This window comes from Schistocerca cancellata, chromosome 3 (assembly GCF_023864275.1).
Source record: "Schistocerca cancellata isolate TAMUIC-IGC-003103 chromosome 3, iqSchCanc2.1, whole genome shotgun sequence".
Lineage (NCBI taxonomy): Eukaryota > Metazoa > Arthropoda > Insecta > Orthoptera > Acrididae > Schistocerca > Schistocerca cancellata.
Genome location: NC_064628.1, coordinates 350,176,495 through 350,753,210, shown reverse-complemented (window position 1 = coordinate 350,753,210; position 576,716 = coordinate 350,176,495). Strand labels below are relative to the sequence as shown.

At 42.9% G+C, this 576,716-nt stretch overlaps 1 protein-coding gene and 1 non-coding gene across 2 annotated transcripts; both read right to left on the bottom strand.

Annotated features, from left to right (window-relative positions):
• Positions 1-103,502: 103,502 nt before the first annotated feature.
• LOC126175037 (prolactin-releasing peptide receptor-like) lies at positions 103,503-413,052 on the bottom strand. Its single transcript, XM_049921539.1, has 2 exons — positions 410,946-413,052; positions 103,503-103,726 (listed from the first exon to the last, which is right to left on the bottom strand). Exon 1 carries the CDS (start codon positions 412,143-412,145, stop codon positions 410,946-410,948), a length of 1,200 nt encoding a protein of 399 aa, XP_049777496.1. The 5' UTR covers positions 412,146-413,052; the 3' UTR covers positions 103,503-103,726.
• On the bottom strand, positions 351,073-351,145 carry Trnaa-cgc (transfer RNA alanine (anticodon CGC)). The gene has a single exon. It is a non-coding gene; the product is annotated as a tRNA-Ala (tRNA).
• Positions 413,053-576,716: the final 163,664 nt, after the last annotated feature.

Genomic DNA, 576,716 nt, shown 5'->3' with positions numbered 1-576,716 from the left:
CCGTAGTCGGTATAGACGAAGAGGGTCGTTTCTTGACCTTGAAAATCTACTTCTGTTTTGCCAGGAACAATTTTACTTACAGTTCTCCTGTTATTTATAAAACGCTTTCCTCGAAGTCATATGGTATGCACTCATTTATCTTGTTGTTCTAACACTTAAGTGCAGTAATGGGTGATACGCTAAGAGGATACCAGGCAGAGCTTTTAAGAACGTGACCACTTTCCGGCCTTTCAGCGCCGGCCATCTTTCTCCATACTATCACGTCTAAGAAGTGCCCATCACCTTGTGGTGGCTCGCTCGCCTCTCCGAACGCCGTATTCCTTATACTGTTCTACTGTAATACAGCGCTTTCACTAACATTTTTAGCATTTGTACAAGCACTGTGCCCATGATAGCGTTCAGTTTTGTTTAATATTTTATTTAATTACTGCTGTACATTAATGCTGCTCAGACAGAGTATTCCATAGCAGAAAAAGAGGTGGGACTGATCTACTTCAGAACATGAAAGTGGGTGTTGTTGCCTAATGTGGTTACTGTTAATATCGCTTTAGAGATTATGGAAGGAATTTTGTTGTTAAAGTAATTAATGATTTGTTATCTATTTTCGCCAAGGAAACTGATTAATTATAGTGAGTCAGAGTGTTGTAATTTGTTTTCGTAAAATTGAATTTTATTGCAATTAGTCATCCAATAAACTGGCATGGCTGAGCTAAAATTGTGTTCGGCATTCAAGAAGAAACCTGTAAAAATCCAACTGACGCTCAAGGTTGAGTTCGAATTGATTGGCACTTACATATAATTCCCGTATTTACCCTGGCGCTAGCTGGGATTATTGTAACTCCAGAAGATAGGCAGGTAAGCAGGACTTTAAGAAGCTGCACTGCACTATTTTTACACTACCTATAGCAGAGGTTTCATTATGACATATGTTTCGTTGTGTACGTCAGCGTGTTGTGATATTCTGTCACGAAGTTTGACAAAAGATTGGAGAACGAATGAAGATGTTTCCGATGGAAAGTTATTACCCATTTAACTTGTACACGGAGAAGTATTATAGAAGATAAAAAGGCAATGGTGTCTCTTCCCATAGGAGTCCTTAGTGTCAATGTCTTTATCACTGCTTTCAACAGAACAACGGCAACGTTTCCCTTTTAGCAACCAATATAGCTGTACTTTGTTCATCCTCCGACCTTGCAGTAGTAACTTGTGAAAAGCAGCTGAAAGTCAAATAGGGTGATTGTTTGCGCCTTTGTCATATTATTTACGGGTTCTATGCCCCCGTCCATTTACATCGGTAGTGGCATACTGAGAGTGACTCACATTCTCAATTAGACACGCCATGACCCGTCGATGTTCTTTGTCCTAGTTTATGGGAAGGTTTCCGGGTTACAGTTCCAAGTAATGAAATTAAATGCCATGACATTGATGCTTTTAATTGTGAACACATACAAAATCAAACTGGCTGTAAAATATTTGTTGAAAATTTGAGAAAATATTAATGCCAGTTGTAGTTTGATATCCTCGGTGTAGCAACGTCTAGACTGTATACCAGTTGATTCCTTTCAAAGTATGCTGATATAACAGCTTCAAACTTAGCGGTCATAAACAACCGCTCGCTCGACGAAAGATGTAAAGTTGTACAGGACACATCAACACTCAAGAAACGAAATAGGGCCGGCCGCTGTGACCGAGCGGTTCTAGGCGCTTCAGTCCGGAACCGCGCTGCTGCTACGGTCGCAGGTTCGAATCCTGCCTCGGGCATGGGTGTTTGTGTTATCCTTGGGTTGGTTAGGTCTAAGTAGTTCTAAGTCTAGGGACTGATGACCTCAGATGTTACGTCCCATACTGCTTAGAGCCATTTGAAACGAAATAGGAGTAATGCGCTAAATTACAGATCTATATCACTGACGCCGACTTGCTGTAGGATTTTGGAACATGTAATGGATTACAACATTATGAATTACCTCGAAGAAAACGATCTACTCGCTCATACTCAACACAGATACAGAAATTATTGTTCGTGAAACACAACTAGATCTTTATTCTCATGAAATAATGAGTCCTATCGAAAGGACGTGTCAAGTTGATTCCATGTTTCTGGATTTCCAGAAACATTTAGATACTTTTCTTCTCACATGCGACTACAAATGGAATTGGGTACCTACGGAGCACTGTCTCAGCTGTAGAGCTAGACTCGCGATTTCCTGTAAAAATGGTTACAGTTCGTAGCAATTGGCGGAAGGCCATCGAATGAAACAGAAGTGCTATCTGGCGTTCCGCAAGGGAGTTTTACAGGCTCTCTGCCGTTACTAATTTATATAACCGATTTAGAAGACAATCTGAGCGGGTATCTTACATTGTTTGCAGTTGATACTATGACTTACCGCCAGGTAAAGGTATCAGATGATCATAACTAAATAATAACAAAATGTCCGTATAGTACCAATAGTGGCATGTGGCTCTAAAATTCTAAGGAATGACAGGTTCGAGGTCATTCTCTTGAGTACTAAAAGGAATCCGTCAAATTTCGATTACACGACGAGTCACACAAATCTAAAGTGTGCCAATTCAACTAAATACCGAGGGATAACGGTTATGCGCGACTTACAATGGAACGATTACATAGGCAGTGTTGTGGAGAAAGCTAACTAGACTGCGTTTTATTGACACAACGCTTACAGCATGCAGCTACATTGAAGAAAGACTGTCTACACTACGCTTGTTCGTCCTCTGTTGCAGTATTGTTGGGCAGTAGGAAATCCTTGCAAGACAAGAGGTCACTGACAAGTTCAAAGAAGGGCAGCTCGTTTCGTTTTATCGCGAAATAGGTGAGAGAATGACGAAGATACGATACGCGAGTGGAGGAGCAACAGTTAAATGAAAAGCGTTTTTTTGTGGTAGCGAGATCTTTTTGCGAAGTTTCGGTCACCATTTTTCTTCTACGAAGGTGAAAATATTTATTTTGCTCCAATTACACAGGGAGAAATTATCATCGTAATAAAATCAGAGAAATCGGCGCTCGCACGGAGAGATTTGAGACGTGCTCATCTTGATGCCTTGTACCCATGATGGCCATAGCACTTACATTTGCCATCTCTTGTGGCTGCTCAAATCACAGAACACTACACATTACTCTTAACTAGCATAACGTCCCATATCTCAACAGGTGTTCGTTTCTGGCCACATAAATATCTAAGGAGCGATTCATTTCGAAGGCCATACAGTCCAGAATCTGTTTGCCAACCAAGCACAATCGCCTTGAACATTGAGGCAATAATTCCATCAATGTACCCGGTTGCAGATACCCTTTTGATAAAACACGCTGTCCTGCTACGTTAAAAAATCCATAACTGCCTGTTGCACATCCAAGTCTATCCTTCAGGGCGCTTTTTAGGAGACCAAAGGCTTGATAATCGCCTGCGGAGAGATCAGGGCTGTGGGGCGGGAGCTTGGGTATCTCTCAATTGAGTTGGCGTAACTTCTGCGTTAAGACATACGCGATATGGGGACATGCATCATCATGAAGCAATACCAACTCTTGTCGCAATTTTGTACAACGGTGGTTTTCGAGAGACATGTTGATCCATATGCATTCTTCATTCTCCGATGGATGTTTACCGATGTTTGTCCTTCGGCAGCCAAGAAAAAAATAACAACACGCTGGTCCTGTTCGGACGCAAATGGCGATAACGTCAGCATAGTTCACGGTTTCGCATTTACCGCACGCATGACAGAAACGCACGAATGCCACTCTAATCCCTTGGCTTCATATCGGTGCTCATACACCCGCATCGGAGTAGCCCTGCTCTACAAATAAGCTGCAGCAATGCCCTCAAACAGCAACACTGTAATCGCCCTTTAGCCTGTATAATGACTTTTCTTAAGGTTTTCATCAGTACTACCTCCTACAGCAGTGGTTCCCAACTTGGGGGTAATTACCCCATGAGATGTAAAATGAGATTTTCTAAGGGGTAAGAAACCAAAAAGGCACGATTGTGTTTCACTCGTGAAACTAAATTACTCTTAAAACGTCATTACTACTATCACAATTTTGCAAGACTTCAATACTGATTATAAAAGCGATCAATAATTAGTTTTTCTTCAATTACTAGCATTAAGTCATAACACTGTGCTGTGGAGATCACAGGCACCTCACAGTGGCCACCGATTTTACACGTACCTTTTATTTTGAACTGTGAAAGTGAAAAATAATACATAAACGACAAACGCTATCTTCTGCAAGTTGTAGATAGTTCCAGCAGTAGACCTGATTTTGCTTCATTACTTACTTTGAAACAGATATATGAACTAATCGGCAGCACAACACTATATTGCTGCCCACAGAATTATTATCATTATTGTTATTGTTATAGTCATCAGACACAAAGCCTGAAGTCTTGCAATGTCTGCTACTTCAGAAATAAGGAGTACAGCAGTAATGTGCACAAATCTTAACTAGGTGGATTTTAAATGGGGATTCATGGTGTGGGGGAAGCAAATGCCGCTGTGGAGAAGAGTAGCACAGAAAAAGCACGATTTGTAACAAGTGTCTACCCTCATTGTTGATAGTTAGCGTTCGTGACTGAGTTGTAGGTATCGCTCGCTATTCACGAATTGCTTCATCATTCATTTTAGCACACACACACACACACACACACACACACACAGAAACTAAGTATGACTAACCTTTCCCCGTTAAAAAAAAGTTTTCAAAGAAAGATCTTTTCATTATAAAGTTTAGTTAGGCGCTAATGTTGATGACGGCGGGGAAAACAGTTGAAGTGTGGGAGTTGTGTAGAGGGGGGAGGGAGTACCACGTAGTATCTGACTGCACTCAGGAGTAGTGGTCTGAGGAAGACTGGGAACTACTGTCCTATAGGAATATGTGGCACTTTTGTTTAAAAAATCTTGTATAACAGATTCGTCATAACAAATGGTTCTAATCGCTCTGAGCACTATGGGACTTAACAGCTATGGTCATCAGTCCCCTAGAACTTAGAACTACTTAAACCTAACTAACCTAAGGACACCACACAACACCCAGTCATCACGAGGCAGAGAAAATCCCTGATCCCACCGGGAATCGAACCCGGGAACCCGGGCGCGGGAAGCGAGGACGCTACCGCACGACCACGAGCTGCAGACTCGTCATAACATTTATCATGTTTATGTTGACTGAATACCACTTTGTCTACGTTATTTATAACTCGATTTTGTTTATTAAAAGTCAAACGTGGATATGTCCGTATCTTATCTGTAATATCGTTCTGTAAAAATTGGAGACTGTGAAGGCAGCATAAACCAAGGTGTTCAGTACTTTGCTATTTTGTGATTATTCTACTTAGGCATGTTATATTATGTGGGAATAGTCACTATTGTTGTCGTTACGTAGTTCATCTTTGACATATTGGCGCTATTCTCCGATGATTACTTTCTGTCTGTATTTTCGGTTCACACTTTCATTTGTTAACATACGTTTTTCTTTATTTCTTTGTTTCTGACTACAGTCGCTTCAGCTTTATTCGTAGTGACATGTGTCTTGTAGCTCTAAGTTGTTGTTGTTGGCAAGTTTCATATGTTACCATGTGCTGGACGATGAGAATTTCCTTGGATAGCGCGCGAAAGTTGGTGGTTGTTTCCTGCAAGGTTGTCTTCTTAATGTCTTACTTTCCTAAGGTTATTTAACTTTCTGCATTTATTTACTTTAACTGTAATTGTTTTTGACCCTAACTTAGTTATTTTGTACCCTTTACTTGTCAAGTTGACTTCCCCTAAGACTATGGAAAGCTCTCAACGTCTGTTATATAACTTTGAAAATGATGGAGCCCACCACCCTTTCAGGCTTTATTAAATCAAATCTAGATTTCGGCTTGTAACTAATCATGATCAGAGCAGTATTTCATACTTCTAATACATGTGCTAGTACGGCAGTCCCTCGCTGTTCGGGGTCCTGTCATAATTCAGTCAAGACTAATAGAGCCTGAAAGGAAATGACGACTGGTTGCTGTGTTCCATCGATTTGAACGTTTACATGCCTTTTAAGCACACTGAAACCCGTCGAGTGGTGTCAAATAAATTGATTGCGCGATCAAGAGATTTTCGTACATACACTCCTGGAAATGGAAAAAAGAACACATTGACACCGGTGTGTCAGACCCACCATACTTGCTCCGGACACTGCGAGAGGGCTGTACGAGCAATGATCACACGCACGGCACAGCGGACACACCAGGAACCGCGGTGTTGGACGTCGAATGGCGCTAGCTGCGCAGCATTTGTGCACCGCCGCCGTCAGTGTCAGCCAGTTTGCCGTGGCATACGGAGCTCCATCGCAGTCTTTAACACTGGTAGCATGCTGCGACAGCGTGGACGTGAACCGTATGTGCAGTTGACGGACTTTGAGCGAGGGCGTATAGTGGGCATGCGGGAGGCCGGGTGGACGTACCGCCGAATTGCTCAACACGTGGGGCGTGAGGTCTCCACAGTACATCGATGTTGTCGCCAGTGGTCGGCGGAAGGTGCACGTGCCCGTCGACCTGGGACCGGACCGCAGCGACGCACGGATGCACGCCAAGACCGTAGGATCCTACGCAGTCCCGTAGGGGACCGCACCGCCACTTCCCAGCAAATTAGGGACACTGTTGCTCCTGGGGTATCGGCGAGGACCATTCGCAACCGTCTCCATGAAGCTGGGCTACGGTCCCGCACACCGTTAGGCCGTCTTCCGCTCACGCCCCAACATCGTTCAGCCCGCCTCCAGTGGTGTCGCGACAGACGTGAATGGAGGGACGAATGGAGACGTGTCGTCTTCAGCGATGAGAGTCGCTTCTGCCTTGGTGCCAATGATGGTCGTATGCGTGTTTGGCGCCGTGTTGGTGAGCGCCACAATCAGGACTGCATACGACCAAGGCACACAGGGCCAACACCCGGCATCATGGTGTGGGGAGCGATCTCCTACACTGGCCGTACACCACTGGTGATCGTCGAGGGGACACTGAATAGTGCACGGTACATCCAAACCGTCATCGAACCCATCGTTCTACCATTCCTAGACCGGCAAGGGAACTTGCTGTTCCAACAGGATAATGCACGTCCGCAAGTATCCCGTGCCACCCAACGTGCTCTAGAAGGTGTAAGTCAACTACTCTGGCCAGCAAGATCTCCGGATCTGTCCCCCATTGAGCATGTTTGGGACTGGATGAAGCGTCGTCTCACGCGGTCTGCACGTCCAGCACGAACGCTGGTCCAACTGAGGCGCCAGGTGGAAATGGCATGGCAAGCCGTTCCACAGGACTACATCCAGCATCTCTACGATCGTCTCCATGGGAGAATAGCAGCCTGCATTGCTGCGAAAGGTGGATATACACTGTACTAGTGCCGACATTGTGCATGCTCTGTTGCCTGTGTCTATGTGCCTGTGGTTGTGTCAGTGTGATCATGTGATGTATCTGACCCCAGGAATGTGTCAATAAAGTTTCCCCTTCCTGGAACAATGAATTCACGGTGTTCTTATTTCAATTTCCAGGAGTGTATTTAAATCAAGACTGCCTTACGCTCCCTCACGAAAGCCACAGAATCTAAACGACAAACGCGTTTTCTTATACATATTGCAGTACATTGTCAATCACTTAAAATACAGAAACGCAGTTACAGATTACTGACAGTATATTCACGTTCTAAAACCGTACTTTCTGGCCTTTCTCTCCATTCTATATATGTACTGGCACGTTTAACGTTTATACGTCAACTCAAGACTTCACTTTTATTTTCTTGTGTCTATGTAACCAGATAACTTATACCACTCCATGTCCCATTACTTTGTTTCGCTTTTGTAGCGTTGCCAACTGCTGAGAGCGTTTCAGTGTGCCTTTGATTTGCAGGTATTTTCACTGGACTGTTGTTGTTTTTGGGTTGTGGATCACGAGACAGCGGTCATTAACTCGCAGGGTATTTCGGAGTCGTTTCTTAGGTCTATTTTCGTTTAGAAGTTTCCAGTAACTGCTTCTCGAAATTTCTAGTGAGGGATCACGGCACAGTTTACGTTATTGTTCCTGTTTTGCAGTCAGTAGGCAGTAATACAGGCAGAGCTAAAGTACGCACACACGTCGTGAAATTTTGGTGTAAGACAGTCATAAAATTTTTTCCTCTGGGAATTCAGAAGTTGGGCACACAAAATTATTATCATGCGAAAAATTACAGTGTTGAAAAAACAAAAATTAAAATATAGGGAATGTATTTATTTAACTGTCTTTTTTAAGAATGTTCATTAGTGCTGTGACTGTAACAAGTGCGATACTTGTAGGGAGGTGTAGGGATTGAACAAAGTGTCAACTAATTAATTTAACGACTTAAAGGACTTGATCCCATCTCGTAATGTAGCAATTTATGGACCTTAAATTTGGAACTCTAGCTACGTCATATTCGAGCCCCGTTATTCATTAGGGTCTTTAATAAAACCGATAAATTCTACGAGGGTTATCCGCTTATTAACGTCAGATAGGTCGCGACATGGAAACCACTTGTGAAAAATCTGATATACCTTTGATGTGTTCGACAGTTCCTCTAGTGTGTCCTACGATCGCATCACATCACTTTTTTCATTTCTGATCGCACAGTAAACACACAAATATGCCGATAAAATAGTGTCTCCCGCAAAGTACGAGTGCCTATTGAGAGGTTTCCCCCGATTTCATGCAGCACACATAACGTAACTGTTACGCATTTCCTTCTTCCTGTTAATTGTTGGCCGCACACTGCAGGTGCAACAAAGAGACTCCTGCAACTTATCCGATGGGATGTGTTCGATCGCCAGCATACAGCCTGGACTTTGCTTCCTCTGATTTTCATCTCTGCTCACATGATTCACTGTCAATGAAGATAGCATTTTGACACAAAAACTATTTGCAAGGCAGCATAGAGAACTGGAGAGTAATAAGTGGGTGTTCGTTCTGTGACCATGGAACTGGAAAGTTAAATAACGCTAGGAGAAATGTCTAAGTCGGCGCGGAGACTATGTAGAGAACTAGCGACATTCACGACCGATAGGACCTTAACAACAATAGAAAAGAATAGTTGCTACTCAACATATGACGGAGATATTGAGTCGCAGATAGGCACAACAAAAATATGTCACAAAATAAGCTTTTCACCAACAAAGCCTGTGTCAAAAATAGACGACACGCTCACACACACACACTCACACACACACACACTGCACACACACACTCACACACACACACACACACACACACACACACACACACACATACACACACACACACAAGCAAACGCAACTCACACAAACATGACTGCAGTCTCTGGCAGGTGAATTGTGGTTTACAATACATGTACCCGAGAGAGAAAACAGTTAAACCATGGAGAATAGCTCTCCTGTGCTTACAAACATAGGTGCTGTACAGCTGAGTCTGACGGTATACACGGATTAACGGAAAAAAATTGAGTTTCATCACATGGGACTCACATGGCATCTACTATAGCTGTATATGTCTTCCTACATGCAATGGACGTGTTGGAGCACAGTGTTGTGTTCCAGAGAGTACAGAAAAAAGTTACAGGGGCTATATAAAACTCTATAATTATGCACTACCCCCTTCAAACCTCTAAGACGAGCGGAAATGTTTCTTACTCATCCAAGCAGTAGCCATAACTATTTGCCGAGTAGATTCATTCTCTATCAAAAGGACGTAGCACTGAGCAGCACCTGTGTGCACAACGCACTGAAAGAATGCTTTCTTTTTATCTAGTGAGAGAGAGCACTTGATTCGACACTTGAGGCGTTCAAAGTAAAATCTCCACGATTCCACTTCCGCAAATTTTTCGGTAAACACAGAGAACCGTTCATATAAAAGCTTTAGACAATATAATATACTATTCTGTATAAAACTGACATAGCGAGACAGTGGCTGGGTACATTTAATGAAGGTTGATTCTTACAAAGAAGAAGAAAGCAACCAGCCACTATTAATACTACTATTTAATTAAATAAATAGCGCCGTAACCGGTTTCGAACTCACAAGTTCATCATCAGGCGACTGTTACGTGTACTCGCTGCATTGACTCTAACCACACTGGACCGATAGTCCACTTGTTGTTGTTGTTATTGTGGTCTTCAGTCCTGAGACTGGTTTGATGCAGCTCTCCATGCTACTCTATCCTGTGCAAGCTTCTTCATCTGCCAGTACCTACTGCAATCTACATCCTTCTGAATCTGCTTGGTGTATTCATCTCTTGGTCTCCATCTACGATTTTTACCCTCTGCGCTGCCCTCCAATACTAAATTGGTGATCCCTTGATGCCTCAGAACATGTCCTACCAACCGATCCCTTCTTCTAGTCAAATTGTGGCACAAACTTCTCTTCTCCCCAATCCTATTCAACACCTCCTCATTAGTTAAGTGATCTACCCATCTAATCTTCAGCATTCTTCTGTAGCACCACATTTCGAAAGCTTCTATTCTCTTCTTGTCTAAACTATTTATCGTCCATGTTTCACTTCCATACATGGCTACACTCCATACAAATACTTTCAGAAACGACTTCCTTACTCTTATATCTATACTCGATGTTAACAAATTTCTCTTTCTTTCAGAAATGCTTTCCTACCCATTGCCAGTCTACATTTTATATCTTCTCTACTTCGACCATCATCAGTTATTTTGCTCCCCAAATAGCAAAACTCCTTTACTACTTTAAGTGTCTCATTTCCTAATCTAGTTCCCTCAGCATCACCCGACTTAATTCGACTACATTCCATTATCCTCGTTTTGCTTTTGTTGATGTTCATCTTATACCCTCCTTTCAAGACACTATCCATTCCGTTCAACTGCTCTTCCAAGGCCTCTGCTGTCTCTGATAGAATTACAATGTCATCGGCGAACCTCAAAGTTTTTATTTCTTCTCCATGGATTTTAATTCCTACTCCGAATTTTTCTTCTGATTCCTTCACTGCTTGCTCAATATACAGATTGAATAACATCGGGGAGAGGCTACAACCCTGACTCACTCCCTTCCCAACCATTTTTTCCCTTTCATGCCTCAACTCTTATAACTGCCATTTGGTTTCTATGCAAATTGTAAATAGCATTTCGCTCCCTGTAGTTTACTCCTGCCACCTTCAAAATTTGAAAGAGAGTATTCCAGTGAACACTGTCAAAAGCACTCTCTAAGTCTACAAAAACCAAAAACGTAGTTTACCTTTCCTTAATCTAGCTTCTACGATAAGTCGTAGGGTCAGTATTGCCTCACGTGTTCCAATATTTCTACGGAATCCAAACTGATCTTCCCCTAGGTCCGCTTCTACTAGTTTTTCCATTCGTCTGTAAAGAATTCGCGTTAGTATTTTGCAGCCGTGACTTATTAAACTGATAGTTCGGTAATTTTCACACCTGTCAACACCTGCTTTCTTTGGGATTGGAATTATTTTTTCCTTTCCTGTAAGCGGTATCTATCTTACCCCTAGTGAGATAAGCCTCTATTCTTCTTGAAGTCTGAGGGTATTTCACTGGTCTCATACATCTTGCTCACCAGATGGTAGAGTTTTGTCAGGACTGGCACTCCCAAGGCCGTCAGTAGTTCTAGTGGAATGTTGTCAACTCCCGGGGCCATGTTTCGACACAGGTCTTTCAGTGCTCTGTCAAACTCTTCACGCAGTATCATATCTCCCATTTCATCTACATCCTCTTCCATTCTCATAATATTGTCCTCAAGTACATCGCCCTTGTATAGACCCTCTATGTACTCCTTCCGCCTTTCTGCTTTCACTTCTTTGCTTAGAACTGGGTTTCCATCTGAGCTCTTAATATTCATACGAGTGGTTCTCTTTTCTCCAAAGGTCTCTTTAATTTTCCTGTAGGCAGTATCTATCTTACTCCTAGTGAGATAAGCCTCTACATCCTTACATTTATCCTCTAGCCATCCCTGCTTAGCCATTTTGCACTTCCTGTCGATTTCATTTTTGAGACGTTTGTATTCCTTTTTGCCTGCTTGATTTACTGCATTTTTATATTTTCTCCTTTCATCAATTAAATTCAGTATTTCTTCTGTTACCCAAGGATTTCTAAGAGCCCTCGTCTTTTTACCTACTTGATCCTCAGCTGCATTCACTACTTCATCCCTCAAAGCTACCCATTCTTCCTCTACTGTATTTCTTTCCCCCATTTCTGCCATTTGTTCCCTTATGCTCTCCCTGAAATTCTGTACAACCTCTGGTTTAGCAGTTTATCCAGATCCCATCTCCTTAAATTCCCACCTTTTTGCAGTTTCTTCAGTTTTAATCTACAGTTCATGAACAATAGATTGTGGTCAGATTCCACATCTTCCCCTGGAAATGTCTTACAATTTAAAACCTGGTTCCTAAATCTCTGTCTTACCATTATATAATCTATCTGAAATCTGTCAGTATCTCCAGGCTTCTTCCATGTATACAACCTTCTTTAATGAATCTTGAACCAAGTGTTAGCTATGATTAAGTTGTGCTCTGTGCAAAATTCTACCAGGTGGCTTCCTCTTTCATTTCTTACTCCCAATCCCTATTCACCTACTACGTTTCCTTCTCTCCCGTTTCCTACTACCGAATTCCAGTCACCCATGACTATTAAATTTTCGTCTCCTTTCACTATCTGAATAATTTCTTTTATTTCGTCATATTTTTCTTCAATTTCTTCGTCATCTGCAGAGCTAGTTAGCATATAAACTCGTACTACAGTAGTAGGCGTGGGCTTCGTGTCTATCTTGGCCACAATAATGCGTTCACTATGCTGTTTGTAGTAGCTTACGCGCATTCCTATTTTTTTATTCATTATTAAACCTACTCCTGCATTACCCCTATTTGACTTTGTATTTATAACCCTGTATTCGCCTGACCAAAAGTCTTGTTCCTCCTGCCACCGAACTTCACTAATTCCCACTGTATCTAACTTTAACCTGTCCATTTCCCTTTTTAAATTTTCTAACCTACCTGACCGATTAAGGGATCTGATATTCCACGTTCCGATCCGTAGAACGCCAGTTTTCTTTCTCCTGATAACGGCGTCCTCCTGACAAGTCCTCGCCCGTAGTTCCGAATGGGGGACTATTCAGCATAAATTGGAAAGGTATTCCGTTGTATACAAATGACACGAATAATTCATCCGATAACCTAGAAATGCAGGTAGAGTTTATGGAATGTAGAAGACAGATATACAACACAGAACGAAAGAAATTTAAAGTACAAAATTCCTTCAGCTTCGGGGTCATTTTGCACCAGATAGCTGTCCATTGCGAAGATATGTTATTATAACGCTACGGCTACTACTCAGTTAGCAGTAGACCGACAATGTTACTCCTGCGGCATGATTTTAGTGTGATCGGAATCGTGCGTAATGAAAAGGTATTGGACTGTTCCCGTCTCTCGAAAGATTATTATGGAAAACATTGAATAGCATAACAAACGAGATAAAAACCAAGAGTCTATTAGTTATAAGCAAGCTGTAGTTACGTAAAAGAGCACGGTCACCAGCATAATGAGGCAAAGTTGTAACAAGTATTTCCAGCGTTTATAAAGAAAGTCAACTATTGGTATTGTCTTTACTTGATACTGAAATTTGGTTTTGCTGGTTGGTTGGTTGATTTGGGGGAGGGGACCAGACAGCTAGGTTATCGGTCACATCGGGTCAGGGAAGGGTGCGAAGGAAGTCGGTCGTGCCCTTTTCAGAGCAACCATCCCAGCATTTCGCTGAAACGATTTCGGGAAATCAGGGTTAACCTAACTCAGGATGGCCGGACGCGGGTTTGGACCGTCGTCCTCCCGAACGCGAGTCCAGTGTGGTAACCACTGCGCCACCTCGCTCGGTTTTCTTGGTTTTCCAAATAATGTAGAAGAGTGTATTACACCTTAGCAAGCAGTGTAACTGTAGTTTGACATGAACAACACAGCAGGAATATTAACTGTTTGCCGGCCTGTGTGGCCGAGCGATTCTAGGCGCTTCAATCTGGAACTGCGCGACCGCTACGGTCGCAGGTTCGAATCCTGCCTCGGACATGGATGTGTGTGATGTCCTTAGGTTAGTTAGGTTTAAGTAGTTCTAAGTTGTAGGGTACTGATGACCTCAGATGTTAAGTCCCACAGTGCTCAGAGCCATTCGAGCGTAACTAACCTAAGGACATCACACGCATCCATGCCCGAGGCAGGATTCGGACCTGCGACCGTAGCAACAGCGCGGTTCCGGACTGAAGTGCCTAGAACCGCTCGGTCACAGTGGCCGGCGGTAGAGGGACAGCTTGAAGGTGGTTCATTGAACCCTCTGTCAGGCACTTAATTGTGAATAGCAAAGTAATCACGTAGATGTAGATGCAGATGTAGTAGGCAAAACAAACTTAGTTTTTGGATACAGCGTTAGTAGTATCCTGCTAGACACAGTCACGCCGTTTGAACCATTAACTGTTTTTTCAACAACTGGCTCTCAGTAACACTTACTACCTGTATAATAACGCAGCAGAGTAATCCTCATTGAAAGTAAAAGATCTGTTTATGGTGAAGCACTATTAACGTGGACGTGAGGTTCTTTTATCGGTTGGATTATTGAAAAATACTGTCGTTGAAATGGTACTCAGGCGGTTATCCTGTTTTTACTAACTATTGTTTGCATTCCCAAGGAGCATAGAGTTTCTTATATTGTGTAGCTCAAATGGAGTGTGTGGTACCTCGATCTAGAATAATTGGAATAGTTGTAGCCAGTTACTTATTATAGTATGTTAGAGACTTAGGAGAGCACTTCATTAATGCTGTACTTGTAATATGAAAATTAAATATGGCTCAGCAATTAGCAATGGGATCCAGAAACTAATTTTTGGGTAGGTTCAGATCAAGGCTGAACATTTTGGTCACAATACATTACGAATAACACTATATGTACACGCATGAAATTGTAAGCACTGTTACTTCCAAACCTACAAAAGAATGAACCGTTGTGCTGGTCCTGCAAGTCTACTAGCCAGTAACTTTATGAACGTTCACCGTTTTTGTAGCTAACTGTAAAACTGAATTAAGATATCCATCAGAAGGATTTTTAAGCTGAATATTTCAGATCATCTCTTTGTAAATGTATTTTGGTGAAACGTTAACTATCGTTTTATGAAAAATATGTGGAGTACTCCGAACGTAAGGCCCACAGAGTAAATATGAAATTTATTACTCCATAATTTTTATTACCTTTTGTTAAGGGAAGTAATTGCATTTCAGTTTAGCAAAGTAGGACTCTCGGAATGATCATAGCACTGGGAATAGGACCATCTTAAGGTACGCTGAAGTGCCAAAAATTTGGTGTAGGCAGGCGTATTCAAATACAGAGATATATAAACAGGTAGAATACGGCGCTGCGGTCGACAACGCCTATGTAAGACAATGTCTGGCGCAATAGTTAGATCGGTTATTGTTGCTAAAATGGCAGGTTATCAAGATTTAATGGGTTTGAACGCGGTGCTATAGTCGGCGCATGAGCGATGGAACACACGATCTCCGAGGTAGCGATGAACTGCGGATTTTCCCGTTCGACCATTTCACGAGAGTACCGTGAATATCAGGAATCCGGTAAAACGTCAAATCTCCTACATCGCTGCTGCCGGAGAAAGATTCTGCAAGAACTTGATCGATGACGACTGAAGAGATTCGTTCCGCTTGACAGATTTGCAACCGTTCCTCAAACTGCTGCAGATTTCAATGTTGGGCCATCAGTAAGTGTCAGTGTGCGAACCATTCAACGAAACATCGTCGATATTGGCTTTCGGAGCCGAATTACCACTCGTGTACCCTTAAAGACTGCACTATGCAAAGCTTCATGCCTTGCCTCGACCCGTCAACACCGACATTGGACTGTTGATGACTGGAAACATTTTGCCTGGTCGAACGAGTCTCGTTTTAAACTGCATCGAGCGGATAAACCTGTACAGGTATAGATATAACCTCATGAATCCATGGACCCTGCATGTCAGCAGGAAACTGTTCAAGCTGGTGGAGTCTCTCTAATGGTGTAGAGCCTGTGCAGTTCAAATGACAAGGGATCCCTGATATGTCTAGATACGACACTGACAGGTGACACGTACGTAAGCATCCAGTCTGATCACCTGCATCCATTCATATCCATTGGGTACTCCAATGAACTTGGGCAATTCCAACAGGGTAATGATACACCACACACGTCCAAAATTGCTACCGAGTGCCTCCAGGAAACTCTTCTGAATTTGAACTCCTCCGCTGGCCACCGAACTCCCCGGACATGAACATTATGGAGCATATCTGGGATGCCTTGCAACGTGCTATTCAGAAGAGATCTCCACCCCCTCGTACTCTTACGGATTTATGGGCAGCCCTGCAGGATTCATGTTGTCAGTTCCCTCCAGCACTTTTCAAGACATTATTCGAGTCCATGCCATGTCGTTCTGCCGCACTTCTGTGTCCTCGCGGGGGCTTTACACGATATTAAGCAGGTGTACCAGTTTCCTTCGCGCTTCAGTGTAAATGGTTAAGAATAAATTGTCGGTGCCCAACACAAAGTTCAAAGAACACCAACATAGACTCAGTATTGAATAAGAAAACGCATGATTGGTCCATTCAGTTCTGCAATACTGAGTTGATTACTTGAGACTGTTGTGATGGTTTGACGGTCTCCTGTGGCTAGTCAAAATGGCGGTGTAATTATCCAAGGCTCTTGCTGTACAACACGATCTGAAAATGCTCTTCGTAGCGTTGAATTTTCGTACAGCGCTAATCAGTACATGTCATGACTAGTGAACTACATTTCTTCCATATCCAAGGCTGTATTAAGTAACCTTACTGCTCTTCTTCCCTCGTTGGGTTCACAAGATGCGAACACATTGACCGCTAGCCACCGGCTGATTCCTACCACAAAGAGACTTTGCGGCAAAATCCAACTTTTTTTATTACCATCAAGACAGTTTCATTGCAGAGGAACACCACTCCATGTTTCACACGATTACAAACGTAAGTACAGTATGTATGACCCAGTATTACAAGTAAAGTTTTAACTTTTCCATTCTCTTAGGGATTTCATTTAAAATTATATCCATAGATTGATGACACTGACATAAATGAACATAAATAATGAACAAAACAGTTACATAGATGTTACGTCAAACAGTATGGTTATACAGAAGCCTCATTAGACACAAGCAGACAAAGAAGTTGTATGAACAACTCTCTCTCCCTCTCCCTCTTTCTCTCTCTCTCTCTCTTTACGTGCGAACAAGCTTCGAAAGGCCCAACGGTGCGCACCGACTGCAGTTTCATTCTCAGCCGATAGGCGTCACTGCAGACATGTAGGGGAATGTGGTCAGCACACCGCTCTCCCTGTCGTTGGCAGTCATATTTTCAGGAAAGATTTTGTCGTTATCTGCCTGTTGACCAATAACTAGGCTTTTCTCAAGTGGTCGCTGACATAATTCTTTTCGCCTGTACTCCTCGTAAGGGTAGGTAGGCCGAAATCAATTGCTTTAATATTATTGTTTTATGACTTCTGCTGGAATGCTTTCGTACTTCGATGACGCGGCAAATATTTATCGTGATACTCTAACTTACATTGCTTCGTGCGTTTTTGGCTACCCAAATGCAAGCATGATGGCAGCCTTGGTGTTTCGAGGAGTTTGGGGCATCGATTTCCCGAACGGGAGGCTATTGCAGAAACCACGTAACTTCGTTGCGTTCCTCAACTTCCACCATTAATCACCCGAGGGTCAACTCCAGCGAACGGTCAATTTACTGGACCGGGACATACAACGTTACCGAAACAAAATGGAATACGTCACTCACTGCTACGTACTGTAACCAGCTCTGTGATGGAAACCTATTTAGAAGTATATTATACCATACACTGAATAAAGAACCGAAAATACTCGAAATTAAATCAAAGCTGCACAAAGTACGATGCAAGTAGTTCCTAAAGAGTATTTATTTTGTTGCAGTACACACAGTGTTTCCTGCTTCGTGTCGAATCACATCTATGACACGTAAAACGATATATCTACTATTATTTAACTGCGTTTCTCGGCAGTGAAAAGAGTGGTGGGGCAGGAATAAAAATGCTAGTAATTAACACTTAATAGATGACTGAACGCAATTCAACTACATACACTATGTGATCAAAAGTACCCTGACACCTGGCTGAAAATGAGTTACAAGTTCGTGACACACTCCACCGATAATGCTGGAATTCATTATGGAGTTGGCCCACTCTTAGCCTTGATGACAGCTTCTACTCTCGCAGGAATACGGTCAAACAGGTGCTGGAAGGTTTCGTGGGGGGAATGACAGCTCATTCCTCACAGAGTGCTGCATTGGGGGGAGGTATCAATGTCGGTCGGTCTGGCCTGGCACGAAGTCGGCGTTTCAAAACATCCGAAAGGTGTTCTATAGGATTCAGGTCAGGACTCTGTGCAGGCCAGTCTATTACAGGGATGTTATTGTGTAACGACTCCGCCACAAATAGTGCATTAAGATTGTTGAAAGATGCAATCGCCATCCCTTAATTACCTGCCCTTCAACAGTGGTAAGCACGAAGGTGCTTAAAACATCAATGTATGCCTGTGCTGCGATAGTGCCACGCAAAAAACAAGGGGTGCAAGCCCCCTCCATGAAAAACACGACCGCACCATAACATCACCACCTGCGAATTGTACTGTTGGCACTACACACGTTGGCAGATGACGTTCACCGGGAATTCGCCACACCCACACCCTGCCATCGGATTGCTACATTGTGTGCCGTGATTCGGTACTCCACACAATGTTTTTATAATGTTCAATCGTCCAATCTTTACGCTCCTTACACCAAGCGAGGCGTCGTTTGGTATTTACCGGCGTGATGTGTCGCTTATGAGCAGCCGCTCGACCGTGAAATCCAAGTTTTCAAGATTTGAAGTTTTCTCACCTTTCGTCTAACTCTCATTGTACTTTCAGTGGATCCTGATGCAGTTTGGAATTCTTGTTTGATGGTCTGGATAAGTGTCTGTCTGTCTATTATACATTACGACCATCTTCAACTGTCGGCAGTCTCTATCAGTCAACAGATGCGGTCGGCCTGTACCCTTTTTTGCTGTACGTGTCCCTTCACGTTTCCAATTCACTATCACATCGGAAACAGTGGACCAAGGGATGTTTAGGAGTGTAGAAACCTCGCGTACAGACGTATGACACAAGTGATACCCAATCTTCCGACCACGTTCGAAGTCCGTTGAGTTACGCGGAGCGCCCCATTCTGTTCTCTTACGATGTCTAATGACTACTGAAGTCGCTGATACGGAGTACCGGGTGGCAGCACAATGCACCTAATATAAAAAAATGTGCTTTTGCGGATGGTCGGATACTTTTGATCACATAGTGTACGTAGCTTCTGTATTGGCGTTAATTTTATAAACACAGGACATCATAAAACTATTAATTCATGGTGTTCGTCATTGCTGTTTAAGATTTTCATGAAGTATCTGGTTCAGTCGCACTGTTCTTCATGTGGATTATTGTAAGACTGACGAGCCAAAGGGATGCACGAAACTCTTCCGAATCTCGGCAGAGCCAACCAACTATGCCTGCTCAGTGATTTACACTCATTCCTAGAAACGACCAGGGATTGTAGATCTAGCTGATAATTTACATTGTAATATGCAATGGTGGAAATGGAAAGCGTCAAAGCATGAAGCACCATTAAGATCTGTGTTAAATTTTTGTGATTATGTTCATCGTATAACGAGTGTTAAGCGATTAATGTTTTCATTTAATTCTATACTGACACCCATTATCAATGTGAGTATGAGCTGCGATTCGGGAACGAATGCACTCTTGTATTCTTTGTGCCAGGGAAACGACCACCCTCATATCGAGGAATATCTTGCCCTTGCCTGAAACTCGTATTATTTTGAATTGTGGGTAACCGCAGCCAAATGTCGACATTTTTATAAGAAAACAAAAACCGCCGCTCTGTCTGTAGATAGTTTTTTTTTTGATAAAACCACGACCTGATTCACGCCAATTTAGGTGCATCCTCAGGTAATTTAACAGGGATTAGAGAGGAACTATTCTACAACTTTTTCTTTACACTGACTAGCTAAATATTATTAAATGAAGCAGAATATTCTTGGCCGGCCGTGGTGGCCGAGCGGTTCTAGGCGCTAAAGTCTGGTACCGCACGATCGCTACGGTCGCAGGTTCGAATTCTACCGCGGGCATGAATGTCTGTGATGTTTCAGTTTCAGTTTCATTGTTCAGATGTGAGTAACCAAAGCTATCAGTTCACACGGCCTGCCCTCGAAATTTATAGATTTTGCTGCTCCTTTACCATTTTCAGTAATTAATAACTTGGCAGAGTAATGTTTGAATGAAAAGAAAGAAAAATTGTGGAAATAATTCTATTCTCTTCAAAAGCTCCACGCTAGTTCTTGTTGCCGACTGAATGGCAGTTGGGTTTCTCGCCAAGGACGCCAGTGATAATAGTGAGCATTCATTAGCGCTGATGCTACGGCTCTTCTGTCTTTCGGATGGCCCAATTTAACTTAACAGTGTTTCCTAAAACCTCTGTAGATAACTGTGTCGGGTTTTTGGCAGGTCTAATTTAGAGTATTAAAATAATAATGGTCTGAGTGCTTCGAACAAGAAAAATTGTGCAGTGTACTAACAACTGTAACTAGTTGGCTAACGTATTCACACGGGCCGGCCGGTGTGGCCGAGCGGTTCTAGGCGCTTCAGTCTGGAACCGCGTTACCGCTACGGTCGCAGGTTCGAATCCTGCCTCGGGCATGGATATGTGTGATGTCCTTAGGTTAGTTAGGTTTAAGTAGTTCTAAGTTCTAGGGGACTGATGACCTCAGAAGTTAAGTCCCATAGTGCTCAGAGCCATTTGAACCATTTGAAGAACAGTCTTGTACATTAGGTAGTTACATAAATTTCGTCTACAACACTATTTTACGCTGTCGTGAAGCATCTCACAGTCCCTCAGATCACTGATAAAATATAACCCGCTAGAAGATTTGCCACATTCGTAAAAAGTGGGAAGTTCGTAATGCAAATTAAAACGAGTATTGGGTGTGGGGAGAATAGAATAAGTCTTTCAAAGTGTGAGAAAATGTATGCAAGAACCAATAAGAACATACCACGCAACAAGCTGAAGGCGATGCGGGCACGTCCACAAGGAACGCTGAACTACCTTGAGCCCTATGCACGAAGCCACGAGGAAAAGTGCATTGACCGCGGTATCCGAAAACCCCAGGGAGATGACACTAGGGAAAGTGGAGCTTGGCTCAAATGGTTCAAATGGCTCTGAGCACTATGCGACTTAACTTCTGAGGTCATCAATCCCCTAGAACTTAGAACTAATTAAACCTAACTAACCCGAGGCAGGATTCGAACCTGGGACCGCAGCGGTCGCTCGGCTCCAGACTGCAGCGCCTAGAACCGCACGGCCACTCCGGCCGGCAAAGTGGAGCTAGTGCATCGAACGGCGAGAAGGGTATGTATGTATGTATGTATGTACTAAACCTGGGAGCTAGAAACTACAAAGAGACTTCCTGGCAGATTAAAACTGTGTGCCCGACCGAGACTCGAACTCGGGACCTTTGCCTTTCGCGGGCAAGTGCTCTACCAACTGAGCTACCGAAGCACGACTCACGCCCGGTACACACAGCTCTACTTCTGCCAGTACCTCGTCTCCTACCTTCCAAACTTTACAGAAGCTCTCCTGCGAACCTTGCAGAACTAGCACTCCTGAAAGAAAGGATATTGCGGAGACATGGCTTAGCCACAGCCTGGGGGATGTTTCCAGAATGAGACTCCCACTCCGCAGCGGAGTGTGCGCTGATATGAAACTTCCTGGCAGATTAAAACTGTGTGCCCGACCGAGACTCGAACTCGGGACCTTTGCCTTTCGCGGGCAAGTGCTCTACCAACTGAGCTACCGAAGCACGACTCACGCCCGGTACCCACAGCTTTACTTCTGCCAGTACCTCGTCTCCTACCTTCCAAACTTTACAGAAGCTCTCCTGCGAACCTTGCAGAACTAGCACTCCTGAAAGAAAGGATATTGCGGAGACATGGCTTAGCCACAGCCTGGGGGATGTTTCCAGAATGAGACCCTCACTCCGCAGCGGAGTGTGCGCTGATATGAAACTTCCTGGCAGATTAAAACTGTGTGCCCGACCGAGACTCGAACTCGGGACCTTTGCCTTTCGCGGGCAAGTGCTCTACCAACTGAGCTACCGAAGCACGACTCACGCCCGGTACATGTTCATTCTGGGAACATCCCCCAGGCTGTGGCTAAGCCATGTCTCCGCAATATCCTTTCTTTCAGGAGTGCTAGTTCTGCAAGGTTCGCAGGAGAGCTTCTGTAAAGTTTGGAAGGTAGGAGACGAGGTACTGGCAGAAGTAGAGCTGTGTGTACCGGGCGTGAGTCGTGCTTCGGTAGCTCAGTTGGTAGAGCACTTGCCCGCGAAAGGCAAAGGTCCCGAGTTCGAGTCTCGGTCGGGCACACAGTTTTAATCTGCCAGGAAGTTTCATATCAGCGCACACTCCGCTGCGGAGTGAGGGTCTCATTCTGGAAACTACAAAGAGGCTTCGTTCCGCCGTAACCCCCAGTTGTTCACAACCACGCAACAGGCCACAGCGGTCCTCCTACCCTAACGCCGCCCCACACCGAACGCAGGATTATTGTACGGTTCTCCCCCCCCCCTCCGCAGTGAAATCCCCCCCCCTTCCCCCGGGAACGTCTCATACCAGGCGAGTGTAACCCCAAATGGTTGCGTGGGAGAATAATTATGGTGTACGTGCACATGAAAACAGTGTTTGCGCAGCAATTGCCGACACAGTGTAACTGAGGCGGAATAAGGGGAACCAGCCCGCATTCGCTGAGGCAGATGAAAAACCGCTTTAAAAACGATCCACAGAGTGGCCGGCTCACCGGACCCCGAAACTAATCCGCCATGTGGATTCGTGCTCGGGAAGTACCGCGTTAGACCGCACGGCTAACCGGGCGGGGTGGAATGGTTGGTACTGTACACAAAAATAAATCAGAATTTAAACCAGCAAGTGATACAAAACATGGACGATGCATGCTTAGAAAACTAATACAGCACGAAGCATTCTTTCCTTGTGTAGAACGTAACATCAACAGCTGTATAGTATGAAGGCTAAATATGAATCGCAACGTGGAGCAGTTTTCGTCCCAACTGAAGACCGTCAGCTCTCTTAGCAGATTGACAATACAGCTTTTTTTTAAAAAAAAAAAAAAAAAACACCATACGATTCCTTCCTCTGGGGCTATTTCTGATACAATAGCTGGTTTCGCAAAACACAACACCGACTTATTATATTCCCAAGAACATCGGCCGATAATTTACACGTGAAAAAAATTTGCTTCGGAATAGGTTTAAGGTATCGGTAGTGTACTGCATCTCTTGTCAGTCGTGTGAAGCCAAATATATAGGCTAAATGGGCAGAAGTTTTTCAACTCGGTTTAAAGAGCACACCAATTGCGCAAATTAAAGATCAGCACTAAGTGCATATTTACGCGACACAGGACGCCAGATGACGGACAAACATGAAAATATACAAAACATATACCTGGAGAATAAGGGTAATTACCTTCATATTTTAGAAGAGATAGCTATTTCCTGAGCCTTACAAATATCTCCTGAGCCCACCTTAAACATGCAGACAGAACTGAGACAGCCGGCCGGTGTGGCTGTGCGTTTAAAGGCGCTTCAGTCTGGAACCGCGTGACCGCTACGGTCGCAGGCTCGAATCCTGCCTCGGGCATGGATGTGTGTGATGTCCTTAGGTTAGTTCGGTTTAATTAGTTCTAAGTTCTAGGCGACTGATGACCTCAGAAGTTGAGTCGCATAGTGCTCAGAGCCAGAACTGAGACATAGGAATATTTTAGGAAATTTAGACTGCAGAACCAGATAGCCCATCGTTGTTATTTATCGACAACGTACTTTGCTTCATGTAAAATTCCATCGACTAGAAATTGCTTGGGATAATATCCATTATAAATATTAAGTGGTCTGCAACATACAGAGAAATTTAGACTGTCGAAACAGATAGCCCATCGTTGTTATTTACCGACAACGTATTTTGTGCTTCATGTAAAATTCCATCGACTTTGAAATTGCGTGGGATAATATCCATTATAAATATTAAGTGGTCTGCAACATACAGGATTACCCATGTTAGTTTTCTATCCACGCATCGTCCATATTTTATCACTTGCTGATTGAAATTTTAATTCATTTTTACGTAAAGCACGTTCTCCTCTTCACCGTTCGATGCACCAGTCCACTTTCGCTAAAACCATCTCGCTGGGGTTTTTCGAATACCGTGGCCAATGCAGTTTTCCTCATGGCTGCTTGCACAGGGCTCTGGCTAGTTCAGTTTTCCTTAAGGCCGAGCCGCATCGCCTCCAACTGATCTAATGGGGTGTTTTTAATGGTGCTTATATTCAATTTCGCACGCTTTGCAAGTCTTACTTTATTCTCTCCGCACCACATACTCGTTTAAATTTGGCTTAAGGACATTGCCCCCTTTTATCAACTTTACGAACACTTCTATCAGGTTTTAATTTATCAGTGTCGTGAAAGAATAACTGTAAAGTACTTCCTTTCTAATGCCTGTTTATACCACCTGAAAATCCGGCGAAAATGGCGTGATTTTACTAAAAATCTTTCTACAGCCAGAGGGGTGTTTTTGCCTTCTTAAGAAATGCCCAAATACATGCTTTGTCAGTTTATGGAGACCGCTGGCTATCGTGAGGACTCGGATGGCCATACAAGGATCCGTGAATTCCTCAAGACATCCGTGGTATCCACCGCATTGTGGGGTCTTTAGTTTATACTGCTGGAATGTAGCATATGGAGCCCTGGTCATGAAGGGTACGATAACAGAGGTTACCACTATTTCCACGAACTGGCATGCATTCACTTTCCCTTCAACAATAATCAAATCAGTCTTACTGTCATATCAAATAGCTTCACACACCATAATCCAAGACTTGGACAGGTACCAGGAGCAGTTTCATATCAAGAAACAGTATTGTCTTCTTTAAAGCTGCTCCCTTCAGTACCTATACAATGGCGGAGTCATTGTTCCCAGTCTTGGTAGCAGCACTGAAAGGCTTCAACTGGTAGGTCCTTTATCATGTCGGTCACAGTCTTTTGAATGTTCTGCAGAGTCCCACAATGACGTCTTTTTAAGATTCTTTCCAATTTCGGGAAAAGAAAAAAATCACAAGAACTCAGATCAGGAGAACAGAGTGCTGGGCAACAACAGGAATGGATCTTGGCTTAAAAAATTTCGTGATGGAAGTGGCTATGACACAGGGGGTCTTGTCATGACGCAGCATCCCCTTATCTGTGATGTCCGGTCTCAGTCGGTTCAACTGTTTGCTGAACCTTTGAAGGACATCTGTAAAACACTTGGTCGACAGCTTGTCCTGGAGGATCAAATTCTTCGTGCACAGTAGCTCTACTGTCAAAAACGGAAATCAACATTGTTTTCATTTTTGATTGTCTCATTCGAGCTTTTTTCGGTCGAGGAGACGCCTCAGCATGCCACTGCTCACTTTGCCCCTTTGTCTCAGGATCGTACAGAGGTGTTGTCACCTTTCGCATGTGCCAAACGTCGGTCAAAATTTGATGTATTGTGAAACTGCTTAAGTTTAACAGCTCACCCATCATCCTTATTGTTAAACGTCGGTCTGATCTCGCAAAATGGCGGAAAAGTTTGACGTTTTCGTGTTTGAAGTTGAAGGTCGTCCTGAGCGAGGTTCATACTCAACGTCCTCTCGGCCTTCCAAAATTGATTTCTGCCAGCTAAAAATTTGTGTTCTTGATAATTAATGTTCCACACAGGCCTGTTTCAACATTTTTTGTAGTTGTAGGTCCAGAGAAAAGTTCGTCTTTAATGTGTTCTCGGTCTTCCAAAAATGATTTGCATCAGCGACAAACTTTTTCTCTTGAGAATGAATGTTCCTCACAGAACTGTTACAACTTTTCAAAGGTCACACTCACGGATTCATCAAGTTTAACACAAAACTTGATGGAATAACGTTGTTGTAAATTGAGCAGTTTCATTTTCGTAACGCACAACAAAAACCACCGATGGCGCACGGAGCCGAAACTCGGATTGATCATCTGGGAGGTATGAACACACCGGTCTACACAAGTAGGACAACAAAGCGTTGCCAGATCGCTTGCATTGCTGTCAGCCCCTTAACTCCCCTCACACGTCTCATATGGATGTGAAAAATCGCTACCTCCGTTGTCCTGTCACCAAGTCGTCTATGGACATGCATGCATTGAAGTATCCACCACAGACAGAAGCGAGGCTCCTGGCTGTACACTACACAATGCCAAACTGTGTTTCAATCCTCCAGTTACTCTGACTCCTTCAATTCCTTTGTAGTTTTCGCGACGGCTCCACCTGACACTCTGCCTCTCAACACTGCCCGGATTCCCGCTGTTGCCAGGCATCTATTCGTCAGAGTCAAATACTGTTACGATTTTCTCGTGGTACAGCGCGTCTGGAAGGACCTGTACCTACTCTTCACATCGTAAAGTTGCCGAGAGCCTGTTTTGTCACCGAGCGTTCCGCGGTCGCTTCACCACAGTAAACTGACTGTCGATGTAATTCGAATGAACTCTGTTAGCTGCACGTGCACTTCCTCCGATCATGCTGTCTCGTGGTCTCCACTTGATAAGTGCCATTAACGTAAGACTCATCCAATATCCGACATTTACTCACATTATCCGTCGTCTGTAGGAATGAATTTTTTTTCTGCATTGAAAATACATACATGGACGACAAATAGTTTGGACAAGAAGTGAATAGAAGCTTTCGAAATTTGGTGCTACAGAAGAATGCAGAAGATTAGATGGGTAGATCACATAACTAATGAGGAGGTATTGAATAGAATTAGGGAGAAGAGAAATTTGTGGCACAATTTGACTAGAAGAAGAGATCGGTTGGTAGTACATGTTTTGAGGCATCAAGGGATCACTAATTTAGCATTGGAGGGTAGCGTGGAGGGTAAAAATCGTAGAGGGAGACCAAGAGATGAATACACTAAACAGATTCAGAAGGATGTAGGTTGCAGTAGGTACTGGGAGATGAAGAAGCTTGCACAGTATAGAGTAGCATGGAGAGCTGCATAAAACCAGTCTCTGGACTGAAAACCACAACAACTACATTGAAAATCCTTAAAATAAGCTCGCCTAAGGATGAAATTTCAATGAACATATAGGTAGTTTCAAAATGAATACACGGATTTTAAGGCTTTGTAGCCTTTATCACATTCAACTTAGAACTACACTGCCCGAAAAAACAGTACACCATTTTACAGGTTTCCAATTAAATCGAGATTAATTATTACAGCAGCGTATATCGAGTACATGAAATGATTACATTTGCAGATCAATAGCACATGCGGTTTTCCAATACCACGTATCAATCCATGCTGAAACACCTGTATTAGTACGCTATGTGATCAAAAGTATCCGGTCACCCCCAAAAACGTATGTTTTTCATATCAGGTGCATTGTACTGCCACCTACTGGCAGGTACTCCATTTCAGCGACCTCAGTAGTCATTAGACATCTTGAGAGAGCAGAATGGACGTGGAACGTGGCCAGGTAATTGGGTGTCACTTGTGTCATCCGTCTGTACGTGAGATATCCACTCTCGTAGACATCCCTAGATCCACTGTTTCCGATGTGACAGTGCATTGGAACGATAAGGGACACGCACAGCAAAAAAACGTACGAGCCTACCTAGTCTGTTGACTAACAGAGACCGTCGACAGTCGAAGAAGGTCGTAATATGTAATACACATCTGTCCAGACGATCACACAGGAATTCCAAACTGCACCAAAATCCTGTGTAAGTACTATGACAGTTAGGCAGAAAGTGAGAAAACGTAGATATCATGGTTTAGCGGCTGCTCGTAAGCCACACATGATGCCGGTAAATGCCAAAGACGCCTCTCTTGGTGTAAGAAGATTAAACATTGGACGATTGAGCAGTGGGAAAACGTTGCGTGGAGTGACGGATCTCGGTACACAATGTGGAGATCCGATGGCAGGGTGTGGGTATGGTGAATGCCTGGTGAACGTCATCTGCCAGCGTGTGTAGTGGCAACAGTAAATTTCGGAGGCAGTGATTTTATGGTGTGGTCGTGTTTTTCATGCAGGGTGCTTGCACTCCTTGTTGTTTTGCGTGGCACTACCACAGCTCAGGCATCCACTGATGTTGTAAGCACCTTCAGGCTTCCCACTGTTAAAGAACAATTCTGCGATGGCGATTGCATCTTTCAACACGATAGAGCACCTGTTCATAATTCACGGCATGTGGCGGAGTGGTTACACGACAATAAGATCCCTCTAATGGACTCGCCTGCACAGAGTCCTGACCTGAATCCTATAGAACACCTTTGGAATGTTTTGGAACGCTGACTTTGTGCCAGGCCTCACCGACTGACATCGATATCTCTCCTCAGTGCAGCACTCCGTAAAGAATGGACTGCCATTCCCCAAGAAGCTTTCCAGCACCTGATTGAACTATGCCTGCGAGAGTGGAAGCTGTCATCTAGGCTAAGGATGGGCCAACATCATATTGAATTCCAGCATTACCGATGGAGGGCGCCTCGAACTTGTAAGTCATTTTCTGCCAGGTGTTCGGATACTTTTGATCACATAGTGTATGTTGAGTAGCCTCCAAAGGCGGCATGGGCGGCCGGGACGATTTTAACTCGTTCAACACGTTCTTCAGTCACTTGCAGTCGTTCCGTATCTTCAATTTGCTCACACGTATGCGAACAAATTTGTTTAAGTTGCTCTTTCCTATGACGTATTATTTATAATTGTAGGATGAATGTAATATATGCTATATAACCTTTAAACCCATATATCCATTTTGAAACACAGTGTATGCCATATCCACGTAAATCCTGGAGTGTCACTTCGTTTGCGTTCGGATATTGTGTTCGTAGTGTAACATTTGCCATTTTCGTCAGTGTATATGTCGAAAGACACCTCTCAATGTTGCTCTAACTTACGTTAGGAACATACGTGGGTATCGTAGGAAACTTTTGTGTGTGAGATTGGTGATACCCATGATATGATCACCTTATTTCACATTGGCGAATAAAATGGACGTATTCTTGATTCGGCCGTATATCATTAGGGCTACTGCCCGCCTATCTGATATGAAACATTTCTTGAAGTCAGTACCGTCATTAGACTGTTGTTTATTTACAGTGTTGCATTTACACTTAGACAATCACGATTTCGGCTTCAAAGTGGCATTATCAAGTGTCTTAGGTGTTATAAATTGCCTAAGATGGCATACTGTAGTACTAAAATACAGTATTAAACACAGTGTCTAAGAGTCGATATTTCTGGCAGACCCTACTGCTTTGTTTCATTACTGAGTATACCATCTTGAAAAAATTATTGGATATGAAACACTTGGTTTTCATGGAAGACATACTGTTACTGTTCTTGGAAGATGTGGCACTGAAGATTGTTGAACCACTGTTTTTCCAATAGGACGACGACTGGCAGTACCCTTGCAGTTCCCAGCAGACTGGTCAAGATACACCGTAAAGCGTTCTCTGGTTTTTTGCGAGGGCTGTTCGGAAAGTAAGGTCCGATCGGTCGGGAAATGGAAACTACAATGAAAATGTATTTTTTTTATTCGCAACAGTTAGCTACATCTTCCGGTTATCTCTTTACACAGTCGCCTCTCAGACTCAGACATTTCTCGTGGCGTTGTACAAACTTTCCAGTACCCTCGTCACAGAAACCAGACCCCTGTGCTTTCCATCAGTTCTCTTCGCTGCACTGCCTTTCGTTGTTCGTGCCAAAATGTTGTCTTCGCAGCCACAGGTTCACGTGAGCAGAGATGAACATCGGATGGAGCCAATTAAGGGCTGTATTGCGGGTGATCAAACACTTCCCATCGAAAACGCTGCAGGAGCGTCTTCATTGCCCCTGCAAAATGCGGCTGAAAATTGTCTTGAAGAGAGGAACGCATGACACATATTTTGTGTGGGCTGCATAGCTTCAGGCGAAATCTCTCATCCGATCCACATACTTAGCGTGAGACACTAGTGTTCTAAGCATTTCTAAGCGCTGACTGTGACATCAGAACTGAGATAAGCGATGTGACGCGGTCGACGGGCATTCTAGAGACATAGTCCATCACGTCTGTGCAAAGCTCCATTGAATTTTCACTGTAGTTTCCATTTCGGTCCAAATCGGACCTTTCTTTCCGAATACACCTCGTTTCATTAGCTCTTCATATGAGAGTCCTGATTACACAGTTTTACATCTACATCTACGTACATACTACGCAAGAAGAAGTGGTTGGCAGTGGAAACTTGTCAGTATTAGTGAATTTGTGTTTGATTGCATTCGAATATTGAGAAACTGAAAAAAAGTAACTGTAAACCTCTGTAACTACCTAATCTCCCTTATCTCAATTCCACGATCCCCACGTGGGATACATGACTGTGGCATAAGTATTGTCGTAGAGTCTTCCTCGAATACCTAGCGTTTCGAAAGTATAACGTCGGCTTTCTTCCAAAGATTACCATTCAGTTTCACCGAGAATCCATGTTACACTTTCATATTGGCTGTACGAAACCGTTAGATTCCAGCACTGTGTATCTTAATTGTTTGGATGTTTCTTGTCGCACCTACTTGATAAAGAACCAGACCGCTTGAGAAGTACTGCTGAATATCTGTCGTACACAAACACTTCACAGAATTCTCCATGTCAATTTCAGCTCTAGACACATGTTTTACATGTAATGTTTGTGTTTACAATTCAAAGATTATCCACTAACCAAAGATATCTTCCACTTCCCAATAAGCAAAGATCTCAGTTACCGATGGTAAGCAAAGAGTGCGTCTAGTATTCCGCTAGTCCGGACAGTCTAGTGTACACAGCACGCCAAACTGCCTCCTCTAACTACTCGCCGTGCCTCAGCGAGGTGATCGATGGCGTGTTTATATGAATACCATGTTCCAGAATTTGCCTTTAACCTCATATAATGTAACTGGACTTTGACGTCATGATAATGGCGCAACTCTGTTGAAATACGCTACAACGACTGTTGGTAGTGTCACATGACGATATTATTTTGAACGAAACCAGTCGTCACATTATAAATATGCATTAGCGCTGCAATGGTTTCTCATACATGTTATCAATAATCAGCTGTGGAGCTCAAGATGATCGAGATCTTTTATGTGCCATACTTATTCGTGTGACACAGAATCTATATAAACACCTGTCAGAAACTTCAGGAATTTATTACTGACATTAAAAAGTTCATATGAACATGGGACCGAAAACCTTTCACGATGAAAGTGTGGAAGGAATCATCTGCAATGACTCATTTTTTTTAACATTCTCTAGATGTACATTACTACTCACTTGTTTTGTTTCGTCTGGTTCGCGTTCACCCTATTTTTGGGTAACTTCCATCACAACACATCACAGCGATGCATTTGGTCATATAAGCGAGGTGTTTGTTTTTTCGGACATGGCCGAAAGAACTGACACCACACATATATGAACGTACAAGGGGCTCTCAATAAAAAATGCAGCACTTTTTTTCTGAAAGCAAGTTAGTTTTATCCAGGATTCCAACATACCGTATTATTACCCACTCTTTTGGCTACAAAACCCTACTTTTTTAACATAATCTTCGTTCAATGAGACGGTCTTACGCCACAGTACTTAGAGGACCTGTATGCCCGCATGGTACCACTCAACACATCGAGACGTTGGAGTCAACATTCTGCTGCATCAGTAACCTCCACATGATCCACATAATGCTTTTCGCGGAGTGCATCCTCCATTGAGGCAAATAGATTGGAGTCGGAAGGTGCAAGATCCCGGCTAAAGGGTGGATGAGGAAGAACAGTCCAATGAAATTTTATGAGGTTCTCTCGGGTATGCAGATTTGTGTGATGCCTTGCGTTGTCATGGAGAAGTTCGTTTGCGTTTTTGTGTCGGCGTAAACGCTGAAGTGGTTTCTTCAGTTTCCTGCAGGTAGCACAGCCGTGTGTGAACTGCCGGCATGCGGGATATCGGACAGTTTTTGTGCGACCTTGTTGCCGTAACGACAGACACCTCACCCAACCACTCGCCGTGCTTTTATTCACTACTAGATCACCGTAGACATTCTGCAAGCGGCTACTAACACTTGCGATGCTCTGGTTTTACGCGAAAAGAAACTCAATGACACCTCTGCGCTTGGAACGCAACCTCCATTACAGAAGCCATTTTGAAGGCTATTATAGCGCCATCACTTGTCCGAAATTCGTGGAACTATGGGGGCTGAAGTGGAAATATTCCTCGTTGTCCCACAAAACTTCCTCGTTTTTCAACCCAAACTGTGCGAGATAAAAATATGTTGGATCAGTTATTGAACCCCCCCTCTTTTATGCGGCTTGGTGGCCATTAAGTTCGTTACAGTGTGGATGCTCTCTGCTGAACTCGTACGGGGACCCAGCGCGAGCAGTGAGTGTGGTGTATAGGGAGCACTACGTAAGTAACTTAAGACATGTTAGGAATTTAGGTCGGACGGAATGCGCGTTCGCAGGGCGGATCATTTACGGCGACCGCTCGCATACATCCAGATATCCGGGTTCCAGTCCCGGTGTGGCACAAATTTTCACTTATCACCATTGAATTCATTTCAGTGCTCAATTGCGGCAAATGTCAGAATTTATTTCATTTCATCATATGTATTTAGTGTCTGAAATGACAGATATGCACTACATGTACGGCCTAGCAGATGGGACTGCGGACACAGTACCTCACCTTAGTGCTGAACGTTAACCTGGGGGGCAGTTATCGTGTGCAAGAACATTTTGTACGACTCCAGCAACGCCTGAGAGAGACGGGCTCATTTGAGAAGAGCGTTGCAGATGGCGGGAGACCACGCGATGTACGAACACCTGAGCTTTAGAGAACGGGTTCATTGTGCTGTGGATGAAACTCCAACTAGCACAAGGAGAATTGCTAGAAGGGAAGGCGTTAATGTTATGACTATCTGGAACATTCTGAATAAAAATCTACTGTAACCTTATCACCTTAAATGGATACAAGGATTAAACGAGGTAGACTTACAGCCAATAATAATGTTCTGTGAACGAATGTTTTAGAAGTATGCTGTGATTCAACAGTTCTTATAATATATCGTACCCACTGATGAGGCTGGCTTTTCAGGTGATGAGAGCTTCAGTTATCAGGTCTTACCTTGTGAAAATGCTCATGAAGTGCGACAAGACAGATATCCACGGACAGGCAGCCACAACGTGTAGGCTGTAATTGTTCACAGTCATCTCAGCGGTGCCTACATCTCTCCGCAACGTATTACTGGCAGTTGTTTCTGAGACACGAGTTGCTTCATTTGCTTAATGATGTACCACCACAATTTATGGAAGATGGAGCTCCATCTCACTTTATGCGGATAGTGAGGCAGTATCTCGATATATAGGTTTCTAACAAGTGGATTGGTCGACACATTTAAATCTAATGGATTTTTTCTCCCTTTTGAAGCATTTAAAAGCCTTGGTGTATTCAACTCTTGTAAAAAATGTCGACGTTCTTATGCAGCGTATCCCAAATGGATTTGATCAAATACTGAACACGCCAGAGATTTTCCGCAATGTACAGCGAAGTATGGAATGCAGGCTCAGGGGATGCATAAAAGCAGGAGGAGGTCGCTTCGAATAGTTCCTGTAAGTGTAAACGTGTTCGGCAAATCTATCATTTGTAGGCCGTGAATAACAAATCTTTTGATACATGCCTGTAAATTTGGTGAATGTATAACTTTTGTGCCATGAATAATAAATTCCTTCATACATCCCTAAAGAAGTAACTTTGGATTCAAGTTCGTATGAGATATTCTTTTGTAATATTTTGATATCAAGAATAAATCCCTAAGGTTTCTGACACACGTTTATCTACAGGTATACATGTGCCTCAACTCAGACATGCAGAAGGAGAAAAACGAGTCGAAATACGTTCTCTATAACAAATGTAAGTGTATATAGCTCATTCACTTTATGCGATACGAATTGTTGCACTTTAGAATTTTTTTGCATTGTTGAAGTCACCTACACCGCATATAGCAGTGGACGACATGTTGCTGACGTACATAATACCGTAGAAAACAACATCTGAAGTTGGGCATCATAGTCCGAAACCGATTTTAGCAGTAAGACAAAGGTTTTTCAAAACCTATTTGTAATTAGCTGCATTTTCTGTCAACAGTCCTTAATAACAGCCATGTAGCGCAGCAAGATCCAGCACCGATAGAACAAGACTTCCACTCAACTCTCCTGCAACTGTGTTTGCTTGTTCATCCTACAGCTTCTCAGTAACGCCGCTGAATATTTAAACGCCAGGCCGGTGTGGCCGAGCGGTTCTAGGCACTTCAGTCTGGCACCGCGCCACCGCTACGCTCGCAGGTTCGCATCCTGCCTCGGGCATGGATGTGTGTGACGTCCTTACGTTAGTTAGGATTAAGTAGTTCTAAGTTCTAGGGGACTGATGACCTCAGATGTTAAGTCCCATAGTGCTCAGAGCCATTTGAACCTTTTGATTATTTAAACTACGTGACATACTCCCGATGTTTGCCTCTAATACTCTAATCGGCCATTACTGGATTTTTTTCTCTTTCTCCATTTTTAAAGATAGCTGCGACTCAGTTTTGTTCAAGTCTCTCTACATCTCCTTCGTTCCTGTGGAGCATTCAACGTTCAGCGTGGCGCACGGGGTTCCATTAGTCGGAAGTCCATTAATCTAGTTACATATCTGTGAAGATACTCCGTATGAAAGTAACTGAAGGGTAACCTGATTACACACTTTACAGGTGTGACAGAACTTGTTTGTAGAAAATCAGGTGAAATTACAGCAGTGTCCGACGCCGGTCATCCAGCATAAGTTTATATTTTTGTTCATAAACTGCAAAATGTACATAACCTGATCACTGATAACTCAAGCTGTCACAAAACGAGCACCTCCGGGAAGCAGTTTGTAGTATACTACACCGTAGCTGTTTCACCAGATGCATAACATTATCTTTTGTGGATTCACGCAGGTCTTTATACAGAGAATTGCAGCTTATTCCTTTCTTTTCCCTCTGTTACCATAAAGATAGCATTTCTTGCCACCAGTAACGGTATAGGACAGGAAGGTCGGTGTTGTTCACGAGCGAAATGATGATGAGCAAGCAGAGATCACGCGTTGATATTTGTGATTTTGGCTTAGAATATGTGATACAGATGCACCTGAATTTTTAACCTTTCCCATTCCACGCAAATTTCGCAAGGTGCTGGACTGATCACAGTTAACCAGGTTTTCCATCTCTCGAGTACACCGACGTGGATCATTGTGGATAAATGCGTCTAAACTATCTTCATCAAACGCCAAAGATCTTCCTGAACGTGGAGAGTCACTAATATCAAAACGATCCTCCTTAAAACGACAAAACCGTTTTCTTCCCGTTCTATGTCCAGTGACATTATCCCCATGCATGGCGCAAATGTTTGTGGCTGCCTCCGAAGCTGTCACCCCTCTACTGAATCAGAAGAATACGCGGTATGTCCAAACAAAAAGTTCGGTGAGTGGTGTCATACCTGAACGGCAACTTGATGCATATGTACGTGCATGAGCATGGGTCTTCAGAGACTTGAGGAGGATCGATACACGGCAGGCACTGCATGTGACTGGCTGTGTAAACAGACTGCCAACAGTTGAAAGTAATGTGAGAGGAAGTGTCACAGCTCAATGGAGCAACGTGTAAACATCACGATCTGCTACAGTAGTAAAATTCATTAATAACGTCAACACTAATATTGTTGTTGTTGTTATCATCAGTCCTGAGACTGGTTTGATGCAGCTCTCCATGCTACCATATCCTGTGCAAGCCTTCTCATCTCCCAGTACTTACTGCAACCTACATCCTTCTGAATCTGTTTAGTGTATTCATCTCTTGGTCTCCCTCTACGATTTTTACCCTCCACGCTGCCCTCCAATGCTAAATTGGTGATCCCTTGATGCCTCAGAACATGTCCTGCCAACCGATTCCTTCTTCTAGTCAATTTGTGCCACAAACTTCTCCTCTCCCCAATCCTATTCAATACCTCCTCAGTAGTTAAGTGATCTACCCATCTAATCTTCAGCATTCTTCTGTAGCACCACATTTCGAAAGCTTCTATTCTCTTCTTGTCCAAACTACACTCCTGGAAATTGAAATAAGAACACCGTGAATTCATTGTCCCAGGAAGGAGAAACTTTATTGACACATTCCTGGGGTCAGATACATCACATGATCACACTGACAGAACCACAGGCACATAGACACAGGCAACAGAGCATGCACAATGTCGGCACTAGTACAGTGTATATCCACCTTTCGCAGCAATGCAGGCTGCTATTCTCCCATGGAGACGATCGTAGAGATGCTGGATGTAGTCCTGTGGAACGGCTTGCCATGCCATTTCCACCTGGCGCCTCAGTTGGACCAGCGTTCGTGCTGGACGTGCAGACCGCGTGAGACGACGCTTCATCCAGTCCCAAACATGCTCAATGGGGGAGAGATCCGGAGATCTTGCTGGCCAGGGTAGTTGACTTACACCTTCTAGAGCACGTTGGGTGGCACGGGATACATGCGGACGTGCATTGTCCTGTTGGAACAGCAAGTTCCCTTGCCGGTCTAGGAATGGTAGAACGATGGGTTCGATGACGGTTTGGATGTACCGTGCACTATTCAGTGTCAGCTCGACGATCACCAGTGGTGTACGGCCAGTGTAGGAGATCGCTCCCCACACCATGATGCCGCGTGTTGGCCCTGTGTGCCTCGGTCGTATGCAGTCCTGATTGTGGCGCTCACCTGCACGGCGCCAAACACGCATACGACCATCATTGGCACCAAGGCAGAAGCGACTCTCATCGCTGAAGACGACACGTCTCCATTCGTCCCTCCATTCACGCCTGTCGCGACACCACTGGAGGCGGACTGCACGATGTTGGGGCGTGAGCGGAAGACGGCCTAACGGTGTGCGGGACCGTAGCCCAGCTTCATGGAGACGGTTGCGAATGGTCCTCGCCGATACCCCAGGAGCAACAGTGTCCCTAATTTGCTGGGAAGTGGCGGTGCGGTCCCCTACGGCACTGCGTAGGACCCTACGGTCTTGGCGTGCATCCGTGCGTCGCTGCGGTCCGGTCCCAGGTCGACGGGCACGTGCACCTTCCGCCGACCACTGGCGACAACATCGATGTACTGTGGAGACCTCACGCCCCACGTGTTGAGCAATTCGGCGGTACGTCCACCCGGCCTCCCGCATGCCCACTATACGCCCTCGCTCAAAGTCCGTCAACTGCACATACGGTTCACGTCCACGCTGTCGCGGCATGCTACCAGTGTTAAAGACTGCGATGGAGCTCCGTATGGCACGGCAAACTGGCTGACACTGACGGCGGCGGTGCACAAATGCTGCGCAGCTAGCGCCATTCGACGGCCAACACCGCGGTTCCTGGTGTGTCCGCAGTGCCGTGCGTGTGATCATTGCTTGTACAGCCCTCTCGCAGTGTCCGGAGCAAGTATGGTGGGTCTGACACACCGGTGTCAATGTGTTCTTTTTTCCATTTCCAGGAGTGTATTTATCGTCCATGTTTCACTTCCATACATGGCCACACTACATACGAATACGTTCAGAAACGACCTCCTGACACTTAAATCTATACTCGATGTTAACAAATTTCTCCTCTTCAGAAACGCTTTCCTTGCCATTGCCAGTCTACATTTTATATCCTCTCTACTTCGACCATCATCAGTTATTTTGCTCCCCAAATAGCAAAACTCCTTTACTACATTAAGTGTCTCATTTCCTAATCTAATACCCTCAGCATCTCCCGACTTAATTCGAATACATTCCATTATCCTCGTTTTGCTTTTGTTGGTGTTCATCTTATATCCTCCTTTCAGACGCTACCCATTCCGATCAACTGCTCTTCCAAGTCGTTTGCTGTCTCTGACAGAATTACAATGTCATCGGCGAAGCAAAAGGTTTTTATTTCTACTCCATTGATTTTAATACCTACTCCGAATTTTTCTTTTGTTTCCTTCACTGCTTGCTCAATATACAGATTGAATAACATCGGGGAGAGGCTACAACCCTGTCTCACTCCCTTCCCAACCACTACTTCCCTTTCATGCCTCTCAACTCTTATAACTTCCATTTGGTTTCTGTACAAATTGTAAATAGCCTTTCGTTCCCTGTATTTTACCCCTGTCACCTTCAGAATCTGAAAGAGAGTATTCCAGTCAACATTGTCAAAAGCTTTCTCTAAGTCTACAAATGCTAGAAACGTAGGTTTGCCTTTCCTTAATCTAGCTTCCAAGATAAGTCGTAGGGTCAGTATTGCCTCACGTGTTCCAATATTTCTACGGAATCCAAACTGATCTTCGCCGAGGTCGGCTTATACTAGTTTTTCCATTCGTCTGTAAAGAATTCGCGTTAGTATTTTCCAGCCGTGACTTATTAAACTGATAGTTCGATAATTTTCACATCTGTCAACACCTGCTTTTTTGGGATTGGAATTATTATATTCTTCTTGAAGTCTGAGGGTATTTCGCCTGTCTCATACATCTTGCTCAGCAGATTGTAGAGTTTTGTCAGGACTGGCTCTCCCAAGGCTGTCCGTAATTCTAATGGAATGTTGTCTACTCCGGGGGCCTTGTTTCGACTCAGGTCTTTCAGTGCTCTGTCAAAAACTTCACACAGTATCATGTCTCCCATTTCATCTTCATCTACATCCTCTCCCATTTCCATAATATTGTCCTCAAATACATCGCCATTGTATAGACCCCCTATATACTCCTTCCACCTTTCTGGTTTCCGTTCTTTGCTTAGAACTGGGTTTCCATCTGAGCTGTTGATATTCATACAAGTGGTTCTCTTGTCTCCAAAGGTCTCTTTAATTTTCCTGTAGGCAATATCTATCTTACCCCTAGTGAGATAAGCCTCTACATCCTTACATTTATCCTCTAGCCATCCCTGCTTAGCCATTTTGCACTTCCTGTCGATCTCATTTTTGAGACGTTTGTATTCCTTTTTGCCTGCTTCATTTACTGCATATTTATATTTTCTCCTTTCATCAATGAAATTCAATATTTCTTCTGTTACCCAAGGATTTCTACTAGCCCTCGTCTTTTCACCTACCCGATCCCCTGCTGTCTTCACTATTTTATCCCTCAAATCTACCCATTCTTCTTCTACTGTATTTCTTTCCCTTAAGCTCTCCCTGAAACTCTGTACAACCTCTGGTTTACTCATCCAGGCCCCATCTCCTTAAATTTTCACCTTTTTGCAGTTCCTTCAGTTTTAATCTACAGTTCATAACATATAGATTGTGGTCAGAGTACACATCTGCCCCTGGAAATGTCTTACAATATAAAACCTGGTTCCTAAATCTTTGTCTTACCATTATATAATCTATCTGATACCTTCTAGTATCTCCAGGATTCTTCCATGTATACAACCTTCTTTTATGATTCTTGAACCAAGTGTTAGCTATGATTAAATTGCCCTCTGTGCAAAATTCTACCAGGGTGCTTCCTCTTTTATTTCTTACTCCCAATCCATATTCACCTACTACGTTTCCTTCTCTCCGTTTTCCTACTACCGAATGCCAGTCATCCATTGCTATTAAATTTTCGTCTCCCTTCACTATCTGAATAATTTCTTTTATTTCATGGTTCAAATGGCTCTGAGCACTATGGGACTCAACATCTTAGGTCATAAGTCCCCTAGAACTGAGAACTACTTAAACCTAACTAACCTAAGGACATCACACACACCCATGCCCGAGGCAGGATTCGAACCTGCGACCGCAGCAGTCCCGCGGTTCCGGACTGCAGCGCCAGAACCGCTAGACCACCGCGGCCGGCCTTTTTATTTCATCATATATTTCTTTGTGTCTATCTTGGCCACAATAATGCATTCACTATGCTGTTTGTAGTAGCTTACCCGCATTCCTATTTTTTCATTTATTATTAAACCAGCTCCTGCATTACCCCCGTTTGACTTTGTATTTATAACCCTGTATTCGCCTGACCAAAGGTCTTGTTCCTCCTGCCACCGAACTTCACTAATCCCCACTATGTCTAACTTTAACCTATCCATTTCCCTTTTAAAATTTTCTAACCTACCTGCCCGATTAAGGGATCTGATATTCCACGCTCCGATCCGTAGAACGCCAGTTAACTGTCTCCTGATAACGTTGCCCTCTTGAGTAGTCCCCGCCCGGAGATCCGAATGGGGGACTATTTTACCTCCGGAATATTTTACCCAAGAGGACACCATCATCATTAACCATACAGTAGGGCTACATGCCCTCGGGAAAAATTACTGCTGTAGTTTCCCCTTGCTTTCAACCGTTCGCAGTACCAGTACATCAAGGCCGTTTTGGTTAGTGTTACAAGGCCAGATCAGTCAATCATCCAGACTTTTGCCCCTGCAACTACTGAAAAGGCTGCTGCTCTTCTTCAGGAACCACACGTTTGTCTGGCCTCTCAACAGATACCCCGCCGTTGTGGTTGCACCTACGGTACGGCTATCTGTTTAGGTGAGGCACGCAAGCCACCCCACCAACGGCAAGGTCCATGGTTCATGTGTGTCAGTTTAGTGATGATCAGAATAAGTAAAGAGAGAAATGTCTGAGTACGTTGAGTTTTGCTCAGCTGCTTGAAAATCAAATAACGTAAGAGGTTCATCAGGACAGTAACATATAAATTTTCTAAAGGGATGTTTCAACACGGTGCACACCATCGTCCGCGATGATTTGGGTAAGTGGGAGATCTAGTCCCAATTTGTGCCGCACAATCTCACTGACGAGCGGAGGGCAAAACGGACGGAAACTGCTGGTGATTTCATTTCCATGTGTGACCAGGATCCATCGCTTCTCAACACCATCGTCACGGGCGATGAGACCTGATGCTACCAGCTCGATCCAGAATCAAAACGGCAATCGATGGTATGGTGTTCACCGTCATCGCCGCCACCAAAGAAGAGCCGTATGCAAAAATCCGAGGTGAAAACACTGTTAATCGTCTTCTCTTAGAACAACGGCATCATCCAGAAGGAATTAGTTCCTCCAGGTCTAATCATTAATGCTGCATTTTGCCAGTCCCTGTTTGAACCTATTGTTACAGCATATTCGGCGGGTCCGGCCAGAGTTGCACTGGACTGGAACACGCATGCTGCTCTATGACAGTGCCCCTCACACTGCGCGATCCGTGTGCGCCATTTCCTGGCGCAGAAGATGGTAACTATTCTTGAACACCTTCCGTACTCTCTTCATCTGGCTCCTGTGAACTTTTTCCCCTTTCCACAGTTGAAGGTGGTCATGAAGGGTGAACGTTTGTTCCTGACCTGTATTAACGACATAGGAGACAATCTGAGTAGCCGTCTTAGATTGTTTGCAGATGATGCTGTCATTTACCGACTTGTAAAGTCGTCAGGTGATCAAAACGACTTGCAAAATGACGTAGATAAGATATCTGTATGGTGCGAAAAGCGGCAATTTACCCTGAATGAAGAAAAGTGCGAAGTTATTCACACGAGTACTAAAAGAAATCCACTAAATTTCGATTACTCGGTAAGTCACACAAATCAGAAGGCTGTAAATTGAACTAAATACTTTGGGATTACAATCACAAATAACCTAAACTGGAACGATCACATAGGTAATGTTGTGGGTAGAGCAAACCAAAGACGGCGATTCATTAGCAGAACACTTAGAAGGTGCAACAGATCTACAAAAGAGACTGCTTACACCATGCTTGTCCTCCCTATTCTGGAGTATTGCTGTGCGGTGTGGGATCCGCATCAGATGGGACTGACGGATGACGTCGAAAAAGTACAAAGAATTGCAGCTCGTTTTGTATTATCGCGAAATAGGGGAGATAGTGTCACAGACATGTACGTGAATTGGAGTGGCAATCATTAAAACAAAGGCGTTTTTCGTTGCGACGGGATCTTCTCATCAAATTCCAATCACCAGTTTTCTCCTCCGATTGTGAAAACGTTCTGTTAGCACCCGTATACATAGGGAGAAATGATCATCACGATAAAATAAGAGAAATCAGGGCTCGCACGGAGAAATGTAAGTGCTAATTTTTCCCGCGTGCCGTTCGAGAGTAGAACGGTAGAGAGACAGCATGAAGGTGGTTCATTGAACCCTCTGCCAGGCACTTTACTGTGAACAGCAGAGTAAACACGTAGATGTAGATGAGAACATTGTGCGGATATGAATGCCATCAAAGATCGTGTGACCGCCGTTCTACGATCGATCCCACACGAGGCCTTTGCTGATAGTTTCCAGAATCTGAACCAAGAACGTTGTGAAAAGTGTGTTGTAGCGGGTGGCGACTATTTTTAAGGGCGACAAAGAACATTTGTTTGTATCTTTAGTTTTGTTTGTTGTCTTACAGCATTCACAGAACATCTTAGACGCACCACGTATCCCGAAAATGTTCCGATGTCTTCAAGTAGCAGTCCATTTTCTGACGCCCACAGATCCACTCATTATCTTCAAATGAGAAAATGACAAAACTCAAAAAGCAACAGTGAACTCACAAATAAAAAAGACAACCGATAAATAAACCAATAGCAAACGGAATACCAACATGCAAACTTATAGCCTACACCAACCTAATATCTCACAGAGGATATGAGAGCGTGGTTAATAATTTTCAGTTGGTACAGTGTGCAGTTCTTATTAGTAATTGCTGTGTGGAATTTTGTGATGGCCAAGTTAGGCGTGGAGGTGCCAAGATGAGCGGTGTGCAACAACATTTAGGTTAAATTTTTATTAACGGCTTAAAAATTTCAACTGACGGGTTGTTGTCAACAGAGAGACCCCTAGTTTACATTTGCAAATCCGTAACACAACTTTTAATAAACCCTATGTACGGCTGCTGAAAAATAAAATACAGGATAACATCACTTCCGCAGGAATTTACAGAAGTTAGCTCCTACTGTCTCCTGCTGCCAATGATATAAATGAAAAAATACTACGAATATCTCAAGTCTACAATGCCATTTAAATCTCGTTAAAATAATCCCATAACACGCATTTGTGTGAGTACGTTAGCCAACTACTTATAGTTTTCAGTACAGTGGACAATTTTTTCTGTCTGAAGCACTCAGACCATTATTATTTTAAAACTCTAAATTAGTCCTTCCAAAAATTCAACGCGAAACAATCTACAGAGGTTTGGGGAAACATTGTTAATCTAAACGGGGCCATCGGAACTTGTAAGTGTTAGTCAATAACGAACAGAACTGAATCATTGCCACAAAAATTACCTTTTAATACAAACATTAGTCTGCCAAGTTATTAATTACTGAAAATGGTAAAGGAGCAGCCAAATCTATAAACTCTGAGTGCAGGCTGTATGAACTGATGACCTTGCTTACTCACATCTGAACTATGAAACTGACTAATCCAAAACAATAAAGAAAAATTCCACTAACACTTACCGTTATCTAAAATATAATAACTACGCACAATCAAACAGTGCAGCAGCGCTTTACCTAAAAAAATCTTCACCTGTCCGATTAGTATTCACAAAATCATAATTCACAATTCAACCTTTTCTCTATTTTTATCTCTGTGCTCTGTAAGCTATCTCCATCTGCTCAGTACCATAGTCAACACCCAACTCTGTCACTAGCTCCTCTAAGAATATTTACTGCAACGATAATGCTAGTAGCAACCAAAGTTCACACTATCTGTACTCAGAAACTCTGTCGCGTAACATGTTGATTGTCGAAAACTATTTTTTGAAAAATGTTAGTGAACAACTATGAAAAATTACACATCCAATGAAAATAAAAAGCTCACATCACTTAGCTTGAATACCAAAAGCAAACAAGAAACCTTAAAATCTTGGAAATAAGTACTTTACTGGAGAATAAAAAACACACATAATAGGATTATTCCGATTGCTATCATTCAAGTAACATTAAGGTCACTGTGTCACAATCATTCTATCGAAAGTCGTAAAAAGAATCGATCATCACTATTTGTGCTTAAGGGGAGGTTTGCTATCTTTGGCCCAAAAAAAAAAACGGGTTGTTTGAGATTTTTTTCTCGGGATGTGTTATAGATATCAATGTCAAATTTGGCCAAATGTGTATTAATATTTCCTCTACAAACTGGAATTTTTTCGACCCGAAATGTCGAAGAGCAAAGGCGGAAGTGCCGTCGGAGCGAAACAAAATTTCGATGTAGACCTCCACACGCGGTTTGTCACAGGTCAGTCGGCTCGTCTAAAATCAAGATTGAGTTGACGTTAGCGAAGTATATAAGATTCTTTAGGAGTTGTACCTCGCTTAAGTTATTTGGACCATAAGAAACAAAATGGCGGCCATTTGAAAAAATAGGGGATTTTCATCGATTTTTCGACTTCGTCGGCCAAGTAAAAATATTTCTAATTGATGGATCGGAATAAAAGTGGTACAACTCCTAGAAAATTTAGTTAGCTTCGTCGGAAACAAAGAATCATGCCAATCGGTTCAATAGATTCAAGTTACCATATCGTGCGATAAAAAAAAGCCATTTCGAGAAAAACGCGTTTGAAGATTTGACTACATATAAATGCAATACTATGCAACGTACGTTCAATCTGCTATTCCAGGTCCATAAACTAGTCCCTCCTCTTCCTCATAGAGGGCGTTCTGCTGGATCTGGGCCATCCTGCGCTGCTCCAGAGCCGCTCGTACGGCCAGTGACAAGCGGTTTTCGGCCGCTTGAATCCGGTGGTCGTCCGAATGCTTGGCGAACTGCGTCGAATAGAGTCCCAGGGTGACGTCCCTTGTTGTCATGGTCTTCAGAATTGCTGAATACCCTTCATTGAACATGCTCACTGCCAGGAAAGTCGTAATCTCCACAGTCTTCGCACCAGAATGCAAATACTTGGGGACGAACTTACAACCACACGCATTCCAACTTTCATTTGAATTTTGTGTTTCCTCCCAAGCACCGGTACAATAACTCGTCCTCCGAAAGAAAAAAAAAACTGGTGCTTAAAAAAGGCAGATTTCGGGCAGGTGCATTATTTTGTTCAACCGCGAATAACAAACATTTCCGTTCCGTATTCGTAAAAACCGTTTCAGGGGTGGATTGTAAAAACTTTTATCGATCCAAAAATGCCATTTAAAAAAAATTCATTTTTTTAGCCACAAGATAGTAAACCTCCCCTTAACGTTGAACCACTAAAAAGTTCCTGCCGATGAAACATCGTCCTAAATGAATATGTCACTCCGCTATTTTGAAATTTCCTGACGCATCAAAACTTTGTACCAGACTGGGACTCGCATACAGAAGTATATCTTTCACGAGCAACGCTCTTACCTGCTGAGCTATCCCTACAAGAATGATACTTTCACGTTCTGTCAGTATCTGTCTTCCACTTTTCAAACCTCACAGGACCCCTCGTACACAGCTTGTTGTAATAACACTTCTCTCTTCCGGGCTTCGGATTGGAATTCCGGCTAGCAATGTAGTTCTTATGTCTAACGAATTTGGTTTCTACATCACATTTACGTCATACTGAAACATTATACTCGTGTACACGATGTTCGGAGTGTAAGCACATTTTCAGGTTTGTTAGTACCTCCAACTCGCGTGGAGCAAGCAACCCATTACTATTTGCTTTCCCTGCATAGGAGGTCAGGTATTAAAGTGTGGACCCGTGGAAGCAAAACGGATAGTCTACACTGGCCGGTGTAGTCCACTTTGTGGCGCAACCACGACCGTGCCAAAAACGTCCGCTACTGAATTATGTGTTTGCGGACAGACTGTTAGATGCAGAGGAAAAACAACACAACAAAGTGGGTACATATTAAGATAACAGTTTTCATAATGGCGGTATCTGTATCCCTTACACTCTGTGAAATAAAACAAGATAGTTCATCTAAATTAGAGTAGTTAACAAATTTTCTTGGAATGTTGGTGACGATAATAACTGTGTTCTCCACCTAAGACTATAAAATTTAATGTTTGCCACGTGTATATTTTAACGTGGGAAGAAGTTAGTGAGTAATAAGGAGCACTGTAAAGAACTTTCTAAAGTTCGGCCATATCCGGAAACATAAGAGAGAAATTTGCGAGTCCTATTTGCTCGAGCAAAATTAATTGCAAAACAACAGTTCTTCGCGGTATGGGGTTGTTACAGATCCATTGTACTGCAATTTGCTACGCCCACTGAACATGTGAGTCTTCCAACAACCATCCAATTACATTGTTGCTACGTTAAAAATAAATACAGTCCTGTCTCTTCATTTCTCTCTGTAAATTTTCCAATTTCTTGGTTCAAGAACGCGATTCATTATATATGAAACAGAATATATCCATAACGGGGCTTTCATTAAGCGTCCTGCATTATATGTCCTGCGGGAGATTTTCAGTTTATCCCCGACCGTTTTATTTTATAACTTGTCGCTATAAATGCGTATTTGCGATTTGCGGTAGTTTATTACGGCAGAAATTAAAATCTGACTATTAACTCAAATGCGCCACTCGTAATTAATTATGTGCAAAGATTCATTCAAAATTTTTGAATATATTTAGAGTTGAACAATTTGCGTACATTATAGAATTGTGAGGATACGGGCAATATATACCGGCCTCCTACATAAGCTACGTACAATGCTTGGTTTGAATTATGCATCAGCAGTCGCTTTTCCGGATCCTGCAATTCTGCGTTATTGTCTTTTCATACAGCCTTCCTTTGAAGAAATACAGTTTAACACGACGTGTTAGTAGGTCCCTCCGACGACACTTCTTCCGTGTAGGGGAGAGTATTGTACCTGGAGGATAGTGTAACTAGGAACACATGATGTTTCGGGCATTTTCTACTGTTTTCATTGTTGTGAGGCATGAAGTTGTGTTTTGTGCAGCACTTGTAAATGTTACGAATTCTACATATGTAAGTGCTGTGTAATATATTAAAGATATTTGGAGGATAGAGTAAAATTCTAGTAACATAATGTCATTCGTTCACCATCTCGTACCCTGAAACGTGTAATATTAGTAATTGTCACCTCACAGACATTAAAATACGCTCGATAGTAAACGCCTGATGGCCTAAAGTTATCGAACAATTGTAAAGTAAAAGAAATGAACCATTGCATACCAGCGACAGAATCTATTATTCTTTATCTTTGCCGTTCTTGCGCCGTGCCTGTAAATCTCTATGTACATGTATCGATTAATGATATAAAAAAGAATTCAGTTGTTTCAAGGCAAATGAGGCAATTGGCGCCTCACCTTTTACCGTTTGTATTCCACGAAAGGCGGACGCGGACTTGCTGCGTTCCGCAACGGTATTTTATATTTCATGTGAAAATATTGATTGAATATGCTAATTGCTATTTTTCCAATCAGAAAACATGTAGTTCCTTGTAAGTGATTACGAACAGACATCATGAAGTGGACATTTTTACTGTTACGTATAAAGTATTTAACCACAATGGTCTTTTCAGGTACGTAGCATAAAAAAGTGTGATAAAGATAAGTGTGCTTATTTTAGTAAATTATCCTTGATGATATCCATCTCCTCATTTACTCAATTGATAATTATTTTGTGTTAGTTCATTACCAGAAATTACGATCACGCTGATGGGCCGAACGCAGCATGAGGCAGAAGGAACATTATCGTTTTCCTATTATTTCTGAACCAACTTTTTTATAATTGTGTAGTGTTGCATTTCTTTTAAAGTCTATAAATCTTCTGGTCCCTTAGTGTTGTTCTGGGTATGACTACATCGCGAATATAAAAATGCACAGAAATGATAATGTTTCTCTTATTCAGGTATTTAATAATCAACGTATGTTGCTATATTAGTGTAATAAATCCACCAAAATATTCACTTTTTCGACATTAAAAAAATTATATAAATATATATATATATATATATATATATATATATATTTTTTTTTTTTTTTTTTTTTTTTTTTTTTGCCCCCCAAGAGCAACAACGATACAAACGGAACGAGCACTTCAACCGTGAGACAAGTGATATGTGCAAAAGAATTAAATTTCTTTTATGTGCCGACATCTTTCTCTTTATTGAAAACGGAAATTCGTGTTAGTAGCCAGTAGCTTGTATTTCAGAATGTTTCTAACTCGTAACTGGTTTTTGATAATATTTCTTGTTGATACGATTTCAGTTACTTATTACTGGTGTGCGGTAGAGTAATAAAATATCACCTGGATTATTAAATACAGTATAAACAAGGTTTCTTCGATTGCCACACTATGAATAGAATGTTTCTGCCTAGGTACATGACCATGCTGCACTTTGAGACATTTTTTCACGTTTGGAAAAACTATAGAGTAAACCCATGGGAGTTGGACCACTTTTTTTCTATGGCGTAAAATTTGTGACTTTTCTATCTTTTTTCGACTTCTAGCAGCATGTTCGTATAGAGTGTAATATAAACGTAAGTACAATATATTATTGAGGCACTATCACTTAAGCTACAAGATATATGTTAAAATGATAATGTACATGTATAGTCCATTTCACCCATAGGCGAATGAGTGAGATGGACCGGAGTACAGGGAGAGATGGATCATATTAAATTGCTCTACATGAAGAAAAGAGGCAATTAATATTTCATATTTTTATTTGGAATACGTTGTAATGAATACAGAATTATACTGTTAAATATTTTAGTCCAAAAATGTTATCAGTTCATTATGAATCTTTATTGAACATAGACTTTTATTATATGTTGTTGGTTTGTTCAAGCATTAGCCCGTCTTTCTATCGCCACAGCAATTACATCAGTTACACTTATTACCAAATGTTGGAGAGCATTCATGTGACCATCGTGAACGAGGAACTCACTGAATCCAATTATATTAGTTTAATAATGGATTTCACGACACAGAATGCATTCAGCCTCATCCCATTCGTTAAAGTTATTTTGAGATCTTTCACAATGTCTGCATTTTTTAGCTTATTCAGTCTATTTTTATCTCCACTACTGTCTCCCTTTGCTGATCTTTTTGTGCCTTTTTCTGTTTCGTTTTTTTTCTTATCCCTCTTTTTCTTTACACTTTCAATATTTATCCATTCAGATACAGTTTCTACCTTCTTCATGAAATTCAGGGTTTTGTCAACATAAGGAATAGGTGATATTTCTTCCAAAATTTTTGTCTGTGGCTCTTTGTGAGTAATCAGTTTTGAGACGGTAATCTGGAAATTTTTAGGTTTCGTAGGCGTGGAGTCCGAAATTGTGACAGTGAAGGAATTTGATTTGTGCAAGTAACTCTGTTCTTTTTATGTGTTTGGGATCAGTAGATTTTTTGATGAGGTTTCAAGTGGTTGGTTGACGTGTCTGTGAGATTCTGCTCTACCAGCTGTTGGCACTGATGTACCTTCCAACAAACAAGTATAGTCTGAGACACTGGTCATCTTCAGATGGATTAATGAACACGCCTCGAAGCTAAATTTACCATGTCGCTCACAGTAAAAAAAAGTGGTCCATCCCTCCCAAATTGTACTGATTCATCTCTCCCGATTGTCTGAGAGAGGAGAACCACCCCAAATTCTATCTGTAAATTCCTCTGTGCCATTTTAGGTTAGTTTCATGTCTACATATTTGTCCAGAACTGCATCAATACTGTGCAAACTAAGCCTTAATACATAAATTCTGCAGCTACACGATAGAACTTATCAGCTTATCAGAACAGAGAATGTAATTTTTCTCCAGAAGTAACACGAATGTGACAGCAGAACTTCTGCTCCACGTTCCTTCACTAAGGACCTTCCCCACAAGTAGTGGGAGCTGATCTACAGCGGAGCAAGTGTGGAATATGAAATAATAGGAAAACGATAATGTTCCTTCTGTCTCACTCACTGGTCCAACTATCCCAGACCTACCCTACTTTTCCCCAAGTAATTTTTGTCATTTTTAAAAAAAGAATGGAGCACATACAAAGCGATTGCTATTTTGTCCAAATGGAATTAGAAAGTACCTCAGACTTTTGTTGCAGGGCTGGCTAGAGGCGACGAAAATTCCTCACGGTGAAAATCGTGTTCAGGGTAACTTCCGGTATTTTTCCCAGTTTTTCACCTGTGTCTACTGGCGAAGAATTTTTTTTGTTTATGGAAGTGTATGCAGGTGTTAATCTAATGCTAACTGATTGTTGTATAAGGGAAGTCCTGGGTTATTCATCAAAAACTGCCCTTGAAAGTGTAAGAATAATCACTCACGGAACCATAGTCATGTTTATTTGAAGTTTTGTCAACCAGCACGAAATCTTAACATCGTAGTTAGATGAGGGTCATTTCAAACGTCCTGGCCGCTCCACATGCGCGGGAGTTACGGTGGTATGATCAGGTTGAAATTCATGTCAATTGTGAGCGAGACTCATGCGTGTTGGTCGTGTATGTGTTTGTCGGTTCGCGTGGCTGTGTCGTGAATGATTTAGTTTTAAGACGGAAAGAGAAACAGAGTCAGGTCTGATTGCATATAGTCACTCGCGTTCCTGCACCAAAATCGAATCCCTACATCGAAAGCATTAAACGGAAATTTCCAAAGCTTTGACAAGGTTTGTGGGAATAGGGTAGTAGATCGTAGCACTTTATCACGGAGGTCTGCTCGTTTCCGTGACGGCCAGGTAAGCACTGAGCACAACCCAAGAACTTGAAGGCCATCACCTGCAACAGACTACGACTCTCAGATTCTTGTTAATGACATTCTGAGAGAGGATCGACAAACAACATGTGAGGAAATTGCATATGTGACCAGAATGTCTGTCACCTCTGTTTACAGAATCATAACTGAAAATTTGAAGCCGGCCGGAGTGGCCGTGCGGTTCTAAGCGCTACAGTCTGGAACCGGGTGACCGCTACGTTCGCAGGTTAGAATCCTGCCTCGGGCATGGAATTGTGTGATGTCCTCAGGTTAGTTAGGTTTAATTAGTTCTAAGTTCTAGGCAACTGATGACCTCAGAAGTTAAGTCGTTTAGTGCTCACAGCCATTTGAACCATTTGAAAATTTGAAGATGAGAAAGTTTGCTGCCAGATCGTATTCGCATCATCTGAGTGAAGAGCAGAAAGCAGGTCGCGAAATAATAGCGGAAGAATTGCTTCATCGATATCGAACAGAACGCGAGCAGTTTCTGAAAAGGATTGTTGCACTTCATGAAACCTCAATACAAGATTTTGATCCAGAACTGAAGTCCCAGTCATCCCAATGGAAAAGTTCCGACTCCCCACACCTGAAAAAAATCTACCGTCAACGACCAAAGGTGTAACTGATAATGATCTTTTGGCATGACATGAATACAGTCCTAGCTACAAACCGAGTGCGCCATGGCACGTCTGTAACAGATGCGTACTACAAGCTGTTTCTGCCAAACGTTTTGTGTCCGAAAATTCATCAAAGAGGGACTGATATACTTGCTGTTTGTGTCATCATTTTGCGCGATAATGCAAGACCCTATATTGCCACACCAGCGAGAGAAATGCTCGACAAATATGGTTGAGAAATGCTTCCCAACCCATCATATATTCCTGATATGAGCCCACCAGACATTGATTTGTTTCTCAATTTGAAGGAACAACTTCTAGCAGAGCATTTTGATACAGTTGATGACTCCTCCAGTGAGGTGACCCGAGTAATCAGACAGCTCAACAATGAAGGTGCTCTGTCCGGAACACAGAAGTTGCCAAAACATCTAGAAGCCGGCATAAGCAAGAACGCAGATTGTATTGAAGATCTGTAAAGGTATTCTGTAAAATAAATTACTACTTTCAATTCTATCTTACAGTGTGCAGAAGTTTTGATAGAGCCTCTCTTTCCCAGCATACGAAGTTCAGTAATCTGCCTATTATTGGTCTAATGTAACGTGAATATATAAAATTCGAATGGTATAAAATGAAGCGTCATTGAAGCAGTGACAAGTTTTCGACATCGAACCAACGTGAAATTAAATATTTGAGTATAAAAGTGACAAATTCGATTCCACTAGGCTGCACTTTTCTCTTACACTTTTTCCTGGCCTTGCCTCTATCGCTACGGGGACGCCATATTGTTCTGGATCTGCCAGTGTTAGTGGTAGGGGATTGCCGGATGTCCTCCCCTATGCTGCCGCGTGATGGGTAACGTGTTGATAGATAAAGTCATTTTAACAAGAGTGAATGACTGGACAGAATTAATCGCAGTATTTGGAAAATTAGTTTGTTGAACACTTTGAGGACGTTCCTTTGGCGACAGGGGCTGCAATGTACGTTCAGCGACTCGGACCCCTTCACATTTTCGCAGACGCGTGAGAGAAAAAAAAATGGTTCAAATGGCTCTGAGCACTACGGGACTTAACATCTGAGGTCATCAGTTCTCTAGAACTTAGAACTACTTAAACCTAACTAACCTAAGGACATCACACACATCCATGCCCGAGGCAGGATTCGAACCTACGACCCTAGCGGTCGCGTAGTTCCAGACTGAAGCACCCAGAACCGCTCGGCCACAGCGGCCTGCCTGTGAGAGAAAGCACGAACCGCATTTATCGTAAACACTGGCGTGGTAGTGCTAGTACAAGTAACAGTCCATCCAACTCGCCAGGCCTAACGCCATTAGATATTTGTTTATGGGGGTTGGATAAAATCTGAGGTGTACAAACGAGATGTGATCGCTTCATGGACGATGTTGCCCTCATAAGGGAACGTGCGGAGGCACTCAAACAAGCAACAGAACATGTTTTCCCAAGAGTGCACGAATGCATTGATTTTGACGGTGGGATATTCGAACATTTATTGCAAAATTTGCAGCAGCTCTAGTGTGTCATGTACGGTAATTATTAGAAGTGAATTTGTTAAAAGTACGCATTCATCAATATATACTTTGTAAAGAAAATGTTGTAATGATCACTAGGTGTGGAACGTATGTGCATGGGTATACCTGACCACTTATTGAATAATAACAAAAATAAATAACAATGTACGTTGAAGGAAGAAGGAAGGAAAATTGAGTTTAATGTCCCGTCGACATAGAGACCCTTAGACGCGGAGCACAAGTTTGGATTGTGTCAAAGACGAATAACGAAATCGACCGTCCCCTCACAAAGGAACCATCCTGGAATTTTCCTGGAGCGATGTAGGGAAATCAAGGAAAACCTAAATCTGGATGGGGGGATGTAGGTTTAAACCATCTACTTTCTGATTTCGAGTCCAGTGTGCTAAGCACTGCACTACCCCTCTTGGTTAATGTAAGTTGAATGTGTTCTGTGTAGAAAGCCGCACATATGTCCAGAATATGGTCGTTCCTGTCTTACAAGCCCTAAACACTTACCATTCCTCATAAAACAAAATATAACAATGCGTCGTTGAAACTGTCACTAGTAGCAGAATGCATTGATAAAGTTAATAGTTCATTAATTTAATAAAATGACCTCAGTACACTGTGTATAACCATGTTCCATCAACTTTGAGGAGACCACTCATAATATACACTCAGGTGACAAACGTCGTGGGGTACCTCCTAACATTGTGTCGGATCTCTTTTTGCCGGGGTAGTGCTGCAACTCAAAGTTGCATGGGCTCAACTAGTCGCTGGAAGTCCTCTGAAGAAATATTGAACCATGCTGCAGATAGCCGTCCATAACTGCAAAAGTTCTGTCGGTGTAGGATATTGTGCACTAAGTGACTTCTCGATTACGTCCCATAAATGTTCGACGGGATTTATGTCGGAAGAACTGGGTGGCCAAATCATTCTCTCGAGTTGTCCAGAATGTTCTTTAGGCCAATCGCGAACAAATGTGGCGCGGTGATACGGCGCATCGCCATCCATAAAAATTCGGTCGTTGTTTTGGAACATGAGGTTGAAATGGTATCAAAGTACGAAACATAAACGTTTCCCGTCAATTACGCAGGCGAACAAAAAGTTTTTTTTTGAAAAACTTTTTTTACTTTGATAGCTGATCTTTATAGATTTTTATGAGCTGAATCGAAATCTAGCTTTGGGTTTTTGTTTCACCCATAGTTTTCGAGCAATATGGTTTTTATTATGTAGTATAACAATGCTGTGCTACACGGTAAAGGGGTAATTAATGAAACGCTTTGTTACAACATGAGCATGGTCTGTATTTACAGTAACTACTTAAAACAATGGTATCTGTTAAATGGTTCAAATGGCTCTGAGCACTTTGGGACTCAACTGCTGAGGTCATAAGTCCCCTAGAGCTTAGAACTACTTAAACCTAACTAACCTAAGGACAACACACACATCCATGCCCGAGGCAGGATTCGAACCTGCGACCGTAGCGGTCGCGCGGTGCCAGACTGTAGCGCCAGAACCGCTCGGCCACCAGCGGCCGGCAATGGTATCTGTTAAAAGAGGTTTCACTTGTCAGCTGGAATTGGTTTGTATTTTATTTCTCTTTTTTCTTTGAAGCTTCTTGTGTAGCTTTTTCTACGATGAGTCGCTTGCTGAACTGCTCGGTGAAGTGACCAACGGTAGTCGCCCATCATGTTAGTGTTCCAGCGGCCTTGGCAGCGTTTTTCCCTCACTTTAATGACCTGCTGAAAACGCTCTCCTTGCTCCTCAGTAACATCTCCCATATTGTCCGGGAAGTAATGAAGGTGACTGTTCAGAAAGGGAACTTTCAGGCTCTTTAAACATCCTAAAATTTTAAACTTCATTAACATTGTAGCTAAAATAGAAACATATGCTGGGTCTTTTTATTTCCTAAGAACTTCGTAACGACTTGCTTGAATGATACCCATGCTTCTTTCTCATTTAAGGTCGTTGTGGATTCAAAGTTAACATCGAACACCAATTTTCTAATGTCAGGTCCGACAAAGGCGCCTTCCTTTAGTGTAGCTTCTGAAAGGTGTGGAAACTTGAGGCAGAGATACTTAAAACATGGTCCATCTTTTGGTAAAGGCTTTACAAACTGTTTCATTACGCCTAACTTTATATGGAGAGGTGGTCGGAGTACGTTTTGTGGATCTACAAGGTTTTTGCATAGAATGTTCTTCTCAACAGGTTTTAATGACTGCCTCATAGGCCAGTTCTTTCTGCACCGGTGTTGATCCCTAGCCCTACTGTCTCATTCACACAAGAAACATGGAAATTTGGTAAAGACATCTTGCTGACCAAGAAGCATGCATGTTACTCTTAGATCGCCGCATATCATCCAATCACGAGCAGAATAGCCTAATTTATTTATCACTATTTCTAGGTTTTCATAGCTTTCTTTCATATGTACATAATGTCCAACAGGAATAGATGCATACATGTTACCATTGTGTAATAAAACAGCATTTAAACTAGTTTTGGATAAATCAATGAACAGCCTCCCGTCTTCCTGTTTGTATTCAATACCAAACTCAGCCATCAGACTGGGAATGTCTGAGCAGTACACTAAGTCACGTTCTTGTTGAAAAACTTGAAAATTGCTGCTCTCTCTTTCTGTACATGTATATGCTGGTTCCAACTTCCAATAAGTTCTTTTCTTTTAATCTAGAGCCAAGAAATTCAGATTTTTCTTTCGTTGAGCCCTAACCAAATCGTTACACTCGGTCTTAGCAAACAATTTGGGCTCGAGACTTTTTGTATTACAATGGAATTCATCATCATCTGGTTCATCGAAATCACATTGTACATCAGAAAATATTTCTGTCGGAATAGAATTTAACTCAACTGGTGGTTCAGGAACCGGAAAATCTACACCATGCCCTACTGGTCGGATGGCGAATGGAAGGCTCGGGTAGCTTATTACCTTCTTGTTTTTCGAATTATGACCAGTCATTCTCCTTTTTGGACAATTTTCTCAGATCTTCAACAGACACATAACATACCTTATGCAGCCCCCAAGATTTATCTTGATCACTAAGTTCAGATCTAAATTATGGTAGATAAACCTTTTTCACAAAGTCTGTAATGTTTCTTTGGTGTGTTGTAATTACAAATTCACCACAAATATAACAAAAACTGTCAGCAGAGTTTTTACAACCACGATTAGACATAGTACTGAGCACTCGAACAGGAAACGGGAAAGTAAGGTTAGGTTGACTGTAAACAAAACACCAACTGTTAACACAAAAATAGAATCGACCTTTTCTGCCAGCAAATGTTTTTCAGCAGTGCTACCAACGGTATCTATATTCATTTCACCTCCTTTTAAAATTATTTTCACTATATAAAAGCTGTTAAATTCTTTAAAAAATAGATTATTTTAATAAATGTAACTGCAAAATGTGAAGAAATGGTGGGTCATACAGTTTTTTAAATACCATATTTGGTTTTCCCACCCTAAAAGAAATAAGAATAAGGTATTTTCAGTAAAAAATATTTCCATCTGTTGGGCTGTGTTATCGATTCACTTGAACCAAAGGACCCTGTGCATTTCATGTTAGCACACCCCACACCGTTATGAAGTCACCACCAGCTTGCGCAGTGCCTTGTCGACAACTACGGTCCAAGGCTTCGTGAGATCTGTGCCATACTCGAACCCTATCATCAGCTCCTACCAACTGAAATCGGGACTCATCTAAGCATGCCACAGTTTTACAGTCGTCTGGAGTCCAACCTATATGGTCACAAGCCCAGAAGAGTCGCTGCAGGCGATGTCGTGCAGCTGGAAAAGACACTCGCATCGGTCGTTTGCTGCCATAGCCCATTAACATTAAAGTTCGCCACATTGTGCTAACGGATATGTTTGTCGTATGTTCCACATTGATTTCCACTGTTAATTCGCGCACTATTGCTTATATTTTAGCAGTGACAACTGTACACAAATGCCGTTAAGTGAAGGCCGTCGGCCGGTGCGCTCACTGAAATGCCTGAAATTTAGTGTTTTCGGCACACTCTTGACGGTATGGATATCGGAATATTGAATTCCCTAACGATATTCGAAATGGAATGTCCCAGGCGCCTACCTCCAACTACCATTCCGCCTTTACAGTACGTTAATTCCCGTCGTGCGGCCATATTCACAGCGGAAACCTTTTGAGTTGAATCAGCTGAGTACAAATGACAGCTGCACCAATGCGCTGCACTTTCATATCTGTGACCTTGTGCACGCGATACTACCGCCATCTGTATATGTCTACACCGCTAGCCCGACTTTTCCCACTTCATTGTAGTCTGCGTGCTATGACTATTTTATTAATGTATATTAGTGTATTATTCAAGTAGTGAAGGGAGACGAAAATTTAATAGTCATGGGTGACTGGAATTCGAGAGTAGGAAAAGAGAGAGAAGGAAACATAGTAGGTGAACATGGATTGGGGGTAAGAAATGAAAGAGGAAGCCATCTGGTAGAATTTTGCACAGAGCATAATTTAATCATAGTTAAAACTTGGTTCAAGAATCATAAAGGAAGACTGTATACATGGAAGTTCCTGGAGATACTAGAAGTTATCAGATAGAATATACAATGGAAAGACAGAGATTTATGAACCAGGTTTTAAATTGTAAGACATTTCCAGGGGCAGATGTTGACTCTGACCACAATCTATTGGTTATGAACTATAGATTAAAACTGAAGAAACTGCAAAAAGGTGAGAATTTAAGGAGTTGGGACCTAGGTAAACTGACTAAACCAGAGGTTGTACAGAGTTTCAGGGAGAGCATAAGGGAACAATTGACAGGAATGGGGGAAAGAAGTACAGTAGAAGAGGAATGGGTAGCTCTGAGGGATGAAGTAGTGAAGGCAGCAGAGTATCAAGTAGGTAAAAAGACGAGGGCTAGTAGAAATCCTTGGGTGACAGAAGAAATATTGAATTTCATTGATGAAAGGAGAAAATATAAAAATGCAGTAAATGAAGCAGGCAAAAAGGAATACAAACGTCTCAAAAATGAGACCGAAAGGAAGTGCAAAGTGGCTAAAGAGACATGGCTAGAGGACAAATGTAAGGATGTGGACGCTTATCTCACTAGGGGCAAGATAGACGCTGCCTACAGGAAAATTAAAGAGACCTTCGGAGAAGAGAACCACTTGCATGAATAACAAGATCTCAGATGGAAACCCAGTTCTAAGCAAAGAAGGGAAAGCAGAAAGGTGGAAGGAGTATACAGGGTGAGTCACCTAACATTACCGCTGGATGTATTTCGTAAACCACATCAAATACTGACGAACCGATTCCACAGACCGAACGTAAGGAGAGGGGCTAGTGTAATTGTTTAATACAAACCATACAAAAATGCACGGAAGTATGTTTTTTTACACAAACCTACGTTTTTTTAAATGGAACCCCGTTAGTTTTGTTAGCACATCTGAACATATAAACAAATACGTAATAAGTGCCGTTTGTTGCATTGTAAACTGTTAATTACTTCCGGAGATATTGTAACCTAAAGTTGACGCTTGAAACCTCCGACGTTCAATTGCGTGTTGTAACAAACACGGGCCACGGTCGGCGAGCAGCGTCTGCAGGGACATGTTTACGATGACGACCGTGTTTACGAGTGTGGCTGTAGTGCACTGTTGTGGTTTGGTCTAGCTATCGCAGTGTCCGCATGTAGCGCTAGCTGCTATTGTTATTCTGCATTCGTCTCCGCACGCAGACCAACTGTAGTACACCGTGTTACCAGATGTCTGTGATAGTGTAGTGTTGTAGGAACTGTGACAATGGTGTATTCGAACTCTGAAAAGGCGGAGATGATACTCACCTATGGCGAGTGTCGACGAAATGCAGCTGAAGCCTGCAGGGTGTATGCAGAACGGTACCCGGACAGAGAGCATCCAATGTGCCGCACATTGCAAAACATCTACCGCCAACTGTATGCAACAGGTATGGTCGTAGCCCGCAAACGGGTCCGTAACAGGCCCGTCACAGGAGAAGCGGGTGCAGTTGGTGTGTTAGCTGCTGTTGCCATGAACCCACACATGAGACACATTCCGAGAGCCGGTGGACTGAGTCAAAGTAGTGTCATGCGCATACTGCATCGTCACCGCCTTCACCCGTTTCGTGTGTCGCTATATCAGCAATTACAAGGTGATGACTTTAATCATCGAGTGCAATTCTGTCAATGGGCATTAACAGAGAATGCGTCGCAGTTCTACCTGTTTACCGATGAAGCGGGTTTCACAAACCACGGGGCAGTGAATCTACGGAACATGCATTACTGGTCCGTGGACAATCCTCGCTGGCTCAGACAGGTAGAGCGACAGCGACCGTGGACTGTAAATGTATGGTGCGGAATCACTGGCGACCACCTCATTGGTCCTCACTTCATTGCAGGGGCCCAAACAGCTACAACATACATCGCGTTTCTACAGAATGATCTGCCAACGTTGCTCGAAAATGTCCCACTGGAAACGCGTCGACGTATGTGGTATCAGCATGATGGTGTACCTGCACATTCCGCAATTACCACTAGGCTGACCCTTGACAGGATGTTCGACGGGCGTTTCATAGGAAGTGGAGGACGCATAAATTGGCCAGCCCGTTCTCCTGATCTTACACCTCTGGACTTCTTTCTGTGGGGTACGTTGAAGAAGAATGTGTACCGTGATGTGCCTACAACCCCAGAGGATATGAAACAACGTATTGTGGCAGCCTGCGGCGACATTACACCAGATGTACTGCGGCGTGTACGACATTCATTACGCCAGAGATTGCAACTGTCTGCAGCAAATGATGGCCACCACATTGAACATCTATTGGCCTGACATGTCGGGACACACTCTATTCCACTCCGTAATTGTACCTCACCCCTCATGCTAATGTACATGTGCGTCAGTGAAAAAGACCAATAAAAAGGTGTTACCATGTGGACGTGATGTGCTGTTCCAGTCTCTTCTGTACCTAAGGTCCATCACCGTTCTCTTTGGATCCCTACGTAATTCGGTGCTCTCCGATACACACGATCGAACAACGGAGGAGTGGTACTCAAGCGTCAAGTTTAGGTTGCAATATCTCCGGATGTAATTAACATTTTACAATGGAACAAACAGCACTGATTACGTATTTGTTTATCTGTTCAGATGTGCTAACAAAACTAACGGGGTTCCATTTAAAAAACGTAGGTTTGTGTTAAAAACATACTTCCGTGCATTTTTTTATGATTTGTATTAACCAGTTACACTAGCCCCTCTCCTCACGTTCGGTCTGTGGAATCGATTCGTCAGTATTTGATTTGGCTTACGAAATATATCCAGCGGTAATGTTAGGTGACTCACCCAGTATAGAGGGTCTATACAAGGGCGATGTTCTTGAGGACAATATTATAGAAATGGAAGAGGAGGTAGATGATGATGATATGGGAGATACGATACTGCGTGAAGAGTTTGACAGAGCAGTGAAAGACCTGAGTCGAAACAAGGCCCCGGGAGTAGACAACATTCCATTAGAACTACTGACGGCCTTGGGAGAGCCAGTCCTGACAAAACTCTAGATAGTGAGCAAGATGTATGAGACAGGCGAAATACCCTCAGACTTCAAGAAGAATATAATAATTCCAATCCCAAAGAAAGCAGGTGTTGGCAGATGTGAAAATTACCGAAGTAGCAGTTTAATAAGTCGCAGCTGCAAAATACTAACACGAATTCTTTGCAGACGAATGGAAAAACTGGTAGAAGCCGACCTAGGGGAAGATCAGTTTGGATTCCGTAGAATTGTTGGAACACGTGAGGCAATACTGACCCTACGAGTTATCTTAAAAAATAGATTAAGGAAAGGCAAACCTACCTTTCTAGCATTTGTAGACTTAGAAAAAAAAATGGAAATGTCGTGTGGCTAGGTTCTCGCGTCGGGTAGACCGTTCGCCTGGTGCAGGTCTTTCGATTTGACGCCACTTCGGCGACCTGCACATCGATGGGGATGAAATGATGATGATTAGGACAACACAACACCCAGTCCCTGAGCGGAGAAAATTTCCGACCCAGCCGGGAATCGAACCCGGGCCCTTATGATTGACAGTCAGACCACTTTCTTTTTTTTTAATTCTTTGTTGATCTCATTTTGTTCTAATTTTGTTCATTGTATATGTTCGGGGCGGACGTCTCATGACATCCCTTTAGGTTGTTCGTTGATCCATTCACTCAGTTTTTTTATTACAGAGTGTAGCTAACCCTCTGACCGAACACGCTGAGCTATCGTGCCGGCGTCACTCAATACCGGGGCGGACTGTCGACTTAGAGAAGCTTTTGACAATTTTGCCTGGAAAACTCTCTTTCAAATTATGAAGGTGGCAGGGGTAAAATACAGGGAGCGAAATGCTATTTACAATTTGTACAGAGACCAGGTCGCAGTCATAAGAGTCGAAGGCCATGAGGGGAAGCAGTGGTTGGGAAGGGAGTGAGTCAGGGTTGTAGCCTATCCCCGATGTTATTCACTCTGTATATTGAGCAAGCAGTAAAGGAAACAGAAGAAAAATTCGGAGTAGGAATTAAAATCCATGGAGAAGAAATAAAAACTTTGAGGTTCGCCGATGACATTTTAATTCTGTCAGAGACAGCAAAGGACTTGGAAGAGCAGTTGAACGGAATTGACAGTGTCTTGAAAGGAGGATATAATATGAACATCAACAAAAGCAAAACGAGGATAATGGAATGTAGTCGAATTAAGTCGGGTGATGCTGAGGGAATTAGATTAGGAAATGAGACACTTAAAGTAGTAAAGAAGTTTTGCTATTTGGGGAGCGAAATAACTGATGATTGTTGAAGTAGAGAGGATATAAAATTTACACTGGCAATGGCAAGGAAAGCGATTCTGAAGAAGAGAAATTTGTTAACATCGAGTATAGATTTAAGAGTAAGGAAGTCGTTTCTGAACGTTTTTGTATGGAGTGTAGCCATGTATGGAAGTGAAACGTGAACGATAAATAGTTTGGAAAAAAAGAGAATAGCAGCTTTCGAAATGTGGTGCTACAGAAGAATGTTGTAGATTAGATGGGTAGATCACATAACTAATGGAGAGGTATTGAACAGAATTGGGGAGAAGAGGAGTTTGTGGCACAGCTTGACAAGCATAAGGGACCGGTTGGTACGACATGTTCTGAGGCATCAATGGATCACAAATTTACCATTGGAGGGCAGCGTGGAGGGTAAAAATCGTAGAGGGAGATCAAGAGATGAATACACTAAACAGATTCAGAAGGAAGTAGGTTGCAGTAGGTACTGGGAGATGAGAAGGCTTGAACAGGATAGGGTAGCATGGAGAGCAGCATCAAATCAGTCTCAGGACTGATGTCAACAACAACAACAATATTAGTGTTGACGTTATTAATGAATTTTACTACTGACGCCAGTTTAAGAAGCGCAAGTCTTGTTTTTATTTTATTTTTTGATGCCACAGTAAGGACGATGACATACATGTATATGCAAATAGTTTTATAACGTCTAATGATATTCTACCTACCGCAACTGGTAGAGTATAAAGGCTTCTTTCACCAGCAGTTCTTGGTGATTCTGAAATATCACTTTACTCTAATAGCTACGTGTTTAGGGGCACCTCTGCATAAAACTTATTGTTGCGGTGCAGACGCAAACCACGACGGCAAAATATTTGGGAACGGAATGATTCACTTACCTTTCCAGAGAGTGGCGGGGCAGCAGACATGCAAACCGCCCCACACGCTATGTCAACGGGTGCGAAGGCTCCGGTAGTGACAAGTAGACACAACATTGTGTCAGTCGGCTGTGCGTGTCACCGCCCCCAACAGCACGACATCTCGACGCCGTAGTGCTACAAATAGCTACCTACCAGCAGTGCAGGTATCAGTGATACCTTCAGCAACAGAGTGCACCGGACCTGCGTTTTCATTCAGACAGCCGCACCAAGGCAGCTGCCAGCCACACTCTTCAGAGACCGAGGTTTGAGACCGTCGCGGTGCTCAAGGAATCTAGTTTGTGCCATCGCGTTACCTGTAAGAATACTGGGCTGGTTCCTACTGGGGGCCGAGGTCCAGCCATCGCCGCTCTTCTGACAACGCTACTCAGACCAGTGTAAGCACATGATATCCCAGCGGAAGCATTTTGTGTCAGAAATGGTGTAGGAGCAGGTGCTAGTAACGTCATCAGCGCAATTGGGAGTACGTAGCAGCATGTGTGTAATGTAACTTATAACACTACTGTCAGCTACTGCTATACCATAACCTTAAAGTTGGAGGCAGGTTGTGAAATAAAACTATCTTACTAAAGCAATTATGGTATAACGCAACAGAGCAGTGTTACCCTCTGAGAGGAATTTTGCTGGGTTGACCATGTTGTACCTAACGGAAATGGCTTATCGGAAATGAAAGTCAGAATTACGTAAATATTCGAACAGTAAAAAACAATATTTTTGCCTAGCTATACTGTTTAAAGGATAAGGAAAACGGTCGCCAGCCTAATTAGACAAGAGAGATATTAACGTTCTCGTTTAAGAAAGTAGGTATGAGTAACTTTAACGGATAAACACAACCTATACTTGGCCACACGCGAGTGCAATGAACTCTGACACATACATATTTTTACGGTAAGATTGAAGCTAGCAGCTAGAGTAGCACAAACTATTGGCAGAAATATAACAGATACCGGAACACACTATTACTTTCAGGGCTTATTCAGACTGAATGGTTTTTATAACGTTATTATTACTATTCACTGCAGAATAATTAATTGGATATAGGTTAAGTCTCTCTCAGTTAAATACATTACTATTTAAAATGAAAGTTAATTGGAATCCACTAACAGGTTGCTTCCCACTATCACTTGAATAAAGAAATTATGGTTTTCATAATTAGTGGTCTTCCCATTACTTTTTACCTAGCATTAACACAATAGACAAACTGTGGATCCTGTTATACTATTAATATGCACTTCCAATACACAAGAGAGACAAACAGTTAGCAAACTAGTATATAAACTTCCATAAATGCAATTCACGACTTTTACTACAGTGAGACACAATGTTGAGAAATTTGCAAGATACTGACTCACCTTCTGCGATTTACAACAGGCAGCAATGTGATCATTTACTAAGCAAAACTTTATAAGCCTCAGTCTTAAGAACTTTTAATTTTGAAGTTGGCAACAACACTTTAATAAGCAGTTTTAATAGGAAAATTATTTTCAGTAAGCATCATTTACTTCAACTCTCTCTCTTGCCACACTAACTTCCTTTTTACGATGTTCAAGAGGCATTAATTAGCAAAACACTGGTCTTTAATGATCTTTCAGTAGGGACACTCGGTTATCACTTTAGTTCAAACGGAGAGGAACCTGAGAGGTGTTATGATAAGGAAAAAATTAAGGCCGGTACATAAACTCAGTTTTAAGTTACCTTATATTTGTGCACACTAAAACATCCAGTAAGCTGATCCTTCACTGTACATCATTATAGTATCCCGTTACAGTGATTGCGCAATGTAGTGGCAACTGCATGTTGGTAGGTGGATTCGCAGGCGGAATTGCTGGACTCTGTCCCTTCTTGGTGGCGATCATGAATACCAGTTCCAGAATCGTTCCAGCTATTTATCCATCCATCCGAGGCATTGGAAAGTAGCAGAAAAAGCCTCTCTCGGAACCAGCCCAATATGCACCATTTACATAGCAGTGCACAGTTTGGTAGCTCGTCCCCGACTGACTCTTGTTCCACCTTTTCTACCTAGGCCAATCACAATTTGCGCGCGCTACACAGTTCCGTTCCCGAGGGGAACCACTACATCTTTTATATACTAAAGAACTAAGAACCCTAAGTGAAGGTCAGCAGTTTACATAACACCAAACAAACACATTAAATAAAACAGAACATTTTCACATATTGACATTTCTACAAAAAATTATTCACATAGAAATTACAATTATATATAGTAAGTTTTGTTCTCTCCAAATGGGACAAAGAATTTAAATGACAGATATATTACATTGCATAGAATCAAATCATAACATCCAAAGTTTTTACAAAGAAATGAGTATACAATTTTGTCTTATCGATTCAATCAAACATATTTACAGAAGCTCAACGATGTAACATTAAAGAAAACGAAAGGCAAAATAAATCAGTACAGCATTAGAGCTGTGGTGTTACAAACTGCTCATAGGCTCTTTGTTTCTATTGCTTCTGGGTTTCTTTCTGTCGTCTTTCTTTGTACCGATACAACATATTCAATATATTAGTAAAGAACGTGGGTGTATGTTGAAGCACAGCATGTATACCCTAAGGTGACAAAAGTCATGGGATAGCGATGTGGACAAATACAGATGGCAGTAGTACCACGTATACAATTTATAAAAGGGCACCTCACTGACGGAGCTGTTATTTGTACTCACGAGGTTCATGTAAAACGGTGTCCTACTTGATTATGGTTGCACGACGGAAATTAACAGACTTTGAAAGCGGGGTTGTGGTTGGAGCTAGACGTAAGGGACTTTCCATTTCGGGAATCGTTAGGGAATTAAATATTCGAGGATCCATACTGTCAATCGTGTGCCGATAAAACCAGATTTCAGTCATTATCTCTCGCCAAGGGTAATGCAGTGGCCGACGACCTTCACTTAACGACCGAGAGCAGCGGAGTTTGCTTAGAGTAGTCAGTGCTAACAGACAAGCAACACTGAGTGAAATAACTGTAGAAATCATTGTAGAACGTAAGGTGAATGTATCCGTTAGGACAGTGCGGCGAAATACAGTGTTAATGGACCACGGCAGCAGACGACCGACGCGAGTACCTTAGCTAACAGCACATCACTTGCAGCGCTGCTCCTGGGCTCACGACCATATCGGTTAGACCCTAGACGATTCGAAAATCGTGGCCTGGTCAGGTGAGTCCCAGTTTCACTTGCTGAGAGCTGATGGCAGGGTAAAAATGTGGCGCAGATCTCACGAAGCCATGGACGCAAGTTGTCAACAAGGCACTGTGCAAGCTGGTGGTAGCTCCATAATGGTGTGGGCTGTGCTAAAATTGAATGGGCTGGGTCCTTTGGTCCACCTAAACCGATAATTGACGAGAAATGGTTATGATCGGCTACTTTGAGACTATCTGCGGTCGTTCATGGACTTCATGTTCCAAAACAGCGATGGAATTTTTATGGGTGGCAATGCACCATATTACCAGGCCACAATTGTTCGCGATTAGTTTTAAGTACATTCTGTTAAATTCTAACGAAGATTTGTCCACCCGTATCGCGCGATATGAAACGATCATTTATGGGATACAATCGAGAAGTCATTTAGTGCACAAAATCCTGCAGCGGCGACACTTTCGCTATAGAGGCAGAATGGCTCACGTTTTCTGCAGCGAACTTTCAACGACTTGTTGACTCCATGCAGTACACCTAACAAAAGTAGGTCCGACACAATATTAGGAAGTATCCCATGACTTTTGTCAGCTCAGTGTAAGTGGAGGACGAATGTAGGTCTTTTAGTGTAAGTTATAAATCTGAGATTCCTGCAGGAGATCTACACTAACGGACATAAGGAATCATGTCAAAAGAGTGGCTCAGTATGTTCACAGCTTCTCTCTTAGTTTCCCTTTCGGCGTAGCACTCCTGCTTCTACCTGTAATTCTTTCCTCTAGTATGGTAGGTGAATATCGTGATACAGCATAGACCAGTGCCCCAACAGATACCGCATGGTTGCAGCAATGTCTCTGGTAAGTTTTTTGATCCTTTCAGCATGTAGCGTCTGACTCAAAGCAACGTACTGTGGTACTGAGATACCAGACGTATGCTATACGGGTCAACGGCCATGAGGCCATCGCTGTATTTCTCCCAGAGCTCAGCCTGCATAATAGCAAAGAATTTGCCTGTGATGACAGTCGGAACCAGTGTAGAGGATGAAGAAGGGACTTACTAGGTTTCAAGAACAAAAAAAAAAAAAAAAAAGTGATGAGAAGAAAGTGCTAGGTGCGTAACATGAGCTCAAATATTTTAGCAGAGGTAGGAACTGCGTGAACAACGCCTATGGCTAATTGTGAAATAGGAGTCGAAATAAAGTAGCACAGATTGAAGCTGGTAGAGTAGCTATGCCTAATAATATACGCCAGTTATATCGCACAGCTTATGGGGCAATATGTACTGAACGGTTCTGTCTGCGAAGGGATGTGAAGTTTTATGTTTTGGGTGATTCTCCAAGAGTGACGACTGGTAATACGACTGTAGTGACTTTTTCACAATTATTCTCGAAAACGGTTTATGCTTTAGCCTTATGGGCGAATTCATCTCCTTCTACCTTAAATGAAAGATTTTATGAGATGACAATAAGATTTAAGCAGTTAATACGGTGATAGAAATATATAAATATGTTGATGATCAGAGATTTATTGCTGAAGATAAGCATAAATTGAAAGGGAATATGTCGTAGATGTCAGCGAGTATCTAATTCTGTAATTTTCTACGATTTTAGATAGGTCAAATGGGTATGGTGTTTATTTTGCATAACTGTGCGAAAGTTTCCGGAATCCAAAACCTCCTACTCTACGCGCTGATTTAACACTACTACGGACTGGGCGAGTGAATTTCCTAGGATAGCAGTGTTCCACCGACTAGCTTCACCTAGAGACTCACTGAAAAAGCGTAGAAAGGTTTGCATGAATCCATGGGTCGAATATGTAAAAAGTGGACCCAGGGATGTACAGATGGACCAAAGTAATCATTGTAATCAAAGTGTATACATGTATTACCTATCGTTGTGTCTGTTTACGGGATACGTACACTGTTTTGGGAAACAGCCAGCTACTACAACTATACAGCTATGGGGAGACATACCCTTCCGAAATGTGCCTGAGTGTACGTCCAAACCAGCTTTCGGCGGAGCAGCACCACGCTTAATTCAGGGGCCAAATTTCTCCGCAGAGTGGCGGTTCGGACACAATAACACGATGCCAAAAAATTTCAGGACACATGATCCACTTAACGTTCGCAAGAGATGCCACTGATGAAGGTGCGCACCTGGTCTGGCTTGACGGATGGTGAAGATAATGAGAATAAAATCGTCTTGATGGCAGGTTCTTCCAGTGAAACTTCCTGGCAGATTCAAACTATGTGCTGGACCGAGACTCGAACTCGGGACCTTTTGCAGGTTCTTCCAATATAAACAAGGTGAACTTTGAAACTTCCTGGCAGATTAAAACTGTGTGCCGGACAGAGACTCGAACTCGGGACCTTTGCCCTTTGCGGGCAAGTGCTCTACCAACTGAGCTACCCAAGCACGACTTACGCCTCGTCCTCACAGCTTTACTTCTGCCAGTACCTCGTCTCCTACCTTCCAAACTTAACAGAAGCTCCCCTGCGAACCTTGCAGAACTAGCACTCCTGAAAGAAAGGATATTGCGGAGACATGGCTTAGCCACAGCCTGGGGGTGAGTCATGCTTGGGTAGCTCAGTTCGTAGAGCACTTGCCCACGAAAGGGAAAGGTCCCGAGTTCGAGTCTCGGTCCGACACACAGTTTTAATCTGCCCGGAAGTTTCATATCAGCCCACACGTTGCTGCAGAGTGAAAATCTCATTCTGGAAGGTGAACTTTCTTATTATCAAGATTGGCTGGCAGAGTTATAACGCATGCTGGATGCGGCCAACTGTAAACGCAGAGGCACGCAATGAACTTCAAATGGTCCATGGAAAACGTCATTTTCTATTTGAACGTCTTCTGAAGATGTCTAACTTTTTATGTGCTGACTGGTCTCAGTCGGCAATTGCACATAATCTCTGATGCTTGATATAACAATACAATGATATTTATCCTGTTCGCAAGAGATTACAAATCGCTGCCAAATTACATTAGCTGAGCAATGATTACTTTTCACTTTAATTTTATGCAAGTTAAAGATGAAGTCGTGTAGTACTACTGGTGGGTGCATTCACTACGTGTTGTTAAGACGCCTAATAGTAGAGGCTTTCTTGCCACCTCCATAATGGTAGTCACACAAGCAAGCTTTTGAATCCAATATTTTAGTTTCAGTTGCGATGATGATAAAATAAACGGATATTTTAATGCATCTACCTACAGCTGGTGAGGCAAGGGGTTTACAAGACAGTTGGGGCGTTTGTTAACCAACACGCCCAATCTTGGTGCGTGTAGATATCGTCCGTTCAGCAGGAAAGAAGCATCAGATTGGCGTCCACTGTCGACCGGGCTACAGCTTGAGACGGCGAAGGCGTGATTGGTCATCCACCGTCCACTGGAGAGATCATCTCCGTTTGCGATCCTACGGAACTGACGAGTCACCGCTCATCCGCGATCCACTGGGGCAGATTAATGCGTTAAACTTCCTTGGACTGCCAGTTTTGGGGAGTCCAACATCGGCATCGATGAATCGAGCGTCGAACTGAGACCCTAGCACGTGTGGATCCGCTGGCGCCCCCCGTCACCTGGCGCAGGTAGGCTGACGTACGCTTCCGTCACTCGCCACGGAAGGGGCGTGTCCCGAGACCGTCTTGCTAGAAGAGTGTTGGTGCCTCGACGGAGCAAGTCTGCCGCCAGTAAGGTTTCAAAAAGCATCGCTCGGGTGAAACCCAGCTTGTCCTTCTTTCACATGACTTCCTTCGTACCGTGGCTGAAGGGCAACAGAGTCCATATTGCTAGATTCCTGAAGAACGTTTGACGCGGTTTCCCACTGCTGATTGTTAACGGAGGTACGAGCAGGCGGAATAGGTTAGCAGTTATGTGAGTGGCTCGATGACTTCTTCAGTAGCACGACTGAGTACGTTGTCATCGACGGCGAGTTTTCATCAGAGGCAAGGGTATCACGAGGAATGCCCCAGGGATGTGAGATAGCACCGCTGTTATTCCCTTTGTAACGTAAATAATGGATCTGGGACACACGGAGAGCCACAGTCTGCGGCTGGGCGCACAGGAATGTGTCGTCGTTACGTAACTATAGGAGGGCACAAGGTGGCAAAATTTCTAGTTGATGTGACGAATCACAGCTTGTTTTAAATGTAGGAAAATGTAACTAATGAAAGGGAGTACGAAAAACAATTCCGTAACGTTCGAATACAGCATTAATTGTGTGCTACTTCACGCAGTCAGGTTGGCTGAGTACCTAGGCATGATAATAGAAGGCGATGAAAAATGGAACAAGGATGTATATATATGAAAGAGATATACACATGTACAGATCGAGTAAGTATCACGTCCGCTGCTCGTGGTCTTGGGGTAGCGTTCTCGCTTCCCGCACACTGGATCCCAGATTCGATTCCCGGCGGGGGCGCCGATTTCTTCCTGCCTTAAGATGAGTGGGTGTCGATGTGCGTTCTGCATCATCATCATTCATCCCATTATGGTAGGAGGAAAGCAATGGCAAACCACCTCCGCTAAGGCCTAGCCTAGTCTGCGATGCGGGTCTCCCGCATCGTCCTCTGTGCTCCTCGGAGTATAGGACCTCATCATCATCATCACAGTAAGTATAAATTTGCAGAGCAGTGGCGGAGCTCTCATTTGTACTCAGGTGACTCATGTGAAAAGGTTTTCTACGTGATTATGGCCGCACGGCGGGAATTGAAAGGTTTTGAAGGCGGAATGATAGTTGGAACTAGACGCTTGGGACATTCCACTTCGGAAATATTAGGGAACTCAATATTCCGAGATCCACATCATCAGCTGGGGGCCGAGAATACCAAATTCCAGGTATTATCTCTAACCATTGACAACGCAGAGGCCAAAGGTCTTCACTTAACGACCGAGAGCAGCGGCGTTTGTTTGGAGTTGCCAGCGCTAAGCAAAACCGCACGAAATAACCGTAGAAATCCATCTGGGACGTACGATGAGCGTATCAGTTAGAAGAACAGAGTGACGAAATTTGATGGGCTATGGCAGCAGACGATAGAAGCGAGTGCCTTTGCTAACAGCACGACATCGCCTGCAGCGAATCTCCTGGGCTCTTGAGCATATCGGCTGGACCCTAGATAACTGGAAAACCGTTCGCTGGTCAGATGAGTCCCGATTTCAGTAGGTATTAGCTGTTGGTAGGGTTCGAGTGTTACGCAGACTGCACAAATCCATGGACTCAATTTTTGAACAAGGCACTGTGCAAGATGATGGTGGCTCCATAAATCTGTTGGTTGTGTTTACATGAAATGGACGGGGTCCTCTGGTTCGATTGAACCAGTCACTGAATGGAAATCTTTATGTTCGGCTATGTGGATACCGTTTGCCGCCACTCACGGACTTCATGTTACCAAACGACGGGGGAATTTTTATGGATGACAGTGCACCAGTTCGGAAAATTCTGGAGAATACAAGCGAATGACTCGGCCACCCAGATCGCCTGACGTGAACTCCTTCAAACATTTATGAGACATAATCGAGAGGTCAGTTCGTGCACAAAATCCTGCATCTGCAACACTTTTGCAATTATGGACGACTATTGAGGCAACAAGGCTGAATGTTACTGCAGGGGACTTCTAACGGCTTGTTGAGTCCCTGTCAAGTCCAATTGCTGCACTAAACCAGGCAAAAGGAGGACCAACACGATACATGGATGTGTCCCACGACTTTTGTCACCTCAGTGTTGTGAAGGCTAATGGTACACTTCTGTTTATTGGGAGAATTTTAAAAACATGTAGCTCATGTGTTAAGGAGACCACATATAGAACACTAGTGTGACGCATTCTTGAATACTGCTGGAGTGTTTGGATCCCCAGCAGGTTCCATTAAGAGGAAACCACAGTGGTGTCTTGCGCGAAATAGCGGTCAACGGCCGGCGACACCACAGTGGTGTCGTGTGCATAGTGTCAGTCAGTGGCTGGCGACACCACAGTGGTGTCGTGTGCATAGTGTCAGTCAGTGGCCGGCGACACTACAGTGGTGTCGTGTGCATAGTGTCAGTCAGTGGCCGGCGACACCACAGTGGTGTCGTGTGCATAGTGTCAGTCAGTGGCTGGCGACACCACAGTGGTGTCGTGTGCATAGTATCGCTCAGTGGCCGGCGACAGCACTTTAGTATCTTGCATTCTGTTTTTGTTTTTGTGTTTAGGTGGCAATAAGTTACACACATCAACAAGTTTTTTGTTTTTATAAGTACTTATGCCCTGTCGTCATGGCGGACGAAAGAGACTATAGGGTTATTTACGATGAATGCGCGGACGTCGTTTCTGACGTTCCGGACGACTTGACCGATTGGGAAGAAGACACTGGATATTAAAAAAATGAAAGTGAACAGAATCGTGGAAAGACAGTGAAATACGTCCAAGAAGAATTTGGCGAACGCTACGGTTGCCAACTGATTCGGATGAATGAGACGAAGAAGATAGTGCACAGTGGTCAGACATTGATTTACCGAGGATGAATAATAAATTTGAAGGATCCCCAGGTCCAAATATATTTCCGAAAGATACACAGAGCGTCGAGGATATCGTAGTATTATATATTGGGAACGATCTGTTTGAATATATTAAAAACGAACCCAACAAGTACTACAGTCAGAATTGCAATAGATGGAAACTGGATTTTAAAAATTTGTCGACGTTACGGGACCGGAACTTAGAAAATGCTTTGGGCTTGCTATTCTTATGGGAATTGTAAAAAAAGCAAGGATCGATGATTATTGGTCAACGAATCCGTTGATAGAGACACCGATATTTCGCTAAACGATGTCCCGCTACCGATTCAGACAAATATTATTATTTTTATATTTTTCCGACAGCAATAATAAACCGGACGGCTTGTCAAAGTCCAATTCGTAATAGATTATTTTTCCAAAAAATTTAAAGAAACGTTTAATCTAAGTTAAAACATCTCAATTGATGAAGGAATGATACCGTGGTGTTGGCGGTTAAATTTTAAAGTTTACAATCCGTCGAAAATTACGAAATACGGCATACTCATTTGGATGCTGTCTGATTCGAATGCGGGATACATTTCGTCATCCAAGATATATTCCGGCACTTGCCTGTAGCAAAATCAGTGATGGAAAGTGGCATGCCTTCTGCATGGATAATTACTATAACTGTGTAGAACTTGCAGAAAAGTTACTTGAAAAGAAAATTGGAGTTTGTGGAACGATACGGCAAAATAGAGGATTTCCGGAAAATTAAAGCACGCAAAAGTCAATGTGTTTAAAGCTTGTCATCTACGGAAAGGTGTCAAGCGGCTGGCGACAAGTCAAGTAACCAGAATTAGCGCTGCCGGCGCCAAGCGAATAAATTTATACGAGAGGTGCGGACGTCAAAGTGTTAAGAGGCTGGATGCTAGATTGTTACCGTAGATTCGATCAAGTATCATGGAGTTTCTTCAGGAACTCAAATGGGCATACTTAGAGGTAAGGCGCTCTTTCCCAGGAAAGCTATTGAGAAAATTTAGAGAAACAGCATTTGAAGCTGACTGCGGAACGATCATACTGCTGTCAGCCTATATTTCGCTTACGACCCACGAATATATGGGAAATTATGGCTCGCACGGAGGCATATAGACAGTCGTTTCCCTCGCTCTGTTTGCGAGTGGAACGGTAAAGGAAATAGTTGTGGCACAACGTCCCCTGCGCCAGACGCCTTGCAGTGCCTTAGTGAGTATAAGTGTGGATGTAGATGTAGATGTAGATATAATGCCTCCCACGGAAGGTTTCTCCACTTCTCAGACAAGCTGACTCAGGCGGCTAAGGACGTCTACATGACATCTCCTCACCGCCGAGGACCGTGGGTTCGACTCCCACGGCTTTTATGGGCGTGCGCTCAAGTTGTATGTATTCAGGACTGAAATAAATAAAGCAACTAATACCAAGCCTTACGTGACTGGATTTTATGACACCTATACGCCATAGAACCTAGGTCTTCTGACTGCCTAGGTATCTTAGGCACCCAGTTTTGTTGGAGAAGTTTAGTAGCCTGTAGGGCGTCTCAGAGGTCGGCCAAAGTATGCTTATACTAGTATGTAAGCCGAACAACAGATTGAAGTTTCTTTCTGTTGTGAGGCTTTGTGACGTCGATACTCGCAGTAGATGGGTACCACATCCGACTTTACCAGTTCCAACACACATAGAGGGTGTTTTATTGTATTTTGAATGCGCATAATCATATTTCCTACTATCACTCAGTAAATGTTTAGGATATCCTATTAAAACGGTCTGAATAACTGCAAGACAGTGGTGTGATAATAGGGTTGGGGACAACAGTCTCTGACTATCACACCAGACGGTTTTCCACGGAATCACAATACTTCAAAAACGAAAGTTTCAGCATATCCCTTGCTGCTATTTGTTGTGTCTGCTGAGTTGAAGGTATGAGGAAGTAATTATCTCTTTTGTATTCTATGTGGAGCAATGACTTTGTGTTCCTTTGAATCTGTGCAATAAGAAAGCAGTTGACACCTTGTTGTTTTACATTTGTCATATCTTTACAATGGACGTACTTTCAGAAGTTCTAAGTTTGCGTCAGAAGACGGTTAGAGCCTAAACATCCTAATGTAGAATAAATTAATAAAACTTCCTTTAGCAAATCAAATGAAATTATTCACAAAGGTAATTATGACGGCACTCACACCCAGAACGTATTTCAAATATTTGTGATGAATGAAATCTGTACAGTTGCTTATGTGACGTGAAGGGTGTATATACACAAACTATATATTTAGCTATGTAGTAACTAATAGTTCCTATTTTATTTATTTATTTATTTATTTATTGTTCCGTGGGACCAAATTAAGGAGAAGTCTCCATGGTCATGGAACGAGTCAATACATGATATTATAACACGATATTAGAAACAGATAAAATGAAATATAAAAAAAACATATTCAGTCGTAAGTTTAAATGAAGTCAATCAACAATGTAACAATGGAATTTGCTTAATTTTTTAGCTCTTCCAGGAGCTCCTCGACACAATAGAAGGAGTGAGCCATGAGGAAACTCTTCAGTTTAGACTTAAAAGAGTTTGGGCTACTGCTAAGATTTTTGAGTTCTTGTGGTAGCTTATTGAAAATGGATGCAGCAGAATACTGCACTCCTTTCTGCACAAGAGTCAAGGAAGTGCATTCTACATGCAGATTTGATTTCTGCCTAGTATTAACTGAGTGATAGCTGCTAACTCTTGGGAATAGGCTAATATTGCTAACAACAAACGACATTAAAGAAAATATATACTGTGAGGGCAATGTCAGAATTCCCAGATTTTTGAAAAGGGGTCGACAAGAGGTTCTCGAACTTCCACCACATATAGCTCGAACAGCCCGTTTTTGAGCCAAAAATACCCTTTTTGAATCAGGAGAATTACCCCAAAAAATAATACCATACGACATAAGCGTATGAAAATATGCGAAGTAGACTACTTTTCGTGTTGAAGTGCCACTTATTTCAGATACTGTTCTAATGGTAAATAAAGCAGCATTTAGCTTCTGAACAAGATCCTGGACATGGGCTTTCCACAACAGCTTACTATCTATCCTAACGCCTAGGAATTTGAACTGTTCCGTCTCGCTTATAATATGCCCATTCTGTCTGATCAAAATATCGGTTCTTGTTGAATTGTGAGTTAGAAACTGTAAAAATTGAGTCTTACTGTGATTTAGCATCAAATTATTTTCCAAAAGCCACGAATTTATTTCATGAAGTACATTATTTGTTAGTGTTTCAATATTACACACAAGATCCTTCACTATCAAGCTGGTGTCATCAGCAAACAGAAATATTTTTGAATCACCTGTAATACTAGAAGGCATATCATTTATATAAACAAGAAACAGCAGTGGCCGCAGCACCGACCCTTGGGGAACGCCCCACTTAACAGTGCCCCATTGGGACTGAACGCCACTACCACTCTGAATATTGCGGAGAATTACCCTCTGCTTTCTGTTCTTAAAGTAAGAGGCGAACCAATTGTAAGCTACTCCCCTTACTCCATAATGGTCCAACTTCTGCAGTAATATTTTGTGGTCAACACAGTCAAAAGCCTACGTTAAATCAAAGAAAACACCTAACGTTCGCAACCTTTTATTTAATCCTCCAAAACCTCACAGAGAAAAGAGAATATAGCATTTTCAGTTGTTAAACCATTTCTAAAACAAAACTGAACATTTGACAGCAAATTATGTGAATTTAAATGCTCCAGTAACCTTGCATATACAACCTTCTCGATAACTTTAGCAAACACCGATGACATAGAAATAGGTCTAAAATTGTCAACATTATCAATGTCTCCCTTTTTATAAAGTGGCTTCACTACCGAGTACTTAAATCGGTCAGGAAACCGACCACTCCTAAAGGAAAAGTTACAGATGTGGCTGAGAACTGGGCTAACATACATAGAACAATACTTCAGTATTCTGCTAGATACCCCGTCATATCCATGAGAGTTCTTGGTCTTTAGTGATTTAATTATTAATTCAATCTCCCTCTTGTCAGTATCATGGAGGAGCATTTCAGGTAACAGTCTCGGAATACTTTTTTCTAAGAGCGCTATATGATTCCCTGTTGTGACTAGGTTTCTATTTAGTTCACCTGCTATATTCAGACAGTGATTATTAAATAATGTACATATATGCGACTTATCAGTAACACGGACATTCCCACTACGCACTGATTCTATATCCTCGACCTGTCTCTGCAGACCAGCAACTTCCTTTACGACTGACCATATGGTTTTAATTTTATCCTGAGACTTAGCTATTCTATCTGCATACCACATACTTTTTGCCTTCCTAATAACATTTTTAAGCAGCTTACAATACTGTTTGTATTGGGCTGCTGCATTTAGATTTTGACTGTTTCTAACGTTTTGATATAATTGCCACTTTGTTCTACAAGATATTCTTATCCCTCTAGTCAGCCACCCAGGCTGCCTGTTTGTGCTAGTACCCTGTTTTAAAGGTTCTAACGGGAAGCAACTTTCAAAGAGCATGAGAAAAGTCTTGAGAAAAGAATTGTATTTATCGCCTACTGTATCAGCGCTATAAACATCTTGCCACTCTTGTTCCTTTATAAGGTTTACAAATGTCTCTACAGCAACTGGATCAGCTTTCCTGAACAGCTGATGACTATATTTAACACGTGTTGCAGCATAAAAATCTTTTAAAGCTAAAATTTGCGCATCATGATCTGAAAGGCCATTCACCTTTTTGCTAACAGAATGCCCTTCTAGTAATGAGGAATGAACAAAAATGTTGTCTATGGTTGTTAGCACTGTTTGCACTGAATAGGGGATCATGGAGAAACTGTATAAGGGGGGCTATGCTCCAGACTGAACGCTGAGAGGCACAATCAGTCTTAAATGATGATGATGATGATGATGATGATGATGGTTGTTCTACTGTTCTCTTGCACTCTCGTAGGAAAGAATACGGTTTGCATAAGATTATATGAATTAAAGAGGTCTACCAGCATCCTCTTCCCTGCACAATCACTTATACAATTAATATTTAAGTCACCACATATAACTAACTTTTTGTATTTCCTATAAAGTGAACCAAAAACCTCCTCTAGCTTTAGCAAAAATGTTGTGAAATCGGAGTCTGGGTACTATAAATAACAACAGTTACAAGTTTAGCTCCGTTAAATTTAACCACACCTGCACATCGTTCAAACACCTTTTCAGTGCAGTACTGTGAAACATCAATTGACTCAAATGCGATGCCGTTTTTCACATACATGGCTACTCCCCCACACCGCAAAGAGCTCCTCGAAAAGCAGCCAGCCAACCTGTATCCTGGTAAAGGAAGCCTCTGAATTATCTCCTTATTTAAGAAGTGTTCAGATATACCAATAATTTCAGAGTCAACATCTATAAGCAGTTCACTTACTTTATCTCTAATACCTTGTATATTTTGATGAAGTATACTAATTCCCTCATTACTTGGATACTTAAGCTTTGTCAAAAGAGATTCCCTTGTTAGAGAGACTTCCCTTAAGCAGGAATACCTATCTGCTGACTTCAGTCTAAAAAAGGTGCTGCTCTAACACCCACTACTGCAGGAATTTTCCCATGAGCGATCCCACCAACCCCACCTATGCTGTCACCTATAAGCTTTGCCAACCTCCCCTTCCCATACCTGTTGTGGTGCAGGCCGTGTCTAGTGAAACCCGTCCTGCTGATAGACTCCACCGACACCACTGAAATGTGACCCATGCTTTCTGTCATCAGCGCACCCTCAAGTCTCATATTATTACGCCTGACGTCTGTATTAAGATGAGGCCGATCGTGACGCTGAAACAGTTCCACGAAATGCACATTCGTGTTGCCAGTCTGAGTGCCTATCTTTTCCAGGTCACCATCTATGTTATACTCCCCATCCCTATCAATACTATTACCAGCCCCACCCACAATCACTACCTGATCCTCTTTAGTAAAATCCCTACATAACCCCCGTATGTTAACAGTCACCTGAGCCAACCCTGCAATTAGGCTTCACAATGCTGGTGACCTGGTACTCACTCCCCAGCACTTCCTGCAACTGCTGGCCTACACCTCTGCCATGAGAACTACCTAACAGCAGAACCTTCTCCTTCCTCTTCGACTTTGCAACTGTTCTAGGCACAGTAACTACTGAGGTCTGCTGCATACTTCCTACATCTACAGCTACTAGAGAATCTCTCCTCTAGAGTCTGACAGTTGGTCATATCTATCGTAAACACCAATAGTAAAACTATCTGAAAATCTTCTTCTCCCAGCAAATCTCTTGCCAACAGCCAGCTCCCATTCCCTAACCCCCTTCTCCCTCCTCATCCTATCTAGCTCCTCCTGTGCGTTTTTCAACTGCACCTGAAGGGCACAGATCTTACGCTCCTGCTCCTCTATCAATTTACTCTTGCTACATAACCTGCAGTTCCAAGAGAGGATCTCACCAGAATGCCCACTGGCTTCCCCACTGCATTCCCTCCAGTGAAGATACTTCGAACAAGTCTCACACCGCAATCCACTACTCACGAACCTACGGCAAAGCCCACACTTCTCACTCATGGTAAAATTTTACTTTTTCTAAGTTCCGCTACTACAATAAGAAGATGTTAAAAACCTGACTACAATAATCACAAACTTACTCTACAAGGGAAGTAACTACTATTATTAACAGTATTAATAAACAACAAACGTGAATATAACAAAAGACTAATACAGAAAGAGAATCAAACGTCTAATGACACAGTAACGAAGCTGTAAACAGTTCCCAAAAGGTTCTTCCGAAATTATTTCACCAGAAAACACCAAGAACACCGGTTGAAGACTAGTAAAGTTCCTAAATAAACCACTATACACAAACAATTAATTAGTACTTAGCTTTCGATGCGTCGCTACAGCTGCAACTGGTCAGTGCGGAATGTAAACACAGGCAAGAGGTTAAGTTGCTCGATACGAAACACTCACAAATATCGGGTCACAACACAAGAAAGGCAGAGGTGAATGAAGAAACCACTAATACGTCACTTATTTAGCAAATATTATCACAAAAACCGTTAAAATATGTATCTGAAACCTAAAAAATATATGAAAACTTAGAGAGCGATCTCAAACGCAGTCACTCCTAATGATCCTTCCGCAGGATACATATTACATATAATTAATCCAATGACACGTCATGAATCTAAGGCAGCCAAACTACTACAACAGTTTATCTATCTATTGGGGCAGCGAGGAGTAATTTTGTGCTAACCCTTTCTGTATTATCTTTAGAAATCATATGATATGTAGAACAGCTATGAATTTTATTTTTAGGGACGATGAGATATTACTGTTCAGCTTCCCGTATTTTCTGACTGACAGACAGGCTTCACGAACAGCTTACCTCACGTCAATACTGTGACATCGACAGAGCATGTTGCAGTCTGATTCTCTCTTACTTCACTCATCGCCTATGTATAAATTCGTACAATGTATCTTACTCTAAATATCCCTGAGCTGATAGTTTGGCGAGCGGTATGGTAACACGTGCAAACCCACAACATTGTTAAAGTGCATGTTACAGATTTTCGCCACTAATTTGTCATCCATTATTTTATATTAATTTTGCATTACTTTTAAGTTGTCTAAAAAGGAATCAGAGATAACTATGCGACGGAATAGAGTTATTTGATTTTTTGCGACATACTGTAAGAAGAGAAAAATAAGGCACGTTTCAAGAAGTGGCTGACAAAAAGTTGGGAGTAGTCTAGTCACAGACGAAATGACACAGAGCCCAATCATGCGGCTTCCCTTACCAGACAACCCGGGATGGGGTTGTCACAACGTTGGTCGTCTTTTATTTTTCCGCCCACGGATGAATTTACTCTCGGGTTACATACGTGGCTTCATTAGCGCGGTATCTTCCGCTTACGTTCTGCCTTCAACTTACGTTAAGCCTGCTGTAATTTGGAAGTTGCAGAAAGACGAGAAAAAGGCTTAATTCTTCTTAATTACGGACCAGAACTGTGAGCCGGTTGCGAAGAAGTTAACATGGCATTTTGCTTTATTTCACTTGTGAAAGATGACTCCATACATTTCCGTTGGATGTATAGCAGAGTTCATAAAAATTTTTAAATACAGAGACAGATGCCAGCCACTAATTAGAAACAAGACAAATCAGCTAGTTTTCAACGAGGGTAAAGTATTCGTATCTTCGATAACTTCAGTTTTTCAATCACATTTTGGCTGTGGTGTGTAGGCAACATTTCTCTCTCTTCTACAGTGATTAAATGTATCCAAACATTTGTATGCAATACGGATTTTATCACGAGAGATCATGGGAGTTCATATGCTAGTATTGTATCATAATAAGTCTTATGTAATTAATTTGTGTATGTGATGTGTACGAGGATAAGTTAAAACTAACAAACAAACTGTAGTGACAGAACACAGTCAATGAAAATTTAATGACGTTTTAAAACTTAAGAAATTGATGTTCGTAGTATAAGCGATGGATGGAATGTCAACCACAGCTATAAGTTATCATGTTATGGATTTTGTTGTAACTCAATACTTGTGTGAATCTGCATTGGAAACCAAACTCCATGTGAAGAAATGACCTTTAAAGACAAGCAGTTTATATAATGTTTTGGACGGCTATATGTGTCCTTACACAAGTGGATGGTCAAGTGTGGTGACATTAACATGCGTATGCAGCGAAATAATTTATGAGTATCGTGGCTCACAACGCTTGATACATTAATAAGTGAACTGAAATTGTTCGACCTAGTACATACCTCGTCGACGGACGTTGTTGGACAGGGTTCTCGCCGCTGAAAATGCGAGTACGACGAGTAATAATGACACCTGTACAAAAGAAGACGGAGAGTATTGTATTGTCATTAGAGAAACACCAATAGCAAAATGGGTCGGCCAAGAGAACTCAATGATTTCCAACGTGGACCTATTACTGAATGTCACTTGAGTAACAAATGCATCAGGGACATTTCTACCCTTGTAAAACTCAAAATGGCTCAAATCGCTCTAAGCACTATGGGACTTAACATCTGTGGTCATCAGCCCCCTAGAGCTCAGAACTACTTAAACCTAACAACCTAAGGACATCACACTCATCCATGCCCGAGGCAGGATTCGAACCTGCGACCGTAGCAGTGGCACGGTTCCGGACTGAAGCGCCTAGAACCGCTCGGCCACCAAGGCCGGCCTTGTAAGACTGTCCTAGCCGTTTATTGGTGATGTGATTGTGGGGTGGAAATGCGAAGGAATAATGACAGCTAAACCAAGACTCGTCGGACGTCATGAAATGATGGAGACAGACCGTCGATAATAGCAAAGGGTGGTAGTAAATCAGATGAAGTCATCACTTGTGAGTTCCAAAGCGTTACCAGAAGTAAGGCGGTTGCGCGACTCCAAACTGAAGCGCCTACAACCGCTCGGCCACAACGACCGGTTGAGTATTTGTCAGTCTGGAACCGCGTGACCGCTACGGTCGCAGGTTCGAATCCTGCTTCGGGCATGGATGGGTGTGATGTCCTTAGGTTAGTTAGATTTAAGTAGTTCTGAGTTTTTTGTTAAGTTCCATTGTGCCCAGAGCCATTTGAACCATTTTTTGAGTATTTGTAAAAATAAGTAATTATAACAGTCTATGTATCATCTCATTCCACTTATTTCTAAAACGAAATTACATTACAACTCTTCACATTACAACTCCAGTTCTCCTGCATTTACATGCCCCAGAATGTTAATATGAACAAGATGTGGCTACGGTCCATATTAGGAACAAGGTCTCCTAACAAGGCCCATTTGCAAGAGTTAAACATTTTCCTTAAAGTATTGATATAAATTAAATAAACTTTCAATGATCATTTATTTTTGAACTGAATATAGTTGTAGGATATTGCACGTACGATCTTGGAATCTTACCACTTACACATACTGAATATGAAATTCCTAAACGGTTGGTTGCCTTTTTGGTACACGTACCTTATAACCAAAAACCCTAAAATAAAGTATAACGTCAAGAAGAGCAGCCTTTCATTTGAAAAGACTCTGAGTATACATGTGAATCGTTCCTACTTTTACTTAAGTTACATGCCAGGAAAATATCGAACGAAGTAAGCTGAATGTTGCAGAGAACTTCGGAGTTCTGGATGAAAGTAACTGATACCTTACAATAATGGAATGACGTGAATGTTGTTGTTGTTGTTGTTGTTGTTATCTTCAGTCCTGAGACTGGTTTCATGCAGCTCTCCATGCTACTCTATCCTGTGCAAGCTGCTTCATCTCCTAGTACCTACTGCAACTTATATCTTTCTGAATCTGCTTAGTGTATTAGTCTCTTGGTCTCCCTCTACGATTTTTACCCTCCACGCTGCCCTCCAATACTAAATTGGTGATCCCTTGATGCCTCAGAATATGTCCTACCAACCGATCCCTCCTTCCTGTCAAGTTGTGCCACAAACTCCTCTTCTCCCCAATTCTATTCAATACCTCTCCATTAGTTATGTGATCTACCCATCTAATCTTCAGCATTCTTCTGTAGCACCACATTTCGAAAGCTTCTATTCTCTTGTTGTCCATACTATTTATTGTCCACGTTTCACTTCCATACATGGCTACACTCCATACAAATACTTTCAGAAACGACTTCCTGACACGGAAATCTATACTTGATGTTAACAATTTTCTCTTCTTCAGAAACACTTTCCTTGCCATTGCCAGTCTACGTTTTATATCCTCTCTACTTCGAACATCATCATCAGTTATTTTGCTTCCCAAATAGCAAAACTCATTTACTACTTTAAGCGTCTCATTTTTTAATCTAATTCCCACAGCACCACCAGATTTAATGCGACTAAATTCCATCATTCTCGTTTTGCTTTTGTTGATGTTCATCTTATATCCTCCTTTCAAGACACTGTCCATTCCGTTCAGCTGCTCTTCCAGGGTTTTTGCTGTCTCTGACGGAATTACAATGTCATCGGCGAACCTCAAAGTTTTTATTTCTTCTCCATGGATTTTAATTCCTACGCCGAATTTTTCTTTTGTTTCCTTTACTGCTTCCTCAATATACAGATTGAATAACATCGCGGATAGGGGGATAGGCTACAACCCTGTCTCACTCCCTTCCGCCCCACTGCTTCCCTTTCTTGCCTCTCAACTCTTACAACTGCCATCTGGTTTGTGTGCAAACTGTAAATATCCTTTCGTCCATGTATTTTTACCCTGCCACCATCAGAACTTGAAAGAGAGTATTCCAGTCAACATTGTCAAAATCTTTCTCTAAGTCTACAAATGCTAGAAACATAGGTTTGCCATTCCTTACTCTATTTCCTAAGATAATTCGTAGGGTCAGTATTGCCTCACGTGTTCCATCATTTTTACGGAATCCAAACTCCAAACTGACCTTCCCCGAGGTCGGCTTCTACTAGTTTTTCCATTCGTCTGTAAAGAATTCGTGTTAGTATTCTGCAGCCGTGTCTTATTAAACTGATAGTTCGGTAATTTTCACATCTGTTAGCACCTGCTCTCTTTGCGAAAGGAATTATAATATTCTTCTTGAAGTCTGAGGGTATTTCGCCTGTCTCATACATCTTGCTCACCAGATGGTAGAGTTTTGTCAGGTGTCTCTCTCCCAAGGCTATCAGTAGTTCTAATGGAATGTTGTCTACTCCGGGGGCCTTGTTTCGACTTAGGTCTTTCAGTGCTCCGTCAAACTCTTTACGCGGTATCATATCTCCCATTTCATCTTCTGCTACCTCCTCTTCCATTTCCATAATATTGTCCTCAAGAATATCGCCCTTGTATAGACACTCTATATACTCCTTCCACCTTTCTGCTTTCCCTTCTTTGTTTAGAACTGGGTTTCTAACTGAGCTCTTGATATTCTTTCTCCAAAGGTCTCTTTAATATTCCTGTAGGCAGTATCTATCTTACACCTAGTTATACATGCTTCCATAATCTTACATTTGCCTACTAGCCAACCCTCCTTAGCCATTTTGCACTTCCTGTCGATCTCATTTTTGAGACGTTTGTATTCCTTTTTGCCTACTTCATTTATTTCATTTTTGTATTTTCTCCCTTCATCAATTAAATTCATTATCTCTTCTTTTACCCAAGGATTTCTTTCACTACTTCATCTCTCAAAGCCACCTATTCTTCTTCTACTGTATTTCTTTCCCCCATTCTTGTCAGTCGTTCCCTAATGCTCTCCCTGAATCTCTCTAAAACCTCTGGTTCTTTCAATTTATCCAGGTCCCATCTCCTTAAATTCCCACCTTTTTGCAGTTTCTTCAGTTTTAATCTACAGTTCATAACCAATAGATTGTTGTCAGAGTCCACATCTGCCCCTGGAAAAGTCTTACAATTTAAAACCTGGTTCCTAAATCTCTGTCTTACCATTATATAATCTATCTGATACCTTCCAGTATCTCCAGGCTTCCTCCATGTATACAACCTTCTTTTATGTTTCTTGAACCAAGTGTTAGCTATGATTAAGTTATGCTCTGTGGAAAATTCTACCACGCGACTTCCTCTTTCATTCCTTAACCCTTTTCCATATTCACCTACTACGTTTCCTTCACTTCCTTTTCCTACTACTGAATTCCAGTCACCCATGACTATTAAATTTTCGTCTCCCTTCACTATCCGAATAATTTCTTTTATCTCATCACACATTTCATCAATCTCTTCGTCATCTGTGGAGCTAGTTGGCATATAAACTTGTACTACTGTGGTAGGCATGGGCTTCGTATCTGTCTTGGCCACAATAATGCGTTCACTATGCCGTTTGTAGTAGCTCACCCGCATTCCTACTTTTTCACTCATTATTAAACCTACTCCAGCATTACCCCTATTTGATTTTGTATTTATAACCCTGTAATCACCTGACCAGAAGTCTTGTTCATCCTGCCACCGAACTTCACTAATTCCCACTATATCTAACTTCAACCTATCCATTTCCCTTTTTACATTTTCAAACCACCTGGCCGATTAATAGATCTGACATTCCACGCTCCGACCCGTAGCACGCCAGTTTTCTTTCTCCTTATAACATCGTCCTTTTGAGTAGTCCCCGCCCGGAGATCCCAATGGGGGCTATTTTACCTCCGGAATATTTATCCAAGAGGACGCTATCATCATTTAACCATACAGTAAAGCTGCATGCCCTCGGGAAAAATTATGGCTGTAGTTTCCCCTTGCTTTCAGCCGTTCGCAGTACCAGCACAGAAAGGCCGTTTCGGTTAGTGTCACAAGGCCAGATCAGTCAATCATCCAGACTGTTGCCTCTGCAACTACTGAAAAGGCTGCTGCCCCTCTTCAGGAACCATACGTTTGTCTGGCCTCTCAACATGTACCCCTCCGTTGTGGTTGCACCTCTGAGGCACGCATGCCTCCCCACCAATGGTAAGGTCCATAGTTTATTGGAATGGAATGACGTAAATATGTTGGACGAAAGTAATCAGTTCCAGTGAGTAAGATTTTGTGTTGATCTAAGAAAACAAATAAACTTTGTTCTACAATGTTTTACGAATTGCTGAAAAATTGCAGCTCATGTCCATAGGCTAAGATAATGTTAATTATGTTACAGTCCTGTAGCCTCTTTAAGTTTTTGATTTTCATAGAACGTGACCAAACTTGTTGCAAAAGGATCTAAATACGATTTCACACCTAAATCATTGAACATGTCACTAAGTGACTATCTGATTTACGCATGTGAAAAAACATTGTCTGAAAAATAAATGCGAATCGCCTGGAAGAGGGCCGGCCGAAGTGGCCGTGCGGTTAAAGGCGCTGCAGTCTGGAACCGCAAGACCGCTACGGTCGCAGGTTCGAATCCTGGCGGGGGCATGGATGTTTGTGATGTCCTTAGGTTAGTTAGGTTTAACTAGTTCTAAGTTCTAGGGGACTAATGACCTTAGCAGTTGAGTCCCATAGTGCTCAGAGCCGTTTGAACCGTTTTTAGCCTGGAAGAGGAGGAGGAAACGAAAGGAAACCCCACGAGTTTAGAGTGTATGTGATGTCATTTTAGTGATTACAAAGAGGTCAGAGATACAAAGAACTCGGCAGTAAGGGCCAACTTATAACGTTGGCCTCCCTTTGGCGTATTCGCAGGCACTAATTCGATAGGGAAGGATTTCATAAAGTCATTGTATGCTCTCCTGATTGCAGTTGGTTCACAACTGTTGCAACAGGTCCTTGATATTATCGACACTGGCATTGGGACGGCGTTGATATCGCAGCTGGTGCCCCACCTGCTGGGAATCTTATTGACCACGGATGTACCTAGAAATCAAGCAGACATTTCACTGAAGTGGCAGCACGATTTGTCGCATGGAAGGAAACAAATTGGGACGCGGAATATCAATGACGTACCGTTGTGCCATCAGAGTTCTCTCAATCACTTCCAGAACTAATCTGAAGTCACACCCGCTGGTTCCTGCACTATGACGCCAGTAGTAAAACCGCTGTGCCTGTCCAAAATAGTGCAAGAATATGGACACTTCCCCAGGTTACAGTAACAGTCGCCGGCGGTGGTCATCCGTTGCTGAACACAATGTGACGCTATTTTTCCGGAGTCCAAGCTTCCAGGTCACGGCAACTCTTCAAACGCTGCAGGTTGTGTCGTGCTGTTAACAGCAGCCTACGCATGGTACAGTATATCCTAGGGACTAGCTCCTGCAATTTCGAAATGATCCAGAATGTTACAGGGAGTCCGTTACTTGTTCATGGATGGAAGGCGCAGGTGTGAAGAGGTTACGATGTGCTTCGATTGTAATACAGCTGTTCTTTTTTGTGGCGGTCAGACACAGTCGACCGGAAACTTGACGACGATTATGGCTGCCATCACATTCTCATGCATTCCATCATCGGGCCACTGTCACATCAGAATGCCTCACCCAAATGGATATTTTCACAATTCAGATGGTTCAAATGGCTCTGAGCTCAATGGGACTCAACATCTGAGGTTATCAGTCCCCTAGACCCTGAACTACTTACACCTGACTAACCTAGAGACATCACACACATTCATGCCCGAGGCAGGATTCGAACCTGCGGCCGTAGTATCAGCGCAGTTACATACTGAAGCGCCTAGAACCGCTCGGCCACAATGTCCGGCTTTCACAATTCGACAGGTAGGTTAAATGGAGAGCCAGAGTGAGACACCTTTCAAACTGGCACTGATAATGCTCTCTCACACGAGTTCACAGCATCTCCTTGTCCTCTTTTTTGTGTAATTAGTCTTCTGACTCGTTTGATGCCGCCCACCACGAATTCCTCACCTGTGCTAACCTCTTCATCTCAGAGTAGCACTTGCAACCTATGACCTCAGTCCTGCATGTATTCCAATCTTTGTCTTGCCCTCCAGTTTTTGCCCTCTACAGCCCCCTCTAGTACCATGGAAATCATTCCCTCATGTCTTAACAGATGTCCTATCATCCGGTCCCTCCTCTCTGTCAGTGTTTTTTGCATATTCCTTTCCTCTCTGATTCTGTGCAGAACCTCCTCATTCCTTACCTTATCAGTCCACCTAATTTTCAACATTCGTCTGTAGCACACATCTCAAATGATTCGATTCTCTTCTGTTCTGGTCTTCCCACAGTCCATGTTTCACTACCAATGCGGTACTTGAGACGTATGTTCTGAGAAATTTCTTCCTCAAAATAAGGCTGATATCTGATATTGACAGACTTCTTTTGTACAGTAATGCCCTCTATGTCATTGCTAGTCTGCTTCTGATGTCCTCCTTGCTCTGTCCGTCATTAGTTATTCTACTGCTTAGGTAGAAGAATTCCTTAACTTCACCTTCTTCGTGACCATCGATCCATATGTTAAGTTTATAGCTGTTCTCATTTCTACTACTTCTAATTACCTTCGCCTTTTTTCGATTTACTCTCAATCCATACCCTATACTCATTAGACTGTTCATTCCTTTCAGCAGATGATGTAATTCTTCTTTACTGTCACTCAGGTTAGCAATGTCATCAGCGAATCGTATCATTGATACCCTTTCGCCTTCAATTTTAATTCCACTCCTGAACCTTTCTTTTATTTCCATCATTGCTTCTTCGATGTACAGATTGAACAGTAGGGGCGAAAGGCTACATCCTTGTCTTACACCATTTTTAACACGAGCACATCGTTCTTCGTCGTCCTCTCTTATTACTCCTTCTTGGATGTTGTACATACCGTACATGACCCGTCTCTCCCTATAGCTTACCTCCATTTTTCTCAGAATTTCGAACATCTTGCATCATTTTACATTGTCGAACTGCTTTTTCCAGGTCGACAAATCCTATGAACGTGTCTTGATTTTTCTTTAGTCTTGCTTCCGTTATTAACTGAGGTGTCAGAATTTCCTCTCTCGTGCCTTTACCTTTCCTAAAGCCAAACTGATCACAATCTAGAGCATCCTCAATTTTCTTTTTCATTCTTTTGTATATTATTCAGGTAAGCGACTTGGATGCACGAGCTGTTAAGATGATTGTGCGGTAATTCTCGCGCTTGTCAGCTCTTGCCGTCTTCGGAATTGTGTGGATGATGCTTTTCCAAAAGTCAGATGGTATGTCGCCAGACTCATACATTCTATACATCAACGTGAATATTCGTTTTGTTGCCACTTCCCTCAATGATCTTAGAAATTCTGATGGAATGTTATCGATCCCTTCTCTCTCATTTGATTTTAAGTCCTCCATCTTCTGATTCTAATACTGCATCCCCAACCTCTTCTATGTCGACTCATGTTTCTTCTTCTATCACATCAGACAATTCTTCCTCCTCATAATGGCTTTCTGTGTATTCTTTCCACCTACCCGCTCTCTCCTCTGCATTTACCAGTGGAATTTCTGTTGCACTCTTAATGTTATCACCCTTGCTTTTAACGTCACCGAATGTTGTTTTGTCTTTCCTGTATGCTGAGCCTCTCTTTCCAACAATCATTTCTTTTTCGATGTCTTCACAGTTTTCCTGCAGCCATTTCATTTTAGCTTTCCTGCGCTTACTATTTATTTCATTCCTCAGCGACTGCCATTTATCTATTCCTGAGTTTCCCGGAACATTTTTCTACTTCCTCCTTTCATCGATCAATTGAAGTTTTTCTTCTTTTAGCCATGGTTTCTTCGCAGTTACCTTTTTTGTACCTACGTTTTTTTCCCAACTTTTGTGATGGCCCATTTTAGAGATGTCTATCCCTCTTCAACTGTGCTGCCTACTGAGCTATTCCTTATTGCTATATCTATAGCGATAGAGAACTTCAACCGTATCTCGTCATTCTTTAGTATTTCCGTATCCCACGTCATTGCGTATTAAATTTTCCGGAATAATGTCTTAAACTTGAGCCTACTCTTCATCACTATTATATTGTGATCTGAGTCTATGTCTGCTCCTGGGTACGCCTTACATCCAGTATCTGATTTCGGAATTTCTGTCTGACCATGATGTAATCTAACTAAAATCTTCCCGCAATACCCGGCCCTTTGCACGTATACCTCCTCCTCTTGTGATTCTTGAACAGATTATTCGTTATTACTAGCTGAAACTTGTTTCAGAAATCAATTAGTCTTTCTCCTCTCTCATTCCTTGTCCCAAGCCTATATTATCCTGTAACCTTTTCGTCTACTCCTTCCCCTACAACTGCATTCCAGTCTCCCATGACTATTAGATTTTCATATGCCTCTACATGTATTACCCTTCCAATATCCTCATACACATTCTCTATCTCTTCATCTCCAGCTTTCGACGTCGGCACGGCATGTATACCTGAACTATCGTTGCCGGTGTTGGTTTGCCGTCGATTCTGATAAGAACAACCCTATCACTGAACTGTTCACAGTAACACACTCTCTGCCCTACCTTCCTATTCATAACGAATCCTACTCCCGTTATGCCATTTTCTGCTGCTATTGATATTACCCTATACTCATCTGTCAAGAAATCCTGATCTTCTTTCCACTTCACTGACCCCTACTATATCTAGATTGAGCGTTTGCATTCCCTTTTCAGATTTTCTAATGTCCCTGCCACGTTCAAGCATCTGACATCCCACGCCCCGACTCGTGGAACGTTATCCTTCCACTGTTTATGCAATCCTTTTCTCATGGTAACCTCCACCTTGGCAGTCCCCTCCCGGAGATCCGAATGGGGGACTATTCCGGAATCTTTTGCCAATGGAGAGATCAACATGGCACTTCTTCAATTACAAGCCACACGTCCTGTGGATACAAGTTACGTGCTTTAATACAGTGGATTCCCTTGCCTTCTGTATCTTCATGCCGTTGATCAATGCTGATTCTTCCGCCTTTAGGGGCAGTTTCCCACCCCTAGTACATGAAAGTGTCCTGAACCTCTGTCTGCTCCTCTGCCCTCTTTGACAAGGCCGTTGATAGAAGGAAGGGTGAATTCTTATGCCGGAAGTCTTCAGTCGCCAATACTGATCACTAAGCTAACGATGTTCACGCTGCTTATATACTCTACTAGGCCTGATAACAACGTTAAACACGGTCAACATTAATGCATTCTGGTTACCGTTCATTATTTCACAGGTATTTCTGACACCTGGTCATATCTCCTGGGTGCATAACCGTAAATAAATGAATAAAGCTGTCTGGAATCGACATCACTAACCTCATAAGTCAGTCTGTTCTTAACAGTAATTCAGTTCGATAAAAATAAAAATATAAAACAAATTAAATTTCTACTTGGTCAAAATTTTCTATTCTAGTAAAACGATAAAAGATGTAAACATTTTCACTAAATTTCAAACGTTTCTCCTGTAATTTTTTAGTTTTTTTTTACAAACGAAAGAAGAAAAACGTAATCACATTCGGTGTTCTGCTTCATTACTGACTCTGACCCAGTCTCATTTTCTATGCCCCAAAAATTCCTTGCTGTAACGAGAGGGAAACCATCTAAAAACTGACACGGAAGAAAATATTTTCTTTGTGTATGATTTTTCTCTTGTATACTAAAATTTATTTAATAATTCGTTAGATCTGTGTTATCTTCCAGGGTAAAACAATGTTTTCCTTTGTGCTTTTCTCCCTCTCTGTCTTTCTCTCTCTCTCAAATACACTTTTAAAACACTATCAGTGACCATAAATTACACTGCAAAAGGAAACAGCTTTATGAATCGGTTTTATATCATCTGTTGAATAATTTTCATGATCATTGTATGGCTGAACATGTTTTTTTACAGGTTAATTTGTGTCAAATATTTCGACACCTACATTTACGCTATTGCTTCTTTGTTGTATTTCCATCATAGTATCTTACGACTGCATTCTCTAAGAGGTTAGTAATACTGGGATCACATTCTAATTCTGTGCTACACAGAATTTTATGTATATTTGAAGTTTCGTAGATATTATCGTAATTCCAATGAGCATTTGAATTACAGAATGTGACGCTTGTACTGAAACAGATGGTGCAATATGCAAGCGATGCAGCGGTAATGTGTGTGTGTGTGTGTGTGTGTGTGTGTGTGTGTGTGTGTGTGCGTGTGCGTGCATGTTGTCATGTTGGTGGATTTGAATACGTTGTTAACAACGATTCATTACCACTATTTGTCCGGTCGTTCATTATATTTTAGTTTTCTGCCTCCATTTTCAGAGGGGTGACCTTGTTGTTGTGTTGATCAGACACGTATTTTAAACGTATGAACTTCAGTTTATTTCTTCTTCTGCAAATGGTAAGAGATATGTTTCGTGTTTTAATCCTATAACGGACTTTTACCTCTTGTTTAAAAATTTCTCCAAGTGTTTCTTCTGTATCGGCAGTATAACGGAGACATCCCTGCACTTACTAGTCTGTTTATGGTTTCTTTAGTTTGTAGAGATACGTTCCTACTGACTGTAGTTTGTTTTGCTACCTTTGTGGAGATTATACCGCTTTTAGTGAGTTTTCCACTCTAAGCGGTAATTTATGGGTGTAAATTATTAAGTATCGTGCTGTTCTTTGTGTTCTAATTTCTCTTTACATAAGGCCTGAAGGCATACAATAAGAGACTTATACTTTGAGGAAGCCAAAAGACAAAATGTTTCTCATTGTCGAGTATATACGGTCATAAGGGATGTTCCCAACTGTATTAGCTTATTACTCTGACTGTTCTAACATTTCTTGTATCATCAGTAAATTATAGCATGTACGATATGTTGATTAAGTAGATTTTTCATATAATGAACATCTCTGTGGCTGTCATATGATCACAGGTTGATTGTCAATCAGATTTACAATCGTTTCTGTACCTCTAAAGTAACGTATGTAAACGCTAAAATATTCATGCTTCTTGCAGGCATACTTATTGTTGAAGTTTGAAGACACTAGCAAAATTATTGCTGTCTTTCCGGGTATATAAGTAAGTTGTAGATTAAAAAATCTGCATCCTCCGTATTTTACGTAAATGTACGAAAGACTGAAAACGGATAATGGGCAATACCCAAAAAATAGTGCTGCTTTCAATTACAGGTACGTATTAACATGCAAATAACTTTTATTCTTAAGCTAAAAATGTTGTATATTTTAATTTTCATCTGTAAATTATCATATAAAGACTGCTGTGTGTTGTTACATGCAGCTGCGACTCGTTTCTCTTTTTTTTCCTCTTTATTCTGCTACTGAGACGTGTTATTGTTAAGTAACTACTGGAAGAAACTGTCTTCCACCTGAATATAGTGTCCGTAAGTTGTGGAATATCTGTATATCTAGAGCTCCATGACATTTGGAGGAGAAACATTGGTATCGTTAATGGAAAGAATGTATGGTTGTCCATGAATGTAAGATAAACGGTTTTGTTTTTGTAACTGTCTTCAGATGCTTTGTGTCGGACGAATTATTGAAGTAGATTAAGGACACAAGAATATCCGGTGGCCTTCAATTGAAAGACTTGGACGAGGGCGATGAGAAAAACCGAATTATTACTCATATTATAATGGCAAAATGATCCAGTCTACTATAACTACTAAAATGGGTTAATCTGCAACGTCCATACATCGGAACATGATCGTAGTGTGAAAATCGATTACTCTTGTAAACGATATTCAATCGGAAGGGCACAAAATATGACATGACAGCTACATAAACATCAAAAAAAGTTTTTCGTCACCTCGATTCCGAGAGTTCCGGAACCCGTACGGAAAATTTGAATAGAGATGGACATAAACATCATTTCCGCTCTTTTTATTGCTCATGAAAACCACACATTGCATGTTGTACCACCATACAGCGAGACCTTCAGAGATGGTGGTCCCGATTGCTGTACGACCTGGTACCTCTAATACCCAGTATCATGTTCTCTTGCATTCATGCATGCCTGTATTCGTCGTTCTTCAAGGCACTGTCGGTCCAGATTGTCCGACTGCTCAACGGCGATTAGGCGTGGATCCCTCAGAATGGTTGGTGGATCACGTCATCCATAAACCGCCCTTTTCCATCTATTCCAGGCTTGTTTGACAGGGTTAATGTCTGGGGAACATGCTGGTCACTCTAGTTGAGCGTTGTCGTTATCCTGAAGGAAGTCAGTCACAAGATGTGCACGATGGGGGCGCGAATTGTCGTCCATGAAGACGAGTGCCTCGCCAATCTGCTGCCGATAAGGTCGCACTATCGGTCGGAGAATGGCATTCACGTATCGTACAGCCGTTATGGCGCATTCCATGACCACCAGCGACGTACGTCGGCCCCACATAATGCCACTCCAAAACATCAGGGAACCTCCACTTTGCCGGCCGGTGTGGCCGTGCGGTTCTAGGCGCTTCAGTCTGGAACCGCGTGACCGCTACAGTCGCAGGTTCGAATCCTGCCTCGGGGATGGATGTGTGTGATGTCCTTAGGTTAGTTAGGTTTAAGTAGTTCTAAGTTATAGGGGACTTATCACCTCAAATGTTAAGTCCCATAGTGCTCAGAGCCATTTCAACCATTTCATTTCAACCTCCACTTTGCTGCACTCACTGGACAGTGTGACTAAGGCGTTCAGCCTGACCGAGTTGCCTCCAAACGCGTCTCCGACGATTGTCTGCTTGAAGGCATACGCAACACTATCGGTCCATTCGGCATGTTATTGGGTCCATCTGTACCGCGCTGCACGGTGTCGTGGTTACAATGATGGACGTCGGGAGTGAAGTTGCGCATCATGCAGCCTATTGCGCACAGTTTGAGTCGTATCAGAACGTCCTGTGGCTGCACGAAAAGCATTATTCAACATGGTGGTGCTGCTGTCAGGGTTACTCCTAGCCATAATCCGTAGGTAGCGTTTACCCACTGCGGTAATAGCCCTTGGGCCGCCTGAGCTAGGCATGTCATCTACCGTTCCTGTCTATCTGTATCTCCTCCATGTCCGAACAACATCGCTTTGGTTCACTCCGAGACGCCTGGACACTTCCCTTGTTGAGAGCCCTTTCTGGCACAAAGTATCAATGCGTTCGGGATTGAACGCGCTATTGACCCTCTAGGCATGGTTGAACTACAGACAACACGAGCCGTGTACCTCCTTCCTGGTGGAATGACTGGAACTGATCGGCTGTCGGACCCTCTCCGTGCAATAGGCGCTGCTCATGCATAGTTGTTTACATCTTTGGGCGGGTTTAGTGACATATCTGAACAGTCAGAGGGAATGTGTCTGTGATACAATATCGACAGTCAACATGTATCTTCAGGAATTCCGAGAACCGGGGTGATGTAAAACTTTTTTTGATGTGTTTATAATATGTGCTACTCACTATACCAGATACTGATTCTTGTGTAACCTCTGTCAAATCAACAACAGCATCATCATAATCTCATACGTTATTCTATTTCTCATTTATAGAAGCCTTTAAGCTTGTGAAATTAATTTCAAAGAAAATACAGTTATGTGGACAAAACCGCACATCAACAAAATCATGTGCTGCGAATATTCTATTTCATTTTAAAGTGGTATTACACGATGTTATTGCCTTGACTAAACAGGGGAATATTAGTGATTGTCAGCCCGCTCCCATTTCTGGGAATTAAATGACAAGGGAATAATACACTGCAGGTCATCTTTTAAAGTTTGGAGCTAACAACACAATCTCTTATGTATTACACTAGTATTTCTGGCGCTTGCCCTACTTGCTCACAGTCGAAGATGTATAGCACCTGAAGACTTGCTGACTACTGAACAAGACCTACGACAATCAAACGGCTAACTTATGTCACGTTTGGGACAAAGGTTCTTGCCTTTGCCAAATGGAAGAGCTGTTTAATAATGGGAATGATAATGATATCTGTAAATTTAAATATTCGTAACCAACTGACTGTAGACCAAATAAGGAAAACTTCTTTTTTCTTAGTGTACTAGATTTATTACAAAAAAAATGGTTCAAATGGCTCTGAGCACTATGGGACCTAACACCTATGGTCATCAGTCCCCTAGAACTTAGAACTACTTAAACCTAACTAACCTAAGGACAGCACACAACACCCAGTGATCACGAGGCAGAGAAAATCCCTGACCCCGCCGGGAATCGAACCCGGGAACCCGGGCGTGGGAAGCGACAACGCTACCGCACAACCACGAGCTGCGGACTGATTTATTACACATAGACATTTTCGAAATCAATAAATTTCAGTCAGATGTAACTCATGGTATTCGTGCGTCTCATGCGTGGAACTGGTTTGCGAATATGTTGCTTCCTTCCTCTTGTAATGGTTTACATTTCTGTTTGTGAGGTGGTCGTTAGATATGATAAGCCGGAGAGAAAGTTGGAACCGCTGTTGCATAACATCTGAAACCATCTGAAACTCAGTACTAGTTTACAGTCACACAAATGTATTTGAATACGTGGCCAAGTACAGTTCTGACAATTTCCATTCATATTGCGTTTATTTATAGCAAATTTGCATGACTTAGTCTGTGATGAATAAATTTATCGTTGAGGTCAACAGCTTTTGATTCCGAGACGTTAAGCATACTTTTTAATCGATTTGCTGAAAGTGTGCGAGCGTTGAGGAAAGTAAGGTATAGTTATTGGTAATAATACCAGTCTTCCAGTTACCTCGTATTAACACTGAAGTCCTTAAACAGCATTCAGAAAGACCTTATGTTCTGCTGTAGTGTTATGTGAGAATTCTTAAGAGCCAAAGTTGACATAGTTTATTGTGATGTTACTATAAGTACGTAAGTGTTTCGTATTAGGAATATCCGAATTATAAAATCCATGAAATATTTTAAAAATCAGTGAAGGTAAATGTTTATACATTATGTAAGAAATGACACAGTATGTGAAACATAAATTCTCAAAGCTTTTTTTTAACTTGATACCAGCAAGATAGTGTAGAAAAGTACCGACCGTGATTCAACGGACTGTATTTGTTGAATATAGCGGCAAACCCGGCACGGAAAGTGTTTAGTGTACCGCAATTACCGCACTGCCAATCGGTGATGAGTATGCAAAATCCAAGTCAAATTTTGCAAGACACCAACGGTTTACAACAGCGCATTGAAGTGGCAAAAGAAATTCGAGGGGGATGGTTGTCTGCGTGATGCAAAACGTGTGGACCGTCAGGGCATGTGAGAACAGGCAGTGGACTTTGTGGGGGACGTAATATTACGAACTCCCACAACGTCTAGTATCGAGCTAGTACAGAACCGAACATCCTTCAGCGAAAAGAATGGAAAATACTTTGTAAGCGGTTAAGAGTAAAGCCTTACGAATTACAGGTTCTCCAAGTCATAAGCCATGACGACTGACTGCACTGTCTGCATTTCAACACCGTCTTAAAAATGACAACATCGCAGCCATATTAATCTTAAGTGACGAAGCCACTTCTGTCGCAACAGGTCAATCGGCACAACATATACATAACAGGAAAAGAGGACCACAGGCAACTGTCGAAAAAGTCCGGGTTTCCAGGAAAGTTAAAATGTTCTGTGACGTGACCAACAAGACAGTCTTTGGACACTGCTTCTTTGTCGCTGAAAGGTCTGTCAATGGTATCACCTACCCTGACTATCTGTAACTGTAGCTCATGATATAACTTGAAACTGGTAGCAGAGAGTTTATCTTTCAATAACGTGGCCCCCTTCACGTTTCTACAGTTGTGTACGAGATTACCTGAATGCGAAGCTGCCACGTATCTGGATAGGCGGTGCTTCAGCTCACCTCGTGCAACTCCTGTGGCTACGATGGTCGCTGGACTTCGACAGCTTGCGATTTTTCGTCCTGGATTATAACCAAGTATAGCGTGTTTGTTCCATCTCTATCACAGATCTTGGAAGTCATGCCACAGCAGATGTTCTTACCGTCACTCCTGATACGTTGGGTCGGATATGGGCAGAACTGGACTCTCGATGAGATTTGTGCAGTAGGAGGACGAGGGGACACAGAGAAAATCTATAAACATATTAAAAAAGCCCTTTTCTTGTTATTTTGACAGTTTATCTGAATCGATATTTCGGAATGTTTCATGGACTTTACAATTAACCTGTATATCATGCAATAATGTAGGTCCAGGAGTAGTACAAGATGTTTCACAATTTACGTTAAACTCTTCTAGAGGTTGTAGGATGCGTAGGAACACATGTGCGGAAACTTCCTACGACGCTACAGAGCGCCAAAGTTATAGCCACCTGCGCATGTATATATATATATACAGGGAAATTCCGCGATGATGTTATAAACTTTCAAGGATTATGGAGAAGGAAAAATGTATCAGTTTGAGGTAAGGGTCACTGTATTGGAAACCAACGAGTCGAACGTTGAAACTTCCTGGCAGATTAAAACTGTGTGCCGGACCGAGATTCGAACTCGGGACCTTCGCCTTTCACCGGCAAATGCTCTACGAACTGAGCTACCCAATCGCGACTCACGCCCCGTCCTCACAGCTTTACTTCTGCCAGTACCTCATCTCCTACCTTCCAAACTTTACAGAAGCTCTCCTGCGAGCCTGGCAGAACTAACAGTCCTGAAAGAAAGGATATTGCGGTGACATGACTTAGCCACAGCCTGGGGGATGTTTCCAGAATGAGGTTTTCATTCTGCAGCGGAGTACTGGCAGAAGTAAAGCTGTGGGGATGGTGCGTGAGTCGTTCTTGGGTAGCTCAGTTGGTAGAGCACTTGCCCGCGAAAGGCAAAGTCCGGAGTTCGAGTCTCGGTCCGGCACGCAGTTTTAATCTGCCAGGAAGTTTCATATCAGCGCACACTTCGCTGGAGTCGAACGTTGTACGTGAAAACAGTTTTGAGAACTCTGACAGCGGAATACATGGATGGCTGTTGTTAAGATTGTAGGGTAGGCAACTTTAAGAGGTGATAGTATGGGCCAAAACGAGAAAAACATATCTAGTAAACATGGAATCTAAAATGCATACCTTGAGACCTATGAGCGCTTGTTCAATAGAGGAGATGAACAAGTGCTCATAGCTCCTTAGAGCCCAAACATGTCTTGGTCCATACTACTAGATCTGAAAGTTGTATACGCTACATCTTTAGCAAGAGCAGTACCAGTACCTACGAGGGTTGGAAGATTAATAGTGGTAACTATTTATTTACAGCTCGTACAAAATAGATTCGATTGGTCATAGGCTGCGTTCCAAAAATGAACAGCATATAGACAGAAGTGATGTCACTATCTGCAAAACTTGACCATTATTTTGCAGGACAATGCTCAAGGACGTACAATGCTAGCTGTTACTGAATGGTATGACTGATGGAGCTGCTAAGTGCTGTACTACCTACTGCATTCCCCTGACTTAAGCCCTCGTGAGTTTAACTCGATTTCTAAACTGAAAGAAACACTTCACGGCATTCGCTTCAGAACTGCTACAAATTCGTCGGGCAATAGACAGCGCCGCTCGAACTGTCAACACAACTGGCATTGCTAAGAGTATCCTACGACTTCGACATCGCTGGCAACGGGTTATACCCAATGCTGGTGACTACTTTGAAGGTCGGTAAAACTTTGAAACGCGTATTTGTTTTGTACGAGCTGTAAATAAATAGTTGGCACTATCAAAGTTCCAACCCTCGTATATTCAACTGTCAGAGATACCAGAATGATTTTCGATTGTAACTTTCAGCTCGTCCGTGTCCGAACCATGGACCCTTCCCTCAAATTGATACATCTATCCACCTCCACCATCCATGAATCACCATGTATATACACACATTTACAGGCGCCGGCGCTTACGAATTTAACGCTGTGGAAAGTCGTTGGATGATGTTTCCGGACATGGTTTCCTATGTAAAACGTGATCGATTAAGTCCCGTCTACAACCACTAGAAGTGTGTAACATGAATTGTAAAACACCCTGCTTGTAGATGGTGAGCTGCATAAAAATTGTTTTTTCGATGCGCACCGTAGTATGACTAATAAATTAATTACGTTCGAAAGATGTCAGGAATCACATTATTTGGTATTCTGGATCACATGTTATAGAATCAGGTCATGTGGCGTTTTTCCGGTTACTTACTGATCCATAAAGGTGCCAGAAACGATTCCTGCCACTTAATGGAACTTCTTTGTCCGGCGTTTCCTGATGAAGGGTTGAACGGGGTCTTGCAAGAGGGCACGAGGACGCTCGCTAAGCTTTGCATCCCTCTGCGTTCATGGTCGTGTGTTTGCGTTTACGGAGTGCGAACTACCCTTTTTTTTTGCTTTCTTTTCTTGCATTCGCGAAATTACATGTCAAATGAACGAAACTCAGTTTGGGTTGTCGTGTATAACGCCAGTTACTTTTCTTCAGTAACGGTTAAATTTGACTTAAATTTTAATGTGGATCAGTTTTCTGTGTTAATATTTTAAGCCCGAGCTATTCTGAGCGTACCTGTTAAGGGCAAACAGAATTTCGTATTTAAAACTGACTGATGATCCCTCCTTTCAATCGACGAATGAACTTCTAAATGGCAGATACTAATCATCAAATAGAGAAGTAACTACAATCGCATTGTAGTGTAGAGGCATCAAGCAGAGACACCTGTAACACTCAATAGAGATTATGTGAAAGCAATAATTTATCTTAGGTCACTGAAGCAACGAAGGGTACCTAGCGACTGGAAGAAACCATGGGTCATTCCTGTTTCCAAGAGGAGTTGTAGGACAGATGCACGTAATTATGACGTTGACATCAAGCTGTTGTAAAATTATGGAACATGTACTATGCTCAGGTATTATGAGGTATACGGAGAACGACAATTTCCTCTATAAAAATCAACACGGATTCCGCGAACAGAAGTTTAGCGAAACTCACTTATCCTCTATGAGATCCATAGGGTTGCATATAGCAGTTATGAGGAATACAGCGTTTTCTTCGACTTCTGGAAGTTATTTGATACCGTCTCGCACTCCAGGTTAGTGAAAAAAATACGTCTGCATTCGAGACTTGCAGACAGATTTCAACACGTCGCTCCAACGGAACAAACTCGGGATGAGTCAAGGTAATTTCGGGAGTACACCAAGGAAGTGTGAGAGCATTGTTACAGTTTGCAATGAATATAAATTATCTAGTAGACTGCGCCTTAAGTTCTTTAAAGCTCTTCACAGGTGGTAGGATTGTCTGTAAGAAGGTGGCAACGCCAGAAGACAGTAACGATTTGCAGAAGGGCCTACAGAGGATTTATGGATCGTGTAGGAGTTGTCCCTGAGCGTAAATATATGTAATGTATTGCGCACACATAGGAAAAGAAATCCACTACCTACGTCTTCAATAGTAATAAGGATGTGACATGAAGTCACGTAAGAGGTTAGCTACCAATTAAGTAATTATGTGTAGATCTGAATTTAAGATAGCTAGGTCGCATAAAAAGTCATACAATAAGTGAAGAATGAATTTATTGATCAAAAAGTATGCATGACGCGTTTCGGAATTATTTCCATCTTCAGTAATAAAAGTGCAAATGCAACGCAAGGACAAGGGCGTTACCAGTTGTACAGGCGTAGCATGTGATCACAGACTAGTAGTGTTGTGCTTGTGCTACCTTTGCACTTGGATTTATGAAGATGGAAATAATTCCGAAAAGCGTCATGCATCCTTCGTGATCAATAAATTCCTTCTTCACCCCCTGCAGAATGACTTTTTAGGTTACTTAACCAGCTCAACTACAAGTCTACACACATCTGCAGTATTGATTACAAATTGCTGGAAACAGTAACTACCATATTTGTCAGGGGCACTTCAAATTCTGAAGGTGGCAGGGGTAAAATACAGGGAGCGAAAGGCTATTTACAATTTGTATAGAAACTAGGTGGCAGTTATAAGAGTCGAGGGGCATGAAAGGGTAGCAGTGGTGGGGAAGAGAGTGAGACAGGGTTGTAGCCTCTTCCCGATGTCATTCAATCTGTATATTGAGCAAGCAGTAAAGGAGACAAAAGAAAATTCGGAGTAGGAATTAAAATCCATGGAGGAGAAATAAAAACTTTGAGGTTCGCCGATGACATTGTAATTCTGTCAGAGACAGCAAAGGACTTGGAAGAACAGCTCAACGGAATGGACAGTGTCTTGAAAGGAGGATATAAGATGATCATCAACAAAAGCAAAATGAGGATAATGGAATGTAGTCAAATTAAATTGGGTGATTCTGAGGGTATTAGATTAGGAAATGAGACGCTTAAAGTAGTAAAGGAGTTTTGCTATTTGGGGAGCAATATAACTGATGATGGTCGAATAGAGAGGATATAAAATGTAGATGGCAATGGCAAGGAAAGCGTTTTTGAAGAAGAGAAATTTGTTAACATCGAGTATAGATTTAAGTGTCAGGAAGTTGTTTCTGAAAGTATTTGTATGGAGTGTAGCCATGTATGGAAGTCAAACATGGACGATAAATAGTTCAGACACGAAGAGAATTGAAGCTTTCGAAATGTGATGCTACAGCAGAATGCTGAAGATTAGAGGGGTAGGTCACGTAACTAATGAGGAGATAATGAATAGAATTGGAGAAAAGAGAAATGTTGTGGCACAACTTGACTAGATGAAGGTATCGCTTGGTAGGACATATTCTGAGGCCTCAAGGGATCACCAATTTAGTATTGGAGGACAGCATGGAGGGTAAAAATCGTAGAGGGAGACCATGAGATGAATACACTGAACAGATTGAGAAGGATGTAGGTTGCAGTAGGCACTGGGAGTTGAAGAAGCTTGCACAGGGTAGAGTAGCATGGAGAGCTGCATCAAACCAGTCTCTGGACTGAAGACCACAACAACAACAATTTGTCAGGAGCACCCTCCTTGTTATGACAGCATAATACACATCAGAAGAAAAGCAGATGCCAGACTGAGATTAATAGGAAGAATCTTAAGTAAATGTAATTCATCGACTAAAGTAGAGGCTTAAAAAGCGCTTGTTCGACCGTGTCTTGAGGACTGTTTATCAAACTCGGACCCCTACAATCATTCTTCCCACGCGGCATTCGCGAGCGAAACAGTGTATGGGGGGATCAATTACTGGCAATAGAAATACCCTCCACCACACGCCGTCAGATTGTTTTCGAGTACTGATGTGCATGTAAATGCATGTGTAGTATCATATCTGCATTCATGCATTTAGAAGATATTTACAAGAATTTTCTATTACGAGCTTTCTTTTAAAAGTTTTCCACTGTTTTTCTATAAAATGCGAAAGTGATTTCATTCGTGCAAGATTACTATGGCGAGATAAGCAAGCTTGAGTTGTTTGGCTAAAGTTGTAAGGTCCTTGAAAGTCCTTGAAAGATCTTCTGGCGTGCGATTTGTGATTATCCGGTTTTAATTTTGCCCAGTATCTGTTTAAGTTTGAAGGGACCTATCGATTGGTGTCCGAGCAAACTTGAGCTGGCAGCCTTATGTTAATGTATCTTTTTTCAGGTTTTCTGTGAGTTTATTGTCTGTAAACTTGTGAGTTTGTTAACATTGATTCTCTGACTGTTTATCTTATCTGAAAGTTATGTGTACAACTATAAGTTCTTTGGTAAATGTTGTGTCATTTTCATTGTCGTAATTATTAATGATTTTATAGCTGCTGCTATAACGCCTCTTGTGATTCGTTTTTTTGTCAATGTTCAAACGCCATTGAGACGCAAAATCATTAAAAATAATTTTTCTTTTCCTTCAGCATCCAACCATTCGATCCGGCCTCTCTGCAATTTCACTTATATCTACTTCGAGCTTAAGCCGTCTTCTTAGTGTTTGGGGAGGTTACTTGACAACATATCCTTAAACAAAATAGTAGCTTCCAATCCTTTATTTGACTTAAAATACATGGTCGCTAAATAAGTTTTATTTTCACAGTTGTAAGGGCTAGGATCTGTGGGAACGTAGTGAGTATCGTGATTTTTATCAGGTGCGGAACATCTGCAGCTGGAGGTCGAAGTCTACGAGCGAACTCCCGGGGCTCAAGCGGAAGCCTCGCGCGCCGACTGACGTCCTCCATCCAGACTGCCCCTTGCATCTCGGCCGCACCTGTGAACAGAGGCGTAGCAGGGTAAGCGATAGGTGCCGAAGAGTCTGAAACCGACATTGACAGAGGTACACACTAACACAAAACACTAAACAGTTTAAAAAAGACATTCGTATATATGGCACGTTCGGTATTTTATTAAATAAAATGAGTAGATGCTGAAGGAATTAGATAAAGAAATGAAGCACTTAGGGTAGTAGAAGAGTTTTGTTATTGGAACAGGAAAATAAAGGACGACGGTAGAAATAAAGAGGATATGAAATAGCCGATGGCAGTAGCACAAGAAGCTTTTCTGGAACAATTCCACGCACGAACAACAACATTACATATGTGTCCTCGGAGTCTTTCCTGGTGGCATGCTATAGTAAAATCTTCTCGGTTTACTAGCCGTGGCACTTCGAATAAAACACTCGGCTTTTCGATAGCTATCCTCGCCATCGTCATTAAGAGTTAAAATCACTGACTTCCTGGCTTATATAGATGTAATAGCAGCGTCTGCAACCTTTCACAGATGGCTACAGATACGCATACTCGAAAGGCAAATTGGGCACCTCCCACCTCCAAAATAAGAGATATGTTACGCCCCATTAAAGACAACATAGGCCTTCGAGTCCCTGGGGTGTATGGTGTCTCCTGTGAATGTGCTAGCATCTACATAGGTCAACTATTCCCAGTGTTTTGGAGCGTCGTGCATAGCATTCGTGACACGTCAAAGAAAAAGAAGCTCAGAAGTCGGCCCTGAGTGAAATCTGGTATAAAATACAGTCTCTAAAGACGGGAGTTCTGGCTCAAACACCATTCCGCTGTAAAAGAAGAGGCCGAAATTAGCACTACAAGCGACAATTTTAACAGAGACCAGGGGTACACACTTAGTAGCGAAAGCAATGACGTAGGCTTCATGCTTGCTGGACGCGGGAGCAACAGTTTCATACATGGCGCCAGCCCTTCGCGGCGTCTGACGTCACTCAGTCCCGCGGCGGTACGAAGCTGCTAGGAGCTGCCCAAGTTGCCACGAGTCACTCCGGTTCTCTCTGGAAGGTTCCAGACGCTGCCATAAGGACTAGACAGACATAACGCCACACCAGTCCCGGCAGTCAGTGATTTTAACTCCTGATAACGATGGCGGAGACTACATCGAAAGCTCGATCGCTTTATTCGAAGTAACGCAGCCTGTTAATCGATAAGATTTTTTTGAACACCGAAATAAGTGACCTCTGGATAGAAAAAGTGCTAGAATTGATCAACAAGGGAAAAGCAATTTGACAACATGGTTCGTGAAATAAACTGGTCTTAATCCACGACGAAACACATTATTATGGTGGGCCAAGAAACTTTTAACGAATGCCGCAGTACACTTCAAAGGACACATATACGTGACACTATTTTTTCTGCACTGTCTCCAAGTCTCCGCAAAGAACGGTCGGTATCAATCCTTCACTTCCTCGACGGTAAAAATCCGCTTCTAAGTCGCGGAACCACTCGAGAACAGCTGTGTGAGCGTCTCCGCCGTTGATAGTTGGAAAACATGTTCGCGCCCCCTCCCCCAACCCATCCCCCACCCATCGAAGTATTTTCAGCTTGCCGGAAAGATAGAAAACGTACTGTGCAAGGTCTGGGCTTTCTGACGGATGCTTGCAAACCTCCCAGTGAAAACGCTGAAGCAAAGCTTCTGTTGTGCGAGCCGCGAGCGGTGTTGCGTTATCGTGCAGAGGAACAATGCTGTTGCTTAATTTTGCGCGACTCCTCTTCTTCAAAGCGTTGTGCACCGATCCCAGTGTTGCACAACATGAACAGGCGTTAACAGTTGTACACTTTGCCATAAATTCTGTGTACACAATCCTTTTCACAGCCGAAGAAAATGGTGACCATGATCTGATGGCGAATCTTTGCATTTCGTCCTCGGAGGCGAGGAGGCGTGTCTTCCTTTCACAAACGTTCTCACTGTTGCACGTGTGAGATTTTGGACCCGTGCTTCATAGCCCGTAATTATTTCTTTCTACGGAGTAACATTCAAGGAAACGCAAAGACGACAAAAACCTTGCGTCTTTACGTACCGTGATCGTGGAACCAAGCGCCAATACAATTTTCGACCGAGCGAGGTGGCGCAGTGGTTAGGACACTGTCGCACTCGGGAGGACGACGACTCAAATCCTCGTCAGGCCAACCTGATTTAGGATTTCCGTGATTTCCCTAAATTGTTTCAGGCAAATGCCGGGACGGTTCCTTTGAAAGGCCAGGGTCGACTTCCTTCCCTAATCCGATGGGACCGATGACCTCGCTCTTTGGTCCTTACACTCAAATCAATTAACCAACCACAATTCTCGATGCTGCGGGCGATCTTGGTCTGTTCATACACGAGACCCGGCGAACGACTGGATGCCACATTATGCTTTGACTTCTGGAAAGCATTTGATACGGTGCTGAGACGTCGCGTAAAGAACTAAATACCTGCGTACGGAATATCACACCGTTTATCTCAATGAACTGAGCGCAGTATATCAAATTTTTTATAGTTAATCTCCAGATGGGAAAGTAGTTCAGCGGGTCATTGTATTATTACTGTTTTCAATACATAATAATGACCTAGTGGGTAATGTCAGAAGACTGAGTCCTCAGGAAGTCCAGCGAGGAGGTACCTCACAAAAACGTCCTTTGGTCGAAATTTAAGTATAAGATGTTAGTGTTGTATCGATACGAAATAGAAGAAATACAGAATATCCAGATTCATTTAGTAAGCATTGAAGCGTTACGGAGATGTTCGCCCAACTCAAGTGGCAGACGCTGCAGTGTGGTTTACTGTAAAAAATCCGAGATCGTACGTTACCAGAATTCTCGCACAATATATTTGCTTCCTTCTAATAATATCTCGCCAAAATACTGTGAAGATAAAATTAGAGAGGTTCGAAGCTCACTTGGAGCCATATCAATAATATTTCTTTCTACGCATCATAGACTACTGGAACAGTAAATTGGGTAAGTAAGGTACCCTGTGTCACACAGCATATGACAGATATGATAATATGCAAGGTGATTTTAAGAGTCAGAGAATATGTTTTATAGTTACGTCTCGAGCGTGTTCTCATACACTGATGAGTCGAAACATTATGACCATCTGCTTAAAAGCTTGTTTGTCCTTCTCTGAAACGAAATACATCACTGGTTCTCCGCATCAGTAATCCGACATTTTGTTGGTCGGTTTCTGAAGGTATGTGTTACTGGACGTCTACGCACAGGTCGTGTAATTCGCCTAAATAACGTGCCGCTGATTTGCGCACGTGGTGATTGCGTCTGACAGCGACTCAGTTGGTTTCCATAGGTTTTACAACAGGTGAACCTGGTTGCCGAGACATCAACGTGAGTTCACTATAACGCTCCTCAAACCACTGTAGCACGGTGCTGGCTCCGAGACACGGACAGTTATACTACTGAAAGATGACATCGCCCTCGGGGAAGCATCAAGCATGGAGGGATGCATCTGGATCGCAGCTGTCAGCATGTCTTCGATTACTACCACAGGTCCCTTGCAAGCGCAGGAGAATGTCTTCCATAGCATAATACTGCTCCCATCAGCCTGCGTCCGTGGTACACTGCACGTTTCGAACAGCCGTTCACGTCGATGGCGGCGTTTGTGGAGACGACGATCGTCCTAGTGTAGCAAAAATGTGCTTTACCGGAAGAGCCGACACGTTTCCATTGATCGAATGTTGAATTCCGATGGTCCCGTGCCACTGTAATCGTAACTGACGATGTCGTTGGGTCAACACACGAATACCTTGGGGTGGTCTGCTGCAGAGGTCCATGTTCGACAATGTACGATGAACGGTGTGCTCCGAAATAATTGTGCGCGCATCAACATTGCGCTCTTTCGGCTGAGATTTGCCCTACTTTACAGAGCAGACAAGTCTCCAAACCCCGCGTTCTGTAAAGACTCGTAGACTTCGAACCATTTAGTGCCTATTAGTGGTTTCACTATCCTACTTGTTTCCGTAAATGCTCACGACAGTAGCACGTGAACATTACAACAGCTTCACCATTTTCGAGACACTTGTTCATGGCTCTGCGTAATAATAATCTGCCCTTTGTCAAAGTCGTTTATCTCAATGGACTTCTCCATTTACAGCCCACATCTTTGCTAGGGTGATCCCCCAACTCCCGTGTCCGCTCCGCATCACCTGCCCGCAACTCCACCAGGGAGCATCCAACGTTGCGGTGGGCAGTGGACTTAATGTTTTGCCTTGTTTGTGTATGAAGGTGAAACGTGGACTTTAAAAGTAATATAGACAAAGAGAATGGTAGCGCTTGAGGTGTGCACCAGAAGAATGATGAAGGTAAAGAGATGTTGCACCGAATCGGGCAGAAGGAAAGCAACGGGACAATGAGACAAAAAGAGAGGATTGCTTGACAGCACTTCATTGAGGCAGTAAGATATATAGTTGGTGAGTAATGGTAGTGTGGATAATCAAAGTTTTAGAGGCAGAAGAAGGCTTGATTACAACAATGTTGGAATAGTTCTGGAAGAGACTTAAGTAGAACAGAACAGCGAGCAGAGCTGCATCAGACCTACCTGAAGACACAACATCGATAACACCACAGTTCCAATATAATTCTCTTTTTACTGAGAGATATTAGCCATTCCATTTTTCTGCATTATTGATATAACACCTTAATCAAGGCGAGAGTTACACCAAATAGCTACAATTTTATCGCCTAGAAACGATGCGAATATTCAATCTGAATTTTTCACGTTATTGGAGATCAGTCTGGTATCATTTGTCTAAAAGTATCTATCAATCCTGCTGCTGTTCAGACGGGGATGCAGAGATATTCTTCGACCATGATCGATCACACAGCTATGCTGTGTACCTTACGTCACTAAGTGAACATCCAAAATAGATGTCACTGTGCACCCCCCATCACCTTCTGTCGCTGAGTGGACATCCAAAACTGATGTATGTTGGGGGATGGGCTGACCCAGGAGCATTGTGTCTTGGCAGCAAACACCACTCACCACTGCCGCGGTCTGAGGGATCCCTCTTTTACGTATACGTGATCTCTCAGGAGAGAACGCAACCTTTCGAGTTAATAATAGCATGAATATTGCCGAGCGAACTATATTATGTTCAGCTACTCGTATTTACTCCTGATCTTCGTGTAATTTTGTAACACAATTACATTTAACTTTCGATTTTCTTGCCAGACAACAAGAGGTCGTACTCCACACAGCCCACGAGTATTAAATCGGATTTTTCTCGAATACAGTCTGTAATTTTTTCTGTATGTTTTTATCATACCGTGTTACTTCTTAAGTGCTTTTGCCACTGCCCTATTGCACGACGTACATCATACAATGCTTCTTTAAAATATTGTGATAAATTCATTTACTTTTCCGGTGTTTTGTGATCTTGTCGGCGACGTTATGTCAAACTGTAATCTTCGTCCCATCTTGTTTTCCTTCACTTCCTTTTAACAATAATAAAACTTGCTCTGGTAATTCAAAGATGTATTACCCCCTACTTATAACGTTGAGGGTTTGCAACTGTACGTTTTTGGAGTCTTATTGTTAACATCTTCGAGTGCTAACATCCTCTGTGACTGACAGGATATTGTTGTCTTCGACCACGGAGCTCCGCAGCCGGCTTGTGGATACTAAGTAAGGTGAATCCATATTTGTGTAGGCATACGTGACTCGCTTTTAGAGCAAACCGTTTCCCTAACTGAAATACGATGAACTGCAAATTGAAATGTGATGAACTGCAAACCGAAATGGAATAATAAAATAACGAAAAGGACCAAAAAGTTGATATTCAGTTGTTGGAAACATCGCTACTTACGGAGCATAGAAAAGTGGGTAATATACAAGCGTCAGAGAAACTTGTTGTTTGCGCTAGAGAGGGACTTTCGGAGGCAAAGTTTTGGCATCTCGCACGCTGGACCGCGTGCCAAATTCCATGAGACAGGCCGTGCATTCGAAAAACCAGTAATAGACAGAATAGAGATGAAAGTTATGAAATGGTGTGGACGATAGCCGACGGCCAAACGATGTGTGGCAGTGGATTCTAGTGGAAAGAAGAAAGCGTGGATGACGACGTAGGTAGGGCTCCAGTCGAGAGATGCAGGGCGCTCTGGATGCCGGAGGGCTGCAAGGATGAGAGTGGTAGGATCGGAGGAAGTGGAATACGGGGAGCGAGGAGCGGCGCCAACCGTATAATACTCGCAAGATGATGGTGATGAAATGCAGCACCCCATACAGATAAAAGTGGGCCTACTGTTAGGAAAAACTTTCAGAGTACGTTATCTCTCATATTTATTACGACAGTATCTTTCCTTCGCGATATGACCCTTCTTCAAAGTTGAGAAACCCATTTGTCTACCAGCGAATGGCTTCAACCATTACAGAAGAAAGGGCATCTGCAATCTCAGTTAGCATTCGGCGCGTGCAGTAAAAGACACTTATCATACATTAATAGTAACTGCCAGTCGTAAAAAATGCACGTATATTTTCCCCGAAAATCATGCGCTTCTTACGTCTTAGAAGTTTCTTTCTGTCGTTATTGTCATTCCAATCTCGTGGCTCAGCAAGGGAAGGAGGAGAAACTGTCATTTACCATGTTGAATCCGCTCTTTACCTAGAGAAATACAAAACATTTAGAAGTTGTTAAGAATCCATAGAAATGATTTTACTTATTTATTGTTTGTAAGTAAAAACAGCTGTGGATATCCTTGAGTTATCTTACAGAGATAATGTTACACAACTGGCCATTAAAATTGCTACACCACGAAGTTGACGTGCTACAGACACGAAATTTAACCGACAGGAAGAAGGTGCTCTGATATGCAAATGAATAGCTTTTCAGAGCATTCACACAAGGTTGGCGCCGGTGGCGACACCTACAATGTGCTGACATGAGGAAAGTTTCCAACCGATTTCTCAAACACAAACAGCAGCTGACAGGTGTTGCCTGGTGAATCGTTGTTGTGATGCCTCGTGTAAGGAGGGGAAATGCGTACCATCACGTTTCCGACTTTGATAAAGGTCGGATTGTAGGCTATCGCGATTGCGGTTTATCGTATCGCGACATTGCTGCTCGCGTTGGTCGAGATCCAATGACTGTTAGCAGAATATGGAATAGTTGAGTTCAGGAGGGTAATACGGAAAGCCGTGCTGGATCCCAAGGCCTCGTATCACTAGCAGTCGAGATGACAGGCATCTTGTCCGCATGGCTGTAACGGATCGTGCAGCCACGTCTCGATCCCTGAGTCAACAGATGGGGACCTTTTCAAGACAACAACCATCTGCACGAACAGTTCGACGACGTTTGCAGCAGCATGGAATATCAGCTCGGAGACCATGGGTGCGGTTACCCTAGACGCTGCATCACAGACACGAGCGCCTGCGATGGTGTACTCAACGACGAACCTGGGTGCACGAATGGCAAAACGTCATTTTTTCAGATGAATCCAGGTTCTGTTTACAGCGTCATGATGGTCGCATCCGTGATTGAGGACAACGCGGTTAGCGCCCATGGGAAGCGTGTATTCGTCATCGCCATACTGGCGTGATGGTATGGGGAGCCATTGGATACACGTCTCGGTCACCTCTTCTTCGTATTGACGGCACTTTGAAGAGTGGACGTTACATTGCAGATGTGTTACGACCCGTGGCTCTACCCTTCATTCGAACCCTGCGAAACCCTACATTTTAGCAGGATAATGCACGACCGCATGTTGCATTTCCTGTACGGGCCTTTCTGGATACAGAAAATGTTCGACTGCTGGCCTGGCCAGCACATTCTCCAGATCTCTCACCAACTGGAATCGTCTGGTCAATAGTGACCGAGAAAATGGGTCGTCACAATACGCCAGTCAGTACTTTCGATGAACTGTGGTATCGTGTTGAAGCTGCATAGGCAGCTGTACCTGTACACGCCATCCAAGCTCTGTTTGACTCAATGCCCAGGCGTATCAAGGCTTTTATTACGGCCAGAGGTGGTTGTTCTGGGTACTGATTTCTCAGGATCTATGCACCCAAATTGCGTCAAATATAATCATATGTAAGTTCTGTTGTTGTTGTTGTTGTGGTCTTCAGTCCTGAGACTGGTTTGATGCAGCTCTCCATGCTATTCTATCCTGTGCAAGCTTCTTCATCTCCCAGTATCTACTGCAACCTACATCCTTCTGAATCTGCTTAGTGTATTCATCTCTTGGTCTCCCTCTACGATTTTTACCCTCCACACTGCCCTCCAATGCTAAATTTGTGATCCCTTGATGCCTCAAAACATGTCCTACCAACCGATCCCTTCTTCTAGTCAAGTTGTGCCACAAACTTCTCTTCTCCCCAATCCTATTCAATACCTCCTCATTAGTTACGTGATCTACCCACCTTATCTTCAGCATTCTTCTGTAGCACCACATTTCGAAAGCTTCTATTCTCTTCTTGTCCAAACTAGTTATCGTCCATGTTTCACTTCCATACATGGCTACACTCCATACAAATACTTTCAGAAACGACTTCCTGACACTTAAATCTATACTCGATGTTAACAAATTCCTCTTCTTGAGAAACGCTTTCCTTGCCATTGCCAGTCTACATTTTATATCCTCTCTACTTCGACCATCATCGGTTATTTTACTCCCTAAATAGCAAAACTCCTTTACTACTTTAAGTGTCTCATTTCCTAATCTAATTCCCTCAGCATCACCCGACTTAATTTGACTACATTCCATTATCCTCGTTTTGCTTTTGTTGATGTTCATCTTATATCCTCCTTTCAAGACACTGTCCATTCCGTTCAACTGCTCTTCCAAGTCCTTTGCTGTCTCTGACAGAATTACAATGTCATCGGCGAACCTCAAAGTTTTTACTTCTTCTCCATGAATTTTAATACCTACTCCGAATTTTTCTTTTGTTTCCTTTACTGCTTGCTCAATATACAGATTGAATAACATCGGGGAGAGGCTACAACCCTGTCTTACTCCTTTCCCAACCACTGCTACCCTTTCATGCCCCTCGACTCTTATAACTGCCATCTAGTTTCTGTACAAACTGTAAATATCCTTTCGCTCCCTGTATTTTACCCCTGCCACCTTCAGAATTTGAAAGAGAGTATTCCAGTTAACATTGTCAAAAGCTTTCTCTAAGTCTACAAATGCTAGAAACGTAGGTTTGCCTTTTCTTAATCTTTCTTCTAAGATAAGTCGTAAGGTCAGTATTGCCTCACGTGTTCCAACATTTCTACGGAATCCAAACTGATCTTCCCCGAGGTCGGCTTCTACCAGTTTTTCCATTCGTCTGTAAAGAATTCGCGTTAGTATTTTGCAGCTGTGACTTATTAAACTGATAGTTCGGTGATTTTCACATCTGTCAACACCTGCTTTCTTTGGGATTGGAATTATTATATTCTTCTTGAAGTCTGAGGGTATTTCGCCTGTCTCATACATCGTGCTCACCAGATGGTAGAGTTTTGTCATGACTGGCTCTCCCGAGGCCATCAGTAGTTCAAATGGAATGTTGTCTACTCCCGGGGCCTTGTTTAGACTCAGGTCTTTCAGTGCTCTGTCAAACTCTTCACGCAATATCTTATCTCCCATTTCGTCTTCATCTACATCCTCTTCCATTTCCATAATATTGTCCTCAAGTACATCGCCCTTGTATAAACCCTCTATATACTCCTTCCACCTTTCTGCCTTCCCTTCTTTGGTTAGAACTGGGTTGCCATCTGAGCTCTTGATATTCATACAAGTGGTTCTCTTCTCTCCAAAGGTCTCTTTAATTTTCCTGTAGGCAGTATCTATCTTACCCCTAGTGAGACAAGCCTCTACATCCTTACATTTGTCCTCTAGCCATCCCTGCTTAGCCATTTTGCACTTCCTGTCGATATCATTTTTGAGACGTCTGTATTCCTTTTTGCCTGCTTCATTTACTGCATTTTTGTATTTTCTCCTTTCATCAATTAAATTCAATATTTCTTCTGTTACCCAAGGATTTCTATTAGCCCTCGTCTTTTTACCTACTTGATCCTCTGCTGCCTTCACTACTTCATCCCTCAGAGCTACCCATTCTTCTTCTACTGTATTTCTTTCCCCCATTCCTGTCAATTGTTCCCTTATGCTCTCCCTGAAACTCTGTACAACCTCTGGTTCTTTCAGTTTATCCAGGTCCCATCTCCTTAAATTCCCACCTTTTTGCAGTTTCTTCAGTTTCAATCTGCAGTTCATAACCAATAGATTGTGGTCAGAATCCACATCTGCCCCAGGAAATGTCTTACAATTTAAAACCTGGTTCCTAAATCTCTGTCTTACCATTATATAATCTATCTGATACCTACTAGTATCTCCAGGATTCTTCCAGGTATACAACCTTCTTTTATGATTCTTGAACCAAGTGTTGGCTATGATTAAGTTATGTTCTGTGCAAAATTCTACAAGGCGGCTTCCTCTTTCATTCCTTCCCCCCAATCCATATTCACCTACTATGTTTCCTTCTCTCCCTTTTCCTACTGACGAATTCCAGTCACCCATGACTATTAAATTTTCGTCTCCTTTCACTACCTGAATAATTTCTTTTATCTCGTCATACATTTCATCTATTTCTTCATCATCTGCAGAGGTAGTTGGCATATAAACTTGTACTACTGTAGTAGGCATGGGCTTTGTGTCTATCTTGGACACAATAATGCGTTCACTATGCTGTTTGTAGTAGCTAACCCGCACTCCTATTTTTTTATTCATTATTAAACCTACTCCTGCATTACCCCTATTTGATTTTGTATTTATAACCCTGTAATCACCTGACCAAAAGTCTTGTTCCTCCTGCCACCGAACTTCACTAATTCCCACTATATCTAACTTTAACCTATCCATTTCCCTTTTTAAATTTTCTAACCTACCTGCCCGATTAAGGGATCTGACATTCCACGCTCCGATCCGTAGGACGCCAGTTTTCTTTCTCCTGATAACGACGTCCTCCTGAGTAGTCCCCGCCCGGAGATCCGAATGGGGGACTATTTTACCTCCGGAATATTTTACCCAAGAGGACGCCATCATCATTTAATCATACAGTAGAGCTGCATGTCCTCGGGAAAAATTACGGCTGTAGTTTCCCCTTGCTTTCAGCCGTTCGCAGTACCAGCACGGCAAGGCCGTTTTGGTTAATGTTACAAGGCCAGATCAGTCAATCATCCAGACTGTTGCCCCTGCAACTACTGAAAAGGCTGCTGCCCCTCTTCAGGAACCACATGTTTGTCTGCCCTCTCAACAGATACCCCTCCGTTGTGGTTGCACCTACGGTACGGCCATCTGTATCGCTGAGGCACGCAAGCCTCCCCACCAGCGGCAAGGTCCATGGTTCATGGGGGGGATGTAAGTTCTAGTATAATATATTTGCCCAATGAATACCCGTTTATCATCTGCATTTATTCTAAGTTCTAGTATAATATATTTGCCCAATGAATACCCGTTTATCATCTGCATTTATTCTTGGTGTAGCAATTTTAATGGCCAGTACTGTAGTTTTCTTGGTAATTATTTTGATAAGGACTGATCGGTTTCATTGCTATTTAGTATTACTGATCATGCTGGTGCTGCACCGTTCCACTGCTGTCAGGGAGTAGGGTTGAAAAAAATGCTAAATTTGTTATGGACCGTCGTGGAATATTCTCTCTTCAACCTTTGTAGTTTCGTTAAATTTCGTTTGGTGGCTGCCCTTATACGTAATCTCCAAAATGACGTCTGCAGCGGAAATGCTTTCCAAGGAGAGAACTCTTACTGAGTTTCTTTTGGCGGAAAACCGGAGAATAGCTGATATTCGTAGGCGCTTGCAGAATGTCTACGGACAATTGGCAGCTATGGCACATATTTATGAACCGTTCAGTATTTTGAGGAAAGCTCTCATTTTTTAAAGTAAATATATGTATATTATGGAGTAACTGCATTCCATTGTGTTATGATTTAAATTTTCGTGTTTGTGAAAGAGTAAGAATACAGTAAGGAGCAAACGCCCCTGGTTTGTTTGAAGTTTTATTATATGTAGACTGTTATTCACTACAACTCGTTCATTATATTCAACTCCATTCCCTTCAATTTGTCTTTACGATTCCCATCGCGATTTCAGCCTTCGTTCTGATGAACTGATCCGCGCAGTAGCCGTGCGGTCAAAGGCACCTTGCCACGGTTCGCGCGGCCCCTCCGTCGGAGGTTCGAGTCCTCCCTCGGAAATGGGTGTGTGTGTTGTCACTATCGTAAGATAGTTTAGGTTAGGTTGAGCAGTGTGAAAGCCTAGGGACCGATGACTTCAGCAGTTTGGTCTCACAGAACTTACCACAAATTTCCAAAATTTCAGATGAATGTGTCTGTTTCTGACTGAAATAGCAACGACTGAAAAGATTCTTTCAACTTTCTTTACCTCATTTCCTACCCTTTACCATGAAGAAACATGAAAGATAAATGTGGCCCTATAATTGCACTAAGGAAAGCTATTGCGGTTTTGCGTAACGCCATTAGCTTATTTTCATTCTCAGTTGCCTCTACCTGTTTCTACCGTTCAACATCCTGCTCGTAGTCTATCTGCTTTCGAAGTCCGATACTTTATTGGGTTATGCGGTGTTGATAGTTTTTCAGTTGATATACAGGGTGGTCCATTGATCGTGGCCGGGCCAAATATCTCACGAAATGAGAGTCAAACGAAAAAAGTACAAAGAACGAAACTTGTCTAGCTTGAAGGGGGAAACCAGATGGCGCTATGGTTGGCTCGCTAGATAGCGCTGCCATTTTTTATTAGATATTCGTGTAGTACGTAAAGAAATATGAATGTTTTAGTCGGACCACTTCTTTCGCTTTGTAATAGATGGCGCTGTAATAGTCGCAAACATGTGGCTCACAATTTTAGACGAATGTTAGACGAACAGTTGGTAACCAGTAGATTTTAAATGAAAATACAGAACGTAGGTACGTTTGAACATTTTATTTCGGTTGTTCCAAGTGATACATGTACCTTTGTGAACTTTTCATTTCTGAGAACGCTTGGCTTTACAGCGTGATTACCTTTAAATACCAGATTAATGCAGTAAATGCTCAAAACGATGTCCGTCATCCTCAATGCATTTGGCAATACGTGTAACGACATTCCTCTCAACAGCGAGTAGTTAGCCTTCTGTAATGTTCGCACATGCACTGACAGTGCGCTGACACATGTTGTCAGGCGTTGTCGGTGGATCAGGATAGCAAATAGCCTTCAACTTTCCCCACTGAAAGAAATCCGGGGACGTCAGAACCAGTGAACGTGCGGACCATGGTATGATGCTTCGATTACCAATCCACCTGTCATGAAATATGCTATTCAATACCGCTTCAACAGCACGCGAGCTATGTGCCGAACATCCGTCATGTTGGAAGTAGATCTCCATTCTGTCATGCAGTGTAGTAACATCGGTAGAACAATACGTAGGAAATCAGCATACATCACACCATTTAGATTGCCATCGATAAAATTGGAGCCAATTATCCTTCCTCCCATAATGCTGCACCATGCATTAACCCGCCAAGGTCGCTGATGTTCCACTTGTCGCAGCCATCGTGGATTCTCCGTTGCCCACTAGTGCATATTATGCCGGTTTACGTTACTGCTGTTGGTGAATGTCGTTTCATCGCTAAATAGAACGTGTGCAAAAAATCTGTCATAGTCCCGTAATTTCTCTTGTGCCCAGTGGCAGCACTGTACACGACGTTCAGAGTCGTCGCCATGCAATTCATGGAGCATAGAAAGATGGTACGGGTGCAATCGATGTTAATGTAGCATTCTCAACACCGACGTTTTTGAGATTCCCGATTCTCTCGCAATTTGTCTGCTACTGATGTGCGGATTAGCCGCGACAGCAGCTAAAACAACTACTTGGGCATCATCATTTGCTGCAGGTCGACGTTTCACATGTGGCTGAACACTTCCTGTTTCCTTAAGTAACGTAACTATCCGGCGAACGGTCCGGACACTTGAATGATGTAGTCCAGGATACCGAGCACCATACACAGCACACGCCCGTTGGGCATTTTGATCACAATACGATATCCACCTTTTCCGGAATTGGTAAACGGTGCATTTTAACACGGGTAATGTATCACGAAGCAAATAGCGTCCGCATCGTCGGTATGTTACGTGATACCACGTACTTATACGTTTGTGACTATTACAGCACCCTCTATAACAAAGCGAAAAAAGTGGTCCAACTAAAACATTCATATTTCTTTACGTACTACACGAATATGTAATAAAAATGGGGGTTCCTATTTTTTAAAAAACCGCAGTTGATATCCGTTTGACCTATGGCAGCGCCATCTAGCGCGCCAACCATAGCGCCATCTGATTTCCCCTTCAAGCTAGATGAGTTTCTTTCTCTCTAGTTTTTTCGTTTGATGGTTATTTCGTGAGATATTTGCCCGGTCACTATCAATGGACCACCCTGTACAATTGCAACCACACAAGCCGAAGCTACGCAGTGAATTTGGCTTGAGCAGGTATCAGTATGTTTTTTCTTACGAAAGAAAGTAATTTGATTCAAATATGAGTAAAAGGGACAGTATTACATGCAGTATTTGCTAATAATTCAATGCTAAACTCAGAGTTCTTATTCAACTTCGGCAACCATTTCTCTCAATTGCGAATATTTATGGCCGATACTCTTGAAATATCACTGCAGCCTATAAACGAATGGTTTAATGATCTTCTCATTGTGAGATAAATTCAAATAATGATAGCGATCAGTTATTCGGTGAAGAAAGGCACGGTGAGTGGTTGGGCGAGGCTCCTGGCGTCATCGCAACAAAGTCGCGCAAACGTGTGGACACTCTCATTTGACGTGATCGACGGGTCACAATCAAACACCTCGCTGCACAACCAACGCTGTTAGTAATGCTGACACACTCAGCCGCCAGTTGGGGTGCTCAAAAACGTGAGCCCACTAGGTTTCTCGCTGCTTAACGGAAGACCATAAAGAGCCTCTGCTTAGCTCAACAAAGAATTCACTCCGCGGGAAGCAGTACGTGGATGATGGGGAGTTCATTAATGCAGCAAGACGTTGGCTCTGACGTCGACCAATAGTGTGGTACCATGCAGCCAAGCAGGTCCTTCCAGGAAGGTGACGTAAGGCAGTCGCGTGAAACGCAGATAATGTTGAAAATAAGTGTCTTTTATCCAAAAGATTGGGGAATGTTTCAAATGGCTCTGAGCACTATGGGACTTAACATCTGAGATCATCAGTCCCCTAGAACGTAGAACTACTTAAACATAACTGACCTAAGGACATCTCACACATCCATGCCCGAGGCAGGATTCGAACCTGTGACCGTAACGGTCGCGCGGTTCCAGACTGAATCGCCTAGAACCGCTCGGCCACACCGGCCGGCGATTGGGGAATAATGTGGTGTATTTGAATCCTGAATAAAATCAACCCGCTTTCAGAGAAAAAATGTGGTGGTTTATTTGTTGAAGGGCCCGCGTACTTAAAGCGTTGGGTTATGTGAGACATGATCCACGTATGTACCTGAACTATGAACTGTAGGCCGATGTACTGAGAAATGTGCCACGGTGGCCGTGCGGTTCTAGGCGCTAAAGTCTGGAACCGCACGGTCGCCGGTTCGATTCGTGCCTCGGGCATGGATGTGTGTGATGTCCTTAGGTTAGTTAGGTTTAAGTAGTTCTAAGTTCTAGGGGACTGATGACCTAAGATGTTAAGTCCCATAGTGCTCAGAGCCATTTGAACCATTTTTTCATAATCGGTGCCATGGGAAAATTCAGGACTGAATTTCTGAAATTGTACTTACGAATACGACTTGAGGCTTAACTAGATAAAACACATTACGCGAAAAAACTGGTAGCGTATGAAATGTGCTGTTCAAACAGATTTTTTTTTTTTTTTTTTTTTTTTTTTTTTGTAAATGAGTAGTCCTACTGCGAAAAGGCGACTAGGCGAACAGAGAAGAAATTGTCGTAACCTCCCTAAATAGGGAGCTTGGTGCCAATATCTGACAAAATCAGATGGACTATCTAATTACTGACAATCGGTGTGAACAGAAAGATGCACGTGTATACTGCTGTGTATGTGGACAAAAGTTGATACTCGGACACAGGAAAAAAAAAGATGTAGAGAGGTCCTTCTCAGGTTGTGTGGTTGTTTCTGGAGAGATATTGCCGACTGCCCGTGACGAGACTGCGAAAAATTAGACTTGTCCCGCAGTAAAGTAAATCGAGGGCAGCCCGCTTCCCATCGTGCAGCTAGTATCAGAACGAGCAGCCAGAAGCTCGGCTAGTTAGGCCAAGCAGACGAGACGTAGCGGCCACACACTTGAGTCGCAATGGGCTGGTGGCTGGTGGGGTAACTAGCAAAGTTGCCGGCGCCCGGCACCTGCGGCAGACGACCCGGCCAATTGGAGCGTTCTGTTGCCGAAAATTACTCCGCTCGGCTCCTCTCATCTGCTTCCTAGCTAGGCGGTGGGCACTGGCCGTATCGTCGGTAACCAGTGCCGTGAAACTGTTGCTATCATACAAGGTGAGCCAAAATGGACTTTACAGTTTTGGAATGATATAGAAATTTAATGAGATAACTTGTAGAAACGAAGATGTGTCATTTTCTACCAAACAACCTCAAGTTTCACATAAAAGTGTCAAGTGTAATTTTGGTTCGATGTGACTACCATTTGTGATGCAACAAACATCCCAGCGGAATAAATTTTTTCCCACCCTTGGTGCAGCAAATTGGGCGTAACTTGTGCAACTGCAGCGTGGATTCGATTTTTCAGGTCGGCTAAATCGTTCGCAAGGGAACGAGCAAACACAAAGTCTTTAATGAAACTCAGCGAAAAGAAATCCCGTGGTGTGAAGTCTGGGGAGCGAGGTGGTCATGCGATTGGGCCTTCATGACCAGTCCATCGACCTGGGAAGCGATTATCGAGAAAACCTCGAACTTCCGTAAGGAAATGAGGGGGTGCACCGTCTTGCTAGTGGTAACCCATTTATCTCGGTTATCGTCATCGATCTGTAGAATTAAAAAGTTCTGCAGCACATCCAGATACACAACGCACAGCGAGCACGCTCGGGACCAATGAAAGCAGCTATTTTAACTGTTCACTGCACTGGCGCCAGCGGTCATGAATGGGGTACTGTTGCACTAAGTGAATCAAACTTGAGGTTGTTTGCTACGAAATGACACATCTACCGAGTCTGTAAGTTATCTCAATTAATTTCTGTATCATTTTAAAGTTGTCAAGTTCTTTTTGACTCACCCTGTGTAAAGTGAATGTGCTGAAATGAGCATAGGCAATCGGCAATGTCAATCGTGCAAATTATGTCGTAGGGGACATCAAGTTATTATATGATACCTTAAATATAAATCTCCATGATAACCCAATTAAAGAGAATTTTTAACATGGTGTAAGAATATATACGCCGGCCGCGGTGGTCTAGCGGTTCTGGCGCTGCAGTCCGGAACCGCGGGACTGCTACGGTCGCAGGTTCGAATCCTGCCTCGGGCATGGGTGTGTGTGATGTCCTTAGGTTAGTTAGGTTTAAGTAGTTCTAAGTTCTAGGGGACTTATGACCTAAGATGTTGAGTCCCATAGTGCTCAGAGCCATTTGAACCAGCCAAGAGTATATACAGGGTGAGTCACCTGACGTTACCGCTGGATATATTTCGTAAACCACATCAAATACTGACGAACCGATTCCACAGACCGAACGTGAGGAGAGGGGCTAGTATAACTGTTTAATACAAACCATACAAAAATGCACGGAAGTACTCAAGCGTCAACTTTAGGTTACAATATCTCCGGGTGTAATTAAAATTTTACAATGCAACAAACGGCACTGATTACGTATTTGTTTATATGTTCAGATGTGCTAACAAAACTAACGGGGTTCCATTTAAAAAAACATGTTTGTGTTAAAAAACATACTTCCGTGCATTTTTTTATGGTTTGTATTAACCAATTACACTAGCTCCTCTCCTCACGTTCGGTCTGTGGAATCGGTTCGTCAGTATTTGATGTGGTTTACGAAATATATCCAGCGGTAACGTTAGGTGACTCACCCTGTATAACCTATTACACTGCCGGAAGGAAAAGTAATACTGTCAAGGACGAGATAATTTTATTGACATATTAGGTGACAGGTAGTTCTCCCTGTAGAAGCATATGTAAATTCAGACCGAACTGAACGTACCCCCCCCCCCCCCCCTCCAGTAAAGGACGCCAAAAGTGTCGCCTCAGTTCAGAGTGTACCCCCCCCCCCCCCCCCGCCTTCCCCGCCCATACAGACGTTTAGTCTCGCATGCAGACCATCATAAAGGTGGTGAATGACAACCTGCGACGGTTGTCCCAAGAGTCTTGCGCCTGTTGTAATATGGCAACGGTTCTTGAAGACCCGGGAGAACAAGTAAGTTTCCACTTCATTGCGTCCCATGTGTGTTCAATTAGCGAGAGATCTGATGATCATGCTGCCCGGAGCAGTTGTTGCACACCACGAAGAGCATATTACATTGCAGCAGCGGTATGTGGACGTGCATTTTCCTGCTGGAAAAGATGCTTCATCTACCTGTAGAAAAATTTCAGTAGCGAGGGATAACAGACTGCTCAATGTAGCAGGTACTGGTTACTTTACCCTGGAGAAACTCCAGTGTGATTGCAATTTGTAACTGATGGCCCCCAACACTTTGAAGCCCGGAATGGGAACCGTTTGTAGTTTTGGGCGAAAGCATTCTGGAGGAGAGTGCCCACGGAGTATATACCCTACCCTTATACGTCCATCATTCGCATACGGACAGAACCTAATCACTGCAGGCAACAGAGCGCCATTCCACCCTCCAATCAAAACTTCCACGACACCAGATTAGCCCCACTAGGTGGTGTCAGTGGTAGCCTGACCAGAGACTGATATTAATCCTTCTGCAAGCAGATGGTCCCCTATGGTCCCTGATGACACAGCAGGAGTAACATGTTCCTGGATTTCGCCGCTGCATAATGTTTGGTCGGTCACCGCTGCTCGCATAATGCGTCAATCTTGATGCGCGTCTGCACTACGCGGACGTCCAGAACCTGGTGTATCGGTGTGGGAATCTTCCACAGACCACTCTTGAAAGCAGCGACACACCACCGATACACTGTGCCCAAGATGTGCAGCAGTCCGCCGATACGTCCGTCCAGCTTCCCGCAGACCCACATTGCGACCCTATTCAACTGGCAGAAGCTGTTCAACAGCTGTACGCACTCGTCGTCCGTGTGGTATGGTTGCACCCTAGGATTAATGTTACAAACACTGTTCACCTCCAAACTCAGCGCAGTTGCTGCCTGCCGAGGCAAAACAGAGGGCACACAGACAGCACTTCTGAGCACCATATGATCGCCAATGACCGTGACAAATGAATCACTGACACCGTAAACGCTCATTCCGCACATATTAAACCCACTCGCCACTCAACACAATCCTTGAGGGTGTTTAAGGAATAGATCTCCCATGCATAAAGCAGCTCCCTTTAAAAAGAAACATGTTTTTCATGCATCTGAATGTTTATTACGTCGTACCTCCAGAACTACGTGTCGTGCAGCAATACAATTTAGCAAGTGTATCACTGATATATGTGGATACTGTGTCAAAACTGTGATGCGAATAAATTTCTTAGTATAGAGGGTGTGATAACTGAAAACGTAATACTTGATGGTCAAGTTTTAGAGTAAAAGCAGCGAATAATGTACCAAACGATAAACCGTTTCTTTTCATTATTTTGTGGTCGGTGATAGCCAGAAAAGGTTTGGATTTAGTTTATATTGTGTGCAAAGTTTAGAAAAAGTCTCTAACTTCTCTCATTCTCAAGACACATACACGCTTTTTAAAATAAGAATATATATCTTAAAGAGAGAATTGTGACAAAATTTTAAATTTTCTAATACGGTCAGTAATTGCATGAAGTATTGAAAATCAGGTTTTAGTCGCCCCTGCAAGCTGGAATTACGACCCGATCCCCATTATCGCTGTAAATAGTACATATCAGCCTATTGCCACATATAGATGCAATTGGAATGTGGTTCTACAGAAGAATGGTGGAAATTAGATAGGCGGATTGTACATTACTGGCCATTTAAATTGCTACACCAAGAAGAAATGCTGATGATAAACGGGTATTCAATGGACAAATATATTATACTAGATCTGACATGTGATTACACTTTCACGCAATTTTGGGTGCATAGATCCTGAGAAATCAGTACCCAGAACAACCACCTCTAGCCGTGATAACGGCATTGATACGGCTGGGCATTGAGTCAAACATAGCTTGGATGGCGTGTACAGGTACAGCTGCCCATTTAGCTTCAACACGATACCACAGTACATCAACAGTAGTGACTGGCGTATTGTGACGAGCCAGTTGCTCGGCCATCATTGACCAGACGTTTACACTTGGTGAGAGATCTGGAGAACGTGCTGGCCAGGGCAGCAGTCGAACATTTTCTGTATCCCGAAAGGCCAGTACAGGACCTGCAACATGCGGTCGTGCATTATCCTGCTGAAATGAAGGGTTTCGCAGGGATCGAATTAAGGGTAGAGCCACCGGTTGTAACACATCTTAAATGTAACGTCCACTGTTCAAAGTGCCGTCAATGCGAACAAGAGATGACCGAGATATGTAACCAATGGCATCCCATACCATCACGCCGGGTGATACGCCAGTATGGCGATGACGAATACACGCTTCCAATGTGCGTTCACCGCGATGTCGCCGAACAAGGATGTGACTATCATGATGCTGTAAACAGAACCTGGATTCATCCGAAAAAATGACATTGAGCCAGCAAACGTCGTCGAACTGTGCGTGCAGATGGTTGTTGTCTTGCAAACGTCCCCATCTGTTGACTCAGGGATCGAGACGTGGCAGCACGATGCGTTACAGCCATGCGGATAAGATGCCTGTCATGTCGACTGCTAGTGATACGAGGCCGTTGGGATCCAGCACGCCGTTCCGTATTACCCTCCTGAAACCACCGATCCCATATTCTGCTAACAGTCATTGGATCTCGACCAACGCGAGCAGCAATGTAGCGATACGATAAACCGCAATCGCGATAGGCTACAATCCGACCTTTATCAAAGTCGGAAACGTGATGGTACGCGTTTCTCCTCCTTACACAAGGCATCACAACTACGTTTCACCAGGAAACGCCGGTCAACTGCTGTTTGTGTATGAGAAATCGGTTGGAAACTTTCCTCATGTCAGCACGTTATAGGTGTCACCACCGGCGACAACCTTGTCTGAATGCTCTGAAAAGCTAATCGTTTGCATATCACAGCATCTTCTTCCTGTCGTTTAATTTTCTCGTCTGTAGCACGTCATCTTCGTGGTGTAGTAATTTTAATGGCCAGTAGTGTATAACTAACGTGGAGCTACTGGAAAGAATTGGGGAAAGAGAAGTTTACGTAACAATGTATCTAAAAGACGGATTGATTGGTAGTATGCATCCTCTGGCGTCAAGGAACAGTTAATTTGGTTGTTGAGTGAAACGTGGGGGAAGGGGTTGGGGGTAGAGATTGTAGACGGAACCTACGGTTGAATACAGTAAGTGGGTTCAAATGGATGTAGGTTGCAGCCGTTATTCAGAGGTGAAGAGGCTTGCACAGGATGTATTAGTATAGACAGCTGCAGCAACAACACTTCCAGATGAAGTCTACAAAAATAACATACGCTATAAGACATTATGGAAATGAATATTCCAAACCAGCTGCAATGAGGTAATATGGTTTTTATATATATTTTACACGACAAGCTTGTTTCGGCTTATTGCCATGATCAAGTGACGTCGAGTTGGAGTTAAGCCAGTCATGAAAATATTAAAAAAAACGTATTACATTATTGGAGCTGGTTTGCAGTATGCATTTCCATTAAGTCTTATAACGACGTATACTAAGCTGCGGGCCCAACAGAACGTATAGCACACGCTGTTATTTGTCTGAATGTGGGCAGGCATGCGTGAACTGAAATTTCGTACTACTTGCTGGGATACTTGTTGTGGTTAACAACGTTATTTTAAAATGAAAAGCAAATACTTTCCGCAAAAATTAATAGTATATCTTGTACCATTGAACTAAAACTCAGTCGTTAGGAACAAGGTAACTTATATGATAATCATGATGCAACGTTTTATGATTCTCCCACATGATATTTCATTTACTTACGTCTTACGTGGGGCGTTCAGCAAGTAATGCAACACTTTTTCTCGGTCAGTTACAGTTGAAAAAAATGGCGAATTTGCTGTGGAATATCGTGGAATATTCTCGCTTCGGCCACTATAGAACTTTGCTCCATGTACAACAGCACGGTAAGTGGTTACCATCTTGTATGTAGAGCAGAGTTCAGAATACGATCTTAAAAGGTGCCACTGTAGTGGGGACCCTTTCGTAAAAAGACGGAATACTCGTTATAGGAGTGATTTGAAAATGACATGAAATACAGATGTGACGAATGTGCTTGACAATGACGCTTAGTCGAAATTAGCTAATCGCACGATTAAATAAACATCGCATTACAGCTTGCTACGGACCATGTTTACGTTTATTAAAATGGTAATCCAGGGAGTGGCACCACACCACTTCTACCCCGAAGAAAAAGTCAAAGCTGTTCCTTCAGCCAGAAAAGTTTTTGGGGCCTGTGAAAGGGTTATTCTGTTTAATTTACTTAAAAAAAATAAAAGAAAAGATGGTTCAAATGGCTCTATGGGACTTAACATGTGAGGTCATCAGTCCCCTAGAACTTAGAACTACTTAAACCTAACTAACTTAAGGACATCACACACATCCATGCCCGAGGCAGGATTCGAACGTGCGACCGTAGCGGTCGCGCGGTTCCAGAATAGAGCGCCTAGAACCGCTCGGCCACTTTGGCCGGCTTTAATTTCCTCCATCATGGTGCAACGATCAAGTCTTAAGACTATTGCTCATCCATCAGGAAATCGTAAAAGCGACTTCAATGTGTTGGTCGCCATGGAAGTGCAAACGAACTTCTCTTTCTCCATGACAATGCAAGGCCTCACACAAATCAGTGGACCAGGAAGGAGCTCACAAAACTTCACTCCACTGTTGCTCCTCACACACCCTAGAGCCTTGATCTCACAACTCCCGACTTTCATCTTTTCTGCTCAATCTAGAATGGACTCCCCTGGAAGCAGTACGTGGAAGATGTGGAGGTTACTGATACATCGTATAGATATAAGTAATGTTCATACTACCGACAACGTACATGTTAATTTATTGCGACACGATGATTTATGATGTTCTCACACGATGTTTCATTCATTTACATATCACTTTCATAATGTGTTGACTTTTGCTGTGTAACCGTCACAATTAATTGGTTGTTGTATTTAATTCCTTGCTCACCAACATGATTCACGTTTATGATGTATTTGCACTGAACGACATTTAGCGAACAGAAATATCGATTTAGCGAACTTTACAATGACGTTTTAGGAACTAATAAATTATAGAAATTAATAGTATTTAAGTAATGATTACATGCTCATTTTATGGTTATTCTGTAAAGCGACATAAGCTATATTTTGTCTTTAAATAATTTTAGGTTAGGCTTTGCCGTGACTGTTATTGACATTAAATGAAACAACAAGTTTACTGTTACCAGTCACTGTTTATGTATCTCCACGACTCGTTTCACATGTTTAAACCTCCATCATGAGGTGGATTTCCATTGTTAGTATTACATGTGTGTGTGTGTGTGTGTGTGTGTGTGTGTGTGTGTGTGTGTGTGTTGTGTTACGATATGTTCTGAAGTTGTGTTTTGTTTCTCCTACTAGACAGTGTCGAAAGTTCCTACAAAAAATTTTAACACAACGCACGCACGCACACACACACACACACACACACACACACACACACACACACACACACACACACGCACATGTAATACTAACAAATGGAAATCCACCTGATGATGGACGTTTAAACCTTCGAAACGCGTCGTGGAGAAAAATGAACAGTGACTGGTGACAGTAAATTTGTTGTTATATTTCGTCAGTTTTCTTCTTCAAAGAGAGATGCATCACATAGATTTTACAGTGACATGTCTACTTCACATTGTAGGCGTATTTGCATATATTAGAATAAGTTAAACATGTAGCTCAGTTAAAAAACGCGATGTTGTTAACAATGTAATCAACGAAGGATAGTAACACTTATGTAGTGTAGCGTCATTCCTTTCTCGGTCGGGAAACAGACCAGGCGCGTAAAATTTGTGTATATGTTTGACTCTCAGTACAAGCTAACTCCTCTCCAATTAGTTTTGTTTTCCATAGAGCAAAAAATGGTTCAAATGGCTCTGAGCACTATGAGACTTAACATCTTAAGTCATCATTCCCCTATAACTTAGAACTACTTAAACGTAACTAACCTAAGGACATCACACACATCCATGCTCGAGGCAGGATTCGAACCTGCGACCGTAGCAGTCCCGCGGTTCCGGACTGAAGCGCCTAGAACCACACGGCCACCGCGACCGGCTTCCATAGAGCAGCTTGTAGTAGAAAGGATAATTATTTCTGGCACACGGTACGTTATTTTTGTATAAATTGAGTGAATGGGACATGATAACATATGAAATGTCTGTTACATATGTCCAAAATAATTGGTAGCTCACTGTTGTTTCCCGTTACAACGAACCGCCTCAATCCTGTTACTGTCAGATGTCCAGCAATAACTCTCTCAAATATCATGTATTACTGCTGGAGATAAATCAAATGGTGTTCTCTGACCAATGTTTGACTACTAAAAACATCCTCATTGTTGACGGGTCCGCAGCTCGTGGTCGTGCCGTAGCGTTCTCGCTTCCCGCGATCGGGTTCCCGGGTTCGATTCACGGCGGGGTCGGGGATTTTCTCTGCCTCGTGATGACTGGGTGTTGTGTGATGGCCTTAGGTTAGTTATGTTTAAGTAGTTCTAAGTTTTAGGGGACTGATGACCATAGATGTTAAGTCCCATAGTGCTCAGAGCCATTTGATTGTTCACGAAAGAAATTCCTTACCAAACGCTTGTGCTTGAGATCTGAATGAGGTCGGACTGTAGAAGTATTCATGAATTCTTGGTTACGTGCCTACTAGATGCAAAGAGGCGGAGGAAGTTCTAAGGAATGAACAGCTAATGAGAATGCAAAGAAGGTGCGAGGGACATATCGTAAAATACAGCGGATTATTTTAACACAAGATAGCACTCTGCTACGAATTAGTTTGTTATTTTGTTTTTTAATTTTAACCTACTCAACTGAAACGTTGTCTGTCTCATTACAAATTTCAACCAGTATGTCCTCACTGCTGTGGTTGTCCAGAAACACAAATCCAATGATAATTAATACAGTTCCAGAAGCTGATAGCATGCATGACGAAAAAAGAAAACAAGTTGTGTGAGGATGTAGGAATCGCAGAACATTGGACAGGATAATCTTGGAGCACCAGACACACGATGCGGTGATAGCGACAGAAGAGGAAGCAGGTGGAACGGATTATCGATTTCGGTCTTTCACGCATGCGAATCCGCATTGCAAATGTAATTTCGTGGGAACGATACAAAACGTTTCCCGTTAGCTGTAGCAAACACTTACCTTCCGCCCATCTATCACGTACGGCATAACCAGAAAAACCTCGATGCAATTCACATATAAAAGTCATATTTCTGTGTTTATAATTTTTTTCGTCTCATATATTTCAGAGAAGAAATAATTTCATTGCTGTTGTGAATATCAATTAGGAGTTAATACTTTCATGCATAATACCTCAGAGGTATTACACAAAGATTACTTCGTTTGAAATGAAATACAAATCAGTCAATGTTCGCTATGGCGTTTTAAGTTTCACCTTAAAACATCTTCTACATCTTCTAATCTTTCGAAAATAGTATTGTTTGTTTTACTGATGTCATCCAACATTATATGTGTCCATCACCTAATTAAATATCATACGTGATGTGTTATCACACTGGTTCCTGGTCCTGGATACGCTTGCAAATATGTGCATAGAAGCTGATTACCATATTTTTTCTTCTATTTTTATAAGGTAGTTTCTCATTAGTTTCGTTATTGTAGGTGTTCTAAGATGATAATGAAGGCTTGTAGTTACTTTATCTTTCTAGTGCCTGCTGCTATTTCGTTATTTTTTGTAAGCTGCGGGTATTATAAAATCACATTTTACTTCCAGCCTCCAACGATCTGGATTATCGAGTATAAATCTACGTCTTAAATCACACTTTTATTTCCAGCCCCCAACCATCTGGAGTATCGAATATAAATCTACTTTGTATTCTTTAAGTCACCGAGCAAAGCATACTGAGAAGTATTTCGAAATAATAAAACATGATTCAGATACCGGTTCCATGAATTAACCCGAAAATTTTGACGATATCGTCAACTCCATTCTAACTGTTTGTATTTAACTTCAGCGAAAAAAACCTCCCCCAAAATCGCTGTTACACTTCGTTTTTGCGTATAAGAACCTAAACAATTTCTTCATCTGTCGGTTCTCAAAAGGGGTCTAAACACTGGAGCACTAGAATAGAACAGAACAGAGTAGGATACAGGGTGGCCGATATAACACTAACCCGGAAATACAGGGCGTACATAAAGTCCGGGAACACTTTCAATTATTTATTGCACAAGAACCAAACATTGTACAGCTATCATACATATGTCATTTTGAAGAGAAACCCTGAAAGTTTTTTTTTTTTTTTCATGTATACCGCCACAGCGTAGTTGGGTATTTTGCCGATAGTCAGCGCTAGTCGCAAACAGGTGCGGAGCGAGCTTTCTGTGTACGGTAAGTACGGTAAGTAGCCTCCAACAAGGAAGGCCATTTATTACTGGCACAACAAATTCGTTATGATGGCTTGCTTATGCCCCGCAAAGAGAAGCGGACGTCCCAGTGTGAGTGAGGTGAATGTGGAGCGGGTGCGAGAGACATTCATAAGAAGTTCAAAGAAATCGGTGCGTCGTGCATCCCGTGAACTCGAAATGGCTCCAGTGACAGTGTGGAAAGTCCCGCGACAGAAGCTGTCTGTGAAACCACTCAGATTGGAGCTAGTGCAAAAGCTCAATGACGACGACAAAGACAAGCGTTTTGAGTTTTCTTCGCAGCTGCATCAATTGAATGAGGATGGGGATAGCATTGTTGATCGCTTAATTTTTAGCGACGAAGCCACTTTTCACACTAATGGCAAAGTGAACAGGCATAACTGTCGAATCTGGGGTGCAAAACGTCCACATGAATGCAATGAATTTCAGCATGATTCCCCAAAGGTAAATGTTTCTTGTGCCCTATCACGTCGAAAACTGTACGGGCCGTTCTTCTTCGCCGAGATCACTGTCACTGGATATTCATGCTAGGACATGTTGCAGCAATGGCTGATGCCTCACATGCAATCGGACTCTCCGTTCATCTTTCAGCAGGCTGGGGCTCCATCCCATTTTCATTGTGAATTTCGTGGGTACCTGAACACGGAGCTGCCGGATCGATGGATCGGCTGTGCTACAGAAGGGGACAGCTGTTTCATGAAATGGCCTCCCCGATCACCAGATCTCACCCCGTGTGACTTTTTTTGTGGGGTCACATTAAAGAACTGGTGCTGGTACCGTGTCTACCATGTGATGTAGCAGAGATCCGGGAGCAAATACGGGAAGCGGCTACCACAGTCGACGATGCAATGCTCGGGCGGGCATGGCAACGATTCCATTACCATACTGACGTCTGCCAGGTCACTCATTGTTCGCATATCGAATGTTTGAAAAGAAAAATGCATAGTTTCTCTTCAAAATGCAATATGTATGACATCTGTACAATGTTTAGTTCTTATGCAATAAATAATTGAAAGTGTTCCCGGACTTCATGTACACCCTGTAGTTCAATCGACACATAACATTATATAGCGGCTGTTCACCGTACTGCTGAGAAATTTCTGATGCATGATGGGGCATATTCGGTGCATCTCTGGGCGGGCTTAACCAGGTAACAGCTGAGAAAATAAAAGAATTGAAGATCAGATGTCCCAATATCTACTTAATTGAGAAATTACAGGCAAAACTAAATGCACAGAGGTTGCTCCAGAGCCTTTAACTGATCCAAAAAAAAGTATCTGAATGATAAATATGTAGGTCCTTTTATATTATATTTTGACACGAAGTTTCTTATCCCAGCCTGAGTCAGCCATCTTCTTCTCTGTAGCCTTCTTGGTGACGACTTAAGTTCGACATTTTTACCCCACTTTTTAAAAAGCAAAGCAGACTTTCGAATTAAGTGTCACAATGTGATTTACATGTCTAAACTGTGTGTATTGTTTATTAAAATAGGTAAAGATATTGACAATATTGGTGCAACTTACAGGTTAAGGTGCGCATGAAACATGACTGTGGACGCTCGAATTAAGTGTCATAATATTTTTTCCATATCAAAAAAGTATGTGTTATGCACTAAGATAGGCATAGATATTGACACTACTTGTGTAACTTATAGGTTAAGTGGCACCTAACGTATGACTGTGGAGATTTGTTCTACGTAAGGACATGGTGCAACTTGCAGGTTAAGAGGCATGTAAATCACAACTATGGACTCCTGTATTTCCACGTCTATATGGTCTGTATTATCGGTCTGTGCACTGTCATTCACGGTAAAAATATCGTCCAAAAAGCCACGCGCGTAAATGAGATTTTTCAGAGATAATATCTGGGAGTTCTATTGATCACAGAGATAAGGGGTCAAGTGTTTTTGATAGCCCTTCCGATAGCAGCCATTTGGACACCCATAGGAAGAACAGGCGCACAGTATGTATCCTACAGTACAGGACCAAAATTTAAACATTATACACTTTATTCAGCCCAAGCAAACAGAGCAAATCGGTCCCTTCTTTTTCATTGGTGTGAGCGTGGGGTTGATATGAGATTCTATTATTCTGTGCAACGGATTAATCTGAGATGTGGCTCCAGCAAGATGCAATTTCTACCCCCACACTACTACAGAAGTCAGACAGGCGTTCCTATCGTTCTAAAGAGAAATGCCTGAAAAACTTTCAGCAATGAATATCTTCTGGAGTCGTCCACTGTAAGGAAACGACGCAAAAAATTCACAAAATTTCTTACGTAACTAGTGGGGTACTTCGGTACTGGAGTAGTGCTAGTTAGTGTAAGAAAAACATGAAAGTAACGAAAGTTATTATTTATTTTGCAAAAATTCTGAGAGATCACAATGGCACTTTTAGTTATGAATTGAACAAGTTATATCCTGGTTCTTTTCGGAATGTGAAGTTACCTCTCAAGAATAGGATTCACTAATGAAATCTCTATACAAAGTTTAAGATTGTTATTGACTTGGCAGAATGGCTGAGAGGCGCGCCTACTCAACTTGAATAATTATCCTTTAGAATGTTGCTAGGTACGGTCGAGGCTGTCGTGTGTGAAATGCAGTGAAGTGTACAGTCGTGGAGGAAATATGGGGCTCGCAATAGCTGCAGCGCACAATACCGTAAGCTGCGATGACTGCTGTCTGCGGCGCTCGCTGCTGACAAGTAAGATAACTCTCGTTCTACATGGATTGACCTTCGCGGGCTCTGAGCACTATGGGACTTAACATCTATGGTCAGCAGTCCCCTAGAACTTAGAACTACTTAAACCTAACTAACCTAAGGACAGCACACAACACCCAGCCATCACGAGGCAGAGAAAATCCCTGACCCCGCCGGGAATCGAACCCGGGAACCCGTGCGTGGGAAGCGAGAACACTACCGCACGACCACGAGCTGCGGTCAGCGAGAGTAGAACGACCATCTATATGCCTCCATATGAGTCCTGAGTCATCGTATCTTGTCTCCATAGCCCTTACGCAGAGTGTATGTTGGAGGCAGTAGAATCGTTCTGCAGTCAGCTTCCAATGCCTATTCTCTAAGTTTTCTCAGCTGTGTTCCTCGAAAATAATGTCACTTTTCCTCCAACAATTAGCTTTTGAGTTACCGGAGCATGTCTGTAAAATCTGCGGGTTACTCGAATCAACCAGTAATAAATCAATCAGACCTTCTCTGAACTGTTTCGGTGTCTTCCTTTACTCCGACTCGGTACGGATTTCAAACACTCGAGCAGTATTCAAGAATAGGTCGCACAAGCGTCCTACATGTGGTCTCCTTTACAGATGAACCACACTTTCCTAGGATTCTCCCAATAAACGGAAGACGACCATTCGCATTTCTTACCTCAATACTCAGACGCTCGTTCCATTCGGTGTCGCTTTGCAACGTTACGCCCTAGATATTAAAATGGCGTGACTGTGTCAAGCAGGCTACTACTAACGCTGTATCCGAAAACTAAGTTTGTTTTTCCTGCTACATCTGCATCTACATCTACGTTATTACTTTGCTATTCAAATTAAGTGCCTGGCTGAAGTTTCGATGAACCACCTTCAAGCTGTCTCTCTACCGCCGGCCGCTGTGGCCGAGCGTTTCACGGCACTTCAGTCCGAGCTGCTGCTACGGTCGCAGGTTTGAATCCTGTCTCGGGCATGGATACGTGTGATGTCCTTAGGTTAGTTAGGTCTAAGTAGTTCTAAGTTCTAGGGGACTGATGACCTCAGATGTTAACTCCCATAGTGCTTGGAGCCATTTGAATTTTTTCTCTCTACCGTTCAACTCTCGAAAGGCGCACGGGACAAACGAGCACCTAATTTTTTCTGTGCGACCCCTGATTTCTCTAATTTTATCGTGATGGTCATTTCTCTCTATGTAGGTTGGTGCCAACAGAATATTTTTGCAATCGGTGGAGAAAACGGGTGATTGAAATTTCATGAGAAGATCCCGTCGCAACGAAAAACGCCTGTATTTTAATGACGGCCACTCCAATCCACGAATCATGTATGTGGCACTATCTCCCGTATTTCGCGATAATACAAAACGAGCCGCCCCTCTTTGAACTTTTTCGAGTTATCCTTACAGCCTTCAGATTTGTGTGACTTATCACGCAATCGAAATTTAGAGGATTTCTTTTAATACTCGTGCGAATAACTTCACAATTTTCTTTACTCAGGGTCAACTGCCACTTTTCGCACCATTCAGATATCTTATCTAAGCCATTTTGCAGTTTGTTTTGGTCATCTGATGACTTTACAAGACGGCAAATGACAGCATCATCTGCAAACAATCTAAGATGGCTACTCAGATTGTCTCCTATGTCGATAATATAGAGCAGAAACAATAGAGAGCCTATAGGACTTCCTTGGGGAACGCCGGATATTACGTCTGTTGTACTCGATGACTTTCCGTCTATTACTACGAACTGTGACCTTTCTGAGTAAATCACGAATCCAGTCGCAAAACTGAGGCGATATTCTATAGGCAGATAGTTTGTTAGAAAACGCTTGTGAGGAACGGTGTCAAAAGCCTTCTGGAAATCTAAAAATATGGAATGAATTTGACATTCCCTGTCGATAGCACTCATTACTTCGTGAGTATAAAGAGCTAGTTGTGTTTCACAAGAACGATATTTCCTGAATCAGTGCTGACTGTGTGTCACTAGATCGTTTTCTTCGAGGTAAATCACAATTTTCGAACACTGTATATGTTCCAAAACCCTGCTGGAAGTCAACGTTTCCTGTAATTCAGAGGATTACTCCTATTTCCCTTTTTGGTTATTGGTGTGACTTGAGCAATTTTCCAGTCTTTAGGTACCGAACTTTCTGTGAGCGATCGGTTGTATATCATTGGTAAACATGGAGCTTTTGCATCGGCATACTCTGAAAGAAACCTGACTGGTAAACAATCTGGGCCGGAGGCCTTGCCTTCATTGATTTAAGCTGCTTTGCTACAACGACGACATCTACGTTTCTCATCTTCGCAGTTGTTCTTGATTGGACTTCAGGAATATTTACTTCGTCTTCTTTGGTGAAGTAGTTTCGGAAACCGTGTTTAATAAGTCTGCTTTAGTGGCACTGTCATCAGTGACTTAACCATTGTTATCGCAGAGTGACGGTTGTAACACCAATATAGATTGAAAGTAATTTAAACTGCGTAATTATGTGTATGTGACTATGAAGTGTTTGGCCTTTACTAATGAAGGTCATTGAGTTATTAGAGAGAAAGTTGAAGGTGGTACTACGCGTATTATGGAAACTAAAGTAATGCTTAAAAATAATGTAACTTTATGAAATATGGTTGTTCAGAAAGAGAAAGTGTACTTTGAGTGCTGTTTCACGATTAGGGAATTTGTACTGTATAGTATAAAAGGTGTAGAAAACCCCCTCCGCTACGGAAGTGGTCTTGCGAGCGTTAAAAGGTGGTTTTGGCGGTCGATGTGGGAGGCTACTGGGTGAGCACGTTACGCAGTCAGTGGCTAGCCGTTGTGCGGTTAACATCGAGGGAGTCGAATGAGGCATTTGAGAGCCAATTTATATTGAAATTGCCTGGGATGTGGTTTCGGCTGTCGTATGGTGCTCTTGTTATTAAGTTATTGTTATGAAGGCTAAGTTATTGTTATGAAGGAAATTTAATATTTGAGTTACTTGCTTTAAAGCATGATATTATAAATTATTTCAAGTGGGGTTAGAAACCAATATTGGCAAATTGCAATTTGCTTGTGAAATAGTTACAGAATTTGCCTGTAAAGACAGTTTCAGTTTATGGCTCCCCACTATATTCTTTTCACTTATAAGAAAGATAAACGGAATATTGCACTTAGTAAAGAAATCTGACACGTTTCCATAATAGTGAGAGTATAAAAAGTATTTACGTAATGTTATTTAACTTCATTTGTGGTGTTTGTATGTTAGTTAAGCCAGGGCTCTTGTCATGGCCAATTTTAGTTTCTTGATGTCTTGAGTAACATCTTAGTGCTGAATTGGTTAATGATTGAGATAGAAACCATTATTGCTATGAGTGAAATATCATTTAACTTCCTATGATTGCTGATTTGAGGAAATGGTAACTACTCCTACCCACTACTCAGTTCGTCCGGCAGTCGAGTTATTATTTGGACTATTTAAAAGGAGTATTAATTAAAGTCACTTTAGCAATTCAGTTTCATTTTTCTTTCGACTTAATGTTTCAAATTATTATGCCTAATTAGGCTGGCGACCCTTTGTTGTTTCATTCACGTGAACTTCACTACTTTAATTACTTCCAGAATAAAGCCTTTCAGTTTTCTATTAATTGCCATAGATACGAAATTACTGTTCGATACCATCTACCCATTAGGTAGTCACACGGTCAAATAAAAACAAAAATCCTCACAGAGTGTAACACTAAACTGCGAGCATAGCGTAATACTTGGCGTAATCTCGCAGCCCGAGTGTTACAAGGTTTAGATTGAGTCTTGCCACTGGTGTGCTTTATGTATGACCAGAATCTCTTTGGGTTTTCTGCCAGATTCTGAGACAGAGTTTCGCATTAATTTAATATGTCCGGACTGGTACTACAGTGACAAAAGATGGGTTAATAAGAGTGTTATCATTCCTCAAAAGAACTTAAAATTATCGCCGGAAACTAAGTAAAATAGAAAAGACTGGAAATTCAGTAAACTATTTCTAATAACATTTTTACTCTTTTCAGATAAAAAAATAGAATGGACGTTTTTGATGAACTGCAGTCGGTGAGCAATGCATACACAAAAATTGAAAGGCAAACGATTTTGTATTAACCTTATATTAAGTGTAAGCTCTTGTTGTTTGCATGTTTCAAAGTATATGAATGTGTCGAAGTACATAAATAAACCGTCATAACTTTACTGACATGTAGAATTTGTTTTCTGTAAGCAGCGCACTCTGCTATAGCAAGTAAAAGAAAGGAACCAGCGGAAATGTTCTCCTGTCGGAGCATGAAAAAGGGGAATATGTTTGGCTTTGAAAGACTCTGACAGAAAAGTGAGGAACAAGCTGCCACAAGACTGCTTCCTTCTTCCTCAATAAACATTTTGTAATATGAACATTTTCGCGTTCTCTTCTGCTGAAAGAGGGCAGCAGAGAGACAGTGGCGATAGAAGACGAAAGAGACAGTGCCAGTGACACATAAGGAGGGGACAGAATGAGGGACAGAGAAAGTGGCACATAAAGAGAAAAAGAGATGGAAGAAGACAACTGCAGGGGGAGCAACAGAGAGAGAGGGATAGAGAGAGAGAGAGAGAGAGAGAGAGAGAGAAGAGACAGTGGAATTGAATGATACAGATGGATGGCGACCATACATAGGCTCGAGGCAGCCTGGACCCTACCATAACGACGAAGTTTAGCACGTAGGTATAAGGGAGGGCGTATTTTGGACCGAAATATTAAACACATGGGTTTAGGTGAAGATGAGTTGGAACGCCAAGAATTTTTCTGTTGCTGAGGTACGCTGGAGACAGTGGCTGTAGGGAACAAAGAAAAATGCAGACAGTATAACTGAGAGAGGAGACCGTGGCAGTGGGATATACTGTAAGTCAATGGGATGAAACGTACAGTGGGAGAGAGACGTACTGTATATAGACAGTGGCAGCGAGAGGGAGTTGCAGATTATGAAGGGACACCCATAATGAGAGACTGGGTAAAGTCATTCAGAATGCTCGACATCTACATCTACATCTATATGGATACTCTGCAAATCACATTTAAGTGCCTGGCAGAGGGTTCATCGAACCACCTTCACAATTCTCTGTTATTCCAATCTCGTATAGCGCGCGGAAGGAATGAACACCTATATCTTTCCGTAAGCTCCGATTAACCTTATTTTATCGTGGTGAGCGTTCCTTCCTTTGTAGGTCGGTGTCAGCAATTTATTTTAGCATTCTGAGGAGAAAGTTGGTGATTGGAATTTCGTGAGAAGATTCCGTCGCAAGCAAAACCGTCTTTCTTTTAATAATTTCCACCCAAAATCGTCTATCATTTCTGTGACACTCTCTCCCAAATTTCGTGATAATACAAAACGTGCTGCCTTTCTTTGGACTTTTTCGATGTACTCCGTCAGTCCTATCTGGTAAATGGCTCAAATGGCTATGAGCACTATGGGACTCAACATCTTAGGTCATCAGTCCCCTAGAACTTAGAACTACTTAAACCTAACTAACCTAAGGAGATCGCACACATCCATGCCCGAGGCAGGATTCGAACCTGCGACCGTAGCAGTCCCGCGGTTCCGGACTGCAGCGCCTAGAACCGCTCGGCCACCATGGCCGGCCCTATCTGGTAAGGATCCCACACCGAGCAACAGTATTCTAAAAGAGGACGGACAACCGTAGTGTAGGCAGTTTCCTTAATAGGTCTGTTACTTTTTCTAAGTGTCCTGCCAATAAAACACAGTCTTTTGTTAGCCTTCCCCACAACATTTTCCATGTGTTTCTTCCAATTTGAGTTGCTCGTAATTTTAATACCTTGGTAGTTAGTTGAATTTACGGTTTTAGATTAGACTGATTTATCGTTTAACCGAAGTTTAATGAGTTCCTTTTAGGACTCTTGTGGATGATCTTACACTTTTTGTTACTTAGGGTCAACTGTCACTTTTCGCACCATTCAGATATTTTTTTCTAAATCGTTTTGCAGCTTGTTTTGGTCTTCTGATGACTTTATTAGTCTATAAATGACAGCGTCTTCTGTAAACAACTGAAGACGACTGCTAAGAATGTCTCTCAAATCGTTTATATAGATAAGAAACGGCAAAGGGCCTCTAACATTACCTTGGGGAACGCCAGAATTCACTTCTGTTTTACTTGATGACTTTCCGTCAATTACTACAAAATGTGACCTCTCTGACAGGAAATCACAAATCCAGTCACATAACTGAGACGATATGCCATAAGCACGCAATTTAACTACGAGCCGCTTGTGTGGTATAGTGTCAACAGCCTTCCGGAAATCCAGAAACACGGAATCGATGTGAAATCCATTGTCAATGACACTCAACACTTCGTCTGAATAAAGATCTAGTTCTGTTCCACAGAAAAGACGTTTTCTAAACCCAAGTTGACTGTGTGTCAATAGACCGTTTCCTTCGAGGTAATTCGTAATGTTCGAACACAATATATGTTCTAAAATCCTGCTGCATATCGACGTTAACGATATGGGCCTGTAATTTAGTGGATTACTCCTATTACCTTTCTCGAATATAGGTGTGGCATGTGCAGTTTTTCAGTCTTTAAGAACGGATCTTTCGTCGAGCGAACGGTTGTACATGATTATTAAGTATGAGGCTAATGCATCAGAATACTCCGAAAGGAACCAAATTGGTATACAGTCTGGACCAGAAGACTTGCTTTTATTAAGTGATTTAAGTTGTTTCAGTACTGCGAGGATATTTACTTCTACGTTACTCATGGTGGCAACTGTTCTCGATTCGATTTGTGGAATACTTACTTCATCTTCTTTTGTGAAGGCATTTCGGAAGGCTGTGTTTAGTAACTCTACTTTGGCAGCACTCTCTTCGATAGTATATCCATTGCTATTGCACAGAGAGGGTAGTGATTGTTTCTTGCCGCTAACATACTTCACATACAACCAGAATCTCTTTGGATTTTCTGCCAGGTTTGGAGACAAAGTTTCGTTGTGGAAACCCTTATAGGCATCTCGCATTGAAGTCGGCGCAAAATTTCGAGCTTCTGTAAAAGACAGCCAATCTTGGGGATTTTGCGTCTGTTTAAATTTGGCGTGTTTGTTTTGTTGTTTCTGCACCAGTGTTCTAACCCGTCTTGTGTATCAAGGAGGATCAGCTCCGTCGTTTGTTAATTTATTTGGTATAAAATTAAAATTCCTGTATTAAAAGAGCGCGAACATGTTCGCACGCCATAATTTTTAGTGAGGAAGATAGAATGAGTATTGAGACAGCTGGTACCCCTCTTTACTCGTCTTCTTTGTTGTCCGACAAGAGCATTTTCACAGTGGCACGAAATGCTGTCCACTGTTAATGCATAGCACAGGTAACACTTCAACAATACCTCGTCAGTTAAAGGCGACAGTCTGCACAGTTCGCTACGAGAAGCCGCAGTGAGAAGATCGGCCTGTTCAGACTGCGTGAACACTCCTTTCTCGGGTAGGGCTCGGGGAGTGCAAACAATTAGAAAATTAGAAAGTTGTGGCGAGGTCTTATGGGACCAAACTGCTGAGGTCATCGCTCCCTAAGTTCAGGCACTACTTAAGCTAACTTAAACTAACTTACGCTAAAGACAACACACACTCCCATGCCCAAGGGAGGACTCGAATCTACGACGGGACGAGCCGCGCGGACCGTGCAAGGCGCCCAAGACCGCTCGGCTACCCCGCGCGGCAGTGCAAACAATGCTAGTTCGTTCCGATATTCGAGAAACTTCATAGCATCTGTCAGATAATTAAAACATGTGCTACACTGAGATCACCACCACGCACGGTGGTGACTGCAGCTCCTCTGCAACACAGACTTCACAAAACCAGCAGCACTGTGTCGCAATGGACAGTGATGAACTTCATGCACCCATCGATTAAATGATTACCGTCGCAGCTATGGCTTCCTACAACGCAGACGCACACCAGTATGTTCCATCTGTCAACACCTACAAAAAGAGTCCTGTAGCTCTCTCAGAAACGTCAAGACGACTGCACGACTGCACAAGAGAAAGCGAACAAAGTGTTACGTGTCTACTCCACTAAAGAAAGAACCATCATCCACCAACATTCAAGTCGCACTGCTAGCTTATACGAAACAACCGACAATTTACCTTTTATCTTGTTTCTTGATAGCAAAGACAGAAACAGAGGCAGACTCCACCCTGTGGCACTAGGCAAACTTATCAGATGGTACTTATGAGTCGTTATCAAGCACAAAATCAATATTACGGTGGCAGTGAAAAACAGATGTGAAAATTTAGACTGTGTCAGGATGAACTGCAGAAGCCTTGATTCAACATTGTTTCTTCAACAAAGCACGTTAGGGAGCCTACACTCCAAAGTTCTTCACTATAAACAAAGTATCGTCAGTAATGTTGAAATTTTCCTTATGAAGTACGGATTACTAACTGAAATGACTCGTTGCTGCGAAGTTATTGACATCAGCCGATTTAGTAAAACTGTAAACCTGAACGGGGAAAGTGTAAGCTAAACCGTCACCAGTTTGTGTTGTGACCTTTAGTCTTACAGTGCTGTAACTGCTTGCAGTTTGGACATGGCAACTAACAGTGCAGATATAACACAAGATGTGCGTACTGCACAGGCTCTCACAGAAGTGATGCATGTGGGAGGGCCAGTCATCTAACCTGTATCTACCGTACCTGTGGTCACAGCGCCCTATCTGGAACCTGCCCAATGTGCCTCAAACACAAGGAAATTAATATGGTTATCTCTCTTAAAATATTGCCTTCTGAGAAACAGCAGGTGTGTTTCAAAACAGATCTTATGCGAATGCAGCTACTTCTCCCCCAAACATTATGAGGCAGGATACAGAAATCCCGTCCCTTACGACTCAACTGCGGTTCTATGTAAATACCAGCACCACCACCTACGGTCCGCAGTAACCAACCCATATCACGACAACAGACGTTAAGAACGGTCGCTCCAGTTTCTCGCATCTCGAAGTAGCCAACAGGCATGTCAAGCACAAGAGCTTACATTTTGTATATGGAATGCAAACGGAATCACCAATCAAAAAACGGAACATGAATATTTTATAACAAGATACAAGATCAACATTCTTCTTGTAACGGAAACCTATCTAAGGCGAACGCAAAGATTTAGATTAAAGAACATGACAGCTTATAGGACAGATAGGGCAAACAGACGGGAAGGAGGCATTGCTGTGTTCTCACGATACAGAGAAACCCTACTCTACGAACTTAGAAGCAATAGCAGTGGGGATTGAAACAGCACTTGGAAGAATAACATTTGTTGCTGTATATCTCAGCCCCAGTCAATAATTAATCGAAGAGAGCTCATTTCATATTTTTTCTATTGGGGGCGGGGGCTAAAGCTAATATGATGCCTGGAACTCATGGAGAACCTACCTCAGGCGAACAAGATTACATGAAATGGAAGAACAACTCATATGCATTACCCTTGACCCAGATGAACCGACTCACTTCCCGACAGCACACAACAATAGACCATATGTCCTAGACATAGTTATGATAAAGAACTTACGTATGAACCCAAGACTAACCCCAATCAACGATTTAACATCAGACCATGATCCATTTCAAGGTGTGCTGATGAAACCAATTGAATCACAATACCTGCAGCGAAAAACACATACGAATATGGAAAGGCGAACCTCGTCAGTAATGTACGACCAACACTGGCATTAAACATTAAACAAGAGATACACGAAGCCATAACCACACACACATAAAATTCAAACAGCGTATAGACGCCCCACGATGAAACGGACAAGCGACAATCAGCGACATGAAAATTTTTCCCCTCTCCTTCAAGACCTGAAGACCTTAAAGAATACAGTGCGAAAAAGGTAGCACAAATTTACACACCCTGCCGATCACAGAGAACTACGACAATTATTTCGAGAACTACACCGTCTCGCTATCTAGTGGAGGATCGAAAAGTGAGAAGACAGAATGGATCACTTCCTCCTACAGAGCATAGAGGACTGGAACATTGTAAGATGCTTTCTCAAACAAAAACCACCAAAGACAGCCATCGAGTGACCAGCTGGCTTAGTCTTTGATCCGTTATTTAAAGACCGAGCGAGGTGGCGCAGTGGCTAGCACCCTGGACACGCATTCGGGAGGACGACGGTTCAATCCCACGTCCGGCCATCCTGATTTAGGTTTTCCGTGATTTCCCTGAATCGCTCCAGGCAAATACCGGGATGGTTCCTTTGAAAGGGCACGGCCGACTTCCTTCCCCGTCCTTCCCTAATCCGATGAGACCGATGACCTCGCTGTCGGGTCTCCTCCCCCAAACAACCCCCCCCCCACCCAACCCAACCCAACCCAACCCCCGTTATTTAAAACGGAAATATTTGCAGAGACTTACAAAGCGCAAAGTACTAGTAGCTTTAGTGATAACCCAGACGCCGAAGACAATAGAACAACGCAAATACCGGAAAACATCAAACACACATCGAGTGAACAAGCGCCATTACTAACGACACCGACTGAGATCCGAAAAATAATTAGGAATTTGAGCACAAAGTCAGCCCCAGGCCCTGACAGAGTAACAAATAAACAATTAAAACAGATACTAAGAAACCCGATAGTACTACTGACACGAATTTTCAATGAATGTTTCAGGCACGAATATTTCCCGATGCAGTCGAAAACATCTAGAATTGTGCGAATACCAAAGGCGAGTAAAGACTTAAAACTGCTCCAGAATCATCGACCTATTAGCCTCCTTCCGACCTTATAAAAAATTTTCAAGAGAGTAATCATACAAACTCTAAAACAACCACTACTTGAAAATAAGATCATTCGATCAGAACAATTACCATTTCTGACCACAATATCGTCAGAGATGCAGCTTATACGCATATCAAAAAATGGTTCAAATGGCTCTGAGCACTATGGGACTCAACTGATGAGGTCATTAGCCCCCTAGAACTCAGAACTAGTTAAATCTAACTAACCTAAGGACATCACAAACATCCATGCCCGAGGCAGGATTCGAACCTGCGACCGTAGCGGTCTTGCGGTTCCAGACTGCAGCGCCTTTAACCGCACGGCCACTTCGGCCGGCAATACGCATATCCGAAAACGTCGTATATAACATGGATAGAGGATATTACAGGCAGTAGCTTTCGTAGATATAGAGAAGGCTTTTGATAAAGCCTGGATAGATCACCTTATCGTAAAACAACAGAATCTAAACAGCATTTCAAATTCCTACATAAAAGTCATAGATAACTTTCTCACAAACAGGAAATTCTTTGTAAAAATTGATAAACAACAACCAAGCATAAAATCATTGGAACAAGAAATTCCTCAAGGATCGCTATTGTCGCCGACATTGTTCATAATTTATGTTAACGACATACCTCTTTCACCGAACGTAGAATTGGTTCATTTTTCAGACAACACTGCCTTACTTGCAAGTGGCAGTAGAACGACCGCGGCGATAACAAGGATACAAAGACAGCTAAACGTTACAGAAGAATGTGAAAATCATTTCAAATGAAACGCGGAAGAAACACATGCAATTACGCTTAGAGGAAGAGGCCGGAACAACGCGACAGATTACTGAGAAACGGAACCCACATAAATTGGACAAATCAGGTCAAATATCTTGGAGTAATGTTGGACAATAAGCCGATCTTTAAAACATATGTATACAAAAAAGAGAAAATGATACGACTGTGTACCACTTTTGGCTAGCTCTGACATGTGAATCCAAACAAAATTAATACTGTATAAAACAACAATATTACCGGCTCTATTATACAGCTGTTTTTCTTGGGGGGACAACTTGCAGTGCGAACCAGCAAATCCTGCAAAAAGCCCAAAAACGATGTTTCAGAACAATGCTCAGTCCCTCGATGGACTAGAACAAACAATGTAAATACTGAACTCACTATGCCAACAGTCACACAACAAATCCAGGGAAAAAACTCGAAAACTTTTGGAAAAATGGACCGATTAAGAAATACAACCAGATACCTAGAATATGCTGTAACAGTCGAACCCCGAGACTGGTACAGAGTGATGGTTCCCATAGCCATCATAAGGAATTAAATAAAGAAAAACCGGTAATAATCACCGTATTAGGATTAAAGGGTGGCAATAGCCAAAATGCGCTAAAAGGTCGAAATAAAGTAAAGTTACGTTAAAAACTATGAACGAAGTCCAGCCGCCAAAGGCAGAAGCACACCTGACCAAAAAAAAAAGGTAAAATATCCTTATTATACCAGATACTATAATACTAGTGTGATAGTAATATAAATATCATATCCGCCATGCGGGGGCGCAGTTAATCAACGAAGTAGGTCGAATCCATCGGATTAGCTTACTAATTGAACTATTCTAATAGCTATGTTATTACAGAATTCGCCAGATAGGGCTACAGTTAAATGACGAAGTAAGAGGAATCCATTGGATTAGATTATCAATTAATAGGGATACAATTACGTAACAAAATAGGTGGAATTCATCAGTTCCCTGTGTTTCATGTATACATGTTATTGGTCGCTGTTAGAAATTAATTCTCGAAACTGTTACAGAAGTTATGGGAAATATTGCCACAGAACTATTACAATTGAAATGTTAAACACGTGGTTTTGCAAGCTTGAACTAACTTGTAAGCTGAATACTGTAGACCAAATTCGAAGCTTTATTTCGGGTGCTGTTCACTTAGTGCAAGTGTAGGGCCACGAAATAAACAAAAGTAACATGATAGATTCGTTTACTCCAGCGCAAGATATTCCGTTTGAGAAAAGTGAGAGCATGGTAATAAAGTTTGTTTTGAGATGTTGAGAACTGATCGATTTCAGCAAAGTTTATTCCGCTACTGACAGGGCGCTAGTTTTTTAGATAATCACTAAATACGTTTCTCCAAGCCTTCACAAAGTTTCATATCTATTAGGATAAGTATTATTCGTAACACGTTTTTAAAAAGGCCCAGAAAGTATAAAATAATTTCTCCCATCCCCATACAGATTTCTGTCCGCATACCGCAAATTTTTTCATGTGAATTTATAATATGTGTGATAATACTTGTAAAAATAAAAAGAAAGACGTGGGTACATGTGACAAATAACTAATGCATGAACAGTTCACCTAAGTCCCTAACATGAGGTTAGGAATCTGTATGGGGCTACGATAATGTTTTCTATTTTCAGATCGTTTGTAAATCTCTTGTATTAACAAGTTTTTTATTTAAATAATTATTTTCCGTTGTACAATCTTGAGTGTGTGAAATTTTTCGATCAGTTTCGAACATTTTGATGACATTACAACACAGACAATTGGTAAAAATTGGTGTGTAATTCCTGTTCATCTGAGTCAACCTATGTATGTACATGACTTATAGCGAAGACAGAGTGAAGGTAAAACTAAAGAGATTCGAAGTCACCCGTAGGCTTACCAGCAATCTTTCTCACTGCACAACATTCGCGACTGAAACAGGAAAACGGGGAAATGGCAGTGGTACACAAACTACCCTCCGCCACAAACCATACACGAAAGCGAATTATTTCATTCTCATCCGCATCCAATCGGTGATGAAAGTTTCAAGTCTCTAGCTCATCTGGAAGTTAGTTTAGAATCAGTGTGTACATACATCAGAGGGAAAAAGACAGTACCCTTCACGCTCCACCAACACCAGACAGGAACGCGAGTTAATAATGCAATGTCATCCACTTCTGAGCTATGTTCAAAGTTTCAGGTCTCTATATCATCGGGAAGTTGATTAGAAATCAACTGTGTGGAAGTCCCTTTCTCCCGGCAGTTATTTTCGTAGAAGTATGAAAATACTTGTTTATCTCCATCGTCTTTCTTCTCCGGAAGTATCGTCTGCCACCGAGACACGGTAATGAACTTCCACGTTACCTGAAGTGGTAGCCCGTAACTACCAGACAAAAAGAACGGTGTGCGAGAAGTGACGGCCACAGAAAAATAACTGTTGTTTCCATAGCTGGCGCGCGGTGTGACAGTTAATAACCATATATTCATTCCACAGTTACAACTGCTACAGAAATGTAGCTTTATATTCATATGCTGACGGTTATTTCCATAGTCGCACGAATTCCTTATGGTCACTCTACGTAGTTAGATGGAACGAAACCAAAGTAATATATGCGCAAACGAAGTTGACACTCGACGCGGTGGCTGATGGGAACGACTGTAAATGGGAAGTGCCTTTACGGTCGCTCCCATCAGCCACCGCGCCGAGTGTCTACTCTGTTTGCGCATGTAGTACACACTTCTATAAACAGATGGCGCAAAGGCAGACAGTCAATTCCTTGAGCTAGAGAATATCTTACAGATGGTCAGTCCCTCTGCTCTGTTCGTTCATTCGTTGTCGAGTCTCATATGATGCGAAAGCCCAGTACGCATTTCGGTAAACACTAGGCGCCACGCACTATTGGGAGTTATTACAATTATTACAATAACTGCTAGTATCACACGAGCGGTTATCACAGCAACTGCTGCTTTTTAGTAACTGGTTATTTCTATCAGTTAAGTTATTTTTTGCCACCCCTAGTTCCGACCGCCGTCTACAAGACAGTACGAGGAGCGATTTACGATCGTGGAACGCCCGATCAGCATGTAGCCAGTACCTCCTGCCGTTGTTGCCAGTGGATGAATCCTGGTGATGTCGCTGCGTCTTTATTCAAAGCAGCTCATCATTTGGCCTCACGAGGTTCAGTGGACCTCGTTCCAGACTTCGTACCTCGTATTCGTAATCTCTCCACACCTCAGGCGGCTACGCCATCCATTCTGCTATGGAGGCGGTTACACATTAGTGAATGAGATACCAGAAGCAGCACATGACTGACGGTATTTGAGCAACATAATAACTGATAGTTGGACGAAATAAAGAGGATATAAAATGTATACTCGCTATATCAAGCAAAGTGTTTCTGAAAAGAGGAATTTGTTGATCCCTGATAAAAATTTAAGAGTTAGGAAGACTTTATCTCAAGGTGTTTGTATGAGGTTAAACCTTGTTCATAAATGAAACTTGGACGATAGGCAGTCAGAGAGGAAGAGATTAGAAGGATTTGGTTTGGTCCTACAGAAGAATCCTCAAGCCTAGACGTGTAGATAGTGTAACGAGTGAGGAGGTACTTAATCGAATTCGGGCGCAGACAAATTTATGGTGCAACTTGACTAAGAGAAGTGACAGATTGGCAGGACATATTCTGAGGCATCAAGGAACTCTCAGTTTGGTACAGAAGGGAAGTACGGGGGGTATAGGTTCCAAAGGGTGAGCAAGAGACAAGCAGAAGTTTAAGAGGATGTTAGCTGGAGAAGGTGCGCAGAGGTGAAGAGCCATGCACAAGTTAGAGAATCATGGAGAGCTGCATCAAACCAGTGTTTGGACTGATCACGACAGCTTCCTTTTCTCGTGTTTGCAGGAAGTGTATATTCTCGATGAATATATCCTCAGCTCGGTTTTCTATTTGCATGCCTTGACAGAAATATGATGTTTGCTGAATTTATACAATTTCTAGTAGTGTCGATCTGCAGTATGGACTCATACAGACCTGTCGTGGCCGTTTCCTACGCTATGAGCTAATATCCATATCCCAATGTTAACAAGCCAGCCGCGGTGGCCGAGTGGTTCTAGGCGCTTCAGTCCGAAACCATGCGGCTGCTCCGGTCGCCGGTTCCAATCCTGCGTCGGGCATGGATGTGTGTGATGTCCTTAGGTTAGTTACGTTTAAGTAGTTCTAAGTTTAGGGGACTTATGACCTCAGCTGTTAAGTCCGATAGTGCTTAGAGCCATTTGAACCATTTTTCCAATGTTAACTATGAAGTAGCCACAGTAGCAAGCTGTTCTGCTAATATTTTCGATGTAGGGACCGTTATGTGCGTGAGGAAATATCCCTTGCCACGCGCTTCACTGTGGAAAAACTGTAAGGCTATGTTAATGACGTGGCGGCCATTTTGGAAACCGCCATTTGGGATGCGGGTCGTAATTTTCAAACAAATATCAAACACACGGACGACTACAGTCATTCGTACCTTTCATTTAAACGTAGCCTTGCAGCTGCGGACGAAACGTGGCGATCAACACTAGAGGGATAACGAATTTTATAGACGAAAGGAGAAAATAAAAAAAAAAAAAAAAACAGAAAATAAAGCAGGCGAAGAGGAATAAAATCGTGTACAAAATGGGACTGGCAGAAAGTGAGTATGCCAAGGAGGAATAGCTGAAGGACAAATGCCGTGATATAAGCATGAATATATAGGAGAAAGCTGGACACCGCATTAAGGCAATTTACGGAGACTTTTGGAGAAACGAAAGGCGACTATATGGATATTATGATCTCAGATGGAAAACCAATATTAAGCAAGAAAGGAAAAATTGAAAAGTGGAACAAATATGTAAAGTGGCTCTACAAGGGAAATGAACAATAAGATAATTGTATAGAAATTGAGGAGGAAGTAAATTGGATGGGATATATCCTCACTGGGAGAAGTATTTGACTAAGTAACGAAGGTCAGAGGTCGAAATAATGTCAAGTTGATTCCATATTTTTAGATTTCCAGAAGGCTTTTGGCACCGTTGCTCACAAAATATTTCCAATCAAACTGCGTGCATATGGAGTATCGTCCCAGTTGTGTGACTGGATTCGTGATTTCGTGTCAGAAATGTCACAGTTCTTCGCAACCGACAGAAACTCATCGTGTAAAACAAAAGTAATATCTGATGTTCCCCAAGGAAGTGTTATAAGCTCTCTGCTGCTCCTGATGCACACGGGCTAGCCACGTTAACGTGACCACCTGTCAAAAGCGTGAATAAGCATCTTCTGCAGCCTTGAGCGCTGCGAGACGTGCGAGAAGGGAGCCAACGACGTTAGTGAGTCGGAAGGTACAGACAGGTATGTGGAGCCATGCTGGCTCCGACGCCGTGGTCAGCTGCGCTAGGTTTCTTGGTTGACTATCCATGGCTCGAACAGCCCGATCGAGGTGGTCCCAAATGTTCCCGATTGGGTTTTAATGCAGGGAGTTTGGTTCAAATGGTTCAAATGGCTCTGAGCACTATGGGACTCAACATCTTAGGTCATAAGTCCCCTAAAACTTAGAACTACTTAAACCTAACTAACCTAAGGACATCACACACACCCATGCCCGAGGCAGGATTCGAACCTGCGACCGTAGCAGTCCCGCGGTTCCGGACTGCAGCGCCAGAACCGTACGGCCAGGGAGTTTGGTAGCCGGAGGAGTACGATAAACTCATCCTCGTGCTCCTCGAACCACGTGCGTACAATGTAAGTTGTGTGACGCGTTGCATTGTCCTTTTGGTAGAAGCCACAGTGCCGAGGAAAAAGAAACTGCATGTGGGGGTGGACATAGTCCCCAAAGAGAAATGCATACTTGTTCTGCACCATTACGCCTTCCAAAATGACGAGGTCTCCCAGGGTATGCCACGAAAACATTGCTCAGACCATAACAATCCCTGTTTGCTTTCAGTGGTTCAAGCCGTACACGCCAACGGCCTTCTGTCCAAGGGAGCATCCAACGTGATTCATCCGAAAATGAAACCGTCGCCGCACAGTGGACATCCAGCTGAAATACTGCGAGGTTCCAGCCTTCGTCGGTAATGAACAGTAGTCAGCATTGGTGCATAAACCAGGCTCCTGTTGCGGGGACCCATACGCAACAACGTTCGCTGAACGATCTTTCCAGAGACACTGCTGGCAGCCCCTTGCATCATCTGGGTGGTCATTTACTCAACAGTTGCACGTCCGTTCACATGAACATATTCCTGCAGCCGTCGTTCACCCAGTCAACGATTTAGGAGACAATCTGAGCAGCACACTTAGATTGTTCGCAGATGTTGCTATCATTTACCGCCTTCTAAAGTCATCAGACGATCAAAAACAATTTCAATATGATTTTCACAAGTTATCTGTATGATGCGAAAAGTGGCAATTGACTCAAAACAATGAAAAATGTGAAGTCAGTCACATAATTACTAAAATAAATTCGCTGAATTTCGGTTACGCGATAAATTGCACAGATATGGAAGCTTAGAATGCAACTGTACTTAGGGATTACAGTTACGAATGACTTAAATGCAACGATCGCATAGATAATGTTGTGGGGAAAGCGATCCAATGACTGCGATTTATTGGCAGAACATGTAAAATTATAAAATGCAACAGGTCTACTGGGAATACTGTGTACACTACGCTTGTACGTCCTCTTGTGAGGTGTCGCTGCTGACGCGTATTAGATGGAACTGACGGAGCATGTCGAAAAAGTTCAAATAAAGGCTGCTTGTTTTTACCATCGTGAAATAGGGAGAGTGTGCTACGAATATGATACGCGTATTGGGGTGGTAATCGTTGAAAGAAAGGTGTTTCTCGCTTCAACAGGACCTTTTCATGAAATATCGATTACCAAATTTCTCCTCAGAGTGTGGAGATATTTTGTTGGCGTTCACCTACATAGGGAGAAATGGTCATCATACTAAAATAAGAGAAATCAGACCTCGCACGGGAAGATTTACTTGCTAGTTTCTCCCGCGCGCTGTTCGAGAGTAGTATGGCATAGGAACTTAATTGTGAATTGCAGAGTTATCATGTAGGTGTAGAGTAGACGTAGATTGTAGAGAGATGGAAATACTGTCGTCGATAAGTGCACCTTAAACTGAAATTTACAACTGTACCAATAACCGTGCCATGTATGTAACATAAAATTTTTTTAAAAGTTTTCACAAAAAAGTCTTTTTTTCTTTTTTGAAAGTGCTATTTTGTCCGCGATCACATCAGAGATCGAACTTTCCTCTTTGTCTCTGACAGAAGCAAACCAAGCAGCCACCATGTTTACCTAATTGTTTACGAAGCTACCACTACGTAATTTATGTTTTTAGTAGTTATACTTGCGTGTTACGAAAATATAGGGGTTGGACGGAAAGTTATCAAGTAAAACAGAAGTGTTTTCTGGAGGTGGTGTTATAGGCCCTTTGCTGTTCCTTATCTTTGCAGATGATGCTGTCGTTTATCTACTAATAAAGTCATCAGAAGATCAAAACAAATTGTAAAACGATTTAGAAAAGATATCTGTATGGTGCAAAAATTGGCAGTTGATCCTAAATAATGAAAAGTGTGAGGTCATCCACACGAGTGCTAAAAGGAATCGGTTAAACTTCGGATACAGAATAAATCAGTCAAATCTAAAGGCCAACTAAATACCTCGGAATTACAATTAGGAACAACTTACACTGGAAGGAATACATAGAAAGTGGTTTTAATGAAAGCAAGCTTTCTATACCCTCAGCGGTGTTCTTTGCCTTGTTATAAAAATACGAAGGAATTTTGCATGAGCGGCCCAGCCACCTGTCGGAGCTACGCACTGCACGCGTTAGTTCCGCTCACCAGCCTAAAGAGAGCCAGCCAGTGCACGGAGGGCCGGCCTGCAGCGATGACGCGAGAGAGTGGCCGGCGGCCCCACAGTGGGGTCACGAGGCGCTCTGGAGGCGGCGATAGCGCCTTCCGGCGTCGTCGCGCGGTGATGCACGACCCGCCGGGGCGCCGTCTCCCGGCCTTCCGCAGACCAGATAACGCCACGAGGTCGGTCAATCCTCCTCTGCTCTCGCCGCTACCGCAACTTAGCCTCAGCTCCTCCGGGAGCTATTCTGGCGCATAAGAGTTCCTTTATAACCCATTTTATTTCACGCACTACTTTTAGTAAATTCCACGTATATCATATGGTTAACGAACCCTGCTAACGCAGGTGTTGTTGGCACGTATAGAGCGCCTTTGCGCTGGAGGTCAGAGCTGCGATGCCCACCGTTGAAGTCACACGAGTTTCTTACGGGTGGCCGAGGAAAGCACTCAAATACCACCTCGCTCAGAACCGGTACGAAAGGGCTGCAGAGGTTGGCACAAAGGGCGTCAGTGAAAACATGCCTTTGCCTGGGGCGTTCATTCCCACGAATTTCGCTGTCGGAAAGAGCAGTTCGCAGGGTGAAGGGCAATAGGAAGACGTTCTTCACAACATTTGACATTTCTCTGACGTTTCAAACCCTCCCTAAGGACATTGTTGGGCTTCATCACCATCCAAGGTGATCACACCCGTTTGGAGGGCAGCGCGATCGCAATACTTGCTCTTGTTTGTAGGTTGGAACTACTAGCGGCAGTTCAAAATCATACGACGGCATTTTAACGTAATCCGAAGCAGCTAAGGCCGCTTATGCCTTTTAGCACTCCTGCCTTGTGTCCTCGTGGGGTGATGACCAGGTGCCTGCAGGTGGGCTGTGCTACTACTCTTCGCCACTGCAATCTTGCTCTTGTGCAATTCCATCCGTAATTGGCGATTGCCATAGGGGCTGATGGTCTGCAAGCGCCTAGGCGAGACGAGGAGGAAGAAATTAGTGTTTAACATCGCGTCGACAACGAGGTTATTAGAGACTGAGCACAAGCTCCTATTGGGGAAGGAAATCGACCGGCCCTTTCAAAGGAACCATCCCGGCATTTACCTGTAGCGATTTAGGGAAGTCGCGGAAAACGTACATCAGGATGACCAGACGCGGCATTGAAGCGTCGTCCTCCCGAATGCGCTAGGTCAATCGGTAAGCCTAGGACTAGGACGTCGTCACGGGTCCTGTCCACACAGCTATATTTTTAAAATTCTCAATGTAGTTGGGTGGCAGCCACTCAGGGTTTTGTCTAACTAGGATGTCTTGTAGCGACCGCGACCCTTTGCAGTTTTACTCACGCATGCGTCCCCCCCCCCCCCTCCCTCCACGCTCCCACCATTATCATTCCACAGGGGGACACAACATAGCTCTGAAAAAGCATAAGCACCCTTAGAAGCTTAGGATCATGTTCAAATTTCGTCGATCGATTGTGAACGGCACCTAGCAGTTTCGACGTATGCGCAAGAGTAAATAGTGCAGTCGCGCTGCCTTTCAAGTGAGTGCGATCACTTCCGATGAGGATGCAGTGCCACAATCTCCTACGGCCGTGTCCTACGTGAGTGACAGAAGCGACCGACAGCGCGCGACACCTCCAGGCGACAAAACACAACCGCAGGTGTAGTTACGGAAGTGTCCTACGTGAGCGACTTCTGTGTCGCTGCCTGTCTCCCGCTGCAACTGGCGATGTTTGAATTCAAAAGTGTTCGAATCTTGTCCCTGCAGTATGCGCCACAGAGAGCGACAGCCACGTGTCTTCTCGGCAAAAGCAGCGGAGCGGACGCGACGGCAGCTATGAAGTACTTATCACCAGATTTTAAGAAAAGTATTTCGTGAAAAAATTTAATTCTTCCGCATCTTCTAGCTTGATATCTTTAAACGATAGATGTCTGAATTTATTTTCGTTATTCGCCATAGTTAATGTGCTGCACGAAATTGAGTACATAGCTGCAAGAAATTTTTAAGAATTTGCAGAGGTAAAATACATTGCGTAAACTTTCCGTATAGTTCATTTAAGGTCATACATTATTGCGTATGAAATGTAACCAATATATCTAAACTGTATTTAAAGTTGATACCGGTATGGTATCTCTCTTCATTCTTGAGATATTGGTTATTATATCAGCAGACGGGTCGCTAGCAGTGCAGTCGAACCTTTCCTGCGCTTCGGGATTCAAATGGTCATAAAAATCGTCGTATCTCAAACTGTTAAAGATACCGAAACGACGATTTTTAGAAATGACAGTACGCAAGAAGGACTATTTTATCGTATGATTACCACTCAATACGTTTTTGTAAACGCGTAAGCAGAGCGGAAGAAAAACTCAACTATAAATTACATCATGAGGTTCTGCCCGAATTTTCATAGCCAAACAAAGGGAGAGAAACAGGTAAACGGGGTATCAAAGTTACCAGCATTAGCTCTATTTTTGCATGAAAATATTTAACTGATTGAAAGTAATCAGGGTAATGAACAAAAACGTAATTAATAAGCTGAAGAAAAATTGAAATATTTCACTAAAATCTGCTGCCAAGATACGTAAATGAAGTGTCAAAAATTTCATCTGTTCAGGGCCTAGCTATTTTGCACATAAAAAGGTGCATTGGTGCGGTATTTAAATGTCAGAAAGGCCTCCTTCAAATCAAATACGTTAGGAAGGCAAACGAGGAGTCAGTAAGTTCGTGCTTTCTGAATAAGACTCGATAATTTAAAAAATGAAGGAAATCAAATATTTTATGAAATGATTCGTGTAAAAGAAATAATTAGATCAGAAAAACGTTGTACGTGCCTTTGAATGAAGCTCGAAATCGTGAACACAAAGAGAGACGCACCAAAAGTTTCCCTAATATTTTTTATTTTATACTTTTACGCAAATCATTACACAAAGCGTTTGACTTTCTTTTCAAAAATTTTGTATGCTCTACTTTTACAGGCTATTTAGATTAATTGAAACGCTTAGCCTTAACGCTCACTGCTGATGAATTACGTTCGCAACATCAAATATCTGTAAAATTTCATGGTTCATTGTAATTTATTAGGAATTTAATGTGTGTGATATACTGGGTATAGGTTCAAATGGCTCTGAGCACTATGGGACTCAACTGCTGAGGTCATTAGTCCCCTAGAACTTAGAACTAGTTAAACCTAACTAACCTAAGGACATCACACACATCCATGCTCGAGGCAGGATTCGAACCTGCGACCGTAGCGGTCTCGCGGTTCCAGACTGCAGCGCCAGAACCGCGCGGCCACTTCGGCCGGCTACTGGGTATAGGTGTGTATACACTTAAAGATCAAGTGCTTTGGCAAGACCTTAAAAATGTACTTAGAGATGCAGTGTAAACAGTATACATAGAACTTAATATAGAGAATTGTAACTGAGTCAGTTAAAATACAAGATTTACCCGGGATCGAACCCAGGACGTAAGCGAAGCCTAAAAAAAAATCGCGAACTGTATCGTAACCGCTACCCTACAGCTAGCTATTGTTTCTGATGATCCGTCTGCATGCTTATGTTTGTATTTAGGGTATTTAGTTCTGTAGTCAGTCATTCTTCCGCATTTATTACCTGTTAAAAGTTCTTGATCATGTAAAAAAAACATTTGTATTTAATTTATTAATGAGGTAGTCGAATGATCCTCTGCTCATTCACATGTATTCGAAGAATTCGTCTGGTGTTCTTCGTAGTTGATGATCTTTATGAAATTGTCCATGGATGATAATGATGACGATGCTTGGATTGTGGGGCGCTGAACTGCGTGGTTATTAGCAACAGTCCATATTTTCTACCTTTGCTCAGCCCAATCACGACACTTTCATGAACGGTGATGAAATGATGAGTACAACACAAACACTCAGTCATCTCGAGGCAGGTGAAAATCCCTCGACCGGGAATCGAAACCGGGAGAACGCGACCGGGAGACCACGAGCTGCGGACTTTTACATGGAGATTCCTCCCTTTGTAAATTTCATGCACAGCGTTCATGTTCGCTTTATTTTCTTAAGTAAACGTAATTTTGTAGCCATACTCTCCAGCTACAGTATTCTACAGTTTAGGGGCGCCGTTTTATAGAAACAGCTGGTTGGCTCTACGAAGCCATCTTGTAGTGCGACATGGTCGCTCGCACGCAGGACACCCGAGCTTTTTGCCTGATGCTGCTGCTTGTCGCTGGAATGTCGCGTATCCAGAAGTCGCTCACTGTCGGTCGCTTCCTGTCGCTCACGTAGGACACGGCCTAAGAGAAGGGTTCAAATGCACAATAGTGTCAGCAGTCTCAAAGGTTGTGAAGCACTCCTTTCTGTTGCTCATCATACTGCGAACTGTCGTTTTCGGCCACGAAATGCGTGAGAATAAACGCCCCAAAGAACGGGGGGGGGGGGGGGGTTCACTGACGCACTAAATGCCATCTCCTGCTGTCTGTTCGTGTCGATTCTGCGCTGCAGTGTGTCTGAAATGTTTTCCATAGCCACTCAGGTGAGAACCGCGTGATTTCAACGCTGGGCGTCGCGGTTCTGACACTGCGTCAAAAGGAAGGATGAAATGTAACAGGGCGTGTGATGACCTTCCCATCGTGCGACACGTTCGCGGCGGTATTGGTTGGAATTTGGGTGAAATTTGCTTCCAATGTGACATCAATAACCCAACTAAAACGTCACACGAACTTCTGAGCTGCGGTCTTTTCTCTGCAAGTGTCGACACCTTGCTGTTCGAAGCGTCATCGAGCCCGATGGTGACGTCACAGGGCGTCACCCTTTCCCACCACTACTGAGGAAGGTTGTATACACCTTTGAGCCAAACTTCAAACTTATGCGTTGCAATAGGTTGGAATTATGGTGTTTCAAAAATGTGTTCTTTTAATAATGTTGCTCATTGTATTTAGATCTCATCATCGTAGTTTCGGCTTTTCAAGCTATTACAGAATTTTTAGCTCCAAGAAAGTGCCTTACATGTGTAAATGGCAGCGAATTCGTTTAGTGTGGTCAAGTTACTTTTTAGTGACGCGAGTACAGTTTGTAAACCCGAATAGGTCACATCATCTGAACACGCCACAATGGCATCATACAGCGGAAACTCGTGCTGGAACGATCTAAATAAATACAATATTTGATAAGATTGAGAAATATGCTTCAGTTGTTAAAGATATTTTATTAGCACGACTAGGTTTGGAGGCTATGGCGCCATCTTCGGGTGCTACACACATAAACAAGAAGGGAAGGGGATGGCGTTAATATTGCAAGATAAAATTATTTAAGCCTGGTTAAGGGCTACTTGCGCACGTCGTATGGATCTTCAAGTAATGGGTGTGGGTCAGATGGGGTAGTGAACAGAAATACATTTAACGCACGCAGATGTGACTTTAGGGTCTTTAACAGGAGGCGCTACACTTTCTACACTCTAGGGGCACGACTCAGCATGAAATGCACTCTTAAGCCCTTTCCTCACCCATAACTGGGCAAACCATATGAGTAAGTAACCGTTAATCGAAGCTTTAAGGGGATAGGTGCAGTTATCACTTGTTAAAGTTAGGGTACATTAGAATTTTTGTTCTTCAAGAAATATAAAAGATAATGTCATGCAATTTATTGTGTGAAGAAATATACATACAGGCAATGAGAAAGACACACTTGGATAATGAGTTTGCAAATGACCTAATTAACAATGAAACTTTAACTTTCCAACATCATTGATTTTCATGGATTTCTTGAAACCTCGGCATGTAATATATATTTTGCATTTATTCTCATTGGGTGTTGTAGCTGCCGGCCGGAGTGGCCGAGCGGTTCTAGACGCTTCAGTCTGGAACCGCGCAACCGCTACGGTCGCAGGTTCGAATCCTGCCTCGGTCATGGATGTGTGCGATGTCCTTACGTTAGTTAAGTTTAAGTAGTTCTAAGTTCTAGGGGACTGATGACCTCAGAAGTTAAGTCCCATAGTGCTCAGAGGCATTTCAACCATTTTTTGTTGTCGCAATAACACATAGGTAAGACGTTCACTACGATCACCAAGTCACTTCATGTGAAAATTGTTTTATAATAAATTATGTTTCTGAAGCATTGTTGTACCATGTCTTCATCAATTAAAATTCATAAGAGAAAATTTTCAATCTTCAGAGAAAATTCTAATGGATGTTGTTGACCTTCAATAACTGTTGTATCCATTGAAAGTTATAAGATGTTTCAGGCATTCCACAAAAAAGTTACAAGGAAAACTACTGTGACAAAAAAGTTACCAGGAAAACCATTTTGTAAATATACGCTCTGAGGGAATCAGCTTCGAAGTCAGAAAAAAGCTTTATGGTACCTTATTACCTATCGTGTAAACTAGAACTGTCCAGCGAATAGTATGCTCTTCGCTATTCTTCCTTATTAGCTGCCTTTTGTAACTTCTACTTCCTTATTTGCACTATTCTTTTCAAAATGGGCCTCTCTATATTCCTTCTGAAGTTTTGAATGTAATGACTCATTAGCATCCATAAAATTAAGGCTATGTTAGAAATCACATTACCACTATTTCCTACAGATTCTGTAAGACTTTTTTCGTGAAAGAGTTTGGTGTGTGGCTACAATCATCAGCATGTATCTGCAGGTTGCTGTGTCTGTTTCCACTAAAGCATGCCTGTTTCGTTTTATAAGATGCTTTAAGGTTTTTCATTTCTAAATAAAAAAGAATCACTCGCACTAGAACATCTACTGAAATATGTCTGCACACTCAACAGCACAACCTTGTTCAAACAATAAACAGATCCAAGGCGAAAAACTGAAAAACTGAACTATGCCTCACAAGTATGAAGTATTTACGTTGCCGTTCGGCGAAAGTAAAGTGTCAAACTACATGTCGAAGTAGTACTGACAGAAATGGCCGGAGATGGGTAATATTAGAAAACTAACAGTTAGGAATTAAAGATGAAGTAGATGTAAAATGATCAAATGCCACATCGTATCAACATTTATATTCTTCTACACCTCTGGAAACAATCAAGATTTTGTGTTTAAATATTCATCAATGGAAAGCCAAAGGAACGACGAGCCATTTGTGAGAAATGTCGAAAATTACCTATTTTGAACCCAGATCACTGTATATGCCCCCTTCACTATTTTGTATCGTAATGATAACTTCCCCTCCTTGTTGCAGTGTGTAGCACCCGACGGTGGAACAGTAGTCTCTGGAAGTAGTTGTATAATAAAACATCCTTTGCTACTGAAGCGAATTTCTGAATCTCGTCGATATGATTCTCAGTTGTGTTGTTCACCGTATCAGACTAATAAATAGAAACAGTTTAAGTGGGAAAATGTCACATTCATTTAATAAATAAGAACAAATGGACCAGAATTTCAGCCCAGTGTCTTCCTCATACGAGTCCATCTGATCACTCTGAGTCAGTCACATAAATCTGGCAGCAAGTGAAACCGATGAGTAATTTGGACAATGACTTGAAGCTAAGAGAAAAGAATTAAAAACTTAAGTATTTACTGATGATACTGAAATTTTGGCAGAGGACACACACAGTTAGTTCAGTTGAATGGAATGCGCACTGTATTCAGGATTATTAGAAACTATAAGATAACACCAATAAAAGAAAAACGAGAGTAACAGAGTGTAGACGAATTAAATGAGATAATTGTTTGGGAATTAGGTTACGAAATGAGACACTGAATGTACATAGCAAGTTTTTCCATTTGGACAGAAAAATAACTGGTGAAGGCACAAGCAAAGAGGATACAAAATGTCAGATGGCAATAGTAAGAAATGATGGTCTGAAAAAGAACATATCTTAACGGCTAACATAAATGAAAATATTAGGGAGTATTACCTGAAAAAAATTATGTGAGTTCCAGTGGTGTATGGAACTGAAAAAAGGTCACTAACACATCTACGTCTACATCTACATGATTACTCTGCTATTCACAATAAAGTGCCTGGCAGAGGGTTCAATGAACCACCTTCATGCTGTCTCTCTACCGTTCCACTCTCGAACGGCACGCGGGAAAAACGAGCACTTAAATTTTTCCGTGCGGGCCCTAATTTCTCTTATTTTATCGTGATGATCATTTCTCCCTATGTAGGTGGGCGCCAACAGAATGTTTTCGCAATCGGTGGAGCATACTGGTGATTGAAATTTCAAGAGAAGATCCCGTCGCAATGAGAATCGTCTTTGTTTTAATGATTGCCACTCCAATAGCAAGTTTTTCCATTTGGACAGAAAAATAACTGGTGAAGGCACAAGCAAAGAGGATACAAAGTGTCAGATGGCAATAGTAAGAAATGATGGTCTGAAAAAGAACATATCTTAACGGCTAACATAAATGAAAATATTAGGGAGTATTACCTGAAAAAAATTATGTGAGTTCCAGTGGTGTATGGAACTGAAAAAAGGTCACTAACACATCTACGTCTACATCTACATGATTACTCTGCTATTCACAATAAAGTGCCTGGCAGAGGGTTCAATGAACCACCTTCATGCTGTCTCTCTACCGTTCCACTCTCGAACGGCACGCGGGAAAAACGAGCACTTAAATTTTTCCGTGCGGGCCCTAATTTCTCTTATTTTATCGTGATGATCATTTCTCCCTATGTAGGTGGGCGCCAACAGAATGTTTTCGCAATCGGTGGAGCATACTGGTGATTGAAATTTCAAGAGAAGATCCCGTCGCAATGAGAATCGTCTTTGTTTTAATGATTGCCACTCCAATTCCCGTATCATGCCTGTGAAACTATCTCCCCTATTTCGCGATAATACAAAAGGAGCTGCCCTTCTTTGTAGTTTTTCGATGTCATCCGTCAGTCCCACCTGATGCGGATCCCACACCGCGCAGCAGTACTCCAGAATAGGGCGGTCAAGCGTAGTGTAAGCAGTATCTTTAATAGACCTGTTGCACCTTCGAAGTGTTCTGCCAATGAATCGCAGTCTTTGGTTTGCTCTACCCACAATATTATCTATGTTATCGTTCCAATTTAGGTTATTTGTAATTGTAATCCCTAAGTATTTAGTTGAATTTACAGCCCTCAGATTTGCGTGACTTATCGCGTAATCGAGATTCAGCTGATTTCTTTTAGTACTCACGTGAATAACTTCGCACTTTTCTTTATTCAGGGTCAATTGCCACTTTTCGCACCATACAAATATCTTATCTAAATCATTTTGCAAGTCGTTTTGATCGTCTGATGACTTTAGAAGACGGTAAATGACCGCATCGTCTGCAAACAATTTAAGACGAAAGATAAATAGACAATAAGTGATTGAAAGCTTTTCAAATGTGGAGGTGAAGATTATTTGGTAGCAGATTGAGTAGTTAATGAAGAAGAACAGAACTGATTTGGGCAACTTTATGGAACAACTTGCAATCAGCGAAGATATATGTTAGTCGACACATGATAAGGGACCAGGGGATATGGGTACGGAATGATGTGGGGGAGGGGGGGGGGGGAGGAATTTCTAGCAGGATACTGAGGCTTAATTACAGTATGTGTTCAGAGGGATACAGGCGCAGTAGTTACGATGGGATGAACATACTTGTCAAGATTTACTAGGTTATAGAGTTACATCAAACTAGATGGCGATCTGGAGTCTACATTAGAACCAAGTTACCTACTCAGAAATCTGTTTGAAAATTCTTGACTATATGACTTACTATAAATTATTAGCAAAACAAATATACTGAAGCAGATATCGTAAATTTCGACACGTTATAAACCATTTAAGGTACGTAGTGTTATTAATATTGAGAAAAGGTTTTTATTCGGTATTGTTAAGAATCCCAACTTTGCTGCCCTAATATCACAGATACATAGTAAGGCAAATGTTGTAAATGTTATACACGTTGTAATGACTAAACTAGAAGAGACCTTAGCAGCAAAAGAGCGTACGAATCATACATGTAAAAAACTGATCACGAAACACAGTTTTGTCTGTTACTGAGTAATATTGGACATGAATGTGATTATAAGAGGTTGTTCCTGAGAAGAATTGCACTTATTTTTTAATTGCTACAACGATCAGTAAGAAACAAGAGGATAATCACCTAGTGCGCGAGGCGTAATTCACTGGCCAACTGAAGATAAAATGTTGGAGGAGGAAACTAATGCAAGGATATTCAAATGCAAGGTACAGATTGATTAGCTAATTCGTCGCCTCATATTATTGTTATCGAAGCGGTGTGTATTGAGACAGTTTAAAGGACGTTAAATAATATACGTCAACTTCTGAAAAAATAGCCACGTATTTCCATTATTGGTGATGGTGTTTAGCACAGTAGCCTGTGATACCACCTTCATTTAATTACAAGACACTGGCAGGTTGTAGTAATGAGCACCTTTTGTCAGATGTATGTCAAATTACGGTGAATTTCATATGAAAAACGTTCTTCTCTTTTCCAGCCGGATTGTAGTAAGGTTGGTTGGGCTTTACGAGTATCAAACGGCACAACCTATGAATACGGTCTTAATGTTATTAGAGATTATCATGGAGCGACATCAATAAGATTCCACTGGTAATGCTGCTTCATCTGATAAAAGAAATCTGTGCGAACAAGTTCTTCTTGCCAAAATCCGCGAAAAACACGGTACTTTGGACTACTAACTGCATTTCGACTCTGTAATTCGGAGGTTGTTTGCAGGACAGAGGCGAATCCTTACGCTGAAAGTATATAGATTTCTCTTTTTCGTCGCCCTGGACTGAACCCAAAACCATAAATTTTTCACAAATCAAATGGGCTATATTTCTAGTCGCCTAGGCGCTTGCCAGGCTGTGACGATACTGAGGACTCCGGTTGTGTTGCAGCTTTTAGATGTTTTCATTATAGCCATTTGACCGAGTGATTTTATTTAGTGAAAAAACTTAGCTAAGACTGAGCAGTGACAAAAGAAGCCAGGAAACGGTATAATATGCCAATATTTATGAGAAAGACGAAGAAGGGGATCAAAGCGAGATTAAGTTCTGAAGAATTTTAATCTTTGCTGATCACTGCTGCTTTCGATTGTAAGCTATGTAATCTTAAATTTCGCTTCATTCCATACTGCGGTTATTAACGTCATCAGTTAGCTGCAACAAGGTTATGATCCTGTAACAGGGAACCGGACACCATAGCAAATAAGTGCACACAGAAAATTAACAGTTTGGCAATGTTCATTCTAAAATACCGCATTATTCTATCAACAATAGTATAAGAACTCGATTAACGTGACAGACACTGAAGAGCCAAAGAAATTGGTACACCTGCCTAAACTCGTGCAGGGCCCCCGAGAGGGCGCAGAAGAGCCCCAACACGACGTTCCATCGACTCGACTAATGTCTGAAGTAGTGCTGGAGGGAACTGACACCATGAATCCCTCAGAGCTGTCAATAAATCGGTAACAATACGTGAGGTGGAGATCTATTCCGAATAGCACGTTGCAAGGCATCCCGGATATGCTCAATAATATTCATATCTGGGGATTTTGGTGGCCAGCGGAAGTGTTTAACTCAGAAGATTGTTTCCGGAGCCACTCTGTAGCAATTCAGGACGTGCGGGGTGTCGCATTCTTCCGCTGGAATTGCCGAAGCTCGTCGGAATGCACAATGGACATGAATGGATGCAGGTGATCTGACAGGATGCTTATGTACCTGTCAGAGTCGTATCTAAACGTATCAAGGGTTCCATATCACTACAATGGCACACGTCCCACACCATTACAGAGCGTCTACCAGCTTGAACAGTCCCCTGCTGACATGCAGGGTCCAAGAATTCATGAGGTTGTCTCCATACCCGTACGCGTCCATCCGCTCGACGCAATTTGAAACAAGACTCTGCCGACCAGGCATCATGTTTGCAATCATCAACACTCCAATGCCAGTATTGACCGGGCCAGGCGAGGCATAAAGCTTTCCGTCGTGCAGTCGTCAAGGGTACACGAGTGGATCTTCGTCTCCGAAAGCCCATATCAGTGATTTTTAGGTTGAATGGTTCGCACGCTGACACTTGTTGATGGCCGAGCATTGACATCTGCAGCAATATGCTGAAGGGTTGTACTTCTGTCACGTTGAACGGTTATCATGAGTCGTCCTTGGTCCCGTTCTTGCAGGACCTTTTTCCAGCCTCAGCGATGTCGGATATTTGATGTTTTACCAGATTCCTGATATTCACGGTACACTTGTGAAATTCCCACTTCATCGCTCCCTCAGACATGCTGTGTCCCATCGCTCATGCCCCGACTGTAACACCCCGTTCAAACTAAATTAAATCTTGATAACCTGCCATTGTAGCATCAGTAACAGATCTAACAACTTCGTCAGACACCTGAATTACATAGGCGTTGCGGACTGCAGCGCCATATTCTGCCTATTTACATATATCTGTAGTTGAATAGCATGCCTATACCAGTTTCTTTGGCGGTTCAGGGGAAGTCCATATAGAAAATTAACAATATGGTATTTTTCATTCTAAAATACCTCATTATTCTATCAAGGATAGTCTCAACACCCAATTAATGTAGCGTACATGCTAAACCATTTCCCACTGATTTGTAGGGAATTCACTTGTCAGAACTACTAAGTCTGGAGTGTTCGTTCAGTACTGGTCTCTGCGTTGCAGCAATATATAACCACCTTCGCCCAAAAGCTGCCGTCGTGTGTTAAGAATTATAGAAATGGAGGCATTGAAAGAAGCTGTCCATTATAATTATCCGGGCTGTTATGCCGTGGTCGGTTGATGAATTCTCTGTAGATTCCCAACGTTTTGTCTCAGACCTCGGGAGACATCTTCAAGGGGGTTCGTAGCTCAGAAGCTCAATGGAAGGTCCAACACACCCACTGGCTCGCTACAGTAGCGAGCCAATGGGTGTGTTGGACCTTCCATTGAGCTACGGACCCCCTTGAAGATGTCTCCCGCAGTCGGAGACGAAACGTTGGGAACACAGTAGCGAGCCAGTGGGTGTGTTGGACCTTCCATTGAGCTACGGACCCCCTTGAAGATGTCTCCCGCAGTCGGAGTCGAAACGTTGGAAATCGACAGAGAATTCATCAACCGACCACGGCATAACAGCTCGGATAATTATAATGGACATGATATTTCCGGCCGTGAAAGTCTACGTTTTAGTATTGAAAGAACCTACATAATCTTATCTAAAGATCCGGATACCTCTATTAAATGCGGAATTGATCACTAGATGTCACGAGAGGTGCCAGTGTAATATGATAATATAATATAATATAACATAATAATTGTGCTGTCAGTTGAGAAGCAGTAACAGCAGAACGGGTCAGTCATGAGAGATCAGTGCCTTCGAAAGTGGACTACTCATTGGACGTTCACCCGAGTAACAAATCGATCATGGACGCTTAAACCCTTCTAAAGATGCTCAAGTCGACAGCTGGCGTTGGGATTGTGAAGTGGAAAGACGAAGGAACAACGACAGCTAAGCGAAGATCGGCCAGAGCTCGTGTACTGACGGACATGGCCTGTCGACTACTGAGGAGGCTAGTTGTAGAAAGTTACGTGAAATCAACGGAAGGCCACTCATGAGTTGTTAAGTGATACCACTAACACAGCTAGCACAGTGTGTGTAAGGAGTTAAAAAGAATGGGCTACAGTGTTCGAACAGCTCCTCATAAGCTACAGATTTCTGTACTCAGTGCTTAGCGGCGTCTCAAGGTGTTGCAGAGAACGACGCCACTGGACCGTAGATGACTGTAATCGAGTGATTTGGAGTGATGACTCACGATATAATCTGGCCGGCCGGGGTCGCCGAGCGGTTCTAGACGCTACAGTCTGGAACCGCGCGACCGCTACGGTCGCAGGTTCGAATCCTGCCTCGGGCATGGATGTGTGTGATGTCCTTAGGTTAGTTAGGTTTAAGTAGTTCTAAGTTCTAGGGGACTGATGACCTCAGATGTTAAGTCCCATAGTGCTCAGAGCCATTTGAAGCTTTTTTTTTTATATATAATCTGTGGCAATCCGATAAAATGGTTTGGGTTTGGCGACTGTCTGGAGAATTTCGTCTGCCATTATGTGTAAGGCCAACACTGAAGGTGGAGGACGTACGGTATGGGGTTATCTTTCGTGATAAAGTGTTGTTTCCTTACGGTGCTGAACCAGTGGTTCCATACATGGGGGTAATCACACTGTGAGGGGTAAAATGAAATTTTTTGTGGGGTGAGAACCAAACGACAGCATTCTGTTTCAGTCACAAAACTAATTTATTTTTAAAAAATCATTACTATTGTCAGAATTTTATAAAACTCTGATACCGATTATACGGTGAAACTCCAAAGAAACTAGTATAGGCACGTGTATTCAAATACAGAGCTACGTAAATAGGCAGAATACGGCACTGCGGTCCGCAACGCCTGTATAAGACGAGTGTCTGGCGCAGTTGTCAGATCGGTTACTGCTGCTACAATGGCAGTTTATCAAGAATTAAGTGAGTTTGAACGTGGTGTTGCAGTCGGTTTACGAGCGATGGGACACAACATCTGAGAGGTGGCAATAAAGTGGGGATTTTCCCGTACTACCATTTCACGAGTGTACCGTGAATATCAGGAATCCGGTGAAACATCAAACATCCGACACCGCTGTGGCTGGAAAAATATCGTGCAAGAACGGGACCATTGACGACTGACGAGAATCGTTGAGCGTGACAGAACTGCAATCCTTCCACAAATAGCTGCAGATTTCAATGTTCGGCCATCAACAAATGTCATCGTGAGAACCACTCAACGAAATAACATCGATACGAGCTTTCGGAGCCGAAGGTCCACTCGTGTACCCATGATGACTGCACGACACAAAGCTTTACGTCTCGTCTGGGCCCGTCAACACCGACACTGGACTTTTGATGAGTGTAAACATGTTGCATGGTCGAACGAGTGTCCTTTCAAATTGTACCGAGAGGATAGACGTGTACGGGTACGAAGACAACCTCAAGAATCCACGGACCCTGCATGACAGCGGGGGACTGTTCAAGATGGTGAAGGCTCTGTAATGTTGAGGGGCGTGTGCAGTTGGAGTGTGATATGAGAGCTCTGATACTTCTAGATACGACTCTGACCAGTGACAGGTACGTAAGCATCCTGTCTGATCACCTGCATCCAGTCATGTCTGTTGTGCATTCCGACGGATTTGGACAAATCCAGCGGGACAATACGACACACCATACGTCCAGAATTGCTACAGAATGGCTCCAGGATAACTCCTCTAAATTTAAACACTTCCTCTGGCCACCAAACTCCCCAGACATGAACGTTATTGAGCATATATGGGATGCCTTGCAAAGTACTGTTGAGAAGCGATCTCCACCCCGCTCGTACTCTTAGGAGTTATGGACAGCTCTGCAGGATTCATGGTGTCAGTTCCCTCCAGCACTACTTCAGACATTAGTCGAGTCCATGCCACGTCGTGTTGCGGCACTTCTGCGTGGTCTCTGGGGACGTACACACGATATTAGGCGGGTGTACCAATTTCTTCGGCTCTTCAGTGTATAAGTTGTAGTATTTACTTTTTCTTAATTAGTAGCATTAATTCAGAGGAAGTTACAGGTTCTTCATATAGGCTACCCACTACACATGTATGTTGTGGTTTGTCCCGTATACCGCTGGTGATAAAAGTGAAACATATACGTAACAAATGCTAAAAATCTCGAGAAAATGTCTTCTCTCCAAGTTGTAGATAGTACCTGCAGTAATCCAGAAATCGCTTTAGTACTCGCTTTGAAACAGGTAAATGAACTGACAGCATCACACCGACTACGAGGGTTGGAACTTAAATAGTGGCAACTATTTATTCACAACTGATACAAAAGAGTTATATGTTTGCACCTGTTACTGCCCTTCAGAGTAGACACCTGCGTTGTGCAGAACCCGTTTCCAGCGACGTTAGTGTACAGTTAGCAGAGCCTGTTCTGTTGATGGTGTGAATGGAGCGGTCTACCGCCTGTGGAATCTCTGGAACAGTTCTGGAGTGAATGCCACGAAGTGGTTCCTTCATCTTCGGAATCAAATCAAAGTCACCAGGAGTTAAGTCCGGGGAGTATGGTGGATGGTACAGTACTTCCCAGTCCCATCGACCGACCAGAGCAGCAACAGCTTGCGCTGTATGCGCCCTCGCATTGTCGTGCAAAATGATGGGTGGATTGAACGGAAAGTGTCGCCGCTTCTTTCACAAAGCTGGTCGCTGCTCCAAAAACAAACAGTAATACTATGCACTGACGGTCTGCCGTGAAAGAATGTAATGCATTAGGATAACAGCATCACTGTCGTACACGAGAATCACCATATCTTTAGACCGCTCCATCGTTCTAACCGCTGAGTATTTTTATCCAATTATTAAAATTATGCGGTCACAACGGAATCTACGTGCTCAGTCGATACTCGGCGGTTAGTTTGTTCTTACTTCACCACTTACCGCAGGACACACAACTTGGTTTCCTAACGCATCTGTGGTAAACCGTTGCCGGCCGGAGTGGCCGTGCGGTTCTAGGAGCTACAGTCTGGAGCCGAGCGACCGCTACGGCCGCAGGTTCGAATCCTGCCTCGGGCATGGCTGTGTGTGATGTCCTTAGGTTAGTTAGGTTTAATTACTTCTAAGTTCTAGGCGACTGATGACCTCAGAAGTTAAGTCGCATAGTGCTCAGAGCCATTTGAACCATTTTTTTTTTTTTTTTTTGTAAACCGCTAATATGACTGGCATGCACGGATTTCGCTATAAATACCATGACTGCTTCAGGTCTCTTCAGTACTTCGTCTACTCACCTGAGGATGGCTGGACGTATCTGGGCCGCAATCGTGGCAGAATGTTGATGGGATCCGGCTGCAAACCCGAAAATTACTGGAAGAAGAAATACTCCGGGAAAATTTCAGCAGTCACAAGTGATCGATCTTCTGCTACATTAATCTGATGGAAACCTGTCTACAACTAGTTCGATTTCGAAGCGACTATTACACAGCAATCTCGAATTGGACTGGATAAGAAAATCCGCAGTCAACAGCATTCAGGGGAACCAATACCATTAGCAATATAATGGGAAGCCAAGCTCTCTCCTCTGGCGTTTCTAGTCTACTACCTGTAAAGATGGGCGGATTCTAGCGATCACTCGTACCCCATTACAAAGCAGGTCGGTCCTCCTTACGGTCGATATCGGCGGAGCGCTACGGGAGTCTTAGCAGAGAGGAAATCTCGTGTGCTGCATCTCGCCGGGGTGACCGGAATAAAAAGCTCGTTGCTGCGCCCCGGGCCGGGACTATTGAGGTCCTCAGCCGGAAGGAAGTCTGCTGGAGAAAAGAAGTGCGACTGAAAGGGCGCGGAGGAACTCATCAAGTAATGGAGGTAGGCGGCTCTGCCGGAAGAACGCGCCCCTCGCAAGGGCACTTGGGGGCGTGGGCGGCCGAGATATGTGGACGAGGGAGAGAGAGGTCGTACATTTCAATTTCACAACGGTAGCTACTACTGCTATTTGATAAATCTCAAAATACGAGAGCAAGTCAGTAAGAAATGACAATTTCTTGATGCTCTATAGCACTTAATCAACCATATAGATCTGCTTCTACATCTTTTATCTGTAATTCACGATTAATGAGCGGTTCACAGCGGGACGATATTATTTGCAATATGACGCGGCGCCATGAAGATCGCGAGACGCGATGGTTATCGGGGGGACTTTCGTGTTAACACGGGGATGGTGCACATTTATTTTATGAAACGAAATTGGTTTCATTCAGGATTCCAATGAAACATGTAATTTCCACGTATTTTGATTGCGAAACCTTTTTTGTCACTATAATTTACGTTCAATACCACGCCTTTACACCAATTTACTGGGATTACCTGTATGTCGGTATGGTACCACTCTGCTGGTCGACGCCGGAGGCAACGTCTTGCTGCATCAACAACCTCCCAGTCATTCACGTACTGCTTCCTACAGAGTGCATCCTTCATTGGGCCAAACAGATGGAAGGCGCGAGATCCGGGCTATTGGTTGGATGAGGACGAACAGTCCAGTGAAGTTTTGTGAGCTCACCTCTGGGGCGTAGAATTGTGTGACGCCTTCCACTGTCATGGAGAACGAGCCGTTCGTTTGCTCTGCTTTATCTTCTGAGGGTGCGGGTTTGAACTCTTTCTTCGGAGAAGGGGTAGTGTGGCGCCACTCCACTGATTGCCGTTTTGTCTCCGGTTCAAACTGGTGAACCCATGTTTCATCGCCTGTGACTTTCTCGGTAAAAAAAATGCCAAGATCGGCTTCGAAAGGCGAAAGCAATCTCTCACAGATGGTGCCTCATGCACCTTATGGTCTTCTGTTAGGTGGCGAGGAATCCAGCTGGTACACAGCTTTGAGTAGCCCAACTGGAGGATGAGTGTGTCAGCACCACCAACAGAGACGTCCCGCTGAGCAGCGAGGTGTTTGATTGTGATCTGTCGAACACCTCGAATGAGAGTGTCCGCAAGTTCCATCATTGCAAGGGTGACTCACAGGCACAAGGGAGATAGGACAGGTTTGCGCGAGCCTGTTGCGATGGTGATGGACACCTCGCCCAACGATTCACCGTGCTTTTGTCTACTGCCAGGTCTCCGTAGGCATTCTGCAAGCGCCTGTAAATATCTGCGATGCTCTGGTTTTCCTCCAGAGGAAAATCGGTGACAGCTATGTGTTTGGAACGCACCTCCTGTATTGACGCCATTTTGAAAGCTACGTATAGCGCCGTCATCTATCGAAACTTCATGTAACTATAGGGTCTGAAATAGGTACACTACTGGTCATTAAAATTGCTACACAACGAAGATGACGTACTACTGACGCGAAATTTAACCGACAGGAAGTAGATGCTGTGATATGTAAATGATTAGCTTTTCAGAGAATTCACACAAAGTGGCCACCGGTGGCGACACCTACAGTGTGCTGATATGAGGAAAGTTTCCAACCGATAACTCATACACAAACAGCAGTTGACCGGCGTTGCCTGGTGAAACGTTGTTGTGATGCCTTGTGTAAGGAGGAGAAATGCCTACCATCACTTTTACGACTTTGATAAAGGTCGGATTGTAGCCTATCGCAATTGCGGTTTATCGTATCGCGACATTGCTGCTCGCGATGGTCGAGATCCAATGACTGTTAGCAGAATATGGAATCGGTTGGTTCAGGAGGGTAATACGGAACGCCGTGCTGGATCCCAACGGCCACGTATCACTAGCAGTCGAGAAGATAGGCATCTTATCCGCATGGTTGTAACGGATCGTGCAGCCACGTCTCGAAAAAAATGGCTCTGAGCACTATGGGACTTAACAGCTATGGTCATCAGTCCCCTAGAACTTAGAACTACTTAAACCTAACTAACCTAAGGACAGCACACAACACCCAGCCATCACGAGGCAGAGAAAATCCCTGACCCCGCCGGGAATCGAACCCGGGAACCCGGGCGTGGGAAGCGAGAACGCTTCCGCACGACCACGAGATGCGGGCGGCCACGTCTCGACCCTGAGTCAACAGACTGGGACGTTTGCAAGACATCAACCATCTGCACGAACAGATCGACGACGTTTGCAGGTGCATGGACTATCAGCTCGGAGACCGTGGCTGGGGTTACCCATGATGCTGCATCATAGACAGGAGCGCCTGCGATGGTGTACTCAACGACGAACCTGGGTGCACGAATGGCAAAACGTAATTTTTTCGCATGTATCCAGATTCTGTTTACAGCATCGTGATGGTCGCATGCGTGTTTGGCGACATCGCGGTGAATGCACATTGGGAGCGTGTATTCAACATCGCCATACTGGCGTATCACCCGGCATGATGGTATGGGGCGCCATTGGTTCCACATCTCGGTCACCTCTTGCTCGCATTGACGGCACTTTGAACAGTGGACGTTAAATTTCAGATGTGTTACGACCCGTGGCTCTACACTTCATTCGATCCCTGCGAAACCCTACATTTCAGCAGGATAATGCCCGACCTCCTGTTGCATTTCCTGTACGGGCCTTTCTGGATACAGTAAATGTTCGACTGCTACCCTGGCCAGCACATTCTCCAGATCACTCAGCAATTGAAAACGTCTGATCAATGGTGGCCGAACAACTGGCACGTCACAATATGCCAGTCACTACTGTTGATGAACCGTGGTATCGTGTTGAAGCTGCATGGGCAGCTGTACCTCTACACACTATCCAAGCTCTGTTTGACTCAATGCCCAGGCGTATGAAGGCCGTTATTACGGCCAGAGGTGGTTATTCTGGGTACTAATATCTCAGGATCTACGCAACCAAATTGCGTGAAAATGTAATCACTTGTCAGTTCTAGTATAATACATTTTTCCATTGAATACCCGTTCATCATCTGCATTTATTCTTGGTGTAGCAATTTTAATGGCGAGGAGTGTATATACAGCGATTTGCTGCAACTAATTCCCAATTTTTTAAACTGAAATTTACCAAGAAAACATGTTTTACTTATTGAATGCCCTTGTATGATGTGCCACACAATACGTGATGTGACTTGCTGTAAGACAAGAAACAAGACAGCGCGCATCACGTTTCTCTGTCAGGTTCATATGCAATCATGAGTTCTTCTGAAGATGTTTTGTGACATGCCGTTACCTAAAACTCAAAAAAACTGAAACAGGAAAGGAGGTACTTGGTGAAACTGCACAGTGGTATAAATATGAACGCAATTCGGCTGTGGTTTATCGTGCAACACGAAAAATTCTACGAATTGTACAGAATGAGTCCGGACAGTTTCCCCTTTCTGAATCAATTACTATCTGCTATTTCGTCAAAGCGATGTACGGGACAAAGGACAACATATATGAATACGGCATCTGTTCTTTCTGCATCGTTTTCGACGTGAAGTATTTGACTGCCCACCATTCAGCCTGGACTTTGCTCCCCCTGATGTTCACCTCTGCTCCCCTGACCCGCAGGTGTGGAGGAAATAATTTTGCATAGACAACCAACTGCTCACCAGCGTAGAGAAGTGGCGAAAGGCACACACAGCTGCCTTCCATGACGAGGGTACCGGAAAGTTGTAAGAACGGTACGACTAATGTGTAAGTCGGAGCGGCGACCATGTAGGGAAGTAGATGGAAAGCGTAACAAACTGCTGCTAATAAATTATTTAGGATTTTCACTGTGGTTTACATGTGCTACCGATCAGACCTTACTTTCCGAATAACCCTCGTCTAATCCGTAGGTATTTAGTTGAATCTACAACCGTTAAGTTTGTAAGTTGTAAGATTATCAGGTGTTCACCTGCGTTATGTCGTAACATTCTCCATGGTATTCTGGCAATCAAACATATTGCCATCTAATGTTTCCAGCTGGTTCACGTCGTATGCTCTCCACGATATGTCGACAAACAAACGTGTTCTTGATGATCACTGCTTAGCTATGGGCAGCGTGTTGCACACGTTGGCCGTTACCGTTGGAAGTGGTTAGGGAAAATGGATATAGGACGCCGATCCAAGCCGAGCAGCTGTCATGAAGAACACGTCTGTTTACCGACAGATCGGGGAGAACATTCGTCGTGCACCGGATGCAAACACAGGATTTCTATAAATTAGAAATACGTCGGGAAGTGAGAAAATCGTTAAACTTTTGTTATTTATTGTGTAACCAAAATATAATAAAATTGTTTTAGAGCTCACGTCGAGGACATCACACTTTTATTGTTGTGGCTCAAATGACACTTTTGACACGCACCATGAAGTTATCTTGTATAAATAATATGTTTTTTTCTCTTAATGACGTTACTAGACGATAAACGACAGCATCATCCGAAAACAAAATAAGATGTCTGCTCAGATTTTCTCCTAAATCGTTTACAAAAATATAGAACGGCGGGACTACGACATGTTTTAACCACGCAGGTGTACTTCTGCTATAGCTGTGTTCTCTCGGCGAATGAGTCTACTCATGGTGATTTCAGAAAATTTTGATCGGAAGGACCCCGTTGCCTGTACGCACCAATGAAGATATTCAGGGAGTGATCCGTTTACTGTAGTTCGAAGGGACTTTTTCCTAGCGAACGAAAAATTAAAGAGTAGATGAATCACTCCTAAAATGTCTGTAATATAAAGCAGACAAAATCCTCACCGACAGGAACATCGAGACAGCAGTGCGAATCATTCTTTGTGACGGTCGTGTCAATATTGATAATTGTGCGAACTCTCAGCCAGTGTCAGCTACTGCGTACAGGATAATGCCCGTATTCTGCATCCAGGATAATATCCGCTATCAAATAACAGAGAAAAATATCCACTATATTCAGTATCTCGGTTTTGCACTGCCGAAGCATCCATTCTACATCCCTGGCTTATCTCCACGTCATCTTCACATTTTTTGTTCCTCTGAAGGAGCTCTTGCGCGAATCCCTACATTTGTTAAGGAAGACGTGCAAGACTGGATGTGCACGGTGACACAAAGTTTCTTCCAGGACAAACAAACGGCATTGCCTCGCTGAATACACCGACTCTCTTCAGATCACCGACGTAAAGAAACGTGGGGCGTGGCCAGGTCTTGGCTGAGTAACGGAATGTGCACCCCACTGCTATTGGCTGCTTTCGTTTTTGCTGAACGGCAAAGAGGAGCTGGGGTGAAGCTGTAAGGATCCTGATTTGCATCAGTGCTCTAAATTAAACTTCAATCCTGTGCACGGTGTCTCATGCAGTAAAGGCATATGGCACTGTTGACGGTGATCCGTCTGTTGGACTTAGACGTTTCGCTCGACGCCCCCTTTGTGCTGATATTCGAGAGCATAGGCCATATGCCAGCACCAGGTTTCGCCTTCTCCCTTCTCTCATCGTCATACAACATAAACGTGACATCACACTACACACGCACACTCATTACAGTCAGCTACAATTATTAGGGGCACTTAAACACGTAATACGCATACTCACTGACGGAAAGGTGTCATCTTGCGGTAAGGACTCTGAGTAGTGAAGCAACTTAAATCACTTAATAAAAGCAAGTCTTCTGGTCCAGACTGTATACCAATTAGGTTCCTTTTGGAGTATGCTGATGCATTAGCTCCACACTTAAGAATAATATACAGCCGCTCGCACGACGCATGATCCCTCCCAATGACTGGAAAGTAGCACAGGTCACACCAATATTCAAGAAAGGTAGTAGGACTAATCCACTAAATTACAGGACCATAACGTTAACGTCGACATGCAGCAGGATTTTAGAACATATATTGTGTTCGAACATTATGAATCACCTCGAAGGAAACGATCTATTGACACAGTCAACATGGGTTTAGAAAACATCCTTTCTGTGAAACACAACCATATCTTTATTCACACGAAGTGTTGAGTGCTATGGACAAGGGATTTCAGATCTATTCCGTATTTCTGGATTTCCGAAAGCCTTTTGACGCTGTTCCACACAAGCGGCTCGTAGCGACATTGCGTGTTTATGGAATGTCGTCTCAGTTATGTGACTGGATTAGTGATTTCCTGTCAGAGAGGTCACAGTTCGTAGTAATTGACGGAAAGTCATCGACTAAAACAGAAGTGATTTCTGGTGTTCCCCAAAGTAGTCGCCGGCCGTAGTGGCCGTGCGGTTCTAGGCGCTACAGTCTGGAGCCAAGCGACCGCTACGGTCGCAGGTTCGAATCCTGCCGCGGGCATGGATGTGTGTGATGTCCTTAGGTTAGTTAGGTTTAATTAATTCTAAGTTCTAGGCAACTGATGACCTCAGCAGTTGTCGCATAGTCCTCCGAGCCATTTGAACCATTTGAACCAATGCAGTGTATAGGCCCGTTGCTGTTCGTTATCTATATTACCGAGTTTGGAGACAATCTGACTAGTCGTCTTCGGTTGTTTGCAGATGACGCTGTCGTTTATCGACTAATAAAGTCATCAGAAGACCAAAACAAACTGCAAACCGATTTAGAAAAGATATCTGAATGGTGCGGAAAGTGGCAGTTGACCCAAAATAAAGAAAAGTGTGCGGTCATCCACATGAGTGCTAAAAGGAACTCGTTGAACTTCGGTTACACGATAAATCAGTCTAATCTAAAATCCGCAAATTCAGCCAAATACCTAGGTAATACAATTACGAACAACTTAAATTGGAAGGAACACATAGAAAATCTTGTGGGAAGGCTAATCAAAGACTGCGTTTTATTGGCAGGACACTTAGAAAATGTAACAGGCCTAGTAAGGAGGCTGCCTACACTACGCGTGTCAGTCCTCTTTTAGAATACTGTTGCGCGGTGTGGAATCCTTACCAGATAGAACTGACGGAGTACATCGAAAAAGTTCAAAGAAAGGCAGCACATTTTGTACTATCGCAAAATATGGGAGAGAGTGTCACAGAAATGATGCAGGATTTAGGCTGGACATCATTAGAAGAAAGGCGTTTTTCGTTGCGACGGAATCTCCTCACGAAATTCCAATCACCAAATTTCTCCTCCGAATGCGAAACTATTTTGTTGACCCCGACCTACATAGGGAAGAACGATCACCACGATAACATAAGGGAAATCAGAGCTCGTACAGAAAGATATAGGTGTTCATTCTTTCCACGCGCTGTACGAGATTGGAATTGTGGTGTCACCGCCAGAAACCACACTTGCTAGGTGGTAGCCTTTAAATCGGCCGCGGTCCGTTAGTATACGTCGGACCCGCGTGTCGCCACTATCAGTGATTGCAAACCGAGCGCCGCCACACGGCAGGTCTAGAGACACTTCCTAGCACTCGCCCCAGTGGTACAACCGACTTTGCTAGCGATGGTTCACTGATAAAATACGCTCTCATTTGCCGAGACGATAGTTAGCATAGCCTTCGGCTACGTCATTTGCTACGACCTAGCAAGGCGCCATTATCAGTTGCTATTGATCTTGTCAATCATGTACCGTCAGACCGACGTTCACCATTTACGGATTAAAGTTAAGTATTCCACCAGCTACGTCCGTTTTTCTATATTCTAATTTCTTTGTCCTGTTCCAGACCTCACGCCAGCCTGCGTGAGCTAAACCGCGTGCCTTTCGGCTTCCTCTAGTAATCCGGGTTGGCTCTCCTGCCAGCCCACAACAGGAATAATAGAGAATTGTGAAGGTGGTTCAATGAACCCTCTGCCAGGCACTTAAATGTGATTTGCAGAGATCCATGTAGATGTAGATGTAGATGTAAGACATTTCCAGTCAAGCGGTTGAACCTGGCGATCTTCGACATCTCGCAGCAAACAGTCTGATTCGACATTAGTTCTCGTTTTCTTCGAGGGTGGAATTACTAAATGTATCATGAACTGCGCTGCGTGCGTAGAGTTTGAAGATCACATACTGAAATGATGTTACTTGCTATGTAATTTGCCAGTAAAAAAAAAAATTTAATAAAGTACTTCTGCTCTTAATACAAGTGTCACATATTTCGTGGTAGCATTTAAGTTACCGCCAAATAGTAATGGATATTTTACGAATCAGTCATAAGAAGTATCACAAATTCTTGTGGGGAGCTTCTGATGCAGTACAGATACGAAAGTCCGCGGCGGAACGTTCCGTTGTATGTGGACAGGACTAGCGTTAGTTGCCGTGCGACTATCCGCTAGGCCACATTTCACGTGAACGCACAGATGACATACAGGCTGCAGTTATTGAACTATATGAAATAAAACCGTCATAACTTCTGAACGGTCTGCGTTAGGATGTTCAAACTGCACGGTTGACCGCGGGACGTGATGGGAATTAGTACGCACATGCATGGTTTGGTTTAGCGACGAAGCCCATTTTCATTTGGATGGGTTCGTCAATAAGCAAAACTGGCGCATCTGGGGGACTGAGAATCCGCATTTCGCGATCGAGAAGTCTCTTTACCGTCAACGGGTGTCTATGTAGTGTGCAGTTTCGAGTCAAGCAATAATCGGTGTGATATTCTTTGATGGCACGGTGAGTATCGAAAGGTACGTGAAGCTTTAGGAAGATGATTTCATCCCCATTATCCAAAGAGACCCTGATTTCGACAAGATGCGGTTCATGCAAAACGGACCTCCACCCCTTCGGAGAAGGAGAGTGTTTGATGTCCTGGAGGAGCATTTTGGGGTCCACATTCTCTCTCTGGGGTACGCAGAGGCAAATGGCATGGGCCTCGATTGTCCGCCATATGCTCCGGATCTGAACATTTGCCACTCCTTTTTGTGGGACTATATCAAAGACAACATGGACAGCAGTAACCACAAAACCATAGCTGAGCTGGAAACAGCCATTCAGGAGGTCATCGACAGCATCAATGTCCAGCACTTCAGCGTGTTATGCAGAATTTCACTATTTATCTGCGTCACATCATCGCCAATCATGGTCGGCGTATGGAAAATGTCGTAACCTAAATCCGAATATCTATAGTGACGTTTACATGTTGAATAAAGAATGCGCACGCCGTAGTTGATAACTAATTTACATTTATTTTCATATAGTTCAATAATTGTCACCCTTTATGTTCCAGTAAAAAGCAAAGGTAACTTTTTAAAACAAACTTTTCATGTGAAAACAACATTACAAGTAATATAATTTTTCTGTATACTCTCCCACAACCTTTATGCACTTTGTTCCCGTCTTGGCATCCTTTCCAAGCCAACCCTGGAAGATGCTATCTTACACCGCTTCCACATCCTTGTCATTCAGCGAAAACTCAGATTCGCGAAGGTGTTTCTTCATCGGTCCTAAAAGGTGAATATTACTTGGAGATAGGTCAGTACTAAACCCACGTGTTACAATCGATTTCTGGCGCTCATGAAATATCTCTGCTTGTCGTTTCTAAGCAACGGGTTGGTTCGCACCTAGCGAGAACGTGGATCATTGTGTTCACTTAACCATGTGCTCCTTCAGCATTTCATGTACGTCTGGTATTTGGTAGCACAGCTGGGTCTATCACCGAGGACGGAGGTTCGATTTGTCTTGTTATCAGTGGCTGTAAAAGCGGTGCATACCATAGATCATGAATCATTGCTTCTCGCTACCTTCATGGTCGCAGGTTTGCGCTATCGAGGTCAGCACGTTTCTCATTTTGGCTGTCTTGGTTATGGATTGCGTGGTACCAGTGGTTACTTGCAGCCAAGGATTGACGTATGAAGGGAACGATGTTCATACGACCGTTGAAGAGTTATTGCTTCCCTGTGCCTACATAGTTGCGGTTTTGCATCTTCGGAGTCGGCAAGTTTCTCATACATGACGCCGTGTTGCGTAAGTTGTGCTGCCGGTATTTACTTACAGCCAAACACAGGCGTACCAAGGAAACCGTGAACACCTTTGTTACGTGCGTCTCAAGGGCAAAAAAGAACCGTTAGCATTCCCAAAATCCCTTGTTCGCTCAACGAAATTCAGCTTCGTTTCTCTGGAAATGACAATTATAGATGTCGTAGACGTCTTTCTGGATCAGCTATACAAGTTGGAGTTATTTTAAGCTTATTGGCAAAAGGCAAACAGAAATTGAATTTTAATGTTGATTGTTTTTCGCAAGACCTATGTCTTTTTTCATTGTTTGTTCGTTTTAAATTGCTACATTATATTTTTTTAAATTCAAGATAACTGTATAGAGGTATACAAACTTTTATTGTTTAGTTAAAGTTGTAATGGCCTTGTAAGATCCTCTGTCTTCGATCTGTGATTATGTCACTTTAATGTTTATGTTGTGTGTGTGCCTTAGATTTGATGGTACCGACCGATGTCGCCTAATTTTACCGAATCGTTTGTTTTGTTTCAGACCATCAACTTGTTAAAGTTGATTCTCTTACTGTCTATCGTATCTGAAGTCATGTGTAGAAATTTTAATGTTTTTGGTAAGTGCTTTCATTTTCAAGGCAAAATGGTTGGAATTATTAACGATTTTAAAGTTGCTATTATAACACCTCTTGCCACCTGTTTTTCTGTTGTCCTTTGTGAATGTTAAATTACCGTTGAGTTAAAAGTAGCTTCTTCCTCGGCACCTTACTACACAGATACAAGCTCCCTATGATTTCAGATTGTTTTCCTAACTATCTGTGGGCCGCCATTATCCTGAAGCGAAACCAAACTTTTTGAAAGATATCCTGTCCTTTCCGTTTTGGTATTGAATTTCAAGATTTCGCTGCAGTTCACAGTTTCTGAGCAGGCATAGTACTATCAGTTAAAGCAAGGCAACCATCACAAATCATTCGGTATGCAGTCTCAATGTTCCGGTCCGTTTTAAGTGTAGGTGAGCTACCCGATCACTCGGCGTCACAGACAAGTACACGTCCAATTTTTAAACGATTTTTCCACTCGTTAATTTTTCGTTTACTAAGACAGGTACCGGCACACAGAAACTGCATTCTGCAAGTAATAGAGGCAGTTTTTGTACCTTCAGAGTGCAGAATACGAATCACTCCCCACGTTTCTTCCTCTGTGCTTATGGACAACAGGGGAACTCATTACAAAATACTTTGGGATAAATACAAACATAGCTTACAAGAAAACAGTGAGGTTAATGCACGTCATTCTTGAATTAGTTCTGTCAAGCTCTGGATCAGATAATAATAAAACATTTCCTTTATTTATTAACCTGCCCCCGCACATTGTTAATAATATAGTAGCTTTACGAGAAAATGAATAGGGTTAACGATCACTGAAATGTTTTGTTTGTGTCTCACGGAACAAGATTTTGCAACTAGATCCCTTTACGTACCTGCATCATATTGAATATAAATTACACTTATCAGGACTAATAGATTTTGAAAGAAATATATTGAAATAATTTAAAACAGAAGCTACACATATAGCCCTTTATAAATAAGGCATTGAGTCAACACACGAGTATGTTAGTCCACTGAAGGAAATATGCATCAATGCTCCAGTTTCCATTGTACTTAATTAGGCTAATGAAACATTCAAAGTTCAGAGAGGAGTCAGGAGATTAAGTTCCATAACAGCAATACTATTCTTGGCTGCCTTAAAAGAAACTATCAAGTTCATATACGAGGAATGAGAATATCGGTCACGTGTTAATGGAACATGCCATAATGATCTTTCGTGCTGCTGATGACTTCACACTTGTCGCCTCTTGTGTGGATACACTTCAACAATTCATGAAGAAGCATTGTAGAGCAAATGTTACTGAAAATACTATTGTTATTGTGTTACGTAGTCCGAAGACTGGTGAGCTGTCCTTGCTAGTGTTTCCTGTGCAAGCCTCTTCTTCTCTGCAGAACTATTCCAGCGTTCACTCATTTCAACCTTCTTGCTGCATTCATTACTTTGTCTGCCTCTACAATTTGAACCCCCCCCCCCCTACTTTCCGTCTATTGTCATACTGACTTTATACCGCATGATGTGTCTATCAACTGATCCCTTGTTTTAATCAATCTGTGCCAAAAATTTCTTTTATCCCCAATTCCATTCAGTACTTCCTCATGAATTACTTTATCTACCAATCCAATTTTCAGCAGATTATTACAGATCAACACTTCAAAAGTTTCTGTTCTTTTCTTGTCTGAAACGCATATCGTCCAAGTTTCACTTCCGTGCAAGGGTACGCTCCAAATAAATCCAGAAAGTTATCTTTGATGTTAACAAATTCCTCTTCATCAGAAATAATTTTGTTGCGCCACACTCCGTCGGCCTTCTGTTGTTTTAGGGCGCAAACACTAAAATTCTACTCCTACTTTTAGTGTCTTTTCCGAATGTAGTCCTCTCAGCACCGCCTGATTTGAGTCGACAACATTTCACAACACGTCTTCTACTTTGTTGATAATGTTGTTGTTGTTGTTGCTGTGGTCTTCAGTCCTGAACCTGGTTTGATGCAGCTCTCCATGGTACTCTATCCTGTGCAAGCTTCTTCATCTCCCAGTACCTACTGCAACCTACATCATTCTGAATCTGCTTTGTGTATTCCTCTCTTGGTCTCCCTCTACGATTTTTACCTCCACGCTGCCCTCCAATACTAAACTGGTGATGCCTTGATGCCTCAGAACATATCCCAACAACCGATCCCTTCTTCTAGCCAAGTTGTGCCACAAACTCCTCTTCTTCCCAATTCTATTCAATACGTCCTCATTAGTTATGTGATCTAACCATCCAATCTTCAGCATTCTTCTGTAGCACCACATTTCGAAAGCTTCTATTCTCTTCTGGTTCAAACTAGTTATCGTCTATGTTTCAGTTCCATACATGGCTGCACTCCATACAAATACTTTCAGAAACGACTTCCAGACACTTAAATCTATACTCGATGTTAACAAATTTCTCTTCTTCAGAAACGCCCTCCTTGCCATTGCCAGTCTACATTGATATTCATCTCATAAACTCTGTCCAAGGAACTGTGCCCTGCATTCAACCGGTCCTCCGTTCATTGCTTCCTCTGACACTATTACAATGTGATCGGCTTACCTCAAAAATTTTATTTCTTTTCTCTGAACTTTAACCATTTTTCCAAATGTATCCCTGGGTTCTCTTTACTGCTTGCTTGGTACAAGTGGAACAACTTCAGGCTAGTCTGCAGCACTGTACCACACCCTTGTCAACCACTGCTTCCCTTACTGCCATTAAAAGATATTTTTTGTTCGCCTCCTATAGGAAAAAATATGCAAATGCATTAGAAAAGGGAAAAATTATAAAAGCAGTCGTGGAATCAGTTATGTTTGGCATGTTTTAATATCTCAGGATCTCAAACTGATCTTCCCAGTAGGTCACTAAAAGTTTTCCATTCATCTGTAAACAATTCTTATCGATATTTTGCAACCACGGCTTCTTAAACTGATAGTACGATAAAATTCTCGCATGGAAGCACTTGCTTTCGTTCTAAGTGAAATTATTACATTCTTCTCGAAGTTGAGGCAACTTCTCATACACCTTGTTCATCCAGTAGGATAGTTCTGTCTACATCTACATTGACACTCTGAAAATCACATTTATGTGCCTAGCAGAGGGTTCATCGAACCACCTTGAAAATTCTCTATGATTCCTATCTCTTATAGCGCGAACAAAGAAATAACACCTATATCTTTCCGTACGAGTTCTAATTTCCCTTATTTTAACGTGGTGATCGTTTCTTCCTCTCCAGGTCGGTGTCAACAAAATATTTTCGCAACAGGAAAAGAAAGTTGGTGATTGGAATTTCGTGAGAACATTTCTCCGCAACGACAACCGCCTTTGTTTTAATAATGTCCATCCCAAATCCTATTTCACTTCAGTGACTCTCTCTCTCATATTTCCCGATAATAGGAAACGTGCTGCCCTTGCGCGAACTTCCTCGATGTACTCCGTCAATCCTATCTGGTATGGATCCCATATCGCACAGCAGTATTCTAAAAGAGGACGGACAAGCGTAGTGTAGGCAGTCTCCTTAGTACATCTGTTACATTTTCTAAGTGTCCTGCCAATAAAAGGCAGTCTTTGGTTAGCGTTCCCCACAACGTTTCCTATGCGTTCCTTCCAATTTAAGTTGTTCTTAATTGTAATTCCTAGGTATTTAGTTGAATTTACGGCATTTAGATTTGACTGATATATCGCGTAACCGAAGATTAACGGATTCCTTTTAGCACTGATGTGGATGACATCACACTTTTAGTTCTTTAGGGTCAACTGCCAATTTTCATACCATGCAGATATATCCGAATTCTGGAATATTTACTTTGTCTACTGTCGTGAAGGCATTTCGTAAGGCTGTGTTTAGTAACTCTGCTTTGGCAGCACTGTCTTCGATGGTATCTCCATTGCTATCACACAGAGAGGGCATTGATTGTGTCGTGCTGCTTGCATACTTGACATACGACCAGAATCTTTTTGGATTTTCTGCCTTGTTTCGAGACAAAGTTTCGTTCCGGAAATTGTTATAAGCATCTCGCATTGAATTCCGCGCTAAATTTCGAGCTTGTGTGAAAGATCGCCAATCTGGGGGATTTTGCGTCTGTTGAAGTGTGGCGTGATTATTTCGCTGTTTCTGCAAGTGTTCTTACCTGTTTTATGTACCGAGGAAGATGAGCTCCGTCGTTTATTTATTTGGTATAAATCTCTCAATTGTTGTCAATACTATTTCCTTTAATTCAAGCCACATCCGGTCTACACTTATAGTGATAATTTGGAAGGAGTGGAGATTGTCCCACAGGAAGGCGTCAAGTGAATTTTTATCTGCTTTTTGAATAAGTATATTTTTCGTTTATTTTTGTAGAATTTGGGGGTTATAGTATTCAATCGCGCTACCTTAACCCTGTACCCGTACCCTGTACCCGTTATGATTATTTGTTGCTAAAGTATTCAATCGCGCTACCTTAACCCTGTACCCGTACCCTGCACCCGTTATGATTATTTGTTGCTAAGAGGTCAAGTGGATTTCACAATCGTTTACCATTCGCGTGGGCTTATCAACCAACTGCTCGAAATAATTTTCAGAGAGCGCGTTTAGCACAATTTCGAATGGTGTTTTATGCGTACCTAAAGAATTAAATATGTGTTTTAGTCAACACATCGAGGGTAAATTAAAGTTACCACCAACTGTAATCGCGTGAGTCGGGTACGTCTTTGAAATTAAACTCAAGTTTTCTTTGAACCTTTTAGCAATTGTATCATCTGAATTGGGAGGTCAGTAGAAGGATCCAATTATTATTTTTTTCAGATTGCCGACAGTGACCTCTGCCCATACTAACTCACAGGAACTATGCACTTCAATTTCTCGACAAGATAAACTACTTCTAACAGCAACAAACGCGCCTCCGCCAACCGTGTTTAGCCTATCCTTTCGTAACACCTTTAGGTTCTTCGCAAAAATTTCGGCTGCGCTTGTCTCCGGCTTTAGCCAGCTTTCAGTGCCTATAACGATTTGAGCATGAATGCTTTCTATTAGCTCTTGAAGTTCTGGTACTTTCCAAACACAGCTACAACAATTTACAACTGTTATACCGATTATCCCTTTATCTACGTTCTTCCTCTGTTCGGCCTGCACCCTTTATGACTGAAGCCCATCTTGTGTTTTCCCGAGACTCTCTAACCTAATAAACCGCCCAGTCCACGCCACACAGCCCCTGCTAGCCGTGTAGCCGCCCCCTGCGTATTGTGAACACCTGACCTAATCAGCGGAATCCGAAACCCAACCACCTTTGGCGCAAGTCGAGGAATCTGCAGCCTACATGGTCGTAGAACCGTCTGAGCCTCTGATTCAGATCCTCCTCGGCTCTGTAACAGAGGTCCGAAATTGTTCCTGTCGACAATGCAGCAAATGGTCAGCTATGCTTTCATATCGCAAGCAAGACTGGCAACATTTACCAATTTTGTTAGCCGCTCGAAACCAGAGGGAATCTCTTCTGATCCATAGTGACACACATCATTGTTACCAACGTGAGCCTCCACCTGCTGTCGGCTGCATCCTGTGCTCTTCATAGCATCTGGGAAGACCTGTTCCACATCTGGAATGACTCCACCCGGTATGCACACGGAGTGCACATTGGCTTTCTTCGCCTGCTTGGCAGCCGTGTCCCTAAGGAGCCCCATAACGCTCCTAACGCACTGGAGCTCCCAGCTATCGATAATCGCACACTCTGTACTGGTCCGGATCTTGCAGGCTGAGAGGTTTCCCCTGAAACAGGACAGGCGACGGCATCTCGCTCAGCAACAGTGTCAGCCACAGACAGCTCCTGGAACCTGTTGGTGAGACTAGCCGGGGAGACCTTATGTGAAGCCCCCTAGGATGTCTTTCGCTGCCTGCATCGCCCCAGGGCGACCACTCAATCGACCACAGATGAGGGGTCAACCTCAATGCTAGCTACCGGTGAGGACCGATCAGAGGACTCTGATGGGCAGGACGTCTGTTGGATCCCCACGACCAGTCCACAACAGTGGTACCACTGCAGCCTCGAGCTGTGTCACTGAAGCCATCATAGCCTGGAGCTGAGAGCAAAGTGTCACCATCTTGGCTCGCGTCCACACACAACAATCACAGTCCTTATCCATACTAAAGATCGTGGAAAACTAAACTACCCAGATAAATGGACTATCAGCACATTCTGTGGAACCCTACAGTAGACGTGACAAAAACGCAGGAACTGTGTCTAATAAATTAGATTAATACGCAGATATTCAAAAACCAAATTACCAAAGCAGTCAGATGAAACTAAATAATTCACCCCTGATTAGGAACTTGTAAAACAAAATCGCTTTAAGTTCCGTCGCAAACAAAAACGCGAGAACTATGGCTATTAGATATTAAATTAACACTCAGAAACTCAAGAAAGTAAACTATTAAAGCACACAGATGATATTATAAAATTCGCTCCTGGTTAGGAACTCATTAAACTCACAAAATCGATTACTTCCCTGTCGCTGCGTCTATGTCGACTGGCTGCTGCTGCCTGACTAGCTGACTAACGCCAACAAGCGGGCCACTAGGTTGGCTCTCCCAGGTATGTCAATAATTTTGAGTAATGGCCTTCAAGTTCATTTCAATTTTACAGCTTTCCCTCCTTTACGTGGTAATGGCTTGCCATCTGAGTTCCTGATGTTCATACAGCTGTTTCTCTTTCTCACATGGCTTCTTTAACTTTCCTATAGGTCGTGTCTGTCTTTCTGCTAGGTATGCATCCTTCTACAGCTTTTCATTTGTCCTCTATCCACTCCTAATTAGCCGTATTGGACTTTTTGTCAATCACAGTTTTTTAGACCTCTGTTTTCCAATTCACCTGCTTCATCAGTCATAGAGAGACTAAAATAATGCTTAATGAACACAAAAGAAGAAAATTGGGCAAATTAGTTAGTTTTATGATCTATGGATCATTTTGCATGATAAATTGTAATGATGTGCAACAAGTAATTTTACATTCACCTCGTCAATTAATTTGTGCATATATTTATATTCTGAGCATTCCTAAGTAGGCTTTTTTTTTCTTCCAAAAATAAGAGGTTATACAGATGTGAGTTATTACATCCTACCTTTTACACATTACAACAGTGGAAACTCTTCTTTTTTCGAAATTTACTTCGCTGTCTTTCAGACATTTTATATCACTGGGTAAGTGATCAAAAATTTTTATTGGAGCATTTTGCACCCCTTATTGTGCTGAATACAACCTTAATGTGGAGTAAGGAATGTCATTTTTTCTTCTAGTATTGTAATTAGGTATGCCATTGTTCATTTTCGACTGCAGCAGTGCCTTATTTACAACAGACTTCGTGAAGGAATTAGTACACCGTGAAGTTGACGATATATTAATGCGATTGAGTTTTATGAGAGTCACTTTTTCAAAATACTGCTGTGACTTTTCTCTTGGTCCCTAGGCTTTCTACTAAATTTAAGAAATTATTGTCAAATACGTTTGCTACCGGTGACTTATCATTTATAGCCCTTCCATTCAGTTCAATAGTGATGTTAACGTGTTCTGTAGCTGGTTGTCCTGTCTCTCGTTTCATTATATTCCATATGGCCCTAAGTTTATCTTTGGAATTACTGATTTCTCATGTAATGTGCATGGGATTTGGGTTTTTAATAACGTTTCTTGCAATTTAACCATCAATATTATAAGCATAGTAGACGTCTTTCATATTACGTCACCTGAGGAAATCGGCTGGATGGAAAACAACAGACGTAAACATGATAGAAAAACTTCCCTTGGGCGCTTTTAATAAATTAAATCAGTTTTTAAAATTATGTTTACGATTATCTGTAAGTTTCGATTTTGCGAAAATCATTCAGAAACTGAGGATGATTCAGTAGAATAGGAGGTATGTTTGCTGATAATCACTATATGAGACAATGAAGAAGATTAAGGAAACTGACTGGAATAGAAGACGTACTTCTGACTAATGAAAATGTAATGAAGGTAGTAGGGGGACGCAGTTGTCAGAATGATTAACTAATAAACCGTAGAAAAGCTTTTCTCCATTAAGAAAGATAAGAAACGACTATCTTATGGCAGGTGGGTGGTTGTCATTAGCAAACGTCCAGAAGTAGCATGAATGTGTGTAGCAGATGACCGTAAAGAACTGATAAATCTGGCAGGGGCCTTCATCCAGAATAGAATTTCAAATGACTGACGAGGGGTGGTTCATGGTGTGGGTTCCTGTAGTCATGTCCTAGTTCATGAACTACGGGCAACGTATAAGTGGCCAAATAAGTGCTCCCGACAGTTGGGATACCAGTTACTTTGGAATAAGGCTGGGCATCTCGGACATATTCTGAGTCGTGGTCACCTTTGTGCTCATTCGGCAAAGACTACCAAATCCACCGGTTAGTCCCTCAGCCATTAGGTGTAAAACCCAATGGGACTTGGGGCAAGAAAGGCTAGCAACCTGCTTCCCTGGTACTTTAAATATGATGCTGGCAACAATCAGAGCAAAATGCCTCGGACCTTTGGAGGTGACGGAGTCCCACCTCTAACTGACAAACCAGGGACTCCTAAGATACGACTTGGCAAACAAATGGTAATGAGATGGGGAGCTATTAATATCAATGGGGGCTACTCTGGGAAGAAGGTAGAGCTGGCAGAGGCTGCAAGTAAGATGGGGCTGGACGTTTTAGCTGTTAGTGACATTCGGGTAAGGGGTGAGAAAGAAGAGGAAGAGGGAGAATACAAGGTCTACCTGTCAGGAGTCAAAGCAGGAATAGCACAATGGGGTGTAGGGCTTTACATCAGGAAAGAAATGGAACCCAGCGTAGTTGCAATAAGGTATGTAAATGAACGACTGATGTGGATAGATTTGACAGTGTCTAGCAATAAAATTAGGATTGTGTCAGTATATTCGCATTGTGAAGGAACATATCAAGATAAGATGGATAGTTTTTATGAGGCACTCAGTGATGCAGTTGTGAGAGTAAAGGACAAGGACAGTGTTCTGCTCATGGGTGATTTTAATGCCAGGATTGGAAATAGAACAGAAGGGCATGAAAAGGTTATGGGTATATTTGGAGAGGATATGGAGGCCAACAGGAACGGGAAACAACTCTTGGATTTCTGTGCCAGTGTGGGCTTAGTAATCACAAACTCCTTTTTTTAAACATAAGAACATTCACCGGTATACTTAGGAAGGCAGGGGAACCAGATCTGTCATTGACTATATAATAACAGATCAGGAATTCAGGAAGGCTGTGAGGGACACACGTGTATTCAGGGGATTCTTTGATGACACTGATCATTATTTTATCTGCAGTGAAATTGGGATTGTGAGGCCGAAAGTGCAGGAGGTCAGGTCCATATGTAGGAGGATAAGAGTGGAGAAACTTCAGAATACGAAAATCAGGCACAAGTACATAACAGCGATCTCATAAAGGTACCTGTTAGTTGAATGTAGTCAATTACAGTCGCTGGAAAAGGGATGGACAAGGTACAGGGACACAGTACTAGAAGTGGCTAAAGAATGTCTTGGAACAGTAGTGTGTAAAAGTAGGATGAAGCAAACAGCTTGGTGGAATGATACAGTCAAGGCAGCCTGTAAAAGAAAAAAGAAGGCGTATCAAAATTGGCTACATACCAGTACCCAGGTAGACAGAGAAAGTTATGTTGAAGAAAGAAACAAAGCCAAACAGATAATTGCAGCATCCAAGAAGAAATCGTGGGAAGACTTTGGAAACACGTTGGAGACTATGGGTCAAGCTGCTGGAAAACCATTCTGGAGTGTAATTAGCAGTCTTCGAAAGGGAGGTAAGAAGGAAATGACAAGTATTTTGGACAGGTCAGGAAAACTGCTGGTGAATCCTGTGGATGCCTTGGGCAGATGGAGGGAATATTTTGAAGAGTTGCTCAATGTAGGTGAAAATGCGATCAGTAATGTTTCAGATTTCGAGGTAGAATGGGATAGGAATGATGATGGAAATAGGATCACATTTGAGGAAGTGGAAAAAATGGTCAATAGATTGCAGTGCAATAAAGCGGCTGGGGTGGATAAAATTAAGTCGGAACTCATCAAATACAGTGGAATGTCAGGTCTTAAATGGCTACACAGGATAATTGAAATGGCCTGGGAGTCGGGACAGGTTCCATCAGACTGGACAAAAGCAGTAATCACACCAATCTTTAAACATGGAAACAGAAAAGATTGTAACAACTACAGAGGTATCTCTTTAATCAGCGTTGTGGGTAAAATCTTCTCAGGTATTGTTGAAAGGAAAGTGCGAGTATTAGTTGAGGACCAGTTGGATGAAAATCAGTGTGGGTGTAGGCCTCTTAGAGGTTGTCAGGACCAGATCTTTAGCTTACGGCAAATAATGGAGAAGTCTTATGAGTGGAAAAGGGAATTGTATCTATGCTTTATGGATCTAGAAAAGGCATATGACTGGGTTCCTAGGAGGAAGTTATTGTCTGTTCTACAAGATTATGGAATAGGAGGCAAACTTTTGCAAGCAATTAAAGGTCATTACATGGATAGTTAGGCAGCAGTTAGAGTTGACGGTAAATTGAGTTCATGGTTCAGAGTAGTTTCAGGGGTAAGACAAGACTGCAACCTGTCTCCACTGTTGTTCATATTATTTATGGATCATATGTTGAAAACAATAGACTGGCTGAGTGAGATTAAGATATGTGAACACAAAATAAGCAGTCTTGCATATGCGGATGACTTAGTTGTGATGGCAGATTCGATTGAAAGTTTGCAAAGTAATATTTCAGACCTAGATCAGAAATGTAAGGACTATGGTATGAAGATTAGCATCTCCAAAACGAAAGTAATGTCAGTGGGAAAGAAATATAAACGGATTGAGTGCCAAATAGGAGGAACAAAGTTAGAACAGGTGGACGGTTTCAAGTACTTAGGATGCATATTCTCACAGGATGGCAACATAGTGAAAGAACTGGAAGCGAGGTGTAGCAAAGCTAATGTAGTGAGCGCTCAGCTACGATCTATTCTCTTCTGCAAGAAGGAAGTCAGTACCAAGACTAAGTTATCTGTGCACCGTTCAATCTTTCGACCAACTTTGTTGTATGGGAGCGAAAGCTGGGTGGATTCAGGTTACCTTATCAACAAGGTTGAGGTTACGGATATGAAAGTAGCTAGGATGATTGCAGGTACTAGTAGATGGGAACAATGGCAGGAGGGTGTCCACAATCAGGAAAGCAAAGAAAAACTGGGAATGAACTCTATAGATGTAGCAGTCAGGGCGAACAGGCTTAGATGGTGGGGTCATGTTACACGCATGGGAGAAGCAAGGTTACCCAAGAGACTCATGGATTCAGCAGTAGAGGGTAGGAGGAGTCGGGGCAGACCGAGGAGAAGGTACCTGGATTCGGTTAAGAATGATTTTGAAGTAATAGGTTTAACGTCAGAAGAGGCACCAATGTTAGCACTGAATAGGGGATCATGGAGGAACTGTATAAGGGGGGCTATGCTCCAGACTGAACGCTGAAAGGCATAATCAGTCTTAAATGATGATGATGATGACGAGGCATATGATGACAAAGCTTCTGTACAAAAATCAAGAACTACAGTCGAAGAAAAGTATATAACGTGAAATGTGCTAATCGATGCCCTACACACATCATGTCGTACGTCTTTGGACTAACGAGAGCGTCGATTGACTCTCAGATAAATTAGCTCCAAGCCCGGAAACAGCTACTCTCTTTCATCGACCATTATTGGAAAGTGTTCGCCGGAGATTACTCTCAGTGGAACTGGCATATGAAAACCCTAAACGCCAAGAGGTATCTGGCCGCCATCTTTGCATGTGTCACGATAAATCCTTTATCCTTACTGGTACAAATTATTTCGTATGAATTATTGCGTTACTTTATACAGAAAGTACTATAAAAGATAAATCCACTGTCGTCAGACGTAAATATACTGTCAGAGCTATACCGACTTTTGTCAGACATCAGTAGCCTCATACATCTAATAACACGATTCGTCAATATAGAAACGTTTCATTAATCCGGACTGACGTGCTTTGAAATATCATGATAACGTTATATGATATGACAGACAGGTTAATTAAATTTCAGTTATAAAATTTTTCATGGCAGTGATTAAGGGTAGCGTCGTGTCTCTCAGTGGCGGGATCTGCAACACATCTGAGTGACAGGCGAATGTATTCCGACTGACAACTGTTGGCAAGCTTTGAAAACATCGGTAGAAGTTTCGGTTACTTTTCGTGCTAAACCACTCCATTATAGTGATCTGTGCAAACGCATTTCATACGTTTTCATCAATACGTTAGACTGAACAGAGAGTGGCTGCTAACTGGACAAAAACGAACCACGAATGATCTACCTAATTAACTATCCCTTTGTCCCTCAGAATACGATCTACCAACCTCCCGGTTTTTTAAAGACATATTTAACGTATCTACATCTACTTTTATACTCCGCAAGCCACCCAACGGTGTGTGGCGGAGGGCACTTTACGTGCCACTGTCATTACCTCAATTTTCTGTTCCAGTCGCGTATGGTTCGCGGGAAGAACGACTGTCTGAAAGCCTCCGTGCGCGCTCGAATCTCTCTAATTAAACATTCGTGATCTCCACGGGATGTATAAGTAGGGGGAAGCAATATATTCGATAGCTCATCCAGAAACGCACCCTCTCGAAACCTGGCGTGCAAGCTAGACCGCGATGCAGAGCGCCTCTCTTGCAGAGTCTGCCACTTGGATTTGCTAAACATCTCCGTAACGCTATCACGGTTACCAAATCACCCTCTATATCCCCCGTCAACCCGATCTGGTACGGATCCCACACTGATGAGCAATACTCAAGTATAGGTCGAACGAGTGTTTTGTAAGCCACCTCCTTTGTAGATGGACTACATTTTCTAAGGACTCTCCCAATGAATCTCAACCTGGTACCCGCCTTACCAACAATTAATTTTATATGATCATTCCACTTCAAATCGTTCCGCACGCATACTCCCAGATATTTTACAGAAGTAACTGCTACCAGTGTTTGTTCCGCTATCACGTAATCATACAATAAAGGATCCTTCTTTCTATGTATTCGCAATACATTATATTTGTCTACGTTAAGGGTCAGTTGCCACTCCCTGCACCTAGTGCCTATCCGCTGCAGATCTTCCTGCATTTCGTTACAATTTTCTAATGCTGCTACTTCTCTATATACTACAGCATCATCCACGAAAAGCCGCATGGAACTTCCGACACTATCTACTAGGTCATTTATATATATTGTGAAAAGTAATGGTCCCATAACACTCCCCTGTGGCACGCCGGAAGTTACTTTCACGTCTGTAGACGTCTCTCCATTGATAACAACATGCTGTGTTCTGTTTGCTAAAAATTCTTCAATCCATCCACACAGCTAGTCTGATATTCCGTAGGCTCTTACTTTGATTATCAGGCAACAGCGCGGAACTGTATCGAACGCCTTTCGGAAGTCAGGGATAATAGCATCTACCTGGGAACCTGTATCTAATATTTTCTGGGTCTCATGAACAAATAAAGTGATTTGGGCCTCACACGATCGCTGTTTCCGGAATCCATGTTGATTCCTACAGAGTAGATTCTGGGTTTCCAAAAACGACGTGATACTCGAGCAAAAAACATGTTCCAAAATTCTACAACCGATCGATGTCAGAGATATAGTTCTATAGTTTTTCGCATCTGCTCGACGACCCTTCTTGAAGACTGGGCCAACCTGTGCTCTTTTCGAATCATTTGGAACCTTCCGCTCCTCTAGACACTTGCGGTACTCGGCTGTTAGAAGGGGGGCAAGTTGTTTCGCGCACTCCATGTAGAATCGAATTGGTATCCCGTCAGGTCCAGTGGACTTTTCTCTGTTGAGTGATTCCAGTTGCTTTTCTATTTCTTGGACACTTATTTCGATGTCAGCCATTTTTTCGTTTGTGCGAGGATTTAGAGAAGGAACTGCAGTGCGGTCTTCCTCTGTGAAACAGATTTGGAAAAAGGTGTTTAGTATTTCAGCTTTACGCGTGTCATCCTCTGTTTCAATGCCATCATCATCACGGAGTGTCTGGATATGCTGTTTCAAGACACTTACTGATTTAACGTAAGACCAGAACTTCCTAGTATTTTCTGTCATGTCGGTACATAGAATTTTACTTTCGAATTCACTGAACTCTTCACGCATAGCCCTCCTTACGCTAACTCTGACATCGTTTAGCTTCTGTTTGTCTGAGAGGTTTTGGCTGTGTTTAAACTTGCAGTGAAGCTCTCTTTGCTTCCGCAGTAGTTTCCTATCTTTGTTGTTGAACCACAGTGGGTTTTTCCCGTTTCTCACAGTTTTACTCGGCACGTACCTGTCTAAAACGCATTTTACGATTGCCTTGAACTTTTTCCATAAACACTCAACATTGTCAGTGTCGGAGCAGAAATTTTCGTTTTGATCTGTTAGGTAGTCTGAAATCTGCCTTCTATTACTCTTGCTAAACAGATAAACCTTCCTCCCTTTTTTTATATTCGTATTAACTTCCATATTCAGAGATGCTGCAACGGCCTTATGATCACTGATTCCCTGTTCTGCACTTACAGAGTCGAAAAGTTCGGGTCTGTTTGTTATTAGTAGGTCCAAGATGTTATCTTCACGAGTCGGTTCTCTGTTTAATTGCTCGAGGTAATTTTCGGATAGTGCACTCAGTATAATGTCACTCGATGCTCTGTCCCTACCACCCGTCCTAAACATCTGAGTGTCCCAGTCTATATCTGGTAAATTGAAATCTCCACCTAAGACTACAACATGCTGAGAAAATTTATGTGAGATGTATTCCAAATTTTCTCTCGGTTGTTCTGCCACAAATGCTGCTGAGTCGGGAGGACGGTAAAAGGAGCCAATTATTAACCTAGCTCGGTTGTTGAGTGTAACCTCCACCCATAATAATTCACAGGAACTATCCACTTCTACTTCACTACAGGATAAACTACTACTAACAGCGACAAACACGCCACCACCGGTCGCATGCAATCTATCCTTTCTAAACACCGCTTGTGCCTTTGTAAAAATTTCGGCAGAATTTATCTCTGGTTTCAGCCAGCTTTCTGTACCTATAACGATTTCAGCTTCGGTGCTTTCTATCAGCGCTTGAAGTTCCGGTACTTTACCAATGCAGCTTCGACAGTTTACAATTACAATACCGATTGCTGCTTGGTCCCCGCATTTCCTGACTTTGCCCCGCACCATTTGAGGCTGTTGCCCTTTCTGTACTTGCCCGAGGCCATCTAATCTAAAAAAAAAAAAAAACCGCCCAGTCCACGCCACACAACCCCTGCTACCCGCGTAGCCGCTTGCTGCGTGTAGTGGTCTCCTGACCTATCCAGCGGAACCCGAAACCCCACCACCCTATGGCGCAAGTCGAGGAATCTCTCCACTCCATCGAATACCCTTCAATTTGTTGCCCTACATACCATCTAATCTTCTGTGATACCAGATATCAAAGCAAACTATACTCTTCTTGTCTGTAAAGCAGAGCGGGCCAGGTCGTCACAAGGATTTTTTGTCTCAGGTCTGATTTCAGAGACGCTGCTGCTTCCTAGCGGTTTAATCTCAAACCTCAGTACGATCGTAATGTTCTGAGTAGGGCGTACGCAGCTGCAAGTTGTTTGCAACGCTTTTCTGGATTTTTCTCCGGTTTTTGTGTTTTTCAGCTATAAGTGTTCATTTATTGATGTAATTAACTCTCATTTTCCACTCTGTATTCAGTGATGTCTATATTCCAACTACTTTTATTATTATATAACAGCAGCACAATTTTATTCTGTATCACTGTCGAGGTGAAGTTCACGGTTTTTTTTCCAGTATAGTTTTTGTAAAAAATGTCTGTTCGATGTTGACCGTCACACAAATCTCAGGACGGTTGTCACATGTGACATATTACCCCGGCAGGGTTTGCAGTAGGTTTTTCGTTTGTTTCAAGTAAAGAGACTGAGACATAAAAAGACAAACCGAGGAGTTGAGTCATACATCATGCTTGCAGCAGTGAGAAATTTAAAAAAAATAGAAATTATCATTTCGTAAAGCTGCAACTGTTTACCAAATCCATTATCGAGCTTTAGGAAGATACTGTAAGAAAGATCCACATGATGAAACTGACGATTAAAAGTTAGTATGGCTTTCCACCACCGTCTGTGACGTTTCCAAATACGAAATAAAAGTTTTGTCTAACGATGGCAAGAACAAATTAAAGCAGTGTATTGTTCGAGCAGCCGGTGTTTACAACGGCTGAACGCCGAAAGAAATCAAAATTTTAGCTTAAGTTTTCAGTGTGGCAAATTGCATAAACGTCCTACAATTTAGGAAGATGGTGGGAGTGTCAGAGACATCTGACCCGCTGATTATTTTAAAGAGAGGCTTAGCTCGAGCTACTAACTTACACCAAAAAATGTGGAATGTGTTTTTTTTCAATAATTTCATGACAGTTCTTGGAAGACATAATTTTAAATATCACGAAATTTGGAACAGGAACGAAATGGGCATTAATTCAGTGTAGAGCCAGATATAATAGTTGAAAACAGTAAAGCTAAGGAATGGTTGATCCAGTCTATAAAATGTATACAATTGCGCTTGAATGCAGACGAAATACAACTCAGGCTGTGGAATTCTGCAGGGAGCGATATCCTGACAAGAACCCACCTTCCTGACCAATATTTTCTCGTCTTCGTGTGACGTTTCAACAAACGCTAAGTTTCAGCGTGAAGGCAATCCTATCGTCGTTGAACTCAAGCAAACGAAGAAGGATATCCCTAAAACCAGGACTCTGACACGTGAGTAGTCCCATCCTGATTCTGTGCACTTGCACTTGGAATTGCATGACAATAATTTCCAGACTCATGTACAGTTCTGTCAGTGGGCACAGCAACAATTCCTTACCAGTCAGAACATCACCTCGGATCTTCATTTTACCGACGAATGAGCCTTCTCAAACAAAAGACAGGTAAAAAAAGAACGTGATGTATCGTCCGTTCGAGAGCCGCGTCAAGGAAACAGTGTTAATGCAGAGTTAATGTTTCTTGTGTGTTCCGATTCTCTGTGTGTCCTTCACTATCTACAGCGTTTCTACGCAGCAGATGAAATAATTCAGGATGCCCTCCTCCAACTACAACGACTGTGTCTTTCTGCAGGGGGCCAGTGTGCATGGTTATTGTGGGGAACGAAAGGGCGGATCTAGCAGCCAAGCTATTTCACTGTGCCATACTCCTACATGCTTTTGTAGCCTCGCTGTTGAGATAAAGAATCATGCGTCGGTGGGAAGACGAGTGGCTCCGTTTTGTAAAAGCCCTCAACGCTGCCGTGGCGTACCTCCATCCAGCCACGTCGATGGGACGAGATCCTCCTTATCCGTATAGGCCACAGCCTATGACGCATGGCATCTTGCTCCGGTAAGAGGACCCTCCAATGTGTGGCGCTTGTGGGGTACAGATCACTGTGCGCCTCGTTTTATTGCACTGTGCTTTATTTTCCGACAAGCGGGTAGCACCATATTTGCCAACGTGTATGTCTTCTCTATTAAGTAACGTTCAAACGAATGTGGTTCGTTTTAGGGAGATAGTTTTAGTGTGTTAACAGGGTGACTGGCTCACACGTATTTTTTTGTATGGAGTCAGCCAGTGACATTTGCCTGTGCCTCTCTTTTACTTCCCTTGTCGTTTTACTTGTGTTTTAATCTCACATGTAGCTTCTTTTAATCTTTCTCCATTGGTTTAGAGCATGTGAGATAGTCTGATAATGTGGTCGTTTCGAGTGCGTGATTGTGGAACTATTTCCGACATTTTAACCACATTCGTTTCTTGTAATGTGTGTAATGGTGCTGATAACCTCGGCGTTGAGCGCCCATAAACTCCAAACACGCACACACATAGTTAATGTTTAATGTGGAATGCTTGGCATTATAAGTATTGGCTCCTATTTCATCAATAGTAGTCTAAACTGAAAACATACGCCAACTTTCCCACAAGAATTTTTTCTCATTTTTTAGATGAAATGTCTCTAGGAAACAAAATGCTTATCTGGTGCCAAAACGATGGATGTCCAGCACGTAAGCCCTCGCGAGACTGGCAATGGAAAGGAAAGCATATCTGAAGAAGAGAAATTTGTTAACATCGAGTATAGATTTAAGTGTCAGGAAGTCGTTTCTCATAGTATTTGTATGGAGTGTAGTCATGTATGGAAGTGAAACATGGACGATAAATAGTTTAGACAAGAAGATAATAGAAGTTTTCGAAATGTGGTGCTACAGAAGAATGGTGAAGATTGGATGGGTAGATCACATAACTAATGAGGAGGTATTGAATAGAATGGATGAGCAAATAAATTTGTGCCACAACTTGACTAGAAGAAGGGATCGGTTGCTAGAGCATATTCTGAGGCATCAAGGTATCACCAATTTAGTACTGGAGGGCAGCGTATAGGGTAAAAATCGCATGAATACACTAAACAGATTGAGAAGAATGTAGGTTGCAGTAGGTACTGGGAGATGAAGAACCTTGCACAGGATAGAGTAGCATGGAGAGCTGCATCAAACCAGTCTCTGGACTGAAGACCACAACGACAACAACTTAGTGTTACCATTAAAGAACGCATTTTTCGTTCCTGTTTACGCAACAACTTTCAGAAACTAGGTTTCCATTTTTCAAGAATCCGTTTTATGTTTATTATTAAGCTGAATGTAGCGTTTACGTGAATATGTGATACTTTTCTGAAGACATCTTGAAGAAAGAAAGTGGACTTTGAATTCAAAAATATAAGAAGTTGTTTAAAAAAGATGTACTGTTATTCGTATCTTGTAACTGAGAATGTTGCAAGAAGGTAATCGTGCTGGTTAAAGACCTTGATAGCTAAACAACATTTTTATTATGCTTTTGACGATACGTTATTCGGTGCAATATAAATGGACATCTTCCAGGACTTCCAAGACTTAAGGAAGAAAGTAACTTTCACATGATGTGTTACAGCCATGTGTCATTGCTCGATTGAACTTACATTGAAAGAACTGCTTCAGTGTAGTACGGAAGGTAATTGAAAGAAACACGCAATGAGACGAAGAGAAAAAAACACTGAAATTGCGGCGATCTATAATGGTCGAACATTACAAAAGGCGTGACGTGTTTCTGAATAGAGTGTGTAATCACCATGGACGGCCTTGCATACTACATCTACATCTACATTTATACTACGCAAGCCACCCAACGGTGTGTGGCGGTGGGCACTTTACGTGCCACTGTCATTACCTCTCTTTCCTGTTCCAGTCACGTATGGTTCGCAGGAAGAACGACTGCCGGGAAGCCACCGTGCGCGCTCGAATCTCTCTAATTTTACATTCGTGATCTCCTCGGGGGGTATAAGTAGGGGGAAGCAATAAATTCGATACCTCATCCAGAAACGCACCCTCTCGAAACCTAGACAGCAAGCTACACCGCGATGCAGAGCGCCTCTCTTGCAGAGTCTGCCACTTGAGTTTGCTAAACATCTCCGTAACGCTATCACGCTTACCAGATAACCCTGTGACGAAACGCGCCGCTCTTCGCTGGATCTTCTCTATCTCCTCTGTCAATCCGACCTGGTACGGATCCAATACTGATGGGCAGTACTCAAGTATAGGTCGAACGAGTGTTTTGTAAGCCACCTCCTTTGTTGATGAACTACATTTTCTAAGGACTCTCCCAGTGAATCTCAACCTGGCACCCGCCTTACCAACAATTAATTTTATATGATCATTTCACTTCAAATCGTTCCGCACGCATACTCCCAGATATTTACAGAAGTAACTGCGTCCAGTGTTTGTTCCGCTATCATATAATCATACAGTAAAGGATCCTTCTTTCTATGTATTCGCAATACATTACATTTGTCTACGTTAAGGGTCATTTGCCATTCCCTGCACCAAGTACCTATCGTCTGCAGATCTTCCTGCATTTCGCTGCATTTTTCTAATGCTGCAACTTCTCTGTTTACTACAGCATCATCCGTGAAAAGCCGCATGGAACTTCCGACAATATCTACTAGGTCATTTACATATATTGTGGAAAGCAATCGTCCCATAACATATGGCTCTGAGCACTATGGGACTCAACATCTTAGGTCATAAGTCCCCTAGAACTTAGAACTACTTAAACCTAACTAACCTAAGGACATCACACACACCCATGCCCGAGGCAGGATTCGAACCTGCGACCGTAGCAGTCCCGCGGTTCCAGACTGCAGCGCCAGAACCGCTAGACCACCGCGGCCGGCTAATCGTCCCATAACACTCCCCTGTGGCACGCCAGATGTTAATTTAAGGTCTGTAGACGTCTCTCCATTGAGAACAACATGCTGTGTTCCGTTTGCTAAAAATTCTTCAATCCAGCCACACGGCTTGTCTGATATTCCGTAGTCTTTTACTTTGTTTATCAGGCGACAGTGCGCGACTGTATAGAACGCCTTCCGGAAGTCAAGGACAATGGCATCTACCTGGGAGCCTGTATCTAATATTTTCTGGGTCTCATGAACAAATAAAGCGAGTTGGGTGTCACACGATGGCTGTTTCCGGAATCCCATACTGGAAAGAAGCTTTGTAGGGAGTTTTTGTGGTAGGACGTTCCATTCGTCCACCAGCGCCGTTGGAACTGTTGGATGGTCGTTGGTGTTCCAATACATCTCCTTAACCCATCCCACACGTGCTTAATGGCAATGAAGTCGGAGAAAAGAACTAGTCCATTCGCTGAATATCCTCTCGTCCGGCGAACTCCTCAACGTGCGCCTTTCGATGCGGCACCGCATCTTCATGCACAATAATGATTTCAAAGCCGAATGCAACCTTGAAAAGCAGCAGATGGGGAAAGAGTACAGTGTCACTATAACGTTGGCTGGTGAACGTAACGTATTCAGACATTTGGAGGTCAGTACGACTATGCAACATTATGGTTCCCCACATCATAACACCTGGACTACCAGTGATCATGTTCGACAATGATCTTGGTTGCATTAATTCCCTCACATGGCTAGAGATGCGGGATACAGAATACTTTCGTCCTGACGCTTTGCCACCAGTGTTGATAGATTTACATTGACAGATTAGGCCTTCTACCTGTTCCGACCTGTCGACTGCTGGCTACGTACAAGGCTTCTGTGATGGTGCCGGCCAGTGTGGCCGATCGGTTCTAGGCGCTCCAGTCTGGAACTAGGCGACCGCTACGGTCGCAGGTTCGAATCCTGCTTCGGGCATGGATGTGTGTGATGTCGTTACGTTAGTTAGGTTTACGTAGTTCTAAGTTATAGGGGACGATCTCTGATGTTAAGTCCCGTAGTGCTCAGAGCCATTTGAACTTCTGTGATCAGCAATGGCAGTAGATGAATCTCGACGATGCCGCTACTTGTTTATTTGAACAGTTCCTTATTTGGTCTCAGGAATATGAGTGGACCCCGTTCCAAACCTCGCTGTCTACAAATGCGAGGAGGTGTTGCGAATCGAACCCAAGTCCTACACCGAAGACAGCGGCACTAACAATCAGATGTCGGAAGCGAAACTAATTTATGTTGGTGGTACATGTAGGCGCTGCACGCGTCAACTCAGTAAGCGGTACGCCGCGAATTGCAAACCGCATGTGGAATGCGCAGCAAACTTAAGGAAGCTGCTGGCCTCAATCACAGGGGTTCCCACGCTGGAAGAAATACTGCCGGTTTTGTCATCATGTCGCTGCGACAGTAATCTGTGACACAGCAGGATGTTCACACAACTGTTCTCTGCGGATGTCCGGTTTTTCGTTCTTGTAGTTCCCTCGCCCATCAAGACACGATACAGAAAATCTATTTCTTGCTGACAGTTTGTTCACCGACACAGCGTTGCTCTGGACCGTAAACACTGCGCGACCGTGTCCAGACTATACTATACCGACGGTCTTCACGCAGCACTACCAATCAAACTTGAGTGGCATCCCTTTCATTCTTATTCCAGGAGCTCCTGAAAGTCTTAAACGTAGGTACAGATGAGAAAACACACCTGAGTCGCTGCACTATAGGGGCCCACGGTGTTAGGAACGTGGACCGTATAGCAACTTCCAGCTGGCCTGTGTGATCTCTGATCGTTTGTCTTCCCCGTGGAGTAAATGTCACGGATTGGAGCATCTCCTCGATCAGGGGTGCGGTTTTTAAGTATCTCCATACCCGAGTGTACCTGTCAGACGCACAGAAAATAAATATACAGATTACAATATTTTAGAATCGAGTTCTTCACGCCAAAACGAGAATAAAACCCCATAGACACATCACATAAAACTAAATATCTGTCTTGTTATGTTGGTTAGAAAGAGAAGCACACATATGAACATTAACAACTTTACGTAGTTTCTAAAACAGGCTATCCAAAAGCTTTCACACCGTATCTACAACAAGCCAGTTCAGTTTCCTGTGGGGGACTCATAGTGAAAATCAATGAAGTTACACACACTGCACTTTGATTACACAGATGTAACATACATCTCACATTTTCGCAAAGGACTACATCACGGCTGACATTATTTCCTCCATTGATGGAAAATGTTGACGTCTTATATTAGTTTGTCAGATTTCTGAAAAAATGGCAAATATTTTTTTGTTGGATTTCTTTGTTACTCTTCTAGAAACATAGGCATATTTTCAGTTCTCGATACAAGTTCACTGTTCATCCATTTTAGAGTCTTGGTAGTATTTTAAGCTCTTTCTTTTCTCTTTTCTTTTTCTATGCCAGTAATATTATAACTTATTTTCTCGTTCTTCTTTGGTAGGAGCTAGGAGCTGTGTAAATGACTGCTACACAATAAATCAAATCGCTCACAGAAACGTCGTTATCTAACCAATGTACGACGTAGACCGGTGTCACGGATTATTATTAACATAGTTCACATCGCATGTTGTACAGTTGTGATAACGAGAGCAATGGCTTAAATATACCACGTTAAACAAAAGTGAAGAAATAATTCATGTTTGAAAATGGCTCCACACTCAGAACTAGTACAACTGTAAATCGATCCCCGTTTGAGCTAACGTGTTCGTCTTTCTGCTTTATACAGCGAACTGAAGCCTCAAAAAGTTCATTGCCTATAAGAAAAGGGAGGCAATCGTGACAAAGAATAAGAAAAGAATTGAAGAATAAATCCCACTGAAAGAATCTTTTGTTGTTAATAGCGTGCAGTAGCAACCAGCCATATTTGGTTTTCGTTTACCTTATTGATGAAGCACTGTTACCTGCTTGGAATGTGAACGTTCATCTTCAGACTGCTTGCATGCTTTCATCAGGCCCACGTACTCTCCGGTTGACTGAGAACATACAAGCCGTCTGACGATGAATGAATAAATTTCAAGCTGCAAAAAGCGTTCTAATTAAGGTCGAATAGTTTAACGTACAGCTAGTTGCGGTGTTCGGTGGACGGAACAGTAATTTAATTAAACAACTGTGACGAGTGTAGCAGACCGTAGCTTGGTCTCGATGTACAGTAATGTATGTACATCACAGGGAAACTAGATCAGAATTGTTGTACGAGAGAGTAAAAAAGTTCGGAATGGTAGTATCGTGTCTCTTGACCCCTACACCAAAGAGTGTGATAGAATTAAAAGAGTCCACGGCAATAATGTAATAAAAGCCGATAGCGGCGGATGCAGTGAAAGCGTTTACGTGTAATCCTCGAGGGTCGAAGACAACCTCTCAAGGTGGATTAAAACTACGGCGTCAGGATTTTCGCAAAACTCAGCAGTCAAAGGATCGGCGGGTAAGTGAAATGGTACAGTGTTCCACTATTTTTCTAAGGTGGTGCTCCACAGCGGCTATATGTTTGCTGAAGAACATATGTATTTCTGTAGCTACATCAGCAGGTGCTGTCAAACTCGTTATGAAGCTGATAATAGTTTCGGGCGGTAGATGAATCAAATTCTGCCACTGATCAAAAAATACGTTGTAGCATTTTGCTTTATGACGTGGTACATATTCACCGGTGTACTCAATTTAAGTACGAAAGTAACTTCCGAATGGTGTGTCACCGCCAAGTAAAATAGCTCGAGGAAGCTTCGACCAAACATAGAAAGAGCTGCTACAGTATAGTAAGGAAGTTAACTGAAATAAATATATCAAAACTAGACATGATTGTCTTCATGGGATTTCCGCGATCGTTCTTTAAATAAAAATATGGCATTTCAGTGTTTGATCGCTATTTTTTATTTTCAGTGACCGGTTTCAAGCTAGCTGACCATCTTCAGACCTGTTAGACAAAGTTAAAAATATAATTAACAAGAGAGATACATTTACTGCTGGAAATATCTTAGTTAACAAAAAAAGAAATTTTGAAATGTATTAAATGCCAACATACCATATATTGCAGTTACAGAGTAACTTGTCAGTACAGAACTATCGGTTCGTTGTCATAACTAAAGTAAATGTAAAAGATAGTAAACATGAAGTGAGTAATATAAATGAACAAATGGAGGTGCTACATAAAGCTCCAAAAAGTCTCTATCTCAACGTGCTCGAAGAGATTGAAATATACGCTAATCAAAGAAAAAACGCAGACCTACTACTGAATGAGCAAAGTGATTTTATCCACAGAAGTTATTGTGATATTTTTAAAGACCTGTTTTAGGCTTACTCTAGAATGTAACAGCGCGCTCCAGTAAGAACCTGCCGCAACGGAACGGCCCTCAGCATACTGGCGGCGAGGTGAATTGGGCGCGGCGGTAGAGGACTTGGTGAGGCGTTGTATACATTCTGACGTAGGGAAACCCTCTCCACCACCAGTCAATACGAAGAAGAGGAAACGCACATTTTCGAAAGAAGATCTACATTTTAATTATATTTTTAAGTTCCTTTATAATAAATTTTACATTAGTGTAAATTATTTCGGTTCATGGCCCACTCAAAAAAGATTATTCCTATGTTATTATTTTAAACATTGTTCTATTAAAAAATATATTCGCCATTAATATGTACGGTGAAAAATAACATATGCACAATTTTTGTAGGTAGAGGTAACTTTTTACTGTTTCCAATCAGGTTTCTCCAAAACCTGCGATATAAGCTTTTAACAGATTAAAATTTACTTCAGTTATGACAACGAACCGATAGTTCTGTACTGACAAGTTACTCTGTAACTGCAATATATGGTATTTTGGCATTTAATACATTCCAAAATATCTTTTTTTTGTAAATTAAGATATTTCTATCAGTAAATTTATCTCTCTTGTTAATTATATTTTTAACTTTGTCTAACAGATCTGAAGATGGGCAGCTAGCCTGAAACCGGTCATTGAAAATGAAAAATAGCGATCAAAGACTGAAATGCATTATTTTATTTAATAAATACGCAATGTGTGGTGTCACCGCCAGACACCACACTTGCTAGGTGGTAGCCTTTAAATCGGCCGCGGTCCGCTAGTATACGTCGGACCCGCGGGTCGCCACTGTCAGTGATTGCAGACCGAGCGCCGCCACACGGCAGGTCTAGAGAGACTTCCTAGCACTCGCCCCAGTTGTACAGCCGACTTTGCTAGCGAAGCTACACTGACCAATACGCTCTCATTTGCCGAGACAATAGTTAGCATAGCCTTCAGCTACATCATTTGCTACGACCTAGCAAGGCGCCATTACCAGTTTATACTGAGATTATATAATGTATCAACAAGAGCGATGTTCACCAGTTATGGAATAAAGTTAAGTATTACTTCAACTACGTACTTTATTTGCTATATTAATTACATTGTAATGTTCCAGACCTCACGCCAGTCTGCGTGAGCTTAACGCGTGCCTTTCGGCATCCTCGCATAGTGACTTGGCTGTCTTGCCAAGTCACAACACAATGAGAGGAACAGAGTAGACACTTTGATTCAAAGACGATAATTACACTGAAGTCACCGCGGACGTTACAAAGGACGGTACGTGGCTCTTAATAGAGAGTGTGATCACCACAGACGGCAATGCAAGCTCTGCAACGTGCTCCCATGCTGGGAGACGTGGTAGGGCATCCCGTTCTCCCATCGGCTCGGTTCACAGCAGCTGGATGTGCAAGATGTGTCACTAACAAATAACACAGATCGATGGATCTTGCAGAGTACGTGGAAAGAACTGCTGCAATATACTCATAGCACAGAACGTAACTGAAAGAAATACTCAATGAGGCGAACATAAATGACACTTTTATTCAAAGACAATAATTCCACTCAAGTCACCGCTATTTATGATAGCCCCCTGGACGTTACAAAGGACGCTACGTGGTTCTTAATAGAGAGCGTGATCACCACAGACAGCAATGAATGCTCTGCAACGTGCTGCCATGCCAGCCGCAAGATTGCTAAAGAGTTCTTGTGGTAGGACGTTTCATTCTTCCACCAGAACGGTACAAAATTGCTGGATGGTCGCTATGGTCGCTGACACTTGTGCACCTGATGGAATAGGTCTCGCCGACACATCCTGCACTTACTCGATGGGATTTAAGTCGAGCGAATGTGTAGGCTAGTCCATTCGCCGAATATACCATCGTTCCAAAACCTCCTCCAACTGAAGTGTTCGATTGTGTCGCGCATTTTCGTCAATAATACTGAAGTTAGGGCCGAATACACACCTGAAAATTCGCACAAGGGGAAGGAATACAGTGCAACAAAAACATTGATTGCTGAGTGTATCGTGTTAAGAGGGGTAGGATGTCAAACGGGCCGACTTGGAGCAGGAGAGGCACCACAGGACATTTTAATTTCCACTGTACACACTTTTACGAGTAAATTCATAAAACTTTGTCAGCATGACCAGGAATGATTCAGGATTCACACTCGTAGCAGCGGAAGTTCAAAAACATAACAAAATAATTTTTTTTACGTGTGAAAGTTCATCATTTTTTTCACTTACTATTGGCTGTATTTGTTGCTATAGGTACACTTTTCTTTATACGTAAGAGAGACTGTTCGATGAATTTTGCACAGCATACAAACCATACTTACAGGTGTCTGAAACTGTAGAATCTATTTAATGTACGAAGAAATGAATGAGCTGTTACGTTTGAAACATTATGTTTAGAAAAAATTCAAATTTTGTAGTTAATAACCTCAATTTTTACCACAGTTTTTAATAATTTGGAAAATTCTAGAGTTTCATACGCCTGTATTTTGTATGGTTTGTATGCTGTGCAAAATTCATCAAAGAATCTCTCTTACTTGTAAAGAAAAATGTACCTATAACAACAAATGCAGCCAACAGTAAGAGAAAAAATGATGAAATTTCATATCGAAAAAAATTTATTTTGTTAGGTTTTTGCACTTCCACTGCTATGAGTGTGAATCCTGAATCCTTCCTGGTCATGCTGACAAAGTTTTATGAATTTATTTGCAGAAGTATAGACAGTAGAAAATAAAATGTCCTGTGGTGCCTCTCCTGCTCCAAGTCGGCCCGTTTGACGTCCTACCCCCTTAACAGATTCTGATATCACGACGCCCATGCAGCCCTATGCCTCTCCACACTGTAGTACATAGACCACCAAAGCGATAATGTTTGACAATGTTACTGTGAGCATTACGTGTTCCCATCTCTTGCCATATCTGGGTACCTTCAACATTGTAGAACATGACCGTTTTGGTGGTCCGTGTGCTACACTGCGAGGACACTGGACGTATTCGCAGTTGCGAACATAGGCAACCACCAGCCTTAGAATGGAATGATACAGTGAAAATCTGTGCGAGACCGGATGTCGAACCAGGATTTCTCGCTTATCGCGAGCGGTCCCCTTACCATCTGGCTACCATATGATGTCAACCATGCGTCTACAACCTGAACTCGTACATCCACTATTTATATTACCGTGCAGATGAGACATTTTACTTGAAAGTCACTCGCCCGGTATCGGCGGAACAAAATGATATTTCAGTGCTTGTGTTATTCTGAATTACAATGCAAAATTCCTTTGGACATGCATGCATGTGCAAAGGAACAGACACTGCGGCAACTACAGCAGTTATTAATTACATCTAATGTATTTTCAGTTGCTAATATGGACAACCATTTGAGTCTGTCCTTGAGTCGTGCACGGATAAATAAATGGTAGCATGACCGCTCGGGATGAGCGGGAAATCCGGGTTCGTGTCCAGGTCTGCACAGATTCTCATTGTCATCATTCCATTCCATCCCATTCCGTAGTGATATCAAGTGTTCCCCAGGGAAGCGTCCTGGGACCTCTGCTGTTCCTGATCTACACTCCTGGAAATGGAAAAAAGAACACATTGACACCGGTGTGTCAGACCCACCATACTTGCTCCGGACACTGCGAGAGGGCTGTACAAGCAATGATCACACGCACGGCACAGCGGACACACCAGGAACCGCGGTGTTGGCCGTCGAATGGCGCTAGCTGCGCAGCATTTGTGCACCGCCGCCGTCAGTGTCAGCCAGTTTGCCGTGGCATACGGAGCTCTATCGCAGTCTTTAACACTGATAGCATGCCGCGACAGCGTGGACGTGAACCGTATGTGCAGTTGACGGACTTTGAGCGAGGGCGTATAGTGGGCATGCGGGAGGCCGGGTGGACGTACCGCCGAATTGCTCAACACGTGGGGCGTGAGGTCTCCACAGTACATCGATGTTGTCGCCAGTGGTCGGCGGAAGGTGCACGTGCCCGTCGACCTGGGACCGGACCGCAGCGACGCACGGATGCACGCCAAGACCGTAGGATCCTACGCAGTGCCATAGGGGACCGCACCGCCACTTCCCAGCAAATTAGGGACACTGTTGCTCCTGGGGTATCGGCGAGGACCATTCGCAACCGTCTCCATGAAGCTGGGCTACGGTCCCGCACACCGTTAGGCCGTCTTCCGCTCACGCCCCAACATCGTGCAGCCCGCCTCCAGTGGTGTCGCGACAGGCGTGAATGGAGGGACGAATGGAGACGTGTCGTCTTCAGCGATGAGAGTCGCTTCTGTCTTGGTGCCAATGATGGTCGTATGCGTGTTTGGCGCCGTGCAGGTGAGCGCCACAATCAGGACTGCATACGACCGAGGCACACAGGACCAACACCCGGCATCATGGTGTGGGGAGCGATCTCCTACACTGGCCGTACACCACTGGTGATCGTCGAGGGGACACTGAATAGTGCACGGTACATCCAAACCGTCATCGAACCCATCGTTCTACCATTCCTAGACCGGCAAGGGAACTTGCTGTTCCCACAAGACAATGCACGTCCGCATGTATCCCGTGCCACTCAACGTGCCTAGAAGAAGTAAGTCAACTACCCTGGCCAGCAAGATCTCCGGATCTGTCCCCCATTGAGCATGTTTGGGACTGGATGAAGCGTCGTCTCACGCGGTCTGCACGTCCAGCACGAACGCTGGTCCAACTGAGGCGCCAGGTGGAAATGGCATGGCAAGCCCGTTCCACAGGACTACATCCAGCATCTCTACGATCGTCTCCATGGGAGAATAGCAGCCTGCATTGCTGCGAAAGGTGGATATACACTGTACTAGTGCCGGCATTGTGCATGCTCTGTTGCCTGTGTCTATGTGCCTGTGGTTCTGTCAGTGTGATCATGTGATGTATCTGACCCCAGGAATGTGTCAATAAAGTTTCCCCTTCCTGGGACAATGAATTCACGGTGTTCTTATTTCAATTTCCAGGAGTGTATATAAATGACCTGGGTGACAATCTGAGCAGTTATCTTCGGTTGTTCGCGGATGATGCTGTAATTTACCGTTTAGTAAGGTCATCCGAAGACCAGTATCAGTTGCAAAGCGATTTAGAAAAGATTGCTGTATGGTATGGCAGGTGGCAGTTGACGCTAAATAACGAAAAGTGTGAGGTGATCCACATGAGTTCCAAAACAAATCAGTTGGAATTCGTTTACTCGATAAAAAGTACAATTCTCAACGCTGTCAATTCAACTAAGTACCTAGGTGTTAAAAACTTCAGTTGGAAAGACCACATATATAATATTGTGGGGAAGGCGAGCCAAAGGTTGCGTTTCATTGGCAGGACACTTAGAAGATGCAACAAGTCCACTAAAGAGACAGCTTACACTACACTCGTTCGTCCTCTGTTAGAATATTGCTGCGCGGTGTGGGACCCTTACCAGGTGGGATTGACGGAGGACATCGAAAGGGTGCAAAAAAGGGCAGCTCGTTTTGTATTATCACGTAATATGGGAGACAGTGCGGCAGATATGATACGCAAGTTGGGATGGAAGTCATTAAAGCAAAGACGTTTTTCGTCGCGGCGAGATCTATTTACGAAATTTCAGTCACTAACTTTCTCTTCCGAATGCGAAAATATATTGTTGAGCCCAACCTACATAGGTAGGAATGATCATCAAAATAAAATGAGAGAAATCAGAGCTCGAACAGAGAGGTTTAGGTTTTCGTTTTTCTTGTGCGCTGTTCGGGAGTGGAATGGTGGTTCGATGAACCCTCTGCCAAGGATTTAAATGTGAATTGCAGAGTAATCATGTAGATGTAGATGTAGATGAGCTAATGTCTGTCCATATTCGCAGTTGCGAATACATTCAATGTAGTTCATAACAGCTCAAGTCGCACGGCGTCTGTTCCTTTGGAGGTGCATGCATGTCCAAAGGAACTTTGTATTGTAATTCAGAACCACATAGGCACTGCAATATCGCATCGTATCACACTGTGAAGAGGCATAGTGTTGCATGGGCGTACACACCTCCAAACTTCGAAAACGGCACACTCAAAGATCAACGTTATTGTGAGACTGAACTCCTTGAATGAAGTTGTCACTCTGCAGCGGAGAAAGGACTGATATGATACTTCCAGGGAGATTAAAACTGTGTGCCGGGCCGAGATTCGAACTCAGGACCTTTGCGTTTCGCGGGCAAGTGCTGTACCATCAGATCACTTGTCAGGCAAAGGTCCCAAGTTCGAGTCTCGGTCCGGCACACAGTTTTAATCTGCCAGTAAGTACCACTGTACTCCTTCTCCATGTGCGTATTTTCAGGGGTGCATTCGGCCCTGACTTCAGTTTTATGGATGAGAATGCGCTACCGCATCGAACAGCTCAAGTGGACGAGGTCCTGGGACGAGACCATATTCGCCGAACGGACTAGCCTGCCCGTTCTCCCGACTTACGCCCCACTGAGCACGTGTAGAAGGAGTTGGAGAGGCCTGTAGGAGCATGTTCATATGTACCAACGACCATCCAGCCGTTGTGAACCGCACTGGTGGATGAATAGAATACCCTTCCACAAGAACTTCGAGCCAAACTTGTGGCCAGCATCAGAGCACACCCTGTTAAGAACCGTTTGTAATATTCAGAGGACGATGGTGAAGATTCAATTTAATTACTGTCTTTGAATAAAAGTATCATTTCCATTGGTCTCATGGCCCATGTCTCTCAATTACACTCAGTACTGTACTGAAGCAGTTGTACGGTCCATGTTTCATCGAGCTATGTTCCTTGGCAGTAATATTCATCCTTCAGCTTCGCACATACACTGATGAGACAAAACATTACGACCGATACCCACCGCAAGGTTGTTCGCTGTCTGGTTGCGCTGAGGGCGTGGACGAATGGGCAATCATTCTAGCGATGATAAGTAGCACAAATGCGGAAACCTGCCGTCTGAAGCGACTTTGACAAGAGCCAGATTGTTATGGGGTTATGTCTCGGAGCGAGCATCTCGGAAACGGGGAAGCTGTTGGCGTGCTACTGTCGTGACCATCTATGGAAGGTGGTTGAGGAGTGCTGAAACCATGAGTAGGCGTCTATACCACATCACAGAACACTGGGATCATAGGTTTTTCCGCTCTCTAAAGTAGGATAGGCGGCGATCTGTGGCAGACATGCGGACAGAGTAGAGTGACGGGGCTGGCACAAGCGCTTTGGAGGACACCGTTCAGCGCCCAGTGTTGAGCATGGTGCTCCGCACCAAAGGATGCCTGAGTGTAGCCATGTTGATCCTACAACATCGCCAGTTATGATTACAGCGGGCTCGGGATCATCGAAATTGGAGCGCGGATCAGTGGAATCGTATCTCCTGGTCTCACGAATCCCGTTTATTGTTAAACCAGGTAGACGGTAATGTCCAGATACGCTGCCATTCTGGCGAACGGCTGGTCGAAACATGCAGCCGACAGGGAGACATTCATCTGGGATTCCATGGGACCTACAGTAGTAACTGAAGGCACCGTGACAACTTTGGATCACGTGAACATTATTAGAGACGACCTGTACCCCTTATGTTTGATGTCATCTTCCAGCAAGATTACTGCGCGTGTCACAAGGCCTGAAATGGTTTGATGTCTTAGCTATCAAATTCGGCTTATCTTAATCCGACAAAACCGAGTTGGGACGCTATCGGGAGCCAGCTCCACGCCGACAGGAAGTGTGTGATCTGTGTGGAGGCATCTGGTGCCACAAACTCCTGAAAAATCAAGTACTAGTCCAGTCCATGGCATGCTGAATCAGTGCTGAATTGCGTTTCATAGGTGGACCAACACGCCTTTAAGTACGTGATCATAATGTTTTCGCTCATCGGTGTAAATTTAGTTGACTTAATAGTAACGTGAGATGGAAAGCGTCCATGGAATAACCTGCCGGAATAATCACGCGCTTTGGCACGCCATTTTCCAGAATAGCCGCCAGTGCGCCGGGCCCGGATGGAAACCGCCGGACGGATTAACGAGGACCATTGTGGCGACTGGCCTGGATGTGGCTTTTCGGCGGCTTTCCTCTTCCGACTAGGTGAATACTGGGGTGCTACACAAATCACGTCTCAGTTACACGATACGCATACCTTTCGAACACGTGATAACACTTTCACACTAGTCGGAAAGAGACTGTGTGCTTAATTAACTTTCTGGTGGCGGGTGCGAGGTTACCAGCACGCCTAATAAAAGTTTCACAGACCGGTCGCGTGTAGATACGGGACACACGCCGCAGTAAAATAGAAGAACTAGAAAGAAGCCTCAGCGTTATCATTACATGTCATCAATACACAGTTGTGCCCCGATACTAAATGTAATGACGGCTCTGTTCGTTATCTATTTAACTTCATGGTAAGGCAGTAATATTCAATGTCGCAGACGGCAAAATCCTATAACGATTTTTTTTATCAACGCTAGAAGATGGTGCACGTAAACTTGTACTTAGTTCCCCCCAGTTGTAAGTACCATATCAGGCCGTAAGTTTTCTCGGCCACGTCTTCATCTTCACCCCAGTTCTTGTCGAGGCACTGAAGATCCTTTGCGAAAGTTTGTTTCCACGCGTTATGAGGTCTCTCCCCTGTATTCAACCGTTGGTTTGTACAACAGTACTGATACAGAGATTCTTTCGCCTTTGAAGCGTACAGAATGCCTCGCAAGCTTCAGATTTCTTCCAGCAACGATTATTTGCGCACTGGGTAGACCACTTATTCGCAGAATTTCGTCATCTGAAACTTAGTAGTTTCAACAGATCTACAAATCTTGCCTCAGGTAACGCTGGTGAAAAATGATAAGCTTGTGTGCTGATCTTCCTGATAAGTTTCACGTCTCACATGCGGATATGGCCGTTAGTGAGATGGCAGAGTAGTACAGCCGAAGCTTTGTGATTATCACATGGACCATATTTGCTGGAACATTGCTGAAGCTTTCCCAGTTCTGCTGCTGATGTCTTCACCTACGTCCTCGTTATTACAAATAACGCTGCCGAGATATAAAAATGCCTCTACATGTTGTAGCACTTTCTGTTGGGCTATGATATGAGTAGATATATTTGCTCTTTTTTCCCAGATTGTGTTAGTCTTCTCCCCATTTATTTTTAGCTCTACTGCAATAACCATTTCATTCAATTTCGTAGTCGGTGGCTGTAAAGTTTTTGACAACGAACGCATGGTGTAGCTATATAAATTTTGTTAATATGTTATATGAATAAGTAATTGTTTTACGTAAGCTACTTGTAGGCAGTAGTTTATTTTACGGAACTACGACTGATGCATTCCTAGATAAATATATCTATAATGATCTAATATGCCTCGAGGGTTACTAATTACAATTGTTTCCATGTGTTGACACGGCATTTATCTGTGCGGATATCTAATACACTGGTGTCCATAATTAAAACAACAACCCGCTGTTTCCCTGTCGTGTGTCTAATTCACGATATAGTCATAACAAGTGTCAACCAGATGTCCGTATGATCATGTTGCGCACGGAGGATGGCATTCTGGTCAACGAATAACCATGCCAAAGATAACCTCAGGGCACCTATGAAACGAGGTGTACACAGTCGCAGACGGTGAGGTATGGCACAGAGACGATGCCTACCAGACTCTCTGCGGTTGAGGGCCATAGAAAGAAAGGAAGGAAGTAGAGCAATTGCGAACTGATGTAGCCTGATGGTTTAATGTGAATCGTTCTGCTGTTTCTTGGATGTGGCGACAGTTTATAGAGACCGAAACTGTATCCCGAAGAACCGACCACATGTGACTTCAGAAGACAGGACCGTTCAAAATGGCTCTGAGCACTATGGGGCTTAACATCTGAGGCATCAGTCTCAAAGAAATTGGAACTACTTAAACCTAACGAACCTCAGGACGCCACACACAGCCATGCCTGAGGCAGGATTCCAACCTGCGACCGTAGAGGTCGCGCGGTTCCAGACTGAAGCGCCCAGAACCGCTCGGCCACAGGACCGTTATTTGGCAGTAAAGGCAGGACAGTAATACCTTAGAATTGCACAGCAACTGGCATGTGAGCTCGCAGCATCCACTGGACGTGTTGTAGCGAGGCAAACGGTGTGAAGACGTCTTCGGCAGAGTGGCCTTTATTGGCGGAGATATGCTCTATGCAACCTCTGACGCGTCTTCACTGAAGGGAACGTCTAGAGTGGAGTCACCAGCACCCCACCTGTACGGTCGAACAGAGGGCCAATGTTGTTTTTACAAATGAGTTCCGATTTAGTCTGAAGAGAGATTCTTAATGGATTCACTTCTGGAGGGATCTTGGACCACGATTTGGGGAACCAAACATTATGGAAATATGATTCTCCAGTTTCTCCCGGCGAATTTGTTGCTCGAACAGTCGACGAGTATACTGCCGGTTCATAGTGTCTAACGGGCATAATATTTCGGCGATCAGACATGTCGCCATCGTCAGGTGCGCTGACGAACTGAGCTCCTGAGGGCGGGCGGCCGACAAGCTGCGCCACCGAAGATGCCGTTTGCTGAGTGCTCTTGCATTCCTGAAGAGATGTCGTACCGAGCAGATTGTGCCGAACTTTGCTAAGGTCACGGATCACATCGATTCTGCAGCAGCCAAGAGAATTAAGAGACGGACCAGCCTTGCCTTGGTACGTGAGAGGGTGCACTTTACTCGCCGCAGCCTTGAATATAACTCCAAGGAACTATTTAAACTTCATCTAAAACTGGCCAATCAGTTTAACTCGTGGACCTGGGACTAGGTGGATGGTGTGACCTGGACGACAGCCGATTCTGCACATGAAAAGGCCACTGGACGTCAGATTTCAAAATTCTCACGTCTCTCGGATAAACCATCGCTGGAGGCATCATGCAAGACGATCATCAATCTCACTGACATATAGCTGTCTCATGAGGCGGTTTCGGTTCTGGAGAAGGGACTCAACTTTGCTCCCACCCCTAGGTTCACGCCGGTCGCGGACATCGTCAGTGCAGTGGAACAGGTTGCAGCGCGATTACCACCTGAAGCAGCAGAAGAAGTGCGTCGGGAAACCTGCGGGGCTCCGACCAGAACTGAACCTACGAAGACTAACATTCCCAGTAGAGAGAGGGCGGCCATTCGGGACCTAAGAGAGTGCTCTGAGTTTGTTATATTACCTGCTGACAAAGGCAATGCCACTGCTGTTCTTTCCCGTAAGGACTACATTGAGAAGATGCAGCGCCTGCTTCCTATAGGAAGATCAATGCTGACGCTACGAAGAAGGTGGAGAACAAGACCAGGGCTCTACTCAAGGACGCGGATCTACCAGAGGCGGACGCCAAGAAATTGTCACCTCAAGGACGTATACCACCAAGATCTATGGACTCCCTAAGGTCCACAAAGAGGGGGCACCTATGCGCCTAATTGTCAGCAACTTTAGGGCACCTACTTACTTGCTGGCAAAATATCTGGCTGAATTAATTAACCCCTATGTAGGCAAATGCCCTCACCATATCCGTAATTCCGTGAATTTCGTGAAACGTCTCGACATCTTCAGACTGCAAGACACTGATATCCTAGTGAGCTTCGACGTGGTTTCATCATTCACCAGGGTGCCTCTACGAGAGTCTGTCGAGCTTATTGGGCACAAATTTGAGAGAAGACCGCCGAACTCTTTAAGCATGTCTTGACCTCAACGTATTTTCTGTTTAATGGGGAATACTATGAGCAAACGGATGGAGTCGCAATGGGCAGCCCACTCTCGCCGGTGGTCGCGAATTTGTACATGGAGTACTTCGAGAAGGAAGCTTTGTCGTCATCCAATTGGAAACCAACTTGTTTCTTCCGTTATGTCGATGACACGTTCGTCATATGGCCCCATGGTAGGGACAAGCTCCTGGATTTCCTTACACACCTAAGCTCCATACATCAAAACATCAAATTCACTATGAAGACCGAAGCAGAAGGAAGATTACCATTCCTGGACGTCATGGTCAAGAGAAGAGCGATGGTGCCCTGAGCCACGGTGTGTACAGGAAGAAAACGCACACTGACCTGTACCTGCATACAACAGCTGCCACCACATTTCTCAGAGGAATGGAGTACTAAATACAGTAGTACACAGGGCGCGCAGCATCTCAGACGCAGAGAATCTGCCGCAGGAATTGGAACACCTCAAAACCGTGTTCTGAAAAAACGGGTACTCGGAATGACAGATTAGACGCGCAATCCGTCCCACCACCACAGTACAACCTGTGGAGACGGATGAAGTCACGGAAGAAGAGGTAGCCACTGCCTTTATTACGTACAATGGCGCAGTATCGGAGAAAATCGGCCGTATATTAGAGAAACACCGAGTTAAAACCGTCTTTTGCCCGCCCAAAAAAGGCGGGCATTACTGGGAAGTGTGAAAGATGACCTCGGTTTGAGGAAGACCGTCATATACCAAATTCCCTGTGAGTGTGGGAAGACTTATATCGGACAAACAGTATGCACCATCGAAGATCGTTGCCGAGAACATCAAAGGCACACTCGACTGAAATATCCAATGAAGTCGGCGGTAGCAGAGCACTGTTTGTCAGAGAAACACGAGTTGGATTATGAGCGTACCAAGATCCTGGCTCAGATCTCTAAATATTGGGACAGCATTATAAGGGAGGCCATCGAAATTCGCACCAGGGAAGATCTTATCAAGCGAGATTGCAGCTACAATCTCAGCGAGGCTTGGGACCCGGCATTGAATGTGATTGAGAAGACCCTCAGCAGGAAGTACGAACTGGCGACAATGGCGGACGTAGCAAGCACATCGACGCTACGACACATTCCGACGCCTATGTCTTCGCGACCGCCGGCCCCCCCCGCGGCCCGCGGGGGGAGGGGATTTAAATCGGCCGCCCGCCCTCAGGAGCTCAGTTCGTCAGCGCACCTGACGATGGTGACATGTCTGATCGCCGAAATATTGTGGCCGTTGGACACTATGAACCGGCAGTATACCCGTGGACTGTTCGAGCATTATGGAAATAGATCGATATCGAGGAGGATCGCTAATGGTGTGGGCAGTAGTTATGTTTACTACCCGAACCTCTCTCCATGAAATTGTACGAGTGAATCGGCTAGGTTTAACTGATGCCACGTAGCGTGACGAGATTTTGGGACCTCATCTGCGGTTGTTGCGAGGTGCTCTGGGCCCAGACTTCGTACTGATGGACGATAATGCTCGACTTCATAGAGCAAGGGTAGTTGATGTTTTCTTGCAAACGGAAGATTTTGCCCGCTTGGTGTGGCCAGCTCGCTCTCCCGATTTCAATCCCAAAGAGTATATCTGGGATGCACTAGGGAGACGGTTTGCATCACGTCAGCTTCCACCAACCGCTCTCCAAGACTTGCGAGCAGCTCTGCGGGAGAAATGGGGGTTATTGCCTCAACGTGAGACTGATGATATCATTCACAGCGTGTCCTGTCTTTGTCGGGCCTGTACTGTTGCCAGAGGTGGTCACACCCTACACTGAGCACATTAACCTGTAGTCTGAATGTGTGAGCAAATCCGTTAAATTGGAAAAACGCGAAGAACACTGTTGTTTACTGTTACGACTACTTTACTATCACCTGTTTATATTATTTTGCGGCAAAATAAAAACACTCTTGCAAAAGTTTCTTTTGTTTTAATTTGTGACACCAGTTTATGTACCGTGAACAGTACCCATTTTCTCCTTTGTCGGCGTTGTAAGTGGCAGGGGAAGAGTGAGGACCCCCAGAGCACCGCAAAACACACCAGAAACACCCCCAGCAACAGAACCACAACCTGTACAGACAACAACCCACACCACTCTCGCACCGGTACCAACACTACCCACCTCAAGCAACATCGAGGCGACTTCGATCGCGGCAGACAGCAACACTCATGAAATTACAGGAGACGCCCCCACACAGGGGCAACAAAATTCCCAGGGAAGCAAGCAAAGGAACACTAAGAACAAGAAGGGGCACACTTCCGCACCGAAACAACCAACAGCGAAACATACAAACACAGGCAGACAATGAACAAGACAGCCAAAACCACAACCCACATTGCCGCCCCCCCCCCCGCCCCCCCCTCCCCCCACTCACGACACCGGCAACACAGGCGACCTCAAAAGAAACACAAAACACAGAAGCCAGCCCAACCACTACGCCAACACCGGAACCAACGACCACCAGCACAACAACGAACACATCGGCCGACATAACAAACATCTTCCCAACAATCGGAGGCGCAGTGGACGCGCTAGCCACCAAGCATATGTGGCAAGATATCCTCGGTTATCCGCTTCGTCATCACATATGGCACACATGACGTAATTTACCCTCCCGGCCTGTCATACAAACAGCTTTCACAGCGATACTTACACTCTTCCACGGCTCATGCACCACAGCCGCCTCAACACACAAACAACAACACACTGACGCAGATCCTGTTCTGGAATGCAGACGGGATTGGCAACAAAAGGGCTGGACTAGCCGCGTTCATGGAGGAGAAGGGATTCCGGATCGCTCTCGTGAACAATACAAAACTCCTGCCACACAGACAACCACGCCTTCCAGGCTATTGAGTCTACCGTACTGATCGACCTAACGGCGTGGCTGCGGGTGGAACAGCAATCATCGTAAATCAAGACATAGAGCACACTGACATTGAGCTCCGTGCACTTGAGGCCACGGCCATCAGGGTCAAGTCCAACATAGCGAACTCTGTACTGATATCGGTATAAAGTCCTCCTGGCAACATCATAATACGCGATATCAGCACGACACTCAACACAGCACCGCGAGTAATAGCCGCTGGGGGTTTCATCTCTGAACACCCTGATTGCAATTAACGCATACGAACCGCCAACGGCAGAAAACTATACGAACAAACATGCACTAGGTCGAACTACATCACAATAGCGACGGCCGAGCCGACGCTTCATACCCTATCAGACGACAGACAGGTCAGACTTGATAGACATGGCCCTCATCAAGGTCATCACAGTCTCACTCAACGCTGAAGCTGAAAACGCGCTGGCCTCAGACAACACCCCTGTTGTACTTCACAGAGAAGAGAGACAGCAGTACAATGAACCACAAGCGCGCTGATTGGGCCCTGAAGGAAACGCTTGATAGTCGTATCCCAGAAATTACGCAAGCCGCAGAGATTGGTGAAGCTGTTGAAGCCCTCTCTGTCGCGGTTCAGGGTGTAATAGCCGACGCCATGCCAGTAATCTCACCACAACAACGCTCCGTGGCCCTGTCCCCGGATATGCAGGGACTGATCTCAATGACAAACCGCCTCTGCAGGTACTGGCCGCGCACCACCACCCGCTCTATAACAAGCACCTTAACAGGCTCTACAATATCATACAGGGAAAGATACAAACATTTAATGGCACACGGTGGGACAATACACTTAATGTCTCTCCATATTACGATCAGTAATAAACTGTGCAGCGGTGACTGGGATAAAATTGATAGACTACTGCATGATACCATGGGGAAGCGTATGTTGACGACGTCTAGTAGACAGAAGAAGAAGTTTGATAATTTGCTGCCTAATAAGACTGTTCGGCATTTAGACGTTTCCCGGACCGTTATCAATTTGTCCAAACGTTCGTTATCTGACGATGAGACATCTGTGCTTGCCAAGGGAGGAAATTTTGCTGTTAGTCCGCGTTTTGTGCCCACGGAAGAAATTATGGCCAAAGTAGAAGCAGGAATTCGCAGTGTAGATTCTGTAACAGCTGAAGATATCCTTATAGAAACAGTGAAAATATTATCCAATGCAAAACCGCCGAAAAGTAATATAACTGTGGGTGAGAGAAGAGCTTTAAAACTCCTGAATGACGACGATAGTATTTTGGTTCTGCCAGCTGACAAAGGAAGCGCAACGGTGGTTATGGATGTGGCCGACTATCAAAGAAAAATTACGGATCTACTGGATCCGCAAGCATATAGGAAGCTGAATAAGGACCCCACTAACAACGTTCTCAGAACTGTGTCGCGGTTAATAAAAAAGTCCTCCATTGAAGAGAGTGTACGGAAAGGTCTCTGCAATTCGGTTGCGCTACCACCGAGGTTTTATGGATTGCCTAAAATTCATAAAGAAAATGTGCCGTTAAGACCGATACTAAGTGCCATTGGTTCGCCCACCTACCCGTTAGCCAAGTTTTTGACTACGCTGTTAAAACCACATGTGGGCCGTTCGGACTCTTATATAAAGAATTCGACACATTTCATCCGCAGATTGAATGGCATAGTGGTCCAGCCGGAGGACATATTGGTCAGCTTCGATGTGGTATCGCTGTTTACCATGGTTCCACTTAATGATGTATTGGAACAGCTGGATCGAATTTTTCCTGCCGATATTTTAGAACTGTTTAAGTGTTGTTTGACGACCACATACTTCAAGTGGAATGAACAGTTTTATGAGCAAACGGATGGCGTGGCTATGGGAAGCCCCCTAAGTCCCATAATTGCAAACTTCTTTATGGAGAAATTCGAAGAACAGGCCCTAGGTACTGCCAGCAAGAAACCAAATGTATGGTTACGATACGTGGATGACACGTTTGTGTTGTGGAGACATGGTAGGGAGGAACTAAGCCGGTTCCACGAACATCTGAACAGTATAAACTCAAGAATTCAGTTTACAATGGAGGAGGAGGTAGACGGCAAACTACATTTCCTCGATGTGATTGTGTTTAGAAACGAAAATGGTAGAGTGGGCCACTCAGTGTACCGCAAACCCACGCACACGGACCGTTATTTGCACCGGGATTCGAACCACCACCCACAACAGAAGCGGGGTATTATCAAGACGTTAGCGGACAGAGCTAGAAATATTTGTGAACCTGAGTTGCTCGACGCTGAGATGGAACATCTCCACAATGCACTAACGAAGAACGGATATTCGTCCGCCGAAATAAAACGTGCGTTGAGGCAGCCACGCAGAAATCATACTGACGTACAGGCTACTGCAAAATCTAAGGTTTTCCTGCCGTTTGTTAAAAATGTAACGGAAAGAATAGGGAGGATCTTGACGAAGCGGAATATTACCGTAATTTACAAGCCCACCAGGAAGATACAGGAATACCTTAGACCTGCCAAGGACGCTCGCAAACCATTGGAAAAATCTGGAGTGTATAGGATCCCATGCAGCTGTGGTGATGTTTATGTGGGTACCACTAAAAGAACTGTTTCTAAACGTTTGGAAGAGCACAAGGGAAATTGTAGAAGAGGAGAAACGGAACGATCAGCTGTTGCGGAGCATGCTTTCCAGCCAGGGAACCACAATATTCGTTTCGAGGAGACGCAAGTACTAGCGGCCACGAGCGAATATTACGAAAGGCTCTACAGGGAGGCAATCGAAATCGAAATCGCCAAATAATTTCAACCGAAAGGAGGAGGGCGTCAAATTAAACGGTATATGGATGCCGGTGTTAAAGAAAATGTGTACCACTCGTCCACTACTGGGTGATGGCAACGGCGATCGACGGCGACGGACAGCGGCCAATTGCACTGACGTTTTCAAAACACGTGACGTCACGCCTCGGCGCGGGGGCGCGCGGACACTGAATTCAGCGGCAGTCAGTAGCGAGCCAGTGTGTGTGTTGGACCTTCCATCGAGCTACGGACCCCCTTGAACATGTCTCCCGCAGTCGGAGACGAAACGTTGGGAATCACCACAGAATTCATCAACCGACCACGGCATAACAGCCCGGATAAATATAATGGACATAATCACCACTCAACAAAAATATGATTCAAATGGCTCTGAGCACTATGGGACTTAACATCTGTGGTCATCAGTCCCCTAGAACTTAGAACTACTTAAACCTAACTAACCTAAGGACATCACACACATCCATGCCCGAGGCAGGATTCGCACCTGCGACCGTAGCGGTCGCGCTGTTCCAAACTGAAGGGACCACTCAACAACACAACTTCGCCGCGTAGTGGAACTTATCACTGACGGGTACAACACCAACAAAGCAACACGGGCTTTGTTCTTGGGCATCGAAAAGGCCTTATAACCTCTCTGGCACATAGGTCTCATTCGCAAACCCTGTGATGCTGGTTTTCCCAACAGACTCATACGTCTCGTATACTCATATTTCATCAACAGATCCTATACACTCTCGTTTAGAGCAAACAGTCAACACAACACTGTATACAAGCGGGAGTACCCCAAGGTAGCATCCCGGAGCTCCTCTTGTTTCGTCTGTACATCAGTGATTTCCGAGATACACAAAAGACGACGGTAGCCATCTACGCGGATGACACGGCTGTCCTAGCGAAAGACTGGTAACCGTGAAACATTAATTCACACTTATAGACAGTACTTAGAAATGCCGAGCTTCGATTGGAACGATGACTTGTTAAAGTAAACGTCGACAAGTGCGAGGCTGTTCTGTTCACACGCAAACCGAAACACATGCACACACACCGAAGCTGCACACAAATAACACTACACACGCGTCCAATACGTTTCTGTGAGACAGTCAAATACCTCGGCATCTGGCTGGACCAGAAACTTACATGGTGGGATCACACTGAATACGTAAGCAATCAAGCAAAGGCGACCCTCAAACAGCTTTCCCTCCATACTAAGCAGGCAAAGCACAGTGAATAGAAGAGTGTCGAGATCCATGTACACAACACTTATTAAACCAGTGATGTATGCAGCCCCAGCTTGGGGATACGCAGCTCCAACACGTCTGCGCCGCCTGCAGATCAAAGTGCTACGTATCATTAGCAACACTCCGCGATACACACGCACCGCAGACCTTCACAGAGAATACCGCCTTGAGACTCTCACGCAGGTAGTCAAGAAACTTGCCACACGACTGTACAAGAAAACGAGACACTCGAGCAATCCTTTCTTCCTTATCACAACGATAAGAGGAAACATAACCGCCCTAAAACACTACTATTTAGGGACAATTACCCACCTATGGATAACACGGGCACAAAACATACGAATATTGGTGAACCACAGCAGCATAGCAGAATTAACTGTCACGGCCAGGTGCAAACTAGCCGACCTACAGTCATCGAAGGGAAGCCGTATCGCACGCTAAACACAAACAAACCGAACGAAACGGTTCAAATGGCTTTGAGCAGTATGGGACTTAACATCTGATGTTATCTGTCCCCTAGAACTTAGAACTACACTACTGACTATTAAAATTGCTACACCACGAAGATGACGTGCTACAGACGCGAAATTTAACCGACAGGAACAAGATGCTGTGATATGCAAAAAATTAGCTTTTCCGACCATTCACACAAGGTTGGTGCCGGTGGCGATACCTACAACGTGCAGACATGAGGAGATTTTCAAACCGATTTCTCATACACAAACAGCAGTTGACCGGCGTTGCCTGGTGAAAAGTTGTTGTGATGCCTCGTGTAAGGAGGAGGAATGCGAACCATCACTTTCCGACTTTGATAAAGGTCGGATTGTAGCCTATCGCGATTGCGGTTTATCGTATCGCGACATTGCTGCTCGCGTTGGTCGAGATCCAATGACTGTTAGCAGAATATGGAATCGACGGAACGCCTTGCTGTATCGCAACGGTCTCGTATCACTAGCAGTCGAGATGACAGGCATCATATCCGCGTGGCTGTAACGGATCGTGCAGCCACGTCTCGATCCCTGAGTCAACAGATGGGGACCTTTGCAAGACAACAACAATCTGCACGAACAGTTCGACGACATTTGCTGCAGCATGGACTATCACCTCCGAGATCCTGGCTGCGGTTACCCTTGACGCTGCATCACAGGCAGGAGTGCCTGCGATAGTGTACTCAACGACCAACCTGGGTGCACGAATGGCCAAACGTCATTTTTTCAGATGAATCCAGGTTCTGTTAACAGCATCGTGTTGGTCGCATCCGTGTTTGGCGACATCGCGGTGAATGCACATTGGAAGCGTGTATTCGTCATCGCCGTACTGGCGTATAACCCGGCGTGATGATATGGTGTGCCATTGGTCTCAGTCACCTCTTGTTCGCATTGACGGCACTTTGAACAGTGGAAGTTACATTTCAGATGTGTTACGACCAGTGGCTCCACCCTTCATTCGATCCCTGCGAAACTGTACATTTCAGCAGGATAATGCACGACCGCATGTTGCAGGTCCTGTACGGGCCTCTCTGGATACAGAAAATGTTCGACTGCTGCCCTGGCCAGCACACTCTCCAGATCTATCACCAACCAATGGTGGTCGAGCAACTGGCTCGTCACAATACGCCAGTCAGTACTATTGATGAACTGTGGTATCGTGTTGAAGCTGCATGGGCAGCTGTACCTGTACACGCCATCCAAGCTCTGTTTGACTCAATGTCCATGAGTATCAAGACAGTTATTACGGCCGGAGGGGGTTGTTCTGGGTACTGATTTCTCAGGATCTATGCACACAAATTGCGTGATAAAATTAATCACATGTCAGTTCTAGTATAATATATCTGTCCAATGAATACCCGTTTATCATCTGCATTTCTTCTTGGTGTAGCAATTTTAATGGCCAGTAGTGTACTTAAACCTAACTAACCTAAGGACATCACACACATCCATGCCCGAGGCAAGTTTCGAAACTGCGACCATAGCGGTCGTGCGGTTCCAGACTGAAGCGCCTAGATCCGCTCGACCACAACAGCTGCAAACCGAAGCAAACCCTTTCACAGTGATCGATCTACGACCAATCGACCAGTTATGTGACAGTCTTGGCATGTTACAGGTACGGAAGCTTCAGCTAGCCCAGGAGACTTCGCAGGTGCCCAGCGCAGCGGTACTCCTCCTCGAAAGGGCTGACACTCTTTTTGACGACATAAGTTATGACAACGGTACCGAGCGCTGCACGATACCCAAAACTAACAACAACCCTACCCTTGATGGTCTGTCCCAGCTGGCAAGAAAACCGCTACTGCTCTTACTACCCAAAGCGACTATCGCAGAAGGTTTTTCCCCTTGGCGCTTGCCTTGTCAGTCAACCCCCCCCCCCCCCCCCACATCCACCTCTGTCCCTGAAGAAGCTACTCTTCGTTCGCTTTTCGTCCAGCGTCTGTCTCCTCGATGCAACCAATGTAGCGGGTAATCCTACCCAGACGCAAGGGTAACATCACGGCCTCACATACCGTGAAGTCCTGAATTAACAACTGACAAATACGGATGTAACAGTAGATCTTTTGAGATGGTCAACACTTCGGTGTGGACTTAGGGGGGCTCCACCCTTTAGTAGCCATGATTTTGACTGGGAGAGAAGGAGGAGGAAATGGTGCGTCATGTTCATTGGCACGATTTCCGGGCGTGCCCTGCGGGCGGGGCAAAGTGCTTAATCAGAAGAGTCGCACGATTAAGCGTAATGGAAAGCTTTACGGTTCACTGGGCGGGATAAGATAAAGGGGTTATCTGCCGCCGCGCTGTACGTCCTGTGAAGTCTAGCGCTTCCTTCTGTCGCAGCCACTAAGAAGCAACACAACCGTTCCTGGAAACTCTGGAGTAATTATGGGAGCAGCAGTGAAATGATTGCGTCACCGTCTGAGGAAGAAATAACTCGTGTGTTTGGTTTTCTATAAATAAAAGAAAACTATAGCCAATCGCTGCTCTTATCACTCTGTACATTCTATAAAGGCTTTAAGTGAAGCATTATTTAACTGTCCGCCTCTGTAGTGTAGCAGTAGCGTTGTCGCCTACCATGCAGGGGGCCCGGGTTCGATTCCCGGCAGGGGACTGGGTGTTGTGTGTCCTTCATCATCAGTTGCATCATCATTGACGCGCAAGTCGCCAATGTGGCGTCAACTAAAAGAACTTGCAATACGGCGGCCGAACTTCCCTGAGTGGGGCCTCCCGGCCAACAATGCCATACGATCATTTCATATTCATTATTTAACTTAATTTACTTTAACGTCCACCTTCTCTTATTGTTGGCGTTTGAAGCAGTATCGTGTCGTACGAATTATTAATACAGACGTCTACGGTTCGTAAAGGGGGTCATTAGTCATTTTCCTGTTAGCCTGTCCTTTTGCTTTGAAATAAAAACTTTATTTAATTGTTTACCAATTAGTTAATTTCGCCCCCTTGGGAATTATCATGCAAAATTGTAAAATCATCTTGTGGTGCAGTTATTCTCGTTGTATCCGTGCTTGCTACGAAATTGGGATAAGAAGTTCCGCCCTTAAGAAAGGCACCTTCTTTCTGTTTTGTTTCATCCATACATGTTTCAGCACTTTTGTGCTATCATCAGTGGGTTTAATTTTTATTTTAAACTGTAAAGTTGTTGTTACATATTAACAAAATGGTTCAAATGGCTCAAAGCACTACGGGACTTAACATCTGAGGTCATCAGTCCCACATATTAATATTTATAACATTATGTCAAAGTTCCATTTATAGTTTAATAGGCGAAAAGTGGATGTATGCATTAGTTAAAATACCTTACAATGTGTTACTGTCTATTTATGTTGGTAGTTACTCTGCTACACAATATACAACTTGTCATCTGCAAAAAGCAAAACGTAAATTATTTTTCTGTTTGTTGTGCATTTACGAACGGAAATGAGTCTGTGTCACTTTATTGTGTGTAACTTACAGTTTTGAAGTTGTGGTGCGTTCTCATGTGTTGTTGGCGAAGTAAATCGGCTTACTTCGTGACCTATGATCGCTTGGCACTGCGCTTTTACGATTTCTCAAAACATAGGCGGAGTTTCCGCTACCATTACGTGTTGTTGTGGCTGTGTGGTGTTCATTTGTTTCGCGGCGTCTTTGGCTGGGTGAGGCGAGCAAGTTCGAATTGTATTTGGCGTCAGTAGTATGTGTGTGTGTGTGTTGAGTACGGAGAGAGAGAGAGGGAGGGAGGGATGGAGAGGTCGAAAGATTTTTTTTCCCGTGAGTAGTTTTGGTGTGGGTGTTATATCAAAAATTAACTATAGAAGAAACTATTATATTCAAAAATCATTAGCCCGAGGAAAGAAAGTACTCAATGAAAACACATCACTGTACAACAAAACCCTCTTCGCCACATTAGAAGAACTATACAAATAACACCCACACCAAAACTACTCACGGAAGAAAACATTATTTCTACCTATCCCTCCCTCCCTCTCTCTCACCTTCTCTCTCTCTCTATCTCCCTATCTGTCTATCTCTCTCTCTGCTCAGTACTCAACACACACACACAAACCCACACAAACCATACACTACTGACGCCGAATACAATTCGAACTCGCTCGCCTCACCCAGCCAAACACGCCACGAAACAAATGAACACCACACAGCCACAACAACATGTATTGGCAGCGGAAACTCCACGTATGTTTTGAGAAATCGTAATAAAAGCGCAGTGCCGAACGACCATTGATCATGAAGTATGCCTATTTACTTCTCCAACAACACAGGAAACGCATCACAACTTCAAAACTGTAAGTTACCAAAAAAAAAAAAAGTGACACAGACTCATTTCCGTTCGTAAATGCACAACAAACAGAAAAATAAATTACGTTTTGCTGTTTGCAGATGACAAGTTTATATTGTGTAGCAGAATAGCTACCAAAATAAACGAACAATAACATCTAGCAAGGTATGTTGACTAATGCATACATCCACTTTTCGCCAATTAAGCTATAAATGGAACTTTGACATAATGTTATAAACAACACAAATGTTAATATGTAACAACAATTTTACAGTTAAAAATAAAAATTAAACCCACTGATGATAGCACAAAAGTGCTGAAAACATATATGGATGGAACAAAACAGAAAAAGGTGTCTTCTATAAGGTGGAACTTCTCATCCCATAAGTTGTGTAAAACTTAATATGCTTACAGTAATTTGTATCGGACACATCACGGTCGAGGAAAGCAGTGACCGTAATAAGTTTCACATAATCATACTGGTACGGACGCAACGATCCTATATGTGAAGTCCATGTACAAAATGTAAAAAGAGAAGCCCTTACTCGGATTGCCAGTATAGCTACATACGAAACATATAAAGTAGAAGAGCGTAACTACTGAAGTGAAAACACACATCGGGTGGCCAGTATCTTAAAATAGGCTGCACCTCGACGAACATAGAAGCTGTGGACACACGCATAAGGAGTCGAAAAAATGTCTACAGTTCTAACGCCTATTAATACTGGAGTTTCCTTGGCACGCAATATACGAAAATTCATATATTTTTCATGTTTCACATAAAAACATAGTCTCATTTCCTTAACCCCCTCATTTAACTGAATATTTGAACTAAATTGCACTTGGAAGGCATTCATTTCCAGTACATCAACGTTATTCATGTCTGGCACATGTTTTGTTGATTGTTGCTGGATGCGACACATAGCGTTCCATCCTTTGAAGCTTAGAAGTTTCCCACTTTTTCAACGAATTAACAACCATGTCCAGTAAATTAAATGTGGCAGCATTGGGCAATCACTTTTCGCGGCATTGCTAGAACATTTACCTTCATTACACGCTTTGTGAGTTTGTTACGAACAGCCTCCAAGTGCGGTATTTACACTTAAACACAGTTTGAATCCACCCATAAATGTTTAGAGAACAAAACGAGACAAAGTGTCGTTCTGTAGAGCAAATTTAAAAGAATGTAATTCACACCCTTCTTTATGTTGTAAACTGCAGCCTCATTACCACTTTCTTTTATTGTAGAAGTCATTCACACACATTGTAAAACGGTGCTAAATGCTCAACATTCTTCTGCATTGCGGAAGCAGACAAGATGCTACTGACGGACATAACACTGTAACAAAACATTTATTAGCCATCTGAAGATGGCCATGATATCCCGAAACAAGTCAGTAAATTAAAGCTTTTTTAATGTATTTATTATTTAATTGCTTAATTAGTGTGTTATCCATTAACAACCCTTAATAGAATAAGAGCCCGATTCCTACAATTTGTTATTTGTTAATTAATATATCTGAGTTAGAGAATTATAATATGAAAACACGAAATGATGTACTCAGCAGTTCTCAGTCTGTTCCAGTGACAAGTACTTCTCAGTCATGGAAAATTACGAAATAAACTAACACTGGTGCGTAAGGAACTACGCGTTGGTATCTACTGGTGTGTGAGATCTTGTAGGACATTTCTCACACGAGACCACTACTTGCAGGATCGCCTATCTCGAAGGCGTATCGTAGGTATTAGAGACGAATTTTGCAGACATTTGTAACGCGTGAGAAGTACGTAAAACTTCTTCTTCCGAACATCTACTGTCTCTGAACAACAGCGCTTGGTAACAATGGCCACACAATGCGTACATAAATATTACCAGACAGCTGTTGCACCTGTAAGATTAATATTCTGATGCAGTGTGTTATAGTCTCAGCAAGTCTAATATTTGTGAAACAGCTAAGCTTGAAATTTGGAACCGTATATAAAGCACAAATGCGATTTAAAATTTTTTGTAGTAAGTTCAAGGATAAATGCAAGAATGACCATGAAATTATTGAAACTGATAAATAAATAGACGGAAAGTTAGATTTCTCACCATGAACAATAATGGAAAGAACCAAAACATGCTCACCTACACTCTTAACAGCACAATTCAGGACAAATTATAGCTCAAAGCACAACTTTTAGGCAGACGCCTGTATTTGAGTGAAAATTTATGGTTCAAATGGCTCTGAGCACTATGGGACTTAATATCTGTGGTCATCAGTCCCCTGGAACTTAGAACTACTTAAACCTAACTAACCTAAGGACATCACACACATCCATGCCCGAGGCAGGATTCGAACCTGCGACCGTAGCAGCCGCGCGGTTCCGGACTGAGCGCCTAGAACCGCTAGACCACCGCGGCCGGCGTGAAAATTTAGCCCATCTGCTTTTGTATGAAAGCTTCCCAACAGGTGGTTGGAAAATATCTATTAAAATGTAAAAATGTGTTCATGTTGTTCGAACAAAAATCGAAGATAGTGCTCTACTAATGAAATTTTGTTTAGAACGCTTCAACTGTTTTGATACCATTATGAGGCTCTTCCAAGTCAATGCTCTTGTTAACCTGAACCATTTTGCACTAATATTTCTCGCCTGTTCTATATAGATGTTCTTAACAATCTTATCAAAATCATATCTTGTTCAGAGAAAAGTTGCATCCTAGGAGTCATAGATCTAACTAAGATTATCTTACATAGTCTACACAGAGAGTATGCACGGAAACAGATGAGAAAAACATACTAGCTTTCATGCAAAACAAACTAAAGAGTTGTTACACACCTGTATTTTACGTACTACTGCAGTATCTGTCGAGGATGAATTTGGTCTGCATTGTTTCATCCCAAGTACACGCATTTAGTAACAAGAAACGTATTCAAAAAGCATTGGTCGTAAACACTCTACATATAAAAACTAGTTCTTTAAAAAAGTTTTGCTTTAAAGACATACCATTTGATGATTTTTAATGAAACTCACATAAAATTACCTCCACTTTTGCCTCTAATAACCGAATAAATGTTCAACAACTGCCCAGTCGCTTGAAACTAGACACACTGTTGACGGTATGGGAAAGGATTTGCAATTATGCAAGAGCAACAAGAATCCACAAACTGGATCTTCTAGGAAGTCTAGATGTTTTCAGTATAAAATACATGCTAAAGGGAGAAGTAGACAGCGAATATTTCCAAATATGCAAAATAAGTGACAGCGTGTCGCGTGAGAAGTCAGTGACCTTGTCTTGCTATTTTATGATGGGATCAGTGTGGATCACATTTCTGTTTATGTGTTGAGTTGCTACGAAGCACATTACCTGACTTCAGTGGTAGCACGAATCCATGACTGTTTCAACGTGAAGGTGACTTAATTCGACCGAAACTGATGGCAACATTGAAGTAAAAACGTGATATAGACTTCCTTGCCAATGAAACTTCTCAATATTCTTAAGATTTTCTTTCGGACAGGAATATTTTACTTTTACGTTTTGATTTATATCCTGTCTATTTCTGGTCTTTGTAAAACTACTTTCACGCAGATCTTTTAAAGAATTCGTTTAGAGCAGAAAACTTCTGTAACAGGAATCCCTTCTACAGGACGTGATATACGTGAAGAGTGGAGCAGATCGGAAGATATCCCGTAGCAGAACCTTGGGAGACCCCTACATTTGTCCTCAACTCCAAAAACATAAGATCATGGGACGACTCAAATGTCAGAATAAATAATGTTGATTACTTCAAGTGTGGGTTAGCTCCCCGTACTGATTTCTACGGGCAGCTTACACTTAGAAAACTTAGCACAGTTTGAAGAAAATAAATACCGACAGCCGTTGTCGACAGTTGTCGTTAGAGGTGCGGAGAGTCCACGTTTACACAGAAGTTTCATAAATCTACGGAAGCCAGATGAAACGAGTGATCTCTGTAATAACTTAGATATTCTCGGAGAAGTGAAGCAACTAAAATCATTTATTAAAAGCAAGTCTTCTCGTCTAGACTGTATACCAGTTACTTTCCTTTCAGAGAAAGCTGTCGCAATTGCTCCAAACTTAACCATCATATACAATATTCTAACATTCTGCGTGGTGTCTGTTTGTTCTATATCGTGTCTCCCTACCACTTTCGCGCAACGACGCTCTGAGCGTGTTTTTTAGGGAATTGACTAGTTTGAACCTGGGACCTGTTGCTGGTAAGGAGACGCCAGACCACACATGACATGTAGAATTCAGAAAAGTTCAGTGAGACTAGCGATGATATAACCAAATACTTAATGATTTCAGCGTCAGCTCCACTGCACTCCCTGTAAAAGAATCTTAATACTAACTAAATTTAGCTATTTTTAGTTAGCTGGTAAAATAACGTCGAAAAAGCAGTTAAGTTTACCATTGGAAATTTTATTCTACTCACAAAACATTGTTTATAAATTGCACTATTGATAAAAGCAAATGTTTTAATACAGGATGGTAAAAACCAGCTGCGTTCAACAAAAATGTGAACGAATATTCCCTGAATGGGTTTCCAAGTTCTACAATGATCGAAGGATGACCTATGCCATATCACATCTATAATCTAGGTTTACATTAAGTTTCACAAGAGAGAAAACTATCAAAATGGTCTACAGTGACCCTCAATTATCTTTAATTACTTATCTAACTTGTCGTAAATTACAGTGGCTGATGTGGCTTCTCAATAACTATATAACAGAAAAATCATCGCGTTTCAGATTTTTACTTCAAGTGGCAAATGTGAACACCATGAGCTTTAATTGACAATCGACACTAGTATTACGCAAAAAGGGGGTGTAACAGATGAGACTTCTGCAGTTCTGAATGAAGCTTGATGCACTGTTATGCGGCATCGCGTGCGTTCATTACCTTGTCGGTGTTCATCTGGGGGCGGCGGGGAGGCACAGCTCCGCTCACCTCGCCGCCTCGGAAGCAACTCTCTCCTAACTTCTCCTTACTACAATTTACCGAAGTTGCTTTAAAAAAGACTATATGGCTGTGTTTTCATCTGACCAATCAGGGTCTCGATGTTAACCTTAAGCTCCACCTACAAAAATTCTGTCTTTCCAATGAGAAATGTTATACTTTTCATGGTGGGGCAATGTTTTTAAAGTTTGCAACGTAACAGAGACACGAAAAGGTCTCACACTAAAACTTGCAGCTGGTGTGGTCCATTTAGCGTTATCGTAAGATCTATACTGTTCTTCTGGAGGGCTCTATCTTTTAACATGGCTGGGGGCTGGTCCTGACGTAACAGAGACGCGAAAAAGTCTCACGCTAAAACTTGTGGGTGGTGTGACCCTTTTTGTGTTATCGTAAGATCTATACCGTTCTTCTGGAGGGCTCTAGCTTTTAACATGGGCTGGGGAGTGGTCCTGACGTAACAGAGAGGGGAAAAGTCTTACGCTACAACTTGCGGCTGGGGTGTGGTCCTAGCGGTTAGCTGGCGACGTGGGTGTGCGTCCCTTATCGTAAGGCCTTCTAGCTTAACACGGTTCTGCTCTCGGCTTCTGTTCTCGTTTCTCCCCCGGAACTGAGTCTGTCTCACGGTGGGAAGGTATGACATGGATTTAGGCATTCTTGTGTTAGTCTGTGGTATTCCATTTGCTCACTCGTTACTCGTATTACTTTGGTTAATTTAATGTCACGATTTATTAGGAGCTATGTGACATACTACTGGATTTGCTTATCATGTCAGGTTTTCATAGAAGGTGTTGGATTTGCCTGACACCTTACAATATCTGTACCCAAAGACTGGAAAGTTGCACAGGTCACACCAATATTCAAACAGAGAGTAAGAGTAATCCACTAAACTACAGGCCCATATCATTAACGTCGATATGCTGCTGGGTTTTTGAGCTTAATTTGTGTTCGAACATTATGAATTACCTCGAAGGGAACGGTCTATTGACACACAGTCAACACTGGTTTAGAACACATCGTTCTTGTGAAACACAATTAGCTCATTAGACTCACGAAGTATTGAGTGCATTTGACAAGGGATTCAAATTGATTCCGTATTTCTAGATTTCCAAATGGCTTTTGACACTGTACCACAAAAGCGGCTTGTAGCGAAATTTTATGTGACTGGATTCGTTATTTTCTATCAGAGAGGTCACAGTTCGTAGTAACTGACTGAAAGTCATCGAGTAAAACAGAAGTGACCTCTGACGTTCGCCAAGATAGTATCCATATAAATGATTTAGGAGAGAATCTAGCAGTGGTCTTAGGTTGTTTGCAGATGAAGCTGTCGTTTATTGTCCAGCGAAGTCATCAGAAGATCAAAACAAATAGCGAAACTATTTAGAAAAGATATCTGAATGTTGCAAAAATTGGCAATTTACCGTAAATAATGAAAAGTTTTGAGGTCATCCACATAAGAACTAAAAGCCATCCGCTAAACTTCGGTTACAAGATAAATCAGTCAAATCTAAATGCCCGAAATTCAACTACATACCTAGGAATTACGATTACAAACAACTTAAATAGAAAGGAAGACAAATAAAATGTTGTGGGGAAGGCTAACCAAAGACTGTATTTTATTGTTGGAACACTTGGAAAATGTAACACATCTACTAAAAAGACTGCCTACACTACGCTTGTCCGCTCTCTTTTGGAGTACTGCTACGTGGTCTGGGATCCTTACCAAATAGGATTAAATGAATAAATCGTGAAATTTCAGAGAAAAGCTGCACGTTTTGTATTATAGCGAAACAGGGGAGAGAATGTGACGGACATTATACAGGATTTGATATCGGAATCTTCTCACGAAATTCCAACATCCTCCACCGAAAGCGAAAATATTTTGTTGACGCCGACCTACATACGGAGAAACGATCATAATAATAAAATAAGGGAAATCAGAACTCGCATGGAAAGATATAGGTGTCCGTTTTTTCCACACGCTGTTCGTGAGTGGAATAATAGAGCGTCAAGGTGGTTCGACGAACCCTCTGCAGGCAGTTATTTGCACAATTTCCACGTAGATGTACATGTAGATAGATACCGTGGATGTTTAGATGAGTTATCCAGCTACATGTAGTGGGGCCTGAAGATGATCCCAATGAGGCACCGAATGTGGCAGTCCGATAAAGCAATAAAATTACAGTCATCGGTATCTATTTTCTTCAAGTCTTTGACCAGCCACTGCCCCATTCCATTTATTCAAGATGGAACTGCAGAAACTTGAAGCTGTTTGTTCGCTGTACGTTCACTTATAGGCGGTCTCTAAACGCACCATACTCGTCAGTGTCGCAAAAGCGTTCGAATCATCTACGTATTGACGTTGCAGGTTTTGAAGTGTTCAGATTAGCATCTATTTACCCACTTTACGCGTAGACCATGAGACACACATGCTGTATCTATTGGGTAACTCTATCCTGCTCTTCAAGAACATAAGGAAGTGTCTTCTGTGTGTGTGTGTGTGTGTGTGTGTGTGTGTGTGTGTGTTCGTGTGTAGACTTTCTTTAATTACATTATAGATGAAAAGCTCTGGCGTTTCCAGCCGGGTGGCAATATTGCGATAAAGTGAAAAACACAGAGAAAATTCCAGAGTTTAGACTCCAGATTGGAGAAGATCAGGTAGCAACGGACAGAGGATTTTATCGATAAAGACCTATCTCGAAACCCTAGCACTAGAACCTCTCACGCCACTAATCTGTGGATGAACAAAACCAACAGTGCGCATCGGAGTGGGTGAATGTTTCGGCAGACAGACTTAACTTTGGAATGATGTGCTTTATTTGCAAATAAATGATATTATATTTTGTTGCAATTTTGGATACAACTGACATTATTCTTTACATTTTAGGCTGTGGCGACGTCTACCCCAAGTAACAACTACGGGGATGTTGAACAATAAAGCGATACGATCTGGTTTTAGCGGATAAAGCAATTTTGTGTTCTACCGCACAAAACAGATAGCACAAAAACTTAAATTTTGACTACTTTCTTTCTTACGAGGCAAAGATGGAATGGTCAGGACATAATGGGATGAAAATAATACGAAGGAAGCCGTAGGAGAAAGACTTCTAAAAATAACACTCAGTGAAGGGGATGAAAAGTATTCCGCTCGAAGATCTACGTTAGGTGAGAGACTTAAAAGTTTAGGGGAAATCGGTGAGGTGGTCACGAGACCTGTTTATGGAAACGGTGATGAACTGGTCACAGTGCCGCACGATCAAGTTAAAAAATTTACACAGCCAGCTAATGCCACTGGGAAAAGATATGTTCTTAAATCTATTACACAAGTATGAAGCACTGCTGAAAATATAAGACAAAAATGAAAGGGGGTAAAGAGTTTTTCTACGATTTTATGAGACGACATGAAGGCTTCAGAATGAGGACAGCTGAATCCACGAGTTTGCGGAGACCAGCAGTGTCGGCTAGGAACAAATTAACACTTTCTTTTGACGCACTAGGTTAGCAGAACAACAAGTTCTTGGTTATAACCATTTACGATCCAATTAAAACTTCTTTGCAACAAAAATTTTTTCTAGTTTTCCAGTAAAGTGTCATAGCATTGCTTAACTTAAAGAATGTTCAAAATCTTCAGAAAATTTATAATTTCGGAAAAAAAGAACGTGACCGATACTACCCAACCTTTCTCCACCATTCTTTGAGATGGTTGTAAGATATTTTATTTAAGTTCCATGGTAGTAAGCATAGAATCCAGTTAAATCAGCCAGTAAATAGGAGTAACGTTCTTATGAACAGAGTGTAGAAATCAGTAGTTAAATCGCGAACGGTGCGAAAGGAACAAAGATATTAGGGTGTCGTATCCCGTCGATGGCGAAATCATTACAGACGGCGCTTAAGTTCAGATTGGGGAAGGAAGTCGATCGTGCTCTGTTCACGGGAACCTTCCCACCATTGCACAAGGTGTGACAAAGTCTCGAATGAAACAGCGATGTACAAAGTGTAGATTATATTTCTCTTATTTCCGCCTATGATCACAAAAATTTTGGTCCTTCGACTGCCACTTTTGGTCAGACCATTTTCAAATCAGTTTTGAAACATATTCTAATGTAATGAATCCATAGCTGCATCGCCAAAAAATAGACACGAAATCATATTAGCATCGGCGCGCGTAGTTAAAAAAAGATGCAAAGTAGGCTACAGTACCGGCCGAGTCATCCTGTTGACAGTTCTACTGTTCACAACAACAGCAGTTTTTTTAACAGGGTGACTGCCTGTAGTGTGGCCAAGGGATGGCAGTTGTCGCTGAAATACACTTTTTTCTTCATCTTCAGTTTCAGCTGACTGTTAAGACCGCTCAAAATAACATGGTATCTGAAATAACCGATATTCGGCTTCTTATTGACGTTGTTTCGAAAAATAAATTAAGACATCCAACAGAGACTGAAAAATTCTAAGACTCGCTCAGACTTTTGCATTATACATTCCAAGATACACAGAATCAAAATACCAAATAGATAAATAAATATATGAAAAAATAATCGATTTACCGTTCGCTACTTTTTTCGAAACTAGTGATGCATTATACTCTACAAAAAATTCTCCAGTATTCCGCTACTGATTGTAATTTTTTTTTAAATCCCTGCTGGAAAAGCACGTTGTAATCGGATATCGTACCACTGTTTGAACTAAGGTTGAATAATCCTGTTTTTCGGGTTAACTTTGCCGTCTCCAAGCGTTTCAAGCAGATTAAAGCGATTTATGTCGACGCAGGCAGCATGTCAGCTACTTTCTATTTTTATTGGAAACTATGAATGAATGGTGAAGTTTTTAATGTATTCCTGTTATCGTAACTTCCTTTCTCTATTATTATTTCATAGAAATGACAGGCAAACAATAATCTTTTGTCTAAAGTTTGTAGTTTTCTTTTTCTCTAATTATTTCGAATAGAAAACCCTTTTGCAATCAAATATACATCCTTAATTTCTAACGGGAATTTGTTTACAATTCAACTTTTACTGACAAAACGAAAAGTGCTCTTCCTGAAGATTCATATGAAACAATTTAGATAGTACAAAAAATATAACATTTACCAGGAACAACTACATGACAATAGTTAAAGTTTCAATAATGAATTAATCCATTGGTTAATATTTATGGTTTACTCAATTCATAAATACTCGTTTTACGGGGGCTGCCCAGAAAGTAACGCACCACCTTTTTTTTTCAACAATTCTTTATTGAACATAATGACAACTATAGACATGAAAGAATGGTGTTTTATCTACACACCGTATTTTTTCCCGTAATCACCATCCCGTTCTATGGCCTTTCTCCAAAGCGAAATATCGGTATGTATGCTCTGTCGGTACCAATCCTTGTCGTACTGGCGGAGGCAGTGCTTCACTGTGTGAATCACCTCCTCATCGTCCTCAAATTGTCTTCCACGAATGAGTCTGTCCTCGAGAATGTCAACATCAGCTTCCTGCAACATGTCAAGGTTTGACAGCCGTGGATGGTCTCACCGACCCCTGCAAATCGTGAAGCTCCACAGAACCGCCCTCTGATGACCTCACCCTCAGTGCCCAGCGACTAACTGTACTTTTGTCGACAGCAGATGCTCCATAGACTTTGATCAAGCGTTTGTGAATATTCCTCTCAGTTTCTTTCTCTGCAGTGATAAATTCAATGACGTCACATTGCTTGTAAAGTAAATCACCTACACACGCCATTTAGAAACTGTCGAGCAGCTACGCTATCTGTCGGAAGTGATGAAAACTTGGTGCAATCACTTAGTAGACTTCAAATAATACATGGGTAGCGTTTCACATTCGTAGCATCGTTTTCGGCTGACGGTAAAAAAAAAAAAAAAAAACAAGTGGTGCATTACTTTCTGGGCAACCCTCGTATGACATGTTGATCAGTGAGTTGACTCCTTTCATCGATATCATTCAAAAACGATACCAATCATCCACTAGCAACACAACTTTCTACCAAACTAGTTTTTAAAGTTTGATTGAAAAACCAAACATCTTAGCACACTATGTTAAATTGGTATGTCGGTCTTATACACAGTTAGCTGTAAAAAATACCTGTTATAATCAACACCTAAGAGGTATTAAAATTCACCGGTTATTCACAACTAAAATACCGGTACTGGTTATAACCGGTCCGTTTTTCTCATCCTTTCTGTGGCCTAGTTTAAACAATATTTCAAAAAGTGTGTGCGACGATGCTACTCTGATTTTGTATGTCTTGTTTGACGATTCCACCATGGCTTTATCATATTACATGTTTTAAAACTGATCTGGAGATAATCATCGCTGACCGAAACCAGCAGTCTAAGTACTGAAACGTTTTGTGACCATAGGTGGATATAAAAGAAATGTACGGGTGTCCATCTTATGGTGTGGACGAGGGACGTCAGCTGGTGATATATATGAGAAAATATCACCGCAGATGATCTTGCGAATGTCTTTACTCTATCACACGACTAGTTTAGGCGGCACACTACCTCCATCCTCAGTCCCCACCATGACCAAAAGAGTATTTGATTTTCTCGGCGCATTTACTGTGGAATCCTTGTTATTAGCACACGTGGACTAGTTTTCGTGAGGAGTCTCTGCTGCTAGTAACAAGGATCCCACAGTAAAAGCGCCAAGAAAATGAAATACACTTTTGGCCTTGATGGGGCCTGAGGATGGAGGTAATGTGGCACCTAAACTAATCGTGTGATTGAATTAAAACATTCTCAAGATACAGCTGCGATGGTCCTTATTCTCATATAAAAGAAATTTTTTGTACCCCACAATTTAAATTATGTGAGTTAATGAAAACACGGAAACGTAATCTGAATTTCCCGACGGGCACTTGTAGCGCTACCCTCCCGAACTCCGAGTTGAGTGGCTCCCCACTGTGCCGCATCGGTCGGTGTGACCACAGCGAGTCTGCTGGGACATCTGTAACTGGAAATGCAGTGGTTGGAGGCCCTCCCCTCTGCCGTCTGCAGGCGGATCCAACTCCCGAGCGCTCAGACTCGGCGGAACACCAGATCGGAGGAACTCTGAAGGAGTTAGCCGCTGTCGGTTCCGCCAGCACCAGATATCTGCCGTGTCCTGTGTCTCCGACAATGCCCGTTCTCACAAGCCGACGCAGAAGTTGGCTCCAGTAAACAAGTGCAGCTCTGCCGAGTCCGAAGTGGAGGGCGTGCTTCGGTGGACAAGACTCTGCGCACATCGGCGCTCATTTCAGCCTCTCGGCTGATGCGGGAAGGCTTGACAGCAAGGACGGTGCAGACGACCGACCGATCCTGACTTGTAGCAGAAATCAGGAACCAGCGGCGCGCTTCCAGACAAAATGTTGCGGCAGTCGTAGGGAATGGTCATCGCCTGAAAATAGTGCGAAGAAGCAGTTACGGTGTTAGAAGGGAATTTGAGAGCAGTGTGTCTCTCCGTAGATTTAACAAAATTTATAACGTAACAGTACAGTATTTTGTATGTAACTTCACTGTTTTTCACTACCTGACTCTGCTCCATAGTACTTGAAGACAAGACTGAAACAGATAATAAAGCTTAAAACTGCGGAAATGAATGAATGCTAGAGGTTACATAACATCAGGTCAACGCGACTCAAGTGCCAAATGGGACTGGATCCGCAACACCGGGGAGTTGAAACAGTGTGTTTCCATGGGCCAGACAGCGGAGACAATCAAATTTTCGCACTACAGCGGAGAGTGCGCTGATATGAAATTCCTGGCAGATTACAACTGTGTGCCGCACTGAAAGTAGAACTCGACACATCTGCCTTTCGCAGGCAAGTGCTCTGCCAACTGAGCTACCCAAGCACGACTCACGAACCGTCCTTCCGTGAGGTTTGGAAGATACGAGATGAGATACTAGTGGAAGTAAAGCTGTGAGTACGGATCCTGGGTCGGTCTTGGGTACCTCATTTGGTAGAGCCCTTCAGTGCGAAAGGCGAAGTTCTCGAGTTCGGGTCTCGGTCCGGAACACAGTTTTAACCTGCCAGTAAATTTCGTAAAGTCGCGCACTTCACTGCAGAATGAAAATCTCATTCTGGCTGCATCTGGACGACTTCACACGAAACAGTATTACCGGGAAACAGGAAGATGCATGAAGTGTGACGATGCAAAGTAGGCTACAGTACCGGCCGAGTCATCCTGTTGACAGTTCTAATGTTCACAACAACAGCAGGCACTGAGGAGGTGGTCCACTATGGTCAACTACAGCGGCAGATGACCGCTACATTGTACAACAGGTAGAAAGGGACATAAGCCAAACAGCGAGTTCAATTGCAACCATATTTAATAAGACTGCAGGGTACGCAATCTCACGCTCCACAGCGTCATGACGACTGTCTGGATGTGGTCTCTTTGCTCGACAATCAGAACAGCGTGTTGTTGGTTGTTGTTGGTTGGTTGTTTCGGGGAAGGAGACCAGACAGCGAGGTCATCGGTCTCATCGGATTAGGGAAGGACGGGGAAGGAAGTCGGCCGTGCCCTTTGAAAGGAACCATCCCTGGATTTGCCTGGAGTGATTTAGGGAAATCACGGAAAACCTAAATCAGGATGGCCGGACGCGGGATTGAACCGTCGTCCTCCCGAATGCGAGTCCAGTGTCTAACCACTGCGCCACCTCGCTCGGTACAGCGTGTTCCGTTGATACCTGCACATCGACAGTACTGTTCGCGATGGTGGCAAGAGTATAGGGACTGCATCAGTGCCGGCCGGAGTGGCCGAGCGGTTGTAGGCGCTAGAGTCTGGAACCACCCAACCGCTACGGTCGCTGGTTCGAATCCTGCCTCGGGCATGGATGTGTGTGATGTCCTTAGGTTAGTTAGCTGTAAGTAGTTCTAAGTTCTAGGGGACTGATGACCCTAGAAGTTAAGTCCCATAGTACTCAGAGCCATTTGAATCAACTGCATCAACGAGGAGTGCGGTCGAATTTTACTCTCGCATGAGAGCAGATTCAGTCTGAGTAGTGATTCTGCGCATACCGTCATACAGGGAGATGTGGTAACACACAAGGCACCCAGGTAAATTATCGAACTGGATCGTTTAGTTTTTACAGATGTTGCGGTGCGGCGAGGCATAATGTTACACGGGCGTACTGGTCGCCAAATCTTTTAAAACGGCACACGCAGCGGTCAACGTAATTGTGACATTGTACTCCGTCTCCATGTGCCTCTCTTCAGGGGTGTGTTCGACCCTGACTTCATTTTTATGGATGACAATGGGCGATCGAATCCAACAATGCAGGTGGAGAAGCTTTGTGAACGACATGCTAATCGGCAAATGGAGTGCTCTCGCCGTACCCTCCTCTTAAATGCGATGGAGTACACGTAGATTGCGTTGGGGTGAGGTATTGCACCACTTCCATATGAACCAATCACTGTCCAGCAGCTGTGAGCCGCGCCGTTTGGAGAATGGAATGCCGTACCACGAGAACTCCTTACTTACTCTGTGGGCAGCATGGGAGCACGATGCAGAGCTTGCATTGCCGTCTGTGGTGATCACACTCTCTATTAAGAACCATGTACCGTCCAGGGGACTATCATACGAGGGTGAGTCAAATGGAAACCTTAAATTTGTAATAACAAATCGAAATTTCGCGCCGTTATCCTGTAAGTTGGTAAGCGTGCTACAAACAGAGTGCAGAATGGCCTGTAGGTGGCAGCATAGTGCAGATGCACACATACCGTCGCAGTATCAGTATAAAGATGGCCGCCCCACTTTCGACTTGCACCAGGCACGAACAGTGTTCTGTTATTCGGTTTTTGCGTGGTTAAGGTGTGAAACCTATTGAAATTCACCGATGAATGAAGGTTCAGTAAGGTGATGCGTGTTTGTCACAACAGCGAGTCTACGAATGGAGTAGGAAGTTCGCAAATGGTGTGACTTCAGGGGAAGATGCTCCTCGTCCAGGTCAGGCACAATGAGTTGTGACTCCACATAACACTGCAGCAGTTGAAGCCATAGTGAAGCAAAACCGCCGAGTGACACTGAATGACATTGCAGCATGTTTAAAGATTAGTCATGGGTCGCACACCACATTGTGCATGATGTGCTCCAGTTTCACAAAGTGTCTCCAAGATGGGTGCCACGGCAGCTGACTCCGGAAATGAGAGAACGACTTGTTGATGATTGTGAAGAATTTCTTCGGCTCTTTGAACGAGAAGGTGAGAGCTTCCTTGCAAGAATCGTTACTGGGGACAAAATCTGGGTTCACTTCCACCAACCGGAAACGAAGAGAGCGAGCAAGGAATGGCACCATTCCTCATCAACAAAACCAAAGAGGTTTCGAACAGAACCGTCAGCAGGGAAGGTTATGCTGACTCTCTTTTGGGACAAAAAAGGCGTCATTTTGGAGCATTACCTGTCTTGTGGGACCACTGTCACCAGTGCATCATATAAAGATCTCCTAAAAAATCAACTACGGCCTGCAATCAAATCAAAGCGACGTGGATTGCTGTCAGGAGGTGTCCTTTTGCAACATGACAATGCAAGGCCCCACACTGCCCGTACAACAGTTGCAACAATCACAGACCTGCATTTTGAGTGTCTTCCTCATCCACCATACTCACCAGAGCTTGCCCCAAGTGATTTCCAAATGTTAGGGCCACTCAGAGACGCAATGGGAGGAAAGAAGTTCCGTTCTGATGAAGAGGTACGCCACGTGGTGCATGAGTGGTTGCGCGGACTAGCAAACGAATTTTTTTCTAAAGGAATTTATGCACTTTGTAAGCGCTGGAGGATTGCGGGGGAGATTATGTTGAAAAGTGATAAAAAATATTTAAGGATTTTATTTGACTCGCCCTCGTAAATTGCGGTGACTTGAGTGGAATTACTGTCTTTGAATAAAGGTGTCATTTGTGTTCGCCTCATTGAGTATTTCTTTCAGTTACGTTCTGTACTACGAGTATATTCCAGCAGTTCTTTCTACGTAGTCTGCAAGATTCATCGATCTATGTTATTTGCTAGTGACACATATTATAGAAGATAGTTTCGTCTTTAAGTTTTGCACACCAGTGTATTATATCGATTACACCCCACTGAATGTGGTACTTACCGAGAACGTGGTTCTTGAGTGAACCCATGTGGAGACACTGAACACTTGGAAAGTTAAATTGAACAAAATGCAGAATGGGGGAAGGGGTTGTCAAGAAGCTCGTAAAAGTCCAAACTTATGCTCAAACGCACTATAATTTGAATATTTGTTCTTTACGTTACCACCGGATACAGTACACAAGAGAAAATCACCACATATTAAAATTGACACTATAACACCCAATGAATCATACGAAGACATTTTTCCATATAAAACATATTACTCAAATGTCCTCAAACATCCAAAAACTTCTGGTTCTCAAGTTTGTCATCCCTTTTCTAGCTCTAGCTCTCCTCTCTCTCTCTCTCTCTCTCTCATTACCACCCTCCCCCACCCACACACTGATGCACCGAGTGCTCACGTGCGGGTGCACACACACACACACACACACACACACACACACACACATATATACATATATATATATATATATATATATATATATATATATATATATATATACTCCTGGAAATGGAAAAAAGAACACATTGACACCGGTGTGTCAGACCCACCATACTTGCTCCGGAAACTGCGAGAGGGCGGTACAAGCAATGATCACACGCACGGCACAGCGGACACACCAGGAACCGCGGTGTTGGCCGTCGAATGGCGCTAGCTGCGCAGCATTTGTGCACCGCCGCCTTCAATGTCAGCCAGTTTGCCGTGGCATACGGAGCTCCATCGCAGTCTTTAACACTGGTAGCATGCCGCGACAGCGTGGACGTGAACCGTATGTGCAGTTGACGGACTTTGAGCGAGGGCGTATAGTGGGCATGCTGGAGGCCGGGTGGACGTACCGCCGAATTGCTCAACACGTGGGGCGTGAGGTCTCCACAGTACATCGATGTTGTCGCCAGTGGTCGGCGGAAGGTGCACGTGCCCGTCGACCTGGGACCGGACCGCAGCGACGCACGGATGCACGCCAAGACCGTAGGATCCTACGCAGTGCCGTAGGGGACCGCACCGCCACTTCCCAGCAAATTAGGGACACTGTTGCTCCTGGGGTATCGGCGAGGACCATTCGCAACCGTCTCCATGAAGCTGGGCTACGGTCCCGCACACCGTTAGGCCGTCTTCCGCTCACGCCCCAACATCGTGCAGCCCGCCTCCAGTGGTGTCGCGACAGGCGTGAATGGAGGGACGAATGGAGACGTGTCGTCTTCAGCGATGAGAGTCGCTTCTGCCTTGGTGCCAATGATGGTCGTATGCGTGTTTGGCGCCGTGCAGGTGAGCGCCACAATCAGGACTGCATACGACCGAGGCACACAGGGCCAACACCCGGCATCATGGTGTGGGGAGCGATCTCCTACACTGGCCGTACACCACTGGTGATCGTCGAGGGGACACTGAATAGTGCACGGTACATCCAAACCGTCATCGAACCCATCGTTCTACCATTCCTAGACCGGCAAGGGAATTTGCTGTTCCAACAGGACAATGCACGTCCGCATGTATCCCGTGCCACCCAACGTGCTCTAGAAGGTGTAAGTCAACTACCCTGGCCAGCAAGATCTCCGGATCTGTCCCCCATTGAGCATGTTTGGGACTGGATGAAGCGTCGCGTCTCACGCGGTCTGCACGTCCAGCACGAACGCTGGTCCAACTGAGGCGCCAGGTGGAAATGGCATGGCAAGCCGTTCCACAGGACTACATCCAGCATCTCTACGATCGTCTCCATGGGAGAATAGCAGCCTGCATTGCTGCGAAAGGTGGATATACACTGTACTAGTGCCGACATTGTGCATGCTCTGTTGCCTGTGTCTATGTGCCTGTGGTTCTGTCAGTGTGATCATGTGATGTATCTGACCCCAGGAATGTGTCAATAACGTTTCCCCTTCCTGGGACAATGAATTCACGGTGTTCTTATTTCAATTTCCAGGAGTGTATATAGGTAATGCTGGAATTCAATAGGGTATTGGCCCACCCTTCTCCTTAATGGTAGCTTCCACTCTCGCAAGCATATGTTCCATCAGGTGCTGGAAGGTTTCTTGGGGAATGGCAGCCGTTTCTTCAAGGAGTGCTACACTAAGGAGAGGCCTGGCACGAAGTCGGCGTTCCAGAACATTCCAAAAGTGTTCTATAGGATTCAGGTCAGGACTCTGTGCAGGCCAGTCCATTACAGGGATGTTATTGTCGTCTAACCATTCCGTCACAGGTCGTGCACTATGAACAGGTGCTCGACCGTGTTGAAAGATGCAATCGCCATCCCCGAATTGCTCTTCAACAGTGGGAAGCAAGAATGTGCTTGAAACATGAATGTAGGCCTGTGCTGTGATAGTGCCTCGCAAAGCAGCAAGGGGTGCAAGGCCCCTCCATGTAACACACGACCACACCATAGCACCATCGCCTCCGAATTTTACTGTTGGCACTACACACGCTGGCAGATGACGTTCACCGGGCATTCGCCTGACCCACACCCTGTCATTGGATCGCCACATTCTCTACCGTGATTCGTCACTCAACACAACGTTTTTCCACTGTTAAATCGTCCAATGTTTACGCTCCTTATACTACGCGAGGCGTCGTTTGCCATTTACTGGCGCGATGTGTGGCTTATGGCCAGCCGCTCGACCATGAAATAAATATTTTTCCCCTCCCTCGTAACAGTCATATTACTTGCAGTGGATCCTGATGCAGTTGGGCCGGCCGAAGTGGCCGCGCGGTTCTGGCGCTGCAGTCTGGAACCGCGAGACCGCTGCGGTTGCAGGTTCGAATCCTGCCTCGGGCATGGATGTGTGTGATGTCCTTAGGTTAGTTAGGTTTAACTAGTTCTAAGTTCCAGGGGACTAATGACCTCAGCAGTTGAGTCCCATAGTGCTCAGAGCCATTTGAACCATTTGCAGTTGGCAATTCCTATTTGATTGTCTGGATAGATGTCTGACTATTACACATTACGACTGTCGGCGGTCTCTGTCAGTCAACAGACGAGATCGATCTGTACGCTTTTGTGCTGTACGTGTCTCTTCACGTTTCCACTTCACTATGATATCAGAAACAGTGGACCTAGGGATGTTTAGCAGTTTAGGAGTGTGAAAATCTCGCGTACAGACGTATGACACAAGTGACACCCAATAACCTGACCACGTTCTAAGTCGGTAAATTCCGCGGAGCGCCTCATTGTGCTCTCTCACGATGTCTAATGGCTACTGAGGTCCCTGATGTGGAGTACCTGGCAGTTGGTGGCAGCTCATTGCACCTAATATGAAAAACGTAAGTTTTTGGGGGTGTCCGGATACTTTAGATCCCCTAGTGTACAATGGTGCAAACGAAGCGCGAATGGCAAGCCAGTAACTATCTACTATAAACCAGCAAAGTCGGATAATTTTGCCCATTTCAAGTAACAGAAGACGTAGCGTATAAACTGCTGAACAGATCGGCACATCGTTATCACGGCAGCAGGCGGAAGAGAAGAGTGTAATTTTTGACTACTTTCCACGAGATTTCTCGAACGAATTCTGCACCCCTTCCCTATTGGCTGACTCCCGTCTAAGCTCTCGCGACGTGTCAAGAGAAAACTCACAGCTTCCAGCCAGAGATGTATTACCCCAGCTGACAGATAGGTTAGTACAGACAGATCTTTAAACCAGGTAAGTAGCTATCGTCGTGCACACGATTAAATGTCACGAAAAATGTTTTGTGCAACAGCAGACATATTTCACTACGTAAATGTTTTCTTTAAAATAACTATTTAATTAATATTGGATGTTACATGTAGGTAAAGTGTTTTCCTCGTGAAGCTAATGTTTTTGTTATTACAAAGAAAATATATGTTAATTAATTCAAACTTTATTAATGTAAAGGTAAATAACTCATCCTTACCAGTGGGATCACAATACGGATTCTGAACGTGGTTTTATACCACTCAAGTAGTGAAAGTACAATGCTTCTTACTTTGTTGTTCTCTCTCTTGCCTTGATGCTCAGTGTTAGGGGAACACTTGGGACGTGCCAAAGGTCGGACAGAAGTGGAGTAAAGTCAAGACGCGGGCAGACGACGTACGCAATGAGCAGTTGTGATGTGCCGTGGACTGCGCTGCACAATGTTGAACAAAGTATTGAAATGTGTTGAATTTGCGGTGGGAAGTCCTCTCTTTTATTATGTTGCCCGGGACCAAAAGATTTTGGAGGCTCGACTTATAATTTTAGCGAGCATGGCGGCTGTAGAAAACCTGTTGGTCGATATGGAACTATATTTGTGATAGGAGACCTGAAGACACTGCAGTGCATTGGATGATTGCTGCTAGTTAGTCTGTACATTACCAGAAAGGCGAGAACATTCATTTCTATAGAACTGTAACTAGAGGATCTGTTATAGCTGCATTTTATAAATAATTTTAAAAAGTGAATTAGTTTTGTTACAAGCGTAATAGTGTAATTGTAAATTACTGTGACCAATCACTTTCTGGATTTCCTTCACCGTCTTCTACAGCCAAGCGTTGCTTAGAAAGTAACTTTGTGTCGATTAATATTTTCAAACTGAAATCACTTTAATAACATACATATTAATTGAACGCAGCCTGTACAAAGTAAAGTAGGTTTGTTAATTTCCTATTACATGTTAATATGTTGTTAATCCAGTAAAGGAACTGAAACTACCCAACTCATAGGGCAGTCACTAGATCGGTTCAGTCAAAAATAATAGTTGATATTTTAATGTTTTTCCTGTTAATTTCTTAATGTTTTAGAATGGTATCTTGAAAGATTTAAGGATTTACATTTGCTTGCACTGATTATAACGCAACAAGTGATGAAAATCTTCTTGCTTGAATCATCTTGGTTGTCACTGAAGTAAGGTGTAAAGTCTCATCCTATGACTTTTTAACTGAGATTGAAAAACGTTTTTGATTCTCCCTTCAGAATTGGCGATCGTATCTGTCTTTATTTGGCGTATTTACAATGGTATTTTCGCTAGATAGTTTGTACTTTGCCAGTAGAAACTACTGGTCCTCCTTTTTGACGGACAATGCAAAACCATCTAAGATAGGCAGTGAAATGTTAGTGAAATGTGTTTTGACAACGACCTGAATAACATCCACTACTTTCTTTGGGAAACGTAATTTTTGTGGTAGTTTCGACAGGCACAAGCATGCGTTCAATCTTTTCGAAATTAGAAATATGCCAAATAAAGTTAGTGTTAAATCATTAATAGTTTCATGAAAGATAAAACTAGCAGATGCGACTTGAGACTCGGTAGCAGTTAACAGTAAGTCTGACAAAGAAACTTTGAAAAAAAAAAGAATATTAGTCGTTGTTACAACGTATTTTATTGATTGGGCATTGCTATATTAGGTTACTTTTTGCTTAGGACGTATATTTATGCTTGCAAACTGTAGCTGACACTTCGAAATAGCTTTTACGCTGGGAAAGGAAGCCGTTTCTCCTTTTGTTCATAAACTATGTAAGGTTATTATGTAAATGTATCCCACGTTCGACAAAACAGTTGACGACTGTCTTGAATGCTACCTGTTGTGGATCTGCTTCATAACTGATTCATCATATCAGATGTAGTCGCATGGAAAACTAATGTTTACTGTCACTGAGACTTAGTGTCGTATTTATATAACAGAAACACTTTTTTGTCTGAAGTGAGAAATTCAGTGAACGCAAATAACCACTCATAAAAATGAAACGCGTGTCAAGGGGCGAATTCTATCAAGAATACGTTTTCATTAATGACTATGCTGACAAGATTCGAGACTTTTTATAAAAGACAGCAGTTTATGGGAGAACTACCTGTGAGTAGTACTAGTAGGCTGAATTTAATATCTTAATACAAACATTATGATTCTGTTACTGATGTTATTTTGCAAGTGAAACACTCAGACATGCTCGTCAATAATGGATTCTGAAAAGTTTCTAATCGGGGAAAAAATACTGCAGACGTCCATGAATTCTTATCATTTTCCATTTCCTCACAGCCTTCAGTGTGGAAATTTGAATAAAGGGAAACACAAGTACCGATAGCAGTTGATAAACTGTTTCACTCTCTTACGTACTTTACTATCTTCTAGCACTACGGATGTGGTTTACGAAAATCATTTATAGCAAATGTTGGGTAGTTCCCTTTGGAGATAAAACAATCGAATTCCTTCCCCATCCTTCCACGATCCGTGCTTTCGCTCCGTCTCTGATAACGTCGTCATTCGGGTACTTTATGTGAAGTTGTTTTTCACTTGATTACTCATGTGATATGTTCAGTGAATAGGACCAAATGAAAGTTGTTGAACAACGTAAAAATCAATTTTTGTGCAATTAAAATGATATATTTGGGAAAATGATTTATATTAAAATGACAGCGTCCCTAAGGACCGCAAGTCAGAATTTTAACAGAAATTGTTATAAAATGGTTTCAACAAAGAGGAGATTTTCACAAGACGATTTTCATAATTTCGAAATAGGGCAAAGGAAATTAAAATGAGTTATAAGTATTGCTACAAGTTATGAAGATATACGCCGTTAGGAAATATTTACAAATATTCGTCTGAAAGTGCTAGAAAAAATGCCACTGCCAATAAGTCGAACTGTGTGAAAAGTTATTCACGATTTGCACTGTGCTCTAAGTACAGGTAAAGCCAGATCCCCATCTATTCTTCTTCCAAATGTCTTTACTCAGTTGTTCATTTTGTATAACGAAGATTTTTGTTTCCTAGACTTCAGTGAATTCCGTGTATAGCCCAAACATTATCCATGGCTGTGTACTTCCTGATGCCCATGCTACAGTCACACAATCCGATAACATTTCCGCGGAGCCTAGACTTCTTCCTGGAACACAGTGCGACAGGTTACACAGCTCTGAGTGTTCAACATCTGTTGAGGGAGCCGAATTTCTGTGAAAAGAGTTGGATATTCCTGTTCTGGGAACTTCTGTCCCGTACAACCGGGCAACAGTTGAGTGTACTCGAGGCGGCATTGCTCCACCAGTGTATGTAATGGCGTTCCAGGAATGTCAGTCCCAGTGAATCCGCTGTCCACTGTGTACACGCGTTTTTATCCCGGCTGTAGGCTGCTACGTTAATGATGTGTGGATATTTTGTTCACTTTTTGTATTAGTCGCTGTACTGAACGAGCTATGCCTTCTGGATTCTATCTAAGGTTCCGTGTCAAGAAGAATGTTATTAAAGACTCTGAGCACATTAAGTCGTATGCTTTCATTTTACAGGGTGAGGTAGACAAGACTGGCTAGTGCAAACATATCCAGAACAATAAATACAACTAGATAATGTTAAGGCTAACAAGGGAACCTCCCCATCGCACCCCCCCCCCCCCCCCTCAGATTTATTTATAAGTTGGCACAGTGGATAGGCCTTGAAAAAATGAACACAAATCAATCGAGAAAACAGGAAGAAGTTGTGTGGAACTATGAAAAAAATTAGTAATATATACAAACTGAGTAGTCCATGTGCAAGATAGGCAACATCAAGGATAGTGCGAGTTCATGAGCGCCGTGGTCCCGTGGTTAGCGTGAGTAACTGCGGAACGGGAGGTCCTTGGTTCAAGTCTTCTCTCGCCTGGAAATTTTACTTTCCTTATTTTCGCAAAGTTGTGATCTGTCCGTTCGTTCATTGACGTCTCTGTTCACTGTAATAAGTTTAGTGTCTGTGTTTTGCGACCGCACCGCAAAACCGTGCTATTGGTAAACGAAAGGACGTGCCTCTCCAATGGGAACCGAAAACATTTGATTGCAAGGTCATAGATCAACCGATTCCTCCACAGGAAAACACATCTGATATATTCTGTACGACACTGGTGACGGCAAGTGCGTCACATGACAGGAATATGTTTTCGACCCACTTAACTTGTACACTTGGCGAATGGGCAAAAAGATTCTTCTACCTTGCCAGATTTAGGTCTTCTTGTAGATGTGATAATTACTCCCAAAAAGTGACGAAAACAAGAGTTTGTCACATAAACTGAAAATAAAAAATTTAACTTCTCACTCGAGGGAAGACTTGAACGTAGTTCCTCTCGTTCCGCAACTGCTGACGCTAACCACGGGACCACGGCGCTGCTTGAATCCCATTGTCCTTGATGTTGCCTATCTTGGCATAGACTACTCAGTTTCTATATTTTACTAATTTTTTTCATAGTTCCACACAACTTCTTCCTGTTTTCTCGATTGGTCTATGTTCAGTTTTTCAAGGGCTATCCACTGTGCCAACTTATAACTGAATCTGAGGGGGGTGCGATGGGGAGGTTCCCTTGTAAGTTACAGAGAAGATGTCTGAGACGTACGCCGTTAATTTTTAACTGTGTCACTAACTTTGTCACTAACATTGTTATTTGTGATGGAACAACATACTTTTTTCTGTGGTGTTCGAAAGAACCTTCGAAGAAGATTTCAGAAACGTGCGCTGTGTGTCGTTTCATCGAGTAGTAAGGAGATGAAAGCATCGCAAAACCTTTGACACACCTGGAGGAGAAGACATCCCACAAAAGTCTGCCCTACTCTACAAGGCGTCGACGTCGGCAGCGGCAACGGCAGCGCCAGCAGCTAATTCCGTGTGTGCATAACTTCTACCTGCGTGGAGTGAGCATTTCAAGTCAGCTCATGGATGAATGAACAAACCAGTCCTGGCACAAAAAAATGGGGCCACACAAATCACACTGAATTGTGGCTGTAGGGAGGGACTGTAATTGACAGAGCTTTCTTGCTTGTCGCTTTGCCTCTTCATGTCTGCGGTGCCCTCCTTCAGGTAAGTTGAAAGTGGTGGCTGCCACCTACTTCCACAAAAAAACTGTCCACAGCACGTTCTTCCCATGTTCGTATATTTGTTTATACCAGTCGTCTTTATGATGCGTTTCAGCTGGTCTTTAAAATACTTAAAAAAGTCACCATGAAGTCTACTGCAGAGCGAGTTCGCTACAAAGGATTTGGCCGGAAAGCCTAGTATCACCCATGCGGTGAAAAAGTCCCAACCATGGTTGGTTGGTTTTGGGGAAGGAGACCAGACAGCGTGGTCATCGGTCTCATCGGATTAGGGAAGGATGGGGAAGGAAGTCGGCCGTGCCCTTTGAGAGGAACCATCCCGGCATTTGCCTGGAGTGATTTAGGGAAATCACGGAAAACCTAAATCAGGATGGCCGGACGCGGGATTGAACCGTCGTCCTCCCGAATGCGAGTCCAGTGTCTAACCACTGCGCCACCTCGCTCTCCTAACCATGGATACCTCAAAGCCGATTAGATGCGGTTTCTCGGGAATCACAGTGTTGCTCACATGGTCCTCCCATGTAATGTTCGAGATGTATCATCTACAAGACGTAAGTAAACATGTAACTCAGATCCAATTCTGCCCTTGAAGCTCATCTGTCTGCGATCAGCTACTGTATGGATCAGACAACTCGCTCATGAAGCTATTCAAATTTAAAAACGTATTCAACAGTGGATACGCTCTTCGTTTGTGGCCAATGGCACAATATTATTAGGATAGCGGTTTGCTTATGTGCTGAAAGTAGCATCATGGAGCCAAACCCGCACGATCTCTCTTTGCAAACATTGTGAATAAATCAAGTGTGAAGAATAACATGTGCCACCGGAAAAGAACACCACATAATGAGGGAAATGCCGCAGCTGTGTCGGATGGTTTCCTCCTCAGGCAATTTGCATTCCGCGCCGTTGCGGTTCTAACACAGTTGCTCTATATTTCACGAAGTGGCCGTTGTACCTAGTTACGCGAGTGACCGTGCGGCGGCGCTAGCTGCGTCAAAGGCGACAGCGTGAAGGAGTGCAAGCTAGAACGAGCGCTGACTTCTTGACTGCCGGTGTTAACGACCTGTGTCCGTTGGCATTAAGCTCTGCGCAAGTGTTGAGTTACGTCTGCAGTGGTTTAGTTCTAAGTTGCTACTCATCGTTTTGGTTATTAGTTCGATTATTAGGTTACTGGAAAGAGTAATTCGCAGCCGAGATTTGTACTTAGGCTTGGCTGATTCCTTCCGTTATCTTTCTTCAACGTTTCGGCCGGGATCTACATCTACATCTACATGGATACCTTGCAAATCACATTTAAGTGTCTGACAGAGGGTTCATAGAACCGCCTTCACAATTCTCTTTTATTCCAATCTTGTATAGTGCTCGCCACGCGCGTCCCCCATTTGTATCCGCCATTGAGTGGTTAGCACACTGGATTCGCATTAGGGAGGACGACAGTTCAAAGCTGTTTCCGGCCAAGATGATTTCGGTTTCCCGTGACTTCCCTAAATCGATTCAGGCGAATGGCGGGATGGTTCCTTTGAAAGTGATAAATTCCCTAAGACTTGATTTTTTCTAATAGTTACAGATGTTCCACACACTTAATGCCATGGAAAGATTACAGAACATTCCAACAGGCCATATTTTAAGGCTGTAGTGCTTGAGTGATTGTATAAATAGCACTCTCAGTCGAGCAACCCTTCTGGAATGCAGAGTGCAATATGTTAAGTAAACTTTCTACTACTACTACTGCTGCCACTACTACTGCTGTTGCGTGTATTATTTTTTGGAATATTTTGCAAAATGTTGTATGTAAGGAAAATGGATGGTAATTATTTAGGCCTTTCTTGTCACCTTCCTGGTGTAGAGGTTTAACAACTACATTTTTTAATCTGTCTGGAAAAGTTCCCTGCACCAAAGCTGTAATATATGTATAAGGAAATTACAAATTAAGTTGTGACAACTATTTAGAATTCTGTCTGAAATTCCAGCAACACCATACGAGCTTTTGTTTTTAGAATTTTTAGAATTCTATAATTTCAGTAAAGGATGTTCGTGCTACTTTGGTTTCCTTAAATTGTAGTGGAATAACATTTTTTAGCATATTCTCTTGGTTTGTTAACTGTACCATTTAATCCCATCTTGCTTCTACACTTAAAAAGTCGTTGTTCAAAGCATTTTCAGCTTGTGAATTATCAGCCGTATCATTGTCATATAGTTTAATTGTTATTTATCTTGTACCATGACTGGCAGTTATGTTCCCCGTTTGACAGCATTCCATGTAGTTTCTATTTTATCAGCATTATTAATTTCTGACAAGACACACAGAATAACTGTTGACATATTAATGACTTTTCTTAAAATATTGCAGTACTCGAGTTTATTGTATATCTCGGATCTTGATTTTCTTTGACCTTTATGTAAACCATATACCTTCTTAACATACTACCAGGATTTTTAGGATCGTTCTTTTCGGTAAACAGAAAAACCGTGCATGCTCAACAGAATTAACAATTCTGGAATGTTATCGGTCGGGAACATTAAGACAAGAGTTGGGCAACGGAGCTCAGAATACCCGCAATGCAGTGAAGCACTGGCCTGTGCTGCGATAAATTCAGATGAATGTCTCAGATCCGTATCAGCATTTTGGAGTCGTAGCAGTTAACGCGGGAACCGTATCCGACTCACATGTTTGATTGCATTTGGTATAGCAGATGTTTGCAAATGATATTCATCTACAGAGGAACAAAGATTTGCGGCACTAAACTCACTGAACAAAATACGACACAGTTCGATGCATACTTTGGAGCGATATGTGGCGACAATGTGACAAAAATGGTTCAAGTGGCTCTGAGCACTATGGGACTTAACATCTGAGGTCATCAGTCCCCTAGAACTTAGAACTACTTAAACATAACTAACCTAAGGACTTCACACACATCCATGCCCGAGGCAGGATTCGAACCTGCGACCGTAGCGGTCGCGCGGTTCCAGAATGAAGCACCTAGTACTGCTCGGTCACACCGGCCGGCACAATGTGACAAATCAGTGCTGACAAAGTATTGTAAGGTGTGTGGATGATGAGAAATTTTGTAATTTTTGTGGTCTCCGCCACACATTGGTGGATTAAATCTCTTACGCAGAGTTATTGTCATGTGCAGATGAAGCTATTTGCCTCGTAGTGGCCAAGCCAATCACTCCATTATTCTGTTGGTGGTCATAGCGTGATTTACTTTTGGTATGCTATCATTCCATGTCGGTGTACAAAGACTGCGCTAATAAGTATCATAAATTTTTTATTTGGCTTGATCGCTAATATTTGCTTAAGGCAGATCAATCACGGCGCTAGTTGCTATATGGAGACTAAATTTGTGTTTAGTGTATCTTTGTCTTGTTAGTTGCCACGAATATGTTCAGAAATGGGTCATATCATAATTTCTGTTCTCTTCTTAACGTTATGCCAGAAGTGGACGAAATAGTTTTCCTTGCCCATGATTGTTTCCAAGTGATAATTGCGTCAAAGTTGCTTAAGACAGGCCTGTACTTATTCAAATGTTGAGTATTTAACAGATCATGATCTCTTGGTAAAAATACAGCAACTGAACTGAAATAAGATGTTCATTTATTTGTTCCTGAAATTTCATTTTTCCACTTGATGGTTGAAAGTGTACTTAGCTTGATCTGACACGTATTGCACAGGCCCGAGATTAGTTTACGAATAGTCATGCAATCATTGCACTATGATGCATTCAATAAGCATTGCCTAACAGTGCGTCGTACAAGCACCGTGATTAATTTTCAGGTCCACATGTCACTACCTGATATACACTCCAGGAAATTGAAATAAGAACACCGTGAATTCATTGTCCCAGGAAGGGGAAACTTTATTGACACATTCCTGGGGTCAGATACATCACATGATCACACTGACAGAACCACTGGCGCATAGACACAGGCAACAGAGCATGCACAATGTCGGCACTAGTACAGTGTATATCCACCTTTCGCAGCAATGCAGGCTGCTATTCTCCCATGGAGACGATCGTAGAGATGCTGGATGTAGTCCTGTGGAACGGCTTGCCATGCCATTTCCACGTGGCGCCTCAGTTGGACCAGCGTTCGTGCTGGACGTGCAGACCGCGTGAGACGACGCTTCATCCAGTCCCAAACATGCTCAATGGGGGACAGATCCGGAGATCTTTCTGGCCAGGGTAGTTGACTTACACATTCTAGAGCACGTTGGGTGGCACGGGATACATGCGGACGTGCATTGTCCTGTTGGAACAGCAAGTTCCCTTGCCGGTCTAGGAATGGTAGAACGATGGGTTCGATGACGGTTTGGATGTACCGTGCACTATTCAGTGTCCCCTCGACGATCACCAGTGGTGTACGGCCAGTGTAGGAGATCGCTCCCCACACCATGATGCCGGGTGTTGGCCCTGTGTGCCTCGGTCGTATGCAGTCCTGATTGTGGCGCTCACCTGCACGGCGCCAAACACGCATACGACCATCATTGGCACCAAGGCAGAAGCGACTCTCATCGCTGAAGACGACACGTCTCCATTCGTCCCTCCATTCACGCCTGTCGCGACACCACTGGAGGCGGGCTGCACGATGTTGGGGCGTGAGCGGAAGACGGCCTAACGGTGTGCGGGCCGTAGCCCAGCTTCAGGGAGACAGTTGCGAATGGTCCTTGCCGATACCCCAGGAACAACAGTGTCCCTAATTTGCTGGGAAGTGGCGGTGCGGTCCCCTACGGCACTGCGTAGGATCCTACGGTCTTGGCGTGCATCCGTGCGTCGCTGCGGTCCGGTCCCAGGTCGACGGGCACGTGCACCTCCCGCCGACCACTGGCGACAACATCGATGTACTGTGGAGACCTCACGCCCCACGTGTTGAGCAATTCGGCGGTACGTCCACCCGGCCTCCCGCATGCCCTCTATACGTTGTCGCTCAAAGTCCGTCAACTGCACATACGGTTCACGTCCACGCTGTCGCGGCATGCTACCAGTGTTAGAGACTGCGATGGAGCTCCGTATGCCACGGCAAACTGGCTGACACTGACGGCGGCGGTGCACAAATGCTGCGCAGCTAGCGCCATTCGACGGCCAACACCGCGGTTCCTGGTGTGTCCGCTGTGCCGTGCGTGTGATCATTGCTTGTACAGCCCTCTCGCAGTGTCCGGAGCAAGTATGGTGGGTCTGACACACCGGTGTCAATGTGTTCTTTTTTCCATTTCCAGGAGTGTATAACAGATGTTATGTCAGAACATAACAGATGTTCCGTTGTGCAGATAATGTTTCAATTTGAGGGCCATGGTAAACAATTCTTAATTGTTCTGGGAGCAGTCATCATTTAAACTTTCTATGTTATTCCAAAGTTGTGTCAGTAGCTGTACGTGGGTTTAACAAATGACAATTAACGTAAGTTTAAGTTGTTGAAAGGCATACTGCTAAGTAGCGTGTTTCACAGGTAGTTGGTCCTCATGTGCGAAGCACTAATTTCTGAAGTCAGGGAACCGATGACAAAGTACCGCTTCCAGTATAAGGTCATAAAGTTTCACAAAAACGCAAACAAATACCGAGTTTTGCAGGATTTATTTCAGTGTATCTATTTCGTGTATTACAGCAGCGCGATAGCAGTTATTGATATCTCGTATGAACAAGGTGCCGCTACTGTTACGTTTTACGTTACATTTAGGATGTTCAGTACCATTCCGTTCATAGTACTGCACTCCAACACTGTGTCGGAAGTTCCATACGGGTTTTCGCGGATGATGCTGTAGTATACAGAGAAGTTGCAGCATTAGAAAATTGCAGCGAAATGCAGGAAGATCTGCAGCGGATAGGCACTTGGTGCAGGGAGTGGCAACTAACCCTTAACAGTGACGAATGTAATGTATTGCGAATACATAAAAAGAACGATCCTTTATTGTATCATTATATGATAGCGGAACAAACACTGGTAGCAGTTACTTCTGTAAAATATCTGGGAGTATGCGTACGGAACGATTTGAAGTGGGATGATCATATAAAATTAATTGTTGGTAAGGCGGGTACCAGGTTGAGATTCATTGAGAGAGTCCTTAGAAAATGTAGTCCATCAACAAAGGAGGTGGCTTACAAAACACTCGTTCGACTTGTACTTGAGTATTGCTCATCAGTGTAGGATCCGTACCAGGTCGGGTTGACAGAGGAGGTAGAGAAGATCCAAAGAAGAGCGGCGCGTTTCGTGACAGGGTTATTTGGTAAGCGTGATAGAGTTATGGAGATGTTTAGCAAAACTCAAGTGGCAGACTCTGCAAGAGAGGCGCTCTGCATCGCGGTGTAGCTTGCTATCCAGGTTTCGAGAGGGTGCGTTTCTGGATGAGGTTTCGAATATATTGCTTCCTCCTAGCTATACCTCCCGAGGAGATCACGAATGTAAAATTAGAGAGATTCGAGCGCGCACGGAGGCTTTCCGGCAGTCGTTCTTCCCACGAACCATACGCGACTGGAACTGGGAAGGGAGGTAATGACAGTGGCACGTAAAGTGACCCCCGCCACACGCCGTTGGGTGGCTTGCGGAGTATAAATGTAGATGTAGATGTAGACATTTAGTTGTAGGGTGAGACACTTCGCAAAAATTAGTCTAAGGATTACATTAGTGTCATACTTAGAAAAACACGTTAAAGTAACAAATTTGGAAGCATAAACACAAATGTTGCAAAGCACCGACGACGAAGTCATTTCTGTGTGCTAGTGGAGTGTATGCTGTCCGTGCAGTAAGAAGCAGGAGAGATAGGGATTCAGTATCAGAATTGAAAAACTTCGGATGATTTGATATCAAATAAGGCATAAGGCACAATTGATAGGTGATATTACACAAAAATTTCTAAAATCACTGGGAGAAATGCTAAACAAACGACTATTGAAACTTTTATGTAGAATGTATGATAATGGCGACGTATCATTAGATATTCGGTAAAATATCATGCACACGATTCCGAAGATAGCAAGATGTGGTAGGTGCGAGACCTGACACAATCAGTTTCGAGGTTGCTGACAAGGATTATATACAGAAGGATGGAAAAACAAAAAAAATTGAATATCTGTTAGATGAGAACCAGTTTAACTTTAGGAAAGGTAAGGCACCATAGACGCCGTTGTGACCTTGCGCTTGACAATGGCAGCAAGGCTTAAAAATATCAAGACACATTCATAAGATTTTAGGATTTGCCGACCTAGAAAAAGGATTCGACAATGTTAAACCGATCAAGACGTTCCACATACTGAGGAAGATTGAGGTAAGCTTCGTGGCAGACGGATATTATACAATATGTAAAAGAACCAAGAACCGAAGACCAAGAAGGAATTGCTCGGATTACAGAGGGTGTAAGATAGTGCCCCAGTCTTTGGGCTGTATTGTTCAGTCTATATTGAAAAAGCAATGGTGAAAATAAAAACAAGGTTCAAGAGTGAGAGGATTCAGGGTTAGAGGGTATCAGTCATAAGATTCGCTAATGACACTGCTATCCTCAGTGAATGTGAAAAATTACAGGATCTGTACTGTTACTTCTCTTCAAATGACGCAACTCGTCGAGAGTACAGGCGGCCCATTGAGGCCTTGATCTCAGCGTGCGTGCAGTAGTTCAGGCGGAAAGTGGCCCTGTGAACTGGTCATCGAGGTTCCGGTCGACCACAAATGACCACCACATGGGAGGAACGCCGTCGTGTGCACCAAGCGCATCGTAATCCCATCACATGTGCACGTGACATCCGAGGACAAATAGTGATCTCCCTGCAACTTTGTATCCTCCCTTACAATTGGTCAGACACTGTCCAGGTAACTGACATCCCTTGTATAAGCTCCCGTTAGTACCAGAACACAAAAGGCTGCGTCTGCAGTGAGACAGTAACAGGGACTGAGAAGTATATGTCTCTGAAGCATGGCTGCTGAAGCCATTGTGTTCAGTAGCGAATATCAGATTTGGACTATCGCCGATGAACATCGTCGGCGAATACGGTGGTTACCTGGGGAGAGGTCCCATTGTTGCAATGTTTTGGACAGGTATACGGGGGTTGTTTTTCAAGTAAGGGCCGTTTTTATTTTTAAAAAAAGATACAAATACTTTTGTAAAAAAACTTTTATTTTCTGATTCTACACACTTTTACCTATTTTTCTACATAGTTGCCTTGTTTATTGAAGCACTTGTCATACCGTACAACTAAGTTTTTAATTCCCTCTTCAAAGAATTCGGCCGCCTGCTCCGACAGCCGAGAGTTCACGGCCGCTTTCACTTCATCGTCGTCATTGAAGCGCTGCCCGCCAAGATGGTGTTTCAGGTACCGGAAAAGGTGAAAATCGCTAGGAGCAAGGTCGTGGCGGTATGGTGCATGGTCCAAAACTTCCCAGCCAAAAGAATCAATCAAATCCCGAGTCTTTTGAGAGGTGTGAACCCTAGCGTTATCGTGCAGGAGCAAAACTCCTTTTGTCAGCATGCCGCGCCTTTTGTTTTGAATTGCTCTGCGGAGCTTCTTTAGAGTTGCAAAGTAGGCATCTGAGTTGATTGTCGTTCCTCGTTGGCATGAAGTCCACTAGCAAAACACCGCGCCGGTCCCAGAACACAGTTGCCATAATCTTGCGCTTTGACAGCGTCTGTTTGGCTTTGACCTTGACGGGTGAGGTTGTGTGTCGCCATTCCATCGATTGTCGCTTGCTTTCGGGAGTGATATGGGATACCCATGTTTCATCTCCAGTGACAATTTGACTCAACATGTCATCCCCTTCTTCCTCGTAACGAGTCAAAAAGTCCAATGAAGTGGCAAATCTCTTCCCTTTGTGGTCCTCTGTGAGGAGTCTGGGTACCCACCGAGAACACAGTTTCTTAAAGTTTAGGTTTTCAGACACGATTTTGTACAAAACCGATCTTGAAACTTGTGGAAATTCCAAAGAAAGAGTGGAAATTGTGAATCTTCTGTCCTCACGAATCTTTGTTTCGACTGCAGCCACCAAATCATCAGTGATCACAGAGGGCCGGCCTGAGCGTTCTTCGTCATGGACGTTTTGACGGCAATTTTTAAACTCTCTAACCCATTGACTCACTTTACCTTCACTCATTGCATTCAAGCCATAAACTTCTGTTAACTGACGATGAATTTCTGCAGCTGATAGGCTTCTCGCGGTCAAAAAACTTATCACTGACCGTATCTCACACGCGGCGGGCGATTCAATAATCGTAAACATTATAAAGTAGCACAGCGATGCGTACACGTCAGCTACAGAGCTGCAACTTGCATCAGTGTGAACGGGAAGGATGCCGGCAAGTGGCGCGGTGGCTTGTTGCGGCGTCCGCGCGAACTACGGGACTATACGCGCGAACGGCCCTTACTTAAAAAACAACCCTCGTAGTACTGTTCCTCATGATCGTGGTGCCGGAAGCCATCTTCTAATACTTCAGGTCACAACTGTAGTCACTGAAGTAACTCTGACGGCATAACTGTATGCCATGGAAATTCTACGTCCTCGTGCGTAACCATTCATGTGGCAGTATTATGGCGCCTTTTCCAATATGACAATGCGCGTCCTCTCGTGAGAAGTACGTCTATGAGGTGTTTGAGTGATGCTGAGTAACATGTGTGGTCAGAGGAACCAATGCAGACAAAGACTCCGTCCCCCTGCCAGTATCCAGAAAATCAAGGACCAGTAAGAACAGTTGTGAACAACTATGCCTTAGGAGAGGTTACAACGACCTTACGACACACTTCCCAACCGCTTCAGCAAGTGCATCGGGCCAGAGGTGGCGTGGAAATAGTGTTTTTCACCCACAGACCTCATGTAGGCATCTCTTCAAGGAGCTACACATTTTATCTGCGCCGTCACAATACATACTTTCGCTAATGAAAGTCGTCATAAATAATAAATCAGTGTTGGAGAAAGCAGTGCTGTACTACCTACAACACTAGAAGCAGGTAGCGAAGCAAATTTTAAATCAGATTTTAAATCTTTTTTCTGTTCCATTGGTTAATATCTACTCAAAACCTGATAATAAACACTTTCTTCAAAGTGTAGTTGCATGAGTGGGAATAAATTTAAATTTAACAGTAAAAAGACCCGTTCCACACTTCGATAAAGAACAGCCATGGAGATAAGTGGGCTAACGCTGTCAAGTTCGTTGTAAATTTGACTCGATTTTGTAATCACTGAAATACCAACAGATTTTGTTTCTTCCTCCTTTCCTGGGTGCTTCTCCTTTTTTTGTCAATTTCGGTGTTTGGCAGTAATATGTACGTAACAGTTTTTCATATTAGTTACTATTAACGTGGTTATTCTCTTATGCACACCGTTCTGTTCTATGTAAACATTTATAAAGCCTACAATGAAGGTTTTTTATGAACGTAGGTAAACCCGCTATGCGTGGGGGAGAGCGCTGTAAAATATCGACATTCGACGTTCGAACAGTAGGCTCTGTAACAAAGTAGACTGAGACGTGGTTGTACGTGCTCGACCTTAGCCGCTGGTGTGTAGAGCTGTGCAAGCACGTTAATGCGATTTTCGCTGCCCTAAATGTAAATGTCGTGTGACTAGTGCCTACCGTCGGGTAGACCGTTCGCCGGGTGCAAGTCTTTCGATTTGACTCCACTTCGGTTACTTGCGCGTCGATGGGGATGAAATGAAGATTGATTAGGACAACACAACACCCAGTCCCTGAGCGGAGAAAATCTCCGACCCACCCGGGAATCGAACCCGGGCCATCAGGAATGACATTCTGTCGCACTGACTACTTAGCTACCGGGGGCGGACTTTGCTGCCCTGAAACTGCAAAAATGGATAAAAGAACTGTTCCTTGTGCAGGAAACGTATTTTGCAAGTGAGAAGGTAAGCAGGCAACGATAATGGTTGCTTCAAACCAACATGTCTACAGTGTCATGCTGTCGTATTGTGGTCGTCAAACCGATTATACTCGCACCGCGAGGATCGTGATGGCTGCAGTTGAATATTTATAGATACAGGCGCTACCACTTAGCAACAAGCAACATTACGAGTATAAGACATCGCTAAAAATGTGCTGCTAAGGCATGGAACAAATTATTTAATTTCAGATTTATTTCCCAATTTTATCGTAACATCCGTGTGTTCATCTCGCGATAGTGATTTCTATGTTTCCCGATATTTATGAGCTCTCGTCTTAACAGGGAACAAGAGTTCTACAGTGTCTGCAATACCGTTACTGGTTTTTGCACCTCACAAATGATTCAAGTGAATTTATTACAAAACTGACATAAATATTTTTGGCTTGTTAGTGTAACATGGTCGAATTTTAGTGAACACTTTGCATAGTGTCGTTCAGGGCCTGCATTCAATAGAGAAAATCCAACGTCACGGATATTTAATAATGCAAACGTTGCCTGTAGCCGCAACGCCCTCTTCCGGGCAGAAGTGGCCGCAGCCAACGACCCATGGCGGCACAGCACTCGCACCACTTCCGCACTTCAACCTGCTTCCGCGAGGCGACGACCAGCTCCTCGTACACCGACCGTGCTTCCGGAAGCTTCCGCATGACGGAAGAATGCGACAGTGTTAGTTCTTCCGCATGAACAGCCTCCATACAGCAGTTTTTATACTTGCTCCACCGCGGCCAGCCGACCGATCACTGTTCACCATTAGACAGGTGGGCTGTGTTACAACACCCAAGCTGCATCGGACGCTGCCTTGAAGGCAACGACATACCTATGAGGCAGCTGCCAACACCGTCACTGGGCCTCGGAACCTTGTCTGCTGTCTAACCGCCCAGGCTCTCCCGGTAACGCCGGTCTGCTTTCTCATGATTTGGGTCTCAAACTGCTCGTCTCCGCACCCCTGCGTCTCTGTGGACTGACGCAGCCCTCCGTAGCCGTCCCTCCTAGCGTCGGGAGTTCGGGGTATTTAGTCGCCTTGTCGTCACTCGACTGACGTCTGCGGGAAATGAGCAGACGCCCTCACCGTGTTGACAGGGGTGTTGATATTTGTTCATTGTCAGATGCCCGTATGAAATGAAATGATCGTGTGGCAATTATTGGCCGGGATATCCCCTTCGGGGTTCGGCCGCCGTATTGCAAGTCATTTCAGCTGACGCTACTTCGGCGACTTGCGTCTCAATGATGATGAAAATGATGATAGACGCACAACACCCAGTACCCTGCAGGGAATCGAACCCGGGCCCCCTTGCGCGGTAGGTGGTAACGCTACCGCTGCTCTACGGAGGCGGACAGCTGCACTTACAACTTGGATACACAGACGGCAGTCGTGCTTACTTTGTTTCTCATACTGCGAGCAATGTTATCTGTGACACTGGGCGTCTGCAGTAACATCTTTGCGTCGGCCGCTCCACATGGATGCTGCTCGCACAGACAATTACAGTGTGTCCAGCTGTCAAATTATTTTCGGGAGGAGCACCTTAAAAATTTCTAAAAATATAGGAAAAACTTCGGTAGGTATTCTTATTTTTAAAAAAATCTTAATATAACAAACAGCGATGTCGAGAGTAATTTACATAATACATAATTTTCACTCACGAATCTAGGTTTCTTCTTCTTCGCAATCATTCTTGTAAATGTCATTTGTCGTCCGAAGCAGAAATTCCGTGCCAATAGGATAGTCGTAACAGGGAACAACTCCCGTATTCCTTTTGGAATGTAAACGACCGGTTACCGTTCTCGTGCTCAGTCTGTTTCTTATTTCGCTGTTCATTCTATTACTTTCGAAAATAGCCTTTCGACACTAGCCGACGATTGGATTAAGAACAACAGCGACATCTTCATGGCTGATAACTTGGGAAACGTACGTGTTCCATCCCGCCATTTCAGCTTACGGACAGCGTTTCAGATTTCAGCCGGGTCTGCACTCTCCACTCCTAGCTCTGTTTTTCTCAACAGCTTCCAAACAGAGTCAGCTAGTTGAATGTCATTTTCAATTAAACTTGGAAACTTTGATGTAAACCTGGCAATAGATCAGATTCTCTTGTCTCTGACGCAAATTGAGTCAAGTGGCCTACAGATCTTTCAGGACATTTTCACTGAAAAGAAACCGTTTAAACATCTGTTGAGCACCCTGTCAGAAAGTCTAAGCACTGAAGTTGGAAGTTCTTTAATTGATCACAAGTCAGATCTGTATATTTATCAACGTTCAAGGAAAACTCTGTGCCTAAATATAGTTCATATAGACAGAGTTAAAATGAGCAGGACTTCGATTATGAACTTCTTTCATGGGGGATACATTCTAGATCATTTTCCTTCAAGTAACATCCTAACTGTATTTTCAATCTTTCCGCAACGTCAAGATACGTGGTATGGATTTGAGGAGATTCTGATTGCATCTCAAGATTAAAGGTGTTGTAGACAGGCAACAGAAAATCAACAAAAATTAAGAAAGAGCCTTGTAGTATCATTTAATTTCTCTAGACTTTTGTCGATAGCCAGAAGTCTGTCACTGGCCACAGCATCGAAAAAAATGATTCCAGGCAATGAATTTGCTCAAGAAGCCTGCATACAGCCATAAGTAAAGAGGGCCTGCGCCTCTGGATGGGATGAAGTAATGTGTGCGGTTTCACTTTTATGTTCTGAAACTGATTTATTTTACGTATAGGGCTACACTAAAAGTAATACACACCTCCCCCGCTAGGTCCTCTGTGTCTACCAAAGGGTTAAGCAAGCGTAAGAAGCGCATATTGAAAACGAATAGCAAATGCACGTCATCTATGGAATACCTTGCTTTAACAAGGTGGATAAGGAATGACGGGCCCCTAACATAGCATTAGCTCCACCCGTTGACAAACGAGTCATATTCTCTGTGTAAGAAATATCGTCAAGTGGATTCAGTCCTAGAAATGCATAAGTTATTTCGTTTCCTTCACTCAGAAAGCGTATAGACAAACACAAATGTTTTATAAATTGATTATTGATTCATCAACAACGAGGCTAAATTTATTTATTTTAAGTCTGTCAGTTTCATCGAACTTACCTTGCTTGTAACATTATTTAAGATTCCAGATACTTATTTTCTTACGCACTGAATATGTTTTGCAACTTGACCATCAAATACTTTCAGAACGGAATGAGAATTTCACTCTGCAGCGGACTGAGCGCTGACATGAAACTTCCTGGCAGATTAAAACTGTGTGCCTGACCGAGACTCGAACTCGAGACCTGTGCCTTTCGCGGGCAAGTGCTCTACCATCTGAGCTATCCAAGCACGACTCACGTCCCGTCCTCACAGCTTTACTTCCACCAGCGCCTCGTCTCCTACTTTCCTAACTTCACAGAAGCTCTCCTGCGAACCTTGCAGAACTAGCACTCCTGGAAGAAAGGATATTGCGGAGACATGGCTTAGCCACAGCGTGGGGGATGTTTCCAGAATGAGATTTTCACTCTGCAGCGGAGTGTGCGCTGATATGAAACTTCTGGCAGATTAAAACTGTGTGCCGCACCGAGACTCGAATTCGGGACTGTGTTAGAGCACTTGCTCGCGTAAGGCAAAGGTTCCGAGTTCGAGTCTCGGCCCGGCACACAGTTTTAATCCGCCAGAAAGTTTCATATCAGCGCACACTCCGCTGCAGTGTGAAAATCTCATTCTGGAAACATCCTCCAGTCTTTGGCTAAGCCATGTCTCTGCAATATCCTTACTTCCGGGAATGTTAGTTCTGACAGTTTCACACGAGAGCTTCTGTGAAGTTTGGAAAGTAGAAGACGAGGTATTGGTGGACGTAAAGCTGTGAGGACGGGGCGTGAGTCGTGCTTGGTTAGCTCAGATGGTAGAGCACTTGCCAGCAAAAGGCAAAGGTCCCGAGTTCGAGTGTCGGTACGGCACACAGTTTTAATCTGCCAGGAAGTTTCACTTTCAGAACAGTTGTAATGGAGTCACTTTGGCGGTATGCATGAATCATATCACAGTGCCAGGATGTGTTTCGGTAAGTTTCAACAACCCCAAGTGGAAAATCATGCTCTGCAACGAAACTAGCAAAGCGCATTCCGCTGGCCTTAACTGTGTCATGCAATCCTGACTTGCCACTTACTGATGACAATCGGTAAGTTTAAGCTGGCTTTGCTGTGCACTACAATTCCTCACCACTCACATGCTTTGTTATACCACTTTTACCAAACGTAATTTTTAGATCACTGTCAGATGCGCAACAATAGGCATTATGAGGACCTTTCTTGCTGCTTCTGAGCCAACCACTAAACTCTGTTTCTCTTATATATTTCTTAGCGTATTTTATCTTTCTGGGCGCTATCACCGCAGATTCGGAATCGGACATCGAACTCATATCTAAACAGGCACAGCACTCCGTTACTTTTCACAAGCTTATCGTGTCACCTGATGACAGTCACGAAGTGCTCACTGTTTTCCACACACTTTGTTACCCGTATGCTCCCTTGAATCGGCAAAAATTAGAAAACGTCAGCTGGACGGTGCTTGTTTTCCATGGCTTTGCCGCTCTTTGTGTCCAAACAATACTTTAGCTGTACGGCGGTGATTCATTGTTAACGAAATGTTTCGTTGTGATTGAACTAACACGTGTTACCTAGGAGCATATACTGTCGACGAAGGATGATCGGAAGATTCCGGAGGATTAACACTAAAGTTCGTGTTTTCTGGAATAATTGAAAAAATCAGAAGATCTTCTGAAATTTCGGAGGACCTGACAACCCTGAAAATCAGTCCGCATTATATAATCGTGAAATGAGCCACGGCCGAAGGAGCGGCATGTACACGAAGTCCTCGTGTACGGTTACAGTTTCCTCGTGATGGAAACTAATTGGCAATCCCAGATTTTCTTTTGGCTTTACTTTTCATGTTTTTTATGACAATACTTACAAATACGGTATATTAAGCATTATTACGGTTTATTTGCAGTGTAAGCAACGAAAAATAGAAAACAAATTGTGTCGTATGGTCTCCACATCACGACCTCGGTTTAGGTTTCTGTATTTTTCCCACTGCGTGAACCACTGTCCGGAAAATACGCTATCGTAAAAAAGCTTATGTCTCCCCCGACCCGCGCCAGTAATGCTACTTTTTCCGAACGCTTGGCCCTCGGGAGCTCCCACTTCTGTGTTTCTTTCGTGATAAAGCGCTGAATATACCAAAATGTTGGATGTTAGCGGTGATGAGGAGCAGGCGTGGTCCTTTCTTCAGATACACACGGCGTCCATGGAGTTCTGACACATCACCCACCAGAGAGCTCTCCGGATTTGCAGCTGTTAGGGCTGCCAGGTGCAGGGATAGATAATTCGAATTCAGCGATATATTTAGCAATACGTTTTGCGCGAATATCCGGACTACTTGTATAAAACAGCAATAGAGTCAGTGGGATGTTTCCAATCCTTTATTAACAATGTATTCTGGTTTGTTTTTTGTGCGATCAACGCTCAGAATGCTTAAACAACAAAAAAATCAGTTATCAGCCTTATAATTTGGCAATTACGACAGCTGCTCAGGCTTCTTAATTGTTGGGCTTCCTTTCTAAGATGATTTCACGTCAAAATAATTTAAACAATCTTCATTAAATAAAATAGAGAATTATCTTTTATTCTGTGACGGAAATCGAAGAGATATTCACTAAATGCTGTTCCTTCAATGGGACTCATAAAGAATGAACAATAATCTGTAGTTAAGTATTACCATTTCTCATCTGAACCTACTTTATGAAGAACGATAATTTTCTTTCAAGTCATTTCGTGGCAGGCTTGACAGGGAAATTTTAACTACTCAACATTATCTATAGATTTATATATAATCTCTTCAGCGTAGATGCACATAAGGTTCGAACTCTTACCGGAATCAGCGAAATGCCGGGAGTAATGGCGATAATGGGCAAGGGGCATTACATTAGTAGTGTGTGGAGAAGTTGAGAATTGGGATCTGATGGAAGGCGGGATAGGGTAGTCCGTGCAGTGCAATGACAATTGTGTTCGGATGTCTCAGTGGTCAGAGTATCTGTCTCGTAAACGGCAGACCCAGGTTCGAATCCGCCACAAAGTTTCAACTTTCCCCTTTAATTCCAATCAATGCTCGCTTGCAGCCAATATCTGTAATTCCTTTGTGTTTTAACATCATCTGTGTCAGAGGTAGTGAACTTTTCTTATCTACCCCCTACTTTAGTACGTTTATTACTTGTGAAATTTTCTAACTGCACGACGATTCCACAGTAATGCTTATTTATAGAGTACGGAAGTAAATTTACATTCTAAAATTTATAAAGCACAGTTATATCAAGTTAAAATATTTAATAATAATCAGAGAACAAATATATTACGTCAAAATTTTATGAAAAATTAATGAAAATATTTTAGACTCGCTAATACCTAGCGCCAACCATGGAAGCTCAAACGGTCAGTAGTGGATGGTATGAACCTGGTTGACTACCACTGATCTATGTGATTCTGGTCGGTTTGCAGTTTATTGTGTTCATTTGTCTTTTGGGTGTTTATGAAACACTCTTTCGACGTTCGAATTATGGCGAGGAATTTCCAAGTGATATCCTGCCAGTTTCAGATATTCCCAATAAGTTTTCATTGCACTTTGACTTTGAAATAAGCTTCGCACTCTTAATGTGCCAAAAACGTTTTAAAGGCAGGGTTGCTTTTCTTGTTTCGTGAATTTCGTGAAATTGTGCCACTGATCAATGATTCTACTGTCGTCCAAGACAAAAATCTATAGTTTCTGCTGCTTGATTCCATATTGGAACAAAGCTAATGTCATCCATTGAAAGTAATTTAACTGGGTACTAAATTCACATGTCCAGGATTGTAAGCAGTATTTGACAATTATGTGGCAGGTGGCTGTAATTAAACATACGGTGTTTCGAGTGCTGCTGTACAGGGTGGATGCATCGCATGATGCTGAAACATGGTAGGCATGTTCACTAATCGTTGCGGACATTTAGTATGCTGAAAAAAATAATAGTTTCACTTTCTGTGACCAGGTGAAAATATGGCACTCTAAGCAGTCAGATTGTGAAATGTTTCTTGTTTCCAAGTCAGTGTGATGTTTGTCACTTGGCTATGGATGTTGATTTCTTTTCTGAAGTGACGCTTGGTGTAAAGGGTTAAAATGATTGAAGTTTTCCGTTCGAAACGCAATGGGTATTGAGAAAAGTGAGTGTGCACTTCAGATTAGCTTTTTTTTTTAATCAGAACGACGCCAGCAGCAGCTCTACATTGCGGGAATATCACCATCGGGAAAAGGTGCAAGAGGCCGCATGTCAATAAAGGGGCTAAGTGATATGACCAAGAAAGATAGAGAAATAGCTGAATTAGATAGTGCAGCAGGGAGGCGGCCGATTCCCATGGCAGTTGATGATGAAGTTGCTGTATCTGCAGCCGACCGTTCAGCACCTGACTCAAATTTTGCGGCCAGTCTTAGAGCTGCGTCACGGGAATTCTCTGTCCCCTAGTCAACAACTTAACAGACTTTGCTGCACATTTTACACGCCGTTACTTTGGCCTTCAGTTTTTGACACTCATGGAAATGGATGACAGGTGGCGGGGGAATACCATATGGATGGATAAGTTCGCATCTCGTGGTCGTGTGGTAGCGTTCTCGCTTCCCACGCCCGGGTTCCCGGGTTCGATTCCCGGCGGGGTCAGGGATTTTCTCTGCCTCGTGCTGGCTGGGTGTTGTGTGCTGTCCTTAGGTTAGTTAGGTTTAAGTAGTTCTAAGTTCTAGGGGACTGATGACCATAGATGTTAAGTCTCATAGTGCTCAGAGCCATTTGAACCATTTGGATGGACAAGGCACTTTTTAATCTGCATGATGCTGTCAACGCACAGAAATGTCACGTGTGAGACTCTACTCTGCCGCATGTTGTGCAAGAACATCTAATGCACTCAGCTTATGTGACTGTGTGGTATGGTTTTACAAGCTCCCTCATTGTCGGTCCAGTTTTCGTCGGGGAAACGACATTCGCGAGCCTCTTAGCTGTACAATGACATGTGCACGTGATTCTAGCTTTGCAGGAATTCAACTGTTTACACACCATTAATTTCACGCAAGATGGGGCGACACCCCATGGCACTTGCCAGGTAAAAGAGTTGCTTCGAGAAAACTTCGGTAACGACCGCATCATATCCAGGCCACTTCAAGATGAGAGGCCTTCCAGATCACCTGGCGTAAACCCATGAGACGTTTGGTTGAGGGGATATCTGAAAGATCGTGTCTATCATGGATGTATTCGGATTCTGCCTGATCTGAAGGACAGCATAAGACGACATATCGCTTTGATTACACCAGATATGCTGCAAGCAACTGTTGACCACTCCGTGTTACCGATGCAGCATGTTACTGAGTCGGGAGACCATAATGAACACATCTTGCAACGTGTGACCATTTCCTAATGAATGTACAATAACCACCGTTATCATGTGTTTGATCGTTCATCCCCTTTTTCTGCACGCACACCGGGTGTCATAAAGTGATACTACTTTTTTCTTTAGCAAACTCCGCGAGCGCACCGATTAATGAACATACCTACGATATTTCCGGGTCCTGCAATGTATACAGTTCACACTGTAGCATTCGGACCAACCTCAGTTTGTTTATAACCACCCAGCACATATTATTCATGTTTTCTCCGAAGTCTTGTACCTGATTTTAAAACGTCTTTGATAATCGCCCTCAAATGCTGAGAGTTTTGAGTAGTCCTTTACGTCGTTTACTTGAAGCAACTGTTATTATAAGTTCTGTGCTTTATCGCTAAAAATACTAACAAAAGCCGTACAGGCTGGACTTATATATTTTTAGCTGGAAATGACCAGAAAAAGCCTGGCATGTGTGGCCAAAGCCGACACCTGGCAACACCAGCTGCCACTGACAAGGACGGTGGTGCGAAGACAGTGCCCCAGGAGACGCTATGGCAGCGTAATTCCCACGCTTGCTGTATTTCCAGAGATCAAGACTCTTGACCGAGAAGGTTGAATGTAAGTAATAGACCATGAAGGGAATTTATATCGACGGGATACTTTCTTCTGCTGCACCCACATCCTTCTCCGATAAAGAATCTCTCGATCACTCCAACACATTCCGTCAGAGATACTAGAATGTATCCATTGCTTTATAGTTTCTAGGAAACACCGTGTCATTACGCCATTTGCATGGTCTCAAGGTAATGAAGAGACAAGACTTACATGAATGGGAAAATAATGTATCAATTTACAGCAACATTTGAAATAAGATGCCAATGATTATGCTAACTTATCTCGAGTATGTGAAAGTGTTTTTTGCGAAGACAGTTCATGAAATGGTTGCGAAAACACAATTGACCTCTTAGCCATAAATAATCCTGATCTAATAGAGAACGTCATGGCGGATAAGGAATTAGTGAACGTAAGGTCATTGTAGCGAGGCTCATAACCATACCAACCAAAACCACTAAAAATAAACGCAAAATATATCTATTTCACCGTTCCTTCCAAGCTAATTATGTACGTGTAGATCAGAAAAAAATTGTTCAAACGGCTCTGAGCCCTATGGGACTTAACTTCTGAGGTCATCAGTCCCCTAGAACTTAGAACTACTTAAACCTAACGAACCTAAGAACATCACACACATCCATTCCCGAGGCAGCATTCGAACCTGCGACCGTAGCGGTCGCGCGGTTCCAGACTGTAGCGTCTAGAACCGCTCGGCCACCCCGGCCGGCTGTAGAACAGATACGACTCAAATTCAAAGATACAGTATCGACAGCAATAGATAGATTCATACCGCGTAAGTTAATAAGAGACGGGACTGATCCACCATGGTACACAAAACATGTCAGGACACTGTTGCAGAAGCAACGAAAACAGCATGCCAAATTCAGAAGAATACAAAATCCCCAAGATTGGCTAAGTTTCACGGAAGCTCGAAATTTATTGCGGACGTCAATGTGAGATGCTTTGAATAGTTTCCACAATGAAATACTGTCTCAAAATACGGTAGAGAACCCAAAGAGATTCAAGTAAAGTACACCAGTGGCAAAAGCAGTCAATACCGTCACTGCGCCATAGCGATGGAAATGTTACCGATCATGGTGCCACTAAACCGGAGTTACTAAATACAGTTTTCCGTAATTTCTTCACGAAAGAAGACGAGGTAAATATTTCAGAATTCGAAACCATAACAGCTGTTAGCATGAGTGACATAAAAGTATATATATTAGGTGTTGTGAAACAACTCAAATCACTTAAGGCAAGTCTTCCGGTCCAGATGGTATACCAGTCAGGTTCCTCTCGGAGTATGCAGACACAATAGCGCCTTTCTTAGCAATCCTATACAACCGCTCACTTGACGAAAGGTCTGTTCTTAAAGACTGGAACGTAGCAGAGGTCTCACCAATATTCAAGAAAGGAAATAGGAGTAACCCACTGAATTACAGACCCATCTCACTGACCTCAATTTGCAGTAGGATTTTGGAGCATATACTGTAGTCGATCACTATGAATCACCTTGAAGAAAATGACTTATTGATACATAACCAACACGGATTCAGAAAATATCGTTCTTGTGCAACACAGCTGGCTCTTTATTCCCATGAAGTAATGAGTGCTGTCGACAAGGGATCTCAGATCGATTCCGTGTTCCTAGATTTCCAGAAGGCTTTTGATACTGTTCCTCACAAGCGACTATTAATCACATTGCGTGCATATGGAGCATCGTCTCAGTTGTGTGACTGGATTCGTGATTTCCTCTCAGAGAGGTCACAGTTCGTAGTGATAGAAGGTAAATCATCGAGTACAATAGAAGTGATATCTGGCGTTCTCCACGGTAGTCATAGGCCCTCTGCTGTTCCTGGCTTTATATAAATGATATAGGTGATAATCTGAGCAGCCCTCTTAGATTGTTTGCAGATGACGCTATAATTTATAGTCTAGTAAAATCATCAGACGATCAGTTCCAATTACTAAATGATCTAGAGATCATTTCTGTATGGTGCGAAAAGTGGCAATTAGCATTAAACAAAGAAAAGTGCAAAGTCATCCACGTGGGTACTAAAAGAAATCCGATAAATTTTGGGTGTACGATAAATCACACAAATCTAAGAGCTGTCAATTCGACTAAATACCTAGGAATTACAATAACGAGCAACCTAAACTGGGAAGACCACATAGATAATATTGTGGAGAAAGCGAGACAACGACTGCGCTTTGTTGGCAAACACTTAGAAGATGCGTGAAACGCACTAAAGACCCAGCCTACATTACACTTGTCCGTCCTCTGTTGGAATATTGTTGCGCTGTGTGGTATCCTTAACAGGTAGGATTGACGAAGGACATCGAAAAAGTGCAAAGAGCAGCAGCTCGTTTCGTGTTATCGGGCAATAGCGGTCAGAGTGTCACTCATATGATACGCGAGTTGGGGTGGCAGTCATTGAAATAAGGCGGTTTTCTTTGCGGCGAGATCTATTTACCAAATTTGAATCACCAACTTGCTCTTCCGAATGTGTAAATATTTCGTTGACATCCACCTACGTAGGGATAAATGATCATCATAATAAAATAAGAGAAATCAGAGCTCGAACGGAAAGATTTAGGTGTTCCTTTTCCCCACAGGCCATTCGAGAGTGGAATGGTAGAGCAGTAGTATGAAAATGGTTCGATGAACCCTGTGCCAGGCACTTAAGTGTGAATTGCAGAGTGACCATATGGATGTAGATGTAGAAATGAGTCATTTTTGCGTTGAAAGAGCTGCGCTCTTATTCAAAACTGTAAGCCCCTTGGTATCGCAGTTGGGAGGCAATAAAATGATCGCTATCTGGTATTTGTGTAATTAACTGGGTAATCATTCAAAGTTAGGCTGTACTCTAATGTATGACTACGAGATTCTGGGTAGTATCCTCTTTTATCACATTAAATGGGTTTCGAATCGACTGCATAGCTAGCCCTCAAGATCGTAATAAGGTTTGACTTCTCTGCTGCGCCGTGTATCCGCGCTATGTCTCAGACGCCTTATCACGATTCACTCGGCTCCCTCCGTCGGAAGTTCTAGTCCTCTTTCGTGCATGGGTGTGTGTGTTGTCCTTATGGTAAGTTAGTTTAAGTTAGATTAAGTAGTGTTTATGCCTAGGGACCGATGACCTCAACAGTTTCGTCCCACAGGAAGTTACCACAAATTTCCAAACATTTGACTTCTCTCTGTTCTTACTGAAGTGGAAACGCCGCCGGCAGTTTATGCAAGGGTTGTACTGAATTTTAGCCGAGTGAAAGATTAAGACCTAGTACGAGGGCTGTTCAAAAAGTAAGGTCCGATCGGTCGCGAAATGAAAACCACAGTGAAAACTAAAAATTTTTTATTCACAACAGTTAGCCGTACCTTCCAGCTACCCCTCCAAATAGTCACCGCTCCGACTTAGACAGTTTTCTTGGTGTTGTACAAACTTTCCAGTAACCTCGTCACTCAAAGCAGCCGCCTGTGCTTTCCGCCAATTCTCTGTGCGGGTCAGCCTTTCGATGTTTGTGCCAAAAGGTTGTCCACGTAGCCAGCGGTTCATGTACGCAGAGACGAACAACGGAGGCTGCCAGTTAAGAACTGTATTGTGGGTGATCAAACACTCCCCACCGAAAACGGTGCAGGAGCGTCTTCATTGCCCCTGCATAATGAGGCTGAAAATTGTCTTGAAGAAAGAAACGCGTGACATTTATGTTATGTGGTCTGCTTAGCTTCAGGCGATATCCCTCACTAGATCCACATACTTGGCGGGAGACACTGTTGTTTTAGGCAATTGTACGTGATCACTTCGCGCTCTGAACTGAAAAGAGCGACGCGAAGTTGGTTCAAATTGCTCTAAGCACTATGGGACTTAACATCTGAGGTCATCAGTCCCCTAGACTTAGACCTACTTAAACCTTACTAACCTAAGAACATCACACGCATCCATGCCTGGGGCAGGATTCGAATCTGCCACTGCAGCAGCAGCGCAGTTCCGGACTGAAGCGCCTAGAACCGCTTGCCCACAGCGGCCGGCCGACGTGAGGTGACCGAAAAGAACACTAAAGACACTACCCAATACATCTGTGCAAACCTTCATCGGATTTTCACAGTGGTTTCCATTCCTAATCGGACCTTACTTTTCGAATACACCTCGTATTTTCAAACTTCATAATAAAAGAATGCAGATGAACGTATGTGATCCCGAACGACCGCATGGTTACGTTGAAACTCATAGCACATATCTGACTTTAGTGCATCTCTCGGATTCCTCTACAGTTTTGGTGCCTTTCAGGGGCTTACTCAATCTGAAGATTAACTCTCATAAAAACCAGTTGTTTATTACATTGAATTTCACTTTAATATAAAATGGTTCAAATGGCTCTGAGCACTATGGGACTCAACATCTTAGGTCATAAGTCCCCTAGAACTTAGAACTACTTAAACCTAACTAACCTAAGGACATCACACACACCCATGCCCGAAGCAGGATTCGAACCTGCGACCGTAGCAGTCCCGCGGTTCCGGACTGCAGCGCCAGAACCGCTAGACCACCGCGGCCGGCCTTTAATATAAAGAAACGGCTTTAACATCAGGCTTTTATCTTACATTGTTATGGGTCATTATGTACTCGAAAAGACATTGATTTAATTAATTAAATGGATGGGCGAGAACAGTTCTCTATAGAACGTCATTCGCACTGGGGAGGGGGCGGGAAGAGACGAAATATGCAGATTTAGCACGCCCGTTACGAATTTAATTATCAGTCAACACCTGTCAAGGTAAGTATGACTATGCATGTAATGGTTCATTCTACTCAGATTAACCTGTGTCTTGTGGATAGGTTGGAAGCTAAGCGAACAGGAGGAACATGTAGTAGCGAAATTCATCATATCCAGAAAAAAATCGTTGCAATAGTTTCACTTTACTGGTACAGATATCCGTTATGCTCTTAGAATCGAGTGATTAGTGAGCGCAAAACACAAGTTTGTTGCCATAGATGACGTCCAGTACCACACAAAGAATGGACGTGACTCTGCCAAACGTTTTGCTTTGAGAGAGGCAGTTAACGGGCCGCATTTGGGTTATAATGGCAATAGGAACAACAAATAGTAAACGAAAATCAAGATTACAAACAAACACATGTGGGGTCAATATTCATGAAAGACATCAATTCCGCTCGACTTCCAGAATTTTATTACAGTTAAGAATTTCGCCTAGTTGGCACTTCCTTCCACGGATAGCCTTAAACGAGCACATGGATGGATACTGTGGAAGGACAGAGCCTGAATAAAGGTGCTTAAGCTGCACACGAATATACTGTGTCCAAAAGCGAATATACTGAAAAAGCATAATTAGTCAGTAATTGGACATGAAAGTGCTGATACTTTCAGATATAACAACACCCGAACTCACACAACCCAAAAGGACTTACACAACCAACAAGACAACAGAATAGTTGTATTTTTTGTATTTATGATACGTTAAATTCAGAACTCAAATATCTGTCTACCGAAGTATTAGATGTACCTCTAAAAAGTTCTCCAGGAAATCACATTGGAAGATTTGAAATTACCCGAGCTCCGTCTGTACCACAAAGAAAGATCGATTTTTCGACAGGCAGTGTGACTGCGTGCTGGAGTGCCCGTCTGCCAAGTGGGCGGCTTAAGGTCGAGTTCCAGCCGATAGAAATTTTTAACATAGGCACATGTTCTACGAACATTTCCGTCAAGCATAAAATGCACAAATTGGGAAGAAATCGATAGCTGTCGAGACTGACAATCGCAGGTTCGAGTCTCGTTTTGGTCATGATTTTTTTTTCATTTAGTTCGATTTAAACACAAAATTCATCAATGTACAATAAATAACACATTATCATTTCTATGAAGAACTAGCAAACCCGGCAATGCTTCGAAACTGTTAAATATGTATGGGAATTGCATATACGTCCTTATCTCCTTCTCCCCATACTCTCTATGCTTCTCCTCCACCCCCATCTCTTTGTGCAACTCCACCTCTTCCCCATACATTTCTCCGTCACCTTCCCTCAGCTACCTGTATGTCTCTTGACTCACACTCTCTCTATCCATCTTCTCCTCCCTAATCTCTCTGTCCGTTTCCTCTTTCCCCTTCTTTATATCCATTTCCTTCCCCCTTCTACGTCTATTTCCTACTCCCACCCCTCTCTGACCTTATTTATTGCAGTTGCAAACGGGACCTTCATTGGGAATAGAAGGCAAAATCAATGGGTAGATCGGTTGGAATCACTAGAACATGGGGTTCGCATGGTCTTGGTCTAGTGCTGTAAAGTTAGCAATAAGCATAACTTTCCCCGCACGTTTTCGATACACAGCTTGACATTTTCTTTCTCGCAGCCGTCTTAACAGAAAGTGTTAATTTGTGTAACATGTCTACTGTTTATGTGTCATGGATTAAACGGAGTGTTGTCTGTCTGTGAGCCATTCGGTTTGTCGAGAAGGGATTCAGCCCAACGAACCTTCGCCTGACCCCTCAGCAAGATCCGATGAAGAAAATTTAGTCGAGAAGGGATTCAGCCCAGCGAACCTTCCCTAGATTTCACAACAAGACCTGATAAAGCAAATTGGAGCGTTGTTTTTCTGTGAGCCAGCCGGTTTGTCGAGAAGGGAACCCAACGAACCTTCGGTAGACCCCCCAGCAAGATCTGATGAAGCAAATTTTGTCGAGAAGGGATTCAGCCCAACGAACCTTCCCTAGATTTCACAGCAAGATCTGATAAAGCAAATTGGAACGAATTATCCAGGCGTTATTTGTCAGTCAGGCAGTTGAGTGGAAGTAAATTTTGTCGAGAAGGGATTCATCCCAAAGAACCTTCCATAGATTTCTCAGCAAGATCTGATGAAGTAAATTGGAACCAATTATCCAGGCGTTATTTCTCAGTCACTTGAGTCAGAAGGAACTCAATCAGTCAACTTGTAACACGTATGCTTTGCCGGCGATGGGCGACAGAATCTCTGACCAGAGAGTAGTTTGTCGTTAGTTGTTGCTTCCCAGTCTGCGCGAGTCGACAGTAGTCTGGTGTAGTCTGCGTGAGTCGGCGGGAGTCGGCATGTGTCGGCTGTGTGCTCTGCTCGCGACTCTGTCAGGACTCTGGAGGATGAGTATTGTTGTAGAAGGTAAAGAAGCAGCCCTGCGCATATTTAATAATGTATCTTAATTGTCATTTAATTTGTTCCAAAAAATGCCCCAATAATAATTTCTTTAATATAAAGTAACACTTTTAAAGAAAAGCATTCATTTCAATTTAAAGAATATTTCCAATGCATGATCATTCCTTCCAAGAATAAAAAAATATATATATATATATACGCCAGCATTGCACGAAGCTGTGTCGAAAAAATTCCAATTTTTAGAGCAGATATAATTGCAGTTTTTATTAAGGTAAGAATTTTTGCTTTTTTTATTCAGAATACAGGGACGAAGGACAGCGCTGCTTTACTCACAAAAGTTATCAGGTTACTAAACTTTTTTATTATTTTGGGTGTTTAGGAATTTTTCTGTTTCGAACTTGACATTAAATGAGAAAAGAATTTTGTGGGAACATTAAATGTGAATGCATTTCTGCGCACAGACTATAAATGGGAGCCAATTTTGTTCAGAGGTTACAATATTTAAAAATTCATTTAATTGTAAATTATTATTTTTTTGGTGGGAAGGTTACATTTGGCAAAATTTCATTTAAACATTTTTGTGGGGAGGTTACACTTGGCGACATCCGGTCAGGATCGTATTTCTTTGTGAATCTTCTGATAAGTAGTCATATATCTGCTCTTATTTACTTAAACGTAGTTTGCAGCTGGCGCAACGCATTTACTAATTTGTCACTCTTTCTTTCACAGATCATCGGCAATTTGTTGCTCTTTGTTGTATTTGTGTTTGTTGCATTTTGCATTGTCTTTGTTTCATTTGTGAATAATTTTGTTTTGTGATAAATGCCGCGAAAAACTGTTAACAGTACATCGCGATGTGTAATGAGTGAAATAGCCGATTCTAATAATTTGACCGATAGTACTTGCAACACGCAGTGTAATGATGACAATCCTCCATTTACAGACAATGAGTGCGTACCGACCACTAATATTGATTTTGATCCTAGTGAAGAGCAAATAAATTCAATTGTGTCATCTGTTAATTTAAAGACAATGGATGACGCGGCACGTTCTCTTACAATGAACGCTGCCCAGCTTGACACACCCGATTTGCAAAATTTGCGTAGCGAACAGATAATTGTTTCCAACGAAAATGAACAGTATACTCAAAGTAGGACAGATTTATTTGATTCCGAGGTAGTGACTAACAGTGCACATCCGATTAGCAAACATTTTCAAGAATCACAGAGTATCCAAATGGATACACAAAACGTGACAATTGCAGATACACGATCACACAGCACAGAGAATAGAGTTGCTAATTTTAGCTTGGATCAAATTATGGCATTTTTGCTACAAATGAATGAACATAATAAAAAACAAGACGAAAATTCCAAACAACAGAATGAAAGACAAGAGAACATTCACAAACAACTTAGTGAAAATTTCAAACAACTTAATGAAAATAATGAAAATCTCAAACAACAACTTAATGAAATTAATGAAAAACTAGACAACAATTCCAGACAGCATAGTGAACAAATTACAGCCGTTGCCGCGTAATGTAATGATACTAAAGAACAATTACGTGAAGAAATTAAGACTTGTGCTAGTAAAGGTAGTGAAGAAATTAGATCTGTTTCGCAAGAATTAAATAACAGACATGCAGAAACAACTAAATTACTTAGAGACGAAATTAGTGCAGTCGGTAAACAATGCTCTGAAAACACAACACAGTTACGCGACGAGTTTAAATTAAGTCAGCAGAATTTTCGCGCACACTGGATGCAAAAGTAGACGCGAAATTCGACCAACAGAACAGTCAAATTGACGAACGTTTTAATCACCACCTACAAAACAGTGACACGCGTTACCGTAAATTCATACAGGAACAAAATAAAGTAAAACGACAAGTCATGGAAACAATTACCGCACAGAGACAGGAAGATAAACGTATTATGCTATCTCCGTCTGTTATACTGAAAAATGTTGAACCACCTAACAAAATTAAAGAATTAGTAACCTTTCCTACGTCTCGTCGACTACGACACCATGAAATAATTGACATTGCGGTGAACAACATAAAACGTGCCGCAGAGCGCCGGAGAAGACAGCAAAAACAGTTTTGTATACGCCGTGACTTTCACATTGGACAGAAGATATTAGTACGTACACACTATTTATCCAACAGAGGAAAGAATAGATGCAGTAAATTTGAACTTCTATACGCAGGTACATATCGAATTCGCAGCATTCCTCACCCCAATGTAATACACGTCGAAACTTTGAGAACCAGAAAAAGCAAGGGCAATCACCATGTCTCCAACATCAAACCCTTTATTGGATGAACATACTTTATGATTTATCACACTGTAATGCCATTTCCTAATTTTTTTATTATGACCACTTATGCAATTATATTTATGTGACTACTTACTGATGATTATCGTATTTTTTCTTGGCAAGTACCCGGCAAGGTAAGGTTAGCAGGTCGCTTTTCTTGTCGTTACACATCAGACTGTGCACATTTTCCATTTTTTATGTATGTATAATTGTTTTCCTGTTTTGTTTGTATGCACTATGAAATATTCAAGATATAACAAACACCAGTTGACTTTGACATTATGCCTTATGATATCTCAACATCGTGACTATTTTACTTTTTTTTTTTTTTTTTTGCTGCTACATTGTGATACTCTGTGTACATTTTTTTCATCTGAACACTGTGTATGTTTTTGACATATTACGTTTTCTGTCATGCTATGCTGTATGCTCAATTATGTTACTATAAACCAGTTTCCATTCAGTGGATATACGATTTAAATGCAACACATTAATCTTTGTTTATCATTTTCAGAAAGCAATAACGTGTAAAAGAAATAAATTAAACACAAATGGGAATTTCACCTTCGGAATGAACGAAAGATGATGCAATACCTCGTGACGAAGAGTAAATGGATCAGAATTAACAAGCATTAACAAGAATATACTATACACATCGCAGAATAGCAGTCTTAACTAATTTTTTTCTTTCAGAATACGAGGCGATTGATGCAGGCTGTCAGACAGAACTACACATCTTAGTTTTAGTGATGAAATATGCTAGAAATAAAGAATAGTTGTATAATGAATAATGAAGTGACTTTTTTGCAGATGATAATGAATGGTGATGAATAATGATGAAGAATATGCTACTATGGATAATGAAGTTTTTCTTTACAGGTGATGACAATAATGGAGTTATGATAATATGGATATTGAAGTTTTTTCTTTACAGATGAGGATAATGATGAAGTTTATATATTTACTGTTAGTTAAGAAATGCTATGTAGTTATTTAAGTATTTGTTGCAGTTCGTTTTGACAGTATGTCTTATATCGCATGGTATGATGACTGAAGGTTTTGGAAAGGACAGCTAGAGAACATACATATTTTTTTATACACATTTCAGTGCCTGTTAATTCGAAGTTCACTACTTTTCATTATAATATGCGTTTCTTCATTCAGTTTAATAATCCATTTTTGTATATTTTGCAGGAGAAATTATTCATGAAATTAATGTGCTATAAGCAGTTGTTCATTAAACCTATGTCATTTATGAATGTGACCACATATGCTCTACTTGTTTCATAACCTTGCTACAGCTGACTCATGACGAATGACGTTACACATCTTCATTTGCAGCAATAACTCAAAAGCTAATTTTGTTATGCCCCAGTAATTAATTATCGATCCCAACGCAATGCATTGCTATCAAACAAAAAAAATGTATTACCAGTCCCAAATAATGCTACCAGTTTAAGAGAGTTCTGAGTAATACTGATCAGCTCTGAATAGTATGTCATTTGAATGATGAATTCTGAGTAATACTGAATGATGCTTTGTAATAATGCGTAAATACTATGCGCATAATTGCTGTAGATAATATTTTTGTTATACTCTATAAATGCTATGCCAATAATTAACTCTTGTTTTGAATGATCACTTCTGAATAATGCATAAAAAATGGTTTGTAACTGGCCAATGAATGCCACTGATTACTGTAATGAGATGACCTATGATGCCAATGATTAGTATAATTAGATGAATTATGTATAAATGCTATGCAATAATTAACTCATTTTGAATTATGACTTCTGAATAATGCATAAAACAATGCTTTGTATCTGGCCAATGAGTGAAAATAATTCTATATTCAGATAATTTATGAACATTATTCTGTAATAGTACATACATGGTACAGAAATGTTCAGTAACTGGGCGATGAGCGCCACCAATTACTCAGATCAGTTGTTAGACTAGTGTAATTCTCAATGAAGACTAGTATGTGACTTAATGTCCTTCACCTTCTGACCCAATTACCAGAAATTACTGCAATATCCGTTTGTCCTGTCTATCCTCATGATCATGGTGCACTATATTTGGTTTTTGCACTAATTCTACGTTGGTGTACTTTACAAGAACGTGGTGTTGACAAGACATGCTGTCCACCACCTAGAGCGATGGAAATGTTATTATGGTCCCGCTGTTTGGTGTACCTAGTGTACTACCAAAATCATAACATGGAATATTATTACGACATTTTAGTGTCTTGGCTAAACTGATTAATACTTCAAGGAAAAGAACTTCAGATTGTCTCACTTGGTGTTGTGCTTCTATAGAAAGATATGGACTTTCAGTGCAGCTGCGTGCAACCTAAAGTGCTACAACCATGACGCAATCCTTCCCATTCCTTTCCTAGTTCTTGTAAAATGGTAAACACTTATACAATGCATTTAAATTCTTGTAAAATGATAAAGACATATACAGTGCGTGTGCACTTCATTTCATTTGCTAACAAGATCAGTTGTCCTAAATATGCTAAAAACTTATACAGTGCGTGTGCACTTTATTTCACTCCATGATATCTTATGTAAGAATGCTAAAGACTTCTACAGTGCATCTGCACTTTATTTTACTCCATGATATGTAAAAATGCTAAAGACTTATATAGTGTGTGTGCACTTTATTTTACTCCATGATATGTTATGTAAAAATGCTAAAGACTTCTACAGTGCGTGTGCACTTTATTTCACTCCTTGATATGTTTATTTGTTGTAAAAATGCTTAAAAGTTTTATAGTGTGTGTGCACTTTATGCCATTGGTACTCATTACGTATACATTTTGTGATTTCCAGATATGTTCTGTACTACAGTGCGTGTGCACTTTCATCATTTTGTTAACATGATTTGTATTCATTGCATATACATTTTTGTGATTTGCTGATATGTTCTGAACTACAGTGCGTGTGCACTATTGTCATTTGTCAATATGATTTGCACTCATTACGTTTATTTGTTGTAACAACGCTAAAGAGTTTTACAGTGCATGAGCACTTTTGCCATTTGTTAATATGTTTTGTACTCATTTTGTATACATTTTGTCATTGCCTGATACGTCTGTACTCAGTGCATGTGCACTATATTTTATTTCATGTTCTGCACCTATATATATATATGTATATATTCTATGATTGTAAAGTTTGTTAATTAAGAAAAATTTGTTGCTCATGGCAAGTCCAATTGACTCACCATCGCTGCCAAATTTTTGGCCCCCCAGTGGAGGGTTATGTAAGACGTATGCTTTGCCGGCGATGGGCGAGGCATAACAGAATCTCTGACCAGAGAGTAGTTTGTCGTTAGTTGTTGCTTCGCAGTCTGCGCGAGTCGACAGTAGTCTGGTGTAGTCTGCGTGAGTCGGCGGGAGTCGGCATGTGTCGGCTGTGTGCTCTGCTCGCGACTCTGTCAGGACTCTGGAGGATGAGTATTGTTGTAGAAGGTAAAGAAGCAGCCTTGCGCATATTTAATAATGTATCTTAATTGTCGTTTAATTTGTTCCAAAAAATGCCCCAATAATAATTTCTATAATATAAAGTAACTCTTTTAAAGAAAAGCATTCATTTCAATTTAAAGAATATTTCCAATGCATGATCATTCCTTCTAAGAATAAAAAAAAAAATATACGCCAGCATTGCACGAAGCTGTGTCGAAAAAATTCCTATTTTTAGAGCAGATATAATTGCAGTTTTTATTGAGGTAAGAATTTTCGCTTTTTTTATTCAGAATACAGGGCCGAAGGGCAGCGCTGCTTTACTCACAAAAGTTATCAGGTTACTAAACTTTTTTATTATTTTGGGTGTTTAGAAATTTTTCTGTTTCGAACTTGACATTAAATGAGACAAGAATTTTGTGGGAACATTAAATGTGAATGCATTTCTGCGCACAGATTATAAATGGGAGCCAATTTTGTTCAGAGGATACAATATTTAAAAATTCATTTAATTATAAATTATTATTTTTTTGGTGGGAAGCTTACATTTGGCACACTTTCATTTAAACATTTTTGTTGGGAGGTTACAAACTTTTTTTGAATTAAAATAAAATATGGCGTTTCAGTCTTCGATCGCTATTCTTTATTTTCAATTACTGGTTTCGGGCTAGCTGCCCATTTTCAGATCTGTTAGACAATGTTAAAAATGTGATTAATAAGAGAGATACAGTTAGTGATAAAAATATCTTAGTTTAGAAAAAGAAATTTTGGAACGTATTATATGCCAACATACCATATGTTGTAGTTACAGAGTAACTTGTCCACACAGAACACACAGTTCACTGTCATAAGTAAAGTAAATTTCAATCTGTTAAAACATTATATCGCAGTTTTTAAGAGTAACCTGATTGGTAACAGTAAAAAGTGCCCTCTACCTATAACAATTGTGCATCTGTTATTATTTCACCGTATATATTAAAGGCGAATATTCTTTTTAATAAAACAATTTTTAAGGTAATAACATATGAATAATCTTTTTGAGTGGACCATGAAACGAAAAATTTACATTAATTTAAAATTTCTTTATAAAGAAACATAAAATGTAATTAAAATGTAGATATTCTTCCGAAAATGTGCGTTTGCTCTTCTTTGGTTTTGATTGGTGGTGGAGTGGATTTCCCTACGTCAGAACGTATACAACGCCACGCCGAGTCCTCTTGCGCCGCGCACAATTCACCTCGCCGCCAGTACGCTGAGGGCCGTTCCCCTGTAGCTGTGTGTTACTGGGGCGTGCTGTTGCATTCAAGAGTAAGCCTAAAACAGGTCTTTAGAAATCTCATAATAATTCCTGTGCATAAAATCACTTTGCTCATTAAGTAGTAGGCCTGGGTTTTTCTTTGATGTGCGTATATTTCAATCTCTTCGAGCTCGTTGAGATAGAGACTTTTTGGAGCTTTATGTAGCACCTCCATTTGTTCATTTATATTACTCACTTCATGTCTACTCTCTTTTACATGTGTTCCAAATGCTGTTCGATTGCTATGACTGCAATGCTCCCTGTATCGAATTTCAAAATTCCGCCCTGTTTGTCCTATATAATAACTGTCACATTCAGCACATTTTATCTTATATACTCCGGAATTATTGTATTTCATTTGTTTCGTCGTCGCTGGTTTATGTCTTAATCTCTGTGCCATTTGCCCCTCGTTCTGAAATGCCACTGCGATGTTTTTTGGAAACCATTTAGCAATTCTTTCCGACACACGCCCTTTGTATGTCAGGGTGACAAACTTCTTCTTAACTTTAATTTTCCTGGAATCGCTACTGATGCCCGCGGATTTGTTTTTGATCTTGTTAAACATACGTCTAACATCTTGTGTCCTGTACCTGTTAGCTGCTGCTACTTGCTTAATAATACCTAGTTCTTTCTGCAACCCATCTTCCTGTAGTGGCAATCTGAGCGCTCTGTTGCACATTGCATGAAAGTACGCTCTTTTGTGCTGTGCCGGGTGGTGCGACGTCGCTACTATGATGTTGTCGGAGCAAGTGTCTTTTCTATAGACGTCGAAAACGTGTCTGCCTCCCTCCTTTCTGACGGTCAAATCTAAATAGTTAACCGCCCCATTGTTTTCCATTTCTAGTGTGAATTGAATTTTTGGATGCTGCTCGTTTAAAACTTTAGTCATTTCCTCTACGTCTTCTTTTTCCCTTTTGAGTAATAAAATAGTGTCGTCAACATACCGTCTGTAATAAATTAACTTCTCCTTAATTTCTGGGAAAGAGCTAAAAACTTTGTTCTCAAAGTCATTCATAAAAATTTCAGCTAGAATGCCTGATAGACTGTTACCCATAGCTAAACCTTCATCTTGAATAAAAACTTTATCGTTAAAGATAAAATTATTAAAATTCAAAGTGAACTCTAGCATATATACGAGTTCGACGATTTCACCAATGCTCATTGACTAATTTTTTATGAACCAACACACCAAAGGATTGATTTCCACCGGTAACACACTAAAATATCGCTTTCAGTTATATTCTTTTTCGCAAAATATAAATACTCAAAATCGAATTTGTTGTTGTTATGAAAACACGCGACATCAGAACTGCCAAACTGAAGGTTATAACTTTTTTTTGTTATGAATACCTGTGACAGCAGAACTGTCAAATCGACAGTCACATTTGTTTCATTGAGATTTTCATACAAAAATATTATCCAAATTTTGGACTTTTCCGGTGAATTTTCCAAAAATTCTCTTTCATAAAGCAAAAAAAAGAAAAGACGAGTGCACCAAAAAAAGAAAAATAAAGAAAAAAGCAAGCGAGTCGGTCGAGAAGCTGTTCTCAAGTGATTATCTTTCATTTGTTCGGTAACTGATTTTTATTCATACAGATGGGCACTTTCGTATTTCGAATTATATATTAGACACAAATATGAAATGATAAATTCTTAATTAGCGATCTTTTATAAAAGATCTTTAATAAAGTTCATTCCAGATAAAGAAAAACATTACAAATTAATTTTTCTCCATATTAACGTATTTTGCTCTTCACGGAAACGTACGTAGAACATGTATCTTCGTTTAAAAATGTGCCTCATACTTGAATCGAACTCATGTCGCTCCCGCGGTGAGCGAGTCATGCTACCTCTCGAAAACTGGATCTGACTTTCGGGGGTATTAAATACTCCCGGAAAACTTCAAAGTCGGTTTTCTGGAGAATTTTTGAAAGTTGTTTCGAAATAATTTGTGTACTTGATATTTCAGTTCTGAATTTCACGTACCATAAATATATAAAATTACAAAATCCTATTGCTGTGTGGTCTCCTCGTAAGACTATATTCTAATGGAACTCACACGTCGGAGACAGCAGGGAGTGTGTCACCAAAAACCACTCTCCGCCCGTACGTTGAGAACAACTCGCTCTCGTACAGGGCGGAAGGGGATGGCGCGCCAAATTAATCAAACAGGAAAATCGGTAAAGCTCACAATTCGCCGCTTGGTATTTGACTGGGCAAACAGAAAGACCGTGAAGACTCCGTATTCGCTACATGTTATTTTACTAGAAATCTCTAGAGCTGAAACTGAGAGAAAAGTAGAGTAAATCGGAAGGTCGGTGTGGTTACTTTTAAGCGAAATAAACTTCTCTGTCCTACTCTGCATATTCTAAAATACACAGGCATGCTTTCATATCATGTAGACAAGCACAACCTGCTGATGGAAAAGTGATCTCAAGTGAAAAATAAACCATAACGTCTCATTATATTTTTCTGACGAGCATCGGCATGTGTTCAAGATATGATGCTAAGAATGTCATAATTATATCATTAATAAGTCATGGAATCATAGAACTATGATAGGCAGGACGAAAGACCTTACCAGAGTACCGGCGTTATGAGCTGTAGTCAGCAATTTGTGTCGGAGAGAAGGGCAACATGGCGCCGCTGCACTCAGAACGTCGTGTACAGGCAGGCATTCAGCGGAAAGCCGAGCCGAAACCGCAGCCGTCCATCAACATCATCGATGGTCTCCGAGATAGCCGGCGATACTGTGCCTGACGCTGTGCGCGCGTGGGGTGAGCGTGGAAACGATTGTCGTACATGCTGGTCGATCAAGCGCTTTACTCTCTCGTCAGCTGCAGGCATGTGGGATATTGACACAAGTCTAACTAAAGGCTTCAGACGAGAGATAGTAAGTGGGAGGGTGCTGTGGATGGTGAATAATAAAGAGGGGACAAGAAATGAGATGAAGGATGGGAAAGGAGCAAGAACGAGAGAGAGAGAGAGAGAGAGAGAGAGAGAGAGAGGAATGTGTGAGAGAGGATCGACAGTGAACGAGTGCTGACTGAAATATCTGGAACTATTGTTGTTCATCATTCTTACACTGATAAGCCCAAACATTACGACCACAGCCCAACGCGAAGTTGGATGCCGCCAGGTGACGTTACGGGCACGTGACGCATTAACAAAAGTATGTAAGCCGAGCAGACACGGACGTGGGATCACACTGGCGAAAATATGGGTTGCAGATGGGGAAATCCACTGAGATTAGCGACTTTGACAAAGAGCGTATTACTGTTACGCAGAGTCTGTGAACGAGTATATAGAAAACGGCAAAGCTCGTCGAAAGTTCACGTGCTACTGTCGTGAACATCTACGGAAAGAGGTATCAGGGATCCACCACTAAGCGCTAATTGGTTGAACGTCCACGATTCTCCATAGAACGTGGAGTTCGGAGGCTAGTCTGTTCCGTAAAGTAGGACAGATGGTGATCTTTGGCGCCTCCGCCGAGAGAACACAACGCTGGTGCACGCACAAGTGGCTCGGAGCATACTGTTCATCGTACATTGTTGAACATGGAGCTTCGCAGCAGACCACCTCTACATGTTGACCCAACGACATAGTCGATTACGACTGCAGTGCACACGGACCATCAGGATTCGACCGCCGATCAACGGAAATTTGTCGGCTCTTTGGATCAATCGTATTTTTGCTACACTAGGTTGATGGTGGTCTCTACAAACGCCGTCATCGAGGTGAACGGTGGCTCGAAACGTGCAGCGCGTCACGTTGGTTGTGCTGTTGTTTTCCCTGATCGAGTCGTCAAGTTACGGCTTCCTGCGGCGTTTACCATCTATGATGCCGAATTTTTTGCCATTTTGCGGGCATTGGAGCAGATGAGATGTGTTCCCAGTCTTAAGTTTCTCATCTGTTCTGACTCCCTGAGTGCCCTTCAGACCATGTAACGCTTGTACCCATCGGATACGGTCGTCCAGAACATCCAAGACGCCCTACTCCACCTGCAACGGCAGGGGAAGGAGGTTTCTTTTTGCTGGGTGCCGGGGCACGTGGGTATTAGGGGAAACGAACTAGCGGATGTGGCTGCCAACGATGCATGTTCCCTCCCTCACGATGTTGAATGTGCCGTCCCCCTCCATACTGTTACCTCCATTTTGCGTTTTCGTGTTATGCGTCAGTGGGAAGAGGAGTGGCTGGCAGTCGGTGAAAATAAGCTGCGTCTGGTCAAGGCCACCACGTGGCCATGGCGTACATCCTACCAGTCATGCAGGCGGGATGACGTTCTCCTCACTCGCCTCCGCATCGGGCACAGTCCCTTAACGCAGGGCTTCCCAACGTGTGGTCCGCAGACCCCTTAGGGGTCCGCCGGCTCTTTCTAGAGGGTCCGCGGCCACCCTTCACCATATCGTGTAAAATAATGAGTAAAATTATTGAATAAAAATACGGAAGTGAAATTCATCACTTTTTTTTCGTGTGAAAAAAAATGTGTACTTCTACTTCAGGTCGTATCCCCAAGCAGCCTTTGCGGTTCCTAAGTGAGAACGTATACACAGTCTAGTGCCGGAGAATCCGGCTTCTCTGATCGACTGTTTCGCAACAATACGGGGGTCGTTTGTGCGCCGGCTCACGGCGGTAGATGCGCTGAAACCTTTTGCGCATGCGCGGAGCGAGCTTTGTCGACCATCACAGCACTCGCTGGCACGTATGCGGTTCCAGGCATCATTAAATGTTAAACTTGCTTCGTCAGTGCACTACCTATTTCATAAATCGATTTTTGACCTTCAGGTTGTTTTCATTCATCTCTAAACCAAAGACTATTGATACTTCGGGGGGGTGGGGGTGGGGGGGGGGGGGGCTCATTGGGAACATGGAACTTGTAATATGAAGCTTTCAGTCCCCATGGGTTTCGCTCTGAAATTTAAAGTTACTGTGCTCTTCACTTACTAGGGGTCCATCATGGATTTTAGACTGAAGAAGGGTTCCACGACCTGGAAAGGTTGGGAAGCCCTGTCTTAACGCATGGTTTTTTACTCCGGCGGAAGGACCCCCCCCCCAATCTGCAATGCTTGTGGCGTCCAGATAACTGTTCGCCACATTTTACACATTTTACTTGACTGTCTTTTATTCTCTGAGCAGAGGGCGGTGGTTTCCTTGCCACCGGATTTGCCCTCTATTTTGCAAGATGACGCAACGACCGTGGTTAAGGTCTTACGGTTTTGTGTCCTGTCCAATTTGTTGCCTCGGATTTTAGGGAGAGGATTTTAATGTGCTGCTGGGTGACTGGCTCGCCCAGGTTTTAGGGGAGAGGTCCGCCAGTCACGATTACCTACTTGTTTCACTTCGATTTCTGTTCTCTTTTCCTTGTGTTCCCTTTCCTTTTTTAGTGCGTTTCTTCTCCTCTTGTTTTGCCTCTGTATGTGAGGATTTGGAACTGCGTCAGGTCAGTGTCTTTTAGCCATTCTCCCTGTTCGTTGCCCGTCTTAGTCCCTTCACCGCATGTGTTTATAAAGAGCACGACCATCCGTTTTATTGAGACAAAATACTCACGACTAAGTGATGCAGGTGAGCGTCTACGTAATAAGCAACTAACTCAGATCAAATTTCCTAAGCTGTACTTTCGTAGTTTTGTGCCGAAAACGTGTTTAAAATCGGTGCTTGGTGTGATGAGACGGTCAGGTCAATGCAGGAGGCAGTTCCTTTCACAGTAGTTTCAAATTGCTACAATAAGGTGACGCGTCTCCTTTTTAGTTTCATTGTTAACGAAGTACGTAACAGTTTCTTCCAGTACTGACTTGAATTAGTAGTGGATGGATGAGGTGCTCTAGCAGTGAACTAACAGAGCTCAGGATTTCCGACACATTTTCATAAGCGAAATCGCATGATTGTCCGGTATTTTGAAACAATACGATGTTTCGAAGATGTGCGTATGTGTGTCGACTCATTCTAAGCCTCAAACATAAAAAAAAATGGAAAATGCTACTGTATTTTAAGATTATCTTAAGATGTTGAAATATATGAGGACAAAGCGAACCAGCTTTGCAGGTAGCGGTTACGAATACGTCGATTATAAAACTGAAAGTGTAGCGACGAAGAAAATGCCACGCAAGGTACCCCTCTGAAGACAGGCAACGCACGTTTTGCAAAAGACAAGAAATCATTCAAGGCACAAGAACTGAGAAATCGCAAACAACGTGCACTAAACAAAGGAAAATACGACAGGGGGCGAAGACGAAGGAGTACTGGAAAAATAGCAAACAAGAAAGAAGAGCAATTAAAGTGGTTACGTTATCCTCGTTGGCCAATACGTCATTTAAGGCCTACTAACGGCAGTATATTTTTTCTTAAAAAGATTATTCTGTTACTTCCTAGTAGCCACTTTGTTTAGATTTGCTGTCTTTACACCTTACTCATTCTACCACGTATCTCATCTCGCTCCATGTCTACTTCAAGCCCGCTGTTTCATGATGCTCTGTATCTTATGTTCCGCTCTTTTTTTAAATTATCGTATTGATGATCGTATTTCACTTCCACAACGACCGACACCGAAGTTCGCCATTGTAATTACGCGCACCATCCGAGAAGAAACGGTATTATTGATCACTATCAACCTACACATCGATGTAATACCTCCGAACTCGTGAGTCATCGCTGTAGCAAACTGTTCAAATAATTTTGGTGCGACGAATCTACAGGCAACCGTTCCACGGTGATACCGAATGACGCCTCGTATTCTGGTGCGTGAAGGGTAGAGTTTGGGCATTGTTGAAAGAAGTAGCAAGACGGTGCCTCCACCGGAAAATGGCGCTCTCAGCTGCGAAAGTTCCAGAGAGCCAGCGATGCGTAAGGGGGTCATTTATCATTGCCGCAAAATTACAAGCCCTTATCCTTAAAATCGGTATTCTACAGAATTGTTGAATATATTCTAAGTTCGAATATACAGTGGAGCCTCGATTATCGGGACTTCAGTTATACGGATGCGTGGCTATGCGGGTCGTCAGTCGCGAGGACATATCTTTGTAGTCTAGACGGACATGTTATGCTGGCACTACGCAGCCTCACGCCACGCCACCTCTGCCCGCTGCGTTTCGTTACTGTTTGAGTAAGACAGCTGCGAATCGCTGTGCCGTGTCGCGTCTGTGCTTAAAAATGTCAAAGCATGAGAGTGGTGTTGTCGCTTAAATATAGTATAAACATTACTGATTCATTAAAAAAAAAGGAGAAACTATTTGTAAGTTAGCTACTAACTATGATGTAGGTACTTTTACGATAAGCGGCATTAAGAAGCATGCCGATTCCATTGTCCGGATTTTCGATTATCCGAACGATTAGTCCGGTTAATCGAGTTTTCACTGTAATAAATTTCTTTTAGACAGAAGAGCTTATGTCCACTAATCATGGCGGATTTAGAAACCATCGCTCGTTCGAAAGTCAGTTGTCCTATTCTCCCATGACATCTTGTGAACCATGGCTGAAGGCCAAGAGGCAGATTCTACATGCCAAAATTTTCGGAAACTATTTCACATGGTGCTGCGCTGCAGACTGTAAACGAAAACCGAAATCTACGGAATAGGTTTCCAGATATGTGTCTCGAAGACTTCATAAGTACTGGAACCCAGTACATTGTTGTCGACGGCGAGTGTTCATCGGATACAAGGATATTGTCAGGACTGCCGCATGGAAGTTTGAAACGACCGCTGTTGTACTCTTCTTTTTCTTGTACTTTTGTCTCGCATCGTCGTATAGTCGGCATTATTATTAGCAGATTTTCCATAATTACTATAAGGGGTGGTCTAGTATTGGGCATTTGAAAGTGGGCGAAAGTCCTCTAAATGTCTGGCACTTTAAAGCGCACTGCTATCCGAACGACTCAACCGTCTCTACATAGTTAAATAACTTGACGGATATGAAACGTAGTAATCTGCGGCTGTTTGCTATTGACGCTGCGGTAACGTTGAACTACTCTAGGAGGGTACAAGTTGATTTAGATACTTTCTAGTTGGTGTGATGAATGGCAGCTAGCTCTAAATGTAGAAAAAATTAAATGTGAGTAGCCCGTGTTGTTGTTATGGTCTTCAGTCCAGAGACTGGTTGGATACAACTCTCCTTGCTAGTCTATCCTGTGCAAGCTTCTTCATCTCCGAGTAACTACTGCAAAATGGTTCAAATGGCTCTAAGCACTATGGGACTAAACATCTGAGGCCATCAGTCCCCTACAACTTAGAACTACTTAAACCTAACTAACCTAAGGACATCACAAACATCCATGCCCGAGACAGGATTCGAACCGGCGACCGTAGCACTCGCGCGGTTCCGGACTGAAGCTCCTAGAACCGCTCGGCCACCGAGGCCGGCTAACTACTGCAACCTACATCCTTCTGAATCTGATAATGTATTCATGACTTGGTCTCCGTCTACGAGTTTTACCCTCCGTGCTTTCCTCCAATACTAAATTGATGATCCCTTGATGCCTCAGAATATGTCCAACCAACCGATCCCTTCTTCTAGTCAAGTTGTGCAAAAAATTCCTCTCCTCCCCAATTCTATTCAGTACCTCCTCATTAGTTACGTGATCTACCCATCTAATCTTCAGCATTCTTCTGTAGCATCACATTTCAAAAGCTTCTATCCTCTTCTTGTCTATACTATTTATCGTCCATGTTTCACTTCGATACATGGCTACACTCCGTACAAATACTTTCAGAAACGACTTCTTGACACTTAAATCTATACTAGATGTTAACAAATTTCACTTCTTCTGAAACGCCATACTTGCCATTGCCAATCTACGTTTTATATCCTCTCTACTTCGACCATCAGCAGTTATTTTGCTCCCTAAATAGCAAAACTCATCTACTACTTTAAGTGTCTCATTTCCTAATCTGATTCCCTCAGCATCACCTGATTTAATGCAACTGTATTCCATTATCTTCGTTTTGCTTTTTTTGATGTTCATCTTACACCCTCCTTTCAAGTTACTGTCCATTCCATTCAACTGCTCTTCCAGGTCCTTTGCGGTCTCTGACAGAATTACATTGTCTTCTGCAAACCCCAAAGTTTTTATTTTTTTCCATGGATTTTAATTCCTACTCCTAATTTTCCCTTTGTTTCCTTTACTTCTTTCTCAATATACAGATTGAATAACATCGGAGATAGGCTACAACACTATCTCACTCCTTTCTCAACCACTGCTTCTCTTTCGTGCCCCTCGACACTTTATAACTGCCATCTCATATCTGTACAAATTGTATGTAGGCTTTCGATCCCTGTATTTGACCTCTGCCTCCTTCAGAATTTGAAAGAGAGTATTTCAGTCAACATTGTCAAAAGCTTTCTCTAAGTCCTCCGGCCGGGGTGGCCGAGCTGTTCTAGGCGCTACAATCTGGAACCGCGCGACCGCTACGGTCGCAGTTTCGAATCCTGCCTCTGGCATGGATGTGTGTGATGTCCTTAGGTTAGTTAGGTTTAAGTAGTTCTAAGTTCTAGGGGACTCATGACCTCAGAATTAAGTCCCATAGTGCTCAGAGGCATTTGATTTTTTCTCTAAGTCTACAAATGCTAGAAACGTGGGTTTGGCTTCCTTTAATCTGTCTTCTAAGGTAAGTCGCACGGTCAGTATTGCCTCACGTGTTCCAACATTTATACGGAAGCCAAACTGATCTTCTCCGAGGTTGGCTTTTACCAGTTTTTCCATTCTTCTGTAAAGAATTCGTGTTACTATTTTGCTGCCGTGACTTATTAAACTGATAGTTCGGTAATTTTCACACCCATCAACACCTGCTTTTTTTGGGATATTTCGCCTGTCTCAAACATCTTGCACAGCAGATGGTAGAGTTTTGTCAGGACTGGCTCTCCCAAGGCCATCAGTAGTTGTAATGGAATGTTCTCTACTTCCGGGACCTTGCTTCCACTTAGGTCTTTCAGTGCTCTGTCAAACTCTTCACGCAGTAGCATATCTCCCATTTCATCTTCATATACGTCCTCTTCCATTTCCATAATATTGCCCTCAAGTACATCGCCCTTGTAGAGACCCTCTATATACTCCTTCCACCATTCTGCCCTCTAGAATTTGCTTATAACTGGTTTTCCATCTGAGACCTTGATATTCATACAAGTGGTTTTCTTTTCTCCCTCTTCAATTTTTCTTTAGACAATATCTATCTTACCCGTAGTGATACATGTCTCTACATCCTTACATTTGTTCCTTCTTAGCGATTTTGCACTCTCTGTTGAAGGCAACGTTCTTTGCGCGAAAGACTATTTTGGAGAACACGCATTTGCATTTTTCTACATTCGATTCTCGCATAGATGCGAAAATGACAGAAGTAAGTGCAGGTAGGAGTGAAAATAAACCCGAGTCGCTTGATGAAGGAAAGCCTCTTGATTTGCCGGGGTTCTCTTGAGTCATCAGTCTTCCGTCTGGTTTGATCGTGCACTCGAGGAGTTCCTCTCCTGTGCCAACTTCTTCGTCTCAGAGGTGCACTGCCAACTTATGTCCGCAAATTATTCCATTGATGTACTCGAATCACTGTCTTCCTCTACAGCATTTACCCTCTACAGCGCCCTCCAGTACCATGGAAGTTATTCCCGTTTTTATCTTAACGGGTGTCCTATCAGCCTGTCCCTCCTACTTGTCAGTGTATTGTATAAATCCCTTTCCTCGCCGATTCTGCGGAGATTCTACTCATTCATTACCGTAACAGTTCGCCTAATTTTTAACATTCTTCTGTAGCACCACGTCTCAAATGCTTCGCTTCTCTTCTGTTTTCCACAGTTCATGTTTCAGTACCGCACTATTTTGTGCTCCAGAGGCACATTCTCAGAAATTTCTTCCTAGACTTGAGGTCCGTGTTTGGTACTAGAAGACTTCTCTCGATCTGGAATGCTCTTTTTATCAGTGCTAGTCTGCTTTTTATCCCCTCCTTGCTCCGTCCATCATGCGTTATTTTGCTGCCTAGGCAGCAGAAGTCCTCTACTTCGTGATCCCATTTCTGATGTTGCGTCTATCGTTGTTCTCATTTCTCCTACTTCTCGTTACTTTCTTCTTTGTTCGATTTACTTTCAGTCCGTATTCTGCACTCATTAGAATATTCGTTCCATCAACAGATCCTGTAATTCTCTTTCAATTTCACTCAGGAAAGCCCTGTTATGAACAAATCTTTTCATTGAAATCCTTTCACCATGACTTTTAACTCCACTCCTGAAACTTTCTTTTAGTTCATTTGTTTATTTCGTTGTTTCGTCGATGTATAGATTGAATAGCAGGAGCGAAAGACTACATCCTCGTATTACTGGCATTTTACTCCGAACACTTCGTTCTTCGTTTTCCACTCTTATTGCTTCCTCTTGGTCCTCCTACATATTGTACATTATCCGACTTTTCCTTTAGTTTACCCCTATTTTTCTCAGAATTTCGAACATCTAGCTCCATTTAACAGTGTCCAATGCGTTTACTTGGTCAACAGATACCGAAGTTACTTGATTTTTCTTCAGTCTTCGCTTCCCTTATCACTCACAACGTCCGCACTGCCTCTCTTGTGCCTTTACCTTTCCTAATGCCAAAGTGATAGTCAACTCACAGATCCTAAATTTTCTTTTCTATTCTTCTGTGTATTATTCATGTCATCAACGTGGATGCATGAGATGTTAAGGCGATTGCGCGATAATTCTCGCATTTGTCGGCTCTTGCTATCTGCGTAATTGTGTAGATGACGTTTTCCCGATAGTCTGATAGTATACTTGAAAAAAGAGACAGCATTGGTCGTATATTTTTTATTATCGCAAAATCGATTTTCTGTCACTGAGTGACCATCTTCAGTGCTATATTGTATAACTTAAATTAAGATGCACTTTTGTCACTAAGCTTACGGCAATCACATAGACTGAGTCTATGTGATTGCCGTAAGCTTAGTGACAACAGTGCATCTTAATTTAAGTTATACAATATAGCACTGAAGATGGTCACTCAGTGACAGAAAATCGATTTTGCGATAGTAAAAAATATACGACCAATGCTGTCTCTTTTTTCAAGTATACCTGTTATCTGGTCGTAGTGCACAGGACAACATGGAGTCGCCAGTCAAGTCTGATAGTATATCGCCAGTCTCATACAGTAGTGGAATTCAGTGCAAAGCTATGAATACGTATAAGAAAATTAATATTGTCTGTTAGAACTGTTGTGCACAGTACATATGCAATAGCATGAGACCCAGTGTACTGACAAAGGCACATTAGATGTCAGTAGTACTGTGTATAACAAGACAACAACGATTCAGGTGGTGGGGGGTGGAGCTAGGTATGAAGTCAGTCGGCTCTGAGTGTGTGCGTAAGTGCATTTACTGTAGACAGGCAACAGGCACCATTACTGACAGCGTGTTTTGTGTACATAAACCGTAACTGAGACAATGGCACCCTGAAAACAGTTATCATTCAATGAAAAAGCAAAAATTGGTCCATGCAAGGAAATGGGACTATCTAATTGTCTAACCGCCAAGATCTTGTACCGTTCAAGTACAGTGATTGATAATTTCGTTAGGTTACACGATATGGACAGAACGGATAATAGGAGTAAATTAGAGAACTGTCTGAGGTATCTAAACGGCTACCTCTGAGCAAACCAAGGGCCGCAAATCGTTATTCTTCTCAACTTACTGCCGATTTACAGCTGCCAGTAACTGCCACACACGTAAGATACATTTTGTCACATGGCAAACATCTTGCTTTAAAGAAACGACTGCAGAAACCTGCTGTAACACCCAAACATAAATACATTAGATCCGAATTTCCTGAGAAACATACGTCGTGGATTTTGGAAAGGAATAACGTGATCTTTAGTGACGAGACGAAGTTTAATTTAGATGCGCCGGATGGATTTCAGATTGTCATGATCTGAGAACAGAGCAGCAGGTAAGAATGAGCGAAAATCTTGGTGTTGGAAGTATTATTAGTTGGGCAACCTTCTGCGATAAAGGTAAATTACGCATTGTTTGGTTGAACGCTAGAATAAACTCTAACATGCACAGTGAGATGATAGAGATAGAACTGATTAGAATGCATAAGGAGCTAGGGTACGAAGGTTTCAACAAGATACTGAATCTGTGCATGTTTCTGCTACAACCAAAAAGCAATGTGAAGATAACAATATTGATGTCCTTCCCTGGGCTGCACGTAGCCGGGATTTGAACCTCGTGATAAGCCTTCGAGGGAATGCTTGCAAGGCGTGTTCATCGCAATGTGAGGCAATTTGCGGCCTTAGATCAGCCGACATGAGCGATACGGGAAATTTCAGCTACAATTTACTCATAAGAACAATACACCCTGATTAAATCAATGCTGAAGAGAATTTTTGAGGTAATTAGGAAGAACGGAGGTTGGCCTAAGTATCTACATCCAGTAACACAACAGGACTGCGAGTGGCTTTATACCAATTTCCTCCCAGGAAATGTTAATGCCTTATTTTGTTACCCGTGTTGTCAAAGAGACTCTGTAATTTCGTCATGATCGCTTATGTCTTATATGTATCTATTACTTTCATAGGAATTCGAAACGTCTATGCTTCCAACATTGTACTATCACTTTCGCGGAACAGTGACTTTTTTCTGATTTCGTGCAGATGGTTGTAGTTTTGCAAACGTCCCCATCTGTTGAGTCGGGGATCGAGACGTGGCTGCACGATCCGTTACAGCCATGCGGATAACATGACTGTCATCTCGACTGCTAGTGATGCGAGGCCGTTCGGATCCAGCACGGCATTCCGTATTACCCTCCTGAACCCACCAATCCCATATTCTGCTAACAGTCATTGGATCTCGACCAACGCAAGCAGCAATGTCGCGGTACGATAAACCGCAATCACGATAGGCTACAATCCGACCTTTATCGAAGTCGGAAACGTGATGGTACGCATTTCTTCTCCTTACACGAGGCATCACAACAACGTTTCACCAGGCAACGCCGATCAACTGCTGTTTGAGAAATCGGTTGGAAACTTTCCTCATGTCAGCACGTTGTAGGTTTCACCACCGGCGCCAACCTTGTGTGAATGGTCTGAAAAGCTGATCATTTACATATCACAGCATCTTCTTCCTGTCGGTTAACTTTCGCGTCTGTAGCACCTCATCTTCGTAGTGAAGCAATGTTAATGGCCGGTAGTGTACGTTGGAACATTATCTACTCTTTATATGAGCTTAAGCCGCCAAAACTCTTTCAAATTCTATCTCTATAACTGGATCTCTTATCTCTTTCCTGTCGACTCCTTCTATCACGTCATTAGATAAGTCCTCCATCTCATTGAGACTTTCAATGTATTCCTTCCTCCTATCCGCTCACTCCTCTGCATTTAACAGTGGAATTCCTATCGCAGTCTTAATTTTACCGCCCAAGGTGGCTCTCGTACGGGGGCATATAGATAGTCGTTTTTCCCTCGTTGTATTTGCTAGTGGAATAGGGAAAGAGGTACCTTAGCCATACACCTCATCATGGCTTGCGTAGTTTGTATATAGATTTACCAGAAGAAGAAGATAGTGCTCGTTACAAGTGTATTTAGAGGATGCCTAAAGGAGAAACAATTATCAGTCGCAGCCGAACCTACATAGAACAGTACGCTAATGGCCATCGTTTTCGGCCTCGTCTCATTGGGTTACGACAGCCGAGTGTGTCAGTTGACAACAGTGAAGGCAGGCAGGCCCCATTTAGATACATAATGTTTCAACGATCGACGTCAAAGGGAGCGCACGACGTCTGGAAACAGCCGCTCTAAGCTGTTTCCCGGAAACATGCGGCGTGCGACGCAGTTACCCACCGCCCGCGCCCGTTGCCTGCGCGCCTGCCAGTCCTCGCAGATCAAAGCAGCAGGAAACAAGCGCAGTCACACTGCGTTTCATTAGTCGCAACATCCGTGCGCCCTGCTGCAGACATCACGTTGCAAAACCGTTCATGTTGTGGCTTAAGCGACGTCTTTGGAAACGTAGTATATGAACACTGTCTTCCACAGAATTTAACAACTGTGTTTTCGCCATAATCTCTATAGTCTATACCGATAACGACCATTGAGAAGTCATTCTACTACCCTTTGAAGGAAATTGGCCGTTTTGGGAAATGTGGCTACTGCTGCAGTATCCATTACAACATCGACTTCAGTTTATGAAATTTTTGCTTCATTACTTCATTTCTTCTGTAATAAGTAAATTGGTTTCGACTAAATCTATATGCCAGCTCTTGTCTTATCAGATTTTGTTCATGAACATTCTTTTGCTACAGCTTTGTCAAACAAAGACATAGCTGGAAAACATGACTGTTACGTGGAATAAATTGTTGAAGACGTGTAGCAGCCACGGGCAACCTTTGGTGGTTCGCGGACCTGACTCATAGAGTAAAAATGTCTATGGAGTGACCACCCGGATGCGAAGATCGAGAATTCTGTCCCCAAAATCTCCTGCAGCTCAAGTCACATGATTTTGGGACTGCGAATTTTTGCCGGTATAGCGCTTAGCGTATTTTAGTGTTATTACTCCGGTGCTACGGATAGATTACCTTCAGGTGTATCGTGAGTCAATGTATATAAGTTTTACAGACATCTGAACAGTTTGATAACAGGTACCGGAGCTGGCTTAAGGATGAATAGAGCAATGTTACTGTACTTTTTGCCACAGTATCATAGTTCAGATTCTACTTTATTTACATTTTTTATTACACTTATTCATAATGCCAAACCTCTGTTCTAATTAATTACATTAGAATGACATTCTAGGTATCATCGAAGTCTCACGGGAAAAAGTTGGAACTACGAAATTGTTTTAGTAAATTGGGAAGCGATTTGCAGCAACAGCTTGTTCATTTCTTTACCATAATATTGACCAAATAAGATCACGTTAACAACTTCAGTTCCTCTTCTTCCTTTGTTGTTGTTTCCTATTTTTCCAGTATTCCCCATGAAGTCTCTTCCTTCCTTCTGTCCATCTTGTTCCCGATTTTTTATTTCTTCTCCTATGAAAGCCTTCCAAATTTAGTACTTTATTTTCAAAACGGTTTCTTCTTGCTATTTCTGATTCTTTGATGTAGTTTCTTTCAAGATCGTTCCTTACTTCTGTAATTCATGCTATTGTCGATTCCTTCTTCCAGAAATATAGGAGTATTTGTTTTGTTAGTCTATTTCCATCCATTCAGTATTGGTGTCTGAAAAAGGTTAATCTTCGTTTGGCCATTACTTCAGATATTTTCTTTATATTTTTGTAGATCTCCTCATTACTTCTTATTTTACAACCATTTGCAGTTTTTATTTCACCCATTGTTTTTCTAATAATCCTTCTTTCCAGTACTTCTAGTTTGTACATTTTATAGTTCATCGTTAGGCATTCAGATCCATATAAACATTCTGGTCGTACCACTGTGGTGTAGTGTTTTAGTTTTGTTTTCCTAGATATATATTTCTTGTTGTAAATATTTTTGGTCAAACCATATGCTTTTTCCATTTTGTTAATTCTTACATCTACTGCAGATTTTCCTAGTCCATTCTGTTGTATAGTTTCTCCAAGATATTTAAATTTATTTACTCGCTCTAATCTACCTATTTGTGTTTCTATGAATTTTTGAACATTTTTTATATTTGTGATGAATTTTGTAATTTCTGCTGAAATTTTGAGACCAGTTCTGTTTGCTATTTCTTCTAGAAGGTTTATCTGAAAACTGCTTCTGTCAGGTTTTCTGAAAGTATTGTCCATTATTATTTTCAATTTTTCGTTACTTACCTTTCTGCTTTTTATAAACAAGTAAAATGTCTATAACATTTTTTCGCCTTCACATTACATAAAACCATACACCTTGCACAAAGAAATAAATACAAAAAAAGTAAAAAAGATACAAGATCCATGCTTGAATTTTGAAGTAATAAAAGAAGTGACAACAAACAGTTTTTTGTTGCTCGGGTGCCTGTTGTCGAATCTGTTCTAACTACCTTACAATGACGTTGTAAATTCCTATATTCTGTCTTAGGCAGAAATACTTCTATACACACAAGTGTTAGAGAATCTGACAAAATGGTGGAAGTTAATCAGACTCCGATGTATAAATTTTATCTCCATATTAATATAGCACCAATATGTATACACGCACTGGCAGTTTACTCACACATACTCGCATGTTTATTTAGCACTTGTCTCGAAAACTTAGGGCCATAGAATCTCAGAAATTACCTGTAGAATGCAAGACATTATATCACCGTGTCTAGACATTTTTCAATATATGAAGTTCCTCACATCAGTATGACATTTAAAATTACACATTTGTTGTACATACATATGAAAAGTAATTGGTCCTTCTTTCACATAATTCTCTTTATAGCCGTACCAACCATAGTACTGAACCACAGCTGTTACTAAACGTAAAACTTGCAGAGACTTACATAAAGGAAGGCGAATATGTGTAATATTGAAGTTTCGCTATTACCGCATACTGTACACAAACAGCGGCGTTCAAAAATCACGTGACGAGTCCAGTTTCATATTAAAGGAAGGAAGGAAGGAAGGAAGGAAGGAAGGAAGAAAGATTGGTTTTAACGGCCCGTCGACATCGAGGTCATTAGAGACGGAGCAAAAGTTGTTTGATGTTGAGAACATGACTAGTAGACTAAGATCACACCATAGATATCCGTACTCTACGCTTCCACAGAAGCAACAAGAACTTAACACCTGAGGATGCCTCATACTTTCTGTACCGATAAGGACCGTTGAGAAAACATTCTCCAAGTTTTTGACGCAAGTAAAGATAATTGGCCATACGAGGAAAGATGCTACTGGTGCAGTATCCTTTACAATTTCGACGTAACTTTACGTTATTTGCGCTTGATTATTTCATCTCTTTTATAATGAGTATGTTTGGCGTCGACAAATATATTAACTCTCTGCAGTGAATCTATAACCCGGAGCTTGTCTTATTACTAGATTTTGTTAATGAACACTCTCTTGCTGTAATTTTGTCAAATGAAGACATGGCTGGAGAATTTGCAAATTAGTGGTAAGGTCTTATGGGACCAAACTGCTGAAGTCATCGGTCCCTAAGCTTACAAACTACTTAATCTTAAACAACTTACGCTAAGGACAACACACACAACCATGCCCGAGGGAGGACTCGAACCTCCGACAGGGGAAGCCGCGCGGACCGTGACAAGGGGCCTTAGATCACTAGGCTACCCCGCGCAGCTTTGGCTGGAGATAGTAGCTGTTGCGTGAAATACACTGCTGAAGATCTGCAGGCAGGAATGGGCAAACTTCGATGATTCTCTGGATTGACTCACATCCTCGCGATCTGTCTCGTCACGTGATACGACAACAGTGCTCCTGATACGTACATGTCAAAACTATGGCGTCCGCGACGTATTTTTATGGGGTAAAGCATCGATACGAAAAGCAAAACTTTTCCAGTACGCCAAGCCGCGCCAATAAATTATTCCTCAAAACACGAGCTTTTGAGAGTCCCTTCATTTTACATTTACCGGAAAACAGTAAAACTGATACCACTGGGAAGAAAGAGAACAACTTGATATACGGCGACATCACTTAAATCCAACATGACGGACGCTATGAACTCGGCGGAAAGCCAACGGGAGTGACTTGCTAACGATGCCCCTAACTAGTGTAAATGAGAACACCGTTTTATTTTACGTAATATTTGATGTAACACCAAAAAAACTTTGGTTTTTTGGTAACGTTTTGGTTACATTCCACTGTTTAGGCCTAATTTTTGAACGTGCATATTTAGCGTTTTACCACAAATTCAAGTGCATTTGCTAATAGTTTACTTATATAGTTTCCAAAACATATTTAGTGTCCTTTTACATCTGTATTTAATATATTATCGTAATTACTCAGTAAATCTCTTAACTAATTTCCAAACTACCATGGAAACTATGTGTGTGTGCTGCAGTAGGAAAGTTAGTTCAAGGGTTTTGTGCAGCTGTTGTTGCAGGGTTTTCTCAAGAGATAGGATTATAGCTGAACAGGAGGAGAAAATTAGAGCCCGTCAGGCTGATTTGGACAGAGCGAGGGAGGAACTGAAGAGGTTAAGGGGGGAGGAGGGTAAACAGCGGTGGGAAGTGGTAACTGGGAACAGGGGGCACAGAAAGAGAACAGTGTCTGACAGTTTCCCAGTTAGCACAACCAATACATTTGCCTTGCTACCAGAATTAAGTAAGGAAGTGGCTCCAGTAGAAGTAGATGTACTTAAGATGCAACAGAATCTCACTAGGGAACCAACAGTTTCAAAAAAAGTAGAATGTAAGAGGCAAGTTCTGTTGCTAGGTGGCACCCATGGAAGAGGTGTGGGCATATTTTTCAAGAAAAATTAAATGACAGGTACTAGGTTACAAACTTTTTCAACCCAAGTGCATGTCTTAGCCAGGTGGTAGAGGATATAGTTTCCTTGTGCAAGGGTTTCTCAAAGCAGGATATTGTGATGATAGTGAGTGGAGTGGGAAACAGTATTGATAGGGATCTGGGCTACAGTATTGACTGTGACCTGGTGAAAATGGCCTCTGCAACGACCCATACCAATGTTGGGCTGGTGCCTGCTTTCGTGCGGGATGATCAGCCCCAGTAGAACCGCTCTGTCAGGAGGGTAAATGTGGAGTTGGATCAGTTGCATAGGGCGGCCACTCTGTCAGACATTGGATTGGTTCCTGTCAAGGCTATTGATAGGGGGGATTTCACAAGGCATGGCCAACACCTCAATAGGAAAGGGAAGGGTAAACTGGCTAGCCAAATCCATAAGGGGGGACACTGGTACTCATGAATGTACCTCTTTTTTAGACTAATATCAGAGTCCAATGAGAAGTTCAGGCAGGCAGGTACTAAAGAGGTCCATAACTCACAAGATTCTCTCAACAGTAAAGTAAATAATAATGTTACCATAGTTAACCAAAATATTAGTGGATTAAAGAAAAAAGTAGATTCTCACAAAAGTACAGTAAAAAAAAAGTTACCATTTTTCACCAAAATATTCCGGGATTGAGGAATAAAGTAGATGAGCTCCTGGTTGGTTTAGGTGACATTGAATCTGCTAATGTAACTGATATACTATGCCTGTCTGAGCATCACATTGTGTCTGATATGGAAAAGGTAAATATCAGTGGTAATAAAGTAGCTGCACAAATGAGTAGACAGAATAAGGTGAGAGAAGGAGTTGCCTTATATGTCAAAAGTTATCACTGTGTAAAAGGGTTAGATACAAAAACGTTTTGTCTAGAGAAACACATAGTAGCATGTGCCTGTCAAACTGAAGGAGGGCTCTTTTATAACTGTAACAGTATATAGTTCCCCCTTCAGGAAACTTTCATTTATTCCTGGAAAACTTGGATGCCTTGTTGTGCTATCTGTCAGATAGGGGAAAGCAACTTATTATTTGTGGGGACTTCAGTGTTGATTCACTGAAAGAGTGTAATAGGAAGAATGACTTGGAAGCCTTTCTCGGTTCTTTCAGTTTGACATCTGTCATTCATTTTCCTACTCGAGCAGTAAAGGACAGCAGCACATTGATAGATAACACATTTACAGACCAAGATAAGTTTAAGAACATAAATTCTTGTTCTGTTGAGAATGCCCTTTCTGATCATGGTGCTTAGCTAGTTGCAGTATATGAGATAGCTCCATTCAGTAATTGAAAATTACCCTCAAATGTTGTGCGTTCAATTAATGACTCAACAATTAGAAATTTCAGGGAAAATCTTCAGCAGTTAGACTGGGATGAAGTGTACAAGGAACCCGATGCTAGTTTAAAATATAAATTTCATGATACACTTGTGAGAGAATTTGAAAACTGTTTCTCCAAGAAAGTAGTTATATCTGATTGTAAGAAAATATGTAAAAAACCTTGGCTTACAAAAGAAATAAAAATATTTTGTAACCACAAAAGGGAACCGTATCTAACAAGAAAGAGTAATGACCCAGAAACAACCAAATATTATAAAAACTACTTTGCTACATTGAGAAAGATTATTAAAAAGTTCAGAAGCATGTGCATCATGTCTGAGATTAACACCTCTGATAACAAAATGAAAACAATTTGGCATATTATTACAAGGGAGACAGGGCAACCAAGAGTACAGGATTACGGCATTACCATGAAAGCGAATAGAAACTTGACAAACAACAAGCCAGAAGTAGAAACCTTTTTGAATAATCATTTTTTAAATGTTGTAGAGAAATAGGATCTAAATGTTCATTAGAAGAAACAAGGCAGTTAGTGGAAGAGGCCTTACCTACACAATTTGATACAATTGAAATTCCACACAACTTTCCTTCTAAAATTAGGAAGATGATAAACTTTCTCAAGAACAAAAGCTCACACGGAATTGATGGCATTTCCAGCAGGATAATAAAAACTTGTTCTCAAGAGATAAGTGCGATTCTTAGCCACATATGTTATAGCTCTCTGAAGCAGGGTATTTTCCCAGATAGAGTGAAGCATGCCATTGTTAAACCGCTGCAAGATCAGAGGCTAAGGTAAGCGCGAGATAAGCCATTGGAAATGTGAAATTCTGGTACATCAATAACCAGTGTAGCCGTCAGAATGTTGAATGTTGGGATGGAGGTGTGAATCCATTGTACATGTACCGTGTGTCAGTTTGCGTGATGAAGTTCCACGCTGCTGCACTTTGCCGTTTAACACAATGATGGTTCATGCTAGTTGTGGATGACGGTGTAGTTGTTGTCCGTTGATGTCCCATATGTGCTCGGTTTGAGACAGTGATCGAGAAAGACCACTTGTCGGCACTCTGCTGAGCATGTTACGTTACAACACCGGTATGTACGGTAGTGTTATCTTGTTGGAAAACACCCCCTCAAATTACAGGTGTAGGTCCAGTGTGTATATCACGCTCATGGGTTGTCTGCAGGCCCTAAACTGGCCTCCTTCTAAACAACACACTGCCATAATTGGCACCGAGACAGAATCAGCTTCCAACAGAAAACACAAACAACCTCCCTTCCGACCTCTGAAGTACCCGCTTGACACCACACAAGTTGCAAATGGCAGTGATTTGGCGTGAGCAGAATGTACGCTACAGGGCATCTGGCTCGAAGGCAGTCCTTTAAGTAACCGATTTGTAACAGTTCATTGTGGTGCCACACACTGCTCAGATTGCTGCTGCAGACGCAGTACTATGCGCCAGAGACATACACAGAACGCATGTTTTCCCCTCGGTGGTGCCATGTGGCAGTAAGGAGTCCGGCCTTCTTGCGATCGTACTTTCTCGTGACTACCGCTGCCATCAATCAGGTACAGTAGCTACATTAATTCCACGTCTTACTGAGATATCTCAGAAGGAACATCCAGCTTCTCGTAGCCATATTACGCAACTACATCTACATTTACTTGGCTGCTCTGCAAATCAGACTTTAGCGTCTGGCAGACAGTTCATCGTAACACCTTCACAATAATTCTCTATTATCCCACCCTCTAACATAGAGCCCAAAGAACGAATAAATATAATGTCCCGTGTGAACTCCCATTTCCCTTCCTTTATTGTGATGATCGTGTCTCCCTGTGTAGGTCGATGTCTATAAAATATTTTCGCATTCGGAGGAGAAAGTTGATGATTGAAATTTTGTGAGGAGATATCGCCGCGACGAATAACGTCTTTGTTTTAATTATGTACACCCCAAATCATATATCGTGTTCGTGACATTTTCTCCCATATTTATCGATAATACAAAACGGGCTGGCCTTCTTTGAAGTTTCCTGATGTACTCCTATCTGGTAGGGCTCTCACATCGCGCAGCAGTATTCCAATAGGGGATGGGCAAGCGTAGTCTGCAGCATCTTCTAAGTGTTCTGCCAATAAAACGATGCCTTTGGTTCGCCTTCCTCACAACGTTTTCTATGTGCTCATTCTAATTTATGTTGTTCGTAATTGTAATTTATAGGTATTTAGTTGAATTTATAACCTTTGGATTTGATTAATATATTGTGTCACCGAAGTATAACCGAATCCTTTCAGCACTCATGTGAGTGAACCATGGACCTAGCCGTTGGTGGGGAGACTTGCGTGCCTCAGCGATACAGATGGCCGTACCGTAGGTGCAACCACAACGGAGGGGTATCTGTTGAGAGGCCAGACAAACGTGTGGTTCCTGAAGAGGGGCAGCAGCGCGCAACAGTCTGGATGGTTGACTGATTTGGCCTTGTAACATTAACAAAAACGGCCTTGCTGTGCAGGTACTGCGAACGGCTGAAAGCAAGGGGAAACTGCAGCAGTAATTTTTCCCGAGGACATGCAGCTTTACAGTATGGTTAAATGATGATGGCGTCCTCTTGGGTAAAATATTCCGGAGGTAAAATAGTCCCCCATTCGGATCTCTGTGCGGGGACTACTCAAGAAGTCGTCGTTATCAGGAGAAAGAAAACTGGCGTTCTAAGGATCGGAGCGTGGAAATTCAGATCCCTTAATCGGGCAGGTAGGTTAGAAAATTTAAAAAGGGAAATGGATAGGTTGAAGTTAGATTTAGTGGGAGTTAGTGAAGTTCGGTGGCAGGAGGAACAAGACTTTTGGTCTGGCGAATGCAGGATCATAAATAAAAAATCAGATAGGGGTAATGCAGGAGTAGCTTTAGTAATGAATAGGAAATTAGGAGTGCGGGTAAGCTAGTACAAACAACATAGTGAACGCATTATTGTGGCCAAGATAGACACGAAGCCCACGCCTACTACAATAGTACAAGTTTACATGTCAACTAGCTCTGCAGATGACGAAGAAATTGAAGAAATGTATGATGAAATTAAAGAAATTATTCAGATAGTGAAGGGAGTCGAAAATTTAATAGTGATGGGTGACTGGAATTCGGTAGTAGGAAAAGGGAGAGAAGGAAACGTAGTAGGTGAATATGGATTAGGGCTAAGAAATGAAAGAGGAAGCCGCGTGGTAGAATTTTGCACAGAGCACAACTTAATCATAGCTAACACTAGGTTCAAGAATCATAAAAGAAGGCTGTATACATGGAAGAAGCCTGGAGATACTGACAGGTTTCAGATAAATTATGTAATGGTAAGACAGAGATTTATGAACCAGGTTTTAAATTCTAAGACATTTCCTGGGGCAGATGTGGACTCTGACCAGAATCTATTGGTTATGAATTGTAGATTAAAACTGAAGAAACTGCAAAAAGGTGGGAATTTAAGGAGATGGGACCTGGATAAACTGACTAAACCAGGGGTTATACAGAGTTTCAGGGAGAGCATAACGGAACAATTGACGGGAATGGGGGAAGGAAATACAGTAGAAGAAGAATGGGTAGCTTTGAGGGATGAAGGCAGCAGAGGATCAAGTAGGTAAAAAGACAAGGGCTACTAGAACTCCTTGGGTTACATAAGAAGTATTGAATTTAATTGATGAAACGAGAAAATATAACAATGCAGTACATGAAGCAGGCAAAAAGGCTAGTAGAACTCCTTCGGTAACAGAAGAAGTATTGAATTTAATTGATGAAAGGAGAAAATATAAAAATGCAGTAAATGAAGCAGGCAAAAAGGCTAGTAGAACTCCTTGGGTAACAGTGGAAGTATTGAATTTAATTGATGACAGGAGAATATATAAAAATGCAGTAAATGAAGCAGGCAAAAAGGAATACAAACGTCTTAAAAATGATATCGACAGGAAGTGCAAAATGGCTAAGCAGGGATGGCTAGAGGACAAATGTAAGGATGTAGAGGCTTGTCTCACCAGGGGTAAGAATGATACTGCCTACAGGAAAATTAAAGAGACCTTTGGAGAGAAGAGAACCACTTGTATGAATATCAAGAGCTCAGATGGCAACCCAGTTCTAAGCAAAGAAGGGAAGGCAGAAAGGTGGAAGGAGTATATAGAGGGTTTATACAAGGGCGATGTACTTGAGGACAATATTATGGAAATGGAAGAGGATGTAGATGAAGACGAAATGGAAGACATGATACTGCGTGATGAGTTTGACAGGGCACTGAAAGATCTGAGTCGAAACAAGGCCCTGGGAGTAGACAACATTCCATTAGAACTACTGACGGCCTTGGGAGAGGCAGTCCTGACGAAACTCTACCATCTGGTGAGCAAGGTGTATGAGACAGGCCAACTACCCTCAGACTCCAAGAAGAATATAATAATTCCAATCCCAAAGAAAGCAGGTATTGACAGTTGTGAAAATTACCGAACAGTCAGCTTAATAAGCCACAGCTGCAAAATACTAACGCGAATTCTTTACAGACGAATGGAAAAACTGGTAGATGCCGACCACGGGGAAGATCTGTTTGGATTTCGTAGAAATATTGGAACACGTGAGGCAATACTGATCCTACGACTTATCTTAGAAGCTAGATTAAGGAAAGCCAAACCTACGTTTCTAGCATTTGTAGACTTAGAGAAAGCGTTTGACAATGTTGACTGGAAAACTCTCTTTCAAGTTCTGAAGGTGGCAGGGGTAAAATACAGGGAGCGAAAGGCTATTTACAATTTGTACAAAAACCAGATGGCAGTCATAAGAGTCGAGAGACATGAAAGGGAAGCAGTGGTTGGGAAGGGAGTGAGACAGGCTTGTAGCCTATCCCCGATGTTATTCAATCTTTATATTGAGCAAGCAGTGAAGGAAACAAAAGAAAAATTCGGAGTAGGTATTAAAATCCACGGAGAAGTAAGAAAAACTTTGAGGTTTGCAGATGACATTGTAATTCTGTCAGAGACAGCAAAGGACTTGGAAGAGCAGTTGAACGGAATGGATAATGTCTTGAAAGGTGGATATAAGATGAACATCAACAGAAGCCAAACGAGGATAATGGAATGTAGTCGAATTAAGTCGGGTGGTGCTGAGGGAATTAGATTAGGAAATGAGACATTTAAAGTAGTAAAAGAGTTTTGCTATTTGGGGAGCAAAATAACTGATGATTGTCGAAGTAGCGAGGATATTAAATGTAGACTGGCAATGGCAAGGAAAGCGTTTCTGAAGAAGAGAAATTTGTTAATATCGAATATAGATTTAAGTGTCAGGAAGTCATTTCTGAAAGTATTTGTATGGAGTGTGGCCATGTATGGAAGTGAAACATGGACGATAAATAGTTTGGACAAGAAGAGAATAGAAGCTTTCGAAATGTGGTGCTACAGAAGAATGCCGAAGATTAGATGGGTAGATCACATAACTAACGAGGAAGTATTGAATAGGTCTGGGGAGAAGCTTGTGGCACAATTTGACTAGAAGAAGGGATCGGTTGCTAGGACATGTTCTGAGGCATCTAGTGATCACCAATTTAGTGTTGAACGACAGCGTGGAGGGTAAAAATCGTAGAGGGAGACCAAGAGATGAATACACTAAGCAGATTCAAAAGGTTGCAGTAGGTACTGGGAGATGAAGAAGCTTGCACAGGATAGAGTAGCATGGAGAGCTGAATCAAATCAGTCTCAGGACTGAAGACCACAACGACAACAACAACACCGTGAGTGGCTTCACACTTCTCATTATTTACGTTCAATTGCCAATTTCTCACCATACACATACTTATCTCAAGCGTTTTGCAATTGGGTTTGATCTGCTGATGACATTTTTGCGCGATAAACGACAGCATCATCTGGAAACAACCTAATATGACGACTCATATTGTCTCCTAATTCGTTTGTGTAGATAAGGAACAGAAGAGGTCCTATAAAACTACCTTGGGGAACCCTAAAAGTCACCTCCGTTTTACTCGATGACATTCCGTCAGTTACTACGAACTGTGATGTCTGTGACAGCCACCCTCGAATCCAGTCGCATAAGACAATATTCCTTAAGCACGCAATCTGATTACAAGTCACTTGTGAGGTACGGCGTCAAAAGTCTTCTCGATATACAGAAATACGAAATCAATTTGAAAACCTTTGTCGATAATACTCAATACTTCGCGTGAGTAAAGAGCTAGTTGCTTTTCACAAGAACAATGTCTTCAAAAGTGGTTGAAATGGCTCTGATTACTATGGGACTTAACATCTGAGATCATTAGTCCCCTAGAACTTAGAATTACTTAAAGCCAACTAACTTAAGGACATCACACACATCCATGTCCGAGGCACGATTCGAACCTGCGACCATAGCAGTAGTTCGGTTCGGGACTGAAGCGCGTGAACCGCTTGGTCACAGCGGCAAGCAATGTTTTCCAAATCCATATTGGATCCGGGCAATAGACCGTTCTCTTAATGTTCAAACACAGTATATGCTCCCAAAAATATGTTGCAATTCGATGTCAGTGACATTAGCCTGTAATTTAGTGGATTACTCCTACTGCCTTGTTTGAGTACTAATGTGACCTGCGCAACTTTTCAGTGTTTACGTACAGACCTTTCGTCGAGCGAGCAGGTTGGTATGCAGGGAACTATTGCAACATCATACACTGAAAATAACCTAATTAGTACACAGTTTGGACCGGAAGACTTGGTTTTACTAAGTGATTTAAATGTCTTCACTACCCCGACAGTATCTGCGTCTAATTTACTCATGTTTCGAATTCTGGAATGTTTACTTCGTTTTCTTTGGTGAAGAAATTTAGGAAGGCAGCGTTTAGTAAGTCTGCTTTAGCAAAACCGCCATCGATAATATTTCCATTACCATCGCGCAGAGAAGTCACTGATTGTGTCTTCCCGTCTGCACACTTTACCTATGACCAGAATGTCTTTGGATCGTCTGCCATGTTTCAGGACAAAGTTCCGTTGTGGGAACTGATATATGCATCTCGCATTGAAATCGGCGCCAAATTTCGAGCTTCTGTAAAATATCGCCAGACTTGGGGATTTTTATTTCGATTAAGGTTGGCATACTTCTATCGCCGTTTCTGCAACAGTATTCTGACCTGTTATGTGTACCAACGTGTTCATCTCCGCCGTTGGTTAATTGGATCGGTTTGAATCTCTCATTTGCTGCTGATACTATTTCTTTGAATTTAAACCTCTTCTGGTGTACGTTTACATTGTTAATATGGAAGGAGTGGAGACTGTCTCTCAGGAAGGAATCAGGCGAGTTTTTATCTGCTTTTCTGAATATGTCGTTTATCTTTGGTGGATTTGGGCGTTCCGTTGTTCCGTTTTCCTCAATAACCGTGTGTTCACCAATCGCTGCATTCGTTTTGATGTTCGTTATTAGCTCAGCATTTTTTGTTGCCAAGAGACCAAGTGTGTTTACACAACTGTTTACTATTGGAGTGGACTCACGGATTGAACGTTCGAAATAATTTTCAGAGAATGCGTTTAGCGTAATTTCGAATGATGTTTCATGCCTACCTCTCGATTTAAACATGCATTTCGCCAACATATTGAGAGTAAAATAAGGTCACCACAAGTAATTGCATGAGACAGATAAGTGTTTGAAATTAGACTCAAGATTTCTTTGAACCTGTCAGCAGTTGTAGTAAGGTCGGTAAAAGGATCCAATTGTTATATTAATCCTTTACCCATATTACTCACGAGAAATGTCAACTTCCATTTTGCTACAACGTAAACTACTTCTAACAGCAATAAGCACGCCACCACCACCTGTCCTTTCTGAACACCGTTAGGCCTTTAGCTAATTTTTCGGCTGAACTTATCTCCAGCTTGAGTCAGCTTTCAGTGCCTATTTGAGCATCAGTGCTTGGAGTTCTGGTATTTTCCCAACGCAGCTACGATAATTTACAACTGTTATACCGATGATTCCTAGAACTCCGTCCTCTCTGTGTTCGACCTGTACCCTTTGAGACTGAAGCCCTTTTTGTGTTTCCCCAAGATCTTCTAACCTAAATGACAGCCAGGTCATCGTCACACAGCCTCCGCTACCCGAGTAGCCGCCTCCTGCGTGTAATGGACTGCTAACCTATTTAGCGGAGCTTCAAAGCCAACCACAAATCGAGGACTCAGCAGCCTGCATCGTCGCCGAACCGTCTGAGCCTTTGACACAGACCCTCCACACGGCTCTTTACTAGATGTCCACGATCGATGCTGTCGACTACGGTGGAAATGGCGAGCTCTGTTTTCATTTGGCAAGCAAGACTGGTAGCATTTACCACTTCAGACCGATTGAAACCAGAGAGAATCTTTTCCGATCCAAAGCGGCAGACATCATTGGTACCGATGACAGCCACCACCTACAACTGGCTGCAACCTCTGTTCGTCCCGGATGGACCCGTTCCACGTCTGGAAATACTCAACGAAATATGCACATGAAATGCACACTAACTCTCTTGCCCTCCTTGGTGGCCATATCTCTAAGGCGCCCCATAAAGAGGCTAACACTGAAGCTCCCAACTATCAATAATCCCACTCTCTGTGACTGCCCGGATGTTGCAGTCCGAGAGATTTCCTCTGAAACTGGACAGGTGACTGCATTCAGCTGAGCGACAGTGTCAGCCACAGACAGCATCTGGAACCTGTTTGTCAGACGAAGTGGGAAGCACTTACATTTGCATCACCAGGAAGCCTTTCGCAACCTGGCACGCCCCGAGGCGACCTGCCACTCGACTATGCATGAGGGTCAACCTGAGCGCGACCAGTAACTAGGCTGGCCACCAGTGGGGATGGATCGGCGGACTCGTGCGTCGTGCTGGACATTTGCTGGATCCCCACGGCCAGTCCAAAATAGTGTTGCCCCTTCTCTTGCAGCTTCACACTGTGCAACTGAAGCCAACACAGCCTGGAGTCGAGAGCGAGGTGTCACCAACTCAGCTCGCATCAGCACACACCAATCACAGTCCTATCCACACTAAAAACCGTGGAAAACTACATTGTACACATAAACAAACGACTATCGACACATGCTACGATGCTATACTGTAGACACTGACGAAAACTCAAGAACTGTGTTTAATAAATTAGATCAACACGCAGAGATTCAAAAACTAAACTACCAAAGCACCCAGGTGACACTAAATAATTCGCCCCTGGTTAGGAACTTCCAAAATGTCATAAAATCGCTTACTTCCCTGTTGCTGCGTTTCTCGGCCGGCGGCTGCTGTTGAACTACCTCGTTCGAACACAGTGAAGTATTTGATAAATGGCCTTTGTCGCCTCAAAGTGATTATTGACTAACATCAACTCACCTCATTCAATCTTGAAGGTAACAAACGGTAACGACAATTACAGCGTGTATTTAATGCAAACCTGAGTTGCATTCTCATAGTGACGTGACTAGCGCCGCTCTTATGAGACATATTTTAGATGTCGAAACACGCCTACTGACTTTTGCTTATGTCGCACAACTCCTTCTTGGTGCTGCAATTCTTTTCCGTCAGTGTATTTGTAGATACATACTTTGTTTAGAGAGCTTGTACCTCGACAGCAGTAACGAGTACTGTTGGTCCACATTAAGACAAGCAAATTTTGAGAGCTGGAACTCAGTGCGTGGATCACGAGCTGCGGACGGGAATCGCTCTTCTGAGAACAGTCGGACTGGAAGAGACCTTGTGAGAACACGCGCCTGTGGCCTGTGCGCCCGAGTTTCCTTCTGCAGCCCCGACTCGCAAAGTTTCGTTGTATTTTCATTCGCAATACGAGAAATCCATCAAACACTTTTAGCCGACATCCGTTTCATTAACTCTTGCGGTTTCCAGACAAAGGCTTTGAAGTTAAGGGAGAGCATCCTCTCGTTAAAGGAACAATGTTGCGGAATTTGTTTCTGCTTTTGACATTAATATTCGATGTTATGTTTAACTGCGCCCAGAAGCGATTCTGCCCACAGCTTTTGTGCCTGCGAATACATAATATTGTACCTGTGGATGGCCTCAAAGCGAATTTAAAGGTAGAAAAGAATACCAAGTACATCGGACAGCGAAAACGCTTTCTGTGGAACAACACAATATCTCGAAAAATACCCATCGTACGAACAGAGTTTTGGCTGAAGAGGTAACGTTTTTAAGGGAGACATCTCTCTGTGCTGAAACTGGCCACCCCTGACCTGCCTCCCCCCCAGATGGAGTGGTCCATTTTTATTATGAAATGGAACCCCCTTTGTTTTTTAATAAACATTCGAATTCGAGTAGAGATTCCTTATGAAAGCTAGCCAACGTGTGCTAGTATGAAGTACTCCACAACAAATGCATCAGGGATATCTAATACTCTTTCGGCAGTGATCGGGCCTGAGGATGGCGGTAATGTTCCGCCGAAACTAGTCGTGTGAGACAATGAAGACATTCTCAAGATACAGCTGTGATGGTTCTTTTTCTCATATATATCATCAGCTGAATTCCCTCGTCCATGCAATAGGATGGACATCCATTAATTAAATGGTTAGGGTTAGCAATTCAGTGTGACAGGCACAATGGCCAGCAACGTGCATTACTCTTGTTCGTGTTTAGTGTTCAGTGTTACCAAGCCTGGTAGGGTCATAAAAAACGTCAGATGCTGATTGATCACTGTGAAGGACACGGAGATGTCACGTACTCGTGTGAAAAACATTATCAGCATGCGACAGAGTATAAAGGAAGTTTCACTGTGAGTCTCTACTTGCATGGCTGGTTGAATAATGCATTATCCAGATCTGAGGGCCATTCGGATGTGACAGTGGCTTAGTGTTTCACTGCCTGGGAATGTGAGTGCAGACATACCCGTCCTCAAAGTTTCGGTGGATCACGTCTGTCCACACAAGAGAGGCCATTGTACTGTGCACCAAGAGCACTGTGACCACATCTGAGCCTGGTATCCGACAACAAGCAATAATCTCCCTGCAACATCCTGTGTCATGCTCTACCATTGGTAGGCGATCAGAACTGTCTTCCACATAGATAACGGGGAACTTCTCTGTTGGTCAGTGGTATATGTTGTCCTGATGAAAGTTATCCTAGACGTTAGCTGTGAAGAAGAAGGTGGTGATCATGTAATGAGAGGTGGATATATTACTTTATCTACATGCAGCTACGTCACTCCTCATGCCTGGAGGGGAAATTGCAGATAAATGGTACAGTTTATTCCACAGTGTATTTCTCAGACATCCAGTAATTTGGCTACGCGACTCATTAAGAGTAATATTCACTTGTTTAGCATGGGCAGAATTATATCCTACACGAATAGCACATTGACCTGCATTTTAACATAAAGATAAAGGAAAGCTGTAGTTTTAATTTTATTGCTGCAGAACCCCAGGACGTACTCATAATTTTGTGCATTGTAGTTTTTCCAGATACTTCTTATTTTATATTCAGAAGATACCCATTTGGTAAAACACTGTGTCCTGCTGCGTTAAGAAGTTTGTACTGTCTGCCGCACATCTTCGTCCGACTGCAATTGTCGACCCTTCAAGATGTTTTGTAAGGGTGCAAAGGTGTGATGTCTGTATTGGGAAAGTTCCGGACTATTCGGAGAGTGCCCGAGTGTCTCACACTTGCGTTGGCTAGCCTCTGTGATCGACAGGTGTCTAGTGTCCAAGTGCAAACCAGTACAGAGCTTGGCGCACCATTCCACAACGGTAGGCAAAAGTGTTAGCATACTTTACGTTTCCACATTTACCACATATACACTGGAAAAAATGAATGCTACACTGAACTCCTGACTACATGTCAGTGCTTGTATAGCCGTATCAGGCTCTTGGTACATTGCATATACGTTTGAAGCAACACCCTCAAACGGAAACTCTTTGTTCGACCGTTATATCTGGACTGGAAACAATGTTCCAGCTGCACTCCTCCCTAGAACTTTTCTGAGGGCCTGTTTGCTCCTCAGATGCAATGAGCACATTTGTGTTTTTCTGGGATTTGGATTTAACTGGTTCTTACGGTGGTATTTATGTACTTCTTCCGAAGCAGCGTTAAGGTTTATTTCCACCTACTCAGAGGTCTCATTCTGGGAACAGAGGCCGAGATCATCAGCACAGATGAAACTATGTGTGTTATTAGACAGGGATTGATCGTTGGTGTAAATATTAAATAACAGAGGAGCCAAAATACTGCCCTGTGGTAATCCATTCTTGTAGACCCTCCATTTATTGGCCAACCTTGGAATTACAAGTAAAACCTTCCTGTTCTGATGGAGATCTTGATTTATTTATGTATGATGGTAATCTTAAGTTATTCCGTTAATTTTGTGCAGGAGAATTTGATGGTTGATTGCGTCATAATCTTCTGTAACATTAATAATTGCTACCTCAGTGATCTTTCTTGTGTCAATGCCGTCTTATATATACTTTAGAATGAAACCACCCCATGATATCAACAGAATGAAAAAATCTATTCAGTCAGTTGAACTATCCACTGATTCCTTTGAGTGGAACAAGTCTGTGGGTACAACTGAATCAACATAATCAAGTCACTAGGTTGTAGTTTCATGTGTGAGTTGGATTATTTTTCATTCATCTCTTTCGAGTGAATTCAGTATCTGAGATTATTTGTCGTTTTATTTATTGACTGAAATATTTATTCATTCTTTTCGAGCGAAACCAGACTTAAGTTTTTCTGTTCGTTGGTAGTCCCCACGGGTATGTGAAGACACTTTAGGGAGCACTCCAAAATTATAATAAACATTGCACACATTCGTTTACTTATGTACTGCATGGAGTAATTCTTCTATTCACCATTAAATATAAATTAATGCTTTGTTGTGAATTACGTGCTTCCAGATGCCGTTAACATGTAACTAATTAGGCTGATACATCGTTGGCGCCAAAAAAGTTGAGCATAAAATTCCCTTAGGAGCGCCTGCAGAAGAAGGGAACATTGACTAATTTTACGACTGTTTGCATTCCGTTTTACTGAAAAGGTGTGAGGATGTCCATGAAATAAAATCTATTTTTATCTAGCCCTTAAACGCATACTGAGTCACTTGTTTGTATGGAAGGTAAATATACTGTGTATCAAAAATTACGTTAAGAGTTACGTAATGTATAAATCATAATCGCCGGCCGAAGTGGCCGAGCGGTTCTAGGCGCTTCAGTCTGGAACCGCGCGACCACTACGGTCGCAGGTTCGAATACTGTCTCGGGCATGGATGTGTGTGATGTCCTTAGGTTAGTTAGGTTTAAGTAGTTAGTTTTAGGGGACTGATGACCTCAGATGTTAAGTCCCGTAGTGCTCACAGCTATTTGAACCATAAATGATAATCATGAACATAAACCAGTTTACATTGTGTATAGCCTTCAAAGACTAACAGGTATAGTATTTGAAAGGCGTGAAGAGGTACTGTTTACATTCATAGAGCGATACTTCAGTTTCACTGTTAAGGCTCTCTCTAGCCCGACGTTCACCAAGTTCGTGCCCCTCTCGCCCGCTGCGAGCGACGTGTTACGTCACCTGCACTGCCGCCCGGGGTAGCAGGAGTGGTGGAGAGGTGGCACATACCTTCCACTGCATGTTTCTACAGAAGCAGGCGCTCACTACCTCCTGCGTTCGGCTCCTATCCTAGCCGACCGGAAGGCTGCCTGTGCTCTGTTTTGTACGACAGGCATGCAGGTAAGTATATTTAATAATAATTGCACAGTTCATGCAATATTGATTGGCACTCCCCCTCTACCTCCCACAAAATAGCAGTTCAAATGCTTGTCGATGTATCCGTGATGACAGAGTACTGACAGTCCGGTCTGCCGCCACAACATGGAATGCCTGCTTCCCGTAGGTGGTGCATTGCACCAGCAAGTGTTCCGGCTTGTAAGTATGCTGTTGGACATCGATAAGCAACATACAAGATGACAAGCTTGGGCAACGGTGAACAGTGTCGTTTCTCTGGAGAGAACGAATGATTGCTTCAGACGTCTACAAGATGTTAGTAACCATAAGTGAGGAAATAGCACCAAGTCGCAGATCCATGTTTCATTGGGTGTCAGAGTTCAGAAACGGCTGGGACTTCGCTGAAAATAGCAAAAGCACTGGTCGTCGATCAGCTGCATGCAAACCAGGCAGTGCCCAGCATATCAGTGATTTGATAATGGGGCGCAGGCGAATCACGTTTGATGAACTAGAGAAGGCAACATATCTATCAAAGGGAACCCCCCACATCATCGTCCGTGAGCATTTGAAGATGAAGAAGGTGTGGGCACAATGAGTGCCTCATTCACTCACCAGGGTGTGGATATATGCCAAGAGCTGGTGTAACAGTACAGTGCAGATCCAGTGAGTTCATTCAGCGTCCGGTCGCTGACGACGAGTCATGATTCTTCCACGACACTCCAGAAAAGAAACTCCAGCCTATGGAGTTCAGGCATACTGGGAAGTATACCTCAAGAAGTAAATTCCAAAAAGTCCCAGGACTGTGTGTTCTTCTGGCACGAAAGGATACTGATTTCGCATTGGCTCCAGGCCGAAAGGGCTCTCAACAATGGTCGGTTCTGCAGTTCACTGCACCAACTCCGCCGACGCATTCAAAAACACTGTAAAACATGGGACCATGGCGTTCCGTTCCTACATGACAATGCGCGGCAGCGTGCCATTCGCTAGACAATTGCCACCGTTCGTGAACCGGGGTTTAGTGCGCTGCCATACCTTCCATTATCGCCGGCTCTGGCTCTTAGCGACTATGCCCTATTCGCCGGAATGAGAGAGGTGTTAAAGAGTGAGAAATTCACCGCCAATCACGAATTTCATTCAGCTGCCCGCCAATGGGGTTGGAATGCCCCCAAAAGAATGGTTTGCTACGAAAATGCGGAAGCTGCTAGAACGATGAAAAAAAGAGCGTAGATAGTGGCGGGAAATGGCTGGAACATAATCTGCGTTCATCCGTTCAGTAAATGGTTCCTATGAACAAAAACAAATCGTACTTACAGTAATTTTTGAACGCCCCAAGTAATATCTCTAAGCACGTATGAAGCGGCTCTCGGAACATCTTAGGCGCTCACAGCAGGTACTGTCTATTGGGAGTTTCCTAATATGAAACACGAAAAGTGATGTTTTTTCCCAGCAAACCATTCTTTTTTTAAATATAATTTTTATTCGCCTCTTCTTGAAATATACTGAAGCGCCAAACAAAATGTCATAGGTATGCGTATTGAAATACAGACATAAGTAAACATGCAGAATATGGCGCTGCGGGCCGCGACACGTATATAAGACAAGTGTCTGTAGTAGTTGTTAGAACGATTACGGATGCTACAATGGAGGGTAGTCAAAATTTAAGTGAGTTTGAAAGTGGTGTTGTAGTCGGAGCACGAGCGATGGGACACAGCATCTCCAAGGTAGCGATGAAGTTGGGATTTTCCCTTACGACAGTTCATGAGTGTACCGTGAATATCAGGAATCCGGTAAAACATCAAATCTCCGACATCGATGACACCGATAAAAGATCCTACAAGAGCTGGACCAACGACGACTGAAGAGAATCTGATTGTGGGCCGTCAAAAAGTGTCAACGTGCGAACCATTCACATAACATTATCGATACGGGCTTTCGGAGCTTTACGCCTCGCCTGGGCCCGTCAACCCCGACATTGGACTGTTGATGACTGGAAACATGTCGCCTGACAGGACGAGTCTCGTTTCAAATTATATCAAAAATGGTTCAAATGGCTCTGAGCACTATAGGACTTAACTTCTGAGGCCATTAGTTCCCTAGAACTCAGAACTGCGTAAACCTAAGTAACCTAAGGACATTACACGCATCCATGTCCAAGGCAGGATTCGAACCTGCGACCGTAGCGGTCGCACGGTTCCAGATTGTAGCGCCTAGAACTGCTCGGCCACTTCGGCCGGCAAATTATATCGAGCGCATGGATGTGTACAGGTATGCAAACACCCTCATGAACCCATTGACCTTTCATGTCAGCAGGGGACTGTTCAAGCTGGTGAAGGCTCCGTAATGGTGTGAGGCGTGTGCAGTTATAGTGTGCAGTTATATATGCCAACCTTGATAGGTCTATATACGACTCTGACGTACGTAAGCATCCTGTCTGATCACCTGCATCCATTGTGCATTCCGACCGATTTGGGCAACTCCAGCTTGACAATACTACACCCCACACGTTCAGAATTTCTACAGTGTGGCGCCAGGAACACTCTTCTGAGTTGGAACACTTCCGCTGTCCACCAGACTCACCAGACATGAAAGTTATTGAACATATCTGTTCAGAATAGATTTCCACCCCTCGTACTCTTAACAGATTTATGGACACTGCTGCAGGTTTCATTTTGTCATTTTAGACGAGTCGATGCCACGTCGTGTTGCGGCACTTCTGCGTGCCCGCGGAAGCTCTACACAATATTAGGTAGGAGTACCAGTTTCCTTGGCTTTTCAGTGTATGTTACGATATTTTTCTTCAAATAAGTTGAGACTCCTACTCAGGGTTTATATACAAGGTGACGATTAATAAAACCAACGAACTGCAGGGCGGACTCCGGACTGGGAATTGAAGAAAAAAACTCCTATGAAATGCGTGGAAGACTCGCTAGATGGTCCTGTAAGCAGTTGAATGGTCCAGTATTCATGTCGGGAACAAACCGACATGGTATTTTTGTACAGCCAAGCAGGTGGAAACGGTTGAGAGACAACACGGCTATACCTAGCCAAGTACCCTCACAGACACCAACAACGTCACATAACATTTCAAGCCCTTTTTGTGCTTTTGTGTGATGATGGGTCTTATCAGACAGACAAATATGAAGGGAGGCGCCAGACTGTGCGTACACCAGATTTGGAGGACCGAGCTCTACAGGATATTGAAACGAACCCCAGCACAAGGTCCAGGCAAATGACCACACAACATGGTATAACCCGAAGTACGGTTATGTGTATCCTGTTTGACAACTGCTACTTTCCCTATCTTCTGCAACGAATGCAAGGATTATCGGCAGCGGATTTCTCTAAACGGAAAGTATTTTGTCGACGGTTTTTGAAACAGACCATCACAATTATGGGATTTCCGTCATCAGCAATCCATAATGCGACTTTTGAAAGCGTGCGTTGCATCCCATGGAGGCCAATTTGAACATCTGTTGTGACGCACTGTGTTCCGGGAAGGGGACTGATGACCTCAGATGTTGAGTCCCATAGCGCGTAGAGCCATTTTGTTACGGTAAGGTTTGTTGTCGTGGCACGCACACCGTCCACTTCCGTCCGCATGTTCATAGGGTCTTTAAGCCTCCACTTCCAGTCAGGGATCCGACCCTGCAAGTTGTCGGTTTATTATTGTTCACCATGTATAATCGTAAAGACTGAGAAAGTATGCAAGTGAAATCACTCAAACCCACAGAGTGAGTACAAACATTCACATGAAAGGGACGTAACCGTCAGAGTCTTCCGCCAACCCGTTGTCTCATATTAAGCGAAACTGCTAAGACTGGTGGAGTGAGTGAAAAACTTTCGTATACCTGACGTGACCGCAGAGACTAGTGTTATTCGGTTCTTTTATTCGACTGAACGAAAAAGCAGTCGAGAGGCAAATCGGTTGTTGATAGCGATCGTTTGCTCCATTACTAGCTGCCGTCTGTGTCGCAACGTAACTGTTGGTATTGGTGTGATGCTGGCGCCGGGATGCATGAAGTGTTTATGTATAGCATCGCTTTGTATTTAGCGATGTATCACGCTTCTGAACTGGCCTGTGTGAGCATTGTCGGGAGTATGGCGGCGATGTGAGGACGGGTCACGGTCTTCCAATGTCTTGGAGAGGCACAGCTGTGTCACTACTGGTGTATAGGGAGCCATCGGATATGAGGTCACACTAGTGGTGATTGATGGAACGGGGGCAGCACAAGACACATGAGGGACATACTGCATCGCCACCTGTTACCTCTCACGTCACCGTATGGTCGTAGCATCTTTCAACAGGACAGTGAAAGTCCACACACGACATGTGCTTCTATGAAATGTATGAGTGATGTGGAGGTACTCCCGTGGCCAGCAAGATACCAGATCAGCCTACATCTACATCTACATCCACATTTATACTCCGCAAGCCACCCAACGGTGTGTGGCGAAGGGCACTTTACGTGCCACTGTCATTACCTCCCTTTCCTGTTCCAGTGCGTATGGTTAGCGGGAAGAACGACTGCCGGAAAGCCTCCGTGCCCGCTCGAATCTCTCAAAGTTTATATTCGTGATCTCCTCGGGAGGTATAAGTAGGGGGAAGCAATATATTCGATACCTCAACCAGAAACGCATCATCTCGAAACCTGGCGAGCAAGCTACACCGCGATGCAGAGCGCGTTTCTTGCAGAGTCTGCCACTTCAGTTTGCTAAACATCTCCATAACGCTATCACGCTTACCAAATAAACCTGTGACGAAACACGCCGCTCTTCTTTGAATCTTCTCTATCTCCTCCGTCAACCCGACCTGGTACGGATCCCACACTGATGATACAATAAAGGATCGTTCTTTCTATGTATTCGCAATACATTACATTTGTCTATGTTAAGGGTCAGTTGCCACTCCCTGCGCCAAGTGCCTATCCGCTGCAGATCTTCCAGCATTTCGCTGCAATTTTCTAATGCTGCAACTTCTCTGTATACTAGAGCATCATCCGCGAAAAGCCGCATGGAACTTCCGACACAATCTACTAGGTCATTTATATATATATTGTGAAAAGCAATGATCCCATAACACTCCCCTGTGACACGCCAAAGGTTACTTTAACGTCTGCATACGTCTCTCCATTGAGAACAACATGCTGTGTTCTGTTTGCTAAAAACTCTTCAATCCAGTCACACAGCTGGTCTGATATTCCGTAGGCTCTTACTTTGTTTATCAGGCGACAGTGCGGAACTGTATCGAACGCCTTCCGGAAGTCAAGGAAAATGGCATCTACCTGGGAGCCTGTATCTAATATTTTCTGGGTTTCATGAACAAATAAAGCGAGTTGGGTCTCACACGATCGCTGTTTCCGGAATCCATGTTGATTCCTACAGAGTAGGTTCTGGGTTTCCAGAAACGACATGATACGCGACCAAAAAACATGTTCTAAAATTCTACAACAGATCGACGTCAGAGATATAGGTCTATAGTTTTGCGCATCTGCTCGAAGACCCTTCTTGAAGACTGGGACTACCTGTGCTCTTTTCCAATCATTTGGAACCTTCCGTTCCTCTAGAGACTTGCGGTACGCAGCTGTTGGACGGGGGGCAAGCTCTTTCGCGTACTGTGTGTAGAATCGAATTGGTATCCCGTCACGTCCAGTGGACTTGCCTCTGTTGAGTGATTCCAGTTGCTTTTCTATTCCTTGATAGACCGTGCGTGCAACCAGCTCGTACGTCAACTCTGTCTCAGTGCCAAAAATCGAGGATATCAAAGACCAGTTAGAACAGATGTGGCCGCTTCCTACACTAATCAGTGCATAAACGGACCAGAGCTGCTGAACGGAATGGACAGTGTCTTGAAAGGAGGATATAAGATGAACATCAACAAAAGCAAAACGAGGATAATGGAATGTAGCCGAATTAAATAGGGTGATGCTGAGGGTATTAGGTTAGGAAATGAGACGCTTAAAGTAGTAAATGAGTTTTGCTATTTGGGGAGCAAAATAAGTGATGATGGTCGAAGTAGAGAGGATATAAAATGTAGATAGGCAATGACAAGGAAATCGTTTCCGAAGAAGAGAAATTTGTTAACATCGAGTATAGATTTAAGTGCCAGGAAGTCGTTTCTGAAAGTATTTGTATGGAGTGTGGCCATGTATGGAAGTAAAACGTGGACGATAAATAGTTTGGACAAGAAGAGAATAGAAGCTTTCGAAATGTGATGCTACAGAAGAATGCTGAAGATTAGATGGGTAGATCACGTAACTGATGAGGAGGTATTGAATAGAAATAGGATGATCCCGGCGGAGGTTCGAGTCTTCCCTCGGGCATGGGTGTGTGTGTTTGTCGTTACGATAGTTTAGGTTAAGTAGTGTGTAAGCTAAGGGACTGATGACCTTAGCAGTTAAGTCGCATAAGATTTCACACACATTTGAACATTTTTTAGAATTAGGGAGAAGAGAAATTTGTGGCACACCTTGACTAGAAGAAGGGATCGGTTGGTAGGACATGTTCTGAGGCATCAAGGGATCACCAATTTAGCATTGGAGGGCAGCGTGGAGGGTAAAAATCGAAGAGGGAGACCAAGAGATGAATACACTAAGCAGATTCAAAAGAATATAGGTTGCGGTAGGTACTGGAAGATGGAGAAGCTTGCGCAGGGTAGAGTAGCATGTAGAGCTGCATCAAACCAAATAAATTGAAACATTAATTTTGTATGAATATGTGCATGCATAATCGTGTACGTATAAATGCCTAATCTATATGTACATCCGCAATCAACGTAAATAAATAAGTGTAACTACAATTTACTTTTTTTTGCAGACATGCGGATTTACGTTCACGGTGGACTCAATTGTGAACAGGACAATAAATATTTATAAAGGTTCCTGGTCGAAGATGGATGGCAGCGGGGTTCTTAGAGCGAGCTGGTGACCAACCTTTGAACGCTGTCCATTTAATTTGCATGACTTCATTCATACCACGATACATACGCACACTCTACCGGTCAACGCCCCTGACATGATGCGCAAGCCCGGCGATTGATGACGGCACAACGTCTGGCGGCCAGAAAAGACCCACTTTTATTGCGCCTGCTCATATGTACCCGAAGTCTAAGACCCACCCGTGCGGACGCACCAGAGACGGGAATGTGCTGTTTGCATGCACTATTTCATCGAGCTCTTACACATTCTACGATACGATGAAATACCAGTAGCTAATAGAATCAAGCACGCCTCGACGTAAGAGACACTCGGTAAATAGCAGTGAGATAGCGAGGAAGAGATGAAAAATGTGAAAAGCAAAGAAGACGAAAGTGTCAGTGACAGTAGTGAAAGTGTCAAAGAAAATATATCGTATGACAAAAACATACGTACACAAATGAGATCTGACAGTATGGGCCGGCCGTTGTGGCTGAGCGGTTCTAGGCGCCTCAGTCCGGAACCGCGCTGCTGCTACGGTTGCAGGTTCGAATCATGCTTCGGGCATGGATGTGTGTGTTGTCCTCAGTTTTAAGTAGTTCTAAGTGTTCGGGACTGATGACCTAAGATGTTAAGTCCCATAGTGCTTAGAGCCATTTGAACCATTTTTTTTCCTTTTTGACAGTATGGTTAGCAATGGCATTGAGAGGTACGATAGTGCTAATACTAGCCACGACAACAACACTGAAGGAAATACAGATGAATCTGAGAGTATTCTGCTTGATTTTTCACTGTTATCATCATTATTACATAAAATGAAGCGCGGTGATTGGGACCAAAGTACCTTCAATTCTGTGTTAGATCCGACGTACTGGGGTAGAAATAAATCTTCCAAATCACACATGTATATGTCAAGATAGAGCATGAAACAAAATACAAGCAGAGCTCCTTTTGATGTAAATACACGTTCTGTGTTTGGCATATATATATATATATATATATATATATATATATATATATATATATATATGCAGGAAGAGGATATTCGAGTATTCAGCATTTCGCTGTTATTGTGAACATATTTCTATTTTAACCGTGTCGTTTGCCACGGTTCCTGTTTTTCCCTCGGTTTACTGGTTTACTTCTGTTAGGAGCGGACGAGGGAGTTAAGACGAGTGTTTGGTCCTGGACGACCGTTCTGCAGCGGGACGCTGGGTCCTTCTATGCTGAGTCTGGATGGGCCCAAAAACCCAGGGCGTTAGGACACAATCTGTGGACAACTTTTGGTTTCCGTTCATGGGCTGGGGAAGCTATGAAGTCCGTCTGCGGCTGCCAATAACCTCCAGAAGACGGTGTCGTCACTCAAAATAAGATTTTCTATCTAGTTAGTGCAACGGCCGTCGTCTGGCGGGGCCAATCTCCCGGTGTTGTGGGAACTATTAATTACTGCAACGTTTCTCTGCTTTGAGTTTGTGATCGGAAATTGCCTTGCTTGTGTGTTACTGCCCCCTTGCCTGATCGTGCATTTGAACGCCATGCTGACTTACTTAAGGCGCGCGTCGTAAAGAAAAGAAGAAAAAAGAAAAAAAATTTTTGGCTGTGGACCTTCTGCAAGTCTTTGTTTTCCCATGGACGGCGTACGTCACTGTTTGGATAAGCACGTTGTAAAATGTTTAAATAACCTTGCACTGTCTGGCGGAGAGATAGAATAAACTGTAGCCAATTAATTTTATCGATGTCTGAAATGCGAGATTATGTTAATGTTCGCTAATATCTGTTGTGATTTTGTACGTAGGCATATTTAACCTTAGTCACTGTTATTGTGTACATACTCTTGTGTTAAGGGGTTTGGTCCCCGTGGCATTTAAGTGCTCTATTTAGTTATATTTAAGGTAGTGATAGAGTTTCTATTTGGTAATCCACCTAGCCAAGACTGATGTCGGTTGCTCGGTCTGTCTGAAATTTTGGGTCTATTGGGTAGAAAAAATGGTTCAAATGGCTCTGAGCACTATGGTACTTGAGGTCATCAGTCCCCTAGAACTTACAACTACTTAAACCTAACTAACCTAAGGACATCACACACATCCATGCCAGAGGCAGGATTCGAACCTGCGACCGTAGCGGTCGCGCGGTTCCAGACTGTAGCGCCTAGAACCGCTCGGCCACTCTGGCCGGCTTATTGGGTAGAGACCGTTGTTGACGTGCTCTCCTCAGTCCCGAATTCCCATATTGATAGTACGGCGACAGTTCTGCCGGAATCTCATTTGCAGAAATTATCAATTCTTGTGAGCACAAATAAAGCTACTTTTGCCTCTGTAATTTTCGTCCGCTGGCCAGCAAGCTTTGGGTAATAATTAAAAATCTCCAACTGGTCTTCTTTCAACTTAGTGGCTTGTGTTAGAAGGGTTGCCTTTCCAATTCCGGTAAATATTTTCTCCTCCTGGTGGAGCCATCCTCTTTCCCGAGCCACGCTGGGGTAAGAGTTGCCCGAGCGTCTATTGCGCTCAATGTTGCAGGAGAATGAAGTAAGAGGTTAATTATCTACTCCACCGTTATGCCGAAGAAAGGTGAATTAGAGTAGTTCTGGATAACGTAAGTATTGTACAGTAATAAGCTAGTTCTAGCTTTGGAGAAATTGCTGTTTGGTAAAATTCAGCCTTCTGTGTCGGTAGTCGAGCGTATTCGACGATCCAACATTGTTATAGAACTGAAAGACTTGGTTTTGATGCACTTGCTGAGAAATTACTATTGTTTATTAAGTACTTCTTAAGTTACATACCAAATATTACGAGTGCAAATATTCTCTCATTGTTACACTTGCGTCTTCTGTGGTTTGCACTGAAGGATGTGACAATAAATGCAAAATCTAAAGTGAAGCGTTGGGGCGAATTAATCCTTTCCCTTAACATTACCTTTAGAGATAATTGATTGTTTGTCGCTTGTTATTGAAATTGGTTGGGAGAATAGTTTATTGATTTCAATAACATGGGTGACGTACAGAAGCTGCTGTTGATGAATCTGCGAAAGTAATTTTTGATGAATGTCAGGGAATAGTAAAAAATACATATAAAAGATCAGAACTGGATTCCGAACTTACTGAAAGTCTCTCTGATGAAGATTCAAACTTAGGTTTTGAGAACGAGCTTATTAATAATGAGGAAAATGCTAAGTTGTATTTCGATAATACGCTTATTGATAATGACTGTGAGGACAGTTCGCACCTGGATTTTGACTGTGAGCTTAATGATGATAATATTTCCAACAATCATAAAATGCGGCAAAGTTGAAATTAAGAAATTGTGATTTAGGCGTGAGTTACGATGGTTCATAGCCAACGAGAGGTTTCCGATCAAAAGTTGGTTCTGACAACAGCCTTAAAGATCACAGGATACATTATCGTTTTTGATATCATAACTAAGTTTTGTCAGTCTTGCGTGATTACAGCTTCTCAGTTAGGTGAAGATTCAGCAGAAGTACATTTTCGGCTCGAAGAGCACGCCAATCAATGTTTCATGAATCATTCGGGATCCTCTGTTGCGACAGAATCTTTGATTGCTGAAAATATATGGAAAGTAACCGAAAGCTATGTATTTCCATACACCGAAATGCTTTCAGATGATGACTGAAAGGATTTCAATCAAGTCGCCTCACTGAATATTTATGGAGTTAAACACGAAATACAAAAGGAAGAACGTGTGAACCATGTTGCAAGAAGGTATTGTATGCCAGTATGTCTACACAAAATCTCGTATCTGTTTCAGAACCATTTTGTTTTCAGTATTTATATCCCAGAGTTCCAATAGGATACATTTGCAACCCATAAATATGTTGCAGGGTCTACGCCAATATAACACAAATCGTGAAAAAAGCAGAAAAGTTGTGGTGGGTGGCAAGGGTAATGGGCAACAGAAGAACACTACAATAGGAAACTTACAGAGGACTACCAAAACGTAATATATAGAAGCAAACGTGATATGAAGGTACATGTAAATAGACTTCTTGATATGACTGACGTTTTACAGCTACAACAGTGTCAACTAGTTTATTATGAACAGAATATGAAAGATGCCACGCATTCATCAACATATCATTGCGCTTCTACTGACAGAAACGCTCAACATTCTCGCTTACCGAAAGGAGAGTCATCATAGTGTTTTTATCAGTCAGCATTGGCAAAAGTAACTGAGCGTGGGTCTCATGCTTTCAATACAAAATATAAAAACAGCAATAAATCAACTTTGTTTTGATTAAATACTGTCTCTTTGCACTCGCTTGATTGATGAACCACTACTAACAGGATGTGCTCTCATGTCTAACACAAAATACTAATGAGAGTTGTCCGGCCCCGGCAGCTGAGTGGTCAGCGTGACGGAATGTCATTCCTAAGGTCCTGGGTTCGATTCCCGGCTGGGTCGGAGATTTTCTCCGCTCAGGGACTGGGTGTTGTGTTGTCCTAATCATCATCATATCATCCCCATTGACGCGCAGGTCACCGAAGTGGCGCCAAATCGAAAGACCTGCACCAGGCGAACGGTCTACCCGACGGGGGGCCTTAGCCACACGACATTTCATTTCATTTCTAATGAGAGTTTGCACAGCATCATATGGAATAGCTGTCCCAAAGAGACGTATGTTTCTTCAAGTTGCGGTTTCTATCAGCATTTGTGAATATAATCCTGGCTGCTCTCACAGAGTTTTTTTCAGAAATGATGACAAAATTAGGACTCAAATATGCTAATCGATCAGCACAAGCATCAGCAAAAAAGGCCAAAGTAGTACTGCAGCAAGAAAAATTTTTATTTTGCCAAACATCGAAGACAAGAAGCTACATTCGAACGTGATGGTGTAACATATTGCGCAGGGTTGTTTTGACGAAAATGGGTATTATTCACACATATACGATGTGCTTCTGATGTAATGTGTAAATTGAAAATAAAGAACACAATTTTCAAACGCATCAAGTCTCTTTTATTAATTTTTCCTTCATAATGGTTGAACTTTGTATAATGTCGTAGTAATTCCTTTTTACACTAAATTCATGTCACATATCATCAAAACAGAATTTTTGTAATTTATCTGTACTTTTCGCATTTATATAGTGTTGAATAGGTCACAATAATTTCTTTGAAAAAATCGAAATGGCCGAAAAATCAAACACGGTTACTCCTCCATAAATTTTAAGTATTTTTGGCTCAAACATTTGTGAATACATTCCGTGATCACCAACAACTTCACGTATGGGTTTCAAAAATAATTATTTTTTTGAAACTTAGAAATCCTGGAAGATGGAAAAATTTTTGATCAGCAAATTGGATTTACCCACTTAATTCAGTATAGCAAGATATGTTAGGAAACAAATTTTTGGTCCCCCACGCTTTTTTTAAAGATCGGGTTGAAATTTTGACGGTACGTCCCCTTCAGCACAGGAAAGAGAGTTATTATTTATTTATTAATCCTTCACTTGTGGACAGCAATGTTGCAAATAACAACTGAAGATAGGTAAACACCAAAGTTTTCCCGTTATTGTAGGATCCACTGGTACAGTAACATATTACTGAGAGAGTTGCAGATGCTTTGTTGCACACAAAGTTGTGGCAGTAGAGGGCCGAAATGCTGTGTAGGTAGAGGCAAAAGTTTGTTCGGCTCTCTGCGGTCCACAAAGCCCCATCTCACTGCAGTGGTGTGGATTCAAACAGAGGATGCCATGACCTCTCTTGCCCTTAGAATATACACAAAAATGAGTTGCATCAGAAAGGTCGAGTAGCATACTCACATTTTCACTAATGATGCTGTTTTGTCAACGAAGTATCATTGCAGACAAAATGAACAAAATGTGGATCGAAGTAAACAGAATTCAATCTTGAAGCAGAACTTCAACTTCATGCGCTCAGATGCGGTTCAGAAGGAAACCTTGTCTCACAGCAACATTAATTATAGTGCTTTGGTCGCCTGTATCTGTGACTATACAGGTTTGCAGTGTGTTTCCGATCTACAAAACGGTACGTATTATCTTCTGAGGTTGGTGAAAAAATATCTATAAATTAGACTTTACGACAGGAGCTGCCATTCTGGGTTATGTGGGACCATCGTTAGATATAACTCAATGTGGGTATGTAGTATTGCGCCTCTGAATGATTTCATACCTATTCTGGCAGAGAATTAGAGCGTAAACATGAAAATAAAGTAGACCGCTCCTAATCTGAAACGCCGAAGCGATTATAAAGAAAGCCACGAAAACTTACCGGCAAGGAACATAGAACACTCTAGCAAAATGGCTCTGAGCACTATGGGACTTAACTGCTGAGGTCAGCAGTCCTCTAGAACTTAGAACTACTTAAACCTAACTAACCTAAGGTCATCACACACATCCATGCCCGAGGCAGGATTCGAACCTGTGACCGTAGCGGTCACGCCGTTCCAGACTGTAGCGCCTAGAAACGCTCGGTCACTCCGGCCGGCCAACACACTAGCAAAAACAAGTTAGCTTCAGCTCCGTTAATCACCGTTCTTCGAGGTTAAAGAGGTGAAAATTAGTTTTACTGGCAGACTTTTTTTTTTTTTTTTTGCACGCGTTGAGGAAATCTATACACGTATAAAAATTAAAGCACTATGGAATACCATCAATCAAAGAAGCAAATCTTTGTGTCTAAAAATTTCATAGACACTCAAACATCTTGGCACATAAAAAATTCATGAAAATTAACCAACAAAACGTAAGCAGTTGTCGAAGTCCTCGAAACGTTTCTGAAACTTCAGATGTAGCCAAGTCATATGGAACGCATTTTACATTACGACGATCAGAATTCGAAATTGCCCTCCTCTCTTTCTGATTTCATTCTTCCACATCTGCTACGTTCACAGCCCTTGATATTCTGCTGCACGAATGTCGCTCGTTATCTTTTTTCAATAATTTCATCTGACTATTGTTCATTCCAGTAGCACTTCATCCACAGCTGCATGTGCCTTATTTTGCTCTGAGTATGGCATACCTATTTCTTATGGTGTATTATAACTCCCTTAAAATTTAGCATTGTAATGTATATTTCAAATTGTGGAGGTTCTTTCCCGATTCTCCGAGTTTCAGTTTCATTCAGTGCTCTGTTTTCCCCCGCTCGTTAGACACAGCTGTCTTTTCCATTGAACTGTTTCCTAGATAATATAATTGATCGAATTTATCTACTATCCGCATCCGCAGTGTCGACTGTTTTTTGATCTCTAAAATTCACCATCAGCCTTGCTTTCTCTTCATTTATCCGTAACGGTTACTGTAGGCGTAACACCCTTTTCGTTTAATAGATACACTACTGGCCATTAAACTTGCTACACCACGAAGATGACGTGCTACTGACGCGAAATTTAACCGACAGGAAGAAGATGCTGTGATATGTAAATGATTAGCTTTTTCAGAGCATTCACACAAGGATGGCGCCGTTGGTGACACGTACAACGAGCTGACACGAGGAAAGTTTCCAACAGTTTTCTCATACACAAAAAGCAGTTGACCGGCGTTGCCTGGTGAAACGTTGTGCTGCCTCGTGTAAGGAGAAGAAATGCGTATCATCACGTTTCCGACTTTGATAAAGGTCGGATTGTAACCTATCGCGATTGCGGTTTATCGTATCGCGACATTGCTGCCCGCGTTGGTCGAGATCCAATGACTGTTAGCAGAACATGGAATCGGTGGGTTCAGGAGGGTAATACGGAACGCCGTGCTGGATCCCAAAGGCCTCGTGTCACTAGCAGGCGAGATGACAGGCATCTTATCCGCGTGGCTGTAACGGATCTGCAGCCACGTCTCGATCCCTGAGTCAACAGACGGGGGACGTTTGCAACACAACAACGATCTGCACGAACAGTTCGACGACGTTTGCAGCAGCATGGACTATCAGCTCGGAGACTACGGCTGCGGTTACCCTTGACGCTGCATCACAGACAGGAGCGCCTGCGATAGTGTACTCAACGACGAAGCTGAGTACACGAATGGCAAACCGTCATTTTCTCGTATGAATCCAAGTTCTGTTTACAGCATCATGATGGTCGCATCCGTGTTTGGCGGCATCGCGGTGAAAGCACATTGGAAGCGTGTATTCGTCTTCGCCAGACTGGCGTATCACCCGGCGTGATGGTATGGGGCCCGGGTTCCCGGGTTCGATTCCCAGCGGGGTCAGGGATTTTCTCTGTCTCGTGATGACTGGGTGTTGTGTGATGTCCTTAGGTTAGTTCGGTTTAAGTAGTTCTAAATTTTAGGGGACTGCTGACCATAGATGTTAAGTCCCATAGTGCTCAGAGCCATTTGAAGCATTTGATGGTATGGGGAGCCATTGGTTACACATCTCGGTCACCTTTTGTTCGCATTGACGGCACTTTGAACAGTGGACGTTAGATTTCAGATGTTTTACGACTCGTGGCTCTACCCGTCATTCGATCCCTGCGAAACCCTACATTTCAGCAGGTTAATGCACGACCGCATGTTGCAGGTCCTGTACGGGCCTTTCTGGATACAGAAAATGCTCGACTGCTTCCCTGGCCAGCACATTCTACAGATCTCTCACCAACTGAAAGCGTCTGGTCAATGGTGCCGGAGTAACTGGCTCGTCACAATACGCCAGTCAGTACTCTTGATGAACTGTGGTATCGTGTTGAAGCTGCACCCAAATTGCGCGAAAATGTAAATACATGTCAGTTCTAGTATAATATATTTGTCCAGTGAATACCCGTTTATCATCTGCATTACTTCTTGGGGTAGCAATTTTAATGGCCAGAAGTGTATCTTTCCTTTCTTCTGTCAGAAGGACGACATCTGTCATTTATTATGCTCTGAAGTTAACGTTTCTCAGCACCTTCCTTCTTTTGACGTAAAAATTAAACACAGGGGGCCACAAATTGTAAATTTTGCCTTACCTCTTTTAACGATGGCTATTAGTTGACTTTCCACTTTTATGGTTGCGATTTGGCTCGTGTATATAATTTAAATTACTGTCTCGTCAGGAAATCGTCTCTGTACTTTTATGAATTCGAACATTTTTGATTAGCCTCTGTGGAAAATTCTCTATTGTTCTGCTCACTGAATGAAGATATGTCAATTTTCTTTAATTATTTCGTGGAGCACTAAGCGTAGCTCAGTATTTTACCCAATGTCACCTATTCGTTACCGAAAGGATCTTTTCTTCTTTGTATAATTCCAGTTAGACAGGATGCTGTGATATTCTCGTTACAAACTTCCAGGACATGTAGATAGAACTGAATAAACAACGTTTTAGACTGGAACTCCTGTCCGGAAATAATACCATTTCCGTTCCATAGCCGTTTGAAAATACAGGTATGTTTGTCATCGGGGGGCGGGGGAGAGTGCGTGGTTGGGGGAGGGGGGAGTGGTGCTCGAGTTGGATCGGTTGTTGTCATTAAACGCCTATCACGCCTGTCTGACCTAGTTCGAGCCTCTTTCAAGTGTCTGTGAATGTTAGAAGAGTATGATTAAGTAAGTAAATGCTTGCAGAAAACACCGATATGCTCCATTTGTATGACGAAGCACACGAAAATGAAAGAGCTGCTCGTCGCCTTTATCACGATTGTTCTCGACAACGTCTGACTCCAACGCAACCCTTTCCCACAGTTACGCAACGGCTTCGAGAAGTGGTATCTTCACCGTCAGCAAGCGTGACCAAGGAGAGCCCGCATACCAAAATTCGAAGAGTGTTCGTGAAAACTAAGTTTCATTTCAGTGTCTTTGATTATTAACGAGTGGAGCTGTAAAACAAGTAAAACGATCTATGTACAGTGTGTTAACTGTAAGACGGCTGAGTTTTGAGGGGAGTACGGGGTGAGGAGGAAGCAAGCATTGACTGGAGAGGGGGGCGGGGCCATTGGGGGGAGGGGGGACAAGGCACGCCAGCCAGTTGCAGTGCTGGCACTACAAATTGCGCGTCATGCTTACACGAAAGCAGACGAAAGGCTTGGAAGTAAAACTCGCTTTAAATGTTGTTCGTAAACGAAACTGAAATCGTCATGTGCATTAAAATCTATAAATGAATGTATGTATGTTTGTCTGTATTTTGCGAGAATCACAACGTAATACTTGTTTCCTTCTAACCGTAGGCTTACCGGTAGGGGTTGTTGGCGACTGCCGAGATGGGCCAGCAACTGCCTCTTCACTCATTTTGATAATGTTTAGCACAACTGCACAATAAAAACACGCAGAACAGTACAACGCAAAACAATAACAAAGCAGAAGACAATGGCTACCTTGTACAGCACAGTCAGCTACGTAATGTTGGCAGCAGTCGAAACTGCGTGCCTACCGAAATCTCTCGACGTTTACCGACTTCTACCGATTCAGGACTAGGGAGAGTTCTGCCATCTAAAAGTTTACACACTGTACTGGGTCGCACCTAATAAATTACTTGCAAAAGCGGTCGTATAATCAAATTTTTAAATGTATGTGTCAGGTGGGCATATCATTTTGATTTTTGAAAGTTATTTATGTGCATGTGTGAGAAAGAGAGAGAGAGAGAGAGAGAGAGAGAGAGAGAGAGCTAGTTACGTTACTGTTAGGCAATCTTTGGTCTTGGTGTGGCACAGTCTCCGCCTCTGCACTGCCTGATACATTCTTAGTGTAAGTGTGGTAGGTGATGGACGTATTCAGTAGAACTGTGTTGACTTGTAATTGTATCTGTGGGATGAAGAAAGGTTTACTGTAAAGGGCAGCATGGATGAATATGATGTATACAGGGCTATTACAAATGATTGAAGCGATTTCATAAATTCTCTGTAGCTCCATTCATTGACATATGGTCACGGCACACTACAGATACGTAGAAAAACTCATAAAGTTTTGTTCGGCTGAAGCCGCACTTCAGGTTTCTGCCGCCAGAGCGCTCGAGAGCGCAGTGAGACAAAATGGCGACAGAAGCCGAGAAAGCGTATGTCGTGCTTAAATGCACTCACATCAGTCAGTCATAACAGCGCAACGACACTTCAGGACGAAGTTCAACAAAGATCCGCCAACTGCTAAAGCCATTCGGCGATGGTATGCGCAGTTTAAAGCTTCTGGATGCCTCTGTAATGGGAAATCAACGGGTCGGCCTGCAGTGAGCGAAGAAACGGCTGAACGCGTGCGGGCAAGTTTCACGCGGAGCCCGCGGAAGTCGACGAATAAAGCAAGCAGGGAGCTAAACGTACCACAGCCGACGGTTTGGAAAATCTTACGGAAAAGGCTAAAGCAGAAGCCTTACCGTTTACAATTGCTACAAGCCCTGACACCCGATGACAAAGTCAAACGCTTTGAATTTTCGGCGCGGTTGCAACAGCTCATGGAAAAGGATGCGTTCAGTGCGAAACTTGTTTTCAGTGATGAAGCAACATTTTTTCGTAATGGTGAAGTGAACAGACACAATGTGCGAATCTGGGCGGTAGAGATTCCTCACGCATTCGTGCAGCAAATTCGCAATTCACCAAAAGTTAACGTGTTTTGTGCAATCTCACGGTTTAAAGTTTACGGCCCCTTTTTCTTCTGCAAAAAAAAAAAAAAAAAAAAAAGAAACGTTACAGGACGCGTGTATCTGGAAATGCTGGAAAATTGGCTCATGCCACAACTGGAGACCGACAGCGCCGACTTCATCTTTCAACAGGATGGAGCTCCACCGCACTTCCATAATGATGTTCGGCATTTCTTAAACAGGAGATTGGAAAACCGATGGATCGGTCGTGGTGGAGATCATGATCAGCAATTCATGTCATGGCCTCCACGCTCTCCCGACTTAACCCCATGCGATTTCTTTCTGTGGGGTTATGTGAAAGATTCAGTGTTTAAACCTCCTCTACCAAGAAACGTGCCAGAACTGCGAGCTCGCATCAACGATGCTTTCGAACTCATTGATGGGGACATGCTGCGCCGAGTGTGGGAGGAACTTGATTATCGGCTTGTCTGCCGAATCACTGAAGGGGCACATATCGAACATTTGTGAATGCCTAAAAAAAACTTTTTGAGTTTTTGTATGTGTGTGCAAAGCATTGTGAAAATATCTCAAATAATAAAGTTATTGTAGAGCTGTGAAATCGCTTCAATCATTTGTAATAAACCTGTACATTGGAAGGCGAAAAGAAAATTTTGAATAATTTTATTGTTCTTGGAGAGGAGAAGTTTGAGGTAAGATTGCAGCATTGCGCAGCTAGTTTGTCGCAATGATTATTGCAAGCTAGTTAGCTTGCTCAGAGATGAGAGAAAGACTACCCCACTTCCCAGAGTCATGATTAAGATGTCAACTCATTAAGCTGTTTGGTTTTTGTAGGAATTCTCTGTTAACGTTGTAACGTTTTCAAATCATTGTTCACTTTGTTACAGTGGCGGATACACATGGAGGGCGCTCGGAGAGCGCCCCCTCCCCCCCCCCCCCTTTCCCCGCATAATCACACGCGCATCCCCCGCCAGTAAGCCCTCACTCTAATCGTTCGTTTCTTTCGTCAGTCGACTCGACTGAATCGAGTTATTGAGTAGTTGTACTTCCTATGTAGCACACGCGTCCGCGGCATCGTATTTTATACGTTTCTGTCTGGCACATAGATTGCCAACACATACCTACGATTAAAGTCGCGTCCATGCTAGTAATCTCGATACGTATTCTGTCTCACATTTGTTCGAGAAAAGTCGCGATTATTATAATGCTTTCTCGTACAGAGAATCTTCGATACGTAGTGTTATAAATACGGACTATTCACCGAATAGGAAGCTAGTTTACATTCAGAAGCAGAAATATTGAGACTGAAGAATGAGTAAGTAAAAAATCCTAGTTGTAGCAAGTGCAAGTGTGAAGATTAGAGTGATCAGTTGAGTGTGAAGTATTAATAACAGTAATTCACAGTAATTTCTCGGTAAAAATATTGTTACGAGTCTCGTGACAATATTCTTACTAATAACGTAACAATAGTTTCCCATACCAAACTCGTAAGCGTAGGTATGGGAAACTGTTGAAGCGTATATCTCCGGTAATAGTGACTTTCGAGAAGATTCCTAAAAACGCATTGTTACTATATAGGCTCTCAGTCTATCGCTACAGTAGGAAGAAATTTTTCAACATTGCGGCTTACGAAGACATGGCTGAGGCCGACAATGGTGAAAGATCGACTTAATGGCTTAGCTCTGTTGAACACTCACCCTGACATTGACTGTCCTATTGAATATGTAATTAACCAATTAGCCAGAAAGAATAGGCGCATAGAATTCATCATTGAAGGAAGATGAACCACAATTGTAACTTTTTTATATCATAAGATGGCATTGCCTTGTATATGTGTATAACCAGTTTAAATAAAACATTCCTAAACTTTGCATATGACTTGATTATTTTTTATTTCGGTAAAAGTAAAGGTAACTCAAGATATCTTTAGCGCCTCCTCCTTGAGGTTTTTCTGTATCCGCCACTGCTTTGATGAGTACAGTATTGTTCAGATCAATGGTAAGTGTGAAGGTCACGCGAAAATTTCCTGTCTTTTTGTATACATACTTCATTCTAAAATCTTTGTGTTGGAATATCATTGCATAGGAATAGTTACTGTGGCACTTCTCACTGTTCAAATAATGTTTATCATTACGTATTGCCACATTGCACAATATGGTATGCAACAGTTTAGATACTGTTGAAAAATTTTATTTAAAAATAGAAATCTAGTGTAGTCGCTGACTGAGAGTCGTTACTTCGCGGTTTTCACGTTATCGTCGAGAGCTGTGAAACGTTTACGTTCACTGCGATCTCGCTGTGTGTGTGTGTGGGGGGGGGGGGGTGCGGAGTAGGAGTGTGTGTGTTTGTGTGTGTGTGTGTGTTTGGGGGGGGACCTGTTCTGCCCGTGACAGCAGCGAGTGGTAACAGTGTGGAGAGCCTATCGCACACTGCATGTGAATGGCATCGATCTCGTGGCGGATAATGCACTTCGAGGGCCACGCAGGGTCTGTCAGAAAACTCCACTGTATATGTGCGGTCTGAAAAACAAAGCTTTTGGCGTTTCCATCGCAGGTGGCCACTGCAAACTGAACATTTATACCCTGAACCTCGTAGGGCTCCTCGAGATATTCAGAACAGTATGATTACATTATTGGTGACTAATCACTGGAAACAATAACTGCTGTAAAATAACTGGGCGTAACCATCCGGATCGACCTGAATTGGAGTGGCCCTGTAAGAAAAAAATAAATGTTGGTATAGCAGATGCCAGACTGAGATTCATAGGAAGTGGTACGTGGTACTTACTGCAATTAAGGAAAATATGGAAAGGAGGACCCACCAACATAACTTTCTTTTCACACAACCTGTTTTTTTAACAATATATAAACTGTATCTTGCTGATGATCGAAGCCTTCAACCATAAAATTTTCTTTAACAAAATGACCAAATCCTTTTAACCTTAAATCTTGAGTTGAATAAGCTTTTAATGTTCGCAAAAGAAATCTTAAGTACTGTATTGCAAAACAGCTAACTATATGACAATGAACCCAACACGGCCGAACCTGCATCCCGCCCGTTATCGGATGAAAATGGCTCTGAGCACTATGCGACTTAACTTCTGTGGTCATCAGTCGCCTAGAACGTAGAACTAATTAAACCTAAATAACCTAAGGACATCACACACATCCATGCCCGAGGCAGGATTCGAACCTGCGACCGTAGCTGTCGAGCGGTTCCAGGCTGTAGCGCCTAGAACCACTCGGATACCCCGGCCGGCAATCTTAGGTCAATCTGTTTCCTCTGATTCATATTTCCTTATACGTGGAGCGTTCAATAAGTAATGCAACAGCTTTTTCTGAAAGAAAATAGATTTCATTCATTATTCAAGTACATTGAATTATTCCCCCTCTTTTGGCTACAAAATCCGATTTTCCAACATAGTCTCCTTTCAACGCAACGGCCTTACGCCACCTACTGTATGGCCACATGGTACCATTCCACTGGTCGATGTCGGAGACAACTTCTTGTAGCATCAGTAACCTCCCCATCACCCACATAATGCTTCCCACGAAGTACACCCTTCTTTGGACCAAAAAGAGGAAGTCGGAAGCTGCGAAATCCCGGCTGTATGGTCGATTAGGAAGAACAGTCCAATGGAATTTTGTAAGCTCCTCTCGTGTGTTTTGACTTGTCTGAGGCCTTGCATCGTCACGGAGAAGTTCGTTTGCATTTTCGTGGCGACGAAATCGCTGATGTCCTTTCTTCAATTTCCTGAGGATACCACAGTTGTGTGCGACTGGCCAACACACGGGAGATCGGACGGGTCAGCCCGACCTTGTTGCGATTAAGACAGACACCTTGCCCAGCGACTCACCGTGCTTTTGTTCACTTCCAGGTGTCCGTAGACATTCTGCAAGCGGATATGAATATCTGTGATGCTCTGCTTTTCTGCCAAAAGGTACCCAATTACCTTTGCTCGGAACGCACCTCCAGTACAGACCGCATTTTTAAATCTAGGTATACCGCCGCGACCTATCGGAACTTAAGAAACTACTGGGACTGTTCCACAAAATATCCTGCATCTTTTCAACCGAAACTGACCGAGAAAGAAGCTTTGCATTACTTACTGAACGCCCCACGTATATTCCAATTATAATCAATTTAAACAGTCTTCAAGGAAACTGGAATGTTTCTCGTTTTTCTATTTCCTCCCATCAAACGAACATTAAGCCACCGATACTTGCTGCGGTATTAATATTATTGCTCGTTGGGAAACGTAACGCAGCTACACACGCCTTCGTTTATTAAGCAACAGTCGTTCACCAGCAGAGATGAAATTGCCAGCAGCAGCTGTTACCCACAAACGATAATCAATGTCCGTACAGAAAGCAGCTTGCCGGCGGTGAATATTTGAATTCTCCCGTTTAACAAGGCAATGGTCGTGAAAAATAGTCTCTAGAGACGTGATATATATTGTTTCATTCAATTAACGTTTTGTGTGCCGCACGACGCTTAGTTTGCGAACGATCACGCCGTAAATTCTTTACAAAACTGGACAATTACAGCTAACGATTCTCACTTATTGATGACATACCGCCTATCTGTGCATACATAGAAGTTGATATTATTGTCAGTGCACACAATTAAGAGATTTATTTTCTGCCTTTTATCTCTCCAAAATCGTTTATTTTATTGTTCTAGCGTCACCACGGTGAGTGTCACCAATGATCTGTATGGACTGCTACAGGTTGCCTTTATGTCACACTAAATTGAGAAGTGACCGTATATGTTAATCTCTCCATGCCTCCGACGTGCGGTATAGTGTTCTACTAATGTAAGCTAAATGTCAGGCTGCCCTCGGGACAATTCACAGATACAAGTCACCAGCAGCGAGAGCACGGTAAGAAAGGCAGAAAGTGACCTAAGGAGGACCAGGTAGTGTTCTATTAATGTAAGCTAAATGTCAGGCTGCACTCAGAACAATTCACAGATACATGTCACCAGAAGCGAGAGCACGGTAAGAAAGGCAGAAAGTGACCTAAGGAGGACCAGCAAGTAAAGACATTAGGAGTCTATAGAGAAATAACTGAACTAAACTAAACTCCGTCCGAAAATGCCATGAAGGTCGAATGGTTCCGCCCGGCCGCCGTGTCATCCTCAGGCGAAAGACGTCACTCGATGCCGATATGAAGGGTCATGTGGTCAGCACACCGCTCTCCCGCCCGTTGTCAGTTTTCGTGACAAGAGCTGCTACTTCGCAATCAAGTAGCTCCCCAGTTGGCCTCACAAGGGCTGAATGCACCCTGCTTGCCAACAGCGCTCTGGAGACCAGACGGTCATCTCTCCAAGTTCTGGCGCAGCCCGACACCGACTTAACTTTGGCGATCTGACGGGAACCGGTGTTACCACTGAGGCAAGGTCGGTGAAGAAATAATTTCAGTAAGGAAATCCTTCAACGAAAAAGAATGTAGGAAGTTCAAAATTTTGTGCTATGTCTTCTTCATAATCGTCGCTTTGGTCTGGAATTTTCCACATTCCTCCACCAATCATTTCCGTTCCTGGCTTTGCGGCTCATTCTTCTTTTCTCATGCCATCGTTGACATCATCCATCTTGTCCGTGGTCATTCTCAGCCGCTTCTGCCATCCACAACTCCCGAGCATGCTTCCATTCTAATCAGATGTCTTGTCCACATCAATCATGTATCCTTCATCCTTCAGACAATATCAGCTTGTGAGTAAAGATTTTCTAGTGCCTGGATTTTTTAATATCCTCCATTCCTATGACTAAGTGTCGCTTTTGGGGTCAAGTAGTTTCATTGATATCTGTCTCTCGAAGACCAGCAGCTTTTGCTAATCTGTTTTCCTCAATGCAAATGTTTCGGAGGTGCTCTACTGTACAGCACGTCCCATAATCCAAATAATTATATCCCGCTATGGTCTTGGCCTTTATCTCAATTTCTGTTCTATTCTGTTCTCTTCGCTAAAAATGATTCCCAAATATCTCAATGTGTCTATTCTTTTAAAGGCTACTTCAGCAACAGTCGGTTTGGTACCTTAATTTGGTGCTTTGCTTACGACTGTATACCGAGTTATCTCTTCATTAATTTGAATACCTGCTTTCCTTGCAACGTTTCTGTAAGAACTTTACATGAGCTGCAAGTTCTCTATGCTACGACTTATTCTAAAAACCGCTTATTGATACGTTTGTTGACATCTGGTGCAACGTACCTACATGAAAATACCAAGGCCTTGTTGAATCCATGCCACGCAGAATCGCTGCTGTAATGTTGTTTTTGTTGTGGTCTTCAGTCCTGACTCTGGTTTGATGCAGCTCTCCATGCTACTCTATCCTGTGCAAGCTTCTTCATCTCCCAAAACATACTGAAGCACACATCCTTCTGAATCTGCTTAGTGTATTCATCTCTTGGTCTCCCTCTACGACTTTTACCCTCCACGCTGCCCTCCAATACCATATTGGTGATCCCCCGATGTCTCAGAACATGTCTTACCAACCGATCCCTTCTTCTAGTCAAGTTGTGCCACAGGCTCCTCTTCTCCCCAATTCTATTCAATACCTCCTCATTAGTTATGTGATGTGCCCGTCTAATCATCAGCATTCTTCTGTAGCACCACATTTCGAAAGCATCTATTCTCTTCTTGTCTAAACTATTTATCGTCCACGTTTCACTTCCATACATGGCTACACTCCATACAAATACTTTCAGAAACGACTTCCTGACATTTAAATCAATACTCGATGTTAACATCTTTTTCTTCATCAGAAACGCTTTCCTTGCCATTGCCAGTCTCCATTTTATATCCTCTCTACTTCGACCATCATCACTTATTTTGCTCCCCAAATAGCAAAACTCCTTTACTACTTTAAGTGTCTCATTTCCTAATCTAATTCCCTCAGCATCACCCGACTTAATTCGACTACATTCCATTATCGTCGTTTTGCTTTTGCTGATGTTTATCTTATACCCTTCTTTCATGACACTGTCCATTCCGTTCAGCTGCTCTTCCAAGTGCTTTGCTGTCTCTGACAGAATTACAATGTCATCGGCGAACTTCAAAATTTTTATTTCTTCTCCATGGATTTTGATACTTACTCCGAACTTTTCTTTTGTTTCCTTTATTGCTTGCTCAATATACAGCTCGAATAACTGTCTCACTCCCTTCCCAACCACTGCTGCCCTTTCATACCCCACGACTCTTATAACTGCCATCTGCTTTCAGTACAAATTGTAAATAGCCTTTCGCTCCCTGTATTTTACCCCTGCCACGTTCAGAATTTCAAAGAGAGTATTCCAATCAACATTATCAAAAGCTTCCGCTAAGTCTACAAATGCTAGAAATGTAGGTTTGCCTTTCCTTAATCTTTCTTCTAAGATAAGTCTTAGGGTCAGTATTGCCTCACGTGTTCCGACATTTTTACGGAATCCAAACTGATCTTCCCCGAGGTCGGCTTCTATCAGTTTTTTCCATTCGTCTGTAAAGAATTCGCGTTAGTATTTTGAAGCTGTGACTTATTAAACAGATAGTTCGGTAATTTTCACATTTGTCGACACCTGCTTTCTTTGGGATTGGATTTATTATACTCTTCTTGAAGTGTCAGGGTATATCGCCTGTCTCATACATCCTGGTCACCAGGTGGTAGAGTTGTCAGGACTGGCTCTCCCAAGGCTATCAGTAGTTCTAATGGAATGTTGTCTACTCCGGGGGCCTTGTTTCGACTCTGGTCTTTCATTGCTCTGTCAAACTCTTCACGCAGTATCATATCTCCCATTTCATCTTCATCTACATCCTCTTCCATTTTCATAATACTGTCCTCAAGTACATCGCCTTTCTATATACCTTTCTGCTTTCTCTTCTTTGCTTAGAAATGGGTTCCCATCAAAGCTCTTGGTATTCATGCAAGTGGTTCTCCTTTCTCCAATGGTCTTTTTAACTTTCCTGTAGGCAGTATCTATCTTACGACTAGTGAGATAAGCCTCTACATGCTTACATTTGTCCTCTAGCCATCCCTGCTTAGCCATTTTGCACTTCCTGTCGATATCACTTTTCAGACGTTTGTATCCGTTTTTGCCAGCTTCATTTACTGCATTTTTATATTTTCTCCATTCATCAATTAAATTTTTCTTCTGTTACACAAGGGTTTCTACTAGCCCTCGTCTTTTTACCTATCTGATCCTCTGCTGCCTTCACTATTTCATCCCTCAAAGCTACCCATTTTTCTTCTACTGTATTTCTTTCCCCCATTCCTGTGAATTGTTCCCTTATGCTCTCCCTGAAACTCTGTACAACCTCTGGTTCTTTCAGTTTATCCAGGTCCCATCTCCTTAAATTCCCACTTTTTTGCAGTTTCTTCAGTTTTAATCTACAGTTCATAACCAATAGATTGTGGTCAGAGACCACATCTGCTCATGGAAATGTCTTAGAATTTAAATCCTGGTTCCTAAATCTCTGTCTTACCATTACATAATCTATCTGAAACCTTTTAGTATCTCCAGGGTTCTTCCATGTATACAGCCTTGTTTCATGATACTTGAACCAAGTGTTAGCTATGATTAAGTTATTCTCCGCGCAATATTCTACCAGGCGGCTTCCTCTTTCGTTTCTTAGCCCCAATCCATATTCACCTACTATGTTTCCTTCTCTCTCTTTTCCTACTCTCGAATTCCAGTCACCCATGATTATTAAATTTTCGTCTCCCTTCACTACCTGAATAGTTTCTCTTATCTCATCATACATGTCATCAATTTCTTCGTCATCTGCAAAGGTACTTGGCATATAAACTTGTACTACTGTAGTAGGAGTGGGCTACGTGTCTATCTTGGGCACAATAATACGTTCACTATGCTGTTTGTAGTAGCTTACCCGTACTCCTATTTTTTTATTCATTATTAAACCTACTCCTGCATTACCCCTATTTGATTTTGTATTTATAACCCTGTATTCACCTGACCAAAAGTCTTGTTCCTCCTGCCATCGAACTTCACTAATTCCCACTATATCTAACTTTAACCTGTCCATTTCCCTTTTTAAATTTTCTAACCAACCTGCCCGATTAAGGGATCTGACATTCCACGCTCCGATCCGTAAAACGCCAGTTTTCGTTCTCCTGGTAACGACGTCCTCCTGAGTAGTCCCCTCCCGGAGATCCGAATGGGGGACTATTTTACCTCCGGAATATTTTACCCAAGAGGACGCCATTATCATTTAACCATACAGTAAAGCTGCATGCCCTCGGGAAAAATTACGGTTGTAGTTTCGCCTTGCTTTCAGCCGTTCGCAGTACCAGAACAGCAACGCCATTTTGGGTAGTGTTACAAGGCCAGATCATCCAGACTGTTGCCACTGCAACTACTGAAATGGCTGCTGCCCCTTTTCAGGAACCACACGTTTGTCTGGCCTCTCAACAGATACCCCTCCGTTGTGGTTGCACCTACGGTACGGCTATCTGTATCTTTGAGGCACGCAAGTCTCCCCACCAACGGCAAGGTCCATGGTACATGTGGGTGGGAGGGGGGGGGGGGGGGGTAGCTGTAATACTGTGTTCCAAATGTAGACGATCGCGCTACTGATTTAACTGTGATACAGTTTCGGGCTATGAGCACATGTACCTAGCAGTACACTTCATAGTTACAGCGCACTTTGCACGTAAAACACTTATGAAGCTCCAGTAGAAACATTGTCTGTTGCACAAGAAAAACTACGAAAAAATTTATACGTTACGTCTATGTTTCAACATCGGGAGTCCACTGGTCGAAATTTTCACGTTTCAATATATACTAGAGAAAAATCCTGTCGTAAATTTTGAAGTTATTTTGGAGGTTCACAGCAGCACAGAAGTGGAATGTCTTGATAACACAGAGAATGAAATAGCTAACGATACAATGAATGTCAGCCCGCATCTCGTGGTCGTGCGTTAGCGTTCTCGCTTCCCACGCCCGGGTTCCCGGGTTCGATTCCCAGCGGGGTCAGGGATTTTCTCTGCCTCGTGATGGCTGGGTGTTGTGTGATGTCCTTAGGTTAGTTAGGTTTAAGTAGTTCTAAGTTCTAGGGGACTGATGACCGTAGATGTTAAGTCCCATAGTGCTCAGAGCCATTTGAACAATGAATGTCGCTATGTGTGTTTAAACGTTACTTTGTAAAGGGCTTACATTCTGCATATACCTGTACTGGGATGTAAACTGCTCCTAGCGTAGCACAAAAAGGCGAATATATCCTGGGCAGAGTTAGATTGGATTGGATTGTTTGGGGGAAGAGACCAAACAGCGAGGTCATCGGTCTCATCGGATTAGGGAAGGATGGGGAAGGAAGTCGGCCGTGCCCTTTCAAAGGAACCATCCCAGCATTTGCCTGGAGCGATTTAGGGAAATTACGGAAAACCTAAATCAGGATGGCCGGACTGGGGCAGAGTTAGGGATGTAAAAGCAGCGAACTAGCTTTCTGACTTACCTGGCAGCTTCAAAGACATTCCCGTCAAAACATCTTGACGTATTCGCTCTTTTATACTTGTAACATAATGCATCTGCAAACATGAGATGCTATCATATTGGCCAACATGGCATTTGTCACGTAGTGCAATATGACACAGAGTGTCATTACAGTTTAAGTTGCATGCTTACCCACTTTGAGATACGTCCTGTTACACGAGGAACCCCCGCTCTCTGGTACGTCCTGCTGTAGATGCGTTCCACTCTCTCGGAGGACATAAATTTGTGGCTATGAGGAGGAGGAGGATATTAGTGTTTGATGTCCTGTCGACAACGAGGTCATTAGAGACGGAGCACAAGCTCGGGTGAGGGAAGGATGGGGAAGGAAATCGGCTGTGCCCTTTCAAAGGAACTATCCCGGCATTTGCCTGAAGCGATTTAGGGAAATCATGGAAAACCTAAATCAGGATGGCGGGAGACGGGATTGAACCGTCGTCCTCCCGAGTGCGAGTCCAGTGTGCTAACCACTGCGCCACCTCGCTCGGTAGTATGTGGCTATGAATTGTTACACTCCTCGCCGTACATTTAATAGGCGGTGGTCTAAGAGGGCTCATTGTTCTAAGAAAGTAGGATTAACTCGTAGAATAGCGCAAGTAAGCCAAGATGTTTTGATTTAAATGCTTTGAAGCTGTCAGAAAAGTAGATCCTTCCTTTTACATCTGTAGCTCTGCCCACGTTATACACCCCGTTTTTGTCCTGCGATAGGAGCATTTATCATTGTGGTTCCCAACATTTACGCTACCGTAATTTTGAAATTAGACCGTCATATCTGGGCAACTTAAGCAGATTTTTATTGACTCTGGCGACGACTGATATATCGTGAAAGCCGTTCGCAAAACAACAGGACGACCGTCAAATACTTGTACTTGTTTACCTTCTTACAAAACTTGAAGTGATTCGCACAAGTCTGAAATAAAGAAGTGGTGTCCGTAAGAAAACTAAAAAAACGTATTTTTAGCACATAAAATCCGAATTAAGCTAGATTTTTGAATGCTAGTGTTCAATTTTAACGTTAGAATTTATTTGTTTGATTGACATAAAACTGTTTTAGTGCGTTCAGTTCACGTAAGAACGAATTTTACGTGATACATTTAGCTCGACTTTAAACCATCGTATCTCGAAGTGAATAATGGTTACTGGACACAAAAAAATTTCGCTTTGACTTTATTAATTTACCTATCTTTGTGATATCCTTGAATAGATTGATGGAAATTTAAAGTATAGGATCGGCGCTCTTCGGACATCTCCAAGAAAAACGATGTACCATCTTATCTCGCCAATGGGTAAATATTATTGGATAAAAAAATCGTTTTGACTTTACCCATTTATATATCTTCGAACAAATTTTGAACCGATTCCTACAAATTACAGTACAGAAGTGTTCCCGTTCAAAAACCTACTAGAAAAAAGTGTATCTTGCACGTAAAACTGAAACGTAGCATCTTTTTTTACAGGGTTAAAATTTATCTCAAGCAAAGATCCAATAAAGCTGTTAACCAAATTTTAACCATGAGTCTCATTCCAGGCCGGAATTATTTAAGGATGACTGTTTTACCATGTAAAATCCGAACGAGGGTGACTGTTTTTGTGCGTGAAATGCAGTCGGTGCACGTACGACTTGTGCCTTTAGCTGAGCATTAGTTACAGTCAGATTAAAATCTATGCAACAGGAATAAATCGACTCGCTCAATTTGCCTGGGTGCCAGCTCCGGTTCGTCGTTCAAACGTTGCTTAACATACTGTAACATAGCTTCAGTGACAGATGTTCGAATGGTCTATACAAATGGCCGCTGGTCCGGGCTAAACTAAAAACTTTTTACCCTATGTTCAAGGCTCAACTACGAGCCGTGCACCAAGACCACCCCACACCCCCCTCCTCAACCCCAAACCGTGTTTCTGCGTGCGACCTTTTCAGTCATTGTAGCGATCAGTAATGTTGAAAATCTGCTGAAATTACTGAAACTCAGAAAACACCGAATGCTCGATGGATTGCCAGCAGCTCTTATGCAGACATGCATCTTTCAGTGATGTTTTACCTCCACGGTTTCTAATATTATAACTAATTACAATTCAAAATACATATGCGATATTGAGTACTTAAGATCGGGCCCATTAGACCTCTATCTAAGCTTTCCGGATTTATCAAGTTGGTGCATAAAATCTTGTAGCGTTTTTTCCGTAAGATTAATAAACACAAGAGATACACCTAATAGTGATTTTAGTAATCAATAATATATTCTCCTTCACTATTTACAACAGTCTACCGTCGCTGGTGTAACTTTCTGGTTCCTTTGCTGTAGAAACCACGTGAATTTGAGGCGGAGAACTCGTCGAGCCGTATTCTAATCGCTGTTTTATCCTGAAAGGAAGTTCCTTGAAGACTGTTCGATAGACAGCGGAAAAGATATAAATCTGAGGGCGCATATCAGCTGTATAAGGTGGTAGCGGAATGAATTCCCTTATCAGCTTCTGTAGAGAGTTTGTTGTCAGTCTAACGGGATGCTGGTAGGCGTTATTGTGGGGTGGCGTCACTTCACACAGTCTTCCTGGTTGTTGTTTTTGGATTGCAAGACGTCTTAGTTGTTGACAGTAGCCGCCCGATGTGGCCGAGCGGTTCTAGGCGCTACAGTCTGGAGCCGCGCGACCGCTGCGGTCCCAGGTTCGAATTCTGCCTCGGGCATGGATGTGTGTGGTGTCCTTAGGTTAGTTAGGTTTAAGTAGTTCTAAGTTCTAGGGGACTGATGACCTCAGCAGTTAAGTTCAAGTGGTTGAAATGGCTCTGAGCACTATGGGACTTAACATCTATGGTCATCAGTCCCCTAGAGCTCAGAACTACTTAAACCTAACTAACCTAAGGACATCACACACATCCATGCCCCAGGCAGGATTCGAATCTGCGACCGTAGCGGTCACGCGATTCCAAACTGAAGCGCCTAGAACCGCACGGCCACACCGGCCGGCAGCAGTTAAGTCCATAGTGCTCACAAGGGAACATCCCCATCGCACCCCCCTCAGATTTAGTTATAAGTTGGCACAATGGATAGGCCTTGAAAAACTGAACACAGATCAATCGAGAAAACAGGAAGAAGTTGTGTGGAACTATGAAAAAATAAGCAAAATATACAAACTGGGTCGTCCATGTCTAAGATAGGCAATATTAAGGGAAGTGTGAAGCGAGGAGCGCCGTGGTCCCGTGGTTAGCGTGAACAGCTGCGGAACGAGAGGTCCTTGGTTCAAATCTGCCCTCCACTGAAAATTTTGCTTTCTTTATTTTCGCAAATTATGATCTGTCCGTTCGTTCATTGACGTCTCTGTTCACTGTAATAAGTTTAGTGTCTGTATTTTGCGACCGCACCGCAAAACCGTGTGATTAGTTGACGAAAGGACGTGCCTCTCCAATGGGAACCGAAAACATTTGATCGCAAGGTCATAGGTCAACCGATTCCTCCACAGGAAAACACGTCTGATATTTTGTATACGACACTGGTGACAGCATGTGCGTCACATGACAGGAATATGTTGTCGACCCACCTAACTAGTACACTTGCCGAATGGGTGAAAAGTTTCTTCTACCTTGCCCCATTTAGGTTTTCTTGTGGATGTAATAATCACTTCAAAAAAGTGATGAAAACATAAGAGTTTTTCACATAAACTGAAAATAAAAAGTTAAAATCTTCGGTCAAGGGAAGAATTGAACCAAGGAACTCTCGTTCCGCAGCTGTTTACGCTAACCACAGGACCACAGAGCGCCTCGCCTCACATTGCCCTTAATTTTGCCTATCTTACGTATGGACGACCCAGTTTGTATATTTTGCTTATTTTTTCATAGTTCCACACAATTTCTTCCAGTTTTCTAGATCGATCTGTGTTCAGATTTTCAAGGCCTATCCACTGTGCCAACTTATAACTAAATCTGAGGGGGGTGCGATGGGGATGTTCCCTTGTCAGAGCCATTTGAACCATTTTTCTGTTGACAGTAAACGACAGCAGCGATGATTATACCTCTAGGAAGGAACTCGTAGTACACCACAATGTTCCACCTGATGCATTATCTTTTGTGAATATGCTGCTGGCCGGGGTGGCCCAGCGGTTCTAGGCGCTACAGTCTGGAACCGCGCGACCACTACGGTCGGAGGTTCGAATCCTGCCTCGGGCATGGATGTGTGTGATGTCCTTAGGTTACTTGGGTTTAAGTAGTTCTAAGTTCTAGGGGACTGATGACCTCAGACGTTAAGTCCCATAGTGTTCAGAGTCATTTGAACCATTTGTGAATACGCTAATATCTTCGTACAGGAAGTAGCTGCTTTGTTTGGGCTCAGCCGGAACATTCTCTTCCTTATGTTCGCGTAGAGACACCATGTCCCGTCACCAGTAATGATACAGGGTAGAAATACTCTTCTGTTCACGAGCCAATTGATTACGAACACTGACGCACATATGGACACATGTTGATTTTGTGATTTCGGCTATTCGCATGCGCTATCCTTTGAACCATGGACCTTGCCGTTGGTGGGGAGGCTTGTGTGCCTCAGCGATACACATGGCCATACCGTAGGTACAACCTCAACGGAGGGGTATCTGTTGAGAGGCCAGACAAACGTGTGGTTCCTGAAGAGGGCCAGCAGCCTTTTCAGTAGTTGCAGGGGCAACAGTCTGGATGATTGACTGATCTGGCCTTGTAACAATAACCAAAACGGCCTTGCTGTTATGGTACTGTGAACGGCTGAAAGCAAGGGGAAACTGTGGTGTCTCCGCCAGACACCAACTTGCTAGGTGGTAGCCTTTAAATCGGCCCCGGTCCGGTAGTATACGTCGGACCCGCGTGTCGCCACTGTCAGTGATTGCAGACCGAGCGCCGCCACACGGCAGGTCTGGAGAGGCGTCCTAGCACTCGCTCCAGTTGTACAGGCGACTTTGCTAGCGATGCTACATTGACAAATACGCTCTCATTTGCCGAGACGATAGTTAGCATAGCCTTCAGCTACATCATTTGCTACGACTTAGCAAGGCGCCATTACCAGTTTATATTGAGATTATAATTAATGTATCATCAAGAGCGATGTTCTCCAATTATGGATTAAAGTTAAGTATTCCAGAAGCTATGTACTATTTTTAGCTACTATAATTCCTTGTCATTTTCCAGACCTCACGCCAGCCTGCGTGAGCTTAAACGCGTGCCTTTCGGCTTCCTCCAAACTCCGTGAATTGGCTCCTGCCAATTCACAACATTGGCGATGAGTGTAAAAACGGTCTTCTTCTTTATACTTGCTTAAATTACTTGTCATGGCTTCGCCACAATCTCCAGATGTACTGTCCGAATTTTATCGCTTGCAGAATCAGCAGACGCAGGCCTTATTGGATGCCCTTGGACAGCTCGTCCAGGGTCAACGTGCAATGCAAAACGATGCGACCGCCGCCGCTCCACCGCTACCACAGCCACAACATGCTGTTGCACCACCTTTTCGTCCTTTTGATGCGGCACTGGAAAGCTAGACGGAGTGGTCACGCCAATTTGGATTCCATCTGGCCGCCTACAGAATTCAAGGTATTGAGCGGCAGCCTTTTTTGCTTTCTTGTGTAGGTGTGTCCACGTACCGTGTGATAGTGAAATTGTTTCCCCGATGCGACATAGCAACTCTCTCCTACGACGAAATGTTGTCTGCATTAGATGCATATTTCAAAGAATCAGTCAATGTAGTTGCAAAAAGGTATACGTTCTATCATACAAAACGTACGGACGGTAAAACTAATCGGGAGTGGGTTGCAACTTTGCAAGGCCTTACTAGGGATTGTGCTTTTGAGTGTGAATGTGGACTCCCTTATTCAGATACTATGGTACATCTACATCTACATCTACATCTATACTCCGCGAGCCACCTTACGGTGTGTGTCGGAGGGTACTTATTGTACCACTATCTGATCCCCCCTTCCCTGTTCCATTCACGAATTGTGCGTGGGAAGAACGACTGCTTGTAAGTCTCCGTATTTGCTCTAATTTCTCGGATCTTTTCGTTGTGATCATTACGCGATATATATGTGGGCGGTAGTAATACGTTGCCCATCTCTTCCCGGAATGTGCTCTCTCGTAATTTCGATAATAAACCTCTCCGTATTGCGTAACGCCTTTCTTGAAGTGTCCGCCACTGGAGCTTGTTCAGCATCTCCGTAACGCTCTCGCGCTGACTAAATGTCCCCATGACGAATCGCGCTGCTTTTCACTGGATCATGTCTATCTCTTCTATTAATCCAACTTGGTAAGGGTCCCATACTGATGAACAATACTCAAGAATCGGACGAACAAGTGTTTTGTAAGCTACTTCTTTCGTCGATGAGTCACATTTTCTTAGAATTCTTCCTATGAATCTCAACCTGGCGCCTGCTTTTCCCACTATTTGTTTTATGTGATCATTCCACTTCAGATCGCTCCGGATAGTAACTCCTAAGTATTTCACGGTCGTTACCGCTTCCAGTGACTTACCACCTATGGCATAATCGTACTGGAATGGATTTCTGCCCCTACGTATGCGCATTATATTACATTTATCTACGTTTAGGGAAAGCTGCCAGCTGTCGCACCATGCATTAATCCTCTGCAGGTCTTCCTGGAGTACGTATGAGTCTTCTGATGTTGCTACTTTCTTGTAGACAACCGTGTCATCTGCAAATAGCCTCACGGAGCTACCGATGTTGTCAACTAAGTCATTTATGTATATTGTAAACAATAAAGGTCCTATCACGCTTCCTTGCGGTACTCCCGAAATTACCTCTACATCTGCAGATTTTGAACCGTTAAGAATGACATGTTGTGTTCTTTCTTCTAGGAAATCCTGAATCCAATCACAAACCTGGTCCGATATTCCGTAAGCTCGTATTTTTTTCACTAAACGTAAGTGCGGAACCGTATCAAATGCCTTCCTGAAGTCCAGGAATACGGCATCAATCTGCTCGCCAGTGTCTACGGCACTGTGAATTTCTTGGGCAAATAGGGCGAGCTGAGTTTCACATGATCTCTGTTTGCGGAATCCATGTTGGTTATGATGAAGGAGATTTGTATTATCTAAGAACGTCATAATACGAGAACACAAAACGTGATGCAATTGCACAGAACGTTTCTGATGTTCGTATCAGGGAAGAGATTTTGAAACTAGTCAATCCCTCCCTTCAACAAGTGATAGACATATTGGATCGGCAGGACACACTTGACTTTGCTCAGGAATCATTTGAAACTTCGCCAGCCGTGTGTCACGTTAACCGTCCCACCGGGCGAGCTGCACGGAACAGTAAACAGCCCTTGCGCCCGTCTGCGCAGCCACGTGTGCCGCGCAAGCAAGCAAATGCAGTGCTGAAGTCATGCTTGTGGTCTGCTACTAGACATTTGCGTGTGAATTGCCCGTCACACCAGGCTATTTGCTTTTTCTGTAATAAAAAAGGACATGGTCAGAGTGTTTGCCAGAAAAAGCTCCGATCGGACACTCACAACCATTCCCGGCCCTTTGCTTCGTGCCGGAATCGAACCAAGGATACTCGGGCTCGCCCATGGAAATTCATGTAGTTCATGCCACTCCGCCCAGTGCTACTCTCTCTAGCGATGATTGTGTTCGTCCCACAATAAGTGTGCGTCGACATCGACGGAAATCCCGTCCGGTCGCAAGTGATTCTGTGCCAGTGTCAGTACATGTTGCACGAGACAGTCGCTCTTGTCGTCAGCAGGAAAATAAACTTTTTGTTGATTTGGATTTTAACAGCACAGTGATACCGTTCCCGCTCGATACCGGAGCTGCAGTTTCACTGATCAATCACGACACGTACAAACAACTGGGCAAACCTCCGTTGCGTGCCGCAAATGTTAAGATAACTACATATTCAGGTCACGGGCTCCCTGTGGTAGGACAGTGCAGTCTTCTTGCAACATACAAGGGACAAACAAAACTTGTGTCATTTTATGTTCTTCGTTCTTCTTCTGCAGTGAACTTGTTTGGCTTAGATTTATTTCAGTTGTTTAACTTGTCTATAGTCAATCAGGTCCTATCAGTGAACCAGACTGTGCCTTCAGCCAGTGTTTCTCGTCTATGTGAAGAATTTGCAGACATTTTTGCACCGGGCCTTGGTTGCGCTAACAACTATAAAGCACATTTGGAACTGAAAGTCGATGCGCAACCAAAATTTTTCAGAGCACGCATTGTTCCCCACGCATTGTGTGATGAGGTCGCAAGAACATTACACGATTTGGAATGACAAGGTGTAATTGAACGTCTGCAGGCTTCTCTCCGGGCATTACCCTTAGTAATTTTGCAAAAACCTTCCGGAAAATTGAGACTTTGTGTGGACTTCAAGGCAACAGTGAATCCACAACTAGTGACAGCAACTTTTCCTTCACCCCGCCCGGAAGATCTTTTTGACAAACTGTGCCCGGGTAAATATTTTTCGAAGTTGGACCTAGCAGATGCGTACTTGCAAATATCGGTGGACGAATCCTCCCAGCGCGTTTTGGTGGTTAACACGCATCTTGGTTTGTATCGATTCAAACGACTGCCATTCGGGTGTGCATCCGCCCCTGCATTGTTTCAGCAATATCTGCAAACTGTTTGTGCGTCGGTCCCTACTGCAGCAAACTATCTGGACGATATTGTAATCTCCGGAAAGACAGAAGAAGAACATTTAGCCAATCTCAGAACATTATTTCAGGTCTTGCGACAAAATGGTCTTAGCTTGCGAAAGGACGAATGTAGTTTTTTGCTCGTGACTTACCCTATCTGGGACATGTAATCAATGCCCACGGCATACATCCCAGTCCCGAGCACGTCCGTGCCATACAAGACTTGCCTTCGCCGCAGAATTTGAAGCAGCTACAGAGTGTGCTGGGAAAAATCAATTACTATAACAGATATGTGCGCCACGCCTCTTCCCTTTCAGCTCCGCTTCATCGCTTACGCCGTAAAGGTGTTCCGTTCGTCTGAACGACGGAATGCGAACGCGCCTTTCGCCAGTTGAAATCGGCGTTGCTTTCCACTACTTGCCTTACGCCATTCGATCCCCAGAAACCCCTTTTGTTGATGGTAGATGCATCGGATTTCGGGATTGGTGTTGTGCTTGCGCACAAAGATGGATCGCATGATCGCCCTGTTGCCTTTGCGTCCAAATTGCTCTCGTCTGCGCAAAGAAATTATTCACAGATAGAGAAAGAAGCTTTGGCTCTCGTATTTGGTGTTACTAAGTTTCATGATTTCTTGTATGGTCGTCACTTTACCATCATCACAGACCATATCATCACAGACCAAAAACCCTTGACGTTGCTTTTTCATCCGAACAAGCCTGTACCTCCACGTACAGCGCAGAAATTCATTCGCTGGTCTATTTTCCTCTCGCAGTACCGCTACGATAACATGTATCGCTCCACTGCTAAGCACGAAAACGCCGATGCGTTGTCCCATTTGCCTGTTGCTGAGGATAGAGCATTCGATTCTTCCGAACTTGCTTGCATGTTCATTGATTCGGAAACCGATGACTTGGTCGAATCGTTTCCGATTGATTTTCGTCGTGTAGCTACAGCCACAGCTGCAGACCCTGTCCTTGCTACCGTTCTGCGTTTCGTTGCTACTCAATGGCCCTTGTCACAGTCACGGATCGAGGATCCGTTGGTTCGCCGATTTTTTGCTCACAAGGAGAGACTTTTTGTGCGACGTGGTGTTTTGCTGTTGCGTTCTGATAATGATCAGTCAAGGGTCGTGGTCCCACGTTCGTTACAGTCCTCTGTCTTAAAGCTTCTCCACCAAGGACGTTGGGGTATAGTGAGAACGAAACAACTTGCTCGTCAGCACTGTTCTTGGTTCGGAATCGATGCTGCGATTACGAATATGTGCTCTTCTTGCATGGCGTGAGCCGAACACCAGTCCGCACCACCGCGTAAATTCTTTGCATGGCCGAAAGCCACTTCCCCTTGGCAACGCTTACACATTGATTTTGCTGGTCCATTCTGGAATGGTCGATGGTTGGTTGTGGTAGATTCCTTCAGTAATTTTCCTTTTGTTATCCGGATGTCTTCCACGACGTCATCTGCCACCATCCAAGCGTTATCTGCTATCTTTTGCATTGAAGGTCTTCCACAGACTATTGTTTCCAACAATGGCCCACATTTCATGTCCGCAGAATTTCAGTCATTCTGCAAGGCCAATGGTATTCAACATCTGACATCCGCGGCGTTTTCGCCTCAGTCAAAAGGTGCCGCAGAGCGTTTGGTCAGGACTTTCAAGTCACAGATGTTGAAGTTGAAAGAGTCGCATTCTCGGGAGGACGCGTTGTTGCTCTTTTTGTCCACCAATCGCTCTCAGCCCCGAGATGGTCGCTCGCCGGCTGAGTTGCTCCACGGTCGTCCTCATCGAACCATGATGTCTTTGCTACATCCGCCGCATCAGGTTCCTGTGCAGCGGCAGACGCTTGCTTTTTCTCCCGGCGACGTTGTATACTATCGCAACTATCGCGGTTCACGGCGTTGGCTCGCAGGGCGCATTCTTCGCTGCCTCGGCCGCGCGATGTATTTGGTTTTGGGGGCCTCTGGTGAGGTGCGTCAGCATCTCAATCAGCTGCGCCTCTGTCGTCGCATGGGTTCTGCCCCTCCCCGTCTGCTTTCAGCGACGGTGCCGTCCGGTCAGCACCCTGGGGACCCATCTACTGGCTCGCCTCATCCCCAGGTGTTACCGACGCTGCCTTGCATTTTGCCTCATGGCGACGCGCCGCCGCCGCCGCCGCCGCCTGTTCTCCCGCCGGCGACGCCCGCAGTGGACGCGTCGCTGCAACCGCCGGGCGCATCCCTGGGTCACGCGCCGCCGATCGCTTCCCGTGACCAGTTGTCCTCCGCCATGGAACTCTTGCCCGCTCCGGACCATCTGTCGTCTTCGCCCGTCGGGTGCTCCGACTCGATGGAGGTCGACCCTTCGGCCCCTCCTGACTACCTTCGGGCGCATACCCCGCATGTTGGCGTGCACCCTGGACTAGGTTTTCAGGCGTTTCCTAGCTCCCCTCGGACCGAATGGCAGGGTGCGGGTGGCACAGCCTCGCCTGTTGTTAGGCTCCCCACCTCGTCGCATACGTCAACATGGGGTCCTCCCCACGGCGGGCGGAAGACTTATAACACAACCGTTCGCCGATTTGCGGGGGAGGAATGTTGTGTCACCGCCAGACAGCACACTTGCTAGGTGGTAGCCTTTAAATCGGCCGCGGTCCGGTAGTATACGTCGGACTCGCGTGTCGCCACTGTCAGTGATTGCAGACCGAGCGCCGCCACACGGCAGGTCTAGAGAGACGTCCTAGCACTCGCCCCAGTTGTACAGACGACTTTGCTAGCGATGCTACACTGACAAATACGCTCTCATTTGCCGAGACGATAGTTAGCATAGCCTTCAGCTACGTCATTTGCTACGACCTAGCAAGGCGCCATTACCATTTTATATTGAGATTATAATTAATGTATCACCAAGAGCGATGTTCTCCAATTATGGATTAAAGTTAAGTATTCCAGAAGCTATGTACTATTTTTAGCTACTATAATTCCTTGTCATTTTCCAGACCTCAAGCCAGCCTGCGTGAGCTTAAACGCGTGCCTTTCGGCTTCCTCCCAAACTCCGTGAATTGGCTCCTGCCAATTCACAACAGAAACTACAGCCATAATTATTCCCGAGGGCATGCAGCTTTACTGTATGATTAAATGATGATGGCGTCCTCTTGGGTAAAATATTCCGGAGGTAAAATAGTCCCCCATTCGGATCTCCGGGCGGGGACTACTCAAGAGGATGTCGTTATCAGGAGAAAGAAAACTGGCGTTCTACAGATCGGAGTGTGGAATGTCAGATCCCTTAATCGGGCAGGTAGGTTAGAAAATTTAAAAAGGGAAATGGATAGGTTAAAGTTAGATATAGTGGGAATTAGTGAAGTTCGGTGGCAGGAGGAACAAGACTTCTGGTCAGGTGACTACAGGGTTATAAACACAAAATTAAGTAAGAGTAATGCAGGAGTAGGTTTAATAATGAATAGGAAAATAGGAATGCGGGTAAGCTACTACAAACAGCACAGCGAACGCATTGTTGTGGCCAAAATAGATACGAAGCCCACACCTACTACAGTAGTACAAGTTTATATGCCAACTAGCTCTGCAGATGACGAAGTAATTGAAGAAATGTATGATGAAATGAAAGAAATTATTCAGATATTGAAGGGAGACGAAAATTTAATAGACATGGGTGACTAGAATTCGCGTGTAGGAAAAAGGAGAGAAGGAAACATAGTAGGTGAATATGGATTAGGGCTAAGAAATGAAAGAGGAAGCCGCCTGGTAGAATTATGCACAAAGCACAACATAATCATAGCTAACACTTGGTTTAAGAATAATGATAGAAGGTTGTATACATGGAAGAACCCTGGAGATACTAAAAGGTATCAGATAGATTATATAATAATTTAAGGAGATGGGACCTGGATAAACTGAAAGAACCAGAGGTTGTACAGAGTTTCAGGGAGAGCATGAGGGAACAATTGACAAGAATGGGGGAATGAAATACAGTAGAAGAAGAATGGGTAGCTTTGAGGATTGAAGTAGTGAAGGCAGCAGAGGATCAAGTAGGTAAAAAGACGAGAGCTAGTAGAAATCCTTGGGTAACAGAAGAAATATTGAATTTAATTGATGAAAGGAGAAAATATAAAAATGCAGTAAATGAAGCAGGCAAAAAGCAATACAAACGTCTCAAAAATGAGATCGACAGGAAGTGCAAAATGGCTAAGCAGGGATGGCTAGAGGATAAATGTAAGGATGTAGAGGCTTATCTCACTAGGGGTAAGATAGATACTGCCTAGAGGAAAATTAAAGAGACCTTTGGAGATAAGAGAACCAGTTGTATGAACATCAAGAGCTCTGATGGAAACCCAGTTCTAAGCAATGAAGGGAAAGCAGAAAGGTGGAAAGAGTATATAGAGCGTCTATACAAGAGCGATGTACTTGAGGACAATATTATGGAAATGGGAGAGGATGTAGATGAAGATGAAATGGGAGATATGATACAGCGTGAAGAGTTTGACAGAGCACTGAAAGATCTGAGTCGGAACAAGGCCCCCGGATTAGACAACATTCCATTGGAACTACTGACGGCCTTGGGAGAGCCAGTCCTGTCAAAACTCTACAGATTCAAAAGGATGTAGGTTGCAGTAGGTACTGGGAGATGAAGAAGCTTGCACAGGATAGAGTAGCATGGAGAGCTGCTCAAACCAGTCTCAGGACTGAAGACCACAACAACACCAACTCATACACACGATTTTTGAAACCTCCCCGCTGCATTCAAATGTCTCACTAGGGCCAAATGGTCACAGGTAATCACATTTTACAGTTATCGAGTCAACTGGCGTGAATAATCGTGGTTTAATACCTTTAAATGATGTTCATCAAGCCTGAACGTGAAATGTCACTAATGACGAAAATGGTCTTCCTAAAACGAGAAAACCGTTTTCTTCCCGTGTTCTGTCCAATGGCATTATCCCAATACACGGTGCAAAGGTATCTGGTTATCGCCGCTGCTGTCACCCCTCCCCTAAAATCCAGCAGAAGGATATGTAGAAAATGTTCCGATTTCTCCACATGGCACTCCGTTTTCTACGACAATGTGTAAAGTCAAATACCTACAATGAACTACAAACATAAAAGATAATCGGTAAGTACACAACCGGAATGGTTCAAATGGCTCTGAGCACTATGGGACTCAACATCTTAGGTCATAAGTCCCCTAGAACTTAGAACTACTTAAACCTAACTAACCTAAGGACATCACACACACCCATGCCCGAGGCAGGATTCGAACCTGCGACCGTAGCAGTCCCGCGGTTCCGGACTGCAGCGCCAGAGCCGCTAGACCACCGCGGCCGGCCACAACCGGAATACCAACATGCAAAACACAACCCCTACGAACTTATGAATCAGCCTAATACCTCGCACCACTGTATCCCTATAACTGTATTGGCTGAAGGAAAAGCTGTCGTCCTCGTGTAGCGCCGCCTGCCGTAATGCCCTCGTATTTCTTCCGGAGGAGGCGTGACTTCCCGCTATCTCCCTCGGGGACACTGTATTCCGCGAGGATCACCCCGTGATGTGTGCTCTGCAAATGGCAGTGCCAAATCACCTTTAGGTTTGAACCCAACATTCTCAACAGCACCCAGCATGCGGACAATCGCTCTGTGGCTGGAATGTAGATTTCCTAGCAAACAGATCTTCAGAACTTACGTATTTTTCCTTGAAATATATATGCTTCAACAGTCACATGTTACCAATATTTTATGAGCACGACGTGTTTCGGTAGCATGCTGCCATCATCATTCAGTTACTTTTATATTGCAGTTAAAATAAAATGAGGTTAGTTTACTTATCTGTCCTTGCAAGTGACGTGATGTGTCGAAAAACAGGAAGATAATTATGTTATAGTGAGTACGTTAAGTGACGAGCATGATCAACCCATTTCGTTAGTGGATTTACTTATATTATTGTTGGCAATTTCGTTGTCTGGCACACAAAGCACAGTAACAAGTACATCACAATTCAGGACTTACACAATAAATTTGGCTACCTCAATCCAAAGAGTCTTAAAAGCTAAGATAAGCTAGTTTCTATTATCAAAACAATAGTTTACAATGAAGGTGAAAAACTGATATCTAGATGTATTTATGTTATGGCATACATTGTGTGAATTGTTGATAGAGACGATTAATTTTTTCTTTTTATAGTGAAATATGCATTCAGTATCGGAGAAGCTTTTCAAGAAGTTAATGTTACTATTTCAAGTTTATCATTAAGTGACATGTCTCTATATTTTGTACCATGATTGTATATTTCCAGTTCTTAATGTAAGTCCATTTGGTGTCCCTTGTCCATTTCATTTAATACGTGAAGCTCATATTCAGTGTGGGTGGCCTTTGTTTTTTATGTGAGTGGCTATTGCTCATTTATTACAGTTGCTAGTGAGGTAGGCATTTTTTGGAAGTATCGCCCAGTTGGAGTTACATAGTGGGCTTTGCAGGTGCTGCATACTATTTTAGAAATGCGTGATTGTGAGTGTCTACCTGTACATGTGTTAATATTGCGTCTCAGAGTGTGTTGCAGTTCGTTATGTGTTGTGAAGGTGATGTTGATGTATTTTGGTCTGAAACGTTTGGTATTTTGTACGAGAGTTTGCCTGTTAAACGAGAGCAAGTAGTGAGTTTCGTTTTCAATTTCTGTGTGAAAGTTGATTTACTACAGTTTTTTCTTTTTTGTGTGTGACTGTCAATTAGCGTATCATCGTTGCCATTTGTTGTTTCTATTTATTTGATTGTACGGAGCTCATCAAGATTTGCAAATTTATCCATTGGTACATTGCTGACTCTGTTAACTAATACTCTACGGGTATATGCAGCATGCTTGTATGCTGTAGGGTAGCAAGATGAGCTGTGTATGGTGGTATGTGTTGTTTTTATTTTTCTGTAAAATTCGAGGGTGTGTGAATTGTTTTCTTTCATGATGTTAAGATCTAGGAAATTCATGGTGACATTATTTTCATATTCCACCGTGAAGTTTATATTAGTGTCTCTTTTATAGAATGTATCAAGTATTTTGTTAATATCACTTGCGCCCCCATCTACCAGGAGCAATGATCATCAACATAACGTTTGTAGTATCCGTAGACTTCCATTTTACACAAATAGTTTTTTGCTCAAGACGTTTAATACATATGTAGGCACTGTACCTGCTATACTTGAACCCACTGCGTAAGTTCTATGTCGCATGTACATTTTATTAGTAGGTGTAAAAGGTTGTAGTTTAGTATGAGGGCTGACTGAAAAGCAATACCTCCACCTTCGTAACTCTTCAACAGTTGGCAGAATTGGTATGCGGCAAGTACTGGCTTGTTCCGTAACCTCTTCTCTACAGCTCCAGTTGGCGGGAAGCCTTTTCATTGAACGTTTGTGTTATTATAGTGTAAAGTATGGAACCTTGCGCAGACGGTCGGTCAGTGCGATTTAAGGAAAGTGTAGTCATTGACTTCTTGACAGCAGAAGGTGCACCCCAAAGGAGGTTCATCAGAGAGTGGAAGCAGTTTATAGTGATTGTGCTGATGTGAGTACTGTGCGTCGTTAGCGAGTAAGTTTAAAGGCGTTGAGGTGGGAACATCTGACCTGTGTGACAAACAAAGAGCTGGATGTCCTGTGACAGCAACCACTGAGTTTCACAAGCAAAATGTTGACAAATTGATTCAGGGCGATCGTCGTATCACTCAGAGACAAACTGCAAGCACAATCGGCATTTCACAAGAACGTGTGAGTAACATTTTTGCTTTGCTTGGCTATAGGAAGATCTGTGCACGATGGGTACCCCCGGATGCTGACTCCTGAAATGAAAGCGCACAGACCTGAAATTTGCCAGGAACTCTCTCACGTTACGAGAATGATGGTGATGCTTCGCTCCATTGAACTGAGACGAAACGTGGGTACATCATTACGACACGGAAACGAAACGTCAGTCTGGGAATATCGACACAAAGACTCGCCCCAGAAAAAGAAATTCAAGACGCAGCCCTCAGCTGGAAAAAATCATGGTCACAGTGTTCTGGGACGCAGATGGTGTAATCCGTGTTGATTTCCTTGATCATGGAACAAACATAAATTCAGAGCGTTACATTACAACGCTGCGAACTCTGAAATGACGGCTAACAAGGGTCCGAAAGGAAAATGGAAATGTTTTTCTGCAGCATGACAACGCCAAACCACACACTTCACGTGCCACCACAGCAGAACTGCAGAGACTGAATTTTACCACCGTACGGCATCTTCCGTACAGTCCGGATTTAGCACCGTCTGTTGCCGATGATGAAAGACGATCTGCGGGGATATCATTATGCTTCTGATGAAGACATTGAGAGAACTGTGATACTGTGGTTGCGGAGTGTCGACTTCTTCCGTGACAGCTTCAGAAAACTTGTGCATCGTAGGCAGAAATGTATCAAAATGTGTTCAAATGTGTATGAAATCTTGTGGGACTTAACTGCTAAGGGCATCAGTCCCTAAGCTTACACACTACTTAACCTAAATTATCCTAAGGACAAACACACACACCCATGCCCGAGGGAGGAATCGAACCTCTTACAGTCCATGACTGCAGCGCTGTCCGCAGCTCCTGGTCGTGCGGTAGCGTTCTCGCTTCCCACGCCCGGGTTCCCGGGTTCGATTCCCGGCGGGGTCACGGATTTTCTCTGCCTCGTGATGACTGGGTGTTGTGTGATGTCCCTAGGTTCGTTAGGTTTAAGTAGTTCTAAGTGCTAGGGGACTGATGACCATAGATGTTAAGTCCCATAGTGCTCAGAGCCATTTGAACCATTTGACTGCAGCGCTCGGCTAATATCGCGCGGCGGAAGTGTATCCAATTGGCTGGTGAATGTTGGTAATTAAAGATCACATTCTAGGGATTATTTCTGCGTTTTACTTATTAAAATATTCCCGTTGAAACCCAATTAACGAAGGTGGAGGCATTACTTTTCATTCAAGGAGGTTCATGAAATCAGTAGTTTGTGGCATTAATAGCTTTTGGTGTTTTATGAGGTTTGATCTGATTATTTCGAGTGTCTCTGGGATGGATACGTTTGTGTATATGTTTGTGATGTCAAACGATTGTAGATGGACTGAATGGGGGAGACTGATGTCTTTGATTTTTTCTATTAGCTGGCGACTGTGTTTTTTTCTTTTTATTTACTGTGTACTTGTTAGTGTATGTATTTCAATTAAAGAAACTGTGTTCACCAACTAGACACCTAATATATGCCATTGTATAAATACATATAGATATAAATATTTCATCTTCATGGCGTACTACTGTTTCAAAAACAGAAAATCGTTTATATTAGCTTTTAAGACTCTATGGACTGATGTAAACAAAAGATTGTGAAAAAAATGGTTCAAATGGCTCTGAGCACTATGGGACTTAACATCTATGGTCATCAGTCCCCTAGAACTTAGAACTACTTAAACCTAACTAACCTAAGGACAGCACACAACACCCAGCCATCACGAGGCAGAGAAAATCCCTGACCCCGCCGGGACTCGAACCCGGGAACCCGGGCGTGGGAAGCGAGAACGCTACCGCACGACCACGAGATGCGGGCAAAAGATTGTGAAAGTGTTAGGTTGTGGTGTACTTGCTACGGCGTTCTGTGTGCCAGACAACAAAATTACCGACAAAAATATGAGTAAATGCATTAACAAAGTGCTTATCATGCCTATCGCTTAATGTACACACTGTAACATATTTATCTTCCTGAAGAGGCGTCTTTTACGAGACATAATTTGACTGGCACACACATAAGAGGAAACTAACCTCATTTCCTTGTTATTACAATGTAAAAGTAACTACATGCACCTGATGATGGCAGTATGATGCTGAAGCGTTACGTTGTAGTAAAATATTAGTAACAGGTGACTTTTGCAGCATATATTATTTCATAAAAATATTAGAATACAGTCGCAACCCTCAAACAACATCCATATAGTGTGGATAAATGTAAGAACTTACATAGTACATCGTTCTCTAGAAGCATCTGTTATAGGATGACATCATCAACTTGACAGAAGTTACAGCTTGTGTAAGCGACTAGGCTACTCCATATATATCAACGACAAGTGTGCTAGCACATCGCAATTTTTTTTTTGCCTGTACATCATTAGTTCACAGTCAAGTTCCCTCTTCGTTATGTAAAGTGATTGACAGGTCTATTAGTGGACAAGATAGCTATGAAACGCCTCAAACCTAGCCGTATTTAATACCTTCGGTTTTTTGTTGCCTTTGGGCAACTCTAAAAGACACTGTATAAGCCATGATGTCGTTACTACAGTTAGCCGTAGGATTTTTTTAAATCATCATCTTCACTATTTTCATTCCTGCTTCATTCGTTCTTTCGTTGCCTTCTTTCTGCTACTCTATTCGTATTCAATATCTCTTCGATCCAAGTTCCTCGACAAGCCGTTTACAATTTCACATCCCTGAATCTCATCTATTGTTCCATGTTGTGACAAGGTAGCTTCAGGATGCCATAGCATCATTCCTTCCGCCCCTCTCAATTTTTTTTCTAGTGTCTGTTCTTTCGCTCTTCATCTGTTACCAGCAACCGGAGCAGCCGACTTTATTTCTGCTTTACAGCAACAATCGCCAGTACAGCCCCTGAACAACAAGGGGCGCTAGGCCTAGGAGGAAGAATATTCGGACTCTAGTACTTTTTTTTTAATGTATACCGGGCCACAACTATTCGCATAGATCTTGCTGATGTTACAGTTATGCGCGTGTGGAGCCACTGGATAGAAGATCGTTGTACGCTGTGATCGTTCAGTTCAATGTGGCCTGATTGCGGCATGATTACCATCAGTACTGAATTGACGTAGAGGCCTCTAAAATCTCGTTCACCATGATATCTTGACACTGAAGGGTTTTAAGAAGTGTGGATCTTTGCGCGTCGACAGTTCGGTGCCCTCGGCTTTGGCCTGGTCTCAGGAAGTAATTTTCTTTTTTTTCATTCTTTTACCGTCAACGTCCATTAACCAGATATCACAAGTGGCTGTGTCTCTAACGGGTACGTTAGCGCCATCGCTAGCATGCCGCGGACAAAAATTGGGAGTACGACGTGTGGCTTGGTAGCGCAGTGATACGTGCCATACTAGCGTTCCGTATGTTCGGGATTCAAAATCCGGTCAGTCCTAGGACTTTTCCTGAAAGTATAGATTCTTTTACCTTTGGCGGTAATCTGCAGGATGTCAAATGGAGTGTGCGTGGACTTTAATAACGTCGCGTAACTGGCTGGATTAATCAGTTCAAAGATCGGAGAAAGGTAAGGGTACAACATAAGCGAGAGGACCTCGCCGTGTGAGCGATCTTTCTTTCCTGAAAGCCTACACGTGATTTTCGTGCAAGATAAATAGGACACCAGTACCGTTTTCGCCCTCGTTCCTATTCCACTTGTGGTTGATGTGCTGATAGCAAGACACCCGTCTGTATAAATATGAATTATTCTTTGTTGTCTTTAGGCGAAATACAGGATACGATGGAGGAAGTAATGTATTTCTTGCATCGAATTAGAACGTGGCACTATTACTTTAGCAATAAGATTCTTCAAGATGCTCAGCAAATATTTTGTAGAGGCTTACAGTGGAGCTAGATGATTTCTGCTCCCGAAGTGACTGAGTGAACGCCTGGGGAAGCACACAGTTCTTCATTCAGTGTTGTCCATCCCTTCCATGAATCCACGTTGATAAGTGCCCCAGACTGACGTAGCGCTCTTTAGAATTGATCAAACGAGGACGTCCGCCGTGAGGCAATTACACGGTCTTAGGGCTGTGCCGATAAATCACGGTCTAGCACCTGCCTTCCACTCACCTCGATTTATGTGGGCGTTCATTCTTAGGTCTGTCCAGGTCACAGTTCCTAGACACTTAACCGGTAAGAAGAATTCACGTGATGATTGACGATACTGCAGTCAAATGATATCTCTACACGTTCTGCATCACATTGATACACATAGTGTATTTTCTGCCAACAATTGAGCCATAAGCTGATCATGTAGACTCTGCACGTCGAAACAAGTTTTTAAAGCCGCCACCTCTCTACGCATGCATGTCCTAAGGAACAGCCAGCTAGTGTGGCCGTGCGGTTCTAGGCGCTTCATTCTGGAACCGTGTGACAGCTACGGTCGCAGGTTCGAATCCTGCCTCGGGCATGGATGTGTGTGATGTCCTTAGGTTAGTTACGTTTAAGTAGTTCTGAGTTCTATGGGACTGATGACTATAGATGTTAAGTCCCATAGTGGTGAGAGCCATTTGAACCATTTTTTTGAAACGAAGGAACATTGCATTGCATTTTTACCAAGACAGGCGCTGAAATATCTTATTTGCCGGCCGTTATGGGGCCGATGACCTTGAATTACAATGTCTTCCCTTTGCAGAAATTAGAAGATGTGTATGAGTGCATGTACTGTAGACACATGTAAGTCTGGGTGTGTAAGTCTGTAAGTGTGGGTGCTCGACTATAAGAAGCGGTTAAGGTGACTGCTCAGGTAAAGCGGGAAATCCATGTTCGAGTCCCGTTACAGCACGAATTTTCATTGTCATTCCATTATCACTAAAGCAGGAAATCCGTGTTCGAGTCCCCTTACAGCACGAATTTTCATTGTCATTCTATTATCACTAAAGCGGGAAAGCCAGGTTCGAGTCCAAGTCCAACACGAACTTTCATTGTAATTCTATTACTGTGTAAACCGGGAAATCCTGTTCGAGTTCCAGAATTTTCATTGTCTTTCCATTATTGTGTAAAGCGGGAAATCCGTGTTCGAGTCCCCTTACAGCTCGAATTTTCATTGTCATTCCATTTTCACTAAAGTGGGAAAGCCGGGTTCGAGTCCCAGTCCAACACGAATTTTCATTGTTATTTTATTATTGCGTAAAGCGGGAAATCCTGTTCGAGTTCCAGAATTTTCATTGTCTTTCCATTATTGTGTAAAGCGGGAAATACGTGTTTGAGCCCCCTTACAGTACGAATTTTCATTGTCATTCCATTATCACTAAAGCGGAAAAGCCGGGTTCGAGTCCCAGTCCAACACGAACTTTCATTGTCATTCTATTATCGCGTAAAGCGGGAAATCCTGTTCGAGTTCCAGAATTTTCATTGTCTTTTCATTATTGTGTAAAGCGGGAAATCCACGTTCGAGTCCAGGTCCCGGACGAATTTTGATTTCCATCATTGCATTTTACACATGAAGGTTGTCCATATTCTAAACTGAGAATACATTTCATGTATCGCTATACGCAACCTATCCGTCTGCGTACAGTATCGTTCAGAAGCAGACATTTACTTACATAATGCGAACACCAGAAGTCCTATCAGTCTTGTCCAGGGAACTCCGAAGACAACTTTCACATCCGACGGTGCCGTTATATTGAGAACAACGTACGTAGAAACTTCCTCCAATGAGTAGGTACAACCACAATGGAGGGGTATATGTGGGGAGCAGCAACGTTTTCAACAGTTACAGTCTGGATCACTGACTAATCTGTCCTTGTAACAATTAGCCGCCATGGCCCTTCTGTGCTGGTGCATAGAACGGTTGAAGGCAAAGGGAAGCTACGTACGTTAATTTTTTTCCCATAGACATATAGCTCAACTGTGCTGCTTAAAGATGATGGTATGGGAAAAGTATTCTGGAATTAAAATAGTACCCCATTCGTTTCCCCTTGCGACGTAACGAGCTCTTTCGCATATCGACGGCGGTTCTGCAACATAAATTGTCCACCCACCTCGATACTGCTGCAGATCTGCACACATAACTCCTGACTGCAGCTACTTAAGAGATTTCCGAAAAGCAGTGTTGAAGAAACTGAGATTTCATTTCTACGCGTCGGAGGCCGCTATAAGTATAAAAAGCTGAAAATAGTCTTGTGAACTCTAAAGAATAAATCGGAAATGGGTTGCTGTTCAAATTTCTAAGTTCAAAGGTCCTTTTAAACGTGCATTAGCATTTTGTATTGCTATTAAGCAAGATCATCAGCCTACATGTGTTCAAATCATTAAAGTTCCTGTTCACAGTCCTTGTTGTTGTTGTTGTGGTCTTCAGTCCTGAGACTGGTTTGATGCAGCTCTCCATGCTACTCTATCCTGTGCAAGCTTCTTCATCTCCCAGTACTTACTGCAACCTACATCCTTCTGAATCTGCTTAGTGTATTGATCTCTTGGTCTCCCTCTACGATTTTTACCCTCCACGCTGCCCTCCAATGCTAAATTTGTGATCCCTTGATGCCTCAAAACATGTCCTACCAACCGATCCCTTCTTCTAGTCAAGTTGTGCCACAAACTTCTCTTCTCCCCAATCCTATTCAATACCTCCTCTTTAGTTACGTGATCTACCCACCTTATCTTCAGCATTCTTCTGTAGCACCACATTTCGAAAGCTTCTATTCTCTGTTTGTCCAAACTATTTATCGTCTATGTTTCACTTCCATACATGGCTACACTCCATACAAATACTTTCAGAAACGACTTCATGACACTTAAATCTATACTCGATGTTAACAAATTTCTCTTCTTCAGAAACGATTTCCTTGCCATTGCCAGTCTACATTTTATATCCTCTCTACTTCGACCATCATCAGTTATTTTACTCCCTAAATAGCAAAACTCCTTTACTACTTTTTAATGTCTCATTTCCTAATCTAATCCCCTCAGCATCACCCGATTTAATTTGACTACATTCCATTATCCTCGTTTTGCTTTTGTTGATGCTCATCTTATATCCTCCTTTCAAAACACTGTCCATTCCGTTCAACTGCTCTTCCAAGTCCTTTGCTGTCTCTGACAGAATTACAATGTCATCGGCGAACCTCAGAGTTTTTACTTCTTCTCCATGAATTTTAATACCTACTCCGAATTTTTCTTTTGTTTCCTTTACTGCTTGCTCAATATACAGATTGAATAACATCGGGGAGAGGCTACAACCCTGTCTCACTCCTTTCCCAACCACTGCTTCCCTTTCATGCCCCTCGACTCTTATAACTGCCATCTGGTTTCTGTACAAATTGTAAATAGCCTTTCGCTCCTTGTATTTTACCCCTGCCACCTTCAAAATTTGAAAGAGAGTAGTCCAGTTAACGTTGTCAAAAGCTTTCTCTATGTCTACAAATGCTGGAAACGTAGGTTTGCCTTTTCTTAATCTTTCTTCTAAGATGAGTCGTATGGTTAGTATTGCCTCACGTGTTCCAACATTTCTACGGAATCCAAACTGATCTTCCCCGAGGTCCGCTTCTACCAGTTTTTCCATTCGTCTGTAAAGAATTCGCGTTAGTATTTTGCAGTTGTGGCTTATTAAACTGATAGTTCGGTAATTTTCACATCTGTCAACACCTGCTTTCTTTGGGATTGGAATTATTATATTCTTCTTGAAGTCTGTGGGTATTTCGCCTGTCTCATACATCTTGCTCACCAGATGGTAGAGTTTTGTCATGACTGGCTCTCCCAAGGCCATCAGTAGTTCTAATGGAATGTTGTCTACTCCCGGGGCCTTGTTTCGACTCAGGTCTTTCAGTGCTCTGTCAAACCCTTCACGCAGTTTCTTATCTCCCATTTCATCTTCATCTACATCCTCTTCCATTTCCACAATATTGTCCTCAAGTACATCGCCCTTGTATAAACCCTCTATATACTCCTTCCACCTTTCTGCCTTCCCTTCTTTGCTTAGAACTGGGTTGCCATCTGAGCTCTTGATATTCATACAAGTGGTTCTCTTCTCTCCAAAGGTCTCTTTAATTTTCCTGTAGGCAGTATCTATCTTACCACTAGTGAGACAAGCCTCTACATCCTTACATTTGTCCTCTAGCCATCCCTGCTTAGCCATTTTGCGCTTCCTGTCGATCTCATTTTTGAGACGTTTGTATTCCCTTTTGCCTGCTTCATTTACTGCATTTTTATATTTTCTCCTTTCGTCAATTAAATTCAATATTTCTTCCGTTACCCAATGATTTCTATTAGCCCTCGTGTTTTGACCTACTTGATCCTCTGCTGCCTTCACTACTTCATCCCTCAGAGATACCCATTCTTCTTCTACTGTATTTCTTTCCCCCATTCCTGTCAATAGTTCCCTTATGCTCTCCCTGAAACTCTGTACAACCTCTGGTTCTTTCAGTTTATCCAGGTACCATCTCCTTAAATTCCCACCTTTTTGTAGTTTCTTCAGTTTCAATCTGCAGTTCATAACCAATAGATTGTGGTCAGAATCTACATCTGCCCCTGGAAATGTCTTACAATTTAAAACCTGGTTCCTAAATCTCTGTCTTACCATTATATAAACTACTATATGATACCTTGTAGTATCTCCAGGATTCTTCCGGGTATACAACCTTCTATTGTGATTCTAGAACCAAGTGTTAGCTATGATTAAGTTATGCTCTGTGCAAAATTCTACAAGGCGGCTTCCTCTTTCATTTCTTCCTTCCAATCAATATTCACCTACTATGTTTCCTTCTCTCCATTTTCCTACTGACGAATTCCAGTCACCCATGACTATTAAATTTTCGTCTCCCTTCACTACCTGCATAATTTTTTTTTTATCTCGTCATATATTTCATCAATTTCTTCATCATCTGCAGAGCTAGTTGGCATATAAACTTGTACTACTGTAGTAGGCATGGGCTTTGTGTCTATCTTGGCCACAATAATGCGTTCACTATGCTGTTTGTAGTAGCTAACCCGCACTCCTATTTTTTTATTCATTATTAAACCTACTCCTGCATTACCCCTATTTGATTTTGTATTTATAACCCTGTAATCACCTGACCAAAAGTCTTGTTCCTCCTGCCACCCAACTTCACTAATTCCCACTATATCTAACTTTAACCTATCCATTTCCCTTTTTAAATTTTCTAACCTACCTGCCCGATTAAGGGATCTGACATTCCACGCTCCGATCCGTAGAATGCCAGTTTTCTTTCTCCTGATAACGACGTCCTCTTGAGTAGTCCTCGCCCGGAGATCCGAATGGGGGACTATTTTACCTCCGGAATATTTTACCCAAGAGGACGCCATCATCATTTAATCATACAGTAAAGCTGCATGTCCTCTGGAAAAATTACGGCTGTAGTTTCCCCTTGCTTTTAGCCGTTCGCAGTACCAGCACAGCAAGGCCGTTTTGGTTAATGTTACAAGGCCAGATCAGTCAATCATCCAGACAGTTGCCCCTGCAACTACTGAAAAGGCTGCTGCCCCTCTTCAGGAACCACATGTTTGTCTGGCCTCTCAACAGATACCCCTCCGTTGTGGTTGCACCTACGGTACGGCCATCTGTATCGCTGAGGCGCGCAAGCCTCCCCACCAACGGCAAGGTCCATGGTTCATGGTTCATGGTTCAGTCCTTGTCACACTCAAACAAAAAAAAAAGGTTCAAATGGCTTTGAGCACTATTGTACTTAACTTCTAAGGACATCAGTCCCCGAGAACTTATAAATATTTAAACCTAACTAACCTAAGGACATCACACACATCCATGCCCGAGGCAAAATTCGAACCTGCAACCGCAGCGGTCGCGCGGTTTCAGACTGTAGCTCCTAGAAACGCTCGGCCCGCCCCCGCCGGGCTACACTCAAACAGCCAGAACTTTTCTTATCCAATTCCGAAATCATTTACGAGAGTAACACAGTGAATAAACTGCTACTTACTTTTGCACTCGGCAATCAGTGTTTGTCTTTAAATAAAGTTTTTGCTCGCCATAAATACTCAGTAAAAAAAAAAAAAAAAAAAAATTGCTTAGTACCGCCATGCTTGTAGTTCAAAGTGTACACACGCGATTTTCTCCAGAACAAAATATCTCTCGACTCTTAAAATTTCACAGATAGTTAATGGTAAACACCAGCTACCTTTATCATTGTACCGAAACGCGAAAGTCACAATATCACTTCATTTTACAAATATTGTTCAAATGGCTCTGAGCACTATGGGACTTAACATCTGAGATCATCAGTGCCCTAGAACTTAGAACTAATTAAACCTAACTAACCTAAGGACATCACACACATCCATGCCCGAGGCAGGGTTCGAACCCGTGACCGTAGCGGTCGCGCGGTCCCAGACTGAAGCGCCTAGAACCGCTCGGCCACACCGGTCGTCTTCATCTTACACATAATGCGTTCGGACACTTTCAGCATGACCGGCTCCTTCGAGAGCTAGTCCACCACTTCCTTCTTCTCTCTCTGCCTCTACAAGACCCTCTACCTCATGCGTTAGGTGGCAAATCGTCTCACTTCTTATCGGCTGTAGAGAATTATGGCCAATCGGAACAGACTTTCAGGGCGTGGCTCGCGCCAAAATTTAGCAAGAACCAACAACTGCTCTCAGCTCACTGACGTCATTAAAACAAGCAACTCAAAACTCTCTTGTTAAACAAATAAAATGAAATAAACTTAAAGCTGTACTTTACGTCTGGAATTTAACTAGTCGCGAACGTTCTGGCGGTCTCTTACATATTCAAACATGCTTGGACATCCGTCATCCACTAGTAGGGGAACCGCTGGTGGATTCGTTCCTGCGATACAAAGCTGGATCACTTGCAAGTTCCTATAGAGAATTACAAACCGAAAATTTAATATTGGCGAATGTCCCACATAAACTCACACAAGTACTCTCTTTCACACTCACCCTAACACAAAACATAAATCTCTACTTGAAATTCTTAAAGTTATTACTAAAGAAAAATTACGAAAGGTTTTCTAAAATGAGAACTTTCCAAATTCGAATCTAAACACTGAAGGTCTTATCATATCTTTTCAAATAGTCACAGTTGGTGAACTATTAAAAATATATATTGATTTAGTTTTTTAAGTGTCCGATAGTTACGTTTTTTACAGACTTTTTTTTGTAACTTTCAAATTATGACAGTTATTGACTTCAGATTTTGACAGATTGTTCCTTTGCACAACAGAAGGTTATGTACTTAATATGAAGTTCCTCAGGCTATTTCTAGATCAGTTATTAACTTTTATAGTTCCAGAGAATGTAACTACTCTGTAAGCGCCTCTCCGCTACTTCCACACGCTGCAGTCACGCCATATGGTCATGATGCACGTTTGCAGGACACAGCTCGCCCTTTGCTGATCGTATAAGATTCTGACTGCTTACACTGGAGCCCACATACATTCATACAAGAAAGCTTTATTAGACAAATTGACGATCGCGCCCTAGGTGCGACGCCTCACCCTGGCGGGATAAGCTAAGAAGAACGTTCCTGTCAGTAAGAATCAGCATGGCGAACTGCATGAAACCAGTCTTTGCACTGAAGACCACATAAATAAGCTCTCAATTCTGTTTCCTAGCTCGTCTTCAGACATGTCGGACATCTGATCGAGAATTATGTTGTGCTAGATGACCATGTCGAATTAAATCTTGTCTGGAAGTCAACAATAACGACATTCAGCTGGACTCCACTGTCTGTATCCTCGAACACGTCATTAACTGAATAAATAAAGCTGGACTTCATCGATTGGTATATGCGGAACTAATTACGTTTCCTATACTGTAAGTGGTAGGTTCGTAGAAAAGTCATAATATTTCGACATAATGTGAGTGCCATAATTTTCCACCTTATTGACCACAGAGAGATAGGTATATGCTCCATAGCATCTGTACTGCGACTCTTCTCCTAAACCGAATTTTTAAAGTCACATCGCTGCTCTTTGTTGTTTCAGTGAGCGAAGATGTGTTGTTGTTAGGAGAGCTACCAGTTCTTTCATACACTTGTTATAGAATCCAGTGGGTACCCCATCATATTCTGTGGGCCTTCCCTTGTCAAGCGACTCAAATTGATTTTCAGTTCCACCATCACTTATCTCTGTCGTTTACGCGTACGTGCGAAGGTCGAACGTAGAGTCTTCGTCGTGGTTTTTTTCTGCAAAGTAACTTCGGAAGACAGCTTTAATTGTTTCAGGTATCACTTTATTACCTTCTGTTTCAAAGCCATCAAAATCAAGTTGCATGTGGATGGGCCGCTAGGTCCATTAATGATATTAAGCAGAATAAAAACTGTTTTGGCATTCTTTTCGACAACTCACAAAGTAAACCATCGAACACTTAACGCATTGTTGTTCTTGCGCTTGATTCGACTGTCATCTGGTATTGTTTGTACCATGGTCTCGGCTTTGTTTGAAACCAACTAGAAATTGTCGTAGTAAGCTTGAACTGTAAGAATCTCTCCTCATTTTTCATAATGTTTAACAACACAAACGTATCTGGCACATTGACAATAACGCTATGAGTTTGTGGAGAAGATTTTGTACGTTCTAGTCCTCAGAGCTGGAACTTTGCTGCTGATTGGTCATTCATTTTTTCATAGTTCGTTTTCTAACCACTCATGCTAATCAGAAATATAGAAATATGATATCGTAGCGTGTGTGCATGTATATGTGTGTGTGTGTGTGTGTGTGTGTGAGAGAGAGAGAGAGAGAGAGAGAGAGAGAGAGAGAGAGAGAGAGACAGAGACAGAGAGAGAGAGAGAGAGAGTGAGAGGGACAGAGAGACAATTCTTCCTTAAGATATTCCAAACAGGTGCCAAAAGGCTGTTTAATAAGAAACTTTAAAAAAGGTTGTAAATACCGCTTTCTGGCACCTGTTTCCAACGTTTTAAGCGGGAGACGTCTTCCACTTACACACTTCGGCAACACGGGTTTATACAAACGACAGTATAATTTAGCCAACTTCATAATTGCAGTTATGAATGGCGTCTTTGCATACCTTATGCTGTTATCCTAGAGATTAATTACAAACTCGTCCTATAATCCAGTAACAGAGAAATAAGACAGCCATCCCGTTTAACCCAATTATTATCATCAGAAATGTCCCAATAACAATTAGCCCGCTTACACAACAGAGGCAAGGAACGACATAATCACACCACTGTCCCGATAACATGAGTTACGAACTACTTAAAAATTCACGTACAAATGCTTACTTCAATTTTCTATTGCAGGAAAGTGATAGTTCTATATAACGAAGAAACATTTGCTCGTAGCCACAGTAAACTAAACTTAACAAATACGTAGACATATTTCTTCTCAAAATATATTTAGGTGATACTGCTCTTCACTCAATCAACGACCAAATATCAGAAGTTTCGATTTCAATTGTCTTGTGTTTATTTGCATTTATTATAGCGCACTGTACTGATTTAATCACAAAACCTCAAACAAATGCATTTATTTCTGGAAGTATAGATAATTCTTCAGGTCTCAAACCAATTCAAAACGACGTTGTTGAACTGCAAATAAACAGGAAGGAACAATAATAGTCGTTTATGATTTATTCATCAAACCCATTTGCATTGTAACAAACTACACATTTAGCAGGTCGCTATGTTTACGTTTTTGTTCGTTTTAGCGGATTAACATGTGACAAGTATTACCACTAAATGAGGAGTTACGTTTTTCTCTAATAAAACACACCACAATAAAAAATTGTAGGGTTTGCAGCCTCTCCGTTATAAGGCCGCGCTGCAGGCTGTGAACGTCGCTAATGTTCTCTTCCTCACCAAATACGGTAAAGTTTTCGTCCCGCGTCTGTCGCGTGCACTTCAAACTCGCGGTAGCCGGGTCCCAGGCTGTGCTGAGCAGCAGACCACCGTTGATGGTGTATTCACATATTTTTATTTCTACAGCTTCTTTTATAGCGTTATCCGAAAATCCCTTCGTCCTCATAATGACAGATGCTTCGGCGAATAGAATTGGGCGTCGATTTTCTAAACCGTCTTCTGCCACGGCTGATCGTTTAAGCACACGTTGACATCATCATATTTCCTGTATGGCAGCCAATGACCAGTTGGACGGCGTGGCGATGGGAAGTTCCGACAGTTTTATCATCTGGCCTCATAGAGGTCAAACACTAAGTGAATTCCTACAGACCGCAGCTCATGGCCGTGAGGTAGCGTTCTCGCTTCCCGCGCCCGGGTTCCCGGGTTCGATTCCCGGCGGGGTCAGGGATTTTCTCTGCCTCGTGATGACTGGGTGTTGTGTGATGTCCTTAGGTTCGTTAGGTTTAAGTAGTTCTAAGTTCTAGGGGACTGATGAGCATAGCTGTTAAGTCCCATAGTGCTCAGAGCCATTTGAACAATTTTTTTGAATTCTTATAACACATGAACAAATGGTTCAAATGGCTCTGAGCACTATGGGACTGAACTCCTGTGGTCATCAGTCCCCTAGAACTTAGAACTACTTAACCGTAACTAACATAAGGACTTCACACACATCCATGCCCGAGGCCTGATTCGAACCTGCGACCGTAACGGTCGCGCGGTTCCAGACTGTAGCCACTAGAACCGCTCGGCCACACCGGAAGGAAAACACATTAACAGTATTCACTACCACGTTAGATTTAGGATGGAAGCAAAGATAGATGGTGCACTGATCTTTCTTGACGTCTTCAAAAGTAATGGGCACCTGTGCCATATTGTATACAGGCAACTTACATACACGAATCGGTATCTGCACGCTCGCAGACACCACCATCCATTTCAAAAATGTTGCGTTCTGAACACCTCCGTCTATCGTGCTAAATTTGTCTCAGATGCTGAAAAACTGTCACTAGAAATAAGCCACCTCCGATATGTCTTTCTGGAAAATGGATACAATCTCTGCCAAGTACCACAGACACTCTTTCCTGTGAGGCGTGAACAAGACAGCAACAATTTTGCATTTTTGTCTTTCTGGGGCACGGCGTCTGAAAAGATTGGCCGGCTCCCAAAGAGACACGACATTTCATTGGTGTTCAGCCTCCTGGCAAAAGTACGAGAGCTCATGAGGCCTGTGAAGAAGGATCTAGGGCTCAGAATACCTGGAGTGTATAAGATACCATGTCGGTGTGGTAGTTACTACGTAATCCAAACAGTACGCACTGTGGAGTCACACCGGACGAAAGACGAGAGAAGCTTGCGCCCACGCTATCCTGAAAATACAGCCTTGGCAGAGGACTGTTTAGAAAACAGACACTTATTTCGATTCCACGAAACATCTGTCTTATGAAGACGAAGGGATTTTGGGATAGCGCTATGAAAGAAGCTATGGAAATAAAAATATCTGAAAACACCATCAATAAGATCGGCGCTTTGCAGCTTGGCACAGCCTGGACCTGGCCATCGCAAGGTTGAATTGGTGCGACGGACGCGTGTCGGAAACCGTACCACATTTGACGAGGAAGAGGGCACCAGTGACGTCACGGCCAGCGGCGCGGCAGCTATGTAACTACGAGGCCACGATGACACGGCAGCCATTTATCACTTGACAAAGGCCGAGTAGAATTCGGTCGAAAGCTGAAGTGGGATTTTAAGCACCTGATGCGGCTGCACGCCTGAGAAGATTTTGTTAATTCATATCGCCGCGAGACCATGCATTCATAAAAAATACAGTATACTTTTCATTCTGTGATAAGTGACTAAGGCCGTGTATAAAATATACATCACAGTTATATTATTTAAGGTAACCTATAATATTTTAATCATGAAATGATTTGCAGCTCAGAGAGACGCCAAAGTTGAGATGCCTGTGTAGGCCGTTATAATTGTTTTAATTTTATTTTTGTTACTTTTGTGAAGCTGCAAAATGTAGACTCTTTGTACTCATGTACGTATCGCGAATTCTATTTATTTGTGAAACATTGGAGAGAAGTTACTAGCTATGAGGGTATAAAAGTAGTGGAAAATCTTAGGCCGGCCGGTATGGCTGTGCGGTTCTAGGCGCTTCAGTCTGGAACCACGTGACCGCTACCGTCGCAGGTTGGAATCCTGTCTCGGACATGGATATGTGTGATGTCCTTAGGTTAGTTAGGTTTAAGTAGTTCTAAGTTCTAGGGGACTGATGATCACAGATGTTAAGTCCCATAGTGCTCAGAGCCATTCGAACCATTCGAAAATCTAAGTGTGAGGGCCGGTAATAATCAGTCGTTGGTTCATTCAGTTCCAATTAGTCAAATCTGGTAAGTTGCCATCAGCCTAGGCGACACTTGAGTGATTCGCGGTGCGAGGCCGCCCAGTTTCAGCTGATAGAAAATAATTTCGACTTCGCAATGATTTAGACTTCGCCTAAATTACTGCTCGCTTTCATGATAAAAAAAATTCGCCTGTATTTCCGATGACCATTGGACGTATTTACATAATCGTTCCGTCTTGGAATATTGTCGACACCTTGCATTCTGCTCATTTTTCATCTGATTATCTAGCTGCAGGACTTCCTGAAATAACATTTGATTACGTTTACTTTTGTTAAGTTGAGGTATGTTGGGCCTTCTTAATTACGTGCCTGTCATGCGAATTAAAACCAAAGTTTTGATTCCGTTATGCCATATTAAACTTTATCGCACTTTAATTCAATTCCAAGTATGTGTTTCTCTTCCATAAACTGATACTTGTATTGCGCAAGATTAATTTCATTTCCGTTGCTTGCTGAATAAACAGAGCATTTTTATTCAATTTAGCATTACCTTTCATCGAATGAAATTTTTTTCACGTTCTATTAAAAGCAATTATTAAATTTCACAAGCTGTCTCTGCGCAGTTTTTTGGCATTAATCAGCAGAGCTTGGCGTAAATGTGTGCAGTCCGCCCCTCAGATATAGACTACGAGCCATGTTAATTCAGTAGAATCACTGACTTACCTGATGCCTTGTGCTTGCTGGTAAAGTATTTACTTCGCAGTGATTTCCTTCTAGTTTAAACATTCCAGAGGGATAAGCTTACAACTTAACACTAAAAAAGTATCATCTTTTATTAGAGCTTGTTAAATCAGTCGTACGACTCGGACGGCGTGTGGCTACAGAGAAATTACACTCTGTCAGCAGCAGCGAAAAAAATAAAGACGAAAAATCTCTTTGCAATGTAAAGAAGGTGACTTGACCTCAGAACAAGTTTCAGATTCCATTGATAAATGGCTTTCGTAGAAAGCCTAAGCCGCTCATAGAGTATAAGAATTTTTAGCAACCAGAGCGGCTGCTCATCAAACCAGTCAAATACAAATCTGATACGAAATGAATTACGATTTTAATCGAATATGAAAATTCCTCTGTTCAAAAGGTAATGGAAATGGAGAGCGTTGATCTGGAGACCCTGCTCTGCGGGATTTGCCAAACTGCGATACACATGTAGCAACTCTGCCTAAAGACGGGTAGTAACAGCGATTCCATTGTTAAACTGTAGCTCGATGTGTAGCAATTATCTGAATACACATGGCACTTCAGTCAGCCCCAATGGGACAGAGATCGGCATTTCGTAGTGCTCAAGTGATTTTACTTTCTTTACTGGCTTCCCTCCGCCAATTGAGCCCTCATGCACTCTCGCCATTGTTGAAACGCCCAGCCCGTTTTGTTGCAAATATCCATTTAGCAGTTTAGCTACTTGCTGTCTGGGATCCATTGTCACGAATTACTGCAAACATTATTTTCGGACCAGTTCCATATCGGATATCTTTTAACAAGCTACAAGTGGAATAGAAGGCGCTCTTTATGATGGTAAAATGTTCTAATTAGGGATTCTGCAATTACCATGTTTTATACGTTAACGGCTCTTAAGTCAGTTAATCTTCAGGATTACAAACCGTTGGTAATTTTAAACAGTTTTGTTCGCTTTCGGTCCACAGCCAAATAAATACCGTTTTGAGGAAGCAATGGCTCTGCTGAGGTTGTAGTCTCATAAACAGGCTTCATTGGGACTGGCCAATAACCATCAAACAATCATAATGGAATATGTGTATGGAGAGCACACAGACGATACCTAAGAGGGGATGAACAAACTACTACAAGGTGGTAACTGCCTTGGTCAGTCAATCATAAAAAACAATGAAACTATTATTTTCATGTACATGTGCTCATATATATCGAATACGAGAAGACATTTTCATGTTTTTGGATGGACCCATCAGTTATAATTACGTTTCGCCATCACTATGGCGTCATGCTTTCAAATAATATTTGATTTTGAATGCAAGAGAAGAACTTTAAATGCGAAAAATTTAGATTAGGCTCTACCGTGACTGTTATTGACATCAAATTAAACAACAAGTTAACTGTTACCAGTCACTGTTTGTTTATCTCCGTGACGCGTTCCATAGGTTTAAACCACCATCATCAGGTCGATTTACATTTGTTAGTACGACATGTGTGTGTGTTGTGTTACGATTTTTTGGAGGAGCTCGTGGCACTAGCAGCAGTGGTCACAGGTTCCTTTCACTGCCGTAACACATCACTTGTATACTGTCACAAGGTTTTTTCCTCCACGCCATATTTGTTTACAAAATATAACAGTATACATGTGTGTGTTATGCCAGTGAAAGGAACCTGTCACCACTCCAAAAATAGTAACACAGCACACACACACACACACACACACACACACACACACATGTCGTAGTAACAAATGTAAATCGACCTGATGATAGAGGCTTAAACCTTTGAAACGCGTCGTGGAGGTAAATAAACAGTGACTGGTAACAGTAAACTTGTTGTTTCATTTCATACAGGAGAGTATTTGTAAGTTGGTAATCTCAGCTGACGGATATTATTTATAAATACTATGTCAACGGGTGCGGTATTACCCATCACTTAGTACCCATTTATTTATAAGGGTTCTTCAAAAAGTAACTTATGCATTATTCTGGCAGGCAAGTAACTTCTGTTGAATGCTGCACTACAATGGAAAGTGACACAGACACATGATACTACTTCTTAACGGAGCCCCTAATTGCCTGTAAATAACAATCGGAACATTATATTAGTTGTTCAGTTCATCGACGATAAAAATCTCTTAGGTTATGGAGCAAACACCACATATACACTCCTGGAAATGGAAAAAAGAACACATTGACACCGGTGTGTCAGACCCACCATACTTGCTCCGGACACTGCGAGAGGGCTGTACAAGCAATGATCACACGCACGGCACAGCGGACACACCAGGAACCGCGGTGTTGGCCGTCGAATGGCGCTAGCTGCGCAGCATTTGTGCACCGCCGCCGTCAGTGTCAGCCAGTTTGCCGTGGCACACGGAGCTCCATCGCAGTCTTTAACACTGGTAGCATGCCGCGACAGCGTGGACGTGAACCGTATGTGCAGTTGACGGACTTTGAGCGAGGGCGTATAGTGGGCATGCTGGAGGCCGGGTGGACGTACCGCTGAATTGCTCAACACGTGGGGCGTGAGGTCTCCACAGTACATCGATGTTGTCGCCAGTGGTCGGCGGAAGGTGCACGTGCCCGTCGACCTGGGACCGGACCGCAGCGACGCACGGATGCACGCCAAGACCGTAGGATCCTACGCAGTGCCGTAGGGGACCGCACCGCCACTTCCCAGCAAATTGGGGATACTGTTGCTCCTGGGGTATCGGCGAGGACCATTCGCAACCGTCTCCATGAAGCTGGGCTACGGTCCCGCACACCGTTACGCCGTCTTCCGCTCACGCCCAAACATCGTGCAGCTCGCCTCCAGTGGTGTTGCGACAGGCGTGAATGGAGGACGAATGGAGACGTGTCGTCTTCAGCGATGAGAGCCGCTTCTGCCTTGGTGCCAATGATGGTCGTATGCGTGTTTGGCGCCGTGCAGGTGAGCGCCACAATCAGGACTGCATACGACCGAGGCACACAGGGCCAACACCCGGCATCATGGTGTGGGGAGCGATCTCCTACACTGGCCGTACACCACTGGTGATCGACGAGGGGATACTGAATAGTGCACGGTACATCCAAACCGTCATCGAACCCATCGTTCTACCATTCCTAGAACGGCAAGGGAACTTGCTGTTCCAACAGGACAATGCACGTCCGCATGTATCCCGTGCCACCCAACGTGCTCTAGAAGGTGTAAGTCAACTACTCTGGCCAGCAAGATCTCCGAATCTGTCCCCCATTGAGCATGTTTGGGACTGGATGGAGTGTCGTCTCACGCGGTCTGCACGTCCAGCACGAACGCTGGTCCAACTGAGGCGCCATGTGGAAATGGCATGGCAAGCCGTTCCACAGGACTACATCCAGCATCTCTACGATCGTCTCCATGGGAGAATAGCAGCCTGCATTGCTGCGAAAGGTGGATATACACTGTACTAGTGCCGACATTGTGCATGCTCTGTTGCCTGTGTCTATGTGCCTGTGGTTCTGTCAGTGTGATCATGTGATGTATCTGACCCCAAGAATGTGTCAATAAAGTTTCCCCTTCCTGGGGCAATGAATTCACGGTGTTCTTATTTCAATTTCCAAGAGTGTATATAAATAAGGGAGGACGAGCAATGATCTCTTCAGTTCGGATGCACACCAGGCTCGAACTATTGCGGGAATCGGCGAAATGCCACGAATAATGAGGATAAAGGGTGCGGGGGCATTTCATCAGTAGTGTGTGGAATAATTGAGAATTTGGGTCTGACGGGAGGCGCGCTAGATAGTTGGTGCAGTTACGATAACGAATGTGTCAGCGTGGCTCCGTGGTCAGTAAGCAGAAGATTCGGGTTCAAATCCCGGTCAACAATTTCAACTTTCCTCATTGATTTAAATCAGTGCCTACTCACAGCCAATGTCTGTAATTCCTTTGTGTTTTAATCGATTACGTTGTCAATAGTCTTCAGGAACGAACCTTATCAAATCTGATACAACAACACGATTCAACAAATTTTTTTGATAATATCTTTAATAAGCATCTTGAAGCAACTAAGATACTTCAGTTCAAGTACTGAGCCAAAGCACCTCGATGCGGATAACAAGCCTCACCTAAAACCTAGTTTTAATTAATTTTAATCGATTACAACATCAATAAAATTAAATGTGATCAGCTGACAAACATAGCAACAATGTTTAGTTGGGTTTCCACCTTTGACATTTTTGCAGTGATATTTTACGATTTTAATCCATCTGTCCTTACATCAGTCCGGTTCAATCAACTTGTTAAGGCCCTAGTAAAAGACCAGACAATTTACGAACTTCCAGCACGCTAGAGTAGCTGGGGTTAGGAACTTCATTAATCAGTAGAACGAAAAACCAGTCAAAATTGCAATCTTTTACTTTTTATTCATTCGATGACTAGTTTCGGACTGAGAATCATTTTCAAAGCATCATTTCGACTTAGTTATGATGATCTGAAAATGGGTCTCGTCCCGAATCGAGTCATCGAGTGAAGGACAAGTAAATGTTTGCAACTGGACTTTGATTTTATCCATACTGGATGAGAGGTCATGGTTGTGAATGTCAATGTTGAAAAATATATCGGCTCAGCCACTTGTTTATAGTGTAAAACACTAAGATTGACGCATTTCGGAAGTCAAGCTTCCATCATCAGAATAATAAAAAGTGAAAGAACTTGTCAATCTTAGTGTTTTACACTATAAACAAGTGGTTGAGCCGATATGTTTTTTAACATTAAAAGTTTGCAATTTTGACTGTTTTTTCGTTGTTTTGACCATACAATTTATCAAACATTACTATGTTTGGCAAACATTTGACTGTGTGCGGTGCTGCCTGATGTATTTGTCAAGATTAGATCATGTCTGATACGTTTGTGAGAAATTTTGATCGACGGAAGGTCTTACAAGATGGCGGACGTTGTTTCTGTCGACGTTTCGCCGCATATGTTTAGTGAATAATAGTTCTTCTCCTTCTTTAAACACAGTACCAAAGTCAGCGCCGGAAATGCTCTGTCTGCTTTTGTTGTCATTCTGACTACTGTCACAATATTCAGGCATACGGACACAGTCTGCTTCAAAGTGATGTTAATCTAAATAAGTTTGTTTTTACTTTTACGGGCTTGTTTGACGAATCCGCGGCTAGATAAGAGCGAATTTGACAAAGAATAGCTCGATTACGGGGCCCTCTATAACACGGGCTTTGATGCGAAGACAACCGAGAATCTGTGGAGAAATCTGATTTTTGTATTTATATTCCAAATAATCCTTAATATTGGTCTTAAGCGTATTTGAAACTATAGAATACACAGCTCGACTTAAATTACTTGTTCTAAATCTGAAGAATAGCTTGTCTGACCCCATAAGAGTGGTGTCTCAAGCCATCAACACAAGAGAACGTTTCTTAGCAGAAAGAGAAGCAGTGGTACAGACTTTGCGATAGAATCAGCAGTGACGAGCGGTAGTGGTTGGTCTCCTTGCTGTAGCTGTGTATCTGTCCAGATGGCATAGTGTTTTCTCTTTGGGTTATGCTGTGTTGGCAACACTGATGCTAGCCATATTGGAGTGCAACACATACAGGATGTTGGTAATAAACAAAGACTCATAGGGATTTTTTTGCTATTTATTCAAACATCAATATCATTTCAGTCTCCAAAACAAGCCGTGTACTTCTAACTCTGGACAAAACGACATCCACTGAAATAAGTACAATGCTGTCATTTACAAATGGTTCAAATGGCTCTGAGCACTATGGGACTTAACATCTGAGGTCATCAGTCGCCTAGAACTTAGAACTACTTAAACCTAATTAACCTAAGGACATCACACACATCCATGCCCGAGGCAGGATTCGAACCTGCGACCGTATCGGCCGCGCGGTTCCAGACTGAATTGCCTAGAACCGCTCGGCCACAACGGCCTGCCTGTCATTTACAAGTTAAACAGGAGGAAAGATAGAAAATGCTGAATGATTTCCAATTGTTTGTGTACGGAACAATAGGCCTAAAAACGATACGTAATTAAATTTATAGGTGGTTATGGGGTTATAGGTGATGTGAAATTTGTTACTGATGGCAGCGACAATGGTTTTTACTCTGCTCGGCGTCGGGTCGAACGGAGCTTGGTATGAGCAGATATGAGTTCGCCATTTCATGGTGCGTCGATTCCGTGTCATGATCAGTCGTAGAAGCAGGCGAGTAGTGTCACGTCAACCGTTCGAAAACCATGACTAAAGGTTTTAAATGGGTAAGAGATATGGACTATATGCAGAACAGGGCAACAGTCGAAGATCCACTGCATGGGGGTAGGTCACACCAGCACAGGTCATACGCGATCTTGAGTAAAGGTAACGCCACCGAGATATCGCATTTAGGGCGACGCCATCGGTCTTAACACGTCAGAAATGTAGCGCCTGCAGTCCACATTATCGGCTTTGCGAAACAGGAGTGATCGTGTATGTACCCAGTGGTACTCTGTACCATTCCAAGTGGTGGACTCTTGACGCGATGAAAGCAATCTGGCGACGTTCGTTCTCCTTGTAGCCTTCATTTATATCTACAACTACATGACTACTCTGCAATTCACAGCTGCCTGGAAGAGCGTCAAATGAACCACCTTCCAGCTATTTCTCTACCGATCCGTTCTTGAATAGCGCGCGGGGAAAACGGAACATTTAAATCTTTCCGTGTGATGTCTGATTTCTCTTATTTTATTATGATGATCGTGTTTTCCTACGAAGATGGACGCAAACAAAATATTTTCAGTTACATGAATGCGTGGTGTCTGTTCTTCCGGACATTGACGCATTCGTATAACTGATAATCCTAGCTGGGCAGTGGATCCATCATCTTCAGTGGGAATGCACAAATACGTCCGAATCTCTGAGTAGCGAACGGGAGTATAATGGACAGGGACAGCGGATAGGCGGTGCTCTGTGGGAGAGTGGATAGGCCTTGAGGCGTGCCGACATAGTCCGCGGAGGTGCTATAACGCTGCATTCCGTGTGGCACAATGGTGAAATGCACCTGCGTGCTAAGCAGGAGATCAAGTGTTCCAATCCCGGCCCAGTACACATCTTCGCTCGTCGCCGCTGATTTCGCCTAATGTCCCGTTGCAGCTGACATCAGTGATCCCCCTTCGCTTCACATAAAGTATTTCCACATTCTGAGGAGAAAGTTGGTGATTCAGATACCATCAGAAGGCCCTGCCACAACGGAAAACGCCTTTGTTTTAATGACTGCCACCCCAAATCGCATGTCATGTTCGTGGCGCTCTCTTTCCTATTCCGTGACAGTGCAAAACTAACTGCCTTTCTCTGAAGTTTTTCGATGTCCTCCGTCGATCCTATCTATGTGGATCCCACACTGCATATCAATAATCGAGAAGAGGGTGCACAAGTGTAGTGTAAGTAGTCTCTTTTAACAGTCTTGTTGCACGTTCTAAGTGTTCGGCTAATAAATCGCAGTCTTTGGTTTGCTTTACTCACAACATATTCTATGTGATCATGCAAGATGAAGTCATTTGTAACTGTAATACCTAAGTATTTGTTGAATTTACAATCTTTAGGTTTCTGTGATTTGTCACGTAATCGAAATTTAGCGAATTCATTTTAGCAATCATGACTTCATACTTTTCGGTATTTGGAATTTTCGAGCCATACGAATATATTCTTTAAATCCTTTTGCTTTTTTTTATCATGTGATAAATATATACCACGATAGATGGCAGCATCACCAGCAAACCGTCTAAGTGGGCCCCTCAGATTGTTCCGCAGATCAGGAACAGCAGAGGGCCCAAAACAATTCTTTGAGGAACGCCTGTATCGACTCTGTTTTACTCGATGACTTTCCGTGAATTACTACTAACTGTGATCTTTCTGACAGGACATCACTAATCAAGTTACGCAACTGGAACGACAGTCTATAGGCACGCGATATGATTAGAAATCGCTTGCCACGAACGGTGTCAATACCCTTCCGGAAATCTAGAAATATGGAATAAATTTGAAATCCCCTATGGGGATTGTCTTTTACTTCGTGAGAATAAGGAGATAGTTCTGTTTCGCTAGAAGACTATTTTCTGAATTCGTGTTATTGGTTCAAATGGCTCTGAGCACTATGGGACTTAACTTCTGAGGTCATCAGTCCCCTAGAACTTAGGACTAATTAAACCTAACTAACCTAAGGACATCACACACACCCGTGCCCGAGGCAGGATTCGAACCTGCGACCGTAGCGGTCGCGCGGTTCCAGACTGTAGCGCCTAGAACCGCTCGGCCACCCCGACCGGCGTTATCTTTTTGTCAGTGAATCGTTTTCTTCTATATAACTCTTAATGTTCGTACACAGTATACGTTCCAAAATCCTATTGGAAATCGACGTTAGCGATATGAGTCATATGCAGATACGTTCATCGAGATAGTCCATACAGAACCAGATCTCCTCTGAAAAGACGGCGTGGTGGCACTCCAATGTTCATCGTTGTCGTTGGGAATACAGCAATTGGAGCGTATGCACTGAAATGATAATCATTTGGAAAACTAATGAGCTTGTTGTTGACATCTTGTTCAATTGATATTTACTTTAAGGTGTCAAAGTTTCTGTGGTCAGCAATTTATACTGATAAGAGTTGTAGAATTCAGTATCTTCTAATAGAAGCTCGACTGGAAGCCAGGAAATAAATACAAGTAGCTCTTAATATCACAACGTTGTAAGTACCCAGAAGAATTATATCGACAACCATATCACCGTTGTAGGTGCAGTATGTTGATAATAAATAAATACTTCGTACTGTTTTTGTCTTTTATTCAAACCTCAATATCATGTAAGGTTTTTAGGCAACTGTCGGCTTGGAATCGTGGACGAAATAGCACCGAGATAAGTGTATCCGCAGGAGTTGTGGATTTGGATACCTGCTATTGTGGACTAGATTAAGTAAGAAAATCCCTGTTCGTAGATCTCAATAACGTGACCCGATCTAACATTCCGAAGAATCCCATGAATCGTTATTGAAAGTTGGTGATGTCAGGACAAGAAGAGTCAAGGCGCCTCTGAACATGGTGAAGAAACGGCGTCATAAAACTGCCGAAAGGTGTTTCAATGTTTAGAGAAACAGTCTGTGTAATACGACCATTGATAACACTTTCTGAACTTGAAAGAAGGATGATGGCGTCAAAAACTTATTTTTTTCTACGTGGAACGTCTTGTGGCACTGCTCGAAAATTCAGTATAGCATTTTACTTTCTGCGCTGTTAAGCTGAGTTGGCTAAATACTGACTGAAACAGCATCGACGCTTACAGTGAGGTGACAGAAGTCATGGGATGCCTCCTAATATCACATCGCACGTCCACTGGCCCGGGGTGGTGCGGCAGATCGATGTGGTGCGGACTCACCAAGCCCCTTCTGATATACTGAGCCAAGCTGCCTGTATAGCCTTCCACGATTGCGAAAGTGTTGCCAGTGCAGGATTCTCTGCACGCACTGACCTCTCGATTGTGTCCCACAAATGTTCGATGGGATTCATCTAGCGCGATACGGGTGACCAAATCGTTCGCTCGAACTGTCCAGAACCTCATTCAAACCAGTCACGAACAATTGTGGCCTAGTTACATGGCGCACTGCCATCCATCGTTGTTTGGGAACATGCAGTCTATGAATGGCTCTAAATTGTTTGCAAGTAGCCGAACATAGCCATCTCCCAATGATCGGTTCATTTGAACCAGAGGAACCAGTTCATTCCATGCTAACACAGCCCGCACCATTATACAGCCACCACCAGCTCGCACAGTGTCTTGTTGACAACCTTGGTCTAAGGCTTCATGAGTCCGTGGCACATTCGAACCCTATTATCAGCTCTTACCAGCTGAAATCTGGAGTCCTCTGGCGAGGCCGAAGTTTTCTAGTCATCTGGGGTCCAACCGATATGGTCACGAGCCCAGCTGAGGCGCTGTCATCCTGTTAGTAAACACACTTCTATTGGGTGTCTGCTGCCATAGCACTTTAATGGCAAATTTCGCAGAACTATGCTAATGGATACGTTCTTCGCACGTCCTACGTGGATTACAGTGATGTTTCGCGCGGTGTTGATCGTCTGTTAGCACTGACAGCTCCACGCAAGCGCCACTGCTCTTTGTCGTTAAGTGAAGGCCTTCGGCCACTGCGTAGTCCGTGATGAAATATAATGCCTGAAATTTGTTGTTCTGGGAAGACTTTAGACACTGTGCTTTTCGGAATATAGAATTGCCTAACGATTTCCGAAATGGAATATCCCATACGTCTTGTTCCAACTACATTCGGCGTTCAAAGTCTGTTAATTCCCGTCGTACGGCCATAGTCACGTTGGAAATATCCTTCATGAAACACCTGAGGAATGACAGTCCCGACATTGCACTGCCCTGTTACGTGTGCCTTGTGTATTCGCTACTACCGCCATCCATGTATGTGCATATCGCTAACCCATGACTTTTGGCACTTCCGTATATATAGCATGTGAATAACAGACTTTTGATGGTACGTGTGTGTCCTCGTTGCAGAGACGCCACGTGCAATCAAAAATATCCGGATACCCCTATGTAATACGGAACTGACCACTAGATATCACGAGAGCAGACTCGCCACTATATAAAAGGAGATGGGGACTATAGTGTTGTCAGTAGAGGAGCAATAAGAGCAGAATGGCTCTGTCAGGATAGCTGGGTAATTTCCAAAGTGGTCTACTCACTGGATGCCATCTGAGTAAAGAATCCATTACAAACATTTACACCCTACTAAAGCCGTCCAAGTGCGCTATAGGTGGCTTGATTGTGGAAACGCGAAGGACCAACCACTCGTAAACAAAAACTAGGGATACGACATGTACAGGACTCGGCGAGCACTGCAGAAGGTGGCTGTAAGAATCGCATGAAATCAGCGGAAGGAATTAGCTGTGAGTTGTAAAGTACTGTCAACAGTCAATCAATGAGGGTAGGCTTGTAGGACGTGACATATAATGACGTTGAGAAACGCTCCAGGTGGACTGTGGAAGGCATCTTCCTCCTCGATATGCACGCACAGTTTGAATGCATTGCGTTCAGCAAGTGTATATTGAGTATGGAGACATGTTATAGTGCTGTGTAGGAGTAATCTGCTGAATTACAGGCCCATATCACTAACGTCGATTTGCAGTAGGTTTTTGGAACATTATGAATTACCTCGAAGAAAACGATTTATTGACACATAGTCAGCACTGATTCACAAAATATCGTTCTTGTGAAACAAAATTAGTTGTTTATACTGATGAACTAATGAGTGCTATCCACAGGGGATGTCAAATTGATTCCATATTTTTTTATTTCGAGAAGGCTTTAGATACTGTTCCTCACAAGCGTCTTCTAACCAAACTGCGTGCTTTGGAATATCGCCTCGGTTGTGCGATTGGATCCGTGATTTCCTGTCAGAAAGGTCACATTTCATAGTAATAGTCTGAAAGTCATCGAGTAAAACAGAAGTGATATCCGGCATTCCCCAAAGAAGTGTCATAGGCTTTCTATTGTTCCTGATCTATATTAACGACATAGGAGACTATATGAGTAGCCCTCTTAGATTGTTTGCAGATAATACTGTCATTTACCGTCTTTAAAGTCATAAGATGACCAAAACGAATTGCAAAATGATTTAGATAAGGTATCTGTATGGTGGGAAAAATGGCAGTTGACCCTAAAAAAGAAAAGTGTGAAGTTATTCTTATGAGTACTAAAAGAAATCCGCTAAATTTCGATTACGCGATAATTCACACAAATCTGAAGGCCGTAAATTCAATTAAATACTTAGGGATTACAATTACAAATAATCTAAATTGGAACAATCACATAGATAATGTTGTGGGTAGAGCAAATCAAAGACTGCGATTCTTTGGCAGAACAGTTAAAAGGTGCAACGGGTCTACTAAAGAGACTGATTACACCACGCTTGTCCGCCCTATTCTGGAGTATTGCTGTGTGGTGTGGGATCCGCATCAGGGGGGACTGACGGATGACATCGAAAAAGTTCAAAGACGAGCAGCTCGTTTCGGATAATCGCGAAATAGGGGAGATAGTGCCACAGACATGGCACGTCAAAAGGAGTGTCAATCATTAAAAGAAAGGCGTTTTTCGTTGCGACGCGATGTTCTCATCACCAATTTTCTCTTCCTATTGCGGAATCATTCTATTGGCGCTCACCTACATAGGCAGAATTGATCATCACGATAAAATACGAGAAATTAGGGCTCGCACAGACAATTTTAAGTGGTCGTTTTTCCAGCTCGCCGTTCGATAGTGGAACGGTAGAGAGGCAGCTTGAAGGTGGTTCACCGAACCCTATGCCAGGCAATGTATTATAAATAGCGGAGTAATGATGTAGATGTAGATATATGTCAACGCGATTTAAACAGCGCCCTGTTATCGAATTTTTAACTCCTATAGATTCATCGCCGTTTAAAGGCTGTTTGTGGTGACGATGCTGTTAATAGGCCTACTGTAAATCGGTGGGTAGCAAAATTTCGTGGTTGCGAAGTCGGAGAAGCCGTAATTGTTGATGAAACGCAGCGGACGTCTGATCACTGCCGCAGACGATAAATATAGCAAACTCGCCGACGACCTGACCGGCGAATCACACAAAAGCGTATCGTAAACCGTATTGGAATATTATTGAACAGTTAGGATACCGCAAAATCTGTGCAGGATGGTACAACGCCATCTCACAGACGAGAACAAACGGCGCCGGTTGGAATGCTGCGAGCAACTTCTGCGGCCCTACTCTGACAGAGGAGACGTCTTCCTTTTGAATATTGTGACGGGGGAAGAGTCATGTGTCTACCATTACGACCCAGAAGACAATGAGCGCTGAATATTGACATCCGTGTTCTCCTCAGGCGAAAAGGTTCAAAAGGCAACCACCTGCAAGAAAGTTCTTTTGACAATTTTTTGGTATGAGCACTGAATTATGTGACCTGTTGTCTGGTACCAGAGCAACAGTAAAATATTTTCAGTACATAGACATTCTAAAACACCTCCGATGTCGTGTTAGAAGCAGCGTGGCGCCAGTAATCTTCCAACATGACAACGCACCTCCTTTGGCCCGGGGTAGTACAGCAGCTCGATGTTGCACGGACTCAACAAGTCGTGGGAAGTCCCCAGCTGATATATTGAGCCATGCTGCCTCTATAACCTTCCCTGACTTCGCTTCCAGGCTGCTTCTAACACTACAAACACAACATCGGATGTCTTTAAGAGTCTCTTCTATACTGAGAAGAATTTACTGTTGCCCTGGTACCAGACCTAGCGCGCAGGTGAAAATGCTTCGCGAAAGCTAATGTTTGAACCGTTTCCACACCCTCCATCCCCCCCCCCCCCCCCAATCTTGCGCCTTGTGACGTTTATTTTCTTATAGTCAATACAGACCTCAGGAATAATCATTACCTCCAACTGTCAAGTTCGGGATTCGAGAAAAGTCGGACGAATTTTGCAGTGACAGAATGAAAAAGCTTGTTACACGTTGAGAGGAAAGTGTTAGTCTTAACGATGACTATGCTGAGAAATAAATACTTGAATGTACATTTTGCCTGAACTTCGGAGCTGTGTTGTTTCTGTTCCACATCCATTTGTTCATTACTTTTCAGCCAGCGCTCATACCACAATGGCTTTCGGCAGGGAGTTGGAAAAGAATGGAATACAGTGATCGAGCAGCTCCTCATAACCTACACATTTACATTAACAGTGTCAAGCTTTGCGTGGAGTGACGTAAAGAGTGACGCCACTGGAGAGTGGATCTGAAAACAAGTGATATGGAGTGATGAAGTGGGTGGGGCTTGGTTCCTAACTGAACTTAAGAAAGCATTAAATGTGCAACACGTCTTACAGCACTGTGTACTTCTTACTGTAGAGGACCATTTCGGAGACGATGACAATGCACCTGTTATAAAGCAGCACATATGAGACAATGACCTATGGATAATGACGTTCCTGAAATGGATAGGTTTGTCCAGAGTCCTGACGTGAACACAAAGAAAATATATGGGATGAGTTAGAACGCTGAGACAGCTGCAAACCCCCAGTTTCCAATATCTGTACCTTGTTTGGTTTCGGATCGTGAGGAAGAATTTGCTGCCATTCCTCCAGAGTCCTTCGGACACATCACTGACAGTGTACCCAGTGAATTCAAGCCTTCATAAAGGCGAAGGATGGTATCTCAACTAAAATGTGTACGGAAACTTTTGATCACATACTGTAAATTTCTGGAGGGAGCTGTGGGCTTGATACTGCACGCGAAGCTTCGTCTGAGCCACTAGTGTTAACCATATTTGCGAATCACAACATTCTACATACATCACTAACCTTCCCAAGTTATTCTCAAGTTGTGACTTTCCGCCTGTAGAAGGTTTTCACCTCAGGGGATGCTTGCCGTGTAGTCCTCACAAGAAGTGTGGATGTTGCCTTCGCAGCGACAGTACATAAGACTCTAAAATCAGACGTGTTTTAGAATGAAGAAATATAAACACTGATACTTGCCTGTTTAAGTCAGTTTTAAGGCAGTCTTGTTTAAAGTGCTACACAGTATTTTTAAATAGTGCCAGGAGATGCGCCTTGTGTACTGAAACTAATATCACCTGAATAAATTCTTGTAGCAATTGATGGTGTAGCTACATCAATACGTGGTGTGTGGCTGGAGGGTACTTCGTACCACAACTAGCATCTTCTCTCCCTGTTCCACTCCCAAACAGATCGAGGGAAAAATGACTGAATATATGCCTCTGTGCGAGCCCTAATCTCTCTTATCTTACCTTTGTGGTCTTTCCGCTAAATATAAATTGGCGGCAGTAGAATTGTACTGCGGTCAGCCTCAAATGCTGGTTCTCTAAATTTCCTCAGTAGCGATTCACGAAAAGAACGCCTCCTTTCCTCTAGAGACTCCCACCCGAGTTCCTGAAGCATTTCTGTAACACTCGCGTGATGATCAAACCTACCAGTAACAAATCTAGCAGCCCGCCTGTGAATTGCTTCTATGTCCTCCCTCAATCCGACGTGATAGGGATCCCAAACGCTCGAGCAGTACTCAAGAATAGGTCGTATTAGTGTTTTATTAGCGGTCTCCTTTACAGATGAACCACATCTTCCGCTCGAGCAGTACTCAAGAATAGGTCGTATTAGTGTTTTATAAGCGGTCTCCTTTACAGATGAATCACATCTTCTTTTTAGTTGTAGCACCTGTCACACATACGTGCATTTTTCATCTGTAGAAAGTATTTAAAATAACGGATGTACGTACATGAGACAAATGTTACATCTAAAAACATAAATGTGTGGTCATTCCTATTTGTTCATAGCTTTGTATTGTATAGTATTGTATGTTAACCGGGGGCGTAGAAACGACGGAGAGGCTCCGTCCCCGCCGCAGCCGCAGTGGTCCACAACCCCACGACGACTACCGCAGTCCACTTCACTCCTCCGCCGCCCCACACCGAACCCAGGGTTATTGTGCCGTTCGGCCCCCAGTGGACCACCGCCCCTCCCTCCCCCGCTCCCCCCCTCCCCCCGGGAACGTCTCCCACCAGACGAGTGTAACCCTTGCGGTTCAAATGGCTCTGAGCACTATGCGACTTAACTTCTGAGGTCATCAGTCGCCTAGAACTCAGAACTAATTAAACCTAACTAACCTAAGGACGTCACACACTTCCATGCTCGAGGCAGGATTCGAACCGGCGACTGTATAGGTCTCTCGGCTCCAGACTGTAGCGCCTAGAACCACACGGCCACTCTGGCCGGCGTATCCCCTATGTTTGCGTGGTAGAGTAATGGTGGTGTACGGGTACGTGGAGAACTTGTTTGCGCGGCAATCGCCGACATTGTGTAACTAAGGCGGAAGAAGGGGAACTAGCCCGCATTCGCCGAGGCAGATGGAAAACCGCCTAAAAACCATTCACAGACTGGCCGGTTCAGTGGACCTCGACACAGATCCGCCAGGCGGATTCGTGCCGGGGACCAGGCGCTCCTTCCCGCCCGGAAAGCAGTGCGTTAGATCGCACGGCCAACCGGACGGGTCTGTTCTTAGCTTACTCGCGAACTTTATTGTACTTGCATTTTTGCATACATATATAGCTGTAAAATATCAGATATCTTTGGAAAAAAGTATAAAAATCACTATAAATGGTTACTGATGTGTAGATTAAAAATCGAATTATAACTTTAGGCAAATCGATCCTTGTTAAGTAGCGGGAGGATACAGCAGACGATAGGACCATTAAAATTTTCAAAACTACCGTCAGCTGTAATGTCAGTACCAATTTATTGGCAATCAGTTGCGACGGTATACTTCATCGTCATCAGGTCCCCCGAACGTATAGCGGCTGAAATTTCCAAAAAGACGGCCGTGAGACCGCAAACAGAAGAACTTCACCATGTGTTGTTGCTTACTACAAGAGCTGAGGGAAATATCGGTTATTTTCACGTGGGACTGTCTTCCGGGAAAATTCAGCCACTATACATCCAAGGGGCCTGGTGATGAAGTGTAACGTTGAAACAGATTGCCTCTAAATTGGTATTGGCATTACAGCTGATGGCAGCGCTGAAAATTGCAATGGGGCTATTAAGTTGCCTGAGGATGCACCACTATCACAGCATTTAACAGCAGTGATTTTAATTTTCCAGATGACGGTGGCGGAGACAGCTATGGACATCTCGAGTGCTTGTTTCAAAGTCAAGTGCCTTGTGAACTTAGAACAACTTGCTGAAACACACAACCGTCGAAGACTCTAAGGACATATTGTAAGTAGGCTGTTACATTTTTATATTGGTAACTCCATGTAGCGCTCTGTATGAAAATCACTGGCTGTGCTGTGTGCAGTCTGTGGCTGGGTGTCATTGTTGTAATATTCGCTATTGTAGTGTTGGGCTGTTGGCTGTTACAAGCGCATAGCGTTGCGCAGTTGGAGGTGAGCCGCCAGCAGTCGTGGATGTGGGGAAGTGAGATGCCGGATTTTTGAGAGCGGATGATCTAGACGTGTGTCCATTAGAAACAGTACATTTGTAAGAATCGATGTCATGAACTGCTACATATATTCTGACTTTTGAACACTATTAAGGTAAATACATTGTTTGTTCTATATCAAAATCTTTCATTTGCTAACTATGCCTATCAGTAGTTAGTGCCTTCAGTAGTTTAAATCTTTTATTTAGCTGGCAGTAGTGGCGCTCGCCGTATTGCAGTAGTTCGAGTAACGAAGATTTTTGTGAGGTAAGTGATTTGTGAAAGGTATAGGTTAATGTTAGTCAGGATCATTCTTTTGTAGGGGTTATTGAAAGTCATACTGAGTTGCGCTAAAAAAAATATTGTGTGTCAGTTTAGTGTTGATCAGAATAGGTAAAGAGCGAAATGTCTGAGTACGTTCAGTTTTGCTCATATCAATACAGTATGTTTAAGTTTCAGTTATAGATGTCTCATCGAGAAAGCGTCCTTTAAATCTAGCAATATCGACGTATTTTCCATAATTTCCATAATGCGCATTACCATGAGGGAGGGTGGGTTGGAGGGGGCGGGGGGAAGTTATACCCACTCTAAAAAAATTAAAAAATTCGCTCATTGTTGTCGACTTACATTAACAAAATAATATTTAAAGAGATACTGATAGGTAAGTACGGTAAGTAGAATCTAGAGCCTGAAAATATCTTTTAGCACAATTTTCACAATATCAGGGTACTTTCAGTGTCGTGTACTACCAGTGAAGGGGAGGGGTGGGGGTCGGGGGTGCAGATACTTTACGCTCACTGCAGAAAAATCAAGTTTTGTTGGCCACAGCAGAAAAATCAAATTTCGTTTAATTATTATTGACGTATACTCACAACATGCTTTTTAAACAGATACTGACGTGTAACTATGATGTTGAACCCGAAAATACTGAATATGACATTTAGTTGGACAGTAACATCTCTTACTAGTGCTTAAGTTTCTGGCTTGAGTTTAACTGAAGGATTTAAAGCTTTGTGGAAGCTGGTGAAGAAGTCATCACAAACACCAAATACTTTTTCATAATTTTTAAATATAAAATAACTCACTAGATAAAATATTTTCGGAAGGTGGGCATAAGGACCCTCTACCTCTTGGTGTCTGCGACTGTTATCTTGATTTAGTGTTAATCCGTGACCTGAAGATGAGATTCGACCGGAACTGGTTGTCTACAGATAAATAATGGTCTTTGGACATTTCCATTACAAAATTCTCGGACTTATTGAGGGGAGTAAGTACATGATAGTTTGAATACGAGCCGGCCGCTGTGGTCGAGCGGTTCTAGGCGCTTCAGTCCGGAACCACGTGGCTGCTATGGTCGCAGGTTCGTTATCCTGCCCTGGGCATGATGTGTGTGATGTCCTTAGGTTATTTAGGTTTAAGTAGTTCTAAGTCCAATAGCGCTTAGAACCATTTCTTTGAATACGAATCAACGTCCGGAAACGTCACCCAACGACGTTACAGAGCGTCACATTTATAGGCTCCAGCGGCTGTAAATGTAAGAATATACAGGGTTACTCTGTGACGATGTTACAAACTTTCTAGGATGATGGAGAAGGAGGAGAAACGTATCAATTTGAGGTAAGAGTCCGTGTACCGGAAACAAATGAGTCGAAAGTTATAAGCGGAAACCGTTCTTACACCTTTGACCGTGAAATACATGTACTGGTACCGTTGCTGCTAAGATTGTAGGGTAAGCAACTTCCAGAGCTGGTAGGATGGACTGAAACAAGAAAAAATGTTCAGTACATGTAGGCTCTAAAATGGATTCCCTCAGAGCTATGAGGACTTGTTCAGTATAGGAGATGTGTTTCTCCAGTAGTGACGATGAACAAGAGCTCATAGCTCATCTGATACGCATTTTAGATCCCCATGTTCACTGGAAATTTTTTCTTTGTTTTGGTCCGTACTACCGCTTCTGAAAGTTGCATACCCCACAGTTTTAGCAACAACATTATTCGTATATGTATTCCACTGTCAAAGGTATCAGAACGGTTTCCGCTTATACCTTTTGACTCGTTTGTTCCCGATAGAGGGGCCCTTACCTCAAATTGATACATTTATGCTTCTCTAACATCCCCTGTATATACGTAAAGTACAAACTCGAGCGCCTATGATTTTGACACTTTGTAGCGACTTAGGATGAAATTTCCGAAAATGAGTACCTGTTCAAAATATTATGTATTCACTTTCTCTACAAGTCCTATATGTTTGTAACGGAAATTTCCGAACACCCTGTAATACTGAAAACAGCTTATGGTGGTTGCATAAAGCCATTCTTTAAAATACGTTACAGCAGACACATGGTGCAAGAATTGTAAGAAAATGAAAAACCTTCAGCCGTCGTTATGATGTCATTTATTGTATGGCTACTAGTATCGGTACTTCAGCGCGCACCATCTCAAGGTCTTAGTTGATGGTGAAGACGTTATTACCATCCGTTTATACGATGCATCAGTGGCTAACAACAGGTTTACGCAGACTAGGGAGACGACATCACAGTTACGGGTAGTCTGCGTAAACCAGTTGTTGGCCACTAATTCATCATATACAGGGTGGTCCATTGATAGTGACCGGGCCGAATATCTCACGAAATAAGCATCAAAAGAAAAAACTACAAATAAGGAAACTCGTGTAGCTTGAAGGGGGAAACCAGATGGCGCCATGGTTGGCCCGCTACATGGCGCTGCCGTAGGTTCAAATGGCACAGAGCACTATGGGACTTAACTTCTTTGGTCATCAGTTCAAAATGGCTCTGAGCACTATGGGACTTAACATCTATGGTGATCAGTCCACTAGATCTTAGAACTACTTTAACCTAACTAACGTAAGGACATCACATAACACCCAGTCATCACGAGGCAGAGTAAATGGTCATTAGTCCCCTAGAACATAGAATTACTTAAACCTAACTAACCTAAGGACATCACATACATCCATGCCCGAGGCAAGATTCGAACCTGCGACCGTAGCGGTCGCGCGGTTCGAGATTGTAGCGCCTAGAACCGCTCGGCCACTCCGGCCGGCGCTGCCTTAGGTCAAACGGATATCAACTACGTTTTTTAAATAGGAACCCCCATTTTTAATACATATTCGTGTAGTACGTAAAGAAATATGAATGTTTTAGTTGGACCACTTTTTCCGCTTTGTGACAGATGGCGCTGTAATAGTCACAAAAGTATAAGTACGTGGTATCACGTAACATTCTGCCAGTGCAGACGGTATTTGCTTCGTGATACATTACCCGTGTTAAAATGGACCGTTTACCAATTGCAGAAAAGGTAGATATCGTGTTGATGTATGGCTATTGTGATCAAAATGCCCAACGGGCGTGTGCTATGTATGCTGCTCTGTATCCTGGACGACATCATCCAAGTGTCCAGACCGTTCGCAGGATAGTTACGTTATTTAAGGAAATAGGAAGTGTTCAGCCACATGTGAAACGTCCACCACGACCTGCAACAAATGATGACGCCCAAGTAGGTGTTTCAGCTGCTGTCGCGGCTAATCCGCACATCAGTAGCAAACAAATTGCGTGCGAATCGGTAATCTCAAAAACGTCGGTGTTGAGAAGGCTATATCAACATCGATTGCACCCGTACCATATTTCTATGCAGCAGGAATTGCATGGCGACGACCTTGAACGTCGTGTGCAGTTCTGCCACTGGGCACAAGAGAAATTACGAGACGATGACAGATTTTTTGTACGCGTTCTATTTAGCGACGAAGCGTCATTCACCAACAGTGGTAACGTAAACCTGCATAATATGCACTATTGGGCAACGGTAAACACACGATGGCTGCGACAAGTGGAACATCAGCGACCTTAGCGGGTTAATATGTGGTGCGGCATTATAGGAGGAAGGATAATTGGCCTCCATTTTATCGATGGCAATCTAAATGGTGCAATGTATGCTGATTTCCTACGTAATGTTCTACCGATATTACTACAGGATGTTTCACTGCATGACAGAATGACGATGTACTTCCGACATGATGGATATCCGGCACATAGCTCGCGTGCGGTTGAAGCGGTATTGAATAGCATATTTCATCACAGGTGGATTGGTCGTCTAAGCACCATACCATGGCCCGCAAGTTCACCGGATCTTCCGTGCCCGGATTTCTTTCTGTGCGGAAAGTTGAAGGATATTTGCTGTCGTGATCCACCGACAACGCCTGACAACATGCGTCAGTGCATTGTCAATGCGTGTGCGAACATTACGGAAGGCGAACTACTCGCTGTTGAGAGGAATGTCGTTAGAAGTATTGCCAAATGCACTGAGGTCGACGGAAATAATTTTGCGCATTTATTACATTAATGTGGTATTTACAGGTAATCACGCTGTAACAGCATGCGTTCTCAGGTAATGATAAGTTCACAAAGGTACATGTATCACATTGGAAGAACCGAAATAAAATGTTCAAACGTACCTACGTTCTGTATTATAATTTAAAAAACCTATCAGTTACTAACTGTTCGTCTAAAATTGTTAGCCATATGTTTATGACTATTATAGCGCCATCTATCACAAAGCAAAAAAAGTGGTCCAACTAAAACACTCATATTTCTTTACGTACTACACGAAAATGTAATAAAAAATTGGGGTTCCTATTTAAAAAAAAACGCAGTTGATATCCGTTTGACCTATGGCAGCGACATCTAGCGGGCCAACCACAGCGGCATCTGGTTTCCCCCTTCAAGCTAGACGAGTTTCGTTCGTTGTAGTTTTTTCGTTTGATGCTAATTTACTGAGATATTTGGCCCGGTCACTATCAATGGACCACCCTGTATACGACGCATCAGTGGCGAACGACAGGTTTACACATACCAGGGAGAGGACATCACAGTTAGTGCTACTCTGCGTAAACCAGTTGTTGGCCAGTGATGCATCGTATATATGGATCGTGATAACGCCTTCAGTATCAACTAAGGCCTGAAGATGGTGCACTGAAGTGTCGAAATTGTTAGGTATACAATAAGAAAGGGCGGCTGTGGGAGTCACGTTTTCTTACGATAGTGAACGGCCTTAGTCTCACACACCTCCTGTCACAAATTGGCTGCAATTATGGTCCTGTTTATAGGACACATCCTGGGGTAACATAGAATGGATAATTCTCTAGTGGAGGAAAGCTAAAGGGTACATTTCACCAGGCCTTGAAGGGGGTGGGGTCGGTCGTCTTCGTAACTCCCTCTGATATATCGAAAGTCCACCTACCTCGATATTCCTTCCTTCCCACGTCTCTTCACTCTGTAGTGACAGATATGTGCTAGGAAGTGTAAAGCAGCGTTTATGAAACCACTAACTGATACCTACCACAGAGAGGCCGCGAAAATCAGTTCCTGGAAGTTCATATTTAAAAAATCGGGCGTTCGGAGGATGCAGTCTACTCGCATAAAGCATTTAAAACTTAGACTGAATCTGCTTTTTAATCATACATCAACACATTAAATATCCATCTAGTCCGTATTTGATATGGTAAACTGTATCCTTCAAATATCACTGTCTGTACAACATTTTCACTCGGAAAGTAGCCTGGATTTTTGCAAGTCCGACCCGAATAATTTTCAGGATCTAATATCACAGATCCAAAATTTTTCGTGAGTTAAATATTCGGTCGTTTCACTGGTCTTCTTAGAAAGAAGTGCTCGCCAGAGTATTCCGTACAGAGAACAAAATATGCCACGAGGAATTTTTACTGCGACCAGAAAGTTCACACGCTCATAAATCTACAACTATTTCATTTAGAAACACCCAACCTCCATTAAAATGTTCGTAACTCCTGTCGCTTGAGTCACTACACGTTCTAACCGAAATAAACTCAATAGTTCTTCATCTTATGGACTATTTTTACTGGGCTATCTAAAGTGGTGTTATCCGTATGTCGGCCAGCAGGCGACTATATCGAGCTCCTCTACTCTCTGCCCACCTCACTACATTCATCTACATCTACATGTACATACATACTCCGAAATCCACCATACGGTGCGTGGCGGAGGTTACCTCGTACCACAACTAGCATTTTCTCTCCCTGTTCCACTCCCAAACAGAACGAGGGAAAAATGACTGCCTATATGCCTCTGTACGAGCCCTAATCTCTCTTATGTTTGTGGTGTTTCCGCAAATTGTAAGTTGGTGGCAGTAAAATTGTACTGCAGTCAGCCTCATATGCAGGTTCTCTAAATTTCCTCAGTAGCGATTCAAGAAAAGAACGCCTCCTTTCCTCTAGAGACTCCCACCCGAGTTCCTGAAGCATTTCCGTAAGACTCGCGTGATGATCAAACCTACCAGTAACAAATCTAGCAGCCTGCCTCTGAATTGCTTCAATTTCCTCCCTCAATCCGACCTGATAGGTATCCCAAACGCTCGAGCAGTACTCAAGAATAGGTCGTATAAGTGTTTAAGAAGCGGTCTCCTTTACAGATGAACCACATCTTCCCAAAATACTACCAATGAACCAAAGACGACTGTCCGCCTTCCCCACAACTGCCATTACATGCTTGTCCCACTTCATATCGCTCTGCAATGTTACGCCCAATATTCAATCGACGTGACTGTGTCAAGCGCTACACTACTAATGGAGTATTCAAACATTACAGGATTCTTTTTCCTATTCATCTGCTTTAATTTACATTTATCTATATTTAGAGTTAGCTGCCATTCTGTACACCAAAAACAAATCCTGTCCAAGTCATCTTGTATCCTCCTACAGTCACTCAACGACGACACCTTTCCGTACACCACAGCATCATCAGCAAACAGCCGCACATTGCTATCCACCCTATCCAAAAGATCATTTATGTAGATAGAAAACAACAGCGGACCTACCACACTTCCCTGGGGCACTCCAGATGATACCCTCACTTCCGATGAACACTCACCATCGAGCACAACGTACTGGGTTCTATTACTTAACAAGTCTTCGAACCACTCAAATACTTGGGAACCAATCCCATATGCTCGTACCTTAGTTAGGAGTCTGCAGTGGGGCACCCAGCCCAACGCTTAACACTAGCGCGGGAACAGCTTAATTCTGATTGGCTGTTGATCTAAACCAGGGGTCTCCAAACCACGGCCCGTGGGTCGAAACCGGCCCGCAAGGGCCGGGAAACCGGCCCGCGTTAGCAGGCCGGACACCCCCTGCATCCGGCCCGCCAGATATTTGAGGTGGGGCCTATACTGCCAACAATTGACTTTCGAGGCCTATCGCGACCAATACACCGCGACATTGTTGGAGCTCTGTCTTTACAAAGCGGAAGGTCAGGTTAAAATTGTGGCTATCCGCAATAAACAGACAGACCATTCTCCGTGCAATAGTGAAAAAAAAAGAACGGTTAACAGACTAGTGTGGCGAAAACATTTTAAGTAAAAAAATTGTTTGCATTTTATTCTACTTACAAGTCTGGTGCAAGTCTTTCAAATGGACGCCACTTCGGCGACCAGCCTTAGTAATCAATCATTATGGAAGATGCTTCTTAAGCGAGGTATCACTTTCTTTTTATTACGTTGTAAAATACACATAGCAAGTAAATCGTATAAAATATTTTTATTTAAAGGCAATTTAAAGAAAATACAATACCTGGTGTAGATAACGATATTGGATATTTTAGTTGTAATTGATGTATAAAAATAGCTGTAATTAATTTATATCTGGAAAACTCACAGTGTTAGAGTATTCACGTAAAGGGATTTAACATCTTAGTGATAATTAGTGACTTTTATGTAGCTGTAACTTTCCTTTCATAATTACCTCCAGTTGTAGATCAAGTTTACTGGTAGAGATAATCATCAGCGACTTCAAATGCTCATCACTTAATTTTGTTCTGTAAATACTTTTTGCATGTTTAATTTTGGAGAAAGTTTTTACACACAAATATTTAGTGCCAAAAACGAAAAAAAAGCCACGGGCAAATTTATGGAAATTTTGAAACTGTGTGGATGGAAGACACTTATAAAATTCCAGTAATGTTGATTTTGAATGTTTTTCTTTTAAACAGTTGCTACATTGCAAATCAATAATTTCAAACTGAAGTTTTGCCGGTAACGCTTCTATATCGACGTCAAAGGGATTTTGAAATATCTTGATATCGTTTGAATTTGCATCGATATCTGAAAAATGTGATTCAAAATTAATTTTTAAAGCGCCCAAAGCTTCAATTGCGAAAGTTACAAGAAACAGAATCCCAGTTTGCTGACTGAATGTTTCGCATGTATTAAATGCGTGAAGCATACATTGTTCAACTGAGATTGAAACAAAGCCATCTTTTGTCGAAAGGACTTAACATGCGTGTATAAATCAGGCAGAAACTGGTTTTCACCTTGCAATTTTAAATTAAGGTCATTCATATGTTTGGTTAAGTCTGTATAAAATGCTAGCTTCGATAACCGCTCACCGTTTCGTAACTCAGCCAGAGGACGATTCCTTTAGTTAAAAAAAATTTCAGTCACTGTTCGGAGTTAAAAAAACGGGTCAGAACTTTACCGCAGCTAAGCCAACGCAGTGCAGTATAATATTGCAAGTCGCTTTCCTCAGTATGTCAGTATCTTCAAGAAACTCGCGGAACTGGCGATGACTGGCAAGGGGAAGGCCTCAGACACTGCCAACCGATTCGGCTCAAATTTGGCAGGTCGCTTGTGTACTACCTAAAACGAAGGAATCTAAGATATTTTGAGGCAACGCCCGCGCTTTTATGAGAAAATCACCCCTAAATATTATGACAGCAATCGACTAAAAATTGGTGAAATCCATAGATAATAGCAAATAGAGCATTTTTCATCATCAGGTATGGGGTCCGAAAATGCATACTTTTCCAGAAATCGAAGTAAGAAACTTTTACAACCTACGCTTCTGTACCCACATGGTAAGCCTTTTTCGCCGACAGCATCGATAGCACAACGGCCAAGGTAACTGGCTGGGAGTCGGAGTATCCGGGTTCGAATCTCGAAGAAACATAGCGCATGTTCTTCTTTTCGTTTGTAATTTTCCATATCTCAGTTGATAGTGATAGGAAGGTTAATAAGGTAAGTCAATCAATAAGGAATGATAATAATAAGGTAGGCAAATAACCCTCCTATCCCTATCAATTGAGATATGGAAAAATACAAACGAAAATAATAACATCCGCTAGGTTTCTTCGAGATTCGAACCTGGGTGTTCCGATTCCCAGACAGTTACGTTTTTTTCTTTTTGTCATTTTGTTTGTTGTTGATCGTTGGGTATGGTCGTTGCGGAAGTCACATCCGTTCAAGTTCGTTTGTTGATCCTTCCACTCAGTTTTTTTTTTTTTTATTACAGAGGTCAACCAGCTCTCTGACCGAACGACTTAGCTACCGTGCCGGCTTTACCTTGTTCGTTGGGTTATCGGCGCTGTCGGCGCAGAGCGTTTACCATGTGGGTACAGAAGCAGCAGTTGTAAAAGTTTCTTTCCTCGATTTCTGGAAAAGTTTGCGTTTGCTGACCCCATACCTGGTGATGAAAAATGCTCTATTTGCTATTATCTATCGATCCCTCCAATTTTGAGTCAATTGATCGTCATAACTTTCAGGGGTGATTTTCTCAAAATCGTGGGGGTGTTGACCAAAAAAGTTTAGAGTCTTTTGTTTTAGGTTGTACACAAGCGACCTGCCAAATTTGAGCCGAATCGGTTGGCCGTGTCTGAGGCCTTCCCCTTGTGAGTGCATGGGATCTGATATAATTAACAACTGAAATAACTGGCTTTAAAACTTCTGACATATCTAAATGTTTTCCACACAAGACTGTTGGTGAACAATACAATTCACTACTAATGGTTTTGAGCAAGGGTCATTTTCTACGACCTTAGAAAGGAGAGCAACAACACCTTTATTTTTCCCACTGGGTAGATCTTGGCCCTTATGACTTCGTGGAGGAGTCAGTGTGGCACGCGGACTAAAAAATTTGGAGACCCCTGATCTAAACGACCAATCAGAATGTACCTTCCAGATAATTCTCGTAGCAAAACTTGCTTTATCTAATCTCTACTCTGTTAGTAGGTAAAGCTATTAAAACATACAAAAACTTGGTGCTAGAATTGTTGCGCTCACCTAAATGGAAGGCGACACGTCCAGCACCTTGTTCTCGATCCCGGAGAAGCGGACCTGCTCGTCGTTGGCGCAGTAGCCGGCGCAGGGGGAGGGTGCGGGGGCGGGGTCCGAGTCCGTGGAGACGACGTCGGGCAGCAGCGAATTGGAGGTCTGGAGCGCCGTCTGCACGGACTGGCCGCCCACCGAGGTGCCGGCGCCGGCGAAGCCCTGCCGCGGCGCGCGGCCTGCGCGCATGCAGCACGGCACGACGCGCCGGAACTCCTTGCGGAAGTTCTCGTTCAGCCAGGCGTACAGGAACGGGTTGTAGCAGGTGGAGCTCATGGCGAGCGCGTGCACCACGAAGAAGCACAGGTTGAAGTAGCGCCAGTGGCCGATCGGGATGTAGAGGTCGTTGGCGAGGTTGACGAGGTTGAGCGGCATCCAGCAGGTGCCGAAGACGACCACCATGGCGACGAGCATGCGGTTGGTGCGGCGCTTGCGCTCGCGGTCCGCCTCCTCCTTGCGCGACGTCTTGGCGCCCGGCTTGGTGCGCGCCTGGTGGCGCAGCCGCAGCCAGATCTTGGTGTAGCAGACGGAGATGGCGAGGAACGGCGCCACGAACTGCATGGCGAAGGTGACGCCGCCGAAGGCCTGGCGCACCGGCTCCGACGGCCAGCTCTCCTCGCAGAAGTGGCTGCCGGCCCGTAGGCGGTGCTCCATGAAGACGCCGTAGGGCAGCGTCGCGGCCAGCGACGCCGCCCACACGGCGCACACGATCGCCAGGCACGTGGAGGCGCGCATGCGCGGCCGGAACGGGTGCACGATCACGTAGAAGCGGTCCACGGCGATCGCCGTCAGCGTCAGCGTCGAGATGTAGACGCTGGTGCCCTGGGCGAAGGCCACCGTGTGGCAGAGCGCGCTGCCGAACACCCAGCGCCCGTAGAAGGTGTAGAGCGGCGTGAAGGGCACGCAGAGCGCGCACAGCAGGATGTCGGAGAGCGCCAGGTTGCTGATGAACAGGTTCGTCACCGTCTGCATGCTGCGGTTGCGCGCCACCACGAAGCAGACGAGCGCGTTGCCGCACGTGCCCACCGTGAAGATGACCAGGTACAGCAGCCCGAACAGCGCCTGCACGGGTCTCTTCTGCATGGGGTCCTCGTCGCCGCCCCACTGCGTTCCGTTGCCGTCCAGTCCCTCGCGTAACTCAAATTCTGCATCCATTATTGCCAGCAAAATTACTCCAACACTACAAGATCAAATGAAGGTTCCAATCTCAGTCCATCATCCTGTTGACCAGCAGTTGAATATCCACTTATTCACATATCTCCTCCGAACACTCACAAAATCTTATAGGCTACAGCTTCGTAGGACAACGAGAATTTCCTCAGACAACAGTTCACATAAGCAACCTCCTTCACTAGAAATTTCTTTGTTAACCTGCGGCTCTTACTGTTACCTATATTTGATGGCGTAAAACACTTCCATATTTGACAATCGCATCACTGTATCAGCTATGTTCGTTCATTAATTTAGGACTGAGCTCTCCCTAAACTGTTTCAGAAGAATTCAGAATGTTTTGATCCGTTGGCTATACTATCCACCTGCTACAAAGTCTTCAAGAATAAAAATGCTTTTGTATGCAACTCTCTTACTCTGGTTACGAAGACAAATCTTGTTCCCTAAACATTTGATCGATTAGGAGGCAGCTTTACAGTCAGCGGTTTATGAAGATGTCCTTATCGAGAAAGGGCTTGGAAAAAGATTTGTTGTACGAAAAGAAACAAAATCACACTATCCTCTGCACTGTTACAGTTTCAGCGTCAGTAGAGTAATAAATCTTCAGCACTTGATCATTGTCAAAAAACAAAAAAAATAAAAAAAAGTAAAAAACAAAAATAAACAAAAAAAACTTTCCTTTTCACACTGTATGCTGTCCCCGCCGAAATGTCCTGCGGTTCCCGTTACACTGTGCAAGCTCTTCTAATGTGGCAATGACACTGTCCGGAGACGGAGATGGCGTGAGCGCTGCTGTGTGTTGCGTTCCGCGCCCTCTCTACTCAGGCGCCGTCGCCGCAGTCACCACGCTCTTGTCGCCGGCTACTGGTCTCCACCCGCCGTTGCGCTTCGCGGCCAGCGAGCGACTGGTGGCAAGGGCAGCTGGACCGCCGACGGAAGGCGCCGCGGCTCATCTGCGCATGCGCAGGTCGTCGTGTCTTGTGATTTCTGCGAGCAAGCGGCTCTGAGGCAGCGCCTACGCTATTTAGGGACGCAACCCGCGTCGCACGTTATCGACGGCGGTCGCTCAGCTTGCCTGTATACGTCCAGTCTACCATTAACTATACGATTTCCTAAGCCATCCTATTGGTCCGAGAACAGTAGCTTAATTTTCTTTAAATTTGTGAAGCTATTTCCCAATTCTAGTAACAAATCTTAAACATGTAAGGAGTTAACACAAAAAAATCGGTTAACACGAAATAATACTGCGGCTGTGACACAGTACTATGTAATTTTATATAATTTTCCTTATAACACAAGATAAGTATAGTTAACAAAGGTTTTTGGACGAACAAATCTACCTGTCATTATTAAAAACTGTTTTCGACATATGCAATCAATTTTGCTATATTACAATTCTATTTAGTTATGAAGGGTGTCCTGGATGAGTCGATGTTTGTGTGTTTTTGTTTTGTATATTTTTCGTCTTGTGCCACGGGCCTAAATGACCGGTTTATGTGGAGTAAATGGTGGTGATGATGATGCTGGATTCTCCGAAGTGTAAGAGTGATAGGTGACTCAAAAAATCGGCGAATATTGAAACTGGATCGACATTATTGAAATGCATGGGAATGTTTCTACTCTATGAGATGGTCCTACAGAACCACTGCATCAGTTTGAAGCAGTTGATGATAACGCGTGCACGATGCCAATTATGACAGATTAAGGTAAGCCGAAGACCTTCCAGAACTTAAAAGAATGCATCGATGTATAAGTAGACAGAGGTGAATGATTTCGCAATGGAATCAATGTTTGCGTGCCTGTTCCTGCTACGTCAGACAATCAGAACATCGTGAAAAGTGTGCACAGCTATTTTGAAGCACATTTAAATGACGAAATGAATAGAACGATAGACGATTACGATCAATGGCTCTAAAATTTTGGGGTAAAAAAGACCAAAATAGTACTAACAGAATTTTTCCTTAGAAAATAATACCGTATATACATTTATGCGCCAAGCGTTGTGATCATCGCTCAACGCGAGACTGAATGCGGCACGACACTGCGAGGAAAGTACACTCAAGTTCAGAAAAAGAAACAGAACAGCTTCAACGTCTAGAGATAGGACGTTCTTATTCACAGGGTATGTACAGGGCTATTACAAATGATTGAAGCGATTTCATAAATTCACTGTAGCTCCATTCATTGACATATGGTCACGACGCACTACAGATACGTAGAAAAACTCATGAAGTTTTGTTCGGCTGAAGCCGCACTTCAGGTTTTAGCCGCCAGAGCGTTCGAGAGCGCAGTGAGACAAAATGGTGACAGGAGTCGAGAAAGCGTATGTCGTGCTTGAAATGCACTCACATCAGTCAGTCATAACAGTGCAACGACACTTCAGGACGAAGTTCAACAAAGATCCACCAACTGCTACCTCCATTCGGCGATGGTATGCGCAGTTTAAAGCTTCTGGGTGCCTCTGTAAGGGGAAATCAACGGGTCGGCCTGCAGTGGGCGAAGAAACGGTTGAACGCGTGTGGGCAACTTTCACGCGTAGCCCGCGGAAGTCGACGAATAAAGCAAGCAGGGAGCTAAAAGTACCACAGCAGACGGTTTGGAAAATCTTACGGAAAAGGCATTTCTTAAACAGGAGATTGGAAAACCGATGGATCGGTCGTGGTGGAGATCATGATCAGCAATTCATGTCGTGGCCTCCACGCTCTCCCGACTTAACCCCATGCGATTTCTTTCTGTGGGGTTATGTGAAAGATTCAGTGTTTAAACCTCCTCTGCCAAGAAACATGCCAGAACTGTGAGCTCGCATCAACGATGCTTTCGAACTCATTGATGGGGACATGCTGCGCCGAGTGTGGGAGAAACTTGCTTATCGGCTTGATGTCTGCCGAATCACTAAAGGGGCACATATCGAACATTTGTGAATGCCTAAAAAAACTTTCTGAGTTTTAGTATGTGTGTGCAAAGCATTGTGAAAATATCTCAGATAATAAAGTTATTGTAGAGCTGTGAAATCGCTTCAATCATTTGTAATAACCCTGTACATTAGTATGTGCTGCAGAAGTAATTAGCATTTGAACCATGTCAACGCGAGGGCTCAAGGGCAACATCGATATCGCTGTGGCAACAACAATTATCGGTAATATATGCCACGGCCCTCGTTTTCGCTATAAACGGAACGTAATGGATAAATGTGACTTGAGGACACTTGCACGTTGCCTTGCGGACGCATGCGCGAACCGTACCGTCAAATTAGTGAGTTTGAAAGAGGAAGGGTTATTGGCATGAGAGAATGTGATGCATCCACTCATCCACTCGGGGATCCGGGAAATTGCTGCTCGCATGTGGCGAGGTGTTTCGGCAGTGCAACCGGTGTGTGCAGAATGGTTTACAGAAGGCCATAGAACATGACGAGATGGGTCAGGTCGCACCCTGCGCCCCCCCCCCCCCCCCACCCCCGCCGAGAAGATCGACATCTCATCTGAATAGCATTTCAGGACAATTCTTCGTCCTCCTCGGCTCCGGCGCAACAGCTGCACAGTGCAACACGTCGTACACTATCAGGGGTGACAGTCCGTCACCGTTTATTGCGGCATGGTTTACGTGCGCGTCGTCCACTTCTCCGCCTACCCTTGAAGAATGTGCAGAAATATGATAGACGGCAATGGTGTGCGGAATGACGTCGATGAGGGCTGGAATAGCATCAGATAGTGTTTCCGGACGATTCTAGGTTCTGTTTATTTGAAAATGACGGCCGCGCATCGCTTTGGCGCAGACGGGGTGGGTGGTGGGGTTGGGGGGGTGGGGTGGGGGAGCGGCATCATAGAAACAGCAATCGCACAAGGCATACAGCACAAACTCAAGGCGTTGTGATGTGGGGTGCTACTGAGTACATGCGTAAGTCACACCTGGTGAGTATCGATGGCACTGTGACAAGTGCGTCCCATTGAATTATATCGTACGACCCGAAGCCTCACCTCTTCTCCACAACACTCCACACTCTATTTTTCAGCACGACAATGCAAGATCACATGTTGCTATACGAACACGTGCCTTCTTAGTGTCCCTGGATGTCAGCCTTTTGCGCTGACCGGCCAGATCACCAGATTTGTCACCAATCGACGATGTGTGGGATATGGTGAAACGACAGGTGCAGCGCTGTGACCCAACGCAACCAGCACAGATGTACCTTAGAACCAGACGAATGAAGCATGGATGACTAGACCACAGGAGGCTATTCCCGCATTATACTATTCGATGTTATCACGCACGGAACAAGTTGTGAGGTCCTATGGCGGACCCTGGGCCTACTGGGCAACAGAACACAGGCGTAACCCAAGTGACTGAAATGCTAATCATTTCTGCAGAACATGCTGGTGTTGACTTCTTGTGACTACGAACGTCCTATCTCTAGTCGTTCAAGGTGTTCTGTTTTTTTTTCTGACCATGAGTGTATATAAGCGGAGCAGAGACGAATGGGAATCGTTCTAATGACTGTACTGGCCTCAAATTGAGAAATTCGCTGACAAAGGGTAGATCGTTTTGGCGCAGTTCCTGGGAACGAAAATGTCTGAAAATAGCGAAGTGGGTCGGTTGTTCACGTGCTATTACCGTGAGCGTTTTTGTGAAGTGGTTGAATGACTGTGAAACCACGGGTAGGGGACAAGGTGCTGAACGTCCACGCCTCATCGCAGAACGTGAATGTCGGACGCAGGCTCGTTCTGTAGAGCTGGATAGTGGGCGATCTGTGGCTAATCCGACTACAGACTACAGTACTGGTACAGGCGAGGGTGTTTCAGAGCATACCTTTCCGCGGACATTTTTGGTCGTGTGGTTCCGAAGCAAATGTCCCCTGTGTGTCCCCATGCTGGATCAACAGTATCGTCAAGTACGATTACAGAGGGCTCAACATCATTTAGATTAGACTGTACATCATGGAAACTCGTCGCCTTGTCGGATTAACCAAGCTTACTGTTACAGAATCAAGGTTACTAAGAATCTCTGCTGTACTGCATTCAAAACGTGGACCAACACGCCACTGAGAAGGCGCTCGTAAAGTGTTGGTTTATCATTGTATCTTATAAGGTTTAACCAATATGGATGAAATTCAGTAGCGAAATAACCCTCCATAGCCAAGAAGTTTACGACGACACAGATTTCCAGTTAATCCATTTGCAATAATCATGTGACGGTACGTCACATAAATGGACATTTGGAGAAATGCAAAGGAAGTTTTTTGTGCAACTTGTGAATTATAAATTATTTCAAGAGTGTGTACGTATGCGTGATGTATAAGAAAGATTAAAAAAGTTAAATAATGCCACCAAAAACACAAAAACCGATGTGATATAAAAATAAAAGAACATTATTTTTATCTGTGTAATGAAAATGAACATGACCGGAGACTTTTGCTTTATTGAAAGCTCTCCCGTTTTTGTTTCCTCTAGCGGTAGGTCGCCATTGTAGCGCTGGATAGCAATCAATGTAAGTTTTTCTGTATTTTTGCAAAATATAATAGAAATTGTTATTAGAAAGTGTGTATTATTGACTTAGTTGACACCTCCCATGTCGCAACCATTAATTTTCATTAACCAAGTTTTTTACAGAACTTTGCAGTGCAGGGAACTCATCTCCCCTAGCTGGATTTAGTCAGCCATTACGCTGACTGTATTATTTAATTAAATTTTCATGTCATAATTTTAAATGTGATAAATTTCATTTACCAAAATTCACAACACTGAATGAGTTCAGTATGTTTCATTTTGGCCGCCTAACGGCAGATGAGATTATCTCCAGTTTTGCCTTTCAAATAATGAACAAGAAATATTGAAAATCATTACATTCAATACGCTCAGCAATATCTCAGTTAATCTTTATGTAGTTTGGTACATAAATAAGCAGTAGCCTCTGCGACCCATATTAATAATTACAATTTGCGTAAGAATAATCATATTTTCTTTTCTAAATAGCAGCGCTCACGCCAACTATTTATTAGAAGGCGGTGTGTAGCGCGTTGTGTTTAAAAATATTATATCGTACGTACTTCGGTGCAGCCGATGACCGTACGAGTGTTATCGCGGTATAAGTTAATTAAAAGTCTCATTCTAGCCCACAATATTTAAAGCCACCACAACCAAAATCATAAAATATATATTTGTAAAAAAGATGTATAATTATCCCATGATAAGTGGTCCCACACCCACATACATCTGTAGTTATACCGTGATAACCACAAACACTACTTATTTAAACGACACCAAAAACTATTGAGCTGCTAGACACGTGAATTCTGTTTTGTTGGAAGGGTATTGTCACAGAAATACGGACGTCCTCAATGAAAGCTGTCCGTCGGTATTACGTGAATGATTCAAGAAGAAGAAAAACATTTTAAAGGCAAATGGTAGTGCTCAATATATTTGTATTTCATTAATAATAGCAACTTTTTTCTAGTTTCGTGCTATTAAAGCTGTCGTGTTGTTTCTAAAAGTGACGAAGTTATTTCCCAACGGCATTAGTTACCTATCGCAAACAAAGGTACAGCGAGCTACCAGTAGTGAACGTTGGAGTGGAAAGCTTAACCTGACACTGATTTGGAGGCCAAGCTTGCAAGTATTGGGCAGTTGTGCTATTGTAATTACGCAAATATAGAGTGCTTGGAGAACGTTCTCCATTAACTTACAGGTGACAACGCTGGTCAAAATCAGAAATAAAATTTCTTAAAACATGTGTCCAGAGACAAATACTGATAGAGTTATGGATCATTCTCTCCCTTGATACCCGTCTGTCGGTTGATACTATATGAGGTGTTAAGTCTGGGTGCCTCTCACTTGAGCACATCCCTTAGCCTTTGTTCTCAAAGAATAACCGAGTTGTGTGGAAACTGTATCAATAAAATTTCCCATATCTCAATAATTGTTTCTTTTGAAACACATATCTAGTTTTCCTCAGTACTATATTCCGTAGAAATATGGGATACATTTTTAAAAAGGCTCTGAGCGCTATGGGACTTAACATCTGTGGTCATCAGTGCCCTAGAACTTAGAGCTACTTAAATCTAACTAACCTAAGGACATCACACACATCCATGCCCGAGGCAGGATTCGAACCTGCGACCGTAGCAGTCGCGCGGTTCCGGACTGATCGCCTAGAACCGCGAGACCACCGCGGCCGGCGATACATTTTTAAACACAATATGTATAGTGTTGTGAAACTCCTGCTGATAGAGTAAACGAACATTGTCTTGACAACAAAGGAGAAATATTAGTATGTTCTGTAAGTCTAGTCATAACTACATTCAGAACATCATCATCAAAAAATGTCAGCAGTCAGAAAAGAATAACAGGATGACACGTTATGTGAAAGTGAGTATCTGCATCAGTGTCGTGTTAAGATTTTAAAATACTTTACAAACCAGGTGCCAAATATTTAAAAGAATGAGCCAGATATCTTGCTCTGGAAGGCATGCGAATCAAATAAAACAGAAGAAAAGCTATAAAAGAGGGAAAAGAGAGTCAAACACGCGAACACATGCATGTGTGAAACGTATGTATATCATTTACTGACGAAGCGTACATGACTTACTTCCGCCTCATACGTTAGATTTATTTCCAGTGATAACAGTTGAAAGACTCATACAGTAAATGAAATAATAGTACAACGTAGTTAGTTTGGAATATTAACATTTGGTCCGTCTTTGAATGGAAATATAATGAACATTATCTGTTTATTTATATCATTGCCACTTTATATATCTTCGGATGCTAAACAAATGAGCGATACTGTCTCCGGTTTCCAGAGGTTGCAATTTTGAGGGAAGCACGGGTGGGGAAGCTAGTAGGAAACAGCTGAGTCGAGGCGTAACCTTGCACAGTAGTATGAGTAGTTGCGGAGTAATGGAGAGAGGACGTTGAATCATTGCGGAACGAACACCTTGGATAGCGCAGGTGCCGCACACAGATTTCTGTTTGAGATGTCAGGTGACGTGCAATCCGACAATGAAGGATTATATTTAAGATGGTTGTATAAAGTGACAGCACCTCAGGTGGTGATAACTTATTTTAAATGTGTTAGCTCCAACAGCGAGGTCAGCAATTACAGCTGCTACAAATGAAATCAAACAATTTCAGATACTCCATTGCTCTCATACAGATGTGACTTTACGTATACAGATTAGAGCAACGAGCGGAAATTTGTACCAAGGTCGGGAATCGAACGGAGGGCTCCTGCTTACTAGCCAGGAGGGTCAGCAACTAAACCACCTTGGCACAGTGGTTCACGCAACTGCATGGACTATACTGGCACCCCCCCCCCACCCCACCCCCTCCTCGATCCAAATTCTAACTGCCACCTGAGTCTACTTTAAATTCCTCCTAACGCACAAACAGAATTGCCTAGGCTCTCCACTGGACTCGCATTCGGAAGGACGATGGTTCAATCCCGCGTCCGGCCATCCTAATTTAGGTCTTCCGTGATTTCCCTAAATCACTCCAGGCAAATGCCGGGATGGTTCCTCTGAAAGGGCACGGCCGACTTCCTTCCCTAATTCGATGAGACCGATGACCACGCTGTCTGGTCTCCTTCCCCAAACCAACCAACCAACCTAGACTCTCCATGTTATGGAATTGCACTTTAACATATGTACATAATATCATATCTGTATGGGACCAGTAAAGTCTCTGAAATTGTGTCATTTCATTTGTATATGTACCTGCACCTGGGTTTCAGGCTGCCCCCCCCCCCTTTGCATTCTGAGTGTTCTCTTTTATTTCCTATACGTATTGTATATTACTCGTCTTTTTCCACAGCTCACTTCTATATTCTCAGAATATCGAAAATCTGGCACACTTTCACACTGTCTAACACAGGTTCCAAGTTGGCAAACCATATAAACATGTGCTGATCGTTCTTCAGTCTTGCTCCCATTATAAGTCGCAAAGTACTGACTCTTTGGTGCCCTTACTTTTTGAAAACCACACCCAATCGTCATTTAACAGAACCTCAATTTTTCCCACTCATATATACATTATTTTTGTCAGCAGTTTTGGATACATGAGCTGTTAAGTTGATTGTGCGATAAAACTCGCAGTTACCTTTCCCATCTTTGATACTGTGTGGATGATATTTATTCGAAAGTCTTGAATATCGCTTCGTTGCCGTCCGTCCTCCCTCCCCCCTGTTCTCTCCCCGTCACTCCTTCCACGTTACAACCCCCAGTGACTCCAGAAACTCTGTAGGAATGTTAACTGTCTCTTCTACCGTAACGTATCCTAAGTCTTCCTAATCTGCACTGAACTTTGTAATGGATCGCCTATGTCATCTATATCACTCCCATTTCTTCCTCAAGCACGTCTTGAAGTAATCCTCCTCTTCAAAGAATCTTCTATGAAGAGGAGGATTACTTCAAGATGTGCTCTTTCCACCTATCGGCTCTCTCCTTTGCGTTTCGCAGTGGAATTTCCACTGTAATCGTAATGTTTTTGGTCACGCTTTTAAATTCTAATAGCTGATTCAGTCCTTCCGAAAACAATTTCTTTTCCAGTTTCTTAACATTTTTCCTGTAGCCATCTCGCCTTGCATTCCTAAGTGACTTATATCTATACTCTCTAATTTCTCTGATAACTTTTGGTCTTCCTTCTTTCATTGATCAGCTTGAGGTATTTCTTTTATTACTCAAGGTTTCTACGCAGTGACGTTCCTCGTACCTATGTTTGTTTATCCTGGTTCTGTGATTGCCCTATTTAGAATTGTCCATTCCCCTTCAACTGAACTGTCTACTGCGGTATTCATTACAGCAGCATGTACAGCACTACAGAACACCGAGCAGACTTCATCCAGTACCCCGCGGTCAGTTAAGTAATATACTTTTAGTAGCTTAATTACCTAATTTTAATAAAAATGTGCCATATGTAACTTCACTGATTATTTGTTCCAGTATTAGACATACTCCGATTTTAACGACGAAGAAGAAAGAGCTAAAATCTAGCTTCTGCAATTTAATAGCGAACATGCTGCCTGTGACAAGAAGCGCTGGTCTAACAGCGGTGCGTGACGAAGCTACAGATTTATCCTCGGACACTGCGTACCCAAAATCCAGGTGAGCGTTCTCGACCAGTTAATGTACCTGCCCTTTCCTGTTATGCAGCTGTTCTTACACTTCATTCTCAAATGTGATTATGATAGAGTTTTGCGTGAATACCACAATACTCCAGAATGGCGCGGTACACCATTAAATACAGAACGAATAAATCTGGTAAAATCAGGTATGTTATAGAATCTCATTTGCTCCTAATACGTTGGTGGACATACAGTATAACATTTATAGAAACTGACAATAAAACGCAGCAGAATACAAGGACCTTGCGAGGCTGAAACTAATTCCGATTGACAAGTAGACGCGAACCACCAGGATAGTTTTGGAACTGCCTGCAGTACGTCACATTAAGAGGCGATTCTAGAAGTCGCTCAAGGGGGGGAGGGGCTAATAAGGGGAAGGGGTTTTAGGGGGAGAAGAATATCGTTTAACAAAAGGAGAGTCCTCCACCGACAAATAGGTAAAATTTGGTGTTGCTTTAAGTAGTTTTTGGTAACTGTTTTGGAGTTCAGTGTAAAATAACTTATTTTAAGATGGGAAATTTTATAAATTACATAAAACATAAAAAAGGTCAACTTACAACAAATAAGTTTTCATTAATATTCTTGATACAGATGATGACATGAATGCAAAAACTTGAACTTCACATGAATATAAAAAAGTTCTGTAACAAAATTCATTGGTTATTTCCATCTTCTGCCTAATTTGTCATGCTCATTCGTCTCTGCTTCTTTTCACTGAATATGTCAATGATATTTTCAATGTCCTTATCTCTTTCTTTACGGATATTTGCAAGAGCCAATCCGTGTAGTCTCACCTGCCCCATTGTGTTACGGAAATAAGTCCTTATTCGTTTCGAAGTAGAGAAGCTTCGTTCAGGAATGCTTGTGGTGACAGAAATATCCAAAATATTTGAAGTAAAACAAATACATTTGGAAATAACTGCTTGCCATAGATCTTTAAATCTTCAATTGCTGTTTGAGATCTTTTACTTTCATCAACTCACGAAACGGATAATTACAGGACCAGTATGGTGTTCAAGGCAATTTTATACCTTCAGGTAATTATGATGGAGTCATATAGCGATGACAGACTTTCTTTTCAGTCCCCTGCTTAGTTGAGTGGTAACATACTTGCCTGCCATGCAGCGGGCCTCCCGACCAACAATGCACAACGATCATGTCATGTTTACCTTCTGTTCAAAGTAGACCATAAATGATCAATAGCAATGAGATCCGGTAACTTTAGTGACGAGGAGAGACCACAACGTCACCTTTGGAGAACAAATATTGCGCCACGGGATGGACATGAGCAGGAAAAAGGACCACAGAATCCATGACAGTAATGCGCCATTGAAGAGTAACCAAGGGGCCATAAAATACGACAATATTCTTGCCCAATTCATCACAGAACTCACGCCATGTTTCGCTCCTGAGATCTAAACTCGGTCAGGAGTTGGAAACAGCGTGAAACAAGACTCATCCATTCAAATGACTTTCTTCCACTGTTCCATGGTGACGACACTACATATTCCTCGTATGGGCATTTGGATCATTAGTGAGTGCTTTCGGAATTCCAGTTCGCGCTGAAATTCCCTGTTTATGGAGCTCCCTTCGTTTTGTTTTTGTGCTGTCAGGGTTCGCAAGTGCGAAATTCAGTTCTGCAGCGCCTTGTACAGCGGCCGTTTACTTAGTTCTCTTTATAGTCCTTTGCAGTGAGCGTCTGTCACGATTGTTGAAGCAGGCTTTCGTCACCACTCTGTCCTAGCGGATGAGGTTTTCCCGTTTTCCCTGTATGCGGTATAAATCTTCGATATGGTGCCTCTAAAAACACCTAACACTTTGGCCGCTTCGTTACGGAAGTACCCTCCATACGAACATCGACTGCTTGCTCACGTTCAAATTCAGCTATCTTCGACATAATGCACTCACAATTACACAGAACTATCTTCTGAATATTGGACATTTGGGATGTATTCAGGTTATTGCACAGATGCCGTTTGTGGTCAAATACAACAGCGGGATCTGCAGGCTTGGCTAGGATCTGCTCATATATTCCAGAATGCGTTTCTTCCGGTGTTAACATATTTTCCAGCAACAGTTTCAAGTACTCGGAATGTAACGCATATTTCCTTTTATGAACGTCTGCTGAACCGATAAATGATTCCTTTCAATATCTTGAACATGACAAATGACCGAAACTGTATCGCGATAAGAATGTTTTAAAAGATGTAGACGATATTTGTCATACTTACGAGTAACAAAAGGGATGCGGATCTGTGGGACGTGGCATAACTTGGATTTCATGGGCGAGCGGCTGCTCATAAACAATGCATCACTCTGCTAAATGCCAAACGACGCCTCGCTTGTGTGAGGAACGTAAACGTTGGACGATTGAACAGTGAAAAACCGTTGTGTGGGGTGACGAATTACGGTACAAAATGAGGCGATCCGATGGCAGGGTGTAGTTATAGCGGATGCCCGGTGAACGTCATCTGCCAGCGTGTGTAGCGCCAACAGTAAAATTTGGAGGCGGCGGTATTATGGTGTGGTCGAGTTTTTCACCCCTTGTTGTTGTGCGTGGCACTATCAAAAAGAAAATTGGTTCAAATGGCTCTATGGACTATGGGACTTAACATCTGAGGTCATCAGTCCCCTAGACTTAGAACTACTGAAACATAACCAACCTAAGTACATCACACACATCCATGCCCGAGGCAGGATTCGAACCTGCGACCGTAGCAGCAGCGCGGTTCCAGACTGAATCGCCTAGAAGCGCTCGGCCACATCGGCCGGCGTGGCACTACCACAGCACAAGCCTACATTGATGTTTCAAGCACCTTATTGCTTCTCATTGTTGAAGAAGAGTTCGGGGATGTCGATTGCATCCTGTACACGATCGAGCACCTGTTCATAATGCACGACCTGTGGCAGAGTGGTTACACGGCAATAACATCTCTGTAATGGACTATACTGCACAGAGTCCTGACCTGAATCGTATAGAACACCTTTGGGATGTTTTGGAACACCGACTTCGTGCCAGGCCTCACCGACCGAAATCGATACCTATCCTCAGTGCAGCACTCTGTGAAGAATGAGCTACTATTCCCAAGAAACCTTCCAGCACTAGACTGAACGTATGACTGCGAGTGTGGAAGCTGTCTTCAAGGCTAAGGGTGAGCCAACACCTTATTGAATTTCAGCATTACCGATGGAGGGCCCCATGAACTCGTAAGTGATTTTCAGCCATGTACAGTGTACTTTTGATCACATAGCGTACAGTCATACTCAAAAGTATCCGAACGACATGAAGTGCATTTCGCCTGATTCGCATGCAACCGGCATAACGCAGCTGTCTAGCAGATCCTCTAATCGCTCCTTGGTACAGTCGTTTGACTATTGAAAATGGTTCCAACAAGTCACCGCTAGAAAACGCTGCACTGTATCGCAGTAAATCATGATGTAAAGTAATACCACGATGATACAAATATTAGGGTACACCTTATCACAGATAAGACTGTCCTTAAGGCTTGTAAGCTCACATTTATTACAATAAACGACATACCTGAAATGTTACCACTCTCATTATTACGTCAGATAGGTAATCCACGTGATAAGTTCGTCGTATTCATGATTTCCTCTGCAAAGTAACATACCGTACTTATTATATAACACAAAATTATAACAAAAATTTAAGTTATCCTCGAGCCGCTAGTTGAGAATATGTATGAACTTCAAATAACACGACGAACCGTCTGCTTCTGCATATGGATTCAAACGCAGGTCAGGCAGACAAAGCAAAGATTTCGTAACTGACGCAAACTAACAGTCATTCATGATTGGGCATACAGAGAGTGATATACCTCGATTTTAGACAGTATCGGTTAGCAATTATCAACTTTAAATTACAGAACACAAACATTTTTAACGGACGCGAATTTCTCCCCAGCGTCTCTTGTCCCTGTTAACGAACTACGAGAGATGTTAAATATTGCTTCTTCACAAGTAACTTACTTGAAATGCCGTGAGGTATAGCTTTGTGTTGGACAGGGATTCGAACCCAGAACCTAATGGGATTGATATCGAAGCACTACCATGTGTGACATATCGGATTTCCTTGCCAGTAGCTAAATGTTTTAACTGAAATGAAGAGACTAAACATTAATTTTTCCTTCCCAGGATTCCAACCCGGCACCTATCGTTGTTATATTCTAGAGAAAACGAACGTTAAATATGGGTTTGTTGCACCAGCAGCGACATGTGAGCATGTTTGAACTAGAAATAATATGACGAAGAGTTCAGTGCTCACTGAGAATAGAGCCCCACACATATCGTTGTTGACTACACACAAAGAGACGTCAGCTACCGAATTTTTCTCCACCAGCAGCTCGGAATAACATCTTGAACTTACATTGATCTCGCAAATAGTTCTGTGTCCCACTAGGAGTCAAAAACGTCAGCTAGCGTTAGTGTTGACAACGAATGAAAAAACATTAAAAATGAAAATTATTATCCACCAGCAGATAGGTGTTCTCAGGCTAAAGCCTGATAATACGTAATGAAATCTTTAGTGCCGGGCCAAGATTATAACCCATTCACAAGTAATATATGGAGATGTTGAGGAATCTGCAAATTTGAACAAACAACAAATTGTGGACGAGCTGTATTGCCAAAAAGGGATCAAATTCCGCGTTAAGGGCGGTCTGAGTTGCATTCTCAGTTCAGAACCAATTCTATCGACATACAGAAGCTCAGATAAAAGATGGAATAAGTGTCCTGTGACCCTACACAGCGTTTGTTTCGTCATTAGAAATAAATAACTAGTATAAGAAAGGTTACTGGTGAAAGAGTTTCTACATGTCGCCACTCCAGACTTTATTGTGATTCAACCTAACGTCTACTTGGCAGAGAAGGAATATCATCTTTAATGTGAATTTCAGTCCACACTGCCACTATATCTTCTTCACTTGCTGTAGTCAGAGGAGAATGGAATCTTTCTCTCCCTATCTAAAATCATTGACAGAAGTGGGAATCGAAGCCTGACCATAGGTATAGTAACCTACCATCAGTCCAACAGACCATCAAACCCTCATTTCTGTGACTCATTTTTTTTACCGTAACGCCGTTGCGCCACACTGGATGATAATTCTGACTCACAGGCTCCCTGTAGTAAATTGCAGCATAATCAGTAAATTCACTTACTTAGTTGACCGAATCACCATTTACTAGCTGCCTCGGCTACGCAGTCCATACATTTGACTCTATTTTGTAATTACCGAAATAAAATCACGTTACTGCAAACTACACAGAACGGCCAACAATGTAGGATGCAGAAATTTAAATAGGAAGTGTTCCTTTCCACTTGAGCTATTCTATTGCGCTATCTGTTTGTAAAATACGTCGTGCAGTGCAAAAGAAAAGCTGTAACTGTTTCTCTCATTGTCAGAAGTCTAGACCCAGCCATTTGCATTATCTCGCAGTGCTGTGGTATGCGGAAGTTCTGGAGGAATTGTTGTTCAGCTCAGGAGCTGTTGGAGCTTTGTGTCAGCTAGTAGCGTAATGGCAATTGTCGTGCACCAAAAATAAGATGTTACGAGTTGGAATATATTTACTACTAATTTTTTTTAAAAACAAAATTCTGCTGTCTGCTGAAGATACCAATAGACGACCATTTTTGTAATAAACCTGGACCCCTATCAAGACCCTTTCGTTCCTCTTAGCTAACCACAAAAGATGTCTGATATACTTCCATTCTGAAGTAACAAAGTATGCATGCATATAAAGATGAAGTGCAAGATGTGAAGTTCTGTGACGGAGATACGAACACAACAAGTAATCGGATTGTTAACCAAGAAACATCAAATGTTGCGTATCGGTTTGTCTTATGAGCTGCTAGGTGTTTGAATCTAAAACGAGGATACAAAGTTTCGTGCCTAAGCGACAATCGAACTGCACACCTACGGTGCATCCACGAATATAGCTTAAGTATCAGTTGCTTACTCACCAACAATAAGAAGTGTGCGTGTTTGACCAGAAATAACGACACCTACTGCGATTGTTGGCAACACATGAACAGACATTAAAAATGCACATTAATTTTCACAAGCAGGTGGGTGTGCACTTGATAGGGCTTGAAATGAAATTATGAATATTTTTGTACTGGATCCTTTGGAGGAGACCTAGAGAAGATTGCAGTCTTGGGAAAAGGAACGAAATGATTGAACTATACTGTTCTGAGAGATTCAGATCCTCGAAAGAGGAGACACGAATTCGAATCACAGTCCAGCACCAAATTTTTCAACATCTCTAGTTCAATCAAGTACAAGTAAAATAAGAGACCTGTTCCTTTAAATGGCTATCGGTTCATCAAATAAAATAAAATTTTCTAATGTAAGTGAGTTTACTGGCGACTGTATTTCTGTTTGCTATGACTTCCGCTATGTCATTTCCCAACGTAAACCAGCTCTGACCAGTTGGTAATGAAAGAACGTGATGTTTAATGCGGATTATGCATTATAATGTCTTTCTCTTGAGGTTACCAGAGATAAAATAAATCTGTTTCTGCCTCTTAAAAGTAAATTCCTGGACCCACCCAGTGCACTTGTGATAATTCGTTCCACCAGACCATTGTTGCCACATTTCCCAGCCTCAAGAATGTGCTGAAACGAATGATGTGCTTCTTTCCCTGTCTACGGTTGCAAAATCGCATCCGACTCATTGACCTTACACTTAGTTGCTGACCATAAGCTCTAGCTCAGAGTGACACCAGTTTAAGTAACCTAATGCAGCGAAGACTGTTTGCCAGCGCTCTTTCTCACCCGAAAAAACGCAGTTCACTCATTTGGCTCCATAAGTACACTGTAACAGTAATTTCTGCGTGTATGCTACGCATACGGATTGTAGAATTTAGTGGTGCTCTCTCTTCCACTTCTGTATGCAATATGCCTGACCTAAACGGGCCCCTTTTCATTACAGGCGCTGGGCAGTGCAACATCATACTGACATCCGTAATGTGCTGATACTGACAACCTGACAGTTCGTTGTACCTGATTTTGTAATCATTTAAATAAAAGTACATGACGTTCCAGTGGGAGACATTTCGTCCCCCTTTCCTTCTGTGAAATTTGTCAGGGTCTTGATAGGGGTCCAGGTTTATTACAAAAATTGTCGTCTATTATTTTCAAGTTTAGATTTGGTTAATGGTATTGGCAAAAATTTCACTAATTCATGACTCTTCTTGGCTAGTCATCAATATAATGTGATTAGGTTAGATTAGATTAATTCTTGTTCCATAGATCATGACTACGACATTTCGTAATGATGTGGAACATGTCATTTTAAATGAAAGATCTCTTTACATATCACGATTCAATTTCTTTACAACCATTTTACGCACTCTCTCTCTCTCTCTGTCTCTCTCTCATTCTTTTTTATTTATCTCTCTCCCCCTGTCTCCCTCTCTCTCTCTCTCCCTATCTCTCTCTCTCTCTCTCTCTCTCTCTCTCTCTGTCACGCACACTCACACACACACACACACACACACACACACACACACACACACACACTCTATTTTTATTTGTTTGTTGTGCTCGACTATCGGCGAGGCACGGAAATGACTGTGAATGAATTTCTTAGTTTTGAGTGCGCTTGCGAAGGAAATATAAAGACAAGCATGAGAGTTACTGATTTATGATGCTTAGTTTGAAGTCAATTCTGAATATTTTTAGTAACTACGCTCCAATTCCTAAACCTAGTTACAGAAATGCGAATCAGTCGCATTACGTATTCCAGGCCGTAGCAGCTGCGACTTGGAGACACCAGCTATGGTCACTTCCCAGCCCGCTGTAAGATCACATCGGTTCGTCTTCTTCCTGCTGGTACTGTAACTGAGATTTGGCAACAAGGCAGGATATGTTTGGCAACTCTGTGATCGACGAGTTCCTTCCTTGTGTGCACGGAATTAAGCCTCAAAGTTCACTTGATTTTACCTGTCATTTCCATTGAAGAATCTCAGTTATTATCGCTTGAGGTGTAACAAAAAGATTGTAAAAGCTTACGGTTTTCAGCCCAGGAAAGTCGTTGCAGGTGGAAATCGCAACTAATCTCGTTCATTAAATAGCTGTTAATGAGTTCTAGCCACTATTGACCTTGTAAGAGGAAACTTACACACATACCTGTTCGCCAGCTCTGTGGTAACGTGCTGACCTGTAAAAAAGCGTATGTTATGGTTCGAAGTTCCAGTCTCACTGGCTTCAACGTTTTTACCCCTTCTGTGAAAGAGCTACAAGCAGTCAGACCAAACATCAATAAGGAAGTCGTAAGAAAATACTTTCGGCTCATAGTGCAATGGTGAGAAACTTACAATGCTGCACAACAGTTAACGCCTCTTTTCGCTGCTGACAAGCAAATTTTGGGTTCCTAGAAATACATAACTATATTTAAGAAATGCCACATTTGCATACCTCTTGAGTATGACACAGCATACCAATGAAACACAGACCCAATCAAAATCTAATTGAGCAGTATTTTACTAATTCGTGTCGATAGAGGCATGCTTGTGTACAGATACTCAGTTTTATTAAAACAGACTTTCGTCGTAAGGTTATCGTGGGTAGTTTTATTTCATTTTTTATAATACAGTGCACAGTTTTAGTAAGGTTTCCTTTAGTGTTGTTGAAACAATAGTAAACATGAGAGCGAAATTAATCATCAACGATATATGCGAATTCTCTGATGTTATCTATAACAGTCAGACGCTGCACATGCAGTATATTGATTACTTGCCCGTAGAAAACTTGTTCGGACTTAAAGCTGTCAAACAATGTTTGAAGCAGAATAAAATGCCACTACCACACGACAGCAAATGTAGAAAATATTTTTCTGCAGCATTTGGGCACGATGTGCTCTCCCCATACATAATACGAAAGCTTCGAGATGCATCTGAAAAGAACAAAATGTCACAGAAGTTAGCCCTTTTTCCACAACCGACTATTTTGGGTTGATAAATGAAGGTAATTATGTTCAAAGTTCCATTAGATTGGTAACTTCAGCAGATAGCAGAATTGAGTTTTTAAAAAAAAAAATTAGTAGTAAATGTATTCCAACTCGTGACATCTTATTTTTGGTGCACGACACTTACCATTACGCTACTAGCTGACACAAAGCTCCAACAGTTCCTGAGCTGAACAACAATTCCTCCAGAACTTCAGCATACCACAGCGCTGCGAGATAATGCAAATTTCCGGGTCTAGACTTCTGACAATGAGAGAAACTGTTACAGCTTTTCTTTTGCGCTGCACGACGTTTTTTTACAAACAGATAGCGCAATAGAATAGCTCAAGTGGAAAGGAATACTTCCTATTTAAATTTCTGCATCCTACACTGTTCATTCCGCCACCGGCGGCCGTGCTGTGCGGACGTTCGGAGCGGCTGTTGCGGTGTTTACATCGTCGCTGCGAGCGGCCGGTACTGTGTGGTTAGTGCGCGCTTTCTGAGTTAGTCATAGTCAACGATCACATTTCTAGAATGACATAGTGGAACAGACAACGCGACGCGATACTTTGAAGTTGATTTTCAAACTACGCCCGACCGAAATCTTACGAAGTTGAAGCATTTATCGAAGAAACTTTTCAGATCAAAGTGAATGAATTGATTGGAATTCATCTGTCGATTGTCAGTCCGAATGGGTTCCTTAAGTTATCCATTTCTGACAAGTGCGACCAAATTGTAGAAGCATGTGGTGGGGTGGCAAAATTCAAACATTCAGACGGACACCTAGGGCAGGTCACGGTTTCGCGTGCGGGAATGGGAATAAGAACGGTTTGAATCTTTGAGCTCCCCTTTGAAATAGCGCCCGAGGAGATTAACAACAAACGGAGAGACTATGGCGCCATTATCAGCAATGTCGCCGAAAAATGGTCTAGCTTGCACAAGTATCCAGTGTTAAATGGAGTCAGGCAAGTTAAGATTGACATGCTGAAACATATCCCATTGTATCACTGGACTGGTGGATATCGAGCGATCATCATTTACGATGGCCAGCCGTGAACCTGCTCGGGTTGTGGTTCGACCCAACACGTCCGCGCGCAGTGTGTTCAGCGGTTTGTGACGCTACTGCCGACTGGGGAGCGAGATGGTTGGTTGGTTGGTTTGGGGAAGGAGACCAGACTACGTGGTCATCAGTCTCATCGGATTAGGGAAGGATTGGGAAGGAAGTCGGCCGTGCCCTTTCAGAGGAACCATCCCGGCATTTGCCTGGAGCGATTTAGGGAAATCACGGAAAACCTAAATCAGGATGGCCGGACGCGGGATTGAACCGTCGTCCTCCCGAATGCGAGTCCAGTGTCTAACCACTGCGCCACCCCGCTCGGTGGGGAGCGAGACCCGCCTAGTCAGATGGCCACGCTACCCGTGACGTGCGCAGCCATAATTCGCAGTGACGTCGCCCCAGACATGTGTTTCGACAGGGCGGTAGTTGCTTATGCAGACGTTCCCGACGGTAAGGTAGCCATGGATACTAGCAGCACAGAAGCTACAGGTCCAGCACACTCACAAGACGAGGAAACTGACAGGTGTGCAGAACAAGACCAGGCTAAGACGGCAGAAGAAGGCATTTGCAAATCACTCGAAGAAGTCGGGCAAAACACAGAGGACACGGTTGCCACGTCGGAGGATAATGACCAGCAGCCTACAACTTTTTCACCAAAGAAACGGAAGAAACGTCGAATAGCCCGCAAGGAAGCAGCAGAAATCGCGCCAATCCTGCGTGAAAAGGCGAAACAGATAGGCCAAGAACTGGCGGAGACTACACAGGCAACTCCTCTCGAAGATCGAACAACAAAAAAGAAGACCCGAAATGTGGACACTGAACCCGACCGTGGAATCCACATTCCAGACGGTACAGCTAGTCCGAAGGACCCTCCACGTGTACCAAACACGGGCACGCGAGATTGGGCGGATGACATGGAGGAGCAAAGCCATGATGCAGAGATGGCTGACATACCACAACATTCAGGACGGGCGGCACCCGACCGTCCACAAGATGTGTCCACCCGGCAACAAACCACCATCAAAGACACTCGTGCAGCAGATGATGATGCCGACTTCTTCTAAGTGGAGCAAACATCCACTTCACCTGGCAAACAGTATCCCACCTGACACGGTATAGTGAACATGACATCCTTGCAGGCGTACAGTATTGCGACCTTGAATATAAATAAAATTAGCAGCACCCTAAATCTGAGGAATCTCCAAGATTTTCTGTACGCCGCTGATGTTGACATCTTAATGCTGCAAGAAGTAACGGCTATCCGTTTGACGACATCACTGGCTACAAAGCCGTCATCAATCCTGGCAATGACAATAGCCTCGGCACAGTAATTATGACTAAAGAGGGGATCCTATTTACAGACGTGGCGAAACTGCCGAACAGTAGAGGTCTCGCTGTCACGATAAACAACACCAGGTTTATCATCATATATGCCCCGTCAGGAACCGGAAACAAGCGCCGCAGGGCCGAATTTTTCAAGGAGGACATCGGCCCCCTTTTCGCGGTGCGATTTGAACAAACAATATTTGCAGGTGACTTTAATTGCGTGCTGAGTCCCAAAGATCAGACGCCAAATTTTAACAAATCTCTGGAGCTGGAGAACATCGTCAGAGACTTCCATCTGTTTGATACTTGGGAACTAAAACATGGTGATAAGCTAGGTTTCACCTATATCACCAGCCATTCTGCCAGTCGTATCGACAGGATTTACGCAACATCCAATTTAAGGAGACACGTTTTAGAGTCCGAGCTAAGGCCCACTATTTTCTCTGATCATATCGCGTACATATGTACGGTAAATTTAGAGAAACAAGGAACTTACAGGGCGAGAGGTCAGTGGAAGCTAAACGTTGCTCATCTTTCGGATCCTGGATGTCACGCCGCCTTCCACATCACTTGGGCAGAATGTGAAAGGAAGTTCCACTTCTACGGTACGACGCTGAATTGGTGGCTAAACTGCGCGAAGCCCGCAACAATAAAGACGATGAAAACTTAATCCCGTGAAAGTCGCCTGGCGGAAGCGGACGTTAGACTTTTACTTCAGCTGTCTGAGAGACTTGTGCGTTCGGGATGCTACAGTCATAACAGATTATGGGCAAATCAACAGAATAAAAGCAAAATTGCTCATCCTGCAGAGACACCATCTCGAAGGCTGTAAAATACGAACGCGTTTGCAGAACGGTACACGAGAAGAAACAACATCGATGTACCACATCCTCCATGAGAACAAAAGACAAAAACGGAAAATTCTGACGGAACTCAAAACTTCAGACGGGAGACTCTTGACAGATCAAGTTGTAATACGAGACGAGATCCATCGACACTTTAGTGAATTGCTGGCCAATACACAGACAGATGAAACAGCGCAGCAAGCTCTCACTGCTAGGACGACAGAGCGACTCACTCCAGAAGAAGCTGATGTGCTCGCAGCGAGAATAACGGACGAAGACGTCGAAGATGCCATCTCCAGGAGCCCAAAGAATAAATCACCTGGACCAGATGGGCTAGCCGCTGAATTTTATCAAACTTTTCGCGAACAGATAATTGCTAAATTGACACTCGTCTGCAATGAAATACTAAATGTCGACACTGACCTTCCGAAGGAATTCTTTGAAGGTACAGTGATCTTAGTCCTCAAAACACCAGGAGGCAAAACCGTGGAGAATCTTCGACCCATAACACTTCTCAATAGTTATTATAAAATTTTCGCCCGTATCATGTTGCAAAGGTTCAATTCAGTTATTCGTACAGTGACAGGAGCTTACCAGACAAGTGTGGGAAAGGATAGAACGATATTTCAGACCTTATGCGACTACAGAGACATTATAGCGATATCGGAAGCCTGCAACATTCGCTGTGCTCTGATGTCACTTGACTTTAAAAAAGCTTTTGATAAAATTAAACATTCGTGCCTGCTCCGGTGTGTGACATCCATGCACTTCCCCCAGAAAATTAGAGCTTCCGTGAAAAACATACTGACGAATAGCACGTCAATAATCAGTGTCAACGGACAACTCAGTCACCCGATCAATATTCAGAGTTCGGTAAGACAAGGTTGCCCCATGTCCATGACGCTTTTCGCGATTGCGCTTGAACCTCTCTTACATCCCTGACTTGGCAACTCCGTAAACTACATATACACGGACAGAAGATCATATGTCAAGCCTACGCGGACGATGTAGGGGTACTTGTGACTGACGAAAGCGAGGTGGAAACAGTACTTGAAGTTGTGGCGACCTACGAACTGGCGTCAGGAGCTAAACTCAACCGCAATAAATCTGGTATTATGAATCTTGGTCAGGGTATAGAGATCAGAGCCGCTGGACGTATCAACACTGTGGAAAAAATAAAATGCCTTGGAATAGAATATACGAGTAATATCCGCAGCACGGCCGCTCTCAATTATAGAAAATTACTTGCCACATTACGGGCAAGCATACAACGACACAGCTTGCGTAATTTAAACGTAATACAAAAAGTGCAACTGGCCAATACATACATCACTTCCAAAGTCAAATATGTTGGTCAAGTGCTGCCTCTGCCACGAACCATAGCACACCAAATGCAAGCAGCGCTTGGTTATTTTGTCAGCAGAGGTAAGATATTTAAGGTTTCATATGATACCTTGACGCTACCGACACGCAATGGAGGGCTACATCTGACAGACATCCACCTTAAAGCGCAAGCGCTACACGTTAGGAAAACTTACAAACAGTGGCAACGATCACCGCGGACCGTAGTGGCTCATCTCTTACGTGAAACCACCCCAGTCAGCAGAGATCCACCAATCGATGTGCATCACATCTCCTACGAGCCGTACCACTATAAACATTTTCTTGTGGACTACAGCTATGTACGCCATTGAATACCGGAGAAGGACATATATCGGGTTAAGGAGGTTTACAACACCTTGGTGGAAGGAAAATTGCGCAATCGAATAGAAAATAATTTTCGACATTATAACTGGAAAAACATATGGGGCAACATATCTGACCCTCATCTACCATGCAATGTGCGATCGACGTGGTACCTCGCAGTCAATAGAAAAATCCCCACCAACTCCAAATTGCACGCGACACGTCTGGCACACACACCAAACTGTTCCAGCTGCAATGTCGTCGACACTGAAGAACATCGCTTCGTCTGTGACGATGTGAAAGACGTGTGGAAGCTCTTCAGGCAAAAACTAGCACATGTGCTCCGCACGTCACCTAACACGATTACACCGACACACGTCCTTCTGCCTGATGACGTGCCATATCCTAACACTAAAAGAAGGTCAGCCAACTGGCTCAAAGGACTGACAGTCCATTACATCTCAACGGCTATGACGAAGAGTGCAGCAGATTATTGGATGTACCTGATGACAGAACATCAAAAGCTCGAACGACAAAAGAAATACAAAGAAAATTACGCAAATTTCTTGAACCGAACATTGTCTTACCGACAGAGCTGAAGAACGATCAAACGATATTTTGTTCAATTTCAGGATTTCTTTTTTTTTTCTTTATGAAATTATCTATTAAGTTTCTCATTCCTTTTACGCCAACAAGGTGGCTATTTCGTTTACCCTTTGCCCTCGTGTAGCTGACGCAAACATGAGAAGTACGCCTGGCTCTCCTACAATCGCTCCCGCACAATGATGGAAGAATGTAGCGGACCTATTTTCTTTCCACAACCCCAAAAGAAGGAATTTTGTTTACTTGTATGCATTTACTTCGTCAGTGAACTATCTCCTATGGACCAAGCATAGCACAGAAGCTAGCCGAAGAAGGCACAAATGCACAAATTGCGAGCGGAAGGACGGGCTGTTGGGGAGGAAGGAGGTGAAAAAAAAAAAAAAAACAATTCCTCCAGAACTTCTGCATACCACAATGCTGCGAGATAACGCAAATGGCCGGGTCTAGACTTCTGAAAATGAGAGAAACAGTTACAGCTTTTTTTTTTTTGCACTGCACGACGTTTCTTACAAACAGATAGCGCAATAGAATAGCTCAAGTGGAAAGGAACACTTCCTATTTTAATTTTTGCATCCTACACTGTTGGCAGTTCTGTGTAGGTGGCAGTTACGTGATTTTATTTCGCTGATTACAGAATAGAGTCGAACGTATGCACTGGGTAGCAGAGGCAGCTAGTTCATGGTGATTCGGTCAACCAAGTAAATGAATTTACTGATTATGCTGCAATTTACTACAGGGAGCCTGTGTGTCAGAATTCTCATCCAGTGTGGCGCAACGGCGTTTACGATAGAAAAATGAGTCACAGAAAAGAGGGTTTGGTGGTCTCTTGGACTGATGGTAGGTTCTTATACCTATGGTCTGGGTACGATTCCCCCTTCTGTCAATGACTTTAGATAGGGAGAGAAAGATTCCATTCTCTTCTGACTACAGCAAGTGAAGAAGATATATTGGCAGTGTGGTCTGAAATTCACATTAAAGATGATATTCCTTCTCCGCCAAGTTGAAGTTCGCCGGCAGACGACATGGAGGTAGTACGTAGTGTGGTGTGCGCTGCCCCGTCTGTGCTTCCGCGTGGTAAGTATTGCGCTTGCTGCGGCTTAGAACTCTGTTTATAGAAAACTTCGAGAAGTAATGAGTAGCATGCAGTGATCGCTCAACCAAGTCGAAAAGATACGTTGAAACTTACCTTTGGTCCTCGATATGCCAGACCCAAGTCGTTTGAAGTAGAAAATAGGTTAGAAGAAGAGGTGAAGCTCTCCTTTAATGATGAAATTGGGATCCACCTGTCGATCGTAGCTTGTGTCGTGTTTGTTAAAATGCCTGGTTCCGAGTTGTGCGAGAAAATAATTGATTCTTCCGGAGGTGTCACGAAATTTAAGCACTCAGATGAGAACGTTGGTGAAGTCACCGTTGCACATGCTGGTTTTGGCATTCGCACAATTCGAAATTTCGAGTTGCCTTTTGAGATTACAACAGACCAAATTAATGCTGTAATTTCACCCTTCGGGAAAGTGCTCAGCAACTTTGCCGAGAAATGGTCAAGCGCGCATAAATTCCCAGTACTAAATGGCGTACGGCAGCTTCGAGCAGAGTTACAAAAGCACATCCCGTCGTGCATCAATGTCTGCGGATACAGAGGGATTGTAATTTATGACGACCAGACCGCGAACCTGTGCTGCCTGTAACAAGCCTGGGCACGTTCGCGCAGAATGCATACAGCGGCGCGTTGCACAGCTGCGAGGCCGCCAGGCCACCGGCAATGACAACACTGCCGGGAACTTACGCCGACGTGGCACGCGAACGGCCGGCTACTTCCTCAGCCCCTGAATCGTGTGCAAATACAAATTCTCCAGACACTGAAATTCCGATGCACGACCTATAAGAGTCCCGCCAATCTCCGGAAACAGTTGAAGTCCCACCGAAACAGGCACCTGTAACTGTAAAGGCAGCAGATCCACCGGAAGTAGAAGACCGACACACCTTGCAGGAAAGCGACACTAACTTGGATACTGAAGGAAGTCCGTCGAGAGGCAATTCTCCAAAGAAAAATAAGAAACGCCGGCTGGCGCGCAAAGGTGCAGAGGAGACAGCTCCCACACTCCGACAAAAAGCGAAGGAAATAGGTAGTACCTTAAGCCAACAGATCTATAGCAACAAGAAAGCGACACCAGTTTCTGAGGAGCGTTCCTCTTCTGCGCTGGAAAAACGAGACGTCCAAGGAAAGCCAACAAAGAAAGCATCCACCCACCCCCAAGAAACGAGTCACTCTCATGAAGCTTCACTCGTCCCACCCACGACGACAACCTCAACCAGCTGGGCAGACGAAAGCGACCATAACAATGCCAACGAAGACATGACAGAAGTTTCAGAAACTAAGACAGACTGTAAGCTATCCCCACAGGTGGCTGATTTCTTCAACGAAGACGTCTCCGCGAACGAACATTCTAAAGAACAAGGACACACCACTGAAACATTTGCTACCGGTCAATATTATTAGAATGCGTTATAAAGCTGACGATTGAGAGGCAAAACAGAACAATGTTTTTTAAAGTTAGATCAAGCAGAACGAAGAATGTCTGACATACAAGCATACAAAATCGCGACAGTAAACCTTAATAAGATTCATAGTTCCTTTAAAACACAAAACTTAAAAGATTTTATATATGCTTCTGACAGTCACATTATACTTTTACAAGAAGTGACAGACATTGAGCTTCGTAACGTACCTGGCTTCAACGCCATTACAAACGGCCGGCCGCGGTGGTCTCGCGGTTCTAGGCGCTCATTCCGGAAGCGCGCGACTACTACGGTCGCAGGTTCGAATCCTGCCTCGGCCATGGATGTGTTTGATTTCCTTAGGTTACTTGGGTTTAAGTAGTTCTAAGTTCTAGGGGACTGATGACCACAGCAGTTAAGTCCCATAGTGCTCAGAGCCATTTTTTGAACCAACCATTACAAACCCAGGGCATGGAGCGGAAATGGGCACGGTTCTGCTCACAAAGGAGGGCATAGTAGTCCAGGATGTAGTAAAACTATCAAACAGTAAAGGCATAGCGGCCACAATAAACAAAATACGACTCATTAACGTGTATGCCCCTTCAGGATACAGTAACAGGCACCGCAGGACGGAGTTCTTTAAAGAAGGAATTGTTCCACTATTTGGAACTCGATATGAACACCTTATCCTGGGAGGAGATTTTAACTGTGTTCTGCATGCCAAAGACCAAACTCACAATTTCAACAAGTGTACTGAACTGGAACGTATAGTTAATGACTTAAGACTAATAGACTCATGGGAACATATGCACGGTGCAGCCCCTGGCTTCACCCACACCACAAGTCACTCGGCGAGCCGTCTCGACATGATATATGTAACGCACAATTTGAAACACCTCATTTTTCAGTCCGAAGTATGGCCTACCGTTTTTTTTGGATCATGCTGCATATACAGGGTGAGTCACCTAACATTACCGCTGGATATATTTCGTAAACCACATCAATTACTGACGAATCGATTCCACAGACCGAACGTGAGGAGAGGGGCTAGCGTAATTGGTTAATACAAACCATAAAAAGTGCACGGAAGTATGTTTTTTAACAAAAACCTACGCTTTTTAAAAATGGAACCCCGTTAGTTTTGTTAGCACATCTAAACATATAAACAAATACGTAAACAGTGCCGTTTGTTGCATTGTAAAATGTTAATTACATCCGGAGATATTGTAACCTAAAGTTGACGCTTGAGTGCCACTCCTCCGCTGTTCGATCGTGTGTATCGGAGAGCACCGAATTACTTAGGGATCCAAAGGGAACGGTGATAGACCTTAGGTACAGAAGAGACTGGAACAGCACATTACGTCCACATGGTAACACCTTTTTATTGGTCTTTTTCACTGACACACATGTACATTACCGTGAGGGGTGAGGTACACGTACACACGTGGTTTCCGTTTTCAATTACGGAGTGGAATAGTGTGTGTCCCGACATGTCAGGCCAATAGATGTTCAATGTGGTGGCCATCATTTGCTGCACACAATTGCAATCTCTGGCGTAATGAATGTCGTACACGCCGCAGTGCATCTTGTGTAATGTCGCCGCAGGGTGCCACAATACGTTGTTTCATATCCTCTGGGGTTGTAGGCACATCACGGTACACATTCTCCTTTAACGTACCCCACAGAAAGAAGTCCAGAGGTGTAAGATCAGGAGAATGGGCTGGCCAATTTATGCGTCCTCCACGTCCTATGAAACGCCCGTCGAACATCCTGTCAAGGGTCAGCCTAGTGTTAACTGCAGAATGTGTAGGTGCACCATCATGCTGATACCACAGACGTCGACGCGTTTCCAGTGGGACATTTTCGAGCAACGTTGTCAGATCATTCTGTAGAAACGCGATGTATGTTGCAGCTGTTTGGGCCCCTGCAATGAAGTGAGGACCAATGAGGTGGTCGCCAATGATTCCTCACCATACATTTACAGTCCACGGTAGCTGTCGCTCTACCGGTCTGAGCCAGCGAGGATTGTCCACGGACCAGTAATGCATGTTCCGTAGATTCACTGCCCCGTGGTTTGTGAAACCCGCTTCATCGGTAAACAGGTAGAACTGCAACGCATTCTCTGTTAATGCCCATTGACAGAATTGCATTCGATGATTGAAGTCATCACCATGTAATTGCTGATGTAGCGACACATGAAACGGGTGAAAGCGGTGACGATGCAGTATGCGCATGACACTACTTTGACTCAGTCCACCGGCTCTCGCAATGTCCCGTGTACTCATGTGTGGGTTCATGGGAACATCAGCGAACACACCAACTGCACCCGCTTCTCCTGTGACGGGCCTGTTACGGACTCGTTTGCGTGCTACGACCATACCTGTTGCATACAGTTGGCGGTAGATGTTTTGCAATGTGCGGCACGTTGGATGCTCTCTGTCCGGGTACCGTTCTGCATACACCCTGAAGGCTTCAGCTGCATTTCGTCGACACTCGCCATAGATGAGAATCATCTCCGCCTTTTCAGAGTTCGAATACACCATGGTCACAGTTCCTACAACACTACACTATCACAGACGTCTGGTAACACGGTGTACTACAGTTGGTCTGCGTGCGGAGACGAATGCAGGACAACAATAGCAGCAAGCACTACATGCGGACACTGCGACAGCTAGACCAAATCACAACAGTGCACTACAGCCACACTCCTAAAAACGGTCGTCATCGTAAACATGTCCCTGCAGATCCTGCTCGCCGACCGAGGCCCGTGTTTGTTACAACACGTAACTGCACGTCGGAGGTTTCAAGCGTCACATTTAGGCTACAATATCTCCGGATGTAATTAACATTTTACAATGCAACAAACGGCACTGATTACGTATTTGTTTATATGTTCGGATGTGCTAACAAAACTAACGGGGTTCCATTTAAAAAAACGAAGGTTTGTGTTAAAAAACATACTTCCGTGCATTTTTGTATGATTTGTATTGGAAATGAGCGTTTGGCGTCATTGGCCGGGAGGCCCCTCGCGGGGCAGGTCCGGCCGCCTTGGCGCAGGTCTTATTACATTCGGCGCCACATTGGGCGACCTGCACGCCGGATGGGGATGAAATGATGATGAACACAACACAACACCCAGTCCCTGAGCGGAGAAAATCTCCGACCCAGCCGGGAATCGAACCCGGGCCCGGAGGACGGCAATCCGTCACGCTGACCACTCAGCTACTGGGGCGGACATGATTTGTATTAAACAAGCCCCTCTCCTCACGTTCGGTCTGTGGAATCGGTTCGTCAGTATTTGATGTGGTTTACGAAATATATCCAGCGGTAACGATAGGTGACTCACCCTGTACATGCACAATCACTCTGATAAAACAAGGGACCTTCCGTGGTAGAGGCACATGGAAGCTCAACGTGTCACATCTGGAAGACCATGCTTGTCAGGAGGCATTTTACAAGGTATGGAGAGAGTGTGAAAGCAAATTTAGCTCGTACAACTCTGGCACTGACTGGTGGCTGAAACATGCCAAACCTAAAATACGGAGGTTTTTCATAAACTACTCAAAAGACAAAACCTTTTGGTACAAATCAACTATAGAATTTTACTTTCAATGTCTAATGGATTTGTACAAGTCCGATGCAACAGTTGTGGACAACTACGAAAGAATTAACAAAATTAAAGCAAAAATTTTAGCACTACGGCGTAAACAACTGGAAGGCTACCAAATAAGGTCGCGTGCCCAGAATATAGCACAGCACGAGGTCACTTCCATCTATCTTGTCATTCGTGAAAGCAGAAGGGCGTCTCGCAAGATATTACCTGAAATAACAACTGATGATGGAAGGAAGCTGACGAAGCAAAGAGAGATTAAAGAGGCAATCGTACAGCATTTTGAATCCTTAATGTCTAGTCAACCGGTTGACGAACAGCTTCAAGACGAGTTAATGATCAACCTCCAGGGCAAAGTATGCCACGCGTAAGCACAAACTCGCATCTCGCAAGTGACTGAAGAAGACGTCGAAGGAGCTATATATGGAAGCACGAAAAATAAGGCTCCAGGGGCAGATGGAATTCCGGCAGAGTTTTATCGCAGATACAGTGGCCTCGTAAAAGGCAAGCTCACCCTCATCTGCAACGATCTGCTAAACCCTGAAAATGACATCCCGAAAGAATTTCGTGAGGGACTCGTAGTGTTAGTGCCAAAAACTACCAATACGAAATCTGTAAGCGCTCTGAGGCCAATTACGCTTTTAAACAGCGAATACCAAATCTTTGGCCGCATCCTCGCTCGCAGGCTGAAAACCACAATGACCAGCGTCACTGGCCCATATCAAACAAGTGTGGGCAAAGATAGGAGAATTCTCCAGACCCTCTGTGATTACAGGGGCCTAATCTCAACGGCCGACGTCTGCAAAATAAAATGTGCACTCATCTCACTCGACTTTCATAAAGCCTTCGACAGGGTTAGTCATAGTTTTCTCCTTCGCACCATGGGCGCATTGCGCATTGCGCATTGCGGTAGTAAGAAATACATTAACAAACAACTCAGCCAGGTTTGTCATCAATGGACACATTAGCCGCCCGATTGACGTCACCAGCTCCATTAGGCAAGGGTGTCCAATGTCAATGGCACTCTTCGCCATCGTCATCGAGCCCCTGCTTGCATCCCTTACGAAACATCTACAAGTACTACAAATACATGGAGAAAATATCGTATGCAAGGCGTACGCTGATGATGTTGGCTTCCTAGTCGTGAATGGCGGTGAAGTAAAGAGCGCACTACGAACAGTAACAAAATATGAACAGGCATCTGGTGCAATGCTCAATAGAACAAAGTCGGGGATTTTCAACATCGGCCGTGGAATTGGGACGCAAACGCAGGATCTGTTACGCGAGCTTGTAACCATGAAATGTCTCGGCATGGATTTTAAAAGAAATATCAAGCACACTGTTGCTGCGAATTATCGAAAATTACTTAACAGCATACGCGCCTCTGTACAAGCACATAGTATTAGGAAACTCGATGAACTTCAAAAAGTAACAGTGGCAAATGTATACATCACATCCAAAGTTAATTATGTAGCACAAGTTCTGCCACCACCTGCGACTTTGTTGAAAAGCATCGCATCTGCACTAGGACACTTTGTGAGCCGCGGACGTATTTTCAAAGTCAAGTATGACATTCTGATGCTCCCTACGAAATGTGGTGGGTTAAATCTCACCGAACTCAGCAAAAAAGCGCAAGCCTTATACCTTGCTACCACAGACAAACAATGGAAAGAACCAAGTGCTACCCTTACTGCACATTTGTTAAACGAAATAGCTCCTGCTGACGTCAGTGCACCTGTAAATGTCCAACACATACCCAACGGACTATACCACTTGAAATACTTTTTCGTAGAATACAGCTACATACAGACAAGGATTCCTGAAAAAAACATCATGAAAGTAAAAGAACTTTACAATAACTTGATGAAAGACAAACCCAGAAATGACGTAGAACAAAAGTATCCTTGTTATAACTGGGAAATAATATGGGAAAATATTCACTGCCGGAAACTGCCAACGTATGTCAAATTGACCTGGTACTTTGCTGTAAACAGAAAAATTACGACGAACTCTAAACTTCACTCTATTCGATTTGATGAGTCACCGCTGTGTACATTATGTAATATACCAGATACCGAAGAGCATAGATTGCTGTGTGACAGGGTAAAAGAAATATGGCTCTACATAAGACAAAAGATAGCGAGCGTCAGCAGAACTACGCCCAATGCCGTTACGACTGCTGAATTTTTAAACCCTGACGGTATACCTTCCCCTAAAACAAAACGAAACGCAATTAACTAGTTGAAAGGCCAAACGATGCATTACATCCTAACAAAAGAATCAAGCAATAGGGAGGACTTCTGGGTATACCTTACGACTGAGCACCACAAGTTGATGTCTACCAAAAATACAAAGAAATTTACGCAAATTTTTTAACTAAAACAATACTGTAACCAATAAAAACGCATAATTTACATTACACATCCAAGCATTTCGTATATTAGACGAATGATTTTTGGTTAAAGTTTGTACTTCACGTAGCAGGAGGAGGATTTCCAACAGAAAGTAATCGGAGAAGATCATCAGTATAGACCAGTTAAGCCTATGTGTATCTATTACTTTGTTTTGGGGGAAGCACAATGATGAAACTGGTATACACCCTTTATTTAGTTTCTGTCTTTCTTTCATTTCTATTCCACAAGAAAACACATTTATGTTAATTATGTGTAAACTGAAGCAGAAGAAGCCTACTTTTCTCCATTACCTTGTGAAGAAGGAATTTTACTTATAAGCAATAATGAGTTTGTTTCTTTTCGTTTTTCCGCGCACGGAGAACGAAATTTACAGATGCAGTTACATTTCCATAACAATTATGTGACTGCCTTCTCGAAGGAATTTACATTTATTTTTATTCAAGCAATGTTTCCACATCATCAAGTTACATTCATTCTTTAAAGGCGGAGGAAGGAAAAAAGGTAGACGTTAGGTTGAACCACAATAAAGTCTAGAGTGGCGACATGTAGAAACTCTATCACCAGTAACCTTTCTTATACTAGTTATTTATTTCTAGTGACGAAAAAAACGCTATGTAGGGTCACAGGACACTTATTCCATCTATTATCTGAGCTTCTGTATGTCGATAAAATTGATTCTGAACTGAGAATGCAGCTCAGACCGCCCTTAACGCGGAATTTGATCCCTTTGTGGCAATACAGCTCGTCTACAAATTGTTGTTTGTTCAAAACTGCAGATTCTTCAACATCTCCATATATTACCTGTGAATGGGTTCGAATCCTGTCCCGGCACTAAAGATTTCATTATGTATTATCAAGCTCTAGCATGACAACACCCATCTGCTGGTGGATAATAATTTTCATTTTTAATGTTTCTTCATTCGTTGTCAGCACTAACGATATCTGACGTTTTTGACTCCTAGTGGGACACAGAACTACACTCCTGGAAATTGAAATAAGAACACCGTGAATTCATTGTCCCAGGAAGGGGAAACTTTATTGACACATTCCTGGGGTCAGATACATCACATGATCACACTGACAGAACCACAGGCACATAGACACAGGCAACAGAGCATGCACAATGTCGGCACTAGTACAGTGTATATCCACCTTTCGCAGCAATGCAGGCTGCTATTCTCCCATGGAGACGATCGTAGAGATGCTGGATGTAGTCCTGTGGAACGGCTTGCCATGCCATTCCCACCTGGCGCCTCAGTTGGACCAGCGTTCGTGTTTGACGTGCAGGCCGCGTGAGACGACGCTTCATCCAGTCCCAAACATGCTCAATGGGGGACAGATCCGGAGATCTTGCTGGCCAGGGTAGTTGACTTACACCTTCTAGAGCACGTTGGGTGGCACGGGATACATGCGGACGTGCATTGTCCTGTTGGAACAGCAAGTTCCCTTGCCGGTCTAGGAATGGTAGAACGATGGGTTCGATGACGGTTTGGATGTACCGTGCACTATTCAGTGTCCCCTCGACGATCACCAGTGGTGTACGGCCAGTGTAGGAGATCGCTCCCCACACCATGATGCCGGGTGTTGGCCCTGTGTGCCTCGGTCGTATGCAGTCCTGATTGTGGCGCTCACCTGCACGGCGCCAAACACGCATTCGACCATCATTGGCACCAATGCAGAAGCGACTCTCATCGCTGAAGACGACACGTCTCCATTCGTCCCTCCATTCACGCCTGTCGCGACACCACTGGAAGCGGGCTGCACGATGTTGGGGCGTGAGCGGAAGACGGCCTAACTGTGTGCGGGACCGTAGCCCAGCTTCATGGAGACGGTTGCGAATGGTCCTCGCCGATACCCCAGGAGCAACAGTGCCCCTAATTTACTGGGAAGTGGCGGTGCGGTCCCCTACGGCACTGCGTAGGATCCTACGGTCTTGGCGTGCATCCGTGCGTCGCTGCGGTCCGGTCCCAGGTCGACGGGCACGTGCACCTTCCGCCGACCACTGGCGACAACATCGATGTACTGTGGAGACCTCACGCCCCACGTGTTGAGCAATTCAGCGGTACGTCCACCCGGCCTCCCGCATGCCCACTATACGCCCTCGCTCAAAGTCCGTCAACTGCACATACGGTTCACGTCCACGCTGTCGCGGCATGCTACCAGTGTTAAAGACTGCGATGGAGCTCCGTATGCCACGGCAAACTGGCTGACACTGACGGCGGCGGTGCACAAATGCTGCGCAGCTAGCGCCATTCGACGGCCAACACCGCGGTTCCTGGTGTGTCCGCTGTGCCGTGCGTGTGATCATTGCTTGTACAGCCCTCTCGGAGTGTCCGGAGCAAGTATGGTGGGTCTGACACACCGGTGTCAATGTGTTCTTTTTTCCATTTCCAGGAGTGTATTTGCGAGATCACTGTAAGTTCAAGATGTTATTCCGAGCTGCTGGTGGAGAAAAATTCGGTAGCTGACGTCTCTTTGTGTGTAGTCAACAACGGTATGTGTGGGGCTCTATTCTCAGTGAGCACTGAACTCTTCGTCATATTATTTCTAGTTAAAACATGCTCACACGTCGCTGCTGGTGCAACAGACCCATATTTAACGTTCGTTTTCTCTAGAATATAACAACGATAGGTGCCGGGTTGGAATCCTGGGAAGGAAATAATTAATGTTTCGTCTCGTCATTCCAGCTAAAACATCAAGCTACTGCCGAGAAAATCAGGTATGTCACAGTTGGTAGTGCTTCGATATCAATCCGATTAGGTTCCGGGTTCGAATCCCTGTCCAACACAAAGCTTTACCTCACGGCATTTCAAGTCAGTTACTTGTGAAAAAGCAATATTTAACATCTCTCGTAGTTCGTTAACAGGGATAAGAGATGCTGGGGAGGAATTCGCGTCCGTTAAAAATGTTTGTGTTCTGTAATTTAAAGTTGATAATTACTAACTGATACTGTCTAAAATCGAGGTATATCACTCTCTGTATGCCTAATCAGGAATGACTGTTAGTTTGCGTCAGTCACGAAATCTTTGCTTGGTTTGCATGTCCTAGGTTCGAATCCATATGCAGAACGAGATGGTTCGTCGTGTCATTTGAAATTTATACATATTCTCAACTAGCAGCTCTTGAATAACTTAAATTTTTAATGTCATTTTGTGTTAAATAATAAGTACGGTATGTTACTTTGCAGAAGAAATCATGAATACGACGATACACTTGGATTACCTATCTGACGTAATAATGACAGTGGTAACATTTCAGGTATGACGTTTATTGTAATAAATGTGAGCTTACAAGCCCTAACGACACTCTTATCTGTGCTAACGTGTTCCCTGATATTTGCAGTGTCGTGGTATTACTTTACATCATGAGTTATTGCGAGACAGAGCAGTGTTTTCTAGTGGTGACATGTTGGAACCATTTTCAATAGTCAAACGACTGTACCAAGGAGCGATTAGAGGACCTGCTAGACAGCTGCGTTATGCCGGTTGCATGCGAATCAGGCGAAATGCAGTTCAGGTCGTTCGGATACTTTTGAGCATGACTGTACCTCTAGGTATAGCAGTGCCTGCCAGTCACATGTAATGTACATCTACATTCATCGTCATCTGCAGAGTGCACCACTTCGGATTCTTCGTATTAACAGAGAACGCTGCTCACTATTTATAAATGACATTTTCTAGATAACGCTCGCAGCTTTATCAGTGTATTCAGAGACGACCCTTTTTCTAGAAAGGAAGGTTAATATTCAACGTTCTGTCGACGATGATGTCGTTGGGGATTAAGTGCAACTTGAGGGTGGAGAAGGATCTGGACGAACCTCCACCGCAATCTGTTCAAAAGAATCATTCTGGCATATGCCTTACATCTCTTTACTGGCATCTATACGAACACTTGATCACCAGGGACCGGCGAGGTCCTCCTCCTGCTGAACACAAGTCGAGTGACTTAACCCCAGTTTTGGAAGTTTCACACTACTTTATATTTTAACCTGGATACTGGATTCATAGGATACTGTGACCTCGAACGTTAATGTCATGAAGCGTTACCACTTTATGTAAAATGTGACACGCATGTGAATGAATGCATACTATCTAACTTTGCTTTTAGCTTTCTTATTGTTAAGAACTTTTGGACAGCACAGAAATGAAAAGGGGGATAATAAGAGCTAAACCTAGACAAAGCTGAAATCACTATCTTTACAACAGGCTGCATACTACTAATCACTATGCGTGTGTATGAATTACGCTTTATATATCTAATTGGTTCAACGCAAATGATTTGGCACTCTGTGTCCTGCAACACCTAATAAACTGAAAGGATCTTTGCAAGTATCATAGCAGGATTTTGTCTCGTAGCCTCCGTCTGTATATGCACGTGTCCTGTACAGTAATACGAACTTAGCTGCGTAGATGAAAATTTCATGTAAAATAAAAAGCTCATCTCTGCTGAACGTAGGTTATTTGCCCTCTACTCTAAATCCCACTAAAGCGGATCTAGTGCTTTCGAGATGGTGATTCTTAAGTGAACGCATACGGAGATATGCGACACGTCAATGGTTAACACGAACAGAGAGACCAAAGGGAGTGAAAAACAAATTAGTAATAATGCCAGATTGTATTCACGCACAATACACTGACGGAAGAAATCGCCGCACCAATAAATAATCAATGCAGAGTAATGAAATTATTAGGCAAGTTAAGTGATTAACGTTGCAAGATCACAGATTAATGTAAGTGGGAGATAAGCCATTGAAATAACGATATTTTTGTATATTAATAGCCAGTGCAATCGCCGGAATGTTGAATGCAAACAGGTAAAAGTTGAAACTTCCTGGCAGATTAAAACGGTGTGCCGGACCGAGACTCGAACTCGGGACCCTTGTCTTTCGGGGGCAAATGCTCTACCACCTGAGCTACCCAAACACGACTCACGACCCGTCCTTACAGCTTTACTTCTGCCAGTATCTCGTATGTAAAAGTTCATGCACTGTGTTGTGCAGGTGGCGGTTGTCAGTTTGTGGGTTGGAGTTCCATGCCCGTTGCAGTTGGTCGGTCAATACAGGGGCAGTTGATGCTGGTTGTGGATGACGATGGAGTTTTCGTCAGATGACGTCCCATACGTGCTCCATTGGAGACAGATCTGGTGATCGAGCAGGCCAAGGCAACAGGTCGACGCTCTGCAGCGCATGTCGGGCTACAACAGCGGTATGTGGACGAGCGATATCCTGTTGGAAAACACCCCCTGGAACGTCGTTCGTGAATGTCAGCACAAGAGGTCCAATCATCAGTCAGATGTACAAATTTGGAGACAGTGTGCGTGGGATAAGCAACAGAGTCCTGCTGTGATGCACACACCGCCCCGTAAGTCTAGGTATAAAAATGGTTTAAATGGCTCTAAGCACTATGGGACTTAACATCTGAGGTCATCAGTCCCCTATAACTTAGAACTATTTAAACCTAACTAACCTAAGGACATCACACACATCCATGCCCGAGGCAGGACGGGAACCTGAGACCGTAGCAGCAGCGCGGTTCCAGACTGAAGCGCCTAGAACTGCTAGACCACAACGGCCGGAAGTCTTGGTATAGGTCCAGTGGGTCCAGCATGCAGACAGGATGGTTGCAGGCGCTCAACTGGCCTCCTCCTAACCAATACTCAACCGTAATTGACACCGAAACAGAACCATATTTCATCAGAAAACGCTGGGGATCTCCATCCTGCCCTCCAATTAGGTCACGCTTGAGACCGCCGAAGTTGCAAATGGGGGTGGTTTGGCATCAGTGGAAAGCACACAACAGGGCGTCTGGCTCAGAGCTGTCCTTGAAGTAACCATTCTTTAACAGTTCACTGTCTGATTGCGGTACCAACTGCTGCTCAGATTGCTGCTGCAGATGCAGTATAATTCGCCAGAGCCACACGCTGTACACGATGGCCTTATCTCTCGATGGTGCCATTTGGTCTTCCGAAGCCCGTTCTTCTTGCAACCGTACATTCTCGTGACCAATGTTGTCAGCAGTCATGTACCATGACTACGCCGCGAGTTTCCGCAGTATCGCAGAAAAAAAATTCCTGATATAGGTAGCTCTATTTAACATCAGAGAAAGTGAGTGTGGTGTTAATAACGGCGTCTTCGTGATCTTAAAGGTATTCTAGACTAACATCACGTCCAAACAGACATCATGTTTCAGATGTAGAAACGAGCCTACCAACTTTCGTTTACGTCACAAAATTCTTTCTTGGTGATGCGATTTTTTTTCCGTCAGTGTATATTATTGTTCAGTAATTGAATACAAAATCTAATTTTTCATATACACGTCCCATTCAACAGCGCACGTGTTTTTCATGATCACCTATACATAACAGATAATATCAAATCACTACATACTGACATCAGGGCCTGGAATAATATTTGATGAATGTAAGAGCAAAGACATAAGCAGCTTGGAAGCTCGTGTGACTGAATAAGAATTGGACGTTGATTCCGACAAGTATCTAAGGAAATTTTGAGCTCGAACAGTTACCTAACTTTTCCATCGGACGACTAGGATGTATCTCGCATAGAAAATTTAATGTTCCTTACACTGAAGAACTATGTGATGTCAGTTATACCAGAGCAGCGGAAGCAAGCAACCTAGCAACCATCTTACTATAATCCAGGACTAAGTCCCTTTAGTGTGAACTATTCACTGTTACAAGACAAATCGTCTGTACCAAACAGATCGGCACATCCTGAAAGCAAAGAACAGAATAAAAGCGTCTCCAGTCGGCAGCGCCCCTTTGCTGACCACACGGCCTCGTGATATGATCCTGCCGCTAAGCCTTCCCTCTGACTCACTCACGTCAAAACCTCCGACAACTTGCTCAGATCTCCAGCAATATACCAGTTCAACAGAAAACTAGGTGGCTGCGAGTTCTTTGAGGTAGACAAGTGCCTATCTGCCCATAAATGTATACGTGGTATGGTACGTGTCTAGTGGCCGATGACTTCAAGTATATCGAGAATTCAACCTATGTCGTCTCGAATGCGACTGCAGTACCTTATCAACTGTACCAGCTCACTATGTGTGTAGATGATCATTTCCTAGTGCCAAGGCTCACAGTTGGTTCTTAATATAAACAAGCACAGCGAAATATGTATTAACAGACAAAAAGACCCGATATCATTTCTCTGCGGAAGAAGCGAGCAGTCACTGGCATCGAGTACAGTGCTATCTAGCTGTATCTGACTGGAGTTACTTATAGTAGAACGAGTAGATTACTCTTTCTGTGGGGAAGTCAGATGCCAGCCTGGTATTTATAGGGTGAATCCTGACGAGATGTGATGTACTCAAGAAGTAGGTTGCTTGCAGCAGTACCACCTCCATATTCCTTGCATAACCTTCCAACTAATTTAGAAAGCATGACTTCCTAAAGCAGCGTCCGAATGTTCCAAGATCTAAATACCAAAACGTCCTGGACAAAAGCACGACCTTTGGTCCTGGCTGTGTCACTTAGAGGTTTGTCATAAAATAATGCTTTTATGCTCTTGTTTATCTACATACCAAATGATTTTTCAGTCAAGTAGTTCATGCACGGGTTAGAGAATTATTAACAGATACTGATGTGACAAAAGTCATGAAGCATCCCCGAATATCGTGTCGGATCTCCTTTTCACCCGGCGTAGTGCAGCAAGATTAGATGGGTCAGTCACGTAACTAACGAGGAGCTACTGAATAGAATTCAAGAGACAAGAATTTCGTGGAACAGGTTGGGCAAAAGAAGGGATCGTTTGATAGGACACATTCTGAGACGTCAAAGGATCACCAGTTTAGCACTGGATGGAAGTGTGGAGGGTAAAAATCGTACACGGAGACGAAGAGATGAATACAGTAGGCAGACTCAGAAGGATGTAGGTTGCACTTGATATTCGGAGATGAAGATGCTCACGCAGGATAGAGTAGCATGTAGATCTGCATCAAACCAGTCTTCGAACTGAAGACCACAACAACAACAACAACAACGCAGCAACTCGAAGTGGCATGGAGTCAACAAATCGCTGGAAGTCAGCTACAGAAAAACTGTACCATGCTACTTCTATGGCTGTCCATAATTGCGAAAGTGGAACTGGTGCAGGATTTTGTGCACGAACTTCAAAAATGGTTCAAGTATCTCTGAGCTCTATGCGACTTAACTTCTGTACTCATCAGTCGCCTAGAACTTAGAACTAATTAAACATAACTAACCTAAGGACATCACACACATCCATGACCGAGGCAGGATTGGAACCTGCGACCGTAGCGGTCGTTCGGCTCCAGACTGTAGCGCCTAGAACCGCACGGCTGTGCACGAACCGACAAGTCGATTATGACCCATAAATATTCGATGGGATTCATGTCGGGCCATCTGTCTGGCCAAACCATTGCTCGAATAGTTCAGACTGTTTTTCAAACCAATCGTGAACACTTGTGGCCTGGTGAAATTACATGGTTGTTTGGCAACATGAAGTCCATGAATGGCTGCAAATGGTCTCCAAGCAGCCTAACATAACCACTTCCATTCAATGGTAGACTCAGCTGGACCAGACAACGCAGTCTATTTCATATAAACATAGCCCACACCACTATGGAGCCACCATCATCTTGCACAGTGTCTTGTTGAAAACTTGTCTCCGTGGTTTCATGTGGTCTGCACCACACACGAATCCTACTATCAGCTCTTACAAATTTAAATTGGAATTTATGTTACCAGGCTACGGTTTCCCAGTCGTCTAGGGCAAAACGGTGTGGTTAAGAGCACCAGGAGAGGCGCTACAGGCGATGTGTTGCTAGCAAAGTTACTCCCATCGGTTCTCTGCTGCTACAGCCCATTAACGCCAAATTTCGCCGCACTGTCCTAAAACGTTCGTCGTATGTCCCACATTGATTTCGGCGATTATTTCGAGCAATGTTGCTTATCTGTTATCACTGACAGCTCTACGCAAACGCCACTGCTGTCGGTAGTTACGTGAAGGCCGTCGGCTAGTGCTTTGTCCGTGGTGAGTGATAATGCCTGAAACGTATTGTCGACAAACTCTTGACACTGTGGATCTCGAAATATTGAATTTCCAAAATGGAATGTTCCATGCATCTAGCTCTACCTATATTTCCACGTTCAATGTCTGTTAATTCCAGTCACAATCGAGACGGGAACCTTTTCACCTGAATCACCTGAGCAAAAATAACAGGTCTGTCTATGATCTTGTCTTTTATATCTTGTGTTCGCGATACTACCGCCATTTATGTATGTTTATATCGCTGTGCCACAAATTTTGCTACATCATTGTAAATGGAAAGAACTGAATGAATAAATTCATTAGGATTAAGAATGTTGACTAATACAACAGAACTATAGTTCTAATCTAGTAAAGGTTTCTTGTTATTACACAAATAGCAGTGAAGGGTGGCCTCACATAAGTGCACACTCAACTGACAGCTATTAACAAATTCTGAATGGTGAACGGCAGCGGCGTAGCATGAGCAAGTAACATGTAACAAGTGCAAGCAGTGTTTGATTACCAAAACATTAACAACAAAAAATCGAGGTCAAAAATTCAAAGTTCGGAAGCACTGTTTCTTCACGACACCATATGTGAAAAGTTGTTCGTTATTGTTTGTATGAGGCGCAGCTACAAACAAATACTGCAGCAGTGTATTCTAAACACTCTGCTATCTTGATTCTCATAAGTGCAAAGTTAAAACTCGTCTAAGCGTTTCAAAATCAATTACTGAAATTGCGTTCAGAACATTCTAAGTCCAGCACAATATCGAAGTATGAGTTTGAACTCAAAATAGCTCCCAAAGATCTGCAGATGGAAAAAGTTAATTGTTAACTGTCGTCACATAGCAACTAGCTATTACATTCCCAGAACTCATCAGAACGTCTTAACAAGAAAAAGCCGGCCGTGGTAGCCGTGCGGTTCTGGCGCTGCAGTCCGGAACCGCGGGACTGCTACGGTCGCAGGTTTGAATCCTGCCTCGGGCATGGGTGTGTGTGATGTCCTTCGGTTAGTTAGGTTTAAGTAGTTCTAAGTTCTAGGGGACTTATGACCTAAGATGTTGAGTCCCATAGTGCTCAAAGCCATTTGAACCATTTTTGAACAAGAAAAACTGCTGCAAAAAGCCCGAAAGACTAAAGAAGATTACACACGCCATTTTGCATGCTTAGATGCACTCTATGATGTAGCATACTACTGAATCCAAGTTTATATATTGATCAAGCAGTGCTGTGGAGCTCATAAATATGTGAAATAAATGGATTTAATTATTTTTCACAGATTAGTTAATACCAAAGTTTTAAAAGTTGACTTACTGTGTTCATAACCACAGTCTACAAAGTTTTCTTCTTCCTGTTTAAGTAATGTTGAACTTTATAACATATACCTCCAATTTTTATTGTATTGTGTTATTGTAAAAACGTAATTTGCTTGGTTACTGTACGAAAAATAAAATAAATCTTTACTACTATGCATACAAAGACAAGTCGCCATTTAACGTTGTTACCAAAAGTCTCGAAAAGTACTTCACCGATTACTTCAAACTTATACACGATGCGGTGGTAAACATTCGAACCCACAGAATATAAATGTTTCCAATAATCTCGAAAAGTTCTTGACCTGTTTACTTCAATTTTTTTAAAGTTACCTTAACAGATAATGGGATAGAGATGGGCCACATATTTTTTAAATATATGTATATAAATATAAATACGTCTGTCTACACTGATGTATAGAAATGGAAAGTCGCTATCCAAAATCTAGAAATCTACTTAACCAATTTATTTCAGATTTTTACAGGATGCTTTAATAACATTCGGAGAAACATAGGCTATATATTTTATAACATATAATATATAAATATAAATAATGTGTAAAAGGGGAAAAGCTTTTAGTAAAAATCTCGAAAAAATCTTAAACCGATTGACTTCATATCTTTACTCGATGGTCTAATAAACATTCTGACACACCCATAATTTAAAACATTTAATATGTGAATACATATGTAATATGTTGTAACCTCCCCACAAAAATATTAAATGCTTTTTTTAAAAAAATTACTTCATATTATAAAAATTATTATTGGGGCACTTTTTTTTTAAAAGAAGTTGGATGACAATTAACATACATTACTAGATATGCGCAAGGCTTCTTCTTTACCTTCTACAACAATACTCATCCTCCAGAGTCCCGACCAGGGCAGTCTGCAGACAAGCGCAGACACGCGCCGACTACTGCAGACTAGCACAAGCACAGGCTACTGTCGACTACTGCCGACTAGCGACAAGCAACAACCAACTACATACTGCTCTCTGGTCAGAGACTCTCCTATGCCTTGCCTATTGCAGGCAGCGCATATAGCGCATACCTCTTACAATGTAAAAAGGGAAACGTTGTTATCAAAAATCTCGAAAAGTTGTCGACCGATTTACTTCAAATTTTTACACGTTACCCTACTAAACATTCAAACAGACGTAGGCTACGTATATGTTATTTTAATGTATGTAATAATAAAGGAGACATTGTTAGTAAAAACCTTGAGAAATTCTTGAGTGATTTAATTCAGAATTTAGCACAATACTTGACAACCTCTGACGCTTTTCAGGTTGGACAAATGGAGCAAATAGAGAAGATTCCAAGCACAGCATACTTTGTCACTACTTATTAATTTAGTTTGTGTGCGTATGCTCAGCAGCTGTAGTGAAGGAACTGCAGGGAGATTGTTGTACACCCACGAGATAATTACGATGAGCCCATGTTCCGAAAAGAGTAATGGGAAATCCTACTTCTACTAACATATGTTTCTAATAAAGACCACTATGTTGAAATCATATATGGGCTTAGAGTTCAAAGTGATTATTCTTCAGTGGTTCGGTTTTCGTGCCCAGTACCGATATGGAGAATACTTTGGAGATGCCCTAACTGCATACTGTAGCCACAGCTTGCTCCCACACAAGGCGCTTCTGCGCAGACATGTCACGTGGAGCCTGGCAGTGACGCACGGCTGCCTGTAAATACCACGGCCCGACACTTGTCAGCCAGTCTCTCTCATGGTCTTTGAAGCCTTTAGTTGCACACCATTCAACAGTAAAGTTTTGACATTGCCTGTACTACTTTTGTGATTGGGATTTCTCCCTGGATTGTTGCATACGTTTGAGAAAACTTTGCTACGCTCTGCACTTGTTTTTGGTTTAGCCAACCACTTAGTAGATTCTGCCATCAGTAACTTCGGGAACGACCTGTTCGTTCGACCTGTCTCTGCATTACCGACAGTTCTAATGGTTCAAATGGCTCTGAGCACTATGGGACTTAACTTCTGAGGTCATCAGTCCCCTAGAACTTAGAACTACTTAAACCTAACTAACCTAAGGCCATCACACACGTCCATGCCCGAGGCAGGATTCGAACCTGCAACCGTAGCGGTGGCGCGGCTCCAGACTGTAGCGCCTAGAACCGCTCGGCCACCCCGGCCGGCTTACCGACAGTGCGAGTGATTATAAAATGTGATCTGTCTACGCTACGTGGGATGGAAAAGCATCACATGGCGTACGGTAACTTCGGGACTTGGGATCTAGTAGTATACACTAACAACACGGCTGCCTCGGCTAAGCGCATAGAATGAATAGAAGATGTGAGAAACGTCCAATAAGAAGAGCAAGAGTTTTTTATCTCAGTCAGTTTCGATGGAAAACATGCAGAACATTTTCTGATACGTCATGAAATATTTTCACTTCAGTTCCTATCGATTCATGGATTCCGATCGGTGGCGACGCTATACATAGCTTTCAAAGTGGCGTATGTATATGTATATATAGTGACCGTTCCAAATATCTCACGAAATAAGCACCAAAAGAAAAAAACTTCAAAGAACGAAACTCGTTGGTGAATGACGCTTCGCCGCTAAATAGGACGCATGCAAAAAATCTGTCATATCCCGTAATTTCTCTTGTTCCCAGTGGCAGAACTGTACACGACGTTCAAAGTCGTCGCCATGCAATTCCTGGTGCATAGAAATATGTTACGGGTGCAATCGATGTTGATGTATCTCGCGCAGTTTGTCTGCTACTGATATGCGGATTAGCCGGGACAGCAGCTAAAACACCTACTTGGGCATCATCACTTGTTGCAGGTCGTGGTTGACGTTATACATGTGGCTGAACACTTCCTGTTTCTTTAAATAACGTAACTATCCTGCGAATGGTCCGGAAACTTGGATGATGTTGTCCAGGATACCGCGCAGCATACATAGCACACGACCGTTAGGCATTTTGAGCACAATAGCCAGTACATCAACACGATATCGACCTTTTCCGCAATTGGTAAACGGTCCGTTTTAACACGGGTATTGTATCACGAAGCAAATACCGTCCGCACTGGCGGAATGTTACGTGATACCACGTACTTATACGTTTGTGACTAATCCAGCACCATCCATCACAAAGCGAAGAAAGTGGTCCAAGTAAAACATTCATATTTCTTTACCTACTACACGAATATGTAATAAAAATGGGGGTTCCTATTTTTTAAAAACGCACTTGATATCCGTTTGGCCTATAGTAGCGCCATCTAGCGAGCCAACCATAGCGCCATCTGGTTTCCCCCTTTAAGCTAGACGAGTTTCGTTCTTTGTAGTTTTTCGTTTTATGCTTATTTCGTGAGATATTTGGTCCGGTCACTATCAGTGGACTACCCCGTCTGTATACAGCCACGCAATAACGAAAGACAGACCATGTCATGTTCCCGTATACTGCCGCCTTCCGCCACACTGGCTACGGAAACAAACCACGAGCTCTCCCTGAGGCACCGCGTTGACGCTTTGGACAGCTCGGCCGCGTGCTTGATAACTTCGGCGATATTACTGGCACAGTTTACAGCTGTCTTACTCATACTACCGTTGTCTCCATGATTGCTGTTTGCGGAGCTATCTCCGCACGTCGGCCATCGCCAACTGGAAATACTCACTAACTTGCAAATAGATAGAATGTACTTGGGGCAGCTGTAGCACGTCATATAGCGCTCTCTGCTGTGTCAGGATCTACTACTAGCCGCCATGGTTTTTGAAGGTGCTCTGCGGTGTTTTTGAAAGAGAGAGAATAGTTGTGCGAACTCGTAAGACAAACAATTGTCGAATTTAATTTCAAAATAATGCCTACTGTTTGCTGAGCTTATGACTGCACACACAGAAGCAATAAAATTACGACATACTCTCATTTCAAGTAAGTACTGTTTAAAAACTCTTAGTATTTCTGCACGTCTGTTTTTTACACCAACAAAATTGTAAATTATACGTGTAGAACTTTACGTCAATACACGAATTTATTATTTTACTCTAGGTTACCATTAGAAAACAAGCTCCAGACGAATACTTACTTTTGTGAGAAGAGAAAATTGGTTTCCAGCGGAAAAAACTCGTATTTGTTATTTACATCTTGAAGGCAAAGTTATGTACGAAGTGTATGACACAAGGCGGCTGTATAACACGTCTGTGAGTAGTATTTTCGGTTTTCCAAGTTATCTGCAAAAAAGTAACGTTGAGAGACAGCCACATAAGTGCTATAAGAGTGACAAACTGAAGATGTTTGAAGGAAACTCACGCCAGCGTCGGTGAATTGACAGCATTGTTGACATCATCTCCTGTATCTTGGAAGTAAATACTTTGGTATTCATAAAGATTTATAGCCGTTTGCCTTACTTTTGCACTGATATGTGTTGATCACGTTGGCGGAATGGATCAAACCATTTACAGCCGAATTCTCCACTCGTTTTGAAAATGAGTGTTACACTGTACTAAAACACGCGAAGTTGGATCCTAAACTAAATTTTCCAGATCGCTACTTTTAGTTATAAAAGCTTGGGTTATCGCCAAACGTGTTCTTCATTCTGTTTCCTAAAACTGAATAAGGGAGCAATACAAAAATTGGACGTAAGACTGGTAGTAAGGGTCGAACCCGTGCCAAATTCCGGGCAGTCTCGTGCACTATCATCTACGCCATGAGGACATATGACACTAATTGTATCTGGTGGGCCGCTTGAATTTGCGTGCGCAGCTACCTGATAAACTTAAATGGTAATTCTTACTCCTACACACTAACAGTTCAAAGTTATTGCCGAATGCAGAATCATGTACCACGCCACTTCCTTTTACCTCCACAAAACATAGCGCAGGGTTGTTCAATCTGCTTTACTCTGATCGCGGTGCTGCCTCTCTTACGGTATTCCGTCTCTTTGTTTTCTTCTCACATTCGTCAAGGCGGTAACATTCCGGCTCCGTGATTCTGCCTTATACTCCTTGGCGTCCGGCGGAGTCAAGGAAACCGTAGGTAATTGATAGCAGATTGATAGCGCTCTCTGGCGGATACGATTAATCGAGCAGCCGATGCTATGGTTCACAGATATTATAAGGTTCTTTCTGTTCGTGTGGGCATTATGACGGTTTTACTGCCATTTAAAAAGGTGCTGGAATGTAGTACAGGAAGTGCAAAAATCGTCTACGTTGTTCCTGAGTTTCCTCGCAGTGATCAGTATGCAGTACAAATCTGTACCTAGCGACGGGCAGCCGAGCTTCCCTGTCATCACAGAGTAAAAATCTTCGTAATCTTATGTCGCATCCTATCCCAACAGACAGACAGATTTATCAGTGCAGCTCTCGTTTGAAGAAGTAGAACGTGTCATGTTTACTGGATAGTAGCAAGCGTACGCAGAAGCATTTGTCGTGAACTGTCAACACTGCTTCGTCCTTCAGCACAAAACAAAAGTGATCTGTCTCCCTCCCAGCTCCCACTTTCACTTCAGTACCTGCATTTGCTCGTGTATTCAGAGTACACACTGTGGCTTAAATTTATTGAAAGCAAGTGTAGTTTTTTTTTACTAATCGTGTCGCTAGTGAAACAAGCTTCAATTTAAAGATAAACGTATATTTTCTTGTATGTTAGACTTTCTACTAGTTTTAAACTGAACTTCTTGCCTACAAGCCATAGTCTGAGATCTGAGAGATTAGACAACTTGACACACACACACACACACACACACACACACACACACACACACACACACACACACATATATATATATATATATATATATATATATATATATATATATATATATATTTCAGTTATGTACTGAATAAATTTCAGAATCTTATACGCAGTAAAATGAGAAACGGAGGTAATTTTTTCTTTTAGTGTTGTAAGTTCTGTTAATTACTATTTTTTTCTCAAGTTGTGCAGGTTAACATAAGACGAATTATACTGACTGCTAAGGTGCAGACATAACGTATAACGCACTTACGTAGCGCTTACAAGATAACTAAAGTTTGCTAACACAAATCCATCTCAGCATTCTCTTCAGTGTAATTTATTTCTGTGTAGTTAGTTAACCAGACGATTATCACATAAAAGTCTAAATACGTGAGATATTGTCTTGTTTGTTTCTGAAACTAGTATTTATTAGAGGAAAAAATACGCTGAAGTTAACTGTTGGAGATGTACCATAATATATTACTTTCAGTTCCTTACTTCATTAGTATGTACTCCAACAAGCGAGGAATTTCTCACTCATTTAATTGAGTTTTGGTCATGTGTAACGCTGGTTATAGACATTGTTCTGTATGTTTTCGTATTTAATATCTGCTGCCATCAAATTTATTTGCTGAAGGATAATAGGGCTGAAATTGTTTATTCCTTGGCGCAAAACTATTTCTACAATATAGGAATAATATTTGTAGGACATATTTCCAAAATATACAATTGTTTGCAAGGTGTGTAGTGTTTTACAAGTAATTCTGAGGTTAATTGCTGTGGATGTTATTCGATAATATCAGAGTTCTTTACGCGAATTGTGACTGGGAGACTATTAGTTGAAAGAGTTACCGAATATTTAAGTTAAATGGTCTAAAACTGCTCTTTGCTCAATATATGGCATGATGCTCTAATTCTTGTAAACAGGACAAGAACGAAAACTGTAATTATCACGTGAAAATATATTCAATGCATCAACCTATAGGAATGCAATCTTTTCAGTTCGAATCAGAAAAAGTACGAACAGGAATTTCGTGATTACGATCTTCAGTTTACAGAATGATTTCTATCACTCTCCGTGGTTATCCAGTGCAAGTTTCTTCAACAGATGACAGCTGCAAGATGAATGCGTTTGAACATGGCCACAATAATCAAGTCTTCGTCTCTCTGCGTAATTTTTACCCCCAAAATTCCGTCCCGAACCAAATTTACTATCCCGTCGTACAATGGGATATTTCGTCGAACGTACGTACGTACGCACGAGAGAGCACATTCCGGGAAGAGATGGGCAACATATTACTACCGCCCACATATATCTCGCGTAATGATCACAACGAAAAGATCCGAGAAATTAGAGCAAATACGGAGACTTACAAGCAGTCGTTCTTCCCACGCACAATTCGTGAATGGAACAGGGAAGGGGTGATCAGATAGTGGTACAATAAGTACCCTCCGCCACACACCGTAAGGTGGCTCGCGGAGTATAGATGTAGATGTAGATGTAGATGTAGATGATTTAGGCAAGTTGTACCACAAAGCTCGTTTCTCTCCAGTCCGATGCAGTACTCCTCCATCTTCAGCATTCATCTGCATCAACACATATCAATAGCTTCTATTCTCCTCTTGTCAGTACCGTTTATTGTTCACGTTTCAATTCCGTACCTATTGTTTTTAAAAAAGACAAACTGTAAAAGTTTACATATTATGACAATGCCATTGCAAGCTAGTAGCTTCCACGTTTACCTTCTTATTCACATTAAAGCTTTCTAGGCTTATCTTTGGAGAAAAAATATAGTACATAGCAAATCGTAACACATAAATAGTCTCATAGGCTTCAAATTGGAGCCACAGTTATTATCCATAGTTTATACAAGTACATCTACATATATATCTACGTGATTACTCTGCTGTTCACAGTGAAGTGCCTGGGAGAGGGTTCAATGAACCACGTTCTCTCTACCGTCCCACTCTCGAAAGGCGCGCGGGAAAAACGAGCACTTAAATTTTCTTGTGAGAGCCCAGACTTCTCTTATTTTATAGTGATGATCGTTTCTCCCTATGTAGCTGTGTGCCAACAGAATGTTTTCGCAATCGAAAGAGAAAACGTGATTGAAATTTCATGAGAAGATCCCGTCCCAACGAAAAACGCCTTAGTTTTAGTAATTGCCACTCCAATTCACGTATCATGTCTGTGGCACTATCTCCCCTATTTCGCGATAATACAAAACGAGCTGCCCTTCTATGAACTTTTTCGATATCATCCTTCAGTCCCAACTGATGCGGATCCCACACCGCACAGCAATATTCCAGAAAAGGATGGACAAGCGTGGTGTAAGCAGTTTATTCAGTAGACTGTTGCACCTTTTAAGTGTTCTGCCGGTGAATCGCAGTCTTTGGTTTGCTCTACCCACATCATTATCTAAGTGATCGTTCCAATTTAGGTTATTTGTAATTGTAATCACTAAGTATTTAGTTGAATTTACTGCCTTCAGATTTGTGTGTATTATCGCATAATCGAATTTTAGCGGATTTATTTTAGTGCTCATGTGAATAACTTCACTCTTTCTTTCTTTCAGGGTCAATTGTAAATTTTCGCACCATACAGATATTGTATGTAAATCATTTTGCAATTCGGTTTGGTCATCTGATTACTTTACAAGACGGTAAATGACAGCATCCTCCGCAAACAATCTAAGACAGCTACTCAGATTGTCTCCTGTGTCGGTAATATAGATCAGCATCGATAGAGGGCCTAAAACACTTCCTTGCGGAACGCCGGATATTACTTCCTTCTTACTCGATCACTTTATGTCTGTAACTACGAATTGTGACCTTTCTGGCAGGAAATCACGAATCCAGTAGCACAGCTGAGGCGATATTCCATAGGCACGCAGTTTCGTTAGGTACGATGTCAAAAGCCTTATAGAAATCAAAAAATATGGAATCAATTTGAGATCCCCTGTCGATAGCACTCATTACTTCACAATTATAAAGAGCTAGTTGTGTTTCACAAGAAAGATATTTTTTTAATCCGTGCTATGTGTCAATAAAACGTTTTCTTCGATGTAATTTGAAATACACGAACACAGTATATGTTTCAAAACCCTGCTGCAAATCGACGTTAGTGATACGGGCATGCAATTCAGCGGATTACCCCTATTTCACTTTCTGGGTATTGGTGTGTCTCGAGAAATTTTCCAGTCTTAACGTACGAATATTTCTATCAGCGAACGGTTGTTAATTAAATTAGTATGAACGGTAACAAAAGCTGCGTCAACATTTTAATTCACTGAAACGGAACAACAGATCACTGGAGATAGTAAGTATTGTGTTCTAACGTGTAACGTTGGAAGAATGGAAATTAAGAGCCATTGCATAATTTGGCTAAAAATATTGTCGACGACTCGTGCAGACCACATTAAGGCAAAAGCCGAATGATTGTAATTCTCACACTGCCGCGAGGTAAATTCGAAGTTCGACAGTTGTGCTGGCAGACTCTCTGTAACACCTGAGCACGCTTTGTTGCGAACTCGAAAACTGTCAGCGTGTTACACGTAATGGCAACGTAATGACAAACGCTCAACTCTGCGAGGCACGGAACTCGTGAATCGGCACTAAATTGTCGCGGTAGGGAAGTCCGCATCGGCCGCCTTCTGCAGTTGGCTGAAGCACAAGTGGTGATCGACTGCAAAATACCGTCATTTGCGCATCTTGCAGTGCGGTCCTCCGTAGACTTTTCAGACATCGGAAGGCGGTGGAGGAAAACCGGCAGAAGACGGCAAGGCTCTATATATAGTCGGATATTCTCAAGCAGGGCCTGCCGCGCTCGTCGGCACTATCTCTGCTTGTCACACTAATCTTTCGAAGTACCCCTTCTTTATAAACGTTCAACTCTGAAGTTACACAAAACCTATAACATCCAGCAGTATGTTACAACACCTCTCAGTATTAATATTAGATGAAATATTGTCACGAGTGATTGCATAACTCTTTCAATTTTTAAATGTACTTATTATGAAAGTCTGAGTTGGAAACAGTCACACTAGTTTTGATGACACTTCATAATCGTATCGACCCTGGTAGCTGAGTGGTCAGCGCGACGGAATGTCATACCTAACGGCCCGGGTTCGATTCCCGGCTGGGTCGGAGATTTTTCCGCTCAGGGACTGGGTGATGTGTCGTCCTTATAGTCATTTCATCCCCATCGACACGCAAGTCACCGAAGTGGCGTCAACTCGAAAGACTTGCACTAGGCGAACGGTCTACCCGACGGGAGGCCCTAGCCACACGGCATTTCCAAATCCATCATCTCCTAATCCTAAAATAAAATAAAACGTAGTAAAATAAAACAGTAATACGTAATTAAATAACTATTTTTGTGAACCAAGTACAAATCATTTAAAATTTTTTAAACTGTCTGAGAATAGAATGAGATTTTCACTCTGCAGTGGAGTGTGCGCTGATATGAAACTTCCTGGCAGATTAAAACTGTGTGCCCGACCGAGACTCGTACTCGGGACCTATGCCTTTCACGGGCAAGTGCTCTACCGACTGAGCTACCGAAGCACGACTCACGGCCGGTACTCACAGCTTTACTTCTGCCAGTATCTCGTCTCCTACCTTCCAAACTTTACAGAAGCTCTCCTGCGAACCTTGCAGAACTAGCACTCCTGAATGAAAGTATATAGCGGAGACATGGCTTAGCCACAGCCTGGAGGATGTTTCCAGAATGAGATTTTCACTCTGCAGCGGAGTGTGCGCTGATATGAAACTTCCTGGCAGATTAAAACTGACGAGATACTGGCAGAAGTGAAGCTATGAGTACCGGGCGTGAGTCGTGCTTCGGTAGCTCAGTTGGTAGAGCACTTGCCCGCGAAAGGCAAGGTCCCGAGTTCGAGTCTCGGTCGGGCACACAGTTTTAATCTTCCAGGAAGTTTCATGTCTGAGAATAAGCAAATAACGTAGATCGACAAAAAAAAAAAAAGAAAGAAAGATAAAGAAAGACCGACGCACAACGAAAGGACTATCAGAATCAATCCGAACGAGACGGAAATCAGTAGATGTGATGTACATATGCAGACAAACAACTGATTACAGTTTTACAGTTTCAGAAAAAAGTGATGATTTATTCAAGAGAAAGAGCTTCTCAAAGTAAGCAGATCTGTATCGCGTCGGTCCAATTCTGACAAATTATTCAGCTTGGCATTGATGTCCTCCTAAGGGGTATCGTGCCAAATTCTGTCCAATTGGCGCGCCATGTCGTGAAAATGGCTTGGTGGTTGGCGGGCCATGCCCATAATGTTCCAAATGTTCTCAGTTGGGGAGAAATCGGGCGACTCTGCTGCCCAACCTATGGTTCGGCAAGCACGAAGACAAGTGGGCAGGCATTATCTTGCTGCAATTAAGCCCAGTATGGCTTGGCATGAAGGCCAACAAAAAGGGGCTTGAATATCGTCGACTACCACTGCTCTGTAAGAGTGCCACGGAAAACAATCAAAGGCGTCCTTAAATGAAAGCGCACCCCCGACTATCTGTCCTGGATGTAGCGCCATATGGCGGGCGACACTCAGGTTTGTACCCCATCGCTTCTCGGGCGTCTGAAGACACGTCTTCGGCCTGGAATCTCATCGACAGGAGTAGGATTGTCTTCATTGGTAAGTCCCGGTACGAAATCAGCCCCGGCGGGGAGACACGACAGGTCTGAAGACTCCCGGCAAAGGAGTGGGATAACAAACTGACTGTCTCCCGCCATGCGATCGGACTATCCGAAGTATGTGGGCGTGCCACTTCACTTCATAGCAGGAACCAATTTTTTGTCATTCACGGCACCCTTACTGCACAGCGGTACGTCGACGATATTCTAGGCCCCTGGCCTTCATGACAAACTATCCTGGACTTACATTTCAACAAGATAATGCCCGCCTGCACGCAGGGAGAGTTTCCATCTGTTGTCTCCGCGCTTGCCAAATCATACCTTCGCCAGCGTGGTCACCGTACCTCTCCCCAGTTGAGACCATTGGGAGCATTCAGGGCAGGTCTCTCCAACCGTCTCGGGATTTTGACAATCAAACGCGCCAACTGGATGGAATTTGGCACTTTAGCTCTAAGGAGGTCATCTAACAACACTTCCAATTCATGCCAAGCCGAATAACTGCTCGCATATGGACCAGAAGTGCACCAATGGGTTACTAACTTTCTCAGTTCGCGAAGCTCTTGCTCCATTATTATGAAATTCTAATCATTTGTTTGTCTGTATTGATTTCTGTCGCACTCGGATAATTGTTTCGTGGTGCATCGTTTTTTTTTCTTGGAGTCTACATACAAAATGTCATAGTTTCGTTTCTTAATTAAGAGGTTGCTTAAGCTGTCATGAAGAGAGCATCATAGGAAATATAAAACAGCCATTCCTAAGCGAGTTGCTGTAAGCAACGATTACGAGCTTGAAGCAGGTGCAGTATACTTCATTTTTTAATCAGAATGGCACGTTCGTGCAAGATGTACTTACTACTGAAGATTTGTATGCTTGTGTGTACATGTGATTGTAGGGCAGATTTACTGAGTACTAATTGTCGTAGTTAGGTGAACTCCACATGGACTCATTTCTGCCATTAGACAATCTAATTTTATGTATGTGCAACCATATCCTATTAAATTATGTTTTATAATTATCTTCCAATCTAAGTAATGTTACAGAATGTCTGGCATTTTATAAGCATTACCTGAAAAAAGAAAGGGACGACGGCAACGTCCATTGCACTAGCGCTGTCTCTCGGCGAGAATTATCTGATGTTCCTTTTATCTTAATTAGAGATGTGATACTGACAGTAGTAGAAAAGACGTTTTAAATAAAGGAAGATTTTAGCTCGAGCTGTAGTGTGTGCATTGTGTGTAGCGGGTAGTGTCGCTGTCTGGCGTACTGCGGGTTGCAGGTGCTAACACTAAGATCATTGTTACGTAGCATTTATCTTTCCTGGAAGGGAAGTAGCAGAAGACGTATATAACCTCCTCTTATGAATGTTGAGAGTAAAGAAGTGCGAGGGACTGAGAGGTTATCAGAAAGAAGCGCTGGTTAACTGTGCTTATGCTTGTGCTGACTTTCCAGTAGCATGAAACCCGACTCAGGAACAACCCTCCGCATTACATTGCAGAACTAAACAACATCTCCAGTTTCAGAAGATAGGTAACGATATATTCACTAAACCAACAATCTTGTATGCACTCGTTGCCCTTGCACATTCCTCTTTCCAACGTCATCTTCCTCATTTGCCAGTATTCTTAGCCGATGGAGTCTCCTTAACTTCCCTTTTCCCAAATCTCGCTATATGACGAAACATTTATTTTGTAGATCTATAAAAATTTTTCTTTTCCCTGCCACTGTTATTAACACCAATGTTATTATTGTTATTAACGCGATACGTATTGTCATTAGTGTTATTATCATTATTAGGTTATAATCATTATTGTTAATGACACTATTAGAGGCTGCAGCAACAGTAGTGCAAGTAACGCCCATATTAAGTGTGATAGTACATAGTGTAATTTACTCCAACTGCCACGTCAAACACTCAAATCATTTTAATTGACTAGTTGTGAAATTAAAATAGTTATTTTAAGTAACTGTGGTGTAATAGAAATTGTGTATGACAGCCTGGCGCGATGGACATTATCAAATCGGATTAAATAAATAAATAAACAAAATGTTCTATATCTACACTAATGAAGAAATGCACATATGGTGTATGTTTACAACTTATGTGATGGTAGTGTTCCTACTGCTGTCGAAAAATACAGTCGGAGATTTCCGATACGTCACATTCCTGATCGTAGAGTGATTACCAGAGTTCTCAGCATACTGCATTAAACAAGTATATTCCATCAAGTTTCCATTTTTCTTCTGAAAGTGTAGTTCAAGACCTGTGCAGGAACTTGAACACATTGCTGAAATGGTTCAACGTTGTCCTACTACCGGCATAGACCTGAATATAGTCGCTGGTTAAATGGCAATCGCCATTTTCCTCCATGATTACTATTCACTGATGACATTACGTTAACATTGATTGGAATAAAGAACACACATAATAATAATGATGGCAGAAGCAAATCCACATGCTGCAGTTTGTTTTCCGATCAATTTTTGGTAACATGTTGAAAAGTCCAGTCAAATCAGACTAGTGAATGGCGGGAAAGAACTAGTTGCATTTTTCTCATCGATCAAGTGGAAGTAGCGAGCGACAATGGATATGTTAGACTGATGGACTTTCTTGTATGAAACTTTGCTGTGAGGATTGTAGAACGGAACAAACAAAACCATTTTTATCTATGAGTTACGCATTTCTCTTCCATGCAAACAAAATTCTTACAAAATGTGCTGGCATTATAGCTTAACCAGTTGGAGACAGTAATGGGACCATACTATAACAGCAATTACCTTACTGAGCTACAATGACTGCACATCTTTATAAACTTTTAGAATTGATATGAGGAGGTACAATAAAGTATATTACACTTTTATAATAAATGTTATTTAATATACTTTTTATATAGTCACACAGCAATACATTTCGTGAATAACAGTTTTTTTGTAAGCACTAATTTCACTCGTTATTTCATGCTGGCCTCTTGGAGGAACAATAGATATATGAATATCGTCTGTAACTTCCTCTTGTATTGAATTCCTGCTTATAGAAGTATATTTAGTAGTTTTCAGTTTAATAGTCATACAGGCACTCACATGGATGCCTAGCTCCTCAGCTGCATGAACTTATCATTGTATCACACACTCAACAACATCGTCATATAGCTTTTTGGCGTTTGGTGCCATAAAATCAGTCTATTCATAGCGCTCCATATGGTAGCACACATTGCAAATGGCTTAAATTCACAATAGTTGCACCGTTTAAGTATAAACTCTGCACCAAGTATTGCGAAAACAACTATATTGTAGTGGTGGTCCTGGTGCCAATGTTTTGATGTGGTTCATTGTAGTCAAGCTGATCCTCAATAAACTTCAAACTGCCTTACAGTTGTCCCCACTCCTCGTCAGCTAACACCACCTACAGACCATGCTGAACATTTTCAGCTTCCATTATAATTTCAAAATCTAGGTCTGGTAGTACACCCACTGGCACTCACGTGATACATATTGGCGATGAGCCGCTTTCTGAAATGAATCAGCTAGATGGACTGACTGCTGCGGGTTATGGACATACAAATCCCTCCTTTTGCCTTAACTGTGACGTCATAGAGGCTGTTTCCTTGGACAGCCATGTTGGCTGAGCAGACTTATAATGGAATTCATTGTGGCTTCTGACATCATCACCTCGAAGCGGGTACACATAGGGAACGTTCTGCCGTTTCGTCACAATTACTAATCCTACTGTGTCCCAAGACATAAAACACACTTTTGTACCCGCAAATGACAGTTGCCCAAGTGTCCTAGGTCACGTCATTTAATTGGAAATGGGGGAAGGATGTAGGTTATTAGATAATTCTCCCGTAGTAATATGGTAATTGGCCTAGAGTGGGAGAGAAAGGGTATTATAAATCACTGTCCCTCAGCCAATAGCACGATTGCCTGACACGTGGCCTAGTGGCCCAGTACGAGGGGGAAGGCTGATCTCATACAGTAAACAGCAGAGGCCCAGACTCGGGGGAACTCTGCAGCCACACAGGGGGCCGACTGCCAGATGCCGTCGGCTCACTTAAGAATGGACACCTAGCAAAGGGCCTGGCAGACAATTTGCCGATAAATCATCGACTCGTGGAGGCTCAGTGACAGAGAGTCAAAAATGCATGCTTTCGGGTATGCCAAACTCCTGGCTAGCGGCAGTAGTTTCCGCTGTTTCCGCTGAGAACCGTCTCGATTGGAAACACGTGAGAGAAACGCCAGTTTCTAAGTCTCACACTGGCCCTTACAACATTTTCACCCAGCACTGAGAGGCGTGGTCACGAGTCATTCAGTGGCATTGCAAATTTAGTCCACCAGCGACAACGCCGAGATGAGGAAAAACCGTTGTTGTGGACTGAGGAGATTGATGAGAAGTGAGGAGACATTCTGTGAGGCAGCGAGAAACTAAGAGGACATGGAAGTTCTTCCACGCATAGCTCTTACTGCGCTAACTTTGATTTGATTCTTACTCCATTCCGAAATTCACTGCCTCTTTAAAGAAGAGGAATGAGCCAACACAGGCAGCTCAACACTGGAAATATTATAGCACAGTCTGGTTTGACTATTCAAAGAACACATTACTTTAAGTACACAGAATTATCAATGGAAAAATTCCGATACAAAACAAGTTTTACATTCCAAGACCCTGAAACAAGTAAACAAGACGGAAGAGAAACACAGGAGACACAGAATGTGAAGTTGACGGTTTAGTGGTACGAGGAAATGTAGCTTTATCATCCAAAACAGTACGTCCTCAAATATCGACTGAGGTAGAACCAACCATGTTAAACTACTCGGACTTACTATACCCCAATCTGTCTCCCCTAAATTTATAGTGTCCGACAATTTTAAGATAGCAGAAAGCAGGAATACCCAAATTTTTCTGTTTGGCTGAACATTACACAACACTCACGCGTGCAACCAAAAATAATAACATTACGAATGATGACCCATTAGCCCGAATCAAACAGATTACGACTAATGAAGAATTCTTCTGAACAAACTGAACAATTCGTGGCTTGCTTCTAACTGCTACTGTAACGCCGGATAATGCACAGCGCGCAAACTTCGTCGGCAGAACAATAAAACATGCAACTGCAGGTAAACAATTACAAACTACATAAATAAACACTGGCAATTAAAAGCAATATTAAAGAAAAAAAACCGTTTAATCTTTCATCTCATAAGTAATGGCAGCTATCGCTTGCAAAAATAGCTTTATCGGAAATTAACGGGTTTGCAGAGTTATTAACGGGTTCGCAAAGAAATAATTGAATGAGTGAAACGAAGGTTTAACTACCGTTCTCAATGTTACTGAAAATATAGTAGAATAGCATTACAAAATGACAACTTTCAATTACGTTTAATGAATTACCAGGAAAAGTTATTCTTGTTTCTGTAGAAAGACTTTTTACGTAACTGATTAGAACTGTATAGTTCGCGGCCAGTGCTCCTTCAAAACAGTTTCCACTTAGCTGATGTTGCCAGGGAGCTGCCAACGTCCGCTCCGTTAGTCCATGATTCTTGAGCGTGTAATCCAACAATTGTATTGTCTTGCAGAGCTGCTTGATCATGGGCGCCTCTTGCAAATCTAACAGAAACGCTCGATGTTTGCAGAATTAATTCGTATTTGCGAATCTGCATGCAACGATGAACATCAAACACGCTTCTCTCCATTAACCAATAACGTAACCTAACATCATAATATTTGTTACGCAGTTTAACCACGGTTTTTCGGTTTCCACCTTACGATAGCAGCGCGGCACTTCTCGCAGAACTGAAGTAAATGAATCGTACAGAAAACCATTAGTGCGTATTTTAAACCGAACAATAAGTGTCGTGAACTTAATGAGTCAAAACGCAGTTCCGACAAATAAGCAACGCGACACCTAAAGTCACTACTTTCTTAATCGCGGTACGCGTAAAGAGCAGAAATGTAGCGCTGTACAAACACTGATATTCTTCACCGCCCACGATCGCAATGTGTAGCAGTGCACGCGCGCCACGGCAGTCACCTCGGCTCTGTTCTTCTCGCTCCCGACTCTTTATTGCTGCTTTCTCTGTCGACCTATCGATATGGCTTTACACCTCTCACACATCTCTCACCTCTCATACATCTCATACAAACTTTCAAAGATTGTGATTACAACGATTTAGAGTTTTTTACAAAACCACAATTTCATATTACTCTGTCCGTAGAAAATTAATCGAAATAACGTGTTAACAAATAAGAAATCAAACAACATCAGGATGATTGAAAATACAATCACATGCATAATAACTACATTACGTAAAGAGAAACATAATTTTACCAAGAATTACATTTACAAAACTTATTCTGAGATAGTGTTTCAATGTATGATGCAAATAAAGCAGAAAATAAGTAAAAGGAAACAGAAAAAAAGGGAAAATCTATCTCGGTCTGTAGTGTTATCTCCGCAAGAGGTAGTATGCCGTAAGAATCCGACTAGTAACACAATATTAAATGATAAACTATCATTCGTACACATTTAGAATATTCCCATTTTAATTCATAATAGTAGCTATATATCTAAAGTAGCGGGAAAAGTCTTTGTATGTCCTGTAGAAATTGTTTCAAAATCTGCGGGTGGTGAACTAAATATTTGTGCAGGTCTATAAGGACCAAGATCCTGAGAAAGGTACTAAAAAATCAGATATGGGTATTACAACCATACTCACAGATCACCAGTAGTCAGAGATATGCGTAGGATGTACACAGTGACAAACATTTATAGTTTGTGCGTTCCATATCCTGCTGAGTAGTACATGGAAATATAGTCAGTTAATTATGCTATGGTTTTACCCTTGTATTCCACTTACCAAGAGCATTAGAGTAACAGCCCAAAGAGCCATGTATAGATGGTGGCACTGTTGGCGAATTCGTACAGTATTTTATATAGTGTTGTGTCAATGGACGCTAACAAGGTTTGGAGGCTACTTGGGAAATGATGACCAAGCGCCCAACTATTACTTTTAGCGACATTTATGTGATACATGTTCCGAAGACACTGGAGAAAATATAGTTTGGCCAAGGACGCCCAACGATAACGTGTAGGGAGGCGCAACTAGACTTGGAGGTATGGAGTATTTTAATACACTGAGGGAAAAAATCACGACACCAAAAAATAATTAAGATATTAATGAGATGTTGGGAACAGATTTGTCTAGGTAACATCCTTAAGTGATTAACATAGAAAGTTCACAGCTAAGCGAGAGATAAGCCATTGAAAATGTGAAATGCTGGTACTTTCGTAACCGACGTAGCCGCCAGAATGTTGAATGCAACTATGCAAACGTGCATGCATTCCGTTGTATAGGTGCCGGATATCAGCTTATGGGATGTAGTTCTATGACTGTTACACTTGGTCAATAAATACATTTAAAGATAGACATATACTCTAATTTATATAATTAAATAACGTCCCTTCATTATTCATTCTTAATAATTTAATTACATTGTTATTAGATCCTGCTACAGACTCATGAGGGCACATAGTTTGGAATATGAGTTGTTTGGCTCTGTCCTTGCGTGGTCATAGGAGATGCTTCTCTGAAGTAAAATAATCGATTCTGCCTGATGAGTGAGTCAGATTAAACTATGTTAGGTTGAATATGGGGCCAGTAAGCTAAATAATCTTCCCCAACTACAATTTTTAAATTTCAGTAACAATTTTGTCAGCAAAGTTAAGTAGGCTGAAATACCTTGAGCTCCAAGTGTAGTGGACAGCAAACGATCCATATGATTAAAATAACTTGTGACTCAGCAAATTTCTTACTATAAGAACTGAGAGATCGAATCAGTGAAAGTCCAAAGTGGCTTCACACACGACAAATGTAAGTTCCATAGAACTACTGGCAGAAAAAATCAAAGTGCTGATGACTGCGGAGTTTTTTAAGTCAACACTAAGCTACCTAGCAGAATATATCTAAGTATCACTACCGTCATCACTAAGAAACGTTTTTGTCCGAAAAGCGTGCGGCTCCGCTACTACCCAGATGTGCGTTAGTCTTACCTCTTCTGCTCTGTCCAAGGAAGTTGGAACGAAGAAGGTGACACTTGCCTTTTTACAAGTTAGATCACCTCTACCGCATAAATCCCAAGTACATACGTCAATTAACCACTCTGAGAAATCACCAAGCTCATTTACAACTGTTTACACACTAACTCAATCTTAAAACTAGATGCTCCATCATAAGTGCACTAAAGATTTGAGTAACACGACATATTACACGTGATTATATATTAAGCATTTAACACACATATGAAAGTTTAATAAACAAATATTTCAATTGCTGTGATCAGTGTCAGTCTTTGATCTCTCCATCTGAAATTAGGAAGATAATAAACTCTCTCAAGAATAAAAGCTCACATGGAATTGATGTCTTTTTCAGCAGGATAATAAAGCTTGTTCCAAAGAAATAAGTGGGATTCTTAGCCACATATGTAATAGCTCTCTGAAGCAGGGTATTTTCCCAGACAGACTGAAGTATGCCATTGTTATACCACTGCATAGAAAAGGGGATACGTATGATGTCAACAACTACCGCTCAATCTCTCTTCTGACAGCATTATCCAAAATTCTTGAAAAAGTAATGTATTGTAGAGTAGCTTAACACCTTTGTAAAAATAAAGTTTTAACAAAATGTCAGTTTGGTTTCCAGAAGGGTTTTTCAACGGAAAATTCTATATATACTTTTAATAATGAAATATTAAATGCTCTGAGTAACCGGAAGTCACCCGTTAGGATTTTTTGTGATCTATCAAAGGCTTCTGATTGTGTAAATCATGAAATACTTCTAGATAAGTACTGTGGTATAAATGGGACGGTGCTCAAATGGTTTAAATCATACCTAACTGGATGAGTGCAGAAAGTTGAAATAAACAGTTCACATAATACGCAAAAAACTGGTGATTTCTCAAACTGGGGAACAATCAAGAATGGGGTGCCGCAAGGTTAAGTATTGGTTCCTCTGCTGTTATTAATATATATTAATGACTTTCCATTCTATATTCACGAAGATGCAAAGCTGGTACTTTTTGCTGATGATACAAGTATAGCTATCGCACCCGATAGACAAGAATTAACTGGTGAAATTGTAAACGATGTTTTTCAGAAAATCATTAAGTGGTTCTCTGCAAATGGGCTCTCATTAAACTTTGACAAAACACAGTAATACAGTTCCACACAGTAAATGGAATGACCCTATTAATAAATATAGACTTCGATCAGAAATCGGTAGCTAAGGTAGAATATTCAAAATTTCTAGGTGTATGCATTGATGAGGGGTTGAACTGGAAAAAACACGCTGAGGATCTACTAAAACGTTTGAGTTCAGCTACTTATGCTATTAGGGTCATTGTAAATTTTGGTTATATACATCTGAGTAACTTAGCTTACCACACCTATTTTCATTCTCTGCTTTCGTATGGCATCATATTCTGGGGTAACTCATCATTGAGTAAAAGAGTGTTAATTGCACAAAAGCGTGTAATCAGAATAACAGCTGGAGCTCATCCAAGATCATCCTGCAGACACTTATTTAAAGAGCTATAAATCTTCACTGTAGCCTCACAATATATATATTCACTTATGAAATTTGTTATTAACAATCCGAACGAATTCAAAAGTAATAGCAGTGTACATGGCTACAACACTAGGAGAAAGGATGATCTTCACTACTCAAGGTTAAATCTAACTTTGGCTCAGAAGAGGGAAAATTATGCTGCCACAAAAGTCTTTGGTCACTTACCTAATAGCATCAAAAGTCTGGCAGATAGCCATATGTAAAAGGAAATTAAAAGAATTTCTTAATGGCAACTCCTTCTACTCATTAAATGAATTTTTGGATATAGTAAGTGGGTAATTTCCCAACCTCCAGAAAAAAAAATTATTGAGTGTCATGTAACATTTTGTCTAACGTAATATCATGTATGGACACCTTTTATTAACCTGAAACGTTCCACATCATTACAAAGTGTCGTATTCATGATCTATGGAACAAGCACTAATCTAATAAAAAATCTAATGAATAACAATAGTATACAACGTATGGCAACTTTTCCTTACATGCCATGACCTGCTCTTTTTACTGCTGCAATCACAAATAGCGTATTTCGAATCATATTGTGGGCAAATCTATTTAATAATGACAATTAAACATATGATGCTAATTATCTAAATGTTGTGTGTGCACGTTTACCAGCGCATGTCATGCAAATAGCGCTACTGCTTTGGTTTATTAATTAACGCGACTGTAGTGAAGTGTCCAATTGAATTTTCTGTCACTAGTAAATTACTCATTTGTCGACATGTTGTCGATGTGTATCTGTGAGTGCTATAAACTGATGAGTTGATCTCTTTCGTGTATATAAAATTACAACTGTTTTTAATTATTTGTTGAAAACTCGTTTCAGAAACAATCGATGAATATTATTGAGCGCCATAAGTTATTAGTTAGTTCTCTTTTCTGAATATAAAATGACAATTGTTACTAATTAATTACTGAAATTACAAACTTTACTTGGCTTTGTATCTGATCGCCGGCCTGAGTGGTCGAGCGGATCTAGGCGCTACAGTCTGGAAACGCGCGACCGCTACGATCGCAGGTTCGAAGCCTGCCTCGGTCATGGGTGTGTATGATGTCCTTACGTAAGTTAGGTTTAGGTAATTCTAAGTTCTAGGGGACTGATAACCTTAGAAGTTAAGTCCCATAGTGATCAGAGCCATTTGAACCATTTTTTTGTATCTGATCATACGAAACACTTCCCTAAATACATCTGTAGAGGTTGTAACGGGTACATGTGCAGATATTTTTATGTGTGGTATCTTAATATGAACACAAATCAATGTGTTGGTTGTTTTTTCTCTGCATTGAACAGTCTTCCCAAAAACACGTCACATAATTCACTACCTGATGATTTCTGCACAGTCGTAGCGGCACCAGTAAGTGGACTACACCAGTCAATATAGTCGAATCGTTGCATCCATGCATCAACTCTTCAATACCTGACCTGCTGCCCAGGGGAAAATAAAATATCGTGGATTGCTCTTAGCGAATGTACTTGGAGGTACTAAAAAACCATCAGCGCTTATACCCGTTACACCACGTGCGTCTGCTGAGTCCTCTCCTTCTCCTCTTTCTAATGGTTCATGATGCTTTACTATAAGTAGGACGGTTTGCGCTGCATGTGTACGAACATGTTGTTGGTGTTATGGTCCTCAGTCCTGAGACTGGTTTGATGCAGCTCTCCATGCTACTCTATCCTGTGCAAGCTTCTTCATCTCCCAGTACCTACTACAGCCTACATCCTTCTGAATATGCTTAGTGTATTCATCTCTTGGCCTCCCTCTACGATTTTTACCCTCCACGCTGCCCTCCAGTACTAAATTGGTGATCCCTTGATGCCTCAGAACATGTCCTACCAACTGATCCCTTCTTCTAGTCAAGTTGTGCCACAAACTCCTCTTCTCCCCAATTCTTTTCAGTACCTTCTCATTAGTTATGTGATCTACCCATCTAATCGTCAGCATTCTTCGGTAGCACCACATTTGGAAAACTTCTATTCTCTTCTTGTCTAAACTATTTATCGTCCATGTTTCACTTCCATGCATGGCTACACTCCATACAAATACTTTCAGAAACGAGTTCCTGACATTTAAATTTATACTCAATGTCAACAAATTTTTCTTCTTCAGAAACGCTTTCCTTGCCATTGCCAGTCTACTATTCATATCCTCTCTACTTCGACCATCATCAGTTACTTTGCTCCCCAAATAGCAAAACTCCTTTACTACTTTAAGAGTCTCATTTCCTAATCTAATTCCCTCAGCATCAACCGACATAATTCGACTACATTCCATTATCGTCGTTTTGATTTTGTTGATGTTCATCTTATACCCTCCCTTCAAGACACTGTCTATTCCGTTCAACTGCTCTTCCAAGTCCTTTGCTGTCTCTGACAGAATTACAATGTCATCGGCGAACCTCAAAGTTTTTATTTCTTCTCCATGGATTTTAATACCTACTCCGAACTTTTCTTTTGTTTCCTTTATTGCTTGCTCAATATACAGATTGAATAACATCGGGAAGAGGCTACAACCATGTCTCACTCCCTTCCCAACCACTGCTTCCCTTTCATACCCCTCGACTCTTATAACTGCTATCTGGTTTCTGTACGAATTGTAAATAGCCTTTTGCTCTCTGTATTTTACCTCTGCCACCTTCAGAATTTGAAAGAGAATATTCCAATAAACATTGTCAAAAGCTTTCTCTGAGTCTACAAATGCTAGAAACGTAGGTTTGCCTTTCCTTAATCTTTCTTCTCAGATAAGTCGTAGGGTCAGTATTGCCTCACGTATTCCAACATTTCTACGGAATCCAAACTGATCTTCCCCGAGGTCGGCTTCTACCAGTTTTTCCATTCGTCTGTAAAGAATTCGCGTTAGTATTTTGAAGCTGTGACTTATTAAACTGATAGTTCGGTAATTTTCACATGTGTCAACACCTGATTTCTTTGGGATTGGGATTATTATATTCTTCTTGAAGTCTGAGGGTATTTCGCCTGTCTCATACATCTTGCTCACCAGATGGTAGGGTTTTGTCAGGACTGGCTCTCCCACTGCTGTGCATGTACAGAGCTATATAGTTCTTTGCTAGCGAGGCTGGGCAGACATATGGCCATATCCGGTCAGTATACAGAGTTCGACGGTTCGACTTGCTTACATCCTCACAATGGGGGTCCCCCATGCAGTATCAGCTGGTCGCTGCGCTGCTGCCCGTGAAAACCAAACGACGCGCGCGACTGAAATCAATCTCCTTTTGTTCTCCCTACAGTATAACGTGTCACAACACTCTCTCTCAGCTCAGTGCTTCACTACCACACTTTCACTTTAAAATACAGTCTTGTGCTGCTAAAGTATTGGAACATTTGGAAATTTTGGACATCTCTTTCCTTAAACTGAAACGTAAGCTTTTATTATCTTTGCTAATTAGTGGCAACATCGTCGCTTTTTTGCTGATGTTATGTGTTTTGTTTGCCTTCCTGAATAATAAATTTATTTCATTCTGATCTTCCACAATTCCAGTGTTTATCAGGTTTTTATAGATGTTTCTGCTACCCTTGCGAATGTAGCTTTACACTGAATTTTAAATTAGAGTACTTGCTCGTTCTGTGCTATGGTTATCAGTATTTATCCACTTTCAGCTGAAATGATAATGAGATGTTCAACATGAATATTTGTTTCTTTGTAGTTTTATGCCTCTGCTACGTTCTTCATTACTGATTTTATTGCAGCTTCAGAATACAGTAAGCTTCGCCACACCAGTTTTTTGTATGTTTTTTTCACGTCAATAGATAACATAGTTGGTTTGAAATAGCCTGAGAACTTGTATTTCAAAGAAAATTTCACTCTGCAGCTGTGTGGACGCTCCAATAAAATTTCCTCATTTTTTAAACTGTTTTTTTTTTTCTGCTACGGTGATTCCATGATGGCTATAGTTGCACACCTAAAGTTTAAGTCTGCCTTTGCGTGTATTATATGTTAGAAGTGAATAGTCATCCTGGGAGAAATATGGAGGAAAAAGGACTAGACACAGTCTTGTTTTCGGAATGAATATTTCTCTTTGGAGCAAGGCTCACCATGTATGCTTCCTTTCTGCCAGGAGAATAAAAAAGTGGGTGACAGAATTTTGAAGATTATAATCGTGTACGGAATCAATCTTGAATTTCACAATTGGTACTCGGATGTGCAGTGCCCAAAGAGGTTGAATATTCATTGCTAATCTATTGCCACTTTGTATAGTAAACTACTATATGGTAATCAAACAACATTCTTCAGTACCTGCTCAGTCCACAAAGTTCAGTTACTCCTCTACATACAGAAACTGAACAGCCCGCCTCTTAAACCTTACCTCTTGATAATACGTAGACTGCTAAACTCATTCACACCCAAATTCATTTCGGACATGCTGCAAGTACATCAGTCAAATCTGTTTGATGAAAATCAACTCTGCGATATCATAAGCAATGGACATAGGTATAAATTATAATTAAAACTGATTCGTACTGTCCATTATAAGTAATAAATTACAAGAATATTTGAAACTACAGCATTATCAGATCACAATGTAAACAATGTTGACCAACATTGTATCAATAAGTGTGTGCATTTGATATCTTTGTTACTGTAATTATGAAAAATTTTATCAAATCTTTATTGGCCACTGCCCAAAAATATTTTATAAAATTTTTTGTGGGGAGCATGGGGGCTATGTAAGTAGGCTGTTTATGTTTTCTTCATGTAAGTTTGCTGTTTATGTTTTTTTATTGGCAACGTTACATAGCACTCTATATGAAAATCACTGGCTGTGCTGTGTGCAGTATGTGGCTAGTTTGCATTGTTGCCTGCCATTGTTGTCATGAACTGCTATAGCTGGATGTGAACAGCAGATTGCGTTGGGCAGTTGGAGGTGAGCCGCCAGCAGTGGTGGATGTGGGGAGAGAGATGGCGGAGTTTTGTAATACTGGATGTGAATTATGAATATTAAGGTAAATACAGTGTTTGTTCTCTATTAAAATCTTTCATTTGCTAACTATCCCTATCAGTAGTTAGTGCCTTCAGTAGTTTGAATCTTTTATTTAGCTGGCAGTAGTGGCACTCGCTGTATTGCAGTAGTTCGAGCAGCGAAGATTTTTGTGAGGTAAGTGATTTGTGAAAGGTATAGTTTAATGTTTGTCAGGGCCATTCTTTTGCAGGGATTTTTGATAGTCAGATTGCGTCGCGCTAAAATTATTGTGTGCCAGGTTAAGCACAGTCATGTACAATGGTTCTAAGTGGACGTTTCACATGTAAAATTGTTCTAAGGGGACGTTTCACTTTCACCTTCTTATCGTTCAGTCTGGAACTAAATGTTATGAGACAAAACTGCTTTCTAATTTTAGAATACTCCGTAGCAAATGCATCAGTCCATACACACACACACACACACACACACACACACACACACACACACACACACACACACCAACACTAAGACAGGGGAAAAAAAGAAAACAAAAAAGATGCAGAACGAAAGAATTATCCAAATGGCACGGAAATCGGTGGGTGTGACTTAAATGTACAGATGAGCAAATCATTACAACTAAAAAAAACTGGATGATTTATTAAAGAGAAGGAACTTCACAAACTGAGCACTTCAATAACACATTGGTCCACCTCTGTTCCTTATGCATGCACTTACTCAGGTTGGTATCCCACCGCTGACCGGGGTGTCTCCAGACACCTCTTACGCCTAGAATCTCATTGACGGGAGTAGAGAGGTGGTTCCTGCTTCGAACTGAGCCCCGATGACGAGTGATATGTTTCTGGTAGCTTCTCACCTTTTTGACGTTGCCTGCTACTGTTGGATGGAGCGCAATCGCTGGCCCTCTCCCGTCGTAGCAGATATTAGTAACAATTACTGGCCTCGACGTCTATTATGAGTAAATTTCACTTAAAGTTTTTGTTTCTAGCACCAGGCTTCAGAAGGTAGTGAGATGTAAGATAAAAGACCTCAAGGAAGCAAAGGAAACTTCTGGATGGAACTTGACTTGACTTTCAATTGAAAACGCAATATTGCCGTACAAAGAGTATATACCCGATTACGAAGGCGTGATTAAAAGTAATGCCTCCAGTTTTTTCTATGGAAACTCTTAAGACTTTTTAAATAAAATAAACGTTATTAACGTTCTACACCTTTATTCTTCATTTCAACATATTTGCAGCCTTCTGCAGCTCTAGGGCTCCGAATTGTAGCCCGTAACATCGCGGTGTGTCACTTTGTCGACGTACGAGGAACTGCATGCTGTAACCGAGTTTCGATACATATGTAGCACCACGTGCTTCAGCATGAAGATGGCTGACCAGAAACGAGTGCTGTGACATCTGTAGCAATCCGACACCTTGGGATCACTGTCATCGATCGTCCTCCATACAGTTCCGACTGGGCCCCATAAAATTATCATCTATTCCCCAAATTTAAAGAACATTTTCAAGTACTACACTTGGATAGTGGTAAAGAGGTGATGAGGCTCCGTCAGTCAACCCAAGTATTCGTTGCTTAAACAAATACACACACCAAAAAAAATTTTGCATCACCCCAGTTCCCAGAACTCCTGAAGATAGACGTTGACTATGGATATTGTATCACAGACACAGTCCCTTTGACTGTTCAGAGGTGTCCTAGACCCGCCCAAAGATGTAAATTGTTATATACACTGATCAACAGCCACGTGATAATAAAATTTGCTTTCTTAGGTGTAGCCAGGACAACACTTAATTTTACAACAGATAACCTTCTTTGGAAAATAAAAAGGCTTTTCTCCCGCCCAAAAATTTAGTATCAAAACACGAATATACACCTTAATAAAATTGAGTTTTATAACGTAACTGATTTTACGTTCCTTGGTATTGCTCTCTCGATGCTCTCCAACGGATGCCGAGGAGTTAGACAGGCGCCGCTTCCGGGTCGAAGACTGGCGTATTGAAGACGGGCACCTGGTCGATACGGTTGCGACGATGCTTCCTCCTGGCGGCTATTAAACCCGGCGGCTCTAGTCTTCCTCCGCGGATTCTGTCGTGAGGATTGGCGGCCGTTGGCGATACCCGATTGGCGGACGGTGATGTCATCGTATTACAATCGTCGGAAAAAGGGGTCGCGCGCGTGCGTATTCCGCGGCTGCTATCATGTTTGGCGGGAAACGCCTCTAGTGCCGGCTGTCGGAACGCGCCGGAACTACATTGCAGGTGCGGCTTATTCTGCAGCGGTAGCCACCCGCTGTATCTGAGTGGCTGTGCGTGCCACGGCATAAACAACCATTCATGGGTAGCGCTTATTAGACGGAGGGGGTCCGACAGCCGATCAGTTCCCATCATTCCACCAGGAATGATGTATACTGCTCGTATTATCTGTAGTTCAACCATGCCTAGACGATCAGTACCGTGGTTCGATCGCGTCCGCATTTGTTACTTTATGCCGCGAAGGACTCTCAACAAGGGAAGTGTCCAGGCGTCTCGGAGAAACCCAAAGCGATGTTGTTTGGACATGGAGGAGACACAGGGAAACAGGAACTGCTGATAACATGTTTCACGCTTTTCGTGCAGCCACAGGACGTCGTGTTACGACTCAAACTGTGCGCAATAGGCTGTATGATGCGCAACTTCACTCCCGACGTCCATGGCGAGGTCCATCTTTTCAACCACGACACCATGCAGCGAGATAGAGATGAGCCCAGCAACATGCCAAATGGACCGCTCAGGATTGGCAGCCCGTAGTCTTCACCGATGAGTGTCGTCTAAGACGTCTTCTCTAGACATGAAACCTATCGAACATGCCTGAGATAGATTGAAAAGGGCCATCTATGGACGACGTGACGAACCAACCATCTGAGGGATCTACGCCGAATCGCCGTCGAGAAGCGGGACAATTTGGACCAACAGTGCCTTGATGAACTTTTGGATAGTATGCCAAGACAAATACAGGCTCGCATCAATGCAAGAGGACGTGCTACTGGTTGTTAGAGGTACCGGTGCGTACCGAAGTCTGGACCACCACCTCTGAAGGTCTCGCTGTATTTTGGTACAACATGCAATGCGTGGTTTTTATGAACAACAAAAAGGGCGGAAGTGATGTTTATGTTGATCTCTATTGTTTTCTGTACAGTTTCCGGAACTCTTGGAACCGAGGTGATGCAAAACCTTTTTTGACGTGTGTATATTCGGCATCAGGGTACTATGTCGATAATTAGATTTGTAGACATGGAGGGTAAAGATTTGGAACGTAAAAGTAACATTTTTGTTACATGGGATTTTTAAGAATGTTCACATAAAAATTTTCAGGTATTCCTTTTAAGTTTACGCTTTAGTTGAAATTTGCATTATGCCCTTCCAATAATTCAATAATACCAATTGTGTTCTCAAACTCAAGTGTTTACTAACATTTTTAACTTTCGATACAGACAGTTCATCAATTGCCACTATTTGTACATTCGTTTGCTCTTTCTCTAACTCCTCACACCAGTGAATAGTTGTGTCCTTCCTTCAACTTCTCAGCTCTCTTCTCTGCCTTCCGTGTATACATATATAGTAATTGAATACTTTAAATATGCGATGGTCCAACATAAAATTCACTAAACAGCTCTAACGCAGAGTCATTACGCAGCGACTTAAAATGATTTTTATAACTGTAGTATACCTTTTAAAATCAGTTTCATCATTCTTCTTCAGAAGCGATAGTCCAAGTGCCGCTATACAATACTACCTTTTACCTAATTTGAAAACTGTCGACACCAGTGTACCTAAATCCCAAATGTCAACGACCCTCATCTCTTTTGCGTAAAACCATAGATTCTTAACAAGGTATAGCACGTGAGTCAATTTAGAGTAATTCTTACATTATACAAATTTTACATAAAATATATTCCTGAACAATTCACATTTGTGTGAAACGAAATACGCCACAAATATAAAAAAGGTATAGTCTAGAAACGAAATAAATAGAGAACATAAAACAGCGTCCAATCAGAAGAGATAATTACGTAACAAAAATATCTCATTTAGCCAACGGTTTATATTCTAGTTATAAAGAGGCACTCAGTTTGCATTGGCCAGGAAGTCATAGTAATCGACATAACCTAAAACCTCATCCATTTGTCACATGATTATCCAGTGCTTTATGCAAATGAGCTTCTTTATTTATTTCACTTTAATAGTGTCTCCATCCTTTATTCAGTATTTATTTCACCTTAATAGTGTCTCCTTCCTTTATTCAGCTAAAGGTCTACAAAGCTTCTTGTAAATTTTCCACTTTTGCTAGTTTCTGACGTTTCCATTGTAAACCTTACATTATTATTGTCAATAGAAGAAAAAAGCTTATTTCCTCACTCCATGCCAAGTACTGGGGAAAACAGAATCGAATGTGTATGTAAGTACTCAGTTGATGGCTCATGTTCTTTTTTCTCATCCAAATAACAGACTGCTGTACGTTCTTCGACCTCTTTTTTCTTTCATCCTGTCTTTCCACTTACATAGTCTAGCAATCTCTTTTGTTCTGTATGGCGCGTAGCAATTTCCTGCCGATTAATGGCTCTGGGCCGCACAGCGAGCCTGGTTTATTGATGAACACTTCTCTCTTTGAAGCAGTCGCAAAGCGAATAGCCACAAACTGAAACGTCAGCTCATCGAGAAGCATCCACTCTGGGATATGGAACGGCTACTGGTTGCGACGCTATAACTGCATCTGACTACTATTTGAAAGCGCACGTTAACATTCGAAACTATGGCGTCAGTTATTTCTGCGTAGTCAGCTAGAGACAGTAGTCATAGTTTTGCATACATACAGCCACTCACAACTCATTTGTTGGTTGTATCCATCACAGTTTTGATAAAATTCTAGTAGCTTGACTAATTTTCGATTTGCAAAGCATCATCAATTGAATTAATAATCAAGCAATTTAATGTCATCCTCCTAATTTTTCCTTACGTTACTGTGGACATAAAAATTTGGACATTAACTGAAAAGACGACATACGTTCGTGTAACCTGAACAAAAAGACATGCTGAGGTACTCTGGTAAGACTACCAAGCTACAACGTGAAAGACTTCTGTAACATCCTAGCCACAGGGACACTAACAAACTAGATTGAAGAAACAAAAATAATAGTGCTCCAAAACTTAAGAGAATCAAATGGCAAATCCGAGAGCTATCGCACTTCTAACTTGATAATAATGTGTTAGAGATGGGCCTGCCCTTTTCAAGCACTTATCGCTTTTCTTTAATACTCAAACATGTTTAATCACAGTTGTGGCAACCTATGTGGGCTTCTTTCTTCTCTTTTTCATTTATTTGGCATTGTGCGCGCCATATGGCTGCCTGCCGAGATCAGCCACACATCAAATGAATTCGCAATTGCGAGTAGGGACTACCGTCTGCTGTAGAATCGAATGACGACAATGAAAATATGTGCCGGACCAGGACTCGAACTCACATTTCCCGCTTACTGCGAGCGGTCGCCTCACCATTTGGCTACTCATGTACAACTCAGAGCCAGACCAGAACTTCCATGTGTCGACAACCACGTGTCTTCGACCTGTACTCGTACATCCATTGTGTATATTCCCGTACAGGTCACACGTTGTTCTTGAAAATCGCTTGCCCGGAATCGGCAGGTAAATACGATATTGCAATATCTGTGTCATTAGGATTACATTTAACGTATTTCATAACGGCTGTGGTGGCCGCAGTGCCTGTTCCTTTGGACATGCATTCATATTCAGAGGGACTTTGCATCGTAATGAGAATAACGCAGGTTCTGCAGTATCGTACAAAATCCGCCACAGCTAAAATCAGTATACTATGTCACATTGCTGCATTTGGCTTGCTCTGAGCTGTAGCTGGTGTGTATTTTATGTCGAATATGTGCTTGAGGTTTTCGTGTAGTTGTATTGACATTTTGTCCTCTTCATTTCTGAATACTGCGTCTTGTTGAGTTGCTGTGGCTCGAACACCCGTTCCATTGTGTAATTTATGTTCTTATGGTTTCAGTTGGCAGTCACAAGACACACACAATGTAAAACAAAAGAAAAATAAAAGAAAAAAGTCCACTGAGGATGCTACAATTTCCGGCTGGAGTAGCCGTGCGGTTCTAGGCGCTACAGTCTGGAACCGAGCGACCGCTACGGTCGCAGGTTCGAATCCTGCCTCGGGCATGGATGTGTGTGAACTCCTTAGGTTAGTTAGGTTTAATTAGTTCTAAGTTCTATGCGACTGATGACTTCAGCAGTTAAGTCGCATAGTGCTCCGAGCCATTTGAACCATTTGATGCTACAATTGTGGTGGAACATGTCTGGATATTAAAGATAAATAATTATTGTGTACTCACAAAAAGGCAGACCCATCTTCAACTTACTGTTATTTTCTTTAGGCACGGGAAATGAGCTCAAGAGTACGCTATAACATAACGGTATAGCTTCAATAATACTGGAAATGCTTTCTCATAAAAAATGCTGATAGTACAACATTGCAAACCGGGGAAAATAAATTCCTGGAATTGACCACTTTTGTCGAAAGATGTTTCCAAATAAAGGTAAAACATAACGACCAGTCATCGATTTTACACTAACATATGATACATTTTGGAGGACTGAACTACTGAGAACAGTACATTATTTAAAATAGCACCATCAGTGGAAAGATTTTTATTTCAGTGCGTTCGAGAAACAAAACCAGGAAACAGTGCGAACATAGTAATGGTATACCACAAGGAACCTTTTTCGTCCACTTATTTTTAATGTGTTTATTCATGATCTTCCAAATACGAGTGGGAGTCAAATGGAAACCTCAGACATTTAATTTTTTTTACGGAACAAAAGTGGAACAAAGTGTATTGTTTTTCGACATATTCTCAATGTTTTGTATCCCGCCTGGAAGGCGGCGCGTGGGTTGGATCAGGAAAAGGTAAAAAAAAAAAAAAATAATCCCTGATCGTCTCCATTTTTTGTATCACGCCTGGAAGGTGACGCGTGGGTTGGATCAGGAAAAGGTAAAACACATAGGTACTGCAGCATGAATTTAAATCCCCTTTACTCAATCAATAATAATAGATAACTTGCAAGGTGATGCGAAATTGAAGCGAGGTGTCGTGGCTGGCTGCACCTAATCAAAGGGGGAGAATCTGCAGCAGAGCTCGTAGAGCTGCCCAGCACCAGCTAGAGGGCGCTGCCGTCGGTGTCTCGTGGTAGTGGCCAACCTGTGAAACTATGTGGCATCGTTACTATCGATGCCACGCAGTGTCCTTCAACACACTTCCTCCAGCGCGTAGGAAGTGCGCGGATTCCTCAGAGAAAAAATCCTTTGGTCGAGTGCACAGCCCCTGATGCGCTGCCTACTGCACCTCTTCATTGGAAAGAAATTTCTTTCCTCTCATCGCCTCTTTGAGTAGTCCAAACTTGTGGTAACTACTCGGTGCGAGATCTCGTGAGTATGGCGGATGTGGAAGAACTACTCGGTGCGAGATCTCGTAATTATGGCGGATGTGGAAGAGCATGGAAGTACAGGCCACCGGTAGTTGCAAGTGTTGCACGGGCAGTAGGAAACCGAGGATTGTCGTGTTGGAAAATGACACGTGTAGGCAGAAGACCATGTCTGCTTTGTCATAGTGGAGGCAGATGCTGATTTTTTGGCATATTAGAATATGACTCACTGGTATTGCTGCTTCTCCTAGACGTATAGTGTTCCAAGACGACGCCTCGTTCATTTTTTAAAAAAAACTCTGTCAAACCTTCACCGCAAGTGGCTGCGTCGGGAACTTCTTAGGTTTTGGTGATGAGGAATGGCGCCATTCCTTGCTTGCTCTCTATGTTTCGGATTGGTGGTAATGCACCCAGGCTTCATCTGCTGTAACGATTCTCGCGATAAATCCATCACCTTCTGCTTCAAAGCGCCGCAAAAGTTCTTCACAGAAGTCAACGCGTTGTTCTTTCGGTACTGGAGTGAGCTGCCGTGGCACCTGTCTTGCAGACACTTTGCGAAACTTAAGCACTTCATGGTGTGCTGAGCGATGGCTAATGTACAGATGTGCGGCTATTTCATCCGCAGTCACACCACGATTTTCCCATCTCAATGGTTTCAACGCCGGTAATAGATTCTGGTGTCACAACGCGGTGTGCCAGACCCTGGCGGTGAGCGTCTGCCACAGAAGTGACGCTATTTCCGAACCTTATACTGCACTCATATACTTGTAGTTATAGACATCCATCACGATAACGGATCTTCATTCGCTGATGGATTTCGGTAGGTTTCGAATTTCCACCGTCCAGAAAACGTATGACAGAACGCTATTCTTTGTTGATGAATGGCGCAAGTGGATTAGCCATTGTGAACAAGTACTGTGCACGCGTTTTGCTTGTCTGTAGTAAGCTGCCAACCGCGGGGCATTGCTTGCATCACTGGTAACAGTGCTGCCTACTTACAGAAAAACGAGTGAAATTCTAATTTTTTAAATTACACTCTTAAGGTTTTCATTCGACTCCCCCACGTACGTTCAGGAGCCAATTTGGGCACAAATAATACTTCACCTTAGCTGCGTAACATCAATCAGTCACAGCCACTGACGAATCACTGACAAACGCTTTGCCTCGTCTAGGGAACTGCTTCATAAAATGATGACACCATTCTAACACACCAAAAAAAAGCAAGGCTACACCATTCACCTCTGCAAGAAGCATACGAAGGTTAAACCAGCAGTCCAGTACAACTGGTTATAGCTTCACCACAACAGTGATCCGAGACGTCAGCGTGTCACACTGGACAAATGTGGTGGTGGTGAACAGCTATTCCAAACTCCAGTTGAAATGACCTTCTCAACAATATTCTGTGTGGACTAATAGCCATCTCGTGAGGACAACAAGCTAGTACAGTTTGAACGTCCAAAGCTGGCTTCGATACTCTGCAGCAGCCTATGTTGCATTCATTTTAGTTTAAGAGCCCATGTAAAGAAGATTGAGGTGAAACCAAATTACACAACGGAACTACCAAGTCACCTCCACATCACTGGTTACTAACACACTCTTATGTTGAATCAGATGAAGTTATATGTTCCAAAGACATATTAAGTCTCAGTTTTATCTACGATAATAAATACAGGCCGAGGCAATATAATGCTAGATCTCTGGGAGCTGACCTGCTTATTCTTTTAGGCGATAGACTGCATACAGACTGATGCTGTTATGTCCCAACAGCAACGTGACACAGGCGGTCCGGTGGTGACACTGATTCCAGGTACCACTCTGCAGGGTGAGGGGGCAAAGGGGCCCACTGACAGTCTTTTATTTATTTAATTGCTACTTTCTTTTAGTCTGTTATCTGTACAGAAGAAGAACCGAATATTGCAATTGAACTGGCATGAATACAGCACACAATGTTTTAAAAGGATTCCAATTTGTTGGTAATTACAAAGTATTATACTGTTTAAGGGGCAGGGGGAGATCTACGTATAATATCTACATAAGAAGAAAAAGAGTGAGAGAAAAGTGTAGATATTACCATTTCGTCATATGGCTCACGCACGTCTCGTCATTCCGAATCCGGAAGACACACGCTACTGGTCTATGACACTATGCAGCATTCTTAGATCAAAAATTTTTTAATTAATAATTCTGGACTATGCTACTGTACAGCACTACACAACATGGCACCACATTATACAATACCAGTGACAGCCTCTGACTGGTCGCTGAGAGAAATACTTTGCTATACACTGAAGCGCCAAAGTAACTGGTATAGGCATGCGTGTTCAAAAACAGAGATATGTAAACTGGAATAATACGGTGCTGCCGTCGGCAATACCGATATAAGAATAGCAAATGTCTGGCACAGATATCCGATCGGCTACTGCTGCTACAATGGCAATTTATCAAGATTTAACTGAGTCTGAACGTGGTGCTATAGTCGGCGCATGAGCGTTGAGACACAGCTTCTCCGATGTAGCGATGAAGTAGGGATTCTCCAGTACGACCATTTCACCAGTGTACCGTGAATATTAGGAATCCAGTAAAACGTTAAATCTCTCTGCGGCCGGAAAAATATCCTGCAAGAACTAGACCAAAGACGGCTGAAGAGAATCGTTCAACGTGACAGAAGTGCAGCCCTTCCGCAAATTGATTTTAGTGCTGGTCATCAACAAGTGTCAGCGAGCGAAACATTCAACGAAACATCATCGATGTGGGCTGTCGGAACCGAAGGCCCACTCGAGTAGCCTTGATGACTGCACGACACGAAGCTTTATCCCACACCTGGACCCGTCAGTACCGACATGGGCTGTTGATGACTGGAAACATGTTGCCTGGTCGGACGATCTCGTTTCACAACGTGTACGGGTATGGAGACAACGTCATGAATGCAGAGACCCTGCATGTCAGCAGGGGACTATTCAAGCTGGTGTAGGCTCTGTAATGATGTGAGGCGTGTGCAGTTGGATTGATATCGGATTCCTGATACGTCTAGACACGACTTTGACCAGTGACACTTACGTAAGCATCCTGTCTGATCACCTGCACCCATTCATGGTCATTGTGTATTCCGACGGAGTTGTGCAATTCCAGCAGAACAATGCGACATCCCACACGTCCAGAATTGCTACTGAGTGACCCCAGGAACACTCTTCTGATTTTAAACACTTCCGTTGGCCACCAGACTCCCCAGACATGTACATTATTTAACGCACCTGCGATGCCTTGCAACGTGCTTTTGAGAAGAGATCTACACCCCCTCTTACTGATATATGGACAGCCGTGCAGGATTCATTGTGTGAGTTCCCTCCATCACTACTTCAGACATTAGTATATTAGTTGAATCCATGCCACGTCGTTTTGCGGCACTTCTGTGTGCTTGGGGGGAGGGGTGTTAGGGGGCGGGGGAGGGGCTTACATGATATTAGGCAGGTGTACCAGTTTCTTTGGCTCTTCAGTGTATATGGTTGCAGGGAACATTTGTTACAGTATTATCTGGCCCCCAGCCTCGTATCTCAATACATCGTTCTTGCCCTATAGTGGTTATGCCCTTTTACATATTGTTGCACTGTTATCTGGCGCCCAGTCTCGTATCTCATACCGTAGTTTTTGCCCTATTGTGTCGATGCCGCTCGGCCCGCTCTGGCTGTTACTGCTGCGCTGTGCCGGTTTCGCCGAGTGTGGATAGCCCGTCTCATAATCCTTTTGTGTACATGTTGCCGTATCCCATACATCACCACACTGCGTTTACCGGCCAGCGACACTACACCAACAGTCAGCTAATGGTGATTGTGGCAAAGAAGGAAAATTTCAGCTACATCACACCATGTGTTTTTCATTGGCAGAACGATCTGCTCTGCATACTGTGAAGAAGACTAAATGGCTCTGAGCACTAAGGGACTTAACATCTAAGATGATCAGTCCCCTAGAACTACCTCGACCTAACCAACCTAAGGATATCACATACGTCCATGCCCGAGGCAGGATTCGAACCTGCGACCGTAGCAGTCGCGCGGTTCTCGACTGAAGCGCCTAGAACTGCTCGGCAATAGCGGAGGCTGTGAAGAAGACTCCCTGAAGTTCTTTAGTGATAGTTTCATTTTAGTAGAACATATGTCTGCTTGTTTTGTATCGTCCTTTTTGTGTATGCGTTGTGTGTCATACGATAAATACAATAATAGCTTATAGTATATTTCTAAACTGATCTGCATATAAAATAGATAATGCTAGTTAAACGTTTTTGCGTCTCATACTTGAACATTGCTTGAGTTTCTGGAGCCCATAGCAGCCTTGATTGGTAGCTGACATCAAATATAAGGAGAAGGAGAGCATGTATTTACCCACTGGTTAACCACTGGAAAACATCCCAGGAATGCTTAAAAGTATGTAATGGCAAACGGCAATGGGACAGTTAGGGGCGGCAGGGAATATGCTTGCATCCTTTTGCTACAGGATGTGGCCGAGCGGCTCTAGGCGCTTCAGTCCCGAACCGCGCTGCTGCTACGGTCGCAGGTTCGAATCCTCCGTCGGGCATGGATGTGTGTAATGTCCTTAGGTTAGTTAGGTTTAAGTAACTCTAAGTCTAGGGGACTGATGACGTCAGATGTTAAGTCCCATAGTGCTTAGAGCCATTTGAACATTTTGCTACAGATTTGTGTTCACGTTTGTGGAGCCATTCTATTCTCACTAGCAATTGTAATTGTTAGCTAGGGTAACCAATGAGTATTCTGTGGTAATATACAATAGCTGATTCACATTGAATAAATTTATTAAAGCACTTATATTTTTTACACATTTAGTTGCTGCTGGGTTGTCAGGTAGCGACACTCTTCTGTCAGTCATGCAAGGGCGCTGTCCACTACAATTTTCCAGAGAAAGGATGAAGCAATCGTAGGCACTATAAGAGACAGTGGAGATCATTCTGACTCCTCATCAGATTCTTTGTAGTTGCAACTGACTTAACTGCTATTTCCATTACCTTATGGACTGATGAACACAAATTAAAACTAAAACTATAAGTTACAATCATTACGTTTCCTTAGGCAGAACAAGCAAGTAAAGGAAACAAGAGAAAATAGAGTAGGAATTAAAACCCATGGAGAAGAAATAAAAACTTTGAGGTTTACCGCTCACATTCTAAATCTGTCACAGACAGCGAGGCACCTGGAAGAGCAATTGACCGGAGTGGACAGTGTCTTGAAAGGAGGATATAAGATGAACATCAACAAACGCAAAACGAGGATAATGGAATGTAGTCGAATTAAATCAGGTGATGCTGAGGGAATTTAATTGGGAAATGAGACACTTAAAGTAGTAGATGAGGTTTGCTATTTGGGGAGCAAAATAACTGATTATGGTCGAAGAAGGGAGGATATAAAAGGTAGACTGGTCACGGCAAGAAAAGTGTTTCTGAAGAAGAGAAATTTGTTAACATGGAGTATAGATTGAAGCATCAGGAAGTCTTCTTTAAAAGTATTTGTACGGAGTGTAGCCACGTTTGGATGTGAAACATAAACGATAAATAGTTTAGACAAGAAGAGAGTAGAAACTTTCGAAATGTGGTGCTACAGAAGAATGGTGAAGATTAGATGGGTAGATCACGTACTTATGAGGAAGTACTGAGTTGAATTGGGGGAGAAGAGGAATTTGTGGCACAACTTGACGAGAAGAAGGGATGGTTTGCTAGGATATGTTGTGAGGCATCAAGCGATCACCAATTTAGTATTGGAGGGCATCTCGGAGGGTAAAAATCGTAGAGGGAGACCAATACCTGAATACACTAAATAGATTCAAGAAGATTCGGGTTTCAGAGATGAAGAAGCTCTCACAGTATAGAGTAGCATGGCGAGCTGCATTAAACCAGTCTCTGTACTGAAGACAACAACAGCAGGCAGAACTGATATAGCCACACTAGATTCATTTCCGCTTGTTCCCCTTCAAATCAATGTGATCAACCAAAGCCCAGTGCAGTCTATGTACATCTAACGAGTGGGCAGAGCACGTTTGTGTATCATCCGTCCTTCCTGCTCCTTCATCGGCATGGACTTCCACGAATCAAGGACAGCGTCTTCCCTCCACATATTAATGCACTCTATTTAACTCAAACCGATAAGATCATAGTATGTTCGCCTGTTAAAATTGTGAGAATACTTGTCGCCGCTTCTTACGATTTCATACTAACTTCAATCTTTCCAACAAAGAAATAACAACTTGTTTTGAGTGCGTCTTGATGATTTTCTGATCAGACTTTGCGTTAAGATTTGGCTGTTTCATAGAATACTTCGCACTGATTCAGTTCTCCCGGGACACAAATATGTTTGTGTTGTGGCAATTATTGGAGTGATTTGATGTGAAGGGGATTGTATTTATTTGTGATTTGACTGTAGGTTTCTTCAAGGCATTATGTACGATTCATCGCACAAGCGTAGTTTTTGGGAATGGGTCGCCGCCATAAGATGATTTCGGTGAAACCTACCTTAGGATGTTTGTTGGAAGATGACTTGGTACACCTCTTCTAAGCCATAACCCAAGCTTTTCGACATTATGGACGTTCGTCCCTGTCGAACGATTGCGGTAAGGTTGGATAACTTCACCAAAGAAGCACCTGGAAAATAGTGAACAGATATGGGACGGAGGAACTTCCCAGCTGCCAGAAAGAGGTGACAGCTAAACAGGCAAACTCCTATCGAAAGGTGATTCAGTGGGAACTTGTTTCACACAAAGGCAAAATGGCACCATGGAGACTTATCAAGAGCCAAGAGTTTGAAACGTGACACCCCGCTAGCTGGAGAACATACAGCAAAGAACTAAAAACAGTAAGCCACAGGTCAAGATGAGAAAAGCCAGAACACTTTGAGAAAGATTCCTGTTGGGATGGAGCCTTGCAGACAAAACTTGCAAACACGAACAGTGGGATTACAGTATGGGAGATGCTTCGAGATGGTAGCCCAGACAATGCCTGCTACTGTTGCCTCGTCCATACCTTGCTGTTGGCGACGTAGCATTCTACACTGTGGTGATGAAAGTCATGGGCTACCTCATAATATCGCTTCGGACCTCCCTTTGCCCAGGGTGGATGAATCATTCGCTCGAATAGTCCAGAATGTTTTTTGAACCAATGGTGAACAGTTATGACCCGATGATATGTAGCATTGTCATTCATAAAATTTCCATCGTTGTTTGGGGACATGAAGCCGATAAATGGCTGAAAATGGTCTCCAAGTATCCCAACTTGGCCAGAACACAGTCCACTGCCTGTAAACATAGCATATACCATTATGGTGTCATCACCTTCTTGCACAGTGCCTTTTTGGCAATTTGAGTGCATGGAATTGTGGGGTCTGCGCATACTCGAACGCTACCATCAGCTCTTACCAACAAAAATTGGGACTCATCAGAACAGGCCACGGTTTTACAGTCCTTTGAGGTCCAGTCGACATAGTCATGAGCCCAGGAGAGGCGCTACAGGTGATGTCGTGCTGTTAGCAAAGGTACTCGCGTCGGTCTTCTGCTGCCATAACCCATTAACACCAAATATCGCTGCACTGTCCAAACGGATGCGTTCGACTTACTTTTCACATTGATCCTGCGGTTATGCCACACAGTGTTGCTTGTCTGTTAGCACCGACAACTCTAAGCAAACACCTCTGCTTTCGGTCTTTAAGTGAGGGCCGTTGGCCGCTGCGCTGTCGGTGGTGAGAGGTAATGCCTTGAATCTAATATTCTCGGCACACTCTTGGCACTGTGGATCTCGGAATATTGAATTTCTTAATTATTTCAGGAATGGAATGACCCATGCAACTAGCTCCAACCATCATTCCTTGTTCAACGTCTGTTAATTCGCATCGTGCGGCTATAATCACGTATAAAATCTTTTCGCATGAATAATGTATATACAAATGACTGCCAATGTAGAGCCATTTTATGCCTTTTGTACCCTATACTACCGACATCTGTACATGTGCCTATATCGCTATACCACGACTTTTTGTTACCTAAGTGCAAGGCGGAAGAACAGTGATTCGCCGCATCGATTCGATGATGGGAGACCAGTGGCCCAGCTATCGGCACTGCATGCACGGCAGTCCCGTAAGGTAGTAATCCTTTGCTGTTTTAAACCTCCTCCCGCTCTACATCAGAGAGCGTAATCCGATACAACAGGTGTCTCCAGTGAAGCTCTGGTAAAGCGCCCTGAGAAAATCTTGTTCCGTTAGCAGCTGATGAACATTTGGACCTTTTTTTGCAGACGGTTCCCAACAGTAGTAATGTATTGACTGAAATGTTTGATACACAATTCTATTAATGCCACTTTAACACAGCTGGGTTCGGTATTGTGCCATATTCTCTCCTTACCATATTAATCACCTAAGTCACCGATATGGAATCTCGCTTAATATGTGACAGATCTCCATAGTTATACATATGCAGAAAAGTAACAAGTGTACTAATACAGAAGATGATGTGGTCTATTAGAACTCATGGAGCTGTAATGCCCCACTCTATCATTTGCGTTAAGACACTTGTCACCTTTCAGTTAGGTGTAGCTATGGAAATCTGATATGTATTATATGGTTTTCGAGATCGGTAAATGACAGTTGATTGATATTATTAATATTAACTTTTTCATATAGAGAGGATGGTACAATGCCGAAACCAGCTCTAATAAAAGATTATTGATTCAGCTGTCTGCCTTGCATTTAAATCACTAAACACTTGTTTGTCATTCAATAAATGTTCAAATGTGTGTGAAATCTTATAGGACTTAACTGCTAAGGTCATCAGTCCCTAAGATTACACACTAATTAACCTAAATTATACCAAGGACAAACACACACTCCCATGCCCGAGGGAGGACTCAAACCTCCGCCGGGACCAGCCGCACAGTCCATGACTGCAGTGCCTCAGACCGCTGGGACATTTAATAGAATATAAAAAATTGATAATGCTGTTTATTCTCAATTTTTCAATACACATACCTACCAAGCGTAAATAATATAGCAACATATAGCTCTTGACCTGAAATAGGAACTTGTATGAACGCTTACACTTCCAGATATTGATTATGGCGAAGTTATCCTACAAGGCCTTTCTGAGCCAAGCTCGCAGCGCCTTGAACTGGATGTGAATGCCCGTGTTCGATATTTCTGTAATGTTCGACCATTTTATCGTATTACACCGTCATATACACATATCCTGGCTGCGTGCACCCAGGCGCAGATATTTCCATACCCTCCGTCTTCTCTACTGACTTATCAATGAACACTGTCCATCACATGTCTCCTCGATGTTAGCCATCTTATCTGAACAACATGGCGAAAACAAAAAACATAAAAAATGGTTCAAACGGCTCTGAGCACTATGGGACTTAACTTCTGAGGTCATCAGTCCCCTAGAACTTAGAACTACTTACACCTAACTAACCTAATGACATCACACACACCCATGCCCGAGACAGGATTCGAACCTGCTACCGTAGCGGTCGCGCGGTTCCGGTATGTAGCCCCTAGAATGCTTTCTGACCCACTCCAACGTCCAGCTACTTTCTTGAAGTCCTTCTCAGTAGCGGGACTCTGGAACTCTACATCTCCCAAACATTAGAGAACTGTTTAACATCTGAAGTGTTTTTATTGATGTGGGTTGACTTTAAGTGATCGATGTTATACGAGATGCAAGCCTTTTCTCGTTCCTTGTCACAACGGTTACCTCCTCTTCCGAGTATCCAGGTCGCCATCTTGTTTTCTCTTATGTTGTGATCCCGCTATGCAGTGCCACGTAGCTGAACGCTGACTTCTTTTTTGATTGCAGTGGATCAAGGGCTACAAGACAGCTTCTACGTTTTCACTATTCCACTATGAAATCACGGAATACGGATTTCATAATTGTTCTACATTCAGATAAGTTCTCAACTCAGAACCTACGATAATTAACAAATTTGAATATTTTTAACATCGTGCAGCAGAGTCAACAACTGTAATAGGTAATTATATTAAATTTCAGCCTCCACTTGCAAAAGCAAAGAAACGTTACCTACGTTTCGGCTATAATAATGTAGCCTTCTTCAGAAATGTCACAATATAAAATTAAATTAAAACATACCAGATATTGGACTTGTCAAACTTAAAACGTTAGTACTACAGTACATAGTCATAAGACTGCGTCACTCCTACTAATGTTTTGCCGATGGATCACAACAACGGGGCGGACATATGGGCCGCGCGCGCTGTGTCGTACTCAGTTTTAATATAAATAATTAACAAAGCTTTTCAGACAATACGTTCTTACGTGATGGTTTAATGCTTGACCAAAATCTTAAGTTCGTACTTCACTCGAGATAGCGTTGCACAGAGTCTATACAGCGTGTTACAGAAAGGTACGGCCAAACTTTCAGGAAACATTCCTCACACACTCATAAAGAAAAGATGTTACGTGGACATGTGTCCGGAAACGCTTAATTTCCATGTTAGAGCTCATTTTAGTTTCGTCAGTATGTACTGTACTTCCTCGATTCACCACCATGATTTCATACGGGATACTCTACCTGTGCTGCTAGAACATGTGCCTTTACAAGTACGACACAACATGTGGTTCATGCACGATGGAGCCCCTGCACATTTCAGTCGAAGTGTTCATACGCTTCTCTACAACAGATTCGGTGACCGATGGATTGGTAGAGGCGGACCCATTCCATGGCCTCCACGCTCTCCTGACCCCAACCCTCTTGACTTTCATTTATGGGGGCATTTGAAAGCTCTTGTCTACGCAACCCCGGTACCAAATGTAGAGACTTCGTGCTCGTATTGTGGACGGCTGTGATACAATACGCCATTCTCCAGGGCTGCATCAACGCATCAGGGATTCCATCGACGGAGGGTGGATGCATGTATCCTCGCAAACGGAGGACAGTTTGAACATTCCGTGTAACAAAGTGTTTGAAGTCACGCTGGTACGTTCTGTTGCTGTGTGTTTCCATTCCATGATTAATGTGATTTGAAGAGATGTAATAAAATGAGCTCTAACATGGAAAGTAAGCGTTTCCTGACACATGCCCACATAACATATTTTTTCTCTTTGTGTGTGAGGAATGTTTCCTGAAAGTTTGGCCGTACCTTTGTGTAACACCCTGTATAACAACATGCATTTTTCTTTAGTACTCTTGTAACCTCCCCCTCACTTACCGACCTTAATGACAGTGAAAAATGAAACCGCGTGTACCTAATGGGAGTTTTGGAAAAGCAATCGTCACCGAAGTTAACCTGTCGGTAAAGAGGGAGGAAAGGGTTACATCTAAATGAAAGGAAATGTGCTAATGAAACTGGTGGAAATTAATTTTGAAAAGGGGTAAAGTTAATAAAGAAAGTAAATGTGCAGCCGTTACGGTAACAATTAAATAGCGGTAATTAGGTATTTGAGATTTGGGGGAAATCACGGTCGCCAGTCCTAAGGACAATTACTATAGTAACTGAAAAAGAAAGGTTATTACACATATAATTAGCACTAGAAGCGTGGCAACTGAAGGTTGACACGTGTAGTGTGAAAACTGAAAGTTTGTCAGAAGTAATAAATTTCGCTACACCCTGACTTAATTTAGTAAAAGAATTAATAAAACCGGAAAATCGAAAGTTAATTTAGTGACTGAAGTTAATAGTGAGCTTTCTTTCTGAAGCACATCGAAATTCAGTAAAATACGGTTAGTCTTGGACTACCTCAACAATCATTTCAAAAGCTACTTGAATCTACGCAATTTAGAAAGAAGAGATTTAACTTGGAGCCTGAATTAAATGATTCTGAACAATTAACAATAGTAAAATTTAGTACGTACCAAGCTGAGCTGCAGTCACAGGTAAGCTAAAATATGGTAACAAAACTCGCACTCTTAATTTGTGCTTGTGTAATCTGAATATTGTAGCCAGCTAACTGAACTTTGAAATTAAAGCAGTGAAATAGAATATTACTTTAATGCTGGCGTTTGAATTTCAATGACACTCGGGTTCATTCCGGAAAAGGAAGGGACTCTGCTTGGTAATGCAATTGGGACAATGAGCAACAAACGTTCATGCTAAGTTGCTGTAATTATAGTGACGAAAATGGTACAGTTTGAAAAGCTGAGGTCTGCCATACAGTTCTAAAACTTTACTTGCTTCCAGTCTTCCTTGTTGGTTGATTGAAGGTTTGAAGCCGTCGATCGAGGAGGTGGCGACAGTCACTCATTGTCGGCCGTCGCTGTTGCAGAAACTGGATGTTGGCGCGCCTTCTTCTCGACACGGTCACCAGACGAAACGGGCTCTTGATGTGCACTAGTTAATGTTTCCCGTCCGCGACACCATGTCGGAAACTATCATCGCAAGTCGAGCGCAATTACATGCTGCCAAACCCCGAAAGCGCGGTAACTCGCGGGAGCGTCACACAACACACCTGCTCCACTCGCTACTCCAGCCAGACTCCTTCTCTCAGCCCACGCTCCACGCGGCAGAGTTAACACTACCAAAGATCCTACACACTTTGAGTCTTCACACGACCTATCGACGTAATCGTTCGATAGCAGTTTTCCCTAGGCAAGACCCAGCGTAAAAATACAAATAATATTTACGAAACAAACCAATTATACATCGACATAAATGCATAAATATACAAATAGTAAAACAATTACAATATACAAAGAGACAGAAATGTCATATCTTGAGGTAACAAAGCAGGGAAAAAAATAGTACAATAGATGGAAATAGGAGGATATGCATTTCCGGCGTTACACGTGCCCCACATTGTCTGAGGATGTTCGTGTAACGTAAACAGACTCAGAAAATGTCCCAAAAAAGAAACAGCGGAAATGCATATGCTCAAAACATCAAAAAAATTTAGCATTCGTCTAATTAACCATAACCCAATTTTTTAGACAATAATAATTGAGTGGAGACACTCCTAATCTTATTCCACTCTGTCATCTTGCACAAAATAAAACAGGTTGACAACATATCAAAATTCATAGAAAACATAGAAAATGGTTTAGCTATTCCAAAATCATTAAAATTCGTAACACTATAAGAAATGGAATACTATTTGCAAAATTGATCAGAGTACATGGTCATAAAAAACAGGTATATCCAAATACGCAAACTAATAATTAATTACATAGAATACACATTTTTATGTAACCTTTTCATAATTAATATTCTCGTCATGTCCAATTAACGCTAAACAAGAAAATAATAGACAGCAGATAAAATAAAACATAAATATTGACAGTAGAATTCTTTCAGCTGTCCAGGAAGAAAAACAGTTCCGCCTTCCGTACTCGCAAGTACAAAGAATGCCGACAGCGGCACAAGAGCCGACAGCGGCACAGAGCCGACAGCGGCTTCGCCCCGCAAGTATTGTTGCGCCCGCCTGTGCGGCACGCTTGATCTCACCTGCCTGTGTGACGGCATTTCCAGAACGTCCGTTTCACTGAATTCTTTAGGAAAAACTCACTCCCGAGTAATCTCAAGGAGTCCCTTAATACTATCACAGTGGATAACTCAACACTGTCCATCATCACACGCATGTACTAGCCTGAAACTTAAAACAGCGTCTAAGTACGTCGGCAATGACTAATAAAAACACACATTCATGAAATATTACAGAAAGTTACAAAATCATATTTACATTGCTTAATCTACTGTGACTCAGCTGAAAACTTAAACTAGCAGCTTGGATTTTTCAGATGATTACTAATCAGTTACTCTTAAATAATTTAGTCAAAATTAATTACTTATTAATTACAACTTCTTTAATGACCTCTAGGTCAGGCAAAAGCATCGTAACATGGCGCATCCTTAAATCTTACACTCTATATTTACATACTGTACAAATTACCCATTGTGTGGTATTAATCGATCCTAGGTTGGTACAATTTCAAGTCTACAATATTCCGTATACCTAATCGTTTTCCAGAGCTTGGATACTCTAAGCAATAAGCATTTGTGTGAGGTATACCAATGACTTTATATGGTCCATTATAAACAAACTTAAATTTAGAGATTTCATTGTTTATCTCGCTCGATTTCTCATGAGCTTTTACAAGTACTAAGTCTCCGATTGCAAACTTAGCAAAACGCGTTTTAGCGTCATGACGACGTATGCGAGCATCGGCTTTTAGCTTCATTACTTCTCGCAAACGATCTTTTTTCACACCAATACTAATGTCAATCCGTGGAGGGAATTTGATTATCTCTTCCACTAAACTTTTACTTCTGTCATCCAACAGGATTTCCTCTGGAGAAAATCCCGTCGATTCATGTCTCAAGGTGTTCATAATTCTCTCAAATACGGCTACATATTTGCCCCATGCCCTATGGTTGTGATGGCAATAGGTACAGGAAAGTCGGCCTCGTCTTTGTTCGTGTGTTACGTTTGACACACCGTCTACAATACTTTCCAATTCACTTTCTACATTATTGTCAATGCCGAGATTCTTCACATTACAGTAGTTCAGATTCATACCTACGTCAATACCATCCGGCCAGTTAACAATGTGTATAGTCTGGTATTGCCTACGCACACCGTCTCCTGCCTCGTCAAAATTAACTACTATTGTTTTATCTTGTGACGTACATGTCAAAGTTTTGCTTTCGCAATTAATCACTGCACGGTACTTTAATAGACAATCTAACCCAATAATTACTTCCGTAGTTAAGTCTGGCACGACGACAAACTCTTGTTCAAATCGTTCCCCACATATCTCGAAGTTGACAAAAATCTGTTTTGTGACCGGTTTACTGGCCTTCCCAGTAGCACCGATAATTTTCACTCCTGTTACTGGCATAACTACGATGCCAGGTCTGTCTTTCAGTAACTCATATATTTTCCCAGATACAGCACTCAATTCTGCACCGGTGTCAATCAACACGTTTAGTTGTAGGTCGTGCATATTAACAGACACTACTATCTGTCTACACTTGTCCTCGACTGTTTCTTTATTTTCCCACAGTAAATCCTCGTCTATATCCAGGTCATTCCAGAAAAAACCATCCGGCTTTGATCCTAAATCCGGCTTATCTGGCGGCTTTTTCAGCCTCTGTTCAAATACAGTTTTAATTTCAACACGTTTGTCCTGAGGCGTAGTCTGTAGCTTCGCCTCCAATACCGAAACCTTTTCCTGTAACTTGTCAACTAGTGAGTGTTGCTTTGCTATCAATTCATTAATCGTCACCTTCGTTGATTCCACTTTGGTCAGATTAATCTCATCCGCCAATCTACCTGGAGGAATGTGTCCAGTAGTTTCTGCAATTACTTCCGCTAGATCTGCGCAACCCACACTGCTATCGTCTGACCGTATAATGTCAGCTCTAACCTCATACACGTTGTAATCTATGTGCTTTCCTACCAATCGTGTCCGGCTATCACTAAAATTTTCGCAATCTTTCTCCTTAATACTCTCGCAATGTTTAAACTGGAGGTTTGCGTCGGGTGGGTCGGTTACTTCTACCACTGAAACTTTCGGTAAGGTCTGCCGGTTAGGGCCAGAACTTTCCGTTACTACTTCAACATCTAACTCCTGCGGAACGAAACACGACGAATCTTGCTCGTGCTCCCCCTTAACATCAACTATTTCTAGTAAAGTCTGCCGGTTAGGGCCAGAACTTTCTATCACTTCACAAACACTATCTTCCTGCGGGACGAGACGCGGCAAATCCTGCACGCGCTCCCCATAAACACTTCTCCCATACAGACCCCTATAATCTCTTAGTTCGTCGTATAAGCGACCGAACTGCCTTAACCAGACCTCATCCCTCTCTGCAACCCCTCGCTCGATGACGGACGTGTTATCCGACATCTGATCTTCTCTCAACAATTGCGAATCATTCTTAAACTCAATCTCCAGTTCAGCTGTGGGTATTACAGCTGCCACTTTATGATCGATTTCCGGAACACTACTTAAATTGTTCTCACTGACAGCGAATGTATTTTCTACTGCCGTGTATACAGCTGATCTACTACTTGTGGGCGCACTCCTTTCTCCTAACACTGGCACACACTCCCGCCGTTGATTATTCCACACGGAATTTTCATAACGGCGACACCTGGGTTTTCTCTTGTTATTGGGCCGCCAAAATTTCTCCACGCCCGCTCGGCCCCTCACCGGCGCGGCTAATGGTTTCCCTGTCTCGTCCCAGCAGATACGCTCCCCGGATGCTGCTGAGGCGGCTGATCACACCCTCTGGCGTTATTACTATTCTGTGAAGCCCGTATCACGTTAGTATGATACTGGTTTCTGTCATTCCTGTTATTATTTGCATTGTACCGATTGTTATTACGGTCTGAACCATTATTGTTATTGCTGCGGTATGCATTATTCCCATGGTTATCATTGTTGTGGTTGCTGTGGTACTCGTTGTTGTTACCATGGCCTCTACCACTGTCGCGATTATTGCGCCAATTGTCCTCGTCCTCAACTCTTTCCAGGAAATCATTCACTGTCCTATAATTTCTTCCTACGTAGCGTTTTGTATCATCTGGAAGCTTCTTGTAGAGTTCCCAGACTATTTCGTATTCCGTGCGGCGATCACGCAAATATTCCAAATTGCGGATCCAGCCCTCACAAAACTCCTTCATCGAGCCGCGCGAATTCACATCGAAAGGCCTCGATACGACAAATTCGCGCCAGACACTTTGCTGTTTTTCCTCTGACCAGTATTCAGCCAGAAACAAATTTTTAAACTCGTCAAAAGTCAGGTTCGTAATGTTGAGGTTTAAGCCCCAACGCTTGGCATCACCAGCCAGCACATCAATAACCGCATTAATTTTTCTCTCATTAGTTCATGATCTGGGTAAAACTCTTTCACAATTTTTAATGAAATCCGTCGCGTGTATACCGCCTTTTTTCAAGGGGTCGAACCGCTCCTCTTTCGTCAACAATTCCGAACTATGTGCACAGATTGGCACATAGCTCTGTTTTTCGTCAAGTTTCTTTTCTAATTCCGACACTCTCGTAATTACTTGGCAAGTGGTTGTCGCAAGCGTTTCCACTTCCCTCTTTTTCTCTTCGCAGGTATTAGCCTGCTCCCTCACTTTAGTGTCTACTTCGGACACTAAAGCCTTTAAAGTTTCCACCTTCTGTTGACCCTCTTTTTTCACTAATTGAATTTGTTCCGTCACCTTATTCTCGATGATCGGAGCAACTGCTTCTCCTACACTTTTCTCGATTCTGCTAATTTCGGAATCAAAACGAGTATTTATGCTCGCAATTTCCGCCTGAACGCCTATCATTTCCTGTTTAAGATTACCGATTTCGGTATTAATTACAACAATATCTTCTTTGATTTTATCAACTTTTGTATTAACAACTCCAACATTGTTGTTAACAACGTTAATAGCTTTGTTCTGATTGTCTAGCATCCGTTCAATTTTTTCAGACTGAGCTTCTTGCTTGGCAGCCTGAGCTTCTTGCTTGGCAGCCTGAGCTTCTTGCTTGACAGCCTGAGCTGCTTGATTGGCAGCCTGAGCTTCTTGCTTGGCAGCCTGATCTTCTAGCTTGGCAGACAGAGCTTTAATTTCTGCCGATTGACTCTTGATTTCGTTAATCAAAACATTCAATAAATCAGTTAAATTCACGGAAACTACCGGTTTTACTTCCGTAGCGGCTTCCTCTTTAATTGTCCCCCCGTATTCGTCATCAAGGGATTCACATTTCATTTTCACTTCCGATTCCGAAACATTTTCTAAAGTGTGGAATTCCATTTCTGCTCTTTGTTGCGTTTCGGCGGTCGCGTCTTTCACGCTAGCCGCCTGCCCCTGAACAATGGGTACCGCGGTGCGCGTTTCCCACTGTTCGACCGATTGTTCCGTATCCAAGTCTACCAAATTTTGGCAATTGTTGCCTTCACTCATTTTAATAATTTTCAATATAAATGCCAAACCTCAAATATAATTAGGATTACTCCCACTACTTATTCTCGCTGACGTAACGGCCTGTACGTAACCAGTACTTTGTTACGAGATTTGCACAATGCAAAATTCGTGTCCAGAACAACCTCAAATCCGAAGATTGTCCTGTCACCAGGTCGCCACGTGTAACCTCCCCCTCACTTACCGACCTTAATGACAGTGAAAAATGAAACCGCGTGTACCTAATGGGAGTTTTGGAAAAGCAATCGTCACCGAAGTTAACCTGTCGGTAAAGAGGGAGGAAAGGGTTACATCTAAATGAAAGGAAATGTGCTAATGAAACTGGTGGAAATTAATTTTGAAAAGGGGTAAAGTTAATAAAGAAAGTAAATGTGCAGCCGTTACGGTAACAATTAAATAGCGGTAATTAGGTATTTGAGATTTGGGGGAAATCACGGTCGCCAGTCCTAAGGACAATTACTATAGTAACTGAAAAAGAAAGGTTATTACACATATAATTAGCACTAGAAGCGTGGCAACTGAAGGTTGACACGTGTAGTGTGAAAACTGAAAGTTTGTCAGAAGTAATAAATTTCGCTACACCCTGACTTAATTTAGCAAAAGAATTAATAAAACCGGAAAATCGAAAGTTAATTTAGTGACTGAAGTTAATAGTGAGCTTTCTTTCTGAAGCACATCGAAATTCAGTAAAATACGGTTAGTCTTGGACTACCTCAACAATCATTTCAAAAGCTACTTGAATCTACGCAATTTAGAAAGAAGAGATTTAACTTGGAGCCTGAATTAAATGATTCTGAACAATTAACAATAGTAAAATTTAGTACGTACCAAGCTGAGCTGCAGTCACAGGTAAGCTAAAATATGGTAACAAAACTCGCACTCTTAATTTGTGCTTGTGTAATCTGAATATTGTAGCCAGCTAACTGAACTTTGAAATTAAAGCAGTGAAATAGAATATTACTTTAATGCTGGCGTTTGAATTTCAATGACACTCGGGTTCATTCCGGAAAAGGAAGGGACTCTGCTTGGTAATGCAATTGGGACAATGAGCAACAAACGTTCATGCTAAGTTGCTGTAATTATAGTGACGAAAATGGTACAGTTTGAAAAGCTGAGGTCTGCCATACAGTTCTAAAACTTTACTTGCTTCCAGTCTTCCTTGTTGGTTGATTGAAGGTTTGAAGCCGTCGATCGAGGAGGTGGCGACAGTCACTCATTGTCGGCCGTCGCTGTTGCAGAAACTGGATGTTGGCGCGCCTTCTTCTCGACACGGTCACCAGACGAAACGGGCTCTTGATGTGCACTAGTTAATGTTTCCCGTCCGCGACACCATGTCGGAAACTATCATCGGAAGTCGAGCGCAATTACATGCTGCCAAACCCCGAAAGCGCGGTAACTCGCGGGAGCGTCACACAACACACCTGCTCCACTCGCTACTCCAGCCAGACTCCTTCTCTCAGCCCGCGCTCCACGCGGCAGAGTTAACACTACCAAAGATCCTACACACTTTGAGTCTTCACACGACCTATCGACGTAATCGTTCGATAGCAGTTTTCCCTAGGCAAGACCCAGCGTAAAAATACAAATAATATTTACGAAACAAACCAATTATACATCGACATAAATGCATAAATATACAAATAGTAAAACAATTACAATATACAAAGAGACAGAAATGTCATATCTTGAGGTAACAAAGCAGGGAAAAAAAATAGTACAATAGATGGAAATAGGAGGATATGCATTTCCGGCGTTACACTCTGACCAATGTCGTCAAGCCCCTTTCTTCTTTGGAGCCCATAGCACCTATGGACTTTGGTCCTACTGCGAAGTGCAAATGATCCCACACTGGCCAGTCCAAATAAAGCATCCGTCGTCACTTTCTACGCTGTGCCCGAATTTTTCATTCTCATATCTGCCCATAAATTTCCAACAAACCCGGCCACACTAAATGCTATACACTCTGCTGCTAATTAATGTCACTTTTTTCACGTGCTCATTTTTCATCGGTCTAGTAAAATCAGAGTGAGACGTGTTGTTACGCGTTATAGCAACATGTACCACTACATATCTCTAGCTTCAGAAGAAAATTAATGACATATCCACTACAGAACCAACTCGTTACCCTTGTACAGCCTCCTTTCCAACAAGATCTTCCTCCTTTCCCGGTATTGTTAGCTGGTTGCAGTCACGTTTCCTTTCCTCAGTACTCACTGTTTCAGAAAACATCCCTTTAACAACCATAAACTTTATTTTATATCTGCCACTATCACTGATGGATGGATGGATGGATGGATGGATGGAGATGGTGGTACGGGTGCTGGGCGCTGTCGGTAAAATATCCAGTACAGAAAGATAAAACAGCAAGTAAAACATGTAACAAAGGCTGGAAAACTATGCGCGGACGCACATCGAAGCAGGGGACGAAGCATGGCGTCAGCAGTGAAACATGAACGACACAGTACGGAAGTAGTAGAAGGAGCTAAAACAATATAGCAGATGGATGTGGCTGGCTGACCGCAAGGAAGGAAAGGAGGAGCCAGCCACTCTGCAACACACTAAAACCTCCAGCCTATAATTTAGGTCAGAGTCCAAAAACATCGCCAAACTTTAAAACCTTAGTTACACTCGGCTCATGATCAGCTTAAGAGCAGATCCCCACCAATTTTTGCTCCTGCCCTTTAATCACGGTGTAAAATGCACCCCGTTAAAATTTGGCGGATAGAGATGTGCACACCACAAACATCACAAAACGGGGGATCCTCCCGCCGTAATAGAAAGCTATGTGCGAGAGGACAGTGCCCAATTCTAAGACGAGTGAGTGTTACTTCACCGCCGGTCGCGGTGGCCGTGCGGTTCTGGCGCTGCAGTCCGGAACCGCGGGACTGCTACGGTCGCAGGTTCCAATCTGCCTCGGGCATGGGTGTGTGTGATGTCCTTAGGTTAGTTAGGTTTAAGTAGTTGTAAGTTCTAAGGGACTTATGACCTAAGATGTTGAGTCCCATAGTGCTCAGAGCCATTTGAACCATTTTTTACTTCACCCCGCCTGAGAAACTGGCAGGAGGCCACTATCATTATCATTTCATTGTTAGTATTATTACTGTTATTATTACTACTATCACTGCTAATGGCACAACTGCAGTACTACAGATAATACCTGTATTAACTTTATTAGATCACAATAAGTATTATTTACTCGTACTGCCTCTTCAGTCACTCAAACCATTCTAATACCCTCTGTCATGCTAGAATTGTTATTTCTTAGGAAATTATAATGCAAAAAAAGGCACTGAATGTGTGAAAGTCTGGTCTGATGTAAGGGGCGTAAGTAGATCAGGTTAAATAAACAAATAATTTCGTTCCCTAGTACATCACATATTGGCAACGCGTTCCTGTCATCTATCCGTCAAGATCATATGCATACGGCAACAGTTTTTAATCTGCTAGTTTTAACCTGTCTGACATTCAGCTCTTGAATCAATATCAGCATTTAAGAATAAATGAATCCCATACATGTTAACATTTTACAGCTTAATGTCTCATTGGTCATGTTATTAAATGGGAATTGTACGAATAAAATTTTGGTCAAGTCATTGAAACTTTAAAATCACTCCGAAGTACCTCTGTGCTGAATGTCTTTCCGCCATGAGAAAAGCTTCAGCGGGGCTGTCGCTATCTCGAAGAGTGTCTTGGCTCACACAGTTTATCCAGAAATGAATCAAACTGTGTACCCAGTATCTTTATTACATTGTAAGATTTGTAGTCCACTGTGGCTTAGCGCCATACATCGCCGCTACAGAAATCTTATGATAACAAGTAACTTCATATAGGAAAACAATAACGGCTTTACCACAAGAGATGATCTGTCGTGAACCAGCCTGCAACTTTTCTCGAGAGGTGTCACTACCTCACAGGTGACGAAATGCTGAATTCGGTATTGCAAAATTAAATGGAGCATATCAAATGGAACGAAACTTTATGCTGAATTTTCACATGTCGAGAGCTAACAACAGTGCAAATTCTAGCCTCAAATTTTTTGTACTTTTAGAGATACGAAAGATAACTATAAATCACAGAATTTAAAACTCAAGTGAATCAGTAAGCTGTTAACAGGTACGTAACTGTTAGTATGGAAGGTTGGCTATGTATCTAGATTGCGAGTGACAAGGGGAAACAGTTTTATGTAAAATTCGTTCTTTTTCGGAATATTTTTCTTTTCATCGGTATTATATTTTGTGTGAAATAAAGCGAGGGGCATTTATATTATTACTGAGGGTATTAAGGCATGTGTGACGTGTAATTTTTATGGTAATAAGAAACTAAGTGTATTATGAAACCGTGGGAACACGTATCTGGATAGTGTGAGTGAGTCATATACGTCGGAGATATTTGTAATTTGTAACACTCCAGTTTACGATATTAAGGACACGAGGAACGTACTCCGATACTTCAGCTTTGTAAAGAAGGGAACAATGTGCTATTCTTTGGTTTTATGAAGCTAATTTGCAAAAATCTTAACAAACGTTGATTCTGTGATCGGTCCAACGTAGAAGACGTGGGATAGGGAGGATAAGAACTGCAAGCCGATTGGCTGTGATGGGTGTCAACCAATCAGAAGAGAATACGTGCGAGCGCAATTGTTATGACGGGAAAGATTGCATTTTTGGAGCTACAGCACTCGGGGGTCGATCACCGTAACGGTTATATGCGTTAGCAAAGAGCTCAGAAAAGATATTCTAAGTTTGAGTGATTATTGTCTTCAACTGATCGTGGAATACTGGAAAGCACTTATGGACGAACTGTATGGACGAATGTGCAAATTCCGGATTTTTCTCTGTGAACTGTGACTTTTTTAGATTAATCTGCTTGTCGTATTGTACAAATCATGACCTCCAACTGATAGTTCGAAGTGTTCAGTTTTTAGAGTTTTGAATGAGCATTCTATCCACAGACAATCAGTGCGTATTTTTCTGGTGATAGTGTTGTTCACAAGAAGCCGTATGTGTCTGACTTCGTCTATGTGGTGAACGAAGTACTTCATGAATTAATTATCTAAAAAAAAAAAAACTACTGAGCCAAAACTTGTATCCAAAAGGAAAGATGGGTTTGCTTTAGAGAGATGCAATATTCGGTTAAATTAATACCAATTTTTCACAGGACAGACTCTTTTCTTTGTTCTCAAAATTGCAGTGGCAGCTTTATAATGTGACAGGCTGCAGTACATAATGGCGTATATAATACGTATCCCAATTCGTCGAAAATGTGTTGCATCCACCTTCCACACAATTTGCTGAGAGGACAGAGCTACTATGCGCGGGATTGGGACATAGCTGTAGATAATTTTATTGATGATTAATGAAAGCATACTGAACTACATTACATCATATTTATATTTTTTGCAGACTAATTACTACAGGTATTACGAGTAGTAAGTTTTTAGATTGCTTAGTACCTCCAAATGTGCAAGGCATAAGTAATCATTAGCTACATTGGATGCAAAACGGAAAGTCTACATTGACAAACTTAGTCATCTTCGTGTTGCAGTTACAACCATGCAGGAAACATCAGATATCAGGCACACTAACACGCTGAAGGTAGTTACATATTAAGGCAGTGTTGGTACTATCGTAAAATGGATTTTAATATTTTGTAAGTAGGCTGTTTAGGTATTTCATATTGGTAACGCCACGTAGCGCTCTGTATGAAAATCACTGGCTGTGCTATGTGCAGTCAGTGGCTGGTTGGCATTGTTGTAATACTCGTCATTGTAGTGTTGGGCAGCTGGACGTTAACAGCGCGTAGCGTTGTGCAGTTGGAGGTGAGCCGCCAGCAGTGGTGGATATGTGGAGTGAGATGGCGGAGTTGTGAGAGCGGATGATCTGGACAGAGACAGTAAATTTGTAATACTGGATGTCATGAACTGATATATATAATATGACTTTTGAACAATATTAAGGTAAATACATTGTTTTTTTCACTATAAAAATCTTTCATTTGCTAACTATGTCTATCAGTAGTTAGTGCCTTCAGTAGTTTGAATCTTTTACTTAGCTGGCAGTAGTGGCGCTCGCTGTATTGCAGTAGCTTGAGTAACAAAGATTTTTGTGAGGTAAGTGATTTGTGGAAGGTATAGTTCAATGTTAGTCAGGGCCATTCTTTTGTAGGGATTATTGAAAGTCAGATTCCGTTGCGCTAAAAATATTGTGTGTCAGTTTAAGCACAGTCATGTACAATTTCTCTAAGGGGACGTTTCAATTTATCCAGATGTTGAATAAGGCATCAAGTCATGCAGCTGTCTACAAATGATGAAAAGAAGAAAATTCATAACTGGAGCTCATGTATGTGCAGTATGGTCTCATCATAAAATATGGTCTCATCATAAAATAATCAGTAATATCAGAAGCAAATGACAATAATTTTTATAATTATTACTCACTAAACTGAAATCATGTAAGAAAATTCCTGGCCTTCAATCTAGTTAACGAAAAAGAATAGAAACATTTCAAATTACCTACACAATGCAATTCACCTTCTTCTTTATATAATGTAAAACAAAATATTTTGCATTGGACCTGTCTTCAGTACCTCATTTTTCTTCTGGAATAATTAAAATGTTCACAAATTAATGTCTCTCTAATGCAACCCGGAAAAATCCAATAAAATTCACCCAAAACCGCCGAAAAATTAATAATATTTGTCGTTATGTCCCTAAAGCAACCAATAACTGTATATTTTATAATTACCCCGCTGCCACTCCGTATTCAATCTTCACCGGTCCTTTTCTAAATCTATGTTAAACACACGTCACGGATGTCCCTATTCTTTTTGTCCATGATCTCTTTATCAAGTTCTCACGATTCTCAACAGATGGCAATACTCTCTTCTCTCACGGTGCATCTCCCTCCCTCTCTCTCTCTCTCTCTTTAAAACTCTCTCTTTCTCCATTGTTTGCGCCATGGAAACAAAATAAATCTCGCATTAACTTCTGCTCCCTCACTTCCCACAGAGTTTGAAACATTTTACATGAACTACATTTGATGAAGGCACAGAAATGAAATTATCTGCATTTTGAGCGGATGAAAACGCACTCTTCGCAGTGGTGGTAGCGTGAAAATTATGCACGAAAATGTGTTACCTTACAACTGTTTAGGGTGTATACGATAAGCTTTTTATTGAAAAGTGATAGTGCTTACGTGTGAATGTCGTATTTTGAACTTCCAAGCAGCACGGACGTTGAAACATTGGTTCAAGTGGCTCTAAGCACCATGGGACTCAACATCTGAGGTCATAAGTCCCATAGACTTACAACTACTTACACCTAACTAACCTAAGGACATCACACACTTCCATGCCCGAGGCAGGATTTGAACCTGCGACGGACTGAAGCGCCTAGAACAGCTCGGCCACAGCGGCCGGCTCGGACTTGGAAGCTGGAAGTGTATAGAAGCAGTGACAGTACATCAGACACTGGACTTGCATTCGGGAGGACGACAGTTCAATCCCGCGTCTGCCCATCCTGATTTAGGTTTTCCATGATTTCCCTAAATCGCTCCCAGCAAATGCCGGCGTTGTTCCTTTGAAAGGGCACTGCCAACTTCCTTTCCCCATCCTTCCCTGATTAGGTGAGACCGATGACCTCACTGTTTGGTCTCCTCCCTCAAACAAGCCAACAACCCAATCACATCAGAACATTCAGTCAATGATTTTCCCCTCACTAGCAGTTAGCGTGACGTGTAACCGAAACATTTTATTCGCTTTATAATTAGATTTGAGGCCGCTACTTTCTGCTACAGCGTCTCTAGGCGAGGAACTCTATTCATAGGTTCAGGGAAGGAGTATTGTATAGAGGAAATCACGGGAAGGTGAGTGGAACTTCTTGTGTAGCTAAGAGGCCGCGCCTTCGCAACATATATTTCGTTAACATATAAAACTCCTCCAGTTTAGACAGTTGTGTATTACTGTTTCACTACGTGTCCATCTCACTCGTCTTTGATTTATCCACATACGACTGGATGAATGTGGAGTCTGCCACTCTGTATATTTGTTCATTTAATAGTGTGCTGTATTTCTAGACTCTGGTGGTTATTAAATTCGCTTCCGATTCTCTTGGCACAGGAGAGAAACTGCATGTCTCTGGTACTCAAACATAGAAGTACTGAAGAAATAGGAATATAAGTATTGCCTTCAGCGGTAAAACAATAGCCGACCGTGGTGGCCATGCGGTTGTAGGCGCTGTAGTCCGGAACCGCGCGACTGCTACGGTCGCAGGTTCGAATCTTGCCTCGGGCGTGGATGTGTGTGATGTCCTTAGGTTAGTTAGGTTTAAGTAGTTCTAAGTTATAGGGGACTAAAGACCTCAGATGTTAAGTCCCTTAGTGCTCAGAGCCGTTTGAACCATTTTTTTTGGGGCAAAACAATAAACTCAATAACAGGTTGTACGTGATTTGCCATAAGCGTTCTGAACGAAAATCCACTTTATAATGGAGCTATCAAGTGGACGAGAAGCATTTCAGGCATTCCTAACGGAGTCAAAATACCCCGAAATCTAATTTCATATCATATTTGGGACGATCCAATTATTTAATTTATCAGGAGTAGTGAAATTAATTTCGATTTTATGAAGTCAAATGTGTGTATCACATCCATACTTATCTCTCACTCTAAGGGCTCTCACTTAAAAAAGACCCTATGATTATGAAATAGGGTGTATGCAATTCTTTTCCCCACTAACAGTTCCGCCTGTTCGCTGGTTTACAAAAGTAAAACTGAATTTTAGAAGCTGTCTGATTAGATTTGCTAGTGTTTCTAACTGACATCACGGTCAACAAGCATTTTAAAACCTGCAATGGTTCTGAAACTTCCTGGTAACTGAAAACTGCGTGCCGGACCGAGACTCAAACTCGGGATCTTTGCATTTCACGGGCAAGTGCTCTACTGACTGAGCTTTCCGTAGCACAATACACAGCCGTCCTCAAAGCTATACTTCCGTCAGTACACTTTCTCCTACCTTCCAAACAACGCAGATTGTAACCTCCCCCTCACGTATCGACCTTAATGACAGTGAAAAATTAAATCGCGTGCACCTAATGGAAATTTGGTAAAAGCAATCGTCACCGAAGTTAATTTGTCGGTAAAGAGGGAGGAAAGGTTACATCTAAATGAAAGGAAAAATGCAAATGAAATTTGTGGAAATTAATTTTGCGAAAAGGGTAAAATTAGTAAAGAAAGTAAATGGCGTTAATTAGATATTTGAGATTGGGGGAAAATTACGGTCGCCAGTCCTGTGGACAACTACTATGATAACTGAAAATGAAAGATTAATGCACATATAAGGAGCACTAAAATCGTGGCAACTGAAGGTTGACACGTGTTGTGTGAAAACTGAATGTTCGTCAGAAGTAATAAATTTCGCTACACTCTGACTTATTTTAGCGAAAGTATTAATAAAACTGGAAAATTTAAAGTTAATTTAGTGACTGAAATTAGTAGTGAGCTTTGTTTCTGAAGCACTACGAAATTCAATAAAATAAGATTAGTCTTGGGCTACCTCAACAATCATTTCAAAAGCTACTTGAATCTACGCAATTTAGAAATAAGAGATTTAACTTTGAACTTGAATTAAATGATTCTGTACAATTAACAATAGTAAAATTTAGTACGTACCAAGCTGAGCTGCAGTCACAGGTATGCTAAAATATGGTAACAAAACTCGCACTCTTAATTTCTTCTTGTGTAATCTAAATATTGATGCCAGCTATGAATACTTTAACTGAGCTTTGAAATTAAAGCAGTGAAATGAAATGATATTACTTTAATGCTGGCGTATGAATTTCAACGACACTCGGGTTCATTCCAGAAAAGGAAGGGACCCTGCTTCGTAATGCAGCTGGGACAATGAGCAACAAAGGTTCATGCTAAGTTGCTGTATTTTTGTGATGCAACAGTTTGAAAAGCTGAGGTCTGCCATACAGTTCTAAAACTTTACGTGCTTTTAGTCTTCCTTGTTGGTTGATTGATGGTTTGCAGTCGTCGATCGGGGAGGTGGCGACAGTCACTCATTGTCGGCCATCGCTGCTGGAGAAGCTGGATGTTGGCGCGCCTTCTTCTCGACGCGGTCACCAGGCAAAACGGGCTCTTGATGTGCGCCAGCTAATGCTTCCCTTCCGCGACACCGTGTCAGAAACCATCATAGCAAGTCGAGCGCAATTAGATGCTGCCAAACTCCGAAAGCGCGGCAACTCGCGGGAGCGTCACACAACACACCTGCTGCACCGCCCTACTCCAGCCAGACTCCGCTCTGCCCGCGCTCCACGTGGCAGAGATAACACTCCCAAAGATACTAAACACTTCGGTTCTTCACACGACCTATCGATGTAATCGTTCGATAGCATAGTTTTCCCTAGGCAAGATCCAGCATAAAAATAGAAATAGTATTACAAATAGTAAAACAATTACAATATACAAAGACACAGAAATGTCATATATTCAGGTAGCGAAATAAGGAAAAAATTTATAGTACAATAGATGGAAATAGGAAGATATACATTTCCTGCGTTACAAGATCTTCTGTCTGTGTATAAAGACCACCCAATGTTAATTGACGCAGAGGAATATTTCAAGGAATATACATCTGCTTACATGGGTATTCCATGTAAAACTTGTTGCGGATGAAGAAAGTCATAAGGTAGCCACTTTAGTTTTGTCATAAACGGCTCTGTAATTAGTTAAATTTAGTTGGGAATGTGGGTCTCACGGGGAGCGTGCAAGAGATAAGTCCCTGCAATCGCACTATCCTCTGTGCCCTTGGTGGCTCAGACAGCCGGCATGGTAGCTCAGCGTGTTCGGTCAGATGGTTTAGCTACTCCGTGTAATAGAAAAAAAAACTAAGTGAACGGATCAATGAACAGCCTGAACGGGTGTCATAGGACGTCCGCCCCGAACAAATTCAACGATCAATACAGAATAAAATGAGATCGGCAACAAACAAAATTGATAGAGCGTCTGCCATGTAAGCAGTAGACCCCGGGTTTGAGTCCCGGTCGGGGCACACATTTTCAACTCTCCCTGTTGATGTATATCAATGCCTGTCGGCAGCGTAGGGTCTTGATTTAATCATTATTTCAGTAAAAATGGGGTAAACTTAAATTTACTTGTGGAAAAATCCTAATAATTTCATTACGCTGCTGTGTGGCCCTGTAATCGGTGCTAATACGGAAAAATACATTACAATAGTAACTACAGTTTTAATTTCATGCAGTGATTCTATTTAAAAATAAATGCGTAAAAGCAAACTATAATGGAACTGTGCTGCCATTGACAAAAGATGTATTAGATTAGCCTCGCATGTAGGTTGGGCTAATATGCTAACATTGAGAACTGCAACTGAGTTAGTCACTGTAATGTCAAATCTAAACAGTACCGAATACAAACGAGCAGGTAATTTTAGTGTAGATCCCACAACATGAAAACGGATAACTGCACAGCTCCGGTGTGTGTTTGATTTAATTAGGAAAAACCAATGAAGTGCAAAGAACATTAATTAAACGTGTGTTATGAACGCATTAAACGCGGCCACAGGAACTGTCTGTTGTGTTAGGAACGACTGGTCATAAATACATTGGGTGTGTTCCGAAAACAAAGGAAGTTATTATTAATAAATCTGTTGTGCGAGAGTTCTATTTGTTTTACGCTGTAATGCAGTGGATAACTCGTAATCGTTTCCTACGATGGGCATTCAATAAGTAATGCATCATATTTCATATCTCGGCCAGTTTTGGTTGAAAAAAGACGGTATTTGTTATGATACATCGTGGAATTATACCTCTCCAGCCCCTGTAGTTCCATGAAATTCCGACAGATGGCGGCGCTATAAAAAGCCTTTACAATGCCGTCAGTAATGTATTTGTGTTCCAAGCAGAGATCTGACGTTGGTTTCTTTTCGTGGAAAACTAGAATATCGCAGATATTCATAGGTGCTTGCAGAAAGGCTATGGAGACCCAGCAGTTAACAATAGCGCGGTAAGTCGTTTGGCGAGGCGTCTGTGATCATCGCAGCCAGGTCATGCAACTGGCTCCATCTACCGACCCCCCGACTCAGATGATATTATAGCTGAACGGTTCAAGTAAAACTTGAATCCCAATACAAATAAGTACCCCACTCATACAGTTATAATTGGTGGAGACTTCAATCTACCCTCGATTTGTTGGCGAAAATAAATGTTCAAACCCGGTGGTAGACAGGAAACATCTTCCGAAATTGTACTAAAAGCTTTCTCTGAGAATTACTAGCCGACCGAAGTGGCCGTGCGGTTAAAGGCGCTGCAGTCTGGAACCGCAAGACCGCTACGGTCGCAGGTTCGAATCCTGCGTCGGGCATGGATATTTGTGATGTCCTTAGGTTAGTTAGGTTTAACTAGTTCTAAGTTCTAGGGGACTAATGACCTCAGCAGTTGAGTCCCATAGTGCTCAGAGACATTTGAACACAAGGTCATTGTAGCGAGGCTCAAAACCCTATCAACCAAAACCACTAAAAAGAAACGCAAAACATATCCATTTAAAACAGCAGATAAAAATTCGCTTGATGCCATCCTAAAAGAGAGTCTCCATTCCTTCCAAGCTAATTATGTAACTGTAGACCAGATATGGCTCAAATTCAAAGATACAGTATCGAAAGCAATAGATGGATTCATACAACATAAGTTAATAAGCGACGGGACTGATCCACCATGGTACAAAACACGTCAGAACACTGTTGCAGAAGCAACGAAGAAAGCATGCCAAATTCAGAAGAACGTAAAATCCGCTCGAAATTTAGTGCGGACGTCAATGCGAGATGCTTTTAATAGTTTCCACAATGAAACATTGTCTCAAAATATGGTAGAAAACCCGAAGAGATTCTGGTCGTATGTAAAGTACACCAGTGGCAAAAAACATTCAAAACCGTCACTACGCGATAGCGATGAAATTGTTACCGATGATGGTGCCACTAAAGCGGAGTTACTAAATATAATTTTCCGTAATTCCTGAAAGCAGACGAAGTAAATATTCCAGAATTAGAAACCAGAACAGTTTTTAGCGTGAGTGACATAAAAGTAGATATCCTAGGTGTTGGGAAACAACTCAAATCACTTAAGAAAGGCAACCCTTCCGGTCCAGATGGTATACCACTCAGGTTCCTTTCAGAGTATGCAGACACAATAGCGCCCTTCTTAGCAAATCATACACAACCGCTCACTTGACGAAAGGCCTTTTCCTAAAGACTGGAAAGCAGCACAGGTCACATCAATATTCAAGAAAGGAAATAGGAGTAACCCATTGAATTACAGACCCATATCACTGACCTCAATTTGCAGTAGGAATTTGGAGCATATAGTGCACTCCAACATTATGAATCACCTTGAAGAAAATGACTTATTGATCCATAACCAACACGGATTCAGAAAATATCGTTCTTTATTCCCATGCATTAATGAGTGCTGTCGACAAGAGATCTCAGATCGATTCCACGTTCCTATATGTCCAGAAGGCTTTTGATACCGCGACTATTAATCAAATTGCGTGCATATGTAGTATCGTCTCAGTTGTATGACTGGATTCGTGATTTTCTCTCAGAGAGGTCACAGTTCTTAGTGACAGACGGTAAATCATCGAGTAGAACAGAAGTGACCTCTGACGTTTCGTAAGGTAGTGTCATAGGCCCTCTGCTGTTCCTGATTTATATAAATGATCTAGGTGATAATCTGAGCAGCCCCGTTCGATTGTTTGCAGATGACACTGTAATTTACTGTATAATAAAATCATCAAACGATCAACTCCATTTACAAAATGATCTAGAGAGAATTTCTGTATGGTGCGAGAAGTGGCAATTGCCACTAAACAAAGAAAAGTGCGAGGTCATCCACATGGGTAATAAAAGCGATAAATTTTGGGTGTACGATAAATCGCACAAATCTAAGGGCTGTCAATTGAACGAAATACCTAGGAATTACAATTATGAGCAACTTAAATTGGAAAGACTACGTAGATAATATTGTGGGGAAGGCGAAACAAAGACTGCACTTCGTCGGCAGAACACTTAGAAGATGCGACAAACGCACTAAAGAGACAGCCTATATTACACTTGTCCGTTCTGTGCTGGAATATTGCTGCGCGGTGTGGGATCCTTACCAGGTAGGATTGACAGAGGACATCAAAAAAGTGCAAAGACGGGCAACCCGTTTCTTGTTATCGTGAAATAGGGGTGGGTGTGTCACTGGTATGATACGCGTGTTGGGGTGGCAGTCACTGAAACAAAGGCGGTTTTCTTTGCGGTGAGATCTATTTTACGAAATTTAAATCACCAACTTTCTCTTCCGAATGCGAAAATATTTTGTTGACACCCACCTACGTAGTGAGAAATGATCATCATAATAAAATAAGAGAAATCAGAGCTCGAACGTAAAGATTTTGGTGTGAGCCATGGTAAAAAAAGAATTGCTGATTTGAAGAGCGCGCCGCAGCGCGTGGTGTGAAGCAGTCGCCCTCCGTTTCTGGCGGTGGTGCCGCTGTGGCAATCGCAGCCTTAGTGTCTCCCTCTGGTGGGAAAGCGGAAAGGATGCCTGTTCACTTGCATTTAAGGGCCGCATCAGCTCGGCAGTTGGTGGCATTCGAGGGTAGGATTCCCTCACTTCCTCATCGAGGACTCGCACTGCCTGGGCTACTCTCAGGGTCTATCTTCGACGTGGAAGAGCCCCAGCCGTGCCTGTCGTGTTGTTGCCCGTCTGCACGCCGTCACTGCTGCCCGCCGCCGCCGCCGCCGCCCGGTGCTTGCCGCCGCCTCTCGGTGCTCGCCGCTTCTTCTGCCGCCGTCTCTCGGTGCTCGCCGCTTCTGCCGCCGCCGCTGCCGCCGTCTTTCGGTGTTAGCTGCTGCCTGCAATCATGGACGCCCCAATAACCACCATCATCTACACCTCCCCCGCCACTGTAACGTCATGGAGTGCTTCCTCTGGGATTAACCCGTCTCATCCACCTCCCCTACTAACAGTCTCCTCCCTATCAATCTTCTCTCCATCACTGTATCCCCACCTGTACGTCACTCCTGCTCCTACCCCTGCTACTGCACGTGCTGCTGCTCCTGCTCCTGCCTCTGTCCCTGGTCCCACCCCCCCTCCCGCTCCTGTCGCCCGCCGAGACGACTTTCCCCCTCTCCCCCCTGCAACTACCGCTGCTTCCCCTGCCCGAGTCACCGCCCGCCGCGCCACAGTCGACGCCACAGAGCGCCCTACCCTCTCGTCCGGTGCTACTGCCTCACAGGAAGGCCCTGCCTCCCACCACCTCCCCATCCATCCAGTCCCTCATCCCTCCTCCCAGGCAACACCCGCCAAAAAATCTTCCAAACAGCCCAGTGGCGACCTCTCCTCTACTCCCTCATCCAAAAAGCCACTGCCCTCCCCACCTCCCACTGACCCCACTATGGATACCACCCCACCTCCTTCCTCTCCAGCCACCTCCCTGTATACCTTTGTCCTAGCCAACCCTGATCCGAAATTCCTGGATGCCCGCACCCTCACCCTGGAAATCTGGAAGTACATCTCCAGTGCACCCATCACCCAACTTATCCCTCGCATAGACTCTGATCCCATCAAGTCTCCCTCTCCATCCTTCCATACTGATCTCCTCCGGCGCCTTCCCTGCATCACCTTTGGGCCCCATGCATCCCTCACCCCATTCCTTACATCCTCCTCTCCTCGTCAACCCCAACCGCCTCGTCGTCCGCTGACCCTCACTGCCGTCATCACAAAACTCAGCCCTGTGGTCACGGAGGCTGAGGTGTTGGCGGAACTGAATGCCCACCCCGCCCTGGAAGTCCACTCCGCCCACTGTAATTACAACCCCTCTGGCCCTACTTTCCTCATGCGTGTATTTACAGAGTCCGCCTGCTCCATCGACCACCTCCTCACGCAGGAAGCCCTGATTGTCAACTGCCGCCACCCTGTTGACCCGTCCCGTTCCCATCCTCAATCCTACCACTGCCAGCATTGTCTTCTGTACAATGACCACCTCAACCAAAACTGCTAGAACCCACCCACCTGCCCCCATTGTAAAGCCTCCCACTTCCTTAAACAGTGTCCCAACCTCACCTTCCCCCCGTCCTGCAACAACTGCAATGAACCTCACCCCACCTATTCCTCCAAATGCAAAGCCAAGCCTCCTCCCACTAACCCTGAACTCACTGTCCCTGTTTGCCCCATTGACCCACCCATCCACCCTAACAATTCCCTCCACCATCCCCCTACAGCAGAAGACATCATCCGGTTCCTCACCATTGTCCTGCAGAACATCCACCCCTTCCAGCTCCTCCACACACTCCAGCATATTTCCCTTGCCGCTCGCTCTGTTTTCCACTTAAACACCTACGCCACATACTCCCACAACCAGGCCCACTTTACCTTCACCCACCTAGACACCCTCGTTTAAGCCCCTCTCACCCCTTCGCGCACCCTTCCCACCCCCAACCTCATGGCACGTCAACAGTATCGTCTCTTCTACCTCAACATTCGCTCCCTCCCTGCAAACAGATACCTCTTCATGCATACCCTCCCCCAGCACCAGGTTGACTCCTTCATCCTTAATGAAACCTTCCTCCAACCCCACCATGTTGCCTGCACCTCCCCTTATCTCCTTCACCACACAGACAATCCCATTCCCCTAGCCCGAGGCCGGGTCGCTATAGGCCACCTCAGGCATCTCCCTGTCTGGCCACAACCCCTCCTCAAAGACCCGACCGAACACTTTCTCCTCAGCCTATTTTCTCCCTCCCTCACTGCCACCTGTGCCACTATCTATATCCGCCCTGCGGCTCCTCTCCCCTTTGACTTCATTTCCCATGTTGACCATACCTTCTCCACCTATGTGATCGCCACTGACCTCAACATCCACAGCTGTGACCCTGCCACCCTTCGGCGGTGGCATCAGTTCCTTGCCACCCTCCATGGTGACCTTGTTCCTCTCCCACAGCACACCCGTCCTGAAAGTAACTCCACCCCCGATATTATCCTCACTTCCCCCAACCTCCTTGGTTGCATTGCCGTTGATTTCCTCTACCCCATCGGTAGTGACCATCTCCATGTCCTTCTCACCATCTCCTCTACCCGTCCTGCCACTGCAGCCACCTGCCCAGCTGCCCCTCCAAAGTCTGTCCATGACTACCACCATGCCAACTGGGATGCCTACCGGGAATCCATTGCCTTACAGGTCTAAAGTCACCCCCTCAACTTTCACCACCCTGATGACATCACCCATGCCTCTTCCTTCCTTCAGAAGATCATCACTGACAATGTGGAGGCTCATGTCCCTACCAAACTCATCCACCCTCACCACCCTACGCTTCCTCCACAGGCCGTCCTTCTTCTGCGTGAATCCCACAGGCTCTACCACTCCTTCCTCCACACTCGTGACCGGGATACTCTCACCTGCCACCGGCAATTACAGCAACATATCCGGAACCTCCTTACAGCAAAGAAGCGCCGGGACTGGCGCCAGACATGCACACGCCGCAACTCAACCCTCCCTGTCAACTCTTCCAAGTACTGGTCAGCCTCCCACCGCCACACTGGTAGCCATCCCACCCCGCATTACCCCATCCTCCATGACGATCGACCCTTTTCTGACAACCTCAGTAAGGCTAGCCATTTAGCTTCCCACCTATCGAAGGTCTTCTCCATTCCTGAAGAACCCCATTATAATTACTCCCTCTTCCCCACCATCCTTGACCGCACTGACACCTCTGTCCCCCTGCTTGCCCCTAGCTTCCAGTACTTGGATCGGTTACCCCTCTCAGACATGAACACTCCCATCACCACACAAGACATCACACTCGTCCTCCGCTCCAAACGCAACATCGCCCCTGGTCATGATGGCGTCACCTACCGTCACCTCGAGGAATCCCCTCCATCCTTCTTGTCTGTCCTTGCTACCCTGTACAATGTCCCCCTCTCCACTGGATTTTACCCTGACCTGTGGAAGACTTCCCGTGTCCTGCTGTTCCCTAAACCTAACAAACCCCCCTCTGATACCTTTTCCTATCGTCCAATCTGCCTTACCTCCGTGTTCAGTAAGGTCTTTGAGGCCATCCTCTCTTGCCGTATTCACCGCCACATTAACCAGCACCGCCTCCTTCCTCTTACCCAATGTGGCTTCCGGCCTTCCTTCTTTGCCAATGACCAGCTCCTTAACCTTACCAAACTTCTTTTCCTCCAACTTAACTCCCGTCGCTCCACTATCTTTGTCTCCCTTGATCTCCAGAACGCCTATGACTGTGTCTGGAATCCCGGGCTCCTCTTCAAACTCCAGACCTATACTCTTCCCATAAGCTTCGTCTGTCTCGTTGCTTCCTTCCTCTCCCATCGTCCCTCCTATGTGACAATCCATAATTCCAACTCCCGAACTTTCTACCCCTCTGCCGGCGTGCCCCAAGGTTCTGTCCTTTCCCCTCTCCTCTATCTCCTGTTCACTGCTGATATGCCCACACCTCCCCCTATTGTTCATCTTCTCCAGTTCGCTGATGACACCACCTTCCTAGCCCTTTATCCTACCCTTCAACAGTCCCAACGTACCCTCCAAACCCACCTTGACCAAATCACCACTTGGTGCAACCAGTGGTTCCTCTGTGTTAATCCCTCCAAGACCCAGGCGATCATCATAGGCCGCACCACCCACTCCTTCCGCCTCCATGATTTCTACCTCACCATTTATGGCCATCCTATTCACCTCACTCCTACCCTCAAATACCTTGGCCTCACACTCGACCGCCACCTCCCCATCTCCTTACCATCCAAAACGAAGCTCCCAACCACCTCCGCCTCCAGAAACTCCTGTCTGGCCGTACGTGGTGTCTGCATTCTTCCACCATCCTTCACACCTACAAATCCATGATCCACCCCATCCTTTGTTATGCCAGCGTCGCTCGGATTTCCGCCCCTCCCCGGTTCTATAAAGCCCTCGAAATCATCGAACGCCATGCACTCCGCCTCGCCTTCCACATCTGCCTTCCGTCCCCCACGTGCATCCTCTACGACCTCATCCCCTTCCCCCACCCTCTCCTTTTCCTCGAACACATCCACACACTATATATTGACTGCCGCCTTGATCCCCCTCACCCCTTGGTGTCTCCCTTCCTCTCCACCCCCAACCAGTTGCCACGCCTTTACCGTTGTGTCCCTCCCTCTCTCCATCTCCACACCCTCCATCTCCTTTCCCAACACTACTTCCACCGTCTACCCCTCCCAGACGATGAGGTTCGCCCTGACATCTACCCTTCCTACCAACTCTAAACCCCTCTTCCTGCCTCCTCCTCAGGGCTCCCACTCCTCCCCCTCCCTCCTCCTGAGCGGCTTCCCCCTCCTACTCCCCCTCCATCTCTTGTGCCTCCTTTCAGTGTCTCTGCGCTCCCTCCTGCCATGTCTTCCCTTTTCCTCTCCTGCCTCTTCGTGAACCCACGATTGCCCCTCCTCTCTTCATCCCGCCGCTTCCCCAGCTGCCCCATGCTCTCCCCTCCTTTTCCATCCTCTCTGACCTTTACCTCGTCAGGTCCTCCCACCTGGTAGTTTTATACTTCGCCGTGTGTGCTCCAAGTGGGTTTTAAGTGTGTTGTTTCGGAGTGCTTTTAATACTGTGGCCAACTTTTAACCTGTGCATGCGCATTCGGTGTCTTCTCTGTGTTTTAAGAATCGCCAACTGTGTTTTTTAAATTTATGGTGACTTTTTTAACTGTCCCCCATGAACGTCTCCATGTCAGTGTATTTTTACCTCCATTTTCTCCCCTTATTCTGTTTTATGTCCCCCTTTTTTATCTCCTTATGTATGTATCACTTTATTCTTGTTTTAGTTGTCGTGTCACTCGGCTGAAGAGCAGCGGATTGTGCCGCTGACAGCCCTCCCCTGCCCATATGGGGCAGGGGAATGAAATCACAATAAAGAAAAAAAATCGGCAGTTGGTCAGTCGGAGTGAGGCTAGGCCAGTCTCGTGTCACCAGTTGCTGGTCTGTCTCTCGTTCGCATTTGTGCTGCAGTTGGTGTCTGTCTGTTGTCGCAGTGCGAGTATGTCTGTCGTTTGGATCAAACTTTAAGCCAGAAAATGAGAGTCTTGCCACTCCGCCAGTAATAGAACTCAGCTAGTGGTCACCCGGTTGGGGCTGGGTTCCTGCATCTGGGTCTGCGCGTTAGGCCGCCAGTCTGCTCGAGTTGCTCGGGCAACGGTCACTCGTGGTCGGATCGGTTGGTTGGTCAGGCGCGCACTGAGGCACGAGATGACTTGTCCGGCTTGAGTGTCAGCGCATATGAGGTCCCCACGTGAGTCTGTAATCTGTGGGTCACATTACTCATTAAAACCTGTGCTATGGTAAGTGAGCGAGGTTTACCTTATGAGAAAGGATTATCGTATAGATATCGACCACGTGTACCTGAATGGTGGCAAATCAGACTGACATCCACTCTGTAATAACAATGATACGTCAAGTAAGTTCGAAATGCGATTACACGTCAGGATGGACCAAAAGCAACTCTGAAGATGCTACCAATTTGTTAATAATACGGTCGCCAGCCTAATTAGGCATTAACTGAGTTTCTTCCCTGTACAAGTAGGTATATATTCAGGCAAAACATCAAGTAGTAACACTGCATAATATAGTAAAATTTTAGAACCAGAAAATCTATTGAACTGATAGTTTCACGTTCTGTACTGATATGGAAAAACCATGAATACATAACACTACACTATAATGTATACTACAAAACTCTATACTGTCTATTAATCTGATTAAAATCTGGCATAGGTTACCCTAGAAACAGCACTTTCGTGTCACGCAGAAAATGTCAATTTTGATAAAGATAAGACACTGATAAATTTTGGCTTTTATATTGACTTGAACTTTTGCTGGTCAAACCAATTTAAAACACTTCAGAATTCAAATGAATTAAAAGGGGGTGGGGCTGAAACTGTTATGATCGCTCTATTTAAAAAAAAAAGATAAATGAATTTATTATGCGTTCAAGATTTCCAGTATATAAGTTACAACTCTTTTCATCTTATTTACTGCTCATTTAAATACCTTTATATCTGTCTCTAAATAATAAACTTCATTGCTATATCAATATTAAAGTTATCTTTCAACTTCGTGAGACCTTCGTTATTCATTTACTGGTTCTTTAACAAAACACTTCTGTAAACACCATTCTAACATAGCTAGTTCTGCAAATAATTATTATTAACACAAATTTTAACTTTCATTTCGGAACACTCGGATTGCACAACATTTGGAAAGGACCCTGTCTAGGTTAGTTGTGAGGATAAATAAATGATGGGAAAAATCTGCTAAAATTTAGGTTATTATTGCACAGTTCACTCTCTTATCCACACGAATACAGTACTAAAAGTTTCAACCTGCTTGTATCGATGCGGCGGTTGGCGGGAGGCGAGGTGGCGAGGCACAGAGCACACATACAACCACAGCTATGACTCTTGACGTATCGGCACTTTAATTCTTCTTAGCGTAGCAATACTTTTCCATTTAGTGCCTATGGAATTTTGCCATGCTGTGTGGGCGTTGGAACGGCATACCCGAGGCTCAGTGAAGCTATGTCTTCCAGGAGAGCCTCCTCGCTCCAGAAGGTGTTGCTCAAACCAGTGCCAAACTCCAACTACTACTGTGCCCGTTGTGCCGTGCAGAGCGCGCGTGCATTTTCCCGCGCTCTCCTGCCATCCACCTTTCACCGCTCCCTGACAGATAGGGTATTCACCCGAGGTTTTGCATTCTACATATCCTAACACATTGCCTACGTATGGACCAGACGCACAGTTACAATTTTAAACATCTTACAACAGTTTCAATATTTGTTACATTTCAATTCTATTACAATATTGCTTGACATTTGACATAAACATTAATATTCACATTGAAACTTATTTACAGTTTTCTTAACATAATGACATGAAAAAAAAAGAAATGAAATCAGAACATCAATTACACAAGTTTATCGAAAAATCAGAAGAAAAAAAATTAATTATATGTACAATAGTACAGCGTCGTTGTTGTTACAAGTCCAGTGGGCCGCGCCGTATAGAAAGGGGTAGTGGCTTCGTGGTTGACACGAGAGCAACAGAAGCGAAACCACGATATCGGGCTGGCCGGGGTGAGCTGCGACGCTGTGAGACAGGAGATCGGCGTGCCTTCCTGCGTCCGTTGAAGCGGCTGGCAGCGGACGGTTCGGGAGAGCGTTGGCGGTGCTGCGCCAAGTCTTCGCCAGAAATCGCAGTTCATTAGAAGTTAAGTGACTGGAGATATGTTGTTTCATTTACTTGTTAAATTCTAGTTGTTTTCTTGGTGAGGTCACAAGCCGCTTTGTTTTGGGGTCGTCCCACCATTCTTCTCCGTTTGCCCACCCGCGGGAAGGTGATTCTTTGTGAATTGGGTGGTCCGTTTTTCCCTTGTGGAGTTGGGGAGGGTTAGAGAAATCTGCGGTTCGGGATGTTCAGTAAAGTATAAAGGCCGAATTCCTGAAATATGTTTTTTATCTTGCCTATCATATTGAGAGGCGGTATATGTGTAATGTAGAGTATGTTGTACATTTTATTTAAGTCTGAATTTCATGACCGAGCGAGGTGGCGCAATGGTTAGACACTGGACTCGCATTTGGGAGGACGACGGTTCAATCCCGCGTCCGGCCATCCTGATTTAGGTTTTCCGTGATTTCCCTAAATCACTCCAGACAAATGCCGGGATGGTTCCTCTGAAAGGGCACGGCCGACTTCCTTCCCCATCCTTACCTAATCCAATGAGACCGATGACCTCGCTGTCTGGTCGCCTTTCCCAAACACAACCCAACCCAACAACCCTCTGAATTTCATGGGTTTTATTTAAATAATCATTTTTATATAGTTGTCACCCTCCCACCGTAAGAGTCCTTTTAAAAACAAATTGCACTTTCGGGGGCAAATAATTTCTTAGTGTGAGTGTTTGTACCATTTCCATTCCTCTTGTGGGGTGCATAGTTAATGTGTTGGTGTGAGTTGTTAAAATTTTTCGTTTGAAGTAATCTGGTGTGTTGCAGATTTACACCAGTGTAGTCTTTCAGAGGTAGTTGTGAGCGGTCGTGACTACGGCCGTGCTGAAAGGGAGCGGCAAGCTTTTCAGCCCGAAGGCTCATACTGTCAATATTGTTCTTTCTCCCTCTAAATAAAATTGTCACTTCATATTTCGAGGGTGCTTTTCTGCTTATAAATTTTAAATCTGTTTTTGAAAAGACTTTTATGAATAAAATTCGCATTTGTTAAAGGTAATTTCATTTTCATCAGTTACTCCCTGGCAGCTACTTCCACGCTCACCTAGTGTGATTAAATGTGTTAATGTTCTTGATGAATCGCTAATAAATAAATTCTTTAAGAAAAGATTTTGGAAGTAAATTCACGGTTCAAGGTGTTCCTTTTTCCCAAGCGCCATTATAGAGTGGAATCGTAGAGAAGTAGTATGAAAATGGTTCGATAAACCCTCTGCCAGGCACTTCAAGTGTGAATATCAGAGTAACCATGTAGATGTAGGTGTAGATATAGAGCCTGTCCTATCTCCCGCGTGCCGGCTGGCCGCACACAATTGCCACTTCTGCAGTGCTGAGATGTGCACACAGTCATTTGACGTAATGGACGGACCACAATCAGACACCTCGCTGTTCAACTGGACGTCTCTGTTGGTAAAGCTGACATGCTCGTCCACCAGCTGGAGTACGCAAATGTGTGTGCCCACTGAGTTATTCATCCGCCCTATAGTCCGGATCTCGCACCTTCCGACTTCTATCTGTTTGGCCCAAACGAAGGATGCGACCCATGGGAAGCAGTATTTGGACGTTGTGGAGGTTACTGGTGCAGCAAGACGTTGGTTCCAACGTCGACCAGTAGAACGGTAGCATTCGGTCATACAGGCACTGCCAGTAAGACGGCGAAAGTCGGTCTATTGAACGCAGATTACGCTGAAAAATAGGATATTGCAGCCAAAAGAGTGGGAAATAGGATGGTGTACTGGAACCGTGAATAAAATCAACCTGCTTTCAGAAAGAAGTGTGTTGCATTACTTCAACACCCGTCGTGTATAGTGATAAGTAGAGTTTTTATTGTTGAGATACTGCATATATTTTTGTAAAACTGACAGCATATCACATGGGACTTGTCACTGTGTTCCTCGAACGACGCCATCACACTGTTGGCCTTGTGACATGGCGCAATATCTTGTTGAAAAAATCCGCTGCCGTCGGGAAACGAGATCGTCAAGGAGGGTCGTAAATGGTCTCCAACCAGTATATGATACTTCTTGGCCGCCATGGTGCCTCGCACGAGCTTCACTGGGCCCATTTGTGCCTACGTGAACGTTCCCCAGAGCGCAATGGAGCCGCCACGAGCTTGTCCTCGCCCCTCAGTACAGTTGTCAGGGAGCTGCTCCCCTTGAAGACAACAGACGCGCGACCTCCCATCGGTATCACGAGGACGCTATCGGGATTCATTAGATCATGCAAGGATCTGCCACTGCGCTAGCGTCCAGTGCCGACGGTCACGTGCCCATTTCAGTCGTAGTTGCCAATGTTGTGGTTTTAACACTGGCAGATGCATGGGTCGTCAGTCCTCGGTAGTGATCAGTGCAATGTCTGTTCAGAAATACTTGTTCCCTATCCACCATTAACGTCTGATGTTAGTTCCGCCACAGTTCTCTGCCTGTCCTGTTTCACCAGTCTCCCCAGCCTGCGACATCCGAATTCTGGAGTAAGGGATGACGCCTGATCACGACTTCACCACATGTAAATCATTATCACCCTTTAACACCCGAAAAGAAGTGCAGTTTCCAAAACGCTCGTGCCAAGCCTGCGGGCTTTCACGATCTGCCCTCGGTCAAACTCAGACCGATTGCGCGCTTTCCCCATTCTACAAAGGGACACCTAGTTCATTGATACCACATGCACCCTGCGTGTGTCTGACTAGCAGTCATTCCTCGTCAGGCGACGCTGTTATCGCCTGAATGGGGGTATATCGATAGTAGGACTGTTGTCATAATGTTCTGTGTCATCAGTGTACGTGACATGGCTGTACAGTCATGGTCGAAAGCGAATATAATTTCCTCTCCCCCCCCCCCACCCATCCCCAAGGGTAATTAATATGGATAGTTGGGAGAGGGGGGTGGGCACGTGGCGTTGAATGTGGTCTTCCTTATCCCATTTATTCCGTATTAACATGACAGAAGAGGAATAGCGACAAACGTAAGCACCAATATGGGTCACAGTCGCAGTGGGCCTGATGCTGACGCAGTAGAGTCTGACCCATGCTGGTAGACGGTTCTCCTTCTTACACAAGGCACACCACGACCTTCTCACAAGCAAAAAAAAAAAAAATAAAATAAAATAAAAAATAAAAAGAAATAATTTAACCTGTTATGTGATACAAATATGCAGAATGCAAACGGCGTTATACCTACCTACGTCGAGGTGACAAAAGTCACAGTATACCTCCTACTATCGTGTTGAACCTCACGCGATGTAATGCCTCTGCTTGAGGTGGCATAGACTCAACATGTCGTTGGAAGTCCCCTGCAGAAGCACTGAGCCATGCTGCGTCTGTAGGCGTCCATAACGGCGAAACTGTTACCAGTGTAGGATTTTCTGCACGAAATAACCTTCCGACTACGTCTCATAAATGTTAGACTTATGTCGGGCAACCTGGGTAGCTGAAATATTCGCTCTAATTGACCAGAACGTTCTTCAAACCAATCGTGAACAACTATGGCCTGGTAAAACGACATCGTCGTTTGAGAACATTTAATACATAAATGACTGCAAATGGTCTCCAAGTAGCCTGTCATAACCATTTATAATCAATGATTGGTTCAATTGGACCATAGGCCGCAGTCCATTCGATGCAAATGCACCCCATACCATTATGGCGCCACTACCAGCTTGCTCAGTGCCTTGTTGGCAAATTGGGTCCATGGCATCGTAGCGTCTGCACCACACTCGAACCGTCCCATCAGCTCTTACCAACAGAAATCGGGCCTCAACCGACCAGGGCACAGTTTTCCAGTCTTCTACGTTCCACCAATATGGGCACGAGCTGTAGGCTATGTCGTGCTATTGGCAAAGGCATTTGCCTCGGACGCCTGCTGCTACAGCCCGTTGAAACCAACTTTTGCCGCACTGTCCTAACGGATACGTTCGTCGTACGTCCCATATTCGTTTCTGCGGTTATTTCACGCACTGGTGCTTGTCTATTACCACTGGCAACTCTACACAAACGCCAATGCTCTTGGTAATTAAGTGAAAGCCATCGGTCACTGCGTAGTCCGTTGTGAGAAGTAATGCACGAAATTTTATATTCTAGGCACACTCTTGATACGGTGGATCTGGGATTACTGAATTCCCTAACTGTTTCCGCAATGGAATGTCTCTTGTGTGTTGCTCCAGCTACCATTCCGCGTTCGAAGTCTGTTAATTCTCGTCTTGAGGCCATAATCACGTCGGAAACTTTTCACATGAACCACGTGAGTACAAATGACAGCTCCATCACGCACTGTCCTTTTATACCTTGTGTAGGCGATATTTGCGCCATCTGTATATTTGCTTATCCCATGACTTTTGTCACCTCAGTGAACGTTGTCCGTTTGTACTTCGGTTCCGATCATTCTCATAGCCAAGCATGTAGTACACTTCATGGCAATTTGGCATTTGGTACAAAACATTTCCATGGTGTTGCAGTTTCAGAGGTGAACAATATCTTCTGTGCAACTCACTGAGAAATGCTTGGTATCATTATGAGATATTTTTCCATCCTACTATATTTCCATATGAAACGAGGGAAAAACCGCTATATCCTACAGAAATATCTCTGATTCTCATGAGTCTCACTCGAGATATAAAATGGATTCTTCAGGTTATCGTAACGTCTTCTTCCACAAGGAGGCGTTGCGAGAACAAAGTCGCCTTTCTTCCAAAGATTGATTTATTATTTCCATCAGTAGCTCTACTACACTCTCATGTGACTCATACTGATCTGTTATAATCCAAGCAATATGTAACTGAATTCTTTCGTTATCTGCTGTCACGCACGACTATTTGATTGCTGCTTCTAACACTAGACCAGAACTCTTTAATTGGGCGTCCTAACATCTTGTATGCGGTTTCCTTTAGAGACATTTTCGCCATTTCCCATGATCCTCAAAAAAAAATAATAATAAGCGTTCCATTCGCCTTCTCTACCTCTTACGCTAAGTATTCCTACCTTCTTCCTTAGTTTCGCAGCGTTACCGCTAAACATATCCAAGCTGTCGTAGACTACAGAAGTTTAGCACCATTCTACTAAAATCATAATTCTGAGTCTCTTGTGTTCTGAACTGAAGAATAACCATTCCAATGGCCAAATAGTTCTCTATTTTATTCCACGACTGGTTTTGAATTTTATTAGAAGACACCGACCGTAAGCAATGGTATGCGGAACAGTGTTGTTATTGCATGCAATACATGGTACGTGTTGTGCTCATACTTATTAGTTGATAGTTCCATGGCAAAACGAGAAATGACAGAACCCTTTCTGATTCCAGGTTCTTCCTAATGGTAAATTCGTTAGCATGTGTGCGTGTAAACAGTGGTACATGCCAAAAACATAGCTGCCAGTTACACTTGCGATGTTTGTGCCAAGAAAGTCCTTTTCTGGGACGGTTTTTACGAATCAGAGGATGCTGTGTGTAACTATGATTCAGATAAAGTTCCAGAATATGTTCCCGAAAGCAAATGCATTTTAAAAGTAATTATTAATGAGGTACATGTGAAAATTTATTCAGTCATGAAAATGAAGTTATATTGTCTCCTATATCATAGTTTACCTGAATTTACATGACAGGGTGAAGGATGAATTGTTAAGGGCTTTTCATAACGTTGTTTACGTGGTGCAGTAAGGTACTTCCGAAAATCAATTTTATATTGCGCCGAACCGTAGATTAATTTTAGAGACTGGTATATTTTATTGTTTAAAAAAATGATAATGGGAATGAAAATATAAGAAACCGAAATAATTCGAATGTCATACATTTGTATTTTTGTAGTTTTCGCACAAATGCTTTGTTAATTCGCCAATCAAGTAGACAGTGGTAAGTTAATGTTAATCCATGTTAAGTGCATTCATTAAATTAAGTAGCCGTCGATGAATTCTGAAGTATAAAATTTACCATTTTGAAAATACGTTGGTACCATAGGAAATATTTTTGAAAACTGAATAAAAATCGTATTACATCTTGAAATTTTCAAGGTGTTAAATATCTTATTTAAGAGATATTTTTGGAATGTAACTGTGAAATTTCTCAAAACAATCAGCTTCTCCTTTTCACTGTCTTCAGCTGAGGTCTTCATATTGAAGCCCTTTTGTAGTGGAATCTAAAACTGACATTTTAAATTCACTCAAACGTTGTACATAATGATATCTGAATAATTAAATACTTTATGTAACAGAAATGTAGCAATTTAACTGGAACTAACTATTAAGCTCACATACGTACAATTTAAGTAGGAAAAAAAGGAAAACGGAACGTTAGATTACTTTGCACAGGGTTGAATAAAGTAAAATGGTTACCAATGTAAAAGTCAGGTGGATTTGAAAGTGATGTGCCCTATAATACCACAGTAAAAATAGGCGTGTCCTGATTATAAAAACAATAAACGTTTGATCTATCGAAAGTATTGACACGCTAAAGGGAACTGTAAGTAATCATTTATTTGCGTAAAAAGCAAGACGTGAACTGTTTTATAGTCTACTAACCACATATGGAAGCAAAATTTTATCATTCTAAACTCCACTGAATTTGCCTTAAGGTACTGGGTGATCAAAATGTCATTATAAATTTGAAAACTTAATAAACCACGGAATAATGTAGATAGAGAGGTAAAAATTGACACACATGCTTGGAATGACATGGGGTTTCATTAGAACAAAAAAAAACAAAGTTTACAAAATGTCCGACAGATGGCGCTGGACAGCAACTGCGCATGAGAATCGTGTATAGGAGGAGCTGTAATGAGAGAGAGACTCAGATGCGCCAGCAGTCGCAGCATGTTGACGTTAACTGAAAAGGCGCTTTTAGTGTAGCTGTATTATCAGAATGCGGAATGTGCTAGTTCAGCGTTACAGTCCTATCGCCATAGGAAGGGGATTCGAACGGGTAAAGGTCCGTTGACAAATGCAGCTGTGGCGAGAATGATTTCGAAGTTCGAAGCCACGGGTTGTTTAGACGATAGACCCCGTAGTGGCTGACCGAGCACAAGGCGTAATGCTGCTGAGACAGTTCAGGAAGAAATGGAGACTGTAGCGGGTTCGTCTATGCACGTGGAAGTCAGCGCTCGTGCAGTCGCACGTCGCACCGGCATTCCATACACTACTGTTTGGTTGCCACTGAGGCATACCCTCCGATGCTTTCCGGTGTAGGCGTTTCAAAAGATGGCGGAAGATGACGATTGGTTGAGTAAAGTGCTGTGGACCGACGAAGCTCATTTCACGCTCCGAGGGTCTGTCAGCGCCCACAACTGCCGAATTTGGGCTACCGAAAATCCTAGAACTGTTGTGGAAACTCCATTGCACGACGAGAGAGTCGCGGTATGGGTTGGATTTACCATATCTACCGTTATCGGGCCTTTTTTCTTAGAGGAAATGCATGATTCTGGTTTTGTAACAGTTACCGTGACGGTGAGAGGTACGCCAATATGTAACAGAATAGCATCATCCCCAGCCTGGCTGATAAACACCTGCTGGAACGTACGATGTTTATGCAGGATGGCGCTCCAACCCATAATGCTAGACGCGTGAAAGATCTCTTGCGCGAGTCGTTTGGTGATGATCGTGTGCTCAGCCGCCACTTTCGTCATGCTTGGCCTCGGAGGTCCCCAGACCTCGGTCCGTGCGATTATTGGCTTTGGGGTTACCTAAAGTCGCAAGTGTATCGTGATCGACCGACATCTCTAGGGATGCTGAAAGACAACATCCGGCGCTAATGCCTCACCATAACTCCGGACGTGCTTTACAGTGCTGTTCACAACATTATTCCTCGACTACAGCTATTGTTGAGGAATGATGGTGGACATATTGAGCATTTCCAGTAAAGAACATCATCTGTGCTTTGTCTTACTTTGTTATGCTAATTATTGCTATTCTGATCAGATGAAGCGCCATCTGTCGGACATTTTTTGAACTTTTGTATTTTTCGGTTCTAATAAAACCCCATGTCATTCCAAGAATGTGTGTCAATTTGTACCTCTCTATCTACATTATTCCGTGATTTATTCAGTTTTCAAATTTATACAGACTTTTTGATCACCCGGTAAAAGGCGAAATGCGTCTGGAAGAAAACTTTATGACCACCAGCTTGGTAGCTGGTTTGCCCGCCTTTGGAACGAAATACACCTCTAATACTGCGTATCACGGATCCGACAGTTTGTTGGTACGTTTGTGGAAGCATGTGGCATTGTATGTCTACGCATAAGTCGTGTAATTCGGATAAGTAACGTGTCGCTTTCTTGTGCACGCGGCGATGGCGCCCGATAGCGAACCAGATGCGTTCCGTAGGATTTACATCAGGAGAATTTAGTCGCTGAAACATCAACGTGAGTTCACTATAATACTCCTCAAACCACTGTAGCACAATTGTGACTTCGAGACACGGGCGATTATACTACTGAAAGACGACATCGCTATCGGGGAAGACACCAAGCACGAAGGGATGCAGGTGGTTCGGAGCTATCAGCGTATCTTCGACTACTTCTACAGGTCCCATGCAAGCGCAGGAGAATGTCTTCCGTAGCACAATGCTGCTCTCACCAGCCTGCTTCCTTGGCCCGCTGCACGTTTAGAACCGCCGTTCACAACTATGACGGTGTTTATGGAGACGACCACCGACCTAGTGTTGCAAACATGTGATTCATCCTAAGAGCCGACACGTTTGCATTGATCGATGGTGGAATTGCGATGGTACCGTGCCCACTGCAATCCTAATTGATCATTTCGTTGGGTTTACATATGAGCAAGTGGGGGTGGTCTGCTGCGCAGTTCCATGTTCAACAACGTACGATGAACGGTGTGCTCCGAAACACTTGTGCGTGCACCAGCATTGTGCTCTTTCCGCAGAGGTGCCACAGATCATCATCTGTCCTACTTTACAGACCAGACAAGCCCCCAAACCTCACGTTCTGTCAGGCGTCAGGGACGTCCAACAGTTAAGCTCCTAGTGGTAATTCCAGTGCACTTCTACCTCTTTGCGTAGATGCTTACGACAGTAGACTTGAAAGTTTGACTAGTTTCTCTGTTTTCGAGATACTCGTTCACAGGCTCTGGGTAATAATAATCAGGCCTTTGTCGAAGTTGCTTATCTCAATGGATTCCCCAATTTTCGGCGCATGTCTTCGATAGGGTGATCCGTGTCTGCTTCCGCAACGCCACCAGGAGGCATCCAACGTCGCGATGGGCAGCTGTCATAATGTTTTGGCTTATCAGTGTAAAATATATTGCAGCAAGAAAAGGCGGTGTTTATTTACAGAACGAGTGTTTTGAAACGTTATAAATTGTAAATTGCATGGCTAAATAATGAAAAAGTACAGGCAGTTGTTTACATTTAATGAGATTCGAAAATAGTTGCAGTGGGAGGTGAGTCTAGGTCAAGCGAAAAGCTACGCCTTTCGTGTTGAGCGGTGAACGGGCGAAAGGTAGAGCACAGGCAACCGTAGAGATTGCTGGCGTGTCAAAGACGCAAAGTAGACTGCTTACAAGAAAGGAGATTTCTAAGTGGCTTTCAAGGATGTTATAGACAATGGGAAGGCATATATTCAGGAAACCCATGTTTTCTTTCTTTTTTTTTAGTGTCCATTACTAGCTGAGCGAGTTTTCCCTGGAATCTTCATAGGTCAGGATATATTTTCACTGGCTTACCGCCCTGTGCTCCGCTCGTGTGGTCTGCATTGCCCACAAAGACTTTTTTTGCTTTTTTTAATCGAATTTTTTATGTTGTTCACAAATTGCAAAACCTTCTAAGCTATTAGCTACTCACGTTAATTAAGGAGATATAACCATGGTCTTTTACGAATTTAATTCTGATCAGAAAGCGATTAATGGTAGCTGGAACCAAAAGTGTTTGATAATCATGTGTTTTTGTTTCTTGTAAACATATTTCCATAGAAACTTTCATCCCCCAACAAATATTTCTTTATATAGAACCCGGAAGCGAAATACCAATTTTCATAAATTTGGCTTTAAAATTTTTTTAACGTAATAAAATATATTCTTAAAAATTTTCATCTCCTTTGGGGCTGAATTTCCAGAAACACTGAAACTCCACTTTTTTTAATTTCCTACCGCAATGTAAAATATCAATTTTCATAGGGGTAGCATTAAAGATCCTGTACTAGTTCTTCAGTAATTACTTATAACAAAGAATCCTTCACCAACTTTTTGACCCCCGCTTCCTCTTACTAGTTGAATTTCCAAAAATGTTGAAACTTTTTTTTTATTTTCTGCCTGAGAAACAGAAGACCAGTTGTTTTAGTTTCAGCTTCAAAATTCCCTTAATAGCGACATACTTTCAAAAAGCCTTTCATCTCCAATTTCACCACCTTAGAAGTAGAATTTCGGACAATCCCTTCTTAAGCGATGCCTACAATGTAAAATCCACACCCTCTCCTAACTTCAAGTTTCTATCAGCGGTTTGGGCTGGGTGATGATGAGTCCGTGAATCGGTTTGATCGTACTTCATCCCCTTATATAGGCGTTGAATTTCCCAAAACCGTAAGACACGTATTTTTTGGCCTCTAACCGAGAAACCAAATGCCAATTTTCAAAGATTTAGCTTTAAATTGCCTTTGTAATTAAATATTTTCATAAAACGTTTCACCTCCTATTTAACCCACTTAGGGGTTGGATTTCAGAGAACAGTGTCATGCATATGTTTTATTCCTTAAACACAGAAGCCAAATACATATGTCGATAGGTTTACCTTCTAAAATGGTTGCACAATGAAATATTTCCATAAAAACTTTCATGCTCCGCTTCACCCCCAAAGAGTTGAATTTCCAAAACAGCGAAACACGTACTTTTTCATTTCTAACTGAGAAGCCAAAATTAAATTTTCATGGATTTCGCTTTAAAAATGTTTTCGTAATTAATTATTTTCATTACAAATCTCATCCCCTATTTCACCCCCTTAGGGGGTACAATTTACAAAAACAATGAAGCACTTATTTTTTATTTGTAATCGAGAAGTCAATTACCAATGAACATAGCTTAAAAAATACTTTAGTAGTTCTCTAACAATGATATATTTTCAAAACAAGCTTTCACACATTACTTCACCCCCATAGGGTTAAAGCTGCTGAAATGCTGACATACCTATTCCTCTATTTCTGACGGAGAAACTAAATATCATTTTTCGTAGATATATCTTCAAACTTTTCTCAATAGCAACATTTTTCCAAAAAATGCTTCTCACTCTATTTCACCCCTCAGGGCTGTAACTTCGAAAAATTCCTTCTTAAACGACGCCTCAGTGTAAGGACCATGCCTTTTCCCAATTTCAATTTTTTTCTCCTTAGCGGTTTGGGCTGGAGGATCATTGGACAGCCAGTCAGTTAGACAGTCAGGACATGGCCTTATAACTATAGAGTTCATTTTCATGTACGTACCTATAGCATCCCTTCTTCGTTACATGAAGAAGTACAAGGTTTTTTCGATCTACGTGTACATCAACATACAACTTGCTCAAGTCATGATACGGTGCACGCTGGAGGGTACCTTTACCAATGCTAGCCACGTCCTTTACTTTTCCGCTCGCAAACAGGTCGAGGGAAGAACTACTCACTATGTGATCCCTGTGAACGCTAATTTCTCTCATCTCATGTTCACCGATATTAATGTTCGATGTAAGCTGGTGACGGCAGAATCGTTCTGCTGTCTGTCGCAAAGGCCGGTTCTTTCTCAGCAGTGTTTCGCGAATAAGACTTCGTTCTCCGTCTTGAAGTTCCCTTCTGAGTTCACAGAGTATTTCTGTAATACTGGTGTGTTGTTCTAAACTATCGGTAACAAATCTAGCAGCACGTTTCTGAATGGCTTCGATGTTTCATTTTAGTCCAACCTTATGTGAATCACAAACATTTGAATATGGGTCGCTCAAGCTATCTAATAGGGAAGCAACATTTTCCTATATTTCCCCCAGTACATCGAAGCCGACCATCCGCCTTTGTGACGGGTCAAACCGAAATAGCCATTTGAAGAGTCATCACGGTAGTGTGTTTCGTCTTAACTTACTGATGCATTGGCCGGTTTGTAAATAATATCCTTTGACTGTGGTTTTGATGCCGTCATAATATGTCTCTCATGTGTGCTCTTCTAGGAATATGTTACAGAGTATCCATGTTGATTAATGGCCGAGAAACAAATTTAGCGGCAAAGATACTGTTTGAATTGGAATACTGAAACAGGCCACATGCCCAAAAATATAAATTGTTGAGAAAATACAAAAAAAAACATACTAGGCCTTAAAATTATCCTGAATTTTTGTTAAATGAAGAGGGAAGTATGCTAATGCACTGAAGACCATGGTGATACGTTTTATTGACGTGAGTTCAAATTTATGTAGTGAACATGTGGGCTTTCTCAACATTTTGTAATAAATAAACTTAAACCATTACTTGACACGTAGTGTGTTGATAAAGTCGACAAAAATCAAATAAATTATGTCAGTTTTACGTTCTCTTTGTAATTATACACCACACATGGCTTTTCTCGACGCATGTATCTGTCAGTGTTCTGGATGATTTCTTCTTGTGGTAGGTGTGGTAGAAATCGCCTTAAGTCCTGTATTTTCTTGTCTTTTATAGTCATATCGATTATTTGCTTTTTAAAAAAGTGATACCAACAGAAAATTTAGAGAAAGTCCATGTACTGACTGACTCGCCATAGCCAAAAGACAGATACCGAAAGTTCCGTCAGTGAATTCATAGCAAATGGTTAACGTGGTACGCAGAGGATAGGTAACAAGGTAGATCTAACTTTCGACAGTGCAGAGTGGAAGAAGATAAAAGGTGCGGTTGTTTTGTTGAAAGCGGCAATTCAGTAGCGTAGACCTTGGAGATACCAGTCTCTGGGTAATGTGTTGTGACTGCAAAGAGCTTTCACGTGCTGATCGGAAGAGTTACCTAAATCGTCCTTTGTGCTCCATCTTGGCAGAATCGTCTATGGTCGACTGTTGTAATTGTTTGTTGTAGAAATTTGCTTCACTCTGACTGAATTGAGTTTTCGGCTTAGGAAATTGTATAATTACGCACACACTGAGGTAATAGTGTGCTGCATCATAAATAAAAAAAATTTATTTATTTTCGCTTTTGGTTATAGTAACTCCTAAGTGACAAGTAGTATTTTACTGGCACTTACGAATTTAGGAACGTGATGATTTGCTGGTCTTACAGTATAAAGTTTTGTCCACTCACTGCCAGGATCTTGTCTCAAAACGTCAGTAACAATTGATTGGAAACATTTAAACAGACAAATTAAGGCTGTATCATTACTTTTTTAGGATGAGTGACTTAGAATTAGATAGCTATCAGTCAATATCTTTTAAATTTGCTTTGATCTGTTGAAATTTTATGCTACAAAAGTCATGGTGGCACATACGAACCGACTGACAGGTGTTTACAGTTTTGTGGTCACTCTTTCACTGCCATAAACCGTTTCAATGTATGAATACAAATATACATTGCATTTAACGAAAATAAAACTGACTCTTAATTTACCCTATAATGGGAAAGAAAGGAAGTGAAAGATATGTTCTACTTAAAGAAAACAAAAGACTCTTTTGATTGAAAAGTGAAAATGTATAATCAAAGTAGAATTTAGAGTAAGATCAGTTAACAGACATTCTCTGGTGTTAACATTTAGCTGTGCGAAGTAACGAAACGTCAGTGAAATTGTAGTTAATCGGCAAGCCTGAAATAATGTTAAGAGACAGTTATTGTGTTAGAAAAATAGAAACCCGACTGAAAGAGAGGAGATAAAAAAGATAATAATAGTGAGTGGGTATCTGAAAGATAAATAAGCGGAGTAGAAATGTAGCAAAGACATTGATTACAGTGCCGGAAGGAAGGAAACTAAATAGAGATGATTTGCGAGACGAAATTTTATCGACGACTGAGGTATGTGGAACATCTATGGATTTTTAATTTCTTGATGTATATAACTGATACGTATTCACGTCTCTAAATACGTCTGTATCGTAAGTAATTAAGTTTTTTAGATATGTCAGGTAACAACGAAGCATTGATGACAGAAGACAATTGCTAATTGTCTTATTAACTGTAATAAATATTCTTATTTCATCATACGTTAACTTCAAATGCAATGATATAAATGTAGATGAATACACTAACTATGTAGAATTATCTTTGGATTATCATTTGCGTGAGAAGGTTTATTTATTAATCCCATACTTGATGCGAAGGAAATACAGTGAGATTCCGAATAAATTATTAGATTACAGTAATTACTAACCCTTAGATTGAAGTTGTCTTAATAGTAAATGTGTAGAGTGTACAACCTCAATCATCGTCTGCAAAGCAGTCAGTTCAAGTAAATACATTTTGAAAGTGAACTATATGCGAGTAAGGAAATATCGTCTTGCTAGACTTTTTTGCGCTGAATTTCATTATGGCATTAGGACTGATTCTAAACTCACGATTTCATGCGTGCAGACAAAGTGTGCTAGGACACTGGAATATCTTATTAATACAATTTCAGTTTCGTTGACGTAACAAATTGCTTGTACTACGTTAGTAACTTCTTAATAAAATATTACTGAGCTGGAACAGAGTAACGTTAGATGAACACTCAGGGCTCTAGCACACATTTATAATTTCGTGATGTGTAGTAACCATTAGCTCTCGGCATCGAACCATGAGGAGTAACGTATACTGATATATATCTTGTCTGATTGTCTGTTATAAGTATATTGCTGTGTAACACTTATACCGACTGGAAGTGGGTATATATTATGTAACACTATATCTGCAGTTATAGAGTTTATATTCTTTGTTATTTAAATTCATTGATTTGTCACACATACACACACACACACACACACACACACACACACACACACACACGCACACACACACACACATATATATATATATATATATATATATATATATATATATATATATATATATATACACTCCTGGAAATTGAAATAAGAACACCGTGAATTCATTGTCCCAGGAAGGGGAAACTTTATTGACACATTCCTGGGGTCAGATACATCACATGATCACACTGACAGAACCACAGGCACATAGACACAGGCAACAGAGCATGCACAATGTCGGCACTAGTACAGTGTATATCCACCTTTCGCAGCAATGCAGGCTGCTATTCTCCCATGGAGACGATCGTAGAGATGCTGAATGTAGTCCTGTGGAACGGCTTGCCATGCCATTTCCACCTGGCGCCTCAGTTGGACCAGCGTTCGTGCTGGACGTGCAGACCGCGTGAGACGACGCTTCATCCAGTCCCAAACATGCTCAATGGGGGACAGATCCGGAGATCTTGCTGGCCAGGGTAGTTGACTTACACCTTCTAGAGCACGTTGGGTGGCACGGGATACATGCAGACGTGCATTGTCCTGTTGGAACAGCAAGTTCCCCTGCTGGTCTAGGAATGGTAGAACGATGGGTTCGATGACGGTTTGGATGTACCGTGCACTATTCAGTGTCCCCTCGACGATCACCAGTGGTGTACGGCTAGTGTAGGAGATCGCTCCCCACACCATGATGCCGGGTGTTGGCCCTGTGTGCCTCGGTCGTATGCAGTCCTGATTGTGGCGCTCACCTGCACGGCGCCAAACACGCATACGACCATCATTGGCACCAAGGCAGAAGCGACTCTCATCGCTGAAGACGACACGTCTCCATTCGTCCCTCCATTCACGCCTGTCGCGACACCACTGGAGGCGGGCTGCACGATGTTGGGGCGTGAGCGGAAGACGGCCTAACGGTGTGCGGGACCGTAGCCCAGCTTCATGGAGACGGTTGCGAATGGTCCTCGCCGATACCCCAGGAGCAACAGTGTCCCTAATTTGCTGGGAAGTGGCGGTGCGGTCCCCTACGGCACTGCGTAGGATCCTACGGTCTTGGCGTGCATCCGTGCGTCGCTGCGGTCCGGTCCCAGGTCGACGGGCACGTGCACCTTCCGCCGACCACTGGCGGCAACATCGATGTACTGTGGAGACCTGACGCCCCACGTGTTGAGCAATTCGGCGGTACGTCCACCCGGCCTCCCGCATGCCCACTATACGCCCTCGCTCAAAGTCCGTCAACTGCACATACGGTTCACGTCCACGCTGTCGCGGCATGCTACCAGTGTTAAAGACTGCGATGGAGCTCCGTATGCCCCGGCAAACTGGCTGACACTGACGGCGGCGGTGCACAAATGCTGCGCAGCTAGCGCCATTCGACGGCCAACACCGCGGTTCCTGGTGTGTCCGCTGTGCCGTGCGTGTGATCATTGCTTGTACAGCCCTCTCGCAGTGTCCGGAGCAAGTATGGTGGGTCTGACACACCGGTGTCAATGTGTTCTTTTTTCCATTTCCAGGAGTGTATGTATATATATATGATCATGAACAGCCATATATCTCACGAAATAAGCGTCAAACGAAAAAAACTACAACCAACGAAACTCATCTGGCTTGAAGGGGGAAACCAGATGGCGCTATGGTTTGCCCAAGAGATGGCGCTGCCATATCAAACGGATATCAACTACGTTTTTAAAAATAGGAACCCCCACTTTTTATTACATATTCCTCACACTTATTACATATGGCTCACAATTTTAGACGAACAGTTGGTAACAGGTAGATTTTTAGAATTAAAATACAGAACGTAGGTACGTTTGAACATTTTATTTCGGTTGTTCCAATGTGATACATGTACCTTTGTGAACTTATCATTTCTGAGAACGCATGCTGTTACAGGGTGATTACCTGTAAATACCACATTAGTGCAATACATTCTCAAAATGATCTCCGTCAACCTCAATGCATTTGGCAATACGTGTGACGACATTCCTTTCAACAGCGAGTAGTTCGCCATCCGTAATGTTCGCACATGCATTGATAATGCGTTGACACATGTTGTCAGGCATTGTCGGTGGATCACGATAGCAAATATCCTTCAAGTTTCCCAGAGAAAGAAATCCGAGGACGTCAGTTCCGGTCAACGTGCGGGCCGTGGTATGGTGCTTCGACGACCAATCCACCTGTAATTAAATTTGCTATTCAGTACCTCTTCAACCGCACGCAAGCTATGTGCCGGACATCCATCATGTTGGAAGTACATCGCCATTCTGTCATGCAGTGAAACACTTGTAGTAACATCGGTAGAACATTACGCAGGAAATCAGTATACATTGCACCATTTATTTATTTATTTATTTAACCTGGCAAGATTAGGGCCATCAGGCCCTCTCTTACATCTAACCAGGCATTCTACTTATTTTACATTCATATGTTTCAGTAGGCATGATAAACTACATCTAGTACAAAAAGTGAAATAAACAATTAGAAAGGTACACCTGGAAAAATACATACATATAGAGTTTATATTCGTAGATCATAAGTACTGTTATAATTAAACATTATTGAAGAGACAGATTTTAGATAGGAGTGCTGGCAGCAGGGAGTATGAGGGAGACTCATGGTGAAGGGAGGAGAAGAATAGACAGACATGATGAAACATAATTAAGGAAATATAAAGGAAAAGAAGATTGCGTGGCTAATAGAGGTAGATGAAGAGGAAGGCATCTCAGGAGCAAGATAGGAGACGCTAGCTTTGCTATTTGACAGATGAGAGGATTGGCCTTGTACATTAATTTTGTGGAGAGCTTTATGAGGATGATAATAGGAAATGCTTCAACTTCTTCTTAAAAGCAGCAGGAGATTGAATTTTGCGCAAGGTAAGGGGCAGTTTGTTCCAGAGGCGGACAGCGGCAACTGAGAAGGAGTTTCCAAAAGTTTTTGTTTTTTGAGTCGGCACAGTTAGGATACCAAATAAGAGTGACCTCGTGTTTCGATTATGATGACATGACAGGTTTTTAATCTCTGAAGCAAGGTACTAGGGTGCTTGCGCGACAAGGAGTCGGTGAAGTAGACATAGAGTGTGGTAGTTCCGCAATTTGTCCGGCCGTAGCCACCCTAGCTCGGAGTATGAAGCACTAACATGATCATATCGGCGTATGTAGCAGGTGTAACGCACACAGGCATTCATGGTTAGCTCTAGCCGTCTTTTGTTTTCACTAATCATGCCTTGTTGAATCACATCACAATAGTGGAGGTTCGGTAGAACGAGTGCTTGCACGAGCTGGCGTTTCAAGTCCTGTGGAAATATGTTTCGAAACTTTTTGAGAGCATAGAGACACGCAGACGTCTTTCGGCACACTGCGACTGTATTCTCCGCCCAGTTGAGATGCTCATCCAAAGTTACACCCGAGTTCTCCACTGTTTTCTGATATGGTATTGGAGTACCGTCGAGCAGTATAGGAGGTAGCCGTTCGCGGAAATCTGAACTTATTAATTTCTGATGGGCTAGTAAGATTACTTGCGTCTTTTTTGCATTTAGTTTAAGCCCCAGGTTTTTCGCCCATGTCACTACTGAAGACAGATCATCATTCATCTGAGTGATTGCAGTGCTTACTTCTTCAGGTCTAACGCTTAGGTAGAGCTGGAGGTCGTCGGCATAGGAATGATATTTACAGGAGGACAGAACCGACGAAATATCGTTGACATATAAAGAAAACAAAAGTGGTCCTAAGACTGATCCTTGTGGCACTCCCGAGGAAACATGTTTCCAGGAAGATTTTTCATTTATGCAGACAACACACTGCCGTCTGTCTTTTAAGTAGCTTTCAAACCATCTCATTGCACTATCAAAGAAATTAAGCTGTTGCATTTTTCTGAGCAATATGTCAAAGTTAACAGTGTGAAAAGCTTTGCTGAAGTCCAGTAGCGTCAATAATGTTGCCTTTCGATTGTCGATGGCATATTTCAAGTCATCAGTTACTTTAATTAGAGCAGTGTTTGTGCTGTGATGTTTACGGAAACCGGATTGAAATTTGTCATATAGGCTGAATTCATGCAAGTGTTCAATGATTTGGTCATGAACAATGTATTCAAATGCTTTGGAAACATCAGGCAGTATGCTAATTGGTCGGTAATCATTAGGCAGTTGCGGGTTTTCGATCTTAGGGATGGGTCGAATTATGCTTCTTTTCCATGCAGTGGGGTATATTCCATTCACGAGGGAAAAATTAAATATGTCAGTTAAGACAGGTACCAAGATATCGGCAACATTCTTAACTATGTTTATACCGATACTGTCGTTGCCTATTGCATCAGAAGAGATTTTCATTATTGCTTTTCTTGCCGTATTTGTTGTTACATGTTTTAGATGGAAGGTATCGTTGTTAGTTATCCTGTTTGGGGATTCTTGTGGACGGTAATTATCAGCCGTGCTGGTATTCAGAGGTGCAGAGTAGAATTCATTTAATTCGTTAGCTGACACATGAAAAGTAGTTTCCGATTTTGCCTTTCCGACCCTCAAGCTACGGAGATTCTTCCATAGAGCCGTGGGCGTCAGATCGCTGCATACAAGGGAGCGAGCGTGCCTGATTTTAGCATTGTGAATGCATTGTTTCACTCTGTTCCATAGCTTTCTATATTCTTCGAAACGCTCGGGTTTCGGATCTGCCTTGAAACGCCTGTGGGCAGCATCCCTATTAGTCATCATTTGACGTAATTCAGCTGTCAGCCATGGAGCAGGAGATTTTCTTACACGGATTGTGCTCACAGGTGCATGTTTGTCATAGAGGGCAGTGATTTTATCACCAAGTTCATTTATTTTGCCGTCGATTGTAGGTTCTCTGATTATTTGATGCCATGAGATTTCAGAGCAATCGGCTGTTAGAGCGTCAAAGTCGATACGTTTCATGTTCCTACAAGTTATGTAAGGCGATTTGATCCTTGGGGGCTGCACAGAGTAGGACAGGAATATTACATCATGTGCTGAGAGGCCAGGGGCCGATGTTTGACCTACATCTCTTACTTTGTCAGTCTGTTTCGTTGCGATTACGTCTATAAGAGTATGACTGTGCGCCGTATGGTGTGTTGGTTGTAATGGAAGAATGTTCATGCTATTGCTACTAAACAGTCTTCTTAGGTTTATTGTGGAGGGAGTGTCTCTTAGCAGGTCTATGTTCAAGTCACCCATTACGATGACATGTTCGTATTGACACTGAAGTGAATGTAATTCCGACTGGAAGGAACTCATGGAGCTTATTTTTGTCTGCTTGTAGACGACGCCAGTCAAGAATTTCCGACTTTGTATATTTATTTCAATGAACATGAATTCAGCCTCTTTTTCTTCAGCAGGATTTGACGTACATAAGACTTTCGCTTTGAGATCTGTTCGTCTATACGCGCCGACCCCGCCACCTCGCTTTTTTTATCTGTCTGCCCTAAGAAATGTGTACCCTGGGAGATGAATAGATGCAGAGGATATGTGTGGTTTCAACCACGTTTCGGATAAGAGGATTACGTGGTAGTTTAGTTGGTTGAAGAGGTGGCTAAGTTCTTCGTAATGTGCAGGTAAAGACTGGATGTTGCAGTGAGCTGCTAAAAACTCTGACGCGTTCCGCTGAGCAGCCTGGAGTAGGGTGGCAGACTTGTTTGTCCCTTTGTTAGGCACTACCTGCCGCGAGGGGCACTGGCCGGTGCTTCCGCCAAGTGACATAACACAGGGGTGTCCGAGATTTTGCGCGCCCTGTTTGTGACTCCGCGAGTGCCGAAAGAAAGGAGACTGCAAGAGATTTCCTGAGGTTGCGGGAGTATAGAAAATCGATTAGTGGTATTCGGTGCAAGGAGAATATGACCAAAATAGTGACGGCTGTGTGTCATTGTGTATCCTAAGTCGTAAGAGGAGAAATGTAATTAGCATATTTGAAACAGCTTAGGGTGGAAATAAGGGAAAGGGGAGGGATTTAAGAGGCCGATGCTGCCAGCAGAGAGAAGTAAGCTTAATAATTAATAGATTATCATAGGAAGCTAGAATGAAATTGAAATTTACTAAAGTGATACTGGTAGTGATTATCGTAGGAAGCTACAATTAGATTGAAATTTGCTACTGGTAGTGATTTTTGTTATGAACAATTTAAACCGAAGAGATAGGTGATTAATGAACTAAAGGAGAGACTAATAACTGCAATAGAACTATTACAGAATGGAAGAGAATAAACTGAGAAAATGAAAAAAATATTAGGAGTAACTACAATTAAGTAATGGTTAGAGCTACAGACACAAAAAAATAGTGAAAAATTAATACAGTTACAAAAACAATTAGTTGAAGATACAAATATGGGTATAATTAAAAAGTTAATAGAATTACAACACTATATCTGAATATAGGACTGTTACAATTTGCAAATGGTGTTAAGTTCGCACTTCTGGCTCGAGTAGCTTCACTTAATACTATTCAGTTCTGTCTTGTTTGTGACTGTCTTCTTTCCAGCTGCTGTCTTAATGGTTACTCTTGCATCCTGAGTCCACACATTCTGAAGACCGAAATGGGATATGGCACTGTTTAAAATCTGTAGCCGTTCGTGTGTCAGATCTTCCCTTATTGTAAGCCCTGTACTTGCTGACTTCCTCTTCTGGGTAAAGATGTCTGCCCTTGTTTGGTACGAGTCAGATTTAATTATTATTGGACGAGCTTTGGTAGCACCTGGTAGTTTTCGTCCCACGCGATGTCTTCCATCGATAAAATTGGGGCCAATTATCCTTCCTTCCATAATGCTGCTTGATACATTGACCCGCCAAGGTCGCTGATGTTCCACTTGTGGCAGCCATCGTGGATTTCCGTTGCCCAATAGTGCATATTATGCCAGTTTACGTCTCGTAATTTCTCTTGTGCCCAGTGGCAGAACTGTACACGACGTGCAAAGTCGTCGCCATGCAATTCCTGGTGCATAGAAATATAGTACGGCTGCAATCGATGTTGATGTAGCATTTTCAACACCGACGTTTTTGAGATTTCCGATTCTCGCGCAATTTGTGTGCTACTGATGTGCGGATTAGCCGCGACAGCAACTAAAACACCTACTTGGGCATCATCATTTGTTGCAGGTCGTGGTTGACGTTTTACATGTGCCTGAACACTTTGTGTTTCCTTAAATAACGTAACTATCTGGCGAACGGTCCGGACACTTGGATGATGTCGTCCAGGTTACCGAACAGCATACACAGCACACGTCCGTTGGGCATTTTGATCACAATAGCCATACATCAACACGATATCGACCTTTTCCGCAATTGGTAAACGATCCATTTTAACACGGGTAATGTATCACGAAGCAAAGACAATCCGCACTGGCGGAATGTTATGTGATACGTTTGTGGCCATTACAGCGACATCTATCACAAAGCGAAAAAATTGGTCTAACTAAAACATTCATATTTCTTTACGTAGTACACGAATGTATAACAAAAAATGAGGGTTCCTATTTAAAAAGACGCAGTTGATATCCATTTGACCTATGGCAGTGCCGTCTATCGGGCCAGCCATAGCGTCATCTGGTTTCCCCCTTCAAGCTAGACGAGTTTCGTTCTTTGTAGTTTTTTCGTTTGCTGCTCATTTCGTGAGATATTTGGCCTGGTCACGATCAATGGACCACCCTGTAGGAAAAATCAAAACGATTGTTAAAATAATAAATAATTATAATCTTTGTATGTTTATAAGAAATACAATGTTTATTGAAAGCTGGTTTACGCTTAGGGAATATGTATTTGTAATACATAAAAGACGTAGGGAACTCCCTCCGCGACGGAAGTGGCTGGGCGCGATGTAAAAGGTGATTTGGTCCGGCGAGCTGGGTGGCTCCTTGGTGTGAACGGTACCCAGTAAGTGGCTAGCCGTAGCACAGTACACTTCGATGGTGCCAAGAGAGGCAGTTGGAAGCTGCTTTGTAAAGGATTTTTGCCTCGGATGTGGATCTGGATATTATTTGGTATTTTCGGCGAAAAGGAATGGCTCTAATATGTTGAAAATCCGACGCCAGGAAGAGATTAATAGAGCATTCGAACATCAAGAGCCGTAAGTACAGTTAGCCACCATGTCGCTTGCCACCAAATCTTCGCCACGGCCTTACTAATTTCATACATCCAGCTATGTATATAGGCATCGACTAGTTAATTTGTGTTTGTGGTTTTAAGAATAATCCAGATCCTATAAATCTGTGTTGTTACCGAAGCTTCTATCCTGAACCTCTCCCAAGATCTACTAAAACTGAGTATCCTGTTTTAAATAAACAGTTATTGCATTCAAGTGTTTCAAAGTTTTTGTTTGTCAAATGTACAAAGAGTAGTGAAAGTTGAAGATAAAACCACCAAAGTGTAGTTATATAGGATTTGCCTAAAGTACTCTCAGTTTATTGGAAAGTAGAGTTTTGCATGACTACAGTACCAGATGGTGTTAATGTTATTGTCTAAAGTACCTGCTTCACAGGTTGTAAAAAAGACCAATAATTTATGCTCATTTTAAAAATAGTGCTGTTTCGATTTATATCATGAATGGTTCCTTTTTCGTAGTTAATTGGGCTCAATATTGAATTTTTTGTCTTGTAAAGCAAATTATAAACTACTCCAAGTGAAGGATTAGCTTTGTTTGAATTGGCATTTTTTACTGAAATAATCATAGAGTTTGACCAGTGACACTATACTAGTTTATGGGTCCCCATCATATTCTCCACATGTTAGAACGATAATTTGACTACTACTGCTGCCAAGGAAATCTGATATACGTAGAGGAGTATAAACAGTGTATTTATGATATTATCTATCTCTATTGGTGTTTTTACATGTCAGTTAACATAGAAGCCCCTCATGTCCAAATTTAGCTCTGCACTTCATGCAAAACATTTCAGTATTGGTTTAAGTAATGAACTTGAGTGTAGCTGTTATTAGAATGGGCTTGGTACAAATTTGCTTTCTATAATTACTGGTGTGTGCGTTACTGATAACTGCTGCTACACACAGCACATATTAACGGAAGGAGCTTCAATAATCAATATTCAATTTTCTCAAACATATATTTCCAAATTATTGTGCCTAATTGGGATGGCGACTTAATTTTTTTATTCACATAACGTTTTTACCACTTTCATTAACTCCCAAGGTTAAAGCCCGTTTAGTTTTTTATTAATTTCACCGTATTCAAAATTGTGTCCGATACCTTTACTCATAAGATACACTCGCGGTCAAAAATTCAGTATCCTCTCAGAGGGTAACGTTAGCTTGTTTCACAGTACGCTTACGCATTATATGTGGGAAGTTTGCGTTATACGTGGCTTTTCGCATGACATGACTAAAGGTTCAGTTGTTAGGGAAGAGTGACATAAGAGGCACACTAGTGTCGTAGTTACATTATTTCTCTTTAAGCAAAACAACATACGAAAAGCCAACGGCCGTTTGAATGCACTTCTTACAAATTAGCACAAGGTAGTGTCGATAATAACTATGCGGATATACAAGGGTTGTTCAGTCTTAGGGCACCTTCCCTAGTATAGATCATACGTGCTAGTTCAATTTCATATCAATCAGCAGCCTTAAACCTAGAAATATAATCGACGTGAGTGTGTGAAACAGTAGACACTGCTGAAGGAGTGGCCACTTACTCACCTGACAGTCAGACCCCATAGAGCTATTCATTCACCTCCTCCTGCTAAACGAACCCGTTACAACCACTCACTAACTGTGCAGTGAGTGCAGATGGTGACAGGAATAGCTGAATGAAGACAGGTGATTGAGCCAGTTGCTCGAAAGCAAACGACTAATTCAGTTGTAGTTTTACATATTGATTGATTTACTCATTCCTTCTTTTGAGTGAAACGAGTGTAAGGTAGCAACCGAAAGAAAACTGTCACCTCATTAGTTATTGTTTTGCTTAATGACTGAATTCTTCATTCTTTTTTTGCTAATGAAACCAGGTTATAGTTTTTCTGTGGGTTGAGCAGTGCATTCATTCTTTTAGTCGTAAGCACTCTTCAGTGCGTCACTTATGAAGTATCTGCGCTAGCAGGATAGAAATGTGGAAAACAGAAGTCCGAAAACAATTTATTGGACTCAACAAAACGAAACAATAACACAATCTTCAAAAGAACAACAGACTCGATCCCAACTGCGGATCGTCACAAATATAAAATAACAAATAATAAATAATAAGCGAAAAGACCCGACTCTTCACGAGGAGATATGACAATAAAAACAATTCTACAACGTCAGGATGTTCGTCGACTATACCAAGTCCATCTGCAAGAGGTCGACCAGCTATGAGAGGCTTCTAACCGTTGCTGCCGGGGTGGTACCTCTGTATACTTACAAGCGGTGCGTCGAACTGCTCTTTGCCTTCACGGCGCCGCCCTATAAAGCCTGTTTGGTGGAATTATCTGCCAGTACTATTTGCAATCACGTGCCTGGCGTATCAAAGTAGTTCCTGGGCTAGCTGCGACCTCTGGTGAAGCTGTTCTGCAGACTCCACGAACGGGTAGCTGTCTCTGGCGGCCGTTGGTGGAGACCTGGCGTTGTGTTGTGTTGTGTTGTCGCCGCCAGTAAATATTTGTATTGACAACACAGACGACGTAGGTTTTCCTGGTGAATATATGCCCTGTGATGACGGCATCCCGTCTTGGTTGGAAGTGAAGTGGGATGCCAATGCAGTAGGTGCTACGATGTATGAAGTAGGCAGCCATAGCAACTTACTGACCTATCCATTCATTCTTCCGACTGAAACAAATCTGTTGTAGTTCCGTTAGTTGAACTAAAGCAGTAGTTTAAAACTAGGGTGCACACAACTGGAAAAAAGTAGCAGATATAGTACTGTGTGGTACAAAAAGAAAGAACTGATTACAAATGTTTATTACAGACAAACTATAAAAGACACAAACATATTACACGTGTCACTGGATAGAGGAAGGTTCAAAGTTTTGACACAGCTATGCTGTCGTTTGTTCGTAGAAAAATTTTGACTACACCATTAAAGAAATCATGTTGTGTGTTGGAATTTGCTCGAAGTCAATCCACTACTCAATGTCAACGTGCATTCTGTCATCGATTCAGCAAGAAGCTGCTTCTGCACAAGTAGATTTATGACTGCCATACAAATTTCTTGGATGTTGGTTGCATATGCTAAGGGAAGATAATTGGTCAGCCACGCATGTCTGATGAAAACGTTGAGTGTATCCGAGGAGCGTTCACAAGAAGCCTCAGAAGTCCGCAAGACTTGATAGGAACATCAGTTTTCTCAAACAACAGTGTGGCGTGTTCTGAAACGATGCCTGAATATGAAGTATCTGCAGTAATTGCCTCCTAGCAACCACAGCAGAAGGTACGAATTTTGTATTTCAGTTCTCCAGTATATGGCAGAGGACACTTTTTTCGAACGACTCATTTTACGGATGAATCGGCGTTTCATCTACTGGCTGAAGTAAACTACGGTTATGTAAGAATTTGGGGCTCACAAAATGCTGGCGTCGTTGTCGAACATGTGGGAGACTCTCCGAAACTGAATGTGTTTTGCGCCGTTTCTGTTCACAAAGTTTATGGAAATTTCTTTCATGCGGAGGAAACACAGGAAAGTTATATCTGGGCATGCTGCAACACTTGTTGTTTCCTCAAATTCACGAAGATTCCAATGCTTTAATTTTTATGCGTAACAGCGCCCCGCCTCTCTTTCTTCTTGAGGTACAGCGTTGTGTTAACAACACCATCCCATGACATTGTTCATTGCTTTGATTTCCCAGGTAACCAGACCTCACACCTTGCAGTTTTTTTCTGTCGGTTTGCACAAAATACGTATTTGTCCCACGTGAGGCAGCCACTCTTCGAGAACTGAGAAATCGAATTGTAGAAGCTGTCGAATCAGTAAACAAGAATCTGTTGATTCGTGTGTGGAATGAAACAGACAACCGTTTCGATGTTTCTCGAGAAGCCCATGGTGCTCATGTTCAGTACCCCTTTGACTGCTGTTGACGAGTTTACTCGTCATGCTGCGTGCCGATCCCTGGGTGTTAATGACGAGTATAGTCGCGGCCGCCGGTTGTCCCCTGAGCGCTGTTGACGAGTACAGGCGCGCCGCTACCTGAGTGCTGATGACGAGAGAACTTGGACAACGGACTTCCCGTCCCATGTCTAAGTAGCCTTTCGCTGTTCTGGCCGCTAGCTTGTCTGTTGTGAGCCTAGGCTTCGCGCTACAGTTCACTGTTCATCGGAATTTACATCAGTGTCCTTCGCGTCCTGTATTTTACAAGGAAAATGGCGAGACGTCGTGGTTGCACTGAGGAAGAAATCATGGAGATTCTTACGAGGCGCGACAGTGAGGGAGAACTACTTGATTTTGACGGAAGTGATAGCTCTTCCAGAGAGTCCGAAAGCTCTATTCATAAACCGTCCACGTCAGCAGGGGTGTCAAAGCAGTCTCATGTTTCAACAGGAGATGTTAGTTGTTCTGAATATGAAGAATCAGAAAGTGATAGTGAAACGCCTACGAAGAAAGCAAGTCTTAGTGGTATATTTGACTGGAAAGAAAATGACTTTCAACCAGTTAATCACGCATTTGATGATACGCTGTAGTGACGTGTGTGTCAAATAGGGAATGAGTCAAGTTCAAATGGCTCTGAGCACTATGCGACTTAACTTCTGAGGTCACCAGTCGCCTAGAACTTAGAACTAATTAAACCTAACTAACCTAAGAACATCACACACATCCATGCCCGAGGAAGGATTCGAACCTGCGACCGTAGCGGTCGCTCGGCTCCAGACTGTAGTGCCTAGAACCGCACGGCCACTCCGGCCGGCAATGAGTCAAGTAATCTGTCAGTTTTCATGTTATTCTTTACACAAGAACTGATGAAATATATAGCTGACGAAACGAATCGGTTTTATTTATTCACCAAGGAGAATACTCCCGAATCAGTGCATTCTCGAATCTCAAAGTGGAAAGATACTTGATATGAAGAAATGTATTGTTCCATAGATGTTTGTCTTCCGATGCCTCGCGTGAAAAAACTGAAAATTAGCGAATACTGAACCAGAGATGTTCTACTTAATGCGCCAATTTTTAGTGAACTCATGTCAAGACACCGCTTTTTATTACTTATGAGAATGTTACATTTCAGTGACAACTCTGCCAATACTGGAGGAGACAGATTATTCAAAATTAGGAACATTGTCAATAAAGTTCGTACACCTTTCCGTTGTGCATTTAATCCACATCAGAAACTCTGCATTGAAGGACGCTTATCCTTCAGACAATTCATTCCATCGAAATGGAGTGGATTCGGTTTAAAAACATTTGTGTTATGTGATTGTAAGACTGGCTATCTCTTGGATTTCATTGTTTATACAGGGGCGTCAACAGAAACTGAGTTCCACAATTTGGGGAAAAGTGGTGACATAGTGGCTACACTTATGAAGCCCTATTTAGAACGTGGACATACCCTCTACGTCGATAACTGGTACTCAAGTCCAGACTTGTTTGCGTGGCTTCACAGTCATGGGACGAACGCATGTGGTACTATCCGTAAGAACAGACGCAACATGCCGAAACTTCAGAAGAAACTGGAACGTGGAGATATTCAATTTATGTGTACTGATACAATGCTTGCTATAAAGTGGTGTGACGAAAGGGAAGTGTGGATGTTGACCACATGTAACACCACAGAAATGGTTGACACAGGAAAGATTGACAGGAATACTGGAGAAAAAGTTAAGAAACCACAAAACATTGTAGATTATAACTTGAATAATGGAGTAGTTGACCGTTCTGATATGCTGCTTAGCTTTGTCGGATGTATACGGAAAACAATGATGTGGTATAAAAAGTTCATTTTTCACGTTCTAGATCTGTGTGTTTTAAATGCTCATGTCCTACACAGATACACAACAGGTCGTAAAATGACGATAACAGAGTTTCCTCTGTCACTGGTAAGGGAACTTAAAGAAACGTAAGAGTTAGAGCGCAGAAAAGCTGGCAGAGGAAGGTGTTCTGATGATAATGCACTAAGATTAGTGGGAAGGCATTTTCCAGACATTATAACAAGTGAGCAATCCAAGAAAAATGCGCTAACGCGTAGTTGCGTTGTTTGCTGGAAACAAAAAGTGCGTCGAGAAAGCAGGTACAAATGTTAAACTTGCAAGGTGCTATTGTGTGTCGTACCCTGTTTTGAAAAATACCACACAAAACAGAATAACTAATTGCAGCATAGAATGAATACAATAATGCTATAAAAAAACTTCGAAAACGAAAAAAAATTATAAAAAGAAAAAAAATCTTTTTAACTTCGCCAGTGCCGGTCCAAAGCCCGGATCAAAAAGAAGAATGGGAAACATATTCACAAAGTGTAAAAGTAACGCCTAAATTTACAGTTCATGACTTTGAATTTTCTCTATAAGGGAATTTAATGTGCTAACAAAAAGGCAGAGATTTCACAGCTTTCAAATGTTGGAAAATCTGTTGAATACTTATGTGCAACAATCACTAGTATTGTACAAATTTCGTCAAAGAAACTAAATTACGCATAATCGGGTAATTACAAAGCGCAACAAGTATTCAGGCGATTCAGCGGTACAGACAGTAGGCCATGTGAAATTTCTCATCACACCAGAATACGACTTTAACGACAATTCCGATGTTGTAGTGCGATATGAAAGATGATCTGTACGTCGCTTTCTCCTATAAACGACGTAATACGATGTTCTGAACAACAAAAGTAACGTACAGTAATCTATAATCTATGGCTTATTTTATTCGTTCTTGATTTAGTACGGTGAGAATCGCATAGATAGACGCAGACATTATAAACGGATATCCAAGGAAGAACAATGAACTATTGATGTAAAGCTAACGAATCACGTCGTTTTCGGCATAATCTACAAAAATAATGCAAGAAAACTACAAGCAAGATATCATTCTTGGTGACGGAAAATACCTGTAGTTTTACCAGACAGCTTGATTCTGTAGCAATTCACCTGCAGGGAAACTACGTAGTGAGAGCATTTACGAGTATTCTGTATCAGCCGTGAGAGGACAGAATATTTCGGGTGGAGTCGCAGTCACTGCAGAAATATTCAGCACGGGGCGGGTGGGGCAGGCAGAGAGGGGCGCTCCGCCCCAGGTGGCAGCTCGAGGGTCAGCCACATTAGCGCAGGTATACCGATGACAGTGCAGGCCGCAGCACCTCAGCGTGCCAAGCGGATCGTGCGCCTCCAGCAGTCAAAGGGGTATATGGTGGCATAGCGTCTGTGCGAACATAAAACCGGAGATCTTTCTCTATATATTTCTATGTTTCATAGTTTGTCTCTGATAAACACCTGAAACTTGTTCTCACATTTTGATACACATGTTGGTACTTGTATTGTTATTTTAGTTTCACAAGTAAGCATATCTATCTCCAGCCCTGACCCACGTCACGTTCGCATCCCCTCCGGACCGCGTGGAGAGCGACGCATTACGTCACCTACTGTGCCGCCGTCCAGGGTAGCAGGAGCGGCGAAGAGGTGGCGTGCAACGCCCGCTGGCCGCAGTTGCCTGTTACCCGGCCGGCTCTCACTACCTCCTACATTCGGCTGTTAACCTGGTCGACCCAAGGCTGGCTGCGTTCGCTTCTGCGTGGCAGGCACAATTTGGAGGAACAATTGTGGGAGAGAGGGGGTTTGGTTTGGTAAGCAGTAACCCTCCGCTCATACGAAGCGGCTCTTGGCATATCTGCTGGCGTTACAGCCTGTACAGTATTCAGTAATGATCTACTGTGAATTCCTTCAGGTGAATGTTCTCTCAACAAACTAATATTTTTATACACATTTTGTCATCTCTTCGTGAAACAATATATGGGAAGTTTGGGTATCATCAAATAGACAGGTAACACAGAAACGGTGTTCTCTCGTTCATCGAGTGGATTTGCGAAGCAACAGCCGCATGAACTACTTAAAACTGTCACATAACGCTGTGTCGGAAATCCAACGTCTCTGGATATTGACTGATGGTTAGTTGATTTGGGGCAGGGAGCCAAACAGAAATGTCAACGATCCAAGGATAGAAAAAAATGGTTTAGCAGTTCAACAAACTTTTAGGAAGTAATATTTTAAAAATGTATTATAATTATTGAAATATAGATTAACTATTAAACCTAGGCACTTTATTAAGTAGAAGAGTTGTAGAACGCTATGCCTTGTTGTTCTTTGACAAACAGTACACTTCACGATGTTGATATGTTGTGAATACCAAGATAGCATGGAGGGAAATTTGGAATATTTGGTATTCCATTGTACTAGATTAAAAATTATGGCATTCCATATAGCACAACATAAAATCCACCTTATTCGATATAAGGTGATACAACTTTGTACCCTGGATTAGATTTTATAAGCTATAAAATGTATTTATTCTCTATTTTAATTTCAGGTTACATGCAAGACTATAAACACTGGGACAATAAATTCTGTACTCTTAAACACAACAAACTGATATTTCGGTGTACTAAAATTGCAGATCAGCGTTAATATACTTATACTACTTTGTTCCAGTTCCAGGGAAAAAGGAGACAGAAAGACGTTGCGGAAGCACTGGGACCATGAGGATATGCTGAAGGCAGTGTTGGCAGTCTAGGGAGAAAAGTATTGCGTCCATAAAGACTCAAAGGAATATAAATTTTCACTAAGATGTGTTATCATAATTGGACTTTGTACCATCTTTTGTACCAAATGATATTGACGCAGAAGGTTTATTTTGCGAAGGAAAGTTTTCAGATGATGGGAGAGGAGATGTTTGGATTATGTGTCTGGTGTGTGAAATATACACTCCTGGAAATGGAAAAAAGAACACATTGACACCGGTGTGTCAGACCCACCATACTTGCTCCGGACACTGCGAGAGGGCTGTACAAGCAATGATCACACGCACGGCACAGCGGACACACCAGGAACCGCGGTGTTGGCCGTCGAATGGCGCTAGCTGCGCAGCATTTGTGCTCCGCCGCCGTCAGTGTCAGCCAGTTTGCCGTGGCATACGGAGCTCCATCGCAGTCTTTAACACTGGTAGCATGCCGCGATAGCGTGGACGTGAACCGTATGTGCAGTTGACGGACTTTGAGCGAGGGCGTATAGTGGGCATGCGGGAGGCCGGGTGGACGTACCGCCGAATTGCTCAACACGTGGGGCGTGAGGTCTCCACAGTACATCGATGTTGTCGCCAGTGGTCGGCGGAAGGTGCACGTGCCCGTCGACCTGGGACCGGACCGCAGCGACGCACGGATGCACGCCAAGACCGTAGGATCCTACACAGTGCCGTAGGGGACCGCACCGCCACTTCCCAGCAAATTAGGGACACTGTTGCTCCTGGGGTATCGGCGAGGACCATTCGCAACCGTCTCCATGAAGCTGGGCTACGGTCCCGCACACCGTTAGGCCGTCTTCCGCTCACGCCCCAACATCGTGCAGCCCGCCTCCAGTGGTGTCGCGACAGGCGTGAATGGAGGGACGAATGGAGATGTGTCGTCTTCAGCGATGAGAGTCGCTTCTGCCTTGGTGCCAATGATGGTCGTATGCGTGTTTGGCGCCGTGCAGGTGAGCGCCACAATCAGGACTGCATACGACCGAGGCACACAGGGCCAACACCCGGCATCATGGTGTGGGGAGCGATCTCCTACACTGGCCGTACACCACTGGTGATCGCCGAGGGGACACTGAATAGTGCACGGTACATCCAAACCGTCACCGAACCCATCGTTCTACCATTCCTAGACAGGCAAGGGAACATGCTGTTCCAACAGGACAATGCACGTCCGCATGTATCCCGTGCCACCCAACGTGCTCTAGAAGGTGTAAGTCAACTACCCTGGCCAGCAAGATCTCCGGATCTGTCCCCCATTGAGCATGTTTGGGACTGGATGAAGCGTCGTCTCACGCGGTCTGCACGTCCAGCACGAACGCTGGTCCAACTGAGGCGCCAGGTGGAAATGGCATGGCAAGCCGTTCCACAGGACTACATCCAGCATCTCTACGATCGTCTCCATGGGAGAATAGCAGCCTGCATTGCTGCGAAAGGTGGATATACACTGTACTAGTGCCGACATTGTGCATGCTCTGTTGCCTGTGTCTATGTGCCTGTGGTTCTGTCAGTATGATCATGTGATGTATCTGACCCCAGGAATGTGTCAATAAAGTTTCCCCTTCCTGGGACAATGAATTCACGGTGTTCTTATTTCAATTTCCAGGAGTGTAGGACCATCTTTACAGTTTAGGAGCTGGAAAGGAATATTACATTTGTGACTTACGCAAACAGATAAATGTAGAAGGAATCGCGTTATTTATGTAACAAATGTTTGTCTTCAAAATATTTTTTTAGGGTACAAAGATTTATAAGATTCCTTACTGAGTCAAAATAGTGTTTCCTTTCATTGTTGTGCAACTAAATTAAGGATTTATGTTAATAATGATTTAAGAATTCTATTTTGTATACAATAAAACGTTTTTCTCAAATTTATATGATTATTTACTTTTTTACACCTTATTAAACATTACCCAACTATTCGATATTACCCTAAAAGTCCTACTCCTTTAAAAACTATATTTTGAATGGAAAATTTTAAGCGTTTTATTAAGTGAAATATAAATACTTCTTGGTAATAGTCGAAGTTTTTGATAAACTGCATATGAAAGCTACCAACGAACTCAGTTTGATACGAGAGCTACCAACGAGGTCAGTTGGGAGAGACAGTAACAAAAGTAAATGGTCAGTACAACGGAAAACCAGCCAAATTTGCAAGTATCACTTTTTTATTTACTTGATGGCTAGTTTTACACTGGGACCCATTATCAAATTAACCATTCAGCCAAAATGGTACGTCCAAAAAACAACTACTCCAAGATAAATACGTACGTATCATGACGTGCAAGTGAACACAGCGGATACAGTGCGGCCCGAAAATAATCATCATGTGAATAAAAATATGAAATTTACTACTTTTCCCTGGTCAATTGTACTGGTTAACAGTCGTTGCTGATCTATAATTATTCCAGCATGCGGGAAGTTCGTAAAAATAAATGGTACCTATATGTTTTTTGTCTCTCAGAAAGTTGACGACCCTATTCATGGTTCAAGTATGACCGAAAAGGCTGAAAAAGTATGTAGGTGAAAGCAGTGAAACGCAGAAGTTGAGTGAAAGCATTCCCATAACTACATAACTTACAGAGACTTGTTCCAGTTGCTTGTCTCTTTTTAGAGTGAAGCCACGCAATCCCGGAGAGTGAGCGAAAAACAGACGTACAGCCACGTAGTCACAGACTTTAGTGACATTTAGTTGTTCCATTGTACTGCAACATCCGACTGAATGGAAAAACAGCCGAGTGGCCAATCGGTTGTTAAAAACCAATTAGTTATCCCGTCACTAAGCACAGCTCCCATGCGTCGGCTGATTCGATAACACAGCACATGGTCGAGAAAAGAGACAGTATAGAGGAGCTCTGTTCGTAGCACTAGTTTTCCCACCGCCACTACAACCAAAGGCAGCAACCTGCAGACGGCTGACAAAGGCCAACAGTGACTTCAGCTGTCTGGGAACTGCTGCCATTTCTCACTGCGTCCGCGCGAAGCAAAAACACTCCCTATTTATCGCAATACTGAAATTCGAACGAAAAAAGGAGCTCCCTTGTCTTTTAGAGGCGGATTTTCAGTAGCAATCTCGTTAAAAACTCAAATCAGACACCGGTACTATTTCACTGCGCACTGGAAAACAATAAAATGTGAGAACCGGTACTTATATCACTATGTTCGAAACTACGATACTGTGGCGCTAAGCTGCACTATAATAAAGTCGAACTGCAAAACTGGAAACAATAAGGAGTATGAGTCCTCTTCCCTGCAGACAAGGACTTTAGGCACAGAACTCGTATTAGAAACACGATTGCAAGCTACTGTAAGGGGCAGCCACAGATGGAAAAATTTTGCAGTTGCCTACGGATTCACGAATGTACCCTGGCGTCCACATCTTCATCTGAAAGAAATCGACAGCCACGAATGTCTTTCTTCACGGCTCACAAAACATGGAAATGGCTTGGGAAGAAATCGGGACCGTATGGAGGATGTATAAGGGCTTCCCAAAAAAATTGGCAGCGTAGTCGAAACAAGTGGTCAACATGTTGGCCGGCTTAATCCTGCAACAGAATGATGCCGTCCGTCAACATTTCTACTGATTTTAACTTAATAATTTACTTAAAATTTGGCATAGTGTCCGCGTACCACTGTGCATTAATAGTCGCGCCGTGTTTTAGAAAGTCTTTGAGCATCGGGACCTTACACTCAAAGAAAAAGGTATTCATGACTTTCTCGGAACTAATATGCTTGTCTTTTCGAATACGCCGCAGATGTTTCGCTGGGAAGCTATTACACATCGTCCATGCCACCTCTGATTCTCTTCATGTGATTCCCCTGTTTATGGAGTACTGAAGAAAGACATTCGTGGCCGTCGATTTCCTTCGGACACAGAGGTCCAGGACTGGACGCAACAGTGGTTCCATACGCAACCACAAATACACTGATGTTGAGAAAAAAACAGAGTACCTTGAACGACTAGAGATAAAATTTTCATATTCACAGAGCATATACATTAATACGTTCTGCATAAATGATTAGCAATGCAGTCACCTCGGTTCAGCGTGTGTCCTGTTGCCTAGTAGGCACAGGTTCCACCATGGGCCCTGATAATTTCTTACATACGTGATGGCATCGACGCTTATGAGGCGCGAATTGCGTCCTGTGGTATAGACATCAATGATGCATTAATGGGGGGGGGGGGGGTTATGTGGGGGAAGAGAGCAAACCGCGAGGACATCGGTCTCATTGGATTAGGGAAGGACGAGGAAGGAAGTCCGCCGTGCCGTTTCCAAGGAGCCATCCCGGCATTTGCTTGGAGTGATTTAGGGAAATCACGGAAACCTAAATCAGGATGGCCGGACGCGGGATTGAACCGTCGTCCTGCCGAATGCGAGGCCAGTGTGCTAACCACTGCATCACCTCGCTCGGTAATGATGCATTCACGTAGTTTCAAAGTTCATGTGTGGTGGTTGGCATTGGGTCACAGGCCTGAACCTGTCGTTTCACCATATCGCACACAATTTAAATTGCAAACAATCCTGGTGAAATGGCGGACCAGGGCCAAAGGGTGACATCATGTGACACCAAGAAGGCACGTGGCCGTGCGGTAGCATGTGGTCATGCATTGCCTTGCTGAAAAATTGGGTCTGGGGTGCAGTGCAGAAAGGGTATGGCTACCCGTCGCCGGATGTCATTCACGTAGGTTACACTGGTCACAGTACCCTGGACACGCACCAACTGTGATTTGTGGTTGGACGCAATAGCAACCGACACCATAAGGCCTTCAGCTGGTGCGGCGAACCAAAATGCAGCCATCATTGTCAAACAAAGACAACCTAGAGATGTCCGAAAACCCTATCTGGTTCCATTCCTGTCCACAGTGACGTCGCCCCATACAACACTGCCGTCTAGCATGTTTCTGCACATTCATCAAAGGTAGGCGGTGAAGTGGACGACGTAATCGTAACCTTTGCCGTAATAAGAGGCGACGGACGGTCACCCGTAATAGTGTACGAAGTGTTACACTGTTATGCTCTTGCGCTATAGCCGATGAGGATGCTGATCTCCAGTGGCATTTGGATGAGGTGTCGATCTTCTAGGGAGTGGTCTGGGTGGTGCAACCTGACCAATCTCGTCGTGTTCCACGGCCTTCCATGAACTATTCTGCACACAACCGAAGCACTGCCGAAACACTTAGTCCCACAATAGCCTATTCAAGTCACATTGATCCATTTCCTTCGGTTTATAGCGACAACGAAAGTCGCAGGCACATTGAACCGGTAGAGAGTGTTTCGCCGCTAAATCGATGTTGACCTTGAATCCGCGGGCCAACATGGCTCAAATGCTAGTCATTTCTGCAGAAAGTACTATCGTACATGTCCTGTGAATTGCACTTCCTGTCTCTAGTGGTTCAAGGTGTTTCGTTTCCTTCTGAACACGAGTTTATGATACCATGAAGGCATTGACCGACTTGTCTCACAGTGGGATTAGTGAATTAACAGGTGTAGTGAATACATTTCAAATACTAAAGAGTTTATTTACTTTTTTTCTATCATTCCCTTACAGAAATCTCAGAGTATTTCACTGAAATTTCTTCACTACACGCTGGCAGTGAAAGAATTTTCCGTACTGTCTAACGTGTGATAAGATGATGAAATAACTTCCAGGGTATTTTAGGTGCTTTAACTTTTTGTGATCCTTGTCTCTTATTTACAAATTCCAATCCGATTGTCTGATGTAAACTTTACAGTCGCAGCAGTATATTTCGTATATGGCACCATTCTGGTATAAGTCTTTCTTGTGTTAAAGTAGTGCGTTGAAAGACGTAGCAGTGATGGTTACAATTTATATGCAGCATCTTTATTACTGCTTTTAAAAAGACTGCTAAGTTTATATGAGACCTCAATATGGAAATGAAGCGATACAAATTACTTTTTAGTTCTTGATTTGTGGCGACTGGTTTATTTTGGACTCCGTTATTATATTGGCGATAGTCCTAACTCCCCTGTCGCATCACGCTTCTCACACTCGATAACAAACTACACTCCTGGAAATAGAAAAAAGAACACATTGACACCGGTGTGTCAGACCCACCATACTTGCTCCGGACACTACGAGAGAGCTGTACAAGCAATGGTCACACGCACGGCACAGCGGACACACCAGGAACCGCGGTGTTGGCCGTCGAATGGCGCTAGCTGCGCAGCATTTGTGCACCACCGCCGTCAGTGTCAGCCAGTTTGCCGTGGCATACAGAGCTCCATCGCAGTCTTTAACACTGGTAGCATGCCGCGACAGCGTGGACGTGAACCGTATGTGCAGTTGACGGACTTTGAGCGAGGGCATATAGTGGGCATGCGGGAGGCAGGGTGGACGTACCGCCGAATTGCTCAACACGTGGGGCGTGGGGTCTCCACAGTACATCGATGTTGTCGCCAGTGGTCGGCGGAAGGTGCACGTGCCCGTCGACCTGGGACCGGACCGCAGCGACGCACGGATGCACGCCAAGACCGTAGGATCCTACGCAGTGCCGTAGGGGACCGCACCGCCACTTCCCAGCAAATTAGGGACACTGTTGCTCCTGGGGTATCGGCGAGGACCATTCGCAACCGTCTCCATGAAGCTGGGCTACGGTCCCGCACACCGTTAGGCCGTCTTCCGCTCACGCCCCAACATCGTGCAGCCCGCCTCCAGTGGTGTCGCGACAGGCGTGAATGGAGGGACGAATGGAGACGTGTCGTCTTCAGCGATGAGAGTCGCTTCTGCCTTGGTGCCAATGATGGTCGTATGCGTGTTTGGCGCCGTGCAGGTGAGCGCCACAATCAGGACTGCATACGACCGAGGCACACAGGGCCAACACCCGGCATCATGGTGTGGGGAGCGATCTCCTACACTGGCCGTACACCGCTGGTGATCGCCGAGGGGACACTGAATAGTGCACGGTGCATCCAAACCGTCATCGAACCCATCGTTCTACCATTCCTAGACCGGCAAGGGAACTTTCTGTTCCAACAGGACAATGCACGTCCGCATGTATCCCGTGCCACCCAACGTGCTCTAGAAGGTGTAAGTCAACTACCCTGGCCAGCAAGATCTCCGGATCTGTCGCCCATTGAGCATGTTTGGGACTGGATGAAGCGTCGTCTCACGCGGTCTGCACGTCCAGCACGAACGCTGGTCCAACTGAGGCGCCAGGTGGAAATGGCATGGCAAGCCGTTCCACAGGACTACATCCAGCATCTCTACGATCGTCTCCATGGGAGAATAGCAGCCTGCATTGCTGCGAAAGGTGGATATACACTGTACTAGTGCCGACATTGTGCATGCTCTGTTGCCTGTGTCTATGTGCCTGTGGTTCTGTCAGTGTGATCATGTGATGTATCTGACGCCAGGAATGTGTCAATAAAGTTTCCCCTTCCTGGGACAATGAATTCACGGTGTTCTTATTTCAATTTCCATGAGTGTATTTTGTAGTCATACTCCTTTCTATCTCGTGAATCCATTTAAGTTGCGATCATCCTCTCCGTCCTCTGTTTGTTCCTCTATATTGAAATATATCTTTGATAAATTCTGAAAAGATATCGATGTCGCTTCATGGAAACATTAAGATCTGAGAAATAAATGCTTATTATGTCGCTGGTACTCAGTTCTAAAAGTAATAAACGTAATAACATATTACATTTACTAAAAGTACTTGCGGATTGGTTGACATCGTTTTGTGACCTGCATAATAAGTCGAGGATGTGACGAAGTTTGTAGTACACTGTAAAAGCATTAATTTGACATTGGCGTTCGAAAAATATTTTTTTCAAATGATTGATGAAAATACCTTCAGAGAGTCTTCTAATTGTGATATCATACCTACTTCATCTTTCTGAAACTGGATCTTGCTTTGAAAGAAGAAGTAGTTGTAATTTAGTACTATTTTCTGCAACACGATAATTTTTGTTGTTACCCTGGGGTGAGGGTGAGGGGAATGTCTTGTTGTTGAGAAATATTGTTTTGAATAACGTTAAAATTTCTTTTATAGGAGTGTTATTGAACACATTAGCCATTCTTGCATAAGTGGGCATACTGATGTGACCAGTGCTTTCCGAAAGTTGGTAACGGCTTTTTTTACAGAATAATTGGAAACAGAGTAGATAAATTTATTACTTATCAAAATGAGCCTGCAAGTATGAAGCAGATCATAAACATCTTTGAATTCTGCTGCAGAATCATTTACAGTACCACATTTGCATTCTCTAAGAATGAACAGGCTCTTTTAAAGAAAGGCTTGCAAATTTTCACTCACCCAGAACTGGTAAATAAACAAATTAGAAAACACTTAGCTCACACTGTGAGTTAACGAACATTTTGCTTTCATTTAAGCATATGGCCGAAAGTGTGAGTCCTCAGGGATTGTGAAACGAACCCTGTCGTCCAGGACCGTGTGCCACAAAGACCACTGATTCGCCATGAGATGAGGAAATTCCCAACGCCTATTGTGCTGAATGAGGCCTAAGTGCTGTAGTGTGCCAGTGAGACAGGCGAGAACCTAGGTCATAGGTAAATCCCGTAGAAGCCGTTTGTGGCCAGGGAGAGGTAGCAGTGTTAAGTATGGCAGACCTAATATCAGCCAAAAAGGAAAACATTTCTGAAAACTATTTAATTCAGCAGTAATTCAGGGAATGAAGTCACAGTAATTTTAATCTACCATCATTAATAAATTGACCCCAATAAAAACTGATTATTGATCGTACCTATAATAGTTTAGGATTTACTGTTAAAGTGAAATTAACTAATTTTGTAAAAAAAACAGAATGCTAAAATCTCAACGCTTTGGTCGATCTTGTCGATTGACATTTCATATAGAAGCGCATCATTAACATGACAAATTTTGTAAATATCAACTCTGTAACTTTATTTGTTTAAAAGATATGGTGAATTTAAATTATCAATATTTTCAGTTAAGTATCAGATCGTCATTTCCTCCACACAAAACACACTGAACGACGACAGCATGGCACCTTATCGAATTATTAGGTAATAGAATGTTTAATGTAAAGTTTAGGGCATAACAGTTACTTTCGTTCTTTATTTATTTATCAGAAAGCACGTGAGTGCAAGGCTGCTGGCCGTGACATTCAAAGCTAAGAACGAAATTGTATTGGTTTTATGTAAAATAATTTATCGTTTAGTATGTAATGGGTACTGTTGGTCAAGCTTTGTTTATTTAAATATGTTAAAATGTAAAATAATGTAGAGTATGTTGTAGCCAATCAGATGGACGGCTTCAGGAAAGGGAACAGCCCTAGCCAGTTGAGCGACGGGGTTCGGTACGCGGGGGACGCGGCCGGAGACGGGCAGAGAGACAGTTCTGGTCTAGACACCGAAGTGTACAGTTCTGGTGGAGACGCGAAAGTGTACGGTCGGTCTTTAGGGAGCTAAGAATTGAAACGACTTAAAAAATTTCGCGTTGTGTGATACCTTTATACTCATGACGAAATGAGTGCTATCGACCGGGGATGTAAACTGATTCCATATTTTTAGATTTCCAGAAGGCTTTCGACACCGTTCCTCACAAGCGTCTTCTAACCAACCGCGTGCCTATGGAATATCGCCTCACTTGTGCGACTGAATTCGTGGTTTCCTGTCAGAAAGGTCACAATTCGTAGTAATAGACGGAAAGTCATCGAGTACAACTGAAATAATATCCGGCGTTCCCCAAGGAAGTGTTATAAGCCCTCTATTGTTCGTGATCTATATTAACGACATAGGAGACACTTTTAGTAGCTATCTTAGATTGTTTCCAGATCATGCTGTCACTTACCGTCTTGTAAAGTCATCAGGTGACCAAACCGAATTGCAAAATGGTTTGCATAACGTATCTGTATGGTGCGAAAAGTAGCAATTGACCCTGAATAAAGAAAAGTGTTATTCACATAAGTACTGCAAAAAATCCGATAAATTTCTATTACGCAATAACTCAAAAAAATCTTAAGGCTGTGAAATGAACTAAATATTTAGGGATTACAATTACAAATACCCTAAATTGGAACGAGGACATAGATAGTGTTGTGAGTAGAGCCAACCAAAGACTGCGATTCATTGCCAGGACACATAGAAGGTGCAGTACGTCTGCTAAAGAGACTGCTTACACCACGCTTGTCCGCCCTATTCTGGAGTATTGCTGTGCGGTGTGGGATTCGCATCAGATGGGACTGACGGATGACATCGAAAAAGAACAAAGAAATGCAGCTCATTTTGTATTATCGCGAAGTAGGGGAGATAGTGCCACAGGCATGATACGTCAATTAGAGTGGCAGTCATTAAAACATAAGCGTTTTTCGTTGCGACTGGATCTTCTCATGATATTGCAATCACCAGTTTTCTCCTCCGATTGTGAAAACTTTCTGTTGGCACCCACCTACAGAGGGAGACGTGATAATCACGTTGAAACAAGAGAAATCAGGGTTCGCAGCGAAAAATTTAAGTGCTCGTTTTTCCTGCGTGCCGTTCGAGAGTGGAACGGTAGAGAGACAGCTTGAAGGTGTTTCATTGAACCCAGGCACTTAATTTTAAATGACAGAGTAATCGAGTAGATGTAGATGTAGTTCGCTGGATTTAGACTGAGCGGTGAGCAGCCCCGCACCTGGTGTGAACCCAGACTTCTCGCGTAAACAACGAGGTGAAGTATTTGACCTATATTTGGCGATGAGATCGTGAATTGTCGAACTGAGTCACATGTATATCCACTCGAGTGTAACAGTAAGTCTAAATACGACCAATTTCGCTATTAGTTTGCTTTCTGAATAAACATTACTCTAACCAAATCGCAACTGTGTGGCCTACCTCGTATATGGGTCGTTAATTTAGCTTCCGATGTTATTATTACTGTTGTTATATGAACATTGAATGTTTCATACAATTTCGCAAACTTGCCAACAGCCAGACAATTTAACCAAAGGGTCACAAGTGTATTATTTAGGGCGTGTAATCGACACGTGCAGTTCAAACCCTAGCCGAGATTGAGCCAAGACATTTTGACGAAGAGGAAAGTATGTAAGCCCGAACATCTTTGGGATGTTAGCTCGCAACTCTAAAATAAGAACAGATACTGTCAAATACATAAAATGGAAATAGCGTCACTACCCGCAGAAGTCAACAAAATTGTAAGTGACACCGCAAATCGATCTGCAACTGACGTGTATAAGCTGTATGTCGCGACATTAACCACATACTAAACGAGCGTAACGCCTTGATCAACACAAAAGATACAGCGGACACCCTCGTTATGACATATGTAGAGGATTGTATCCATGAAATCGAGCAATTCTTCTCAGATATTAGTGTTTCAGAGACAAATAAAAAAGCAACAAGAAAGCTTCCAATTGGTGCCAGGAGAGCTAACGACAGTAACTGCTTTCTATTCAGTGATGAAACAGTAAAACTTGCTTGAAAATAATTACTTCAAGAACATCACCTGCACGTCTGCAGGTTCAAACAGACGAGAAATATGCACCCATATGATTAATTATCGTGACAGATAAACCAACTTTCGACTGGGGAAAGACTCAATAATCCACCAAGAGGAAGCTATTCAAAGGATAGTCTTTCGCCTTTCCTCTTCCTTTCAATTCCGTGTTTGTCGATTATAGCTCAACACTACGCTGTGCATCCTTTCACCCGTTACCCAAATCACAAACATGCTTGGCTGAAATTAGAAGAGGGATCTTACGTCAGTGATTGGATATATTACACTAATACTTCTCAAAACGGCTGGCCGCGGTGGTCTCGCGGTTCTAGGCGCTCAGTCCGGAACCGCGCGACTGCTACGGTCGCAGGTTCGAATCCTGCCTCGGGCATGGATGTGTGTGATGTCCTTAGGTTAGTTAGGTTTAAGTGGTTCTAAGTTCTAGGGGACTGATGACCACAGATGTTAAGTCCCATAGTGCTCAGAGCCATTTGAACCATTTGAACTTCTCAAAATATGTGAAGACTTTGTACCTGAAGTAATGAATAGGTAATCCGCAGTCAAAATACCATGATGTGGTGGATGAGAATATTCCCTACGCCGATTCAGACATGGAATTGTGATTGGCTGGCATCTAACTGACACGACGGTGCAGATGTTGCACATCTCTTAAGCACAGTTGGTCGAGAATATGGCCAGAATATGTATGAGCGACAGCGTTCTGCCACCATAGCTCACTATTTTTATTCAAAATCGAAACATTGGCTGAAGAAAAACAACCTTGGACGTGTTATAAACTAAAACTTTTTGTAAAAATTGACGAAATCCGGAAATAAGGATAAATGTTTGGACGTAAAATTATAGTAGTTCTATAAAGTGACGTACATGTCTCGTCACTGAAAGACAGCTCCATACAATTACATTGTTATCGATTTTCACCACAAGTAGTCTACAACAAGTGTAAGAAGGAAACTCTTAGTTTCAGTTAAAGAAGAACATCAGTGAAAGTTAAAATTATTCATCCTGTACGTGCCAATGGCTTTAAGTTTTCGGAACGATCTGGGTCATTCAGGGAAGTCGACCATAACGAATGATGGGTAACACTGTACAAGTTCGTGCAGAACGATTATCGGAATAGGGACAGACCGGTGGGACCTATTCTGAGTTGCTGGCAGGAGTTAACGGTGCACTGGAAGTAATGGGCTGGAAGAAGGCGATACCACGTGTGCTGAACACGTTTAAACCGAGCTGGCAACTTGCGGACGGTGTGGACTCTGCCGCAGTTTTATGGTCAGAGTTTGGTGTTTTTTCTCCTGTAGTAAGGTACGTGAAGTTTCGCTTTCTGTCACTGAGAAATGGATGTAGCCTTTCACGGGCCGTAGTAACACAGCGTGAGTTGGATACGACTGACCACCTAACACATGTCCACAACGAGCAAAGACTTCGAGGAGCAGTTTTAGCTATGCTTATAGCCGGAAGAGTGTAGAGATTTCTAATGTAAGAAAATTATTTTGAAGCTTTGTACGTCCCGAACGACGACACGGTTTCTTTCAAATGTAACTACATACTTCTTTCTGTGTTCTGACCGTTTAGCCGAGCACGTTAAAGCTTCTGCTTCCGGGAAACAAAGAGGGGGCCAGCCTCGGATTGAATGCACCTCACTGGCCAACCTCGATGTGGTTTATAGGCGATTTTCTACATCCACCTAGGTACTTACTGGACTGGCTGCCATGCGTTGCCAGAGTTACATTATGCGCAAACGCTTCGAAAACGTTTTAATACTTAAAGATTGATTTACTCTATAAGCAGAGAGATGTAATAAACTCCCACTGGGACTGGGGAGTGTTAGTATCAGGAAGAATATCCAGGCACCAACTGTTACGAACATTGTCTACACCCATATCAAAACGCGGACCTCACAGGAGAAACGGAAAGAGGCAAAAAGGAGAAGAAGATATTTTTTGCCACTCCATTGGAACGACACTTTCAAAAACATTGACACGTGTGAAACTTTATCAAACAGTAAGAAAATGACATCGCTGCAAACAACTGACTAGCCATCAGAAGAAGAAGTACGGCAAACGTCTGCCCTACTGCATCAAATGTAAACTACTGCAGCAGTCGCTCAAAATATTGACCCGAATAGTGGCACATATTGCAGAACAGGGACCAATCACGAAATTCTTGAAAAACCTGTACCACACGTTGAGAAACCAAAATGGGAGTTCATAGAGATGTGGCAGCGATAGGTACAACCACTGACATCGACCATCACCAATGTACGTGTTCTATAAGCATAAAAATTGAATAAAAGGAGAAACCGGTTGTAACCGAAGATATATGAGAGTAGTCGTTTGTTTCTGAATCTTTGGTGAAAACTGCATGATCATAGGAGCTTTGGATCACGAGATATTTCATCTTTAATTAAGTACTGAAATTATAATTCATGGCAGCGCGCGGAAGCCGAAGTTAATAATTGTCGTGACCTAGGGAGACAGAGCACGCAAGGATGCCAAGTCAACATGGTGGGATTTAGACAACGCCATTGAAAAGTTTTCGTTGAACTCGTGTAAGAATACGAAAGGCACAAAGTAAAAGTCAGACGCAGTTTCCTAGGTCAGACACCCATTGGCAACAAGCAGGTGAACGAGTCCGAGGCCTGAATGGGCGTGTAAATAAAAATAGCCTATGTGGAAAACACTTTTTGAGAGAAAAATTTAAGGGACAGTTATTTCAGGTAGTGATCCAGAGGAATTTCCACTGGAGGAACCGATGTAGGACAACATTTTTGAGAGGAAAATAATTGGTAAAATGGCTTGTCTGATGTCACAGAAGATTCAAAGTGTATAGATTGCGAAAGGGTGAGTGCTTCGTTGGGTTTGGACCTATTAGAGGGCAGTCCACCTTAGTTACATAATAATGTTTGTATTTTTCATTGTATGTTAATTAAGTCTACGCTCATACAGTCGTGTAGGCAGTGTTTTTGACTCGTGCTTCAATGCAAATGATGGTAACTTGGTCATTGTCGATTATTTAGTACTATATCAGTGTTGTGAAAGAATGCCACAGATGTCGATACAGCGGGGTTTAGCATGATTTGTGTCTTGGTGAAACGGTGTTACTTCTTGCCGGCAGATACAAAACTATCCTGTCAGTTTATGCCTAAGTTGCCGGCCGCGGTGGTCTAGTGGTTCTGGCGCTGCAGTCCGGAACCGCGGGACTGCTACGGTCGCAGGTTCGAATCCTGCCTCCGGCATGGGTGTGTGTGATGTCCTTAGGATAGTTAGGTTTAAGTAGTTCTAAGTTCTAGGGGACTTATGACCTAAGATGTTGAGTCCCATAGAGCTCAGAGCCATTTGAACCATTTATGCCTAAGTTGCGCGTGGCAGAGCAGCAAATTTATTGTAATTGGTATGTGCGGGTAACTAATTCGGTAGGACGAAGTAATCTTTTCATTTGTATAGATATCGTATTTAAGTGATTAACATTGCAAGTTCACAGATCAACATAAGCACGAGGTAATCCATTGCAAATGTTAAATGCTGGTACATTAGCAGCCGGTGTAAGGGCCAGAATGTTGAATGCAAGCATGCAAACGTGCATGCATTATGTTGTACAGGTGCCGAACGTCACTCTGTGGGATGGAGTTCGATGCCTGTTGCACTTGGTCCTTCAGTACAGGGACACTGTAGCTGTCGTCCGATGATGTGCAAAATGTGCTGGATCGAAGACTGACCTGGTGATTGAGCACGTCAGGTAACTTGTCGACACTCTATAAAATATGTTGGGTACAACAGCAGTAAGTGGGCGAGCGCTATCCGTTGGAAACTACCTCCTGGAATGCTGTTAACGAATAGCACAGTATAACAGGTCGAATAACGAGACTGACGTACAAATTTCTCGTCATGAAAACCAAGAGAATGCCCCTGTTGTCATACGAAATCGTACCCAAGCTATAACTGCAGGTGTAGGTTCAGTCTGTCTAGCACGCAAACAGGCTAGCTGCAGACCCTCAACTGACCTCATTCTAACCACACACTGCCATCACTGGCACCGAGGCAGACAAAGCTTTCGTGAGAAAACACAACAGCGCTCCACCCTGGCCTCCAATGAGTTCTCGCTCGACACCACTGAAATCGCAAATGGAGGCGGTTTGGGGTCAGTGGAATGCACGCAACTGGGCGTCTAACTCGGAGGTGTCCTTGAAGTAAGAAAAATTCTTTGTGTCACTGCGCCGCCACCTTCTGCTCAAATTGCTGCTGCAGATGCAATACTACTGGACAGGGCCTCACGCCGAACACGAAGTTCGTCCCTCCCAGTAGTGCCACATGGCCGTCCAGAGCTCGGTCTTCTTCAGACCGAACATTCTCGTGATCACACCTGCCAGCGACAATGCACAGCGGTTACACTCCTGACAAAAATCTTTGTGCAATATCGTAGAAGAAACTGTCAACTTCTCGCACCCCTGTTACACAACCTCGCTCAAACTCAGTGGGTTGCTGATAATGGCGGCTTTGTTGCTTGAAAGGCATTTTTAACTACGCCAACGTACCACCCCCAGTCTCAGATGTAACTAACACCCA

Excerpts from the sequence above, each read along its gene's own strand:
- LOC126175037 (XM_049921539.1), bottom strand. The coding sequence starts at position 412,145 with ATGGATGCAGAATTTGAGTTACGCGAGGGACTGGACGGCAACGGAACG.